The sequence below is a fragment of the Pisolithus orientalis genome, assembly GCF_024613125.1.
Source record: "Pisolithus orientalis strain OTSU chromosome Unknown F5J12scaffold_3, whole genome shotgun sequence".
NCBI lineage: Eukaryota > Fungi > Basidiomycota > Agaricomycetes > Boletales > Pisolithaceae > Pisolithus > Pisolithus orientalis.
This window is the reverse complement of record NW_026260784.1, coordinates 1-419,364: the sequence shown is the minus strand read 5'-3', so window position 1 is coordinate 419,364 and position 419,364 is coordinate 1. Positions and strand designations below refer to the sequence as shown.

Here is a 419,364-nt window from a genome sequence, read left to right as displayed (position 1 = left end):
AAGCACACTGGAATTGCATTAGGGGGGAGGCTGTGCATGTCACATCTCAAAGAGATCGCTTCTAGGCCATGGTGGGATGACAGAGAGGCAGTGCTGATCTGATGCTGATACAGTACATCCAAAAGTGGACAGGGTGAGTCAGATGTCAACAGGGGTCAAGCTTTGGGGGTCTGTGGGGTGACAGGAGCATAGGGGATCACAACTTTCCCCCCCAAACGATCCTCTCAGTGAAGCAAATAAAAACTTCATGAATGATGTCACACACCAAAGGTGTTTGGTGAGGTGGACATGGATGTAGCTGATGAATGGAGGTGAAGACCATAGCCCTCATGCGAAGAAGGACAGCCAGCAATGTTGGCAGTCATCCCTCACACAAGAACAAGTTGTCAATGCCAAAGAAAAAGGAGGAGGCAAGTTAAGCACCAATAAAATTCTTAAGTGCCCATGAACGGCATTCCAGTTTTCGACATATCTCCACCAATTCTGCAGACACCGAAACCATTCCCACACTCACTTGTAGTGCTCAGCCACATGATCCTACCTTCCAAGATTGGAAAGGATTTGCGCACTCCACATGTTTCTACAGCACTCCCTCCAAAAGACACTCATTTCACTAATTCTTCTGATATGGCTGCCTCCACATCAGTCATTTTGCTTGTCCCCTTTGCTAGGGACCATGGCTACATATATCTACCAGGAGTTCCTACCAGCTTCCGTCCTGAAGTGTCCTGGTACATCCCACCCTCATCTGCCCCCTCTCAGCCCATCCAGCTTGGACAGTGTGTTCTTTTTGTCAGTATGACCTCCAGGAGGACGTTCTTTGGTTGCCTCAGGTCTGTCATTCGCTTGGAAAGGTCTTATGTGGTCGTTTCAGTCTCTCCAGTCCAAGAAGCATATGGATCCTTCCTCCCTGCCCCCTGCAATGTCTTTATACCAGTCTCATCCATCATTCTTCCAAAATTGCAACAGCTACAGTATAATCTACTGTTCTCCACTCTCCCTGATCGCATCCATGACAAGTATGATGCACATCTTGCCTCCTTGTTGCAAGATACAGCAGAAGACGCTCCCCCTTCATCCTCTCTTCCAACAGAGCCTCATTCATGAAGTTTTTATTTGCTTCACTGAGAGGATGGTTTGGGGGGGAAAGTTGCGATCCCCTATGCTCCTGTCACCCCACAGACCCCCAAAGCTTGACCCCTGTTGACATCTGACTCACCCTGTCTGCTTTTGGATGTACTATATTGGCATCAGATCCGCGCTGCCTCTCTGTCATCCCACTTGGGCCTAGAAGTGATCTCTTCGAGATGTGCATGCACAGCCTCCCCCTGATGTGATTCCAGTGCACTTTCCCAGTTCCTGACATTGCTTGACTCATACTGTGACATTTTGACTGTCTTTGACTCACCTATTGCCAATACTTACCAATCTTTTGACTTTGCCTACTGATTCTTCGCTTTTTGGCTTACTTATCCTTACTAATGCTTACCAATGCTTTCCAAGATGATTACCCATCGCTTACATTCCTTACTCATCAGTTACCAATCACTTACCAAGTGTTTGCACCTTGTTTTCCATAGGCAACGCCCCTGTACTGTATATAAGTCACTGTACTTAGGTAGCAAAAAAAAAGGAAGACATCAGAGAGCCCCTCTTGCTCGCAATTTATCATCTCTCAGTAAATCATTCATCAGCTTCAATAGTTGAGACTTTATTAAGGGTCTAGCTATCATCTACTTCACTTATCATCATCTATCATCCATATACTTCGCTCCAAGCCCTCCCTGAGCTCAGTACCGCTTAGGACATTGAATTAAGTCACCATCCATCCTTCTGTAGGCTGACAGCAGTCTACCCTATCGCTTTCTATCACATTCTTGCTCCCTCTTCATCAGGAGCACCCCCAACCCTCAGCACTCATCTTTGAGTGTTGTAGCTCGCAAAAACCCTCCCAAAGAACAGGTTCTACCATCTAGGTACCACATAGGCACACCACCACTTGCTTTCATTGTCTTTTGTGTTGGTTTTGGTTGGTTTTCACCACTGAACCTCACTTTGACTCACAACGAGGCTCTGTTGGAAGAGAGGATGAATGGGGAGTGTCTTCTGCTGTATCTTGCAACAAGGAGGCAAGATGTGCATCATACTCATCATGGATGCAATCAGGGAGAGTAGAGAACAGTAGATTATACTGTAGCTGTTGCAATCTTGGAAGAATGATGGACAAGACCAGTATGAAGACATTGCAGGGAGAAGGGAGGAAGGATCCATATGCTTCTTGGACTGGAGAGACTGAAATGACCACATAAGACCTTTCCAAGCAAATGACAGACCTGAGGTGACCAAAGAACATCCTCCTAGAGGTCATACTGACAAAAAGAACATGCTGTCCAAGCTGGATGGGCTGAGAGGGCACAGACAAGGGTGGGATGTACCAGGATGCTTCAGGATGGAAGCTGGTAGGAACTCCTGGTAGATATATGTAGCCATGGTCCCTAGCACAGGGGACAAGTGAAATGATTGATGTAGAGGCAGCCATATCAGAAGAATTTAGTGAAATGAGCATCTTTTGGAGGGAGTGCTGTAGAAATGTGTGGAGTGCGCAAATCCTTTCCAATTTTGGAAGGTAAGATCACATGGCTGAGCACTACAAGCGAGTGTGGGAATGGTCTTGGTATCTGCAGAAATGGTGGAGATATGTTGAAAACTGGAATGCTGTACACAGGTGCTTAAGAATTTTAGCCAGTGCTTAACTTGCTCCCTTTCTTTTTCTCTGGCACTAATGACTTGTTCTTGTGTGAGGGGTGACTGCTGACATTCCTGGCTGTCCTTCTTCACATGAGGGCTATGGTCTTCATCTCCATTCATCAGCTGTATCCATGTCCACCTCACCAAACACCTTTGGTGTGTGACACCAGGGTAGGACCAATCATTCTCATACCCTTTTGAGTGCTTCCCTTGGCCATCTGGAGGTTGCTGATTTCACAGTATGAGGTCAGTTGTTAGAAATGCTACCACTAGTGCAAGTCGCTTTATCATTTAGCTCTATCAATGTTGGTACCTTAACACATGTCAGGGCATAAATACAAATGCAACTACACTGGCCTTGCACAATGCATGGTACTGCCTTCTTATTACTGCTCAATCCCTGCCTGCACATTCCCTTCCTGCTGCAACATTACCTGGGTGCTTTGCCTGGATTATGATGGTGAATTTGGATGCTATATTAGCTGATGAAGGTGAAACAAGATGTTCAGTATCAATATAAGTATGGATATGATTGGGCAAGCCAACTGACAGCCTGGATGCAAACCAGGAGCTAATCTGCCTTTGGGCAGGATCCTGTCAAAGAGATCAGCCTGATTGGATATTTCAGTTGCTTCACAGAGGTCTGAACAAATTCCTTGGCATGACTGCACTAGTACTGAAATGCATTGAGACCAGACAAGGGCATGAAAAAACTTAGTAGCCAACCATCTATTATACACCATTATACACCATACCACATCATACTCCATGGAGTCCCAGTATGAATCAGACACCAGGGATCAGACAGAAAGAGATGATGCTGATGGTGAGCAAGACATAGAACCATCAGATGTGGGGGAAAGGGAGGAAGAAAGGTTTGAAGTGGAAGAGTTGGAGATCCTTGGGCACTGACACCAGGAATGGAGGCAAGCAGGGAAGAAGAAGCCTGCAGTTCTGCTATCCATATGGGAGGAGATGCAGTGATTGGACAGGAACAAGGAGTTGAGAGGGAGCAAAGTCCAGACCAAGTGCAAGGTATGCTCTAAAAGTTCTGATTTGGATGCTCACAATTCAAAGCACCCTTGTAGCTAATACAAGATTGGTTGAAAAAGCCCCTCCATTCAAAGAAGCCCCACATTACCCTTAGATCCAGTTACAAATACTCTGTGTGGGCAGTGGTCTGTGAATTGTACCAAGAGCAAATACAGGAGAAGCTTGCAAAAATGAAAGTAGAAGAAGGCAATACCCATGGAAGCAAGCAGATCCAACAGTATCAGAATGCATTGACAGCTTTTATTCAGGATGACCTGATGGAGGAACAATTGGCTGCAGCTGAAGATATAGCAGAAAGGTGGAATGGGTGGGAAGGCCCCACACCAGAGACAAAAGCAAGGTGTGATTGTATGAGGTCAACTTCCCAGTCTTCAATTTATCCTGGTTCCCAGGAATGCAGCCAAGTATGGGTACAAGTATGTCCAAAACTTTGCAATGGGGATGTGGAGGTATTGTGGAATGCACATAGTGTGTATGGCTGGGTGGAAAAATGAGGAGGGAACTATACAGGCATGCATGTGAGTCCACCATATTCTCCTCTAGGCCTAGGTAAGACTCATGCAATGACAGTATGGACTTCAATAATGAAATTGCAGATGGAACCCCCTTCAATGATGTCCACACACTGGAAGGAAGCTGGCAAGAGTACCTTGGGGAAACATTTGAGGAACCAGGAACACTGCCTGAGCATGATGGCAAGTCAAGTCCTGAACATGCTCAGAAAAAGACAGCAGCCAAAGCAATGAGGACCAGCAAGGTTGACTCTGTGAAATTGGTGAAAAATTCTGATGGAGAGATTTGAATAGGAGAAATTGTGGGCCTTAGCTGGGACCAACTACAAAAAATGGTTCATGGATTTGTGACTGCTCACTACCATGAGTGGCCAGAGTATTTAGTGTCCTCAATCTCTGATGAGTGCTATCAGGATTAGCATATGGAAATCCCTTGTCAGCAGTGCTGTTCAAGAATTTTGGTCATCATCAAGCAGAAATGATAGCAGCCCACCATCTTCCTGAAGGATTTACCTTCGACTGCAACCCAAGTCACATGTGGACAACAACAGCTACCCAGCTGCTGTCCTTTTGGTGCAAGTGACAGGAATCCCATCCAAATGATGTGTTTAGATTTCAGAAATGGATCGATCAATTTGCCAAGCTGCAGCCACTGGTGGATAGAACTTTGGCACCCCTCCAGGTTGTGAGGCAGCAGAAATACCAAAAGACACCTGCCCCCAAATGCAAAAAGAATCCTGGAAGGAAAAATGTCAAGGGCAAGGGTAAAGCACAGGAAGAGGGAGTGGCAGATGATAGCACAGATGATAGCATGGATGACAGTTTGGATGATCACAGTGAGGCTGAGGCAAGCGATGTTGGAACAGATGGTCCCTCTGCTAAAATGGTGCACCATGTGTGATTTTCATGCATGACAGATCAGCACTAATGCAATTCTGGTCTTCAGGTATCTGGCAGGAGGCAAAACCATGCCAAGACACCATTCCCTTCTTGTTCCCACTCAAATCCCCCACCAGCTGATGGTTCCCATAGTGAGTGGCTCTCTGCACCTCCAGCCCATGCAAAGACCCTGGTGCATCATCTGTGAAATAAAGCACTAACTGACTATAATGGGCAGGAAAGCAATGGCCACAATTCCAATGATGAAGCTGATGAAGACACTTATTTGCCCACCCTATCCAATTCAAAGAAAATGGCAACATCCCTGAATAGTGAGCTTCCCACTGTAACTTGTATTCACAGCAAACCCTGATCTGCACTCAGGGAATGAGTACACAACTGAACTACAGGACCACTCAGAATACACAGATGAAGATGGATTGGAGAGCATTCCTTTCACTGACCACCCAACTGAGGAGGGGTCAACGAGCAGAAAAAAAGGTGGAAAGCTGAAATCTGCCCTGAAGTGCACACATCAGGCAAGTTTGGTCATGTTGAATCAGCTGTTATGGCTAACAAGTTTGCACTGCATATTAAGCAGGCTCTGTCAGAATCAAGTGAGCCAGACATGAATTGATGTCAACCTGGGGCCAAATGCTTGTCCAAGTCCAACCATAATGGATCTGTGACCACCAATGCAGCATCCATGAATGTGAAACAGGGCATCCCTGGGAGGACCTGGAAGTCACCTCATGTCAGAAAGGCCCCTGCAAGGCCAGATGCAGATGTTCCATCTCCTGATGCAAAGAGATCACACAAGCAAACAGGCAGCAATCCGAAGTGGAAGTAGTTGTTGAATCCCTCAAACAGTCAGAGCAGAAACCTTTTTTGGAACACGTGTATGGTTTACAGAGGGCTTAGCCTAGTGTGACACATTAGAATGCAAGTGTATGGCATGTATGGTAGCTCATGACACCATGGTGGTTGTGAGAGGCATCTTTGATATCAGAGAGAGGGATAGTTAAGCAGGATGGTTGAGCAGGACAATTGAGTGGAGAGCTGAGTGGGACAGGTCTACATATTGGCCATGTGGAAGTGACTGGTAGCTATCTATGTAGGGAGTTATTGCTGCTCATCTCCCATGTATTTCTGTTACCCAAAATTTGGCTCCATCTGCCATTGTCCAACCTTGCTGAACCAAATATGGCCATGTCCACCATTGTCCAACCTTGCTTCCCACAGTGTGAATGATATTCTTGCCATTGTTCCTACAAGTTTAAATCTTGATTGATCATTGACCTATCAGTGAACCCATCATTGTTGAATGTGTCTGCCAAACAGTCCTGCCAAGTTCATTTCCATTGTCAAGGTGAGGTTGTCTTCATTGTTGGATCCAGTGACCTAAGCCATCCACAGCTAATGTAAGACCAATTGAGCCAAGGCAATCCAGCTCCCATGTGAAGCAGTCCAAAAATCTGGAGGAGATGCTAGTACAACTGTGTGAGTTGTGAGAGCCAACCCCTCCACCAATTGTCTCAAGTGGAAGGGTGGATATGGCAGGGTCAAACATGGATATTGTGGCCAGTGAGTGAACATGATTTCTCTCCAAGCTAAACAACAAACATCCTTTCGCTATAGATTCATGCGAAAGCTTGCTGGATCAGTTCCTGCAGGAAAAGGAGCCAACTGCTCTGGCAGAGGACAGAATTGCAGCTGGTGAGTTGGCACAATTGCCCTTCAAGCTAACAAACAACCTAATTTTCTAGCAATAGATCCACATGACAACTTGATGAATTGGTTCCTGAATGAACAGGAACCAACTGCTCCCCCAGCAGATGGTATGAACATGGATCTACTCGAGCAATTGCTGAATGTGTGGGAACCATTGGCACTGCCAGTCACACATGAGAAATTAAACAGGATGGATGGGTCTTCAACACCTGCACAAGATGTTACTATGCAGGTCAATTTTCTGGCAGACTTGCAGAATGTGTGGGAACCATCTCCTCTGCCCATCACCCATGAATCATCAAATCTGAGGGACCAATCTCCTCAACCTGATTCTCCAACTAACCTGCTTGCTCAATTGCAGGATATGAGGGAACCAATGCCTCCCCTACTCATTTCAAATGCACCTGTCAAATCTTTTGACTTGGCAGTGGATGAGGACAATGGTGCAAACTGTTTGACTTTTGGCATGCCCGACTGATCAGAGATGAGGGATCTTTTTGAGGAAATATGCAATGGTGAGCATTTATTTGGTTCTATTCATGTGGTTGGTGGTATCTATTGATTATGTAGGTGAACTTCCATTCACACAGCAATCTCTTCAAATGGAACAATGGGGATTGGCACCTGTTCTGCATTGCGATCAAGGTATGGGCATGAGCTTAATCTGATACACCTTTGACATTGATAATTTTAGTCCTGTGTGCCCCACATGCTGTGGTATCTCACTATCACAGAAACACCACTCCCAGTGACATGCCATTCAATCCCACCCTCAATAGGCACCTTGTGTGGGCTGCGAATGCCATTGCAAGAGAATTGGGCACAGCTGCAAGGGACCAGTATGGTGCAGCCTCTCAGGGCCTTTGACTCGTCAATATGCTCAATTTGATGGAAGTCCTTTGTTATCCACATTCTGCCTTTGAAAATTGTCCTGAGCCATTCATTGCCAGCCAATCATACCCATCTCACCAGTCTGTGGTAGAGATGGGTATCCTCTACTTGGCATGCCAGATTGAGGTGGCCTCTGTACATCTGAAGCAGACTGCTGATATCATGGGATGGCCTGCACATTGGTTTGCAAACCTAGCAATGGACTTGGTAGGTTTTACATCAATTTTTCACAATGTGGGACTGATACATAATTCCTTCAGAATCAGCTTAATAGCTTGATTCTGGTGACAGTGTTGCATGCCAGTTATACTCCTCCCCTCCCAGCATGCTACCATGTGTACCTCAGACACCAAGATGATGAGGTTAGCTTCTGCAATCAAATGCAGCTAATTCCCCTTAGCACATTTTGCATAATCAACAATATCAGCACCATTGTCCTGCATTGCACCCCACATGCAGCTGATCCCAATTCTGGCTTTGCATTCCCTTGGTGGCTATATCATTCTGAGGAATATGCAGCAGATTCCCAAAGATTGCAAGGCAAGGGATTGTTTTCCACAGCCTGGGATTTTTTTAAGGTATGCCACTTACTCTCATCACTGCAAATAGTTGATGATGGCCCAGGGCTTATGGCCATTGCCTGAGGTACCAATTGCAGACTGTCTTGATGGCCATATCAAGGAGCAGGTAAACTACTGCATTGAAAATATTCAGAAATATGCTGATGTTGTCAATGGTCAGGGTCAACAAATTGACCATTTCTACACTAGGTGGTGGGCATTGTGCAGGTTGTTGGGCATGCTGCTTCAATAGTTTACATGTTTTTGACTGTGGAGTTGGTTGAATATACATTGCTGTGAATGTCAATCATTTATGAGATACTGCCCATTCACATGATGTCTGAACCCCTGCCCATCTGTGTGATGTCTGACAATCCACCCATCTGCATGATGGCCTGAGTAGGTTTATTTTTTTTGCAGTTTATGATGCACACCCTATAGCTCTGAGTACCCACCCAATCTATGATGTCAAAGCACCCACCCATTTGCAAAATCTTGGCAACACCACCCATCCAAAGTTCAAGAGCCAGCATATCCTAATAAAATACAAGATCTGCATTGCCTACTAAATCTTACATTAAATTTTGCAGCTTCAAATCAACAGTTCTCCAGTTGCAACTGGTCTAGGTAGTAGGTCGTCCATCCGTGGTGATTGACACATGGGAATGTGCACCTGACTGATGTACATTGGCATGCATGTAGTATGCCAGGCATGCTCTGTCACTGTCTACAGCTCCCACCCCATGCTCCAATGCTGAACCTGAAAATGCAATGATTGTCCCTGGGTTGTAGCACAGCCGCAGATTCAACATTGGAATGACAAAGTCCAAGGGTGGGTAGTCACCCACAATTACCAGCATGTCATACCATGGATCCTGTCCATTGATATCCCTGTGGTAACAAGTTGCCTGATTCACCATCACAGACATGCTGCTATACATGGAGCTCCATATCAGCAGTATGGAGCTCATATCCAAATCTGCCCACTGTTCCGCCTGTTCACCAAGGCAGATCAATGCTTCCCTGCCATCTGCATACATTCATGGATGGATGACATGCAGGATCACAGATAACAGGGCATTGGTGTTGGACATTTGGTTGACCCATTCCCTTGTAGAAGTGTTTTCTGTCCTGGATTTGAGCAGCCATGAGGCTTCCAGGAAGCCATTTTGGGGCTTCAAGACAGATGAGTGCTTTATTCACAAGGAAAGAAATGATCACCCACCCCATGACCCTGTTGAAACCATGTGGGTGACAGGTTGATGGCACCTTTCAACTCAGCATTATTGTGGAAATATGACTTGTCCATCTGCCATGCCAGTGGGGAAGCCTTTATGCTCTCCTGCAGTGGTTCCCTCAGAAGATGAAGGCAGTTCCATATGTCAGCCTGCCATTGCATTAAGTCAGTAGAATATGAGATTCTGCATTCCCTTACCCTTCTTTTTGGGCTGAGAGTGTCCAGCAAATACCAAATGCAGATGGTGTTTGAGTCAGTCACCAGAATGGATGGCTCAGTCACTTCTGCATATCTCTCAGCAGCTTCTGCATTGCAGGTTTTTCCACCCCAATTTTTCCCAACATTGACTGTGGAAAGATGAAAACTTCCATTGCACCATTATGATGGACTTCCTTGGGCAATGATAGGCCTGTGAGATTACTGACAATATGCAATCCACTTCACATAACACCAAAAACAGAATCAATATATCTGGAAGGGTGCAAGGTCTGCTGAATACCTCCTCTTGAAATCTGGCTTTCATGTATGATGCAATGCAGTCTGTTAGTTCCATTCACCATCTGTGGGGGGTTTTAGACATGTCTTGCATAGTATTCATGCTTGGGGTGGACGAGGTCAGAGTTGTATAGTGGGCGAGCTGCTTGCAGCTTGTTGGAAAATTACAGCATGTCAGGATGCTTGCCTCAATATTTTGCTGTGATCCGATCAATATGTTGTGATGCTATATGTGCTATTGGTGTTGGGCCCATCTTATGTTGTGACAGCAGTGGATCTTACTAGATGGACCCGTCCTTGTTTTATGGCAATATTAAAGATATTACTGAAGGGCCTGTCCATACATTATGACCATATAAATAATACTGCTGAAGGGCCCATCCTTATGTTGTGATGCTATAAATGATATTACTGATGGGCCCATCTTTATGTTGTGACAGGGGTGCATCTTACTAGATGGGCCTGTCTATGTGTTGTGACACTGTAAATGATATTACTGATGGGCCCATCTTTATGTTGTGACAGGCATACATGTTACTATTGACAGGCCCATCTTATGTTGGAACAGGGGCATATCTTACTAGATGGGCCTGTCCATCTGTTGTGACAATGTAATTGATAATACTGACTGGCCCATCTTTATGTTGTGACATGGGTGCATCTTACTAGATGGGCCTGTCCATGTGTTGTGACCCTGTAAATGATATATATTGAAGGGCCTGTCTTTATGTTGCAACAGGTACATCTTACTATGGATGGGCCTGCCCATGTGTTGTGATGGTATAAATGGTATTATGGAAGGGCCCATCCATATGTTGTGATTCTATAAATGACATTACTGATGGGCCCATCTATGTGTTGTGATGCTGTCAATGATATTACTGACGGACCCATCCTTATGTTGCAACAGACATGCATCTTGCTATGGATGGGCCCATCTATATGTTGTGACAGGGGTATATTATCCCAAAGATGGGCCCTTCCATATGTTGCCAACTCTGTAATCTATCATAGAGGGGCCCCTCTTTATGTTGTGACCCTATAAAGCATATGACAGGTGGGCCCATCCATATGTTGCAACCTTCTTCATGATACAATAGGCAGGCCCATCCTGATATTGTGACTGGGGCACACCCTACCATGGATGGGCCCATCCATGTCTTACAGTAGCTCAGCATACTTACTTGATCACAGGCCTGTCTATATGTTGCAGCATCCTTACCCTCCACAGGCCCTCCCATATGTTGTGGAATTGTGCTTATGGGCCTGTACATATGTTGCTCTCACTATAGGCCCTCAGGCCTGTCCATGTGTCATGGCTAATCTATTTAGATGGGCCCATTGCAGGGTCTATATAAGTGTTGGCATTTTGGCACACAGGCTACCTATACGTTGTGACTAAATAGACTACATGGGGTTGATACCAGGCAAGGGTTTTGGACAGACATTTGCACCTGTTGCAAGGCAGAGCTCCATCCAACTCCTTGCTGCTATTGCCACTAGGGAGGACTGGGAGTTACATTCACTTGATATAAAAAGAGCATTCCTCCATGGGAAGGTCAAGGAGAAGGTGTATGCCAAACAGCCACCCAGGTACAAGGAATATGGCCCAAATGGCAAGGAGCTGGTCAGGTTGCTTCACTCCACCCTCTATGGGATTAAATAGGCAGCCTACCACTTTTACAAAACACTTCTCTCCAAACTTGAGAGTCAGGGATTCCAGCACAGCAAGGTGGATCATGCAGTGTTTGTTTTTCATCAGTTAGAGGTTGTCTGCATGGCTGCCTGGTACATCAATGATGGTCTCAGTGGAAGCAATAATGAGTGTTTCCTCTCTGAGGTCAAGCATTGCCTGCACCTCCATTTTGGCATCTTGGACATGGGACCTGTCACAAAGTACCTCAGCATCCAATTTGAATGTGATCATCACACCCATGAACTATGGCTTCACCAGAGTGAGTACATAATTCATCTTCTCCAAGAGTATGATCTCATTGACTGCCACCTGGTACATCTTCCCATGGACCCCACTCATCCTTTTCTCACTGACACTGAGGTGGTGTCACCTGAAGAGACTCTGTAAACACCTTACCTGCCTCAGTCTGTACCCTGACCCTGCCAGAATGACATAAAGGAGCAGTGGGAGGAGTAGAGGGCTGGCTGACAGCCAAGGGTACCAGAGGTGAAACACACTGAGATGGTGGGGGTGATGGAGATGGGGGCTGCAAGTCTTCATCTGAGTCCAAGTCATCATTGGCAGCAGGTGACAGTCCACCAGTCAACACTACCTCAAAGGGTAGTTTGTGAATGTTTTCATTGAAGATAACATCCCTGGAATTAAAAAACTGTCTAGTACTAACATTGTGCACCCTGTATGCCTTGACCCCTGGTGGATAACCTACAAAGTGCACCAGTTTGGACTTGGGTCCTAACTTCTGCTGGAGTTCTAAAGGGATATGCATGTAAGCTTGACAGCCCCAAACTCATAAGTGGCTGAGATCAGGTCATGTATGATGCAACATTTCATAGGGTGTGATCCCATTCAGTAAGACACATGACCCCATGTGATCGTGTAGATAGGAGGCAGTAAGCATCGCCTCACCCCAGCAAATGAGTGGGGGCTGAGCAAGGTGTAACATGGCCAAGAACCATCCCTCCAATGTATGGATAACCTGTTCAGAAACCCCATTCTGCTGGTGCATGTATGGCATGGACAAGCAATGAACAATACCTTGTGAGTTCAGAGACTGGATGAATGCATTACTGAGAAACTCTCCTCCATTGTCCAACTGTAGGGCCTTAACCTTTGCATCATGCTGTCATTCCCAGCAGGTTCAGGTAACCTCCCAGGCTTCAAGTGCCTGGTCTTTGCAAGCAAGCAGGTGTACATCCAGTACATGGGTATAGTCATTGAGTATAACCATGAAGTACAGCTTGCCATGAAAGGTCTGGACTGGCATTGGTCTCCCAAGATCAGTGTGCACAAGTTCAAGGAAGGCAGTGGTGCAAGTCTTAGAAGGTTTGAATGGTGAGCATGCATGCTTCCTGACCATGCAGGACTTGCAAACTGACTGTGGGGTGGAGGAGCCAACAGTGACACTGAATGTGATTGAAGAGAGTTGACTCACTGCCTTGCCACCTACATGGCCAAATCTAGCATGCCACAAGTCATAGGTGACAGGAGCCTGAGCAAAGGCAGTGAGGACAGGAGTAGTGGTAAGGGGTAGGGGTCATCAAAGTGAATGAACTCAAGGTCTAGGAAGCAAAGGTTGTTCAACTGGAGCTGCACACTGCCTAACAGCCATCCACAGTAGGAGAGCTTGCAGCATGCAGGGTCCCCCTGAAAACTGCAACCCCAGCCTTGACAGAGCATCCACCTGACCAAGACAAGATGTAGCACATCTTGTGGTGCATGCAAGCAATTGGTGAGCTGAACCTGGTACTTGTCACTGCCAACAGACAGAAAAACCAGGCATTCACCACGTCCAGTAGTGGGTAAGTGTCCATGATTGGCCATTTGAACATTGACAGAAGTGTCTGGGACATAGGTGTGGAAGAATGCACAATCACAAACCAAAGTGCAAGATGTGCCAGACTCCAACAGACTGGAGGCCAAGAGAGTGCTGAGGCATGCATTTAGGGCTGGTGATGGTGCAAAGGTGGGTGCACCCCCATCATTGCTGAGTTTGGTAATGACCACACAAGTGAGATCCCCAGGGTGTGTAGTCAAAGGAGAGACTGTGGGAGGATCAAGTGCTGCTGCAGCCACTGGAGCCAATGCAGAAGTGGGAGAGGTAGGTGTAGTTGCTGCCACTGAAGTAGGTTTGTCCTTATCCTTATCTCCCTTGCCCTTCTGCCAGGAAGGTTGTTGACCAGCCATGCCACCTCCAGGTTTAAAGCAGTGTGCCCTATCATGATTACTGGCACCACAGACAAGACCTTTGCTGATGGGGGTGTCACAGTAGGTACCTGATGGATTATTTTGTGTCTTTCAGAGACCTGTCACCAGGTTCACATTGGGAGGACCAACAGGAGGTGAAGTCACATCATTGGTGTACTTGGACCCCACCAAAGAGAGGGAAAGTTGTTGAATCAAGCAGTGAGCCTCAGCTGCACTCTTGACCAAGATGCTTTCAAAGGTCACCAAGCTCATGGACAGTGCCATGGAGATGGACAAACAAGCCACAGGGGCAGAGGCCAACACAGAGGAAACAGAGGTGCCCACAGAGGTGGTACTCACAATGGTGCAAGAGCTTTGCAAGAAAAGGCAGAAAGATGGCCAGGTGCCAGTCTCTGGGAGACCATCAATAAGATGGAAAACAGCCTCTTCATCAGAGTAAGATGCTCCCATACAAATGAGGTCACATCAAGCAGCAGAGTGTTCTGACAAGTAACAAGCCACATCACCAGCATCCTTCATGCACATGTGCAAAATCCTTGCCCATACAAGGTGCTGTGAGCCAACATCAACATGGTCAAAATCATCATGAAGGGAGGTCCAGACATCCTGAGCAGTGGTAGACCACTCCTGGGGAATAAGGCAAAGAACAGCTGGCAATAAACATCAGCATAAAACATCTTTTGCCACAGTGTCCACCTTAGACCAATCAACTATCACTCTCCACTCATCATCAGTGAGTTTAGTGGGATTGGCAAGCTTCAGCTTTACTGACACATACTCAACAGGGTCCAGTGGGTCTGTACCATTGCTGACATGGCTATATGCTGTTGGAGATATATTCTCCCCTGTGTTCTGCTCACTTTGGTGCGATGTTTGGGTGCTTACATAATCACGTTAGAGCGCACATTTTACAGTAGTTTATTCACTGTTCCCTCAGTAGCTTGTTGCACTACTGAGGGTAAGCTCACTTTCACTACCAGTATTATACTTACTGATATCCTGTAGATACCTACAGGTTGGCCTAATACATTAGTAGCTTGTTGCACTACTGAGGATACCTACAGCATCCTTCAAAATATGCACCCTCATGATCTAAGGCCAGGAGCACCTGAGTCTTCCAGGCAAAGAAAGTTGAGGCATTGGTTAACTCAGGGATATGATCAAATTTGCCCATGACAAATGGCAGGAATGTCTGGAGCAGCCAAGGGTAGTGAAGATATGTGTTAAAGGTGTATATATGTGCTGTAAAACAGGTGAACTTAGAGTTGTGTCAGTGCAGATCAGCTTTGAGGGCTCATAACCTGTTGTAAAACCTGACCAGACACACTCAGTGTCCTAGACACAAGCACTAACATTGACAATACCTGACTGGGCACACTACAAAGAGTAAGTATACATGCATGTCCTCAGGGGCTACCATACCCACCTCAGCATCATAGACACAAGTGCTGAGGTGTGAACTAATGTAAACAACTCCATAAGTACAACTGTGTACAGCATGTGACCATTGACACCAACAACAAGGGCAGCACTCCAGCATGGTAAACAAGGTGCCTGCTGGCAGTGCTGGCCATGTTCTAGTTGGGGCATGGGCTTAACTTGTTATCTCAACAAGAGGTTACATATTGATTGATGTACAATGACTTCTTAGCCAATGTTGGTTGATAAGATTACTTCTCTAGATCTAGTCTGGCTAAACTGAAGATAAGCTGAAACCCACTGCTAACATATCACATCCTGAACTACTCCCAAACAGGAGTCCATAAGTGCTCATATACAATGTTCTGTGGAATCTCAGTTTGCCAATTAGTACTACTTGCTGCTCATGTGAGACCCAGTCAGCCAATAAAAACATTTAACAATTCTTGGATATCATAGGCAACACAAAGCAAAGCAGTAGACAAACATGCGTACAGACACAGAATATTAATCTCATAACTATACCCTACAGTGGTATATTCTCCTTTCGTCCAAATACCTCTTTCAAGGGACTCTCAGCTCTCTTCCCCCCAACCTTTAGCTTGCTAGCTTCTACCTCAAAGCTCGCATCTTCTACAATGCTCCAATCCTCTTCCGGCGTTTGATCCAGCAACCTCGGCTGATTCTTCACATCCATCCTCATCGGCGATTCTTCCAGGATGGTAGTAGTGTTGAGGTTCATACTGTGTCGGTTCTGTTGACGTTCAACAAAGGCTGTCGTTGCGCCGCCCGGGGTGGGTTTCGCAGGCTTCAGCTTCGAACTCAGGTTGCTTCCGGCACCCAAGCCTAGGGAATCGAATTTGCTGACGAATGCTGCCAATGCACGTCGTTCCTCCTCCAACTTTGTACGCGCTCGTTTCTCTTTCTCCAGTTGACGCACCAATTCCGTCGCCCACGCCTCCTTTTCTTCTCGTTTTTGCACCTCGGCTTGCAGGCGCTCGCCCCACTCCCGCTCAACGTCTTCCTTGACTTGTCGGAGGGGCTCTCCTAGGTTATCTTCGTACCCGCGAACGACGATCTCGAGCTCTCTGATCGTCTTCTGCTGTTCGGCGATAAGCTTGTCCTTTTCAGATTCAGGTGCGTCCGGTGAGATTTCAGGACGCGCCAGCAGGGCTGCCTCCAGAGACAAGATCTGGTTCGATTGAGATTCGATCTGCCGACGTGTGGCTAGAAGCTCTTGCTGGAGCTTTAAACAAATTTAATCTTTAAATAAACACAATAAAAGCGCAGCATTGTGTGCTACCCACCTGGTAAGGTGACATGTCGAAATCAACTTTGGAAGGGCTTGCTGGCCTCGATTCATCTCCCTTGTTCTCGTCGACGGATTGGCTCGTCAGGATGAGTTTGGTAAGTTGCTGTATCCTCGAATTAAGATCCCTCATTGCCTTTGATTCGTCGACTTGCTGCAGATGTCACGTCCGTTCTTTGAGGAAACACCGAAGGCAGAGAAAAAAGAAGAGGCAACCTACTTCTCTTGCGCTCAGTCTTCTGTTCCGGGCTGGTGCCTCTGCTTCACGTTCCGCAAGCTTCTGCTTCAATTCTTCGATCTCCTTGCGGTACCGCTCGATAAGGGCTTCTGTGTCTACGACCTCCTTCTTCTTCGCATGTAATTGCACGCGCTTGATTCGTGCGGCGAACCCGAGAGTACTAGTCGTCTCCGTAACAGCATTGGCGTCTGGGTTGACGGTACAGACGACACTGATGCGTGCATCACCCGAGAGGGAGGGTTGGAGTAGACGGGTAAGTTTGGAGTTGCGGTACGGTACGTGGTCGCTATTAACAAGTCAGGTTAACACTTAAGTCATGCACCAGGTGATCTTACGTTTTATTCTTTGCGGCGTTCTCCGCTAATGTGCCGATGACGCTTCCTAAGGTGAGCAAGCTGTGGTCCGTTGAATAAGTTATGGGATACAAGGAGAATAGACAGGCTGACCTTGTGTTAATGTATTTGCCTTCCCGTGTGCGCTCCTTGTCTGAAGTTGCTTTTTCCGAGCCCGCCAAATCAATCAAACTCTGTGGTGAAGGATCAGCTTGTCTGAAATGTTTACCGGGAAAGTGACGCTGACCAGAACAGACATCTGAACACTCCGGCCGCCGATCGTCTGTAACCGCGTTCCGCCAGGAGTAGGTGGTCGCAAGCCCGGGGTTTGTCGCCCGCTTGCCTCTGGCTTGCCCTCGCCTCTTTCCCTGCTCTCAATCACAAGCCTGAACACGCTGTGACTTCTGCTACTTCTCTCATTCCAGTCCGTGCTGGCGGTTCTTCGATGTCTTTCACCTCTCTCCATCACCTCCCGTACGCTCTTCAAGCTGGTGACTACCTCTTCTCTTAGCGGAGACAATATGCCCTGTCCAATTAGTTGTACAGGCTGTGTTGCGGCCACGGAAGGTGGCGCGAGCAGATCATAAATGGTTTCGTTGTATATCTCGAGGTAGGAGCAGCGAAGGAGATATTCACGTGTGGACGTGCGACGGATGTGAGCAAAGACGTCCTTCATAGCACGAGGAATGATACCGGGCTGATCTTCATTTCCCGACTGTACGCGTGTGTAGGTATCAGAGCAGTGAGCGGGCGCACGCGTGAAAACGCACAAGGGTAAATGTCTTTCCACTGGCAGTTTGCCCGTAGGCGAATATCACTGCATTGTAACCCTCCATGGCGGCACATACGTGACTTCTTGCGACAGCGTTGTAAACAGGTTTGTTCTCTGATCCTGTTAGGACCTCATCAAAATGAAATTCGGGAGGGGCATTCAGCGTTGACTTTGCATGTTGCGGAAGGAGTTTGATGCTTTTCGGTATTGATGCATCCCAGGCCTGGTGACCGGTCGCAGGGCGAATGCTGGGAGAAGGGTAAGAACGTCGCGGTCTCTCAAAGCGAGACGACGTATGTACCGAATAGATACGAGAACCTTGTCTTCCTTTCCATAGTCAGGTGTTTGACTGTCATCTTCCAAGTCCCCTGACACATCTCCGGGCTCAACAGTCTGATAATCTACGAGCACCTCCTCCGGATCGACTCTGCTGACATCCATAGACATGTCGCCTGGACTCATGAAAATGGCGGGATTTGGACTCGTGCCGCGTGGCGTGGAGGGTGTCTTTGGCCGTGTGCCATCGTAGGATGATGATTTAGGTGGTGACCCAGGAACGGGGGAAAGCAATACGGGTGAGGAAGACTTGTTGGTTCGGAGGCGCGACTCTGCTGATAATGCTGCCTTGTATTTTTTGGCTGTTGTTCCGAGGATGGATGGTGTGGTAGCGCGGGGAATGTCTGAGCTTGATGAAGTGGATGCCGGCCGCCTGGGCGTGAAGGGGACGGCGCGGGCGAGTTTGGATGTCGACGGCGTAATCATACTGGCTTGTTGATATTTCTTCCTCGCACTGACCGGCCAGGCGTAGGTCCACTCAACCCTGGGAACTTCTTCGACGCGCAGACGCGTCGGACTGGTCACGTGCCTGATAGTCATGTCAAACTCAAAATATGCTTTCCGTGCCAGAAAAGGTAAGTCACTTGTCACCCATGTCTGATGGAATTCATAGCCGAGTGAAGATTGTGGCGGTCAGACGTTCAGAAATCTTCTAGTTTGAGGACACCTGACGAGACTAACGCTGTCGAAGTAGCTCGCATGCTGAAACCCCAACACTCGTTTAGTAAGTGACTGGAAGCGCAATCGACAAACTTCAGGACTTGGCATTTGTCATTTCGGAGGATGCTAAAGTTGCAGCCGACGAGCGGATTGAAAATCGACTTTACCCTGAGCCGCTCGCGACTCGGAACCAGACCAGACCAAATCAGATGTCTCGATAAGTAGGTTCGCGTACATAAAAAAAGAACGTTGTCGAATAAGCCGGGGTCTGAGGCAGACCTTCACGCTAGAGCCCTAGACGTGCCCACACGACCCGGAGGTATGTACGCATCCCGCGGACAAGATCAATTGTGTCTTCATCTGCCTGCATTTCAGGTACCAGAGGACATCATTTCTTATTACCTTGTCGGTTTTCCGGGAATTTAAGGACCAGTATTACTCGAGACGCGGACACATTGAAGCACTCCGAAAGGAGCCCCGAAAACTTCACGAAGCCCAGCACGCACACTACAAGGAAATCGGGGACAGCGGGGTCGCTGAACTGTACAATTAGTCGATTTCAAGATACTTACTCTGTGTAACCGCCATCTGAAAGGTGAGATCAGCTACTAAGGTGGACTATTGGCAGCCCAGCCGTTTATGCACCAGCCTCCAGCCGTCGATGGAGACAAGTCGTATCACATTCCCGTTGTTAGGGACATGTGCCGTTGAAAACTTTCATGCTGTATCTGGTCCCTGTCTTCAGCCTACTATTGTTGAGCTCCCAACCGAACTTGGAAACGTGGTGGAACGCGTGCTGAAGGTTCTCTCTGCTGGCTTGGAACACAGACCATACCCTGCACCAATCCCGACAGAACTCCTGTTTGGGATATGTCATGCCCTTCAGGGTAATGGCGACGCGGATGGTCCTGTCCTCTCTATAATGCCTCGCGTTCTATCTAAACTACGACCATGGAGGCTCCTGGACGAAAAGATCAGGTGCACCTCTCGAGGGCTTCGTGCGTTGGCCTTAGAGTTAGCCAACATTCGACAGGAAGGTGCACCACGCCAGGCCACTTCGAAAGAGGCATCCATATATCCCCCTCACCAAAATGTCGAAGGAATTCATTTGGAGCAGACCGAGAAGGAAAACCCCAAACCGCTCGAGATGACAGCTCTTAACCGTAATGAAGACATACCGTGGCCAGGGCTAGCAGATACGCCGTCCTCCCGTGCCGTCATTAATCCGAGTCACAAAAGCAAACCAAGACTCTCTATTAGTCCCCGCTTAATTAACTCCCGATTACCACATCGACGAACTAGCAGCTCCGAATACCGGAGCGGATGTGCCGCTTGTCGTCAACCGCGCAGTTCATCTGCTTCGCCTCCACAAAGCCCCCTTGCTGAGCGGGAGCCTATATCTAACACGCGGACGGGTGCACCTTTGGCGGGACGGGCCGGTGCCCTATCGGAGTGCCAATATCCAAAGAAGCCTTCCTCAATGCGTAGAACGGACATCGATGAGAACACTCCACCGCTACTACCGAGACGGGCGAGCATTAATTCAGGCCTTGGACTACAGCATCCGCGTACGCCTGCCAAAGCATCCTTCACTTCGCCGAGACCGTGCATGACATCTCGCGTTCGGTCCCCTTCAACGGCTACCGGCAGTAAACCACAGTTGCATCCTAGCCATCCTCGAACCCACGAAATTGGCTCCCATCAAAACGAGGGTGTTAGCCGGCGAGCTAGTGATCGTGCTCTGTCGAATAGTTGCCGGTCCAAAGCGCAGAACGTTTCTCACGCTCAGATTTGACGTGTCGGCGCGTTCACCGTTTCCGAGTCTGGATTTCGTGGACGTTCACCAGGAACCACCACCGAACTCCAAGACAGAACCAACCGGTTGTCCTTAGCATCTGACTCTAGACGCAGGACTTCCATGTGTATCGACCAGCGGTTCTTCCGACAATTACTTCAGCCAGTACGAAGAATAAGCGCAGGTGATCCCAGATGTAACTATGCGGGAGCCGCTCTTCACTAAGGGACTTGAAATTTACCACTGGTTTGGCTTCGCCGCTCGCATGCCTCAGATGATCCAATCTTGATGACTTAATGAACTGGACCTGTACTTACACCCCTCCTATGACACGAACGTTTCTTCATGATTGGAATGATTCCGATTTTTGTTGCTCTGGTTTATGAAGATATCAATATACTATAACCAAGGGCAAACGACCAGACACCAATAACTAGCGGATGTAACTAGAACGTATGTAGATAACGTACAAATGCAGAATAGTGATACATGAAAATCGTAAGTGTCAAGAAATGGGCTACTTCTTGTTCTTGGTCTTTTTGCTCCCCGACGATTCCGCTTTCTCTTCAGCCTTACGTTTTGTTCCCGTTTTCGAAGTTTTTCCCTTGCCCTCAGTAGTCTTACTCTGACTCTTGGTACTCTTTCCCCGACCTTTGACTTCCTTGTCATCTGCCTCTTTGGGTTTAACGGTGAAAAATCCGTCGAGGCGTCCTTGTTGCTTGGAGCTAAGACATTTCTGGAGTTTCTCTGCTCCTTTTCGAACGCGATCCTCACTGCAAGGGACATCAGATTGGAATAACACTGAACGAAGAAATACGTCTACGAACTTGAACCCCTTCTCGGTCACCAGGAACTGTACTAGACCCTCGATGTCTGGATCCTTCCACTCGAGCTGGGTACTGGAATTAGCATATTAAAAAGAATAACCCCTAGCGGAATTAATACCTCCACTTCCGAAGCCGGTATGACGTCCGGACTCTCGAACAACTTCTTCGCTTCTTCCCATGGCCAGTCTTCCGGGACATGAACCCCACCTTTCTTCCTTTTTGTTCCATCCTCGGCGTCAGCTGCCTTTTCTTCTTTTTCAGCTTGTCTGGTCGAAGGGAAAGGATATATCAGTGCTGGACCTCGATCAGCTCGGGTGCGTACTTTTCTCGCAGGTGCTCGACAACGCCTTTTAGTCCACCGAACTCCCTGATCAATTTTAATGCGTTCTTCGGACCAATGCCTCTTATAGGCTCCAAATAATCGCAACCCAGCAGAATACACAGATCAATGAACTGTTCACCCACGTAATATCAACACCTCGCCAAGAAAGATAGATGAATCGAAATACGAACTTCTGACATGCTCATTTGTAGTCCTTCAAGGACTTTCTGAAGTTGAATTTCCGATATAGGGCGCCTTTTTAGCCTCGGAAAAGGTAAGGTGGCGGAATAGGATAGGAGTGTTGAATGTTAGAGTATCCATGTCCTCCGAGCCAGCTGCATAAACCTGAATCATTACTCAATAACCAAGAAACGTAACATCAGATCCGCAGGCCGACCTTTCCACCTCGTGCTAGTTCCGCACACTGTGCTTCTGCTTCTGACGGGGCCTGTAATGGACATGTCTCAATGAACACTTAGTTGCTTCGACAATCGGAAAGCCTACGATGACCACGGGAATCCCCATCAACCTTAGAAGCTTTTGACACTCCGTCGTTATGTTCTCTAGTAACTTTGACGGTCCGTCTGGTAAACCTCTCTACATCCTCCGCTGTGCCTGTTTCCTTCGCTTCCTCCCCCTCCGCCTTGGCTTCTTCTCTCCTCTCAAGTCGTTTAGACAGCTGGAGACAGTCAGAATATTGACACTTTCATATGATATATACCACCCACCACTCCAGCCTTCAGTTCCGGAGGCCGCCCATCGAATACATATGCTGGCTTAATACCGTTCTCGGCGATCCTGATAGTCCTATAGAAGAACCCCATCAAATGACTTGTCGTTTCACCTGCGTCATTCGTCAGCAATTCTCCGTCCTTCTGTCGCACGGCAATGAGGAATTGGTAGATGGACATCGACGCGTCAATGGCGACTTTGCGACCGAAGAGTGTTTTGATGTCGTGTTCGATGATTGCTTTGGGTGCATGCTCTGAGATGAGCGCAGTCAGACCCTTGATACCCATGATAAATGACGGTTGCCCGAGGGTTCAGAGCACGTAGGGACACTATGTAGCTCGCTGCCGAGTGGATAAACGAGCCAAGCGTGACGGCACGCGTGTGTGACGCTGACGCGCTGTGACAATCCCGTGCTCCGGATTCCGCCGTTCATCAAGTCCCCGGAACCTTCAGCCCGGATCAACGCATGCCAATCGGTGTTGAGAGATTCTGTGCAGGGCACGCTCAGAAACACTCCCCCTTAGGCCTGGGGCATGCCACAACGACAACCGTTCGTGCGATCACAGTACTTTTTCTTGTAGGTAACGGTACCAGCCACTCGCCCAAATATCAGTGTGTTTTGAAATGCTGGTGGAAGATACACTGCTACTACGAGTATGAACTATCGACGTGTCGTGGTGACCGGATCGGAACGGTACCAATCAGTCTTCACCAGTAGGACAGGTGTTCCTCAGCGCTCCGTGGAAGACCACAGCTATGAATCAAGCGTGCATCAACGTTCAATATTGGAAGGCCAATGGGATTGCTCGTAACCAGAGAAGATGTCTCACAGCCTCGCACAGTTGCTCGTTGACGGCTTTGGCGCCTCTGGCATTCCTTCCGATAATTCCCTATGGGCTGTGGGCACTACATATTAAGGTGTGGTGGTCGTTTGACAATATTCACTTTCACTCACTCCTCACTCAGTTATAAGTGATTGGCTATTGCTTCGTCATCCATGTCTGGACAGAAAACTCCGGCACAGTCCAGCACTTTCCTCGGTAGGTCTACTGCTTCCGACAACCCGGTTGTCTTCTTCTGATTTGCTATGCAGCCGACTTCCTGATGGGCGGGGTTGCTGCGACCATATCAAAGACAGCGGCCGCTCCTATCGAGCGTGTCAAGTTATTGATACAGAACCAGGGCGCAATGATAGCGGCAGGCCGCTTAAGCTCTCCTTATAATGGTATTCTAGACTGCTTCAAGAAAACTTATGCGGAAGAAGGGCTAGCCAGCTGTACGCAATAATTTTGATTCCACCCTCCTGATCACGACCCACTCGGCCATTTAGTTTGGAGAGGGAATGGTACCAATGTAATCAGGTACTTTCCCACGCAGGCTTTGAACTTCGCGTTCAAAGATGATTTCAAACGGAGACTTGGATACAAGAAGGCTGATGGGTTTGGCTTGTGGGTCTTCGGTGAGTCCTATAGTAAAACATGAAATGCAGCGTACTGATGTCGTCCCACATAGGGAACGTTGCCAGCGGTGCCGCTGCAGGAGCATCAAGCTCACTCTTCGTCTATTCATTGGACTAGTATGTTTCTTCTTTATGTCTTGAGGAAGACCGACGTTCTCTGCAGCGCCAGAACTCGACTTTCCGCTGACCTGAAGAATGTTGGAAAGGGAGGACAACGTCAATATACTGGCCTCATCGATGTATACAGACAAACCCTACGTTCTGATGGAATCGTGGGACTGTATCGAGGATTCGTTCCCAGTGTTCTTGGCATCATCGTTTACCGTGGTCTCTAGTAAGTTCGTCTCCTGCGTGCGTTAGACTGCTGAAGACGTAGCGCACAAGCTTCGGCGGCTACGATACGGTCAAAGACACTGTACTCGTTGGTCCTTTGAAAGGCAACTTTCTGGCGTCTTTCGCGGTGGGCTGGATGTGCACGACGGTCGGTGTTTTGTGTTGTTAGAATAACAAGAAGGTTTATATGATCACTCAGGGAGCAGCCTTGGCTTCATACCCCATGGACACTATTAGACGTCGGATGATGATGACAAGCGGAGAGAAGGTTTGCATCTCTTGCTGTAAAATACCCTCCACTCCTGATAACTTCCGCTCTCCTTTTTTGCACTCAGGTCCATTACAAGTCGTTTGTTGACGCTGGAAGACACATTGTTGCGAAAGAAGGGGCAAAGGCTCTCTTTAGTACGTTCTGTGAAGCATGTACCATGCAACGGTTGTTATTGACGCATAAACCTCAGATGGCGCTGGTGCGAATATCTTGCGAGGTGTCGCAGCTGCAGGTGCATTGTCATTGTACGACAAGTAAGTAGCGTCGGGCTTTGAACACCCGTGTACTTAATGTTTTGCATAGATTCCAGGAGATTGCTTTAGGACGTGTTTATACGGCGGGATCTTCTTGAACAGTGAGCTGGGTATGACGAGTGGAGATTTCATGTACTACGTGTTACGTACTAGACATTCAGTTCTCATACATAATGAAATGACAGGGGTTGTCCACCCCTGGACGGGGGGTCGTTACGTTGGGTGGTTGTTCACTTGCTCTCTATACGAGACTTGGCTGACGCCAGAAGGTACTGATGGGACCGTATGAATTATTCGACAATCACGGGTCAGGCAGGCCTCGAGTCCAGCAGTCGGAAGAGACAGCGCCTTTCTTATGATGTGTCATCCAGCGATGCTGAAAGCGAGTCCTTGGCGGATCCGGGTACGTCCAGCGCGCATTGTCGTGCGTTCGTGTGGGTGCTCACGTTGGCCAACGCTGAAACGCCAGCCTCACCAGACATTCGGTCATATCAACCGCTTTACGATGAGGTGGACCTCGAAGTTGCTTTGCGACAGCGCCTTTTGGCAACTATTGAGGGGCGTATTCAATGGGCTACCCTCTTACTGAACTCTTTGGAGAGCCAGAAAGAGACCGAGGTGTCCACACCAGCAACGGAGGTCGATGAATTCCAGGAAGCCGCACTCGATGCCCTCGACGCCCTGGAGGCACCCTCATCCATCATATTCGACACAGCTGCTCCGGAAGAACCAGAAATGACCCCTCGTTCATTCTCTCCCTTAGTCTCTGTGCCGCCGCCGCCGCCGCCTCAGCGAGTTTCGAAAACGCGAGCATCTCGCGTCCCGAAGCTCTCGCAACCCAAGAAACTACTCTACATTCGCTTGGCCCCCGACGGCCCAGAAGCGAATCAGTTAGCGATCCTTGCGTGCCCAACCTGTTCTCGCACACAATTCACAACCCTTCAAGGCCTTCTCAATCATGCGCGCTTGGCACATGGTATAGAATGGGCTAGTCATGATGTGTGTATAACAGCATGCGCTCTCCCCGTTACCCCCGACGACGACGTTTGGAAGACGTATCAACAAGAAGGTGTAGAGGTACCTTGGGGTGGTAACGTGGTCGGGCTTAGGAGGCTCTTCGAACGTGCAGTGGGCGTCGAGGGGCATTTCATCTCACCACCCGACGCCGATCAGCAACAGTTCACTTCGCAAGATGCGGCCGTAATACCCAGTACCCTTCTCTCTCGTACTCTGGGCCTTCACGCTGACTCCCCATCGCTTGCGCCATTCCTCGGTAGAGCGCCAAAGAGACGATGTATTCACGTTCACAATGAAGCACAAGACGTAGATATAACCAGTATCGATGAGCATCCTCATCGACAAGTTACCATGCCACACATTAGTACAGAACGACAACGGCCACAGTTCCGTATGACCTATCCCCACCGAAGTGCAGCACGGCCAGAACTCGACCTTGCTATTGACTTAGAGACAAAGGTAGCAGCTGAGACCGAAAATACAGGCGCTGCCGGTCTTTTGCCTAATACCTTAGCGTCTCGTTTTCACATCACGGCCCGCGTCCGTGTTGAAGACCGTAGCCTTTACCTTACTAAGGGTGAGTTTCTATGTCTTCTAGACAGTGTTCGGTTACTTTACCCTTCATACAGACCGTCAGACAAAGCTTAATTCTCCACACCAGTATCGATGGATGATTGCGGTGACAGCTCCTTCATATGTATGTATGCTCACCCGATGACCTCTGGCCCGATATAACTGTTATGTAGGCTTTGCCCTTAGCCTCCTACTTGACTCGTGTTACTGTCTTTCCACCTGTCGCTGTATCTCCAGTGCCGCTAACTGTAGATAAGCAACCCTTTGCGGTCATTGGCACCGCGGACGATCCCTTCTTAGCTAAGGTATTCTTGGAATGGATCGGGGGTGGGAGATTGGAGATTGAACACTGGGTCGATGTATGTCAGACGTTACGGTCCGTATCCTATTGGTGCTCATCACGCCCCTAGCTTGATCCATCCAAGTCTTCCACCTCAGTCTTGGGTTCTGACGAGATGATTGATGTCGAAGTTGACCGCAACGTCACTCTTCTCCCTGTGTCCAGCGGAGCTCTGCCACCATTACCCTCACTCGATCGGCAGCTCAGTCCTGATTCATTTATAGCACCTCCTGACCTGTCTGGAAGCCGAGCTAGCGTTGGCCCGAGTGAATACCGTAAGTAAATCACTCCATAGCTATAAAACACTAACCAATCTTCCATGCCGTAGCCCATGAACAGATCCTGAGGTCCTTACTCCCAAGGGCACCGATGACTGCGAAAGGTCCGTGAGTCTCTCGCATCCCGATACGCTTGAAGTTCACTTTCTCTCAGATGTGAAACCGAGGAGCAACATTCGTGTACCTTACAAACTAGTACCAAGCCCAGGCCACCTTTTGGCTCTCTTACCGGGGAAGCGGAAAGCCATCGAGGTGGGTTGATAATTCTGATACCTGGGATGTTGTATTGATCGAGGAATCAAGTGGGCACGGGCGCGTACACTGCATGACCTTTACATGGAACATGCTGCCTCAACTTCATCTCCACATATCCCACTAACTGTTGGTGATGTGTACGCCTGGCTGGAAGATACGCCCCTCTTTCCGAGGCCAACTTCCTTGGCGGTACCGATCGAGGTGAAAAAGAAGGCGAAAGAGAAGGAGAAGGAAGGAACACCAATGGCTGGCGACCTTCCATGTCCTGTCTGTGGTATCAAACAGCGGTTGCACCCGGAGTATGAGGTCAAGCCTGAAGAGGACGCTCGCGGCTGGACATGTGCAGTCGTTCCCCGCCGTGATCAAGAGCGGCTCGAAAAACCTCCCCTGGTCGATTTAAGTGCGGCCTTTGCACCTCGAGATGAACTCGAGCAGGCCATTTATGGTCCGCCGTCACCTGCCGGCAATGAGAATGCAGAGCAGAGCAACAGTGTTGCTCTACATACGTTACCTGCTTTCCGGTATTCGCCACGCGATATAATAACTCTCTCACCCCCCGAGCTCATTCTGGCTGTTCAAAAAAGTGTCGGAGAGATTCGTCTTTCACACTTTCCATGCGAATCTTCCAACCGAGGTTTCCTGGCGTCGAAAGAAGTCGTGGAGCAAAATCTCGCCCCATCGGCTTTATTGTCAGCAGTACTGAAACCCTTCATATCCGCTCTTATTCGTCCCGCTCTGGAAGTCGCAAAGCGCGATCTACTCGTCGTGACCAGTAGCAACGCTCCTACAACCAAGGGTAAAGGCAGTCGACCACCTAGGCCGAAAAAGGTGCCGTTTGTGCTGACACCAAGTCATATCTTACGGGGAGTGCAATCGGGTTTTACACCGCCTCGGGCAGGTGCAGACGCGCAGGCTATGCGGGACATCACGACAAAACAAGCTTTGGCATTGTGTCTTGCTCGACTTGGTTTATCCCCATGACTTTGGGCGCCAGAGGAGTCTTGGACGAAAATCCCCTGATACTGAAGGAGTCACAGAACTGACACCGGTGAAAGAAGAACCCAAGTAACTGTAACCCCGCGAACCCCTCCGCACATACCGATAGTAACCGTTCTCCGCATTGCGGCGTTCGGTCCACGACATCCCAGTCTGCGGGGCTACCTTTCATTCCATCAGAAGGCTGACGAAACCGACTTGAAGCGGGGAATCACATGCCGCACCCACCCCGAATTGCAAGTTTCCTCCCTCCGCGGACCGCATAACAGGGGCATGGGTAATACTTTCTGCATCACATGTACATCCATGCCATGCAAGCTGGATAAACCAAAGAGGAGTTCAAGTTTTGCCTTCGCCGTATTCGCGGATAAATACGCGTGTTAGCCCTACTGTCGAGTCCATTGTAGAAGTACATATATCAAGTACTCAGGTCTGTGGTTCGAGACAAATTGACAATTGACTTGGTGACTGAATCATGATGCTACCTTTGCTGGCATGGGGAGCCGAGTTGACTTCCACGCGCATTGCTTCCGCTGTTCGACTTCGAAGTCAGGTGGTAGCCCTGGCACAACCAAGTTCCCAGCCGGTCCCCAGTAGGGACTCCGAAGACTATAAGTCCCCGAACGCAGGAAAACCATGGCTTCAGGAGAAAAGTTAAAGCTCGTGGAAGACGAGCTCTCATTCTCTACTACCGGAATGCGCGCGCACAAGAGCACGAAGCGTCACAGGGCACCGGGACTACTGCTCGCATTTGTTGCAGCGTTGTGCGTTCTCGCATCACCGGTCGGGCCAATGGGATCATGGTCCTCTGCCCTTGCGACGGTTGCAAGCATACTGCACACGTCCCCGTCCACTCTGCTTCACCTCCGAGATACCCAGTCAACTACAGCAACAAATCTTACGGGCAATGGGCGCACCACTGACGTACTATGGGATAAGTACAGCCTGGTCATCAAAGGTCAGCGAGTTTTCATACAGTGAGTGGATGTTTTCGCTCCACGTTCATGTACATTCAAAATGTTCGTGGACAGTTCAGGAGAATTCCATACTTTCCGTTTGCCGGTCCCCGACCTCTGGCTTGACATCCTGCAGAAGGTCAAGGCTGCAGGTTTCAATGCTATTAGTGTATACACGCACATGGGTCTAATCAACCCGTCACCCGGCGTGGTTGACTTCAATGACTATCGTGCATTGAAACCTCTTTACGAAGCTGCTAAACATGTTGGAGTATGGATCGTCCTGAGGCCCGGTACGTGCGTGCGTCTTCAGCCGTCCGTGTATTCATCGTCTCTAGGACCCTATATAAATGCTGAAACAACCGCTGGTGGAATTGCCCACTGGGTTACGTCTCAAGTTGCAGGTGAACTGAGAACCAATGCAACAGACTGGAATGCAGCGTGGCAGGACTACATACACGGTATTATAACCGAGACTATTCCGTACCAAATTGATCATGGTGGCCCAGTTATTGGTAGGCAATATCGCTTCGATTTCCCTTCTGCATCTCACTGAGGTTTGAGTGTTTAGCGGTTCAGATTGGTCGGTGGAGTTGTATTTCGAGCTTGGACGTTGCTGACGTTGTCGCCCTAGACAACGAGTACACGCAGTCTCCGGCTACCCATGCTGCATACTTCCAAGAACTCGAAGATGTCTACCACAATTCCGGCATTGTAGTGCCTCTCACGGCTAACGATCCAGTAGAGGGTCAGAATTGGATCAATGGAACAGTAAGTTGGCCGCTTTTTTAAGGTGGGGCGAATGCAAACTTCACACTTGGTAGGGCGCCGTGGACATATATGGGTAATTTCGTCTCGCTTGTTGACCATCACGCTGTCAGTGACGTCAGACGTAATTAGGCTAGACTCATACCCTCAAGGTTTCGATTGCTCTAACCCAACGGTTTGGAGTCCTGTGGTAACTAATTATTACAGTTATCACGAGAGTATGTAATGGCCAGTCTGTCTCTGTCCATATATTCTAATTCGGGGGCAGGCGTGGACCCTGGGCAACCTTGGTACTTCCCGGAAGTTCGTTTCAGCGGAATACCCATGCGTCTCTAAAGCTGACGTCGTAAAGTTTCAAGGCGGCTCGTTTGATGCCTGGGGACCGACTGCTCCAGGTACGGCCTATTGCTACACATTAACGATTTATTCAATGCGATATCAGGTTACGAGCAATGTCGAGAACTCACGGGGCCTGACTTTGAAAGTGTTTTCTACCTGAACCTTTGGGCTTCAAACGCTAAGCTCATCAACTACTACATGCTTTACGGGTACATCCAACTTTTTTGGCTCGTCTTTCGGACACTGACCTTTCCTCTCTTCCCGTAGCGGGACTTCCTGGAGTGCGCTGCCATTCCCTGGAGTATACAGTGAGTTTCTACTATACTGTTTTCTCTATGATCAGGAGCCCACTGTACAACAGCATCATATGACTACGGTGGTGCGATTGCTGAAGATCGACAACTTACAACTAAGTATCCCGAGCTCAAGCGTCAAGGGCTCTTCCTACGAAGCTCCCCTGAGTTCTACAAAACAGATCATGTTGGAGATACCACTACAAGCGCCGTCACAACCACAAGTCCTTTTGTGCATGTTACCATGTTGCGCAATCCTGACACTGGTACTTCGTTTTACATTGCAAGGCACAACGATTCGACGTCGATGTGAGTTCACTCATTTATCCAGGCTCGCCTGAACTGAACCACTGTAGGAGTACCATCAACTTCAAGATGAATATCACAATAGAGTCCGAGGCAATTCAAGTCCCACGTGTGGCGTCAGCAATTACCTTGAGTGGCCGACAGTCCAAGATCATTGTTACTGACTATTCCTTCGGCTCATCCAAGGTGTGGTATGCAACAGCACAGGTACTCTATACGGGTCGGATTGGTAGTAGGGATGTCCTATATCTGTATGGGGATCCCCTGCAAGAACACGAGGTGGCGCTAGCTCTTAATGGCACACCACGCATTCGCGCTCAGAGTTCCAGCTTCCAATGGAATACCTTGAAGGGTATCACAACCGTATCGTTGTTAACCGGCATTGAAGGGTTGGTTACTTTGTGGGACTCAGACCAACAGTTGGTTCTCTATAGCGATACCGCAACAGCGGGTACTTTTTGGTCCCCAGAGATACCCTCGAACGATGGAGGCGATTTCGCAAGCTACTGGCAGTTTGGCACCAACGCGTCGATTCTTGTTGGCGGACCCTACCTCGTGCGTAATGCGACCATGGTAGGTTCGAAGCTCGAGCTCCGTGGCGATCTAGACGAGGGCGTGAGGTTGACGGTTATTGCCCCTGACAACGTCAGGATGGTGACCTGGAATGGGTTCCCCGTCTCTCCTGATGTGAATGCCGCCAGTACTATCACCACAGTAGGCGGATTTTCAGCCGATCTGTCACCGTCGCTTTCTGGTCTCGGACTTGGACTGCCCAAACTTTCTAATTGGAAATATGCCGATAGTTTGCCAGAAATCCAAGGGAACTTTTCTGATGTCAACTGGACGATCGCCAACCACACTTCGACGAATATTCCCTTCAAGCCGTACTACGGCGATGGCCGGGTACTCTATGGCTGTGACTACGAATTGTAAATCTGTTTCTTTGTTCCACGGTATAGCTCACGCCTCCCTTCAGTTGCGAAAATATTGTCCTGTGGCACGGACATTTTAACGCTACCGAGGAAACCAAGTCTGTCAATTTGTCCATCAATGGCGGCGAAGGTCGGTTTTTGGCGGCTCGTGAAAGCATGCTTGGTACCTGATTATGTTGCTAGCTTTTGCCGCAAGTGTTTGGGTCAACGATGTCTTCTTGAAGACGTCGTATGGAAAGTAGGGTTTCTGTGACGCTTGCGGAGTAACATGCTCATGATATGGATGCAGTTCTACGAACAACAAAAATGTCGTTGCGGAGACAGACGAGGTTTTCTATTTTCCGCCTGGGTCTTTGAAATATGGCGAAGACAACGTGATAACCGTCGTTCAGGTACTCGAGATGTTTACCCTTCGCGGAACGGAATACTCATACAACCGTTGTAGGATAACATGGGGTTAGACGAAAACGGAGGTGAGTGAGCGGCTGCGACTTCTTGCCTTATACTTGATTGTCTGCAGAGGACCACGTCGATGATGAAAAGTCCCCCCGCGGCATTCGCGGTTTCATGTTGAACGCAGGTAACTTCAACGAATGGAAGGTGCAGGGCAAGCTAGGAGGGTACACAAAGTACGATTTGCGTCTTAAGCATATCGCATAGCTGACGACATCGACAAAGTTTCCCGGATAAAGTCCGAGGCGTTCTGAATGAAGGTGGTTTGTACGGCGAACGCCAGGGATGGCATTTGCCTGGGTTTAACACTTCTTTGTGGATGGCAAGAGACTTGTCCGAGGGACTGCCATCCTCTTCTGCAGGAGTTGGGTTCTTCGTGACCACAATTTAAGCTCAGCATCCCAGAAGACTTCGATGTACCGATATCGTTCACATTTGATGGGTCCACTCAGCCGTATCGTGCACTCTTATTTGTCAATGGTTGGATGATGGGCAAAAGAGTGGCGAACCTCGGGTAGGTATCTGTACTTCTCTATCGGTTGACCGTGTCTCCATTTTTGTTTCACCAGGCCCCAGTACGACTTCCCAGTCCACCAGGGTATTCTTGATTACAATGGAATCAAGTAAGTTACTTGCTAATGTCAGACTTTGCTCATCGCAGCTGACCGAACTGTCAGTACGGTAGTGGTGGCTCTGTGGGCCATGGAGTCAATCCCTATATCCCCGACACTGAAGCTAACCGCTAAGGCCGTCTACGAGGGAGGTGTGGGAAAAATCCACACTAACAACCCTGCATGGTCAGCCAGATAAGTTAGAGAGTTACCGTCCTTCCAGTGCACGCATCACTCGTTATGCACTTCTATCTAGATATTTTCGATCTACGCGTTCAACCAGTTAGCTAAGGGAAGAGCGTGGTGCTTGTGGGAAAGGGGGTGTACTTGTACGTAGTATGCTAAGGTAACTCAAGAGTTGATGTTCGAAAGGACTGGGTGAAAACCGGTAGGTTTTCTGGCCCGAAACCAGGACCCGAGTCGTCGAGCTGCGTTGGACAAACGGCTGTTGACTCAGCTGCTTTGGACGGACCGTGAGAGGGAGTGGTGGGCGGGAGCGAAGAAAAAACGAGAGACTAGAATGCGGCTCAGCTGAGCCTCGAGGGGCAGGTGAGAGTACGAAGGAGAGAGACGACCGGCTAATTCTCGGTACGCTACGTGCCTCCGCTACTGAGAATTGCCATCTTTCCCCGAGTCCAGACCCACTCAAGTGTGAGGACTTGGCAGTCATTGAGCATTGTTATGTAGGCAAGACGAAGTGGGAACTGTTTGCATCATGCTGTGTATGTACTGTCCAGTTGAAGCCAGCCTCTCCATGGGGGACCGAGAGTCGAAACTGGAGGTAATGCAAAGAATACGATGAATGCTCTCATCGTCAACAACTTGCACTTCAAGGAACTGGTGGTGCATGGCAGTAGCTCGTCGGTTTAGTGCACAAATCGCATGTTCAAGCAGACTTGAACTTGGACGTTTTACACAAAACTCCCTGACTTCCCCTTCCCTACCACAGGTACTTTACGAAACAAATGGCATCCTTCCTCGATTCCAGAACACTGTGAGCCCGAACATGCCATCCGTCTAAGAAACGCTCCGCACGCTCGCCATATCGTGTTTATGGCTACAAAGCCACACAAGTGGCTCCGGCAGTTTGAGAAGGCTCATCGCCTCGACTATCCAGGTACGAGCGGGGATTCACTGGAAAGTGTTGTCTGGTTTTACCTTAGCTGTGACTTGCCTGGAGTAGAACGACATCTCATCAATAACCCGTTTGAAACCCCCATCGGGTACAGCCATTATCTTGCACTCGCGAATAATTGAATAAACCAAGAGAAGGGCTAACCAGTGGCCAGTTGGTTGGAACTTGAAGCACGGAAGGCTATGGTATGTCGCTGCGTTTCCCTGAGATACTAAATCTTTACACCTGGCCAGGTGATATTTTTTTTGCAACTCCTGGAGGCAACGTTGAACCGCCTGTCCCAGTTTCATACGTCTTGTGGGCCTGCTGCATTACAGGGTGGCTTTTTTTTTTTTTCATTACAGTTGTCCGCTGACCGGTAACAGAAGAATCATGATATCTTATATCTTCAAATCCAGATTATTGGTAAGTACAAGGCCACTATCACTACTGACCTTATACCTTGGTATCCCTCGCAAAATTTCCGTTGGCCATGCTTGGGTTCACCATTGTAGTGGCTTTATATAACATTGGTGGGCGGGCGGCGCCGATCAGCAAATCACTTTTGCTATCCAGTGCTGTCCAGCACTGGAGAAAAAAAATTCCCCACGGCTGCCGGTGCACAAAGCAGTTTACTGATCAAGCTGTAAAGCTATGTAAAGCTATATCCATGTATACTGTTGGACTTCATGGGCCTCGAGTCAGAAATGGCGCCTTCCTTCTGACTCACTCTATGTCAGCATCCAGTATAATTACCTCACCACTCAACGAGTTGCCAGTAAAACAGAACACTGATTGGGCCACCTCTTGATCAACATGTACAAATACTTCTCTCTTCCAGTGCCTGCTACCCCATCTGCGATAGCAGCTTACAAGTCGCTCCGACTCACTTCTCTCAGGGTGGATGCTGCCCACTTCAGTTCTAACTACGTTCGTGAAGCCGCTTACACAGACGAATTCTGGTACAGGCGTCTTAGTTCGCCGTGCAAACGGACGTTTGTTGTGGCCAAAGCCACTGATATATCCCCGGATTCAGAAAGCGGGGTCCCCGATGGGAATTCGGGGATCGGAATGGTTACTATCCTTGCGCCTTCGGAAATTCCCTCAGCCACTCTGGGACCCTTAGAAAGGGCCGGTTTGAGTGCAAACTGGGAACCCTATTTCCTGGTGGCAATGTGGGTCCACCCTGAACACAGGGGAAGGGGTGTTGCGAAGGAATTGGTGAAGCGGGGGTTGGAATGGGCAAGAACGTTCTCCGATCCCCAGTCCGCCCATGAGAGCGGGGAGAAGGAAAAAGTAGTGGTGCTAATGGTTCACGATCATAACAAGAACGCGTGCACGCTTTACACCAAGATGGGATTTAGATATTTGACAGAGGCATCGTGTGAGGAGGGCTGTAGGTGGATGGCTGTCAAAGTTTAGGAAAGCGGATATAGATTGCCAAAAGTCATTGAACCTGCAGCCTCGGGTTGAGATACTAATACAATAATCTGACCTCCAAAGGACACCAAGTTCGAGGTATGGAATTAAGCAGTTAGGTGGTAACACGTTTCAAAAGTCCCGGTAAGAAGTCGCGCGGAGGCGTCGTACCAGAAGAGCAATGCTAGCCAGTGACAGTAGTAGTCTCCTCTTTGTGTCGTCCGTTTCGAGCCTCGCGTGGGAATAACTGCATACCCGATGTATGCAGACAGCCAATTAGTGAAAGGAAGATCACACCGAGGGCAACAGTGACCGGGATCCGAACGGCAATGCCTGTTTGGTAATAGAATACGACACAGAGTGCAGTCAGAAATGTAACAAGACTGATAAGTTTGAGTACATAGAGGTCATGATAACGTCATGCCGCGCACCTCCACATGAGTAGGACGGTGGGAAGACAGCATGCGATGGCAAGTCTTTCCAGACCGTAAGGTTTTTTGAGGATGCGTTTGAGGAGAGCCACCTATACAGAGTTGGCGGCACAAACAATATATAATTCAAATACCAACTCACCGCACGCAACGGCGTATCCGCTCCCTTGGCACGATATTGTTGCGTCATGAGCAGCCCAACGATGATGCTGCCGATACTACATATGATCGAGGTATAAACAATGATTTGTACAGCAGATCTCTTTCCCGGGCCCGTTGCTGCGTCAATACTGCCGATCTGAAGAAAGCCCACACTCGTGCTAAGGAGAACAGTCGCCTTCAGAAAGTTGGTTTAGCCAAGGTATCGTGCTAGCAAACCACAACGCACCAGCAGGTTGGAGTCGCGGATACTCACGTCCACTTTTCTTACGAAACGCGACCAACTTACTGGGCTGAAACTGTCGTAGAAAGCATAGAGTTGCTCCGCGTATGCGTCCGCACATCTAAAGAGAAGTGGGTCGAGTAAAATCATAAGCCAGCTTCGTTCGTAGGGCCCTCTGCCAGTCGTCCCCGAGTAGTCGATATCAAAATAGTCGTCGATTTGACCATAAGAGCTTCGGAGGACACCATTGACTACAGAAACAGGGGGAAACGGTTAGGCGATTCCTTTGCCAGGTCTACGGCATCTTACCATGGAGAGACATTAACTTGGCTAGCAGTCTCAGGCTAAGCATGTTAAACTAATGCAGCGACGGCACGCCGGACTCACCAATAACCCATGCAGAATGGTCACTACATCGCATTTTACTGTCCGCTGCGGCGATGGTTAATGACACGCTTCGAAGGAAAACGTCTGCTACCTTCGATCTCCTTGACAAGGCAAAGCATATGGGATAGATCATCCATGGTGTAAGGCGATGTGGAGTATTTCACCGTCATACGTTCTATCCACAAAGTGAGTGTCAGTACTGCGTCGTCGCCACCGCTGATAGCCCATACCTCCCGATGCTTGTATCAAAACGTCCTTCATATAGTTAATGACATCGTGAGTGAGGGAATGTGGTGTTGGGAATAATTCGCAATGCTTCCTACACACCCCTGTTGAATACGCAGATATTTCACCCTGACCGCTGCTCACCAGTATTGATCCAATATACCTGGGACGGTGCGTAAGCCATGTAAAGCCCCACTAGAAATATGAAGACCGAGACGTACAATGTGATTGGGATGGATGCCGTCGACACTGTTTCGACGCACAGCGCAGCTTCACTTCGCTATGCTCCCTCAACCAGAAGATGCGTTGGTCAATATGAGATACAAAGTAATAAAGACAAGTTTGCGACGAGTAGTCTTCCACATTCAGCACGACACAGATATCTTTGTCTCCCTGAAGCCAGGATTGCAGCTCGGAGCTTCTATCCAACTGTTGCACGGCTTCCATCACAAGACAGCGTACTCTTGTGTCAGAGATGTTAGACCAAGTATATATGTTCTGACACAGCCTCAACCTCAATGATCTGCCGTTGATAAACAAGATTACCTGCTCCGGATAGACGTAGTAACACCCAGCATCTGGGTGAATTATTTGCTTCCAGCCGATGCCATGGCAATTACTGTGTCCAGATTAACGTCTGATATGTCAGGCACGAACATATTGGAACTGACAGTCCTGGGTGCCAGCTCCCGCCCAGAGAGGCCGTTCGTGAAGGGGATGGGCTAACAGCGGAACAGCAACAAGTCACCGTCGACTCCTTATACTGAGAGGAATGAAAGAAAGTTGTTCACCTGAAACCCGCCGATGCCAACCTTGTCACAGAGGACGGCAAAAATGACTGTAGCTGAACACCGCAGTCTGCCATCGTTGAGATAACGCTTCTTAGTAGTAAGCACGCTCCAGGTCCGGTGTAGTTGAAGGGCTGAGAAGTTCACTACTCGAATGTGGGGAAGTGGGGAATACTTGAACTTGGAATGAAAATGCGAGTCGCCAAATATATATATCCGTCGGCATTGGACTTAGCGCGCATGTGGAAAACTTGGTGGAAGCAGCGTGTTTGCGGCATTGCTAACGTACGAAATCGTCATTGCCGTTGCGCCAATAACAAACCGCAGAAGTCGATACAGGAATTCATGGATAGGTTGACAACACCAGAATGATTTACCGTAATAATGGTCGTCACGTAAACAACTATCTTTTGTTACGCAAAATAAGCAGTGCCAGCAGCAACTAGTCATTATCAGCTATCTACAAAACGCTTAGTGCTCTTAGAGCACTTAGCATTTGCCGAGTTGAATAACAGTATTTGCCAAGCTCTTGAACAATTCAAAAACTGTCAAAAGTGTATATGCTGAAACGAGGACCGAGAAGCCACTGGCTTCTCGGTCCTCGTCCATGTATTTTTAGTCTTCTCAGTGTTATGAGGTTTCGCCTTTCAGAAGGGTTCCAGTTTCGTCGCTCTCGCGTTTCAGCTACCAATCTGTATTTCTACCAGTTTCACTCTTCATTCGTAGCGCTGCCCTAGTCGCCGCCCTTTTCTGTACCTGTCCGAGCCAGCGTGCTTACTCATGCTCCAAGCGCTATCTGTATCCCGTCTTTGCCTCGAGTGCTTCGACCCGTTAGCAGGATGCTCCCCTCACGCAATAGCACAGGTACGTGCGGAATGAAGACACCATTGTATCGGGTTATAGAAAGAATCGACAAGCGTTGCTCACTACCAGTTCAATTAGAAATAGTTAGATTACATTAGGCACTCTAAAGCTTCGCCTACCTACAAAAGTCAGATGAGATATACAACCATAACTCCTTTGACCAAGATAGCATGAGCGCGTACCTCCGCAACCGTCCATGCTGGAACGGAAAATGAGCTGTATTGTCGCTCTGCCCGAACTTACTTCATAGACGCAGCTAGCTGCTCGAGTTCCCGAGTAATCAGTGAGTTCGGGCACCGTCTCTTCAACTGCCTATCGACGACCGTAAGCACCCATTAAAATAGCGCGACAAAGCTAGTGAGGACTCACTCTAAACCATTCTTATCTCCTCTCTCCTTGCACTCCCTCCCAGCAGCCCGCCAATCGTTACAAAGCACATACAACTCCACTCGTTTCGGCGCATCACACCTGACGACATACATTGCTGCCTCTCTGGAGTGGCCAGCTTCAACAAGCTGCTTCACGAACACTTCGTACCCTATGGGACTCCGTTTGGACCGTGCAAATACTTCCAGTGCCTCAAAATCTCGCAAAGCGATTAGTGCTCGAAGTTTAATATGCCAGAAGCTACAGTGGGTTAGTATTGAATATGCGTGAGCTAGACATGGTGTGCGGCATGGCCACGTACCGCTTGTCGGGAACCTTGAAATCCGACCTCACGCGGTCTGCCTTGTTGCTCATGCCATTCATGATACATGCTCGTATCGTCTCAGAGACACTCAAACCAAAGAACTTCGCATTTCCCTGTGAATCCTTTTCGAGCTGTTGTTGCACTGCCAAGAGGCGGGCATTCTCATCCATCATCTAATACAACCCCATTCATCACCAAGACGGATAAAGGGAGGAGGGCACCAACCTTAGCTTCAAAACTCCGATCCTTGTCTTCTGAAAAGAACTTCTCTGCAGCCCTGACCGAGGTAATGATTGCGGTCTGATCCTGTCACGCAGTATGAGCTGGAAAGGCATTTGCCATTAAACCTACTTCACGTACAGTCATCCGGCTAGCTTCGCCCAAAGCGAGAACCGCGCTTTCCACACGTCTGTCGTCGCTATAATAGAAATCACGAAGCATCTCCCTGTTTTGTTCTCTTGCATATACTTGAAGTAGTTTGCTTGCCGGAGCTAGACTCTGTCCACCATCCTCAATAAGGCGGAAGAAATCTCCGAGCGAGAGGTGTTTATGGAGGTGAAGCAAGACGTGATAAACTAGCCTGCCAATCAGAAACATACTAGAAGGAACAAGAAGTGAAAAGGTACCAAGATCGGTATCGCCGCTGTCCACAGCCTTCAACAAAGCAAGTCGGTCTTCTTTCATTGTCAGCAACAGTGGCACCTGATTAGATGCTCTTGACTCGTGATCGAGCAGCTGAGGATCGTTCGAAGAGGGGAGATATCGATCAACCAAGGAATACGAGAACTTCAATGTGGCTCCTATGCTTACCTTTGTTGCTAAGCCTCCGCGACCGACCTCCCAAGCACGCCGTGCTATGTCGGCATAACTCACTTCCCCATTTCCAAGTTTCCCGAATTTGTCCACAATCAAATTGCACAATTCTTGATCCTCATCGTCTCCAGCTATGGCCTTCGAACGTGCGATTTTCATGCTCGCCCAATGCTTGAGAACGACATCTGGTTTGAGAGAAAGAAAAGAAGATATGCGTAATGCTAGCAAATGCAAGTTCCTTGACGTCAGCCGAGAGATTAAATGTAAAGGGGACGCAAGTTGGTATCTGCCAAGAGGGCAAAAAAGTCAGTAAGCCATCATAAACGGTGAACGGCTGTGCCTCACTGTAAATAAGTGATTGGCATGCCGACTTCGTAATAGTGCACTGCGTTGAGAACTCTCAGTGACTGACCCATCGCAACGAAATCGTTTGGGTTGTATAAGTCCAAAAAGCTCCAACCAAATTTTGCGGCCTGTCCGTGGCATGTGATGAAGTTGGAGGACGCGCGTTTCCCGAAGACTTACACTTAAGAGTTTTCGCTGCCAGAAAGGTTCCCATTCACAACCTGCAGCATCGATGCATTCATTAACAGCAGCAGCAAGGTCTGGCCGGATGCTTCGGATGCTTTCGTCCGCTTTCGAGGATTGTTGAGTGAAACTTTCCCATGCGTCGAAGAGGATTGCCGAAGGTGATGTCGATCCAGGCCGGAACACAGACAAAGTGGATGCTATTGAACGTCGGAAGAGGAACCACCATAGCGGAGATGCAACGCACATACCAGGTACTTTTTGAATCAGGTCACACACATCCTGACTCATGACACGGACGCTATCGACTTCCGTGACCGCAAATACAGCGCCGAAGTATAGGTACCTCATATGTGCCACATCACTTCCACGGTGAGGATGTGAAAGGGGTGACCATAGACGTACCGGAGGGTATCACCCGAAGGACCAACTAGCAATGCGAGATTGTTCCATGTAACAAGAATAGCATCGTTTCCGCACCATTCAACTTGACTGACAGGAACGTCTGCACCTGCAGTTTTGGTGTCAAACTCGGCCAGACTACGCTGAAAGTCAGTCGAAACGACCCAAAGAAGGCCGCTAGAATTTAGCAGCCCCAAGAGTCTGCCGTTGGGCGAGGGTGAAATGCGTGTGAACGGTCCACGGGATATTCGTTGATCAACACTTTCGAGATTGTCGACAGCGATGATGGTGTTGTCTACAGAGAGAAGGACTTCTACGTGTCGTGATATGTTCTGGTCTGGTGGAATGACAGCCCACGCATGTGGTGGCTCGGACACACCTGTACTACTTGAGCCCCTCTAGCTTAGAGTTTAAACGTCGGACAAACCAGGACTTGCTAGTGTGAGAGGTCGAGCGCCTCCCCAGCCCTTGACCTCCAAAAGCGTGAGCGATCCCGAGAGGGCTACAAGCCCGTTTTCATGAATGCGAGCATCGATGATTCCTATCTCCGCAGCTTCGGTACCAAGTGAAAACTGGAGATATTCACCTTGCAGGTCGTAAAGTCGATAGGTCCCTTCTTCATTCAGCACGACGAGTCGCTCGTCAGACGTCCATCCGAAACGAACGATCTTTCCTTGGTCCCACTGTAAAGCACTAGTCAGTTCTGTAGCCTCGCACACTCACTGGAAGATAGTCACGCTGAATAACAGAATCCCCTCTCCAGCGGGAGAATATACTTGTATTTGCGATCTAGATGACGCAGATCCGGCACGACCTATGGCTACTAACTTCGACGGGTCTCTCATTAAAGCTACACGTGAAATGAGTCATAGCTTGCTGAAAGATGTACTGGCCATACATACCAACTGGGCCACCATTGCGACATCCTGCAATAACGTAGTCGTTCAGGTTGGGAAGCTTCCCAGGAATCGAGTACAATTGCAAACGGCGGTAGAATACGTTGCCATCTGGCATCGCGTCCCATGTAGCGGTAGGGTGTTCGGCCACGGATTCCATGACTGAGGACCTTGTAATGAACCAGCTTCTAGCCCCAGGATACCGAGCACTGGGTTCCCTGCTAGCAGTGGCAGGATGGACGCTTAACGGGTATTACTAATCATGTCTAGGCTAGTGCAACCCCCTTTGTTGTCCAAGTGTACACACTGAGTTGCACGCTGTAGTCGTGTCGGCTAAACATCGATATTGATCATCAACCAAGTCGGCCGTGGACCCTCCACACTCATTCTTATCCCCATAGCCAGCTTATGTCGCGATGAGCAAGCCGGGGCCAAAACCCAAGTCGGCCCTTTCACTCCATGCAGGGATATACAAAGCCGATGCAGTCAAAGTAAGGACACGTCTTATCTACATACCTCATCCCATCTTCATCCCTAGTACTACTTCAGGATGTCGCCGAGTCACTCGGAATCACCAGTCTTTCTGAAACCGTCGCATCCGCACTCGCCAGCGATGTAGAATACAGGGTGCACCAGGTAGTCGAGGTACGTGCTGGTGGTTACTCGAGGATGGGATGACCCGCTATAAGACACCCAGGAAGCCTCTAGATTTATGCGACATGCTCGCAGAACGACGCTCACTACTAGCGACATCGACCTCGCCCTTCGTACGCTCAACATCGAACCCCTCTACGGTCACACACCACACGCATCCACTACTTTCCGACGTGCCCTTCCGTTCCCAAACACGCCCTCCGCAGGGACCGTGTACTTTGTTGAAGACGAGGAGATCGACTTCGACAAAGTGTTGCGAGAAGAGAAGATCATCATCCCGAAAGGCGTGAATTGGACAGCGCACTGGCTTGCAGTCGAGGGCGTGCAGCCCCTCGTTCCAGAAAACCCTCCAGCCGTCCCTCGAGAAGACGCGGCTGCTCCACCTTCAGCAGCTCTCAACGGCAAATCGCCGCAACTTGGTCTCGCAAAATCACAACAGGCCTCTGCTCCACAAACTCAACCGAATCAACTCGTCAAACAGGTCCTGTCGCGAGAACTGCAGCTCTATTATAGCAGGCTTACGTCCTCGTTGCTGCCCCCTTCGACTGCCCCAGCTGAGACAGCCAAGCGAACTGCAGCCCTTGCTAGCTTGCGCGCGGATGCAGGACTGCAGGCACTTCTGCCTTACCTTGTGAAATGGATCGGAGAGGGCGTTGTCAGTGCCCTTCGAGAGGAAACAGATGCTGAACAGGAAGGAAGAATGCTCGAGATCTTGTTGGACGTTACAAGCGCTATCCTGGAGAACTCGACTTTGTTCATTGAGCCTTATGTACGTCGACCTCTGACGAATGACATCTCACTACGCTCACGCCGCTCTACGTTTCTAGCTCCACCAGTTGCTTCCATCTATTTTATCCGTTCTCCTTCATGCAAGCTTGCCCAGTTCCCATGCAAAACATCTCAGGACGGCAGCTGCTCAAATGCTGGGCAGGGTCCTGACACAACATTCGACAACCTACCCTTCGCTATCGCCACGCATCATGAAGACCCTGTTAGTCGCCCTTCTGGGCAACACGCCAACCGCCCAAAGCACGATTTCAACAACTGTCAATGGATTCGCAATGGATACGAGCGGGACCCCCACCAGGGACGGTGCTCGAGGCCCGCCAAAACCTCTTGGCACCCGAGAAGGTGCAATACGAGGACTTATTGGAATTGGAAAAGAGGCAGTACGGAAGGGCATACTGGAAGGCGGAGGAGCGCGCATCGTTGGAGAGGAAATTACAGCTTCAGGGGTGGAGGGTGCGATCGGTGTTGTTGAAGCCGTAATGGTTAAGTTTCTATTCTTTGCAGTCGACGGCGTACTGAATTACTGGATAGATGGCTCTAGACACACTCCAACCGCCTTCCGATATGCCGGAGACGTTAGACTCCTCAAGAGAAGAGGACGCTAGGCTCATTGCACAGTTGCGTGATTTACTAGGGGAATTCTTCACTTCACGAGTGGTCAGTCGCGGCGACCGGAGTTGGGCTGCTGGCCTGGTCGCAAGCGTGAGCACTTAACCCACGACATCATTCACTGAATCTGTATGTTCAATTTGGCTTGTCAGTGGAGTTACCGTTCGTCGTGCTTCGTTACCTTGCTATCTAGTCGATTGTAATAATGTCAAGGGGGGAAATATGACACCCACTCCGTCGCATCTGTATGCATTCCAGTCCTTGGGGTATTTGGAAAAATCTATGATGACGATGAACGAAGCCTTACGTGTAATTTATTCTTCAGTTATCGACTAACGTCCCTATTACCCACTCGTAAACACCAAGGAAAACGGCACCGCCAGCCGATATCCAGAGTGTTCGAGGCACGACACCTGCAAACAACGCACGAGCACCTTCACCGACATATATATCTCGTGCACGGGTGAAGAGGGATGGAAAACGAGACGAAGGATCCTACGTATGGGTAAGTATCATGATTAGAATGGTAGAAGAATAGACCCCGAACCCTCATGTCAAGCATGACGCGAGTTTTGAGGACGTCAAGGGGCGTCGTGAGTGCTGCTGCGACACCGCCAGCTATGCTCCCGCATACAGCTGCTTCTGCGGCATGAAGCGAGCGAGAATCAAGAGCGAGGGAGAGTCGATATTTGAGATATTCGTATAAGGGGAATTGAAGAGACGTGAAAGGTATCTGTATGGTTGGTGGATGAAAAATGAAGACAGGGCTCTGAGTAAGGGTCAAGTCGGACATACCTCGCGCATGACAGTTATTCCGAATCCGCGATAGAACCCCTTGAAACCGTCAATTTTAAGGACCAGCTTCGCAGCGGCCAAAGAGGATGCCACAGATGATCCATATGACGACGTCTGCGCGCGTGTTTTGATAACCTCAGTGGGAACACGGATGAGACAAGCCGCCTAACAGAACGACATCATTTTGTGAACACGACGGCACGAGTTCTAGTATATAAAACTGGGAACGCACCACCTCACCCACGGATGCTGATATCATGTGGTTTAAGGGTGCAAGCTGGCCTTGCATGGGTAATGTCCTCTTCATCAAGTCATACGTCGAGAAGAAGACAGCAGCTATGTGCGGTGTGAGATCCGACACAAAGAAAACAACCCGGAGAGACTCACCGCCCGGCGCACTCCCTACTACGACGCTCCCGACGCCCTTGTATATCCCTGCAAATCCGCCCGCCTTGACGAATCCCTGTGCCGACTGCAGCCGGGTTTTGACGGTGTCGATCGGGAAGAAGAGCAGGTCGACAGCCGTGCCAGCTGCGCCTCCCGCCTGTCGTCACATTTGGTTCGCAGATTTTTAAAACAGAAAAACACGCGCGCGCACTATCAAAGACTGTCCAAAGGACGGCCTGCGTTCTGCCGCCATGGGACAAAGTCGGGGAATGAGTTTGGGAGGAAAAATACGCGTTTGGATCAAAACGCGACGTGTTTCTGCGCGAAACCTGCTCTTTTCCGATCGGACTTTGGAGTAAAAACAATACTCAGTGTCTCCCATCGCCATGAGTCTGGCATCTTTTCTTCTGGGAGCTGGCAAGAAACAGCCCATAGACAAGGAGCTAGACGGCTTGCTCAAATCACAGGTATAACTCAGGTCATGGGTATCCGTAACCAGCAGTGACCGACACGCTCAGCAGGTGCGTGAGGACGACCGGCCATCTTCTACCACACGCGTCGCATCGAACGAGAACGAGAACGAAAAGAAACGCAAATCAAAAAAGCATGACGAGGAGCGCAAGAAGAAACGAACCAAATCGTCCGATGCGGGGGTGAACGAAGAGACTGTAGTGCATGACAAGAAGGTCCAAAAAGCTGAGGACGGGCCGTCTTCCGCTGCACACGTCGCATCGAAAGAGAACAAAAAGAAACGCAAGTCGAAAAAGGATGACGAAGAGAACAAGAGAAAACGATCCAAGTCGTCTGATACAGAGGTGAATGAAAAGGAGACCGTAGCACGCGACAAGAAAGCCCGAAAAGTTAGTCGGAAGGCGGTCGAGGCAGATCTGGATTCAGACGTCGAAGCGGACAAGGCAGAGAGTTCAAAAGTTTCAATGGGCGGTGGACTGGTTACGGACGGAGAGGACAGTGATGGCCCATCGCATTTGGTTCACGAAACCCTTCACAGAGACGGCTCCTCACCGCAAAAAGGCGAGGGGAAGAAAAAGTATGTGCCAGCTGACGAGACTCAGGAGCAAAGGGATGCTCGCACTATATTCATCGGGAACGTACCTCCCGAGGTCGCACAAAAACGCGTAAGTCGGGCATGCGACCAACCCACTCCTCACTGATTGCACCTCGCCTTCCTTTCAGCCCTTGCAGAAACGACTACGACAACACGTCTTAGCGTCCGTTCCAACCGCAAAAATCGAGTCTATGCGTTTTCGTTCTATCCCTTTCCAAATCCCCACGTCAAATCTTTCCCTCAGCCAGGATGCCTCGGGCGATAAGAAGAAGGCGAAGGCTCGTCAGCACGATCGTGATCGCGCTGCATCGTGGCGTGAAGCAAATCCTAACGATGACGACACGTCAAAGACAGACGCAAAGAAATTCCTCACTCCCAGTCAAAAGAAGAAAATCGCGTTTATCAACGACCATATCCATTCCAGCGCAGACTCAGTCCATGCATATGTCGTTTTCGCGTATCCTAAGCCTGCAGAATTACGGCCCGCAAATTTACCTCCTCTCTCACCTGTCATGGACCCGTTCGAAGCTGCCCGCCTTGCCGTGGAGAAATGCGACGGAACGATATTCATGGATCGGATGCTCAAGGTGGATTCAGCCGGTCACTCTGACTCGTCGCCGAATGCTGCTACTGCAACTACCAAGCTGGCTATTGGAGATCCCAAACTCACTGTCTTCGTCGGGAACCTTGATTTTGCTAGCAAAGAAGACGATTTGCGCATTTTCTTTGAAACACTCATTCACGCAGAACGAGGACCGCCACCACAAGATTTGGGTTCGGACGGCACAAAGCACGGCACCTGGGTGACACGTGTCCGCATGATACGTGATAAGGATACTCAACTAGGTAAAGGTTTCGCATACGTTCAGTTTGTGGTACGTCCGCAGTATGTGTATGCCCTAAGCATCAGTAGGTGATACTGTTCCTAGGATCGTTCTTGCGTAGACGAAATTCTAGCACTTGAACCCGACAGGCTCAAATTCGCAAAGCGGAAGCTCCGCGTTCACCGATGCAAAACGATACCCAGCTCCGTTACACCGGCCGCATCGTCACAGTCGTCGAAACCTCCGCAGATACATGCCAGCTCTTCAATATCAAATGCCGTTCCGAAAGGTGACCCCTCGCTCGGCGAAAAGCTGGCGCACTTGTCCAAGGAGGAGCGTAAACAGGTCAAAGCGGCAGATGCTGATCGACGAGAACGGCGATTGGCAAAGAAGAAAGCGCGTATGGCGTTGGATAAGCAAGGGGTGCATCACCAGAGCAAGGGTAGGGAAAGGGTGCGCAAGTCGGTCGCAGCGCGGAAGTCGGGTGCTGCACCCGCGCGGAAGAAGGGGAGGGTCCGCAGTGAGAAGAGTTTGAGCAAAAGGAACGCGAAGAAGTAGCGACGTTGATGGCAGTGTACATGTTTGCGCTACGTCTATGAGTCTATTACGCGTAGGCAGTAGCCTGTTTGTGTCAGCCACAACTCACCCCTAATTGAAGGCTTGGAGCGGATAATCATTGAATTCGATGTTGCTCAGAACTTCTTTTGGACAACGGTGCAACGTGTTCTAATCGAATGTTGCCGCGGCCTAGACTCATGGGCATAGCCCTATCGTCTGCTCTACATCCCCTACGTATCGACAACCACCAGAGTCAGTACTGAAACTGACTTCGCAGAGAACCAACCACTCGGCCTCGCGCAATGGCGAACGATCCCTCAAGATTAGCAAAGAAGGCTGCCAGGAAGTCCTACACCTTGCCAGCAGACGATACCAGTACACATGCGATATCTACCTCTGGACCTTCCGCCTCTGAAGACTCCTCGGATACTCCGTCGACGGGGGGTCTAAATTTGACAAACATCCCCATGGGCGGTAGCGTCCGCCCGAAACTTTTAGCGACGAAATGCGCAAGGAAAGTTGCCGCTGACTATCGATCGGCGCCTAGTAGGCACTCGACCGCCGATGACGATTCAGATCCATCAACATCGACTAGGAGTGTAACCTTGACGGACACGTCCATGCCAAGCAACAGCCGTCCGCTATCCATAGCAATGAAAGCGTCGCGGAAGGTTGCCTTCCGCGACCCTCCTCCAGCATCCCAACGTCCGACTGTTGACTCGCCATCTGGCCATCAAGGCCGGATGCTGGCGTCAGACGAATCGCCTATGCATCGCCCGAAGGATAGGGCCAATGCAACTCTGGGCAGTGCAGATCAAAGAGGAGGTATGTATCGTTATCAATCTCCCACTAACGATCACTATCAATTCCCTATTGTTAAACTGATCGATGTTACATCCATGTTCTTAGGTCGAAGTCAGGTAACTCGCACTGCAAATCAAGGTGTACGTGAGTATCACATTCAACCATCCTGCTTAGAGGTATTGGAGCACCAAGTACTGACGGAACTTTTTCTAGGGGACCTTGGCTATTACCGCCCAACTCGCTCAGCAACTACCATTGATATTCGCACCGTAGAGCGGAGGAAATGGATGAGTAGACGTACTTCTAAGGAATTTATCCCGGAGGGTGGCGCCACTAGGCAACGTGTCTCGCGGATCGCTGCTGGGCGTCAGTCTAAGCCGACTCCGGCAAAACAACAGGAACACACTGCGCGTCACCACGTCAGGGTTTCGCAGCGGAAAACCTACCTTGTGGATGGAAAATTTGTGTCACTGGGGCCAGACGTGTCTTTGGACCCTAACGATACAACTAGAACCGACGAGTCTGAGGAATCGATTGAGGAACTACCAGAGTAGGTCGAGAGTCCAATCACCCGTTATGCCAAGCTCAAGTCTTGTAGGCGGCTAAAGGCTGCGAGAAAATTACAGTTCGGCGTCAAAACCAATCGGCCTGAAGTGGTTGTGAGGTGCACAACACCGCAAGATGAACATGAGAACTTATGCGACGACTCAGAGAAAGAAACCATGTCTCTGTATGACACTGGAGACCACAGCACGGTGCACGGTATAATGGATGATGACGATGATGTGAAGGAACCCACCCACTCTACACGACTGAGATTACCCTTCCTCCAGCGAAATGTGCGACGAGGATTCAATCTCAGATCCAAGATGCTTGGTATTAATCCAACTGATGTACCTGTAAACCAGTATGTTGCATTCACACATCTTTGAGACACTGCTTAGCAACTCCTTTTCATGTTTATAAGCACAACTGCAAGACCGGCTGCAGTTGCAGTACCCATCATAAAGGAGGATGTAAAGCCGAAGTTCATACCTTTGGTGGAAACAAAGCTGACTCCTTGTGTGGTCGAAGACTTTGGGCCAACAGCAAGATATCCATATTTACCTGAGTCAGGTGACATGTATTCATGTCGTCCCGGTGGGCCACGACTGTATGATATCTTGAATAGGCTGCCGCTTGAACCTTTTGGGGTACTTTCATGGGTGATAGTAGACAGAGAAGAGGAGCTGTTTGAGCTGGATGATGTCTTGGATGAAGATAAAGTCATGCTTGCATTGTGGTACCGGTGGATATTCTTGAACCGGTATGTGGTATCGCCAACACTGATAAGATACACTCCTCATATTTTGTTCCACCAGGAACGTATTCATTGCAAGTTATTTCAATGGCGCAAGAACATTCGTGACTGAGAATTGGAAACTCATTCGTCAGGCAGCAGGAATAGCGGCTCTCAGAACATGGCTACTTGTAGGCAAGCCTTTACTCACTATCGAAACATTGATCTCAGATAAATCAACCAGGTACTATGCGTCAACAATTTCTTGCTTCCTCTGGAGGTTGTCTCTCTCATGCAACTCTACCAAAGTCTGGTGGATTCAGAGAAGTGCGTCAGGCTGAATAGCAGTCTGTACGAGTGGCGCAATGTACGTAGTTAGAAGGACAACTTCGTAAAGGGTGTTGGCTCAGTCGATACATTTACCCTGCTCATCATATCATGGGCCAGTCATGGAAGGCTCCCTCGCCAAATCTGAAGAAGCTAATGTTTCCCGAATCCACGGCAGCAACAACAACTGATTTCTTCCCAGCTTTGAGACGTACAAACGGATTTGGCTTAGGAGGGGCCAGGTTGCGGGAAACATCAGGCGACGGTACCGCTGTTGTGTGGGACTTCAATCGAAGATAAGAGAGTAAGTATTGAATCAACGTCCGTGGTGGTGAAATGGGTGGTGCTGGGAGTTCAGGAGATGCGTTGGCCACTGTAGCATTATTCGCCTCCTTGGCGGCGGTTTGAGTTCTCCGCTTCCGCGGTGGTGGAAGAGGCATCTCCGGAAGACCCTCGAAGAGGGCCGTAAGCTCATACAAGTTAGGCATAGCGGTCGTACGTGCGCTATCGAAGCCCAATCAGCGGGTTCACACCAATAGAAATTATGGATGACCGACTTTATAATTACCAGGTAAAAATCTGGTGGTGGTGGGGCAGTCTTGCGGAATGGCGTGGAGGGTTTGTACACGTGGAAGAAGATGCTATAAGGGGAAGAAGATAAGGCCGTCGAAAGAGGTGATGATACTGCTGTAGCTCCCTCGTCTATTCTCGAGCAGTTGCACAATGGGGTACTATGACCGCACGGAAGAAAACGTAGAGCTTTGAATATGTCACCTACAATGATAGTTAACTGAAAGAGTAACTGTGTGGGTAGCAATGACGAACCACTCGACTTGATGCCACGAAACATAAGGGGTCCCCATGGACCTCTATGAAACACCAAGCCGACGGCGCTCAAAATCTTCAAAACGAGGTTCGAGAACAATATGGAGATCCTTTGCCATACGTTCGGAGCCCCCGTCGCAGGACGTAGGGAATGCAATGGAGACGGAGCAACAGGGAAATCTGGCGTAGGAGGTTCTGCGCGCCTCAGGACAAAGCCGAGACGCTTCAGATAAGCGTACACCTATTACGGAGTCATTGGGCGATCTACAAGCACAACTTCGAGAACTTGGCGGCAGTGCCACAGTATTACACACCTGGTAACGTTCCAGTGTCATATCTTCACGGCCGATCATTTCAGTGTATGCCTGCTGGACAGTCATTGGCGCGCCCGGGCTTGTCTCCTCGATATTTACTAGGTTTAAATGAGATGAATTATCTGGTATACTCTTGTAGCAGAACAATGCCCCGCGCTCGATTAGATAAATAGATTCTTCTGGGAGGAGTTCGAGGCGCTTTTGAGTCTTGGAATTCTTCGGCAACTCCAACTCGGGTTCTGTGTCCCCAGGAATCTCCAGACGGGACGAGAAATTGAGTGTCCCATGTTCGCGAAGTGCACGCCGCGTGATGTTACGACGTGTACCCGCGCGATGGAAGGATACCAAATACCATAACTTACAGATTTGCTACGAGGGCCGCAACCGAAAACTCTGCCTCGGTCTTCGACTCGTACAAAAATAATGAGAGCTTACCTCGAAATGCTGCGTTCTGCTCGAAGAGCCTCGAACATGGCACCGCGCGCCCGGTCGAGGATGTGCAGCTGCAACCCAGAGCCATGTCCATGTGCTGGTTCGAAATCCTTTTCTCCTCTCTTTGGAATCACTGGGCGTGCTGAGGCATATTTCCTGTATGATCCATTGAAACACACCAAGAAGTTTTTGAGATCGCTACACTTACGGAAGCTTCGTCCAGTCCAGTCCACCGTCCTCGTCGCCCGACGACTGCTCCTCATCTCCGGCATGATCCCCGGGTGATTTTGGATGTGATTGAGGTCGTTCGAGTATGTCATCCATCAGTTTAGGAGCAGTGATGGCGAGTCGCTATAGTAGGTGTCACATTTTTTCAGTGGCGGTGATGACCGTGTCTGATAGGCAGGAGAGTGAATTCACAGCAAGGGTGCGTAGCGCAGTGGTAGCGCGTATGCTTTGCATTCAAGCAATTGAAACTTGTATAAGGTCCAGGGTTCAATCCCCTGCGCATCCAATTTTTTCTTCCTAAAGCTCATGACCACAAATTCAACAAGGCAAGCCCAATCTTTCCGAGTCAGTCTGGCACGTATAGGCTTTTCTCCCCCCAGAGGTAGGTTGTACCGACCAGGCAGAGACTCTCATAGCCCCTGAATACACACCGTTCCCAGATATTGGTTCACATATGCCTTCTACTGCCGCAGATCATCTCGAGTCTCGACCGAGCTAACTGCGTCTGGTACGATCACTGATAAAGGAAAGCTTTTGATTGATAGATACCACACCATTACAGAAGCATGTAGCTATTTTCCCCGTCCAACTGCGTCGCCTGCCATCATGTCCACTGCATACCGTCATCGCAGCTATTTCGCCTCAAGTTGCACTTATTCTTGTTCTGCGACTACAAGAGCACACTGATCGCGATCAAATCGGGTGATATCCCGCGTCCAGCTGACAAGGATTATTTTCCTGATCTCAGCCAAAAATATTCAACCTGTACGAGAGGGAAAGATATAAGTAGCAGCGAAGATGACCCGACAGAACCAAGTGGCATCCCTTCCCCAGAGATGCATATAACTCAGGCGCTATTACTGCCAGCACTACTTTCATCGGTGGCTGCTGCCATTTCACAGACTTTCCCGGGCTTGAACAAGCGATTCAATCATGCCAGTCGCGAAAGACAAGCAACTTTCAAGTCCCAGGCAATTCACCCCGTTCCTTGGGACCAGTCGTCGTTTACACCTATTGGAAGTCTCGATGCCCTCTCTGTTGAACAATTTACCACCCTCGGTCATCCAGCGTTCCCAGCCTACAGCGTAAGGATCAAGCGAGCGGATCCCGCGGTCTTCACATGTGACCCCACGGTCAAGTAAGCAATGCAAAAAATGGAGGGTAAACTTCTCATTGCCCCTGCAATGTAGGACCTACACAGGATATATAGATGTTACTGGGGCCAAGCATCTGTTCTTCTACTTCTTTGAGAGCAGAAATGATCCGGCAAATGACGATGTCATATTTTGGACTAACGGAGGTGTGGAAGAAATTGGCACACTACCCAACAATCCCCTCATGCTTTCATAGGTCCTGGTTGTTCATCGGGCCTTGGTCTCTTCATGGAACTGGGTCCTTGTCACGTCTTCAGCGATGAAGGCCCGGTATTCAATCCGTACTCGTGGAACTCCAATGCAAGCATATTCTTCGTTGATCAGCCTATCGGTGTTGGCTTTTCCTATGCCGACTACGATGAGATCGTGGTAAGCCACAGTTCACTTGTACTAGAAGATGCGTTTGTCCAATGACATCCACAGAGTACTACTGAAGAGGCGGCAAAGGATATAGCCGCGTTCGTTGCCATATTCTTCCAAAACTTCCCTGATTTCCAGACCCGCGGTTTTCACATGGCTGGAGAATCCTACGGGGTATGTCCAACAAGAGATTGCCACGAAACGATTTGTGTAACTGTTTCAACAATTAGGGGCGCTATCTCCCCGTTTTTGCCTCTGAGGTCTATGACCAGAACGCCAGACTGGTCGAAGCAGGCATTACCCCCATCAATTTAACGTCCATCATGATGGGTAAGTAGACTTAAACGGGTTTCAACGGCGAATGTGCGTTGGTATTGAATTCGCCGAACTATCACAGGCGATGGTTTGACTGATTGGTATAGAATGGTCCCCACGTATGTCGATATGCTTTGCACGAGTGCATCCGCTTCCTCCTATTATGTCCATCGGGTGAGGCTCAGTCACTCGCGTTTCCTCGGGTCGTTTGCTCATTGGCCACAAGTTCGTGCGTCGCCATGAAAGAGGCTGTAAGATTGCGATTCACGATACAGTGCATCTATTATAACCATCTTGTGCCAGTTTCCCAAATGTGAGAGATGGACCAAAGTAGCGTGTATCGACAAATTCGATGCCCTAGGCTGCAGAGCCGCTACAGATTTCTGTAACAATCAACTTGTCGCGCCCTTTGACGCAACAGGTACTAGTGCGGAACCGGGTGTGGATAAGGGGGCTTATACTTTCCCCCGTCAGGCATGAACCCGTACGATATTAGTAAAAAATGCGAGGGCGATCCAGAGGATTTGTGCTACCCAGTCACCAGGTACGTGGCTCGATTATCCGAGCAAACATTTTGATTGAAGTGTTTGATGTCATCAGGTACATCAGGGAATACCTCGATGATCCTGATATTCGTGCGGCTCTTAACGTTAGTCCTTCTCTTGGCAAATTCAATTCCTGCAGCAATGATGTTGGTGCCGCGTTCGAGGCAACGATGGATGAATACCACCCGAGTGACTCCTACGTCGCCGAGTTGCTTGAACGCGGGATTCGAGTGCTCGTTTATGTCGGAGCATACGATTGGATTTGCAACTGGATTGGTAATGAGAGGTGGACACTAGCGTTGCCGTGGTCGGGACAAGAACAATTCGCCAATCAGCCTTTGACAGAGCGGTACGTCAACGGCGCTGTCGCTGGAAGAACACGAAGTGCTGCTGGGTTCACCTACGCCACTGTCAACGAGGCAGGACACATGGTGGGTTCCTTCGCGCGGAGATTACGCAATCGAGAGCTGAAGATTTTTCAAGGTGCCGTATGATAAACCTGAAGAAGCTCTGGAAATGGTAAACAGATGGCTGGCCGGGGCGACACTGTGATGTCCGATGCGTGATTGACGATGCACGAGTAGAACCATACAGTTGGTGTATGAATAGCTTTACCTGAACTCCCAAAATCAACCGAGGTTGCTCTTAACCCGAACGAAATTAGTAGTTGATGAATCATCGTAAAGCTGTAAACGACAGAGGAGTGAAGTCCGCGGTTGGGTGAATGAGTGTCCGGCTGTTTTGTGAGGGCGATTGTTGTCTTAGTTATTCAGCTCCAGTATCGAGGATCCGAAAAATGCCAGTTCAAAAGTGCGTTGCACGCAAAAAAATTGGGTAAATACTCATACGTCAAATCGTTGTGTGGCCGACTGAGCTGATGCATGCCGCCCATGTGCCGGTGATCCCGGATTCCCATGATGAATTAGGTGTGTAATCGAAGTTTCATGTTAAGAGTTCCATCGGCCTATGGATATCCCGCTTATAGTCGTCAGTGGTTGTAGTGCCAGTGATGATGAATGGCCTTAGGACAGATAGACCTAGCCTTGTCTCCATGACCTTGTACGCGTCGCACGTTACCTGGGTGTCGCGGGAGGACATTATTGGTGTTCACTTGGGGAAAAGACCAGGCAACCCAGCCAGGGTTAGGCGCCCAGTGATCCAGGGTTGATGAATTTCTGTCAGAAACGTGCACGAAGCGTGGGCTGGCTTTCGGACGCTCGGATCGAAAGAACTTAAAAATCTTTCGAAGTGTCAGGGACCAATGACGCTGGACAAAGTCAACACACAGCTGATCAATTGATCGACATCAGAGTCCTGTGAGGCGGGGTTGCGGGTGGTTTTTCCCCTCCGTGAAACCGTCTGACTGGCGCAAGTACTGTGAATGATATTGCCTGCGAAGGCCGTCGTAGTTCCGGCCGTGAACCGATCCTAGTCACCGCAAGACTTATTACGTCAACAGTCATGTACCCTTCTCTGCGTTCACCGAGGTTCGCTGTCCTTTCAGATACGCGGGCCCGGGGTCGTGGAAGGAAGCAGCGGCACCCAGCCACGCCGGCCTCCAATTTACCAGAGAACAATATGGTGAAGTCAAAGTCTTCGGCGGAAGTGTTTGATTGGAAGGTTCTAATATTCGTAGATAACCTATGTGGTGCCCTCGTTCTTCCCAAAATATCCCCTCCAAGGGCTCCACAACGAGTGTCTAACCCCATATAGACCATGTAAGCGGTGGGGGTGGGGGTTTGAGTGGGGGAAAAGGTCGAGTCCGATGCAATTTTTCAACAGTCGGTAATGCCTTGAGGCTTGCAACCGATGGAATCGGCGCTGTCTATTAGAGGGTTTAAAAAAAGACAGATACCGGGTCACCGCGACGCGGTTCGATTATCGCAGTCGTCGGGACGCATTCAGAAAGACAAGATGCTCCACAGGACTTCCAATAGATCGATATCTTGCTCAGACGATAAGCCGACGCTCCTAAATATGTTCGAAAGCTGTAGCGCGGGTGCGGATATCTATCCTTGTTCATTCTGTTCAGGTCCAAAGTCTCTCACGAAACCGGCTGTGACCCTGCCCAGCCCAGTAACTTTTCTGTGATTTTTCTCCCAAACAAGACAAGGGAACCCTGTGTTTCGGCACTTTGCAATCTCAAGTTGCGACGTGCTGACATAATAAACTTGTAACACTGTAATAACGACTCGCTTATGTCGCAATTTACATTTCTGTCCGCAGGTGCCTGGCTTGGATTTAAAGCTTTAAAGCACCATTACATATCGCATCCAGCTTTCCCCGTCGACTACCCCCAACCACTAGTTCGACGGCGACGGCTCTACCCGTCTAATAGCTTACGCCAACGTTCTGGAATAACAATCACGACCCGAACGTCGCGCACGCCCTCTTCCTCCTCTTTGTGGCCCACTAATAACTACCATGATCTTTCATCCGGTGGGTCGTGTGCTCCGTCTTCCGTTTTGGCCGTTCACCATCTTATTCTCCCCGTGAATATAGCTCAGTATAACGAACCCTCATATTATCTATGCATGCCTAGGTGGCTTCGTCGTCATGGTAGGCTCTTTCCTCACATTCGGGATAGCAGTGACCGAAAACCACTCAGTTTGGGATGTTTTCTCTGTTCATCCGGGAGAAGGTTAGTTTGAAGTCCACATGTTTCCGGGAAGTTGCTCATTGCCGTCTAGTTGTACATCGGCGAGGCATGCTGGGCATTCCTTTTTGGCGTCATAATTGGTGTGCCCATTTCGCATGGACACAGCCCCATATCCACTTACCTGTCATTCCCATATCGTAGGTCCGTATGGTGCCAATCTTATCGATCCCCGTGTGTGGGCAGGTAATAACGGAGACGCGGACAATACCATCACCCTGGAGTTCACAAGAGTCGTATTGGCTATTGGCGTATTTGCTATTGGCGTGGAGCTTCCGAAGGCGTATATGGCACGTCACTGGAAGAGTCTGTTCTTTCTTCTTTTCCCGGTGATGACTTGGGTGAGCCCGTGGCGTCTAGTTAAGTTCCACCTTCACGTGCTCACAATTGATAGGGGTGGTTTGTATCCGCAGGGCTGATTTACGCGTTCATTCCCGGGATGACCTTCTTGTGCAGCCTCGCCGTAGCGGCATGTCTGACTCCCACTGATCCGATTTTGGCCGCCGCCGTGGTTGGCGGCAAGTATGCTGACAAACATGTCCCTGCTCATATTCGACATCTCTTAGCTGCAGAAAGTGGTTGCAACGACGGCGCGGCTTATCCCTTTCTGTTCATATCATTATATCTTATTCTGGAAGCCACACCGGGAGCCGCTGTACGGGACTGGTTCCTTTTCCTGTGGCTCTGTAAGTCATTGTGCATCCTCTTCTCCTGTACCCAGCCTGACCCCCTTCAGATCAAATCTTGTTGAGTGTGGTATTCGGATCGCTCATTGGCTTTGGTTTCCGTCACCTCATGAAATTCTGTGAACGCAACGACTTGATCGACCGTCAGTCCTATGTTGCTCAGTACGTCTCTCTTGCGTTTCTGACCATCGGCATTATGACAATGCTGGGGTCGGACGACCTGCTGGCAGCATTTTGCTGCGGTACTGCCTTTGCATGGGACGGATTCTTCAATCGACAGACAGCGGAATCGGTGTTTAGTTCCGTCATCGATTTGCTTTTCAACGTCGCTGCTTTCATTTACGTGGGTGCATGGATGCCCTTCGATAGCTTCACCAACGCAACGTTGAAGCTGAGTGTATGGCGGCTTATCGTGATCGCCATATTGGTGTTGCTGCTGAGGAGGCTTCCCATCATGATCATGTTGTACAAGTTCATACCTGACGTGAAGACCTTTCGGGAGGCTGTCTTCAGTGGCCATTTTGGGCCCATAGGTATCGGTAAGCGGCGCAAAGTAACCCTTGGACTCAGGATAATTCACATGTCCCTCAGGAGCTGTGTACATCTCTACCTTGGCTGTTGAAATGCTCCCCAAGCCAAATTACCCACCAACCAATCAGACAGAGTTCTTGGCACTTACGATTCAGCCGATCGTCTCCTTTATGGTCCTTTGCAGCGTTGCCACTCATGGTCTATCGATTCCCTTCTTTTCTCTCAGCCGTCGTGTCCATTCTGTATCGTCGCGGACATGGTCTCGTCATGCCGCAGCTGACTGGACGTCCCAAGCTAGGTTGGTTGCACGTCCGGAGGATATTGTTATCAATCGGGACCGCATCAGTGAAATGGAGAAAGGCGAAGCTGCGGAGAGCTCCGGAACAGCCAGCAAACGAACAAGCGTAGCCACGGCTGTTCCTCCGGTCGTCACAGATATAAGATCCACAGATGTCGTTGAGGAAGACAAGGTCTCGCCGAGCGGAACGCTAACGGCAGAAGAATGTATTGAAGAAAACCCGCCGGATGGCTCAGAGACCGAGTTAGAATGGAGAGAAGGACCACATAAGGTTATCGAAAGGCGTCATGGACCTGGGCAAGAGGTTGGTAGGATCCCATCGTTTGACTGTGCAATTTGAATTAACACTTATGCCCTAGGTCGAGATCGAAGTTGTCCGCAATGCTTATGATACCCAACAAAAGAGTGTTTCTTCCTTCTTCAGAGGTCAAAAGCACGCCGTAATACAGTCAGTGCATGACCACCTCCAGGGGCTTCAACATGCTGCTGAATGCGTCGAGGGTGGATTGAAAGAAATTAGCGGAACAGTAAAACGCGATATCTGTGGTACAGAAGAACGGATTCTCCACGACGGCAATAACGGCGCGACGTCGCCCGCGGACGGTGCTGATGGCGAAGAAGAGTGGCTGTCAGATAGGAGTGATGGTGACACAGGTACTGGTTCAACCGCAGGACAACATGGTGACCGCAGAAAACGCCCACGATCTGGAGACGTCAAATCAGCGCTTAAGCACACAGGAAGCCATAGGCGGACTAGGTTGGGTGGAAAGACTCGCCGACGCGCTTCCATCGCGTCTACCAGCGAAGAGTCTATCAAACAACCAGCAGAGCAAGACCCAGCGCCTACCATGAGAGCGGAACAAGGTCAAGAAGCAGAAGGTCATCGTGGGCGTAGCGTTCGCTCCGAACGTCCGAACACCGACCACGCTGTCCGCCGGTCCCTCAAGCACCGACGGTTGGAGTCCCTGAAGTTGGACCCGGTCTCCCGCGACGTGTCGCCAGCTCGTTCAGTGCGCTTCGCTGACGAAGGGGCCAGATCTGGCACTATCACTCCTCGCAGTTTCTCTGCAAATGATCAATGGCATCAATCCCCAGCAGATGATGATTCCTCAAAAGGGCGAGTCACTTTCGATGTACCTCATCAAACATAGCAAACCATCGGCATCTTTTCCTTATCCTTGAGTGTCTCTTCCTTGTGCCTTGTATCCATTGCATTCAGCTTTTCCGATATCATCCCTGTTGTGCCCATATCAACAGTTAATGGTGCCGGGGCTTCATATTTGTCTCTTATATTATACGTACCAATTGCATAGCAATCTCGCATTACATGCTGTATCATTCGCTAGGAGGGGTCATTTGGAGGACATCGATACAATGTCAAGCACTCACACCTACATGTCAGTTGCAATTACCTCCCCAAAATATGAACTGGGTCCTCAGACATACAAAAACTGTGCCCAAACCGTGCGGTCACGCACAGGAAGCAGAATTGTTGACACCCCTCCCAGTACAGCGGAGGTGAGGAAGAGAATGTGAGTAGCCAGTTTTTGCGTGTTGTGGAGTTCGTATGTGTCTAGTTGATGCTGGGATCATACGGACCTTGCTAATAGGGTGCGACATTCCATCAAAAACTACGCCATAACGATGAGGTTTCATAGGAGGTCAAGGGTTAGTGCTTGGTCCACAGACCGCTCTGCTGGTAGCCGACATAGCTTACAGTGATCCGTCGATGGTTAGTACATATTAAGTAGAGCAACGCATAAGTGCTGCATGGAGCAGGGTTGTAGGGATGGCAGCACGCACTAGAAACGCACAAAACGTTAGGTAAATGCATCAGACGAGGCGAGTCGGCATGCTGCGAATACATGTGTCCGGTTCCTTGCGGCACTTTGATGCAGCACATAAACCTGTAACACGGAAGCCGTTATACGTAGAAGCACTTGTTCCATGATGAATGATGTGGTGAGTGCCCATACAAGTATTCTCGGTAGCCGGTTTGGCTCGGAGAGTCGGATCGATAAGGATGGTTCGGTGAGGACGGCCGACAGGTGGGAAATCTTCGGCGACTTGTGGAGAGCGAGATGGCGGATGTATTATTCATCCCATACCCCAGCTTGCGAACGCTGAGCAAGCCATAAACCTCACGGAGCCGGCACCAGAAAACGACCAAGTGTGATGCACCAGCTGATGGTACTAAGCATACCCGCCGGGACAATCGAGAACCCGGACAGCAAACTGATCCGATTCCCGAATGGTATTCAAGCGCGGGACCAAACAGACAACCTTCATGGGAAAGTAGAAAATCCCGAGACAAAATTTCCTAAAAGATGACAGACTGCGCGCTTGGGCCTCCCCTCTGACGGCGCCGCTAACATGTAGCTACGAATTCCAGGGCAAACCGGTTGTTGGTGCTGCCATGTTCCGTCCGAGAAAATGGACGGATAGCCCATAAGCCGTTGCCGGGTCCGCTACAAAGTAGAATCGCTGCGCACAACGGACTGTCATCAGCCGCAGGCCCTCGGAGGCCCATCCTTGGCTGCGATGGAAGAAGATTAGGGCGGTTCGCCAACTGCTTCCGCTACCTCAGTTCGGTGACTAAACGTTTTCCGGGTCCAGTTGATCTACTATACACAACTTGGACGATCAGAAAATTCTTTTGAAGAAGGGCTGGAGGCCTCTGATGGCCTAGTTAGGTCTAGCCGGATTTTTCATACTAAGGGTCGTGCCAGTACCCGTTAGCGTTTATCGTACATAGGCCACTGAAAAAAGACTTCCGATGTAAGCAAGTGCCTATGTGCGTGCTGAACCCGCGTTGCGATGTAATTGTCACCTGAAATTAAGACGTGTTCCCATCCCTGACCGGTTATGCGGAAGCCCAATGGTCTCCCGTACCCCGGAGCCAGTAAGCTAGCCCGGCGCAGAGGTCTTTTAAAGCGGGAAATCAGTCTACAGAATCCGACCAGCCGCTCACGATACCCAAGTAACAGTTATCAGTTACATATATACTAGCGGATAAACGCTATGTATCACAAGTCCCTATTCCCCCCTCTACCCCAAATCCCCGAGCAGAACGTCCATCACTTTCTACTCGACCGGCAAGACCAAAAATCATGGCCTGATTTCACTTTCCAGGTAGACGTCCCTACGAGTCGGCGGCGTACGTTCAAAGAATTCCTTGAACGAGTTCGTGACGGTGCGACCGCCCTCGGGACCGACGCCGAGCACGGTGGTCTGGGCGTCCTACGAGAAAACGACGAAATCGTCGGCATCCTCAGCGAGAATTGCCTTGTATGATGTTCCGCCAGTTCACAATATCATTTACAATAACTTGACCGCCCTTCTAGGACTATGTGGCCTTGGTACACTCTCTGTTGGCCATCACAGTACCATTCGTCACATTTTCATGTTACTCTACCACATTCGAGCTCCAGCATGCTGCAAAGGTCTCAGGGGCAACCCGCTTGTTCGTCAGTCCAACTCTTTTGCACCTAGCTCACGTCTCCGGCCTTCCCGACGATCGTATATACATACTCGAAGGAGAAGTAGAGGGTTATACGAGCTACTCTGCGCTTGTGAACCGGGTACGGCGGAAGGGCATGCCCCGCTTGCCAATAAGGCCAGCACAGAATGATACTCTAGCCTACTTGGTCTTCTCAAGCGGAACGACTGGCCTACCAAAGGGTATGCAGTGCCAAACCACTGGTTGAAATTTTGCTGCCCGCGTGATTCTTATCAATTTTCGTCATTTTAGCGGTGATGATCACCCATGGGAACCTGCTTGCTTCACTCTATCAATATGCAGTTGCCGGCCAAGAGGTGGCCAAAGTCCAAAAAGTAGGTTGTTTCCCATGCGGAACCGCTACGGGCGCCGTTAATTAGGCCGACATTAAAGCGGCAGAAATGGAACGGCCCGGGAGGAATGCAAGTCCTATTCAATGTCCTACCAATCCACCACACATATGGTCTTAATATCGCAACTCTCCGATGCTTTTCTGAGCCCGTGACAGTACTCTTCCTTTCCAAATGGAATTCGGAAACATTCCTGGACGCGATCCCTAAGTTGGTGCTCTCGTAAATCTCAGTCTTGCGTTAACCATCCCATACCTACCAATTTTCTTGCAGATATCGTGTTACGACTCTGTACCTCGTACCTTCACTGGTCTATCAGCTCCTCCATCACCCTCGATTTAACGCTGCTGATGTGAGCACTGTCCAAGCAATACAATGCGGCGCTGCATATCTTCCCGTTCACTTAGCGGAACGTTTGCAATCACAGTTCCCCGGCGTGGAAAGGGTTGGGGAGGGTGAGTTTCTCCATATATCAATGGCCTTCAACAGACCCTGATGCCCGTTTCTATTTCCGGTTAGGATATGGCATGTCTGAGTGCGTAAGTGGCGTTCGCGACGATGCTAAAATGTCTTAGTCCTGAAACCAATCTCTCCACCATCAGACGCTCGCAATTTCCCGGAAGCCGGTACCAGGAATGCTCGGGGGGCGTGCCAAAGATGTACCTGGATCCGCAGGAATGCTATTACCCGGTATGGAAGCCCGTGTAGTGCGCGATGATGGAACGTTGGCAGCCGTCAATGAAGCAGGAGAACTGCATGTGCGAGGAGATTGCGTTTCACCAGGGTACTGGAAGGACGAGGCGGCCACGAAGGCAGCGTTTGTAGACGGATGGCTCCGCACGGGGGATCGAATACGAATAGATGCAGATGGGGTTCTCTAGTATGTGCTTCACTAACAACATCGTGATGCAGGTCGCTGAACGGTTGCATCGCTTTCTTTTCTTGCAGCTTCGAAGACAGAACAAAAGTGAGCGACCCCTTCATTTTGATATTCCCGAATTGATGATCTAATTGGAATCCAAGGATACTCTCAAGGTATCGGGGATGCAGGTGTCGCCGATGGAAATTGAGAATACCATTTTCAGTCACCCGGACAAGTTGGTTGATGATGTTACCGTTGCGGGTGTCAGCGGTGGTCGCACCTCGGATGAACGTGTCCCGCGGGCGTGGATTGTCTTGTCCCCAGCGGGGAAGGAGCTCGGCAGTGCACGAGCCGTGCAACGAATAGAGGCTTGGGTACAGGCATGCCTTAGCCGGTATAAATGGCTCAGGGGAGGAATCGCAGTCATTGATGAGGTCGGTTGCCGTTGTCCGATACGGGGTGTAAACAAGATTGGCTAAACCGTTTTGTCACAGATACCCAAATCGTGCGCGGGCAAAGTACTAAGAAGGGAGCTTGTTGACCAATATGAAGCAACACGGACGACGATGGCTAGACTCTAGATATTACAGAACTTTCACGACACGTGTACTGGAACAATCATGACTACAGATGTTATTGTCCAGTTTACTTATCCTCATGTCTCCTAACGACCTTTTGTTTATTCCATCTCTTTAGCCAGATAGAAGTATCTGCAACGGGTGGTATTCCTCTCTGCGAAGTCACATTTCGGTCAGGTCAGAGGAGCAATTCAGCGGAGAAACTTTGGAGGTTGAGCAAGTTCTGCCTAAACACCACCGCCACTCTTCTCTACTGGGATTCCTCTGCGCTCGACCTTGACCTTTCTAGCAGCCACAGGGACGAGGGAAACGTCCTTTAGATTTTCGCAAACCTTTTCGAGGGCAAAATTAATCAGCCCCTATGTGAGGTCGGAACACGGACCAAACCCACCTCGACGAACTCATCAAAGTCAACGTCTTCGCGGTCCTGAAGTCCCGTTTCTGCAAGGACATACCTATAGTCCGCATCTCTGAATCTATCATATCCCGACCCCGACCATTCCTTCGCATATTCCCTCAGTACATCCTTAATCCGGTCCTTTTTCAACCGTTTGTCGTCGCCTGCTAAGGATCCCTCCTGCTGCGGTCCAGCATCCTCAGCAGATGGCACTGCATATCGGTCAAAAACATCCCTCAAGGATTCAATTTCGCCGGGTTCGAACTTGGCACGGCTATACGAATGCGGAATACCCTTGACTGCCTGGATAGTCGGAATAACCGGTGGATGCATTCCGACAATACACCAGAACCCATTCTTTACCCATCCAGCCCAACTCGCGGTGCCGTTGCCATTGTTGTTTGCGATGGTTGGCGGAAGGCCCATGCTTTGTAAGAACTTGACACTACGTTCGAACTCTTGCCGTTGACGCGCGCGATCCCATCCAAGCTCCTCGCTCATGATCTCGATGACGCGCGGGAGGGCAGAAAGTGCAGCTTGGGCATTGACAAATGCGAGACGAGTGCGTCGGGCGAGGACGTCGACTGCCGTGCATGCGTATTCATGTCGTGTTGCATACAGTATCTCTGCCTCCAGATCTGCATTATGGCACGTCAGCAAAGTGAAAGTAGATATCGGAGCAGGGGAACTTACAGGAATAGTTGGGACTAAGACGAACCCCATGCAGCGGCCATTGCTCACCCGTTGGCTGGGCAAGCGCACACACAGTCCATGCCCGGTCACCATAGTTATCCGACAATTGGGTCGCGACATCTGTGTCCAAGCCAAACTGTCAAGCAAGGTAAGCTCCCGTGTACAAGGTAGGCTAGCATTTGTACTCGCCCGCTGGATAAGTCCAATGAACATGGTCGGGCTCCATCCGTCGCTACCGACAAGCCTCAGTTCCTCCGTACGGCATGGTCCATTCACCTTATCCTGCAATCCAAATACCTCCACAGCTGTATTGACTGTCTCTTCCGCCATCGCGCGGTACGTCGTCCACTTCCCCCCGGCTATCGTCACAAGACCCGACTCCTCGACGCTCACTAAATGATTCCTGACCAGGCCCTCCGTACCACCTTCACTCCTAGCAGCTATCAGCGGTCGCAGGCCCGCCCACGCGCTCAAAACGTCCCCACGCCGCACACGGATATCGCGGGATAGATACCTCCGCACCTCATCCAACACCCAGTTCACCTCGTCTTCGTTAGCAGTAACCTCTTCATTTTCCGCATTCACCTTGGTGGGAGTATCAGTTGTACCAGCAACAACACCGCCCTCCCATGGCAGGAAGAAAATGACGCGACCATCAGAAGTTGCAGGATCCAACAAACCCATTCGAGATGGTGCGTAGTAGGCGGGGAGAGTGATGTGGATACCGGAAGAGGGACGAACGATGGATTTGTGATCGGGGGAGTTGAGCTTGAGAAGGGTGTCTGCATACGGCCCGGTTGCGTTGATGATCCCCTAGTGTCAAGAATGTTTCAGCACTTGACACGTTTGCAGCACACTACACCGAAACCTGACCTTGGCACGAACATCGAACTCGCGGCCCGTGAGTTGATCCCGAACTTTGGCACCTATGAGTTTGCCATCTGCGTTCTTATGGAGATCGGTAACGCCACAATAATTAACGACCGTTGCACCAAGTTTGACGGCAGTCATGATCAATGCTACATTCATGCGTGCATCGTTGTGCTGGCCTGGGTTGCGAGTGTGTATTGTTGTTGACAGTTGGTGCGGACCGAACTTAGAATGAATGAAGACTTACCATCGTAATATACGACGGCGCCGACCAAACCGTCCCTTTTCAGCATAGGGAATATCTCGAGAGCCTTCCCCTTGGACATCAAATAGGAACTCTCCATGTTTTCCTTTTCCAGCAAGTAAATCATACAACTTGCATCCCGCCCAATAATATGGCACCTGCCAATACCTAAAAATGTACAACAACATGAATCACATCTCAGCCAAACCCCGAATGCGAAGGAGAGAGCGGGAGCCTCAAAGGAAAGAAAAGCGTACTTGTAGATGGGTAACATGATGGGAAGCATGTGCGACAGGTAGGGCGCGGTCTGGAGGAATATCTTGCGTTCGTGGAGCGCTTCACGCACTAGTTTGTATTGCTCGTAGTCGAGCTCCATCACAGCTTTTTGGAGGTAGCGAACACCACCGTGGACCAACTTAGTCGATTTGGAAGATGTACCTTCGGACGTTACCTATGTGCAAAAGTATCCTGTACCCTGTATCACTTACCAGAGCTGAAATCACTTCTTTCCACCAAGGCAACTCTAAGGCCCCGACTTGCCGCGTCAACCGCAACACCAGCCCCAGTAGCCCCACCTCCGACGATTAAGAGATCGAACTGCTCCGAGTCAGGATGAGTTTTTCCGCTGTTCTCGAGAGCATCCAGCATGGCCTGCCGAGACGGTGGTGTCCATGGTGGGGGTGGTCGACGCGTCTCCAGCACAGAGGCGGGGTAGGGTGGGCCCGAGTTGAGGTAGTAGTATCCCCCACCTGCAACTCCGAGCGTCGTAGCGCCAACATAAGCTAGAGTACGTCGTGAGAAGAGTCGTCGTACAACGCTCATGGTAGTGGTAGATTAATATCCGAGGGATCCCCTGTGTTCACTCCAGTCACGAGCAACAGTGCCCGTAATCGACTTGCGCCGGCTTGTCGCACTTCTTAGAAAACGTCTGTGTGTGGAACTCTTCGGAATGGTATAGCTTCGCTGATGGTGGCGGCTCAGTCTCGACCACGTTTGTCTCCAAGCGAGGAGAAAAACGGGTTGGAAAGAAGTCCTGCGATGAGCCGAGAGAAAGAAGAAAAAAGTGAACGGAACCACTTTCATTTCGTTATGTATCTATTGAAAATTATTCCCGGTTGGCAAGTTCCAGCTTTTGGAATTTTCGAACTCGACGTGGCGGCGGTCCGCTCGGTCCGCTCATGACAGACACGGTGACCGTAGTGAAATATCCTACGGTAATATCATTACAAGAACGCGCATCGGTAGCCAAGTAAGAGTGCCGAAATATACAACATATCATATCCACAAACTCGTACATCACGCCTCACCCACAGGTGTAACCCCCGCCTGCACGACCACCATCGCATTAGGCGCGCCCGACACCAACAACGCACACCCAACATCACCCACGGTCTTCCTCACCAGCTCAAAGTTCCCCCCACCTGCACATCCATACTTCTCCGCGACCGTCTTCACTTCTTCGTACCGAGTCACCCCACTCATTGTGGTGCGACTGCGCGACCGGCCAGTGACCACTAACACACGTCTGTGTACCTCGCGAAACTCGTGCACACGTTGAATGAGGCTTTGCAGAGGTACAGGCGTCGTCAACTCTTCGAATGTGATTCGGGAGAGCGCGGCTTGAAGATGGGTCCCGACGGTATATTTCTCCAGGCCGGCGTACCGAGCCCACAACACACTATCCGCAGTGTCGGACTGCAGCCTTGACTCGGTATTCTGGTACGGGTATATAGAGTCCTCTAAACCAATAGTCTACCACGATCGTCAATTACGGGAATCAAAGCCACGAATTTCTCGTACTCACGGATATCACAGGAAGTCCATCATTTATGATAGCCTCGACAGGCTTCTGTAACCCTGCTACCTCAACTGGACCCATAGTCGCTCTCACAATAGTTGCACTGATCCTTGGATTTGCGCACAGCTGCACGACAAAATCTAACGCAAGCCGATCGTCGGGTCCACCGAAGAACGGGCAAAGAATGTGTTGGGGCCCCCGCGTTCCGACCCTATCACCCGTATCGACGAAAACGGCAACGTCTATCCTACTCTGTGAAAACACACCTCGTATGAACTGCGATCGCAAGGCGGCGGCGGACTCATTCGCCTTTGAGCCACTGCCGAAAAGGGCCTCGAAAGGATTGCTGCTCTCCAGTTTGGCCGCAGGGAGTGTGCCGGGGACTGCAGCGTCCATAGCAGAAGTCGTCGAGCCCGCAATTGGTGCTAGCCATGGAATGAGTACAAGTTGCGAACCATTTCTCCTTGCATGATCAGCGACTGAAGCAGCCATTTCATCGTAAGGCACGACTGCCAAACTCGTCGATACCGGTATGTCGCTCTCCTCCCCAAACATTTTGAACACGCTCAACAACGGGTCCTGTGGATATGAGCCTGTCGGCGACGGACGATTTCATAACGGCGGATGTACGTTGCGACAACTCAATCAGTCGGAGTGCATCTACATGGTACTCGGGCTTCCTCGCGGACGAAGTGTTAGAGTCATCGTAAGCAGGCGGGACCGCGAGCTGCGTAAGGGCCATGATGCCAGGCATGTGGTCAAAGGTGTCGAGGATGACAGCGAACTTGCGGCGGGACGGGTGACTGATTGGGGGCGACCAGGGAAGCCTGATCATCGTCTACTACTTTGTCACCTTCATCTGGAGGTGTGGCCGTCTCCGTAACCTGTGCATCACCAGGTCGAGTTCGACGCTCTGGAGGGTAGAGGAGGTTGACAATTGGCGTTGTCAAGAAAGTGAGTATCAGTGCATCAAGAACGAACATCGAAAAAACTCGTTCGTTGAGGATGCCAGCCGACAGGCCGGCATTAAGCACGATCAATTCGACGAGACTGTGACAGGGGTCAAGTCAAGTACAACCCATCGACATGCTCGCGTACCCTTTACAACTCATGAGCCCCCCGACAGTACTAGATTCCCTCCAACTGAACCCCAAGTACCGCGAAGAGAGCGTGCATGAAGTAAACTTTCCGGTGAAGTCGAGTGCGGCGAGGACAAACATGAATCCCCATGCAGCACCTGAACGAAAATCAGGAACGAAAAATACCTTCGAAGCACCTTCTTACCGTCATTAAGCAATCCGAGGTCTGTCTTTAGACCGGAAAGAGTGAAATACTGTGCGGAAGGTGAGACAACACCAACCATGGAATAAAATTGACAGCACCAACCAAGGGTAAGAAAATGATAGAGACCATATCCTCGAGTTTTTCGGTAAGTGCAATCGCAAGCCCGCCCTCTCTCGGAATGATGACGCCGACCAGGAAGGCACCTTAGACAGGAATATTAGGAGCCATCACGTTTGTCATTCTACTCATGAAAGTTGGCATGTGCATATGACTCGAAAACTCACCGAATATGGCGTTTACGCCGACGATGTCGGTGAAGAAAGAACTTGCCCATAGGACGATCATAACCACCGTCATGTAAAACATGGTAGGCCCATTCACCGTGCTCCCTGTTTTGTGTGCGAGCCATAGCATGATCCTCTTTACAGGGAAGAGTAGGAACAACGCGAACGCCACACAGACGAGGAAGGTCCACAGGGCGGTGAGCCCCGATGTTGCGTTAACGAGGGCGATGCTAAGGGCGAGCAGTGTCCAGGCGACGACATCGTTGGCGACTCCAGCAGAAAGAACGATAAGGCCGACGGTGGTATCAAGAAGCTGAAGCTCTGTCAGAATACGACAGAGAACAGGGAAAGCTGTGATGGAGTACGACACGCCCACGAAGAGCATAAAGTATGGATAGTGGACTGATGAATCGCTGAAGTGCTCGTAGAGCGGTTTGGATATCGCCGCGCCAACGCCAAAAGGGAGGAGGATACCAGCGAGGGATACCACTACGGAGAGACGGGCGTTGCGCCGTATGATGCTGGCATCTATTTCGAGTCCAATGATGAACAGGAAGAGACAGAGCCCGATGTTAGCGACGAGCGTGAGATAAGGGATGGATGCAGCGGGGAATATGTGATTCGTGAAACCTGGGATGCGACCGAACGCGGTGGGACCTGGGAAACAATGAGCTGATCTGCCTTTTTTTTTTGGCCCATCCTGAAAAACGGAGGAGACTGCACATACCAAGCAAAATACCGCCAAGGATTTCAGAAATGACCCTGGGCTGCTTAATCTTTCGCAAACCCAGATAAAGCAGTTGGGTCATCATGATAATAATCCCTGAATGTTTTGAAGTGAGCAGAGGTGGAATTTTTTGTTGGAAAGTCCACGCTTACCAACTTGAACGATCCATATTCGCAAAGGATCAGCGGTATTGTAGGCAGTGGGATCCTCGCCATTTAGAAGGCCGCCCTGCAAATGAACAACGAAGTCGTGACGATGTCTCCAAGCAAATAGGGGTAAGTAAGTACCTGACTCTGGACCTCAGCCCTCTTCGTGAAGCGGCCGAAGAGTTGAATGGTAGAATCCGCGAACTCCGGCATGACTCGTCAAGAGAGGGGAAAGAAAGATAGCTGTCAAAGTGGAAGACACTTTTATCATACGAATGCGTGCCAACAGTGAGTGACACGCCAAGTGACTGGTAACCGGTTAACCGATAACCCTAACGTACGGAATACTGATACTTGGTTGCGTTATCTCGGTCCCTGTTTCAAATTTCGACCCCCTCCAAACGCCCCTACTAGAGCACTAGGTGCCCGAATGTACCCGTACAATGCGCGCGCCCACACGCAGCCAACGACATTTAATGTGCCTTGAATCGACATTCAGACCATGGGCCAAGCACACTCCCCTGCGTTATTATACTTACCAATACCCCTCGACTTCCGGGCCTGTGACCTCAATAGACACCGGTTCCTGACGAAGACAAATTAATTTTCATTGGTGGAGCAGGTACATTTTCTTCTAAGCTTATCTCATCATATCAGAGAGGTCTTTGATTAGCCAGGTGGCATGCTGCCCTGGTAACACCTGTGAGTGAAATGAATGATCAGTATGTTGTACTGCGCCAAGCTGGCCCCACTTCCCCACTACCGATTGCTGGCAGCTGTCCATACTGTACATAAGGCTTATAATGTAACAAGTACCCTCTTGTTCTCAAGGGGTCGCCCAGTTGGGGAAACGTATGTAGCCAACTGAATGCGCACTTGGCTTCGCATTACGGGAGAGTTCCACCAGAAAAGAGAAGGTTTAGTTGCTTCAAGACGCCATGTAGTAGGAACGTCTAAGAAATGTACTAATAGGACCACCTTCACACGCCAAACAAAAATGCCTTGTTTTCATGTACATAAACCCCGTAACACCTGAAGAAAGAAAGGGTAAAAAAATCAATGAGGACGAAGGGTATGACGCAGCAGCTCACTGGATGGCAACGATATGCTTCTCAAACTGCTGTGTTGCCACGGGTGGACGGATGCCTGTGCACTCATGCCTCTCAGGGTTCTAATAGCGAGCCCCGTACACCCAACTTACCGCATTTGGGTCCCCTTAACTTATCTGTTTAGTTGTGAACACAGGATCCTGCCAGTACTAGTACACGTACATGATAACATACTGCCTCAGTGCTCATACGATGGACACACTACATGATTTCCGTATAAATAAATGATATCATAGGTACACAGACAAAAATATCCTAATTCCTCTCGCCTCTCAGGCGGCGAGCCAGTGCAAGATCTTTGGGTTGTCTACAATTATCATGGTTACTCACAATCCACCTAGATTAAAGGTGGGACGTACATGGTGACACGCTTGGCATGAATAGCAGCCAAGTTAGTGTCCTCGAATAACGAGACGAGGTATGCCTCAGCGGCTTCCTGGAGCGCCATCACCGCTGATGACTGGAAAGCGCAAATCCGTCTGCACACCACGTAATCAGTCTTCCGTTCGCTTACAACAGTCCTGAGATTGGCGCACCTTGAAATCTTGCGCAATCTCCCTCACCAGCCGTTGGAAGGGCAGCTTTCGGATCAGAAGCTCCGTCGACTTCTGGTAACGACGGAATCTCGCGGAGAGCGACGGTACCAGGGCGGAAGCGATGAGGCTTCTTTACACCTCCTGTAGGTGCTTGCTGGTGTGGTGTGACTGGTGTTATCTACACGTGATCACCGGACGGACTTACTGCAGCGGTCTTACGGGCAGCCTTGGTAGCAAGCTGGAAACGTGCAAAGGTGAGTGCACGGACCATGTGACGACCACGACCACGACATACCTGTTTACGGGGTGCTTTGCCACCGGTAGTCTTACGAGCAGTCTGCTTGGTGCGGGCCATTTCTTGTCGAAAATATCCGGAATATGTCGATTAGCGAGAAACGCGATTTTACGAGCTAACTAGCACGTAGCGACGAGGTGGTAGTAGGGAAGAAAGCGGAAATGCCCATCCAACAAAGGGGACGCGAGCATTTTATAGGCGTGTATGGGTTCACGTGACAATTCGAGGACAGCACTGCCACAACGCGGTGGCATCGATCAGCGCGTTTTCGTCACGTGGATCACATGCAGGACATTATTATGTAATTTCATTTGCTAATGCTAAATAACTTGACGCCCTTGACACCCAAAACATCCTCCCCGCCTATAGAACCCCTCCCGACACGCGCGAATGTCATGCTCCTCTCCACCTCGGGCACACCCAACGCACAAAGAAGCTTCGCAGCCGTACAAGGTAAGAATGGCTGAAGCAGGATTCCGACGATACGGAGTGTTTCAAGCGCAGTGAGGTACGAGGATAGAGCGATCGCTACTGACTGGCCCTCGGACCAGGGCGCGAGGTTCGTAAGGAGGGTGTTTGCCTGATTTCGTGGAAGATTTTAGTATAGTGTAACCAGAACGAGGTGGATATTCTCACGTATCGAAGAACTTGTACTATTGCATGGAGGCCCTTCCGCCATTTCCAAATTCTTCATGCAATCCGACACCTACTCCACCGAGGTTAGTCAAGAAGGGGGAGGAAGGCCTCAACTGTGCGAGGCGCGTCCAACTCTGCATATGCCGAAATATCGAAGGTTTTCGATAAATCGACATTCGCGAGTTGCTGTGATAATAGTCCGCGGAAGGACTTGTCTTGGGCAACAGAAACGGCGTCTCTAACACGTTTCTTGATTACTCTCGACGTCATCCGCAGAAAATAATTCCCCAGCAAATTCCGAATTTCGTCCGCATGCTTGCGAAGCTGTTCTTCAGACCAGTCTTCGACAGCCTATAAGTCCATCCCCGATACTAATAGGTAAAAATGAAAGACTCTTACCGACGTCATCCCTAAACCGACCCCCGACGCGAGCGAGATAGAAACGCACAGCATCTACACCATAATCGTCCATGGCTTGCATGGGATCTGTCACGTTCCCGAGAGATTTAGACATCTTTTTCTGGTTTGCGGTCCAATGGGCATGCGCGAGAAGCGTGGTCGGCAGGGGGAGCTTCAGCGCCAGAAGGATAGCGGGCAGGTAAATAGCGTGAAACCTTGCAATGTATATACGCTTAAACCGAACGAGTATTTAGCAGACGACGGAATGGACACGAACCGGACAATATCCTTGCCGATCACCTGTATGTCTGGAGGCCATGCATACCCTGTATCCGGATATCCGATCCCACTGAGGTACACCAACAACGCGTCGAACCACACATACACCGTCTGCGTCGGATCATCCGGAACACCAATGCCCCACCCAATCCTCTCGCGGGGCCGAGATATCGACAGATCTTCGAGAGGTTCCGTCTCTAAATCTCGGATGATGCGGAGCTGGTGGCTGTCGGGATGAACGCCCCGCACGGTTAACCCGTCCTCCGCCTGCGCGTTTGAAGCAGCAGCGTGGCTGTAGTGAGTGAGCAACGCATCACGGAACATGGACATGCGGAACTTGTAGTTGACCTCGCGGGACCATTCGACGACTGAACCTGTCTCCGTCGCGGTCATGGTATCCGGAAGGGTAGGGTGTGGGGAGATACGAGAAGGGGGATAGAAGCATTCATCGGTCGTGGAATAATATCCCTCATAGGTATCTTTGTATATGAGGCCTCGAGCGACGAGCGAACGCTGGACGCGTTAGACAAGGCGTAGAATGAGAACGTACGACATACCCACACATGCCTGACCGCCTGCTTATGGGATTCCCGAGTCGTACGCATGAAGACCGTACCGCTGACATCCGCCCTTTCTGCTAATTTCTGGCAGGGAAGTCGGACATTCGGATAGACATGGCAAGACATAACCACCCACATGGAAATCTGAGGAAATGGTATCGCACCACTCGAGTGGGTCCACACCCTTGGCTAGAGCTGTCTGCTGCATTTTGAGACCGTGTTCGTCCGTTCCAGTCAAGAAGACGACTGGTCGAGTGGGGTTTAGAATACGCTGGTACCGTGCTATGATGTCCGCGGTGACGAGAGAGTACAGATGGCCGATGTGCGGACCTGCAGAGCGAACTTAGAAACCAATGAGGGATATGATTGAAGGCTACTGACGAGCATTTGGGTAGAATATGGGTGTGGTGATGTAGAACGGTTTCTCTGTGGTGCTGCTAGTCGCGTTGCAGCGGCGAAGACGGGGTGCTCGTGGATGTCGTGGAGGAACCACAGAAGACAGACATCCTCCCCGACTCAGATGGATGGCACAGCGCAACATGCACGACACAGTTCCCAGGAAAAAGAGATTACAGTAAATTTTGTCATGCCTCGAGTCGTACTATACATGTACTTGTGCACGGAACTTCAGTGCAAACATACTCCTGAGTCCTCGTTCATCAAACTTGACGTTGATGTTGCTAACTTGAACTTTCCTATACTGACTACATACCAGGACCAACGCAGGAGCGATGGCCATTATCTAAGGACAATTCATTTCACACCAGCCTCGACAATCAGCCATGGACAACGGAGTGGATGTACCTGCCAGCGTTTTATTTTCACGCTGACCAAGGGACGGGAATTGTGAATTGCACCTCAGTGTGTCTCGTTGTCGCAGACACACTGATGATGATGGTGGTTGATGGGAAGAAGGTACATATCTCTCATCAAGTGACGACGACTGACTCGGAGATATTCGTCGCTCTGCTCCTCGTCATAAATTAAACCATGGAGTCAGATGCAACATGCACCTATTCCTTTGAATACAAGCAAATCGACGGCAAACCAGTCGTCTTAGATGTGCATCTTCCTAGCCTCCGCGATTGTGCCACGCAGCCTCCTATCAGACGACCCACCATCATCTACTTCCACGGAGGGGCACTCACTGTTGGGAATAGGCGAAGTTGGCTGCCAACTTGGCTACAGAGTGAGTTTACCTCCCTGACTTCTGCTGTTCGTTGCCACCAGCTTGACCCGCTCGCACTATCGCTATCAAGCGCGCTTGTCTGCAAAGAGATTTATCATCATTAGCGCCGACTATAGGTTGATGCCTCCTGCCACTGGGCACGATATCGTGGAAGATATTCAGGATGTCTTCCGTTTCGTGGCGACTTCGTTGAACGGCCGGCTGGACGAGGCCATGTCCAATACAGGGTGGGCAGATTCTGGTGGTAAGCTACCACCGTGGAATCCCTACCGCATAGACCCTGGGGCGATAGGCGTCGCTGGGTCAAGCGCGGGTGGTCTATGTGCATACCTCGCGTGCATGCATGCGGACCCTAAGCCGAGAGCGGTCCTCAGCATGTACGGTATGGGCGGGAAGCTTTACGTGCGTGGCAGAGCTTCACATTAGTAGCTTGTGTTCTTTTAATGCATCCCCCGTTCAGAACCCTCATTACTTCACGCATAGGTCCGAACCTTTCTTCCGCGGCCGGGAGTTACTGGACCCTCAGCAGTTTCCTTCATTTCTTTATCCTCAGAGTTCTGAATTGGAATTCACGTCGGATTCCCCTCCTGCATACCACCCACCCACGTACGTTATTCCAGGATACCCCAGCAACCCACGCATGCTCCTCGGCCCGCTTTACTTGCAGCTCGGAACGTATTTGGACTACTATACCGGCATGCACGAACCCAGTTTAAGTGCCCACTTACGCACCCTACCCGTAGATGCGACTTTCCGATTGTATCCCAATCCCGATCCTATTCCGGAACAGCACCGTCGACTCTTCCCTCAATTCGGAGTCTCGTCCGTCTGGCCTCCTACGTGCCTTGTTCATGGATCATCAGATACGGCTATTCTTATTGAGGAGTCTCGGCACCTGCGTTCCTTGCTAGCGTCCGCCAACGTAGACGTGGTACTCTGGGAAGTAGACGGGGTTGAGCACGCGTTTGACTACGAACCCCCTGCAGAGGGAATGTCTTACGAGACTCTGTTTCATGGTGCTGTGAAGTTTTTGGCTTGACCACCTCGATCAGTCATCTACTTTATACTCCTGAACAACACTGTGATTTGGCTAGCTACAAGACGGGTACTGCTTATATTGCGACCATTCATTCGTCCCAAGGAATCTACTGAATGCAGATGCACACTGCTCAATTGATGCCTCCCTTATTGTACCATCCCGTTGTTCATGCCGTGTGACTCGGATATTGAGGGTCTTTCTATCACCTTCTAGTAAGTAAAAACTTTTTACACACTCTTATCACAGTTCAAACAACCAGACTAGTACTCCTAGGATCTATTATACTACCCTCTTGAGACCATGAACTTGGAGTGACATAAGAACAAGTCATAGGAACAGAATGTTCAACTTGCGAAAAAAAAAAGATCTTTGATATATCAAACTCGTCATCATAGAGCGTCTGTATATGCCGCCGGCGAGTTATAAGTTCCGGGGCTCCACCCGTGCTACTTTTTCTGCCCAAACCCTTGCAACACATCTCCTTCCCTTAGAAAAACACTCACCTGCTACCCACATGATTGTAAGTGGCGCTTATCCTGTGTGCCTGCGATGATGCTCCGACTGTCTCCGGAGGAGTTCGGTAGGTTTTCTCTCCACTTGGTGGCTAACCACGGCGAAGAACTGTCCCAGGCTTTTCGCTGGCTCCAATAGTGACTGCGCACGTCGTAACTGGAGGAGGTCGCGAGAACACAGTTACCGAACTAGGAAGGTCACTGTGAAACTCCTAGTAAGTCCAGGGGTTGCTGGAACTGAGCAGAACGTTTGCGGCCGGTAGGGCCCGTGCCAGAAGGTTCCGACAAGTTCTAGCTCAGGTGTGCCAACCCCTGTCGCAGAGTATTTAAGTGTACGCACTCGATGAAACTATGCACTGGGATGTCGGTTGTGATGTCATAATTCTCACGCCTTCACACAGTCTTAATCGACTGCTGGAATGAGGAGGAAGTGATTATTCTGCCGCTTTTGCGGTGCCCCCATTCCACCCACTTGCCTTGATACCTGTACAAAGCGCAAACACGGGGCTTTATTACGAGGTATGTTATGCAGTTGGTCTCTCAAGTTCCACACTCGCTAAAACAGCACAGGGGCTGGCCGTTGATAGTTACCGCACGCCATATTTATTTCATCCTCCTCAAGGTTCTATATGGCTGTTGAAGACACCGTGAAGCATTCTCATCATGATATAACTCCAACACCTACCCCATTCCAGAAGACGAACGGTACTGGAATGAGCCGTAATAAGCCCTCCGGAACAGGTATGTGTCATTCATCTTGTCGTCCACGTGAGTTTAGCTACGCGCCTGTTTTCTTGTTTCAAGAACAGGCCAAGTTGACTCGTTGCCTATATACTTGCACTTGGTTTTTGTCTGTTAAGCTCTTGCCATTCTGCCATTCATTCGTTACAGTCATGGTCAGGCTTTGATTTTTCACCCTTCGTTTGGCGACTTTCTAGCAGGTGTCTGGGTATGCTACTTCTGCCTGCTTTCTAGACCCTTCTACCCGTATCTCACTCCTCACATTCGTTTAAAGGCGCAGGTCTTACTGACACCTTGTCTCCACCTCTTCTGCAGGTTTTTATGAATCTGCACTCCCTTCGTACCCTTCTCCAACTTTCCCGCCATTCCACCCTGCGTTCATGTCATCTGATGGGTGCCCGCCGGACAAGTATGACAGATCACCGTCGGGAGGAATGAGTCGCCGTGGCTCGTCCCAGCAGCAGCAACATCAGGTCACTGCTGCCCCACCCTCCGTTCGGATGCAGAACCGGTTGCCCCAAGCAGCTCCGGTGCCCCGTTGCTTTACGCAGTCTCCGGCTCGTGGTAATCTCACTCAGCAGGACCCTAACAACACCACCAATTTATCTGCACCGCTATCACGCAGTGCTGTCGGGCCGTCTCCCGTTTTCTCTGCAAGTCCACCTCTAGCACAATCGTATTCTTCACCTTCTCCCTATCCGCCCAGGACAGGCTTTGGCGGACCGTTCACAATGTCCTCTCAGCATCCCCAACCTTATCCGAATCCACTGCACCAGCCATATGCGTTTAATCCTCACAGATACCACGCCCGTACAGGATTTGATGGCAGCCAATATCAGCAGAGTTACCTTCCTGTGGTGCACCATCCCGTTCAGCCTTACTACCAGCCTCATTCTACTCCTGAAGGTAGTCCTTACCCGCCGCCCCCTCATACCTCCATATCGCCCCAGTCTGTATTTGGAAACTCCCGGTCGTCGCATACTCCCCCATATAGCGCTCAACACTATCAGCCTCTGCACTACGGAAGTCCATCTAGCCCCTTTCCGTACTCCCAGCATTTCCAGCCCGGCCCATACCAATGGTATTACATGGCGAGTGCCCCGTTTAGCGAGGGAATGCAAATGCAGTACCCCGGACATCATCTCATGGGTTACCCGCCACATCAGCACCAGCACCATAGGCATGCCGAAGTGGAGGGGCTTCCCGGGCAATCTTCGGAACGTCCGTTACCCGCGTCGCCCGTGCAACAGAGCTCCACAGCCGGAGCTCAAGGAAGGAAACCTACTTTCTCGCAGCCGGTGCCCATTCCCGTGCATTTGCCAGCTCCACCTGTGGTACCATCAGCGCCACCCTCTACCGTTCCAAGTTCGCCCACTGCCAGTACTCGCAGTGAGAAAGGAAGCGTAGCACTTGGAGGACCCCCGCCACGCGCACAAACTGAGCGTCCCGCCATTCGTCGTCCTTATCACCCAAATCCGCCTTCTAACCGATCAGAATGGGTCATGTGGGTTGGTAACGTCCCAGGGGATACGACTCATGACGAGCTTTGGCGATTCCTCAAACGTCCATTGTCTCCAGAACCTGGAAAGAATGAAACCGCAGATGTCGCATGCAACGGGGTAACATCCATCTTCCTCATTTCTCGATCAAACTGTGCGTTCGTGAACTTTGACACGGGAGAGAATCTGCAGCGTGCCATAACGAAGTTCAACGGACAGCAGTTGCGCCCTCAAGACAGAAAGTGCCCTCGCTTGGTATGCAGGGCACGTCGGAGAGAGGATGATCTGCGTGCTGGTGTCGGAGGACAGCGTGGAATGGGTGTGCACACAGAGTATATCAGGAAGCTGCGTCAGAAAGAGCGCGAAGAGGCAAAGGAGCAGCCGTCATCGTCGACGGAGGATAACAGCTCCATCGTATCTGATGCAGCGAGTGAGATATCGATTCAATCCCAAGTGCCGCCCGCGCCAAGTGATGAGGACACGACAAAAGCGAAGTCGTCTACCGTCAAGGCTCGCTCGGTCAGTTCGTACGCATCGACGAATTCGAGTTTCTTGGCTCGCCACTTCCCCAAGCGGTTCTTCATACTGAAGTCTTTAACTCGGGTACGTGTGACTTTGACAGGTTGCACCGGACGATATGGGGTTACTTAATTGGGGTTTTCGGACAGTACGATTTGGACTTAAGTGTAGAACGAGGGCTTTGGGCAACGCAGAAACATAATGAAGTGGTCTTGGATCAGGCGTACCGTACGAGCAAGGATGTTATTCTTATCTTTGGCGTGAACAAGAGCGGAGAATTTTACGGGTATGCACGGTACGTCGATTTCGAAAATTCGACTGCCGCCAATCGTGCCTGGTCTGACACGTTGCGATTAATTGCAGCATGGCCAGCCGAGTACTACGTGGCGAAAGCAGCGTCTCGTGGGCCTCCCGCTCTGACGTGTCCCCTTGTTCTGTATCATCTTCGCAGAATCGCAAACAGTCGCAGACAACTGGCGAGCCTCCAGGGAGTCCCGCTGCGTCAACATATTCGAGGGAAAACTCGGCCAACTATTTTAGCCCATCGGAGCATCGCCTGGTCGAGGAGTCACCCTTGCCGATTTCGTCCCTAGAATGGGATCGCATCGGTGCGAAGTCACCTGCCGGGGAAGAACGTGCACAGCAAGAACTGCAATCGGCGCCTGCAAGATTTGGACCATCACCCCCACTGGAATTCTCTCCCACAGTCCCCACAAAGACGTTCAGTTTGGCCGAGGGGAGCAAAGCACGCCGTGCTCCGCTCTGGTCTAAAATTTCACCTTCTGTTGCTGCGAGCATTCCTGCCAGGGCCGATATCGTGCTTGATAGGAATGCGCCCGCGAAGGCGGTGAGGAATACGCTGAACGCCGATGAGTCCTCCCTGCTCCAGGCCGTGCAGGAAGAAAATCTCACTGAGAATGCTGTTGGAGATGACGATGCTCCCGAGCCGGCTCGGTTTCCTAAAGGGGCGGCTACCGAGGGACACGATGCTACTGATAGCTGGGGTCAAACGTTCAAGGTTGAATGGCTATGCACGCAACCTCTCTCCTTTCAAAAGACGCGGCAGCTGCGAAACCCCTGGAATCACGATCGGGAAATCAAGGTCTCACGAGATGGCACTGAGCTCGAACCGAGTGTTGGACAACAACTGATCGACGGGTGGGCGACCCTCGCGGCTACAGCGGAAGAGAGTCGCGTTCATGGTGCGCCCAAGCGGTCTGGGAAGTCAACTGTCGCCCCTCCGATGGCCACGGATGGGCCTTCTACAAAAGGCTAAGAACCAGTGCCATCTCAACCTGAAAATTGAAATGCAACCTTCCCCTTTCTCTCATTTTATCATCCACCATACTTGGTCGGTATGGAACTGTCTTAGAACGATCGCATTCTCCTAAAGGGCAAAACACGACATACGGATTCTCTAGGTTATACACACGGCTTTTCAACCATTCACGCTCCTTTTCACGCCATCCATTTCTCTCTCCGATCATTTCTCCATCCCAAGACAGGGCACTTGACATTCACGAAACCAAGAGCTGTTTTTCTAGGGGGTTTTTTTCCCCCCCGGTCTCCATCTACCCGGGCCCCTCATGCTATCAGTTATTCTGGGTTAGGTTTTTAGATATTGGTCTTGCTACCAAAGTCGTCCCACTGGTCCTTCTCTTACGATTCTGCCTTTTGGGATATGGTCTTTTTTTGTAGCATTAGGGTACCCAGTCATACACGTAACGACGGCACTGCCAACGACGCTATCGGTTTGATAATTGATGTGCTTCTTGGATTCCATCAGTCTTGAATTTCTTGGCGGAACGAGGCTGATTGAAAGGGGTTTAGATTGTTGACTCTCCGCAAAGTCCATTAGGTATATATACCTGCGTCGTCCTAATAATGTCAAACTACGGGGCAGTGGTGAGTATAGTCATGTGAGTGGGACAAGATGTAAGTTACGAGTGCGCAAGAATCCTGGCTCTGGAGTCGGAACGTAGGATCCGAGAAGAGTGTGGCAAAGTGGTACGTATCCCTTGAAGGGGAGGCTAATTTAACTTATCCCAGCGAGTTATCCATCCATCCCAGACCAAGCTTTGGCCATGGGCTGCCTGACAAGGCGGCTAGTGGTGGATTTGGTATTCTTAAACGGGCCCCCGCTTTGAGCCCAACCTTGCGCTATTACTCGACAATCAGAGATACTTTTGCGTAGTCTGGGGACAGTCAGCCCCGTTAGCCCTGCAAACGCCAAAGACAACGGTTTTCGCGTGGCTCAGAACAGGACAGAACTCGGTGTGCGAGAAGCCGGCCCGGCGGTGAGCACGGAGGGCGGCGGAAGAAACTTTTTGTGGGTCGCATTAAGCAGTCCGCGTGTTCCCGCTCTCCACCGAGAACGGTCCACGAGCCACCTCCACCCCCAAACCCGGCTTGATCTTGACTATCACCAGCACCACGTCATCCGTCTCATAGTGCCATGGCTATCGAGGCTAACCCCAAGCAGGATTTGGACTCACACAGCTGTAATAGGACTGGTTACGGTCCACCAACGAGGCAGGAGCTTCTAGAACACTATCCGGCGCGATTCACATGGCCGCAGTTAAAGGCATTCATTAATTCTGGGTGTGTTCTCTTATGACAGTCTTACTGCCGTTATTAAGAACCATAAAGAGATCTAGGCCTTCTCAAGCGCGACAAAGCTTTGCAACACAGGTACAATGTCTGGTCAGCGGACATCAGGAAGAGGCATGGTTCGACTGGTGGGTAACATTTGCATACCAATGAGGAAAATGAGTGGTGCGAAGGCGACAGTCAACTATCTCCTGGATTACCGCCTGCAGTGGGGCAAACCAGACACACTTTCCCTCCTTCCTTCGGAACTCGAGGAATGCGAGGAAACTACGACGAATAGCTCAGAAGTGTCCGGCGTCGTGCCCCAATACTTCACGGCTGACTTGCCATTCAACTCTGGTCTGATCTACATTATGCAAAATGATTGGCCTTATTCAGGTACTCTTGCTGGACACTTACTGGGTGATCCGCTCACGTTACCTCGCCCTCAGTACCCCTTGCAATTGAACATACAGTTATCTGGTCACGCGTACCTATTTTTTATCCCTCATTAATTCCCAGTGCCATCGAGGCTCGAATCCAACAAGATGGCGTGTGGGGCTTTACAGGCTCCAACACTCCCATTGAGGAACTTCCTTCACTCGAATCATGCTTGCTAGCTTTGGCTGACTGGGGCGTAACTATAGAAAGCATGATTCGTAGCCCGAAAGGTAGCTATGAAGAAGAGGAGATGGTGCGCCAGGTGGGGCAGGAGGTAGATGGTTTCGTGAAGCGGCGGTGGCAGGAGAGCAAGTGGGAAACCGCCTGGTTTGTCAACCCACCCGTAAGCTCGCTTTCTCGAGTTTCTTTGCGGCATCGTTTTAATATCTGCTTTCATAGAGGTTGCAAAGTATCCCTGGGTTGGCACATATTCACGTATTTGCACGGAGAAAATCTTCTTCAGAACTTGCGTCGTGGAACGCCTGAAATGGCTCTTGTCTTGATAATTCCAGAAGGTATGAGCGAACAGCCGTAACGTAGAGCGATCAGATCGGATACAAAACGAAATAGAAAGCATTTAAAAGATCAGTTGTCCCTACCGGCTGAACCATTTTGCAGAAGAGCCTGGAAACGTTCCACCGGAAGTCCGATTCCGCTCCTTCATGTCTTTTCATTCCGGGCGCAGATTACGTTGTTCTCCGGCTACATGACATACTGCTCGCCCGCAGGAAGCACGGACTGGTGACCACGTAATACGTAGCCAAAGCCCTCGACGCCAGTTATCCAGCCGGGTGGTGTCACCTGCAAAGTTGCCTATAGCTGTTAACATTGGCCAAGAAACGGTACGTTTGAAACCACGTTCTCGCTGTGAACTGACCTACAGTAGCGGAAATTTGAGACGAACTCAAGTTTCAGTCTACGGACGCAGAGACTCGAAGCACCATGTACCATTGAGCGCAAGGATGGCAAAAATCCTTCACAGCCTAAAATTGACTACTGAAACAAGGCTCTATTACATGTGTATCATAAATTGCAGAATTGATTCACTGAATCAGTGAGGTGCTATTTATTTCTCGATGGAGAGTGGTAATTGGTGGCATTCTGGGTTGGCCGGATCATTTAGCTTACAGCCAAGGCGTCAACGACCACTCGGTACTCAGTGCTCACGCCGGGGGGCCTCAGGTCTGGGTTTGCGGGCGTTTTTCCGGCATCCTGGCTGACATTTGTGAAGTTGAATGCTCAAAGATGCATATCCTAATTCATCATATCGTGTTGTGCAACAACAGATGAGAAGGTACAAACGACAATACAAGAGACGGACCACCGATCTATCGTATCAACATTTGTCATGCTGTCGTGATGTACTCGCCCTGATATCACAACACTGTGACTACCTATACAATATTGAATGTCCTGATTTTGCTTTGAAGGATGCTGGTCGAGTCTACGGGCTGAGCGGCGATAAGTGTGGAGGACGCAATCCTTTTGTACTCGTTGTGAGGCAGTTCAGTTAACAGAAGGGCGTTAAATGGTCGTCCCAGTGTTACGAGCAACTGTTCCGTAGCAGCGGCGTCTAGCTTGGCGGATCGACTAAGCGACTTCGAATGCAAAGGGCGAACAAGCTGCAGGGCACCAGTCGCACTTTCTGGCTCTCCTGGCGACCATGCCGTATTTTCAAGCTCTTCCGACAGTGTAATCTCAAGTGGCTGCAAGCCGGATGCGTGGATTTCATACGTATAACTTGACGAGGACGGATCTGTGCTCTTCAGCAAGACCGTTGTAACACGATGGGAGAAACATGACAACGTGAGGCGGCGGTTCATGAATCGTGGTTGGGGAGACCGATACAGCTTTCGCAGTGCTTTGGATGATGTAGGCTGTCGACTCGCTGTCGACGACTGCTCTTCCGTATCTGATGGTGGAACAGGCAACGTTTGGTACGAGGTGATGCGTGCCGGGAAACAACTATGAAACATCGATGCCTCCCCAACCCAGTCTAGAATTGAGATATCCCCAGACTGTGATATGACTTCTGCTAGGAGGCGACCCAGGGAGAATTCGGCAGATTCCCCATAGAGGACAGGTAAATGGAGATTGAAAATGCCAAAAAGCGAATAGGCAATGTCCTCGGGGCGAGTGGTACGACGTGACGATGCCCATTGAAGTCTCGAGCGTGCGTCCTCCATACCTGGCATAAAGTCAGCTAGGAAATGAGACGCTATTCCGGTTGCCTTCGCAAGTTCTTCTAGTACAACACCGTTTGCTTTATGATTCGATGATTCGATGTTTTTGTAGAGCGACCAGGTTCGAGTGTAGAACAAAATGGTGCGAGGAGCCAGCAGTTCCTGAAGGGTCCATCCGCGTCTGAACCATTGGCTCGTAGCAAATGATGCAGTGTCCGGAACGTCGGCAAGATACACGATTGTTAAGGCAGACCTCCGATACTATCCAAACATCGATCCTATCGCCTCTTGCAACTCAGTGCTGCTATCTTTGTCTATGCAGCAAGTATCGCTCCACGCCCATAGGTAACCTTGCTTGAAAGCAGTGAGACAAAACTTCTGGAGCTTCTTCACACCCCCACTCTGTGTCATGTCATATATTGGGCGACCTTGGATATCGCGCAGTAATAGTTCACCTTCTCCCCAGCAGTGAGAAAACATGGCAAACCCGAAGTATCTCGAGATAACAGCATGTATACGGCCAACTCGCTCCACGGGGTCGTATAACATAGCTGATGACAAGAGCTGGTTGTATTGCGGGCTACGCGTGAATTGCAATATCTGCGCATCCCGGTTACACAAGGTGCCTGTTTGCGTGTTCAGCAGTCTAGTCGGCACGGCTTCGAGGGTCTCAGAAATGACATGTCGGATGACTTGGCTAACCTCATATTCCGTAGCGACCGATCGGATTGAAGATACCCTCGTAACCTGCGGGCTGATCTTCATTTGGAGATAGGTTGCAAGACAGTCCTTGGATACGTCGTAACCTGGGTCTCCAGGAACAGATAGTTCCAGGGCTTTTTGTTCGAGTGAGATGGCTTCGTCCAAATCACCAACTATAGCTGTGTCATGAAACCTCTCTATTAAGCATAGTGCAAGGTTATGAAGGTTCGAGGGGTGACTGGCATGTCCAGCTCGACGGAGTTGCAGCACGTATCTGTACAACGTGATTGCTGCATTCAGGTCGGTAATTGCGTGTTGGTTTCGAAATCTGTCCATGAGGAGGTGCCCAAGGCCACATAAATTGTCTACCGCTCGGCCAAGCATGACGGACTCATTCGAGTGCGTCCCTTGACCGAGTCTCCGAGCGCGCGCTCTGACGAATACAGCAAGCTTTTCAACGGAGAAAGCATAACGACGGCGTTCTGGTAGTTGGAGCTCCAAAGCATACGTAGCAAAACAAATAGCTTCGTCCAAGTCGGCTATTGCAGCCAGTTTCCGGAACTTGTCGTTGAGGCGTAGTGAGAGGACATGGAATACAGAGGCAGCGTTAGCGTTATTTGCTGGGCGGAGTACAGATGCAGCTCTGCGAACAAACTTTACCCCGCCCAACCCGGGTATCAAAACTTGTCGTTGAAACATTGTCAAGAGGCCGCAACTGAGGTTATAAAGGGATACAGCACGATGGGGATCCCCTGGTGGACGAAGCTCTGGTACCATGTGTCCGAGTGCGGCAGCCTCTTCTATGTCGGCGACTACCCCCTGATTGTCATATCTATGCGAGAGACAAAGAGCAAGTAAGTGGAGGGATGAAAAGCGATTAAGATGTCCAGAGGGATGGAGTTTTGCTGCGCGGAGCAGCTCAATTGCCTCATCTAGGTCATAAATCATAGATTGTTTCATGAACCTCTTCCGGAGGTCATGAGCGAGATCATAGAAAGATATGCCACGATCAGGATGGCCGGGTGGACGAAGCTCTAGTGCCGCATGTCCGAGTGTGATGGCTTCTTCCAAGTCAGCAACTACTCCCTGATTATCATATCTGTTCGAATGACAGAGAGCAAGCCCATGGAGCGAGAAAGGCCGCCGAGAATGGCCAGAGGGATGAAGTTCCAATGCTGCACGGTGCAGCTCAATTGCCTCATCTAGGTCGTGCATTGTAAATTGTTTCACGAACCTCCTCTGGAGGTCATGGGCGAGATTGTTGAGAGATATGCCACGATCAGGATGGCCAGGTGGACGAAGCTCTAGTGCCGCACGTCCGAGTGTGATAGCTTCTTCCAAGTCAGCAACTACTCCCTGATTATCATATCTGTTCGAGTGACAGAGAGCAAGCCCATGGAGCGAGAATGGCTGCTGAGAATGGCCAGAGGGATGAAGTTCCAAGGCTGCACGGTGCAGCTCAATTGCCTCATCTAGGTCGTGCATCACAGATTGTTTCATGAACCTCCTCCAGAGGTCATGGGCGAGATTGTTGAGAGATATGCCACGATCAGGATGGCCAGGTGGATGAAGCTCCAGTGCTGCACGTCCGAGTGTAATGGCTTCTTCCAAGTCAGCAACTACTCCCTGACTATCATATCTGTTCGAAAAACAGAGAGCAAGCCCATGGAGCGAGAAAAGCCGCCAAAAATGGCCAGAGGGATAGAGTTCCAATGCTGCACGGTGCAGCTCAATTGCCTCATCTAGGTCGTGCATTGTAAATTGTTTCACGAACCTCCTCCAGAGGTCACGGGCGAGATAGTTGAGAGATATGCCATGATCAGGATGGCCAGGTGGACGGAGCTCTAGTGCTGCACGTTCGAGTGTGATGGCTTCTTCCAAGTTAGCAACTACTCCATGACTATCATATCTGTTCGAAAAGCAGAGAGCAAGCCCATAGAGCGAGCAAGGCCGCCAAGGATGGCCAGAGGGATGGAGTTCCAATGCTGCACGGTGCAGTTCAAATGCCTCGTCTAAATCATGCATCACAGCTTGTTTCTCGAACCTCTTCCGAAGGTAAGAAGCAAGATTGCAGAGAGCCATACCACGACCAGGACGACCGGGTGGATAGAGCTCTAGCGCTGCACGCCCAAGTGTGATGGCTTCTTCCAAGTCGGTGAACCACTCCCTGATTGTCATATCTGCTTGCAGAACATACCGCAAGCCCATGGAGCGAGAAAGGATCGGTCAGGATGTCCATATGGGCGAAGTTCCAATGCTGCATTGTGTAATGTGATTGCCTCGTCCACGTCGTCAACTTTCCCCTCTGTCTGGAATCTCTCATAGAGGGCCGTTGCTAGGTCGCTGAAGGTAACATCCCTGGCCATCGTGTCCCGCAGGACAGCCTTCCAACTCTGCTCGCTTCGCGGGAAACCTCGTCCGTTGAATTCATTGAATACAGTTGCGGTGGGAGGATACACGGTGGGAATGATTCTGGTTGATTCAGCGATCAGTTCGGAACAAAACAAGAATAGTAGAACTATACATTATCCTTGAACGAGAAAGAACCACGTTCAAGCAATCCAGACTGTCAGAATGCTAACAGTGTGAATCAAACTGCGCGACCGAGCTAAACAGGGAGTATCCTGGATGGTCGATGAGAACGAAGTGTAGTTTCCGCTACCTAGATGTTAGTATAAGTTGCACAACGAGAGTTCATGGGGAACTTCACCGGTAAACGCAAGTCGCTATGATCGGCGAGAGTAAGTTAGAGATCGCACAACTGGTAATAAGCTCACCAGTACTATTGAATGCCTGGTGGACGTCTGGATTCTGAATGTGAAAGGGAAGGAGATGCTGTGGTCTGTAGAGCACAGGTTGTGCGCCCACGATGCCCTGCATCGCATGCCATCAGACATGCTAAAACGTGTTTGGGTGACCAGGCATTCTCAGGGATGTTCTACATCTGATCAAAACAATATCTTATTTTGCTACTCACGAGAGATGGAGAACGGGGCAAAACTCGCCCTCATCGACCATCCCAACTGCGGGATGCATGTACAGAGTCGAGGTCAGCTGAACGCGTCCATTTACAAATTTCAAGTCGTTCGGTCATCTCGACGTCATTGTCGAAAACAACTGTTATATGTGTAGTCTTTGAGTCGCGCCTTCACGCAAAACTTGTTGCACTTGGGGCAACAAACTTGGAGCTTATCACTATGTCTACTAGGAGAGGCGAGGACCACCGCAGCGGACGTAACATGTCTCGCAGTTAGTATCTGTCCAATGACTTCTTTCGCACGCCGTGGCCTAAACCGAGGTGAAATAGGGGACTACAACGAGGATGCAAACTATCCTGGAGGGAGAGTACCCGCCGCAGAAGAGGGAGCAGAATCGCAGGAACATGGTGGCAGCGGCACCGGGCAAGCCGGCGGCTATACCGGATCGACTGCACGTATGCGGAGTCAGGGTACACAACTTACTGGAGAAGGAAGCAGTGAGCGTTGCAAGCGTTGCGATTCAACCTATATTCGTGGCTATGAGTGCGATTGCGAAGGTTATGAAGATCTAATACTTTCCGGAACCAGGCTTCCCCCGAAAGCCCTAGGCACGGATTCGCTGCTTACTTCATGGCTGTTCGCTGAATTCTCTGCAGGAGAAATGGAAAAAATTGTGCAGAGCTGCACCGCGTCAACGGTAGGTGGGTGTACTCGTCGTCACCACTGGGGCGGCGGAATTCACATTAATGGCAGGTTGATGGCTGATGCACCCTGATGCCGCCGCACTGTTCATCAGCCAAACTTCTGCGAGATTGTATTATTTACAGTAATAAAATTGTCTTCGAAATGCTCTAGGCAACTCACTTCGTGTATTGAATGTCCTAGAGGTAGGCTTGGTTCCAATCAATGATATATTTCACCTTTACATCAATACTATTGAACCCGATGCCAGAAATCGAGTGGTGGTAACGTCGGCGGCAAAAGGACACAATGCTATTCCCACACGTGACCGCGTCGATCTCAGCGCGTTCAACTGCAGTCCCCCCACCATCATGGAACCCCTTGTGCAGCGCAAACGCAATCATGGAGATGGTCTTTTTGCATACTACAAACCAACTTCTGCCCCAACAGCAACACGCGAGGTTCTGATGAAAAAATGCGATAGGTAAGAAAGTCGTCTCGTATGTTGCCACTTCTCACTTTGCCATCGCACCTAGGTTGTTGCATGAAAGTACGTCTGACTGGATATGTCGGTGGTTTGTTACCTGAACCTTTTGGAGAATTTGGCCACTCGGATTACAAAGGGAAGCAGAAAGAAATCATCGAAGCCGCAATATCAGGTGCTCCTGACCATCCCAAACCTTCTACTGGCCAACACTGACTTGCGAGTGCGAAGGGTTGGACGTATTTGTCCTTGCACCGACAGGCATGGGAAAGGTATTATATAGCATCCGTTGCCAGAGTTCGGGGTTGACCATCTGCACAGAGCCTATGCTTCCAATTGCCATCTATCGCATCAGAGGTCAGTCATGTGTGCATTTATGTTGGCTAAAACCTTGTGATCCTGCAGGTACCCAGTACGGGTTGTCCGTCGTGGTATCTCCTCTGCTAGGTGAGTAGGAAGGAAGTTGATTGATACAAGCGCAAACGCCGAGTTCACGTGGTGTGCAGCGCTCATGAAGAACCGCAAGTATTCTTTAACTACGCTGTGAATGGCATTCAAACAATCGCATAGAAGTTGCTAGTCTCCGTGAAAAAGGCGTCTCCGCTGTCTCTCTGACTTCGGATACGGGCAAAAAAGATAAGGCAAAGGTATCTCGCCGCGGCCCACGTTCTGGAATTGGAGATTAAGGCTATTGTCTCCATAGATTTTCGCCGATCTATCCTCTCCAAGGCCGAGGATTCGCCTGCTGTACAGTATGTCCGCTAACGTATTGGCTCAGCACACGCTAAAAATGCCTAAAGCTACCCCGGAAAGGCTCTGCACACAGGATGTCATGCAACTGCTCGCGATGGTTTATAAACACGGGTTTCTGAATAGACTGGTGGTTGATGAGGTAGCATCTGCAATCTCCATTCTTAAGTAGCTCACAGTGCTCGATAGGCCCATTGCATATCAGTGAGCCACTGCTACACGACTCGTGGCGCCGACTAATAAAGGATCAGGAATGGGGACACGACTTCCGGGAAGAGTACAGAAAGCTAGGGACTTTTCGAGACAACTTCCCCCGTGTCCCCGTCATGGCTCTGACGGCGACGGCAACGGACAAGTACACATCTTCTCAACGATGACACCGTAGTAATGGACTAACTAGCGTTCAGTGTACGGGACGATATTCTTTGCAGTCTCAAAATGGTCGAGGACCGTCTATACACGGCTATCCATCCAGCCAATCGTGCCAATCTCTTTTACGAGGTGAGAAGAGAAACACTGATATTCTTCCGTATTGTCATGCAATTAGATACGGTACACGTCCGGCCAAGATTCCCTTGCGCGAAAGTCAGATATATTCGAATTTATCAGTACGTTATACAAGCGTCGTGGCCGTCCATCATCTGGGATCATATACTGTCGACTGCGAAATATGTGTGACGAGCTATCGCACTTCTTGAGAGCAAAAGGTCTCAAAGCCAGCTCTTATCACCGTGGAATCAAGTCTGTCGCCGCTCCGTGGATATCGTAGGAGGCTCATACCCGTCATAGGTCGTCGGAGCTTGACGAGACGTTGAAACAATGGCAGGCCGGGGGAGCGGAGAAAGGCAATGTCGATGTGGTTGGTTGTCCATTGTTAGTGCTTTCCGTGTGCTAAGCGTGCCAGGTTTGTGCTACCATTGCATTTGGGATGGGTATCGACAAGGGCGACGTCCGGTGAGGACTCTATCTAAACTGTTCTCAGGAGGGCGCGCCTCACAGATTATGCAAGTTACATCATACATTATGACCTCCCCAAGAGTTTCGAAGGTGAGCATGGACACCCTGTGTCTGTCACCTTACGCTCAGTGGCGTCCAGGGTACTACCAGGAAACGGGTACGATGTAGCCCCCGCGACTTGAGTATTTGAATTCAGTATCCACGCAGGTCGAGCAGGTCGCGATGGTTTGGTACTTTCTCTTCTCGTTCTCGACGTCTGAGTCATAACTGACTTCTGATGCCTCAGCCATCGAGATGTGTTTTGTACTACAGTACGTGACGATTACCTCCCACGTTACCATGTACCCTACTTATCTATGCCTCGTCGGAATAGCACGAGAAGACGCCTTGCGGGTGCGCGGTCTCTTGTCAAGATCACATGCAAAAAGGCAAGATACTGCCAGAATGATCGGTGCTCCAGAACCCAGCCAGCGGACTGGAGACAGTTTCCAAGGGGTCCGTTACAAGCCATATCCCAACATCTGGGCCCACAATCGGTTTCTGACCCGTACCACAGCTCGTCGATTACGCCGAAGATACCACAACTTGTCGGCATGTTGTCAGTGTATTGTAAGATATTTTTGTTGAAGCGCTGACGACTGTCCTCGCGGGGAATAACTTGGGGTAGTTGATATGCAAATACTTGGGTGAAACGATTGATACTGCGGATGAGGGGCTGATGAAGAGTTTATGTGACAAGATGTGCGATGTAGGTGGCTCACATTACCTGGTCCATCTGACAGCGTGTGTACGCTTGATTAGGTTTGCAGATACCCAGGAAAGGTGCGGCAACGCAAGGCAAATCTCTCCAGCGTCGACACCTCTGCTTGGATGGATGACGGTTACGAAGACGAAGATGAACTGGCTGACTATTTTCAGTTCCCAGCTGATCAGACGGCTCGAGAAGTGGAAGAGTCACGCTCACCCGCTTCCCACAACATCAGCATCAACACCGATGCCGGATCTGTCGGTTTCCAAAGTGCTAAACGAGCATGTAGTGGCGGGGAGGTGCTTCCCGACTCGAAGAGGATGAAACACAGCGTGCCGAAGCCTCCCGTGCCTCTAGGTGGGTTTGGCGCTTGTGCGAATGTCGATGGCTGTTCACAGTAGTGACTTCTTAAGTGACAAGGGCGTATAGCTCTGCTAGCAGCCTCAAGAAACCATTCAAAGTGCCGTTTAGAACGCCATTCAAGGCTAGTTCAGAGACTGCCAAAGTCGATCTTCAATCTTGCAACATAGATAATGGTGGTGCTGGCGGTTCGCTTGCTCAGAAAGATGAAGATCTGCCAGATTCAGATGACGTGCAGATGTCGAACACTGCGGAAGAGTACCGTGGAAGTAACGACAGCAACATCGAGAGTTTGAGCCAACCTACCGACCAACGTACGTCGATATCACTCTTCGCAAGGCTTCTACTTAGTCGAATGACCGGAACCAGCACCACTCCCAGAGGTAGCCGTCGAGCTCGAAGCCAACTTCTCGCAGAAGATTCCAGTTTCGTATAGTTTTAGCTGTTACTTCGTAGCGCTCATTATACCCTGCAGCTTCCAGTGCGCATGAAAGCGTTTGGCTCCATATGCAAAGCCTTGTATCAGGTACTAAGCGACGGCAGCTGTTGCAATAAATTTCAGGGGTCCGCCCTACCCACTAATACGGAAGCAAGGTATGCCCTACATTCAGATATGATTCACTGGTGCTAATGAATGCAGAGCATCTGTGCTCGCAAATGCCGCGAAAACCATCGAATTCTGTGCACAGACAATGTCGGCGACGCGATCTGGATACGATGACCGAGTGAACCAGAAGCTGCGTGCGATACAGAGATTGGGAGCCGTAACGGACAAGGTCGATGGGGACGGGGACGAGGACGAGGACGAGACGGATGTAGTGTTGGCTGTGAAGGAAGCGTTGGATGAATGGACAACGCGACAGGTTAGAGAATAGGATGAACGATTGGATAAATGATTCATAAAGTTTATTGGGACCCTGAAGTTGATTAGACCATCTTTTAATTGTACTATTCACAGTACGCTAATAAAGTAACAACTTCCTACCTTACGGGGCTGGAAGACCTATAAACCAGCGATGGGCAGTTACCGCATCTCACCTTATTCTCCCAAAGCACCCGTGTACTAGATGGCGACAACGACAACGCTGAGGGTGGGAGTTGTCCAGTTTGCGCCCAGGGTATGTGCAACGGACCACATAACTGAGCATTAGCGCGACCATGATGACAAAATTTTCGATTCAAGATCGGCAAGGTTCAAGCCAACATTGCCAAGGCTCGCGAGTTGTGCAAAGGGTAAGCCTCGTAGGTGCTTGTATCGTCGTCCTACACACTTTTGTGATTGGCCTCGCAGTCCACTGATCTCTGGTTTCAATGTATTTTGACAGATTGACACCTCGATGTGTGGACCTTTTGTGCTTCCCCGAGATGATCTTCACAGGTACGTTCATCGTTACCTGTCAGTTCTCCTTGAAAGCGCATCATGCAAAACACATGGTCCGGTGATTTGGAGCGACACCGATCCAACAACCCAGGTTACGTGTTCCCCGATGCTGCTTCAATATCCCCCTATCTAGAACACCCGAGGACGGGTCCCACTTCTACTTTCTGCGCTGAGTTGGCGCGCCGCCTCGAATGCTATGTCACAGCTGGATTCCCTGAACATTCAGAGCACGACTCCAACTCCTTAGCCGCACCATTACCACTGCCACTACCATCACCAGCCACAACGGCGCCTCCGACCTCGACTCCCACCAGTTCTCCACACAATCACACTGGCCCTATCGGCTTCAACAGCGCTGTCCTATACAGCCCTACTGGTGAACCTCTCACTCTATACCGCAAGTCCAACCTGTTCGAGACCGATCTGAGCTGGGCAGCTCCCGGAAGCGGGTTTACCGTGCTTGATCTCCCACCCCCACTGGGGAAGACGACCATTGCCATATGCAACGATTTAAACGTGCATAATTCTGCGGTATGGAACTCTCTCGAGGATGGACCGTATGAACTTGCTAGACATTGTGTGCGGGAGGAAACGAGGTTACTCGTGCTGCTGAATGCGTGGTTGAAAGCTCGCAATGAAGATGATGAAGGTGGAGATGAGGGAGAAGCGAAGAGGACGGAGGAAGGAGAAGATAATGGTGACGATGATGTCGAGCTAGAGCCGAATTGGGAAACCCTCAACTGGTGGGCGCAGCGTCTCCGTCCGACGTGGGCACACCACCACCCTACTATTACAGAGAAAGAGAACGGGGATCAGCGGACAGAGCCTCAAATCAATGGATCTTCAATAGAGCCCAAAGATCTAGTGGTTGTTGCGTGCAATCGTTTCGGTGACGAAGGGGGTAAGAGCCATGCTTGTTGCCTCAAGCACCGTATACCCCGAATATATATGCTGATGCTGTCATCCTAACTCGTCAGGGAAGACATTCGTGGGGTCATCTGCGATGTTGATGATGCGCCGAGGCTCGGGAAGACCCAGGCTCCTCCATGCAATGGGTGAAAGAGAGGAGGGTATCGGGATTTGGACTGTACCCGTTAGACTTTAATCATACGTAGACTTTCACGGACAGTGCAATATATCATGGCACTGGGTACAGCTTGTCAACAGGTCTCTGTCATCACGGATTGACGAGGCGCGTTACAATGCAACTCCAGTACATCCCAAATCTCATAAAGCCGCTAGAAGAAGAAATGTCTGCCCTATATACTACTCCAAACAGCAATAGCCTCGCCGCAGAAGTCCTTAGGAAGGCATAAACCCGAACTCACGCAGGAGCTCTTCTCACTCTTGCCCATACCCAGCCGGCCCCCCAAAAAAACAGCTGCCAGAAACATGTCTGGTATGCCAGGGCCAGCTTGCGCAAGGTCTCTAGTGGACCTACTTCAGATGCGGCAGGCCCCGCCAGAGTGAGCATGATCTCGGGGGGCGCTGCGGTGAGGGCTGGAAAGAATATGTCGTTCGACAAGATGGAGGAGTCAACCACTGGTTCGCGCCGTAATCCAGTCTAGATCGGGTCGTGTTGTTAGTGACATACCACTGTCATAAATCTTCCTGTCGACGGGGAATTCCCAGGGGAGACTGCATATCCATAACACCAATGCTTATCACAAGAAGACGGGGAGAAAGAAAAGAAAAGAAAAGACTAAAACGCGTGCGCCCTGAGCCAAGAAGTAGGCGTTGAGAGAGACCAGAAGATTATGCCAAACGTAAAGATAGTTATGGTTAGACAGGTTCGAGATCGTACACGTGCGGAGGTGATATGAGCAAAACAACAAATTTGGAGCGCGGTAGATGAGCGTGTGGAGAAGGATTGGTACCGTGTACGAGGTGATGGTTGTGAAGCAGTGCGCAACGTTAGTTGTAGAGTGTGATGGTGAAGAAAGATTTGGAAAGAGAGAGCGGCCGAAGGGAGCCCAAAGAGCGACGAGGTAATGCAGTTAGGGTGTTCGTGTTTATTTCTTGTAATGGAAAATTGAAGGCTTGCGAATGTTGTCCGCGCCACCGCGTCCTAGACAGTCCCATGTGGCTTGCTCCCCTCGCCGTGTAGTTATCCTCGTTGCCATCACCACTCAGAAGGTTTGTCATCGGTGCTTTGGGCGTCACGACCCCTTGCTACAACCCACTCACCCGATACTCACGTACGGGAAGCGTATCAGTGACGGATCCTGCTGACGAAGGAGACTGCGAAGACAAGGACGAAGACGACGGCGTATGGACAATACCACTATATGATTGAGACAGTGAATAGGACGATGCCGACGGAACCGGATGATTGGATGAAGTTGGACACGGTGACAACGCGAGGTCCCCGCGTGACTGTTGGTGATGACGTGGCTGATGCTGCTGATTATAATTATGATGCAAGTCGACACTTTCAATTTCTTGATGATGATCATGACTTGAATGGGACGTGCTCCCTCCTTCCTCTCCACCGCTTTCATGCGCATTTTGTGTCCCTGCACCCGGTGCAGAGTCCAAACGGTCCTTGGGGAGTGCAGGGGTGACGGCTGCGTGCCTACCGCCTAAAGGTCTGTGTCACATCACGATCACGTCATATTCGAAGGAAAAGGGAAAAAGATATAAGAAATGACGCAAAAAGGGACGGACGAAAGCGTGGCGGTGGAAACAAGGGGAACGAAACAGCCACGCATGGGTTGCGATCAAGCATGGAAAAACGAGTCGACGCGTGTGACTAACGCAAAGGAGGAAAATTTAAAAATGAACTACTTACCCTCCCTCCACGAAGTTCTGCCATACATAATCCCTCAACCGGTCCGCATTGGGAAGTTGCTGAATGAGGTGTTTGATCGTGTTTTGGCCAAGCCCAAAAAAGTCTGGACCCGAGACTGAGTTGGAGTGTTGCCTGTTCCTTATCGCATTGGCCTGCTTGACGATGTTAGACCATGCACCTGTCGCGGTCCCGGCGATGATAGAACGGGTTGGTGCGTCTGACCCGACGATTTTGAACTTTGGGCCATCTCCGCCGTCCAGGATGGAACACCGGTACACAGCTTCTTGTTGGGGATCTACGGTAGAGTGATATCGCCTGCACCAAATCTGTAAACGGGACGGAGCATGATAGCGGACAAGTATACGTACCGAGTAACTTCATACCCAACAGGGAAGATATATCGCTCTGTATGGAAATGCTCGCGCATGCATACTTCTCCGAGATTGATCACAGTCATGATACCGACGGTCAACGGCAGCACGGGATTTCCCTTTTTGTCACGTGGAACATTGGGAATGCTGTAGCTTTTGGTTGTGACGGTATGGGCTTTTAGCCGCTTTGGCTTGGCATGACGCTGAATCTCGGAAGGTTGAACCGAGGCAGCGGGAGAAGTCGATGGAGCAAGTGCTATAGACTGTCGAGGTGTGGAAACACTTGGACCAAGTGACGGAGGATGCTGCCCTGCATTTCCGTTGTTGTATGGACCAGCGTTGTAAGGGTTGGGATGCTCCTCGTGAGGAGACATGATAGGCGACAGCGGAGACGGAGTGTGAGCCATGTCAGATTCTGCTGGTTTTACAGGCGGTTTTAATCGCAACTTTGTGCCCTTATTTGACACTAAGAGAGATGGAGCGCCTATTTCGTTAGGAGGAGTGGGTTCGAGATGAAGGTTGAGTGACTGATTACTCGAAGCAACAGACGGCTGTGGTTGAGGTGACGGCTGATCTTTACCCTTGGCTGATCCACGCGACCGTTTAGCCTGACGGCGACCTTCACCAACATCGTCTTCGGTGGTGGCCATAGCGCGTTCGCGGAACTCGTCCTCAGTATGTTTATGAGAGAGTGGGCCGAGATGCCGGGACGACAGCAGCGGGTCAACGCTGTGATCATCCGCCTCTTCTTCTGCCATGGCTTGACGGAGGTTGCTGACGAACAAGGCGCGAGAGCGAGCAGAGAGAAGAGAACGAGGAAATGCACTGGCGTGGGGCCATTGTGCTGACGGTATGTTCGGTTCAGAACGTGTCTCTAGTTCGTGCACCCTCTGCAAGATCAATCTAGCATAGCAGAGATGATCAGTTGTTCCATCCATCGGGTAATATCGAAAAGGTAACGACGTACTCTCTCTCTTCTTTCATTTTGACATTGCGTTCGCCGGATAGTCTAAGTTCGTGCTGTGTCTCCTTGAGTTTCTGTTGGGAAGATATGAACAACGATGAGCAGGGGGTTGCAGAGGAGGTTGTTGAATCACCTCCTCGAGATCGAAATAGCGACGTTTTAGTTTTCTATACTTTTCATTGACGTCTTGATTATCTTTCGCAGGTGGCTGCTGCTGTGCGGGGGTCTGGATAAGAGCAGCGGGAGGGGGAGGAGGGCCCATGACGATATCTGAACTCATTGCAGCAGAGGCAGTCGAGCGACGGGGAGACATGGCACTGGGCAGAGTAGCAACTCAGCCCAGACAAGCGCGCGCAGCCACACTAACCGGAATGAAACAAGAACACGGCAAGAAAAAAAAACTGAACGTGGTACAATTGACGGCAATGCTCTCACAGCATCAGTCATTTACTTATTGTACCAATCCTCTCTCTCTCTGCCAGGCTGTCCTATAGGACGTGTCGATAACAACACCGCCATGAACTGCCAGCCTGCATCCGACGCCGCCACCATCGACGGACTTGCACACACCCAGAGTCTTATTCAGTTGAACCGATGGATGGTATTGCCTTTTCGGGAAACATCCCCTGGTTTTCGGCGTTGTAAGTTTGGTAACGACGGGGAAGAGCCTCCAACGACGGACGCCCATAATGATTCGTATGTACATAGTCCCATATGGCTTCGATCTCGGTTGGACTCGGAAGGAGACTGGTGACCAGCTCAGCAGCCTCACATTCCATCCCAAGTCGAACTATCACATAGATACATCCATCTGATAAGATGAAACCTGCTCAGGGATATCACACCCACCATCAATTTGTCCGTTCTTCCCCTACTGAGTGGGGTAGATGGAAGGGGCGTTTGGGCGGGCTACTAATAGATACACAGGTACACGTTTCCTTGCGGTACACATGCCTCGCCTCGTTCCCACCGCCAGCGTTTACAGATACATATCCCATCAGGATCTTGAAGGGTGTACCCACTTACCACAAACACGGCTCATTTCCTCCATACCAGGCACCGCCTTTTCCGCAGGACACGGTCCACATGGATATGGCACCCCAACATATGCAAGAATCCGCCCGCCTGCAGCTCATGACCCCTTGATTCTAAATTTGGATAAGGCATAATCAACAGCATTCTACTTCACGGGTCAACAGAAATGACAGGTGCCCCATCCCACCGGATTTGTCACTTTATATCTTACGCCACCTGACCTCCACGACCACTGTAGGCCCCTGCCACGGGCCTGTCAACCCAGAGAAAAAGGAAACGGAGTAAAAAGGGAAAAGGAAAGGAAAAGACGCAAATGCCGTCGCTGAAAGAGTTTTTTCGCTTTCGTACCAATCGCAACGTACACTGAGCATGCAAATTCAACATTGCACCTGTCAGAGGTCGATGGCATGACCAGCGCTCATGCCTCGTTCCTAGATTCTCCTAGCGACGATATCTAAATACATCATGCTCATCCAATAGAATTTGGCATGACTGGCACTAGCTGGCACTTGGTCCCACCGATCACGAATGCCACATATTCAACTCGGTGGGCGTTCATACACTTTTCATCCCACTTCGATTCGGACGTCCGTGTCACAAGAACGTCCGAACCTGTCATAGCTGCAGCGAATCAAGCTCGACCAACTCACAGATCCGACAGCTGGCGACAGATAGCCTTGGATCCACCTATCACAGTCGTAAGATAATCTGCGCCTCAAACGGCTCAACTTCTATTACTTGTCAATTCGGCGTACGATCGGCCTTCATCTTTTCCTAGGATCAGTGGGACAATGCAGCCTCGGCGAATGGAAAAAAAAAGCTGGTTGCCAGAGCGGTTGAATGACTGTACGCAGAATATATCCATGCATTACTGGTTGCTGTTCGTCCGCTAGCTTACTATGTTACGTCAACATCCATCACATCAGAATGGAAGTTGTGTATACAGCTAGGCTATTATTACGATCTGGCTCTAAAAATGCAAGCCTTCGTACGACGTTGGATCTACACATTACCAAGATAACAGCCTATAACAACCCGTGATAAAATTCGATCTGGCAGATATCTCAGATCGTAGGCTAATGCCCCTATTTACTCTGACAACGGTTCACAATTCACCAAATGCATGGATAGAATCATGTCTAGATGGGCCTTCCAGGACTTCAAATCGGACGTATGGATGTGTCTTAGATCGGTACGCACAGCAGACGACCCTCAAAACGTGTCATCGCGTGCCTTTCCAGCGAGCTTTGTGCAGTGGCGCTCCACAGTGCAGACCGGCCCGGAATATCCCAGACAGACCCAGAGGTCCATGTTGTCATTTCTCATGTACGTAAGGCGGGCCTACGCACATTATTGTTCCCCTGAGAAGAAGGGTGCCGCGGAGAAACTACATATGATTACCAAGGCACATCGAAAGGGTCCAGACAGATGAAGCCATATGCACAACTCCTGAAATATTGTAGTGTACATACAACCAGGAGAGAACGGAGTCCGGGAAAGTTGTTGTCAACATGAAAACTAAGCGCCGAGGGCTACATTTACGAGTGCATCGTTCGCCGGGAGAGACTTGCTATAACCAAAATAAATACACTTCGTAGCCAGAGAAAAAACGTGCCGTGGAGTTTCTTTCGCCGTTTTTAACAAAAACATGTGCGCAGCACAAGGACCAGTCGGGCCATCGTAATAATGTTTTGAAATCGATTCGTTTACGATATGTGAGAGGGGGAGGGGACATCCGAGGTATGAGGTCAAATTCAATGTAACATGCCTTCCGGAAGGAGGGGAAGGAGATTACACACATATGCAGTGTTCGTCAGAAAAACCGTTTTTATATCCCGAGACCTGCACTTCATGACTTCGGCGGTGCACCCGTCGAGCGCAAGATGAGGAGGATGCCGTCTGAATGAGCCGAAAATATAGCGTCAACGGGCATTTCATCATCGCGCGTGGAGGAACCATGTGTCCTTGACGATGTGTTGCCTAGGAGCGGCGTCTTGGCTAATTGACCCTTCAACGATGCGAAAATTTCCTTGCGCCGCGACGAACGCGAGGTAGTCATCTGCTCGCCCCTACATATAAGAACGACAAGTCATAAGTGATGTGGAGAATAGGAGGCCAACGGGATCAGTGGAACGAAAGCGCACCTTGACTCCCTCCCCTTGCACAATAAGGTAAATTTACCAAATCCGAAGCCCCCATCAGAAGGCTGGCCCTTCTCGTTGACGCCCCAGGCCTTGACCATATCTATCCACTCGCGAACCCGATCCTCATTCTTAGGAGAAACGAAGTCATAAAAGCTCCGGCCCATTACCGTCGTTGTCTCGACAAGGAGATCGTTGGAGCAGTACTGTATGGGGCAGTGCATCGAAAATCGGTCCAGGATGAGTGCAACGCGTGCAGACTGTTTGGGAAGAGGCTTGAAGCTCAATATACCGTCTTTGCACTCTGCATTCGGATCTTCAACCTCACCGGTGCCCTCCAAGAGTAGCGGGATATTAGGAATAGGGCTCGGAGGCATCGGAGACGGATCACCCCAGCGCTTCGCGACACAGATACATGAGTGCAGGTAGAAAAGAATGGATTGCGCTCAGTCACTCACCCTGAACTCAAAGTCCCTCGCAACGGGGGTCACGAAGTCGACTTCCTGTGCTGTCGACGCATTTTGGAACGCCTTTATCCCGGATGAAGCGGGGGATATACTCCCGACAAGCACGTTATGCACGACAGTGCGGGACTACGGAATGCAGCGTTTCGATCCGGCGATGTCGGCGAGTGCGGTAGAGTATCAGTCGTAAAAAATTTACTCACAATTGCACAAAGAAGGTACCCCCTCAGTGGATCTTTGTGTTTGAGTCGGAGATACGCTAACACCGCTGCTTTATCTTGGCGAATGGTACCGCTGTAGAAGAACAAGGTAAGGTAGGTTAATGTGAGGTACCGGGTAGAGGGACCGGACTCAGGGTCAAGATAACGAAAACGTACTAATGTAATTGTCGCACCACAGAAAATTCGTCAGGGTGGACTAGATCAGAGCCCGGGCGTCCGATTGTCTCCCGGACGTCCCAGCCTATAGATTATGAACGGGTTGGAGGAAATATCTCGGGGGAATGTAACAATACTTGCCGAGGAGCTCGGTGAATGACTCAGTGACATATAAGAAACGTATCTGGGGAAGACAGGTAGGGACAGGTCAGCATCATTCATGTATATGCGGGGAACGGAATGGGAAATGTGGGAAACGTACGTCCTGCGAAAAATCGACGATAGCAACTTTGAAAATCCCACATAGTGAGTCCGGAAGCTCCCGTTCTGAAGTAAGCTCTCGAGGACTTACTGCAAGACAGACGAGGAGTCTCGGAGTTCATGCTGATTCGGTCACTTTGATGTGCTACCGAGAAGGGTGGTTGGTTAACAGGACTGACAGGGGTACAGTACACGGTATTTCGGTGGTGGAGGGGGACGGTAGGAGACCTGAGGGATGTGTCCTCCGGGGAATAAGGAGAGCTGGCAGAAGGGCCCATCGAAGGCTTTATCTTTTTTTTGGATGCGAGGCTGAAGATGAATTAGGCTTCGGGTGCCGAGGCACAACCTATCAACATAGATCTTGATGACTTGTTTACTCAATCTGGAAGAGGTGATCAGAGTGATCAGTCCGTGCCAAATAAAACTTTCTGCAATTGGCTATGATTGACTTTCAGATACACAGAGTGAGGGCAGGTATCGGCTTGGCAAGTGCAGTAATACTATTACTGTGGTAAGTTCATGGTGCGCTGGTGCACCCCCTCCCCCCTGATATTTTTATCCATACCGGTGTGTTTTCGACGTTCTATGACAACTCTCTTCAAGTACCGAAACTCTCGCTACTGGTGTAAAGCCGATTCGATACAATACAGCTGCAGATCCACCTACACGCCGGACTGATTGTTTCATACTTTCTGCCTTCACGCTTCAGAGTGGTGGACAAAACCACATTGTTCGAGTTTTAGTTTAGGCTTGACCCGTGGGAAGACAGTTGATTAGATCTTTTTCTGTTCGTCTCAATCTCTCTTCCTCTTCGGTGTCAATGAATATTGTTACCTCCATACTTCCACCGAGCCGTCGCCCGACTATAGCCCCCGATCCGCCGCGTGGCACTCGGTATATCCAATTACATCATTAAGCAAGTAAATAAATAAAATTTTAAATAAATTACATAACACAATCACTGTTCTCCGACTTGAATGTGGTCTACGAACCGCGAAGTGGCCGCTGGAGACGTCGTCATCATCTGGCAGGTAAAGAAAACTTCAACAAGGCCGATTGGCATATGATTACCGAATGCCGCGTGCTGATCGCAAGCTTCAGACCAGGGAACTCATCCAACCGCTGTTGATCACACCCGGAAAGGATTTCAACAGCAGGTTTGGTCACTACAGGCACTCAGATCTGATAGGTGTTCCATATGGATCCAAGGTAGCATCACGCAACGGCAGAGGGTTCATTCATCTTCTGAGGCCCACTCCGGAACTCTGGACGATGGCTTTGCCCCATCGAACACAAATTTTATACCTGGCGGATATCGCTTTTATCACCTCGTGGCTCGACATAAGATGCGGTAGCCGTGTCATCGAAGCAGGTAAGCGCTCTTCTACAGTTGTGATCAAGATACCTCTGCACTCCTTTTGAAATCGCTGCCACATAGTTTTTATTTGTTTTTGTGTGTTTCTTTTTACAATTTTCGAATTTTTCATTCCACGTACCTCCATATATGTGCGGATCTGTTGCGCCGCGTCCTTCGGGTTCAATAGATCAAACTACAGTGCTGTGGTCTGTCGGATGGAGCTTGTATCGAGTGTGATGATCACACTGACATGGTTCACGTTTTTCATTCAATCCGATGGCATTGACCACTGATCTTCGATTTATTCGCTCGACTAGGGACAGGATCAGGATCTTTTTCACATTCTGTAGCGAGGACCGTCGGCCCTAGAGGCCGCCTATTCTCTTACGAATTTCACGAAGCCCGTGCGGAGAAGGCGAGGTAAGTCATGCGTATTGAAATATCCGAACTCCCGAGGCATTCGAATTTTTACACAGGGAGGAATTCATTCGCCACGGCATGCAAGACATCGTCACTCTTACCCACCGCAACGTGTGCAAGGATGGTTTCACAATAGAAAGTATGGCAGATGCGGGTACGTATTTACGGTTGCATTCTTGCTTATTCTCCAAGGGTAATTATTCGTTTTCGGATGCAGTCTTCCTTGATCTACCCGCTCCATGGGAGGCTGTGGGACATGCAAAGAATGCATTGAGGGTACGTCCGGCTGTCCGTCGTAACCTAGCCCGTTGCCGGGGCTCATTCCACCTGACCAGAAAGATCGGCCTACTCGTATCTGTTGCTTTAGCCCCTGTATGGAACAGGTATTGCGTGCCGTGACCGCTCTCAATGAGGCGGGTTTCACAGGTTACTTGTCTCACCGCTCCCGGAGTCATACAACATTTTTGATACCTGTCACACAGATATCTGCATGTATGAAACACTATTGAGACCTCACGAAGTCCAGCAATTCCCTGCCCCTTTGTCACTCGACAATATTGTTGATAAACTCAAGAGACTAGAGAAGTTTCGCGAAGAGAAGAGACTTCGCCAGATCGCCAACAGCAAGAGGAAACGCGAAGATGATTCTGATATTTCCGAGCCGGACAAGAGGGCCAGAACAGGCGAACCAGACGCTACTCGAAATGAAGGCGTACCATCGATCAGTAACCTTCCTGTGCTACCAGTGGCGGATAGTGAGACCAATGAAGAGGTAGCAGAAACCACCGTCAATTGGTCGAAAGTCTGTCATGAGGTTCGGGGTCACACGTCGTACCTCACGTTCGCTCGTCTAGTACCCTATCCAGCTGGAACTTCAAATGGAGAAACGGAAGATCTGCCGGCAACCAACGAGTGACCGCCGTGTGCATTAGCTAATCCTAGGTGTATAGCACTGTAGTAGAATTCTGCGCTGTCATACAGCTCGCCGTTGTATGTATAGGGTAAAGTCTCGGCCAGACAGCTCCAGTTAGTCGCACGGCATCCATCACCTTAACCTATTAGTCTCTTACCGCTCTTCTGTACGGTTCTTCCATCTTACGCTCCTCTAGAACCTTGGCTGCGCTCTTCGGTACACGTGGTCGAAGAACGCGTGTGGGTCCAGGGCTTACGGTGCCCGGGTCTGGCCCCCGCATACGTTTCGGCGGTGTAACATTAGCCTCATCGCCAGAAGCGCTTTGGCTCTTGGCTCGTGTCCTCTTGCGTGATGACCGTGTCCGTTTAGCACTCGGGATAGAGATTGGCGCCTTGCTGCCACTGGCGGGCAATTGACGGCCACTTTGTTCTCCCGACTTCTCGGTGCTAACCAAATTTGACCATTCATTCTGTGATGTAGGTTCAGGTGACTCGTTTCGGCTGCTCTTATCAGGTTGCGCATGGTGCTCCGCCAACTCCCGCATGGTCTTCGGGACCACACCAGTGGGTCCAGCAGGCCGCACAGGGTCATTGTCTGGATCCATATCCATATCTTCCACCCCGTTTGGAGCTTCCGATTCTGGAGACAACGAGACCGTCTCGGATACAATAGGAGTTCTGCGATCTGACATTTCACTCCTCGCAGTAGCAATAGCAGATTGTTCAGTTGCGGTTGAGAGAGTAAATTGTATGTTGCTAGGCAAATGAAACGGCTGCACGACATCGTCCGCAGTAGTGAGGAAGCCTCCTGGCTGTGCAGCAGATGTTAAGAGATTTTTTTCAAGTTTTAACTGGGACCCTGGCCGCGACGTACCTCGTCTTCAATTGCATTTGGAATTTCGGTGTCTTGCCAGTGCTCGCGTCGGGTCTCTTCCTTACTATGCCCATCCTCCGCCGGATTCGAGCCATATTGTTTCTGCAAGCGATCACGAATACGGAGGCCTTGTATGAGCCGGACCCAACGTTTGCAGATTTGGTCGAACCGCTTTGCCCGTGCCCGCTCCTCGGCGTCTTGCTCCGCTTCCAGGTATGCCTATGATGCACCACGTTCAGACATCAAGATCCGAACGTTTCAAGCGACGCACCTCTATAATGACGCTTTCATTTTCGGCAGCCACCACGATACCTTCGATGACCGGATAGGCTCGGCGCTTCTTGAACTCGAAGCCTGTCTAGAGTTTGGTAGTGTCAGTGCTTACACTTACCGAACGGCGTGACTTACCACCACCTCCGCGTAGTCAAACCCGAGTTTCTTGGCTACCTTTGCCACCCCCTTGACTAAGTCATTTGACATCAGCCATTGTCCGCCAGCATACAAAAATAAATACTTACAGGGAACGTGGGCGGCTCCCTCCGGAAGCATCGATGGCACGTACAGGTCAATCCTTCCAAACTCGTTCTTCGGTATTACGCCCTATTCAGATCCGGTGGTCAGCAATAACAACCGAGTAGCCATAGAGCTATGGCGTGCTAGAAGACGTACATCTTTAACGGGGTCGGGCTTAAACAATTCAGTTTGAGAGAACGCATACAATCCTTGCATAATTTCTCCATCGGCGGTGGGGTGTCCCTCTGACTTTGCACGTTCGATGGCAAGCTCCATTTCTCGCTGACGACTGATCGTCACTGCACGCTGCTTGACCAATTTCATCGGTTGACAACCGGGGCGAATGATCCTGCCTTGGCGCATCCAGTTCTCCGCCGTTTTCAGGGATATAACAGACGATCGTGGATAGACAGGTTCACCTCTGAACTTGCCGAGCTCCGTGGGTGGATCAATAACCTGATCCCGCCTTAGGTGACGGGCAAGCACGTAGCTAAATGGGTCGAATGTCAGTACGAGGTATATATCGGACATTTGTCCACACACATGGGATGGTCCTTGAATCCAGCAAGCGTAGTGGGCATGCCCTCCGTTAATTGGTGGGTATGCAACTCGTCATCTTCGAGATCGTCTCTATTCTATAAATTCACAATACAGATGAGCACCATTTGTGACTTTCGAACACCATGATAAGCTCACGAGGCGATACGGTCGGGTGATGGCTTGCACTACCCTCGCCCACCATTCCTTACGCCCTCCTGGAGGACCGGATCCAATTCCTTGAGCCTTCGACACCTTTGCTGTGTAGTCCCGAGCGTAGCGGGCCGTCACATCACGGCCAAAGCCGTCTTCCTCCAGCGCAACCACGTAGAGCATCCGGTTATCTTCTATTCGTGACGCCTTGGACTCTGCAGGCTGAGGCCCCGAAGGATCAAAGACATGCCGCTTATTAACGATGCCACGGATAGGGTCAACTGGAAGCCATCGAGAATCTGCACGTGAAAAGACTTCGGTCCAAAACACCGGCGGCGTGAGACTTGGGTCAGACGGTTCTTGAACAGCATGAATAATACTGCGGTTGGCACTATCTGAAGCAGCTGGACGCACTCGATCTTCCAACCGAAACTGGAGTACTACGCTGGGTAGTGGGTTTGCTCTTGCTCTTGCGCAGTTTTATGACTGGGTGTGCCTTCTCTTTCCCCTTAACTTGAGCAGATCGTCAGACACCATCAAAAATCCAAGTTAAGAGTCATTACCGCTTCGCAGTCTCGTCTTGCCCTGCTGGAAAGACTTTGAGGAATCTCTTTCCTCTATATCACTGTTCCCGTCGTCGTGCGACCCATTCTCTGCATCTTCACATGTCATTAGCGCCTTCCCCTTGTTTGACGGTTTTGCCTGTTTTCCAACGCTGGACCTCCATGGAACACTCTGCAAACTAACCACAAGTCTAGCCGGAATGTCAAGAGCCCGACATAGAGCTGTGAAAAGCTGTGCACTGGCATCTCGGGAACCACTCTGCATCAAAGCACGTTTCATGAGACTGTTGACACTTCGAACGCGCTCCGTTCCTTCCGCATCGTCGTCGCCGGACGGTGATCCATTAAATTTAGTTTCAATTTCTTGCTGAACCTCTTCGAATGTCCGATTCCTGATATGACCGGTCGGAAGGACAGTGAAGAATGTATTAGTCCACCAATCTACGAGACGGTCGACAGCGGCTTCAAACAAACGACCGCGCTTGTTCTGGTCGGGAACGTGAGACTTATGAATCATGGCGAATGCGTTCTGGAGATTCATCGGCGTCATGGATAGCAGACGAGCCTATTGACTGCGCGTCGCGACAGTCGCACGAGCAACACAAGAAGAAAATACGAACATGGAGAAGCTCATCATTTATCCACCTATTTCGTACCCGTGCATTGGCAAGAAGGCATACGGTGTGGATCTTGTGACAGGTCGTGCGGAGAACTCTGTGGGCATGCAGTGCAGCAGCAGCCTTTTTCCTAGTTTCGTGGATGTGAGCACCTTGACATACTCTTGTTCTGAAAACGTCTCACTTCGAGTCGTCTTTTTTGGGCTGTGCATGAAGAGTTATTTCAATAGATCGTGAAGGGCCGGAAAGTTCAAGTTCGAGCTCTTGGTTAGCTGGCTGCTCTTCCGGAACGTGGACCTCCTCCCACTCAAACTCCTCGTCGCTCCCTTCGCTTGCGAAGAATGGCTCATCTACATCATCGACCATGTTGTGAGAAAGAGAGTTGTCTACGCAGCCTCAGGCCGACGCGACGACTCATTATGACACGGGTAGTCACGCACCGTCGCGCACGTCACGCCCAGAACAGATATTAGTAAGGCCGCCCGTTACTTAATCTAATCTAATTAGCACGTGCTCATTCCGCACCAAACTCATTACAATGATACTACCATGGCGGGACACCTGACGGGGGGCTCTCAGTTTACCAACTCTCGCAACCTCAAATCCTCACCTAACCTCCACACCCTGCAGAAATGGGTAGGTCACCTTTCAATGCCTTGAAAGCCATTGAGAGACTCCTGGAAACATGTTAGATCGTGAATGTGTGAGTCTCATGTAAATCTTGCGCGGACCGATACGAAGCGGTCGAGATAATATGAAACCGCTCCATCTGCAACTGCCTTGTTGCTGAATTGCAGTAAGAAACATGATAAAAACCTATTGAAGGATGCTCACACGTGTTGATCGGGTCGACAGAAAGTGATGCCAAGTGAGCTCATATATTCCGAGAGGCTCGAATGAAGCCAGTCACTCGCAGCAAAACTTTTTACGAGGAAAACACACTGGAGAACCCGAAGTAAGTCTTGACTCAGCAAAGGACGCGAAGGAATTACGGAGATTGGCATCGAAGCTGCTTTGCGCTGTGCCTCAAAAGTAGCGATAATCCCCTCGACTGAAGGTTGGAAAAGTTTGGCTACGTCCTGGCTGTATAGATTTGAGAACACGGCTTGATCATGATCAAACATACTCGCCCAGACAACTTCAACTGTCCTGAGCGAATGTTATATTGAAGCTCTTTGTCGCGTATCGTCCCGAACCTGATATACTGAGGTTTGCTTGCGTCCCGAAATTGCAATTTTGTTGTCTTATCAAGTTCATCTGCCATCCTCTTCAAGGTTTCCTCGTCTCCGTACTTCGAATTGGCAAGTAAGACTACACAATTGGCCATGAGCGGTACAGCTAAGACGGTCGAATGTCTGACCTCGTAGGAACGCGTGAGCACGATATGTGACAAAGACCGATCCTTGAAGACGACCTGCGAGCTGTGTTGAGAGTATGGAAGGCCACTACGTCAACCACCCACACTTCGCAGGTGCAATCTCCCTGAACGACCTGGGGGATAATTTCATGGAGTATGCATAAAAGTCGACGGTACTGCGTCCTGCATCGATGATAATGACACCCTTGGATTCTGGTGCGATCCCGCGGTCCCCATCATCTGGCTCGTCCGTCCACGCAATTGGCATAGCCGAGAACGTATCTGAAGTTAAGATGTTGGTGATGCAGAAGTGCAGACTAGCTTCTGCTTCCGTCAGAAGATGAACACGGGATTGGCCATCCCCACCAGCCAGGACGAGCCCAGCAAGTTCTGCAGCCTTGCGGATCTGTTGTTGCTGGGGCCCTTCCCAGCCATTGGGATGCGTTAGTATGAATTCAATGCCGCCCACCAGTAAGTCCCACATGACGGAACCATACGTATGAGATTCTGTGATGTATCCTTTCGCACAGTCAAACAAATAGCACATAAAGTCACCCAGAACCTCAACGGCAAGTTTGCCTTCAGGGAGTGGAGGTAGATCAGCGTCAGAAAAGTGGGAATCCTCTAGATGCTTCGAGCGAAAGTGAAGTTTCCACCTAGAATAACACCTAAGTCCTGTTTTCTTGCAAATAGCCATCTACGCACCATTCCAATAGCACCCACTCCTCCTTACCAGCTTTCTCAATGATGTGCGGTTGCTGTGTTTCCGCACCTACAGCTTTGACCTTTCCCTCCTTGTCATAATACATGATAGAGGGTATTTTATTAGAGCAACCGACACGCTCCTGTGCGGGAAATCTGCGGTGCTGGCTGGAGAATTGTTACATGATAAAGAGAGCAGCTTACTTTGGCACGCCCCGAATTACGGGGATTTCTCCCGGATCGACTATACAGTAGGATATACCGCTGAATGTCGTTCCGACATCAAATGCAAGTATCAATTTTCGGGGCGGACCCTCGTATGGTTGTCGTGAATACATTCTGCTAAGGGAGTGGACAACGGTTGACAACGAGACATTATATGCCGCAATATGAACTGTGCAATCCCCCTCACCTAGGGGACGCTGCAAGGTGATCAGGGCAGGCATGGAGTTCCATAATTCATTTCCGGAAGGTCGTACAAGTGACAAGACTGAGGCTTCTCGTTCATCTCCGAATCTGCTGGGAAGGATGCGGTTAACGGGAACTTGACTTCTGTGTGAATGATAGGAAACAGTATTCGGATGGCATAAGGTGTAAACTTCTCTGTACATATAGAGTTTCCAATGGAATGTAGAAGCCCAAAGGTGACTGGAGATTTATCGGTTGAACCGCCTACGATAATGTCCTGTCCCTTCGCTGATCCCCCGCGTTAGGAATTCAGCCAACACTCAAAATCATGCAGAGCCACCCCTCTGACCAAATGCAGCATGTACTGACCGGCAAGTGCTGTCACGAAGGGGATTCACCCTGGAATCACCTTGACCATACACATATACTCCAAAGACTCACCCATACTTCACACCCAAGTCATGTCCCGCAAGCCATCCGAAAGGATATGTGTATATCGAGCTTAACTCGCCATGCAGTTATCTGCCAGACTACATGCAACGGGACTCGCCCGTTCCTCGAAGACATATTCCACATCAAACAAGTAGTGAGAGAAGAAACTTGTCAAAGCAGCGACAGGATGCGTCGAGGACCTAATAATATAGTACTGTCGGAGGCTATTTAGCCAAGGCAGCAAACTGCTCTCCATTACTGGTAGTCGGTACAGGTCATTGCAGTGTTGTCAGCACGAAGCAAGATGCTCCAAATGTGACTTTGCTGATGGAAACTAGTCATCGTCATAAACGACCGTGGCAGGACCCCTGTCAACAAACTCAACTCGCCAGCTCTCCCCTCCAATCTCGAGTGAGCAACTCACCTGACCTCCACCCCCTGTGGAAACGGGAAATCAAATAAATCAGTCGAAATGGACTCGATCAACCGGACTCAAAAGCGCACATTTTCCTGCCAACTTATTTGTGCTTTCAACTCCGTCAAGCCGAAAAGCATGACGACATCAAAACTAAAGGTGTAATAGACACCTAAACCGCTAGGTCGCTGAAAGGGTTGTAGGTTAGAAGTTAGCTTGGACGTGTCAGCATTTATGGTACACAGTTTAGTGTACAATTCTTCAGAAAGTTTCCGTTTAGACAGATGAAATACTCAATATAATAATGCTTGAAATCACCTGCTTCCTCATCCATCCAAAGTGGATCCTTGAGTGTCCCTCGATATGCGACTATGTCAACTCTCACGTTTTTGCACCCAGAGAGATCCGCTTGCTCTCGGTAGAATTCACTTCTGAATTCCTGCTGTTCGGATACCTCCGTGCCCTTCGCAAAAAAATAATAATTTAACTCTGAGGGTACCAGAGCATAGAGTACGAACCCTAGTGAGGATGGATCCGAAGCCCTTCGGTAACCATAGATCGCCACTCAATACCGTGAAAGCCGTCGATATCCTGGAAGCGTGTTCCGCGTCATATGGGTTATATAGGTGACAGCACGGAATTCCGTATGTAAACCTTGCAGCGCGACTTGATACAAGGCGATCAAGATAATACGAAACCGCTCCATCTGCAACTGCCTTGTTGCTGAATAGCAGTAAGAAGCATGGTGAAAACCTATCGAAGGAAGCTCACACGTGTTGATCGGGTCGACAGAAAGTGATGCCAAGTGAACTCATATGTTTCGAGAGGCCCGAATGAAGCCAATCACTCGCAGCAAAGCCTCCTGCGAGGAAAACACACTGAAGAACCCAAGGTGAGCTTGACTCAGTAAAAGATGGGAAGGAATTACGGAGATTGGCATCGAAGCTGCTTTGCGCTGTTCCTCAAAAGCAGCGATGATCTCCTCGACCGAAGGTTGGAAAAGTTTGGCGACGTCCTGGCTGTATAGAGTTGAGAACGCGGCTTGATCGTGATCAAACATACTTGCCCAGATAACTTCAACTGCCCTGAGCGAATGTTATACGGGAGTTCCTTGTCGCGTATCGTCCCGAACTTGATATACTGAGGTTCGCCTGCGTTCCGAAATTGCAATTTTGTTGTCTTATCAAAGATATCTGCCATCCTCTTCAAGGTTTCCTCGTCGCCGTACTTCGAATTAGCAAGCAAGGCTACACAATCGGCCATGAGCGGTACAGCTAAGACGGTCGAATGTCTGACCTCGTAGGAACGCGTGAGCACGATATGTGACAAAGACCGATCCTTGAAGGCGACCTGCGAGTCATATAGCATGTTGAGAGCATGGGGGGTTGCCACATCAACCACTCACACTCCGCAGGAGCAATCTCTCTGAATGACGTGGGGGATAATTTCATGGAATATGCACTGAGGTCAACCGTCCCGCCACCCGCATCGATGATAATGACATTCTGATATTCCGATGCGTTCCCACCATCATCTTCTTCAGGCTCGTCCGTGCACGCAATTGGCATAGCCGAGAACGTTTCTGAAGTCAAGATATTGGTGACGCAAAAGTGCAGACTGGCTTCTCCTTCTGTCAGAAGGTGAACACGAGATTGGCCTTCCTCCCCAGCTGGGATAAGCCCTGCGAGCTCTGCAGCCTTGCGGATCTGTTGTTGCTGGGGCCCTTCCCAGCCATTCGGGTGCGTTAGTATGAATTCTATGCGATCCCCCAGTGAGTCCCACATGATGGTCGCATGAGATTCTTTGATGTATGCCTTGGCACAGTCAAACAAATAACGCATAAAGTCACCCAGAACTTCAACAGCAGGTTTGCCTTCAGGGAGTGGAGGTAGGTCCGCATCTGAGAAGTGGGATGCCTCTATATGCTTCGAACGAAGGTGAAGTTTCCACCTAGAATAACACTTAAGTCCTATTTTCTTGCAAATAGCCATCTACGCACCATTCCAATAGCACCCACTCCTCCTTACCAGCCTTCTCAATGATGTACGGTTGCTGTGTTTCCGCACCTACAGCTTGGACATTTCCCTCCTTGTCATAATACATGATAGAGGGTATTTTATTAGAGCCACCGACGTGTTCCTGTGCGGGAAATCTGCGGTGCTGGCTGGAGAATTATTACATGATAAAGAGAGCAGCTTACTTTGACACGCCCCGAATTACGGGGATTTCTCCCGGATCGACTATACAGTAGGATATACCACTGAATGTCGTTCCGACATCAAACGCAAGTATCAATTTGCGGGACGTGCCATCGTACGGTTTTCGTGAGTACATTCTGCCAGTGAGATGGATAACGGTTGGCAACGAGACATTATATGCCACCATATGAACCAAAAACCCCCTGACCTACCGATAGGCATCAAGTTGTGATTAGTGCGGCTGAGGGCATGCTGCACGGTGATCATGGCAGGCATATGGTACCATCTCTAGAAAGGTAGTGCAAGTGACAAGATTTGAACCCTCGAACGAGGTGGTCTTGTCATTCATCTCCGAATCAACTGGGAAGGGTGTGGCTGATGGGAACCTAACTGCTATGTGAACGGTAAAAAATGCGAGAGTGGCGTAAAGTGTGAGCTGCCGCACATGTGAGGTCCCCGGTGGCGAGGATGTAAGAGGGCCGGCGTTTCACCCAACGGCAGTAGCACTTAGTACTGAAGATCTGCTCTTCAGCATCTCGAGCAGTACAGAGACTTATTACCTAGGCCCAAATAGGCTGATATGCTCACAGTGTACAAATCAAAGAGTCCACAGAGAACTGCTAGAGTTCGATCGTTTGAACCGTGACCAACCTGTTCGTGTTTGGGCGCTTATGATAACGATCCGTTGCCAGATCCCACGTATCAAGATGATCCAGCTGACACTCAGAGTCCTGCAGGACCAACCCTCTAACCAGTTACAGCATGTACCAATCTTCAAGTGCTATCACAAAGGAGTCCCACCCAAGAACCACCCTGAGGAGGCATGTATAGAGATTGACTTGCGGTGCAATTTCCTGTGCACGATATGCACAGAAAACACGTTGATTGGTTACACCGGACCATCGGTGGTGGAAGAAACCCGTGGGCAGCGCAGTATATCCTCGATATGGGTACCTGCGGTCCAACAGAAAGCACGGAAGGCAGCAAAGCAAGTGAGTAGATTACATAAGCATGACGCCGCTCTCTGGTTGGAGAGGCTGTCCGGGTGTGTACCACGGTTTACTTAACGAACAATGAGTTTCCAGGATATCGAGACGGGCCAGTCCCGTTCAGCATTTTCGAGTATCTCAGTGTCACCCCAGTCACGAGAGGACTCTGCGTTTCTTTCACTGCAATCCTCGCTTTCCCTACAAGTATTCAAGATCAATTCCAATGTCCAAGGAATTCTCAAACTCGTGGATCAATTGGGCACTACCAAGGACTCGGCTTCATTGCGGAAATCCCTGTGCGTCGTTGTTCTTATCTTTTCTCTCTCTCTCGCTTTAACTGAACGATATATACCAGCCATGACCTCACGGAGACGACTAGGGCCATGGCCAAGCGCGGTTCCGAAGATTTGAAGAGACTCTCGTCTATGCCAGTGTCCAGCGTGCGCCTATGCCTATATCCTAAAGCTATCTCACATAGGCTTATTTTTCTGTTAGCCTCAACATAAGACCTCTTTGCAGAAGGTTTCTCATGACCTCCAGTTATCTATGGTGGCATTCCAACGTGCGCAGCATGCCAGTGCGGAAAGGCAAAGAACCGTTGTGGAGGGTGTCAAGATCGCTATTGAAGATGAGCAGCCACGACATTCGTAAGCGGTGTCATAGACATTGCCTGGATGATTCTGACGTTTGGCCAGGGAACCCTCTTCCTCCCCCCGACTACAACAAGCCCAGCTACTTCATTCGCAATTGTCTCCTCACGAGCTTGCGTACCAAGAATCTCTCATCCAGGAGCGTGAAACAGAGATTCAAGAGATCGAAGCTGGCATACATGAACTGTCTGAGATATTCCGTGATTTGGGCACGTTGGTCAATCAACAGGGTAGCATGTTAGGTATGCATATAAGTCAACTCCACCGCAGCAGAACCTTGCGCTCAATGTTCCTCCCACAGACAACATCGAGTCTAACATATACTCAGTATCCGCTGATACCCAAGGCGCAGCGCAGGAACTCACAGTTGCATCGGAGTACCAGCGAAAGGCTGGTCGCCGAGCGACTTGCCTGTTGATCGTTATCGTGTTTGTAGTGGCCATCGTACTAATAGCGGTGCGTTGGTTTATTGTCTCACAGAGTTGCGTTCGTTAACACGTTGGCTATATGCAGATTTTGTCGCCATGATGTACAATTTATGCTGCGGTTTATGGTACATTGACCTTAAGGGCAATTGACAATTTATCAGAGTACCCATTTTTATGTCTAACGGTTTATTCTTTGATTTCTGAGGTATCCATCTGTGTGATAGGAATTTCATTAATCTTCGGCGTGGACTCGTTCGCTGTCAAGTGACACTGATGTAAAGGTATGCTTTCTGGACGTGAACCCCGGGTGCACGACTCTGCAAGTGGTGAGACCTTGAGGGTCAAGAACATCTGGACGGCACACTCCAATCAACACCTTCAAATGGAAGAATGATACAATTTGCTGATGCCGTTTCGCGGTTTACAAGACGTCTAATGGAAGTGCTTGCTGTAGACGGTCAATATTATACACACCTTGGTAAGGTACAGCTATCCGATACTCATTGCGGTATCCACTACCTCTCCGACCCGAGACACCTGAGGCGAACGTTCTCTTGGTCGTGATGAGAAGATAATGTCTTTGAGGATCTGGGAGATAAGACCATGTTGAGCTTCGACAGCAATCTTTTGGCTAGAAAAGTCATCAATGGACACTGGACAGAATGCGGGTTTTGCGACGAAATACCTGTCTTTCACTGCTTTCGCTAGGTGGCTCTCCTCCTTTTTCTTCTCATCCTGCTGGAGGGCCTATGAAATGGGCGATGATGCTACAGTGAGATGAGCAAACCTTTCCACTCGGTTTCTCTTCCTGGCCTTTCAATGCCGGAACGGTCGGTCTCGTGTTACTTATGGTAGATTCCGCTCTAGATAGCTTCTGGTGCAGATCGGCGATTTGTGAAACTGCATATGCACGATTCTGATGAACAGGTAACAAGTTTTTACACATCAAACAGTATGAAGTTGCCGATATCACTTACAGATATCAAGGGGCTCTGACTCAGGGTGTTGACCCAGTACTTCTTCCACAGCAAGCCAAGTAGCTCATTGTCCAAGCTCGACTTGAAAACCTCGACATCGAGCGGATAGTACTGGTTCGCATGCACTCCGAAGTCTTCGATTTTATGGAGGGGGATCGATTGGTACTCCGACGCAGAGGCGTTTTGGGGAGTGTAATCCTTTGGATACGTGCGGAATGCACCGATGTCGACTTTGCCAGCCGATATTGTGCGGTTAGGATCAATCTAAAGATGCAAGAGTGAAATATGAATGAGTGGGAAGGAACGACACGGGAAGATACGTACGACGACGGCGACGAAAGGATCTTGGAAACGTTGATTGTTCATCTGTGTGTCAACATCTATACCTGATAGCCAGCACCCATATCCGGGATGGGAGTGATACCATCCCACAACGTTTTCCAATCGTTTCACCTGGTGTGCATATGGTTAGTGAGAATGGGGTGTGGCAATGTCGGTGATAGACGTATGCACCTTCTCACTCTCTTGAACGTAGGTGACCATGTATTCGTTCGCCTCGCTGGCGGCGTTCACACGTGTCTCCGTTCCTTGCACTGGAAGTGCGAAAGAGTCCACGATTACGATCGAATCTCCGATGACTTTTCCCTGCATGAGGCCCATGATCTCGTGTGGGACGCCTGATCTTGCGTGAATGACCTGTTGGACGAGAGTACACAGCATACGTCGCCATCACATCGCTCAAACATACCATCTTGATCAGCGCAACAGCTGAGATCTTGCATGTCTTGAAGTAGTGCGGACTGTCATATGTGCATGCGCCATTAGCGTCTTGTCGAACGCGGGGAGGGAGGGGAGATACGGAGCTTACTCCTGCTCCCATGGTGATTGTTGCAGTATCCGCTTGTTAGCTTCGGGGTCGAACGCGAAGATTTTGTCTTGAGGTGAGACGTCCGAGACTTGGTTGGCGAACGAGAATGTTTGAAACGCGATGTCTGACGACGCCATGGATATCGGGTGCGATCAATCAATAATTGACCTGTGGCGGGAGTAAATCATACAAGCTAACCCCTTTTTTTCATTGTAAGGAAACCCTGATTGCTTCAACAACTGACGGGATTTGGTCACTACACGACTCCATCTGTTCCATGTCTGTGATGGCGTCAAGTCGAGCGCACGATACGATACCCCCTACTTCCTGTCCGAACTAAAGAAGGTACTTTCTCCATAGAAGCGACTGCCACATGATATATGATATATGATAGACGGGGTATCTGCACCCCCAAATTGTTCTAGAACATACGGCCGGGTTTTTATCAGGTTCCCTTCTGACATTTAGTGCGTCGATCGGTCTTCGAGACACCCTTTCGGTGGTCACCCACTGTATTGTCCGGGCTCCACGGTGCATGTTCTATCCTGTCCCAAGGGGATACCCTTACCAACCTCGTGGGCATGTTGTATATCCCCCACAATACACGTGTACCATGGTGTGTCCAATCACAGCGAGGTGAAGGGGGTATGCTTGTGAGAAGTGTTATTGCGCGATTTCCGTCCTCGATAGGCTGGTATAATATATGTATCCGGGTGTTTGTAAAAGAAAGGTATCAGGGGCGGAAGACGACGAAAACGAAGGCCCTGTTATCACAGAAAAAACGTCCTGGTAGAATAAACCCATGGCATCATAAAACCGCTACACTGAATCCGAAAAAAGGGGGAACATAAACAAGAGGACGAAACGGTATGCGGGTGTCACCAACTGGGGCAACACAGAGTTTGCCCCGTCTAGAGGGCGGGCACGTAAACGAGCCCGCTACAAGGATGTACATGATGGATATGTGGAAGCAATGAAGGATGATTTAAAGAGACAATGTGATTAACAGAGCGACATATGGTGGGTTGGTGCGAGGAATGATCTGGATGCTTAATGCTAATGAGCGTGTCAAGAGTACATGCGGACGCAGTCCTATAGGTTGTCACACCAGGATAAGAGCCGTGAAAACATTACACGCTGCAGCAGACCACTCACCAATGGTACAACGAAAAGAAAGAGAGATAAACGGTGACACTAGAAAGGCCATTTCCCCAGATTGAGGGTCCAATCACCATCCGATTTTGGTTGTGTCAAGCCCAGAAAGATGGTACCGTGCCGTAGAACATCAACACGTTTCAAACCTTGTCGGAACTCAACCTGTTCCAGGCCTGGTACGACCTTGCAGCGTAGTTTGAAAGCCTCCTCGCACTCTTTCCGCAGATGCGGGGGTATGAGCTTCTTTTCGTACAGCGTGAGTTGCTCATTGAAGGTGTCGTAAATGGCTTCGAGCACATCGCGACATGTGATACCTCTTGCATTCTTGACGTTTACATCCCACTCAAATGGGCCCCAGGCGAAGTTGATCAACATCTTCGTCAGCGGCCTGTTAGCGGCGGGTTTGTCGAGATCGGAGTCTGCGAGTTTTGATCGATGGTCGCGCTCCTGAAACCGTACGGATTCGATTGGAAAAGCGACGTCGAAGCGCATTAGTCGCTTTGATCTCGAGCGATCGAATGGCAGTAATTGCCAGTGAAGATCAAAGACCTCAGTCTGCATATGGACTAGTGCGATGGTTAGATAAAGTACGTAAGAGACGGGCACCAACGCGCCACCAAAGTGGAACGTGCACTCACCCTTGCGCACACCAGGTGGCAGAGGATGACCGTGGACGTCATGCGAACGAACAACATTCTTCGAGGTCAAGACCTCGCCCTCGCTGTCGTAGGAGGTGTGAGCGGGGGCGGGTATCCCCGTCTTCTTGAGGATGGGTCGCAAGGGCTTGACAGGTTGACCCGACGTCGGGTTGGCCCTGGGGTTGTTGGACGGCATGGCAGGAGTAGAGGGCCTCACGCCCGCTCTCGTTACTGGGCGGGACGGGAGATTGCCCGTCTCGACTGGAGGCAAGGATAACTTGGGGAACTTGGGAGTGCCGGGAACATAACCGGGGCTCCCTGGACGGTGTCGTTGCTTGAACATGACGGTCGTAAAGGTACGTTGATGTACACCAGTGGGGTGGGGAGTGAGGGTGAGGGAAGGTGAAAACCACTGTGCACAACGTGCTTTAATACGTCTGTGACGCTGTGGACTTGTGGGGAACTCAGCGTACCTTGGACAGTTGAGATAGCCGATTACTTGAGTGAAATGCGGAGGCAGACCCGCAGCGGGCTCGAGTCGCGCAGTCACTCCGGCGACCTATATGTACCAAGGGGACACTGTAGTGGGGGGTATAGGAGTGACTGTCAAGACATTATAACCTCACCTTTCACTGCCTCGTGTTTGCCGCAAGTTGGGCGTAGAGTGCTTGCCAAAATTAATAAATAATTTAGCCGTCAGATCAAATCCAGCAGCGAGGCAAAGATGATATAATCACATTTAGCGCGTCAGCGAAACAAAACTTGGCATCACCACGATCAACCATTTTATTAGGCGTGTGGAGCTGCAAGCAGCAAGACTGCAACGTAGGTCGCATCAGCAGTATACCATAAACTCAAACACGTACCCAGAATGCAAGGGCGCTTTCTTGCGTTATCGCGATACACAGCATCTAAGCTCAGAAGCGCGGTTAGAGTCATAATTGAGCACCAAGGCACCCATAGTACTGCGGTGTCCGAATGACATACCTCTGAGTCATGACATTTTTCCGTGACTTAAGGCTGTTCCCGAGAATCCCGACGTGCTAAAACAGCGACCGTGTTCTACCACCATCGCCACCATTCTCTGTTTTTCTTCTTTTTTTCTGTCGGCGCCTACCAGTAACCTGTGTCGGTATAATCCCAGCTCCACCACAGCTATAGCCGCGTGATAAGAATGCAACCAATGATCAGGCCTTAAGGGACAAACCAAACCATGAGCCTCATGATGTGTTCCATCAGCAAAGAAGCCCAAACCTAGAGGGAACGTTCCCAACTTTCCACCATCGAAACAGGTGTGATGCACATGCAGCAGTAGGAAGAGAAGGCCTAGACACGGCCACGACCTTCTACTCAGGGTTTCAAATGCTCACGACGCTAGTGGTTGTAATTAGCTGGCTAGTGGATTCAAGTATGCAATTGCTCCTGAGGGTCCTTCGAGTAGGGTCGGAGAGCACTTAGCGCTGCATGGCTTAACGTGAGGCTGCAAGTCACTGGGAAATTGGAATTACCATCTCCAAGACACGATTTTGCCACCACCATCAGACTCAGGCGTGGAAGTCTGTTTGTCCGAGGCACAATTGGGAACAAGCTCCTCGCTGAAACAATCAGGATGTTGCTCCACAACAGCAGGTTACTTATATACAGCTAGTTTCAAGAAACGCCGCGGAATGGGTCGGGTGGCCCTGGAAGAAGTCATGAAGGAAGGTCGTGTTTTCTCGCTAGCTGTGGAGATGGGCGGGTTGCGACCACATTTTCAATGTTGCTATTATTATTGCAAAGAACAGGCGGTACCCATGCCTGTTTCGTGGCGTTATATTTCGGCGCAGAAACCACTTGCCTTGGGTTGTTCGCTTGCGTTCCCGGTCATAGAAACACGCACTCGCAAGGGGTATGCACTCCACCACAGCACACCTTATTCAACAACGAGATGGCAGTACGACAACCAGTCCAATATTGCGGCCACCGAGTCCAATTTGCCTGCTTTTGGTATAGAAAAGTGTTCAACGCCACCCGCAAAAGTCATGGGAAGCACCTTCCAAATTGGAAGATATCTCGGGATTCCCCGATTCAAAATTTGTTGTCGTCGATCCAAGCCAGGCAGCGAACTGGGGGCATCCAAATTCTGAACGATGGCGACACACCTGCTCTTCGAATCTGCGTCAGGATATGCCATACTCGAGGTTAAATTGCACGAGGAGATCGGCGCACGGACCAAGGAGGTTCAGGACTCCATAAATGACCTGTCGAAATTCAATAAAATGGTCACTCTCCTCAGCTTTTCGCCGTTCAGGAGCGCGGCAGATGCGCTGGAGAACATAAATGATGTATCAGAAGGTATGTATTTTCACCTACGTTCACTTGCGCAGGTAATTTTTATCTGTCCTCTTAGGCATTCTTAATGACCACCTCAAGTCCCTCCTTGAACTCAACCTCGCCAAAAGCAAGAAGGCATCCAAAGTGAAGCTTGGCTTGGCAGATGCTGCCCTCGCGGCCTCCATATCAGAAGCGATGGGTATCAAATGCGATGCATCAGAGCAGACACATGAGCTCTTACGGGGTGTCCGGTTACACGCCCACAAGCTTCTCAAGGGTCTCGACGACAAGGACCTCGTCAAAGCTCAACTTGGTCTCGGACACTCCTACTCCCGCGCCAAACTCAAATTCAATGTCAACCGTATCGACAACATGATCATCCAAGCCATTGCCCTTCTCGACCAGCTCGACAAGGACGTCAACCTCTTTGCCATGCGTGTTAGAGAGTGGTACGGATACCATTTCCCGGAGCTCGTCAAGCTCGTACCGGACAACTACACATATGCTCGCGCTGCGCAGTTCATAGGCGACAAGGATACCTTGACAGAAGATAAACTGTCCGAACTAACAGTTATCGTTGGCGATGACTCGACCCTGGCACGAAACATTCTCGATGCTGCCCGGGGCTCGATGGGTTCTTCCATATCAGATATCGACATGCTCAACATATCCGCCTTCGCAACACGCGTCGTTTCGATTGCAGACTACCGAAAATCGCTCGTTTCATATCTCAGCGAGAAGATGAACCTTGTAGCACCTTCGTTGACTGCGCTCCTTGGGGAACGAATAGGCGCACGGTTAATCAGTCATGCAGGGAGTCTAACAAACCTCAGCAAATACCCTGCGTCAACCGTTCAGATCCTTGGTGCAGAGAAAGCATTGTTCAGAGCACTGAAAACGAAGGGTAATACACCAAAGGTGTGGACCTTGTGTTCCACAACGTGACGAACGCTTCTCATATCTGTTTTTAGTACGGGCTCCTATATCACTCATCTTTCATTGGTCGAGCGGACCCTCGGCACAAAGGTCGGATATCACGCTTCCTCGCTAATAAATGCTCCATTGCAGCACGGATAGACTGTTATTCCGGTAAGAACTCTTCTTATACCCTCTTACATCTGTTCGACACGTGTAACAGACCACCCAACGTCGAAATTCGGCGAAGCCCTTCGAGACCAAGTCGAAGAGCGATTGAACTTCTTCGAAACGGGTGCACCACCATCCAAGAATGCAGATGCCATTCGCAAGGTCCTCGATGCTCTTGCACTGGAGGATGATGAAGAGGACGTTGCGATGGATGATGATGCAGAGCCTGTGCTCCCGCTGATCGAGGCGTCCCCAGAGCCCAAGAAGGACAAGAAGAAAAAGAAGCGGTCGAGTGACGCCATGGATGTAGATGAGGAAGACGAGCAACCTGCAAAGAAAGTGAAGTTGTCAAAGGAAGAAAAGAAAGCATTGAAAAAAGCTGCTAAAGCGGCAAAAAAGGCCGAGGCTGCGACCGATGTGAGTCACCGCCCTGTTTTACTGCTGTACCTCTGCTTATGCGAACAGCATCAGAACGGAGCTGTAGGGAAGGAGAAGAAAAAGAAGGATAAGGCAGGCAAGGAGAAAAAGCAGAAAAAGGAGGGCAAGGCATGATAACAATCTCCCCCCTATATGTCCTCTTTGGTCCTGCTGTGCCTCGCTGCCTGGTTATCGCCATGACGTCAACACCCGCGGAGTTCCTGTACACCTCGCTGCCTCCACAACGTGTGGGTATACGTTCGGTATGGATAACCGATGTTCTTGCTTGTACACTAGTAGATCGATGGTACATCTATGGTACAATTGTGAGGTGGTATATGTTCGAATCGTATCATCACCCGGATATCAGATATCGGATCACGGGTATCAATCACACAGCAGCCTCTTCAACCGTTACTCATGTATTTCACTCCGCAGGGATCGCCGCTTGCAGCACCACAAGAGCACTCGCGGAGCTCGATACAACCATAGCTGAAGCGACGTCTCCGATAGTCTTCCTCACCACCTCCCCGCTCGCTCCGTATTCCTCGGAAGTCGCCTTCAGTTCCTGATGGTGGCTTTCAACCGCAAGTCGTTTCGAGCGCCCAGCGACTATAAGAAGTCGCGTATGCGTTTTTTTGATAATTGCAGCCCGCTGGATCGCGGCGCGAAGTGGTGTAGGTGTGGGCAACTCTGAAAAATGGATACGGGACAAGGCAGCACGGAGAAGCGAAGGAATATCGGAATCAGGGTTGAACGAAGCGTATTTGTTCCACGTCACGCTGTCCGCCGTCTCGGACTGCATGCGAGTCTGAGTGTTTGGCTGCCCGTAAACCGTGTCTGGGAACGCGGTCTAGGATATGATTTTATCAGCCAGAATCTTTGATCCAATGGAATAGATCCACATACAGATCTTATGCTGAGCGTGTCATCCCGATGAACTAGAGCCCGGAGAGTAGGGTTTTGTTCTTTTTCATGTCCATAGACACCCTCGGGCCTCTCCAAAGGCGCAGCGTCGACATCCCGCTTGATATACCTCACTACGGTCGCTGTCATCCTTGGGTTAAGGCACAACTGGACAACAAATTCCAATGAAAGCCTATCATCCGGTCCACCAAAGAAGGGGAAGAAGACGTGCTGTGAGCCACCGGCACCCGAACGATCACCAGTGTCGATGAATACAGCGACATCCGATTTGCTTTGGGCGAACACACCGCGGACGAACTGTGAGTTCATCACAGAGGCTGACTTGTCCGCCCTGGAGAGGCTGCCAAAGAAAGCTTCGAAAGGGTTGTGCTCAAATCTTGGCGACTTTGGTGTGGTAGGAGTTGCCTCAGCTTCCATCGTGTTCTGGTAGTTGGACGTAGGCGGCAACCACGGTAGGAGCACGAGTTGGGATGCATGTCTCGAAGCGTGATCAACGACCCTATGTGAGAAATCGTCGAATGGGACTACGGAGAGCGAAGTCGAAATAGCCAAGTCGTTCAACTCTCCAAACATACGAAAGATGCCAAGAAGGGGATCGGTGAATATGAGGGTGTCAGCAGCAGAAGATTTCATGACGGCTGAAGTGCGGTCGGAAAGTTCGATAAGACGCAGTGCGTCCACTGTAACCTCAGGCTTCTTCAAGTCAACCGTTTCACTCGTGGAAATCACGGAAGTGATGCCAGACGGACTCGACGGAACAGGAATTATCAGCTGCGTGAGCGCCATTGCGCCAGGAATATGCTCGAGCTTATCCAGCACAACAGTGAACCGGTAGCGCCAGGGGCCATCCTCCGCCGGAGATTTCGAATCAATGGATTCTGCTCCATCCTCGCCACCCGCAGTAGTGCGTCGCACCAGTTGGCCTGAAGCCCGCACTCGTCGCTCGGGAGGATAAAGAACAGATACAAGTGGAGTTGTCAAAAAGGTGAGCGTCAGAGCCTCGAGTACGAACATCGAGAAGACCGTCTGGGAGAGAATCCCTGCTTCCAACCCTACATTCAGCACAATCAACTCTACCAGCCTATCTTGATGATATGTCAAAGGTACACGGAACGAAAGGTGGGAACCATACCCTTTGCAGCTCATTAATGAGCCAACCGTGCTCGCTTCTCGCCATCCAAAGCCGGAGAATTTAGCTGCCAAGGTGCATCCGCCAAATTTACCCGTGAAAGAAAGCGCAACGATTGCAATCGTGAAAGCCCACGTAATACCTAATAAACGGATATTGGACTATATCAGCAATGCACATGAAACTATCAGGGGCTGCACCAACCATTGTTAAGCAACCTGAGATTAGTGTTCAAGCCAGAGAGCGTGAAGTACTGAAAATATGAGAAAAGGATGCTACAACATGGTCGTAACGAAACTTACCAGAGGAAGAAAGACGATCGATACCATATCCTCCAGCTTCTCTGTCAGAGTGATGGCAAGTCCACCTTCTCTAGGGACGACAATCCCAACCAAAAAGGCCCCTGCAATCCGGTGCCAATTAGAAGTGAATTGCCAAGCCATGATAAAAACCAACCGAAAATCGCATTCACACCCACAATATCAGTGAAGAAAGCAGATCCCCACAGAAGTAGTATCACGACCGTCATGTAAAACATAGTAGGACCGTTCTCGACACTCCCTGTTTTCCTTGCTAGCCAAAGCATCACCCTTTTGACCGGCCATAGTAAGAAGATCGCAAAAGCGACACAAATCAATAAAGTCCACAAAGCTGTAAGTCCGGAACCGGCATTGACAAGTGCAACGCTTAGTGCCAGTAATGTCCACCCAACTATGTCATTGCCGACTCCAGCAGAGAGAACGACAATTCCAACGGTGGTGTCAAGCAACTTGAGCTCCGTGAGGATACGACAGAGTACAGGGAAGGCCGTAATGGAGTACGCCACACCGGTAAACAACATGAAATACGTGAAGTGCACCGAGGGATCGATGAAGCGGTGGTACAGAGGTAATGAGAGCGCGGAGCCCAAACCGAAAGGGAGAGCAATTCCCGCCAGGGAAACGACAACCGAGAGGCGTGCATTGCGCTTGACGATACTGGCATCGATTTCAAGACCGACGAGAAAGAGAAAAAGACAAAGGCCAATGTTGGCGACGAGGGACAGATACGGTAAGGAGTCCTGAGGGAAAATATGTTGGGTAAACCCTGGAATGGCTCCGAAAGCAGTCGGACCTAGCAATGACGCGCATAAGGATGAATAGTTGAACAGATCCAATGATTAGCCTACCAAGGAGAATCCCGCCAAGAACCTCAGCGATGACCTTGGGCTGCCTTATTCTTCCCAGACCAAGGGAAAGTAACTGAGCCATCATGATGATCACACCTGACGTGCCAAGTACTCTTTGTATCTATACACCCAACCACGAGTTAGTCATGGCTCACCAACTTGGATAATCCATAATCTCAAAGGATCCGAGCTATTATATGCTGATGGGTCCTCGCCAGTCAGAAGACCACCCTGCGGCGAGAAACAGTGTTTGAGAGAAAGGTACGACAAAATTTATTGACTACACCTACTTCCCCTTGCACTGTTGCTCTTGTCGAGACTGTCCTAAATAGCTTGATTGTAGCCTCTGAAAGTGCTGGCATCGTGAAAACTGAACTCCCTGCCTGCACTGTGACCCTGTCGAGTCGTTAAGACAGGTAGAAGTATTAGCGTCACCAGGGTAGCAGTAGTCGTGCTTGTGCCTTAAGAGTACAGCAGATGAGCTGTTGACGGCAGTGGAGCAGACTTGCACATGTTTGGATCACTTCGATTTTGATGCTGACGGCTTTTGGCTGTCACCGAAGTCATCACAACAGGTATTGAAACACGCAGTCAGGATAACGGAACTGTGCCAAATTCAACGACACTCGTCTAATAGTTGGCATGTTGGCCCTGGAAGGCCCCACACCGGACGTAAAGTGAACTCCACCTTCCTAAGACCCCGACCCGAGTTCCGAGTGGCGATGGCAATGGTACAAATGACCGCTGGTCGACGAATACTGTTACGTTCAAAATTCTCAAGATGAGTAGTTCGACTTGATGCAGAATCAGGGTTAATAGAATCACGGTTAATATTAATAGTCCATCAATAGAAGCATCTTCTCCAGGGATAAGCCTTCCACGTGTCTACGTAGATATGCAAGTCACGTTGCTTAAGCGCTTAGGAACCAACTGCTCTCAAAGGCCAGTGACCGCCCTGAGATGGCTTCAGCGATGAACTCGAAGGGACAAGTCTGAGCTTTTAACCCTATAACTAACGGTTTTGACTCTGCTCAGTGTACATATTACAAACCCGAGCCCCAGGTGATTCAGAGGTGCAGATCATCCGCTCACTCCTTTATGGCCAAACTGCACCCACGCGTTGGACGTCAGGTACAAATTCGAGCATGTACCTTGAAGCTTGAAGGCTGTTCCATGAGTCCGAATCGATAGCAAAGTGAAATGCGCGTTACTAAATCTCACACTGGTTCGAGGATGGATTACCAAAGCGTCATGGAAATTATAACCGAGTATTGCTCAAAAACACTAGTCTCCCAGAGGATCTAAGCCTCAATTGTAATGGTGGGGACTTCCTCTGCGAACAACCGAGGGCTATTTTCAAGACAAGGACCTGGCAATCAGTGAATGCACAAGATTTCTTCCCAAAGCCGCGGCCAACTGCACCCCGGAACATACAATCCACCCATCTTGTGAGGCTGCTTCTGCTGATGGGCTTCTTGGGAAAGATCCACCATTTTCGATCAAATATGCAGGGATATCAGATTACACGCACCTGAGCGTCTATAGAGTTAATCTTCCACGGCGGGATTTCTACGCCGTTTCCGACCTCGTATTTTTCTGTTGTTCGACCTGCTGTTGATTTCTGTATCCTACAACCAGAGCGAAACGCGTAGAACTGTATGGACATCGTAAGTACCTCCTTGACCATAATGACAAGGGCCATCAACTACAAGAGATGAGTGGAACTCAGCACAATACCATGCACAGAATCTATAAAGAAGGAAAACAATTACAGTAACGATGCACGGCATCAACAAGGCATACACACGTGTTGTGTTACATGCCTCTCATATCGATCGAGCTAGAATGCAGAGGTTGCCGTCTAATGGAAGAGATCGCCTGATGCATCGAAGCCTGCTTCGTGGGCTTTATAACATCTCCTGCAACTCACCGCGGTGACCACACGTATCGTACACGTTATTAGTCAAAAGCGGAGCCTGACAAGCGCAGTTTGAATGCCGCGAAGAAATCTTCGGATGAAAAGATGGTATTGTGTACGACGGTGGATCGCCGTTGAAAGCCGAATCACCAATGAAATCAGACGAGTACTTGAAGTCGGGGGTGGATTCCGAATAATAGGCAGTGGACATCCGTGACACGCCCGTCGTCCGCACTTCCTTGGGCTTGCTGAGAGAGGGAACGATGCCGTGTTTTACAAGAAGAGAGTCGTTCATAGGTGATACAACATGAAAACGGTCGTGAGCTGCGTCCAGTCGGATATTCAAACGAAATTAACGATTTCGTCTCGGATATGGGCATACACCGTTTACCTTGCCGTCTATCAGTGCATGTGCTTCTGCATCGTTTTCTCCAGACCCTAGGAACGATCCAAAATGCGAACAAACAAAAGACGATCAGACAGCCTACGTTCGTCTGGGTTTGAGTTTGCTGGAACAATATGATATGATTTAAAAGAGAACCCACCTGCAACCACGACCAAGTCTTTAACACAAACGGGTACAGTGGATGAAACCAGTTTACATTGTTCGCTTGCGAGCAAATCTGAGCTGCGAGAGAACAGTGAACGCAGCAGATACATAGCGCGTTGATTGCGAAAGAAATGGACAAGACAAGAAAATAGGATGACCGCGTAGAAGACTAGAAGTAGCGGTCCTAAAGAGTAGATGGTTGGTTACGATAGCACTGGACTATGCTGTTATCGCGGATCTCTATGCCCAATGTGAGAAAAGTAGTGGGATGAGAAGGGACTGAGCGCGGGGTCTATGATACCCACGAGGACGTCAGCTACCTCCGCAAAAGCAGGACATTACCTGTGGACAGCTGCAGTGGATGTGTAGGAAATCTGAAAAACTGACTTTCGCGCCGTTGGCAAACAATGTTGAACTTCACCTTGCTTCTGATACAGTTGACTTGCTCATAATGCAAGAGGTTGTAATGTATAATTCTCATATTGTATTGACTTTTCGTCAGTCCCATTGTGGGCAGCAGGGAATTTGGAAAATTTTGGATAATGTATACTGTATTGGAACAGTGTGAGAAATATACATTATGATATATCCAATTTGGCAGGATGGGACAGCTCATTGTCCGACAACACATTGTCCTGCAATCAGATACTTAATGAATGCAATCTGAGGTTAAGGTTACAGTAATTACCAACATCAATGATGCCTTCTGAGAAGCACAAACCAAGAGCCCACAATCCCCACCAGGACAACCAACCTGCAAAGAAGCCGAGAAAGGCACTGGATGCTGCTCCGAGCCCTGCTACTTCTGCTCAGCTGGCACAGTCCACCACACGGTCAAACCTCACTCTCAGTGACTGGATGATTGTCTTTGCTTATGTTGATGCTCACCCAGCTCTTCCACAAAAGCAAGTTGTTGAGCACTTTCAAACCCTGAAGTCAGGGGCTCTCATCTTCACACAAGCTACTCTATCACGTAAACTCCATGGCCGACAGACATTAGAAGCTCGTATTAACCACAATCCTAATGCACTGTCTTCAAAGCACCCTCAGTATTGTAACCAGACCAGATGTAGAGCGAGCCCTCATTCTTTGGGTTTACCATATGGAGAACAGGGGTGAGACAGTGTCAGGGCCCATGCTTCAAGAAAAGCGAGCCAAGTTTGAAAAGGAGTTCAATGTACCAGAGAACGAGAGGCTGCTTGGAGAAGGATGGATTCCATCTTTTTGCAAGGCATACAATCTTCAAGAGCACAGGAGGCATGGTGAGGCTGGCTCAGTTGACTTAGAAGCAGTTGAAGCAGAACAGGCTCGATTTTGCCCAATATTGGCTAAGTTTGCACCAAGAGATTCACTTTAACTTCGACGAGACTGGTTTCTTCCCCTAGTAAGTCATACTCAATTATTGCTGACCAATTGCTGATTTGAAGCTACTGTCAGTGCTCCACCTGATTGAGGTCTTGCCATGAAGCAGATGAGTGGCAAAAAGAAGGAAAAATTCCGCCTCACAATTGGCCTTGCTTGCAATGCTGATGGTAGTGAAAAGTTAGAGCCATTCTTTATTGGGAAATTTGGAAAGCCTCACTGCTTCAAGAACCTGACCCCTGAGCAACGGGGATTTTATTATCAGGTTCAACAAGAAAGCTTGGATGACGGCTGCATTATTTGAGGAGTAAGTTCCTTACCTTATCATTCAAAAATTGAAATATATTAAACTCCTATTTATTCATTAAGGTGGGTAAAGAAATTCGACCTCAGAATGAAATGGCAAAACCGTTATGTTTTGTTATCAATTGACAACTTCCCTGGCCATAAAATCAATTATGAGCCAACAAACATCAAGATTGAGTTTTTCAAACCAAATTTAACCTCATTTGTACAACCTTGTGATGCTGGAATTATTCATTGCTTCAAAGCTATTTACTGCCACAATTTTTGTGCCCACACTGTTGAACTTGATGAAGCAGGCACACAAGAAATTTTCAAGATCGATCTCCTTGAAGCAATGCTAATGGCAAAGTCTGCATGGAATGCTGTCTCACAAGACACTATCAAGCACTGTTGGGACCACACAGAAATTCAGCCATGAGTTCATTGTTACCCGCAAACAAGATCTGCAAAGTTGCTGACTCTCGCACCAATGCTAGAGAAAGCCCAAATATGCAGGCCACATCAAGTTCACGTCCAGCTCATGCTGATTCCACTGGGTGGCAAATTATTCGTGAATTTGCGACAACAGAAATGAACTTGCCTGAAGCAGAAGCTCGTTTGGAAGCTTGCCTTGGGAATTCCTATGTCGACACAGATTGGCAGTCCAGCTCTCACTGGTGGTTATGGATGCTGAAGGAGATGTTGCTATAGCTGTGAAGGCCATTGAACCACTTGCTGATGCTGCTGCTTGTTGCACAGGCCTCAAAATTTGCATCCCTGCACTCACAAAACCACCCCCTGGCCAGTTATCTAATGCCGAGACAACTCTAATGACATCTGTCAGGCATCTCCAGCAACGGAATCGTGTATTTGAGCTGTCCACACTGGAGGAGCTGGTGGACCCTGCTGAAGAATGAGAGATGAGCAGTACTGGCACTGGTGACTTAACTGATAAGGCAATTGCAGATTCTGTTCGTCAGGAACTGGCTGCTGCGAGTGGGGACATGATCGAGGTGGATTCAGACAGTGAAGAGGAGGAAGATTCAGGCCCCACTATGACTCGCGAGAGCGTTCTGGTGCTCTGTGAAGAGCTCGAGAGTGTATGTATGGTATTTGGGGATGCTGGATCGTCACTTGACTTATCAAGGCAACTTCGCATATTCCGATCACACCTTTGGCAGGAAACATTTCTTCGTGCTAAGCAAACCTCCCTTGATACATACAATTTCACTGGATGAAATTGTTGCTCGTACTGTAACCTACTCTCAGTGTATGGGTCACGAAATTGAACCGTCACATAAGTCACACTATGGGTGACTTTTCATATTGTATTTTGCTGATACTGTATCAGGCTTGATGTGGTCCCGTCGGTATACATTATGAGCGAATCAACTGTATTACCATTCCTCGTGTTCGCCCACTGATCCCATGGCACTGACGGATCAGCATTGTGGTCCAGCGGGAGTCCGTCGCACACGTTGTGCGGGCCTGGAAACAACTCGAGGTCGACCCCGTCGACTGGCTCGGCTCGGTTACCTATTTTTCCACAGATCAGGTGGGCCTGTTCCAGTGGCAAGGAGGTCATCCACCTACCCAGTGTTTACTGGGAATCCACCCCAGTAATGCCGGAACGGAATTTGGAATTCGAACGTCTCTCTGCTAGTGTGTATTGTGCACAGTCCGACCAATGGCACTTGACAGATAGAGTGAGTGTACCCACAGGTACCAATACCCCTGATAGCGTGGCCTTGCTGAACCTGTAGACTAGGCATTGCCGTGCTATACAAAATGGACTGCCACAGGGTGAATCAGTTACATAGTAGCACACTCTCGCGCACGTCTCTTGCGACCAGCGGTGGCTATGATTCAGTTGTAGATCTCGAGCTTCCAGCTAAGAACAAGCGCTGTCGAGGAAAGATACTTGTCATTCGCATCGACACGTTGCGGTGGCACCTTCCTTGACGGAGGGTCGATTGTCCAGAACCACTATCGTCGGTGACGACTCGACCGTGGCACGAAACATTCTCAACGCTGTCCGAGGCTCGATGGGTTCATCCATATCAGACATCGACATGCTCAACATCTATCTGCCTTCGCAACACGCGTTGTTTCGACTACAGACTGCCGAAAGTCGCTCGTCTCATATATCAGCGAGAAGACGAACCTCGCGATGGCATTTGCCGCCTTGTGGTTAAAAAGGCCCACAGCTTTGGCGCATCACCTTTCGTCTTCAACACTTTCTCTACACCGAGGATCTGAACGATTGAGTCACGACGTGGGGTATTTCCGAGGTTCGTCAGGCTTCCTGCGCCAAACCATGCCTAGCTACATATTCGTTCCCCCAGAAGCACGTCAACGAAGGTGCTTCTCATATCTGTTTTTAATACGGATTCCAGCTGTATCACTCATCTTTTATTGGTCGAGCGGACGCTTCCTTGCGAATAAATGCCCCATAGTGCGGTTAGACTGCTATACCGGTTTATGTCCTCTCACATCTACCCAACAGGTGTGACGGACTACCCAACGTCGAAATTCGGCAAAGCTCTTCCTGATCAAGTCGAGGAACGATTGAATTTCTTCGCGATCAGGTGCGCCACCACCCCAGAACGCAGGCGCCATTCGCAAGGTGCTCTCCAAGATGTGGTTATATTTAGGTACGGATAATCAATATACTTGTTGCATCGATGGTACATCTATGGTACAGTCGATAGGTGGCATATGTCTGTGTTATATCATCCAGATATCAGATGTCGGGTCACGGGTATCACACAGCGCGTTCTTTGAACTCTACAGGGATTGCCGTTTGTAGCACCACAAGAGCACTTGCAGAGTTTGATACAACCATTGCTGAAGCGACGTCTCCGATAGTCTTCCTCATCATCTCCCCGCTTGTTCCATATTCTACGAAGATCTCCTTGAGTTCATGATGGTGACTTTCCGTTGCAAGTCGTTTCGAGCGTCCAGCGACGATCATAAGTCGCGTATGCGTTTGTCCGATAGTTGCCGCCCGCTGGATCGCGGTACGGAGGGGAGTAGGCATGGAAAACTCTGAAAACCGGGTACGGGACAAGGCAGCGCGCAGAAGCGAAGGAGTATCGGGATCAGGGTTGAGCGAAGCGTACTTGCTCCACGTCATGCTATCTGCCGTCTCGGACTGCATGCGAGTCTGAGTGTTTAGCTGGCCATAAACTGTGTCCGGGAACGCAGTCTACGGTGGGATTTTATCAGCCGAAATCTTTGATCCAATGGAATGGGCTCACATACAGATCTTAGGCTGAGCGTGTCACCCCGATGGACTAGGGCCTGAAGAGCAGGGATTTGTTCCATCGACACCCTCGGGCCGCTCCAAAGGTGCAGTGTCGACATTCCACTTAATGTACCTCGCCACGGTCGCCGTTATTCTTGGGTTAAGGCACAACTGGACAACAAATTCCAATGAAAGCCTATCATCCGGTCCACCAAAGAAGGGGGGCAAGACGTGCTGTGAGCTACCGGCACCCGAACGATCGCCAGTGTCGATGAATACAGCGACATCCGATTTGCTTTGGGCGAACACACTACGGAGGAACTGCGAGTTCATCAGAGGCTGACTTGTCCGCCCTGGAGAGGCTTCCGAAGAAAGCTTCGAAAGGGTTTTTCTCAAATCTTGGCGATTTCGGTGTGGTAGGAGTCGCCTCAGCATCCATCGTGGTCTGGTAGTTAGACGTGGGCAGTAACCACGGTAGGAGCACCAGTTGGGACGCGCGTCTTGAAGTATGTTCCGCAACCCTATGCGAGAAATCGTCGAATGGGACTACGGAGAGCGAAGTCGAAACAGACAGGTTGTCCAACTCTCTGAACATGCAAAAGATACCTAGAAGGGGATCAGTGAATATGAGGGTGTCAGCCACAGAAGATTTCATGATGGTTGAAGTGTGGTTGGAAAGTTCAATAAGATGTAGCACATCCACTGCAACTTTTGTTACAGTGGTGCCTCTGCACCTCTGTTTGCATTTTCATTTATTCTACTGTTATATGCTACACTAATATGCTCTAAGTTCACATTCCTACACTATACAGTGTTGTGGTATGTTGTGACTGTTTGTTTTCCTTTGTTTACCATTTTTGCACACTTAGCAGTTTTGTGTGCCCAGTGTATTTTCTCTTCAGTCTCTGACACTGGGCACAAGGCCTTAAGGCTGGGTTAAGTTAACAACTTTAGGGTTCTTCAGGTCAACAGACATCACTGAAGTGATGCCAGATGGACTTGATGGAGCAGGAAGTATGAGCTGTGTGAGTGCCATTACTCCAGGGAAATGCTTGAGCTTATCCAGCACAACATGTTGGAAATATGATAATATGTCTGATGTCTGGATCCCTCTAGACTTACATGTTTTGATACACATGTTATATCATATGACTTGTCTTCATAATCAGCTCCACAGTGACATCAATATGACATCACTCATTGCATCATATTCCATAGCATTCTCTGCTATTCCTTACTATACATAGTAATAGTTTCCTTATACATTACTGGTCCGTGCATATGGAAACATGTATATAAACTTGGGGATTGTTATGCCCATGTCAGGGGTCTTTCCTTTTTTGACTTCTTGTGGTCATGTGCATCACATGCCTCATTGTGTCTCTCATAATCGTTGCTGTCTTGGGGGCTTGTCTGCTGTGAGGCTCTTCCAGATCTCCAGTTGTCATGGTATTTCCAATACCTGTCAAGACTGTGCCTCCTGCTTGATCTGGTGTTCCACCGCCCTCTCTGATGGACAACATGTTATGTTCTTACTTTTCTGACTCATCTCTGACTTGTTTATATTGCTCACATGTTGTACTATAGCTCTGGTGTCTGGCTCCTTGCTGCACATTGATTGTGCAGCTGGTATAGCCTTTGTTTCCTTGCCTATCCCCATCATATGACACTGTATGACTTGTTCTGACTTATCTATTTGACTGATTGTTCTGTTGATTACTGCAGATATGCGTTGCGATGCATTGTGTTGCAACTGGTATGGTACTTGTACTTAGGGGTATATAAGTCCTCATACTTTACCTTGTATCCTCAGTTTTTCGATAGCTTGCAACTCAGCTTCATCCCTTCTCTTTTGTCCTTGTTCCCTCTCTGTGTGACTACCCTAGTGGATCACCAGCAGAGTGAACCTTTGTTGGACCTCAGAGATAACTGAGCCATAGGGGTTATGACATGTTTGGCCCATAGGCTCCCCCTTGCACACTTTGTGCCTATTCCATTTGAAGAAGTCACTGTGCTTGGGCATAACAAAATTGAAAAACTCTGTGCAGCTTTTGGGACTCGTTGACCTCTTCATGAAAGTCTACTTGTCCCTGGTTACTGAACTTCAACAAACCATCTCTACCTTGCACTAGGCTCATTGCTCTCCCTACATGTAAAGACTGACTTGCCTTCGTCCCACTTATTGAACAAGATCAAGAAGCACCTCTCCACCCTCAATCAAATCCACTGCTCTACAGGCAGCCACTAGGCTTTAATAGATCACCTCCCTGGAGCTCATGCTTGTGTCCCCCTATGCATAAAGTCACTTGCACACACCCATAACCTCCCTATGCTGACAGGTTTCTTTTGAGAAATAAATCCTCCCTCAGCCTTTGTTGTCACTATCTGTAAAAGTGTCTAACTCACAGAAATCAAAACCTCCAGTCCCTCCTCATCCTAATCCCCTTGGGCTTGGCAGAAACCCACCATTACTGCCCATCCTGCTAGGAAGACTCGGTCCTTTGGTTACTGCAACAAATCCCTGGTTATCTTATCTATCCTGGTTTAGGGATTCAGAAGTTGTGCTCAGTTCAGAAGAAGAAGACGATCAGAAGTCTGATACTTCTTTCAGATCAGTCCTCAAAGAAGAACAAGAAGCTCACAATCAAGAAGAAATGTCCATGACAATTGGTCATGGAGATTTGGTTCCTGAAATGCCCCTGAGGACCATTTCAGAAGAGGAACTGAGACAGAGGTTGGAAGAACAAAGAGTCACAATGGTGGAGGAGCTCTGCAGGGTGATGCATGCAACATTGAGTGACCCATTCCCAACAGGTATGCCTACTGACTCAGCTTTGCGAGAATGGTATTGTAGGAACTTTGGAAAGGCCATACCCCCAGAGCTACCTGCTGGTGGTGGCAGTAAGGGGAAAGCTAAAGCCAATGAAGACAATGACTACTTGAGCTGCCCACCCAATGGAGGTTGGGAGTTTAATGTTGGGCATCCCAGAGAATATGATGGAAGCCACAATGGGCTTCAGACCTGGATTATGCAGGTTGAAGGATATTTGAACCTGAACAGACATGTCTACAACATGGAATCTCTCAAGATCTCGTTTGTGCTCATGTATATGACCAAGGGTGCCGCCATGTCCTTTGCTGAGAACTATCAAAATGAAAACAAGTTGCTTGATGGTTCAATCTACTATACTGACACCTTTCAAAGGTTTGTTGAAGGGCTCAAAGCTACCTTCAAGTTGGGAGATCAGACTGCCCTCACAATCTTACAGCTCTTGGATATCCAACAAGGCAAACGAGAACTTGAGGCATACATTGCTGAGTTCACTGGACTTGTAAACAAGGTTCAACTCAAGGAAGAATTGCATGAAGCAGGGATCTTCTTTGGGAAAGGCTTAAATAAAGAATACCATGACTGGGTTCTCAATTCTGGACATGCCCCTTCCACAGTCATTGAGTGGATACAGTGTGCAGGAGAAGCTCGAACCATGATCACTATGAAGCATATCCTAGAAGGGAAGGAATCTCAGTATGAACACAAATTCATTCATTACTGTGGAGGTTCCTGAGATCCTGATGTGATGGACATTGACAAATGTAAACAGTGTCACACACCAAAGGTGTTTGGTGAGGTGGACATGGATGTAGCTGATGAATGGAGGTGAAGACCATAGCCCTCATGTGAAGAAGGACAGCAAGCAATGTTGGCAGTCATCCCTCGCACAAGAACAAGTTGTCAATGCCAAAGAAAAAGGAGGAGGCAAGTTAAGCACCAATAAAATTCTTAAGCGCCCATGTATGGCATTCCAGTTTTCGACATATCTCCACCAGTTCTGCAGACACTGAAACCATTCCCACACTTGCTTGTAGTGCTCAGCCATGTGATCCTACCTTCCAAGATTGGAAAGGATTTGCGCACTCCACACATTTCTACAGCACTCCCTCCAAAAGACGCTCATTTCGCTAATTCTTCTGATATGGCTGCCTCCACATCAGTCATTTCGCTTGTCCCCTTTGCTAGGGACCACGGCCACATATATCTACCAGGAGTTCCTACCAGCTTCTGTCCTGAAGCATCCTGGTACATCCCACCCTTATCTGCCCCCTCTCAGCCCATCCAGCTTGGACAGCATGTTCCTTTTGTCAGTATGACCTCCAGGAGGACGTTCTTTGGTCACCTCAGGTCTGTCATTTGCTTGGAAAGGTCTTATGTGGTCATTTCAGTCTCTCCAGTCCAAGAAGCATATGGATCCTTCCTCCCTGCCCCCTGCAACATCTTCATACCAGTCTCATCTGTCATTCTTCCAAAATTGTGACAGCTACAGTATAATCTACTGTTCTCCACTCTCCCTGATTGCATCCATGACGAGTATGATGCACATCTTGCCTCCTTGTTGCAAGATACAGCAGAAGATGCTCCCCCTTCATCCTCTCTTCCAACAGAGCCTCGTTCATGAAGTTTTTATTTGCTTCACTGAGAGGATGGTTTGGGGGGGAAAGTTGTGATCCCCTATGCTCCTGTCACCCCACAGACCCCCAAAGCTTGACCCCTGTTGACATCTGACTCACCCTGTCCACTTTTGGATGTACTATATTGGCATCAGATCAGTGCTGCCTCTCTGTCATCCCACTTTGGCCTAGAAGTGATCTCTTCGAGATGTGACATGCACGGCCTCCCCCTAATGTGATTCCAGTGCACTTTCCCAGTTCCTGACATTGCTTGACTCATACTGTGACATTCTGACTGTCTTTGACTCACCTATTGCCAATACTTACCAATCTTTTGACTTTGCTTACTGATTCTTTGCCTTTTGGCTTACTTATCCTTACCAATGCTTACCAATGCTTTCCAAGACGATTACCCATTGCTTACATTCCTTACTCATCAGTTACCAATCACTTACCAAGTGTTTGCACCTTGTTTTCCATAGGCAATGCCCCTGTACTGTATATAAGTCACTGTACTTAGGTAGCAAAAAAAAGAGAGAAGACATCAGAGAGCCCCTCTTGCTTGCAATTTATCATCTCTCAGTAAATCATTCATCAGCTTCGATAGTTGAGACTTTATTAAGGGTCTAGCTATCATCTACTTCGCTTATCATCATCTATCATCCATATACTTTGCTCCAAGCCCTCCCTGAGCTCAGTACAGCTTAGGACATTGAATTAAGTCACCATCCATCCTTCTGTAGGCTGACAGCAGTCTACCCTATCGCTTTCTATCACATTCTTGCTCCCTCTTCGTCAGGAGCACCCCCAACCCTCAGCACTCATCTTTGAGTGTTGTAGCTCGCAAAAACCCTCCCAAAGAACAGGTTCTACCATCTAGGTACTGCATAGGCACACCACCACTCGCTTTCATTGTCTTTTGTGTTGGTTTTGGTTGGTTTTCACCACTGAACCTCACTTTGACTCACAACGGAATGTTAGACATTCTGGTTTGGAAATTAAGTGCTTCAACTGTGGAACTGAAGGTCACATCAAGTGTGACTGTAAAGTTAAGGTCAAGACTCAACTGTCCAATGTCTGCATTGTCCTCTCGGAGGATGGAACAAAGACCACCTATGTCAGAGATCATGAAGCAAATGTGGAGGAGCAGAAGTTGTTGGGTTTCTAAATGGGACTGATGAATCTCCTGCACCAGTCAGTCCCATTTGTGTGTTGCCCACTAAATGTACTTCTATAGATGATGAATTGAATATGCGAATTTGTTCTCCTCTCAGATTGGTCATTCTACCAGACTACAAGGCAGGAATATGGGCCTGTATTGATTCAGGCACAGAAGTCTCCCTCATCTTGGAGAAGATGGTCCAGAAGCTCAGGATCCCAACCTATCGGGTCGAGAAGAAGTTCAAGATGACCTCATTCACTGGAAAGGATGAAGAGTGGGTAACCCACAAGGTAACCCTGAAGATGGAGATCAAGGAGCGCACCATTCAGGTCAAGTGTTATGTTGGGCCTCTCATCAGAAAAGAACATGTCCTTCTTGGGATGCCATTCCTCAAGGAGTCCAAACCAAGAATGAACTGGGAAACCAGCAAAATTACATGCTGGGATGATGGGTATGTGTATCCTGAAGGATCTGAATACTTTGTCAAACAGGTTGTGCCAGTCAGCACAGACCGTACAAAGGAATCTTCCGGTCTGTCCCTGGAAGTGGTAAAACAGGATTTGGGTGAAACCCCTGAAGCAAGGGTTAACAAAACCACATTGTCTACAGAGCTCGAAGCCACCTTGGCAGGTGCTAGGGAGGAAGTCAAGCTTCCTGAAATATACAAGGAGTTTGCCAAGGTGTTCACAGAAGACAATATCCTGCTTCTGGCACATTGGCCAGGACTAGATCATGAAATCAGGCTTTGTGAAGACTTCAAGCTGAAGAAAGCCATGGTATACCTGATGTCCCCTGATGAACTTAAAGTTCTAGACAAGTTCTTAGATGAAAGCCTGAAATGCAAGAAGATTTGACCATTGACTTTGCCCCAAGCAGCACCAGTGTTCTTTGTAGCAAAGAAGGATGGCAAGAAGCAGCTAATTCAAGACTACCACTACCTCAATTTGTTCACCATCCTGAATATGCACCCATTGCTGAACATGCAAGCATTATTTGATGAGTTGGTCGAATCAAAATATTATGCCAAGTTTGATATTTGTTGGGGGTTTACTAACCTAAGGGTAAAGGAAGGAGATGAATGGAAAGGAGCATTCATCACACCAAGAGGGCTGTTTGAGCCCACAGTAATGTTCTTTTGCCAGTGTAACTCACCTCCTTCTTTCCAGAGGTATATGGACAAAACCTTTGAGTCTCAATGCAGAAAGCAAGTCAGGTATATCGATGACATTGCCATCCATGCCAAGACTAGGGAAGAACTTCAGGAATGCATTCGTGAGTTCCTGAAGATCTGTGAAAAGGAAGGGTTACACCTCAAGATCAGCAAGTGTGTCTTCAAGGCTGAAGAAATAGCATTCCTTGGAATGATCATAGGAAAAGGGCATATGGAGACTTTGCTGACAAAGACCAATGCCATCAGTACTTGGAAAGCCCCTGACAATCTTATGGGACTTTGCCATTTCCTCAGGTTCTGCAACTTCTACTGTAAATTCATCCCTTCCTTCTCAAGCATTGCCAGACCCCTACATGACCTTACCAAGAAAAGGGTTTCTTACCAGTGGACTCCGGAATGCGATGCCACATTCAAAAAGTTAAAGTCTTTGTTATGCTCCTCTCTGGTCCTCACCATTCTGGACTTCTCGAAGCCCTTCACTCTCTTTACAGATGCTTCGAAGCTTGGAACTGGGGCCATCTTAGCCCAGAAGGGAGCTGACAATGAATGGCATCCCTGTTCCTACCTCTTGCAGTCCCTGGTCAGAGCTGAACAGCACTACCAAGTTTATGATCTGGAAATGCTTGCTGTCATTCGTGCCCTCAAGGCATTCCACCCCTACTTACTTTCCCCTGTTGAACCAACTGTGGTCTTTACCGACCACAAGAACTTGGAGTACTACCATGATCCTCAGCAGCTCACCCCTCATCAGGCCCAGTGGGCCACCACTATCCAGTCCTACCCTATCTGGTTCTCCTGGCAGGCTGGTTGCCTGCAGGTGCTGGCCAACACTCTTTCTTGGAAAGGCACCCTTGAGGAGCCCACCCTGGTGGCCATGGTCCTCCCCCTGGACCTTTGGCTTTCAGAGGGGGTGGGTCCCCAAATTCACCTTGTTTCACCCTCCTTTTCAATTACAAAAATACAAAAACAGTTAAAAATTAACTGCCTTGTCCATATAGGATGTCTGCCTGCTCAGATCCAGCATTCCAAGTCCAACTCAAAGCCATATTCTCACCCAGCTGAGGAAAAACCAAAGGAGAATAGGCTGCCTGATGCTTGCCCTTTGAAGAAACCCATAAAAGGAGCATGGGGAGTTTATGCTATATCCATGGACCTGTATGAGCGCATCAAGAGTGATATGCCAAAGGACTCTGCAGGGCCAGAACCCAAAGACAATATCACTATTGTGGAAGACAGAACAAAATGGTTCAGAACCATGCGACTCTACATTCCCCCTGAAGATTGCTGCCATCGCATGTGCTTGTATCATGATCATGAGTCCACAGGCCACCCCAGACAAAAAGAAATGTTCACAAAGATGTGAAAGGAGGTCTGGTGGGAAGGTATGAGTAAGGATATATGAGCTTATGTGGCAGGTTATCCAACGTGTCAGACCACCAAGGTCATGACTCACCTGCTGATACTGCCCATTGTTCCCCATGATATGCCCAAGACCATGTTTCCGTTCCAGCAAATATCTATGGATCTCATCACAGATCTCCCAGTATCAGGAGAACAAAAATATGACTCTATTCTCATGGTTGTCGATCAGGGTCTAACAAAGGCCACCCTGTTTGTTCCATGTCATAAAACTATTGACTCCATTGGGATCACCTGGCTGTTTCATCAGTTCATCTATTCCTGTTTTGGCATCCCTGAATTGGTAATCTCTGATTGTGGACCACAGTTTGCTTCTTCCTTTACAAAGGAACTCTATAAGGCGATAGGGGTGACCCCTAAACTTTCAACAGGTTACCACCCACAAACTAATGGAGAAAGTGAACATGTCAATCAAGAGGTGGAAGGGTATCTTCAGTTGTACTGTGCCAAAGTGCCAAACTCATGGGCTGCAAAACTCCTGTCTGCTGGGTTTGCTCACAATTCCAGAATCCACTCCATCCATCAAATGACTCTGTTCTCGCTGCTCCTGGGTTATGACCCATCCCCCTATCCAGAGGTTCAGCTAACCATGGTTCCCTCAGTCAATGAGAGATTGGAAAGGCTGGCCTCAAACCAAGATGTTGCCATTCTCACACACAAGAAAGCACAGAACCTGATGCATTCACACTCAAAAGGGTCTTATGTGCCACCCAAGGTTGGGGATCAGGTTCTCCTTGATACTGGGCACCTTTGTGTTAAAAACCAGTGTGACAAGATTGTGCCCTGACACCTCAGACCATTTGAGGCGACTCAGGTCATGTCTCCAGTGGCTTTCCATCTGGAGCTTCCTCCATCTTGGAAGGTCCATCCTGAGTTCCATGCCTCCCAAATCTATCCTTATACAGAAAATGACACCTATGGAAAAACTCTGCCAGCACTGCTACTGGAGCTTGTGGATGATGAAATTGAGTGGGAGGTTGAGTCAATAATCAATCACAAGGTTGATGGGCGCTGTCACACACCAAAGGTGTTTGGTGAGGTGGACATGGATGTAGCTGATGAATGGAGGTGAAGACCATAGCCCTCATGCGAAGAAGGACAGCCAGCAATGTCGGCAGTCATCCCTTGCACAAGAACAGGTTGTCAATGCCAAAGAAAAAGGAGGAGGCAAGTTAAGCACCAATAAAATTCTTAAGCACCCATGTATGGCATTCCAGTTTTCAACGTATCTCCACCAGTTCTGCAGACACTGAAACCATTCCCACACTTGCTTGTAGTGCTCAGCCACGCGATCCTACCTTCCAAGATTGGAAAGGATTTGCGCACTCCACATGTTTCTACAGCACTCCCTCCAAAAGACGCTCATTTCGCTAATTCTTCTGATATGGCTGCCTCCACATCAGTCATTTCGCTTGTCCCCTTTGCTAGGGACCATGGCTACATATATCTACCAGGAGTTCCTACCAGCTTCTGTCCTGAAGCATCCTGGTACATCCCACCCTCATCTGCCCCCTCTCAGCCCATCCAGCTTGGACAGTGTGTTCTTTTTGTCAGTATGACCTCCAGGAGGACGTTCTTTGGTCACCTCAGGTCTGTCATTTGCTTGGAAAGGTCTTATGTGGTTGTTTCAGTCTCTCCAGTCCAAGAAGCATATGGATCCTTCCTCCCTGCCCCCTGCAACATCTTCATACCAGTCTCGTCCGTCATTCTTCCAAAATTGTGACAGCTACAGTATAATCTACTGTTCTCCACTCTCCCTGATTGCATCCATGACGAGTATGATGCACATCTTGCCTCCTTGTTGCAAGATACAGCAGAAGATGCTCCCCCTTCATCCTCTCTTCCAACAGAGCCTTGTTCATGAAGTTTTTATTTGCTTCACTGAGAGGATGGTTTGGGGGGGAAAGTTGTGATCCCCTATGCTCCTGTCACCCCACAGACCCCCAAAGCTTGACCCCTGTTGACATCTGACTCACCCTGTCCACTTTTGGATGTACTATATTGGCATCAGATCAGTGCTGCCTCTCTGTCATCCCACTTTGGCCTAGAAGTGATCTCTTCAAGATGTGACATGCACGGCCTCCCCCTAATGTGATTCCAGTGCACTTTCCCAGTTCCTGACATTGCTTGACTCATACTGTGACATTCTGACTGTCTTTGACTCACCTATTGCCAATACTTACCAATCTTTTGACTTTGCTTACTGATTCTTTGCCTTTTGGCTTACTTATCCTTACCAATGCTTACCAATGCTTTCCAAGATGATTACCCATCGCTTACATTCCTTACTCATCAGTTACCAATCACTTACCAAGTGTTTGCACCTTGTTTTCCATAGGCAACGCCCCTGTACTGTATATAAGTCACTGTACTTAGGTAGCAAAAAAAGAGAGAAGACATCAGAGAGCCCCTCTTGATTGCAATTTATCATCTCTCAGTAAATCATTCATCAGCTTCGATAGTTGAGACTTTATTAAGGGTCTAGCTATCATCTACTTCGCTTATCATCATCTATCATCCATATACTTCGCTCCAAGCCCTCCCTGAGCTCAGTACAGCTTAGGACATTGAATTAAGTCACCATCCATCCTTCTGTAGGCTGACAGCAGTCTACCCTATCGCTTTCCATCACATTCTTGATCCCTCTTCGTCAGGAGCACCCCCAACCCTCAGCACTCATCTTTGAGTGTTGTAGCTTGCAAAAACCCTCCCAAAGAACAGGTTCTACCATCTAGGTACTGCATAGGCACACCACCACTCGCTTTCATTGTCTTTTGTGTTGGTTTTGGTTGGTTTTCACCACTGAACCTCACTTTGACTCACAGTGTGGTGACTTCATCAAATGGAATAGGCACAAAGTGCACGAGGTGGGAGTCTATGGGCCAAACTTGTCGTAACCCCTATGGCTGAGTTATCACAATAATCCGACAGAGTTTCTGTCTACTGGCGAGTCCCTAAGGTTGTTTGCACGAAGAGAGAACAAGGATTAAAGCAAAGGGATGAAGCTCAGTTGCAAGCTATTGAAAAACTGCAGATACAGGACGAAGTACATAGGACTATATACTCCTAAGTACAAGTACCATAGCAGTCACATGTGATGTGTCGCAATGCATTGTGAGTCAAAGTGAGGTTCAGTGGTGAAAACCAACCAAAACCAACACAAAAGACAATGAAAGCGAGTGGTGGTGTGCCTATGCAGTACCTAGATGGTAGAACCTGTTCTTTGGGAGGGTTTTTGCAAGCTACAACACTCAAAGATGAGTGCTGAGGGTTGGGGGTGCTCCTGACGAAGAGGGATCAAGAATGTGATGGAAAGCGATAGGGTAGACTGCTGTCAGCCTACAGAAGGATGGATGGTGACTTAATTCAATGTCCTAAGCTGTACTGAGCTCAGGGAGGGCTTGGAGCGAAGTATATGGATGATAGATGATGATAAGCGAAGTAGATGATAGCTAGACCCTTAATAAAGTCTCAACTATCGAAGCTGATGAATGATTTACTGAGAGATGATAAATTGCAATCAAGAGGGGCTCTCTGATGTCTTCTCTCTTTTTTTGCTACCTAAGTACAGTGACTTATATACAGTACAGGGGCGTTGCCTATGGAAAACAAGGTGCAAACACTTGGTAAGTGATTGGTAACTGATGAGTAAGGAATGTAAGCGATGGGTAATCATCTTGGAAAGCATTGGTAAGCATTGGTAAGGATAAGTAAGCCAAAAGGCAAAGAATCAGTAAGCAAAGTCAAAAGATTGGTAAGTATTGGCAATAGGTGAGTCAAAGACAGTCAGAATGTCACAGTATGAGTCAAGCAATGTCAGGAACTGGGAAAGTGCACTGGAATCACATTAGGGGGAGGCCGTGCATGTCACATCTTGAAGAGATCACTTCTAGGCCAAAGTGGGATGACAGAGAGGCAGCACTGATCTGATGCCAATATAGTACATCCAAAAGTGGACAGGGTGAGTCAGATGTCAACAGGGGTCAAGCTTTGGGGGTCTGTGGGGTGACAGGAGCATAGGGGATCACAACTTTCCCCCCCAAACCATCCTCTCAGTGAAGCAAATAAAAACTTCATGAACAAGGCTCTGTTGGAAGAGAGGATGAAGGGGGAGCATCTTCTGCTGTATCTTGCAACAAGGAGGCAAGATGTGCATCATACTCATCATGGATGCAATCAGGGAGAGTGGAGAACAGTAGATTATACTGTAGCTGTCACAATTTTGGAAGAATGACGGACGAGACTGGTATGAAGATGTTGCAGGGGGCAGGGAGGAAGGATCCATATGCTTCTTGGACTGGAGAGACTGAAACAACCACATAAGACCTTTCCAAGCAAATGACAGACCTGAGGTGACCAAAGAACGTCCTCCTGGAGGTCATACTGACAAAAAGAACACACTGTCCAAGCTGGATGGGCTGAGAGGGGGCAGATGAGGGTGGGATGTACCAGGATGCTTCAGGACAGAAGCTGGTAGGAACTCCTGGTAGATATATGTAGCCATGGTCCCTAGCAAAGGGGACAAGCGAAATGACTGATGTGGAGGCAGCCATATCAGAAGAATTAGCGAAATGAGCATCTTTTGGAGGGAGTGCTGTAGAAACATGTGGAGTGCGCAAATCCTTTCCAATCTTGGAAGGTAGGATCACATGGCTGAGCACTACAAGCAAGTGTGGGAATGGTTTCAGTGTCTGCAGAACTGGTGGAGATATGTCGAAAACTGGAATGCCGTACATGGGCACTTAAGAATTTTATTGGTGCTTAACTTGCCTCCTCCTTTTTCTTTGGCATTGACAACCTGTTCTTGTGCAAGGGATGACTGCCGACATTGCTGGCTGTCCTTCTTCACATGAGGGCTATGGTCTTCACCTCCATTCATCAGCTACATCCATGTCCACCTCACCAAACACCTTTGGTGTGTGACAGCACTCGGGCATAACAACTTCAAAAAAGAAATGGGACAAACTTAAATCCAAATATGGTGAACCTTCTGCCATGACAACATTTATGGAGTTTCAAAGGTTGATCCATATTCAGATCAAACCTAAAGATGATATCATGGTTAAAATCTCTGAAATTACCATGATAATGGCTGCTATCCAAGGCCAAGGCATTGGGCTTAATGACAAAATGAAAGCCCTGGTTCTTGTCCACTCCATGTCCCAAGCCTGGGAACAGGCTCCTGTCAATATACTGTCATCTATCCCTGCCAATCAACTCTCTGCTGATACAGTCATACCTTGTATGAAAGAAGTCTGGTCTCACAAATCTGGAAAGTCCCTGCTTCCCCAGCAGGAGAAAACGTCTACATCAGGCACTACAATAAAGCAAGAGTCTAACTCTTTGCTTGCTTGTATGAATAAGCCACCACTTTGTCAGATTTGCCCTGGCAGGCACAATACTCAAGATCACCATGGAGGTGGTGGATCTGGATCTGGCTCTGGATTCCATGGAAACCACAAAAACTGAGGAGGTCAAGGAGGCTCACACAGAGGTGGTGGACATGGCAATTTTATGCCTTACCCACCTAATCAACAGCAGCAGTCCAGTTCCTCTGGCCAAGGCTGAGGACAAAACTGTAGACAAGGCAAGGGCAAAGCCTGTGCCAATAATGTTGAAGTCAAAGGAGCAGAAAATGTCAAATCCGCTTATATTGAAGAAATTCCTGACTATCAGCAGTATGAATATGCTGCTGATGAATTTGATATCACTGCTATCAAACTACCTCACAAACAAACTCCTGAACTTTCTCCCAAGCAACCTGCTCTGGTTGAGAATGTTTATTCTAATGATCTCAATACCTATATTGGTTCTCATGTCATTGGTGAAACCATGGCATATGATCCAGATCTCACCTGACAAGATATCACAACCACTATGGAATTGGTTGAGCTCACTCCCAATCTCCCAGTTGATACCTCCACAGGCCAACTAGCTTCCCAGTATCTGGAAGAGATCCAGAACCATCAATCTGATCTAGTTGAGTCAGTCAAGATTTGTGTCAATATCCCTCATCCTAATTCACCTTGCACCTGTTCTATATGTCGCTGAGCAGCCCTTGCTTTACACCAAGTGGTCTCACCCCTATGGGAACCCTGGGAATGGGAGACTTCAATCTCTCATTCAAGGCAGATTCCCCTTCCCATTATTGGGAAGGACAGGATATGTCCTTGTAGTCCCAGCTTGCCCTCAAATCGAGTGGCAGATTCCCTTTTGGCTTGTGGGGACATGGTGGCATTTAGGGATGTTGAGGGAAATGGCAGGTCATCTCAGAAGGCAGATGGGTATTTTAATAACCCTGCCAGAGATGTTCAAGGACATGATTGTCGCAACTGAAGATCTGTCTGAGTATTAAAGAAAAACCACCCTGTGTCTTTAAAAGACTTTCACAAATCTGTGCCTGTACCAGTGCCATGTAAACCTTTCCATATTAAACATAATCCAGATATTGAGTATGATCCTAATGAATCAACTGCAGGATATTTCCTGATATTTCCCCAGTGAATTCAATAGGAATGCATATGATGCTTTTGACTGTTATCCCTTGGGTGTTAACATGTCTCATAAGAATTTACCAAAGGGTGAGTCAATTTGGATGTTAGATTCTGGTGCATCACATCATGTGACACCTTTTAAAACTGATTTCCTTACTTTTCAAGAGCTTAAAACTCCTTCCCTTGCATCTGCTGCTGGGTTAAGTAGAGTACAACTCTTGGGTGAAGGAACTGTGGTTATTTGCCTTGAAAATGGGCAGAATTTATTGCTCCATAATGTGGTTTATAGTCCTTTGTTCTCAAAGCAACTATGCTCAAGAAATGCGCTGTTGAAAAACAAGTATCACAGCACTGCAACACTTACCAACGAGGTGATCCAAGCACCAGACAGCCAGATTGTCCTTGAGGCATGTTTAGCCTCACTGACTTCACCATTACACTGGTTTGTGGGTGTACCACTTCCACCTACCAATGCATATGCGGACCTTTGCCCTCTGGTTAGGACTTCACTGGAGACTTCATGGCATAATCATCTTTGTCATCCTGCTCAGGTTATTCTTTGTCATCTCTGACAACTGGGTCTTCCTGAAATGCAAATACAGGGGGCAACTTCTTCCTGTAAAGGTTGTGCTCAAGGCAAATTGTCTTCTGAAACCTTTAAACCTTCTTGGAAACATGCAACTAAACCCTTGGAATTGGTCCATGCCAATTTATTGGAATTACCAGTGGAATCTTATTTCCACTCAAAATATATCCTTACTCTTCTTGACAATTTTTTGTCATTCAGCTTCTGTCTCTACCTCCATAACAAATCCAACACTTATACAGCTTTTGCCAATTGGATAGTGTCTGCCCAAAATCAGACTGGTCACCATCTTCTTACACTCCATTTGGATTGAGGGGGAGAATTTATGGGTTCTACCTTTAAAGTGCTCCTCTCTACACATGGTATTACTCATCAATTATCAATCACTGACCAACCACAACAAAATGGTTGAGCAGAACAATTTAATAGGACTATTTCCAAGAAAGCTGGAACTATTCAGCATCATGCATGTGTTCCAAAATGCTTCTGGAACTTTGCCTTTGATTGTGCATTACACGTGTACAATCAAACTCCACTCAAAAGGATTCTCTTCAAGACTCCTGCCAAACTCTTCTTAGGAAAAGTTCCTGACATTTCTTATTTTCACACCTTTGGCTGTAAAGCCTTTGTATGGGTTCCAAAAGAACAATGGAAAGATAAACTGGAACCTCATGCTGTCAAAATGATTTTTCTAGGCTATGAGCCAAACACTAAAGGATATCACTTCCTTAATGGTCAAAAGATCATTTTGTCTTGAACAGCAAAATTCATAGAAGACTCTTTTCCTTTCTGCTTGGATTCTAAAAAGACCAATACCTTTGACCCTGGTTCTGAAAGTGACTCATCATCCAAATCATCTTCCAACTCTGAAAGCCTTCATTCACTTCTGGATCCTGATCAGATCCAACCACCACTTCATCACTGGCAACCACCTCATCCTATAACACCACCAAACCCACAGCAGACTAAAGCTGTGACCAGCCTAGAGCTTCTGGTTCAAATCAACTGATTAGAAGAGCACCTGCTGCTGTACCATCAGTCAACCCTCAAGTTCTTCATCCTCATGAACCTTATATTGTTCCTGGTGACTCCCAAAATATTTGGAGAGCACAACCACAACAATCTGAAGACCAAGAACCACATCCTAAATGTTGTTTTATCCCTGTTTCCTGTCCAGGAAATATTTATGGAGATAGACCTCCAGTTCAAATAGAAAGGGATATTCAACAAAATCAGGATCAAGCTCAACAATGGATTTGTAATGCAGAGCATAATATAAGAGAAAGAGAAGAGGCTTGGAGACACTATGATGAGGAGCATAGACCACCTTCACCAGTCTTGCCACCAGCAATGGTACCTCCTCAGGTTCCTCGTCAGTGGACTGAACATCCACAAGGAACTACTCCTCCATCTCCTCAATCTCCCTTAACTCCACTTCCTGAATCTCCAAAAGGAATGCTGGATCAAGAAGCTGAGATGCATCCTTTTGAATTTGCACTCACTGCTCACATTAAAGAATCACCTGAACATTATAAAGATGTTTTAAAAGTTGTCTCCTGATTTACAAAAGAAATGGTTCAACACTATGAAGGACAAACTGAAATCTATTGAAGAAAGACAAGTATGGACTTTGGTGGATCCTCCTAGAGATCAGAAACCAGTCAAGTGTCGATGGGTTTTCACTATCAAAAGCAATGGTCACTATAAAGCTTGTCTTGTGGCAAAAGGCTTTACACAAGAATTTGGCACTGACTTTGAAGATACCTTCTCTCCAGTGGCTAGATTCAAAACTGTTCAAATCTTGTTAGCCTCTGCTGCCCAAAAGAATTGGGAAATGGAAGCCCTGGATGTTAAAACTGCCTTTTTATATGGCAATCTTGATGAAGAAATTTATATGGAGCAACCAGAAGGTTTCAAAGTTCCAGGTCAAGAGCACAAGGTCTATTGGCTGCTTCAAGCCTTATATGGCTTAAAGCAAGCAGCACTTGCATGGAATAAAGCCTTACACAATTCACTTCTTCATATGGGCTACATATGCTCAAATGTGGATGCTGAGATTTATATTTATTCCTCAAAAGCTGGTATAGTCATTTTCCTTGTCTATGTTGATGATGGATTATTCCTTGGATTGGACAAATGTCTTCTTAAAGCCAAGAAAGAAGAGTTTATGAAGAAATGGGAATCCTGTGACCTTGGAGAAGTAAAAGAATATCTCAGAATTCAAATTCATTGAGATCAATTGAAGAAAGAAGTTTATCTTGATCAAACTCCTTATGTCAAAAAGGTCATTAAAAGATTTGGAATGGAGACTGCTCAAAATGTTCGCACTCCACTTCCATCAGGATATCAACTGGAAAAGGCTCCTACCAACTATCAGGCCACATCCCAAATTTGCTCCCAGTACCAGTCAATTATAGGGTCTTTACTCTATATGGCACTTGGAACTCATCCAGATATTGCCTTTGTGGTTATTTGCATGTCACAATATATGGCTAATCCCACTGAGGATCATTGAAAATAAAGCCTTGCATATAGTTCACTATATTGCTTCCACTCCTAAACTTGGGCTTTATTATTCCTGGACTCAAATCATGAATTTTTGGATTTGCTGATTCTGATTGGGCCTCTAACAAAGACACTTGTCATTCAACTACTGGTTATGCCATTTTTCTTGGCACATCTCTTGTTTCTTGGCAATCTTGGAAACAGAAGACTGTTGCACTCTCTTCTACAGAAGCCAAGTATATGGCTTTCTATGCTATTTGATGAACTTAAACTCAAAACTGAGAAGACCATTCTTTACTGTGACAATATGGGTGCTTGCTTCATTGCTGAGAATCCTGTCTCAGATGGACAATCTAAACATATAGATGTCCAATGGCATTATGTATGCAAAAGTGTACAGGAAGGTTTGTTCAGTATTGAATATGTTCAAACTGACAAACAAAAAGCCAATGGTCTTACCAAATCTTTGACATGGCAAAAAGTTGAAACAAATCACTCATCAATGGGACTTGTTAATATCCCATTTTAGAGTGAGGGGGAGTGTTGGAAATATGATAATATGTCCAATGTCTAGATCCCTCTAGACTTACATGTTTTGATACACATGTTATATCATATGACTTGTCTTCATAATCAGCTCCACAGTAATGTCAATATGACATCACTCATTGCATCATATTCCATAGCATTCTCTGCTATTCCTTACTATATGTAGTAATAGTTTCCTTATACATTACTGGTCCATGCATACAGAAACATGTATATAAACTCAGGGATATTCTCTCATAGTCCCTATCGAATTTTACATTTGTTCTATTGTTCTCTCAAGAACAAGAGCCCCTACAAAACCATTACTCAAAACTATTTGCTAACTCAATCAAAAGGCAAGTGCTCTTGTCTCATTGCTCTTTGTACCGTAGCCCGTCCTCTGTGCAATACATCAGGAAATTAACACTTTACTATTTTTGACCTTTTTGTGACTTTTTGGGAAGGAACCTACTATCTGTACTTTTTTTTTGACCATATACAGCATTTTGAAGAATGAAAAGAGAACAGAATCTATTGAGACAACTAAGTGATGATATATCTAAGCCAAGAAGACTAGAAAATGTCTGAAAATTCAGAGATATTGAGCCATTGGTGTGATGCACACTGTCTGAGAGAAAAATCACAATATCTCTTTGGAACCTCCATCAATTTGAATGTATGTGGTATCTACTGAAAGCTATGAATTAGGTGGTTTGAACAAGACCAAAATCAGCAAGAAAAGTGCAGCCATGCCTGCAGGACATGGGTAATGATAGTAGATTCCTTCCCAAAAAGTCACATTAGTCACAAAAAGTCAAAAATAGTAAAGTGTTATTTTCCTGATGACTACAACAGTGAACCGGTAGCGCCATGGATCATCCTCCGTCGGAGGTATGAAATCAACGGACTCTGTTCCATCCTCGTAACTTTGCACCGGCTGGCCAGAAACCCACGCTCGTCGCTCGGGAGGGTAAAGGGCAGATACAAGTGGTGTTGTCAGAAAGGTGAGCGTCACAGCCTCAAGCACGAACATCGAAAAGACCGTTTGGGAGAAAATCCCTGCTTCCAATCCCACATTCAGCACAATCGGCTCTACCAACTTACCCTAGTGATATATCAAAGATACCCGGAACGAAAGAGGAAACCGTACCCTCTGCAGCTCATCAACGAGCCAACTGTACTCGCTTCTCGCCATCCAAAACCGGAAAGTTTAGTTGCTAAGGTGCATCCACCAAATTTACCCGTGAAAGAAAATAGAGTGATCGCAATCGTGCAAGCCCACGTTATACCTAATAAACAGGTAATGAACTATAGCAGTACATATGGAACCATCAGGGGCCACAAACCATTGTTGAGCAACCTGAGATTAGTGTTCGAGCAGAAAGCGCGAAGTACTGAATATACGAGGAAAAGATGCTACAATATGGTCGTAACGAAACTTACCAGAGGAAGAAAGATGATCGATACCATATCTTCCAGTTTCTCTGTTAGAGTGACTGCAAGTCCACCTTCTCTAGGAACGACAATCCCAACCAAAAAGGCCCCTGTCCCCCAGCGCCAATTAGAAGTGAATTGCCAAGCCATAATAAAAACCGAACCGAAAATCGCATTCACGCCCGCAATATCAGTGAAAAAGGCCAATCCGCACAGCAGTAGTATCACGACCGTCACGTAAAACATGGTAGGACCGTTCTCGACACTCCCTGTTTTTCTTGCTAGCCAGAGCATTGCCCTTTTGACCGGTCATGGTAAGAAAATCGCAAAGGCGACACAGATCAGTAAAGTCAACATAGCTGTAAGTCCGGAGCCAGCGTTGACAAGGGCGATACTCAGTGTCAGTAACGTCCACCCAACTATGTCATTGCCGACCCCGGCAAACATAACAATTTCAACGGTGGTGTCAAGTATTTTGAGCTCCGTGAGGATACGACAGAGTACAGGGAAGACCGTAATGGAGAGTACGCCACACCGGTAAACAACATGAAATGCGTGAATTGCACCGAGGGATCGATGAAGTGGTGGTACAGAGGCGATGAAAGTGCCGAGCCCAGCCAAAGGGGAGAGCGATTCCCGCCAGGGAAACGACAGCCGAGAGGCGTGCATTGCACTTGACGATACTGACATCGATTTCAAGACCGACGAGGCAGAGGAAGCGACAAAGACCGATGTCGGCAACGAGGGAGAGATACGGTAGGGAGTCCTCGGGGAAAATGTATTGCGTAAACCCTCATATACTATTCCGAAAGCCGTCGGACCTGTAAGCGTGAACGCTTGATCAAATCCAGTAACCTACCGAGGAGAAACCCACCAAGAACCTCAGCAATGACCTTGGGCTGCTTTATTCTTCCCAGAACAACTGGGCCATCATGATGTTCGCACCTGACGTGACAAGTACTCCTCGTATCTATACACCCCAGCACGAGTCAACCATCGCTCACCAACTTGGATGATCTATAGCCTAAAAGGACCCGAGCTGTTGTATGCTGATGGATCCTCGCGAATCAGAAGAGCATGCTGCAGGGAGGAACTTCCCAGTGTTCGAAGAAAAGTACGGAAAGACTTGCTGACTACATCACTTCCCCTTCGGCTGCGCGTGTGGTGACTGTCTTAAATCGCTTGATCGTAGCGTTTAAGAGCGCTGGCATCACAAATACTGAGCTTTCTGGCCGGTGCGTGATCCTCGTCAGGCCGTTCAGCTAGGCAAGTGAACGAAGGTAGCGGGGCCAAGTAGCACAATGTTGTTCGGATCCCTTCATTTCGATGTTGATGGCGTTGGACGTCACCGAACATTAACTTCATCCCAAGAACCGGAAGCTGTGTCGCTCAGGGGCCAAGCCCAGACTTGTCCCTTCCAATTCGTCGCTGGTGAAGAGTATTCAATATTCAATATTCACTAGACATCGGCCTATGGCATTTGAGAGCAGTACTATGTCTGACAGTCTTGACGCCTTTGAGGGAAAATTTGTTCAGGTATCTTCCCCACCAGCTAAACTGCGTGCTAATAGTTCAAAATTCTCATAGTGCACTGAATTTTGGCGGTCCCAATCGTATGCATTTTGACCTTTTCTATTGTACGGTAAGCGATATCATTGCGCATTACATGAAAATCCTAGGATTGCTTCGAGGACGGCGGGAAAAGCAAACCATCATGGAAATCATCACCGCGTCCCCGAAGAGTCCCTAAAAGTCTTGTTCAAAGTACTAGTCTCCGCGCGGGGAACCTAAACCTCAATTGCAATTGTGGAGAATTCCTCGGGGAACAATCGGAGGGCACAAACACCATTTGCAGGACGAGAACCTGGTGATCTGCGCGCATATCAGATGTGGTTTGACCCGATTCCCTTCTGAACGATGCACGGGATCTCTGCCCACCAAGGCCAACTGCCTCCCGGCGACCATACTCTGACACACACAATCCAACCGCCTTGCGAACTTGCTTCTGCTGATAGGCCATTCGGCCAGATCTACGGTTTTCGATCAAACAGGAATATCAGATTGCACGTACCTGGACATTCATGCAGTCAATCTTCCACATTCGTATTTCCTCACCGTTCCCGACCTTACGGCGTTCTGTTGTTCGGCCTGCCATTCATTTCCGTGTCCTACAACAAGGGGGAACCGAATAGAACTACATGAACATCACAAGTACCTCCTTGGGCATAATGGTAAGGGCTATCAACTATGAGAAGCAAGTGGAACTCAGTATAGCACTACGCACAGGATCTATAAAGAAGGAAAACAATTACAGCAACTCTTAACATCTCACAGCATCAACAAAGCATACCCACGTGTTGTGTCACATGCCTCTCATCTCGATTGAGTTGGAATGCAGGGATCGCCGTCCAACGGAGATCGCCTGCTGCCTCGAAGCCTGCTTCGTGGGCTTTGTATCGTCTCCCTGAGACTCACCACAGTGGCCGCCCCTGTCGCACACGTTACTGGCTAGAGGCAGAGCCTCACGAGCGCAGCTCGAACGTGGGGAGGAAATCTTCGGAGACGGGAGGAAAGATAACTGATGAAAAGATGGTAATGTGTACGGCGGTGGATCGCCATTGAGAGTCGAATCACAAATAGAACCAGTAGAGTACTTGAGGTCGGGAGTGGAATCCGAATAATAGGCAGCGGGCATCCATGATACGTCCGTCGTCCGCACTTTCTCGGGCTTGCTGGGAGAGGGAACGATGCCGCATTTCACAAGAAGAGAGTCGTTCATAGGTGATACAACATGAAAAGGGTCGTGAGCTACGTCCAGTCGGATGTTCAAACGAAATCAGCGCTTTGGTCCCGGACATGGGCGTACACCGTTTACCTCGTCGTCCATCAGTGCATGCGCTTCTACAACGCTTTCTCCAGATCCTCGGAACGATCCAAAATGCGAGCAAACAAATGATGACCAGACAGCCTACGCTCGTCTGTGTTTGAACTTGCTGGAAAAAATTGACATGATTTAAAAGAGAACTCACCCGCAACCGCGATCAAGTCTTTAGCACAAACGGGTACGGTGGATGAAACCAGTTTGCATTGTTCGCTTGCGGGCGAGTCCGAGCTGCGAGAGAACAGTGAACGCGGCAGATACATAGCGCGTTGACTGAAAGAAATTGACAAGAGGAGAAAATAAGACGACCGTGTAGAGGGTAGCGGTCCTAAGGAGTAGATGGTTGGTTGCGATAGCACCGGACTATGCTGTTATGGAGGGTCTCTATTCCCAATGTGAGAAAAATAGTGGGTTGAGAACGGACACAAACTATTAAGCTTCGGTTTATGATACTCACGGGATGTCAGCCGCCTCCGTAAAAGCAGGTCGTTACCTGTGTATGGCTGCGTGGAGATGCAGGGAATACGATGTTGAACCTCACCTCGCCACTAATTATATCAGTCCCCGTGTTCGCCCGCTGGTCGCATGGGATGACGGATCAAGGCTGTGATCCAGCGGGAGTCCGTCGCACACGTTGTACTGGCGACAACCTCGAGGTCGACCCTGTCGACTGACTCGCCTCGGCTACCTAATTTTTGCACATGTGGTGGGCCTTTTCCAGAACTGCCTCCGTGACAAGCGGATCATCCACCTGTCCAGTGCTGGCTGGGAACCCAGCCTGTAGTACTGGAACAAGATTTAGAATTCAACACCTCTCTGCCAGAGTGCACACAGTCCCACCAATATGACACTCGACAGATAACCAAATACCCAGTGAGTAGCCCCGCAAATGCCAATATAGCCTTGCTGAACCACCTTTGGACCAGGCATGGCAGTGTCACACGAGATGGACTACTACAGCCTGGTGAACTAGTTATATACTGGAACATTCTCTTGCACGTCTCTTCCGTGCAGCAGTAGCTGTGATTCGGTTGTAGATTCGATGATCCAACTAAGGACAGCCAGCTTTCGAGGAGATACTTGTCATGTGCATCGACACGTTGCAGTGATACCTCGTGTCCTGCCACTCTGGTCATTACTCACGTGGCCAAGGCTTCATGTCAGTGCTTGCACCCCAAGCTCAACAGTTCTCGATTCTGATACACCAAATATTTGGTGTTGAACTTGCGATTGAGAGTGGTCTGAAACGGTATGTGACCATACAACCACCAGAAAGCCAGATGCCTTCTGTAATTGCCGCTGATACTAGAGTGTGCGATTAGCTCCCCATACCTATCGATAACAAGGTAGTGAGCATTCTAACTCTCCGAGACGTAGCCGAGCCTGTCGATCGTCCAGATGGTAGCCTACAACATCGTATTTGCCGGAGAAACTGGAGTCGGGAAGAGCTCCCTTATTAATCTTCTCTTTGATCTGGAAGTATCCCCGACGTCCAACGACATTCTAGGAGTCACAGATGAAAGGAAACGATTCATCGCTGTCCAGGATGGGGATGTCTATCGCCTATGGGATACACCCGGTTTGAACGAAGGAACTCACGGGAACGTCTTAACACGCCAAGCCATGAAAGAACTAGAATCTCTTTTCAAGGAGTTAGAGGCTGTGGGCGACGTCCATCTCCTCGTATTCTGTTTCCGGTTCACCAAATATTTCACTACTGGCCTCCAAAGAGTATTCGAATCCGTCATGGCTTCTATACACGGTAGTCAAGTGCCTATCGTTGCAGCTGTAACGCATGCGGACGAGATGAGGCAGACTCCGGAAAGCTGGTGGAACCTAACCGAGAGTCAGCGCCAACAAAAAGAGTTGATATTTGCAGATTACGCCTGCGTATCAACTTTGGAAGATGAGGACTATCCTCCGACACCGGGAAGACGGGAAAAGGCCAAGCATGACATGTGGCGGTTGATCAAGAATCGTGCCAAACCATTGCTACCAGACAACTCCCTTCCCAAGGTAGAAAGTCGTACGGTTCAATTGGCCATCGCTGACATCCCAAACTTAGGAGGTCAATGTAATTCTTTTTGGACAAACGGGAGTTGGGAAGAGTTCGGTCGTGAACTTGATCGCTGGTCGGCCTGTTGCCGAAGTTAGCCCGGATGCGGAAGGTTGCACCATGAGCTCTACAGAATACCGGTTCGTAGTGGGAGCACACGATTTCCGCATCTGGGACACAGTTGGTCTTGAAGAGCCTGCAGTCGGAATGAACACATATTTCGGAGCCATATTGAAAGCGTTGCAGCTGATCCGTGGGGTGGCAGCTGCCGGTGGGATCAACCTTCTCCTGTTCTGTATGCCAGGTCGAAGGGTCACAAAGACTGTCCAAAGCAATTACCGGTTATTTTATGAGATGCTTTGCGAGAGTAAAGTTCCCATTGGCCTAGTCATAACCAATTTGGAACGGGAGAAGGACATGGAAGACTGGTGGATGCGAAACAAGAGAGCTCTTCACGACCACGGCATCAAGAGCGTTGGACACGCTTGCGTAACTGGATTGCCATATCTTCCGGAGAAATATGCATTGTCCAGAGCTGCAATATACGGCTTGCTGACGGACTGCGACCGTTTCGGGAAATATATCATGCCCCCTGAAATTTGGTTCAAGAGGGTGGCGAGGAATATGAAATCGCTTGTCACGGGTGGAAGCCTACCGAAAGGCGAGAAGCTTACACAGGCGTTATTAATGCGGGGTGGGTTGAAGGAAGATGATGCTAGGCGATTGAGAAAGTGCCTCGAGGAGCCTGAACATGAAGGTACGTGTTTTTAAGCAGCTACCGCGGGACTCCTTGCTTTCTAGACACAAGATGGGAATATGTATGACGAAACTGCTTAAGCTTTGCGTGGCACAGAACCTTCCTGACCATGTAATGCCAGGTACTAGCGCACTTTGCATGCGGATCGATACAGATGCTAATCGACTTCCCTCCTTTTACTCGTCCACCTGTTCTTATCCATGACCTCACCTTCCATCTCGTTATCTCCTCCCGACGTAGCGATATGCACTTTCGTCTTACTTGGGGGCCTTCAGCTGCCGAGGTATATACAGTTGCCTTTACCTTAGCTACTTATAGTAGCGTAGTCTGTCAACCTCATCATGTAGTTGAACGCATACCCAAGTGTCTGCGTTCAGATCTAGAGATTGGAGCACTCGAGCTTCCTCCGCTACGGAACATGGGTCACCTGGGCAATAGTTGTATGTATCGTGTGGGCGGGTGTCGTGAGGCCAAACCTTAGCCAATGGTTGAAAGCGAAGTGCCAGCGTTCCGTCCATACTGGTATACATCCCTCCGACATGACCTTCGCGCACGCAAAGAGAAGGAAAGAGGGTGGCGAGCTGTGAGTACCGTTATTGTTACTAGCAACTGGCAGAGCATTCGTTTCATCTTAGGGCATTCCGAGGTTCCTCCCCAGTAGTATGTAACTGCCTGATAGCCTCATCATCAAGGGAGCCAGATTTTCTCCGTCTCCTGCGGATTATAGGCTATTGGAACAGAATACTTAAATTTGGAGAACTTCCAAAGGCTTCTTATTGGTAAGACAATAAAGCAACCAGTCGGAGATCTAACGACGTGCTTCTGCCAAAGGACGTATGATTTCAAAGGTGCGTCAGCGCCAACCACTCCAATGTCCCAGCGGCGTAGACGTGTGCACAGCCACCGCAATTTTTTTCGGAATAAACTGACTTAACGGACTTAGCTTCCTTTGGGCACAACGTTCAAGATGACTTCTTGTACTGTATGGTACGCACCATCCCATGCAAGACCGACGATCACAGGTGTTTGTGCGATAGAACACTCTTGCACCCATTTTCGACGTGTTCAATGTTGTATGATCATCACCGTCTGTGCTGGAACAGCAAGTGCCTATTCTTTACTAAAAGGCAGGACGCCTCCTGCGGTCGCTGCCTGATGCGGATCCAGTTGTATAGAGCTCGACCTCAGAACGCTCTCGATTCGGACCAGGGACAGGTAACGGCCTCCAGTAACTAATAGCAGCAAGGTAGTGAGCATTGGCACTGGTCGGGACGTGTCCGAGTCTGTCCATCCCTTGATGGTAGCCTACAACATTTTATTTTCGGAAGAAACCAGAGCTGGGAAGAGCTCGCTTATCAACTTGCTCTTTGGTCTGGAGGTATCCCAAACTTCCAGTGACGTCTTAGGTCTCACCGCCGAAAGGAAACGATTCGTCATCCTTCACGATTGGAACGTCTATCGCTTATGGAATATGTCCGGTTTCAAGGAACGACCCCGACGAATCGTCCTCCTACGCTAAGCCGCGAGAGAATTAGGAACCCTCTTTAAGGAGTTGGAATTTGGAGACGAAGTCCATTTCATCGTCTTTGCTTCCAATTTGCCAAGTTTTTTTTTTACCACTGGCCTCCAAGGGGTATACGAGTCTGTCCTTTCTTCCATCCGTGGCACCCGAGTGCCTATTGTCGCAGCCTTAACTCACACGGACGAGATTCCGGAAGGTTGGTGAAATGGAACCGAAGTTCAACGCGAGCAGAAAGGAACGAAATCGAGAAGTTATACTTGTGTCTGCGCTGGATGACAAGGATAATCCTCCAGTGCAAGGAAGGCAGGCCAAGGCCAAGGATGACGGGTGGCAGTTGATCAAGATGCACACTAGACCATTGCTACTGCCCGACTCCCTTCCCAAGGTAAGGAGATATATGGCATGGTGCGACTACACGAGTATCACTCACCTCCCTAACTCAGGATATCAACATCATTCTTTTGGGCGGGCAGGAGTTAGGAAGAGTTCGGTCGTGAACTTGATCGCTGGTAAGTAGCTTTGCACCTATCAGACGCATCTTCTTAGGATGTCGACGAAAGACTCAGCACTAGCATGGGGATTACAACCCATCGCACGTACTGCCTGGATGTCTGAGCTACAAGGTATCTCGTCAGGTAAAAGGCAGAAATTTTTGCAGGGCAGGACGAAGAATGGCTGGAAGCCCATCGAAGATCTCTAAGGTTACACGTGCGAAGTGTGAGGCTATTCCAAGCGCCCTTCTCAAGCGCTCCCGCAGAACATTGAAAGCATTTTTCAAGCGGCTGGTTAATAAGCTTGGGACTCTCCGCAGCGTCAGATCCACTCGGACCAAGTGAAGATGTCCGCATCTGATAACTTCCCTGAGATAAGTAGAACATTGAGGTGGCCAAATTAAGAACACCCTCCTGCAGCGTGTCACTGGGCCCCAGTAACGGCCATAGCGGCCATGCGAAGGGGCAAAATCTTCGCCCCGAGGGCTTTATATCATGGATATTGTCATCTGAGTCGAGTACCCAAGTATCTCGTGTATCGTTGGCTATTCCGTGCCGTGTTCTCTGCCATACCAAACTTCGCGGCCCAGACCCGACAGTTCCCAGGTTGACACACAGGTTCTCGCGGTGCGATTCGGCTTCTCCAGAGCATTGTGGAGCGATGGTTGTCCATTTGTTCACCTAGTAGCGATAACGTACTTTCTATGATCAACATTCAAAGCTGGGTAACAGGGATGTCAGAGTGTAAGCCCTCGAAGCGGACTGAAGGTACTGACCAGTGACATCCAGGTGGTGCCTTACCATGATTGTTTTTCCAGATAGTAGCCCGAAATGACATATCCGCCGAAGAAAGCGCAGACCGGAAGAGTTCTCTTACCAACTTCCTCAGTATCATACTATCAAAACGTCCTGCGACGTCTTATGAACCACCTACAAAGGGCAGCGACTAATCACCCCTCAGGGTTGGGACGCCTAATGCCTACAGGAAAGGTCGAGAGGCATACTAAACCATTGGTATCGCCCAACTCCACTCAGAAAGTAGGAAGACGTACAGTTCAATTAGTCACCACCTACATCGCCAGACAGACAGACAACGGTCCTTAAGACGGTCGTGAACCCAATCACCGGTGAGAACGTTGCGGGCGCTAGCAATACAGACGCTGATACCTGCCACACAATACCAGTTAGAGCACATGACCTCCGCATCTGAGATACCGCTAGTCTTAAGGAGCCTGCAGTTGGAAGTCGCTGCCATACTGAAAGCACTGCAACTAATCCGTCGAATGGCAGCAGCCGGCAGGCTTGATGTCCTCCTGGCCAGCTCAAAGGCTCGCAGAAACTGCCCGAAGCAATTATGAACCGTGTTACAAGATGCCCGCGAGATGAGGACATCCAGCAACCAACCAATGTGAAGCGGAAAAACGATATGCAGGAATGGTGGATGCGAAATGAATGACTTGAGCATGATGAACGTTGGCACGCCTACATTACTGGACTGTCCATGCTGCCAAGGCGGCCGGAAGGGACAACTGATGCACATAAAACAAGTGCAAATAGTATAGGCGCCTCAGTGGGTCTTCCTACCTGGCGTCTACTGTAATGGTATGGGCAAGGGTTGTCCAGCACCCATCCCACTAATACCTGCGGACATCATACGGGTGATGGGTCGGTCAGTCAGCAGTAAATACTCCCCGATGGCAGTTGTGGACGTTGCTAGACACCTCTATTAGGATCGAAAGACCACCGCAAGTATGCTCAACCTCTGGACACGGCACTCAGCGTCAGTACGTGGCAATACCTAGTACGCACAGTGCGATACGACACGCCACCTCATGCAGGACAGACCGTCACAAGTAGTTGTACGATGGCGGGCTCTTTCACGTGTCTTCTTTGCAGCAGTAGCTGCGTTTTGGTCGTGTATTCTATCGGAAATAGCAGTGCGCTTTCACTCTGGAGGTATTAGACAACATCTCGATCGACACGTTGTAATGCCTCAGCCGCCTGGATTCCTCGTGTCGTTTCGACCATCGCGAACGTGTACACATTGCTTGTCCCCATCCCTGTCATCCAAAGCCCGGCACTTCTCAGTTGTCATACTGATTCTCTTGCATAGCGACCCAGTTTGCTTAGTACGTCGTGGAACGGTGGGTATCCGGTCGTTCGCTGGAGAGTAGGATACTGTCTGTGCTTGTCACTTAGAGCTGATTGATAATTATATTTAGTTTAAACAGTGTGCTTTTTTCCAAGCTGTCAAAGCGGGCTGAGGGTACCTCTCATCCTGGCTCTCAGAGGTCCATCATTTAACTCGACGCTCTTCCAGATGGTAGCCCACAACATTGTATTTGCAGGAGAAGCCGGAGTTGGGAAGAGTTCTCTGATTAACCTACTCCTCGATTTGGATGTATCTGAAGCCTCCAACAACGTCTCAGGGGGTACCCGCGAAAGGAAACGATACATCGCGATTCAGGATCGAAATGTCTATCGTCTATGGGATACACCTGGTCTCAACGAAGGCACCCAGGGGAATGTCCCACAACGCCGGGCCATAAAAATACTGGAATCTCTTATCAAGGAGTTGAAGTCGGAAGATGGAGTCCATCTCGTCGTGTTCTGTTTCCGATTCACCAAAGTACCAACAGCCGGCCTCAGAAGGGTATACGAGTTCGTCCTCGCTTCCATTCATGGTATACAAGTACCTGTCATCGCGGCAGTGACACATGAAGACGAGATATTGCAGATATCAGAAGATTGGTGGAATGGAACTGAGGTCCACCGCAAGCGAAAGGGGATGACGTTTGCGGCTTACGCATGCGTGTCTACATTGCAGGATGTGGATCATCCCCCGATGCAAGGCAGGCGAAGCAAGGCTAAAGATGATATGTGGCAGTTGATCAAGACACATGCTAAACCATTATTACCGCCCAACACTCCTCCTAAGGTAGGAAGGAGGACGAGTCAGTTGGTCGTTACTCACTTCCCCATCTTAGGAGATCAACGTAATTCTTCTTGGGCAAACAGGGGTCGGGAAGAGCTCTATCGTGAACCTGATTGCTGGCCAGCACATCGCGCGTGTTAGTCCGGACACCGATGTCTGCACTATGAGCTCCACGGAATATCGGTTCGAGATGGGAGCGCACGATTTCCGCATCTGGGACACCGCAGGTCTTGAGGAGCCTGAGGTCGGGGCAAACGGATACCTCACTGCAATAGCAAAAGCGCTCCAGTTAGTCCGTCGGTTGGCAGCCGCTGGCGGAGTCAGCCTTCTCTTGCTGTGCATGCAAGGTGAAAAGGTCACAGGAGCAGCCCGGAGCAATTACAGGCTATTTTACGAGATGCTCTGTGGGAGATGTGTGCCAGTTGGTTTGGTCATAACCCACCTGGAACGGGAGGACAACATGGAAAAATGGTGGGAGAAAAATGAGGAAAACTCTCGATAGATATGGCGTCAAGAGCGCTGGGCATGCTTGCATCACTGGGCTGCCATCTTATCCGGAGAAATACGCACTGTCAAGAGCTGCAATATATGGCCTGCTGACGGACTGCGACCACTTGGGGAAATACACGATGCCTCCTCATATCTGGTTCAGGAGAGTGGCGAGGAACATGAAATCACTTGTCATGGGAGGAAGCCTACCAAAGGGAGAGAAGCTGACCCAGGCGTTGATAACGCGGTGCGGTTTGAAGGAAGCAGACGCTGGAGAACTCAGAAGGCTCCTTGAAGAAGTTGATGATGGGTCGTCATTAGCGGTTACAGCATAATATTACCTTCCATACCCACCATACGAGTGTGGGCCATTAATTTATGCGCGATCTCGTGGAGAAGACGACCTTCCTTAGAGTAGCCCTAGCAGAACGATCAAAACACCCTCGATATTGCTCAGAAACACACGATGCGGTCTTCGAATGATTTACGAGGCGGGGTTATGGAGCTCGTAGTGGTCGACCTTTACGGACATCCTGAGTCGTTGGTCGTTGATCAAACATGAAGAGATGGATGTTCACAGTGGTCCATTCAAGATGCTTAATGACGAGTGTTCTTGCCAAGCCTCTAATGCTTTTTGACATTTATTTGCTTGAACTAATTCTTGCTGATACCCCGACTCGCATATGCACTTCAAAAACAGTGCTCCGAACTAACGTGTCACATTTCCGCATGCCCGTCGTCGGCTGACGCGCTCTTCCAGACGTCCAACTCTATAACACTAGGTGTGCCCGCTCTCTGTTCACTCTTCCATGTGCAAGAGCATTTCGCCGGTAACCGTGAATCTGTGCTTTTGTCGGCAATAACTTCGTACATCTGCGTGCGCTAGGTGCTCCGGCACAGAAATGGACTGACCCAGCAATGGCTCTCGGCGTATAATCAATACCGGGTGAGTGGGCTCGCAAACCCCAACGCTCAGGCTGATATGGCCTTGATGTTGAACCACCCTTAGCCTAGGACCGTGACCCTAGTCACAGAACGATAGAAAAACTGCAAGTATTTTACCCTCTATACGTGCACTCAACCTAGTGACAATTCAGAGATAGACTGACACAGGTGAACCGGTTGTGCCGTAGAACACTGTCTTTCATGACTCTTCCGTGCAACAGTAACTAAGGTCGGATGTAGATCGCAAGTATCCCGCTAAAGGCAAGTGCCTTCAAAAACACGCTCGTTATCTCCATCCACATGTTGCACTGATATCTGGGCGCTTGGATCCCTCGTGTGCCGCTGACCGTCATTCACGTGCCCAACGTTTCATGCCAATACCCGTAGCCCAAAGCTCAATGTTTCTCTATTCTGACACACTGATTCTCCTGGGTTGAACTTGCAATTGCAATTGGTTCGTGCATTCTGAGCGTTTTGAAACGGTAGGTAACCTTATCCACCAGAAAGCAAGGGGCTTTCTGCAACTGCCGCCTGCAGCTGACATCTTCAACAGTTAGGACGTGTCTGGGCCTGTTGATCGCCTAGATGGTAGCCTACAACGTTGTGTTTGCGGGAGAAACTGGAGTCGGGAAGAGTTCCCTCATCAACCTTCTCTTCGATCTGGAAGTTTCCCCGACGTCCAACGACATTCTGGGAGTCACAGACGGAAGAAAACGATTTATCGCCATTCAGGATTCGGACGTCTATCGCCTATGGGATACTCCCGGTTTTAACGAAGGGACTCAGGGGAATGTCTTAACACACCAAGCCACGAAAGAACTAGAATCTCTCTTCAAGGAGTTAGAGTCGGCGGATGGAGTCCATCTCCTTGTATTCTGTTTCCGGTTCACCAAGTTTTTCACAACTGGCCTCCAAAGAGTATACGAGTCTGTCGTTGCTTCTATACATGGTAGTCAAGTGCCCATCGTTGCAGCAGTAACACATGCAGACGAGATGAGGCAGATTCCGGAAAATTGGTGGAATGGGACCGAGCCGCAGCGCAAACAAAAAGGGTTATTATTTGTAGATTATGCCTGCGTGTCTACTTTGGAGGACGAGGACTATCCTCCGACACTGGGAAGACGGGCAAAGGCGAAGAATGACATGTGGCGGTTGATCAAAGGACATGCTGAACCCTTGCTGCTGTCCAGCTCCCTTCCCAAGGTGGGAGGACACATGACTCTGCTAGCCATCACTGACATTCTCGACTTAGGAGGTCAACGTGATCCTCTTCGGACAAACAGGGGTCGGGAAGAGTTCGGTCGTGAACTTGATCGCTGGTCGGCCTGTTGCCGAAGTTAGCCCGGACGCGGAAGGCTGCACCATGAGCTCTACAGAATACCGGTTCGTAGTGGGAGCACACGATTTCCGCATCTGGGACACGGTCGGTCTCGAAGAGCCTGCAGTCGGAATGAACGCATATTTCGAAGCCATATTGAAAGCGCTGCAGCTGATCCGTCGAGTGGCAGCTGCTGGCGGGGTCAACCTTCTCCTGTTCTGTATGCCAGGTCGAAGGGTCACAAAGACTGCCCAAAGCAATTACAGGCTATTTTACGAGATGCTTTGCGAGAGTAAAGTTCCCATTGGCCTTGTGATAACCTATTTGGAGCGGGAGAAAGGATATGGAAGACTGGTGGATGCGGAACAAGAGAGCTCTTCACGACCACGGCATCAAGAGTGTCGGACACGCTTGCGTAACTGGGCTGCCGTATCATCCGGTGAAATACGCACTGTCCAGAGCTGCGATATACGGCTTGCTGACGGACTGCGATCGCTTTGGGAAATACATCATGCCGACTGATGATTGGTTCGGGAAGGTGGCGAAGAATATGAAATCGCTTATCGTTGGAGCGGGTCTACCAAAGGGCGAGAGGCTGACCCAGGCATTGGTAACGCGCTGTGGCTTGAAGGAGGATGATGCTAGACGATTGAGAAGGTACCTCGAGGAGTCTGAAGGACACGTTCTTTGAAACAGCTACGGTGGAACCCCTTTCTTATCGTAGCAGAATTACCGGAGGGTGAGAACCTAGCCCAGGCGGTAACGCGCTGCAGCTTGAAGAAAGCAGGCGCCAGACCACCCAGAAAGCAAGTTCCTTGAGAAACGCGGATGGCTGCTCTCCACACACACGATACGATTGGCTAATGCGTACCGCTTGGCCGCCTTCCTAGATTTTCATTCGCGAAGAGGATAAGCTCGCCAAGTTAAAACTTAAAGCACTCGAGGAGCCCAGCAACGATAGCCGGACTTTATGAATACTGTAACACAAGGATCACCCACTGACAAAGTCCCGCTTGTCAGCCTAAGCAAATCAAAGAGCGGAACATTTGGCCTTTCTGCTGTAGGACCCACCGACGAGGGATATCATGATGCATAAATAGTGACTGCAGGACACATCGTCCGGGAGTATAGTCTACTATGCTCGATCTCGGGGAAAAGGCAACTTTGGTGCTCCGGGCTGCAGCTCTTTGGCAGAACGAGATGACCTAGGTGAATCAGAGTATCTCCGATGAGTTTCTCGGAATTTCGCAATGCAGTATAATTGAGTGATTCGCAAAGTACTTGATAATCGATGATGAGATGAGATGTCGACGGCTAGTCCATCACATTCGCCGTCGCCGGCGATCAGTTGACATACCATCATTACCACCGGTAGGATAGCTTGACTTTCCCCGACTTTCCTCACGAGCTTTCAAAGTCATGTGGATCAAGGAATATCTGGTGGCTTTACATGGGGTAGTATGAGCTTGACATCTACCATGTCTACGGTCACCAACATGCAGACTCACCCATCCGTACGAATTTCTGCTTGATACCCCGACTGACGTATTCTGACCCTATACCGCGAAAAACAGTACCCCGAACTAACCCGTTACCTTTCCAAGTACCCGTCGTCGGCCGGTGCACTCTTCCAGACGTTCAACGATATAACGTTGGGTGTGCCCCCCTCCTCTCTCTCTCTTTGCGCCAGAGCAATTTGGTAACCACGAATTTGTGCTTGTATCGTCCATATCGTTGTCGTACACCTTCACGCGCTGCGTACCCCAGCCCAGAAATGGACGAACGTCGAACTTGCAGACTTACCCAACTGTCAACGAGCTGCTATTAAAGGTCTCCGACCTTCGTCTGTGAGCTCCTTCCGCGTTCACGTTGCCGAGTATTATTAACAATGGTACACAGGACGACGGCGAACTCCCGTCTACGTGCGTAGTCCTCCCCTGCTCCCTCGCCGAGTCAATCAGCACATCTTAGTACGTTTCGCTCTATACTGTTTTTGACTGCTGATGAGAACGCATCTAATCACTGCCTATTATAGTTTCAGTGCTGCGTTCACTAGCTTGGGCGAGAGCGCGTCAAAACAAATATATCTCGCGATTTGCGCTGAAGACTCTTCTACTGTGTACTACAAAATCAGCAAAGGGATTGTTAAACCATCTATCTAAACTCCCGCATCACGCGTAGGCGCATCGTCTCAGCAGCCGGGCCGTGTTACTAGTCGACTGAAAAGACATTACCACTTTCGGGCAGAGATATGAATAGTTACATAACATTAGTGTACATGAATGCAAAAGCATTTGTACTACAATAAATGAATATGCTTGAAATATTGAGATACGCCAGGAGCATACAAACTGAAAACGAACAAGATCCCCAGAGTCATATCTTCCAAGGGGACATCAATCATGGGCCCGATCATCGTCAAATGTGCGAGGAGCACTCACCCTAATGTCCTGGCGTCTCATGCAAAAACAACACGCACCCTGCTCCGAGCATGTACACCAATATGCTGGCATACACCGGGAAAGCACGGTTGACTACGAGAAGGACTCCTCCTACAAGGGGGGCTATCATTCCGCCACTAGATAATAGGTTGGTGAACCGGTGACGAACTGCATGGATGGTACCCACATTCGGGACAGAGCAGTGGCTATCCCACATGCCGTTCCGCGGACTCCGGTAGAAAAGATCTCCGGAGTCCACCTTGTAAGGAAAGGTATGCACTTAGTCCGGGCTAAAGTTTCTTAGTATCCACTCACCCATATAGTATGGCGTACGTTGCCTGTCGGGTCGTTGAGTCAGCATGACTAGGGAGAGAAGAAACTAACACTGACAGTTGAGCACAAACTAATCCCCAGCGAGCTAGCGCGAATCAAAAACGGGCCGCTAACGTTGACGAATAGAAAACAGCAGATGGCAGTAAGGATTGTCATCCCTACTAGCGATCCTTTTCGTCCTAGCGAACTCTCGACCAGATATGCTCCAAGCTGAATATTTACGTTAATATGAGTAATAAGCTTCCGCAGCGCACTTACGATAGCCCCGGGACATCCGCCCAAGGTGTAAATGACCACGTCCGATAGATTATCTTCCAATGATCTCGACGTCTCTTCCCTTGATGAGCTAGTCTCCAGGAGTTTTGGGAAGAAGACGTTGAACATCGTATAAGCTAACGCGTGTCGGATTAGCAAGGTCCTACTAAGGCCTGGTTATGCGCACCCAAAGTAAGAAAAGACCACGCTCCCCACACCAATATCGTTGTTCTAAACCACTCCGGACTCAACACTAGCCGTATGCGGTCCATCCACTTTGTCAAAGCACCCCTGCAATGCATCCCTATCTGTTCAACCACGACGATCGAGGACGTCCTCGACCTTGAGGGTCTCCCTTGTGAGTGGCCCCTAGGCATGACAGTTCGCCTCTGCTTGGATTCTGTATCCACGGCTGTTTGCATGGGCGCTCTGGAAGGACGGACGTCAACGTCCCCTCGTACAAGGTCGTGTCCCAGTGGAGGAAACTCCTCTACGGGTGCAATGAACGAATGATAGTCCAATGTATTGGATGATTCATCTGTTGATCGGTAGCCTTTCACACCTTGGTCACCACTGGGTTCAACAGGAGTAGAAGTAGCATTGCTATCTGCAACAGCAGTAACGGGGCGAGTGGGGGTCTCCGAAACGCTGGAGGACGGCAAGAATGGTACGCGTTCGCCTGAAGTTGCCGACCCATTGACCTCTGGCTCGGGCGGGTGACGATCGTCTACGTCATCTAACTCGAGGGGGAGTTCTGATCCATTAAAGCGCGAAATGAGCTGGAGGTTTTCGAGTGCTTCTTGGTGTCGTCCTGCTTGAACGAGGTATCGGGGCGACTCGTGCAAGCGGAAGAAGAGTATTCGAGCCAGGAACAAGGACAGGGTCTGGGTCCCTCGTCAGTGACACTTCCAAAGAAAAAGCTGAGCAATCAACCCACGATAAGTCCGAGAGTGACAAGCATGTATTGCCAACCCCTATTGTCAGTTGACGGGTCACATGATTGATTCGGTAAACAAGAACGACCCGGCATAACGATAAGGCCAACGAGCGCGGAGACAACGGAACCGATGGAGAAGAAAATGGAAAGTGCGGTGACTAAATATTGCTTGTTCTTTGGCATGTGTTCCGAGAGAAGCGTGCCATCTGTTGGCAGCGAGCCCTTTCCAGGTGACTCAGTAAAACCTGCGTTGAGGATGAGAGACCAGATTGCTTACACCTACTGCGCTCCCAAGCAGAAAAAGAAGCACGCACAGTGCCCAAAACGAAGAGGCAAAGGGCGCCAGCATACCGAATACAGATGTGAAGAACAAGGTAGCGTTGAATGCAGCACTACGGCCCAGGACATCTGAACATGTTCCCCAACCGACGGCGCCTAGCATCATTCCCGCAAACATTGATGACGAGAGTACTCCGATATAGCTGTCAGGAACTATAGACACGAGGTGAAGGTGACAAGACTAGTCCAGGCGGTTTGAGATACCTGAATAATGTTGCTGTACCCTTGGAAGGATGATTGCTGTGGCCTGAATCCACATCTAGACAAGACGTCAAGAGCAAAGGACACTTCTAGAGTCCACGACTTACATTGTCTGCGAGCCATCCTGTTGTTCGGGTAAGATTCCACGTCAGTACCCATGGTAAACGAAATAATAGCGTCGCGCAGTAATACGCGGTGTTCACGTAGACGACACTCACCGAATCCACATAATGATAATAATGTCCATTGATAACTCCCTGCGACACTGCGCGTGAGTTAGAGATCGAATACGAAGCGTCGACACTCACCCATTCCGATGCGATCTATGGTCTTGTCTAGTCGAGTTCTGCCGTCATACTCGAGGTCGATGCCCTGCTCAACATCCAGATCCCCCTCTGCATCATAATCATCATAACTCATGGTCGTCTGAGATTTTGACTCGGTCCAAGAGGTAGAAGGATCAACAGTCGCAGGCTCCATAAGTGGGCGGCGTCAGTCAAGTTTTTATGAGGTTCGAGACCCAGACTTCCTAAATGGGATGTGGGGCAGGAATTGTCTAGTGGCCGATAGAAACGTCGACCTACGTACTGTAGGGATACTTTCAATGCAACCACCTAGTGGTCGGCGAGGTAGAAGGTGACAGAGGCTGTTGAGGCGATGGGGTGTCTGATTATTCAGTAGATATACAACTTTTCAAATGCCGGCGCCACGAGCACATCGCAGATTCCTAACTCGTGCTGATGGCATGGATGTGTGTCATCAATACAATACGCAAATCGATACCCATGCGACCTTCGGTCGTGCAATTAAGTGCCACGATAATACATCAATACACATGTTGGTCACCGTATCAGCGGTTCACATGTGGAGGCAGTAATTTAAGATACCGGTGAAGGTTTGTGTGTCAAGAATATGATAGCTTGCGCCAAGAATGGATGCGACGTGCGATGTGTCCAGCCCACTCCTATTCCAGCGTCGACCAATATAGCCTAGTTCGTGATAGCTTGCTTCGTGAACCTTGGACAACAGCTTCGAGATAAATAAATTCGCTGCCATGCTGCGTCACTGTCCGGCGTAGTCTTGGGAGAGTGGTCTCTTGAAATGGTATCCGCAAGTACACCTGAATGCTGGATCACGGGCGGCCAGATCGTGAGTACATAGTAATAGTCGTTCGGTCTGGCTGTCACCGGCGAAGTAAAAGCAGTATCCTACATCCACAGCACAATTATATGTGCAATTGCAGATTCTCGTCCAGCCTCGAGACGGAGGGGTATAGCCGGCGCCACGACCGGTAATTCAGTCAACAGTTCGCAAACCCTTGCGCCTGTAGCTACCAATGCATTTCTTGGTCGCGTTCGGGCCCACACCACCTATGCATAGGAGTGGAAACCTATCCGCATTGGAACTACCAACCTTGCCAGAGTAATCGGGGTTTAGGGAGGAATTTATGTATATGGGCGGTTGGTTAATAGAATGGCAACAACTTCTGCAAACTTCACGAAAAAAGAACAGAGCACCGAAATTTTGGGATTCTGTGGCGTTCACATCACAGCTGATTCGGCCAGCAACGCTTTCGCCAATTGGTGGCACAGGATCAACTATCAAGGGCCCGTCGTCGTCTAGTAGATTACCTGTTGAAATCCTTTTCGAGCGTCATCCGAAGGGATGTGTAACATGTTCGATAAACTACAAGAAAATAACCAACAGAAGCTTGAGAAGATCGATGGTGTCATCATCACTCGGAGGCCCAGAAGTTCGGCGACCTCCCGAGAGACGTCTTGGTCGTCACGTGACCGCATATTCTGCGTTGTTCCTCTGAAGGTTCCTACTTGAGTTGTCTCTGTTGTAAGTCTCTGTAGCACTGACCAATGTCTGTATCGTCCGGAACCAGCTCTCCAGCACCTACGACTCCAGTGTCCTCCCTCATATCTCTGGCTTCAACAGCGACGAAGGCGCTAGTGCCACCAAAGCAGAAGCCAGTCAACATCTTTTCAAACGACGGGTCGTTCTTGGAGCGGTTCCAGCGCAGTAAGAGGGTAGTAAGGATCATCCGTGCGTTGCGATAACAAACCAGCGTTACTCACAAAAACCCAACCAACACAGGAGGAAGAGGAGAAACGGAAAGCAGAACTGGCACTCGCAAGGTGGGGTCTTTCCTCATTATACTCATGTCTCGTTGCTTATATGCACCTGGTTTCGTCCATGCAGGAAAAAGGGAATTTGCCCATAGATTTGTTAGTTTTTCGATGAACCCCCCTCTCGTGACATCCCTCTGACCATGCATATATTGTACAGAAAAACAGGGGCAAGCGTCATTTCCCTCCCCCTGATGCTTCTGACGCTAGTAACGACCACTGATGAACAAGAGAACCCAGCAAAGAAGCCCAAACGTGGTGGTACTCCTCCACTCAGTGGGTTGGCCTTTTTCCCTGTTGCAGCGCGTATCAACTTACAGCATCGGCATTTTAGCAAACTACCAGAAGGAAGTCCACTAGCCTGGATAGCAGGATCCTCAAGGATACCGGAACTGGCGTCCGCCCATTTGTCAAGTAGGATCGAATAGGTCCGTGAGTGGCCACGAGTCCTGTTTTGTCTAGGCAGGCCAGGGGTCCGTGCTGATACGGTTGCCACGCGGGTGGTTGCTTCGCTTCTTTCGCTCACTTCTCTCGCTAGTTTGCCTCTTAGCCCTTGGTGCGACTTTATTATATACCACCGTGGAATCGTAATTTATCGAAGCAACTTTCGAACGAGGCCAGACAACTACCCACCTATGTAGTGTTTGGTACATAATACAAATGATCCAGCTACCCAACAGTCCTACTGAAACGTTGCGGCTATTATACAAGAGAATGAATCACGTAGTCTTACAAAGGTAAGAAGGAGCATGAATGAAAATGCAATTTTATGTGGCTTTTTCGAGTACACGGAATATCTGTCACCCTGTCAGCACACGCTTGAGGGTGCCAGGTTAATCCAAACCCACCTTGACCTGTCCACTCTTGAGATCCTCCAGCCGATAACTCACAATCTCCACGCTCTGCGTGGCCCTCGTCAGCCCCGCATTCGTCTTGCGCACGAGTCTTCGGAAGAGACTCACCTGTTGGCCGACGTGTTGGTTAGCCTGCCACACTCTCACCTTACTCTTTTTCGCCTCGAATTCGTGCACGATCCCAACTAACGCTCCATCCCTCTCCCATGCCGACAGTCTGGCTGTAGGCATGCAGATTTTTATGTCCTTTCAGTTTCGCATCCCAGAACATGATCACGTCGCCGGGCATAATATCTGCGACGCGACGCTGTACCGTCGCCCCCGTCTGTGCATATATCACATACCCACATTCCTCTGGATCGGAACTTTGCAGCGCCTCGGGCACCTGTGCAAGCACCGCACGCACGAACCCAGGGTACGAACCATCTCCAACGAGTGACCGCTTGCTCTTCTCAAACAAGTCCGACGCAGCTTCGACGACCTGCACACCGATTTTGCCCCATACAACCATCAGCTCTTCGGCGCTGACAACCTGCTGCTGGTCGATACTGGACGTGCTGCGTCTGCTCGACGATGCGGCTTGTTTGGTGGGACTGCAAGAGGCCGGGTTGGATAGGGCAGGTGCTTGGGGAGGTGGCGGAGGGGGGTGAAAATGCACGGCTGTCGAGTCGTCGGACCAGCCGGACGATCCGAGGTCACTGTCAGCGATGAACTCCGCACCCTGAGGAATTGATGGCAACTCCCACTGATTGCTACTTGCAAGATCCTCGGGTGGGTCGATCGCAGAAGGCGGAGGTGGAGGTGGTAGTGGGACGGAGCGGGAGGGCACACGCGTCGGTCTACGTGGGGGTGGGACAGGCGTTTCTTCGCCCTCAGGTTCAGGCTCGACCATTACGTATTCGGATTGGGAAACCAGTTCTTGGGATGTGCGTGTGCGAGAGGAAGCGATCGGCATATCTGTATTGGTAGAGTAGTCCATGGAAGACTTACGGGAGCTTGCCACCGACCCGGCCGTCGTACTCGCGCGTCTGTTCAAGAGAGACGCAGGGACACCCGGAACTGGCGGACGCATGGGGGGCGAACGAGGAGGAGGCCTAGGTAGCGCATCAATAGGTGCCGACTTTGTAGCCACGCGACGTGCAGGCGGTAAGGGCGGAGGAGGCATTCCCTCTTCTCCAGAGTAGATGTCCTTATCCGAGTAGAGCACTTCCTCGGGTTCACTCTCCTCCGCTTCCACTTCGACACCCTCTTCAGACGTCCTGAGGCTACTTTGCTCTGACTCGACGTCGAAGGGGGGAGGTGGCCTACGTATGGATGGGGCACGTTGGGGAGGCGGTACTGGAACAGGAAGGGTAGCATCCTCACTCTCACTGTCCTCTTGCTTCGAAACAAGATGTCTTGCAGAAGCAGGTGGCAAGGCTGCAGCAGGAGGGTGGTCACCGAAGCGAATACCCCCTATGGCAGCGATCCTCGCCATAACCCGCTCCTTCCGTGCTGCCTCGTCTTCATCCTCGTCTGGTTGTACGTCATCTTCCTTAACTTCAGACTCAGAATCGTCATGGGGGATCGATGTTGGGGGCGGAGCGGGTGGCATTGGAGGTCGGGAGAGGTGGTGCATAGGCGCGGGTGCACCGAAGCGGATACCACCGAGACGAGCCATGCGCTCGGCGATGGCGCGGCGGCGTGCCGCTTTGTCGTCGTTTTCTAGTTCCTGTCCTTGAGTTTCTTGAGATTCAGAAGCTGATGCTGTTTGGCCAAGTACCCATTCTCAATGAAAAGTAAAAAGAAGGGTGAACGGTGAGGTTACCTTCGGGTTCCTCGCTTCCACCTACTCGTTCTGATACCAGTACTGGTAATGTTGTGATGATAGGCGGCGAAGTTGGCCTTCGCGTTGGCCGTAGCAATGTTGGCACAGGCGGGGGTGTGGGCGGAGTCTCGATCGCAGGTTCAGTCATTTTGAGACTCGAACGTCTGGGCGGCGGAGGCATAGAACGACGAGGCTGGATGGGCAACTCCCCTTCAACCACTTCAGGGACTATCACAGCGGGCATGAGGGCATTATCAGATAAGATATAACCCAGTGGCACATACCGCTCCTCACAGGAGGTGGGGGGATTGGCCTGGGGGGAATGTCGGGCGACACGGCCCTATCTTGCTCATCGTCTTTCAAAGACTGTAACGCCGTCCTCGATGGAGCGGAAGGGGACACCAACAGAGGCTTCGTACCAAAGTTGACAGGAGGCGGAGGGATCGGTCGAGTGATACGTGGGGGGGCCATGTCGTCGTCCTCCCCCTTGCCAGCTCCAGTAACGTATCCGTCGTCGTCGTCGTCGTCGTTGGCGCGGGTCTCCAAGGCAGGTTTGTTTTCGGGCCGGGTGCTAGGCACAGAGCCCCTGGAGTTTATATCCGCCTGGCTCGCCGGAGCTTGCCCTTCAGCGCCTAGCTCTGCTTCCGCAGTCGAAGCGAGGGGTTCGCCCAGGTCGGCGCCATTGCTATAACTATCATCAAAAAGTTGATCTGCGATTGCCTGAGCGGTCCGCTCCTCGAGAGAGAGCCGCCCAGCCTCATGACCTAAGGGGCGGCAATGAAACGTGCTGTTGTCCTTCCTCATCGTCGTCGTCGATCCCAGTGTTATGGTACAGTACCCTGTGGGTTACCCGATCTCCGGCTGTTGTTGTAGATTCAAATTCAACTTCGTGTTCGTCTGAAACTATACATCATTAACATCCAAGAAGCTAATGTACAAGATGGAGCAAGGAAATTAATATTCACCATCACGTTCGACATGCACTGCGTTCACTGCTTTCGCCTTCGCCTTCCATTTTTTCGATATCCGCCTCTACATTCCTCTCTTCAACCTCAGCAGTAACGTGACCACGCTCGAATTCTTCTTCGACTTGATGGGCAGCGGGAGGAGCTGCTGCCGCAGGGGGTGAAGGAACATACTCTCCAACTTCCTCAGTGTCCACATTCACTTCCTCCTCGACATCAAATTGGTTTTCCTCGGAATGAGGCTCCTCAATGGAGGTGCGGCGCGGGATCGGAGGCGGGCCAGTGAGGGGGTTGAACGCACCCATTTGTGCGAGTCTGGCAGCAACACGCTTGCGCCGAGTTTCGTCATCTTCTTCGTCCTCGTCTTGTCCTTGTTCCACCTCTAGTTCCTTTTCTTGCTCTGGTTCAAGTTCCACATGCACATGAGAAGAGGGTGTTCGGTCAGATGGTACGTAACCATGCTCGTCATCAGCTGTCATATTTGACGAAGAGCCTACGAGAGATCCTTGACCGCGCACTTGAAGCTCTTGCGTATAACCTTCTTCGTCTACGTCACCCTCTGGCTCATTGACGATTGTGTCAAGTCGCTCCACCAATACCGTTCCAGTACCGTCTTCCCCAGAAAGGAGTGTATCGTCGAGCACATCTGCAGGCTGGTTAACTATCCCGACCTCATGATGTGCCTCTCTCGCAACCAAAGCTCCGACAGGTGGAGTGACAACAAGCTGCTGGGAGGACTCCACACTGGAGGCTTCAGCTAAGGGTGGTGGCGAAGCGGTAGCGATCGGTTCTGAAACTGATTGGTCCGAGCCAGAAACTGGGACTGGCACCTCAGGGAGCTGTGTCGATGGCGCAGATTTGTAAGTTTTCCTGCGAGGAGGGGCAGCACGGCGGGGCCCTGCAGGGACTGGCATAGCTGCAGGTGTCCGATTGGAAGAAGAGGATCCGATGCTTGCTTGATCAGAATCTCTGCGTTCAACGGGTGGTGCTGAGATGATTTTATTAGCTTGGTCGCATAGATAAGGTGGCGTATGATACGCACTACATTCTTCTGTGGTCTCCTCCTTGGAAGGTGATCCGACTAGCTCACGAATAAGTGTTCCGACTGCAGCATTGCAACGATGGTTAGTAGACTGAGAGTACAACGAACGGATGAGTACCATCTGAGGGTAGATTGGCTTCTGATGCTTCGACGTTGCTTTCCTCCTGTTTGGGCTCTGGGGCAGGTGTTGTGGGTTTGCGCACGACAGGCTTAGGAGCAACGATGGGAGGGGCCATTCCAATCCTTGCACCCCCAAGGCGTGCCATCCGAGCGGCAATCGCGGCCCTGCGCTGCCTTTCTTCTTCTTCAGGGTCAAGGGCTGGTCCGATCTCCTTCGGGCGGGGGGGAACTCCTCATCTCGACCTCGTTCGTCTTGGTAAGGCGCCGGATGGTGGGCTAGTACTGCGCCTGTATGGGGGCGATTGCGACGAGGCGCGACCCGGCACACCCTCGTCATCAACGGGCGAGGGCGATACCACTGGTGGTGGCTTCCACTTGGGCTTCTCGACGGCGACGGGTTTGACAGGGGGTGGAGCAGGAGCACCAAATCCTCCCTTCCCCTGGAGCGCTGCCATGCGTTCCCTGAGCGTCCCACCCCGACTGATGCTCTCCTTCGCGTCTGAGGCGGACATGCCTCCACCGACACCTGCGATCTTGGACGCTTGATCGGGAATCGTAGGTGGTGGGGAGGGTGGTTTAGGTTTCCATTGAAGGTTTCCAGGCTTTGGGCGTGGTACTGGTGCAGCCACGCCCGCACCTGGGCCCGGGGCTGAGGCTGCAGGGGCATTCTTGTTCTCGAATGCTGCGATCCTGTCGCGCAACGAACCTGGCTTGGGTTTGGTCGGTGGCGGTGACTCGTTAGACATCGTTTCACTACACGGGTTCAGCGACAGATGTGGTGGATGGCTGGAGAGCTGTCCGGTGTCTGCAGTACTAAATACTAGTGGTGTTACACCGCAGGCTCATGCTAACCTCCTGTTTCTCACGTGCACGATAAATATCAGATCAAATCATTACCCGGTAAATGGCATCAGGTGAAAGTTTGCAGCCTCTGGACGACTATTCGTGTACACTTATGACGGTGTTGGCCATGGGCGGCCTGTAATTCTTATTCCACCGTCACTATAGCTATCTCAGACACGATACACCGTCAGGTGCTATCGGCGACGACTCATCAGTTTTCACGCCATTGGTAGTGGCATTTGGTACACCTAATAGCCAAGGACGATCAGCAATCCGGTCCCAAAAACTGCGCTCAGCTTTCGACTTACCGGTAGACTAAGAAAACGCAGCATTTGACGGTCAACATGAATTAGCTGGTCGGCTTGGACAGTACGACGCACATGTAGTCATTGGCTCGTCTGCAGACCTGATCTGCAGCTGATAGAAGAATGCCCTCGAATTGTTGCATTTGTCGCATGAAGCTAGCAGACATGAAAGAATCGGGCAACGGCAGCCAGCCGGAAGGAAGAAGTGCGTACCGTCAGTAGAATCTGCATGCTTCCACATCTCGTCACCACCCAGCACGTCATCCACTTCCTTGCGCTTCATGCGAGTGCGGGAGGTCATCTGCCTATGGGCCCACGTTCAAATCGAACAGAACGAATCATAGTAGTTGCCAACAGACCTGTTTTGAAATCGGGAATTCATAAGGACAGGTATTACAAGCCCATTTGTTGTAGCCCGTCTCGGAAGATATAACGAGCAAGTTCGCACAGGTTGGGCAAAAAAGCATTGCAACAAGCACACGGTATGGTACCTAGGTAGTGGTAACGAGCGAGTATTTACAAAGGGGTGTGGGTCAAAGAAAGGTGTAAGAGCGCAGCACGTGATCGCGATCTGGTAAAAAGTCTATCACAAATCCATTGTTCACAAAAAAGTCCTCAAGAGCTCTGCTTAGCAGGAGCCTGATAGAGCTGGAATACGCCGGCGATGAACCCGGTCACTGCACTTCCGTTGAATGGAGCGGTCGTCGACCCATTCAATGCGTAGTACATCGTCACACCACCTCCGAGGTCCGTAAAGTTCCCAAGTGAATTCGCCGTGGTCAGATTAAACGCGTACGAGATGTTGTTCGTCGCGGGACACCCAGGCAACGACGCGTTAATCATTCCCATGACAGGATTGACGGAAAGTTGGTAGAGAGCTGTGTCATCTGTCACTGCATAGGTCACGGAGGTGCTTTCGAACGTATCCGTTGAGCCAGGGAAGGGTATAGCGCGTCCCAGATACGCGGCTTCGTGGACTACGAGAATGGTGGCGGTATAAACAAATTTGGAAGTACATTAATGATTTTAGAAACTCACCCGTTCCATTGCCTTCTTCTATTTGATAGAAAATATGGGTATCGTAAAAGCTCTTGCTGTATCCCCAAGCAACTGCAGTGCTATATTTGTTGATGTAGGGGGGTAACGCCTGTTGGGAGAACGTATGCTGCAAGACGGTGAGTGCATCAAGGCTTATGTTCTGGAGATCAGGCGTCGCCAGGTACCCAGAACTGAATGGTATGCATCAGCTCGAGTTCTCTGGAAAGATAACACGGTCTTACGAGTGTCCACGAGGCACTGGAACGGAACCATACACAGCGGGATCCCCAACGTTACTCAGCAATCCATCGTAATACCCAACATTCGGATGGAAACTATCCAACATCGCCCTAGAAATCACAGATCACGCACCGTCTCACCAATAGCAGTATGAGAAGCTTACGAGAAGGTATTCAGCACCAGCGTGTACCCGTTCACCCGCAGAGTCACGTTAAACCACTGGGCAGCGCTGTCCCACTTGAAGGAATTCGTCCCGATCATAATCTCGTTGACACCCCCGCTCTTGTAGGTGAGCGGACCAGCGAGGGTAGACTGGACGTTCGTGCCATTGACGTTCCAAATCAGCACATCAATTTTTCCGACGGATGGCGACGTATTGCTCATGCTCTGATCTCCTTGAGACCACCTCAAGATGATCGGGAATGTTCCGTGGCTGAAGAAGTCCCAGTGCTCCCAACCCGAGGCCGAGAAAGGCTGGATCTGGGGCAGCGTATCTGCGCTGTTCGGGACAGTTACATTGGACGTGTGGAAGGAGCCCGAGCAGTTGTACAAGTTGGTGGTCTTGTAGTCACCATAGTCAGCTCCTGGTTGGAAGCCTAGGGCAGACGGGAGACAGGCCACAACTGCGAGAGCAGACAGCCTAGAGAGCCGACCAAAAGGCATTGCAGAACGAGGAGCGGGCAATTGGCGGCCGTTAGTTGAAGTAGGTTTTATACTGAGATTCGGAGTGATGCCAGACAACCTAAGCACCGTAATATGTCCAACATAAAAAAAGATACTCTATTTGCGCAGCTTCTTCGCTTCGCGAATCAACAAACGTGGCACCCTCTATGTACATTGTTGAGAGCGCCAGAGTAAAAACAGACATCATTGGGTGGAGTTCCGCAGCATTAATGAGTGCTAGACTTCTGGGCCAACCGAAGCAAGTTTTACATACTCGCCTGCGGCCACTACTCGGAGTGGTGTCCGACCGTGTTGCAGTCTGATCCCAGCAACCCCCAAGTCTTAGTGGGAGAGTGCGGCTGAACCCATGAGCCAAGAGCAACCAAGGGCGATCTGCAGTAATCAAGGCTATAGGTGGTTGATTACTGCTTTCTACAGTGTCGTCAAGTCTCTACAAAACCATGGTAAAACTGATGCAAAAACAAGGCATATATACTTGTGATAATATGTCACTACCCTTCCAGCAAGCGATGATTGGCGACCGGTGAGCGACAGTCAGTTTTTTTGAGGTTGTTCAAACAACATCAAAAAGCTTACGTGCACTTCGTAAAAGTGGCAACAAGGACTTGACATGAACATGGTATATGACATGCCCTATGTAGAAATTGTTCGGTTCACCTTTCCACCCGCAACTGTACTACGAGCATAGGTAGGAACAGGTGGAAGCAAGCACGAGGTTTGGGACAATTTGGGAGTAGGAGGTTGCAGGTATTAGGTCATCGCCAATCCGCCTCGGTATAGTAACTCACTATTATGAGGGAGACTGGGCTGGTGGACAGCATGAACAGTGACGTGAGAACCGACGGCGATTTGGTTATGGAAGGCGCGTGTGAATGGGAATGGGCTTCACAATACTAACCACTAGTCATCATTTGCAACAATACCACATTGATGGGCGCAAGCTCCTTGTCGGGCAACTGATCAGCGAACTCTTCACTGTAGTGTGCCTTGCACTTCCCTTCTTCTGTTGCAGGCAGGGAAGGAGAGCAGAAGAGGCTGAAATCATTAAAGTCATCTCCTGCAAGTAAGTGGGGAACAGCAGCAATTTCGTGCATAGGATTGTTTGATAGAAGAGGTACATCTTTAATTGTTCAGCATAATGACCACATTTTGTGACCTGACTACACCAAGATATCGGAGGTGAGGTGGTGAATACGAAACTTACCTGAATTGTTTTACGCATATTCACCGAAGGCAAAAGTCGCGTTATCAGCTGCAGTGCGATTGGCTATTGAAACTTCGTGAGTCTACGTAAACCCTCCCTGCTCACTTCACACGTACCATAACTGAGGAAAACACTCGTCTATTCGGCCATCGAGTCAGTGATCAACCACCCCAACGTTAGGGCACCCGTACATGTGGGGGGTGACTATTTCCGGCCTACGTGTATGGCACACATTCTGCATTCAGAAAAAAAAATCCCAATTTTTCCAGAACAGTGCCAAACATTCCCTGTGAAAGTTGGTCGGTGCATGCGGTGATTCGAACAGGCTGCTACCATGATGGAAGCACCCTTCATTGGATCTGTTGTCAGCACCCCTGGTGTGCTATACGGCGAACCCCTGTAACAATGAATATCACATAACCCACAGTGGACAACCGCATGCTCTCATTAATATATCAGGCAGGAAACTTGGTTTCCGTACATTCTGGAGTTTTACCGCTACATTCGATAAAGTTCAGAGATTCAGCTAGTTGGTATAATAGATCTCAACTTACATGATCATGTAGAGCGACACCAACAGCATGCAAGAATCAAGTTGTGACTTTGATCCCACGCCACAGATCTTAGCTTTGCGGAAGCCTTGATCTGGCCGACAGAACCTTCCCCTTCACAGGAGTCGAGGACCAGTCACCGAGCAGCCCAACGAAACGGATCAAACGGATCAAAATGATGCAAGTGCCAACAAGCCAACCTCTAAATATACGTTCCAGATTTGACTGCACGAAGCTTGAGCAGAGAACACTGTCGACCATGCCGCAGAGCGACGTTAATATCAATCCTGAACAATAAGAAGTTCAAGGGAGATATGACAAAACAGCTGAAAGATGCTATTCAAAGACACGAGACAACCAGGGTGTCCCTCACCGGAAGACCAGAAATGTCTATTGAGACGTCTCGGAGCCGCGGATCTGTCAGAATTAATCCAAGTAGCCTTGGCGTCATACGGAGAAGGGGTACTTATCTAAAACGATCGGAAGGCCCAGAAAACTCAATCACCATGGTTCAAAGGCTCGAACGTCATGCATTTCATGCATCAATATTGCCGTAAGCAACGTCTATAGTGTATTCAATCCAAATAGTCTGTTTCATTACGTTCCCCTCTTCGGAGCAACCAGCTAAGAGTCGTTTAGCAGTGGCGCCTCATAAACCTGATACATGCCGGCTATCGTCCCATTGACCAGACCTCCATCATATGACGCGAGTGTGAAACCCTGCGACACGTTGTAGTACGTCGTCTTGCCACCGCCGAGGTCCATGAACTCTGTAATAACATTCCCCACCGCCACACTGAACAAGTAGGAGGCGTTGTTCGACAGAGAACATCCGGGAAGTGTTGACACGATCGTCGCTCCGATGGGATCAACGACGAGTGTGTAGGCGGAGGGATCATCGGTAACAGCATACAGCCCCCATGTGCTTGGGAATTCACTCTTCACGACCGACCCAGCAATGGCCCTCGAGAGATACGTAGCTTCATGAACTACAATAGAATAGCGATTGTGAAACCATGATTAGGATTAGCACGAATGAACACAGTCCGGGAAGATCTCACCTGTGCCATCGACTTGTTCCACTTGGTAAAAGAAGTTGGAATCATAGTACTGCGTGCTGTATCCCCATATCATTGCGGAGCTTAAGCTTGGTGACGTATGAAGGTAGGGCTTGCTGCGAGAACGAATGCTTTAGGAGTACGAGACCGCTAACTGTTATATTTTGTTTGTCAGGAGTTGTGAGGTATCCAACACTAAGCGAAGTCAGTCCACAGGTTCATCTGCGGGTAAAGTCTCTTACCTTTGTCCACGAGTGACAGGGACAGAACCGTACAAAGCAGGTCCGTGACTGCTCAGTAGCCCATTGTATTGCTCGACGTTAGGATGGAACGTATCCAATATTGCCCTGTGGATAATAAATTATATGCAAGTTCACGGACACCGACACACGAGACTTACGAGTAAGTATTCAGTACTAATGTGTACCCCTCCGCGCTGAGCGTCACATTATACCACAGGGAATCAGAATCCCACTTGAAGGTGTTATTACCGATAGTGATCTGATTCACGTCCCCGCTCGTGTAGGTGAGTGGGCCAGTTACTGATGTCTCCACATTTGTTCCATTGACATCCAGTATTGCGATCTCGATCTTCCCATTAGCAGGCGTTGCATCAGCTTGACTTTGGTCGCCTTGAGACCACCTCAAGATGATAGGGAAGGTCCCGTGCAAGAAGAACTCCCATTGTTCCCAACCTTGGGAAGAGAGCGGTTGGATTTGGGGGAGAGTGTCTGCGCTGTTCGTGGCAGTGAGGGCAGACGTGGGGTTTGCACCAGAGCAGTTGTAGAGATTGGGGGTCTTGTATTGGCCATAATCAGCCGACGGTTGGATGGCCAATACGGAGGGCAGGCAAGTGACAGCGAAAAGAGCAGATACCCTGGAGATCCAACCGAGAGACATCGATGTATGGCGGACGAGGAGGTCGGGGTTCGACGCACTCCGGAGGCCGTATGTTTTATAGTGTTCAGTTAACTCCCCTAAACCCCATGAGTGATAGCAGGGAAGCGGAACGCTTTCGAGCCGGTAATTCCGGCTAGTAATATGTTCTTGCAGTACATTGTGAACCTTTGGAGGTCGCCTTTGCCAAGACCGGGACGGGTATGATTAGGAGTTGTATGCGATGAGTTAATAATTGGCACCGCATGACAGGTCAACTTACCGTGTAAGGATAAGTCCTGCACCTCTTACATACGTAAGAGCACCACGAGGGCCGGTCACGTTTTCAGCCGTACTTACGATAAGTAGTATTCTTTCATATCTGCGATACACAATATCAGCATGCGGCGCAGTAGTGAGGCATCCGCTGCGCTCGTATTGCGTGCACACGATGGACACATTGTATATCGCAGTGGCACGCCAGTTGTGGGCGAACCGACTCCGACGCACTATGGGATTCGGGACCAGAGGCGCTGTCACCGATCATTCGAAATTAGAAAGAGACTTGCTCTAGCGTGTGTTTGTCCGGCTTCGAGGTATTCGGCACTCCTCATCGGGTAATTTGTTCAACGGATGTGAATATACGACGAGCGGTATGTGTAAAGATCTGGCAGTTGTTGCTGATTTGGCTTAAAAGTCAGATCTTGCCAACACCAGACTGCAAGCATCTGCAAAACTACCCGAGGGAAGTGAGCAGGTTATACCTACCTTCCGTTTGGAAGTGACTTGTCGTAAGACTCGCTAAGACACTTGTTGGCCAATGAGAGAGCTCGCTCAAGTGCGGAAGAGCTGTTAACAGCCGCGTCGCGTAGCTGTTTCCCAGATGAAGATGCACAAGTAATATATTCAGTATCCTGCCCATTCGTGCATAGGCATCTGCAAGACGGTCGAATTACAGCATGCGCTTCAGGACAGTTTTTGAATTGTTTGAGAGCTCGGCACGCACTGTTACCGATGCTAAGCGCTCTAACGGTGCTCTTAGAGCACTAAGCGATTTGCAGATGCAGTCAAACCCAAATTTGAAGGGGCAGTTGCAGGGCATCCGACTACCACTGGAGGGCTAAAACATGCTGGAATACCATAAAGTTGAATAAAAATTTCCAAATAAGGAAGGTGTGCCGCGATGCCGAGCTTCATTTTGTACCAATTTCATATGGACAACCTGTCCATACCCTTGAATAAACCTTAATCTGTAAGGGGGGTCGGACCCCCTCGAATAGACTTTAGTTAACTGCAATAAACCCAAATTACCATATTTGAAATTTGACCACTCACACCTCACGCACGTGCTTATGTCAGCATCAGCTTGCTCGCTCAATGCCCGCTCGACGCTCCATCAATGCCCTATCGTTGCTGGATCCAACAATGTTCTCATCCTTTTGTTGTGCTGGAGGTATCAACTGAACTGCTGTGACATGCCAGTTGATGGATGCTCACAAATGGAGCAGTTACCATGTGTAAGTACATGAAGAATTGCATGGACAGGGTGGCAATGGTGCTGACCCTGCTCTCTAGCTGGTTGGATTTCTGTCAGTCAATTTGTTTGCAATGCAAAATTTGCTCAATGTTCATTGCTTTCTGATACTCCAGAAAAATTTAGGTCTGCTAAAGTCTTGGGTGATGCTGTGCAACTAGCTGTGACAGTTCATCAAACTCATCATGCTTGGGCCAGTGGATCTGGCCCTCTGGCATGTTTCTGAGTGTTGAAAGAAGGATTGAGAGGCCAAATGTGATGTACTGTGAAACTGTGGCAGGGATAATGGCAAATATTTGTTGGAGGCTGATTTTGTGCATGGTTGAATTCAAATAGTGTAGCACAAGGCCAAGTGCACCAGCAGCATTGAGAGACCTGCATGACAGCCATGGATTGCCAGTAGTATTGGTATCATTTTGAGGGATTGGGATGTGATACCAGGCTGTAGCAAATCCAGAGGTGAGGATATAACCAAAGGTTTCTACATCAAATCCCATTGTTGTGATAAAGGCCTGGTCATCCTGGCTTTCATAAAGTTTTTGCCAAGGTGTACTGATGTGTGGATTGGGCAGCAGCTGTGAACAGTGAAGGTAAAATCAACTCTCATGATGGCTATCAATACAGAGTTGCTCCCCAAGTTCTGCTGCAATGACCATGGCAGCAGCACATAGCCCCATCTGATAAGACTCTTCATCCTCCACCAAAGCTTCTTCAACAACTACAGGAAATGAGGTGAGAAGATTGTTGAGATCATTGTCAAGATAGGTGGGATCAGACTCCATCATAATGGTACAAAATGATAGGGGGAGCCTTGATAAATAACCAAAATAGTTTATTCTTTAGCCCTACAGTTTACTCCAGCACATAAACAATTATTATTATTATTATTAAGTTCAATCAAATTTGGAACTCCGAAATATTATATTCCAACATATTCAGCCCACAGAAAGGCATCCACTAATCGATAAACAGCATCGGATCTTGAAGCTTGAAGCCTGAATATTTGAACTATGAACTCCACTAGTGTACTTTTGTGGACAGGCCACTACGAAGTACGACCAACGAATGATAACTGTGAACCTTCATTCTGCAAAACGTTTAGCGCTGAAACAGCAGGTACTATGTATAGCGCTTACCACTTGCCTGACCGAGTAACAGGTGTTTTGCAAAAGGAATTCCTGTCCGATCGGCTTACAATGGGCCGGTCAACTCAAGTGGAGCCTATGATACGTAGCGGACTTTATCGGGCTGGTTCATCCGGCCGAAAGAGATGACCACACGTTTTGCGGTGGATGCGAATAGACGTTGTGCCATCCTGACTCAATCCTGAGTGGTACGCTAGTAGGTAATCGTTGTGGCAGTGAATCCAACTCGGAGATTAGTGTCAAGTTGAAAGTGCATTCTTCAGCGAGCTTGCGTAGCGGTAAGAGCAATTGCAGCAGCTCACGAGTAGATGAGCTTTTGCTGCGATAGCTGATAGCGCTGATGCGCCAGCTGGCGGATATCTCCGTTCATTCAAATCGCCACTATCTCGAGTTTTCATTATTATACTTCGCAGACCATGACAGGTATTCTCGAGGTCAATTTCATAGACAGCCGTGGCGTTAGAACTGGAGAATGACACTCCCCGCTCAGATATAGATGGGCATGTGCTTATCGATCGGACGTGGTGTGGGATTTAGCATTCTCATCTCGTCTACTTACGGGCCTTCGTTCAGCCGTCGTATGTACAACTTGTGATTGTTCAGGTAAATTTAGGGTGCTTGAGCGCGATCGGCGATGTGAGGTCGGATCGCATGATCTTATGCGTACCAGTGCAGCTGACGTCGAACTCATATGTACGCAGCAACACAAATTTCATTATTAGGTACCGTGTACTCCTGTGGAGCACTTCCACGCGAATAGACCATGGAAGTCTGTGCTGTTCGCTTTTTGAGCGCACTTGTGCCGAGCTCGGTCCGATCTGTACTTCTGTGATTCATGGCTCCATCGTCACAATGTTGCAGAAACAATGTATAGAAACAGGGCAGGTACCGAGTACTAATTAATACTCAGGTACATAGGTCTTCAGCGATATGTCTATGTGGTACGACCCTAAGACCCACGGTAACACCAAGGTTCCAAGTCAAATAACGACCCCCCTACCGTGCTACTCCTCAATCAGCTACTAGATCAGACTGAGATGCGTCGCAGTTACAATATCGCGCCGCCCCTCAACTCGTCGGTGCGTCATACACCACATACGCACCAGCGACTGTCCCGTTAGCGATACTTCCATTAAATGGTGCAAGCGTCGTCCCGTTTAACGCGTAGTATGTTGTCCTACCGCCTCCGAGGTCCGTAAACTGCCCGATGACGCCACCCGTTGTCATGTTGAACGTGTAAGAGATATTGTTCGTCGACGCACACCCGGGCAGGGAGGCGTCAATTGTCTGTTTGGTTGGGTCGATGACAAGCTGGTAGAGGTTCGTATCATCAGTCACAGCGTACGTGTCCCACGTGCTTTCGAAGTCGCTCTTCACGACCAAACCAGCAATAGCCCTCGCGAGATATGCAGCTTCATGAACTGCGATGACATGGTAGGATCGTGAGTCTGCAAACAATTATCATTTATAAGGGTGCCGATTTACCTGTTCCATTTAGTTCCTCTATGTGATAGAAGACATGAGCGTCATAAAACGCGGTGCTGTATCCCCATACGATTGCAGAGCTGTACTTCTTGACGTATGCCGGTAAAGCTTGTTCGGAAAATGTGTGCTTCAAAACGCTAAGACCATCCAGGGTGATATTCTGACTATCCGGCGTCACAAGATATCCAGTTCTGACGGAAAGTCAGCCGATCCGAGAGATTGCGGCAGAACTATTCGCCTCACATCTGTCCACGAGTGACTGGGACTGAACCATATAAACCAGGTCCGCCAACACTACTGAGTCTTCCATTATAATAGCCAACGTCGGGATGGAATGTGTCATGCATGGCTCTGTGGGAAGCAGTTTAAATCCCGCCGGGCTTGTCAATGAGACTAAACTTACGAGTAACTGTTCAACACCAATGAATACCCATCTACCCCGAGAGTTACATTGTACCATGTGGATGCGTTATCCCACTTAAGGGAGTTGTTCCCGATCCAAAGCTCCTTTACATCGTTATCCAAGTAGGAAAGTTTGCCAACCACGGACGTCTGTACGTCCGTTCCATTGACGTCCAATAAAACTACTTCAATCTTGCCAACGGCAGCTGCTGAATGAGGTTTACTTTGATCGCCATGGGACCACCGCAAGACAATGGAGAAGGTGCCATGCATGATGACTTCCCACTGTTCCCAGCCCGAAGCCGAGTTAAGTTGGATCTGGGGGAGTGTATCTACACTATTCTTGGCAGTGAGGTTCGACGTGGGGAAGGATCCCGAGCAATTGTACAAATTGCTGGTCTTGTACTGGCCATAGTCGGCGCCGGGCTGGAAACCCAGTGCGATTGACTGGCAGATGGTTGCAAGAGCAGCAAATGCCTTGAAAATCCGTGTGGGAAGCATTGGAAGCGACGGAAACGGGAGGCAGAGATTGCATGATCTCTACGCCTTAAGACCAGCGACTTGTGGAGTGAAACGACGTCCGCATTCTGACCGCTGAGGGGCAATGCTACCTGTCCGGAAACCAGGGACTTTGATTCATGCTGACATAGCCGCCTATTCAAAGCATACCCGTGGGGCTATGGCGTGTGACAGGCCGGAGGGTATGCTGTCTATGAAAAAAAGACGTACAGCCTTTCAGGTGTCTCTCAGGGTGAATGTCCAATAGGGGCCTACGTCGCTGGCTGGTGAGAGCAAGAGGGGTAGCTTTGGGGCAGGAGTCTCTCGTTGCAAAAGCGCAAATGGCGTTCACTTCTCTGTATATGACCCTCGGGCTACTCGGAGGTGCTAGTGACTGGTGAAGCTTGAAGGTTGTCACATTGGTTGAGGCTGTAAGGCCCATCCAGCAACGAAAATTGTAGTCCTTCGTTAACCATCGAATTGGCCGTGCCAAGGTACGCAGCATATTACATAATCCAGCGGCGTGCCATGTGGAGCAAACGTTTCACTGACTGAGGACAAAGGGTGGTGATAATTCGAGGCCGCTAGAAAGGTGGCTCTGTTGCGGGCCACCATCAAAGGGTGGTACTTGACAGATTCGAAGCTTGTGCGCCGCGGGCCTGCCTGTACACGGTATGACTTCTGCCAACTCTGGGCCCTCCTGATGGGAAGTACGTAGGTTGCTTGTGAGCGTCTAAAGTAATGGTCAACCTGCTAGACAGGGGCTAATAACCGTCACATGGTATGCGTTAGCCAACCCTGCCTGGGTGTTCAGGGACAAACGTACCCGCTGCGCCATTTAAGCGGATATTTTTACAGATGCGATTGACTTCGCATTGTCACAACCAACGAGTGAGGATGTTTCCCTCTCTACGATGACATGCGAACTTGCACCAACCGGCCCTTCCCATGGTTGCTCAGAAAAGCTTCATCAAGGCGTCCTCTCTATATTGGCTTGGGATAATGAGTTACGATACGATCGGTGCCCACCGGAACCGCGGCATATCCATCCTACATTCCATCATGGGTTCCTGTGGATATTCTTTTTACCCTTCAAATGGCACATACGCCTCCGCGGAGTAATTGTCATTATTTCGTGCCTCTTTTGCTGTCGAGTTGCTCTGTTTCCATTGCTTTAGGATGACCACAGGAACTGTGTCCTAATGACCGTATGTAACGCCTTGCCTTTGACTGCCTGATTGTCATGATCGCAGACTGATTAGCATCCGGTTAGGAATTTCACGCCCTTGTACACTTGGCTGATGAGCTGTTTGCACGTTTCGAGCAAAAAGGGAGACCTTCAGACCTTAGCCTTGTAGTTATTCACTACCGCTCAGCCCTTGCTCTCGCCTCCTCGGATCCGACACTCTCTAACGATGTTCGCAGCAAGCTGCTCAGCAACCTGGCCAACATACTCTCTGTTCGATTTCAGCGCTGCGGCGACGTCGCCGACCTCACGCAGTCCATTGAGTGTTATGTGGCTGCGCTGGAACTGCGTCCCCCTGGCCACCCAGCCAGAGCTAGCACTCTGGCTAGTTATGCCACTGCTTTACTGCTTCGCTACGGCCAACTCGGTGTCGAAGAAGACATTGAGTTCGCAATCGAGCATCTCCAAGCCGCATTAGAGATTTTGCCTCCCACTGGCCCCAGTCGCCTCATGTCCTTGATTAATTATGCAAGCGCCTTGTTTTCCCGTTTCCAATACACTGAAGATATCTCGGATCTCGACATGGCTATTAGTCATTACCATGGGATTTTAAACACTTGCCCTCTTGAAAACAAAGCTACCGCGTGTTACAACCTCGCTAATGCTCTCCTATCTCGATTTAAAATCCGCCATGAGGCTGTCGACCTCAATTCTAGCATCGAATATTCGTATGTCGCCCTGCATGCAATGAAAGAAGGTCATCCTGATCACCCATTGATCATTACTGGCCTTGCAACTGGTCTTATTAGGCGGTTCCAGTTGCGTGGAGGTGCCGCTGACCTTGGACCCGCCATTACGAACTTCCAGCTGGCTCTAGACTTGCGTCCACCCGGGAACCCGACACGCTTCTCCGCGCCCAGCGATATTGCTGACGCTCTCGTAATGCGCTACAATCATAGTGAAGAGTTAGTAGATCTCCAATTGGCCATTGACCATTACCGTGAGGCGCTGCGCCTACTTCCTCCCAAGCATAAGAGCGAGCCGATACTCCTCGATAACCTTGGAAATGCCCTTTTCCTTCGCCAGATTAGATTGGGAGACCTGAAGGATCTGGACGAGGCAATCGAAAAACATCGTCTCGCGTTGGATCTCTGTGCAGGAGATTCAATTAGGGTTGTCTTGATGCTAGAAGCCTTAGCCAACTATCATGACGTCCGGTTCAAGAGGAAGGAAAATCCCGCAGATCTCCACTCTGCTATTCATTACTTCAACGAAGCCCTCTTGCTCGCCCCTGCTGATCACCCCCACTACGTGTCAATCTTAAACAGCATTGCTTTGTGTCTAGGAACACGTTTCCAAGCTTACGGTGAACTCGCCGACTTAAATAGGGCAATTTCCTGTTGTCGTGAGGTTCTGGAGCTGCTATCTCTGGGACATCAGCGTCGGGCGTTGACGTTGCACACACTCGCCGAGGCTCTTCTTCAGCGCTTTGAAGAGACAGGGGATGAATTTGACATCCAACAAGCCTATCTGCACTGTTGCACCTCTCTAAGCATGCGCATTTCAAGCGTGCCTGAACGAGCCTCCTCCGAAATACTGTGCTCGGATAATAAGGGCCCGGTTCCTCCCCTGGAATGACGCTGAAGATCTGGAGCCTGTTTTCCGGCATCTCAGGAGCGCAAAAGACTCCTGCACGGCAGACGACCCACTCCTTCCTGAAGTCCACGCTGAACTGTCAACAGCATATTTTCTTCGCTACATTCTCACACGGCGGCCTTCGGAGCTGAAGCAAGCACTGGGACATCACCAGCTCAGCCTCGCCCTCGCAGAAGGCGCCTCATCCCCTGCGTTCCGTGCTTCAATGCAGTGGGCGAGGGATGCAGAGATATATAACCATTCGTCGATGGTCGATGCATATCGAACTGCCGTACAATTGCTAGGATCGGCTCGTCCTAGAAACGAGGTGGCCAGATATCCGACAGTCTTTGGTGGAGCGCAACGTAGCCAGGTTGGCTGGCGATGCTGCGTCAGGTACGCTGACTGTTCCAGCAGCCTGCTGAGGACCATTGGCATGCTTGAGTACGCAAGAGGATTGCTGTGGGCACAGCTTGTGCGGGTTATGACAGCCCTGGATGACCTGCGTGCTATGGGTGAGCCGGGCGTGGGATTAGCCAGTGAGCTGGAGAGGTTGAACTGCAGAATTGGGAGCGTTTGCATCAACCGCGCCAAAAAAGTCTAGGCCTTTGCTAAAGGCGAAATACGCTGTGATTGATCAAATCAGGCGGAAGCAAGGGTTCAAGGATTTCCTTGCCCAACCGGAGTTCTCTCAGCTCCAGAAAGCAGCTAGCGAAGGACCTGTTATCATTACGACCACTGGCCAACGTTCGTGCGATGCCCTCATCGTGTGGCGTGCAGGGCCTCCAGTTCACGTACCCTTACCCGACATATCCCTTGCTGATATATCGCTCATGGCCTCGAAATTCGAGGATCTCACCAAGGGTACTGGTCAAGTACCTTGCAGCAAAACCCGCGAATACCAACTTGCTGAGCTCCTGTCTGACCTATGGGACCAGGCTTGTGCATCCTATCGTGCAGCAGCTGATTCCCCATACACCAAGAGGCTCCCGGTTGTGGTGGTGCCCTACGGGTAAGTTCTCGTCAATACCCTTACACGCGGCAGGTCCGTACCGTACGAGTGAACCATCCCTGTCGCACATATACGTGTGTTCGTACACATCTACCTTATCTGCACTTGCGCAGAACAGGACATCTGTCACCCAATTACCGGTCCGCCGGACCACGCTGACGTCCGGCATATCTGGATTCTTAAAAAGTAAGAAATCAAAGCAGTCTCTGCTGCACCCAGACACTCCTTCGTCGTCACGAAGCGCGCTGGCCACAGTTGTTGCAATCGGGCACCCAGATTCCGAAGGCACTGACGACCAGTTCGACTTCGTGCGGAACTGCATACCACCAACCGTGCCTTTTAAGGCCATCGAAGGGGAGGAGGTATCGCGGGTTACGGTTTCCAATTCCCTGAAGGAATCCAGCTGGGTGCACTTTGCGTGTCCGGTAGTGCATGACTCCTCGCGGCCGTTTCGAAGCGCTTTCGAGATGTGGGATGGGAGTTTGACGGTGTATGACATCGCGCGCATTCGACCGAGCGTGGATTTTGCGTTCGTGTCCACGTGTCGAATCGTCAAAAGGGACTCGGATTCGGTTCACGAGTCAATGAGCTTGCCTGCGTGTTTGCAGTACACTGGATTTAGGAGTGTCATCGGCCCGCTTTGGACGGTGGATGCGGAGGTGACGCGACGAGTCGTATCCTGTTTCTACGAGAAGGCGCGCAGCGCTGGAACTATCCATCAGCTCGACGCTGCCACTGCCTTAAATGAAGCACTGAAGATGATTGGGGAAACGGTACCACTGTCGCAGCGGATAGCTTTTGTACATGTTGGAGTGTAATATTTGTTGGGCTAGTCGCTCTAAAGCATCCATGAATAGTACTTGTTGTACACCAGCTTTCGAAATACAAATGGCCCTATTCGTTAGAGGAGTTTGTATATTGAGTGATGCTCTGAGTGATGCACAAGGTATCGTTAGGCAAGATTTTCCCCATGGTAAATGTGAGTGTTGGCATTCATGGAACGAAGGATTTACATAACGTTCAATAGCGGAAAAATCATGTGGTCTGCGAGATATTCGTGTTGTCCATGTCCAGTAGATCAATTATGAGGTTCAGAATCCGGTGTCTCCTTTAACTTTACTGAGATTTCAGGTGCTTCCCTTTTTCACAACCTTACCTCGACGACAAGGATGATGGAAAAATGGAACCGCTATCAACTACACAAGGGAATACAATTCATCGCCTAAAAACACATCAATCCTCAATCTCAAGGTCACCGTAAGGCTTCGCCTTGAAGTACGATTCGTCAAAGTGATGTACTCTCACGAACCCGTCCTCTCCTCCTGAGGCATAGCTTGTTCCAGCGGGGTGTACGGCGATACTGCAATATGCAAAGCAACACATGATATATCAGACGTGAACGTGCCTGACTCGTCGCTCATTGATGGAAGAGAGCCACGTACGTATTGATGGGTCCGAAATGGCCTTTTACACGTCCGATCTCCTCCTCAAAGATCTTATGCCAGAACCGGGTTTCGAATTTACCTTGTCTCAGGGATGTCGTCGTAACTTGCATGGCTTCTTGACCTCCTCCAATGAGAATCTAAAGGGAGCATCCGATTGGCGTGAGTAAAGGTTAGAAAAACTCTGCAGATGAGCGACCCACGTATGGTTTGTTCGGTGCCAACGCTGCACTATTGAGAGGTGTCTCCGTCGAGAACGTCTTCAACACCCGTAGCGTTTTCGTATCATGCAACTATTCATGGCATGAGAAGGTACACACATGTAGAAAACAGGAAACAGGAGAACAAAAAAAAAGAACCAACCCTAGCTGTCTTGTCCTTACTACTTGTAATAAAGTACGTCCGATCCAGAGAGAGTTGTAGATCCGTCACTGAATCCATATGCGCCCGCTCGTTGTTCAAAACTTCTGTCCCGGAAACGACGTCGAAGAGAGCGACTTTTCCGGATTCGTGTCCAGTGACGATCAGGTTGGGTTTATACGTGAATGCACATACAGTCGCCTTAGAGCCGACGGGATGGAACATGCGTTCCGGTTCAAGGGACTCTGTAAACAAAAAACGGAACATAGTGATATCGTCGGTGAGACCATTGTGCTGTGAAGACAGGTATGGACTGAAGGACGTACGATTCGTCCCATCGCCGTCACGGTTGATTTTGAAAACACGGACAGCACCTTGGTGACCCATACGCTGCTCTGTGATGCACACCACTTTCTCGTCGTCATCGCTAAAAGCTACCCGTTTTACAGCTGTCGGGAATTCCCACACGTACAAACATTTGCCGTTGGAAACGTTCCACAGTCGGAGAGTGTTATCTGCCGAACCCGACACCAGATATTTTGATTGTGCTGGAAAACCCGGGGATTAGAAATGAGTGTAGTCCGGGTCGTGTACGCCTCGGAAAAAGAAGGACGGAGAGTACACACAGTCAACGTCGATCGTCCATATCGTCCCGTTATGCCCATCGTATGTCCCTAGTCGCTCGCCATTATGCGAGAACCAAACGTTGATAATGTGGTCTTTTGAGCATGAAAAAAGGAGATCTCCCTCGTTGTTGAATCGGATCTGCGTTAAAGAACGCTCGTGGCCTACGAAAGAGATCATAAATCTGTACTCCACACATGCCTTCTCATCAGTTTTGTGCTCACCTTGTAGCAAGATGGGTCTCTGAAGACGATCAATATCAACGTAGCACAGTTAAAATACGCCCACTTGCCATGGTTTTAGGGCTAACTCGCCTCTGAATAGATCTGCGGTTTTGGTAGAGAACTCGTTGGTGAAAACGATATGTATGCACAAAATAAAGTAAATAAATAAATAAGCTCTAAAAATCCTTTCGTCCAGACGATCATGCCCAAATTCCCGCCAGAAGCAGCCCAACACCAACGAGTCAAGTTCGGAGGCCGACGAAGTCAGTGAACTCTCTGAAGACTGAACAAGAGGATGTTGCATTGGATGATGTCGCAGACGGCGTCATCGACGAGGATGTCACACCGAAACAAAAAGTCGAAATCGACAACACGGTAAGGTTGTCTGCTCAATTCTCATATCGGCATACTGACTGTGCGGTTGGTCTGTTCATGCATAGGACGCGCTTAGGCGCATACGTGAAACGATCCAGTTGGATCCTTCACTACCGTGGACAGAAACGCTCGTCGTCACGTATCCCGAAACCATTGACGTCGACGTCAATGACGACCTGAACCGGGAACTTGCATTGTGAGTGTCCCCTCCCCTCATGTATTTGTCTCATCTTATACTGACCGACTGTTACATTGGCTAGCTACAAGCAAGCCCTCCACTCCGCCGAACGGGCGCGCGCGCTCGCGGCCAAACATTCTTTCCCATTCACCCGTCCCTCGGACTACTTTGCCGAGATGGTCAAGTCTGACGCACACATGGAGCGCATACGAATGAAACTCTTGGACGAGCGCGCAGGGATCAAAAGGGCAGAAGAGAAGAGAAAGGAACGCGAGTCGAAGAAGTTTGGGAAACAGGTGCAGATCGAGAAACAAAAGGAGAGAGAACAGTCGAAGAAGGAGATGGGTGAACGGCTCAAGTCACTGAAAAGAAGTGCGTTTCGTTGTCTGTTTCACAGTGCGAGAGAGTTCATAACCACTCCATCTGTAGAACGCAAGGGCGCACTTGAGAACGCTGAAGCGGACGGAGAAGAATTCGATGTCGCTGTTGAGGAAGCCATCGGTGACGAACGCTCCTCAAAGCGGTCCAGGAAAGAGGGCGGAAAAAATATGTCTCGCAGTGCACGAGACACAAAATACGGGTTCGGTGGAAAAGGCCGGAGATCAAAACAAAATACGAGGTCGTCTACGGATAGCTTTATAAGTGGGGCCAACAAGAAGGGCAAGGGTAAAGGAGCCGTGAACAAGAGACCGGGGAAGAGTAAGCGACAAGCTATAAAGAACCGGCGATAGTGACCTGTACTTCTGTTTGATATATATCATAGCAATGGATTCCCTTGTCAGTCCGACGTATTACGGCGTACCGTACATCTAAAAATGCACATTCCTACCGAGATGACATGCAAGCCCAGGATAACTTCGTATCCAAGTGGATATAATTGATCGAAAGGGTTCACGCACGACATCTGACCTCTCCTCCACCCACCATGGCAATCGTCGCACCCAAACACCACCCCAACTCCGTCCCCCCGATCTTCTTCCCCAGCTGGACCTCTCTACTCTCTGCAAATTCGTATCCAAGCACCAGCAACGTATGCATGAAACTCAAGTCGAGACACCACTCTGGTCTTCCTTTGAGCTCCTCTATCACGTCCGCGTCGTTACCCCAGTGCTCGCGCCATGAACTAGGTCCCGCACATACTTGCTTTGCGAGCCGAGAGATGACTGAGATGGTGAGAGGGGACCGCGAGCCGTCGTCCGACTTCGTGAGAGGAGTGATACGATCGTAGAAGTAGGATAGCAATAGAATATTCCCTGTTGGGAATGCGTCCAGGAGTGATGGCTGATAGACTCCATCAAATGAGCATGGCTTCAGCTCGCATACGCTGCGGGAAATAGGATCAGCCCGGATCGTCAACACAAAATGGAAGGAAAGACGTACGCGTCCTTGGCCATGACGAGTTCTAGCACCCTGCTGCACGCCTCGAACGCGCCGATATCCTCGCCTGCCATAACCACCGTCTTCTTTTGTCCGTTCCCCAGGGGTATTTCGACTTCCTTCTCCGTTCCGTGTGCCAGGCAAGGATTGGGTATTCTCCGCCCGTTGTCCTCCTCATTATTATCCATGCGTCCCCTTCGGACCGAATCCGTAAACTCCACCAACTGATGCACGCTCCCCCTCGCGCTCTTCAGTCCATAGCCCAAATACGAGTGCTGATACAACGCCCTCGTTCTTCCCCCAAACACCAACTCATACTTGTGTTCTCCCTCCTTCAACACATTCCTCTGCGCCTCGTCCCCATTGTCATCCAAGTCGGCTCCCCTCTCAGGTTCGAACACGATCTGCGTCGACCCGCCTCCCAGGTCCAGCACGGCATAGGGGGACACGCCGGCGGGCGAATCAGCTCTGATCGTATCCAACAGATAATTCGCCGTAATCCACGCATACACACCCTCGTCTTTCCCGTCCATAATCACCACGCCATCCCGTTGGGGAACCACGAACCGGTATCGTCGTTCCAGATGCGTCTGCACAGCCTCTAAGATCTCCCCACTCCCCTGAACACCGAGGAGCCTCAGTCCAGCCGTCGCTTTCACAGCAACAGGCGTACAATTCCACAATGATTCTGGGACGACGCGTTCCGCTTCTTGAAGTAGCACATCAAGACTCTCGGCGGCTGCTTGTGGGTTCCCAGCGTAAGACGACAAACCGGGTTCAATATGCCTGAAAACTTCGTATTCGAATGCAGGTGTAGGTCCACAGCTGTGAAATTTGTAGATGTGGATACGCGAACCCGTCGACCCGGCGTCAATCATGAGTGCGTATTGCACGAGCGGTGACGAAGTCGAGTGAGGCGTCGTACAATGCACCGTTTTCAATGGGTCGGGATCCGTTTCTGGCGACGTTGGCACGGAAGTTGGGTCTGGTGACGCAGGGAGAGCCGGGAATTTGGGTGGTGTCGTATGCGTGATGCCGCCGTGGTGCGAGTCGGGCGGTGTCTTGGTGGTGTAAACATCTTCTGGAAGGGGCTGAGGAGTCGCTGGATCTTTGTTGTCGTCCTCGTCAACACCAGTCGTATCATACTCGAGTCATCAACTCACCAGCGTAGAGCTCACCTCTAGGACTAAAGAGCCAAACGAGAGTAATAAGAACCGTACATCCTAAGGCAATCTTCTTCCATTGTATTTTCCTGGTAGCATGAGCGGGGCCTACGCCGCTTTCGAGTCGTTCGTAGTTGTTCCTTGGCGTTCTGGAGAACGCGGAGACGGCCATTGTTTTGTGTCGAGCACGAGGCTCACACCCAAGGTCGACGGAGGTAGCAAGGCCAACTGAACGGTGTCCACGCGCTATGGCTGTCAAGGTTGCCAACGAGATGCCAAGTCGTCGACGAAAGCACAACTGTTCTCAGAGGTTTTCTCAACACCGCACCATCCTGAGTGCTTCTGACAGATGTATGTATGACCGTTCACACGTTCACGCTTAGTTTGTTACAACACCAAAACACTCGTTTCATTCATTCGTGTTCTAATATGCAAAGATATAGGGCATAGGACGTGGACAGACGTTCTTAGCTGTACTGCGTATTCGAAGACAAAGCGAAAAGGATGGGGGGTGGGGGATACGACGATGCTCCTGGCAAGTGAAATAGGAAGTAAATGATGGTGGATGTATTCGTACACGGAGCATCGAAGTGAACGCCGCTTTAGAGAACAATTCACAACCAAAAGACAAAAATGGTATCAAGCTTGTGTGGCACGCAAGAAAAAGGAAGAATGAAATCAGGAGAGCCCAGTCACCCTCGACTATAGGTCAGGGCCCAAGTCTGGAACAGAAATACCATGACTGAGGAGAAGCGCGCAGTAGGTCTGCGCACGGTTCTTCCAAGTTTCGCTCTCCGTCCTTGTATCGTTCAACACTTTCTTCCAACTCCCTCTGATACTCCAACTTGCGTTTCCGACTGCGTCGGGCAGCAATGGTGTTTTGGCGACGCTTAGCCTCGATCGCTTCCTGTTCGGACATCGACGGTCCCACATCTTCAGGTAGCTGATCTTCTTCGTCTCCAAACGCACCCTGGCGTGAGCGTTTACGAGACCACACCGCAGGGACCGCCTTCCGAGAGGTAGCAGAAGGAGTCAAGTACTTGCGAGGCTGTGTCGGAGCATCAACGGGAACTAGATCATCTGGTTTGACGTTCTTGCGGGTACCGGTAGCAAGCGTCTTCCGCCTGGCTGGGGCGGGTTGGTGTATGTTGCTCTCGAACGGTGATGACATTGGCGAGTCGAGGTAGGGAGTAGCAGGGGAAATTTGATACATAGCCTCGAGGTCGGGCTCCGTGGCAAGAAGCTCGGAGTGTGGCTTCGGCTCTTCATGCATGGCATAGTCTTCGAAGAGAGGAGGAAAGTCTCCGAATGAATCACCAGCGAAGTCCCCAAGCAACGGACTTGTGAAAATGTCCGCGTCGAGATCAGTAGAGCCGACAGCAGGAGTAGTGAGCAAATCATCCGCAGGGGAATCTAGCAGCGGCGAAGTCAGATACTCGTTCAGGTCATTCGACGCCTGAAGCTCTGGGGTGCCTGACAATTCCGATGCCGCCGTCAGCGAACCAACAAAATAACCGACTCCAGACAACCAACCATTGAGCGCCTTTATTATTGTCTGAATGGCGTCTGCATCCATCACCTCGCAAGAGGGTGGGAGAGGCGCAGTGTCCTTGCGGACACTGGCCACGCCATCATCATCAGGCTTCTGGCAGAGCATAGCTAAATAATTCGAGCAAAGACTGGTAAAATCTGATGGATATGAAAAATTGTTTTCTGGTGGTACGTTTGATTCTGGGTCCGTTCTACGTGGAGTAGTGATAGGTGCACGAGGTAGACATTGGGGTATCCCATAGTGAGCGGCGAGATCCGATACATTGTTAAAGACCTGGTTGGAAGACGTCCGGGGACGTATAGATGGCTGATTTATCGCAACATTGCGAGCAGACGATCTTGAAAGTGGAGAACTTTCAAGTGGATTGAGTGGAGATGAAGAGGGTTGACCGTTGTAAGACGATGGACCTGGACGACTCGGAGACGAATCGCTTAGCAGTCGCGCTCGGCGAAAGTCATTTTCGCTGGAATAATATGGATACGATGGATGTGAAATTGCGGAGTGGGGAAGCGTGTTAGGGCTTGGGTCGGGACCAGGCGACAACGTTGGAAGCCTGGGAGCTCTGGAACCAAGTGGGAGTAGAGTCAGCGGCGGGTTCACAGGAGATTGACTATCGTGTGTGCCCGTGCGCGGCAAAAGTTCAATGTGACTCGATGAGCACTGATACTGCCGTGACCCCGAAAGATGCGCCGATGTTCGTGAGTGCCAAGAAGGCGACGGACGAGACAGATCGGGCGACCCTTGGGGCGACGCAAGATCGATGGGAGATGTCATTGCTGACAGTAAGTACAACAACGGCGCAAACACGCTCTTTTCGAATTTAGAGGGAATGGATATCGGTTTGCGCACGGTGGTGCCGGGCAGACAGAGCACACGTAGGACACAATGAAACAAATGCAAATTGAACGGTGTCACTCACGGATAGCTTTTGTAAGTGGTTGAGATGAGGGCGCCTCAGGTGCAGCTCTCCTTGCTGCTCTCAGGTGCCAGTGAGCTGGTGATAGTCTTGGGACAAGATGAGAGGCGGACGGGGGGTGACTCGATGCGGGTCCTTTATAGGGTCAAATTTTCACCGCCTTTTTTCAATCTCAGACGAGGACAGACACAGCCACCAATGGACAGGCCAGCCAATCAGAAGGCGACTCTGGGGGTATGACTCACCCACCCCTTCGCGGAGATTGAAAATACGCTGCATCGGCTCCCCCCTGCCGCTGTCGATAGGGGGGCGCGTCCCCAGGCTGCCACGCAGCAGCCTGTGCCCGCAAGCTTCAGGCACTGCGGCTCAGTGTGCAAAGTCAAGGTTTTGTTCCACTGCATTCCGCAATGTACTCGTCGACGGCGACGCGTCACCCTCTGGCATACGTGGAATGTCGCGTTCCAATCCCATTGGTCAGCCAATGCCGCCCGGCGTTCAGAGAATCACCGGCGGAGCATATGAGTCATGCGTCCAAGGCACTGCCTTCCCCCATTTATTCACGAACTGCTGTCTGTTCAATGGAATGCTTTGCCGGTCCCTGTTTGTGTTGCCGACTGGTATAGGCTGACGATCTTTCCTAACATAAGTAATAACTGATTCCACAGCAGCGAAGGCAATGCCCCCTTACAAAGGACAAGGTAATATCTCCTGGTGATCATCATCCAGGACTCGCCATCGGCCTGGGAACTTCATTAAAATAAAGATGTGTAATCGTACGAGTTGAAGGTTCATTCTCACTGGCAACAGCATATGTATTTCCCCCACACCGTCGGGCGTCGGGAACTATTGGTTTCCAATGCTGTACGCCAATAGCGACACATGAAGGAAATTCTCCATACGATCGCACCCGTGTATTCCTGTCCATGCAACAAGTGTTCCCGGTCCCCGGATGCACTTTGGCCACAGCGTAATATGTTGGGGTACATAAGGGCGATTCTCGTGCCCGCTCCGACTCCGTCATTCAAACTTCTCCACCCTCTTCAAGCAACTCAAGTCTCTACCTTCCTACAGCATGGGCCACCACCACGAGAGGCACCACCACGAACAGTATCACGAGACGCACAGGGGCGCATATGAAGACGTAGGTTTAATATACATACATTAACTGAACCCACACCGATCAGTGGACCCAACAGTTTCACAGAGCCCCTCATGGAGCCAAGCTCTCTCATGAACTGATCGCCGGTGCAGCTGCCTACGAAGTACGTAATGTATCACTAGCAACAGGTCTGGAAGGACGCCAGCTGACTAGTATCGACCCATCTAGGCTATGAAAGCTTACAACGATCACGTTGCAAGGACAGGACATCCTGCTAGCCACGCCAAGGCCAAAGAAATCATGTGGGTTCTCGTTTATCTTCCATAACATGCGTCTGACATGCCATGCGTGTTTAGTGCAGCCCTGGCTGGGATGTACGTCGACCGCATGATTGAGACGAAAGGCGTGAGTATTTTTGTCTGCCGACCCCTGGTACCCTTCGACATTCTGTACTGATCCGTCGATAATAGCTCGATAAGTATGATGAATACAGGGACAGACGCCGTCTGAAACACCATGGTACGTCTCAGTTCACACGTTTACAGATCACACTTGGTATTGATATGGCTGTGTCTTGATTCCGCAGCTGAGGGCCGTGGACACTCGTTCATCGAGCAGATGTATAGGTATTGAGTGTGGATGTGTTGAGCCAACAGACATGTCATGGACTTGTGTATGTCGATGACCTTTGTCGGCGGACATTGACGTAGTACCTGTGTATACTCGTTAATATTCCCAAGGACGCTTGGCTTATTTTTCTTGCGATGGACATATGTGAAATGCACGTTGTGAGGTTCTGTTCCGGGTGACTTAGGGGTAAATGTTCCCAGAACGGGCGACCATTCATTCGCTATCAACCAACCTATGTAACTCTGTCATGTACAGGAGTTTTCTCGTCCAATGTACGAATTCGGACCATCTCATTGGAACTGCGCTGCCAGAGCGCCCGACGATGACGAATGCAAACTCGACCCAGGGATTTCAATGTATTCGACCGTCTTCGCACTTCATGCAACAATAGTATACCTGTAAGTAGCACAGTAAAAACCATGCGCCTAACGTACAGGTCTCTTCCATACGACGACCTTCCTGATACCTGCATTGGATAAAAATATCAGCAGTGGTCGTGACATTGAAAACGCTGCGAACTGACTGCCCCTTCCCCTAGGTAAGGTTTACGAAGCCTTCTTGACACGAGGTTTAACCCGTGAAACCTGTCGGGTCATTCATTGTACTAGCTCCTGTGAGGCCCGTCCAGGGGGTTTCGTTCTACCAGACCCGGCTTCGAAGGTGTGCGACGAGGACCGGTACATAATAGTTGGACCTGGTACTGAACCATATCATTCTACACCGTGATGCAGACTACTCACTCAAAAGTCACGATGCTGGTTTGGCTTTGAGGTGGGATTGTTGTCCATTGAATCCGTCCCAATGTACCATATTCCACGCTAAATGACCAATTTGACGAACAACACTGAAAGTCCGATCCTTCTGCATCCTGACAAAATCCGCTGACCGAAGTCAACTACGGAAGTATGCATTCGCCCATATTTCTTTGCCGCACATACGTTCCCGTCTGCTGCCGTGTCCGTTTCATGAAGGCTATGTCTTCTCCTGTCCTCTCCCGCCCTTTTTTTAAAAAACCTCCTGGCACGGGTGCATTTCTGTCACCCCCCATTACAACCGCGTTAGTTAATTGCTTCTATTTCTGTGTCGGTGACACAGCACAGTACACGTGTTTGGAAGCCAATAGGATAAGTGCGTTGTATATTGGGATAAGCCCAACAGACGCATAGCCATACCGGGTGCAATTCCACGCAGGATAGAATCGCTCGTGTCACAATGGCGTAGCTATCTTATGAGGTTGGTTTTCCCTGTCATCCTCTTATCCAAGCTCCAAAGCATAGAGCTGAACATGTTTTGTCCGAATCAGGTCTATCGAATGATCAGCTCTAGATATCAGCTCCGAACGCGGACTGGATAAACTGCCCCGCATCCTTTTTGTTGCACGGCACAGCACCGACTGCCAAATCTGCTCCATCAGTTGCATCCAGTGAGCAATGATTGCGGGCACGTGTGCATCCAAATTCTAGATGGACCGGATGCAAACCTGCCCACAATCCCGGTTAGCGATGTTACCACGGGACGGACTGCGGAAACCGGAAAGATATAAGAACCCCCTCTGGCCACCAGGGTATCTCCATCGTCCCATCTTGTCTGATTACAACCACACATCTTTTTTACAACTCGATTCAACATGGGCCATCGTGAGAATGAGGAAGCATACAACGCGGTAGGCATGATCGACCATTGATCGCGGAAACGTACTAATGCGGGGGATCTCTGTTGTGCATTTCGCATATGCAGGTGCAGAATGCCCCCCATGAAGCCAAGCTTTCTCATGAGCTCATTGCTGGAGCAGCCAGTTTCGCTGTGGGTAATCGAATCGTTTGATCGGGAAGCAGATCGATGATCGTGTGTGCAGGCTATGAAGGCATACAATAACCACCTTGAGAGTCAGGGGAAGCCTGCCAATCACTCCTTGGCCAAAGAATTGCTGTGTGTCTCTCCGATCCCTTGGTTTTACATTGCTAATGCTTTGTACAACTTGTAGTGCTGGATTCGCAGGAGCCGCTGTTGATCGTTTAGTTGAGACTAAAGGCGTGAGTATTACATGCCATTGTTGCAATTCTTGGCTGTCCGCGTGTTTATCTTGGCCATGATCCATACCACCAAAGCTTACCAGGTTACTAACAATGCTATGATTCCACAGCTCGACAAGTACGACGAGTACAAGGAGAGGAAGCATCTTAAGGAGCAAGGTATGCTTTCCTAGAGTCTCCGGATATAACATCGACTCACTTTCTTGGGACAACCGAACAGCCGAAAGGCACGCGCATGGTTCTCTCGAACGCCACCACTACGAGAACTGATTAGATAGTTATATGTGACTACTGGCAGCTCTGTCATTGTGGATGTCAATGTATAAATACCGAATGTCCTTCGAGACATAGGAGGAACTGTGCACTCAACTCTTTACTACTTCGAGCCCACTGATTCAAATGGACCTCGTCGCACTGGTGTTTGTCGTCCACCTAGGTAACCTATCACCATCGGTTGTCTGATTCAGAGCTTTGAACATCCTCTCTAAGCCTGGGGCCAAGGATGACGAACAGAACATTCCCTCGCCATTGAGGATTAGCATTGATCTGCTTATGTCTACTCCAGGTGTCGGTTCTTGGAGTGCTAGGTTAGAGGAACGGTATATGCTGGCAAAAAATCTGGCATAAATTATGGGGAAATGCCATTGCAACACTGAGTGAATGGTACAGTACCTAACATACATACTACATCGAAAGTGCCGACCTATGCTGTTATACTCTCTCGGTCCATGCGTCGTCGCTTCCGTTCTTGCTCCTCCAAGATAATGCGTTCTGCAGCTGACAATGCTGTTACAGGCCGCTTCTTCTCGCTCGACTCAGCCGATTTGCTGGTCACCGCAGACCTGAGAGGATTGGGGCGCTTCAGGGGATTCGCCTTCAGTGGGTTGATATCGGGCTTGATACCGTTCAACTTCAGTCCACCTCCACCCGTGGGCTGTGACCTTGCCGATTGGTCCAGCTTCAAGGACTTTGGTGCAAGGCTGAGAACGACTTTTTCAGTGCCCTCGTCTCTCTTTAATCCCAGCTCCTCTTCAGGAGGACTTTCAGATCTCGAACCCTGTGCCTCCTCTTGTTCCTTGGCCCGTTCTATCTGATCCGCGATCAAGATCCGCTCGCGCTGCTCGTCAGACATGGTCGCTCGTTCCTTCTGGAGCGTAGCCGCTTGCTTAGCGAGCGCTTTGGGTGAGCTGTCGATCCATGCCACCCACCATCCCTCGTCCGTCTCGTCCACGTGCGCAATGCCCGTCCGACCGAGATGTTTGACAAATTCAGTGAGTGTTACCCAGCGAGTCGCATTCATGTGAATGTGTTCTTTGTGTTGGATAAACTCCTGGTATACTCTGTTTGCGAACACTCTTTTGGTGCCAAATCTGTCGATATACTTAGGATTACGAGCCGACTTAGTATCACTTGAGCACACATGCTCACCGTCTAGACAGTAGTTGTACAAAATCATGCTGAAATTGCGAGGAAAAATCTGCGATATGTCTGCCGGCATGCTCGCCAACGACAAGCATCTGACGGAGATGCGCTTCTGATTGTGCGTGACATTTAAATCCATTCTCGTCTCTGCATTGCTTCTGGCAGACTTGACAGTACCATCGCAGGCGCTGCAGACCCTTCGCTTTCATCTTATTTGCCAAGTATTTTGGCGTGCCGACTGTCATGGGGTTAGCCCAGCTCAAACCCAAATTCAGAAGACGTACCTTCTGCGCGAGGCATTCTGGGCTAGTAAATAAGTCGTTAGGTTCGTTACTGGTTAATGGTGCTGTCGATGATGTGGGCTCTGGCAATGAGGAATTTTCCCACGCCATTTGCACATAAGACGGACATGCGTCACGTGACCCGCCAGTAGGCGATGACGCTACGGCTCGCTGTTGGCATCACACGACATGGTCCTCAGCGAGAAGGCAAAAGGGAAGCAGCGGGCTGTCGATCCCGAAATAAATGGTCCACCTGACTCTCGAGACCTGACGATCAGGTTTACAGAGGGCATACCGGACCTTATCCTACACGTAGTGGAGAAGGACACGGTACGAGATGTCAAGTCCAAGGTACGCATATCGCGGTTCGTTGACTGACCTGGGCTATAAGGACACGGTTTCATGAACCAGATAGCCATTGAGAGCCCTCAACTTTGTGGCCGGAGACTCAGACTTATCCACGCAGGTCGCCTGCTGACAGATGGCATCCGTCTGCATCCCTGGCTTACTGCGCTGGAGGAGAAGCAGCGTCGTGTGACGCCAACGAGCGAGGAACCACACGCACCAGTACAATCATCGATGATAACATGGCTGCACTGTTCTGTCGGCCCAGTGGTTGAACGGGGTACGGAGTCGGAAGAAAAGCCTCAGGTGTGTCCTGCTCGTGTTGTCTTTCAGGCTTCGGCTTATACGCGAGGATGTGTAGGTGGCACAGATACAACCCTTGAGAGGTTTTGACCGTTTGGCAACAGCTGGGTTTTCAGAGGAGGATATTGCCCATTTCAGGAGACAGTTCCATAGTCAGTCTTCTGCCAACTACCTCGACCTGACACTGGAAAATGATGACGATGATTGTGCGTCATTCCGTTCTCACTTCTACCCGTCACTGATTGGCATCCTTGGAAAGATGACGAACACGCTCGTGCACTCGAAGAACAATGGATAGACTCGCTGGACAACGCGAACAACTGCACAGCTTGCCCAATCGTCATCGCAGGTGATGCTCATTCGGGGTGTGATCCTTGGATTCTTCTTTCCCATTATTCCGTTTTTCTTTCTGCGCTCGAGCAAACCTGCAGTGTTTTGGGACGATGGCACACAAGTGGAAGCGACGGAGAGTGTCATATTCTCGTGAGCGCCCAAATAATCTTGTGCTTTGATTTTCATTGACGATGACGTGATCTCATTATAGGCGCAAGACACAGGTTGGCATCGTGTTTGGGTTCCTTGCGAACGTTCTGTTCGGGACGTGGAGATATCTCCTAGATCCTTCCTGAGTCCAAAAACGCGTTCGACGTTTGTGTTACCAAGATGCCGCACACCTGAACAGTACCTGGAACACTTCTCTTGATGGTGAAAAGTGGTGATCTAATATCCTATTCTAGTTCGTGGAATGATGTGCTACGTGTTGTTACCTACCTCGAGGTACCTTTCACTGAAGTTGTAGGTCGAAGTTGTACTAGTTAGGTATGCTTGCCCATCGGCGAGGTGTCAATCAACGTGCAAGTACTATGCGTATCAAAAATGACAGAATCCGAATGGATACCCAAACCCCTAGTTGTTAGACTCCTTACTATAATGTTGTCGCTGGAGGGGCTGCAGTTCAGAGATCTCAACGGTTGCCGAAGTTGGTGGCCCGCTATCCACCACAGATACTTGAGGTTCACAGGAAAGCCGAAAGCAGGTGACAGTCAGAAGTCGAGCGACAAGACTTGTGTAGGTCCTGTAGCCCTCCCAGGTTCAGATTCTCTTGCCTGGTGATTTGTTGGAGAGTTGTGAATGAATGAATATTTGTGTGGATGGACAGCCAGATGATAGAAGTATGATTATATGATGATCATATCAACGGCACGGGATACGCATGCCCGGACTTTTTTCCCTGATACCAATCAGCATCGGTTCTTTGTCCAAAACGACTCACGACCTTTTCTTTGTGTCTCTTTTTTCTGATCGACTCCCTAGTACAAGAACCTTGTTTCTATCTTCCGTCTGACTTGACCTGCATTCCAGGTAGACAAGATGGATTTGCAGGCTCTCGCTGATTTGTTCGCCACCACATACAATGCCGACCCCAACGTCCAAAAAGCCGGAGAACTCCAGATCCGTAAGGTGCGACTCAATGGTCCATTTCGATTCTTCTCCTGTCTAAGCACGAGGACTCCGGTTACCAGATCGGTGCCCAAGAAGGCGTGATTTCCGCCCTCCTGGAAATCATCGCATCTGATAAGGTCGATCTGTAAGTACGCAATGAAAATAATCATGCCTCTCTTCGACGCTCTGTTCGCAGGGCCACTCGTCAGGCGTGTTCTGTTTACCTAAAGAACCGCGTCCATACTTCCTACTTCATCGAACCGTCGCGTCAGCGACCCGAACAAACCCCCATCGCACAGTCTGATCGGGATGCTCTGAAATCGTCCATCCTCCGTCTCTTAGCTGCATCACCGTCGCGCGCTATTACCTTGCAGCTAGCAGCGACACTCAAAAGTTTGATACTTTATGACTTCCCAGACACGTGGGCAGATTTGCTTGAGAACGTGAAAGCACTCTTGAACAGTGGAGATATCCGCGAAGTTGGCGCGGGATGTGTTGCTGCTTTGGAATGTGTTCGTGCATTCAGGTAAGTCCCGATTCCTGATACCCACCGATACGTTTGTATGACTGAACTGGGTCGTGTTATGGATTCGATGACAGATACACCCAAAGAAAAAGTATCCTCCCTCATGTCGTGGAACAACTGTTCCCGACTCTTGTTACAATCGCTACGGGCATGCTTAACACTCCACCGAGCTCTGCCCAGGAGATCCCAACGATGCTGCACCTTATTTTGAAGACATACAAGTCGTCCATCTTCGTCAACTTGAGTGCCCATCAACAGAGCCCAGAGTCGCTAGTTCCATGGGGAAGACTCTTCTTCCAGATAGTCAACCTGAATATTCCCCCAGAGGTTGTTCCCACAGACGAAGTAGAACGAGAACGCTGCGAGTGGTGGAAAGCAAAAAAGTGGACATTTGCTACGCTCGGAAGACTGTTCCACAGGTCAGCACTTACGTTTTCAAAGTCTGGGCTGCAGCTGAGTTTGTGAAGGTTCGGAAATCCTTCCCAACTTCCATCTCCAATGAAAAAAGAATACGCAGCATTTTCCCAACATTTCGTGACTTCGTTCGCTCCGGAGATCTTCCAGCTATACTTGGTGCAAATCAATCTTTATACCTCTGGACAGGCGTGGTTGTCGAAGAAGTGTTTGTACCACATTCTCTCCTTCTACACTGAATGGTATGCGTGTCCCCTGCCAAACTTGACTATGTCTCACCACTTCCCAAGCATCAAGCCAAAGTCGACTTGGACCTTACTGAAACCACAAATAATGACACTTGTCAGCAGAGTTGTCTATCCCCAGCTCTGCTTCAACCACTTGAAGCAGGAGCTATGGGAATCGGATCCCGTTGAGTATGTCCGAGCCTCCATTGGTGGGTAGATCCTTATTCAGGGACTATGCGTTGTTCATGAGTGTGCTATCTTAGATGAATGCGAAAATTTCTCCTCCCCAGTGTCTGCAGCGGTATCATTCATCTTGTCCCTTGCTAGCAACAGAACGAAAACAGCATTCCGACCGACGCTCGACTTTATTTACAGCGTTCTGAGCTCGTGCGTTTCACCGGTTGGCATTTATAGGCGAAAGCAACAGGCCCTGACCCACGTTTTGCAACAGCAACCCTTCTCCTCCCGAGAAATTCGGCGCGCTGAGCATGGCAGCCGTTCTCGGTCCGTTCATGATGAGGCATCCAGATGTGAGGGGAAACATGGAGCAATTTATGGTGCAGTATGTCCTCCCAGCGTTCAGCGCGGAGCCATACTTGCGAAGCATCGTGAGTTCTACCTTTGGCCGCTTCGCTGCCTTCCGGTGCTCATTTCCGCTTGCTAGGCATGCGACGTTCTCGGTACTGTGGTTAAGAATGGCATGCAATGGGCCAATAACGAGGTGCGCAATCTTAGTCAATCAAGGAGCCCCCCTATAATTACATTTTGCCCCACGCAGAATCTTGAGAGCCACTCGCGTGCAGTAGCCATTGCACTTGATGACCCGGAACTTCCTGTCCGCGTTCAGGCTGCTTTGGCCCTTACCAAGATGGCGGAAGCCTATGACTTTGGTGAGTGGTGCACCCCGGAATTGGTGCTGCATCGGCTCGACAATTTGTGTAGTTCGAGACGCCATTGCCCCGCAAGTCGGGAAAGTCATTCAAGGTGAGCAAAACTCACCTACTTTCTCCCTCCGCGACGATAACGACGCCGTTATCTAACAAAGATCTCTTGAAACTTTCTGACGAAACCGACCTGGATGTTCTCAACAATTCCATGGAGGCTATGGTTGAACGCTTCCAGGACGAGCTGCTCCCAGTGGCGACACAGTTAACCGGAAGACTGGTGTGTATCATGCACCGATCTTGTCAGAAGAGGACAGTCATGGGTTTTTGCAGTGCGAGTCTTATATGCGTCTTGCGCGGGAGGGTCTCGCACAACAACAGAGTGAAGTAGTTCCTGATAGCATCGATGTCGACTCCTTGTTATCCGATGCAGAAGACGACAAGGTCTACGGAGCTATGGGTGTTGCGAAGACCATTGGCACAGTAGATTACCTCCCTTTATCTTTCATGATGGTGGCTATGACATTTTATTATCTAGGTTGTGTCTGCGATCGAATCCGCTCCCGATACTTTGACGCAAGTTCAAGAAGTTATAATTCCGATCATCCGCTTCACACTCGAGAACAAACTCATTGGTACTGTTCACCTGGCCTCCAAGATGTAACCCGCTGCTTAATTATGTATAGAATTATTCGACAACATGTTCGATCTCGTGGACAGTCTCACATTCAGGACCCACTCCATCTCGCCTAACATGTGGCCCATCTTCGAGCTGATCTACGAATTGTTCAAGTCTGATGCAGTCGATTTCTTAGACGGTGGGGACCGCCTTGTTATACACTGGGGACCGCTTCTTAACGTTCTACGTTGGACAGAGATGCTACCTTCCTTGGACAATTTCCTGTCATATGGAGCTGATGTTTTCAAAGGACGCCCTGATTATCGTGTCAAGGTCTTCGACATCTATCAGACCGCCATGACTAGCCAGCACCTAGGCGACAATGACAGAATTAATGCGTGCAAGTTAGCAGAGTCTATTCTACTCAATCTTCAGGGTCACGTAGACGATGTGAGTCTCCATTATGGTCGCCCTTTAGACACTACTTCATGTTTGTGTCCACCTAGTTATTGCAAGGCATTATTCGGACCGCCTTTGACAATTTGGATGGAGGAAATGGCTACTCTTTCAAGCTCGCAAACATGGAGGTCCTCATTAATACCGTGTACTACAATTCTACGGCTGCATTGCATCTGCTGGAGAACTACAAGCCCGGTTCTTCTCGCGTGTTCTTTGACAGATGGTTCGCTATCATCAATGTCGATAGCAAGTTGCCTACGGTACACGATAAGAAGCTGAGCATCCTCGCGCTGTGCAAATTGCTTGAGGTCGATATCTCCCTCGTCCCTGAAATACTCAAAGGCGGCTGGCCTGGTATTGTCACTGGTGCTTTGAATATCTTCAAGAGCTTGCCTCAGGCGGTAGCGAGTGCGTGCTTTCCATGCGTTACCTCCTTGTACTCAAACTTTTTCTCTTTTAGAGCGTAAAGCCCTTGAGGAGAGGCTCGTTGAGGAAGATGACGATGACGGCGAAGATGACTCCAAGTACTTGAACCTCGAAGGAGAGGAAGACGGTATGGTCTCTGCAGGTTATTTATCTCTTCCTGTAGCTTACGACCATTAGATGACGTTTGGGACGAAGATTCTGCGTACTTGGAAATGCTGGCCGCTGAGGCAAGTTATTCTTTGCCGTTCGTCATTGCAGTGGCTGATTTTGTGTCACCCGTAGGGCGCGCGTTTGAGGGAAATCTCCGAGAAGCGCGCTGTCGATGTTGCAGACGTATCCGATGTTTCAGAAGAGTCGGAAATCGAAGAAGAACTAGGCTTCTTCAGCTTGCTCGATGCCATTAACCCCTATATCACGTTCAAGCATGCTCTAGAAAGTCAGTAACGTGATGCTGTACCTTGATTTGTCGTTGAAGCAACCCCTCTAGATTTACAAAGGAGGAACCCCGCACTGTACCAAGCTGCAACCACGATGTTGACCGTCGAACAGCAAACCGTTCTGATGGAAGTTATGACAGTAGCCGAGTCCCAAAACACCACAGAATGAATTCGAGCAAGATTGTTCACGACTTGTCACGATGATTTGATGTAGCTAGCCTTTTTTTCTCGTCACCCTTCATTCGTTTCCACGATACATGCAAGAATAGTATGCGGAGGGGGGTGACTTTCGACTTAATGGTACTAGGTTGCTCTGCGATAATTATCACGGGATTAGCCATCAGGAACATACTACCTCCAGCAACGACCCTGTCGAGATAACCATACATTGGCCAGCTCAAACATCGTTTGCCGCCGTACCCACGGAACAGCGTTTGTGAAATGGACACGACGGGTGTGTGATAAGCACAAGCTTACATGGTGCTGCAGACTTACTCACCCATATGGACAACTCGAGTGCCAACGGAAATAGTATCCAAACTTAAGTACGAGGGTAGTGTGAATGTAACAATAGTTAACGCGGGCCGTGTCACCGTAGCGTGTTTCATTTTACACGCCGCAACCCCCCGCGGTCGTGTTAGGATCACGGCGTGCACGACCGATAACTGCAACCGACGAGTTAACAACTGGCTACAGTTGTCCCATTCCAGTCCAAGATATGCAGTCGTCTCCTGTGCCGAACCCAGAGGGCGCAGCGGCCAAAAATGGGTTCAAGGCGCATCTCATGTGAGCCAACTCGCACGCATTGTATCTCCGGAAGAGTACGGCGGATTGGATTTAAAAAAGTACAGAGGGTCGTGGGCCCGTGATCCCAGTAACGGCCGTAACCGACTCCTGAACGTCAAACTTTGGGAAAATGAACAGAGAACAGTGGATCCTCATCCAGAATGAACGGACGGCTGAAACTATCCCGGAAAGGGAGAATTCAGGGGAGGGAAAGGCGAGAGGTGTCTTTCGGTGGCAACCAGAGTACAGCCTCTTCGGTAAATACTCAGGGTCGAGACTCGGTGTAATACTGTCTTTCCCGGCGTCTGGATGGCTGTGTTTCTGTTGAAGGTAAGTTATTTGAGCCAATGAGCAAGGCACTTCATGATCCACCGCTGTTAAATGTCAGATGATTTTTACACACGGATTTCAGAGGAGACAGTAGTTTAGGAACGATTATGCATCTTCCGACTGACGATGGCCTAATCCTCCGCTCCCATGTCTGAAACAAACTTACTGATCAGGATTATATCGCTTACCGGTATTTTTTAGGGAAGGAGGGGGAGAGCATGATACCCAACATTGTGGCTCTGATACACCTCAACTCAGGTACTGTGAAAACGGGTGTCCGTTTCAAAACGATTATCGGCGGCGAGACGAAGTAGATGGGGCTGTACGAATTCTCGACCTACTGGGCTTCTTGCTCAACTGAGGCACCACATCTGCGGAGCTCGAGCTTTTCATGACCCTTTCTCCACTTTTGTTACTATTTCCTGATTGCCAGTGTCCGAACTTCCTCCGAATCGCATGGGAACCGCTTTCGAGGTACTCAGCTCTGGTGACAAAGTGGGTAGCGAAATCAGCCGATCTGACAAATTCGAGAGATGAGCGATATGCTTCAGTTATAGCGCTGACCAATAATCCATGTTAGTTGATAGGCTGTGTGCGGTGTACCAAAAAGCGTATATGACGAACTCTTTGGAACGGTATATTTGTATGTCGTACTCGACGGGTGCAAGGCTGCGTAGTTCGCTCATCCTATAAGGATAGTTAAACCCCAACTTTACCGTCACCGATGACGGAGGCTCACAATCGCTCATGAAATCCAGGGAATATGGTATTGCCGCCGATCAAACCTATGTTCGCCCAAAACATACCCTGGAGATCTTCTGGCAGGAGCGAAATGGAGGCTGCGATCATGCTGGATAACCCAGATTGTTCTAGTCCTGGAAACCGCAATAATACAATGCAGAGCCAAAAAGGTAGTGAGTCGATAAGGTTTTATAGAAATGCGGCGGAGCGCACCGATATCGTCGGGGCGAAATAGGAGTTCTGGTATGGTAAACCGTTCATTCTCCATGACTAGAACTTGGTCCATAGGTGCCAGTTCGTGTCCTGGCTCCTTAACTGCGCCAGCCTGTGTTGGTCACGTAGTTAGGTAATATGTACTCCTGGGCGATTTCACTCTTCTTCGCTTTCAACCTTGGAAGTTTTCCGGCTGACCAAGCTTGACACCATAGAGACAGTTGTGACGTACCGGCATGTCTCCAGGTCGGCGAAGAAATTTGAGGAGACATAACAACAGGATTCTTTAACGTGATTCACGATGTATGTCTCGTCCATCATGTTCCATTGTCGGTAAGAGATCACTTCTTTTAACTGATTGGTGAGGAGTTTGCCGCCGACATCCAACCTAAGCGAATGAGGCATTTAGGGGAAACAAACATGCCCTATGCCTTACCTCTTGACAGCATGCCACTGGATCTGGTTGTTGATGATAGGGACGACATGCGTAAAGCTGAAGCCGGAGTCAACAATCAGACTGCACTCCGGCGGTTGCAACCCTTCGACTGCAAAGAGCTGGCCATATGGAATCATCGCAGCAGCTACGGATCGAGCGTCCCGTAAGAGAAGCAATCGGATGAACGCGGAGTCGCCCACTCCTTACGTGTGCATCTATGGTACGAAAGAAACTCGTATTCCTCGAACACGAATTGGTCGTAAATGTCTTGTATGTTTGGCAAATTGAAATACGGCTCTGTGATCAGTAAGGAGGATTCGGAAGCATTTACCTGATATATGCAAGATAAAGTTGCGCAAAAGGAAAGAATTTGCGAGTGACACTGACGGACAAGACTTCTGACGAAAATAGGCCGTCCCAGATGGCCTTCTGCGCATCCCAGTCAACCAGGTAACCCTACCACACCTTCAGCTGACTAGAATGACGACAAGGGAGTCCCGAAAGCGTAACAAGTGAGATGTACCTTCTCGAAGGGGAGACGGTAATGAAGGGTGGTGTAATCTTTGCATCTTCCGATTTCATGTCCTACAAATGTCGCCTTGTCCCCTTTTGAACGCACGACGGCGTTTGGGATGAGCCTCAAGCAGATGGTAAGCACAAACGGGGTAGGACGAGCACGCCAGTTTGCGTACCGGACCTCATCATCGACCCCAAGATCTGTGCGCACGATTCCGGCTTTGATTGTGGAGCCACCGTTATCCAATACGACGGTCTGACTAGCGGCCGCCATCTTCCAGTTGTGACGGTCCTCAGGAAAGCCGAAGCCTTGAACGATGACCGTGGGAATAATGCATGTCCCCCCTAACTTGGTCATGCAGGTTCCGCGAAGGACTCCTTGTCTCTTGCGCTGAGCAGGAAAGTGTAGGTGCCAATTGACGACGGTACCCAGCTCATCTTTTAACAGTAGCTACCTGACATCTCTGAAGGACCAGGCGTAATAACTAACACCAAAACGCGCATTCATAACGTTCCGACCAGTGAGCGCGCTTCCCCGAACGAAACCCACAGAGCGAAACTCTTTTCACGCTTCCATTCGTCGATCACCATGTGTGTCGCCTTCTTTACGCTGGAACACCATGACTACGCCCTGTACGCTTTGTCATCCCTATGTGAGTTATGTCCTATTCAATTGATCCCCAATATGCTGGAATCTGGATTGCCTGCCATGTCAAATGCCAAAAAGTATCCTGTGCAGCAATCGCGACGAATATCTGTCCCGGCCCACGGAGTTTGCACATTTTCATTCATTCGAAACACAGGGTCATCTGCGCCACGGAATATTACAAGATCAACAACCAGGACAGTGTCCGACACAGCACTCGCAATACAGTGACACCGTTGTGTTATCGGGCATTGATGTCCAAGCCGGTGGTACCTGGCTTGGCCTTGCGAAGACAGGAAAATTAGCCCTGCTGTACGTTCATTTCCCCTTCCCCAAATTATTACCAGGGTTTGTCACGCCTAGGGGATTTGTTTACTTGTGTCATATGCGCTTCCTCCGTCCTAGGAGGGGCAAAAATTTATGCCATTCACCTTCGTCATCGTTTATCCGATACGGAGAGCTAAACTCTCCGTACCGCGTATTCGAGAACCATAACATAATAACCGATATCTCGTCACGTGACCCGTGATTTCCTGGTATCGGCCCTCATTGAATAAGCCCTGACATACCTTTCTTTTCGGTCGGTAGGACTAACATCACCGAAGACACAGCCCTCAAGTTTCCCCAGTCAAGGGGTCATCTTGTAGCCTCGTTCTTGGCAAACCCGCCGTCGTCCCTGACCGATCTGACGGATATAGAACAATATCTTCGCGGGCTTGTTGGTCCTTTCGACTTGACAGACGAAGGAGGAGCGCGTTATGCAGGGTTCAACTTGCTTCTTCTCTCCCCTCGAGTCACCTGTTCTTCAGCTTCGCCGTCCCCGCGTGACACAAATTCTGATCACCCGGTGGGAACGCACGTGCCCCTCACGAGCACACCAACGAAGTTAGTCATCTCCTATGAAGCCTACCTTGCTACGAACCGTGGCGCCAGTGGTCAGATTACTTATCGTCCCCTGACTCATGTCGAGAGGCAATATGGCGGGCTGTCTAACGGGTCAGATGGGTATGGTGGAAAGGAATGGATCAAAGTGAAAAAGGGGTTGGAAATATTACGGACGGTCGTGAAGGTAGCGGAAGATTCGAAGTATGGATCATGTGCATGAGAAAGAAGGTGGCGAACGAAATGTGAGATACGGCAAGGGCCCGGACCATTCGGAGGATAAGATAATTGAGGAGTTGTTTGAGCTCCTTACGTGAGTGTCTCCGTTCCCCCCCCTCCTCCTTTGAAAAGTTTCTTTCCGTGGTCCGTTTGAATTTTGTTCGTTTCTCTTCTGTCAACTGCGTTCACTTTTCTGCATTTGTTGTTATCCTTTCCATTTACCCTTACCGCTCCTCCATTCCGAGTTGCGGCGAGAGATCTCCAAGTCACATCTCATTTCACGCGGTCATTCATTCTTTCGTCGACGAATCGGTGGTAAAGCACATTGTTTGTTTCCACCCGCCGCCTCCGGCACTCGGCCCCCAATTGCTTCTCTTCCCTTTACTGGTCCTACTGCATCACATAACCTCTCCTTCTCTTCCCCCGCCCCACTCCCCTAGTTCTCCGGTCCTCACCCTTTATTTCCTGACTGAGGCCACCGGTGTGGAGCCTGAGTCCCATCCCGCTGGGCATCGACTCGGAATGCGCGGTCAATTACGCGTCATCTATGTACCGCGGACTTTCTGTCAGGCAGTTACACGATGCGGTGCTCATTCTTGTAAATATCCTCCCTTTCGAGGGGGGCGCGGCTCGACCGTACGGAGTTGGGGAATTGACCATCGTGATCATATTCTTGTTGTTCCTCCACTTCTCAACCCAACTAACTAATCAATCCAACTCATCCGCCATATGCACTAACTCCCCTTTCTTTCCGTACATGACCAATGCATTTCATCAACACCGGTGCCGTAACTGCAGTTGGACGTCCCCCACACCCCCGACTTCCCGCGCCGAACTATGCAACACAATCCAGGTCGATCCTATCCTTTTCCGTCCTGGTAACATCGGCGCTGGTGCGGCCACGGATATCGCGGATGCGAAACGGAGCGCTGCGAGCTGCACGGCCACAGCCATAGATGAAAACACCGACGGGAACAAGCTTGCTGCAGCAGCCGAAAGGATACTACGCAACAAGGCTCGCCACGGTGATACTGGTGAAGCGGACAGGTGAGGTTGTGTTCATCGAGCGAGATCGATGGATGTTGCCGGACGAAGCCAAATCAAATGCGGAAAGGAAGCAAGGCAGTGAATGGAGCGGGGATAGGAGTAGGCAGGGAGAGGAAAGAGGGGAAAGGAAGCCTGTTCTTGCGTCGACCTTGTCCTCGGCGACGCAACGTGTGTACAGGTTCAAGTTGGATATGTAAGTCAGGAGTTATCTCATACACAAACCAAGTTTCGCCGTGTACGTACATGCAACGATGATATATGATACCGCGATAACAACTGCGTCGTGTTATCTCAAATAAAGTATATACCACATGCCAATTTGAATGAGATCAGGTCAAACACGTACAGACTTTTACAACGTGTAACAAGGCCGATGATGACCTGATCACATCACGCTGCACGCCTCCCTCGCCCAAGCCAATCTCAGATCGCACCGCAGAGCTAATTACTGTAGTATAATTGCGCTGACACTCGCCTCAATGGCACGTGGCCCGCCGCAAGAGATAGTGAGTGGAAATTTTTTAAATTAAGAAAATCAGCAGCAGGGTGCCCAGAGTCAATCATTCTATGTCTCTACTCATACAGCCAAGTAAATTGTTAGGTGTATATCACGACTTGAGTTACAGAAAATTAGAAACAAAGCGGATAAAGGCGCATCTATTAAGAAAGTCCATATGCGTACACGTCTGCTTCCTTCCGCAGGCTAGAAGGTGGAGCTTACAATCCAGTAGCAGGAACGTCCACACATCACGGTCATCAATCCCCCCTCGCATCATGGGGTCGTATCACGTCGTATATACACGTGTGTACCATCGGAATACTGGCGCGGGTATCGCAGGGGCCTTGAAGAATCGTAGTCGAGGTAGGAAGTGAAATGGCACTTGAACAACATCCCGCTAGGTGCTCCCTGCTACGTGGCGATAATCCCGCCATACATCCCTCCGCCATCTCCTCCAACACCAACACCCATACCCACGCCGACGCCAACACCCATGTTGACGCTGACGCCCGACATCCCAGAAGAGACTTGCAAAGGGAAATAAGAATTGTAATTCCCCCATTCGACGCCAATAGGTGGGCCCGTGTTTTGTTGCCCACCGTTGGCCCCGCCAACGGAAGATGACCCTGAGGAAGGTGACGACGGTGAAGACCCTGAGGCGGAAACCGAGCCGGAAACGTGGAAAGGAGTGCCACAAGCCGGTGAATGTATTTCGCTATCCGTAGGCGTAGGCAGTGTACCGTATGGGGGAGAACCGTAAGGTGACCCTGCGCCTGATGTTGATCCTCGTGCCCCCGAACTTGAATTGGTCGGGATACCCGAAGCCGGAGCCGTTGCCTAGACATAAGACAGGACGAGGAGTCCGTCAATGACAGAGAAACGCTGACTGTTGATCTGCGAAGGAGGAAGAAGAAAAGTTAGTAAATACGTCATGGCGTTGTCCGGGACAGAACTACACGTGGAGGAAAGCGAATTACACATGCCAACACCTCGTGTACGTGACAGGCATGCCTTGGCATACAAGTCATCACACAGATAGCCGAAGCGAGACAATGATACGATCAAAACAAGCAAAAGCGAAGGTCGGCATCAAGTTCGGAGCGCGCATATTACACCTCCGATGACGGCGAAAAAAAAAAAGTCCAAGATACTCACTGCACAACACCACTTCAATTCGGATAGCCTCTTGAACAGTAAACATCCACTGCCGTCAGGATCACCGTGCTGACCCGGATGGCGCTGGTGAGAGGAATGAGGATGATGGTGACCCAAAGCAGCTAAAGCATTCTGTAATTGGTGGACCTAATGAGACCAGCGAGGGACTCGTGCGGCAGGAACAACAGAACTGTTGTTGGTGCTGGTGATGCTGCTGCTGTGACTGGTGATGGTGGCTGTATTGACGTTGTTGGGAATGGTTATCAGGCATCGCACCACAACCCATTATCATACGATGTCCCATGCTGTTGGTGATAACTTGAATGTGGATGATAAAGACTTGACGACGATGAGGGGGAGAACCCCGTGGCGTTATACGCGGTCGGAGCAGGAGGGGAAGGTGTAAATCTGTACAGATGAGGCTGGGATATCTCTGCTGGAAGGGGTTCTGGCTTCACTTGTTGGCCATTGATACCGTTGTTGTCAGCAGGCAAAAGACCCGAAGATGCACGTGCACGGCGAAGCTGAAGGCCGTTTTTGGCTGCACGGGAGTGCCATCTCTCTGATGGATCGCCTGCCGAGGCGTCAGCCCAACGTGGATGGGGTTTGCCTGAGGTGTGACAATGGTTGGTTTTACGTATTGACGCGTGGGAGGGGGATGTGATTGTGATGAGAGGGAGGCGGATCATGCAAATGTGAAGAATGTTGAGCACCGAATGGAGGATCACAATAACAACGTATACGCACCACGCAACTCGCGCACGAGACTCTCGAGCTCAGCGATTCTATTGCGAAGACGTGTAGCTTCATCTATAGTAGGGTCGTCCCTGTTCCAGAAGGGGGAAAGTCAGACGGAAAAGAAAAAAAGAAAAAAAAAAAGGAACACGAGGAGCACACACGCACCTCAACGCAGGATCGTCTATCTCGTACACGCAAAGGCCCGTCTAGACGAGGGTAAGCGGAAGAGAAACGCGAGGGAGGGAGAGTGTGCGCACGAGGCCGAGCTGTATGCAACGCTGGCATGGGCGTTTTCTGTCACACTGGGTCCAATCGTCAGCGGGCAAGAAACCAAGTACTACGGAGGTGATCGGACCTTGCGTTTTGATGTGTGGCAGTTGAGGCAGGACTGTGTGGTGCGGTTTCGCCTGCGCTTGCGGTGGTCTGTGTCGACGGTGAAGTCGAGGTCCATGATCTCGCCTTTGAGCTGGAGGGGGGAAGTCGGCAGAGGTCATTTGAAATGTGTGGTGATAAAGGGAAGGGGGAAATGGGCATGGCGAGGAGGGGAGGGGGCAGGGATTAAGTAACTTGAGGGAGACTACGAGATCTGGGATCAAGACTCGTAAGAGAACAGATCTCGTTCGTGACATAAGCACAGAAAACGTGTGCAGTGCTAATAGTAATATACACCTTCCTCTTTTGGACAATCCCATCAAGGGACGACTGCCAATTAACCCCCCCGGTGTGACCTGTGACCGACATATTTGTTGTCAGCCTCACAGCTCCTTCCTGTCAGTCGACGCCCGTCGTCGACCACCTCAGGTGCCTGTCGTGCTTGTCCCTTCCTGGAACACATGCTGTATGGGCATCTCATCAAACGGGTCTCGCTCGTCAAACAGAAACCGAGCAACGGTGACGACATGGGGGTCAACTCACAAAGAGAAGCTCCGAAGGCATCCTCTTCCTGTCCATGGCTACGATTGGGAATTCCGTGTTTTTCTAATCGAACTTTGTTTCCGCTTTCGTAGATAACTTTGGGGTCATCCTCCTTAGCATAATTATCTTACCATTCAATTATTCCTCGATCGGACCCAATCAAGGAGCGTCATTGCGTGCCTGCCTGTGTGTCTCCGTCCCCCGTGTACCATAACAGAGGTCTTCGCATGTGATCATATCCGGCGTGATGAAACTGCACGCTGTACACCGGCGTTCGTGTCATCGCGTCCCAGTCCACCATTTAGCGACTGGTATCCTGTTACGCCGCCAGTTTGTAATCCGCCGGGAAAAAAAAAAAAGTGTGAGAGAGGCAAGTCAAGATCCCTCCGCTGCATCCGGTCGCTCTACTGCATTAGTAGCCAGTTACCGCTACAGTCCAATCTGAGGCATATCAACGAACTTTCCAACCCGTGGGCTCCGACTTACTTCCTCCGTACGGTTACCCTCCCCCCTTCTCACAGATCTCTTCCGTTTGATACCTCAGCAATATTGTGATCTCGACCCCTCACTCCTTTCTGCCGGTCCCTGCTCCCCCTCGCGCCGGTATCCAAATGGAGACTGACGATGACCCAGGTGTACTCCATCCCAGTCTCAGATTTGCTCCTCCCCAGCATCATATCATCGGGTAAACTACCTATCGCATTCCCCTTCTCCACCTACTCGGCACCACACTCACCCATCCCACACGGTATTAGCCATATCCCAAATCAACACGTTCTTATCAATCCTACCAGTAATGCGGTAATACTTGTCAATCTAACTTCGTAACCCGGCTCCAGGAGTTTCACACCCGCATCACTTCTGTGACGGTGAACTATACACGCACAGCGCATATCCGGACTGAGTGCTGAATCCTGATGCCATGATTGCCCATCACATGCTCAACGCGGGGGTGATGGCCAAGTGTGATCGGAGGCATGTCCACTGCAAGTCAGCGGACATGATAACAAACGAGTTATATATTCGACCACGTTGACACCCAAGGTCTTGGCCCGTTCCCCCTCGCCCCTTGGATTTTGGCTTCAAGCTTTACGCCGCTGCCAACAACGTTCAGTCGTCGAGCACGAGACGTACATATGCGGGCCTGACAGAATGTGTATCGCATGAGCATGCGCCACCGCTCGGCACGCCACTCCACTTCGATTTCCTGAATTCATATCGATACGAGTCGCCGTAGATCCGTACGCGTGCATGTCTATGGCTCGTGGCGTTCGTGCGTGGATAGGTGCGTCAAGCCTATCTCCTTCATCCACGCTCCATTCGAAGCATGACTCAGTCGATGGAACCCACCCTGTGAGTTCTTTTTGTCGGACACTGCCGATCCTCATGGTATCTCTCGCGCCCATTTTTCCGTCTTCTACGTGCGTGATCTGATATGCTCAAAGCAATGCACTTTCCTTGCTGGTCACAGTGAGTTTGCAAAAGTTCCGTCGACCTAACTCGCCTCGACTCTTGGGGGCATTAAGGCACGAGGTGTACAATAACGTATGTAACATGATAAGCTGTAAGGGTGGGCGTTGGCATGCAACAAGGTAAGGAAGCAGTTGGATATGTGCATCATGAAAGTGGCCGCCCGGAGACGACCGACGAAGCCAACTATAAGGAAGCCGGACGAGTTAGCAGTCACAGTCCGAGCTCCTCGGTACTCTTCCATCCTCAATCCCATCGGTCTACACCGGCTTTCTGGGGGGAAGGAAGCATTGCACAGCCTGAAATATCTCTTCGTCTATTTGTGAGCTTTGCTTTCTTCCCCTTCCTCGAGCGTCTGCCGCCTTCCCACGACTTTTGCGTCATACCAGTACTCAGGTACCTCCAAAGTCAACAATGACACCCGCTGGTGCGTCCTCTCCGAAGAAAACCTAAGAAATTCTCCCAGGAATGCTGCAACACCGGTCGGCCCGATTTCTCCCAACTTGCTATATAGGAGTACGTTTGCCAATTTGCTCATCGCTTAATGCCATTCATCGCCAGGCACTTGGAATACAACAGCGCTGAATTATATTTACATGCCCTCTTTTGCCTTATGAATCACACTTGGCGCTCCGTCGCACACTCACCAGGGTCAATGCTTTGTCTACCTCCGAGGACGCCAAATTATTCGGCTGGTCAATCGTTAAACCCACACCGATGGCAGGCTGACCAAGAACATGCGATGATAGCGGGGATGACAAACGTGTCACGCAATACGGCTTGTTGGGTGCGTAAGGATCAGTATGCTAGGCATTGAACTTCGCGAGCTATACTGTATCTCCGTGCCACCCCTCTCACGGTCTGTCACAAGGTTAGCAAATGTATACACCCGCACCTCACCATAACACCATGGGTGGTGACCAATAACGCCGGCGGGATGGTACCCTTCGTTAAATTGTTTCACCTCAGTAAGGCGTGTAAAAAGGGTTCTATATTGGCATGGCATGCGATGGAGCGCAGAGGACAGGTCGGACCATCATAAGCAGGCCCATCAATCCGTCCGTCTCATGCCACCCAAAATCACCTCATGTATATATGTCTACGTTTAGACCAAAAACAATGTCAACGGAGAATCTGAACCACTTGATGGGGTCGACGGCTTTCGTACTTTTCCTAGAACACTGTCACACTATCTTATCCTCCTGTCTTAGTGGCTATGTATGTAGACTAGCGGTGATGGTGTCCCATGGAACGTCTGTCAATCATTGGGCACGCAGGTTCAGTCAAATCGAAGCTGACAGTCCCCGAAGGACCAGTAGCCACGTTGCTGGCACGGGTATGGTAATACCACTTGGTGTGAGAATTCTTACCGGCATCATTAGTGCTGGACGGGCGGAGGGGTTGAGCAAATCAGTGGGTCACGATGACCTACTGATATGACAAGCCGAGACGCCGAAATCCTCAGCTTGGAACGTCGCCTCCGTCGGGTGTGACCAGTCAAATGAATCAGAAAAAACTCAGAGCGTGTTGCCGCAGTCATCATGATCTCGAGGAAGTGGTTTAATAACTTGCTTGACGACCGAGCTAGCCAGACGTCGAGCCGAGATACCTCGAACGCGTTGCTAAATGAAACGAAGTTCCTTTTCGGCTCTGTCTATGGTGTTTAGTATTTCGTATCCGGCTCGAAAAAGCGGGGTGTTATGTGCCCGTGACTCTCTGGATCCGAGAAGACAATGTTGACGTCAGAAGAGGGAACAACTGTGGTGTGACGTGTTTCCAAGCTATCAGCTGATGGATAGATAATCTGCGGACTATGTTTACGGCCGTGGAGCTACGGACGAACCCTTAGGGTCCATCATAAACTGTAGAGATGCAAATGGCGTACCGTCCTCTTCTTTCGTATGACCACGCGATGCGGATGAGCGTATGCGTGCTCGTGCATGCATTTTGAACTCGAAGATGAATTACGAGCTGGGCATATCTTGATGAGAAATGTGGTTGGGGCAGGTCCAGTCGACTCGGTGCCTCGCTGGGCAGAGTGACATAACATACTGTCAAAGAATACACATATATTGAACTTACTAGACTGCCAACACAATTCATCGTTGAAGAGGCCCTGAGAAGCTCTTGAGATTGGGGTTGCCTCCTCTCTTGATGAAATAGGTTCTCACATTCGAGAAGAAGGTTTGCCAATGAACACAGGGATCAACGTGCCGTCAACGCTATCACGAACTCAATGAGCGGTTGGTTGAGAAGAAAGGGCTGCGTTGCTTCCAAGAAGCTGGTTGGTGCAAAGCTTACGTTGTGGAAGAGCCGCCAACAGTGCTCATGACGTGGGACGGGCTTTGGGGCCGCTTGCCAGTGAGTAAGAGAAGGTCTGATTCAATCTGTTCCAAACTTGAGCCTCGACCACAGTCTAGACGCCAGGCTCCATCACGGTGAGAACCGCAACAATACCCATATTGTCGGCGGTCGTAAAAGCTGACCCGCAATCTGCAGTCCGTCTTCCTACATACATCCTTCTGCAGGCACGACAGGGTTACCAGTCACTCGACCGGCCTGTTGACCTCGTCCGAATTCTACGAAGAACAAATACTAGAATGGCCTGTAAGCCATGCGATTCTTTGGCACGATATGAATATGTGACGATCCGTTCTTGTACACCCCACCTTCCCTATCCATCCAGCGCCGCCGGACCACTGGTGCTATCATATGAAAATTAGTGGTTGCAACAACCAGACAGGTACATGCCACACGGTCATGTCCGCTGGCTGGCGTAATAAGCCTGCCTGGCTTGTTTTCGATCATCGAAATCGCATTGATTGTGCATCATATGTTACTAGCCGCACATGTTTCAGGCTGCAAACCTGAGAGTTCACCATAGATAAGTCCCCTCTCTAACTCGGAAATCCAAGCATACTTGAACGGGAATGTTTGTGTTTGTGGACTTTGTCGGGAGTCACAGGCCCGTGCTGCCCTTGATTACCGGTAGGTGTCGGGTATGCTTGACAGGGGGAAACAAATCTGGCGTCTTTCTGGAGGTGTCTGCAGGGCCAGAGACAATCAGTTATTGTACGTTCACCATTAGCTCTACTAGGTGACTATCATGATGGCAGTCTAGCAATCGACACCTGAATAATAGTGCGATCACAGCTGCTTTTGGAAATGGACCCCAGCCAACTGCACCGCTGCAGCGGTGGCTTCAATCCGCCACCGCCACCGGTAACTATGCATCACCGGCGGATACTTACCAATGTTGTTTGAGGTGCCACATGCTACTTGTTCCCTCGGCTGCGGCAGCTATTGTATCACAGCATCTCAATTACAGTGCTGCCTGTAAGACCACAATTGACTCGAGATGTGCAAGCAATACGTGTGACCTATTAGTGGTGATGGACATGAATATTGGGTCGAGGGGGTCAGTCTGATCGCAAAAATTAGGGTGTGACAGGCGCTGACGCTGACTGACAGGCGCAATCAGATCCCGAAATCAGTGAGCCCGCGGAAACAGTAGTACCGATTAGCTTTTAATTTATGCTTGGCCCTATGTATGCGACTCGAGCTCCCACCTCTCGTGCATGTGCGTTGTACCCAGCCAACTAACCATACCCTATTGTACGTACGATATCATCCATGGCACGAGCTTTATCGTTTACTTTGCACAGACCAGTGACAAGTACCACCTGCTTTGTGCAAATGTGCTCATTGACACAACAAAGCTAATGCTGTGGGGCTGCCCTAGGGCGATATCTAGCAATTGCCTGATCAACACGTGTTATCAGTGTAGTAGTGGAGCCTTTGCCGAGGGATGTCTTGGCCATGGTGATGCGGATAGACTCGCGGATAGGCGAGTAGATACTGTGCTGGTGGACAGTGATCCAGCAAATAAGCTTGACACTTGTTGCAATGCTGCAGCCTGCATTTGCCACAGCATGCCAATTCCTGCCCAGTGGCAGCAGGTGATATAGTATGCGATCGTGCGCAAGGCCATGCCAATCACAAGTACGTTCTCCCACAAAGTATGATCCGCTTGATTGGATCCTGTGACATCCTGTCCTCCCGCCACTGTCAATTCTAACATCATGCAACAGTGGAGTCATCAATGTGGAACACGATTCACGCGTATCGCAGTAGTAAGGGGTGACTGCCTTAATCCGAGTCTTGCCCCCAGCCGTTGGATTTTGTTGCATACGACACAGGTGGATGTGATACACATAGGGGCAGTTGCATCGGAGAACGATTCTACGTATTGCAGGTACTGACGTGCTGTGTCGACGAGTAACCAACGCGCAATCAGCCAGCCGAAGTGCAGCATTAATGCTAGTCAACAGACAAGATTTGAAACCGCACTGCCATCGACTTGTGCAAGGAGGGAAATGAGCGTGAAATGCTCCCGTTCAATGGATCTTACATCGGACCGTTTGCTCGGACTGCATCGAATACGCTCATATTCAGTATGACGGTGGCGAATGTCGATATGTAGGTATGTACAGTTACGCCATGGAAAACGTTGAAACGTGGAGCGAAACATTTTGGCGCACCGCCCGCTGCTGTTCCTGCGCAGTCCATACCCGTACTGACCCGGACTTCCGTACCGTAGTGGTTAGCCCATGTGTCCCGGTGTGCCCGATGATCATTCGCAGGAATCATTGAATCAAAATCCACGAACGACCTGGGAATGACCAGGCGTGAGATAGAATGAACCTGCAGCAAGTCGCCAGAAATAAATCATGATAGGTTAATTGGCCAAGGCCGTCGATCCTCCGTTTGCTCACGCAATTAATGGAGATAGGTCGGCTAGTCAGGCACGCGCGAAGCCAAGATGTTGAGATGAGTTCAACACCGTAGTACGTGGATGAAGCTGAATACGCTACGCACCCTTCGGTGTCAGATAACCTGGGTACCGTGCCTTGGAGGCGGTGAGTCCCCACTTTTAGCCGCGCCCGGGCTTTTTGCCAACCTCAGTTGGCCCGGCGTAAATTATGGAGCTTCCTAACGCGCACTTTGCGTTACATGTGTGTACCTCGTCCAGACCCTATCTAAACGAGAAAACCGACTCTCGATCACGGGGGAACCTAGTACCATGTGGTACGCTCATAGCTTGCTCCACGGGCGGCATATCTTGTTTGATCGCTCACACTTCCTTTCTTGTGGGGTATCTGCCAATTACGGTTAAAGCCAAACGACCCTGACAGCCTCGGTGCACTGACAACCATTTATCGAGCGTCCACGGCTCGGGCGCCGCATAGGGTTGATTGACAGGATTGACAGGGGCTACGACCATCATCATTGACATCGGCGGATGACAGTAAAACTTCAACTCCACCAACATTGTAGCGATTGCCAAGTAACAGCAACTACATCACCAGAAGACTTGCCATACGCAAGGTCGCCACCTTGGTTTGGCCGGTCACTTGAAGCTCGAGTTCGGTGACCGACATTCAGTATTTGGAACATAACGGAATGGAAGGACCGATGCGGTTGCCAAGAAGATGCTGTGTCGCGGCGATATACACGCCGATGGCTTGGTCTTGGCTAGATAATATCCGATAAATATCCATTCCACAAAGCTATACGCTGCTATACACCCTCCTCTGTAATGAATTGTTGTTGGATGGGCATCTCGGACGGGAGATTTAAAACAGATTTCTGACTCGATTGTTCATGCACCCACGAGGACGCATGTGCCAAGCCATCTTGGGTGTAATATCGCTGCCTCCCCAGGTGTTCCGACCGTAATGATCGGGTGCATTCACGAGCCAAGCAAGAGCTACTATTGCTATTAGCCCCGGCCAGAACTGAGAGCTAATAGTTGCATCGCATTCGCCATCCCTTGGACGCGGGTCAATCATAGGGCTTCGTCAGAATGCCGAGCCGGGAGCACCAAAGATAATTTTCTGGATTGCGGTGATGCGTGGTCTACGGTGCGTATGCCAGAAAAAATTTGCATGCGGTGGTTCGGGCTGGGCCCTGCAGAAGATTCAAGCCCGATAATGTTCCATGAGACAGGGGAGCCACTCCTTGGGTTGATTTCGTCTGGTTCTTTTTGTCCTACCATAGTGACCACATGTCATCAGCAGTCAGGGCAAACGAACCGTCGTTGAATAATTAGCCGCAATTGCTGTAGCAACAGCAGAGTAATATTGTCGGAAGGAACACCGTCTCCGTAATGCGGTAGTTACAAACCTTGCACCTTGCACACTATACGTCGTTAACCCTGATGTTCTCCTGGGTTCTCCAAGTCCAGAAACATAGTGGGGAAGGTGTTATGCCACTCTGTTCCGGACGTTACCATTGCATTTGTCTCCTGTGATTGCTACTGGGACATCTTACCCGCATGGCAAACCGCACGTCGAACCTGCATGTTCGTGCGTTCCGCGAGCAAAGTGTCATTTGCCAGTTCTTGCGCTGATTATTCTCTGAGCCCCAAATTTTGTCCCCCCGCGAGAAGAGGAAAAAACAGGCATAACATATAGCCAAAAGGTTGATCACGCTTCTCAGGGCTCATTAACATTGGGCAAGCACTGGGTATTCGCGTATGCACCCATCTCGCGCGGAATTGGCGATAATAGGTACGCTAGTCGGGCCCATGTGGCCACACGGAAGAACGGTGAATGATCGATGACGTAGCCTGTCTTAATGACGAACGAGACACCGGGCCTGTGGATATAGCGTTCGACTAGAACCTTGCGGACCTTTGAAACTTCTGGTCAGACCTGGTCATCCATGAAAATACGGTTGGGGGTGCAGTGGGGTCATCTATCAAATTCAATAAACATGTGGCTAGTATATCGTGAACAATTGGGTCAGATCGGCACAATGTGACAGATAGTATGTATACCAGAGCAGCCATCATGGTCCCGTTTGGACGTCCATTCTCCGACATATGCGGACCTTCGATCTGACCCAAATCCAAGCGGTTGGGTTCCTTTCATCAACTACAATTCGGGATAACACTCTCAGATAAGGATGACAAATACCTTTGTGACAATGCAGTAATTCGTAGGTTATCTGGTCCTGGAATTCGTAAGCGAGGGCGTGCGTACCGTTTCGATTGATGCCTGGCATTCTCCTGTCTCATCTCAAAATGATCCACATAAGCGAAGACTGTGTCAGGGCTGGGAGGGGTATAGGGCAGACGGGAGCGTGATCTGTCACTGATTGGAGGTAGATAAAAAAAGAACGGGAAAACACGGTAAACGTGAGATATCATTGAGAAGGAACCGGCCAGTGCGAGAATATGTCATTGAAGATGCAGTTCATTGTGTCCGACCGGCAGTTTAGCGTAACGGGCTACATAGGCAATCGATCCGAATAGATTCGTGTTCGCCATTCGAGACTTGTCTGTTTGACTAGTTGGTCCGTCGTCATAAGTTCGTTAGCAGTTCGCTTCGTCATCTACAATGTTTTACTTCCTTGCTAGACTGGATTTCGTCTTGATCGGTTTGTATTCGGATCACGGACAACGCCACTGTAGTAAACATGTTGTGCAAACATATGCACGTCCTGTTCTTGTTGAACCCCTGGTAATCGCGGGCGTATTACGTGCTTACCGGAACATACCGTCCGCCGCCAGTCCCTGTTTCGCATCCTGACCGGTATCGTGTGGTATATGCGGTTTGGGCATGCCAACTTGGTATATGGCATTCGTTTCACCAAGTGAGCTTAGAGCGCGGGATGCCAAGTGTCGAAAGTTGGCGCTGGAGCCTGAGCGTCGACGGGAACTCGGCGTGGAAATACAAAGAAAGGGTGTTATCGCTTCGCAACTATCATGCAAACGTAGTTCACACGAGGAATACAGTGATCACTTGCATCAGAATATCGATATGGCACGAGGGTGTACGTACCGTTTGAGTAATGGTAACCAGTTCTGTGAAAACGGTCGCTGAGTCTGTCGAGACCGGAGAGGGGTGAGAAAATCTTAAATACTCACGCACACGCGAGAGCGGGCTTGCAAGCAGTCCTGGAGGATGTTACCATCAACCTGGGCCGAGTGTGCTGTGAGTTTCAAGGGCCGGAGAGTGCCTACTCGGAATAGCGATGAAGTGTCAGATGAGGCAGGATACCGCCAGTGTACCATTCCTACTGCTCCACGGCGGAGTTAGAACCGGAAAGCTTTGTGTATGATTGTGCGACCTACGTAGAACCTTGAAGAAAGTACGATATGAACGCCTTGGACACCGCCGACGGAATGAATATGATGGCATTTCATTCAGTCGCATCTACAGTCACGTATTTTCCACAAACACGGGCCTGGAACGGATTCATTGGAAAGCGGGGGTGCCTTAGTCTTGTCACGATCGGGCTCTTCGCATATATCTTGCGCCGGATGTCCATGTTTATGAGTACTGTTGGTGACCAGTGATACTTACATGATTGAAATGGAGTCGCAGGACATGAGCATGTGCTGGCCAAGGAATTTCCTGATTAGGGAAACGACGTGGACACATTGAACGTGCATGTAGGGACTGGGGAAGGCGTGCATGTCGTTCCCCATAATCTAGCTTCCACTACGACTGGCACGCAAAAGTCCTGGGGTACAAGATGCTTTCTGAGACAACGGACTCTCCTACGTCTCCGCTGCGGGACGACGATGACGTGATCGTCTCACCTCCAGAAGCGGAACCTCAGCCTGGAATTAATGGAAACACCGTCAGATGTAAGTACAGATACACCTCATTGAAGATGGTCTCCTGAAAACGCCTTTCCGAATAGGGTACGATGTAAGTGTGACAATTCATCTTCTCCATGACATGCTGATGCAAATGTTTGCCGCAAGGCTGACCGCACCGAGCCGTATACTCGCATTGCACCGTTCCAGGAGCGACATGATACTTCAGTCGAGTGCGTATCATGTATCCATCTTGTCGGCCAACCTCTGAGGAGAGTGCAGATTTTTCTACAAGCCCATCACCCTCACGGCCCTCACCATCGGACTGGCTGCACTTGCTTATATCGCCATGACCCAGGACGTCCTCGAGGAAGGACGAGACAAACGGCGCATGTACGTCCTCTGTCTCACCCCTATTGCCGACCATCTCACCTTCATAAATGCAAGAGGGGCTTACGCTGCACTTGTGTCTTTTCTCATGTTCTCTATGATTCAGTTCAGGGACGGGCCTTTCGTACGCCCCCACCCTGCATTTTGGAGGGTTGTCTTGGGCGTAAACCTCCTATACGAACTTGCCCTCGTCTTTCTCCTCTTCCAGGATCTAGATTCTGCCAGGAGTATGATGACCCTTCTAGATCCTTCCTTGGGCGTCCCACTCCCAGAAAAGAGTTACGCTGAAAATTGTGCAGTGACAGTCGATAATATATGGGTTAGTCTTTCGGTGCCCTATGTTGTTCATGAGGAACCACCGCTTATCATTAGTTGTTTCGGGGGCTGCCGTTGGGATATCTCGATAGGATGCCATCGATATCTTCTGCCTCGCCCACGCTTTAGGATGGTTCGGGAAGGCAATGATACTACGTGACTATTGGTTCTGCTGGGTGTGACCATTTCCCTTCAATTTCCTCGATGGTCTGTGTATGTTTACTTGGGTGTGTGTGTGGGGGGTAGATCTTGAGCATCGCCTTTGAGCTTGCCGAATACAGTCTCCAACACCAATTACCAAACTTTGCAGAGGTGGGTCGTTCTAGGCTTGTACGGCTTCGTGCTCAACAGTCTCCAGTGTTGGTGGGATCATGTGAGTAGGCAGCCTCGTGATTATTATACTATTTGCAGATCCATTTCTGTTGCCCATAGTGGGTGCTCGATGTCCTGGTCTGTAATTGGCTAGGAACATATTTGGGTGAGGAGCTTTTGCACATAATGACACACAACGGAGATGCTGATAAATGTATGTAGGCATGAAAACATGTCAATATCTAGAAGTCAAGGTGCGGTGCACTCTACCCCGACGGCAGCGTAATCTTTCCGTTGGTCATTTGGAAAATAATGTGCTGAAACAAACTTGTGTGACGTTGAGTACAGCCGTATGAGTGGCGTGGCCTTCGCCAGACACGGGGCTTGCGATCCAAGGCACGACGTGTGCTAAGCCAGTTTTCGCCCCATGACTGGACAGCTTTCAAATGGGAAGGCACGGCCTCATTTTATCATTATACCACCGTCGTGTTGTTGCTTGCAGTTTTTCTCGCTGCGGAACTCAATCCGTTCTATCTCAAGGTTAGTTTCGTGTGGTGTTTTTTTGGAGGCGTTCTAATGTTGCCTAGTCTCTGTTATGGTTGGATCCTGACCACCCTTTCGTTATACTCCGACTCGCAGGAGTCTTCCTTTGCGCTTTACCGGCTGTGAGGGAATTGTATCAGTATGTCAACGATCCCAAGTGAGTTTGAGTTACTCTGGTGTCACGTTGCATGTACCAAACATGGCCATACTTCTAGGAAGGCGAAACGCATGGGTCAACATTGTTGGCTGCTGCTGGCCACGATCCTCACTGAGTTGTTGGTGATCACCAAGTGGAGCAGGGGTCTGTTTGAAGAGCCCCTCCCGCGATACGTGCGATGGGCGTGGACGATTGGCGGCATACTTTTATTGTTGTATCCAGCTATCAGGGTGAGTGGTTTCTCCTCTTCTTTTTCGCTGGGATGACGTAATCATATACTGGGCGGTATTGGCTGGGATTGTGACGGTTGCGACGGTATGCTGACGTGTAGTTTGGTGTTCCGAGTGCGCGGAGATACCTGCGGAAACATAACCGGAATCGGAAGGCAAAGTCGGCGTGAGTGCGAGTTTAAGCACGCCTTGCTGGACATATATGTAACTTGTCGAATACTCTATTTCGTTCCCTAACATACTATGTGCACCGCTACTTAAGTTCGTGGAAATTCTGGTCAAGTCAATGAAGTCCTGGAGACAAGGAGAATGTTCCTATTGCTTATTACATAAGCGCTACTTCATCAGTCAGCTCTCGACAGTCCGGCTTGCTTCTCTCCACGACCATCTCCTGCACCAACCCCGGTATCGTCAAACGACCAACTCGTTTTGTGACATTCGCTGTTTTATACGGCGTGCTGAATAGCTTGTCATGGATAACAGTAACCATCACGGCAACAGCGATTCTAGCGAGCACAGTCGCACACACATCGCACCCGGATTTCAGATTGGAGCAACCTTTCACAACGTTCTCCGAAATATCAACAATGCGCTCAACCAGACCCTTGCTGATACTCAGATCAGTGCGAGAGAGGATCAGTTGATGGAAGGCATCGTAGAGGATTCGCCTAATCTTGACTCTGCCACCGCTCGAGTAATGGAGGCACCCGCAGGAGCCCCTGCGCAGCTCCCGTCGTCTGCATCTGCATCGACAGGGTGTTCCATCCATTTCAGAAGAACCAGTTCGTTTGCACCCCTCGGAAACTCAGCGGGCGGCGGTAGAGGAAGAGCAAAATGAAGTCGAGGATGACTTGGACAACGATTCTATGCCAGAACTGCGCTTCTGTCTCTGACTCCTCGGAGGAGTCAGATAGCGAGAGCGTCGGTCTCTATGCATCTCACTATATCCCTCAGAGTCTGCCCTCCGTTGACCCCATCCCTTCAGGCGCTGCCTAATGCCACCGCAGACGGTAGCGCCGCCTCAGCATCCCGTCAGCCTGTCGTAGAAGACGATCATGATAGTGCCTGGACGGACGTAGAGGACGATCTCCCTCCTTCAGAACCTATCACAGGTAGCAGACGTGCACGAGTAGAGGACGATGTCGATGAAGCAAGGGATCGCAGACATCCATCAGAACGTGTGGGTGACTCTTCTTCCGGGGCCTCGCCTAGCGAAAATGCGAATCCCAACACCAATTCACGACAACACACTCGGCGGCAATCACCACATGACCAAAACCCATTTGGCTTCTTTGGAGTACCTACGAACGTAAATACGTTTACGTTTGGGAACCATGAGCCACACTGTGGAGCACACTGGTGAGAACGCTGTGCCCCATCCTCTTCCTCCATCATCACTTCAACGGGATGATGGCATACATCCCTAACCCACAGCCCACTTCGAACCCCGTTCCTAATTCTAATCCCAATCTCAATGCTAATGGAAATGCACCGCCGCATGCGCGCGTGGTTCTTTTGATTCCAGGTTTTGCGTTCACGATTCCACTTGGACCCTGTACCGATGCCCCACGGAAATGCACGTCCTCGCGCCAATGACGACGCCGAGCACCAGGGTCCAGCTCCAGCCGCGGAAAATGGGCCTGCGGCCAACCCACTGCACCACTGCTCGGCTCTGACCCTAATCAACCAAACATCATCGAGTCTTTCACGGCGTTGATGCAGGACTGGCTTTTCTTTGGCCCTCCCGAAGGGGCAAGCGAGGATCCCGAACGTGCTAAGAAATTACTCTCTGGGTTGGAGGTCGTTCCGACTGGTTTGGTCAAGCGACTAGAAAGGGTTGGCGGTGCGCCAGGTGGACACGTGGATGGGAAGGCTGCGTCGAATACAGCCCCCGGCTGTGCGATCTGCTGGGACTCTTTATTGGATGTGGAGAGGGCTTCATTTGACGAGAAAGAGAAGGGGGAGGAAGGTGTCAGTGATTCAATGGTAACTGAGCCCGCTCCCGCATCTGGTCCGTCGGATCAGACGGCTAGTACACCCACGTCCTCTGAGGACCAACGGATTATTGCTCTTCCATGCGCACACGTCTTCCATGCCTCTTGTCTCCTGCCATGGTTTACGCGGGCTAAACTGGCTACCTGCCCTACGTGCAGGTTCAACATTGACCCGGAAAACTTGACATATTCCCCGCCCCTTAGACGCTGGGTACCGCCCGCTGCCCCGTACTACTCTTGCTCAACCAGGTGTACACCGCGCACAGGACAGCGCCTCCGGGCTCCGATGCTCCACCACGACAGCAACAGTCAAATCCACCTACCTCAGATACTGCTGGGCAAACTGGCCCGCGACCTGCTGGCCCTACTGGTCCAGGATTCAATCCCTTTACTGGAATGCCGGGCTTCCATGTTTTCCCGTTCCCTGGTTTTTCAATACCACTTGGCCCTCGCCCAGCTGGACCTGCTCCACCGCCACCTGGTGCCACTACCGGACCAAATGCTCCACCTGATGGCCAGCGCTCTCGTGCACAGAGTCTACCCAATATGAACGACAATCGGCCGTTCCCACCGCCTGGTATGCCTATTGATATCTTTACCATTGGAGTGGATATGATTGTGCGCCCTCCGCCGTACGATAATGATCATGATCATGGGACAAATGGCGGTGATCATGCTGACGAAGCCGCAGGAGCACGAGATCAGGGAGATCCTCCAGATAATGGAAGGTCAAATGCCTTCGCCCAGGAGATGAGAGAGATGTTCGATGTGTTGTTGCACTCGACGGCGAATATGATGGCCGCCAATGGCGCACCTCCTGCAAGTCCTACCGATGCTACGAATGGTGGGCCTCACCCTCCCCAAGAAGCCATGGGTACTGCCCAGCCTCCGCCCCAGCCTGGTCAAGGTGCTGGTCCATCTGGTCCTCGACCCACCCAACCCTTTGCGGGCTTCCGCCCTACGCGTCCGATGCCTCCTCGGCGGGAGCGAAAGCCGTGGACCTTGCCGCCACCTCCAGGGCCCTCGTTACGCCAGCGAGTTGAACAGAAAGAGCGCGAGCAGGGTTTAAGATGTTCCGATACATCATGCGGGATCGGTCCGTCAGATGACGAGCCTTACCCTCCTCTCTCTCACTTGTCAATGAAAGAGGTATCGATACACAAGCAAGTCGATGGGGCTATCGTGACCTCCGGCGCGGTGTGCGCGCATAAGTTCCACCCTGCCTGTTTGGTCAGTGCTGAACGCGTTGCGGGATGGGGTGGAAAAGAGACGAACGATCCCATGGTTGAAGTGTCGTGTCCGGTGTGCAGAGCCGTCGGATGTGTGACGCGGTCAGAGTGGGAGGAAGGTATTGTTGCTCTCTAGATTAGAGGGGTGATGTGCAGTCGTCTTTGCGACGGTTTTTCCCATATACGAACGATTTCACCGACTGGCCGTGAGTCGCCTCGACGGCCCTCCTCATGATGCCGTCCATCGACCGCTCCGTTGTTTAGGCCTTCACGTATGTTTCTCCCTCACGACGGACTGTAATGATTTTTTCCGAGTCATATCATTCCATTCCAATGTCTCATTGTCTTGCTTTGTCACTCCACCTCTCCCCTATCGACCATTGATAATTCGCATAGTCTTGATTGTCTCTTCACGACATACCGTATCAAAGAATTCCATTTGTAGTTTGTTCTGTATCCACGAGCTTAATAACAAAAAGCAATGTTATTTAGTGCCCACTCCGTCCCTTTTGTGATTCAGTTGTCGCTCTGCCCTTTGCGATGTGCATTCGATTTTTCGGCTGGCGAGTAACGAGGGGACTCTTAACGCTCCATACAGCAAAATCTAAAAACATACTAGCGCACATCTAAGAAACAGTATTTCAGTACACATATTGTGGGAATGCAAAACCAGAGGTCAACGGGCGATCTAACTACTGTCGCATTAGTCCTCCGCTCTAAGCCGACAGCTTCTTCCGCAGGAGGCTCTTGAGTGTCTCACCGTCCTCGGCAAACTTCTTAATTCCTTCATGCAACTTGTCAAACGCCATCTGATCCTGGAGGAGTGCCCAGCGGAATTCAGGTTCATTATCGATGAACGAAACCTTGGGCAACGGTTCGGCTTGAGCAGCTGTGAATGTGTACGTGATGAACGGTATTCCATGACCGAGAGATAATAGAGGCGACGTCAGAGAAGGTGATTGGTGATGAGAAGAGTCGTGAAAGAAGGAAATGGCGAACGGATATTATCGGGACGAGATAAGTAACTCAAATAATAAAACGAGCGAGGGGTAAAAAAAGGCACGCGGGGAAAAGAACTTACCAGCCTGGGCATCAAGCCTCTTAGGAACGGGATCCGTCGACTTCTTGAGTTCTTCCAACAATGCAGGGGAGATGGTTAGGAAATCAACCCCCGCCAATGATCTGATTTCGCCGGTCTATCGGGTAGAGAAGAAGATTTGGGGTGAGAGGGGAAGAAAAAGGAAATTATTGAGAATGGATGCGAGGTTCATGTGATGCATGGGGAATGTAAGAAGTGGTGCGACATCAGCGGTGGGAATAAACCATGAAAAAGTAATTGAATGCGTACGTTACGGAAGCTAGCACCCATGACGATGGTCTTGTAGCCATGCTGTTTGTAATAGTTAAAGATCTTCTTGACCGATTTCACACCAGGGTCCTCGTCCCCTTCATAATTCTTTCCGGTTGCCTTCTTGTACCAATCAAGGATCTATGGGGACGTTTAAGATGAGCACGTGCACGTACCGCGTAGAACTCCGAACAGAAGTCTACAACTCACACGTCCCACGAAGGGTGAAATGAGGGTGACGCCTGCTTCAGCGCAGGCGACTGCCTGACCGAAACCGAAAAGGAGGGTGAGGTTACAGTGAATACCGTCATCCCTTTCGAGTTCTCGGGCGGCCTGGATACCCTCCCACGTCGAAGCGATCTTGATCAAAATCCTCTCTTTGCGGATACCGAGTGATTCATAGAGAGCGATGAGTTCCTTTGCCTGGAGAAGATGGCAATATTTGTCCATCAGGATGATGGTACATGAGAGTTTATCAAAACAAAGACGGGGACCTTTGCTTTGGTGCCTTCTTTGTCGAACGAGAGGCGGGCGTCAACCTCCGTGGAGACCCTGCCCGGGATGATGGCGAGAATCTCTTTACCAAACTCAACGAGCTACAGTGCGGTGTGTATACAGATCTAATCAGGAGTAGATAAAGATCTGGGCGCCGTTAGCTCTTACCAGGCGGTCCATAGCGGCGTTGGTCTGGTTCTCGAGACTGCCGCCTTTGTTCTTGCCGTACTGGACAGCCACGTCGATAAGGCGAGCGTAAGCGGGCTTGTTGGCGGCGGCCAAGATCAGGGAGGGGTTCGTCGTGGCATCCTACGCACCGAATCTCGTGAAGATAGACCCTATCGGATGCAAATAGTAGTGTACCTACCTGAGGCTTGTAGGCATCGATAGCTGAAGACGATATTATCAGCGGACAATTTCAGCGATGGTTGTATTGTATCGAGTCCCACACTCACATTCGAAATCTCCTGAATCGGACACAACGATGGTGCCGGTCTGTTTGAGTTGGTCTAGCGAGGTAGTCATGGTGTACGATGAGGAGAAGTATGAGTCGGTGCACGGTGTCTCAGCTTTATAAAGGACGTCTTAGTCCGCCGTGAACACTAGATTTCCCCATTCAGAGTAGGCCACCAACGTGTGTCATCCTAGCACCATCCTTGCGACAAACCACTATAGTACTGTCATGCCAATCGCAGAGCACTCGCAGTGAAATTAAATACGACCCTTAGCGTTCTCTGCGTACATTCACCCATCGCAGGAGTCGCTCGCTTGTTGATCTCCTATGCAGCGCGCCGGTGCAACTGACAGTGAGAGATCCGCTCCGCACGTTTGCCACAACACAATCCGTGGGCTCTTTTGAGGCATAATTTCACCGACCGCCTCAAGAGCAATTCTTAACATGGTATTGTTTTAGTTACAGGGTATTTATCGCCAAGTTCGTTATCAGAAGAGACCCACTCTGTGGCGGACAGGTGCCTGGAGATAGTGTCAGGTCGACACTTTGGTCCGACGCAAATGCAGCTCCCGGACACTGTAGATCCGACGCTCCTGAATAATGAGCAAGTCATCCACGGGTATCTTCGGGTTTTCGCGCAGGGCGGCTTCAAGTGCCATTGCTCCTTCTAACAACTTCTTGTTTCCAGTGTCTTGTACGCATTTCCCGGATGCTATGCGATCCGCCGGCTCGGGCAACGTCCCGTCCGACTGTATGTTTACTGGTTGCTCCACAGGTGCGAAAGAAAAAGAAATCCAATTTCTCACTTGGTGGACACTGGGACGTGGTTTTGTAGATTGGATTATACTACCGGGAGATCGAATGTTCAAGATGCAAGCTGTTATCCGAGCAGCCCGGGAGGCGAGACTTGACTCGATGATGAATATTGTAGCAGAGCTGAACACCACTTTGACTGTAAATTTGGAAGTTAGAACCCCAAGGCGTCGATATCGCTGGTTCGCAGCAGCGGATTAAGCTCATTCCATACGATGCGTTGGTGAGTACTCGCGATCGGGTCTGCATTCAAACCAAGCTCTTGAATGTTTTTAGGTGTTACACGAAATACGAAATTCTGGTAGGACCGGGGTTCCTGCATTAACATATGCCACCGTTGCTCCCGACGGTGGCTAAATGGGACAGAATATGATACACCTCCACCATCAATATGTTGCCTACGTAGTTGGGCTTCATTGTCTCCAATGCGCGTAACGAGTGCTTGCAGTGATCCCGTTCATGCGCTGCGAACGTCTGGACATGGGATGTGGGGGGTAAGCTCAAAGAGGCAGGTTATATTTAAGTCGTAAGTTACCTATAGTTGATGTTCCAAAGCAACTTCCAGTGTTCTCGTATCCCCTAAGCCCAAGCAGGGCTTCTGCGGATAAATCCGTACGTCTGCCATTGTGAAGATGTCCCGAGGACCCTCAAGAAATGCTTGCTATTTGTACACTACGTGATACTGTCAACAGAAAATCGCACGAAGCCAGGGGACCCTATCTCTCACCCCCTCATTTTTTTGTCAGGCAGTGGGTGTCCTTTGAAGACCGCAAAGTTTATGGCTCCCTCCTTGACCGGTATCATGTAGACCCGACTTGGAGTTTGCCAGAAAACCTTGTTACGTGACTGCTGGAGATCGCGGAAGGTGCAAATTCGTCTTCGGGACTGGTTGATCCCCCACTGACCACGATTAGCCCGACCGAATGCCTCCGTGCTCTGAACAAAATGCAGGTGAGACAGCAGGCTCATGGAAACTCTTTTCAGCGAGGCTTAGCCAGAACGATTGGGTGAAACGAGCAAGGAATTTGAGGTCTGTCGGCCGATGCCTCTTCGATACCTAAAGTGGGTCCAAGTAGCCTCAATGGTTCACCATTTGCCCTTGATCAGCAAACGGATGAACTTCGACGCTGTTGGGAACCTCGCCAAACCCACTTTGTGAAGTACTGTCTTCGTCCCTGTTGCTCGGCTGACGCTATTAACCACGCCGCTAAATCTGCTCGAAGCGTTAACACCTTCCGCTTTCCTGAGCATTCTACACTAGATGAGTTGGATGTCTTCAAGAAGTATTGACAGGGGTTGCATTGACCACGGGCATCAAACTCAGATCAAACAACTGCATAACGGTGTACAACTACGCCAGACCATCAAGTGCGGCTTGCCTCAAACAGACGATTGACATGTAGAAGAGAACACACAGATATACCATCGACTAGCTGTTGATGCTTGTACTAAAGTCAGCATTTTGCTAACAAAGAACAGATACCAATACCCGTTCCCCTCGCGGTATTAAAACGTACTTGCGCCGAACGACTGTAACCACGCGAATACGGAGCCAACAGGGATGTGCCCAGCCAGGCGCGTGGACTGGTAGAAAGCAGCCCAAGAGCCTGAGAAAGATTACATGCAATTATGCATACAGCACGCAAACATTAATCTTCGCACCTTTTATAACTCCTTTAATTCCAAACCCCAGGCAGCGGACAATACGCTGAGCAAGCCAGCGCAAGAGTGAAAGCAGTGAAAGCAGGGGTGCGGGACCGAACCATATCGACAACAACACCAACATGATAACGAGTAACACAAACAACCAAAAGATCAGCATCGCTGCCTCCACCGCCGCCGCATAGTGGGTGAGTTGTGACTAAAAGGCCATCAAATACACTACGCCGATCGAATGGGACCAATATGCTTACCAAACTCCAGTATTCCAGGGACTGCACGCCGTGTGACCAGCATTTGATCGGTATTCATCAAATTCGTGCCGCCGAGATTTCTCTTACTCCAATCTGATACAAGCATATGGCCTAATTCGAAGACCTTTTGTACCGCTGCAATAATTTGAGGCCACATCGAAGTAGTATCACTTGTTAGGGAGGCACGAAATGTATTATCTAGGGTCGAAATTCAATCGGAGTGTAGAATGTTGAAGAGGAAAAAGATATGACCTTTTGTCGGAGATGACCGGACCAAGCTTAGTCACTAGATCGTCCAATCGGCAGTCACGTGCAACTGCGACTCTGAGCCTCCCTAAGAAATAATCATTGCATGGGAGACTGCTGGTACCTAGTTTTGCTGCCATGCTTCAGACTGACGAAGACAGTCAAACATCCTGACTGAAAGGACACTTGCAAAAACTTGCCAGAGGGAATATCTAGTATAGTGAGTATCTGTACGAGGGATTGCAACGTGAAGTGGGCGAGGCCTGGCGGCTACATCGTATGCTCTGGCCATGCCACGTCACGGCTCTGCTACCAGCCAGTGAGCTTGCGTGCTCGAGTCGTGTCACGATAACGATCCCCAGGACTCACTGGACATAGAAAGCGTTCGAACCAGCGCAGCTCTACGTACAGCTCTCTGCCTCCCCCCTAGCTGTCGAACAGTGTAAGGACGTAAGGTGAGACCTATGAACCAGTCAAGCCGTTCCTTTTTTCACCTGCATGGTTGAACTGTAATCCGGGTGGGTGATTAGAAGTAGTCGACTTCAATCAAGGCTGTACGATTAGTGTGACGAAAGCGAGTTCGTTTTAGTCATACGGGGTTAGTCTGTTCTCGTTGGAGGGAGTCTTTCGGTCACTCAGGAAGAACCGGCCGGAAGTGCCTGTTCGAGATAAACTCAGGTCAATAGCATCAGTACCTACGACCTTATATACGTTCAGAGTGCGGCGGGAGACAAACAGGTGACTAAAAAGAGAGACACAAAGGGAAAGAAAGAGAGGAAAACAAGCTGCTAAATTCCGAGGCGTTTGTCGGTCGTGTGTGATTGTGATTCGTTGGTGTCGTAGACGGATGAAACAAGCGCGTGGCACATACCATATTACTTTCGCTATAACCCTTGGTCCTCCACCGCACCGACCGCAAGTCTGCAAGCCGGTGGCTCCCCAGCAGCTCTACTGGTCAACGTGTCCATCTGAGGCTGGCCATGCCCGATATCACGGACGGAGAATTCGAGGCAAGTCCAATACGGCTACTCGTGGGGATGAATACCTCTTACTACTCCGTCTAGTCCCTCATAGCCGATAGTGCCACATCGCACTCGATAGCTTCGTTATCCCAACTTGCAACGTTTGCAATCAATGGTGGCTGCCTTCCTGCTCAATACGAGCGGCTGTCTACTATCCTGTACGGCCATCTCCGGTCCACAGGGCTACCGCAGTTTACACAGAGTCTGGAGGAACGCAGACTGGGGGAGCTGCAGGTTCCTATCTTGTCTATGAACACCTTGGGGGTAACCCTTCCCTTATGGCTGGCTTGCAACGAGATCTCCGATCGTCTCCTCAGACGTCTTCTGCGTCACTGGCAGGACGTCCGCCAATGGATCGTCTTTTTTCACGATAAAATCATTACTCGGTTGGAGGTCGATCTGGAGCTCCGAGTGTTATGCAAGAAGTCTGTTCTTGAATACATGGGTTTGTTGCAACACAGTTTGGTACTGACCTGGTCACAGCACATACCAGCAGACAAGGACCTCATGCGTGTCATATCCAGCTTGTGGCTCCTCGAAATCAACAACCCACTATTTTCCAGCTGGTGTTCCACGTATACACAATTCCACCATCAACGTGATTCCGCCATTTTCAACTCTGCAATCCTCATTGCACATGAAATTGATGTCAAGGTCGACTGGGCTAACATCATGGAGGTTTTCGGAAACGATTATGATTATTTCGCGCACACCGCTGTCGCGCACCTCCGCTATGAATTATCCCAAGATCCCCCTGACATGGAATGTATCGCATGGGATGTCCATGTCATTTCAGCCCTTGCCCTGATTGCCAACCTCCATTTGGCCCTCCTTAAGCAGGGATCTCTCTTTGCTTGCCTCGACGTGCTGAATTTTGTTGTTTCTAACTCGTGGGAAGGCGACAACAGGAAATACGCAGCACGTTGCATCGCTAACGCAGCAGTTTACCTTAAAGAAGGACTCGAAGACCTTGACGGGGTGCCTCTCGTTCTCACGCTTCTCCGCATGAATCTGATCCCTACCTTACTCAAATGCGAACCGCTTCTGCCTCTAGCAGATAACGATACAGCCCGCGATCAGCCCGGGCAGCTTCTAGGCAGGATATTAGCATCCTATACGATTTATCGTTCCGTCCTAAGGAGGGTGATCCCGCTTATCGAGCAAGTCCAGGAAGCAGGTGAAGATCGGCACCTTCAGAAGGGGTCGTTATTATATGGGGATTGGCAAAGATTCAAGGAGGTGGTGCGCGAGCGCGCCAAGATGTTAAAACCTGATTACCCGACCCCACATACCGTCCAACACTGTCATAACGAAAGGGTTCGTGAACAATCGCTCCCCTGTGAAAGTTCCTTACCTTAGTTTTGCAGTGCTCGAGAGTGGATCCCCTTGGGACCTTCAGGCGTTGTGGAGGGTGTTTGCACTCGTTTTACTGCAGTAAAGAATGTCAGCGATTCGACTGGCAGCAGGGTAAGCATAAAGCTTACTGTCAGAGAATCCAGGAACGTTACGTTCGAACGGGTAAGCATTTTCGACCCGCGAGACTTTCCCCGAGCACTAAGACGTTGTCACTCAGACGGACAGATGTTTATGACCTCCTGTAATGACTTTCGGTTTTTCGAAAGCGTCATCATCGCCGAACTCCGAAAACATCAGGACCGCATCATCGCGCACAAGCTAAAGGTCAACGTCGTAGAGTTCGATTTTACCAAGGGTGTGACGGATGTCGTCTTCGACTCTCTACGACTGGACCCTAAACCGTTCAAGATCCTATGTCCTTGTGAACAGTTTTCGCATGACAGATGGGAATCGCTCCTGGTTAGGGCGAGGAGGTCGCGAGAGCAACTGGTTCTCGTCAGGGCGTATATACCTGGAGGAATGTCAAGGAAGATTTTGTTGAGAGGCTATGAGTTAAGGCGTGTCCTAAAGAACGACTGGAGTGTTGAGAACAAACTGGTCTTTCCTCATCGCCTTTGTTTGACCTTCACTTGCTGTGGCCGACCTTCGGACACACGGTTAGAAGGTACGAGCGGGAAGTGCCTGAGGGAGCGACGCATTGGACATGCGTGACTTTTCTGTGCTTCTCCTTGTGTTGTATTCGGAATGGTGTACTTCTGCAGTCGTGTCTGTAGCTTCGAGTTCTTTTGTCCGTATTCCCGAGACGCAGCTCCACCACTTTTGAGGTAGCCAAGTCCTCTTGACCGTATTTCGTTGCTGGATTATCTATCTTTGTCAGAATGGTCAGCTGTGCTCCTGTCGAGCTCGAATGAAAGGAGAACCCCTAAATCGTCCTGTCGATACGGGGAGCATAACATTTCAGCGTTCTGTGGGGATGTGGCCAGCTCCCCAAAATCAGACAGTAGAAACATCTTTCTCAGACACTCTGGCCTTGCCATGAAACATGATGTATTTTGATGCCGAAAAAAGCCAGACAGCGAAAGGCGGACCTGGTGTGACCGAGTCTATGAACTACGGGAACAGGAACGAGCATTATTGCAGGCAAGGGGAACCGGCGTCGGGGACGGAGGAATATTGCCGGGGCACTTGTTTGGGAAGCATAGCAGGAACGCACAAGGGACTGAGCACAAGTACGGGGAGCTGGGAGGTTGAAACCAAGATGGCCAAACCCCAAAACGCTGCCATGGAATAGGTCATAACATTGCAACGAACTCATTGCAATCCTAACAAGAGACCGCAATGGGAATCCGCCAGCGTTCGAAATGATTTAACATCTGGATACACGTCTTCAGTACACCTCCTTGCGCATGCAGGGGCGCTACATCAGTCCGAGATCCAAAAACGCAGAGAAAGAAGAAAGGAAAAAGATACAAGACGAAAGTTGTAGGTAGTTCAACAGTCTAGTATCATCTACCATGTCGCATTCAGAGCGAGAGCTGGTAGTCATACTCCTCATGCACGCTCTGTGCAATCCACAACACAACTGCTGAAAGCATGAGCGCCACATTTTGCGATACGTTGGCGTAGCCGTAGTAGGTGTATTGTTCTGGGTAGTCGTGCATGATGTACTTAAGTACCAGCAGCGACTTGGAGGAGAAGCGGAAATCAGAAGTGGTGCCACTTGGAAGAATATGAAAAGACGCATACCACGCTACCAGCAAGTCCTCCTGCCATAAAGGCAAATCCGATAAACAGGAAGAGACGTGCCCGCCAAACTGCGCCAGGATCTCCAAATCCGTCATCACCCTTTATACGGTCCTTGTCAATGAGGTTGATTATGAGCATCCCAAGCAGCGAGCAAATGCCCGGTACCCAGTCGACGAAGGCGACATGAACAGGGGGCGGGATCTGTGGTTCGTCATAGGGGGGATGAGCATGGGCCGAGAGTATGGCAGCGTCGAGAAACGTCCAGTTGGCAAGCGCAAACTGAAGAAAAGTGTAAGCGGTGGATACGAATACGTGAGATTGTTGGCAGGTGACGCCGTACCAATGCCCCGGCAAGATAAATTCCGATCGTACGTCTGTGTTTTCCTAGATTAAACTCTGGGAATGGGTTTCAAACAGACCCTACGGGGATCGTAACTTGAACGAGGAAAAGACATTCTGCAAGACGAATGGAATGCATCAAACGACCGGAAACGCTGGGGGCACTGCGTTCAAATTACGTAATCACGTGTGACTGACCAGCTTGCGGCCCGCCTTCGACCGAATGTTCGGTCTTTGACTACCTTTTATGGTTCTTACAAATCAGACAGCAGCTCAGCCTTATTGAGCAAAACCACTTCTCATAGTCCTCCCTGTACATACGCTAAACTCTTTACTAGCGAGGCCCCTACCACCTTGCAATGGATGCAAGCCACTAATAAAGCAAGAATCTTAGGTATAAGCATTATGAGAAAATCTGTTGTGCTACTTACCTCAGTTGAGGCGGATAAGCAGACCGCTCCTCGCATAGACTGGAAATCACCAAAGTGAAAGAATTTTTTCAGCAGGACATACATATTCAATGATGCCACTGCAACACCCCCTTTGCCTCGGGCCCATTTGACGCCCATATCAGTGAAGAGTTTGCCAGTGGCACGTATCTCTGCGCCCCCGACCGCTGGCACGAAGCACCTGCTGACGCCGGATGACTGGATGGCCTGTGTCGTCGATTTGCCGCTCGAATTACTCGAACACATCTTATACATGTTGGATCCCTTGGACGTCTCGCGGATTGCTCAGTCCAATCGGTTCTTTCGCAAGATCGTCTACCTCACCTCGAAACTACCAGCGGTTCTGGCGAGGTCTGTACCTTGCCCTGCCGTTGGACGACCCACGAGACTCGGTGACATACCTTGGCAACCCGCGCCTAAGGACAGGGACATCTGCCATGGGTAGTGCGATGGCAATCGAAGAAACCCAAATAGACACTAGCAACGTTAACCCGTCCAGTTCCGTGGAACCAAGCGATATCGATTGGCAAGGAGAGCTGCAAAGAATCATACGTGCACGCACCGTCGTGCGAAATCCACAGCTGTCCCGGAAGGGAGAGTGGAAAGAAGTGCTAACGACGCTACTCGAACTCGCGACGACGCTTCCGCCGGTGCCATTTGCAGAGAGCGAGTGTGCTTCTCGAAATGTCGCCTGGGTGCAGCGTCTCTTGCAAGATGGTGCATTTCTGGATATTGAATCAACGATGGATGATCAAGACGATCAGGCCGGACACAGGTTCGAAAAGGCAGGTGAAGGAAGTGGGATGACTCCGCATCGGGCTGGGAGGGACAACCGGATGCCGGCGTACCAGCGCCCGGATCTGACGGCTGAAGAGTCACAGATGCTGGCGCGACTTCACACATGGGTTGGACTGACACAGAGGGACGTTACTCGGCCCCGGGCCCGAGTTGCATCACGGGCTTTTGTGTACGACCTGCGCAACTTCGGGAGCAAGAACCTGTTTGGGCCGTTCATGCTAGATGGGACCATGCGCGTAGACTGGAAGTGTATGTGGGCGCTCGCACATGTTTATGGAATGAAGTGGATTGAAATGGAAAAAGAAGAGACGGGCGACTACAGTGATCGCGATGTGGATATGGACATGAACAACGAGTGGTACAGTTGCCCGCTAAGCTTGCCATTTTGTCAGAGCGTCATACCGCCGGGCATGAACCTCGATACGGAGCTAGACTGGGCTGGTGTCGAGGGGCTGTGGTATGTTGGGTACTCCTTTCTCGATCACAGGGAATTTTTGAGTAAGGATTTCATTCTTTTCTACTGTCTTCCTTGTGTTGTTTCCCCCCGCCTACTTTCATCTCTGACTGGTCGGGACGATATTCTGACCAAAGGCTCCTGCTTATGTTTGACAGTTTACAATTATTCCTCCGTGCGTATCACACGTTGCCGTCTTCACTCGTACATTCGAGCCGACCGAAATTGTCAACCATAGCTTAGCGATGCACTCGACACATCCATTTTTGAAGGCGACGATGTTCCCGAGATGCATGCCTCCGTGACCATGTACTTCCGTGTGATCAGCACTGAACACGATCCGGACCACCCTACACGCCCCAAGATCAATTATGCCGGTGAACTTGACGGCCAGTTCTCAGTGGTCGGGTACGTCAAGCTCACATCCGACGACCAAACCTGGTGGCATTTTGTACGTGTCGGTTTCTCTGAATTTTCTGGCTTGCATTTGGGTAGTGTTGACGCCTTGGGTTCTTTTCTTGTTGACTTTGGCAGGCAGGCGGGAATGGTGATCAACCCGTATGGAAGTATGCCTCACTACCAGTATGATCTCTCGAGGTTTTTCTGACCCTGACTATTAGTTGCGAGGGGGTTGGTCTTGGCGGTGTACGGTCCCAGGCTGGCGTACTTGGCACCTGGTCGACCGTCTTCCATGACGCTGAAGACCCTGTTGGTAAGTGCATTCTGTGCATCCTCGCACCCACCACTCACCCAGTTTTTTTTCTCCGTTTAGGGCCGCTCTGGATGCGCCGTCAGAAGTTCATTGTGGATTGACGTGAACATAACACCAGTTAGAGGTTTCCAACCACCGTTTTTGTTGGCATCTGTTGGTTTTGTAGGGTCTGTTGTCCTTCGGTACCTGGGTCCGGATCGGGGTTGACATTGATCTATGTTGTAACGATATACTGGTTCTTAGGGTGTAGGTGCGTTGGGTTGTGCTCTGTCGTCCGCATGACATACATTTATTTATATACCCTACACATGTTGTATTTACCTGCCTGCATTCACAAAACTCGTGACAGATTGGTCTCGATACCATTCACTCACAAACACGCCACAAGAAGTATATGAGGAAGCGTTTTAGGGCATTTAGTACTGGTGAAGATATGTCAAAGATAAACTCTACAATCAAGATACAGTGATAATACAAAGTCAAAGATCACTATGCGCAACTGAGAGCAAGAGATCGACGCAATTGTAAGTGCTCTAAGTTCAAAGTTGAATTTCAAATGTCAACCTTCCATCTTTACACACACCGCACTTCACGCTCTCCATATTCTCTACGACATAGTGCGCACCGATCCCCTCGATCTTACTCCGTTCGTGACTTGTGCAGACAGCGATCACCGTGGCACCGCTTGCCAGGCCCGCACGGATTCCGCTTGGCGAGTCCTCGAATACTACACAGTTCGATGCTGAGAATCCTAACTCACGCGCTGCAAGTAGGAACGGGTCGGGCGCGGGCTTCCCAGCCTTGAGGCGCTTGTCATCCGCAGTAATGGTGACCTTTGGGGGGGTGATTCCAACTCGAGTCATACACCCGTAGGCTATGAAGAAAGTACAGAATGAGTAACATGCTAAGAGAGACGAATCCAAATTACACACCATAGGTCTTTGCGCCAGACGTAGCGACTGCGTATCTTCCTTCCGGGATAGAGCCCATGAGGCGTTTGACTCCCGGAAGGATACGCACGGACCGGTCGACACCCGCAGCCTCAACCTGCCAGGCCTCAAGCTGGTGCTGGAGCACTTCACTAGACTTAGCTTTCAAGTCGGTGGAAGGGTAATTGTGTGCAGTTTCGAAAGAGAGAACTCCATCTTCTTCGATGACAGGACTTTCGTGGACGGCTACCTCAGGAAGCGCTGACATGGCTAAGCGGCTCGTCAGACGGGTAGCAAAGGAAGGTCGACGTGAGGAGTTAGTAACGAAGGATGGGGAACGGGATGAAGGCAGCGAGCTGTCAGGAGTCATACTCAAATCAGGGGTATTCGCGCCTGATTCGAGAGGGGTAGGCAAACTGATGCCGCCTTCTGAGCAGAGCCCAGTGCGGCAGCCGTTCCCATAGAGGTTGTACGCATCAGCGAAGAAGAGGATGCTCTCCTCGAACTTGCGGACCTCGTCGTCCATCTCGTGCTGTTTAATTTCTGGTCTGAAATGTGCGAGGTTGTCAATGGCACGTTTACCGTGCGTCGCAGCAATGACATAGGCAGGGTCGAGGCCAAGGTCAGTAGCAACCTTTCCCCATGCTGCTTCGACGGCAGCAATAGAGTCCGTCAGAGTCCCGTCCTACGGCGAAGGTCAAAGACTGGATATACAGAAGGTGGTCAAATAGAGAATGCACCATGTCGAAGAGGACGGCATCGGCATAGAAGGTGTGCACACCAGATGATGACATGGTTGGTAAAGAACTGTCGATTTACCAGGAACTGGAAGGCAGGTAGCTGTTGTACCCTACCACAGTCGGCAGAGAAGGGGGGGATTATATACCATTGAACGCGCTATCTCTGGCGCAGGAGATGTTAGGAGAACCATCGTTATGTGAACGAAGATGCTGTCCCAAAGAAGAGAGGGTGGAGCATGGAGCAACAAGTGCTCGCGATAGTTCTGTCACTCATTCGCCATATCATCGGTCATGCATCATGTTTCGACTCCACGTGAAATTAAGCTGTTTCCTTTCCTGGATAACCACCAGGCGAGTTGCGACAAGCACGGTTAACAACCAAACACAACGACCTTATGAGCCCTCCTACAATGCCTGAAACTTGAACCAGTTAAGTAAAAACTTATCCTCAAAACCGCGGTTTTGCGTTACATACACTGATTGACGACCGCCGATCTTATCGCGTAAATCGCTCCTCCAACTCATCCACGTATCGCTATCAACCCTCGAAATGCCAATGCATCCATTCGGGGGCCACCCTCGATCTCGGTAAATCGACTCCCTTGTTACTCGAGCAGGTTCTCTCACGGCGATTGCTCCGAAACAACGGCAAATGGGCACCACCGTCGTGATCAGATAATCACATCCAGTGCTCCGTATGTCAGGGTGAACGTTCCTTCTACGTTCCATATACTTACTGTAATGAATACCGGAAGCCCCAATACCCAATTATCAAATAGTACAATGGAACGTCCTCCCACACCCGTCGCCCCGAAAACCACGCGTCCTAAAATCGCCTCCCATGACGGCTATATGCCACCTCCGAACTGCCTATCAGTTGCATCATGAAGCTGTGCGAAGTTATCTATAGCCGGTGCTCGCCATGGAAGCAAATCATGAAGGAATTTGAGGGCTTCCATAACGCCAACATCCACCGTCCTTCGCACACGAATAGATGCCAGCGGCGCCGACCTGCCTTATGAGTCAAAAACAACTAAAGGGTTGTCCCAACGGCATCCATTCCTATATCCTCGCGTTTACGATCAAGCACCAGGTACTTTCTCATTGCCACACGTGCGTGGGTACTTTTCCATGGAGCCCAAGAAGTGGCCTTACATATATGTATAGCCGCTGGAGCTGTTCGTGCTGCGATCGCTGAGAATTGGAAACATCTCGACGCACGCCCTAATTATGTGGATGCTAATCAGTGATCTCCGAATGTTGGCATGGAGTCGTACCCTAATATTTGTCAGTTGCAGCTTTTCCAACTGACAGCACTTTGATTATGTAAATGGAATTCGGCCCTGCTCACTGCCTCTTGCATCTGTTGCGTTGACCCTTTGACAGCGTAAAGGTGACCTTTCTAAGGCACGTCGTTACAAGTGTTTGGCGGGTCTTTGGTGCTGTTGTAGAGCCACAAATTAACGTCACTCCCGGATACAGCGTATCGCAGGAACCGAAAAATGGCTTATCTTGTCCTAATAGCCAAAAATGCGAATCTTCCCTATGACCCTATCCAAATCCGTTTCGTCTTTTATATCCAGGTCAGGTCTATAGTTTGGTAGGCTTTGCCTGCCACCGTGGTCTTTTGGTGTCCTGGTCAGGGAACTCGACACTGACTCTTGTTTCAAGAGCCAGCTTTGTAGGTTTCCGACACGTCCGCCAGATTCCGCTTATGTACTTGTCACTTCTTAGAAGAACTCGCACAGGATTGAGTTGTCAGCGATGTTTTGGAATTCTCCCTTGTTCTGAGGCTCCACTCTAATGCCCGCGGTTTCCCATGGTGTCCTAGGCTAAGCTTTCGAGATTAGTGATCGAATGATACCTCTCGGGCGAGTTCAGTCAAACTCGGTAAGAGCGTACAAGTCCGAAACGGTCTTAGACAATTGGCCAACCTGTACCCTGAGCTATGCTGATTCTTCAGCTTCGACTCTATGGGGATATTATCATATTTGGGCTGTTGAATGACCCACGTCTACTTCACGTTCTGCTGCGCGCTGTGTGGAGTACGACCGAGATACCAACCCCTGCCAATTCCTCAATGTTTCAGACTTGCGGCTTCGCCAAAAGCCGATGGACCTTAGACATATCTGTTTTTTCCACTTAGGACATGCCCCGGCGTTCCTGTCTACTAGAGTGTTGAAGGAACCAAACATGGAACCGGAATAGTTCAAGGTCGATTCGTCCGTTGAGCAGTATTGTCATCCACTAACGTTTTGTTGTGTCTTTACGAACCAAGTAAATAGTCGTTTTCCGCTTCGATTGAGCTATGTGTGTTGACAGGTGTGTTTCCAACACTAGAGGGGCATCGATCCCAGTGATGGTGATCCTACCAGGTGCCATGCAAGCAGCGTCTCGTCCCAGCAAAATGGACTCATTCTGAGTGGGGTGGGAACACTAGTGCAAAACAAAGAAGAGTGGTTATCATTAGAGTATTCTCTCTTCCGGCTCTGGGCCGTAAAGATAAGCCTACCTTCCTGGCTAATTGGCTCATGCAGACCGACAATGATGAAATGAAGTACGGACGTTGTATGGTCCCCTACTCATTTAGGTTGTGTGGCAGGGGTCCATCCTGGCCTCATATGTAGTGGACAGAGCAAGGTGAAGGCACTGCAGGCTGCCATGAATCTTGCACACTATTGAAAGGTTTAAAGTCCAAAGTATACCGTGGCATACTGCATTACTCGAGGTCTACAATACCATAAGGACCGCGCACGAGGACACTCCCCCCCATCGATGCGGTACAAAAGAGCAGCTACTAGAAACAGGGAACACACGACGTCGCTTCATCGCCATACTATGAACCCGAACGCGACCCTGGCAGTGATGGTAGTGATATATAAACACTTTGGTATGCGTGCAATGCATGATGCATAATATTCGAACAAGACATGCGTGTGAGCAAGGACACGAGAACATAAACACAGCACGGAGCGGAATGAAACGGAACCGCCATCGAGGCTGACTGATGAGAGGGTAGGGTTGCTTTGGGCTGCCTGAGCGCGCCAAAAGAGAGTGAAGAAAAAGAAGACGGTAGGCAGAAAGATTGAATAATGTTACGGAGACAGAAAAGAAAAGAGCCTGAGAATCGGAACAAGAATAGAGGAATATGTTTAACATACTGGATCGGAACATAGAACAACCCACCCCGACAGCGTGCAGTGAAAATTTATCCTACACGATGATGCACGTATAACGGGTCCTCATAAGCAACCTGCCAACTCACGCCAAGTAAGCAAAGAAAAAGAGAAAGTACTCACTTTACGGCGCAAACCAGCAAATCACCAACGAGAGAAAAAGGCGAAGAACGAGATTGCAATGGACACGGAAACAGCTTAGGCTCAGCCAAATATCTCCGTAACGGTTCGCCTCCGCTCTCTCCTTTGGGAAGGCAATGTGATCGTACTCGTTCGGGTGCTCCCAGCACCGACGCCACCAGATCTACCCATAGACTCGCCCTCGCGTTCATCAATCGCTGCATCCAATGACATCCTCGCCACTCGGGACCCAATCGTCCGCCTGCGTGTATCCCTCTCCGTCTCAGACCCCGACAAAGGCGATCTCAGTGGCTGTCGACTTTCCCTCTCTATCTCTCGCTCCCGTATCAGCTCCTCCTCAGCTCGTCGTCTCGCTTCATCACGACTCTGCTGCATCTGCAGTGCCGACATGGATACCTCAGAAGGTCGCGAGAATGTCACGCTAGGCCGTGTAGACTCTCGCGAATCCCTTGAGTCTGTGCGGCTCAATGGCGCCGCAGTTGGCGGAGGCAACGTCGAACTGGGCGTCAAGGATTCAGGAGAAGACGCCGATACTGTATGTGCTGTCACAGCCGTTGTTGGCGCAGAACTCGTCACTGCAAATGGTGGCGCTTGACTGCCACCAGAGCCTCCACTACCACTCCCACTTGGACGAATGGTCATGATGGACGCGATCGACGCCAGAGAAACTTTACGTCTATTTTGTTTTTCGGCCAATGAGGATTTACGAAGAAAAGATTCGGAGGGAAGAATTGGGAGTGGTGGGGGTGTGGATTGGGCAACAATGGCATGCGAGGGTGGACGACCACCAGAGTTCAATTGTGAAGGGCCTGGTGTCGACTGCGACTTGACAGGCGGAGGACCAGGTGTGGAATGCGAGAGAAGAGGCGGTGGCATTCCTTTGCCATATTGTTGCTTCGAAGCAGGAGTCGGGGACGGTTCATAATCCATCGGCGCCGACAAATCCACCGTACCAGGCGTACGCGCAAACGAAACCAACTGCTGTTCACGTTCACGACTTTCTCTTAGTGTCATGAGACGCCTCGTAGTCGACGCTGGTCCCAGTCCAGATGTCGATGTCGATCCCAAGGCTGAGGACAATGCAGAAGCGGGTACTGACGGCGGTGCTGGTAAAGGGAGAGGTGGAGTCATCCTAATCCTCGATCCTGCTCTTCTATCCTGATCACTCCCACCGCCATCCCTTTCCCTCTCACGCAATGCCGAAGAAGACGGTCTCGACGAAGCCAGCTCATACTCTCGATCCCGATGCACGGACGTGACCCTCCGCGATAGATCTAACGAAGACGAGCCCGCACCACCAACACCAATCGGATCCCAACTCTTCCTCGACTCAACACTCCGACGACCATCCCTTAGACCGCCACCACTATCTGGGGTGCGCACATGTCGCATGATGTCATGATGATCCAGACTGACACTCCGCAGATGTTCCTTCCCCTCCCCCATACCTGTTGCGGAACCGCACGCAGAACCAGTGCCACTCGTTGTCGACGCAGCAGAGCCGCCACCACCGGATGTAGAGGCAGAGGCAATATTCGCCATCTCTTTCAACACCTTTCCAACGCCAAGTATGAACCCAGTCAGAGTTCTGACGACCTCATCACTCTCCCTCAGTCCTTCCCTAAAATCGGCACCGACGTCTCTCCATAGCTTCGCCACGTGCATCCCTGACTCTCTTCCTCCTTCTCTGGACCTGTCCCTCACATACTCTCTATCATCCCCACGAAAATCATGATCCTCATCTTCGTCTACCTCGATCGCAATCTGTCTCTGTACTGCATGAGCCGTCCCAGCTCTCAACAGCCCATTCAGCCCTTCCGATGCTCTCACAATCGTCTCAGCTTGATAGCCCAATTCTCTTGCTACCGATGCCTGAAGGGGAAGCTTGGACAACGTCGAGTGGAACATAGAAAGACTTTCGGCGAGGAGGCGAGCATGTTCAGCTTGTTGTTGGGAAGTACCACGTTGGTGTTGGTCGTGACGAGGATAGGGTGAGGAATGTGTGTGGGAATGAGACGGCGCCATCGCACTTGTGTGTCTTCGCAGCGTCACACTCCTTGATCTTTCAAATTCACCCCGCGATTCCGATTCTGTGATTCCGCTTCGCGAGTCCATGCCTTCGCGCAATCCCTTGTTCCATTCTCCAGTAGTCGCCATCGACGTCGCGGGCCTTGAACTCCCCATCCCTAACCTAGAGGAAGACGAAGGTCCGGGAGGCCCAACCCCATCGCTTACGCGCGCGCTCGACGAGGCGCTCGTTTTGCTTCGCTGATCGTCGGGTATCATGTGCCTCCGGGTATCCCTGTCGTGCCCATAGCGGTCCCCATACCGATCATAATCACGATCCTCCCACTCGACCGATTTTCCCGTGCGCGACTTCGATCGATACGACACACCAGCGCCAGTACCCGAAAACGGATCGTCATCCTTGTTATTCACAGAAAATCCATTTGCGGTGGATGATGTAGAACCAGCCAGAAATGGCGATCGTACACTCCGCATCCCGATTCCTGCAGCACGCAAACTCTCACTTGCAAGCCTCCCACTTGTCAATGGACTCTCGGCGCTCCCGCCTCGTGGTGTTTGCCTGCGCCCAGCGCCACCGACAGGTACACCAGTTGCAGCAGCGGCAGTCGCGGTGGATGTAAAAGTAGAAGGGATAGAAGGCGTATCGTCGATACCATGCGTTAAGAAATCGTCTGACTGACATCTCGGTTGATACCGTCTTCCATCATCTCGTACCGTAGAGGACCGATTGAGTCGTGCTGCAGAGCGAGGAGAGAACTGTAGTCTAGCCATGCCCGCATTGGCTGCTGTATGCGACGCTGTTCGAGGTGACAGGTCCATGTCGGCGTTTTCATTGTGGCCGTGTGCACCGTTTCGAATAGGTGTGCGGTAGGGCGTCTGTGGAGGTTCAATCGAAGTCTACAAAGAGACCGAAGCCGCATTAATGTCATCTCTAATGTCAAGACCAGAGATGTCCTCACCCGTCCATCCAAACTCGTTCGTCCTCCATTCCTAAATTCTCGCGGCAAGGGCTGTCTCGAGCGTCTACTACTTGTGCTGGTTGTTGCCGTATCAGTCGGACTTTGGCGGGCAGATGCAACAGCGGCCAGCGCTGTGTCTGTGACATTGTCTCTATTTGCGTAGCTTCGTTCGTGAGCGTGTCCATTTCCGTGTGCATGATATCTGTCCCTCTCTCTATCGGCATCAAGTGGACCGACGGGCGCAGACATCGTGCTTGCCAAAGAGGTGCGTTTTCTGGGTGTACGTGATGGACCGGGGGACGCCTGACGCGCCTTGTCCGGTGAAGGAGGTGCTGAGATACGGCGTTGTCGTGGATGATTAGCGTCATCGTCGTAAGAAGGTAATGTCGACGGCGGTAGTGGGGGCAATGGTGGGGAAGTAGACAGATCCGGCGATGCGGATCGGAAGGAGTTCGAATGGGAGGGTGTAGGTGCACGGAAAGACTCGCGCTCGGTCTCTGAACCTGAGAGGGTATCGGCGTGTCGACGATTCCGATGTGGAAGAGGACGCGGGGTGTGAGTGGTGGGATGTGGATGTCAAAGAGGATGTGGATGCAGATGCGAGCAGGGTTGGAACCGGGTGAGCGAGACATGCGTGACGAGCTGGAAGGCGAAGGTGTGTTGAGTCGAGAAAAAGAAGTGAGTTTGTCGATGGCCTGTACGCATATAGCCATGTATTGCGGTGACAACGGGCGTTACCAAGGAAGCATGGCACGAGTCAAAGGTGAGTTTTCGTTGCTGGTGCGACGAGGACAGACGTACCATGCGATTTCGTTGTGCGAGACTTTTAACCCGCTGCAATGTCCCCAAGACTTCTCCTGTGTTCTTCGAAGGATGCCTGCGGTCTAGTCTAGCGGTATTGTCGTCATCATTTTCGTCGTTGTCGTCGTCAGAAAGAGTTGATTTGTCGTTATGGTGATTAACCATGGTGATGTTGGGTGCAGGACATTGACGTATGCTACCCGTGCTGTTGTCCTCCTTCGTCGACCCGCTCCCGGTCGAATTGGTAGCTGGAGGTGAAGGCAGTCCTCCCGACGTATTTGAGCTTGGTGATGGTGGCGGATGTTGGAGTTGAAGTTGCAGCGACGAGGATGACGACGACGAGCCGATGAAAATGGCAGACAAGGGTCGTTGGCGGGTCATCGACCACTCAAGAACTGAGCGTCCGTTCCGTTGTTGTCGTCGAGGTCAAGAAGAAGGCAGCCGTGGGAAAAGAAAACCGCTTTGCTTCCTGTTGCAATTAATTAAATAAGTAATTGTAAGTCATACATATTAGAGTGAGGACTACATATATTATTAGGGGGCGGTGTTGCCGCCGGGGACCTTGTAGGAGATCCGGAAGGTGCCAAATTGACTCTCTAGCGGTCAGTTTTTCTACATACATTTCAAGCACCAGTACCGGGGATGCACGGCGAGTGCAGAAACCACAACTTTATTTGATCACGTGTACATTTGCACGCGAAGCCAACTGATGTCGATGGCCACCTTGAGGTGAAAGCAAGGTGATGACGAACAAGGAAGCAATGCAGGCCACGACGGAAGATATCTGATCTGTCTGGACGCTGCACGGCGTGATATGCACAAACTTGAAACAGATTGGTGGTTGAACGAAATGATTCAAACAATGCACCACCGGCTCGGCAACCCACTTCTAGCTGAGCGGTGCTTATTTTACATACATAGCATTCAGGAACCCTTATAATTAGAACACACTTGTTCGTGGCCTATGCACCAGTGCCAATCCCTCAACAGCATCGTTTTTGATCATATTACAGTAATTTCTACCGTATCTTACTCTGTACGTGGTCCTCTACGTTTTTCGCATATGTGGCGTCCCTCATGGATTATAAGGGCACTTGGTCCAGGTTACTCTGTCTTCGCGCTGCTTTCTCTTCCTCTCGATTGTAGCATGATGTTCTCCCATGTCTCAGCTCACCCTCCGCGCTGGCTCCTTCTACCTGGTTCTCTACCAGCGCACAGAAGGAATACCAACTATGGATACTACATCCCAATGAATGACGGGGGAAGCATGCTCACGGTACGCCCATACGCCTGAGGCTCTCTCACTCACCTACCTCGCTTTCACACCATAGGAAGTCCCGGATACTTACCCAGCTGGTCTGGGTGAACCCCTCAATATCATCATCTCCGCGTACTCAGACTCGGAGGTCCTCCAGAATACTGTAGACAACGGCGGTTTGATCAATTACTTCCAGTGAGTCATCCTTGCCTCCAGATTTTCGACGGCGACACCGAATCTTAGCGCTCGACGCAGATCATTCGGATTCTCCACAGAATGTCTTGGCCAACACTCAGGAAGCGACCAAGCTGCCAATCTTGGCGATGGAAACGGTTGGCGTACGTCCTGCACCTTCCCCACTTCGCAACACACTCCTCAAATAGGTCAACTCTCATTCCTCTTTCAGTCAACGAAACAGCCGTCATACGATGGGATTATGGCAATGTCACCTTTGGCACGTGCGAAGAGACCATCAACGGAGGAAACCATTTCCGGTATTGGATACAGAACGGTCCTGATGCTGATAGTGGCGCAATATTCATAGGTGCTTCCTACGAGATGCCAATTGCACGTACGTCCCACACCCCTGTAGTATGCAGGGTGTTACTAAATATATAATCGTACAGAACAACACAACGTCATCGTGAACGGGTCAGTTTTCTCATCTTATCTCACCTTTCCACCGCGCTCACTGTGGCTGCACAGCTACGACCTCGGCCGAGACTGGCTCATTGGAAATGCAACATCCCAATCCAGCGTCATCCCCACCGAGAAACTCACTAACACTAGCACCTACTCCGGCCAAACCTCGTTCGGGGGGTACACCTACCAAACATCCGTCAACTACATCTCAGGATTGCTACAGAATACAAGTCAGGGAATTAACCATTATCAGAGCGTCGCTGTGAATGGTTCAAATGCCATTGATGGACTCGTGGCAGTGATGACTGTCAAGGTTTTGTCGAAGCCGGAGAGCTCGTCGACGAGTGGGTAAGTGGCTGACTCTCGGTCTAGGCTGTGATTGTGATTAAACATACACGTGATTCTCACCCGGCGATCCTAGGGCGGAGTCGTCGTATCGACGTATATCACTTCTATGGGCACTAGCCATCCTGGCATGCACGCTAGCAACATCCTCGCTATAATTTCCCTTAATGCCGCCCATATACCCTACCTGCAGTACCCCTGGAGCCAACCAACACACTGCATACCCCCTGTCCCTCGATTCCCGACTTTAACGACCCATTTTAATCGTCGTCGTTTCGTTCGCGGCCTCGTCTGTCGAACGTGTACTCTGAACGATGCCGAACTTCGAACCAAATCCACATGGCTACTTAGATTAGACCCCTGCACGATAAGCTTCCCTACTATTACTTTCTCGTCCCCCCACGGATTATTATCCGTCCTGTTTACGTCGCTTCCTTTCTTTGGTTTACGGTCTGCATTGTTTGCCTATGAATCATATTTTCTAGTAACATACCTTATTTCTGGGGATTCTCACGGACAGACGACAGAACGGACAAATGGATGGATAACTAGATTTCCCACTGTTGCCTCGCTTCATCCCTCGCCTCTCCTCGCCTCGCCTCGCATTGCTCCACTCCACTTCGTCAACTCACGCTCAGACTCCACAGATCGGTTGGACCGGATGCGAAGAACGACTTGACCGGTGGTATGTTTCACTCAACAATCCGATTATTGGTGGAGCCTCTTTTTCTTCCCCTTTTGCCAACGTAGCATTCCCGATGACTGTACCTTATCTGTATATACTATGTAGCTCACATGTGCCCCTTGTGCTGCCCTGGTGGCGAAGACTTGCTGTCGATCGTATATCTGGCGCTTTGTTTCAGGGTTATTTTATGTTACTTACTTCTGGATGGCAGGAAGATGAATAAATGATGTCCTATACATATCCCTTGAGCGGTCAATTTTCCGCGTGGTTCGCCGGTAACTTCTGCTGCGCTCGCAACTGGACAGCGCCACTAATACTGTACTCAGATTTGTGTTGCAGTTACCAAAAAACTAATGCAAATGTTGCTTACGTAACTTACAGCAACCGTTTGCATGTCAAAAATACTCCAGCGGACTAGCAGTAAGCATCTTCCATGGATTCTATTTCCTTCCCTGCGTCGCGGCAGTCAGCACCATCAGGCGCCTAGACACCGCAGCTGTTCAGACATGTTCTCTAACAAAAAGCATCTCATTCTGTTAGTTGGTAATAGGGCCCGACGAGCTCCCGTGCACTATCGATGTCCTCAAGAATAACCTAGATGCAAATTCTGGCCATCCTGTGGAGTTCTTCTCGCATAATATGTTTGCATATAATAACTCGAACACAAGAAGCGAGGTATCATGAATGGGAGCTCTTACTGACCAGGCAGAAAGGGGGCAGGTGAGTCGTAAGAGTTGTAAGAGTAGCTCAATAAGGACCGCTGAGCACAGGGTCCGCACGCTTTGCGTTCATAGATGTTGCAAGGCCGGCCACTGCCGGCGCCATGTGCTGCCACGCACTCTTATTGGAGGTTCTATTCATCGGTAAGTGTTTATAACCTCCACTTTCAATGCGCTTCCGAGACTCGACAGATAACAGGTAAGTCGGTGTACAGGTCAGAACAGACAGAATAAACTCGAAGCACCAAGATACGTGCATGCGACTACTTGGAAAACTCTGTTTTTACCAAGAACCAAACGTGGTCAAATGCTTCCATGTGGTCTAGCAAGGGACGTGACTCGCCTTGCAGCTGGTCTTGCTGTAGCTCGGCTATGATGGGGCTCTGCATAGCAACTCTGTTTTGCAACCTTTTCACCTCGACCTCTAAGGCATCTATGGCATCTATGGCTTTTTTAAGGTTCTCCGAGCATTTTTCATTTGTTTCTGACAGCTTCAGCTGTTCTCTCAGGGGAGAACCTCGGGTACCGATAAGCGCTAAAATCGAAGCACAACATGAGCTTACCAGCACTTGCATCAGCCTTTACTAATAAATCCGCAGATACTTTGCCGTCCTGCGGTGAGACTGACCTGGCCAGCGGAGAGCTAACAGGTTGGAATCTCCTGATCGCAGGAAGATAAGGAGGCGATACAGGTTCAAAGCGGTGACGCCTAACTCACATGGAGCTTGGTGGTTGTCGGAAGCTGCAGCGACCTAATGACAGGTGTGCGATATCGGCTGGCACGCGCATGTCAAGAGTTCTTGAACGTCGTCCTTTTGCAGATCGACCACCACCTAAGATATGAAAAGGAATAGCTGGAAAGACCTTAGTGTCTGCCATCATCCGCTATGGACCTTTGAGCTTGTTGTCTACCTCGCGAACCAGGATGGAAGAAGCGGCGTGATAAGATCGCAGAGAATACTGGAAATCCTCTTCAATGCACCAACCCAAGATCTCGATAGCAAACAAAGTTCAAATTTCAAATGCGCCCAGTGAGAAGGGTGTGGAGTGTACGGTGTCCTTACAGCCCGTGAGCTCCATGGGCTCCTCAAGTCGAGAGTGGTACTGGGTTACCTGTCACAAGTGACACTCACATGGCAGTCTGGGACCAAGAAGTTTAAGTAAATTCGCAAGCGCAACTTCAATAACCCGTACTCGTCCTCTCATTTCTTTCATATCGCAACGTTGCGTGCACGGCGTTGTTGGAGACAGACCTACCGTAGATATTATCGTAGGAACATGTCTTTTTCCTTTTTTGGACATCGGACTCCGTAGTCTCGTACATACCTAGTGCTCGACTGGAGGACTTACAGTCCCTCCTCTGTAGAGCGCGTCGTCCCTCTCACAAGCGTTGCTGACATTGTCGTTCTGCCAATACGTATTGTGCGTAGATGACATACCGTTTTTGCTTGACACATCGGGGAATTAAAAACATAGTCACTCGTTCTCCGGCTCTCCACTAGTACTCCCACCCGTCCGAAGTTGCTCATTGCCACCCCCCTTCGGTGCCTCCGAACACGTGATCTTAAAAACGCTCGTGCAGCTGGACATGCCACAAGTAATTTATCTCCAGGTAAGTTCTCGTTCTTATCTACACTTCCCGGTCCGCGTCGTGCTCGTCTTGAATTTCTCCTGCTAACTGAGATATGATGGTCGACTTCGGACTGGACGGCTGACGGACAGACCCCAGCCCCTTGCACTGTCCTCTGGTATGTATATATCGACCTGCTCAAGTGGCAGGGAACTACTTGGAGGACCGACGACTAAAGTTTGTGTTAGATTTCTGTCTAAAGCGATTCTGCGAAGAGGTCATGATCAGCCAAATATAAGGTTGTATTCCCAAGGAACCTTTCGGCACTATGAGTCACAACGCCTTCCCGCATCACTTGGATGATGGTTGGCTTTTGGCCGTGCCTTGAGTGGGGTATCATTCCGTCTATTCCACCGTTGTCTGAGTCGAAGATCCCAACGACGTCGCTGGTGTGCCTGGACCTTCGTGGGCACAGACAGCTGCACCAACTGGAATCCTTCATTCGGCTGGATGGGTATTTATTCTGGTTCTTGGGTGTCCTCTCAATATTCGCCAACTCGAGTCCATGGCGGATACACAAAAATGACGAGTAGGCGGACACGAGGTATGGAACAATAACACCCTCGCTTACCGGCTGCTGGAGAAGCACCAGGGAAAGCCACGAAAAACACGCGCGCCATGCAGGGACGATCCTGAACTTGGAGCCACACGATAGACCATGACGCACTCGGGACGTTCGGGCCGTGCAGTCATTCTATACCCTTTGGGGAAAGCAAGACGACATTGGAGTCCACCCACGGTGAGTGGGGCGACGAGCTGGAATAAAACTGCGCCAAGGAATCTCCATTAGTCAAGTTGAAGTTCTTATCGACGGTCACATCCTCTTGGGCAGATAATGCCATAGATCGAAGTGTCGCAATAGATTGCGTGATGACCCGAGTGGATAGACTAACATGCCAAGATGTGTGGAACCGAAAGGTATATAAGAGCGATTCCGTCTGTAGAAGATCCTTTTACCCTTGCTCGTCTTCGTCTGGACTGGCCCAATGATTGAATCGATCCTTGCCATGCCTCGACACCCGTTCACGGCTGACATCCTGATATTGCTCTACGAGGATTATTCGCTATTGGAAGACGGCGTCTTGAACATCTGCGGATGCATGTTATTCGATGCGTCTGGACGTGGTGAGATGGGTCGGGAATGCGGATGGCAGACCCTGTGTGGTCTCCAGATACACCTGACGTAGTGAGGCAGTGACGGTGCAATACTATATTGCCGACACGTGCAAACAAGCTGTCTAATATGGTGGGGCCCACCTGCAACGAGTATATAAGTAGCAGACCCCCTCATATTCCTCCTTGCTCAGAACCCTCTTTCACCGACCACCAACACTTCCGCCCTCACAGGATATCACAGCGATGGAGCCTACCAATAAGGCGACTACCAACCAGCCCCAGGCTGCCATGCAAATGAGTACGTATATGTGAGATAAGACGGAGGACTGGGGGTCTAAGCCTGTCTTTCTCCATTGCCAGGCGTTGTGAACCCTGCTCCCGCCAACAACACTCAGAACCATGAGCAACATCACGCTAAGCGTATTCGCGGCGGAGGGGCTGCCAAAGTGCGTTTCACCTCTTGCATCGCAAGGAGACGCGCAATCACGACGATTGATTCCCTTGTCTCGCAGGATTGCTTCCTTGGTGCCATCGAGTGCTTCATTTGTTTCGGTAAGCCTTTGCCAGCACGTGCGTGACCTTAACTGATCATGTCGTGCCATCCCACCAGAATGCTGCAAGGTACGGACATGGCGTTCCACCATCACACCACGTTTGTCCGGCATCCTAAACTGATCCTCTCATTACTACTTTTAGGGAATTTGTGAATGCTGCGCTGACATCATTTGTGAGTCGCGGTTGTGTGAACACTGCGCTTGTATCGCTAATCACCCGCATGACAAGGCTGCCCATGCGAGATGTGCTGCTGAACGAGCACGAGGGGCTCCATGTAACTGACAGTTTATTTGCTTCTGACCTCCACCCTGATAACCCTTTCTTTTTTTTGTATCTTTTCATTATGTCTGTTGACATGACATTTTGGCCTCACGTCCTGTGGAATCAAATACGGTTGTTGTAGCGCCATTAGTTTTGGTGAATTCTTTACGTTGTCTCGGAATTGATGATTTTCCGATCTGACTCTGTTGCGTCTGCCTCGGGTGTTCGCACGTTCAATCCACACGTTTGATCACCGAATGTATGAGAAGAGATGGCGGTAACACTAAGTACTGTAAGCTGGTTCAAAGCTCGCCAAAAGGTAACGTTTAGACTACAAGTAATATTCTTATCTTCCGCTAACTCAGCTCGTGTCGTACGTTCGATCACCTTGTCAACGGATGCTATCATGTGCCACTGCAGCCGGTCACATCGAAGTAGATGGCCAAATCGAGTTATATAAAGTCGATCTATGTCTCACCATGGCTCTGCATCCGATTGTCCCACGAAGTGAAGAGATAGTAAAGCAGATCAACTTAGAGAGACTCTGAGGCTCCTCAAGCTTTACTGACGATGTGTTATTAACGAACTCAGCGGGGTCACTTGTGATCTGGTTAGCGGCGCGTGGACTCATCGTGGGTGCCGTTCAGGATCCGAATCAGGTCGCAGTACTGAAGCATGTCTTGTCAGAAGCATGATCCTTCAAGCTTCAGGTGTCATCTGGAAAACAACCGCAGAACCATGATAGAACCAAGTTCCTGGAAGGCGCGCGACATTCATTTCTTGGGCCAGCCACATACCATCTAGGTAGACCGGCGGCTACAATCTTCTAGCTTCAATACGAACTCACTGAGCCTGGGTCGCCACATCATGCCTTCTGGTTGGGCGAGACGGTTTCGCCCTACTAGGCTTCCGTTGGCTATGGCAGTACTCTTTCCGGAGGACTGCCTACTGAGGTCCTGACGAGCCCTTATGCGTAGTTTACCCTGGTTTTTCCACTAGCACCCAAAACAAACCCTTGCCAATCCGCCACCCGGGAAGTCTGAATCTGCTCGGGGCGCAGTCTAAAGCACAAGTGAGGAACACCGAAAGAGTAAGGGACTAGTTTGGAGGAAGGAATTTAGTGAAGAAACGAAGGACATCACAACGGCAACAAACAGGATGAGGAAGGAGATAGGGAAGGGCCGATGCATGCACTTGCACAACTACCACATAATCAGTTTGGCAGAACAGCTGACTTGATATGGACATATGAAGAAGACTGCTTGGTGGGCGCGATGCTGGTTCAATGTCTTCCGTGTAAACCGAGATCGTAAATAGTTCCTCGATGATGAAACAGGATGTCTTCAACGGATATCACTTAGCCCTACTAGTATTCACTACACAAGGACACATTAGAGCACCATAAGTTAGATACAGAATAAACACAGCAGACGAAGAGAAGTCCGATGGTATATGTCATTCAAGCTTCCTTATCCGCTATCTCGAGCGCATTGGCAAGTTTCTGCAACATATCATGCACACGTGGATTCCTCGGAAAATTTCGACCATCGCCTGGGCTACAGACACATGCACACAACACATGAATCAGGGTTCGATAAACCGTGTGTAGAAAGCTGTGCGTACCTCGCACCGCCATATAGGACACGGGGTACCCATCCCCCGGATTTTCTCCACCCAAATACCTGCGCCCAATTTTCTTGCCACCCGAGATCATACGGTTTGACGGCTCGATGTGCGTTACGCACGAGACGGCGCTGGGTGTAGGATAGTTCGTGTTCCATGGGAGGATCCGATAAGCGGAGGGAGGATGGGAGTGGGGGAATGAATCTCAGTAGCAAGAAGGGTGATAGAGACTCCAAGGTCGTTTGGTTTGTACTAGACGAAAACGACAGGGCTGGATATTATAGTCACTTGGGCGGGTCAGGGGGAGTGGCACGTACGAGATGAGGTAGATGTGGTATATCATAAAGGAACCCACAACGAGACCAAATATCACGCCGGCACATAATAGGAAGAGCTCATGCAGCGGGGTGACTTCGTCCTGTAGATAAGTCAATTGAGTTCGCGCAAGTTACTAGCCTCGTCGCCTGGCTTACAAATATTGACGTTGGGTTGTTGAATGACCACCAGAAAGCTGTTCCTGCGAGATAAGCGACGTGTGCAGAAAAGAGCGTGACGCAAGTGATGAAGTGGAAAAAAGAAGGGTAGGTTCGGTGGCCCTACAAGTTGCACGACGATACGTCAGGTATGGTCAAGTGGGATAAAAGCTGCCTACTTACGACGCACTTTCCCCCTAACCAAGGACAATGATGATCTGATTTTTGACGACAATGAGTACAGACGAATCCTGGTCACTACGAGCGGTCCCTCACCCATTTTCAGCACGCATCTTCCGCAGAGGCTACAATGATGAGTACGCTCCGGTTTCGGAGCCCAGCACTTGCGACACCACTTCAGGGGGGTTATCTCGCCGTCGTCGGGTTCATCTGGTGGCCCCATAAGCGCTTCTCTTAATCCGATTTCGTCTCGTGCTGATATCTGACCGTCGTCCTGTGCGGGATTGTCGAGGCAGACAGGTCCAGGATCTCGAACGACACAGATTATGAGAGAGGCGAAGGATAGGAAAGTGAGTGTGTATGACACGCATAGGTGAACAAGGAATGTGATGGGTTCGTGTAGTGTGCGAAGGTAATGATTGACGAGGACGAGGAGTAGAGATGGATGCGGAGCGACCATCAAAACGAGCAGAACTGTCGTGTCACCGTCAGATACAAGGACGAGAGTCAGCGCTTTGGAGGCGCATGACAAAGACGTACTGCACAGCGGGAAGTAACGCGTCCATCTGCTCTGTCTTTCATCGGAGCCATCGTCTGAGTCGTCGTCCCGCCAGTGTTTTCCAGTAGCAGAGCGCTGTAGGTGGTCAGTGAACGAAAGGAGATGAGACATGCCTCGACTCAACTGCCCGTGTCTGGGCCAAGTACGGTTATTATTAGGGTATGTGGCCAAATATGGCCAAACAGGAGTGCGCTGACTAAGCTAATCAGAAGTAAAAATTTCCTCGAGGGAGGACGAACGAGACGTTGACCCAAAGATCGCCAGAAGAGAAAATTCACAGCTTTGATTCACAAAAAAAGTACCTTACCATCTAGATTTGCAGCAGCCATGGCTATGGCTTCCGAATCATCCGATAAGGTGTTTCACGATCCGCTGACGATCAATCTCCCGAAGCAAACGCGTGCGCTGGTGGCTTTTTTATCAACACAATCGTCGGGTCACAGTTCTCCCACTGAAGACCCTTTTCTTTCGTCCCTCTCGACCTTGTCTGCTGCCGTAACAACGGCCAGAGAGCTGCTTGGAGTGTTGTCGAGATGTTTAGCCGAACCGTCGTTGACGAGTGTCGTTGCTCAGTTGTTCAGACCGTTACTCATTGATTTATGTGCGAGGTGGTTGGAGAGAGACTCCGAGGAGGAGGAAGAGAAGAGATTTGTAGCGATGTGTTTGTTGATTGAAAATCACGAGGAACTATTCCCGTGAGTTTTCTTTTTCTTCCCTTGTGAGGAAACCGTATTAATGGACATATATTTGCAGCGTTTTATCTGCGTTCTTACGGCGACCCCATCTGGATCGTGGGCCGCTTGCTTTCATCGAGAGTGACTTACTCTCGATCCCCGCTTTAAATACCAGCCGTTTATGGAGGCTACTGCTCGCTTATTATCGCCTTTTACACGCCAATCGCCTTTTGCCGTCAGAATTATCATGGCCGGCGTCTGCATTATCTGCACTTTTCATTTCACCGACTCCTCATCCCGATTCTGCAGTCAGGTATTTGGCTATCCGGTGTTATGCACTGCACACCGGTATGGGGGAAGTGGAAAGGTCGAAGCTTGAGCGGGAGGTGTTTGGTGAAGAGGTGGAAAAGGGAGAGGGAGAGTTTGGGATGGCATATGACCCAAGTGGGAGTGGGAAGGAGGTGGTCGTCGATGCCCGTGTCATGCCAGTTTTGGAGATGAAGAGAATACATGAAGTGAGGAATGCGATGATGATACAGTCCGACTTTTATGTGACGGAGGAGAGGAATATATCCCAGCGCATTTCTGAATCGGATCTGAGGTAAGAACGTTTTTTGCAGATGCTATCGTCAATGGCTTATTTTATTTTGTTGCTGTTCAGTCCTTGGGTTGTCAACGTTCATGGCATACTCATGCTCAAAAATTCACCCATACCAAGCCCCCCATCACAAGTCGTCTTCACCCCTTCCGCTGTATCTACGCTGCGGAACCTCGCCATGCACGTCTCTCTCCGTTTGCCTACGCTCATCTCCTCAGCCCCATCATCTGGAAAATCCCTATTCTTAGCCCATCTCGTATCGATGATCTATCCAAATGCCAAGGATCAGATCGTCACCGTCCATCTGGCCGATACTTCTCTAGACCCTCGATCGTTGTTGGGCTCGTACGTCTCATCGCCCACCCGACTTGGCACATTCGAGTGGAAAGACGGCGTCGTCGTACGTGCGATGAAAGAAGGAAAATGGCTCGTTTTCGAGGACATAGATAGAGGGAGTATGGAAGTGCTTGGATTGATCAAGCCACTTGCGGAATCAATGGGACCGGGGAAGTGGATTGGGGGACGTGCGCGCATTGAGGTGCCGAATCGGGGAACGGTGTATGCGGCGGAGGGATTTGCAGTGTTTGCGACGAGATCCGTTTTGTTGGTTAGTGGAAGTGGTGAGGGGACGAAGAAGATGCCAGATCCAACGTTTTATGGCGCGAGCAAGTTTTCGGAGGTTGTGGTCGACGTGCCATCTGTCAAGGAGGTGGGGATGATTGTAAGGGAGAGATTTCCGGGAATTACCCCAATCGCTGGAAGAGCGATCGTGAGGATGTGGATGGCAATCAAGGGAGCGGGAAGCGGCCGCTGTCGTCCGTGCCAATTGGATTGAGGGAGTTGGAGAAGTTTTGCACGCGGATGCAAGGGTTGGTGCGTTCCCTGGACACCGCAATGGAGGTGGATGATGAAGCCGACGAAGATGAAGGTGGAGACGAAGAAGGGATCGCGTTGCCCTCAATCTTTCCAAATCTCGCTGTTCGGGAAGACATGTATTTGGAAGCACGGGATGTATTCTTTGGAGGTGGTGCGTTGACGGGTCCCGCTCGTGCACATCAAGAGCGCGTGGCGTCAGTTATCGCTGAACATCTTGGATTGGACGATGATAGATGGGCATGGGTTTTGCAGGGCCGCGCGCCGACATTTGAAGTCGAGAAGGACGTTAATGGAGATACAACAGGCGTCCGCGTGGGTAGGGCGCGGCTACCTGCTCGAGCAAAGAAAGCAACAATGCCGATATCATCGCCTGCACGTCCGTTCGCGATGCACAAACCTTGCGTTGTGTCTTCTTTCCCGTATCGCGACTGCGATATCATTCTGTGAACCTATTTTATTAACTGGCGAGACCGGGACTGGAAAAACGAGCGCTATCACCCATTTGGCGACACTCCTCCGTCGTCCGCTAGTTTCCCTCAATTTGTCGCACCAGACCGAGTCTTCCGATTTATTGGGCGGGTTTAAGCCCGTCGATGCCCGTGTTCCTGCTGGGGAGTTGTCTGCGAGGTTCGTGGAGTTGTTCGGGGCTACCTTCAGTAGGAAAAAGAATGCCAAGTTCGAGGAGAGCGTGAGGAAGGCTGTGCAAGAGGGCAAGTGGAAGAGGGTGGTGGTCTTGTGGAAGGAGGCGATTAGGTTGGCGAGGGAGAGGATCAAGGGAAAGGTTGCAGAGGGTGTTGAGAAGTATGTGTTTTTTTTTCTTGGCGTACTTTATGCATGGAGTTGACTTCATATTCTTTAGGGAGTCAGGTGTTGGTGAGATGGATGGGCCGAGGAAACGAAGGAAGGTGGACGATAGGATTTTGCAGACTTCTCAGGCTGCTTGGGAGCGGTTCGAGAGGGACGTGGACGAATTCGATATCCAGCACGCACAGGGGCAGGGCAAGTTTGCATTTGATTTCGTGGAGGGGCCGCTTGTGAGAGCTCTCCGTGCGGGTGATTGGTGAGTGCCACGCGCGGATTGGATCGATCCAGATGGATGCTGCAGATTCTGACAATTTGATTGCTAGGGTGCTTTTGGACGAAATTAATCTAGCAAGTTCGGAGACGTTGGAGTGCGTCACTGCACTATTGAGTGGGCCGACGGCGTCCATTACGTTGACCGAAAAAGGGTCATTGGAAGCCATTCCTCGACATCCTGACTTCCGAATATTTGCATGTATGAATCCAGCGACGGACGTTGGAAAGAAGGATTTGCCTCCAAATATTCGAGCGCGGTTCACGGAGATCGACGTCCTTCCACCTGACGCGGATCGCGAGACACTCCTTCATATCGTCCATCAATACATCGGACATTGTGCTGTGGGGGATAAGGCTGCCATTATGAACGTTGCCGAATTTTATGCAGCTGTGAAGAAGCTCGCCGATGAACGGCAACTCGCAGATGGATCTGATCGTCGACCACATTTCAGTATGCGCACATTGGCGCGGGCATTGACGTTCGCTGCGGATGTTGCCCCTTCCTATGGATTGCGACGCGCCCTCTGGGAAGGGTGTTTAATGACGTTTACGATGGTACTCGACGGGCAAAGTGCGAGTGTAGTGACTGGCCTTGCGCACAAACATATCCTTGCTGGATTACGAAACCCCAAATCCGTGTTGTCGATGGATCCAGCGCCTCCCCCGTCTCGTCCCATTGACGACCTCGTGAAGTTTGGTCCGTTTTATTTGGAGAGGGGGCCGCTCCCTGAAGATCCGATGGAGGATTATATCATGACGCCTTCGGTGGAAAAGAAGTTGATCGATCTTGCAAGGATTGTTTTAACGCGACGCTTTCCGGTACTTATCGAAGGTCCGACGTCGAGCGGGAAGACGAGTGCTGTGCAATACCTCGCCCGGCGAACTGGGCATCATTTCATCCGGATCAATAATCACGAACATACTGATATCCAGGAATACATCGGGTCCTACGTGTCTGACCCTGTCACCGGCAAACTCGTGTTCAAGGATGGACTCTTGGTTCATGCTTTGCGTCATGGTCACTGGATCGTGCTTGACGAACTCAATTTGGCACCTACAGAAGTCCTTGAGGCTTTGAATAGACTCCTAGATGATAACAGGGAGTTGATGATTTCTGAGACACACGAGGTCGTGCGACCTCATCCGCATTTCATGTTATTCGCGACGCAGAATCCGCCGGGGTTGTATGCTGGGCGAAAAGTCTTATCTCGAGCATTCCGCAATCGATTTCTCGAAGTTCATTTCCAGGACGTTCCGCAAGCCGAGCTCGAAGTTATTCTTTGTCAGCGGTGCCGGATTGCCCCATCCTATGGTCAACGTATCGTCAGCGTATTCCGCGAGTTGCAGAAGCGCAGACAAGTAGGGCGGGTTTTCGAGAGCAAGCAAGGGTTTGCGACACTTCGTGATTTGTTCAGGTGGGCCGGCCGAGATGCGGTTGGGTATCAGGAGTTGGCTGAGAACGGGTATATGCTATTGGCGGAACGAGCAAGACACGAGGAAGACAGGATTGTCGTAAAGGAGGTCATCGAATCCGTGATGAAGGTTCGCATTGACGAGTCGACTTTGTATGATCTTCGCCGGTCCAAGGAGTTCGAGGCTTACACTGGGTGTCCGGTTCCATCTTCCTCGCAAGTCATCTGGACCTATGCCATGAAGCGCCTCTTTGTGCTTGTCGCGCGTGCTTTACGATTTAATGAGCCGGTGCTGCTTGTCGGGGAGACGGGTTCCGGAAAGACCTCTGTTTGCCAACTTTACGCAGAGGTGATGTCCAAGCATTTGCATACTCTCAGCTGTCATCAGAATACGGAAACTGCAGACGTGATTGGTGGGCTACGACCGGCGCGAAGTCGTTTCTCCCTGGACTCCCCCACTTTCCAGGACGCTGTTGCAGTGCTCGGCCGTGCGGACATCGTAGAGGTGCCATCAGACGTTCAGAGCTTACTTGCTAGAGTAGATGAACTGCTCAAGGCAGATGTTCAAGATTCACTGCGGGCTTCCTTGCAGGACCTACGAAGTGGTCTCATCAAGTCTCAAGCCTTGTTCCAGTGGCGTGATGGTCCTCTCGTACGAGCGATGCATCAAGGGGACGTATTCCTCCTTGACGAGATATCCCTGGCGGATGATTCGGTGTTGGAGCGGCTCAACAGTGTTTTGGAACCTGAAAGGACTATCGTGCTCGCAGAACGCGGAGGGACGGACGGCGAATACCCTGCTATATGTGCTGCAGATTCGTTCAAACTTCTCGCGACGATGAATCCTGGAGGAGACTACGGCAAGAAAGAGCTGTCACCCGCCCTACGGAATCGATTCACGGAGATCTGGGTACCGCCTGTAGATAACCCGCAGGATCTTGCTATTATCGTCGACAACTCCTGGAAGCATGAAAAGTTGAAGCCGTTCACCGCATCGCTTCTGGAATTTTGTCAGTGGCTACGTGCGCGATTGGACGATAAATCTGTCTGTACGCTACGGGATATACTAGTGAGTATGGGATTCCGCTACCTATCTGGATGTGTTGACCATTTTGTTAGGCTTGGGTTGCGTTCTCTAATGCCGTCTTGAACACGCGACCGGAGGATGCCATACATGTGAACGAGATTTTCGTAAGTCTCGCGGCCGCTCTCTCCTCTGCTGATGTTGATTTGGTTTTGGGGAAGCATCATGCGGCGCATATGACATTCTTAGATGGTCTGGGCTCGTTGTCACAGGCCGGAACGTATTCACCGGAGGCTTTGCAAAGCCTCAGAAATGAAGCTGATCGTAAATTGGATGAGCTCGTGCCCCGCGTGCCGAGTTCGCCCTTTGTGTATGATCCTTCGCTGTTTGTGCAACTTGGCCTGTTTGCAGTCCCCAGAGGTCCGGAAGCTGTCGGTATACATGGTTTCAATCTCGACGCGCCTACTACTCGGGAGAACGTCATGCGCGTTGCGAGGGCGTGTCAACTCGAAAAGCCAATTCTACTAGAGGGAAGCCCTGGCGTCGGAAAAACATCTCTTGTCACGGCGCTCGCAAAGCTCAGTGGATATCGGTTGTGCCGCATCAACCTATCTGATCAGACAGATTTGATCGATCTGTTCGGTTCTGACCTTCCTGTGGAGAATGGTGCGCCCGGGGAGTTCGCATGGAAAGATGCCGAGTTTCTGAGGGCAATGCAAGAGGGTCATTGGGTCCTTCTAGATGAAATGAATTTGGCCCCTCAAACCGTTCTGGAAGGCTTGAATGCTATTCTCGATCATAGAGGTACCGTCTTCGTTCCTGAACTTGGCCGAACTTTCGTCCGTCATCCTTCCTTCCGCGTATTCGCTGCCCAAAACCCACTTCACCAAGGCGGTGGACGGAAAGGATTGCCGAAGTCTTTTCTCGACCGTTTCACAAAGGTTTACGTTGAAGAACTCACCGCAGAGGACCTGCTCATCATTTGTCGGGAACAATTCCGAGGTTTTGATGATCAACTTCTGCAGGGTATGATAACCTTTAATACGCTCCTCAATCGTGCAGTTGTCCAACAACGCCTGTTCGGTCGCGAAGGAGGCCCGTGGGAGTTTAACCTCCGTGACATCATGCGCTGGGGTGAACTCCTCCGCGCGTCCGGCATCTCCGATCATCCTCGGCACTTCCTTCGGACTGTCTACCTTTCCAGGTTCAGGGACCTCGAGGATCGAAGAAAAGCGCGAGCGATATTCAATGAGATCTTTTCGATAGCCACCCCGGAACTGCTGGACACATATATGACCCCTCCAATTATATCCTCCTCACATGTTCAAATCGGACATTTCAGTGCTCCACGAGGCAATGTTGTTCTGCCATTCCACCCAACTGACATTTTGCAGGCGCACTCCACAGCCCTTGAGATTATTTGGGCGTGCCTTGCAAGATCGTGGCTTGTGATCGTTACTGGACAACGTGACAGCGGTAAGACCAGCCTTATTCGAACCTTAGCTGATCTATCAGGGAATCATCTCAATGAAGTTGGCGTAACAAGCGCTACCGATACCTCGGATATCTTGGGCGGTTTTGAACAAGTTGATCTGTCTGCTCGAATGGCATCTATTACGACGCAGATCTTGGAATTAACAGAGGACATCATGCGCTCGGTCCCTGGCGTCAAGCATCGGTATCCAGGACAAGCAACTTTACGAAGCGAGATGTCTTCTCCTCTCAGGACCTGGATAACCGTGTTGCAAGCAGCTTCCCAGCTTCTGACCGAACTATCGATGGTGGATTCCAACGACCTTGACTTCAAGCCGCGTTGGCAGCATCTACATTTAGCTGTTCTCGAGCTTTCACAATTGGAAGTCTCTGCTGGCCGTTTCGAGTGGGTAGATGGACCGCTGATCCAAGCAATGAAGAAAGGCCACTGGCTGGTTCTGGATGCAGCTAATACTTGCAATCCTTCCGTCCTCGATCGATTGAATTCGTTGTGCGAACCGAATGGCGTTCTTGTGCTCAGCGAGAGAGGTTTATCACGCGGCGAAGTTGAAGTCCTGAAACCTCACCCAAATTTCCGGCTATTCATGACTGTCGATCCTCAATATGGAGAATTGTCGAGAGCTATGCGCAACCGCGGCCTTGAGGTCTCGCTTGTAACCCCCTTTACCGCGGAGGATCAAAGTCGGGTCTCAGCCTACTACCGACTTCCCGATGGCGTGGCATCGTCACACGTAGAATTTGAAGGGAGACGAAGAGGTGTTCTCCTTGCTCAGGGTGATAAAATCTCCACCGTCATCGCGTCTGTCAACATGTCCAACGATACTGTATCCTCGACATTGGCGACACTTGCACCGATCATAACTGCGAACGATAAATTGCCCTTGTCCGCCATCGTCCCGTTCGCCATGAGGGCGTTCCCTCGCTCAGTGCTACCTCTCTTGCGTCACGTTCTCCATATGATGTCCCCCGTTGGCACCATCTCATCGATATTCGAAGACCGTTTCCTATCAGATACTGCCGCCGCGCTAACTCGGGTATGGACGGAGCCTATTACAGGTATCTCTCAACAGTTGTTGGATGTACTGGTTAGTCTTCGCATGTTACGCGGGCGTACCCCCGCATCCGATCACTATGTACTCAATAGGCTTATAAAACGTAGCCATTGGATGATTTCATGGTCTGCCCGCCATGTTCTCGATGCACGGATCATCAGCAAGCTCACATCCTGAGACTTCAAATTCTGGATTTTTTTGCAGCTTTGGTTATAGACAAATTTGAAAGAGGCGAGCAGATTGCGCTTCCCAGCTCTAGACTCCCGATAGTAGTGACAGAAAGCATTCAGACTATTCTTGTCGAGGTTCAGACTGCTAGCAAGAGCTTGTTCGATAGCTTCATTTGTGGTACAGGCGGCTTCCAGATTGTGAGTGTCCTGGGCTGGCCCATACTGCATTACTCACTACCTTAAAGGGGGACTTCAGTATTTCCGTGAAGCTTCTCGGGCTCTCGCGGCGGCTACGTCGCGTGCTGACAGAGGATGTTTTCGATTACTCCACTGCTCAAGTTCTGGCGAAGTCTATCTCCACAGCTCTGGAAAACCATTCTCACATCTATGACCGTGTCGCATCCGCCTCCACGGCTTTTGATTCAGCTGTGTCGTCGTCGTCTGGCCTCGGATTAATAGCTATTTGGTCACGATTGCGCAACGACAAGATGATAGAACTTGGCCCACTTGCGATTCGGCAGCTGGAATACGACTTGCAGGTACGGGGGTACGAAGGGCTGAAGAGTAAGTGAGCTCCAGTTGTCGAATTGGCTACGCTTTTTAACGTCCCCGAAGCATCCCTTCGCGAGCGTTTTCAAACACTTGCACTTGCAACACTTCCAAGCAGTCTCATTCACGGTTATGAAGATACGAATGTATCCAACCAGATAAAGACTGTGTGTCCGCTTGAATAGGAGAGCCAATTCTCAATGATTGACTCGCCTGCTACGTAGTACCTGTTCGATAGCGTTCAAAACGCAGAAGCAAGTCCTGAGTTGGCTGTCAGCGACCCTGTGTCTCTCCTGGTGGAGTTGCAGGCTATTTGCGAAATGCGAGGGCGGGACGCGAGGGTAGGCTGTAGATTCTGGGTCATCAGTAAAACGCTAATTATCGCCTGGTCAGGTCTCCTCGGTGTCATTTGCAAGACTCATACGGGTAGCCCTTGAGAATTATAACGACCTTCGGCGATTTGTGCCATATCAACATGTAATCTGGACGCTAGAAAATGCCGTTGAAAGTGAGCTTTTTGTTCTTGCACGCCGGATGGTACACAGTTGTGAGCGCATCTTTCAGTACCTGACAACGTTGCGGCCACGCTGCTTACGCTGTGGTTCGAATCACTATGGAATCATGGGCCAATCTTAACGCCAAACAGTAAACAGCATCAGGACAGGCTGGAGGGCCCGAGTATTATTTTCCGTCCCACATTACTTTTCTTCACCTTACAGAAGTGGTTCGTGTATTTACCTCTAACGCTGTGTAACCGTCCGCAGTACACTCACCCTTGATGTCTCTCAGCCAAACGACAGGAGTGTCGCTTTCGTCCCTCGAACAGCATGAACTATCCGTCCAGCAGCACTTACAATTAATTGGCCAACAATGCTACACGCGCCGCTCCCGTTTCCAGCAGCTGACAGCAGTTTTCAACCAAAGTATGGCCATGGTAAGCTATTTGTGTAGTGCATTTGCAAGGTCTAACGTGAGCCGAACAGCTGGCTTTGTCGTTTTCGAGTTTCTTCGATGATCACAAACTAGAGCTCCTACGTCACAGCGAGGGTGGGTTTAGTCTGGATGACACAAAAGCTTTACTCTCGACTTTAGACAACGCACCGTTCAAGCCGTTACGGGAGGCCATACGGCATCTGGCCCCCATATTGACAACCGACGTGGCCGAGGCGCCACTTACAGCGGCTATCGCACACCTTGGTCGATGCTGGGTTGCGCAGAGTCGGGTCATCCTCGATTTGATCGTCCCTGACGTTCCATTGGACCCAGCTGCAATACTGCGCCGTTCTGCGGAGTTTTTACAAGAAGAGGCGCAGGCTTTGACTGATCAGAGCGCCTTGCATTGCCATCTGGAGCGCCGAACAGTTGGGAACGAGACAAACTTTGTTATATCATATCTCGCAGCTCGCGCCCAAGAGTGCACAACTTTACTGCAGTCGCAAACAGGAATCCCGGACAGAACCAATGTATCGAGTCTGAACTTTTTCTGGACGGAAGTCTCCCAATTTATGAAGCAGGTCATCCAGTATCCTAGGATTGACGATTTACTTGTGTCATTGGAGTCCAACAGCGCATCTTCCTCCAGCCGCGAAGATGTGGTTCAGGAATCAATCTCAAAATTCGTGCAACGCCTGATCAGCCTCTACCCTGAATACAATGATATCGTGGAAATCATTCGTCTTGCACTTGCACAGCTCAGACTTGGCCTTCGCCTCGTGCGCCATGCGTATAGTGATGCTGGTACTCACGTTGACAACGATTCCTATGTGGCTTCCTTGGTCGCTTTCCCACCTATTCGCAGTGTATCAACTCTGTTGCAGGTACCAATTGCAGCCGGAAACGGCGTAACCACATCCGAACGCCTCTTGATCGTTGTGGCAGCAGCAGCCGACTACAGGCGATCGGGCGGCCTAGTTCCACCAGCCAGGGTCGTTTTTACGACATATGAGCAGGCGTTTCATCTGTGGAACATCGACCGCGCCCGGGACGAGAAGAGGGAACAGGATCTTGGGTCATTGTATCGCGGAGGCACATTATCACACATCGCCGATGAGGAAGGAGAAATGGAAAGGGAGTTTTTGGAGCTGTTCCCAACCTTCGAAGATGGTCTGGTGGACGCGAGCAGTTCTGTCAGCGGCGCAAAAGGCGTTCCCCATCACCTCAGTGCGGAGCATCGTTGCCAATTACTGGCGCTTCATCTTCAACTTATGGATATTGATGATGCGCTTCCGTATGACTTCGCGAAAACTCGACATAATGTTTTACGGTCCTACCTTGAAACCGATATTATGTCGTCTCCGGATTCGTTAGACCGGGATACGTTGCACCTACAAGTCAGCCTCCTCCAGGAACACTGGTCGCTCATCCGTGACTCCTGTCCTACGAGAATGAGGACAAGCAATTTCTACGTGGACCCCAACGTCTCCGAGGCCAGGAAAGCATTAAAGGTAGTGAGGTCGTTGCGTTTTCGCATCGTTACCGTTCTCCGAGAGTGGCCAGATCAAATGGTCCTCCAGCACCTCCTCACCCGTTGCGACGTCGTTCTGGCTCTCGATCTTAACAGTCCTGTTGCCAAATTGCTATCTGCGCTTGAGAACCTCCTACTGCAGACCGAGGACTGGGAGATGTATGCGCACCTGCGAAAATAGTCTCAGGGACGATCGACAGGCAATCACCGATCTCATCGTTGAGTGGAGGCGGCTGGAGCTGTCATCCTGGAAAGGTCTTCTGGATTCGCAGAGTCAATTGTTTGTTGACGCAGTAGCGGAATACTGGTTCCATCTATACGAGCTCCTCATTCGTGGGCCACTGAATGCTGCTGGGGCGGACTCGGACAATTCGTCTAAGTACCTCCAACAGGTGCCCTATCTCCTTGACGACTTTATGCGAACCAGTTCCTTGGGACAATTCCATTGCTAGGCTCAAACTTCTGAAGAGCTTCGAGATTCTTATTGGTCACATGCTGGAAGACTCTGCGACTCAGTCAATGGCTCTCAGCTCCGTGATGCGCATTGTCCACTTCTCATGGCGATTCTTCCATCTTTATTCGCCGCAGCTCTTGCAGTCCCTTGGGGATCAGCGTCGTTCAGTTGGAGAAGGAAGTTGATGCGCTCATCAAACTCGCTAGTTGGAGAGACGTCAACGTACAAGCCCTGAAGCAGAGCGCGCGCAAGACGCATCACCAGTTGTACAAGATCATCCGCAAATTCCGTGATACTCTGCGGCAGCCCGTCGCAGAGAAACTTTCTTCGCTTTTTACTGAGTCTACGGAAAGTACTTGTCAACCTGAACCGCCGACGCGCCGTGGAATTCATGGGTACCCATCTTCCCGTCCGTACCTACCAGGGACCACGATATCCGCTCCTTCATCGTCGGCACATCTTGGAAACCTTGGAAAAACACTCGAGAAGTTCCATTCGTACATCGACGGACGCATTCGCCAATTCTTGGTCCAGCAAACAGCCCATGATATCGAACAGTTATCCATCAGCATCATACAGAGAGTCAAAGATCTCGCCAGTCAGACCGTTCCCGAAGGCTTGAGCAAAGAAAAACGCGAGAAATACAGGAAGGGTTTATTGACACGCAAGAGAAAGGCGTGGAGCGACTTGCTGAAGGAGCTCAAACGTGGTGGTTTGGCTTATCACATCAAACCAGAGACTGCCAGCCAGCTAGGAGACGAGTCATGGATCCGAGGTCAACCACCAATGCCCTCCAGCAACACAATCGCTACGGAGAAGGGTGAAATCTACTTCGATCGTTTGCGTGGATGTCTTCCTGTCCTGCGACAGGCACTTCTCAATCACCATACCGATGTAAACACTCGGGACCTGAGTCGTGGGGTATCCCTAACTGAATCAGGGTATTCTTTGGCTCTAGAAACCAGGTCAACGTATGTCTTATGCTCCTCCGCACAGCTCTGTGGACCTGACTCTATGACACAGACTTGCCCATACGTTGTCAAACTTCACTACATTCCAGCACCAGATAAGTCGTTTACAGGCTATCGCTGATGCTCCGACCCTTGCGCGCATCGAATCCTTCAATAAGGTTGAGTCACTTCGAATTGCCCTTAGCATTTCCACTCGCGCACTGGAAGAACTTGCTGACGCCATTCGCGTGTTCGGTCAAGCACAAGATGCTGATGTTGCAACTTTGCTTCACGATTGTCAGGCCCTTTGCTTATCATCTTGCACGTCAAGAGATCGCATGGCCCATATTTTGGAGCATAGTCGATACGCCATGGGAGAGATGTTGCTAGGAGGTGAGTTTTATTACATACGCACGCGAGTGTGAATCGAGCTGACCTTCCTTAATAGAGGAGTATGCCACCGTCGTCGAGGCATCTCACTTGCTTGAGGCCCTCCCCACTCGTCTCAACGAGATGATGAACTCTTTCCCTCACCTTGCGCATGTTCTGGTGCCCACCGCTCAGTGGATCCGTGACCAAGGGATATTCTCTTTCCCCGTAATAAGCGCTCCTCACTTCGATCCTACCTCAGATGTAGACACGGTCATCAACACCGTACTCGTTGCAGTTCAAAATATGCTCAAAAGGCTCTCGGAATTATCTGATCCAACAGCTACCGTTTCGAGTCCGGACGAGCCCGTAGATAACTATATCCGTGGTGGGCCTCGTGCAACCTCCCTCTTTACCTCGCTTCTGGACCTCTCTAGTATCACCCAGCGGATATCCGATATCTCTGCGGGCTTCCTCTCGCTACCACATGAGTCCCTTCAAGCCGCATTGAGACGGACACTCCCATTCTTACACTACTTCGTTGACTTTTCAGGCGAACTTCTTGAGAGCCAGGCGAGATGGACTGCAGAACTTTTCAAACTCGACTACGTCGTATGTTCAGTGGTGCACACTTTGGCCACGCGCGGATTTTGCATTCCACCTGAAACCGAGGAAGGAGATGAGACCGCCGGGAGCGAGGAAGGGAAGGAGCTGGAAGGTACGGGCATCGGGGAAGGAGCAGGCATTGAAAATGTGAGCAAGGAGATTGTGGACGAAAGCCAAGTTGAGGGACTGCAAGGGGAGGAAAACGATATGGAGAGAGGAGAAGGGAAAGGGAAGGATGACGAAAATACGATTGAGATGAGCGAAACCTTTGAAGGGGAGATGGAAGATGTAGAGGAGGAAGAAGATGGAGACGGAGAAGAAGAGTCTCCCGAGGATGAGGAGGGCCCAGACGAACAACTCGGCAAGCTAGACCGTGCGGATCCTAATAAGGTAGACGAGAAGCTGTGGGGAGATGAACCTGGAGAAGATGAGGAGGACCAGCAGGAGGATGAGTTGCACCAGGATCGTTCTGGACAGGCCAGTGATGAGTCTAACGTCGTCGCGAAACAGAAAGAAGACGCGAACGGCAACAAGCAAAAAGAAGAAGCCACGAAAGAGGAGACAAAACAGGCGGATGATGAAGGTGAGGGTGAGGAGGAGGAGGAGGAGGGTGTGCAGGAAGAAGAACGTGGATCTCCCAGTGCAGCCGGTGCCCCGATGGACGAACATATTCCTGATGCCAACACATTGGAGCTTCCCGATGACATGAATCTCGACGATGACAAAGAGGGCGGTGGTGATTTTGATATGGACGAAGACACGCCAGAGGTCGAAGAAGAAAAACAGATGGACGAGGACACGGAACAGCCAGACACTAACCCAACTCATGACACACCTACAGGTGATGATGAGACGCATTCGAGTGCCGAACCGCCTCATGCAACTGAGGAACTAGTAAACGAAATGGATACCGATGAGGGTGATGAAAAGCAAGAAGAAAACGCAATCGCCGAGCCTGATTTAATACATGGTGACGGAGATGCAGGGATGACGGATTGTCTTGCCCAATTGCAAGACAGCACTACGAACCCTCGAAAGGAGACCGCGTCCTCGCAGTCGCAAGAAGATATCGCTGGTCAGCAAGCCGCAGCTGAAACTACGCAGAGGTACGCGATGCATGGAAATTGAAACCAAATTGTCATTGACTTTGTCTAGGTCTTCCGATGCACACGCCTCGCAATCAGAGCCCCAGCCCTCAAGTGATCCTGCACCGACTCAAGTCACTCCCGAAGCAGGTTCCGGATCCGGCGATAATCAACCGGGCCCTGCCTACGCACAGCGCGCACCTACTTCTCCACCAGGGCCCGACCCCCTCCGCAAACTCGGGGATGCCCTTAGAGAAATACAGCAACGCTTTGATGAGATCTTCAGTGCTCGTGAGCAGAGCTATCCTCAGGAACATGCTCCAAAGTCAGACGATGCCGAACAAGTGATGTACGAGCACGACGAAAACGAAGACGGCATGCAGGCACTCGGGCGTTCATCTGAGGAACAAGTTGCAAAGCTGAAGGAGCTCACGCTTGTTGAGAGAAGTCCAGAGGAACTTGAAGTTGTTGATATAGACGCTCCTGCGCCAGAGGTGGTTGAAGCCCGGGAGGTAGCAATGGAGCATTTGCATGCCGAAAGGACAGCACATCGGAGGGACGCAGACCTGGAAGGTGCCTTTGCTCATACAGAGCGTGACAAAGCCATTCAAGGTGCCAGTGCTCAACTTCCGGTCGACCCCACCAGAACGAGGGAAAACGAATCTGAATCTGAACCTCCGTCCGTAACCAACGAGGTCGTTCGTGCTGCCCTTGAACCTCTTACGTCAAGCTCCGACGCTGTCGATCTCTCTGCATATATGCAACTGTGGACGCTCTATACGAGTCTGACTATGCCGCTTTCTATCGCGCTGTGCGAGTCGCTCAGGTTGATCTTAGCCCCAACACTTGCAACAAGGCTGCGAGGCGACTTTCGTACAGGCAAGCGATTGAACATGCGCCGGGTGATCGCATGGGTTGCAAGCGAATACACCAAGGACCGCATCTGGCTGCGCCGCGTGAAACCTAGTGCTAGGGCGTATCAAGTCTTACTTGCTGTGGACGATTCTGCATCGATGCGAGGCAGCGGCGGCGGTGCAGTACACCTAGCGTATCAAACTGTTGTCCTCGTTGCGCAGGCTCTCGGACGGCTCGAGGCAGGCGAAGTCGGTGTCGCACGATTTGGTGCAGGTTGGGAACTTGTGCGTGGGTTCGGAGAGGGCGCTCGAGATTGGGGTTCCTCGCCTGTATTAGGTGGACGTGTCCTGTCTGCGCTGACGTTTCAACAACAGCGAACAGATGTTGCAGGATTCCTGGAGGGATCGCTTGGAGTGCTTGAGGCTGCGCGTGAGACGGCTGGAAGTCGGGGTGCTACTAAGGACCTGTGGCAACTCGAAATCATCATTTCTGATGGAATCTGTCAGGAGCATGAACGACTACGCCGTGCGCTCCGCCGTGCAAGAAGTATGCGAGTGCTGGTGGTATTCATCGTGCTTGACGCGTTGAACGAAGGAGGCAGCACATCGGCGGCTGGAGCTGGCAAGCACCTACCTCAGCTGTAAATTCTGCGGCGTCTACATCCTCGGGCTCCCAGTCCTCGATCTTGGCTCTCAATCAGGTGTCGTACCGACAGTCGCCGACAACGGGACAAATGGAGCTAACGATGGAGCGCTATCTCGATTCAGTTTCCCTTCGAGTACTATAGTCGTGTTGAGGGATGTGGAGGCTTTACCAAGGGTGCTTGCAGATACTCTCAGGGAATTCTTTGAGAAGGTCAATGAAGAGTAAAGGGATTGCGATGTTATTATTATTGTGGTGTACATAAGATACTAATACAACTGTGGGTCGTAGCGCAGAATACATTGGGTGCTAACCTGAAGACATGTGCAGCAAGGAGTGGCAAGATTCTCCCTCCAGTACAACATTCAGCACCGCGAGAAAGCTCGAAGGTTGGGACGCGTCAAGTTAGCGATTAGCATTCTTCGAGCCTATCTGCTTCATCTGGGAAGCAGCTACGCGACACGGCTGTTGACAAGCCTTTCGTACTTGAGCAAGCCCTCTCATTGGCCAATAAGTGTTTTACCGAGCGCGAAGGGAGCGTTATGACTTGGTTACGACAAGTCACGTCCGAACGGAGGCATCCATACACTGCTCATCCCCTCGGGTATTTTTGCAGATGTTGTCATACCCTACTCAATGGCGGCTCAACTTGAAGCATCGCCAGATTCAGAGTGGGGCTGGCGCGGATTAATTCGAAAGCGACATTAATGATCGGACCTAGGTTTACATAAGCACACGCGATGGCATTACGTCTCGGCTACCCGTGCTCAAAGGAAAGGATTAGCCTCATCTTACATACGGCCGTCGCCTTGCAAATCGATGCAAGACGACTTCTGTGCAACATCGCTGTGCATTCTTTCGGCGAGTCGCCCGTTGCCTCGTGTGATGCACGTGTTGGATATGACATTCCATCACGTGACTCATACTGTCTTGTACGCGTTATTGACATTTGTTTGTTCAGTGTTCGACCTACCACATTAATCCGCCGACGAGACTGGGGAACTGCAGTCAACCCCCGACAGCAACGACGACCGAAGTGCAGCTGACTGACCCGTGTCTGGTCTCGTTTCTTCAATCTCTTGGCTTGTCTTCCTGTCTGCTGTGTACTTTTACAAAAACACATTCCTAAGCATCCTAACCACACACCTCTCTTCACCAGACGAACATCCAACCTGACGCAGTAACGATGGATTCACCCCCAGACACAAACGACGTATTCTCACTATCTGACCAACTCCTCGCCGAGCGACTTCACTTTGTTAAAGAGGTATCCTTATCTTATTCGCTTCTCGTGCGAGCAACCCCCTTACTGACGCTGCACCCCTCAAGATCGGTTTCGGTAACTGGGGCAGCGTATGGCTCTGTCGTCCAAAGTCTTCGCCTGCAAAGCAGAGAGACGTAGAGGTAGCAGTCAAGCTAGTGCACCGCTCGAAAACGCCCACCACAGCCGCGAGAGTGCGCTCTCTGTACGTCATCCATTCCTAACGCATATATACCCCAGCATTGACGGCAAGTTCGCACAGATGGAATGAGATGAAGATAGTTCGGTCGTTCAAGCATGATCCTCATCCCTCTATCATTCCCTTTCATTCGTTCATCATAACGCCATCCTACGCACTCATCACCATGTACGTGATGTCGTCGGCATATGCGTCCCACGCTGACGCGTTTTTGTTGTTAAGGGCCTACCTCCCCACTCTAGTTCCGGTCGAAGTCTCTGAACCACGCGCAAAAGAGTGGTTCCGATCTCTTCTCTCAGGTGCACATTTCCTGCATACGCGTGGCGTCGTTCATAATGATATCAAGTATGCACACCGTCTCTCCAGTCTATATGCACTTCTAATATATACATCCCAGACCCGCCAACATACTCCTCTCTCAAGCGAACGTTCCCGTCCTTGTCGACTTCGGATTCGCGGAAAAATACGACATGCAATCACCAAAGGCTTTCCACAGCAATTTGACATACGGCACCCCCGAAGTACGCGTCTATTTTGTCACTGTGTGCGCTACGTGATGATTCACTTATCATTTGGATAGTATCTGTCTCCCGAGCGAGCTCGTGGCATGCCTCACGATACGCGAAAATCCGACGTCTGGTCTCTCGGTATAACCTTCTTCGAAATATTGGTGGGACGCACACCCTTCGAGTACGAGGAGGGCGAAGTGTTTGAGAAAAAGGAAGACCTCGAGAAGTACTGGGACCGCACGGTAAGTCGGTTGTGCACCAGTACAGCTCGTCATAGACTTACCCTGTGAAGATGCGAGGTAAATGGGTGGGCAGCTACTCCGTCTCCAATGCAGTGGAACGGTTCCTGAAGCGTATGATCGTTCCCAATGCCGATTTGCGGTGTACCACCACCGAGTTGTTGCTTGATGGTTATTGGGAGAATCCGTCTCCTATGATCAACGGAAAGGCTGGTCATAGTGAGTGCCCCTTCAATGATGTGGATCCAAAATTGACGATCCGCACGGCTACCCAGAGAAATCCGCCTCCACTGGACTCCCAGCTACTCGCTCTCATGTACGCACCCCCACCTTATTGGCGGCGTTACGGGATGTCTCCAAAGACAAAGTCAAGGACAAGGATACATCCATGTCTCGTCTCCTCGACATGTCGCTTCCGTGGTCTGGATCCAGATCTGCGTCCCGATCGTCCGCATCCAGATCCGCTTCTCGTGCTGAGTCTCGCACAGCTTCTCAGAGCACATCGAGGGCGGAGACCGCTACGCCGACGTCGGCCACGCGTTCCAGGGTTCCCTCGCGCGGTAGTGACGACTTTGCGCACTTTACGAAAGAGAGTGCTCATGAGCGATCCCATGCACTTCTGCCATCTAGGTCGAAGTCTCAGCCTAGGCTTCGTACGCTTCCTGGTACGACCACCCGAGGCCAGATACCGGGCCAAGGGCGTAAGCTGTCGACTGTACAGGGGTCTCCTGTTGTGAAGCCCGTCAAACGGGTCGATATGGAGAATGTTGACCAGGATGTTGTTACAGACAAGGAGAATATCGCGTGCGCGCGTTGTTCGAACAAATCCGTGAACGCCAAGTCCCCGAGACTTGTTTCCCTTACTAGGTCAGTGTCATCGCTTAGGAAACCTCTTGGGCCGCGTCAGCCGTCGCCACGATCGGGTGCGGGAGCACCGTCCCTCCCAGCAGTTCCGTCATTGGGCACAGCAGAGAAAGTACGCAGACAACCTCTTAGACAGTTGTCACATTCCCCGGACAGGCGCCTGGTCAAGGACGAGTCGCCGAGTCACCCCTTGGACGGCGTAGCAGCTACAAGGAATGTGTCACCCGTTCATGCGGCGTTGTTCCCGCCCACACCGACAATGACTTCCTCCGTTGCCACCACCTTTGCTTCCAAACAACTCTCTGGAAAGCCGCCTCGTTCGCGTGCGCGTGCGCTAGTGGATCTTACGGGTTTCGCGCGGAACGTTGATCTCAGTGCGCATGGTGTCGGTATGGGTGCTGCTTCGAAACGGCCACCCAAGGTGAAAGGTGGGAGAGCTAGAGATGAGGGAGCACAAGGCAAGCGCGGTATTGGTGCTGGGAATGAGAGTGCTATTGCTTCGCACACGAACATGAGAGGGCGTGTAGTGACGAGGAAGGATGACGATAAGGAAAATCTACCGCGCGTCGCACCGTCTAGCATCCATTCACGTGGAAGGATGTTGAACGACAGGGTCGAGTCGAGGACACCGTTTGGCATACCTGACGCGCAGAATCACAATCAGTCTCAGTCTCAATCGTCGTTCCAGCCCCTCGCAAAGTCGACGCCGAAGGACCGTGATGTGACGGATGTTTCTGTCTCGCTTTCTGCTTTGGCTAACTTATCCATCGGGACGAACGTGACGAAGGGTAGCGTGAGAGATCGAATGATGGACTGGGAGAGGGAGAGAGCGCGATTGAGGGAGATGAATAGGGCATCGACTGTCCTTAGCGGATCCTATTCTGGTTCCACGACGACTTCGGGATCCAGCGACGTCAACGATGCCGAAGATTTGGACTCGGAAGTGGAGGCGGAGGTTGAGGCTGAAGCTCAGGGCCACACCGCTGTTAATCAGCGTAAACCAGAACCAGAAGTTCAGATACCCGATGAAGCAGTGAACATTAGGGTTTCGCACAGTAACCCCGAACTCGTCGGGCGGAGATCGGTGCAAACGATGCACACGACAACGACCGTCGTTTCTTCCGCGTCTGGGTTGGCCACTTCGACTCTGACCGGCGGGTCCGGACCCCCGAATGCCGAGAAGGGTCAGATCGAGGTTGCCACGATCGCCGTGAGAGCGTCCGCACAGATTTTGTCGTCTCGTAATGGACCGTTAACGTTGGATCAGAAGACCCTTGGCCCGGACCACCACCAGCGGGCACGCAAGTCCGAGGAAGTGTTGAAGAGTGTTGATGGTAAGTCCAATTCCCACGTATTCGTATGGGTGTACCCGTGCTGATGTAGGACAGACAGCGGGTTACCTGTTGAAGTGCGCCGAACGAGCGAGTCGGCGTTAAGTGGGTTTAAGCATAGCATCAAGGCTTCTATAGGTGCGACTCTAGCTTTTCTGAGGTTTTGCGGTTGATTGATATCCTAGTGTACAGACAAAGGAGTTCGTCTTTACAAGTCTTCGACGCTAGCTCAGTTGACTGGCCGTACGACCCCAGTATGGTGTCCCTCTCCTGAATCGATTGAGATTGATTTCGAGTCTCGTCGGTCGGGCGAAGGACGATTTAGCTGGGAGAATATTCGGTCTGAGGAGGAGATCGCCATGGACAGAATGAATCTATGGATACAAAGTGTCGAGAGTGAGTCCGAGCGGCATTATTTTTCGTGCGAGGTGTGACTGTTGTGTTGTGGGATACAGAGGTCGTCGAGGAGACACGTCAGAACTTCGCGTCGACAAGTATTGTTGAGCCTACGGCTCTCCCTCTCGTACCTGTCTCCCGCTCGTCTTCTCAAAACAACCGCCTTCGTCAATCCCAGCACAATAATAATAGTAATACGACTCGTTCATCTCGTCTCCCCCGCCGACACCTACCTGCGAACCAAATATTCGCCGAGATGACTGATCCTAATGCACCTCTATCACCTGCACGCGGAGATCAGAGCATGTCATTTTCTTACATCGATGCTCCCGAGTCTTCTTGCCCCGTTCTTCCGACGCTGAGTGTGCTTGGCCAAACGCCTCCGCGTCAACGACGCGCGACAATTTCGACGCGGTCCCCTGCGCAGGAAAAGGACAAGTCCGGGGAAGATGACATGTTGAGTATAGGAACCCCATCGAAGAGAAGAGAGAAGAGCCGTTCGTATGGGAATTTGGATCGACACATCAGGGACGTGGCCAAGTTGGAGATGGAACTCAATGCAGGTGAGTATATCTCCCCCACTTCAATGCTTTTTCTCTCTTTCGAAGTCTGACTTGGGAACCGCAGGTACTCCAGCGAAGCCAACCGCACCACGTTTGTCTGCCGTCCTCGACAGGAGCTTGTTCGTTGCGACGCCGATATCTCCGAGGTTGGTAGAAAATTTGAACGATGACTTGACGGCATCGCCGTATCACGTTGAGCCCTATCCACCCCGCGAGTCCGGCGAACTCCAGAACCTGCCACCTTCCCCTGAGAGGCGTCGTTTGGAGGGTGTTTACGACCGTTTTTTGATGGCCACTACTGGTGTAAAACGAGTTGGCAAGGGATACCAATCCGATAATTTCAGACCCCTCCAGAATACCGCTCCTTTGGATGCCGGCAAGTTACCCGCAGGCCATTCTCGTACATTCGGCGTCTTCGGCACTAGCAAACGTCAAATGCCCCCTCCTGTATCCAGCGATGATGTTTGGTGCCGAGCATCCATCGACGAGCTTGGCTTCACCACCTGCAGTAATGCAATCCGCTCCACGCCACGCACGTCCAAGGATGATAACAAGAACACCGCTGCGCTGGTCCGACGTGCGATCAAGGCGATAGTGCCTGGCAAGACGGTCTCCAGAAGGTTGTCCCGCACCTTGATCGCCTAGATTTCATGTTCTTCCCTAGCTTTCGTTTTACCTCGGTTCTTCTTTTCTCCTTCATTGGACGACCTCACTAGTTCTCCTGGCTGGTCCTTACTCTCACCTTTTGCTCTCATTATATACATTGTCATCTGTCTTTTCTTGGCTCCTGGAGATATGGATCCGTTATACATACCCCATACTTTCATTCCTCTGATTCCGTCGTCTGCTGCCGTTCCCCCTTGCTGTTATCTATTGCTATCGACATCCGTTAAAGCATACTAAGCTCAACCATTCTTCCTCACCCTCAACCTGTCATTTTTTACACTTACACCACATTATACTAGTTGGCAACGAACCCTCATGCATTTACGTCCAGTTATCACTTCTTTTTCCTTTCAGCCCCCTGTTTGCTGGTTACGCTGTCTCGTGACGTCTTGCAACGCTGTCCTGGTCATGACATCCTGCTCGCGTAGTTTACATAAGTTGACTCTGTTTATCCTCAGATAAATCTTATATTTGTTCTCAGTATCTAGTATGTTAGATGCATGAGGTCAACGTGAGGTAAAGCAACTGTGATGTTTTGCATCTTGGGCGTTCTGAGCGTGTTGACTTGCCCCCTGCAATGACGGCGTATTCACGTACATATTCATTGCATTTGACTACTGTCAATCTCTCGTAGATAAGATAACGCATTGTAGCGGGGTCCAGGGTCTCGCACGGCCCCACTCAACCACCACCATCACCATGTGCTTCAACCCCATATCAACGTCTGGCAGTCAGAAGAAATGCTTACATGGAAATGATCTCAAGGCACTTGCCAACTACATGAAATCTGACCAGTGTCAGAAGGTCTTCCTCATGGTAATGTTACAATGCTGTTCCTTTATATGTGTGGCATTTTGGCTTCACTGGTCTTGATCGTAGCTAGGAGCAGGTAAGACACACATCTCCTGGACCCACTTGGATTTGAACGTGGCACCTTTCGTGCAGGCATCAGTACTGCAGCTGGCATCCCGGACTTCCGTTCCCCAAAGACTGGTAAGCATGCCCTCCAGGACCATACCCTTCAGGGTCCACGAACGTTCCAACATCACGACAGGTCTATATGTGAGCAGTCAAGCTTGCAATCTCTGTGCCACATCACGTTATGTATATACGATAACCCTGCCCACATAGGCTAACCTTGCCCGGCTAAACCTTCCATACCCAGAGGCAGTCTTTCAAATATCCTTCTTCCGAAATAACCCTGTTCCCTGTACGCTCCGCCCTCTAATTCCAGCCTATCCTTATCTTGCCTACTCACATAACGTCTGATATCCCATTATGATTCACAATGCTTCGCTGCCACCACCACTGTTGTTACCAACAAAGTCTACACCCTAGCCAAAGAGATTTACCCGGAACGATACCGACCGACTTTGACCCACTCGTTCATCAAACTCCTCCATTCTCGCGGACTTCTACACACATGCTTCACCCAAAACATTGATACGCTCGAACGGAAAGCGGGTGTCCCAGAACACAAAATCGTCGAAGCCCACGGAAGCTTCGCGACGCAGCGCTGTATAGATTGCAAGGCACCATATGAGGATGAGAAGATGAAAAAGGCTATTAGGGAAGAAGAGATCCCGAGATGCGAGGGGTGTGGAGGGTTGGCTAAGCCTGGTATTGTATTTTTTGGGGAATCGGTCCGTTCCATCTCATGATGTTCCGTTCCATTCCAATATTAACGTTCCCCCCTCGCCGTCGGCGTGGACGGACCTTGGTGGCATAGTTACCAAACAAATTCCACAGCTCGATTCCATTGCTTCAAGAAGCGGACCTACTGATTGTCATTGGCACGTCATTGACCGTGTATCCGTTTGCCTCGCTTGTCGACTGCGTTCCAGAAGACTGTCCGCGGGTACTCATCAATCTGGTCGAAGTAGGCGATTTCGATAAACCGGACGATCTGGTGTTTACCGGGAAATGTGACGAAATCGTGAGGGCGTTGTGTCAGGAACTGGGGTGGGAGGACGAACTCGATGAGACATGGGCAGAAACAGCTATGGGTGCCGAGGGGGTCGAAGTGGCTGGTAGTTCCGACAAAGCGGCGGAGGAGAAAATAGAGAGCGAGTTGGAGCAGGTTAGGAAGGATTTGGAGAACGTTCTGAACGTGTCAGAGCCGAGGGCTGGTACCGAAGTTCCAACTGGCGTAGAGGCGATACCTGCAATAGTCGAGGATGAAGAGGAAAGTTGTACCAGGCAGGTAAATGACGTGGATAAGGAGAAAGATGGTGGCAAGCGTGAGCGTTCAGAAGGGAAGTTGTAGAGATGATATTATGATCACATTACTACCATGCTCGTTTGCGACGATATCCTCATGTGAAGAACAGGCCTTTCCAGTTGGCAGCTTAATTAATCTCCAGGCCCGGCTATTATAGGCATCCCACAACGCAACAAGTTGTCATCTTAACCGACCTCGTTCTGATCTGTATCTCCTATCACTGAGAGTCACAGAGTCTCATGCATTCTTCAAGTTTATCACCTTCGACCCCCTGGAAGACCTCCGGGATCTTGCAAAGAGTAACTGCCACCGACTCCATCTTGGGTTAGAACCACTTCGGTTTCTCAGGCCGTGGTGGGGCGTGGTTGAGGGCATCACTACAGTGGGACAAATGTTGATATTGAATGGTTCCTCCCTCAATCAGCGTCCTCAGGCCCTGATGCACATGTCAATCAGTAACTTGATTTCCGGACCATTATGTAGTAGGGTCCAGTAAGGACTAGCTCCAGCAATATATTTTCTCTCATCTCCGAAGGGGGCGTTTTCATTCGCATCTATGTACCACTGTGTAATGCATTGGCAGTTCGTGGCCCACGGATTCGCCCACTGTACTAGTAGAAACATTATCATCTCACCAGGAGATTCTCCTGCGATCCGACGTTTGCCGCAGCGGAAAACAGGTCCGTTGATCCTAACTATTATGTAAGCAGCTTGTCGGACAGTACGTGAACCCGTCTGCCGCCGTCTTATTATGTGTATACGGTCTATTAACAGTTCATTTAACCGAAGTATGTAACAAGTGTTGGCCAATGGCGAATATGCCAGGAGGGCCGACAGCATGATGAGGTTCCCAGGTGGGCCTCACTCTGACAGGATTGCCCGAAAATCTCCTGACGCCGCACGTCCGGTCGGAGCTGTAAAAAATTTCCTGACTCACATATAATCTTGACCTTGTTCCCTCCGTTCATGCCTCCTCAGCTCAACGCTTTCCAACAGATGGGAGTTTTTGTACGCCTGTACCTTCGCCTTTGTTCGTCCATTCTCCTTACCGTAGGCTCGGTTGCACAAGAGCTGATGATGCTCTCGTTTTCTCTAGTCTGCACAGTGCCGCAGGTAACCCACCCTTGAACGCCTCCATTATCTGAGAAAAAAGGTAGCTCAGATAGGAAATTTTTATCTGATTATCCACTTATGGCATTCAGGTACCACAAGAATGACGTTTGTCGATACTATTTTTACATGCCGTCTCCTTTCCTTCCGCCGCCCGCCAAACATATCTGGGCCCGACACCCCGACGGCCGACCACGTGACACACGAGCAGCTCGCGACGTCTAAATTAGCTCGATTCGCGCAGATACCCGCTTCGGAGATCTTCGTGTGAGTTTGTGTATGGGGGGTATGACGTCTTGTGATAATTTGCTGAAAATTTGCACGGTAGCCTTGAACCAACTTGGAGTCCCCTCGGGCTGACGGAGGAAAGTGCTGCAGAAATTCTCAAGCAACATGGTCCGAATATTCCTGTGGCCGAACGCCCCTTGGCTGCCTTGTCCATCCTGTGGACTGCCCTCTGGAACCCATTCAATGTCCTGTTGGTCGTCCTCGCGTGTGTCAATATCGCCACGCAAGATGTTGCCACGTTTGTCGTCATGATGGCCATGGTCGTCGCTTCTACCGGCCTGCGATACTGGCAGGAAATGAAGTCTATGGTCCAGGCCCTCAAATTAGTTAGATCCATTGTCACCAGAGTTCGTGTCGTTCGGCGTGTCAATGGAATTGCCCAAGAATTGGAGATCGACCAGAAGCTTGTCGTCCCCGGCGATGTGATCGCTGTAGCCAGTCAGTCTCACATCTTTGTTTTTCATTGACCGGCTTGCTAACGATGTTTCTTAGGCGGCGACGTTTTTCCCGGGGATTGTGTTCTGATATCATCTGAGGCTTTGGCCGTCGCACAGGCCTCTCTCACGGGCGAACTGATGCCGGTCGATAAGACGCTTCGTCTGATCGCTGCGCCTGAATCTGAGGCGTTCCACCTCTTGAACAACGACAACGTATGCTTGTCCGGAACGTCTGCGTCTGCTGGGAATGGACGTGCTGTCGTTATCTCGACCGGGAAAGATACGTATATGGCTGGTATCGCTGAAGAGCTGAATAGAAAGAGACCGGAGAATGCAATACAAATTGGGATTAGAAAAGTCAGTTACGTTCTGATGGGTTTTATGGCCGTAAGTGGGACAATTAGTACTCCCTTGGGAAGTGATAACAGGGCACTGACGCCTCCTAGGTTATGGCACCCATTGTATTCATAGTGCAGGGAGCTGTCAGCCATGACTGGAAGGGTGCTGTCATGTTCGCCATTGCCATTGCTGTTGGCATTACGCCCGAGATGCTTCCCATGATTGTGGTACGTCCCCTTCTGTCACCGTTTCGCGTACACTAAGCAATGTCTGGAAGACGTCCAATCTTGCGCTCTCCGCCGTCCGTATCGCTAAGAAAAATGTCATTGTCAAGCGCTTCGACGCCATCCAAAATTTGGGCGCTGTCAGGGTTCTATGTTCAGACAAAACAGGCACGTTGACCATCGACTTGGTCAGCGTCTCCACCTCTGTTTCCAGCAATGGCGAACACTCAGAACTCCCCATCAAGCTCGCATACATCAATTCCCTCTTGCAGACCGGAACCCGTAGCCCAATAGACCGTGCCATCGTGGAGCATGTGCACGCGAACGAAAAGGGGGCTGCCTCTGGAGACGGTCATCAAGATAGCTGGCACAAGCATGGCGAAGTTCCTTTTGATTCCACGCGCCGACTTCTCTCTGTTCTTGTGTCTCGTCCTTCCGCAGATGGAGAGGGTCTTTTCATCACGAAAGGCGCCGTTGAAGAGGTACTGGAGAGATGTGTTTCTATGTATCGGCAACAGCAGCAGTCGTTCTCGCCATCCCTGTCCGATTTCAAGCTTGAACGCACAGCGTATACCACATTGACAGAGGACGATCGCCGTGCCATCCTCGACACATCGAAGAGGTTGAATGAGGAGGGCTTACGGCTCGTTGCTGTGGCTTGCAAATGTGCCGCGGTCAAGACGTTCATGACTATCAGCACAGCAGACGAAGAGGATCTTGTCTTCATCGGTTTCGTGAGCCTCTTGGATCCACTCAAACCGGATGCGGCAGATGCTATCAAAGAATTATCCAAACTTAACGTCCAGGTCCGTATCCTTACGGGTGACGCGCCAGCGGTGGCCGGAAAAGTCGCACGCGACCTTGGTCTATTGAATGCACGCAACGTGATGCTAAAGTCGGCGAAGGGGGACGAAGAGGCTGTCGGTGCCATTAGCGAGGCCGATCTGATCGTGACGGGCCCTCAACTCGCCGAACTCTCCAAGGATAAGGACGCGTTTGCAGAAGCCGTCGAGCGAGCTGTCATTTTTGCGAAGCTTTCACCGTATCAGAAGCTTGAGGTCGTGAAAGCGTTACGTGCCGGGGACGGTGGCCGAGCAGTCGCATTTCTGGGTGACGGTGTGAATGATGCGCTCGCGATTCGTGGTGCGGATGTTGGAATTTCTGTGGATTCAGGGACGGAGATTGCGAAGGAAGCTGCAGACGTGATTTTGCTCGAGAAGAGTTTGGGTGTAGTGGCGCTCGGCGTGGTGCAGGGCAGGATCACGTATGTTTCTTTCTGTCTTCCGTGCCTCGGTGCGATTGGTGGGCTGACTGGGTGTCATGTGGCTAGGCTCCTGAACACCGTCAAATACATCAAAATGGCGTGTTCGTCGAACTTCGGAAACGTTTTCTCGGTGTTGGGTACGTTCGATGTGGCAGGGATGAGCAATGACTGATCATGAATATTAATATTTGTTTTATCTCCAGTTGCGTCCGCGTGGTTGCCTTACCAGCCAATGCTTCCACTGCAGCTCCTGACCCAGAACCTGCTATATGATTTCTCTCAGGGATCTATCCCTTGGTATGTCCATGCCGTTGGCTTGTGTCGTGTCGGGTTCTGATCATGTGGGTATGTGCAGGGATAACGTCGATCCTGAGTACTTGGAGACTCCTAGAACCTGGAGCGCACTCTCCATTATCAGGTTCATGGTTTGTCTTGGGCCGTTCTCCAGCCCATTTGATATCACGACTTTCTGTATCAACTGGTACGTGCGATTTATCTTCCCTTTCGAAGTTGGATTCGGGGTTGACGATGTGGGATGGACGAAAATGGACAGGTTCCACTATGGGATCAGGACGGCTGATTCGCCTTTGGTACCGCTTGCGCAGACGAACTGGTTCTTGGAGGGATCATTGACGCAGGTCCGCCTCTTTTCCCCCTCGCATCTCTCATCTCATCTTACCCCAAAATACTTGTTAGCTCTTCATCATCCAATTTCTCCGAACTGGTAAAATCCCCTTCATCCAATCCCGTGCCTCACTGCCCCTCGTGCTGGTCACCTTCGGGATGGCCTGTATATCCATGGCGATTCCTTACATTCCCAAAGTGAATTCGGCGTTGCAGATGAGGCCACCTCATCCCGAGTTTTATGCGTACCTCGTCGGCATCATTGCGGCGTATGCGTGTGTGGTGCATGCGGTGAAGGTGTTATATCAGATGAGATTTAAGGAGTGGCTTTGAGTGTTGGGATTCGGGGTGCAGTAGGAACGGGCTCCGTAGACTTGAAAGTACATAAGATCTAGATGCAATTCGACAGCTGGACGTTTGTGAGAATTCGATCATTCATCGACCCCTGAGTGTGTGCGGGAATTCGTCCGATCTGGCATGTCTCGGGTGTCATGAAAGGAAGTAGTAATTATAAAAGTACGTATCCTGTCGTAAATGCACAACACACCCGACGATGACCTCAGTAGGCGAAGAAGCTATCGACAGCACCGATCCGATTAGTTGCACCAGACTAATCGATGTTGCTTCCGTGACAGAGGTTTGTGCATATCTACTGTTAACACGTTACTACGTGGAGGTTTACGATCACTTACTCTTCAACGCTTGATCGTGTTTCATTGGTGCGTACAGGGAGAAACGGTACTCTATCTGGGATGTGGCACTGGATCTGGGGTTCTCTACATCGCGAAGAGGGTAGGTGACAAGGGTCAAGTTATAGGCATCGACGAGCGCTTGGTATGTTTCAATGGAAAACGTATTTGCTCGTGGACATAGCATACTTAAGCCCTTGCTCGACTGCAAGGACGCCATCGCCCAAGCTAGACGCACTGCTACCGCAAGGGATCTAAGACCACCTCGAGTCGCATTCGTACATGTCTTACAGACGGATGAGTTACCTGTCTTATCGGACTCTGTGGACTGCGTCGTATCGATGTGGTCTCTCCGATCTGATTCTGAGGAACGGCAGGAGGAAGAGAAGTTAGGTAACGAGATCTGGAGAGTGGTCAAGCCAGGAGGGCGTGTCGTTCTCAGTATGAAAGATGTGAGTATTTTCCTTTCAGGACACCAGGATCGCTTCTAGATAGGGGCGCTGGTTCACAGATCCCCGAGAGCCTGCGCTCGAAACTGGTCGTCGATGCTGTGTATAATCATGGTAGCCAACCGGAAGTGGCGATGAATGGTGTGTACATCTCTTCGATGCTCTTCGATGGGACAAGCACTCGATTACGAAGCAGATAACAAAATATTCTATCGTCTGCACGCCGTGAAACCACCTCGCAAGGAGGAAGATGGATATCTTCCCCTCGAATCGGCCCTAAGAGACTGGTGGACCGCATATCCGGCACCGGTATCCGAAGTTCAGCACTTGGATTGCGGGGACGTGGCAAATATGATGAGGAATGGAAGTGAGAAGCAAGGCGACTATGTCGTAATCGATGTCAGGAGGAAAGATCATGCGGTGCGCCGGTTTTCTTTTCTTGTGTATCGTTGCGGTTTGGATTTACGAAACCTTCATGTACGGACAGGGTGGGCACGTACGAGGAAGTGTGCAGTGTCCTGCTCAGACGTTCTACGACGATCTTCCGAGTTTCTACGAGAGGTTTGGAGAGAAGAAACAGGTGGTGTTTTACTGTGGAAGCTCGCACGGAAGAGGCCCGAGATGTGCAAGATGGTGCGTATCTCTTACCCTCATTACGGTCGAACTACATGGAGGAGACAAATGGATCCGTTGCAGGTACCAAGATTATTTGAATGCCAAGGGCGATACGAGGCCGGAGGCACTTGTGATGAGAGGTGGGATTAAGGAGTGGAAGGAGAGGTTTGGGGGGGACGATGGCTTGACAGATAGGGATGCGGACTGACGAGGATAGATGAAGGAGGGGTGCGGCCGGGATGTGCTTGTACAGAGACATCGACAGGCTCATTGGGACCGTCCCTTGCATATCGAATCGTGGTATTATTGTGTACGCGAAAGCCAAAGCAAGTGGTGCTCGCTAAGTACTTTACCATGTCGCTTTTGGATTGCAACGGCATGATACAGAGATTTGTGAAGTGGTTCAACGCCGGCATCGCTGTAGCCGTGGAGAAACGAAAAGAGGATGCGAACATCTTCTGGTAATGTAGACGCAAGTTCCATCCTCAAGTGATACGGTCAACACGATGTCCTCTCCCAGGTCTGCGCAGGGGTTTTGGTAGAGCCTCAAGAGGTCATTCTAGTATACAAAACTACAGGGATACAGCGTCGGGCCGACAGAATCTGATGGTCCCCTCCGAGGCCGCGCTTGCGATCTTGACTTGGAGGAGGCCATCGGATTGTGTCGCGACACACACTTCGTTTGTCGCATTGCTCAGCGGCGCTGGATGAGTGTAGCGAATAACTGCAGGATTCGATGGAGTCTGGGGTAGTTCCTACCGTATTCTTGTGCATTGTAGTCGTGATTCCAGTGAGACTGTAGATTTAGGTGGAGAAGAGAGGAAGCTAACATGAAAAGCTATCGTACACATCCCGGTAAGATTGTTCATCTGTATCATAGTCAGTACAGCGAAAGCAACGACGGATGTGGATTGGATGACGGTTTGTGGGTTATCGGGAGGTCTAAGGGTGGAATGGGAGGATTGAAGGGTCGTCCATAAAGGTTGCCACCTCGTGAGTATGAACTTCCTTGCTTGTCTTGACCTACCCTCACGACGTCCTGATACTGGAACTCTATACATAGATTACTTATACAAAAGTTAATTCCCCATCTACGACGTGGTCAATGCAAGCAGGTCGAGGTCAACGAGGGCGTGGGCGTGGGCATGTGCCTGCCCAACCTGGTCCCAAGAACTCCAGCGATCCTCCAGCACGGGGTCGGGCTCGTGGACGTGCAGGAGGTAGAGGAGGCGAGAGTAGGTGGTGCCCGCCTCGGACGAGCATCATGACGTCCCATCAAGCAAGTCAAATGGACTACATTCCCTCTGTCAGCCGGAGTAGTGGCACAGACAAAGACGGTGACTCGTGAGCACAATGCGGGTTTGGTTGATTGATTGAGGTTCACTGATAGATTCGAGCCTGTAGGTTGAAGGACTTTCGCGTGCAGGAAGCTTATCTGGAGTTTATTAATGGGAAGGTGTGTGCTTAGGGGAAAACGGTATGTTGATGGTGCTGACTGCATCCATTTCTGGATTATAGCTGACCGTGTTTTGGGAAGAGTGTCTGAGCGAACCGGTGTGCCAGAATGAGTCTGCAAAGAGAAAAAGAGTAGAGAGTCAGACGAATGTTCTTATTCTTTTTCGTACGTCCTTCCGGTAACTTTTTTGGGTGCTCGGTGCTCATCCTCATCTTGGTCGAACTGCTGTAGGTAAACTTCGCGAAGGACTCCTATCCTCAGGCCGCAACGACCAGTTCGCATTGGAAGGTTCGTCATGTCGATGGGTGATATTCCAGCTACCCTCTCTCTCTCTATCCTGTGCGTTTACTGAAATGGACATCTCCATTTTGAATGCAGTGTACGAAACGTCGCTTTATTTATCGATCATGTTTGAGTCGTCGGTGGGTATGTTGGATACGACGTCCATACTTGCGCGACTCGTTCCGGGAATGTACACCACCATTGTTCGACCTCTCCAGTCGTCCCAATCCCAATCCACATCTCAGTCCTCTGCCTCATTAACAGCGATACTAATGCTCCTCCATACCCTCGTTATCACATACCCCTCTCAACGAGCCTACTTCGACACTTTGAAAAGCATCCCGGAGTGCATACTAGACAGAAAATCAGAGACGTATGGATGGGTAAGAGCCGTTGCGAGGTGTCTTGGGCGATGCGATTTCGTGGAGTTTGAGAAGTTGATGAGGGGGAGCAGCGTGTTTGACTTGGTGGCGTCAGTAGGCGGGGATTCCAAGCGGGACTCGAACATACACGTCCATTCAACATCCGTTTCCAACTCTCACCTACGCAAGACAGCTCCAAACGCGCAGGCGATACCGTCCCGACATACCCTAGACCTAGCGCGAACAGCTTTCCGAGTGCTCTTGTCCCGCCTCCGTGCTAAAGCACGTGGCCGTGCGTGGGTCGTATTTCGCAGTGCATACCGGGAAATTTCAGAGGGAGATGAGGTGAAGAGGTGGTTGGAACGGTATTTGGCATTGGAGAGTGTTGAAGGCGTTGCTTTGGAGGGGACGGAGAGTGTTCCGGGGACGGGAAAGATCCCGTTTGATGAATGGATAAGGGAGAGGGAGAGGGATGGCCACATTGGAAGGAAGGAGGGAGCAGTTGGAAAGTGGGTAGTGTGCAAGTTGCGATAGGCTATCGCAGTAGTCCCAAGTCCTTAGTGGACCTTCCAATTAGATGTAGTATGGTATATACATGTCCTCTGCGCCTGCAGTGTTCAATACTTGGTCGTATTCTACAGTATCATCCATCTACCGCAACCCCGTGGTATATCAAGGGGATCACTGTATATGTACTTTACCCATCAGATTGGCAAGTTCATCAGCCTCTTTCTCGAGGGCCACCTCTACTTTGGTGGGTGCCGCCGCTGCTTTCTCTTCCTCCTCTTCCTCTTCCTTGGCTGCTTCTATTGCTGCCTTTTCTTCTTCTTCATCCTCCTCTGTGACAACAAGTCTTCCTCCACGCTCTGTAAGTGCCTCCCGAAGGGTATCATATACTTCGTCGTCTTCGTCTGCATCGTTATCTTGGAGATCCAGACGCTTTAAGCTTGAGAGGTGGGTAGAGATGGCGTCAGCCAGGACTGTGACAGACGATACATCCAGATTGTTGTTTTGTAGTTGCAGGTCGACAAGCCTCTTATTTGATCCGGAAGCGAGTTTCTGCAGAATGGACGGGACCTCTCCGTCATGAGATAGCACGCAATCCGACAGATTGAGCGTTCCAAGCGCAGGCAAGCTTGCTAGTGTCTCCGCCCACGCGTCAACAGCCATCAGGCCTTCGTCGGTGTCATCTGTGAACGTGTTATCCTGAAGGTCGAGGTATCTGAGGTTCGGATTTTTCTTCAATCCTCTCGCTAGCTCTCGTATGCCAGCCATCCATATTCCATTTTGGGGCATCCTCACTTCTTCTAATGTTCCATGTTCTCCGAACGCTGCAGCCCACGCAGAAGCCGATCCATTTTCCAGCCTGTTCTGTCCGCATATGACCGTTCTCAAATTTGATACCTTTCCTTCCGCTTTTGTCAACTTTGCAGATTCGCGAAGTGCGTTCGCGATCTGTATTCCAGCTGCAGGACCTAGCCCATTATTCTTGAGACGAAGGGTTTGGAAACGGTTGTGTGTGAGTAGAGGAAGGAGCGGGGCTATGGAGCGTTCTCCGAATGCGTTATCGCTGAGATCGATGAGGGTCAGGGTTTGTTTTGGGAGAAGTGAGGTGCAGAGGTGAGTGAGTGCGAGAGGGATTTCGGAGATGAGACGACCAATGAAGATGCTGGAGAGATCAGCAATCTGGATATTGCGAAGGAGGGGCGTAGGATGCGGTAGTGGCGTTAGCGATGGGTGATGAAGTGAGTGGATTTGTGAAAAACAGGATAAGAGAGATGACGATGACTTACGCGTAGAGACTCTGTCTTGTCGATGAATGCAGCAAACGCTTTTGAAGCATCCACGCCGATCGTGTTTCCGCCGAGATAGATTTCTTCGATGTACTTGGGGTCGTAACCCTTCAAGAGGGGCTCGACATCCGCTTCTGTCTCGAGTTTGAGAGACTGGCCCCGGATGTCGAATATGCGTGGGTTGGGGGACATCGGTGGTGGTGTTGGGTGCTGATGCTGATGGACGGCTGTCGTTGATAGGCAATGATAAAACACATGTCACATGATCAGACACAGGTCACAAATTATCATTCTAACCATTCCGTCGTAGAACGTACAGTACTGTAATAGGTTAGCTTGAACTCGTTAAAGGTCCATTTGAAAGCTCTGCCTGCAACCCTAGAAATGTGCACTCTTGCAGCATACAAACACTCTTCACATCGGACGGGAGGCACCCTGCTCCGAGCTCCAGATCCTTACGTTGGTATTGGAGAAGGATGGGTATGAAGTCGCGAAGGCCAAAATCAGGCCAATAGGTATCGACCATGTGGATTTGAGTGTTTTCATTGCACTTCAAGAAGAGATTGGTGCAGCGGGGTGTGGATGACAACAATCAGCGTCGATATGGGGAAGCGGGGTGGGGAAGTATGGATGGGTGCAAGACGGCATGCGCACCTGCCATGTCAGGAATGCACTCAATCGTTTCACGCCACTAGTGCGGACAAACACGTCAAGAGGTGGACTGCCCACAAGACTAGTGGAGAGCTGAGCCTCGATGGTATCTTCGGTGATCGTGCTGAGGGTAGGAACAGTAAGCGGATGGAGCAGAGGTGTATGGATTGCGAACGTAAGACGCAAGGCTGAAACCAGGCGCATAAACAGAGTAGCAGAGGCGGAAGGTGCAGGAAGTAAAAGAGCAAGAATATGTACCTTCCGTCCATGTCCCCGCTCTCTAGGGCCTCTCGCACCGCACTCTCGACAGCAGTCGTGATTTCGTGCTTGGAAGAATACGGCGCACAGACATTCAAGATGGCACTGGTCGTCGTAAGACAAAGGACATTGAGCATACGGATGCTGAATAGACGAGCATATGGACACATACGCTTTGTTGTGACGCGTCATATACTCTGCTTTCTCGATAGCAACCTGTACATTTGGAGGGAGTAGAGAGCGCTTTCCGAGGACGTTGAGACGAACGCCGTATCGATCCAACAAATGCCTAGGAGAGTTCCAGTAAGACGGCACAAGCACGAATGAATACACGACGCACCCCTTCTCCGCAATCTCGACGAGTCTCATTTCGGCCATCTCCATAAGAGCATCGACCTCGTCTTTCTGGCGGTTGAAGTTGTCGATAGCGAACGCATACACGGTAACGCAGTGAATGCGGAGACGCAGGCAAAGTTCGAGAACCTTGGAGATAGTTTGGAACGCGTAAACTACGAGAATATAATACACTGACCCTCAGCAATGCTCGAAAGCCGTCTCCGTGACCCTGCTTGCCCTCCTTGCCCAACCTCCTCGCGTACCTGCGGTTGCCGTCCATCTCGAAGGCTATGTGCCTCGGAACTGGTCCCGTAGCGATGATGGAAAGAAGTAAATAAGTCAGCTGTCGTCGTACATAGTCGAATGGGAGTCGAACGAGTGCAACGAGCGCAAGCAACGGCCAAGACAGGTAGTACGACATGGAGGGGATGAGTTCATAGTGCAGCACAGCCACACCTACTATATAGGACCACTCAGCGGGACCCAGCCAGTCAACTTGTGCGACATGCACGACACGTCGACTGCCAACGACGACCAGGAAACACGTCGTCTGCTCGCCAACGTCGACGGCGACGTCGAAGAACAAGTTAAGAGCAATACCAAGGCCGAGCCAAGTCAACGCAAGTGGAAGAAGCCCGCCCTCGTTTCTCTCGCTTCGTTGGGGCTGCTCCTCCTTGGCGGGGTCTCCTACCTCTCTCATCAAACGAGTGCATCAGGGGGAGGCCCAAGGGAAGGCTATCTGTGGAACGGAACACATGAATTCAAACGCACTGTCATACTCGTTTCGATAGATGGATTGCGGTAAGCATGTACATATCCTCGACGCACAACCCTGACAGTCACGCACGATGACGTGTAGAGCGGATTACTTAGATAGAGGCCTAACGCCTCACCTGCTCGACATTAGCAAGCAGGGAATGCGCGCGAAATTTATGAAGCCCGTCTTCCCCGTGCGTCCTGTCCACAGCCATTCGTTGCCTTTACACCATTCACTTCTTACGCCATCCAGACTCTGACTTTTCCGTGAGTTTTGTACTTTCGCCTGGGGAACGAACCTGTTAATTCAATTGCTGGAACAGCAATCATTGGTCCCTCATGTATGTCCTCTCTACATACGTTTAGACACCCCTAATCTTGTATTCGTGTAGGACGGGGCTTTACCCCGAATCTCATGGGATAGTCGCAAACGTAGGTATCCGTCTTTACTATCCTATTTCCTTCTAGCCAACACTCCGAACAGTCATTCTGGGATCCCGTTTCGAATTCCATGTTTGTATACAACCACCCAGAAACATCGTTGAACGCGTCATGGTGGCTCGGTGAACCGGTACGTCTACCTCTGACTCTCGACGTGCATTTATGTGAAGCGAAAATATAATCATAATAGATGTGGGAGACTGCCGAGCAAGCAGGGTTGAAGACTGCCAATCTTATGTGGCCAGGTCCACCCGTCACGTCGACTGGTTCTTCCCCGACTTACTATGTGCCGTGGAGAGACAAGGTTCCATTAAAGGAGAAGCTCGATCAGATCTTTCAGTGGGTAGACATGGATGTAGAAGGCCGTCCGGAACTGATTCTGGGTGAGTGTTGGCGCGGCGTTTCCAGAGTTTGTTGTCAGCCCGCCGATGAGGATCTGACATTTGTCCTCTTGCTCAATACTTCGTGTCATAACGATACACCGTCTCCGAACGCCACCCATCACCAGCGTATGAGCCCTCGCTTGATCAAGCAGGACACGCCCACGGACCAATGTCCAAAGAGGTCAATGTAAGCCCTTGCTCCGCCCTTTCCATATCACTAGCCTAACTTGCAACCGGTCTTGATTCCTGACACCGATGCGAATCCAGGAAACACTCCGGTCTGTCGACAGATTTGCGCACTCATTACACCACGAAGTCCTCGCCCGGAATTTATCCGATATCGCGGACGTTATATTCGTAAGTGACCATGGCATGGCAGATACAAGGGTTATGGAGTGGATATTGGTGGATGATGAGAGCATACTTGGTATGTATGTGCATCTTTCCGCGCCTCCCTCCGTCCCGGTCCACGTACCGTCCAAGCGCTGTCCTAAAACTGATCCAACTGCAGGTTCACCCGGCGATGACGAACCAACGTGGGAAGTGGTCACTCACACAGATGGATGGCCCAACATGGGTTTAAGATTCCGAGCAGGGACAGATCAGAGGGCTGTTTTAAGCAAGTTGATGCGAGCAACGAGGGATCCGAGGCATATTGGGAAGTTTGATGTATTCGTGACAGCGGCGTACACCGGTAGGTCGGACTTAGGTGATTTTTTTCTCTTGGGGGCGTATTGATGCGTAGATTGGGTAACTGATACGTTGATTGGTGCCCTGCTCTTCCGCCTCCGCTGCGGGTATCTATAGGGGATGGCGAGGAAGACGTGGCGATACCCATGCCAGAACGGTACCACTTCTCCGCTAGCGAGCGGATTGCCCCGATTTGGATTGTGCCACGACTTGGATATGCGTTAACGACCAAGGCATTTGGCAAGGGTGAAAGCCATGGGGTGCGTCTGGATTCCATTCCTTTCTAGATTCGTTATTTCTTCTCTTACCCCATTCATTCGCCTTCCCATAATGTCATACGCTGACGCATCGACGCCATGAAGGACCACGGATACGACAATGACGAGCCGTCGATGCGTGCGATCTTCGTGGCGCACGGTCCGTTTTCGACAGGTGCGAAAGGGATCGCTTCGCGTGCGTTGTCTTCGCGTACGCTGGATACCGGGGAGCCTGAGACGGTGCGAGCTGAGGAAGGGGAAGTAAACGGGTGGCACTCGATAGCAAACAACGAGCACGTCATGCAGGGCTTCCGGAATGTCGAGATATATAACCTTGTGATGCGCTTGTTGGACGTTGACAATGTTGCGGCCACGAACGGGACAGTTGGATTTTGGGATGGATATCTGGAGGTATAGGTTGTGGAATGTTATTAACTTCGTTACCCAGGTCGACACGTAGGCTTGTAATCAAGGCGTACGATGCTTGCCGTGATATCTATTGCACCCTTCATTGTAAACTTATGTCCTATATTAATGCGGAAGGTGGCGTCTAAGTGTTCTGTTGCGGGATTCCAATCATTTCCCAACGGCAGTAGGCGGTTCCTAACACAATATGCAGCAATACATGATGTCGCGTAGAAGCTAGTGTCCATGGACTTTGCGAAAGGATACATACAGATCCCTCCATGTGCTGTGTACGGATACCTTACTGGCATCTAGTTATACCAGGGAAGCCCCTCTGCGTTTCGGGCCATTTTGTGCACCGAGGACGAAGATGTGTACCGCAACCCGTGTGAAGAGCAGTCGTCAGTGACTTCGCGAGACCTCATATCCAATGCGTGAATCTCATAAACGTAACAAGGGGGGCTGGTTGAATTTCTTAACACTTTGACGGACATGATTCTGTATACAATTACTATGAAACCTGCGTCCTGCCGCATTTGACAACGGCAAAGCAAGGTTGGCGCCGACGCAGGCGGCACTTCCCGAGTGACCGAGTATGCAATTATATTCTTACGCGCGTGAAATGGTGCTAACCAATGCTAACTATTGATTACTTCACCACGAATGCCAGCCTTCTATGCCTTACACTCATGATTCTCAATCTCATTTCTACTGGGTGAAGATAATTGAGGGTACTGAACCGTTCAGCATGCATGTTGGCTCAGGAATGGCGACCGAGTCAGTTTATTCCGAAAAATTTGCAGGTAGCGAAAATACATAGGGGAAGCCTCCACCGTTGGGGCGCAGCAGCCAGCGATCCGATCACCTGCTCCAAGTATGGTGGATGGCTGTCACGATGCCGCCTCTCCTTGCATTTTTTTTAAATAAGAGAATATTTGTAAGAATAAAGGTTCAAAGTACGTGCCATCATCGACTAGCCCGAACCAATGCACTCCTCTGCGAAACAAACCGGAGAAATTCATATCCTAGATATTCGCTCCAATGATACCTCGGCGAACGCGTCTATCACGGAGGAAATTGCCAGAGGCTTAGATGCCCCAGTCAACCTCAAGACTTTACCCACGGTGCTCCTGTACGATGAGCGTGGCCTAAGATTATACGATAAAATCACCACCGACGCACCAGAGTACTATCCGTTTGGCGCAGAGGAGGAGATCCTCAGAAAACATGCCTACCACATCGTGCAGCTCATGCATGGTCGTACGGATGGCGTCGTTCACGGCGAGGTCATCGTCGAGTTAGGTGCTGGGTGAGATTCCAATTAAATTCGGTCCGGCTTGATATACCTTGCAGAGCGCGTGGCTGCTGTAGTTATGGACGCCGATTCGCCCGTATTCACCCCCTGTCTTTCTTGGGGTATACTGCCGAGTCTCAGAACGCGCTGACCTGCTTTCTTAACGCAGGTCTCTTCGCAAGACATCCTACATCTTACGCGCGGCATCTGAGCTCGTACCCCAACCCTTACCTATTCCCCCCACAACATACTTCGCTCTTGATCTCGAAGAACGCGAGCTGAGACGAACTCTTTCAGAGCTAAACATGTCCGAACTCGGACCTGCTCTCTCCGGAAAGGTCGAAACGAAGGGGTTACTAGGTACATATGAGAGTGGTCTTCGGTTCATCACAGACGGCGGTCTTCCGACGTTTGACAAAGAAGACGAGTTCCCCTTTCCTGTCCGAGGCTATGAGAGGTCGACTCGTAAGCGCAATGGGTCTTCGAGCTCCTCGGATGCTACTACTGCGGAGACCGGCATGACGTCCCCATCTTCCCCAGACCAGCCACCCCTTCATTTATTGTTCCTCGGTTCATCCCTTGGAAATTTCGCGCCGGGGGAAGATGCCGAATTTTTACGTTCTTTCCCATTGAGGCCTGGTTCCGGAGATACCTTACTTCTCGGCCTAAGTCAGCACGCGAAACGGGAGGATATCGAGCTCGCATACAACGATCCCGAGGGCCATACCAGGGAGTTCATCATGAACGGTCTCAAAGCTGCCGGCAACACTTTGGGAGATCCCTGTCTGTTTGATCTCGACAACTGGGAGTATGTCAACAAGTACAACGAAGCAGAACGTCAGTTCCGAATACTTCAAATGGATATCTTGGCATTGGTTTGATACCTTTATTAGGTGTTCATGAGGCGTATTACAAGTGTGTGCGGCCTCACCAAATCCACATCCCACAGTCCAATCAACGTGTACAGTTCTTGGATGGTGAACTTGTCAAGATCGAAATCTCTAGAAAAGTAAGAATCTGTTGATCCCAGTAGTTGTCTTCTGTTGACCGTGACCACTAGTACTCAGAGAGTGATATCTGCAGGCTGTTTTCCCAGGCACAGCTTCGCTCCATTCACTGCTGGATTGACAGCACTGGTCGCCACTCACTCTTCCTTCTTGAGCGTCCACCATTCATGTTTCCGCTATTGCCTGCACCGACTGCAGACTCGGGCGCCTATAGTCCTTTCAGTATGCCTAGCACGGGTGATTGGCATGCTATATGGACTGCGTGGGATTTTGTAACATTGCGCATGATCCCCTACACAATGCTCCACCAGAAACCAATCAATCTTAGACATATCTGCCTTTTCTACTTAGGACATGTCCCAGCGTTCCTGGATATTCATTTGTCTAGACTGTTGAAGGAACCAAACACAGACCCAGAAGAGTTCAAGGTTGGTTCGCCTGCCGTGCAGTGTTGTCGTCCATTAATACTTTGTTGTGCGTTAGTACATCTTTGAAGTAGGTGTTTTCCTATTTCCCACTCTGACTAGGCAACTGGTGGTGCTGACAGACGTGTTTCAAATACTAGAGAGGCATTGATCCCAACGTTGATGATCCTACCAAGTGCCATGTAAGTAGCATCTTGTCCCGATCGTGAGTCTGTTGTGAGTGGGAACATCGCAGGATCATTCCGAGGTTCCGCGAAATGAAGAAGATTGGCCATCATTAGAGAGTATTCTCTCATTCCGACTTCGGGTCCGAGCGCGACTCCTCAAACTCTACGACGACATATCTTCCGGAAAGATACCGATGGCGCGCAACGTCGCTCGTGTGTTGTTCATGACTTATGAACATGAAGGTCTGCACCTGGAGGTAAGAGTTCAATCACAGAAACTCGCCCTTGACGACTCTCCGGCTTTGGCTTGCAAAGTGTCCGATGTCGGGTTCAGTCGGTCCCATTTGCTAGGTTTTTGCTTACGATTGTTGCATGAACAATAGACGTTATTGTACATGCTCATTCAGAGAGCTGGCACGGGGACGATTCCTCCCCCTGGTTTTGCCCCGCCGGCTTGGGAATCATTGTTGGAAAGTTGGAAGCATGCGCCGAAGCCTATGTCGGATACTGTCGTCATGGACACGACGACTGTCACGATTGGCATCGACGATGTCGAGAGTGAAGACGAAGATCCTGTCAAATCTCACGATGTGGCTGGGCATACGTTTGGGTGGGACAACGAGAGCCCAGAGCGGAAAGTTGCGGTCGGCGCATTCAAAATTGAGTGGCGCCCGATCACAAACGGGGAGTTCCACGGATTTTACTGGGGTACTGTTCAAGGCGAAGATGATGGGGTCGGAGTCGGCAAGAACAAACTTACCTTCCCGGCTAGTTGGGTCATGACCGACAATGGTGAAGTTGAAGTACGGACGTTGTTCGGTCCCGTACCTATCCAGGTTGCGTGGGATTGGCCCGTGTTGACCTCGTATGACAATCTATCGGTCTATGCGAGTGTCAAGGGGGGAAGGATTCCTACCGAGCCGGAACTGAGAATTTTCCTTGACAAATTTGAGTCTGGGTACGAAGGAGGCGCGAATACAGGGTTCAGGAATTGGCATCCTCTTCCGTGAGTACTTGATTTTTCTGGCGATGCTTCCCTTACTTCTTACGCGATATAATGCAAAGGGCGACAATGGGTCTCGCCAAGGATGGAGGGAAGGGACATAATGGGGGTGTGTGGGAGTGGACGTCTACCGTCCTTGATAAACACGAGGGTTTTGTAGCGTCCAGCCTCTACCCTGGGTAAGCCCCAGTCTCGTTTTCTTATGTCTACAAAGCTGCGTTGAAGACTCTTGGTTGATGTTAATCGTTCCGTCTTGGACAGATATACCGCCGACTTTTTCGATGGGGCCCATAACATTGTGGTACGTTTCCTCTCTCTCTTTTTTTTGCTTAGTTCTGACCCTGTATAGCTTGGGGGGTCATATGCGACTATTCCGCGGATTTCTGAGAGACGGAGCTTCAGGAATTGGTATCAACGTAACTATCCCTATGCGTGGGTCGGGGCGAGGGTCGTGTACGACTTGGACTGATGGGGGATGTGTTCGGCGAAACAGAGACACAGTGAAATCAGCCGCAGGGGAATCAAGAATTGAAGAATCCGCGTTCGAGGTGCATATGTGACTTTCATTTTGTATGTGGACATGATGTAATGCAAACTACTTACAAGTTTGTACGTTATCTACGAATAATGGTGTTGGTTATCTTCGGAGAAGATTCTGTGTAAATGGCCATCAGGAGCTGTCCATGGACGGATACTGCAGAACGACGCGGTGGTGGGTATGTGTGTAGAAATTGGAAGCCTACTACTTTCCGAACTGCATGCCATGAAACCGTTTGCGAGAAGGGGCGTGATAACGGAGGTTGTCAAGTGGACGCGAAACTATAATCTTGTTCTCGAAGTATCTTACAAAGTCAAAGAAGTAGAAACCCCAAAACATACCAGTATGCATTCCATGGAGTAACGTATAATCTAGCCTTCCAAAATCCCCATTTCTTTCCACTTGTCCCATAGTGCGCCGATTCCAACGGGTGCATTCGCAGCGCCCTTGACGTCCTTAAGGTCCAACAACTCATATTCTCTTCCAAACGCCAAGAAGTGGGCAAAAAGGGAGTTGAAGTGAGGTTCAGAGCGGAGGTGCAGGAGTTGAGGGTAGTGGGCGTGATAAATATGTGCAAAGACGCGGAGAAGCTGGCGATAGACGTGTTTGATTGTCGAAGGGAAGGATTGGGGGAAGTCGTGGCCTGTTCGGAGTTTGAGTGAGCCTGACGGTCAACGTGGCGGCTATATGCGTTGAAAGGATTTACCTGATTTGGTAGGGAAGACGTTTTCATCGTCGAGGAGGTTTTGAACCCACGTCATGACATAATCTATGTAGGTCGGTGCAGGTAAGTTGACGCTCTTGCGATCTTGGTTGATCCACGTGTAGCTGAGGCTGTGGGGGGAGACGATGTCAGGTGGGATAACGGCAAAGACGCGCAGCGTAGACACACCCCGTACCGGCAGACATGGTGGGGCAGGAGTGTTGAGTGCAGCACTCAGATATGACGCCGTAGAACTCGTTCAGGTTGGTGTAAAAGTCGAACACTACAAATCGAATCGCATAGTCGGACTCACGTCCACACAAAAGGATACAACGCACCGTTGACGGCGACCCATTCCATGATATCGACGTACTTTGGGAGGACGACAATAGTCTTGAAATTACCCTTTACAAGGGCGGCTTCGACGAATGGACTGCAGAGATAGAGGGGTTTCGAAGCGGGTGGGCTAACGGGTGACGGAGGGGGAGGCATATCTGCAGACGTGGGCGTTGGAGAGCGCTTTTGAGGACGCGGGTTGCGCGACATGGAACGCCTGTTAGTAGTCGTCGTTAGCATTCTGACCAACCACAAGCGGGGTAGCCTCACCCGATCGAGTTGAAGAACGACATGGCTGTAGGAGAGAAAAGAGTTTGTAACCGGCTGAGCCAGTCGACGAAACACATGATCTTGGTTACCTTATATGGGAATTCCCAAAAAGGGAGAAAACATGGCCGTGGGAATCTGAAGAAACAGGTGTCGCTGTCGAGCACGTCGAGCTCAGAGTTGGACGTGGACCATGGTGAGGACGAGACGGAAGAGCAAAGCAGTGGCTGCTGCTGCCGCGGCCGCGGCCATGGCTGCAGGCAGCGAGGACCATTTTGACGGGGCGTCGACGCAGGGCACAGAGGAGATGTCCGTCTCAGCAGGAGGTCGCCTGGCGATTCCCATACCCGTCGACGTCGACGTCGAGGCCCTTTCCAATCTCATCCCAGAGGTCTCATTCACTAACCCAACTCCAGACACCATCGTGTCCATATACAGACTCTTGCTTGCACAGGTCGCAGAGACCGATGCCACCCACAGAGACGTCGAGGAATTGCGCGCCGAGGTAGAACGGAAAGACATCGAGCTGGACCAGGCTGTTCAAGATGGAGAGTCAAAGTCAAAGGACCTCGAGTCCTCTCTTGAGTCTGCCCAAACCCAACTCAACGCATTGAAGACCGAACGTGACGAGCTCGGTAAGCAAGCTATCCATCGTCCCGCGGGCCGTCTGTCCTTACTCATTTCTAGTCGAGTCGAACAACGCTCTGGAGGCGAAAAATAACTTCCATAGCGAACTCACGAGATACCTCTTCAACAGAACTCGATCACCTCCGACACCGCGTCGAGGAATGTGAAAAGGAGAAGCGCGAGCTTATTGGCGTCGTCAGCAGACTCAAGGAAGATGCCTCACAACGAGACGGTAACTGCAACCTTCGGACACCATTTTACTGTTGTACCCATTTTCTTTCCACAGAGGAAATTCAAACCCTGCGCACCAACCTCCGACAAGCAAGGCAAGAACAACAGGCTCTGGAGTCTCAGGTTCGCGAACTACGGTCCGCAGACACCGCCAACAAGGTAGTACAACAATTGCTTCTCCCGGTGCTTTGTTCACATTGTCGGCGCCCAGTTCAAAATCGAGACCCTATCTCAGCAGCTCGGCCTGGCTCAAGACGAAACCGCACGCGTCACCACAGAACTAACCTCCAAATCCGAAGAATATGCGCGCTATCGTCGCACCAAACATGCTGAATTCATACAACTTCAAACTGCGCACGACGCATTGATACAGAAACACGCGTCTGTTGAGAGTTCATTCAAAGCAATTCAGTCCGCACATGAAGCCCAGACGCAGCAACTGACACAGGCGCTTTCTCGTGTGCAGGATTTCCAGGGTAAACTCGCCGAACAGGAAGCCGCTTTTTCCACAGAGGTTTCTGGACTAAAACGACTGGTGACCATTATGGAAGAACGCGAGAAACAGGCTAAAGATATCGTGGAGAGCATCGAACACGAGTGGGCGGGCGTCGGCGATCGTGCTGAAAAACGCGAGGCTGCACTCCGGGCCGAGACGGAGAAGGAGAGGCGTGCCAGGGAGGAGGTGGAGAAGCGACTAGAGCAACTTGAGATTGTATTGGAGAGGATCAATAGGGGCGAGCTACCAGTTGCTGGTCGTGGTGCGACCAGTGTCCCCGGAACTCCTGGACGCTGGCAGGATGGTGCTGCTGACCCCATGTTTGGCTTGAGTCCGACGGTTGCTATGGTCAGCAGGGCACAAAAGGGAGGCAAGACGTTCACCGAGGTATATGCAGATTATGTCCGCTTGGAGGAAGAGTATGCGAGGAAATGCACTGAGTACGATCACATGGATAGAACCCTATCCGAAGTTCTCGCTCAGATCGAAGAAAGGGTTTGCATTGGCATTTCAATTGGAATAGGTCGTCGCCTTACTGACGGATGCTTATAGGCCCCCATTCTCGCACAACAACGCGAAGAATATGAACGCCTCCAACTCGAAGCTACGCAACTCTCCGCCCAGCTTTCCGCTGCTATCTCCGACCGGGATGCCAACGCCGCCTCCATTCAAGAACTCTCACAAAAGATCAAAAAAGCCCACAACGAGAACGATCTTCTTCAACATCAGCTCACTGATCTTGGTCGACAGATCCAGACGTTGCTCAAAGAACTCGGTCGGCATGAAGACCCCTCCGTACCTTCTGACGAAATTCTGGACCAGATGGAACCCATACCTGCAAATGACATCGAGGCTGTCATCACGAACAACCTTGTCCTCTTCCGCTCCATTCCAGAATTGCAGGAGCAGAATCAACGCCTGCTTAAGGTCGTACGCGAGATGGGCGCCAAGATGGAGGCAGAGGAACGTGACTATCGTGCTACTCTCGAACAGGAACAGAGCGAAGCGGTGCGAGAAGCGCACGAGGCTATCCAGGAACTCGTGACACAGCTCGAGAGGCAGAAGAAGAGCAGTGAGATGACGATTCAAGCATATATGAAGGAGAGGGATACCCTCAAGGCGATGCTGGCCCAGTTGGAACGGGGAGTGCCGCATGTCGGCTTGAATGGTGATATTGGCGTTAACGGCGCTAGCACAGCGAGTAGATCGAACGCCCAGCCTTCGGGTGATTTGGCAATGGAGTTGGCAGATGCACAGGCCCAGTTCGAGTCGTACAGACAAGAGATGGGTGTGGATTCGTCGAAGCTCCGCGAAGATTTTGTTAGCGCCCAGAGGGAACTTGGTCGGGCAAATGCGGACCTGGCAAAGGCAAATGCCAAGATTCAGTATTTGGACGGTATGGCATTTTCGTAATTCTTATCCTCATCGCTCTTGTCCTGACCTGTTTGAGTAGAACGACACCGTATGTCACAAGAACAGCTCGCACTACAAAGCCGCGATCTGGATCAATTATCGATGCGTAACCAACAATTATATGACCAACAAATGCGTCTCGATATCGATAAAGAGCGTGTCATGGACGAGCTGGCGACTGTGAAGAGCGATTTGGAACAGCTCCGCAACGAGGCTGCAAACCTTCGTGCAGAGAAGAGGATCTGGGAGGTGAGTATGCCACTACTTGCTCATTAGTGGTGTTCGGTTGGAGTAATGGATTTTGTGCAGAGCGTACAGACGCGGTTAATCGAGGACAATAAATCTCTCTCTGTAGAGCGCGCTCAGTTGGCGGATCTTGTGGCTAATGTTCAACGTATCCACGGTGACCTTGAGCGTTCGGGCGAGAACGACCGTAAACGCCTCGAGACGCAGATACAGATGATGGAAAGCCAAACGTGGGTATTGCGTGGCCGTGCCCTATTGTTTTTTTTTTCGAGCTGAGGGGTGAGTTTAAAGGCAAGAATTGAAGGTTCAGTTGTCACAAGAGCGAGAGACCCTTCGGCACGTCACGCTTCAGCGAGACATCGACATGAAGGATTTGCAAGCACGTCTGGACAAGACCGTAAGTTACTCGTTACTGATATATTACTCTCCTTGACGTTTGCAAAACAGGCTGGACAGTTGGCTCAAGCCCGGGAATCTCTTGTTGGCGCGGAGACGAGCAAGACACATCTCCAGGATCGTGTAGAGCAACTTACTCGCCAGTTGCAAGGCAACGAAGAGAAGCTTGCTGTGTACGAAAGGAGAGTGTCTGGTGCTTCCGCCGTTACGACTGTTCCTGCGTCGGATTTGCCACGCGAGCAGCAGTTGGAGCAAGAAGTGGCTGAATTGCGGTAAGTCATTTGGCAGCAAATGATCAATGATCGTGAAGATGATTCTTTTCTTGCTTAGATCTGCACTCAAAGTTGCTCAGGTTGATCTAGCATCGGCGCGTACCCACATGCAACAATTCCAGGAAATTAGTCAAGCAAACGAGGCTGCACTGACAGCACTAAACGCTACTCACGATCAGTACAAGACTGACGCTGAAGCTCGAGCCGCCCGACTTGAGGTATTCCTGAAAGCCATTGCAATTCAAGATGTTGGATCTCACTTTTTTTGTTCACGTGCAGTCCGAATGCAGATCGTTGCAAGAGAAGCTTCGTTCGGTTGAAGACGACTTGCAACAAGCCAAGGCGAAAGTCACCGAGATCCAGCATACCCTCGAAAACGAACGTACAGCATGGGCAAACGATAAGAGGATTTTGGAGGGAACGATTGTCGATCTTAGTACTTCCGAAAGGGTTTCTGAGAACGACCGTACCACTCACGAGCAAGAAATCCGCGAGCTGGAGCAGCGCGCGATAGTATGTCTTTCGGAAACATCGTTGTATGCTTGTTTTCTCAAGGGGCTTTTTAGGCTGCGGAGGAAAGATACGCCCGCGAAGTAGTCACCCATGCTGAGTCCTTGAAGAACGTGGAGAACCTTAGGCACCAGCTCACAGCGGCTCAGGCTACGGCTCGCCAAAACCTTGCGGAAGCGGCGAGTGCCCAAGCGAAGTTGGAAGCTTCTGAAGGCAGCTGGAAACAGCAGAAGGAGGCGCTTGAAAAAGAGATCGCAGACCTCAATGCACGGTAAGTGAGCTCAAGTGTCCGTGCCGATGAAGATTACCCATGATATTCGGATAGTTATGACGATCTCTCCGCACAAAAGGCTCTCTTATACCAGCACTTGGACACCGTCAGCTCACAAGCTGCTCGCATCCGTCAGGTTGCAGACTCGTCCACGGAGAACACCTCCAACGAAGCCGACACCAACGACGACTCCGACGTTAAGTTGACAGAGTTGCGCGCTGTCATTGGGTACCTCAGAAAGGAGAAAGAAATTGTTGATCTCCAACTTGAGTTATGCAAACAGGAGAACGTCCGTCTTAAGGGGCAAACCGACCATCTTAGCCGGAGTTTGCAAGAAGCCCGTAGCACTCTCTCCGAGGTAATTATACTTCTAAGCGTGCGCCTGTTGCTCTCTCACATTTCTGTCGCAGGAACGTGAACGTACAATCCAAGCTGCTACTTCAGATGCCCAACATGCTGAGATGCTCGAACGAATTAACCAACTCAACATCCTTCGGGAGAGCAATGCCACTCTTCGTGCGGATTGCGAGAACTATACCAAGCGCGCAAGAGAGCTGGGTGCTAAACTGAAGGCCCTTTCTGTGGAACTGGAACCTGCAAAGGAAGAGGCACGCATCGCACGTGCTGAACTCCAAGCGCGCGACGCTCAAATCGCACTGCCTCGAGGGTGAAAGTAAGCGCTGGCAAGAACGTAATGCTCAACTTTTAAGCAAGGTAGGCCCGGGTTGCCACCCCCACTGCAGCAAGCTTTCCCTAATTTTGGTATACAGTACGATCGGATTGATCCTGCTGAAGTTCAGAGCTTGAAAGATGAGATTGACGCATTGAAGGCCCAGAAGGCTGAGGTGGAAAAATTGGTAACAGAACGAGATGCCAAGTTCTCAGAAGCGAATTCTCGGGTAAGAACAGCCGTTCGAGCATCATGTGGTGTGTTTTTCTCATGGGTTATGTGGGTAGGTTGAGGCGTTGGAAGATGCTCTCCGAAAACATAAGGAGGCAGCTACGAAGAACATGGAAGGGTTCAGGCAGCGGCTCGGACATGTGAACCAGGAACGGTCTCGAATGAATCAGCAGGTTAAAGAGCTTCAAGAACAAGTGAGGACCTTGACAGCCGAACGAGATACGCTTCATGTTGGTGCTGGCGCCAGCACCGATTCCGACGCCTCCAAAGAGCTCACTGCTCAACTCGACGCCCTTCGGCACGAGAAAGCAGCTCTCGAGAAGGCGCTAGCCGAAGAGAGAGCCAAACCTCCCTCGCTGCCCACGCCAACTCCTGATCAAGCCTGCACTTGTTGTTCGTAATGCAGTGTTTTTTCGTATTTTGCTTGTCTAAAACACCGTCATAGGCATCACTCCAAGCCGAAAAAGACAGGCTTCTAGCGGAGAAGGAAGCCCTATTGAACGCTGAAGGAGCCGACGCTTTGAAAGCTCAGTGGGCAGGAGAAAAGGCTGAACTTAGTAAAGCACGCGACGAAGCGGTGGCCCGAGCGAAGGTATGAACACCCTTTCAGACCATGTGCTGCAAGCTGAATGGTGGTTTTTAGGCTGCCGACGAAGAGGCTAAGAAGGCCGCTGATGACACTCGAAATCTTAAGCAGGCTAATGTGAGTTACTCGCACCGGGTCATTGCCGGCTCAGGTTGTAACGAATGTCGATAGGAAAAATTCCAAGTTAGAATCCAAGACTTGCAAAGAGCTAGGGATCGTGCCAATACCGAACTTGCGGCGGCAGTCGAGAAGGCGAAGAGCGAAATGTCAGCTGCGAGCGCAGGTAACGTGGAGGAATTGGTCAAACGGCATGCCAAAGAACTCGAAGACCTCAGAGCCTTGCTGAATGCCCAGCACGAAGCCAACCTCGATGCCGCCGTGCACGCTGCCACCCTGGCGGCGAAAGCTGAGGCAACCGTGGCTTCTAATGATGATGCTACGAAGGCTGCCATTGATGCCGCTATCGCAGCCCGTGAGCAAGAGTTCCAGACTAGGCTTAACGATGAGATCGAGAAAGCTGTCGAGCGCGGTAGAATGGAGCAGAGTGCGAAGTCGAAGCTCAAGGATTCCCAGCTCGTCCGGTCACAACTGAAGGTGAAGGAACTCGAAGCACAAATTCTTGAATGGAAGAAAGCAGGGATTGTACCCGACTCTACTAGTGCCCCTGCCACTACGACTATGCCCGCAACAACAACCACACCTGCAGCGCCTACCTCGACTGTTCCTTCCGAAGCAACTCCAGCGTCAGCCACAGAGTCGTCCTCGGTCCCTTCAACCAGTGTAAGTGCTGGCCCTGTACGAAGGCAGGCTACCAGCGGTGCTGTAATGCTGGTTCCCCCCGAAGCAGCCACCAGAGGACGGGGCCGTGGTGCCTCAATACGTGGTGGGCAGCGAGGCATCTCCATCAAGGGAAGAGGTGGTGCACCTTCACCTACTGCCACCACTGCTCCATCACAGCAGCAAGGAGCCATTCAAATCATGGGTGCAGCTGCCAAACGCGCTCGCGAAGACGACGTTTCTTCAGACGATTCATTAGCTAAAAGGATCAAGCCTGCTGAGGCCAGCACGAGTACACCTGGCCTTGCGGTAGGGACCAGCACCACTAACAAGCCTCCTGTAACGATCAGACGGCCTCAGCCGCCGGCATAATAGTCTGCGCAACATCCATCATGATGTTTGCTGTTATTATACGTTTGCATTTTGTATCATTATCCACACACTCGCCTGAACACTTCATCGTACGTACCGTATTTCGAGATCAATAACTACCAGTGGTATGATCAGTCATGAGCTCTGAGTAACAAGGCAAATGAGGTATGTCTCACTGAAGATCCAGCGTCTGGTGTTCCCGAGTAGTGCAGAGATCCCACCTATTTTCTAAGGCAACTAACAGTGTCAGCAAGTACTGCAGTCATTACAAGAAGCTAGCAAACACAAGAGCAAAGGATATATGATAAATGTAGAAAAGAGTACGTTATGCCAGCACCATCCTTTCAGGCCCATGGCCCGCATCCACGCAGCGGGCACTCGTCCCGATCATTTAATGTCCTCCCGCATCAAATACCATCTCATGTTCTCTCAGAGGCATATGTTCGCCACTTTCACCAGGAACATACGCCGCCTGCGGAACGCCCGTCTCGTCAAGACCCTCTGCTGCCTCGATGATTTCATACAAACGGGATGCAACCTCGGGCGGGGGAACCCGACCACCAAGGATATCTCGAGCTGGAACTGTAGATCCATAAAATTCGCGGTTAGCGTCTTTGCGTTCAATTAGAACCGTTCCCTCGAGGGATACGCCCGCAAACAGACCTGTCAGAATGTAGACTCAGTACCTGTGAGGAATAACCTTTATCCGTCGATAAACCTCACCCTTGCTCTTCGAGTAGGAAAACATATGCGCGGGGTGTGCAAGACTCGCTTGTACAGCTCCACCCGTTCCGATTGGACCAGCCGTAGCGCCGACATTTCCACCCACAGTGACGTTTCCACCCATGGAGAACGCACGAACGGCCTCCTCGCTGTTAAGGACGACGACAAAGTCTGTGATATCGGCGCCTATTTGGAGACCCCACCCGAGACCGCCTGTCGCAATACAGGAAGGGGCGGACCATGACCCGTCTGGGAGACGGGCGATGACGAGACCTGAGCCTGCCTTGCCCGAGAACATGAAACCGGCTTTGAGGACTTGGAAGATAGCGAGACCTAAACAGCATCATTTAGGCAAACTTGTGGAAGGTGTGGAAAGAATGATACACGGAGGGCACCTACCTCGTGCACGCTGTAAGACAGCCTTTGGTATAGAGTTGAGTGCAGACTCAGGACGGTCAGGGTCAGCTATGGGGATGGAAAGAGTGGGCAGAGGCCATCACGGAGTAACCAAGGCAGGGCAAATGAGCCTAAGTTCAGATTTATCATTTCGCGACACTAGCCTACCTAGAAAACTTTCCAGGATCTTTGCTGCCTTCTCTGCCTCGCCCGGGAGGGAGAACCCTTGAACAAAATCTCTAGAACCGGATGCGACGCGGGTAGAGCTTTCACGAACGAAGGCTGTCGCCTGGATCCCAGCTTTCTGGGCTCCGCGCCTGAATTTGTCGAACATAGACATAGTGGCGGGTCTCGTGCGATTAGTGGGTACGAGAAGATACGTCGTCGTGGTCGGGGGAGATTCCTGCTCACTGACTCCAAGACTGTGTATGTATTACGTAACTAGAACAGGGCCGTCGCCGCCGGCAGGCACCTTGTTTACCACGCCGGAGTATGCTACAGTCACTGTGGAAACGAGATTCTGTCAGTATGGTAACTAGACCATGGAAGGTAGTCTGCCTGTAATACAAATGTGGCTAACCATATTCCTTGACCAACTCTGACTGTCAGAAATATTTGGGAGATTTTCTGTACCAAATCCAGGCTTTGTAATTTCTGCTCAAGCCTTGGCAAAAATCTTGACATATGGTTTGGAGACAGATCACATGTCCATACTGGATCTGTCATCCCATCAAATCAACATATCATCTGTCTAGTGACTGTAAGGACTCCTTATCTACCTGGATGCTGTCTGACCTCCCAATAAGGGGATGGCTGATTTTCTGAACATCCAGGCATGCTTCTGCTTGCCTGCCTGTATGCCATGACACTTTCCAGACAGGTTGTTGACACTTTGCAAAATTTTCTTGAAGGCACTGTAGGGAATGTAATTTCCCTACTAGAGCATTCATTTTATTTTGTTTGTTTTATTTAGTTTTCATTTTAGGTGTTTTTTCTGTTAGTGGTACTTAGAATTTCGCTTTTTGACTGCTTAGTCAGCCCTACCCAGTACTCAGTGTAATTAGCTTTTTTTAAAAACAATACATGAGCCACCCCAAGATGAGAAGAGTTGGAGTTGAGCCCTAGACTGTCATAGAAGTCCCCAGATGTCACCCTCTATCATTTGCTCAGGCTATAGGAGCCCCTCTGGCCATACTTATTTCCTTCAGAGTCTGCTTTCCTCTCATTGTCTCTCAAAATAATAATCCTTCAGTGCTCCTCTCCACCAACCCCCACCACTAGCCACCCACTGTCCCTTAGGTTCCCACACCCTCAGATATATTGGTGAGTCATTGACACAAGTTGCTGAATGCATTGGTCACTGGACCTCTAGCAGACTGTGACAGACCTCTCTATTCACTGACTTCCAGGTGAGTTGTGAGATATCATTTGTCACAGACACTGGCTAACAGTCATTGATGACAGCACATACCACTACTTTGACTTTGAGTTCACCAACATCCACCACCTCATTGAGCACCCCCACATCCCCATTGACACCCCCACACATCATCCTTTGTCACCATCATAGATGGCTCAACATAGATTGTACATTGTGCACATATACTCTTTTTTTGAGTTTGTATGTGCCATTTCCACTATTTAACCACACACTTACAGATGCAAAGTTTCTTTACAAGTGTACTTGGACCAGAGTGATGAAGGGACAGTGTAGTGTATGTGGAATTTTCAGTAGGGAGGGTCCTGGGGGGGATTCATATAATCTGCCTATACATGAATTTGAATAAATCCATGCTATGACTATATGAACAGACCATCTGGCTGGATGATGACTGGAGAAGGGACAAGTGACATAGTATCTGTCTGTACTACACAGTCTATGAGCTGCTGTCTGTCAGAACTGGGGCCACCAAGGCTGGCTGGACTCCAGTCAGCATCAGAGAAGTGCAGCATTACATAAGTTATCTTGATGAAGGTGGATCACCTGTCAAAGTATGTTCTATCTATGGTCCTGTTGTCTGCCCATACAATACCTGGTACCAGATAAAATCTCATTTCCACAGTGAGTTGTGAGGTGGCTGGTGGGATTTGCTGTGCAGACTTGTTGTTGAGGCATATGCACAGATGTCAAAAAAAGTGTCTCAATTTTTGGGGTGCAGTGACCTTGTAAATAAGGTGATGACCCACAGAGCAAGCACTGCAATTTTGCACAGTGATAGAATTCAATTTGATATTGATTGTGTACAGTATTATTGTTATTCCTTTGGGAAAACCCAAGTACACACTGCATAGAGATATTCTCATGCATGTGTCAATGTCTAAATCTCCCAAGAATGTATATGCAGACTGCTCTCCTAATTGGTGGCTGGTGTCCTTTTTGGCCCATGATATTATCTTCACTGGGTGGTGTCATGGGCTAGGCACTTGATCTTTGGTCCCACCACATAATCAACCATGTCTTGTGGGACAAACTGTCTGAAGGTTGAACATTCATTGATCCATTGCCCAGGGAAAAGACATGTTTCTGTTCTGGAGTAGTGTTACTGGAGGGGTCCTCACATCTTTTTGTTGCAAAAGTATATGAGATTGCATAGTTCACCATGTGAAGACAACTGGAATGGGTGGTGACATTACTCAAGGGTCTCCCTTTTCCCTCCCCCAGGTGATACCTCGCTGGTGTGTATGCAATAGCTCACCCATCACACTGTGCTACTTCTTGCTATATCAGATTATGGTACTACTTGATGAGACCTTTCAAATGGTGTATAGTTTATATACTTTATTTTTATTTCTGTTGCTTTCCAATCTGACTTATGACTACTGCATTTTTGCCTTATAGTACACATTGTTGTATGCTTAGTCAGCACCCAGTAATACCTGTGCATACAACTTTTTGTTATACAAAAACAATAGGTGAGTTGCAGCTTAGCCAGAGATGACAGACAGTTGGAGCAGGCATCTATGGGCTCAGGGCCTAAGATAACAAGGGTTGTATTGCACAAATCATGTGCATGTCAGACTCAGAAGACACCAAACAACACTGCAAAAAGATGCAGGTGGTATGTGTTATGCTCCAATGTGGTGACCTTGTCAAATGGACTAGGCACAAAGTGAAGGAGGGGACACACTACAGGCTGAACTTATTGTAACCCCTGTGGATCCACTACTGATCCTGTTTTTGATTGGTTCCCTCTTGTTAGGATGACACCTGACACAAGAGGAACAAGAAGAGAGAATATATTTGAGGGGATTTGCAAGGTAGCAAAAAACTTGAGTTACAGAGTACCACACATCTATCTATATACCTCCCTAAGGAGGGCACACAATAACCCTGTAAGTAGTAGTTCACTGCAGACAGTAAGTGATGAAATAGAAATGAGTCAGTACAACTCTGTAGCAAAGGAAATGAAGCCCAAACCAGTGGTGAAATCAAGCACAGTGAGGGGGTGGACAGATGATGGGGGAATGAGACATGATGACATACTGTACAAGTATAAACATGAGATGAAGGTAAGGAAACATACATGAGAACAATCAAAGTGCAGCAATGACATTACAGAACTTCTGGACCATGACTAGCTCTTTCCATGGATGATGAATGACCCAGACCATGGCCCAAATGGTGACAATGATGATGGCAATGGTCTGGAATGAAAGAGCCATGATGACATAAGTGTCATGTGACCAGAAACAGAAGGGAGCTGGTTCAAAGTGTAACATCACCCCCCCCCCTCAAGCTTCTTGGACCCTTGAAGGAGGGGAGGATAGATGTGTGGTGAGGGGTCATTGTGAAGATGAACAGGTAGTGGGAGGCAAGGGAGTCAGAGGGGAGTTCTTGTGAATGACAGGGGTCCAGTGTGATCTGGCTTCATTGTGGCAAGACCAGTGACCAAGTTTTTGGCACTGAAAACAGGCAAAGGAGTAAGGGGGGTGGTCTTCTGGGATGTGAGTGCAGCCACTGAGGTAGTAGTGGAGTTGGTCAGTTGGGACAGGGAGGAAAGGGTTGTGGGGAAGCAGTGTGGTGGTTTGAATAGCATTAAAGTAGGCCTGGTTGCAACCTACCCAAGCAGCATTGTGGAGTAGAGCCTCCCAATCACTCTGATGTTCATGGGTAGGTGTGACACCATTAAGGAGAGACACAGTTTGTTTGAAAAGCTCACCTTTGTAAAGCCTATCAGCTGGAACTTTGGGTTCCCATGCCTTTTCCTCTTCCTTCAGCAAGTTCCACATGATGGTGGTGCCTGGCTTCTTTAAACAATTGTGGATCTGGAACATGGGCAAGGCTGTGAAGGCCTGGTCCTGCCAAGCTGTAAGCAGGTGATAGGTGGCATGGGTCATGGCATCCTGGACATCTCCACTAGACCATTCCATGATTCTGACAAGAAGTTGATTGACCAGGGGCTGCCCCCCAGTCAGAACCCAAACCCTGAGCTTCTGGACAATCATGTCTGATGCTTGGTAGAGCAAAGACAACATCTGTAGATAGCTATTTTGTTCTGGTGACCACCCATCAAGCTTGTCCCCCTCATTGTATTTCATAAGCAACCAAACCATGTTGAGGAAGTCACTTGCTGCAGCAGCAAGTAACAGATAGGCTGCATGATCAGCTGGGTTAAGCAAGGGGAAGGGGGGTTGGCTTTGGGGTTGACCACCATTGGAAGCAGCTTCAATGGAGAGGTGGGGTGGGGCTGCTCAGTTATTAGCATCATCCTTAGCTTTTCCTTTATCCTTTCACATTCCCCAGGTGTTACTGTCCCTTCCAGGAGGGACTCTGCATGATGGGAGGTAATGGTCCAAGAACAAGGAGAAGGGGTGAGAGTAGTTGGGGATCTCAACCTCTGAACAATTGGAACATCCCCCTGCCTGTGACAAGGGCAGGGAGATCAAGCAGACCATATTACAGGAGTAGGTGAATGGGGTGGGGGCATCATGTTCACTGGAGGCATCATAAAAGGATTTGATATCATCAATGAAGTCATTTTTAGTGTTTACAGAGTGAGGGGAGTCCATTAAAACTTGAGGTGACAAGTGAGCTTGTATTGGTTGAGCATGTCTTCAGCATGCTCCTTTATATTTTCTTCAGGTTCCCAGGTGTTTGTCATATCCATGACTCTCAGGCTCAATCCCAGTCCAGTCTGGACCCCCCCTAGCCCCTATCTCTGGTCAAGTCTGGTGTTTTACCCCTATCTCTGGTCCATTCCAGCCTCCTGGCCTTGTGCTGCTCCACCCTGGTCCTCCCAGGTCCATGTCTGGGTCACTTGGACATAACTCTGGTCTGTTTTCCTTTGTTTGTACTATATTTAGCTTGGTCCATTCATCTGACTTTTACTTACTGTACAAATCCTGTGTCTGACCCTGGTTATGCTGGTCACCCAGACTTTGACTATTAGCCTCAGCACAGCCCCTATGGCTGTCCACACTCTTGCTAATCATCTTGCTAATAGCTTATTCACAAGAGGTGGATGTTAAGTTGTATCAGAGTGTGCTTGGAGCCCTCATGTATGCAATGCTGGCCACTAGGCCAGACCTTGCCTTTGCTATTGGTGTCCTTAGTTGCCATGCTGCCTGTCCTGGGCATGAGCACTTCACCATGCTAAAGCACATCTTTTGTTATCTGCAATGCACTCCCAATGCCTGTCTCACCTATACACAAGACTTGAATGCACATGCAATCAGGTATGTTGATGCAGACTGGGTGGCTGATATCAATGATTGCCATTCTGTTACTGGCTACATATTCACTCTTTATGGTGGTGCTGTCAGCTGGTCATTGAAGAAGCAGCCTTCTGTCACTCTCTCAAGTACAGAAGCAGAGTACATGGCTGCATGTGCAGCTACCAAGGAAGCTGTTTGGATATGGACTCTCATTGGCAAACTCAAGACTGCCTCATCATCTGATCCTGCTCCCCTCCTTATCAACAATCAGTCTGCTATCTCATTAGCCTGAAATGTGATGTTCCATGACTGCACCAAGCACATTGCTATTTGTCACCACTTCATATGAGAGAAGGTGGACTCTGGAGAAGTTGTCATTGACTATGTGCCTACTGGTGATCAGGTAGCTGATGTCTTGACCAAGGGTCTTTCCAGGGAGAAGCATGTTCATTTCTCTCAAGCCATGGGTATTATTTTCTCTTAATTCTCTGACTATACTTGCTGAGGGGGTGTGTTGGAGTTTGACATATTTACCTTAGTCATGTTCCAGTGAGCACAGCATTATGTAATCAAAAAAGCGTACACTTTGCAGTTACTTATTTACCTGCACCTCAGCTTCAACCAATGTGAAGTCTGAGAATAATCCTTCCTTTCAGTCCAGTACTTGACTCCCTCTGCAGTTCATCAACCTTCAAAAGATTTTCCTTTTGGGCAATTTCTAGGAATTCTTCAATGTGTTTATGGAGTTCTTTGAGGGTCTTGGAATGGATGACAACATCATCCATATACCCAACTTGTTTTCCATGTTGTTTTTCAAAGGCCTTGTCCATATACCTCTGAAATGAAGGAGGTGAGTTACATTGACCAAAGAACATTACTGTAGGTTTGAACAACCCCCTAGGGGTAATAAATACTCCTTTCTACTCATCTCCTTCTTTGACATGGAGGTTATTAAAGCCCCAATGGATGTCAAATTTAGCATAATAATGGGATTCTACCAGTTTGTCAAAGAGCAATTGTGCACTAGGTAGTGGGTGTGTCTGGGATAGCACTTCAGGTAACCCATTTTCATAAGCATTTAGGCTGAAGTTTTTCTCCAAATTATTCAAGCTAAAAGCCACTCAGACCAGGTCATCCCAGGGACATCTGGCCATGTCCCAGGGCTATTTACAGTTTTCAGGACCTGGGATGTCCCATAATCCCAGCCCTTTGGTAATATATTTTGGGCTGTCCCATGGCTGCCTTAGGTGTCAGGGGTCCTCAGCTCAAAAAAGTGCAGTTCATATTCACATTGAAATGCCACTTCTGATCAGAAAAACATACATAGCTGTCATGATCATCCAGGATGATGAGCACACCTGTCAAAGTAGGGGGATATGTGAGAGTCAATCCTACTGTCACTTTGCCCACCAAAGCCCAACCTTCACATGGTGCAAAGGCCCATCACCAGGTAGTCAAACATGAGTACAGACCTACTTCCTGTGTCTTGTGTACTACTGTCTCAACCCTTTCCATCAGTGCAAGGTGGAAATCAGGATACAATTTCTGAAACACATGAGCCAATGTCAGGGGATGGTGAGGAGTCCCTGGTGTGTAGCACTACCTTTTTTTTTTTTTGCTTACTGACCACTGTTTTCAGACCCACAAATCCAGCTCTGTAGCTCAATGTCTCCCTCTCCAACCACACTCAAGTTGCAATTCTTCACAAGGGTTGACATAGAAAGAACACAAGGATCAGTACCTTGACTCCTTCTGGACAAGACAGGTTACACTCCAGAATGGTATGAAGCTTGACCACACTGTTGCCCTTGAGCAGCTATGATTGGGCATCATTTCTATGGAAGATATAGTTGCTGAGCAGGGTCACAAAAAGTGTAAGTGTGTGATCTATGTATGTAGCTGTATTCCTTCTCAAGGTTGCCACCAGCTGTTACCCCCAATGACAGTGAAGAGGATGAACAAGCTGTTGAGAGTATGGTGCAAGCTGAAGGTGATCTGGTCTCAGAGAACCTGGTGGATCATGATGGTCACCAAGCTGTTGAAAATATGATGGACTCCATTGTCATGATGATGTTGAGCATGAAAGTGCATCAGGTTTGTTTATTTGATTAAACTGCATTATTCACATAATTTACATGTGTCATTGAATAGACAGCGATTGGTCAGCTGACCAGAGGCATGACCTTAAACACAAACAAACCCTGAGAGAAATCTGTGCTGGCAATTATGATACTGATAACCATCCTTCCACACCCCCTCTCCCTTCTCTGTCCTCATCAGAAGAAGAAGAAGGAGCTGCTGATACCAAAGGCAACACTGACAGCTCTGTGACCAGGAGGCATAGGGAAGCCAAAGGGAAATCTCATGCCCTAGCCAACACATCCTCTGAAGATGAGGATGGACCTAGTGACACTGGAGACCTCCCTGATGGCTTGGAGATGACTGGGATGCATAGGAAACCCAAAGGATGACATTGTGCCTTCTGCAAGGTAGTAGTCACACCCTCTGCATCTACCCTAGCCAGTGACCTCAGTCAATGCAAGGATGCATCCAGTGCAGAAGCAGGCTTACTGCACTTCAAACCAGGGCAGCTTCCCTTGGAAGCCATACAAAAGGCACAGGCACTTGGCATGTGCACCACTCAAGAAGCCCAGGTGATTGCAGATGAGTATGGCAAGACTCTTGGGTCAATCATGGCTGCTGCTGGTCTTACCACAAAGGCAACTTGTGCTGAATCTGTGTGGAACATGGATCAGGCTTGGTATGCACATACCAATCCAAAAGCATCTGCAGGTCAGTACATCCTAACTTGTTGCAGTTTTGACTCTGCATTGATTCAATTGCAGAGGAAACAAAAGACTACTATAGGTGTCACACCAAGCACTATGAGGACCATAAAGATGAGGATGAACATCCTCAACTGTGGGCTGAGATCTGGAAGTATTGGAGTGAGTATGTCAGTGGGTCCAAGGACATCAGTTCCAAGGCAATGGTGGGCCATGTAATGGCTTGCCATGACTCCTTTACACAAGGGGTGGGTAATACCATTGTGATTGTTTGCTTCTTGAATAACCTCTTGTACAGGCACAAACTTGGTGCAATGTGGAGGGCATACATGTCTTTGGATGTGTAATTTATAGTGGGAGTGATGAAGCTGCATGTCAATCCCAAGGAATTTTTGCTGGATCCTCCCTTCTCATGCAGCTTGTGAGTGAGAGGCGGACCAACATAACACAATTATTAGAATACTTGTCTACAATTATCAAGTATGTATAACATATGCCATGTACAATTGCCCACTGACTTTTCTTTAGGTGTGAAATCCTTAACTCTGCTGCTTCAGTGCCTCTTCTTGACTTTAATGTGCTGTCACAGCCCTGTTATGACTGTGCACTGGGATTAAAACCTCAAGAATACAGGCATGATTGCAATTGGCAAGTTTTACCTACAATCATACTCCATAAATTCCATATGTCAATAAATCTATTTGATTCATATTCATCCTCTGAAGTGCTGCCACAGAAGAGAATGGTATCACACAAGGCCAGAGAAATGTTTCTTGGAAGTCATTGCTTGATCTGCTGTATGTTCACTAGTATACCATCACTGATTGGCCTGCTGGAGTCCCTGCTGTTGGTCTGGATTTCAATGTCAAATGCCTCAATGCTGATGAACTTCACGCTCTGACTGTTCCTTTCCTGAAAGAGTCAATGGGTGCAGATTACCATGCTGAGGGAATACCTTGTCCCTTTGCCAAATTCATCATTTTACCTCAAGTGGACTGATGGTGAGTTGTTGACATGAAATGGTCACCCTCACTGACATGAATAATCCAGATCAGATTGAGCTATTTCACCAGTCATGCAAGGATGTGTGACATCCCACTTGTGGTGAACACATTGAACTGGCACCTCCATGTTCTTTCATGATTCAGATGCATTCATTAAGGCCCTCCCAAAAGGTGACAAGTTTAAGGAGAGAAGTGCCCCTTCATCTTTCCCTGACCAACCTGTGCAAGGACAAGTGCCATCCAACAGATGTCACCCCTTGCCAGCAGCATCCAACACCCACCATATGACTGTGCCTTCTTTATCCCCAGCTTATAGATTACCCCAGCCACCTGTGCAGTGCCATGTGTCTCCCTCAACATCCCACCACACCCAATGACAGCAATCACCATCCTGCACACATCACCCCTCTCCTGCAGGATCACACCACCTGAGGTGAGGGCAATTGCCATCCTATGGACCTCATTCCACTCAGCCAGCATCCCACCACTCCCCTCTCCCTCCTTCATCCCCTGTCAAGGAGTTACCACAGTCATCTCCACAAGGTCCACCATTGCATGGTGATCATCACACATATCTTGCTCCAGCAGCTGCATATCATCATCACCCCCCTTCTGATAACTACTTTCTGACCCCATGTCCTTGCCACCACCCTTGGCATGAGTCACACAAGCACTATAGAGGATATCAGGACAATGAGAGTGATCATGGTGGTCCTTCACAACAGGGAAGAACTCACCAAGGGTATGTTGCTGGGTAGCCTACATGAACAATAAGACTAACATGCACAGTGTGGTTGAATACATTTATTGAAGCCCTCCCCACAAGAGACATTGTTGTCATGACTCTGATGACTCTGATGGACATTCCTATCACACCCATGATTGACACAACCACTACTAGGCATGTTTTCATCTTGATCAATCGCTTGCTACTGGCTCATGTACACCCCAGTTCAACATGTTTGCATCATGAGCATGTAACTATGATACCCTGTGGCTGTATCATCTTCCCCCTGCATATCCTTCCTTTGTGTAACTGTCTGCCATCATTCATTTCATCCATTATCCACCATGGTCTTTTTGTTACCATCATAACTACAATACCATTACAAGACCATTCATTTTCTCCTCACACCTATGCATATTCAATCTGATAGCATACCCTATCATAAATACAGATTGGATTTAGGTGTAAACTGCTATGTGTGAGATAGGAATGTGAAATCCATGGAACCAGACATCCACTAGAGCTATGATGTCCATGTGAAGGGCATGGGGCTCTGCCCTAGGCTTCAGGGGGAAGAGTTCTCAGTAGCTACCAACATAGACATGCCAGAGTTGGTTAGAGAATCCCCTGGACATAACATGGAGAATCCCCAGCAGTGCTTGGAGAATCCCCAGAGTGGGTTGGAGAATCCCCAGAGTCAGTTGGAGAATCCCCAGCACTTCCTGGAGAATCCCCAGCATTGCCTGGAGAATCCCCAGCAGTGCTTGGGGAATCCCCAGAGTCAGTTGGAGAATCCCTGGCAGTGCTTGGAGAATCCCCAGATTGGGTGGGAGAATCCCCAGCATTGCCTGGAGAATCCCCAGAGTCAGTTGGAGAATCTCCAGAGTGGGTTGGGGAATCCCCAGCATTGCCTGGAGAATCCCCAGTAGTGCTTGGAGAATCTCCAGAGTCAGTTGGAGAATCCCCAGCATTGCCTGGAGAATCCCCAGAGTGGGTTGGAGAATCCCCAGCATTGCCTGGAGAATTCCCAGCACTGCTTGGAGAATCCCCAGAGTCAGTTGGAGAATCCCCAGCAGTGCTTGGAGAATCCCCAGAGTGGGTTGGAGAATCCCCAGCATTGCCTGGAGAATCCCTAGCAGTGCCTGGAGAATCTCCAAAGTCAGTTGGAGAATCCCCAGGTCATAGCTTGGAGAATCCCCAGGACATAGCTTGGAGAATCTGCAGAGTGGGTGGGAGAATCCCCAGCATTGCTTGGAGAGCCTCTGGAGACAGGAGTTGGCTGGGAAATTCCAAGCATTGCCTGGAGGATCTGCTGCATACCCTGTGGATCCCCAGAGTGGGTGGGAAAATTCCATTAAGACCTGGACAATCTTTGACTCATATGCAATGGCCAAGACTGGAGATCACTGAAGACTTGGGAAGCATGGTGAAAGTATGTCTGCTGTGCCTGGGCAATCACCATCACTAAGTATATTCTACTCCCTCCATCAGATGTCACCAATCTTTCCTTAGTGGTCTATGGCCATGCTTTTTCACATATTGTATAGAGTGCTCAGATCAGATGCCATGGAAATAGGTACTTGGCATGATGCACACTCCTGTCAGCAACATGGAGACTCCAAATCATTTTGATTGATCCTTCATGCTGTGATGGTGGTCTATTTGAACTGGAGGTTCCCATGATCATCTTGGAATAGGTCTGTTTGGGCTGGATGCCCTGGGACCTGGTCCATTCAGGCTGGGGAAACCCCCAGGATGCACTGGGAACAGGTCCATTTAGGCTAGAGAATCCCCCAGGATGCCCAGAGAACAGGTCCATTTAGGCTGGGGAATCCCCCAGGATGTACAGGGAACAGGTCCATTTAGGCTGGGGAATCCCCCAGGATGCCCTGGGAACAGGTCCATTTATGCTGGGGAATCCCCCAGGCTGCCCAGACAACAGGTCCATTTAGGCTGGAGAATCCCCCAAGATACCCAGGACATAGGTCTATTAACCCACTGGGGAAAGCCCCATTTGGACCCCAGGCACTCTGTTATAGATGTAGTAATCCTGGAGAAAGTCCATGTCTGACACCTTGCTCTGGAGAATCTCCAGGGCCTGGCAAATCTCCAGCAGTCACTGGGAATACCCAGGTGGTCAACACCTATTAGGTGGATACATCTATAAGACTATATGAACCTAATAGGTCCCCTGGGGGGGGTGACTGAAGTGGCCCTGGAGTCCCCAGGCATGGTGCTGGAGAAAAAACTTTCCATGGCAGCAGCTGGGTATACCCAACCTGTTTAGACCACATAGGTATATAAACCTGTAGAAATATATAGATTTAATGGGTCTCCAAAGGGGATTGACTGAAGTGCCTGCAGACTCCAAAGCTATCATGGGACATCCCATTGGTCTCCAGAGAGGGGAGTGGGATGTCCCATCAGTCTCCAGGGAGGAGGGTGGGATGTCCCATGGTAGCCTCTGAAGCTATCATGGGACATCCCAATGGCCTCCAGAGCAGGGAATGGGATGTCCCACAGTAGCCTCTAAAGCTATCATGGGACATCCCACAGTGGCCTCTGAAGCTATCATGGGACATTCCACTGGCCTTCAGAGAGGGGGCCTGAGATGCATCTAGTATGATCTTAGTAAGGAGCACTCTTGCAGTAAAAACAGGAACTTACATACATAGGCACTCATGGGAGAGGTCTGAATACATTAAAATTCATTACAATACTGCAATGCTCACTGCCATAGGCATTGTATGAGTCTGGAAATGACACCACACACAAACACACTGATTGCCCAGTATTCTTCAAATCTGTGCATAATACATAAGTTGTATTACATGGTTTTGGAATGGCAGTGACTCTCTTTGACCTCTGGGCACCAACAGGGGGACCAACTTTGAAAGTAACAGCAGACAACCTAGTTGCAGGCATGATGAATTTGACCTGGTAGACACATAGTCAAACTGTGGGCCAGTGGAACTGTGGAACACATAGTCACCACACACTCTTTGCTGATGCAAAATCAAGTGAGATGGAAAGGAAAAGATGTTCAGGTAAGGAATGACTGGGTAAGGAAAGACTGGATTCAGGCCAAACATTGGTTAGTGGATGATTTATGATCTTGCACAAAGGGTTACACACCTGATTTGAAGTGAGTGAAGAAAAGAAGGCAAGGAAGAAGAGAAAATGGAGGATGAAACATTCACTACTGAGCTATTTATTTGGTCCCAGAAGAAGCCTACACACCTAATTCACACTAGCACCCTCACTTCCTTCTAGCTTGCACAATCCTATTGAGAAGGGTCAATTGAATGGAAATCTGGCATTCAGGGCAGAGGAAAAATGCAGCATGTCAACTGATATAGTAGGACTGTCATTGTCATTGTGAGCAGAAGATATAATAAAAACAAAAAGTTGATGACAAACCTACAGACAGCAGCTCAAGGGTGATATATTCTTTTGACAAATAACCATGGTAGGTGTCAGTGAACAGTTGATAACAATACAGGTACCTTGGAATATGGATGAGATCACTACAAGAAATTAGGTTCAGGGAGCATTGATATTAAACCTTATTTTGACATCTATTTCATAACATTCGTAGATTCAACAAAAAGATTTAAACATACCTCCTTGGACAACAGTACCAGATGGAGTGGGTAAGGAATGAGACAAGTGCCAATGAACAGGATAATGTATACCTGGTAACTAGAGCAGGTATATTCTTAGATCCAACAAACAGAGACCACTACACATACCTGATGACAACAGTGAACAAAGTTGACAACAATATGGGTACTTTGGACTACATACAGCACAGAGTTGGTGAGGAATGGATGGAGATCATTACCAGAAACTCAGTTCTGGGAGCATTGACATCAAACTTTATTTCTGCAGTGATTGACAGGTGCTAGCAAATGAGATGGGTACCTAGGGATTATGAGAGGCTGACCACATTCATAAATCAATGTAAACAGACCACAAGACATACCTGATAACAGCAGTAACTGTAGATCAAGAGTATGTAATGATATCCATAGCTCAGAATATGATAGCAGTTGGCCAAGTGAAGAATGAGGTGAGCACCAACTAACAAGATGATTTATACCTAGATATTAGAGAGGGTGATCAGATTCATAAATCTAACAAAAAGAGACTGACACATACCTGATAGTGATGATAAGTCAGCCCAACACCTGATGACAATAGATGTGCCTCTGACTGCAATACAACAAGGAGTGGGTGAGTGAGGAATGAGGCAAGCACTGATGGAGATAATTTATACCTAGATATTAAAGAACATGATCAGATTTGTAGGTCCAATGAAATGCAAAGGTAGGACATACCTCATAACAATGATAAGTGAGGATTGACAGTCAATAACTATGTATCTACCACAAACTGCAATTCAACATGGAGTGTGGTCGAGTGGAGATGAATGAGATAACTTATACCTAGATATTAAAGAGCATGATCAGATTTGTAAGTTCAACAGAAAGCAACAGTAGCACATACCTTATAATAATGATAAGTGGGGATCAACAGCTGATAACAATACACCTACTGCAGACTGCATTAGAGCACAGAGTGGGTGGGTGAGGGATGCAACAAGTATGGACAAATGAAGTGATTTAAATCTCATAGCTGATAATGAGAGTTGCAACAAGTACAGATTTGAACAAGATGATTGAAACCTCACACCTGATAATGATAATGAGTCAGGATCAACATCAGCTAACAATAGACATACCTCAGACAGCAATAATAGGCAGAGTGACAGTGACCCAGGAGAGAAACAAGATCAGCACTAATGAATGAACATAGGTGTTTAGAATCAGCTGGAGGGAATAGTGCTATAAAACATACCTTTGTGAGTGGGAAGGAGAGGATCTGGGGTGAAGGGCAAGACAAACTCCTCAAGGTCTTGAACCCCACTAGCAGTGTGGTGGTGCTGGGGTGACCTCAGTGACACAAAGTCAGCTGCAGCTCTGAGTGAGCAGCATGGAGCCAGCTCAGACTATCTGAACAAGTTCTGTTGGTTGCTATCTGCATGGCCAGGAGCACCCTTTCATTTGAAGTCCCCAATTGAGCTGGATGGCTCTGGCAACCAAGCAGCATACAAAGCCTTCATCTTGGCTTGCGAATTCTACATCCAAACTACATTTGATTATCTTGGGCATCAACCATCCCTCCACTGCATTTTTACCTTTGTCTGACATCCTCTGCTGCATATACTCTTTTTTTCTGTCCAAATTTGTTTAGTATGAGTATGTACCATGTTGTAAAGCAGGCTGAATCAATTCAATGATTCAGAATGTTGCCTGTGACTGAACCTTAATCTCATGCTTTGTGCTCACTGCTTTTTTTTTTTGTTGATAGCAACATGTTATTCACTGACACTCCCACTGCCAGGCAAGGAATGTTCCCATCCCCCTTCACTGCTATTGATACTTTATCTGCATCAAGGTCTGCACCATTTAATTCTTTGAGACTCATTCTGCTTGGTATGTATGACATCTTGATGATGGGGTTCCTGCTCACTGTGATGTTGATAGCAACTTTTGTTTTTAACTGCTCAAGACTTGTGCTCTGGTAAGTAGGATCCTACTTGGCTGTATGTGGTGATCTGATGAATTTTCTGTGTAGTTCTTCCCTTCCAGAGGTTCATCATCTGGTCAAAATCCCCTTGGACTGACACCCCCTGCTGACTTTGTGTCATGCTTTCCACCACCTGTTGACTTTGAGTCCCAGGTGTACTGCCATTGGCTTTGTGTCACAGTTTCCAGAATGATCTGAGATGGCTGTTCACCATCCCAAGCCTTGGAGGCATTGCAATGCTTCACCTTCTACAAGTAATTCTAATATTGTGAGTTTTCCCTGTCTTCAAGCCTCATGTTGTGCTCATCATTTCTCTACAGGCCTCCTCCACTTCATCTGTCCAAGCTGGTCTGGTACCCAGTGTACTCACTGACCATCCTTCATCTTTGTCTGGTAATGAGCCATCACTTTGTACTTCTGGCCCTTTGGTGTGTGCAATTTCATTATGGTATTCTTCATATCATCTTAGCTCCCCTACAGGTCTTATCAATGTCATCTGCCTCAACCAACTGGCTGCCTGATGTAGCCACTCCATCATCAAACAACTAAGTGTCACTTGGTATACCTGCCCCTTCAGTATGTTCTGATCCTATGTCTAAGAGGTTATACATGTTTATTTTTGGGTAGAATATGACACAGTCATTGTTTGTCCCTCCTCCCCTAGCTTGTCAACACTGCCCTTTTGGTATGAAAGCACTGTACCTCCCTGCACCTGCACCTGTCTTTGTACTTCCAGGCCACCAATGCCATGCTCAAGATACTGCTGCAATGCCACATCGCCCTCAGCACCAACCTGTTGATGTCTTCAATGCAGTGAATGAGCTTGAACTCAGTGAGGTTGGCTTGCCTTCATGTCTGAGTGGTTCACAGAAGTGCAAGAACCAATGGCAATGGTGGTCACAAGATATCATTCCAGCACTTCTCAAGCCCTACATGTGCTATCTTGAGGCATCCCAATCCCTCTGCATGGTGGTAGACCCCCCAGTCATCCATTGATGTTGCACTTGCACAGTGTATCAACTCACTGTTTGCTGTCTCTTCTTTGACCATATGTGACCCTTTTGTTGTTTGCTCTTGTGATGCTCATGTATACCCAGGTTTGGAGGATGTTGGGATAAGCTACTGTGCATGCACCCCAGCTTCTATAATCCTGGTGGAACCCATGCTTCAGAGGATCTAACAGCACCAGTATTAGAAGAGAATGACTCTGATGAAGGGGATGTAATGTCAGAAGGAGATGATGAGCTGTTGATGGCCATTGAAGAGATGGAACTGGAAGAGGAATGTCCCACTGAGCAAGCAAATGAAGGGGAATATACAGAAGATGAGGATTGGTTGGAGGACATTGGAACTGGTTATTTGCCCTCATCACCATTGCAGGTGCCATCAAAAAGGTGTAGATACTAGATGCATACCTAAGCCTCATCAATAAATAGTTTGTACCGAGACCAAAGATATGTATGAGTGATCTACATTCAATGTTACCCTAAGGAACTCTGTTTTATGGTGACCTGCAATGCCTTTGGCCTCCTGCTGGGTCAAGCATTATGATTGATTAAACTAACAAGAGAATGCACATAGTGCATTGGAAAATCCTCAGCATTGCTGGGAAAATCCCCAGAGTGGGTGGGAGAATCCCCAGCATTTCCTGGAGATTCCCCAGGACAGAACTTGGAGAATCCCCAATATAGCTTGGAGAATCCTCAGAGTGGGTGGGAGAATGCCCAGAGCAGGTTGGAGAATCCCCAAGACAGAACTTGGAGAATCCCCAGTATACCATGGAGACTCCCCAGAGTGGGTGGGAGAATCCCCAGAGCAGGTTGAAGAATACCAAGCATTGCCTAGAGAATCCCCAGCAGTGCTTAGAGAATCCCCAGCAGTGCTTAGAGAATCCCCAGGTCATAGCTTGGAGAATCCCCAGAGTCAGTTGGAGAATCCCCAGCAGTGATTGGAGAATCCACAGAGTGGGTTGGAGAATCCCCAGAATTGCCTGGAGAATCCCCAGCAGTGCTTGGAGAATCCCCAGAGTGGGTTGCAGAATCCCCAGCAGTGCTTGGGGAATCCCCAGAGTTGGTGGGAGAATCCCCAGCATTGCTAGGAGAGCCCCTAGAGACAGGAGTTGGCTGGGAAATTCCAAGCATTGCCTGGAGGATCTGCTGCATACCCTGTGGATCCCCAGAGTGGGTGGGAAAATTCCAATGGCACCTGGACAATCTTTGACTTGTATGCAATGGCCAAGACTGGAGATCACTGAAGACTTGGGAAGCATGGTGAAAGTATGTGTCTGCTGTGCCTGGGCAATCACCATCACCAAGTATATTCTACTCCCTCCATCAGATGTCACCAGTCTTTCCTCAGTGGTCTATGGCCATACTTTTTCACATATTCATATTGTATATAGTGCTCAGATCAGATTCTGTGGAAATAGGTACTTGGTGTGATACACACTCCTGTCAGCAACATGGAGACTCCAAATCATTTTGATTGATCCTTCATGCTGTGATGGTGGTCTATTTGAACTGGAGGTTCCCATGATCATCTTGGAATAGGTCTGTTTGGGCTGGATGCCCTGGGAACAGGTCCATTCAGGCTGGGAAAACTCCCAGGATGCACTGGGAACAGGTCTATTTAGGCTGGAGATTCACCCAGGATGCCTTGTATGCCCTCCCAGGGAGGTATATAGTCAGAGGTATGAGACCCTGTACTTAGTTTTTCATTACCTTGCAATTCCCTTGAATAGACACTCTCTTCTTGCTCAGACCCTTCAGTCACATGTAATCCAGAAAGTGGGACATCTGACATGTACATTTGGTCCTGAAAGTGGCGCTAACCAACATTGGCCTATAGACCCTGACGGTGGATAGGCCAACATGTTGGAGGGAGGTCAGCTGACCTCAGTGGGGGATGACCTCATGGCCTGGAAGCAGTGTCAGCTGACCTCATTGGGGGATGGACTCACCCTGGCAGCAGTGTCAGCTGACATCACTGGGGGATGGACCCACACCCTGGAAGAGGTGACAGCCAACCTCACTGGGGGATGACCTCACCCCCTGGAAGTAGGGTTAGCCAAACCCTGAAAATTCCCTTGGCATAATCAGTTGCTTGTCAATTTAGTTGTTACCAGAAGCATTGACTCTGGTGTCACTTCCAGATGGACATACCCCCTGAGACCAGTGTCAGCCAACCTCACTAGGGGGTGGCCTTACCCCCTGAATCCATAGCCATTCTTCACCTCTAGGTGATGTCAGTGATCTCACAGGGTTTGAAACCTGCAATGAGCATGGGTAGCCATATATAGGGATCCTTTTGATTTACACCATCTACAGTTTATCTATAGACCAAGACCCAGAGATCTCTTGGTTGGTTGATGAGCTCTAGTTGATTTCTTGCTTGCCTCTTCACCCTCCAATCTTCTGATCAACATCCCCACTGCCTCCCCTTTTTCTTTTCCTCAAATCCTTTCTTGTATTTCAGGATTCCTTCATGCCACCCTCCTGGGTGGGACAGGAATCCCCTGCACTGACCCCAGTTGTTTCCTGTGCACCAAGCCCTGTGCCTGAGCCACCAGAATTCTGCTGCAGTCTTGCAACTACCAGCCCTACTGCACCCATAACATTTTCCCCCTTGTGGATATCAAGACCTGAGCCTAGCAAAAAGCCCAGATTAGCAGCTTCAGGGTCATCTGATTCTATGTCCTGTGCTCATTTACACTCCCCCCACAACATACCAAATCCCAGTACAATGGTAAGATCTTTCTGGGTGGATGCAAACTTTTTACTTTGCAATTGATACAGTGCCTTCCAGAAGGAATCCCCATTGCCATGCATCTCCTGGGGAAAATACTGGGCACTCCAGGTCCAAGATGCCCAGACAGGCAAGTTGACTGGTCCAGCATCAGGTTCCTGTACAAAATGTTTGTTAACCTAGTGTTTGAAGGAAGTTTATCATTTACTGTCTCTAGCAAGCCATCTACAAGCTCAACATGTTCCTGGTACCTGGGCATGATGCAAAGGGACTTTAAATATTTCACCCTGTCCCCTTTGGCATGACAAGCAGGGCTGGATTCATGAGGGGTATCTTCAGATGGGGCCCTCCCAGAGTCAAGGATATCCTGGGCCCCTGATGAAGTTGCTATAGGGGTCATACCAGCCCCACCAATTTCTGCCCCTAAATCTGAGGGCCTGGCCCCCACCCCAGCTTCACTGTCCTCCCCAGGGCTCATCCACACTCTCTTTTTGGATGGAGCTTTCCTGTTCCAGAGCCTTCCCAATGGCTTGTCCTCCTTTTTGCACTTGATGAATGAAATGATCACCTTATTCTCCTCCTCTTGGGAATTCCAATGATTCCAAAGCATCTGCATGTCAGCCTTGGTCCATTTTGAAGGATCCTTCATCACAAATCCTTCTGGGATGGAATTGGAACTCAGATACTCCAAAGGGGACTTGATAAGCAGGCCCAAGGGAACCTTGGCCTTGGGCTTCCCTGTAAACTTTGTTATGTTTCCAACTTCCATCAACAACTGTAGATGCACTTGACAATCAAGAACATACCATAGGCAGCCTGGAAGACCATTCTTGCCAAACTCTGCTGGACCTTGAGTTTCTGACCAGTCCAAGCTGGTACCTCTGGGTTTCCTTCATCATCCAAGGCTATCTCCACCTTTGGATTCTCATCATTCAAATCTTCCTCAGCTGAGTATGGAATCAACCTAGGTACACATATTACATTGATCACCAATGTTCATCACTTACCAGCTTCAGTCAAAAGATAATCCATCAACATTTGCTCTCCCTTTAGAACCCAATCCTTGGTGGGCTCTGAAGATTCTGAGAAGGCCTTCTTCCCATCAGGGGGTTGTGTTTCAAAGCTAGGTTACTTCATTAGCATTGGATAGACAAGGAAAGGGGAACCTACACTGCCATCTTGATCTGAGAATCAGTAGTCTCATGAGCCAGAAACACCATTATATTTGACCCCATGGTCCAGTGGACTGTTTCAATAAACTCTCTGGCCATGCTGGGAAATTTTTTTCTCCTGTACCTGAATTATTGTGTGATTAGTATAAGACACTTGAAGTAGACCAGCACCAACAATTCATGAGTTTCTTTTGGAGCACGCAACTTGTTCCACTTGGAAGCAGCCCTCCCTGCTTCAGCCGTCTTGTCATCTGCCAGAGACTCCCACCATTGTTGGATGATTTTGGTCCTCTGACCTATAGTCTTGGGGTCCTTGGTGTCCCTCCTCTCCCTATCATAGGCATCCATGTCCTCTTTGAAGAGCTGCTGGGAAGCAGTAAAATCAGTGAAGGGATTTCTGTAGTTTCCAGCCTTGGTAGGTCTGGTCCTCTCCTCTCTGGAATCCTCATCCTTACCAGTCCCAGGCTGTTCCTTCCTCTTGTCTGATGCAACCAGGATGCTCTCAATGATGTGTTCCTCATCATCTCAGTCTTCAGGGTCTAGTTCTGGCAAAAACACCCTTCTGATGGCCTAAATACACTTGAGATATGTGAAACTTGATGAAAAAGATACTATATCACTCTCAAGTTCTGGGGCAATTCCACAGATCCTGAAGGTGCTTGCTGAAGGATCTGAGATGGGTGGCTGTGCAAGTTTTGCTTCTTGAACTGCAACCACAACCTTCCACATCAGGAAATAGTACAAACAACTACAAACAACAGATCATATCTGGAAACAACAACCTTGTGGTAAGTTGTTACACTTTGGTAAAATAAGCAACTGGCTGCTTATTCTTCAACCCCCCATACTGTTGGAGATATATTCTCCCCTGTCTTTTCTGTTCACTTTGGTATGATGTTTTGGCTGCTTACATAAGCCCCTAGAGCGCACACATACTGCAGTCATTACACTGTTCCCTCAGTAGCTTGGACACTACTGAGGGTAAGAACTTATTGTTCCTAGTATGTTTGCTATACTGATATCCTGTAGACTGCCTACAGATATTTCTATGCATACTAGACCAAAGCCACCACTGAGGGTGCTAAGATTACTGAGGTAGTGGGTTCTGTCACTGAGAAACAGTTGGTAAGTCATGTCATGGGCTTGAAATCAAGCAACTGGTTGCTTATCCCCCCCCCTTACTAGCCCACAACCCCTACTGAGGGTGCCATGGCTACTAAGGTGGTGGGTGCTGTGACTGAAAAAGAGTTGGTATGTAACTCATGTCCTGGCCTTGCAATAAGCAACTGGCTGCTTATTCTCCACCCCCACCTACTGGACCAAAGGCACTGAGGGTGAGAGTGCCAAGGCTACTGAGGTGGTGGCCTCTGCAACTGAGAAGGCATTGGCAAGTCATACCATGGGTGTAAAATAAGTGATTGATCACTCATTCTGATTTCAAACCTCATCTAGCTGATGAACACCTTGTGAACCAATTGAACCAAGCAGCAGGCATATAAAAGACCACCCATCTTACATTGACAAAGGTATGTCTTTTGAAAAAAATAAAAATAAAACCTAAGCAACCAGTTGCTTATGTGCTCTCACAGAATACCCAAAAACTCAACATAGTTACTCAAGAAAAAGATGCAGACAGTGTGATGGCATCTGCACAAGAGTATGGAAGAGGGGATGGAGTGGCAAGTAGACACAACATCTGTGCAAATAAGAATAAGTAACTGGTCTCTTATCTTGGCCAATGCAGCAACATCATGTGGCCCAGGCACCCAGGAAAGAAAAATAAGAATAAGATAGGGTCTTGGTCACACTACAAGAACATTTGGGATTGACATGCATGACAGAGGAAGTGTACTTCAGAAGGACAAATGAGGGCAGAAACCATGGAGGGTACTATGGATACCCCAGCATTGTCTGAGGGACAGGTAAGGCAAAAAAAATCAACAGGGCATGAATCCCTAACTTGTTTTCTGCATTTTTGTGTCTAGACCAATAACAAACATTGCAAACTCACTCAGACACCTGCCACTGCTGCTACCAGGGTGGGAGCCATGGAGGTGGGTTTTTTTTCAGGTGGGATCAACAGTAGTGGCACTCATTAGTATTGGTCTCAGAGTATGCCAGAACATGGCAACCAAATGGTAGTTCAAATGGTAAGCACAGCTTTGACTGGAAAAATTAGAGAGGTCAAGGAGCCCAAAGGTCCAAAACAATGGCTACACACAGTCATCCCCAAGGGTGACAATGTGGTTAGTATTCTGATCAATTGCACAGCTACATGTGCTAACTTGACTTGGCTGTAGGTGGCTGATATCAAGACCACAGAAATTGCAGAGGCAGATGCCTGCATTTCTCAGATTGAACATGCAGTGGCTGACATGTCATTAGGCTATGCACTAATGACTGTGATCCATGACAAACCTGATTCACAATGTGACCTGGGCTCTGGACCTCTTCTAAAGTTACAAGAATACAACCCTCAGGATGTGGATGCCAATCATCTCAAAAAATTACATGAAAATATCAAAATGCATTGCCTACAGAACCAAGCCATTTGGAATGCCATGGTGGTGGCAGTCCCACCTAGACATGGGTGAGTGGAATAAAAAATAGGTGACCTGTCACCTAATTTTGCTAACAAATCAATTCCCAATCAGACAAGTTGGGCTCTCATCCAGAGAAACAGTGGTTGCTGGACCATTTGACCAGCAACAACCCCATAGTCACCTTGCCAGATGATGATAATGACAGGCTATACCAAGTGTTGAACATCATTGCAACATTGGAGTCTGCCAAGGACAAAGAAAATTACATCAATGAAATTTGTCATCATACAGGGGGTTCAAGCAAGAGTCATCCAGCACACATCCTTTCAGATGAAGGAATCTATTCAGCTGTCACCCCCCTGTTCATGGGAGGAAAATTGGCAGGGCTGACACAGGAACAGGGTTCACTGCTTGTCAGCTGGACAGTTGGTGCCCAGCCACAGGTGGTGTAAGTTGTTAATCCATCTTCAAAACTTGCCTTGAATGTCTGACATATGGATAACTCTGAATTTTTCTGTGTGAATATGTGATGGATGTATTCACATTTTTGGCCACACCTATTGAAGTCAAGAGGCTTTCTACTGTGAAAGCCAGGCTGGAGAAGGCTCCTAAGGGTGAAGGGCAGGGGGAGATGACTGAAGAAGCCAAGAGCCATGCTCTAGCCAAGGAATTGAGGGCATATGCAAGGAAGTTGTTGGAACAAGCAAGGGCCTCACCCTAACATGCATGGGAGGTGGTGGATGAGTATGCAGAGAAGTGGCTAGAGGCATGGGTGCAATTGAGCAGAAAGTGTGGACATTCTTTCCCATGGTGACTTTGGGCCCTGGAAGACCCAAACTCTCAAAAAGTTTGGCAAGACTTAATGGATCAGTACTGGCAACAAATCCTAAGTGCTTGCACCAGAGAGGGGCATCAGGTCACCTTGGATCCCCAAAACAACAATGATGACAGGGTCTGCGTAGACATGGCAGTCAAGGTGGGCTGGATCAAGGCAGGGCTGTTGGTTTGCAAAGCATATCCCAAGAGCTTTGCAAGTCTTCCCATTGGAAATTGACTCCTCTTCCAGAATGTCCAGCATGTCTTTTCAGATACTGTCAGCACACCACCAATTGAGCTCACTGAAGTGATCAAGGAGGTGAGTTGAATCATTTTTGGCTCTGGAGTCAAGGAATGAACACAGGTTTAGGTGGTTACATGGGTTGAGCCTGTTTTACCCCTTGCTATGAATCAGAGAGGGGACTGTGTGTAGTGTGACTACACTCATGCATTGATGGACAATGCACAACACCTTACACAGTCCAGGCTGGCTAGAGTCATGGTGAGTTTAAGCAACTGGTTGCTTATTTGGGCCCTGTGCTAATAATCTCCTCCCTGCCCCAGAGGGTCTGGGGCCAGGAATCAACCTTGCATATGGAAGGTGGGCATCACCCAGGGAGTCAACTGGGGGAGTGGTCTGACTGCATTGCCAAGTGGCTGCACAGCCACTGGCATCAGCTCCTTATATGGAAGGCAGGTATTGCCCAGCTTGTTGATGATTTGGGCAGTCTGACTGTGTTGCCTGGGACCCCCACCACACAGCCACTGGCATCAACCCCATGTATGGAAGGTGGGCATTGCCCAGGGAATCAACTGGGGTGCCCAGCTCATCAATGATTTGGGCAGTCTGACTGCATTGCCTGGGCCCCCACTGCACAACTGCTGGCATCAATCCCATGTATGGAAGGAATCAACCTCACAGCCACTGACATCAACCCCTTATATGGAAGGTGGGCATCACCCAGTGGAATTAACCATGCCCAAGTCAATGTTGATGGGTGTCATCTGAGTGCTGTGGGCCAGGCATCAACAGTACAGCCACTGGAGTCAACCCCATATGTGGTGGTCAGGAATCACCCAGTGGAATTAGAGGGTGATTGAGGATTTGAAACTCACATTAGACTCTCTATCAGACTGATACAGGCAACATGACAGAGGGCAATGTAAGCAGCACCTTGAGCTCTGCTGCATAACTTGTTGACAACTTACACATCTCCCAACAGGAGTCAAGCAAGGGAAAGCACCTGCCTGATCAGTGTGTGACTGCATTAGATCAGGGGTGCTTGAGCATAGGCAACTGACAGTGTCTCCCAAGAGGACACTGACAACATCATACAAGCAGAGGTGAGAATTGCCCAGCAGCATCCTGCCCAACTTGTCAATGACTTACACATGTCTCCCAACAGAAGCCCAGCAGGAAGCCCACAACCCAGACAGCCAAGGACAAAGGACCTGTGGCAGACAAGGGTCCCAAGAAGACAGTAAGTGTATAACTTGGAACCCTGCACTGGAGGGGGGGGGGGAAGTTCAGTTCAGTCCATCAAAGGTGTGATACAGTCACTGACAGACAATCCCACAGCTCATGTGATACCTGCTAAGGTATTCTGTGGCTGTTCTGGACTTTTTGGCTGCCCCCATCTCAGTGGAGACACTGTCTACTGTTGAGTGTGAAGCACAGGCATGTGGGGTTGATGTCCATGGTATGAAGAGACAAGCTGTGAAGCAGATCCAAAAAGATTGGCAAGCATACACAAATGGGAAGAACCTGGAGCTCAAAACCTTTGTCAATGTCACTTATTTAGATCCATGGGCAAAGGCATTTGTGGAGCATGCCTGCAACACAAACACATTTGATTACTTTGGATCAACAGAAGCTGCTGACAAACAGAAGTATGACAGTGGCATGCCCCCCTACTGGCATGAGGTAGAAAAGACCTGCAATGAGATGTGGAAATCAGTGAAATAACCCATACCCCAGGATGAAAAGACAGTCATCATGCAACACATCAGGCAAAAATCAATTGGCTCAGGAGCAGATATTTCATGAAGGACTACTGCACATGGCACATTGCACTTCCCATGGCCAACAAGTACCTGGCACTGGCATTTCTATGGCTGTTCCTTGGGGAGAAGCCAGACAAGAGTGGCAGGAGTGGGATGGCAATGGCCATTGCAGAGGTAGGTGTCCAAGTGACATCATGGCAGATTGGTTCTGACTTATCCTGGGCAGTGACATGGGTGGAACCATTGGCAAGATACATGATTGAACAGTGGGACACCCAGGCAAAGGAAAACAGTCCACTGAAAGCATGGACCAACTACACCTTGGCCCTGTCCAATTATATGGAAGGTGTCAAAGATGGGGAGGATAAGGTGAATGTAACAACCCCATTGCAGTGGTCAGCTGCACAACTCATCAACAAGTTGTGCAATGGAGAACACCTGCTAATATGGGCACACATGAGTGAACACTACAATATGACCACTCCTATCTGCACTGTGTTCAAACCCCTTGATCTTGGAATAACAATTGAATTTAAATATAATACACTATGCAGATTTGTATTTATCAAAGATGGTGAAGAGTTTGCATACCAGTCCACAATCCCACCATAAACCATTCTCCAGTTCTTTTTTGGCATCTGTTACCTGAAGGGCTTTCTTCAGATACAAGATTATTTTCTTTGCTGCTTCCAACTCATTGGCCATCTCTTTCCTCATGTTGTCCTTCTCATCCATGGCAGGCATATGATCTGCATCTTTGGCCAACTTGTACTTCCTTTTCTTGCTCTCTATGAGTGATATCATGGCCAGCAATGGCCTGCAGTAAAATGTTTCTAGTGGAGGGAAATCTTTGCCGAGAGGGGCTGTGGTGATGCCATTTTAAGTAGGATGCAAGCAGTCCATGGTAGTGGAGGTGAGCAATGGTGCAATTGAAGGATCAGATCAAACTTTGATCTGTGACCTGCCAAATATGGAACACATGTCCTATACATTGATAATCATACCATAAACCATGCCATAAATGTTGCTGATGCCATGGATAGGTGGTTAGGACAACTCATATTCACATTAGGGGATTGGCCTAGTGATCTAATAGTCTGATCAAGGCTATGTGAACCCCCCCCTGTCATAGAAAGCTGGACGACTTTAAATGGTGTTTGTCCCCCAGACCCCATTTTCATTGACCTTGTAGAGACATGTCCTGGTCCATACAACATGATGAACACTGCCAAACACAGGTGAACACTTGCTAACATCAACTCAGCACAAAAGCCCCTGTCCAAATATAATGGGCCACCCTTGGACCTATTTTGAGCCTATGATTCATCTTCCTAGACCCCAATAGGTCTGTTCCAGTGCATGGAATACAAAACAACTAAATCAGACAATATACAAGTGCACCCTTCTGACCACCTTCCCTCAGAGGATGCTGAACCACTTGGGATGGTGTTCATCCCCCTGATGCCATTCCAATCAACCTTAGAGAGGCATTCCCAGGTCCATACAACATGAAAAACACTACAAAACATGGGTGAACACTTGCAAACATCAGTCCAGCACCAAAGCCCCTGTCCACAAATTTACTGGGCCACCCTGGGACTTGTTTTGAGCCCATGAATCATCTTTACTAGACTCTGATAGGTCTAGTGTAGTGCATGTGATACAAATAAACCACATCAGATAATATACATACCCCAAGAGCATTATTATTACAAAGTGGCAACCATAAATTGGGGGAAATGATGCTGGAAGTACTACTGGAGGCCAACATCATATCCATAGATTTAATAATACATGGCAAGAGAAGGAGATATCTCAGCTTCACAAACTTGAATTGCAGCTGGTGATACAGCACACAGAGGAGGCCAGGGTGGCTGACATTGGGGAGCTTAATGAGTACTTGAAAGAGTGTGATGACACACAGGAGTTGCTAGGGTTTGATGGGCAATGGGTAGTGATGATATACAACAAAGGTGAGATTATACTAACTCCATGTTCACTATCTCATGGATGCTGCATCAGAAACTGCCAGCACCATGTCCATCAACACCCACACCACCTGACACAATGCAATTGTTAACATGCCAAATATGGATCCTCCACCTGACCTTGCTGGCCTACTCTAATCTGACATTATCAAGTGTTAGTTCTCTTCTGTACTATGCATGCAAATACAAATCTATTCCAGACCTATATGAGGCTGAAAACAATCACAACTGCCCAACAGTCATCCAATACAAAATAGGAGATACATGTGTATCCATCTACACATACAATAAGTCATCGTCTATCCTTCTGTAGGCTGACAGCAGTCTACTCCATTGCAATCTCTCACATTCCTGCTCCTTCTTCATCAGGAGCACCCCCAACCCTCAGCACTTGTCTTTGAGTGCTGTAGCTGGCAAAACCCCACCCAGATAACAGGTTCTACCATCTAGGTACTGCATAGGCACACCACCACTCACTCTTATCATCTTTTGTGTTGGTTTTGGTTGGTTTTCACCACTGAATCACACTTTGATTCACAGTGTTCACACAGAAACAGATTGCAATGGCTTCTGAACCACCATATTCACCTTACTGTGGACAAAAACCAGCCTATCAGGTGAAGAAGCCCAATGGGCACAACAGAATGGTACTTCAGACCCACAAGCAGCCTTTGAAGCTCATCTATGAACAAACTGCCCTCCTATTGATGGCCCCCTGTTCACATACAAGGAGAGCCACAAACACAAACCACTCACACACTCCACATTCCTGCAACAGTTGAAGTCAGTGGCCAAAGCAGTGGGCTGTGAACCAATCCATGGGCACAGCATCAGAATCAGGGCCATGCTAGAATACCTACTCAGAAGTGTGCCCTTCAACATGACGCAAGTTGAAGGAAGATGGGCAAGTGACATGTTTCAACTCTACCTACACAAGCACAATCAGATCCTAGCCCCCTACATACAATCCATGACACCATTCCACCCTATACATCCCAAAACCATGAGTGAGCCTCCTCTGAACTTGACTGTACCTTTGACCTATCTGGAAATAAGCCCTTCACCCTTCTTTTTCCACACATACTCTTGTCCATCTAACCCAATCCTGTTGATTTTAGTCTCATCTGACCATATAACTCTCTTCCAGTCCTCCACAGTCCAATGCTGATACTTAAGAGCAAAGGCTAACCTCTTCTTCTTGTGACCAGTAGAGAGCGATGGCTTTTTCTTCTTCACCACAGCCTTCAATGAGGCTTCTTTGAGGGTATTTCTCACTGCCTGAGAAGAAACAGGACTATCAACAATAGAGTTGATGAAATGAGTGGCTTGAACAGCATTTTGGCCTTTCCAGTAAGGATTTGCTGAACAATAGCTCTCTTGTTGGTAGAGGAAAGCTTGGAAGGGTGACCACCATGAAGCCTAGACCTCTCTGGTTGGATTTCATGAAGAACCTGGGATACTGTAGACTTCCCTAGACCAGTCTGTGAGACAATCTTCCTAGTGGACAGGCCAAGAGAGGCAAGAGAGATGATGTTTTGTCTTTGAGAGGTGGGAATGGACTTCATGGTGATGATGAGAAAATGAACAGAGGGTGGTGGGGTTTATATATGTTGGATCATACTCATTACATAAAGGTAACATAATAGAACCCTTGATGAATGTATGTAACAATATAACAGCATGCCAGGGTCAATATATATAATCAAAACTTTAAGTCAAAAAACTGTCTGCATGACATGTCATTTTCAAATGGCTGCTATTCTATCAATGCCTATCCAAATCACTTGATTCATGGACCAATAGAAAGCCAAGAGTAAGTACCTTATTTCATACACTCATGGTTTAGGGCTAGGGTTAGGGGTTATTGCATTTAGTCATAACTAATGTAAAACATACACTGTACTTGAGTCTTATGTGCTGTTGTTTGGCAACAGTCCATCTAGCAGGATTGCTGTCAAAGTTCAGCTTCTATGCATGTCACATTCTCAGCCTTGGCATATGTTTGGTTGCTGCAAGTGCCAGCAATGGCCTCTGAGTCAATACCACTCATTGTACTATACATAGCAAATAGTGATGTCATGTGACTCCACTGTCACCAGATTTGGCTTCTATATACTAAATACTAAATTTTCATTTGACATTCTCATAATTGCAGTGTTGAGCCAAGCAAGCACTCACTCATGCCATTGGCTGAGCAGTAGTGGTAGCTACTCTTGGGACTTCACAGCAAATGTATTGTAGTAGCACTACTGGATCATTTACTACATGTAGCTGTTTATTGAAACCAGAAATCAGCCCAGTGCTGACTGACCACTCCATAAATAGTACTATGTAACATTCCAGAAGAGGTGTCTGAAGTACAGGTAAACAGGTGTGATAATCATGACAGCTGTGATGTTGTTCATGTCACAATTAAGGTTGTGTCAAGATTATCATAGATCCCACTACATGACAGTGTCTACCTGTCCAAAATCAAGATCTGTGCATCCAAGTATCCAGATTGACACAGTCTCTTGCTCCTCTCTTCCTGCCATGCAGTGTCTCCCTCACAGACCATCTTTGCACTGTCCAAGTCTCTGGCCCCACTGCATCTCAGCAAAATTTTTGCTATGTTGTGATCCTCTAGGTCACAAGGTCTGAATAATACTCACATAATGCACTAGCATGACATCATGAAATGATCTCTCCCTCAAGATTGTTGCATGTCACATTCTCATTCAGCACCTCTCATGCCTCTCCCTGTCTAAACACAATTGGTACATTGTCCCTGTGATGCCACATCTCCCTTCAAAAAAACAAAAAAGATATGCTGTTGCACCTCTCACAGCATCTTTATAACACTCACATCACACACTAGGATGCTCCCAGTGTTCTCAGTCTCTATTGGGCATTGTCCAGTGTCCCTGTACCACCACTGAGGTGGATGATGAAGGCTGACCATCCCATTGTAAGTGGTGTCACTGGGATAACCATCACTCAACAAACCATTGATATTAGGAACCTCTGGCAGATACAGGGGCACAAAATGACCTGCTGCTGACATCTCCAAAGGCAGTGAGCTGGGCAACAAGGACAGTGTTGATGATAGAATGCTTTCAGGGCAGATCTTGCCAAGGGCAATACAGACTTTGCCATGAATGAGATTACCATGCTCCTTCAAATCCTTCAAGATGCCACATCAATGGCTACATCTGATAATGCCAGTGTGAAAATGGTGTTGTCTGCACTGCAAAGAATGGACAGGGTCCCACAGTCTCATACCCTGACAAACATGATTGACCAAATTTGCCAAACAGGGGTGGACAGTAAATGCAGTGATACACTGAAGTTTTGGGCTTTGTCTAACTATGGCCTATGCCTAACTGAATTGACTGATGATGTATATGGGTTGGCATTGCTGGAAGACATGGATCATAAGTATAGAGCCTCATGGAGCAGTGCTTAGGATATGCTGGGGTTAGTTAGACTATATTTGTATTAGCATCTCACCTTGAGCATAAATGTAATGCCACTTGATCTTATTTTGCAAGAACTGTACAGTTGCTCTGCAGTGGGCTGAAAGGTGTACCATGCTTTCACAACCTGTTGATGAGCTGTGCATGTGTCATGTGTGTGCAACTCTAGTGTGTGTGTGTCAAGCATATGCAACCTGTAAGTTTGAGTCCTCATTCATGTTTGTGCCTGCAGACTTGAATGTGTTTGTACCTGCATTCAAAAGATACATTCGTACCAATCAAGTCAATACTATGCTTGCAACTTGAGACACTATTATAATCAAAGATGCTCTCATTCACATTCAACCAGTAGCTCATCCACTTCCTCCTCATCCTTGTCCTTAGTCCTTGCACCCACACTCTTGCTCACATTCAAGAAAAGTGTGTCCACATGCCCATTTCAAGCCAAAGTGGTCTATGTGAGGTGGGTGCCTGAAGTGGCCAAACATGAAGCAATCTTCCTCAATGGAAATCACCACCATGAGGTGATGAAGCTCTTGACTGTCCAATGGACCCATATGCAGTACAAAAAGGGAGTTCAGTTGACCAAGAGCATCTATGGTGTACAGCACAAGGACAAGTTGGAACAAAGGGGGTCATGGTCAAGGGTCAGTGGAAAAAATAAGTGACTGGACCTGACACTACAGGCACTCAACAGGGATTTCCATGAATACCTCTTGGGTACTAAAGTGGTGTGGGAGTTGTGTTGTGAGGTACAGCATCTCATGCAGTCTTGTGTTGGTGTCCCCAAGGACAATTGGACATGGTGGGATTGGGATACAGGAGCAACCAGATGTCCAAATGCCTATGGATGAATTTGAGACCTTGGCACCCATGGAAAATGAGACAACTGACAATTGAGCAGTGTGTATGGCATTGGAGCACCAACTGCACTTGAAGAACAAGGCCAAGCTGGCCACCATTGTGAAGACTTTATTTTCCAAGGGACTTGGGGTGATGAAGAATGGTCAAGTTTTGCCTGATCTGTATGATGCTGTGAAGAGATGCCTGGAGGTGAGTGTGTGGGTCTGAAATAAGCAACTGGTTGCTTATTTTCTTATTTATTTTACAGCTTGCCATGCTAGAGTCAGAGTGACATGTTGCCCAGCTGGCTGACCCTCAGATGATGTGGAGGGCATGAAGCTTTCCAACAAAATGTGGGAAACCTACAAAGTCAGGATGCCACCAAGGGCAGATGACAATACCACCACAAGTTGCTGGGGTCCACAGGAAGGTATGGGTCTGGACTTGTTTAGAAAAGCTGGCACATTTCTTCATGGTGACCATGAATTTCTGGAGGAAATGAAATTGAAAGCAAAAGAAGGGAGGCAATTGAAGAAGGAAATGAGTGAGGTGGAGAAAGCCCATGTGTTCCAATCCAGGGGGGCACATATGAAGAAGCTGAGTGCCAGGGTGGCACAAATCAATCAGAGGAAGAATGCACAGGATAATGATTGCTGTGTAGCAGACTTTGACAAACAGATGGAGGAGGAGTGACAGGCTACCAACACTGCAGCCAAAGTTCCTGGGATTATATACCTGTAGGGGAGTGCAACCTATGACAAACAAGGCACAAATGCTTGGTAAGTAATGAGTAAGAACTGTAAGCAACAAGTAATCATGATGAGTAAGCATTTGTGTTCTCTCCCCTGTGTTGCAGGAGGTGAGAGGGGCCAGTTCCATACCATGTCCTGGTGCCCCACTGATGGTTTTGCACCATAGTAGGAGTTGTCCTTGGTATTCTGCATAGTTATCCAACCATTGCTGGAGGGCTCCCTTGTCCCAGATCATCCTACCATCTCTCTGTGCTCCAAATTGGCCAGCAAGTGAAGGGTCACTGAGGAACTTGTTGCTCAGGGCATCACAATTGTCAAAGCAAGCATTGCTCCTGTCTGTCAGGAAGGAGTAGCCCACATCATGGTTGCCAAGGTCATCTGCTAGGCTCTCATAAGATACACATATCTTAACTTGCCAAAGGACTTTGTTCTCTGAGAGGCTGACAATGATGGTGGCACTGGCTGCAAACATGGAACAAAGTTGCTTCAAGTGGATTTTATGACCCTTGTAGAGTAGCTCCATCCAGTGCTTGTTGTCAGTCCACCAAATGCAAGAAAGAGACATTCTTTGCAGTGCAAGGGATGTGGCATGATGTTGTAGAGCTTGAATGTGACTGAATGGGGAGTTGGTGTGCTCTGTGAACCAAGGCTGTAGTTTGTCACATGCCAGCTCTTCCACACCATCAAATCTTGATTCCAATCATTGCCTCAGTTCCTTTAGGCATACTAAGTGAATGCAGTATGTGAGCCTGGTAAGGTAGTATGTCACTGCAGCAGGCTCCTTGCGCTTTCCATCTCCCTCCAAAGTGTACAGAGCCAGCATTTGCTTTGTGGAACAGGGCATGGCATTGCCAGTGGTCTTGGGCCACTTGGTCATCCATACTTCAGTCAAGACCTGGTGAAGGCTGGCAGAGACATCCACTCCTTCTTTGATGGTTGGTCCCAGGGCAGTGACCTTTGCAATGAGGCTGTCAGGCAAAAGTAGGCTGTATCTATTCTCCCACTGCACTTGCCCCAGCATATATCACAATGCAATGACTGGTGCAGAGTAAGTGTCCATTGTGGCCTCATTCTGGTGGTGATGGAAGGGAGTGTTGCTGATACCTCTGTGAGTCCAATGTTAGCACACCAATTTAGTATACATGTATCTTAAATCACTCACTCTTTGAGTGGTGCTAGATCTTCTCTTGAAATTTTTACCAAGTCACATAGCATCTGTATGTCATGGCCAGAAACATCCTCATGCCACCAGGTTGCTCAAAACTGAGGGCTGATGATACATTCATCCTGTTGCATTCCAGATGTGGATACCTGTTTCATCTCTTTCCCAAGATGGAGAATGGTGTCATTGATGGGGATGGAGGGTATGGGAGTGGTAGAATTGTGGTCAGGGAAGAGAGCATGTCCAGAACCTCCCCTACTGAGTTGCTGCATCTTACATGCAGGCCAAGATTTGGGAGTGGGGGTATCCTTGTGGCATTCCCTGTGATGTACCTGCATGCACTTGACAAATTTAGAGACAAATAAACACTGTCCACAGGCTAGCCCAGTTAAGACCTTGAGGTCTTTAAAAGGGAACTGACCCTAGCAAAGTGAGGTACAGGCAAGTGCTCCAGAAGACCCATCCCAGCCAATACTTGTTTGAAGTGCTCCATGTTCACTTGTAAGCCCTTGTGCTGGTTGTGGAGATGTGCAAGTGCTTCACTTTGAATGAGAGCAACTTGACATCAGTGGCACCAGATTGCATGCAAGGCAGGATCCACCACAAGGTTGATGTATCAAACCATCTGTTGGATCATATGTACCAGGTGCCTATATAACAATCAATATATTAGTCATCAGTGGAGGTTTGTGTACATTGATTTGCAGCCTATTTGCTTTATCCTCATCAACAGTGCCATCAAAAGCCTTCTGTCATGAACAAGCATTCACCACCCATGTATCTTAAATGCTTATATCTTTCAATATCATTGCTGTCTGCTCAGAGGATTCCTTATGATAACTTGGCATCTTTGGGGAATCTAAATCATCTTTTGTTGCCACAATCATCTTAGAGGATGAGTGAGTGCTGACATATTCACCAGTGATGAACCAAAAATATATATCTTAAATGCTTGCTGCAACATGCTGTGACTCTTCCTTTTCAGCAGACTGCTGTAGATGGCTGACTGTTTGCTTCAAGGAGGTCAGTTAGTGATGGAATCAGGATAATGCTTGTCTTGAATATTTACCTTGTCCTGTATTGTCCTTGTTGGTGATGTGATCAGTGTACATATATGCATCATAAATGTTTACCTTGTCCATCTGATGGTCCAATGCCTTGAGAGTTCAGTGAGCATTTCCTCCTTGCTGATGACATGTCATTGACTTACTACACTGGTGCTACCACTATCATTATTTACTTCAGGTGGCTGACCCCATGTAGACTTCACTTTCTTCATGTGCTTCCTCAAGGTTTCAATGTTCTTGTAAACTCTTTTGGGATTGGGAAATCCACTGTCTGAGAAATGGCACTTGAGATAGTCATCTTTATTCCTGTGCACAGTTATGTGCTGTCCCTGAGAAGTGAAGTGTTCAACTGGGGCAGGACATTCCCTTCTATGGCAACTATATTCATTTTTGCCTTTGGGACTGGTTTTGCAGGTGGGGCAGGTCAACATGCTGTGGAAAGCAACAGGGATACCAGAACAGTGAGGAAATGTAAGAGTAAGGTGTAAGAAACTGCTGGGAGTATAACACCAAACAGTTTGGTTGCAGGAGGTTGTGAGGTTGTGAGAGGATGGCAAAAAAGTTTGGTAGGCAAAATCTCCTGTCACATGATGCAAACTCAACTTGCTTCCTCATTAGGAAATACACAGCCACAGCATTTGGGGACTTTACAATAATTAGCCTTTATCAAACCCTTTCAGAACTGATGATGCATTATAACTTGGGAACTGCTGAGCACAATGCCAGTACTTTTGTAAGGATCTTCATCATACAGATGGCTACCTGTCTGAACAAGTGTATTGATAGATCTATATGAGTTTCCATGAGGATCAGTGTAACCAGTCATAGGTTATAATGGACTGAGGATATTGAAATAGCTGTTAATCTTAATCAAGATACACTTTACACTCTTCCCCAAGGCCAAGACTGATAAGGACAACATGCTGATGTGTCTCATGACCAAATAGAAATGAAGCTAGTGGCATGATGGGGCTGGTAAGAATACTGCTTCTGATGCTTTCCCAATGGATCAGAAAGACCAGGAAGGTACTGCTGAAGATAGTAACATGTGGTGGAGGAATCACTGTGGAAACAAGTTTTTCTCCAGGGAAGATTTAGATAGTGTCAAACTATCAGGAATCCAGTCCAAGTCCAAGGAGATAAGATAAGATGGAAAAAGGAAAAATGTACATAACATAACAATGATGTCCAACAATGTCCAACAATGGTTTCCTGGTTATCCTAGACCTTGGGGAAAGGCATAGGGTGAAGCACTGCCTGGTTGTGACCACATGATCAGAAATGATCAGAGGAATATTATGAAAGTGGCATTAAACAAGGAAGGATCCCTCAGGAGCTTCCCCAGTTGGTTGGTATGCATGTGTCAAAGTCACACAACACCCCTGACTTCCTCTTAGAGCAGAGTAGGAGCAGGTTGGGCCGCAGAGCACTGGGGTCAAAGTCTGGAGCAGATCCAACCACTGGGTGGTGGGATATGCAACAAACAATGAGCAGAGGAGTATGGAGGAAAGTTTTGGGGACAGAGGTCAGAGTCAGAGGTTGGAGGTTGGATGGGAGGGCATCAGGTTCAGCTAGTGTGCTGCCCCCCTGCATGAGCTCAGCCCTCATATTTCAGAGGCAGAGTGGACTCAGAGGAGTGGGGACAAAATTCCAGGGGGAACTCAGAGGGAGTCAGAAGTGGGGACTTTATTGTCAATATTCATACTGATCACATCAGAGTACTGTGTGGCCTTATATACAATGTAGGTCAAGGGCAGGGCAGTGTAGAATGCAAACTAATAAATGTATAACAGGTTAGTAGTACCTCTGACACAAAGAAAGGTTCCCAGGGTGTGGAAGAGGGCAGAGTAGATGTTAGGGGCTATGCTGATGTCATGGTCATGACAGCATGCTGGGAATGCTCTTTGAGATGGAGTCAATGTAGTTTTGTCTAGCTTCTTTGGTGGAAATCATGGAGAAGATTTTGATGCTTAATTGGAGTGAGTCATGTTTAGTGTCCTGGTGTACTGGCAACACACTGTTGGATGCCAGGTGTTATTTGAGTAATGCCCTGTCCTCATGGGCTTCAATGAAATCTGTAGGGGGAATTGGTCAGTATACTGGCACAACTCATTAATGAGTTATGCAACTCACCCTGGTCAAAGAATCTGACCAGCCACACCCCCCCATCCCTCACCACCTTGGTACCTGCATTGATTGCAGTTTGAGACATGTCTCACATCTTCTGTCATGACCATGACACCAGCATAAGCCCCTAACATCTACTCCACCCTCTTCTGTACCCTGGGAACCTTTCTCCACCCTCTTCCAATGCATTCCAATGCTCCTCTGACCCTCCCAACACATCTCCACACCTGTCTGGGGTCCCCTGTCCACATTCTGACCACCTCCACTCAACTCCACTCTCAGGCCAGTCACATGGAAGCCAGACCTTCATCTGTGCCTCCTCTGAAGCCTTGGTTGGCTCAGTGGGCTGTCAGACTTGTGGCCCTGCATTCCAGATAGGGTTCTGCCCTTGTGTCAGCTTTCTCTGTTCTTCCACTCCTTTGGTATTTACCCTCTCTCCCTCATAGTAGTTCCCTTGTCTCAGTAAAGGTCCCCATCATCCCTATCCTCTATCCCTTGTGTCAGAGGTACTGCTAACCTGTTATATGTTTATTGGCTTGCATTCTACACTGCCCTTCCCTTGACCTACATCATATATAAGGCTGCATAGTACTCTGATGTAATCAGTATGCCACTTCCAACTCCCTCTGAGTTCCCTCTGGAGTTTCATCTCCACCCTTCTGAGTCCACTCTGCCCCTGAAATACAAGGGCTGAGCTCATGCAAGGGGGCAGTGCACTAGCTGAACCCAATGCCCTCTCATCCAACCTCTGACCTCTGACTCTGACACCTGCCTCTGAAACTTCCCTCTGTATTCCTCTGCTCCTTGTTCATCACATATCTCACCACCCAGTGGTTGGATTCACTTTGGACTTTGACCACTGTCACACACCAAAGGTGTTGTGGACATGGTTACAGCTGACTCTGCCTAACTCATCAATGAGTTGCACACAATGCCCATGCCATGCAGATGAAGACTAAAGGCCTCATGTGTAGAAATACTGCTAGATGTGAGCAGTCATCCTTGGCACAAGAACAAGTTGTCAGTGCTAAAGAGAAAAGAGGAAGTGAGTTAAGTGCACATTAAAAGTTTTTAGTGCCCATGTACAGCATTCTGGTTTTTGTCATATCTCTGCCATTTCCAAAGATATTGACTCCATTCTCACACTTGCTTAAAGTGCTCAGCCACATGATTCTGCCTTCCAAATTTGGAGAGGATCCTTGCACCCTATGCATTTCTACAGCACTCCATCCATCAGATGCTCATTTCACTAAGTCCATCATTAATGGCTGCCTCTTCATTGATCATCTCACTTGTCTCATTTGCCAGAGACAGTGGCTACATATATCTGCCAGGCATTCCCACCAGCTTCCATCCTGAAGCCCCCTGGTTCATTCCATCATTGTCAGCCCTGACTTATGCCCTTCAATTCTGGAATTAATACTTCCCTATCTAGAAACACCATCCATCTGTCATGCTATCTTTGGATCTAGTGATGTCTCCACTGAGATCTGACTTGCATCACCACCCCCTAATGTGATATCAGTGTGCTTACTCAGTTTCTGACTCCATTTGACTCATTCTGTGATATTTTGACTATCCTTGACTTGTTCATTGCCAATACTTACCAATCCTCTTTGCCTGCTTACTTTTCAGTTCTTGCTTACTCATCATGATTACTCAGTCCTTACTCATTACTTACCAAGTGTTTGTGCCTTGTTTGTCACAAGCTGCGCTCCCCCCACAGTATATGAACCCCCATGTACTTAGCTACAACCCAAGCAATCAAGAGGCAATCCAGAAGTCACTCAGCAGTCAGTTCAGCTCAGCTCAGCATAACTTGTTGTCAACAGTTGAGGCTCCACAAAGGGGTCTAACTGCCTCCATCCTTTATCTGAAGCTTCATCCACACTTAGTCAGCAAGTATTGCTTAGTCATCCTCTCACTCCTGCATAACTTGTCATTGACTTGCACCAGGAGCATGTTTTTATCAAAGTCCATTACTCCAGAGTACTTTTGGCTGAACACCTTTGCTCTGTTCAGCATCCCCAGTCCAGTCATCACTCACTCATCTTCTCCTGCATAACTTGTTGACAACTTGCACCAGGAGTACTCCACTTGAAGTCCCCCCCCCCACATTAGATTTCTTCTGCCCTCCAGGTTCCATGGAGGTAAACCACCACTCACTCACATTTGTCTTTGGTGTTGGATTTGTTTGGTTTTCACCAGCTTTCCACACTTTGACTCACACCACTGTACTCCACAGCCCAACTCACTCCTACTCCACCCTAAGGTGTTGTGTGACTTTGACATCTTCTCAGAGAAGGCTTGGAGGATTTCCTCTATGGCTTTCTTGTGCTGGAGGAATGCAGTGCAGTAAGCTGAATGCTGCTGCATGTAGGTCACTTGATGGTTCCCATTGTACAGGATACACTTGGGCCCCTGGGCAGATGGGGTCCACTTGACCCTGTTGGAATATGGTGATGCACTTTCATTCTGCAGGCTTGACTGGTCAATGTCAGCCTTGTGAACCCCAATGTACAATGCATATTGGATGAATCAGTTTTGCAATCCATGACTCTCAACTCCCCTGAGAAACTCTCCCATGAATGCCTTGTCTATGTCCTGGAGGTTAATTTGGCAACAATCCATCACAGGCCCAGTGCCCAGATCATCATCATCCATGACTGTAGTGCACACCCCAGTGTTGACTGATTGACAAGTTTTTTGACAATGTCTTGTGGTCCTCTGATTTCTGTGGGGAGAACAGAAGCAACATTGGTTTCTGACAAGGCACTATTGAACTGGATCTGATCCATGTTCATGATGGAATGATTAGTGGCAACATGGTTGGTCACATTAGTTCTGGGAATGGTGATCTTGCAACTTGTGCATACAAGGCAGAGAAATTCTTTGTTGACAGCCAAATGGAGCATGCTGAGATATGGGATACAAAGATCCTTGCCTTCTCCACAGCCCTGGCTTCCCTGGCTCCTCTCCTCTCTTCCTTTGCATTCTCTGCCTTCTCCTTTTGTATAGTCTGATAATCAGACTTGAACTTGCCCAGGTGTTGAACACCCTCCCTTTCCTCTTCTTCTCCTTGTGTCCCCCAGCACTCTTCAACATCTGAATTGGTGCCCACCTTTGGAAGCTTGATACCATATGACATGAGCAACTCTTCATCCTCACCAAATTTATTCAGTACATTCTGTGAAGGCAGGGAAATGCAACTGAGATGATGCTCCAATTCTCTTATTGGTACCTAAGGTTTGATAAAATCTTTCATGATAAGCAACCCTCACAGATGCCACTCACCAAATGAAATTTCTACCTGTCTGATAGACATCAGGAGCCACCTTTCCATTTGGCAGCAAGCCCAACTTGAGAGTGAATACAAGTCTACTGTTTGCAGCCAGTGTTTGCTGTTCCAAGGTTGCATGGAGGGCTTCCTGAGGCCCCTTTTTCAACACTAATGGTGCTAACATTCCACTAACATTTGATGTTTTGGATGTGAGCCATTGGGAATGCAGTCACCTGCATCATCTCTACAATGCACCTAACCACTTGCTCCTTGGGTTCAATTCACTGAAGTTGACAGTGTAGTTGGGCTCAGGTCACAGGTAAGTTGGGGTTCCACTGACAGTATTTGTGGACCAGCTTTTGAACTGCTCTCAATATGCTTGCACAATGTCTTCTGCATGATCCAAAAAACTCTTCACCAGCACTTGTGGTGGGAGAGTTACTGGCATGTAGATCATATATTCTTGCACAAAGTGTGGTGCCTGCATGTTGGTATTCAGCATGCCCAAGGCAGAATGCTGCTCAATGAACAAGGTGGAAATCTGAAAATGTAAAAGCAGAAATCAGTTCAGCATGGGGCCCAGATGAGCAACCAGTAGCTTAAACTCACCATGTCTCTAGTCAGTCTGGACTGTGTAAGGCATTTTGCATTGTCAAACAGTGCATGAGTGTAGTCACACCACAGATGGTCCCCTCTCTGATTCATAGCAAAGGGCAAAAAGGGCTCAACACATGTAATCACCTAAACCTGTGTTCATTCCCTGACTCCAGAGCCACAGTGACTCAACTCACCTCCTTGATTGCTTCAGTGAACTTGATTGGCAGTGTGCTGACAGTGTGCTGGACATTCTGGAACAGGAGTTGATTTCTGATGGGAAGACTTGCAATGCTCTTGGGATATGCTTTGTGAACCAACAGCCCAGCCTTGATCCAGTCCACCTTGACTGCTATGTCTACACAGACCCTGTCATCATCATTGTTTTGGGGATCCAGAGTGACCTGATGCCCCTCTCTGGTGCAAGCACTTAGGATTTGTTGCCAATACTGATCCATCAAGCCTTGCTAATCAAGCTTTCTTCTCTTGGGTCCAGATAAGCAACCGGTCACTTATTTTGTCTGCTCTCAGTGGCTGTGCAGGTTGCATGCATGCAACTTGCCTAATGTGGTGGTTGCAAGCAGTGGCTGTGTAGGTTGCATGCAGTGGCTGTGTTGGTTGCATTCACTCACTGAGAGGTTGCAAGCAGTGGCTGTGTGCTTGCAACCTTCCTTATTTGGAGGTTGCATTCAGTGGCTGTGTTGGTTGCATGCAGTGGCTGTGTAGGTTGCATTCACTCACTGAGAGGTTGCATTCAGTGGCTGTGTAGGTTGCATGCAGTGGCTGTGCAGGTTGCATGCATGCAACCTTCCATATAAGGCAGGTTGCAAGTGGACCCTGGGGCAGGGTCCAGAAAGTAGAATATTAGGTTAGTGCACTCGAAACAAGTCATAGGGTGTCACAGTCAATGTGGACAGGGGCTTTGGTTCTGGATCAATGTTCATTGGTGTGGGTTGCTGTTCTTTGGTGTTCAATGGGGTTCGTCCTGCTGTATGGACCTGTGGATGACCCAATTAGGTCGATTGAGGTGGTCCGAGGGGGGACGAACACCACTTCAAGTGATCCGGCATGCTCTGAGGAGGAGTGGTCAGATGGGAACATTGGTATGTCTTAAGATGTATTTTAGTTGTATTACCAGACATGCAGACATGCAATAGACATAGGTGAGTCAGGCAAAGATGGTTAGTACACTCAGAACAGGTCTCCAGGTGTCCCTGTCAATGTGGACAGGGGCTTCAGTTCTGGATCAATGTTCATTGGTGTTCGTCAGTGTTCGTCAGTGTTCGTCCTGCTGTATGGACCTGTGGATGTCCAAATTAGGTCGACTTTGGTGGTCCTAGGGGGGACAAACACCACTTCAAGGGTCCAGCATGCCATGATGGGGAGTGGTCAGACAGGATCATTGGTATGTTATATCATGTATGTAGGTTGTATTACAAGACATGCAATTGACATAGGAGAGTCAGGCAAAGATGGTTAGCACACTCTAAACAAGTCACAGGGTGTCCCAGTCAATGTGGACAGGGGCTTTGGTTCTGGAACAGTGTTCTTCGGTGTGTGTTGGTGTTCGCCCTGCTGTACAGACCTAGACATGTTCAGAACAGGTCAATTGCAATTGAGCTAGGGGGGATGAACACCATGTCAAGCAGCCCAGCATGCTCCAAGGGGGAGTGGTCAGATGGGAACATCAGAATGTTATAAGATGTATTTTGGTTGTATTACCAGACATGCAATAGACCTAGGAGAGTCTGGGAAAAGTGATTAATGCATTCCACACAAGTCCCAGGGTGTCCCAGTCAATGTGGACAGGGGCATTGCTTCTGGAGTGATGTTCATTGGTGTTCGTTGGTGTTCGTCTGGCTGTATGGACCTGTAAATGTCCTAGCAAGGTCAATTGCAATTGATCTAGGAGGGACGAACACCACTTCAAATGGTCCAGCATGCCATGAGGGAGAGTGGTCAGACAGGAACATTGATATGTTATCCGATGTATTTTATTTGTATTACCAGACATGCAATCGACCTAGGGGAGTCTGGAAAAGCTGATTAATGCATTCCAAACAAGTAAACAAGTGCTCCAGTATGTTTACTCAGGGCCATCCATGCTGGACTGATGTTCACAAATGTTTGCCCATGTTCATCAGTGTTTGTCATGGTGGACGGACCAGGACATGGTACTACAAGACCCATGCAAGTGGGCCTGTATGGATGAACACCATTCCAAGTGGGCCAGCATGCTCCGAGGCAGGGTGATCCAGTGGGCATACTCGTATACTATCTGATGTAGATTCTGTATTTCATTGTAATACATGCAGTAATATAGACATACAGGAATCTGGGAATGATGATCAATGTGCTTGAACCAGGTCCCAGGGTCTCCCAGCATTTGGACATGGTCTGGATAGGGGCTTTGGTAAGGGGTTGATGTTCGCTGGTGTTCATCTGTGTTGTCTGTCATTCCCCATATTGTATGGACCTGTACCTATCAACCTGAGAGCAGAGGAAGAGGTTTCCATGGTATGAACACCATTTCAAGTGGTGCAGCATGGTCTCAGCAGGGGTGGTCGGGTGGGCACACTGATAGAATATCCAATGTAATTTATTTGGATTACATGAAAGTCGATTGACCTACCAGAGGCTGCAAATGATGTTCCATCTGCTCCAAAATGAGTGACAGGCTGTCACAGTCAATTTGGACAGGGGCCATGGTGCTGGCTCGATGTTTGCTGGTGTTTGCAAACAATTTCCCATTAGCAGCAGACTGACATGGGCCAAATTGTCAAGGACCATCCAACTGCAGCCTTGGTTGATCATGCAGGACTGGAAGTGGTCAGCCCAACTGTCCAGTCTGGGGCCAGTGGTTGGGAAACTTTTCGTTCTGTTTACCTGTCAGCTTTGGATCCAGTTGGATGCAACTTGGCTGAGAGGTTCAGAGGGAAAACCAGAGCCAACATCTTTGGAAGATGCCATTCAGAGTTGGACTCTGAACCAGACCTTTGTTGATATAGATTGTGGTTCCCATTCCTGTGGAACTGAATCCCAGTGTTGCCTAGTGTAGTCTGATCAGGTAGCAACATGTTTGGCATCTTGGGATGATACCTGGCCCAAATGTGAACCCCCCTCTTCAGCTTTGCTCCATCAAAACAATTCCAGATCAATCCAGCTGTCCATACCATGTCTGTGCCACTCGAATGACATGGCAGGACCATTTGGATCACACCAGAAAGGACCCTATGTGTCATTCCCCTCCTCTTATCCTGGGGGTGCTAATCCTGTAAAGTTTAGGAAGCATGAAAGCTTGTCAGGAATGGTTGTCCTGGAGGGCCTGAAAGTCACAATGGATGATGACAATGGTTGCAGCATTTCTAGGTGTCAGAATATCCATGTAAGATATGTTACCCTGCCCTCCCCATGTTCACTCCATCAAAACAATTTCAGAGATTGATCTAGCTATCTGAATTATGTCTACCCCATGGGTATGACATTACAAGAACATCAGAATTGTGTTACAAAGGTCCCCATATTTGTTTCATCAACATACCTCATCCCCTCCTCATACCCCAGGGATGGCGATCCAGTAACATCAGGAGGGGGTGCCAGCTTGCTAGGGATGGATGTCCTGGGTGTTATCAATCCCACTGAAGACAATGGAAATGATTTCCAGCCTCCCAGAAGTATTTCCAAAGAGATACCACTTTGTGGTCTGACCATCCTTCTACCCCCTGTAGATTTTTTTTCCGACCGCCAATTTCATTCAAATTTCACCTGGGACATCCCAATGGACATATCTATCGACTCCCAGCATTATTTCCCCCAAATTATGGTCGGGAGTTTGTAATTATAATTCCCCCAGGGGCTGTATAGTCCCCTTTGCTGATCTTTGCTTACTGTACAGAACCTGTGTCTGACTCTGGTTATGCCAGTCACCCAGACTTTGGCTATTAGTCTTGGCACAGCCACTATGGCTATCCACACTTTGCTAATCATCTTCCTAATAGCTTACCAACAAGTCTGGCTTCATGTTTGTTACTCTGGACTGGCCTTGTGTATTTAACCCCTGTACATACTTTGTAGCACTCCAGTCAGAATATCAACTTAGTATTACCCTCAACTCTGTATTACCCCTCGAGTCTACTTTATAGCTAAGGCCAAGCCTTAAGCTATCCCCAGCCCCTGTCCTGGACCTCTCCCTGGCTTGCATAAGGGTACAGCACATAAGCTGAGACCAAGGGAGGTAGATCCAACCCCAGACTGGCTTTCCCCTGTGCACACTCTAAGACTGGTCAGTTTCCCATGCTACCAGCCTTGTTCCCACACTCCCAGCCTTAAGTCTGGTCCTCTGGACTTAGCCCCTGACCTCCAGCCTTAACTCCAGTCCAACCAGACTTGGCCCCTGTCTCCCAGCCTTGACTTTGGTCACCTGAGGGTAAATCCATACTTAACACTTGCCTTTATCATGTCCCTTGCCCTCACCACTCACCCCACCACCACAATGACCTCCTCCATTGCTATCATCTCCCTCTCCCTGCACCTTTCCCTTGCCTTTATCTGCAGCACTGCCTTGCAGATGTTCTTTGTATGTGTATCTGATTGTTTGAAGTTAGAATTCAGTAGATGGGGAAAGACAGTATCACCATGCTTACAGTCAGGGTCCTCATCCTCCACTGGATCATAGAATCCCAGCATCATGTTGATCAGTCTCCATGCCACATCCAGAGTCTTCATGTCCTCATCCATTTCAAACTGAGTCAGGCTCCCACACCACATCTCACCCAGGGAGCACTCATGGAGAGCCCAGTCTGTGGTATAAGTATGTGAATAGCAGAAAAAGGATACAAGGAAATTGAAACACTTACCAACCTTTGCAATGCTGGTATGGTTGATGTTGTGGTCATTGTTGCATCTATAATTCCTTACCTGGGTTGGTTCATGGCACTGCACAAAATATTCTATCAACAAGTAGTTGTCAAATGTTGGACTGTGCCAATCAAGTGTGCAATCTCCACATTTGACTTTCTTCACCTCCACAACTACTTGAGCAAAAACCATGTTCATATATGTGAGTATCATGGTCAGGTTCTCCACCAGCAGCTCTTCCACCTCCACCTCCTCCTTGAATTGAAGTACCAGCTGGATCATCTTTTCTCTCCAAGTGAAAGCCTGAATAGGCTTGTAGTAGTAATGGGGGAGATCCATGATGACTTTATTGGCAGCATTGGTGACCTGGCATGGCCAGATGGACCCTTTGGAGCCTCCTGGAGCCAACCTAACATGTTGATCCTTTTCCAACAAGGTTTTGGGATTGTGGATGAATCTGAGGGAGGACAGGTAGTACTGGGTAGCCATGGTAGTAGTCAAGATCAATTACATAATCTATCTGGAATGTATTGTAAATTTACCTCCATCATTGATTGCTTATGTAAGTGGAATGTAAGGCAAATAGTGCATGTCATGCACCATATACATATAGTGAGACTGACCTCAAACAATCATGTCCAAGGCACAAAGATTCCTTGTCCTGATAGATGGATAGGAAGTATGCATACATACTGTAATTGACCAGTATGTAAAACTGGTCACAAGGTGATTTGGCAGAAGGATGGCAGGTCAGCCCTCACACCAAATACAGTAGTATACCTGTTCAGCACCATTACCATCAATTCCCCCTGTAAAGTGGTCAGGCAGACTATCCAAAGTGTTGAAGGCCACAGAACACTGATCAGTTTCAGCATGACCACCTGACTTCCTGCTGTAGATACTTTGCTGGACCATGTGTTTACCACAACATTAGTCAGACAGCATAAGGTGGTAGAAGCCTTGCAAACAAGGTATTGGAGGTATATGATAAGTTTCAGTATGGCCACCTGACTTCCCCCAGTCTACATTTTGCTAGACCATGTTTGTCATTGTTTGGCATGTCCTAACAACCTTTACCAATGTTAGTAAGACTGCCAAAGGTGGTGGAAGCATGGCGAACACAGGTTCTGGTGGTATATGATAGTTTCAGTATGACCACCTGGCTTCCTCCTCTCCATATATTTGTTCATCATTGTTCAGCACATCTTAACCTCACTTACCAATGTCAGTGGGTGATTTCAATGTGGTGGAAGCCTGCAGAGCACAGTATTTAGTGGTATATGACAAGTTTTGGTATGTCAACCTGACTTCCCCCTGTCTATATTTTGCCAGGCAATGTTAGCCATTGTTTGTCATGTCTTGACCACCTTTACCAATGTCAGTAAGACCATACACAGTGGTAGAAATCCAAAGAACACTGGCTCTGACAGTATATGATAAGTTTGAGCATGACCACCTGACTTCCCCCAGTCTATTTTTTGCTAGACCACATTCACCACTGTTCCTCATGTCTGAAACACCTTTACCAATGTTGACAAGACTATCCACTGTGGTAGGAACCTGACAAACACTTGCTCCAATGGTATATGATAAGTTTGAGCAGGACCACCTGACCTCCCCCTGTCTATATTTTGCTAGACCATGTTTGTCATTGTTCATCATGTCTTAACCACATTTACCAATGTCAGTAAGACTATCCATGATGGTGGAAACCTGATGAACATTGGCTCTGATGGTATATGATAAGTTTGACCATGACTGCCTGACCTCCTCCCTGTCTATATTTTGCCAGACCATGTTCATCATTGTTTGTCATGTCTTAACCACATTTACCAATGCCAGCAAGACTATCCATGATGTAGCAACCTGACAAATGCTTGCTCTGATGGTATATGACAAGTTTGAGCATGACCACCTGACCCCCCCCCCCTTTCTATATTTTGCTAGACCATGTTCCTCATTGTTCAGCATGTCCCACCCACCTTTACTGATGTAATTAAGGCCATCTAAATCAGTTGGATCCAGTTTTCATCTTTTGTCCCTGATGCATTCTGCCTATTATGCCTCATGTGTTTTCTATGTCATAATCCATGTAGAGGGGCCAGGTGTTATGGTGCCAACAGTCTGAAAAGTCTTTGAAATATCACATATTGGTGCATGATCCCACCACTGCTCTCTATTCAGTTCTACCACAGCATCTGACACTACCAATGCAGTCTTTAGCCTCCTGATCATCACCCTGGCCTCTTCCAATTCCTTTGACATCTCTTGCTTCATCATATCTTTCTGTTCAATGGCTGGCATTTGTTCAGGTTAGGGTTCTACAGTCAAGAAAGAGCCTACATTATATGTAACACTCTCTGCCTTTTGCAAAACAGAGGGAGCATTGATAATATACATATGACTTCTGTGCCTGTTGGAGCAAGTCACTGGTCATATGATTTTGCAGACCAGTTTCAACATCCCATCTCTGCCTGATCTGTGCTGCTCTGACCTCCTCCCACATACTCATCATAACCTCACCATTGCCCACCACACCACCCTCATTTCCCCTGCATATTGGAATGCACAGGACACACACCTGAATATCCTGCAGTGAGAGACCTGTCCCATTAAGGACTTCCTTTGTGATGTCCAGGGGTCTGGTGCTTTCTTTTGCAAGTTTCTGTAAACAACTGCAGTAAAACCAATTTTTGCAGGTTCAACAATACCATTGTTGAGCTTTGTCTGGGTTATATGGTTTTTCACAGACAGAGCAAGCATGGAAGGGACCCTGATGGGGTGTAGTTTATGTCAGGAGTTTTTCAAAATGGGTGTCATGCCATTCATCCATACCTGGATGACTTGTTTACCATGTGTGCTCACAGTCCACCATGTATACATATCCTTGGGTCCTATCAGAGGACCAAAACACCTTTCTGCACTGAAGGGTGTGATGTCTGCCAGCACTATGCTCTCCATGAGCTTCCAAGCTGTATAGAAAATTCAGGGATGACTTACACACAATGGCCTGTAATTCAATGATGTCATTGTGGTCCAATAGAACCAGCTCATTGTTGCCAATGTATTTTCTCATTCTGTTTGTGAGTGAATCAAAGATACAAGGAACTCAATGACAACTGGCTCACTTTTTGTCTCCTATATCACTCCTGCTGTAGTACCACTGCACTTCAATCCATGCCTTCTGTACTGCATGTCAGAAGGGTGGACACCCACATGGCACTGGAAATCTCTCACATTACTTTTCTTCAAGCATTGGACTCTGATGTCCTTGATCACAGCATACCACAGGTTGCCATCATTGCCATTTACAAAGATTCTAATTAAAGCTTCCATCAGCAAACAACATACCCATCCAGTCTTTTCTTACTTATCACCTCTTTGGAAGGTGTGGGTCATGTGCTCTGGAACTTCCTCCCTTCCATCCAGGATGTCTTCACCTGCACCTGTGAGGTTTGTCACTGGCTGGATGAGCTTAAATGACTGCTGGTGTCTAATTGAGACTTACCACTTAGCTTGGAGGATGATGGAAGGGAAAGAAAGGTCTCATTGGATGGAGGGGCCAATTCAGGTTGGGAGGCAAAGTAAAAAGTCAGAGGGAACCCATGACATTGCTTGCAACTCTCAGTTAGCCAGAGCAGACCCTGAAAAATTTTTGTTGCATTGGGTGTAGCATTATGTGTTTGGGATCAGCAAATAACCAACATTCCACTGCCATGGCACCCCAGACATGTTCCCAGAGAGCCCTCAGAGCTGCTTCCAACACATCCTCCACTGATGAAAGTGAAATCAGACATGCATTTGACAATGTCATGAAAGCCATTTCTCCTCCATCTCATCATTCAGACTCAGCATGCTCTTCTCCTCTGTCCCCATCCTATGGTGTAATAATGGGCAGTCTCCTTTCCAGAGTAATGACTCCTCCAGAAGATCCAGATTCCTCTGTTGATGAGGATGAAGTGAACCAGATACACAAGAAGTGCCAGGCCATGATAAACCACTTGAGTGGGTCAGATGAGGAGTGTCAAAGCAATGCCTCTGGTGATTCCTTGGTGAATGTGCATGGCCTATCACTTGCACCATCACATCCACCCCATCAAGACTCAAGTCAGGAGTCAGGGGCACCTTCTGTACATGGTATCATCAGTGAGTCTCTTCTGTGCTCTTTCTCTCTGTCTGCTTATGATTGCTTCTGAAAGTGTGTCCCATGGCCAGGCCTACCACATGGGTGATGGCCTACCAGACTCTAGGGACACTCTGGTATGAAACTTGGATCAATGCCAGCATCCTCAACTTTCATCTCCTGTCCCAATGGTATGCCATCCAGGGCAGGATGCATGTCCACTATGCTGACTTGTTCTCTGCCATTCCATCTGTCAGTGGGGGCACCCATGCCTTACCAGATGCACAGGAGATTCAATTTTTTCATCAACACCATCTCTTCAATTCCCATCCTGCTGATCCATCTGTTCCCATTGCCTTTGTGGTCATGCAAAACAGTCACTTCTTTGTTGCAGTCTTTGATTATTGGTTGAACCTTGCATTCATCCTTGGAAGGCACATCAAATGCATCCCAGAAACCCCCCATCCATACTATGACCCACTGCACCATGACTGGAATACATGGAATGGCCCTTTCTACTGGACATGCATAGCATCTCTTCATGGATTTGATGCCATCAACCCAACCCAAGTTGATGTGCAGGTGTACAATTGGTCACAGAACAGTTTCAACTGTGGGCCCATTGCACCCTTTGTCATGGAGTCACTCATGAGAGGAGGGCTATCTGGTGATGGCAGGCCTAGCATCCACATCCCTCCAATTCCTTGTGGTCATTGTCTCCACCTTAGAATGCTTGTCATGGTGAAGGAGGGCTGTTGAAGGTGCTGGGAGGACTATCATTAATTGTCCACAACCACCCTTCCCCCTGGCCACATATGGACACAGTGGGATGACACTGAAGCCATCAGTGAAGACATCCTCATGGACATGGAAAACCAAACATCTGGAGAGCAACATGCTACCATCATCTGTGAGTTGAATGTCATTGGGGCAAACTGCCTTCACTGCCAAAGGGAATATGACTCCAGCAATGTAGTGAACCCCTATGTGCACTCCAATGGTGACTTTCCAACTGACAATGAAGATGAAGGTGAAGACCATCATTTGCCTCTGGATGCCAAGTCTCAGTGTCTCAGGGACCTCCTTTGGCACTACCCTTATGTGAGCAGGGCCAGAGCCAGGGATTGACTTCCTCCTCAGGCTGCCCATGGTCATTGAGTCAAAGAGGAATCCACTCCAGATGATCCCCTTGAGATCATCCAGTGATGCAAGCATGTCAAGGACTGGTCAGCTGGAATGATGTACCATTTCCCATGTCCAACTCCACCAGTATACCTCCCTGCATACCAGGGTCAACAATGGAAGTGTTTTAATTGCAAGTTTGATGAGTATGAAGGAGGACCTGTCTTGGAAAGCTTGCACCAGGACTGCAACTGCAATGAGATTGTGGAGGAGCCCTACTATTGGCCTGGGATGTGGACATCCTTTCAAGATTATGGCTATCATCTGCTGAGTTCTTTGAACCAGATGTTCTACTTGGGTCCCCCCATCAGATTGTCAGACCATATCCTCCAAGTAGGTGTTCCAGCTAACTACAAGTCTTCTCATCAAATCAGTGACCATGTTACTGGTGAGTGATCATATTCTGCCCTGGTGCCCTCTTCTGATTGCTTTGTTACAGGAAATTACTCCCTTGCCCTGCAGGTGCCCCATCCATCAAGAGTTGATGTGGATGATGTGGTCATACTGGGTGCCTCTCAGATGATTGAGATTGGCTCAAGCACCTCAGAATGTCTCATGAACACCTTTGTGAATGGGTGGCACAAGGATGGACATCACATCTGCCTGGACCTGGAGCTGGATCACAAGTTGGTGACTCCAGAGGAGTTGGAAGTCACCATGGCCAATGACAGTCTCATATGGGTGATGCATTCCCTACAGTTCAACACACCCCTACCCATCTACCTTGGTCCCATCATTGAGGAAAAGGCTCCTATGCACAAGCACAATCATGTGTACATCAACATCCTTGTGCCTCAGTCAGAGGCAGATTCCAGTGCCATTGGAAGCCATACCAAATGGTTGACCATGGCATTTCCTTTGTGTGGAGTTCCCCACACAGTGTTTGGTGCCTTGAGCAATGCTGCTGGCACCATGAATGTCTACATTTGCTTTCCCAGGATGATCCACAGGGATGAGATGATGCACAAGCATGCCAATCACATCCCAAAGGAGGTCCTTGACTTTTTCTGGGAGCATGTCCTACTTCCAGCATCTGTACACATCCCAATGTTTCAAGTGCACCATATGTCTCTCTCACTCTGAAGGAAGTGCAGTTCAAGGCATGAAAGGGTGGCAAAACCAAGAAGGCTGGTCAGCCAAAAGCAGTCCCCTTTTCTATGCAAGTGCTGAAGCAGATCCAGAAGACCATGGAGGCAATCATTGGAGAGGACCCTTCATGATTTGCAAACTATGGTTCCTTCTTCTTTGTCCTGGAATGCAAGGGAATCAAGTTGTGGACAAAAACCACCCTGTTGGGAGCAGCTCAAATGCCAGTCCAAGCTCTCTTCCATGGACTTGCAGCTCTGGATTGGTCCCACATGGTAGACAGGGCCAATGGGGAGCTCTTGGTTGACTTGAAAACCAGCATTCACCCCACATGTGATGAAAAGCTTGTGGGACTGTGGAGACTGGATGCCCTGGAAGCTTCCTTTGGGGCAGGTGGATAATGCTTGGAGAGTATGGGGGGATCCAAGCAGTGATGTCACAGGAGTGAGCAAGGCAAACTCACATCACATTCAGAAGTGCTTATAATCTGGCCTATGAGGTAATCCAACCCAATGACAACAGCCCCACCTTTGTCATGGACAAGGATGCTTATGCCCTGAACAACAACTTCATCAGGGAATGCATGCAGGCCATCAACATGTATTCTGGAGATGCAAAGAAGAGGTCATATGGGGTGTGAGACAAGTACAGGATGAGTGGGGCTGCTATGGAGCAGGCAACACTGGTGGTGCCACAAAGGGTGATGCATTTCCAAGCTTGATCATGGTCATATCTGATGCTTCCATCTTTGCAGATGGAAGAGCTTTTAGCCTCCAATCCTATTCTCTGGATCCCAACCAAAGTCTGGTTGGAATTTATGGCTGGATGCATCAGTGCCCTCCAGTTGGCTCAGATCTCTCTCAGGGAACTGGAACCACCCAACCTTGGTATTCTGACTGGAATCATCTGCCACATGATTCAGTGCATGTCCACCACTGCAATAATCATTGACTTCCATGTGAGAGTTCATGGCCCTTCTCCAGGTCTCCAGGGTGTGTGAGCAGTTCAGAATGTTCTTCCTTTTGGACCTGGACTTGCATCATGTTCCCCATCTTCCAGAAGTTCAGGATCATGATGACCTGGAGGTACTCAAGCTGATGGATGGAAAGTTGAAGAGGGGCAACAGACAACCTGCCTGGCCAAGGATTCCCCCTCTGGATGAAGTGGAACAATTTTCCCATTGGCAGCAGACTGATGTGGACCAAATTGACAAGGACCATCCAACTGCAGCCTTGGTTGATCATGCAGGACTAGAAGTGGTTGGCCCAACTGTCCAGTCTGGGGCCAATGGTAGGGAAACTTTTCATTCTGTTTACCTGTCAGCTTTGGATCCAGTTGGATGTGACTTGGCTGACAGGTCCAGAGGGAAAAACAGAGTCAACATCTTTGGAAGATGCCATTCAGAGTTGGACTCTGAATGAGACCTTCAGGACAATACATGCCTGTGAATTCAAGGCCTGCAATGCAGAAATACCCAGGAGTGGAGGGGCTGGTCACCAACAGTCAAGCTTTTCAGAGAGGGTCAATCTGTTTTTTGCAGGACCCACAGCAGGACAACCTTCACAGAGGTCACCATGGAGTGTCTTCTGGACGAAGCCTGGCTATATTTGGGAGTATCACCAGGTGATGAAGAACAGGACGCCCCTGGAGGAGTTTGAGGTGCTGGACCACCTTGGCAGGATATTTTCTGTCCTTCAGACATTACCTGATGCGACCAAAGGGAGTGAAAAGAGTCCTGGGAAGACATGGCAGGTGGAGGGTGAGAAGGTGGTTCTGGTGACAAATCCCAAGTTCTACAAGATCAAGGGTATCTCCACTGAGAAGGAACAGCAGCAGGCCAGGAGATGAGCATCTCAAGTGGTAAAGCCCAGGAATGCACTGCAGATGGAGCTCCTGGAGCATGCTGGATATGACAAACTGCTGGCTAGCAAGGCCCTCATCTTAGAAAGGCAGAGGCTGAAAGAGGCACAGACAAAGAAGTCATCAAAGGCAAAGAATGCTCAAGAGCCTCCAGCAAGAAGAGGGAAGGCCTTGCATAGGGTGGAGGGTTAGGGGACCACCTCATGCAGGGAAGCAGAGGGATGGGGAGGGGAAGGCAAAGATATGGGTACAGAGGGTGAAAGTGATGAATGCAATGTTGATATAGATTGTGGTTCCATTCCTGTGGAACTGAATCCCAGTGTTGCCTAGTGTAGTCTGATCAGGTAGCAACATGTTTGGCATCTTGGGATGATACCTGACCCCAACATGATCCCCCCTCTTCAGCTTCACTCCATCAAAACAATTCCAGATCAATCCAGCTGTCCATACCACATCTGTGCCACTTGAATGACATGGAAGGACCATTTGGATCACACCAGAAAGGATCCTATGTGTCATTTAATTGACCTGCCTGTTCCCCCTCCTCATATCCTGGGGGTGCTAATCCTGTAAAATTTAGGAAGCATGAAAGCTTATCAGGAATGGTTGTCCTGGAGGGCCTGAAAGTCACAACAGATGATGGCAATTGTCACAGGGTTCCTAGGTGTCAGAATATCCATGTAAGATATGTTACCCCCCCCTCCCCATGTTCACTCCATCAAAGCAATTTCAGAGATTGATCTGGCTGTCTGAATCATGTCTACCCCATCTGTATGACATTACAAGACCATCAGAATTGCATTAGAAAGGTCCCCATATTTGCTTCATTGACATACCTGATCCCCTCCTCATACCCCAGGGATGCCAATCCAGTAACATCAGGAGGGGGTGCCAGCTTGCCAGGGATGGATGTTCTGGGTGTTATCAATGCCACTGAAGACAATGGAAATGATTTCCAGCCTCCCAGAAGTATTTCCAAAGAGATACCACTTCATGGTCTGACTGTCCTTCTACCCCCTGTATATTTTTTTCCAACCACTGATTCCATTCAAATGTCACCTGGGACACCCCAATGGACACATCTATTGATTCCCAGCATTATTTCCCCAAAATTATGGTTGGGAGTTTGTAATTATAATTCCCCTAGGGGCTGTATAGTAAGCACTTTCAGTAGCTATACACAGCTTTCAGCAGCAGTGTGATTTTTTTGGTGTCAGGTCATTGCAACTCATCAATGAGTTGTGTAGTTGCCTTGGGCAATGCACAACTTGTTTCCATATATGGTAGGCACTTTTGTGGCTATACACAGTTTTCACCCATATATGGTAGGCACTTTCAGTGGCTATACACAGCTTTTGGTGGCAGTGTGATTTTTTTGGTGTCAGGCCATTGCAACTCATCAATGAGTTGCATAGTTGCCTTGTGCTATATAAAACCTGTTTCCATATATGGTAGGCACTTTTGTGGTTATACACAGCTTTCATCCATATATGGTAGGCACTTTCAGTGGCTATGCACAGCTTTCAGTGGCTGTGTGATTTTTTGCATTTTTTGGCTTGCACAAGTCATCAATGAGTTGTGCAATTACCATATATAGTAGGCACTGGAACTGGGCAGACAGTTTAGCCAGGAAGTAAATTATTAGGTAACACTGCAAGTATAACCATGGAAGGGCATTCAACACAGCACTACTGGCTGAGGAGGCACCATGCAGGTGTTCATCAGATGATTCAGAGCTTGTACTCTCAGAACCACTGGAATTGTTTGAAGGTTGATGAACTGCAGAGGGAGTCAAGTACTGGACTGAACAGAAGGATTATTCTCAGACTTCAAGTTGGTTGAAGCTACTAAGTAACTAGCTACCTGAAAGGAAGGATTATCCTAGGTAGATAAGTAAATGTCCTGTAGAAAGAATGTATGAGTCTCACCTCAGACTTCAAGTTTGTTGAAGCTGAGATGCAGGTAAATAAGTAACTGCAAAAGTGTACGCTTTTTCGATTATGTAATGCTGTGCTTGCTGGAACATGACTGAGGTAAATATGTCAAACTCCAACAGAATTGGAGTCAGAAGAGGTTGGGGGATCAAGGTATGAGTGAGATTCAGCAAGTAGAGTAGCCAGATAAACATCAAGAAGGGCTTCTGTAGCTTTCTGCCTCTCTGTGGTGTGAGGCATATGGTTTCTGATGACTTGTTCAAGATAATTAACATGTTTTATCTACACATATTCAAACCTCGAAAACTGCCAAAACGGGGGATATCAAAGCAAACTGCTGTTTTCGGCCTTACCTGGTCAACTAAAACGGCATCGAAAACGCATGAAAACGACGCACGAAAACACGCTGTGAATTCCCTTATTGTGAACACGTGCACGATTTCAAGGTCCCTGTCTGAATCGTGTCCATGCGTCCTCTGTCGACGTCTGTGTTGAACTCCTGTGCGCTGACCCTACAACAACCCACAATCGCAGATACATATGCTGCCAAAGAGCTTCCAATCGCGCAGGCTGGGTTACTTGCTAACATTGGTCCAGATGGGGCGAAATCGTCAGGTGCATATGTGAGTCTCCGAATCCTCTCGGTGAAGTGCCAGGTTGTGCCTGAATGCTAATGAAACGTCCGGTGGTTCAGCCTGGGGTTGTCATCGCTAGCCCCAGCACTTCTAACCCAGACTATCTCTACACTTGGACGCGCGACTCTTCTCTTGTGTTTAAGGCACTTGTTGATCAACTTATTGCCGGTGGCGGTCCTGCCGGGTCTATGTCGAGCCTCATTGACATGTTCGTGACCGCCGAGGCGAGCATCCAGCAAGTTCCTAACCCAAGTGGGAACATCACTACAGGTGGACTTGGCGAACCCAAATTTATGATTAACAAGACCGCATTCACAGCTGCATGGGGCCGTCCTCAGCGAGACGGACCGGCATTGCGTGTGACAACTCTTCTAACTTATGCAAAGTGGCTTCTTCAGCAAAACAATACCTCGTACGTGACAAGCACGCTTTGGCCCATCATTCAACTCGATCTGGATTACGTCGCTAGTGGCTGGAACTTGTCCACGTGGGCACCGTCTGGGTTGCTCTTGGGGTGATTTGCTTATGTTTCCCTGCCCTCTAGGTATGATTTATGGGAAGAGGTTTATGCCCTTTCTTTCTTTACCTCAGCAGTGCAGCACCGTGCCCTTCGCGAGGGTTCGATATTGGCTATGACTCCCGGGCATTCCGACCTTTCGAACAGCTACTCTTTGCAAGCCGATCGTTTGCTGTGTTTCTTGCAGGTGAGGGGCAATGTTGCCCATTTATCGGATTCTCACGTACGGCAGTCGTTTTGGAACTCCACATCAGGGTACATCGTTGCCAATCCTGGAGTGCAGCGCTCTGGCATCGATGCTAATACTATCCTCGCTTCTATCCATACCTTCGATGTCGATGCTAGTTGTGATGCTACGACGTATCAGCCATGCTCTGACAAGGCACTGGCGAACCTGAAAGTATATGTGGACTCCTTCCGGAGCATGTACACTATCAACTCTGGAATTCTGGAAAACGGGGCCGTTGCGACCGGCCGGTACCCCGAGGATGTGTATCAGGGCGGTAACGTGTGTCGATCAATCTATGGTCTTGGATGAGGTCTCATTACTGTGTAGCCTTGGTATCTTACCACATTTGCAGTCGCGGAGCAGTTATATGATGCACTTGTCGTTTGGGACAAGCAAGGGTATTTGAGTGTGACAGATATATCTCTGGACTTTTTCCGCATGTTTGATATGTCGATATCAACTGGCACATACACCACTTCGAGTTCGGTTTACGGGACGCTGATGTGTGCCATACGATCCTTCGCAGACGAGTTCGTGGCTATCAATGCCAATTACACGCCTTCCGATGGGAGCCTTGCGGAACAGTACAGCCGAACCAATGGAACTCCTGTTAGTGCGGTAGATCTTACATGGAGCTACGCGTCCGCGTTGACTGCATTCGCGGCACTTGAAGGACAAACACCGGTGACTTGGGGAGCCCAGGGGTTGTCGGTCCCCTCTATGTGTTACATTCCCGTTTCAGTCACGTTCAATGTTGATGCAATGACCGTGTTCGGGGGTACGTGCAATTACACTGGTGTACTGAATGGGGTTGCTAATGACATTAGTATAGAGAATATATACCTTACTGGTTCAGTTCCGGCTCTCAGCAACTGGGACCCATCCACTGCAATCCCGATGTCTTCTGTTAACTATCCAATCTGGAGCAGTATGCAATGTCATATCTTCCCTTTTCTGCCTTCCTGACGTGTATGTGTTCGACAGCAACGGTTTCACTCCCGGCAGATACACCCATCCTGTACAAGTATATTCGTAAAGACGCAAATTCCGTGATGTGGGAGTCGGACCCGAACAACGCGTTTACGACGGTTGAGTCTGGTTCTCAGACTCTGGATGATGTGTGGCGATGAAGAAGTTGAAGAACAGCGACCTTCAACTTGCAATATCCCAAGTCAGGCCAGTCATTTATTATGTCTGGATAGAATCCATCGTGGGCTGGGCTCGGTAATATATGTCCATGGTAAGCTTTTCAGTGACTGGAAGTGCCTCGCGGCACTCGGTGGAAGGTATATTTCAATGAGTACATACAAAAAGTGGTATTTGGTGTGTCCTGAGACAGTTGTCTGCCGACTTCTAACACGATCAACCTGTTGTCTCATGTACTCTCGTATGGTGATTATTCGAGAACCGCCGTCAAGTATGCATCTCCTCTACAAAGACCTTGACCACATTGCAAACCTCCAACTTCATGAGAGGCGTTGATGCCATTCCTAAATATTCAATGGTCTCCCGAATCCTCCGTTCAGACTTCACACCGCGTTATTGATCTACTTGGTAACCGTCAATTTCCGGACCTAGTACCACGAATTATTGGCACAGATTATTACCAGTTTTTACATATACTTCCCAGGTATTTCTGATCTGAATGAATCCTAGAAGTTGTCATCAACAACATGCCACAAAATCCATTGGTAGAATTGTACTACACATCATACCACCCGGTATAGCAATGTCTTCTGCGGCGGTCCTTCCCATGTAGCAATAATATGTTCTCGCGACAATCTCGCAGTTTGGGTGACGCCGCGGCGGGGCGCCGGTGAAGAAACTGCGAAGGGAGACTTCTGTTTGAATTATAAAGCCCGGTAAGCTATACCGGTTCTTGAGGTGACAATGGGGGTACTACACACCTTTGACGCGAGATCGAGACAAGTATATAGGTATGTGATTGTGATTGGGTCTGACGCGGCGCTGTCAGTCCGGTTGTCATCCCAGAAAATTGGCACTCGGATCCAATACTGTACACGGTGCACTCCACTCGCGATACTTCCCTCACATCCGCATAGCACGCTTGCCGGTCTTTACTCCCACAACATTCCTTGGACTTCCGCTATTGTTTGATTCCAACTCTGTCTCTCTTTCTATGCATTCCGTTCTGCTGCGTTCTCTTGTTTGTTCTTTATGTTCGTTTTCGGCTTTCGCTCTCAAGATCCCCTTCTCAACCCGCACTTCCCCACAAACCCGTGGTCTTCCCCATGCCCATGTGGCACGACAGTCATCGTCTAGCCATGTTCTTCCTGTAGGAAATACGCAAAACTCATTCTACTACACTAATATCACTCTGGGCGGCCAAACGATATCTGTCATGCTGGATACTGGAAGGTATGCTTTCAGCCAATTATGAACCCACCAATGTGTTGTTCACCACTCACCAGCTCGGATTTGTGGGTGACTGGTTCCGTGCCCAATGCTCAAGACACCGGTAAATCCTTGACACTATCCTACGCCGTTGGAAATGCTGCTGGTACGTTTTACTGGTTACAGAAGATTTATATACTCAATCACTTGCAAAGGCGACGTGTATACCGCCCCATTCTCCATGGCTGGTTACAGCGTAGACGACCAAGCATTCCGTTTGTCTCAGCCTCGTCGTTCTCGAGCTCGTTATACTAACACGTTTTTCTTACAGTTCTGGTCGCAAACACATCGACCTTCTCAACAAACATCCATTCTGAGGGCTACGACGGTCTCATCGGACTTGGTCCCAATTCTGGTTCCGCTATTTACAAGAAACTTGACGGTGACGCGGGAAACAACGCAATCAACCGAATATTTGAGCAAAACTCATCTTCAATAGACGACTACATCACTCTCATGCTTAGTCGCCGCAATGATCCAAGTAGCAACATCACAGGTCAATTTACCATTTCGGAGCTCGTCCCAGGTTACGAGAACGTAACCTCCATGCCTCAGCTGGCGGTGGAGATGGTATACGAGGTCACTGATCAAGACCAACACTGGCAGGTATTGACGGACAAGAGTGTGGGTGTGATTGGACCAGATGGACAACCAATAACAATCAGCTCTATCGTGCCGAAGGCGCCGAGTGGTCAATTGGTTGCCGTCCTTGACTCTGGTTTCACGCTACCACAAGTCCCTCGCTCGATGTCAGATGCCATTTACGGACGCGTACAGGGTGCCGAATGGTCCACTTCCCAGCAAGCTTGGCTAGTACCGTGCGGCCAACTGATCAATCTGACATTCACATTTGGTGGGATTTCGTATCCGATCCATCCCCTAGATGTATCTTCCAGTGATTTCGGAGTCACGTTTTCCAATGGAAATCCTGCTTGCCTTGGAACTGTAAGCGGTTTCTCCTTCCGAAGTTTCAACGAACTTCTATGTGACGCCTTATGTAACAGTTCCAACCCATCAGTTCGGCGTTCAGTTTGCTGGGTGAATACGACATGATTCTTGGCATGGCATTCTGTGAGTATTGACAGACTTTCGGAGAACGTTATCAACCAATTTGGCACGTCAGTACGTAACATCTACACGCTCATCAATTATGGAAACCTCGTCAAGGACGGATCTAACTCCAATAAACCCTATATCCAAATGCTACCCCTCACGGACCAAGCGACCGCCGTAAACGACTTCATTGAAACACGGACTGGTGGCCAAAACCTCATCAATTCACCTCAGTATACTCTCTTGCCTTCCTCACAGGAGCAGCACTCTCCGGAGACGGCTGAGGAGAAGAAACAGCAATATGAAGAGAAAGTTCTGAGTCGATGGCCATATATCCTCGTTGGCTGTCTTGCGTTCGTGTCTATGTTGGCCGGGTGCTGTGTGTGGAGATGCTGCAAGCGTAGGCGCATGAGAAAAATGGCAGCACGGCAGAAGCAAGGGGTCAACCCTCCGGACACCGACGGAAACGGTCCATATTCACAACTTCACGATTCCAACAGCACTGCAACCCTGGTCATGCAGCCGATGCGAGCGTCTACTCTCGAATTCAAGGAAGAATACGGCAAGGACGCTTTCTCACGGAGTCCATGAGTGCGAATAGAAGGCTAGAATGGGTGCGTAGGTAGGCCCAAGCCTCGAGCAGTTTTGTCAGATAGAACATGAGTTCAAGGTAGCTGGCTACTTGACGACTTTTTTTCGCAGAGCTGCTTGCCCTTGCCAAATGTATGTTTTTGGGAATGACTCTTGCAGACAGCTTGGTGCTGAGCTTGAAGGCGATTTGACCCTTCGACGTTGCTATCTGCAATATTGTTGTGAGCTGTAGTGCGTAACGATCGGCGTGTACGTAAGAAGGTTTTCTTCTCGAAGAATAATCTCCGTTGCCTTGAGAAGTCGAGAGGGAATCTTCCAAGTACTGTTGCAAGTAGTCATAGGGGAGGGCTGTACTGCATTTACCCTATACTTGTCGAATTAGGTACAAAGTACAAAGGTGTACAATAAAATGTCAAACCTCTCAAAATTCCGCTAAGAACTGCTTAGGAGCAGACCGTCAACCTCGGTCTGCGCTGCTTGCATAAACGCACTTACACTTGGTGAGGCTACAATTGGCTCGGCATGTAACGACGACGGAGGACCAACCATAGACCTCGTCCGCCGATGAGGAACGGTCGATGGCGGCTTCACCGTGCTGGTCTCGGTGATCTCGACCTCGCCTATCTCCTGTGTCCCGAGATCCATTTGTTCGGGAGGCATCCCTCCGGGTGTTTTTTGCTGAGAGGTTTCCGCTGGAACTGGTAGTTTCGCAGCAGATGTAGGAGCGTCACATGGTCTTTTTAGTTGCGAGTGGCCTTGCGGACCGTTCAGCGCCGGCTTTTCCCCAGTGCCGTTCGACTCTCGTGAATTTGCCTCACAAAGAAACACCCTAGCCGCTGGTAAGTCAGCCTCGGACCTCACTTTCAGGCACCCGATTGCTACGAACAGACAGTTAGCAATGGCAGTTGCATTTTTGCAACCGAAGCATAAAGCTCACGGTCCAGCTCCAGCTCCGTTTCATGTGCAAATTTACAATCATCTCCGTCCTTGCAATATCCAGTAATAAAAGCGTCACAGACTTTCCCTGCCAACGATCGAGGCACGGGTGAAAAATTTAGGCACATTTCGCCTCGAAGACACTCACGTTCACCACCCATCATGACACCGCCGCCAATGACCCGCCACGTGATTGGGTAGAAATCCTTCGATTGGCAAAGATTTTTTCTTGACTCTAGTTCTCTGGCATCCACGCTCGTGGAGGTATTAGAAAATTTTTCAGTCGATTTCCTTGATCGAGGGTCGTGTATACTGCCATGCACGATTGGTATCAAGAAGTCAACGATGCTATATTGAATCTGCAGACTTACAACGTGCATTTATCCCCACTCTGACACTTACCCGTTGCCACAAAATATCGACAAGGCTTCGCTAAGCAACGAAGGGTCAGCGCGACCAGTCTAGATGATCCACCATCCCAAAGGAGGAACAGACTCACTCTGATATGCAAAAGGCTTTCGCGTCCGTGGCATCTGTTTGTCCTGACAGGAAACCGCCGACTGCACAAGCGAATGTGCCTCGAACGGAGGCATGACAAAACGTCCGAAAGGATCAACCTTCACATTGCAAGACGTAAAGTAAGTCATCCATTCCGTGGAACTAGGTTCTGGATAACGAGGCACAGCTGAAAACTGTCGGTACAGCACCACCGGTGGTGGTGAAGCAGGAGGATTAGAATCTTCGAGGTTCCCAAATGCAGCGTGCATATCATGATTGATGAACTTCACGCACAAGGGTGACCCCTCAGAGGACGAGGTATCGTGCGGGTCATCGCGTAGAATGGGATCTGCGGTGGTTGTACATCGCGGAGCACACACAAGAGGAGGTGACGAACTATAAGCTGGGTGCCACAAGGAAAATGGGAGCGTCGATGCACTCTGAGGGTAGTAAAGTGGTAATTGAGGAGCTTGTGATAGGGGAAAGTCCACTAAGGATGTCAAGAAAGGTCACGATTACTTATCGTTGTGGATCTGCTAAGGTCTCGCCAAATAACTTACCGCGATTTTGAGATGTGCAATTTCGTAGTTTACGATGCGAATGAACTACACGGAGTAAGTCAGTCGCCATCTACTCTCTCGACATTGACGATGGAAATCAGTGGACCAACTCGACTTGTGCGAGAATGGGCACGAAGTACCCCTCCGACAACATCCAGCTTGATAAAATCGACAGGTGATGTTGCAGCGTTTCTGCATAGCGTCAGCGTATGCACTGTCGAATGCCAAGCGGACGTCTTGATTGACACCACAAGCTAAACCTCTTCCGTCAAGAGTGAACAACGATACTACAGTAGGGACCTACTTTGCTTCATACTAGTGGACATTGCCTTTCGATCTCAGCATCTACTGGTGACTTGGGAAAAGTGGAGAGACAGAGATGCGACAAGGAGTAGAAGAACACACTCGTCAAGACGGAGAATAGTGGTCCTTGTTCTTGTCATGGACAAGGAGAAAAAGTGAAACCTCGCGGTTTGAAGTCCCAAGGCGATGAAAGACAAGAGTAGGGAAATATCCACATGAACGTGCTTACCTTATGAATCGTGAAATAAGTCGACGGGCAAGTGAAACAATGACGGTCCGAAACCGGTCTAGTGCCAAGGTGTTGACAGCTATATCTACGTTAGTATTTGCGTCCCCAACCCCTTTCCGCAAGTATTGACTTTGAACACACGTGTTGAGGGGGTAAGTGTAGATAAAGCAACTGACTGTGTACGAGGAAACGTTTCTGCACTCATATGTGCTCAGTGAGGACACCCTGGCGCGTACGGCGAGCCTAAATTGGTACTGAACAATAAGAACATGTGGGTTCGGCAGTACGATGGCTTCCGGACCAATCCTGGAGCCTCCCCCTCTGACCTTTACAATTGTTCAGTACTGCTGTCTGGTATTTTTAGTGGTTGCCCTCCATTCGTACCTGCAACTCTTGACATTGTTATTGTTAAAGACGGAAATGAAGTGTGCATGCGACTGCAGCACCCTTTTTTCCAAATAACGTTTAACAATCTCACGGTGACCCCACGATAGCTAAAACAAAGCCAACTGCCGGTCGTTGGGCACGCTTGCTCACCTCCTCACACGAGTTAGTTTTAAGCCCAAAAATGAAACAGAGGGAGGGTTAACACATCATACAGAGGCTACAGTACCAGAATCATTTCGGTCATGAAGATACAACCCGATCTCGCGAGGGAAGTAGTGGAGTGTGTTCTGTCGGAGGGGCCGGATCCACAGCATCCTCACCCTCCGTTACCACTGCAGACGGACTCGGCAGCTTGGAGGTATTCCAAGGTTGGGTTACATCAGCTTTGCAGACAGGACACTACAAGCAATGACATCATCAGGTTGGGACCGCGCGTACCTGAAATCTGCTTACAACTTTCTTGAGGTTGACGAGCCAATTGTCAATCTCCTCAAGGTGAAAAATATGATGACAGGGAAGTTCACGAACACGGTCGCCTTTTGAGAACCCGGAGATACAAATCGCGCATTCGATTTGCGTCTCATACCAGGGTATATGGGCGTCTTCAACTGCTTCGTGAGATGAAGCCGAGTGCGAGGCACCAGACTCGAGATCCACCGTACTCGATGATAGGGCGGTTAGGTGAGGTACAGATCCCTCATGTTTTTCCCAAGTCGTCCCGTTCCAAACTCTCCAAGGGAGACTCTTGACCAGATGCTCTGGGGCTCTGTCGCGCAGAGCGGCACGAGCGATCCGTACACGATGAATGAGAAGAGTGACAAAAGTGAGACAAGAAGGGAGAAACAGAATGATAACAAAGGTCAAAATTGGCCTGTACAGCCGTCAGAAGTGCTCGCATGAGAGGGACAGATACGGACGAATACCATTCCCAAGCCGGGTACTCTGCGGTGATCAAAAGTGAGAGTGTCTTCAGGCCGGCGTGGGAGGTAGTCGAAGATCCGATTAATACAATTAATTCCTGATAATCCGCATATCTGATATAGGTCGAAGGGACGGTAACGTCGGAAGCGTCTTCTGCGAAAACTTAGCTGAGCGATGCGAAATGCGAGATACCAGACGGACCTTTACTGTACATGCTAATGAGAGTGTCTGATATGCCACTGATGTCAGGGTCTTCACCGCCGACAACAACGGCTCTGGCACCTAGGCGCTGCGACTCCCGGACCTAAGGTAATGGTTGGCTAGAACATCGGACCATGATCGATGGCTTACCTTGTCGACGAAAGGGCACTGACCACGTTGTACAAGAGCGATCCACGATTCAGTCGGATCCGGGTGGCGATCGCCAGACGAACAAAGCGGTGGACAACCAGAATTCGGAGGTTCGGCCTTAATAGACGTATCATTGGTAGGACATGAAACCGTAAACGACGATAGTGGGATAACGTATCCAAGCAGAGGGTCTTTGAGCTCGAGGCCAAATGATGCAGGGCGAGAATGATAGGTGACCGGGGGGGAGCGATCCACGACTGAGACAGAACTTTCGACGCCCCATACCCACCCCCACAACCAACTTCCTTCTGCCGATGTGGCCGAGAACTTGTTGATGATGGCCGAACACTGCGAGTGAGCCCGGACGCTGCAAAGAAACGCAAGAAGGAAGATTAAGACAAAGAGGCGGGCCATATTTCAGGCCCTTTCATGAAGTAGCAAGGGCGAAAATAATGGTGGGCGCAAGAAATAAAGCTTCACTGAGGACGATGTCAAATTTCTCGAGTCTTCCCGTGGCGACAGGTTGGCCTCGCGGGGGACATGAGACATCAGAATATGGGAATATGGGATCTGGCACGAATTATGTCATCGTCGCTTACTCATCGGCTTTTGCCGGCTTGTTCCAAGCCGGTTCCAAGTACTACAGTTGCAGTACAAGTGGGTGTCTGGTCTCCTGTGCAATTGCACGAAACCAAAAGCAACTGTATCGATGGATTGATGACAAGGAATAGCCCTCAGCGCTCAAGCTGGATGTTCAAACAGAGGTGTTGTTGATCTATCATCTAATGATTCCAGCCTCGCTTCCCGATCAGACGTTTGGGCGGCGGTGGGTGGCACCAGTTACCCCTTGCTGGGCCAACCTGTGTGAAGGCCTGTTCAGTCACCGCCCCTTGGTCTCTGACGGCGTTGTCAGGTTCCTAGCCTAGAATGCAGTAGTGCGTGACTTGATTCATCAGGTATATATGTATGTATTCCGCTGTTAGTATCGGTTTCGTTAACTCAGCGCTCTTCCCTCACATCCAATAGCTACGCATCCCTTCTGCCTGGGAAGCCTCATGGCGATTATCATGGATCCAATCCTCTTACCAGATTATTCCCCTTCCATGCCAGCACCAGATTATTCTTCGATGCCTTTACCTGGAGAACATTGCATCCAGCGAACGCCTAGACAGACGCTGTACGAGCGTGGAAGCGTGGGGTTCAGCTACCAGGAAAATGGCATGTCTCTCATGCTTCATGGATGTCGGGAAGAGGAAGGTGCTCCAGTCTTTGGCCTTTGCAGCACTGTTCATGGCGAGTTCGAACCCGCCGACAGAGAAAAAATCGTTTCTGTGTCCGCCAAGGTTTGTGCTCGCTCCTAATATACTGTTCGATCCTGAGCGTCAAGCAGCTCCAAGGTCATATTTTTATCAAAGAAGGAACGCGGGTATCTTCTACATTGCTTCTTTCCCAGCAACGTACATTATGGGAGATGGACGACGTAGAAACTGTTTGTCCCGGCATGCTACCACTTTCAGTGTCCTTTCCTGCAAATTACTGGGACAAGGAAAACGAGCGTTATATTCGCCTGCCTCCTTCATTCTCCATCACGCGTCCACGCCGTGCTGCCGTTGTTTATACGTTGAGCATCCTCCTGCGGAAGAAAAGAGGTTCACTATTTTGCTTAAGGACCGCAAGGTTTGCACTCCTTGAATGCGTTATGATGATAAGGAGCTCACGACCCACAAAGAGACCTGTCGATGAATGTTCATCTTCGATATAAACCAAGAGTACGGCCACCACGACCTGCCCCCATATACTTTTCGTCCTTGAAACAATGTCCAGATGAATGGCAAGAGGAAATATGGTCGATAAATAGCGATTTTCTACGCAACAACGGCTCTCTTTTTATGGCGGAGTGCTATGTAAGCCATCACTCATCGACAGTGCGTGCTATGTGGGACTGACGTGCTGCCCAGTTTTTCCTTCCATCCGTAAGGGTGTTTTCCATGGCAGAGAGCATACCATTCCACCTATCGTTTTGCGGTCCGATATCCTGCCTACGAAGGGCGACAACTCCAGAGAAGGATGACGAGGGGGAGCTGATCGTTGAGCCGATACATGTCTTCTTAGTCCGCCAAACGACGGTGCGTGGACCAGACTCAAAAGCTGTGCAAGAAGAGATTCTCGGAAGAGGATCTCTGATCGTCGGCGATGAAGCGAGACTGGACAAGATGCTTCCGCAGGATGCTGTATGTATGAGCTGGGACGGTGAACTGCGATGTGATATGTCTCTCACATGCAGCGCGTTCAGCACGCCTATCCTGGAGGTCAAGGTCTGTTTCTTCTTGTAATCTGAGAGTATATTAAAACATGGCTGTTGCACAGGATTACATCGTCCTGTCATTAGTCAATCCCCTTCGGCCAATGAAGATGATGGAGGCCGACGTCCACTATGCTGTTCCTATACGACTCGTTACGCACCCCTGGATCGATAGGTCTTGACTAGATAGGGCACGCTTCCCCTAAGTTATGAAGGTATTCTAATTATAATATTTACGACTCTCGTCCTAGTATGACTTGTACCACATATCCATCACTTTGTCATGACACAGTATCATAATGGTTCTTGTCTTGTGTCCTAAAACAAGCCCACGCATTGCATTATTAAAATATCAAAACGATTGCTGGTGCCCGCGCTCAAGTGCTTACCGCCCATGTGTACCTACCGGATTACCTAAGAGGTACTGTGTCAGTCTGTGACACGACTGGCACCGCCACAGCTGGCCATTTGGTCATAGTGGTGTTTGGGGCCCCCTCAGCGCTGAGCGCAGTCAGCGTCCGGCTTGCGGAAATGGGGCTAAGCAGGTATCACCCACCCGCAGTATGCGGTGTACACCCTCTGCGGCTTTGAAACCTATCTAATTATTGTTGCTCCTCAATGCCTTGTTCGTCCGCTATCACGTCCAACATGACCCAGAAGCAGACCCGTCAAGTTTCGGACAGAGTCTACGCCATCACTCATTCCAAGGAGACAGTCACGACTGCCTTCGCCTCTTCCCAGGACTCTTCCCCTGGTCGAATTATGAAGAAATTGTACCGCGACTACCGACGTCACAAGCACAAGGACAGGGGTAGCAGCTGGTCTGTAGGGGTGCAACAAGACACAGCGACGAAAGAGGAGCACTCGACACGCGAGAAGTACCATGTACAACCAGACCTCTCATCACTCTCAACCGAACCAACACAAGCTGACCTCGACAGAGCTGCGGAATGCGGAGACTTTGGTAGACGACCAAGCGATCTGTTCCTGAAGGTGTGTGGTGGTTATCTTGCACACCCTTACCTCTAACAAGACCTTAAAGATGTATGTGGACGTACTTGCGGCCATCGATAAGGAGCTGTGGTCAGGTGTCGTATCACCCCCGTTGCTTGGTTCCAGGGGCGTCGTCACCATGTCCGTTATATCCGTGTATGTTTCTTCAGGGAATCCGCTTGGTGACCAGGGCCGAATGCCTCGATATTTCGCAGGGACTTATTGCCTTCTCTAGGATACCCGACATCATGCAACATCATTATGACTGTATTGTCGCGGCACGGCACGAGATCTTCCTCGCCACCAACTTTTGGCAGGCATCCACGTCTTCACAAAAAATATGTCAAGCCCTGAAAGAACTTTCAAGACGCGCGGAACGGAGGGGAAAAAGAGTGGTCGTGAAAGCCATGTACGACCGGGCACACTTCAAGATGTTCACTCACAACCGTGTTTACGTCGAAGAAGAGGAATGGTTGAAGGAAGTGGTCATGTTACCGAAACGGAGTGAAATACCATGGATAGACTTCGAGCTTGTGAATTATCATCGGTGAGCAGATTTGGGTTGAACGATCCAAGGTGTATTGTTTGATGGCGCCCACAGCCCGCTGCTTGGAACGTTTCATACTAAGTTTATGATCGTAGACCGTAAGATTGCACTGGTAGCATCGAACAACATCCAAGACCGCCCAAACATGGAAATGATGGTGCACCTCGAAGGTCCCATCGTGGATAGCTTGTACGATATGGCGCTCCTCTGCTGGTCTAAACCAATGCATCCTCCATTACCGTTGCTGAACGAGCCATTCCAGCCACCCATGGGCGGATATAAATTTGGAATGGATAACGAATACTCGACGCTTCACAACCTTGATGGTTCCAAGGGTGCTGAGCTTTATCACAGGTTTGCACAGCAAGATCATCCCATCAATGATACGCCACCCGAAGCTGACAAGGTTTTCATCTCCGGTAGATATCAAACTGTTACGGAACATCTAAGTAGGTGTCCTTTTCGATAAGTCACGGCATGCCGCATTGAGATCCAACATAGACGCTGGCAACCAACCGAACACACGTGCCACCTATGCCACTGTACCGCAAACGCCAGCTCTGGCCGACGAGTATACACCACACGTGCTTCACGCGATACATGACGAATGCCCGATGGCACTTGTGAATCGTGGTCCGAGAGGATCACCAACGAACCCGCGCCAGGCATTGCACAATACGCAAGATATCGCCTGGTTGGCTGGCCTAAAGTATGCCAAAAAGAAGGTCTTTATTCAAAGCCCGACCTTCAATGCTCCGCCAGTCGTCGAAGCAGTGTTGAAAGCCGCTCGGCGGGGCGTTGAATGCACCCTCTATATAGACGTCGGATTTAACGACGGAGGGGAGGCATTGCCTGATCAAGGTGGCACAAATGAACAGGTTGCCAAGAAGATGTACGCAGAGCTTGACGAACAGGGAAAGCAGAAGTTAAGGATGTTTTGGTACACTGGTAATTACTTACCATTCCGAATCTTTCGATACTGACTGATTATCTTCCCCTCTCAATTCCACTTGACGCAGGCAAGGATCAGAACAAGCCTATCAATGCGTCTGCAAGAAAACGAAATTGTCATGTAAGCTACTACATCGGTTCCAAGTGTTGTGGCGGGATCATCTCAACGTATTGCAGATAAAACTGATGGTCATCGACGATATTGTAGGCATCGTCGGCAGTGGGAATCATGGTAAGTCACACGTATACGCTTCGAGTCTGACACGGAGGAGAAATAAAATTCCTCCTTCTCGCACCAGACACACAATCGTGGTTCCATAGTCAGGAGGTAAACGTGATGATTGACAACCCCAAGGTCTGTGAGGAATGGCTTGATGCCATCCGGAGAAATCAAAACACACACCTCCACGAGCTACAAAAGGACGGTATATATCGGGATGCGGACGGGAACGTGCTTGCGGATTCGGTGTACATCAAACCAGGGTTTCTTGGTGTCATCAAGGGAATGCGCAGTTCGATTGCAAGAGTGCGCGGGAAGAGTGGACCATGAGCTGTTGCATCGTGCATCTCTTCCGGGATTTGTATTTCTACGTCATCATATGATGACCATGTATCCTATGTATTATTTGTTCTCGTGAAGCAAGTGTTGCTGACAGACTTACGGCATCAGTAGACCACTTTGTGAGCTGGTAGTCCTAGGGATTCTGTCCAGTGCTGGACAGCTCTGGCCAGCTCTGCAGCAAAAGTGATTTACTGATGGGGCACCGTGAATAATGACATTCACGGGTCTGCAAACTCACCCAAACGAGTGATGAACGAAGCATATTAGTCATCCGTACCATATGGTGGATTGGGCCGCAGCCGGTTCTTGACGGCACATAACATCAAGCGAGCCAAAATCTCATTTCTACCACTGGACTCGCCAGGCCATTTTACAAACGTTTCCAAGCACTCATATTTGACAGACCAAGGTAGTTGAGAATCGGAGGAGAGATCGTTGGTTAATGTTTGATACGTTGAACCGGTCGAATGTCATCCGAGGAATAAAGGTGAGCGGAGTGGGAAGGCTGTTTCAAGTATAGCAGGGACACCATATGGTGAATGCAATTGCCCATAAATCACCCGACCGATCCATCTGTCCAGGCGTTAGGACGCCGGCAGCCCCCGCGACCAGCCACGTCCACCATTTTGTACTTCTTCGCTTCAGGCAGAGGAACATTGCTTAACCATGAATGGTCGGCTGAGACCCAACAGACTGCCCGGCGAGTTCGTCAAACAGTCAAAGAATGGTTGTGTAACCCTGAGATTGTCTGGGCAAGACGAGCAAGCTTCTTATCCTGTTTGTGGTCCCGGTACATTCATCCAAGGGCGTGTAGATGTTTACAAGACTGAAGGTGTTACCGGTGTAGAAGTCCAGGTAATGTTGATTCGGCGTGCCCCTTGGGTATCAACAGGGGTAACGGAGTCTCGTGATTCGCACTAATTTTTTTTTTTTCAGATCGAAGGTGTATTGAAGCTGGAGCAAGTGGCTGGTAGTGGGACGACGACGTACAAGTTATGCTCGTACAAAAACATTCTCTGGGTGAAAGACCGGCTACGCAACTCACCTTGCCCAAATTCCTTGCGTTTCAGTCTGTTGCTCCCCACGACTTTTTCAGATGGCGAGAAAACGTTTGTGAGTATTATTCCAATCTTTTCATCGAGCAGCCCTCATTACCCACGTAGCCACTACCCCCAAGCTATGAAGCACACCTGTCGGGTCTTCCTGGTTTTCGTGCTTACATCCACTACGCACTTACAGCACTAGTGGTAAAGCCTGATGACGTGCCTAACATAGTAAAGTCCGCTTTTCTACGGAAAGATGACTGGTACGTAGTCGTGCACACGTCCAAACTCCGTTGAATATGAATCCAGTCAACAGGGCCATAGTCACACCTGTGCTATATCGTCCACGGTCCCGGCCCCCATCCGCAATACCGCCTCCATTGGTGACTCACCCGCACCACGGCTTGAACGAGACAGTTCAATGGAAGGTGACCACTTCTACGATACTGGCTAATCGATTGCGGTCAAGACGTAACTGTGAAGGTGTGGAATCCACCCAATGTTTTTATATGCGCACTTCGACATTCCGTCTCATCACAGCTACATCTCCCTGCCACACGAGTATTTTGCGTTCAACTCCCTATCCCGTTCTACCTAAGTTTCCACGCATCGTCTACTACTCTTGCTTCGTTCAGGCCATTAGCACCCTTCACTTGCCCTTTCGTGCGAAAAAGGCAGATTACACGGATACAGCTAATGCGACAGACGACGGTAGACATCTGGTGAGAAAACATTTTGAATTTTATTGATCTACGTAACCAGGAGGCCGACGTTCTAACAAATTTTATCAGTAACGCCTTGATGTTTGGCACGAAATCGGACATGTGGACAGTGGATTGCATCGGAGAAGCTGCCTTCAAGTACATCGTAGGTCAACATCATGTGCGTGAAACGACACTCATCGGTGACGGTTAACAGGGAAAAGGCTCAGATTGGTTGGCCTACTCAGGGGAGGTCTTCATAGCCGACCATATAATCCTTGGTGGGTTCAGAGCAGGAGGATTCTCAGTGCGAGTGAGATACGACATCTTTTCCCGTGCTTCCCGACGGCTCACCGAACGTTGAAACTTTTTGTAGGATTGCCTGGTGCTCACGGTAACCCCGACTGACCTCACTAAGTCGCCTTTCAAGGAAATGAGAACGGTTGTTCCTGTACAGTTTGCTACGGACCGGTGGATTGGGGACGGTTCTGGTCTGACGCTTCATGGCAACGGTCTAGAAAAAGTTTCGGATGAACTCGACTTCGTATCCGAACTACCTTGCCAGTGACCCGTCTAGCAACCCTGAACTTGTCACCACCTATGGAAGATACGTCCCAATTGGAAGCAAATCTCTCTGGTAGATGTCGCGCATTTGAGGGACATTGTTTCCTGGATGCAACATTTTAGTACACATCCAGCTTGAAGCACCTGTAAATATATTCCAACTTTCAGCGGGGTACGCATGAGGTCTTCGAATCTCGCCAATTGCGCAGGGTGTAGCCAATGGATGCTTTACATGCACCACTGAAGCCCACCAGCGTCTTGGAGCATCCTTCAATATCTATGATGTCATGACACGTGATGGAAACATACTTAAATCGACGCGCAGGTCGGTACTCCATCAGCTTGAGCAGACTTCTTACTACCATTTCGCCGTTGACTCTTTGAACGTTGTCTATGAGTCTCCCGAACGTAGCACCCAGACTTGAAGCGACTGGGGAGAAACAACTTCCGCTACCTTCCTCGCATGTTGCAGAGCCCACTTCAGTGACGACTGCGTCACAACAAGGTGAGGGCATCTCTCGTCCCAGAAATGCTCAGAATTAACCACGATATGTTCGGTCGGTCGTCGCTCCCACGCATACATTCTATAAATGAAGCTGCTGCAGGTCCTGGTTCCGGCCACGAAGTTCCTCTGGACCAGATCCGGAAACCAGAGGAGGTCGACTGGGATGACCCGAATATTCGTGTCGTCGAGCTACCTCCGCAGAGGAAACCATCATTCAAAGAAAGGGTATACGGTAGGTGTTGGGAATTGTACTGGTAGCTCCTCTTTCGAAGTTCTCACTAGGCTGAATCCAGGTTATGCGAGGGTACGTTGCCTTTTATTCGAGTTTCGGAGCAGGCGTTAACTGTGCATTGTGAACGACATACATAATAGGTCATTCGAGGAAGTGTAAGCAGGCGATTAGAACTTTCGCTGATGAAACCCTGACGTAACATCATCCAGGCACTTGCTGACCCAAACGTCAAGGAGCAAGGAGAAAGAGTTCTTCGCGGAGAGGAAACGATTCCGAGGCGCAGAGGATCGGCGTCGGACTAGACGTGTCGGTGAGGGCAGACTCAAAGTGGTTGAACCCATGGAGGTTCTTCGAGTGGTGGTGGTTCTGCACTGTCTTTTTGTAGTACTTGTGCTACTAGTATTTGTACTCAAGTTGTCGTGCTTGGATGTTTTGGTTCTATTCAAAATCGGGTGTGTCGATATTGACTATTAAGATTGCGTCAACTTGTCGACCCTGAAAACTGCTGAACAGCGGCTGGACTCCTCGAGCACGTGAGAAGGTTAAAGCCAAAGTATTGAATGCCTATTCAAGTTATAACCCCTTCGTCACCAGGGGAAAATATTTACTGTAAAAAAAAGCGAGGCGTCCTTGACGATAACATCCACGCAAGTACATGTACCAAGCAGTGAAGACAGTCGATAAAATCTTGCGAAGACTTTTTCAAGATGCGGTCGCGATGTTGTCTGTGACACTCTCTACTGCAATTACCAACTCTCTACTTCGCAAATATTACCCCAGGGGCAAAGCATCGAGTTCGATAATTCTCTTGGAGCCAACGCAGCCACTGTCGACGAGCCCCGTCATTTTCAGTGCTGAGTTTGCGATGGTTGTACGTGATCCAGATCATTTCTTTGCCTTATCCTTCGTTTTTCCCATACCTCGGTAGGAAACCAACGTCGTTCGCGTCAACCCGGAGGGCATAAAACGCGCCGCAGCCTACGTACGTCCCGTCCCGTCTTCATCTATTCCGTAAGAAGCAGCGTGTAGACGCCCAAACACTGACTGAACATGATTCTAACTCCTAGATCTCCTACAAAATTGCCGCAGAACAATACACTCCGCGCACGTGGCGAACCCAGCCACTGCACGTATGCCCACCAAAACCCTACTCCCCTTCGGATCCCCTTACGAGGCAATGCCTAAACTGGATATTTATCATTTCGGCGCTTAACTTTAGCTTCTGGTCCGAAAGGGAGGGTACAGCCGAACGGTATGGCGTCGAATGGCGCAAAGGATGGGGTATGGAGGAAAGAGTCGTGCATACCGGCTATTGGAGTTTGGTCGCTGCTGTGAATAGAGGTACGTTCCTAGTCAAGCTTGGTTCATCCGACTGCTATCATTATAACGATGTTAGCGCTGGAGGAAAACATTCCTATTACGGACCCTGCTTTTTACTCCTCCGAGGGCCTTTGCCCAGATTCACTCATAGCCTACGTCTTTCGAGCTTCCACACAATGTAGAGAATCGATCCCACTCCTCCAAGAACGCATCGCAATCATGCGTGAGGTGGGGTCCATATTATGCAACGTAAGTCAACACCAGTCATTTCGATCGGTCGCCTCACTGGTGCTCATACGACTTCCTCTTGTCATACGCCTGTGGCATGAACCAAAACCTACGGTCTGTCGATCGCGTAGAATTTCAATGGATCATACCTTGGCTTCCTCGCATCCTTCCATAACCGAAAATATGGTCAAGGAACAGCCCTTGACCTCGCTGAGATGGTCACTCACACCTTCCCTTCTTTCAGGGATGAGCAATGGCTCAATGGTCGCAAAGGTATACCATTCAATCCCCTTATGTATTCTCTGTCACTCACCTATCACTTCCCATTTCACACTTCACTTCCGACTTCATTTCCGCTCTGACTTCCATTCTCGTTGGGTCGGTCGCTGGTTGGCTATTGGGTGGCTGGTTGACATCTCCGGAAATCAGTCCTCTTCTGGAAACGTGCCCAAATTCTGGTGGCAGAAACATGGGCAGCATTCTACCCCGAAAATTCTACTTACCAACACCCCATTTTCCCCAATGGTCCCGCCATCACTACACTCTCAATGTTCGCAGACTATCGCGTTCCCCAGATCTTGCATCATTTGCGGATCTTGGAGTACCCAGATTCTCTCGCACACAAGTTACGAGCAGGGACGTACCTCACGTCGGGGTGTAGAGAGGAGATCAGTTTGCGAGCGGCAAGCATTGTCGCTGTTGAAAGAGTAAGGAACGAAATTATATGTTTGCGAGAGAAGTCACACCAGGGGTCCGGTGAAGCTGGTTGTGATGACGCCATTGGCACCGGCCAACACGATGAAGAAGTCAGCAGTGTACTCATTGATTTTTACCTTTGGGATTTAGCAAAAAAGATAGAACGGGGCGAAGAGCGGATAGAGGGTGTAGATACGGCAGATATGGTCCCAGTCCACCGTACGAGAAGTATTTGGTACTGATAGAATACTCACTCCGAGGTGTATGAGAAAGGATCCAACTTGGAACAGACGTATTATGGTAGAATGATTTGATATGTAATGCGTATCAATGCGGGGCTAGGTGTTATCCATGCTGGAGAAGTAGCAGAAGTCACCGGCATTCACTCCTGCAGTGGTACTTTCCTCGGTCGGCCTCTCTTCCTTCTCCCGGGTTGAGCAGTCTCTACTAGATCCACCCCACTTCGGTGGTTACCTGCCGAATCTGTACTCTGATCATCTACGCTGTTCTTCTTCGGTCGGCCTCTCGGCCGCTCTCCCGACAGAAATGTAAAATTTCGTCTTGCAGGATGGACATAGTCCATGCCAAGCTCGCGGAAGATCACTTCCTCGCTCTCCCCATACAAAAATTCCCACTTTCCCTCGCCCTCGATCCATTTCCACAAGCCATACTCGTCAAATCGTAAGCCGAGCCGGTGCGCTCGGGAATTGACATCCCGAAGAAATTCGATGTCTCCTGTTAAGACAATACGTGCAGCGCCCTGACATTGTTTCGGTACGAAACTGTCCTCGTGCGGTTGATGTTAGAGTGAAGAGGAAGGAGAAACGAGAGGTTGGAACGACCACGTACAAGATTCCCAGCCTTCTATAATCTCCCTGCTGATCCCTGATCTGGCTCAACCGCTCTGCACGTCCCTCCCACTCTCCACCTTCCACACATTCCGGAATTCGCACGATACCTCTCCACCTTTGTGGACCTCCCGAAATGTTTGCAACTATTAATCCCCTACTTTCAAGGGGCGAAACCACGTCCAGAAAGAGTGCTGTGCTGTGCACGTTTTGAGAGAAATGGACGAAGGTGTCGCCTACGGCATAGAATTGAGTGGATCTGGGCTTTGGGGGTTTTTGGGCAGAGTCGTATGAATCTTTGGGTGGTTTCAACGCTGGCTCGAAGGGGTGTACGATGAGGAGAGTGACGTCGTTTGAGGAGGGTTGGTTGCGACGGCTGGTGTCAGGACGTGTAGCGTGAGACGACTTGATGGTCCGAAACGTTGATAAGGAAGCGAGGCTTGACTTACTGGTCGCCAACCAAAATGACCTCATACTTGTTTGATATATTCTCGGATACGAATTTCTACTCACCAGAAAAGCTAAGGCAACCTGGTGACAAGATTACACGCATAACATACGCACGTGCACAGACTCGGCCTCTTTAAGCGTTACCGTCGAATTCATGCAGCCAGCGAACCGTGCACAGATCTGCTGTGCAGGGGTTAGCAAGTCGAAAAATTCCGGCTTGATCAGGTCAGAGAGGGATGTGCACCCTGCATGGTAGAGCGTCTCAGCGCGTGTTCTCCTGCATGACGGGTGCAGTCCCGGAGATTAGCAGTACTTCGAGATGAGAGAGACGAATGAGGTGGTGGCACATACCCAATACCGGGGACGAGTTGAAGAGCGTGTATGACATATTGACTGCGTGCACCTTTGTCTTTGTGCCCGTCCTTCCCATCATCTGAGCCGTTGTCGGCGACCGCGGATGTGTGTGATCGTTGGGTCTTTTGTGTGGTGTTCGTGGGGACCTGAAACCCGGCCCCCCTATTGCATGAGGGGAATAGAATGAGATGAAAAATGAAAGGCGCACATATGACACGTTCGCAATGAAAGCATCGATACGCTTTGCAATGCGGTCGCCTACTCCGCCTAGCTACGCACAGGGTACATCATGATCATCATCAGCATTGTTTCACATGCAGCGTCCAGTTCCATTCGTCCTCACGTTCATGCGCCTACACACGCAGCCCTTCTTGACGAACGTGTGCAATCACGCTCGAACGCACGTGCCAAAAGAGACGAGCAGCAAGGAAGTGAACGAGATAGCATGAACTCACCCTTTTCACTTGTCCGCCTGATCGAACAGGTTCGTCCATCCCGGCGACGACCTTGATAGCACGCTCGTACGCGCGCACTTTGTACGGGTTCCTTGCGTCGCTTGCTTCCGCCTCCGCCTTGTCTGCGCATGGGAAGGAGGAGGAGGGGGAAAGGAATCGTGATGAATTGAAATAAGTCCAACGGCAGTAACGAGAACGCGAACGAACTTACACCGCGTTAACAATTGGATGAGATCATAATTTGGGCCGGAGGTTGATGTACTCGAGTGCCTCGGTCCCAGTCTCAGTCTTACATGTGGGGGCGTTCGTGTGATGCTGCAGGCCCATGTCTGTCTGAGCACCACCGAGAGCATGGTGGCAGTCAACAGTAATAAGATTACATAATCCCCCGTGTTCGCTGCTATCCCGTCTGTGTCGACACAGACTGCGACGAGGACACACCAATAATTATGACGGACACGCCAAAGCCGCAGCCGTCGACGACGCCCTACCCAACTACCAACATGACGAGTCTGACCGATGCCCAACTCCGCCAAACCATCACCCAACTGTCTAATGCGGCCAATACGCAATATCAACATTATCAGCCCGCACATGCGAGCTCGAGTCAGACTCCGAGTACCCCAGCTGCCAAAGGTGAGCGTATTTTCTGTGTCTTTCTTTGTTTTCCAATTCGAATGGATGGCGGGATCCGCACCCGGAACGAACACTAACACTATTGCCCAGCTTACCTTAAAAACATACATACATGGTCGACGTCAACAACGCCAAGAGGATCCACGCGCGGCAGAGGCCGCACCAAAACTGTACCCGTCGCACCTGCCTCGGTGCCCGCACCACCTCCCTTCGCAGCACCGCCGGCGCTGTACGCACACCATCCCGTCCCTGTCCCAGGCTCGGTTGTTGGCGTGGGCGTAAGTGGAGCATCAGGATCCTCTATGCCCGGCCCCGCCGCCCCAACTGCTTTGCCCCTCCCGGCCCCGGTGCCACCAACCGGCCCTCCGAATCCCCCTAAGCATCCTCTCCCCGTAACTCTCCAGGCCTTCCATTCGACCTACGCGTCCCGTTTACGCACGGGTACAACCCTTCTCATGCAGCCCATCCTCTCGGGCACTTCTGCATCCACATCCACCGCCGCCGCCGCCACCACTACCACTGCACTGGCGGCCCGTGCGTCAACGCGTCGCACTGGAATGGTGAACTACGCTGATCCAGGATCTGGGGATGAATTTCCAGATGCCGGTGCGTTGGACTCTGATGATTCAGATTTCGTGGCGTCCGGTGGGACGAGGACGGCTGTGAGACAGTCGAGAGCGGCAGCAAGGATGGGTGCAGGTATGAGCAATGGAATGGGAGTATTTTATTCAGGGAATGGGGCGTCGGCGACAACACAGGGTGGGAGAGGTGGTGTGCCTTCGACACTGGGGATAACCAGCACCATGACGACGACGGCGGCGACAGCAACGGTAGGGATGGGGACGACAGAAAAGGTGGAATTGGATCAAAGTTATTTGGGGATGATTCCCCCTTCCAAGTTTATCAAGGCGAGGCCCGTAGGGCCAACAGCATATGAGTATCCGTAAGTTATCTTTCCTGCATGTGCCAACTCAAGCTACCCTCTCCCTACTTCGCAGCTCCCTCGATACTCTCCTCACACACGCCCAAACCCGCACCTCTCTCGTCCCTATCCGCGTCGAATTTGACACCGACACTCACCGCATCCGTGACTGCTTCGTGTGGAACCTGTGCGAACCACTGGTGAAACCGGAAATATTTGCGAAGATATTTTGTGCGGATTTGGAGTTACCGGTTGTGCCTTGGGTGGAGACAGTGGCGAATCAGATTAGAGCACAGTTAGAGGAACACGAGGGGGTTGCATCTTTGGACTTGGGGGTGGAGGGGTGGTATGGGTGTGACGTTGGGTTTGAGTTTGGATGTCGGTACGGGTATGCAGATGGGAATACATGGGATGGAAGGGATCAAGTAGGGGGGGAGAAGAATTACCCAAACTGGGAAGAGCCCTCTCCCGAAAACGGCGGAGAAATTCCAGAGTGTCGTGTCATTCTGAGCGTAGGTTTGCGCTTCGCTCGTTTGTTCATCGTCAACACTCAAACACCACCCGTCTCAACCTACAGATTGACGTCCAAATCGCAACCCACCACTTAATGGACCATATCGAATGGGACCTCTTATCGCCACTGACACCGGAAGATTTCTCAAAACAGCTCTGTGCGGAACTCGGATTGGCTGGAGAAGCAATTCCGTTGATTGCACACGCTGTCCACGAGGAACTTATCAAGCATAAGAGGGATGCGATTGAATGGGGGGTTATTGGGGGTGACTATAGGGAGTCTGTTGTGGGACGGGGTGCTTTGGCAGGTGGCGGAGGAAGTGAGGACGCGGAACGGAGGACCGCTGTTGGCGGTGGCAGTGGCGGTGGCGTACTCAAGGACAAGACTGGGCTGGGGCTTGCGTGGGGTCGAACGCCGAGAGAGAATAGGGGACCCAAGACATTGCGGAGTGTGTGGAGGGAGTGGTCCGAAGCCGAGGAGTTCAGAACGCGGTTTGAGGAGTTGACAGCAGAAGAAGTAGAGAAGAGGGAGATTGAGAGAGAAAGGGCGAGTCGGTGCGTTTCTTACGTGTGTTATTTCGGTGGTGGGTGGGTACTGATTTGTTTTGGGTATCTAGACGATTGCGGAGGGAAACGTCGAAATTCCAGACAACGAGAACGAGACGAAGATGAATGGGCGTTTTTTTGTTTGTTTATTGTTCACGTATACGGTCTAGTTGTTTCGATGCTTATCGCATAAAACACGCGCTGCGTTATCTCGCAGGCAGCAATGAATTTCTGAAGATACGATCTGTCGCCTAGAAGAGAAGATGTTGATGTTCTCGACCAGGTGAGTGGAACGATAACAGACATATGCATTGTGAGGTGAAGGGATGCACGCTATCTCAGGAAGACACGAAGGCGTGCAAAGTGCTGATAGTGAGTCTGCGTGTATAAATACCGAGTGTCGTCTTCTTCAATTCGATTGCATTCGTATGAACCTAGTTATATGTATGTATACATGAACCGACCCTCGATCATGTATGGTGAGCTTCGACGAATATGAATATGAAATGGGAGATAGGATGGACAACGATGATTGGTAAATCGTATTTTATAGTGGGAAGATGAACTGCATAGGTTCGCGTGTCGCGCTAGGCCTCCATACCCGCTGGGGAGTGCGAGAGGTGAGCACATGACGTGAGCTACCGCCGTGGGGGGGGGACTGTCGGTGACGTGGAAGGGGACAGTAGTCTGGCCACTGACCTCCGCGGGAATGGGCCAGGGGCTAGAACTGTGCTGTAGGTCGATATGATAATGATCGCTCGACTACACACTACTAAACTGTTGACTCAGATCGCGACATGTAGCATCATTCCGAGATATCCCGTGATGACATGAACTGTTTTAAGAGGGGGTCTCAGAACAAATGGATAGACGGAGGTGAGGAGATCCGACAGGTTCCGAGGTGTGGGTAGGAACGTGTGATCATCCTTTGAGAAGAGAGAGACATGAGCCATACACGTTGATGGGGAGGGGAGTGGAATTGGATGCGGGGAATGTAAAGTTAGTAGGGTGTATTATGTAATGGCACATCTCCCCCCAATTGACAATATGACCGGTCCGGTGCGCGATCAGCCAGCGAACAAGGACGATACCACCTGTCTGCCAAGTGTGACGGTCGAGTTGGACCCGAGGGGGGGCGTCTAAAGGGTAAGTAAATACTAAGCACATGCACAGCCTACCTATTAGTACCTGCTGAGCCAGCTTGTTCCCTTTTTGTGTCTTCCCCACGTTCTCCTCTAACCCCACGTTGCCGTGCCCTGAAGGCCTGACTCACTAGTACTGCCAACTGCACACGTCTGCCTCCTGTCTGCTGCATTCCAGCCTCCACGCCCGTCCGTGTCTATTACTAAAAAAGAAAGGAAAAAAGAAAGAAAGAAAAAAAAAAAAAAACAACAACCACGACACGACTCCGTCCCACTACACGCCGTCTCGTCCATCATCGTTCTTATTTGATAATCCCCATCTTCGCCTCTAGAACACCCCTCTTAGACATACCTTTACTATCATCCGCTTCCTCAACCTTATATCTACCCCATTCACACTCCCCCACTCCTCCTTCGCATTCAATCCCCCCATGGATAATCCCCATCCCGGTCCCCTACAAGACAAGACTGCTCCTCGTCCTTACAAATGTCCTTATCCACTCTGCGGTCGTGCTTTCAGCAGACTAGAACATCAGGTGCGTGCCACGCGTCTGCTTCCCTCACTCTAATCACCCACCACGCCTCCTCACTCCCAGACGCGGCACATCCGTACGCACACGGGAGAGAAACCGTTCGTGTGCACCCATCCTGGCTGCGAGAAACGATTCTCCCGCTCCGACGAACTCACCCGTCACTCCCGTATTCACAACAGCGACGCTAATGGGACAGGACCCGGTACCAAAGGTAGAAAACTCAAATCAGAACATTCCACTACCACAACCACAGACAGCCTCGAATCCGCTATCAGCCTCCACTCCCTGATAGGATCTGAATCCCGTATCGACGATACCACCGTCCGGGTCAAGAAGAAGGCGAAAAGTAGAGCAAACAGCGACGATGAGGTACGTCGGACCCACCCATCATATGGGTTACTCACTTATGTAATCATTCTTCCTCTCTTATCCATACAATACAATACAATACTTACACCGTAGGGTGAAGCCTATGCACGACCTACCTCTATCGGGTCATACGATGCAGTATCCCATCGTCGTTCCCAGTCCCATCTCCCGCTTCCTAATCCATCGCCCTTCTCAACTCTCTCGAGCGTTGCCATGGACGAACTCTACGCCCTAGAACGTGAAGAAGCACTCCGGCGCGCAGAATACGAAGCTCGCCATGCAGAAGCACTTCGTCGTGCCGAATACGAAGCCCGAACCAGTGATGTGATTTATATTCGTGGTCGACCTAGCAAAAGTGCGACCACCAGTCCTGTATCGACCCCTTATCACACCGCCGCATCCCTCAAACCTGTCGACGGTGTTTCGCTTGGAACTACTTGCCATCCGAGGAGGACGTGGCAAGATGATGATGAAACCAGTAGAATGATGGATAAAGCGGCGCGCGTTCAGCGTAGGCTGAGTGGTCCTGCGTGGCAGATGACCCCGGTGACGCGTAACACGTCAACGGGACAACCCCCGGCTGGAACTTGCATGGAAATGCCAGCGTCGACGACCACCTCGTCGTCAAGTACCACCCCTGATCAAGTTCGGAACAGCACCCTCGTCTCTCGGCATCTTTCTACACACGAAGACTCACCTTCTCCACTTAGCTCCGACTCGGACTCTATCCCTCCCTCGCATCGTTACTCCACCCATCCTGCCCATCTCACTTCCTATCCACGTACACGTCCCATCGCCAATTCGAACTCTAGCGCTGGACCCACTGGCACAGGCAATGAACTCTCCCCGCGATCACGGTCCGCCTCGAAACCCGAGTTTACATTTACCCCTTCGACGAGCCCGTTCCTTGGTCCATTCCGGACACTCAATCTGCATTCTGCGAATCCGTCTCGTGCGCCGTCGCCTATCCTACTTCCGCCCGCATGTTCCACGAATGGGTATGGAAAGAGTGGAGAGGGGTCAATGAGCCCTGTGGACGGCTCTTTTCATGGCCATTTACATGGGTTGTCCGCAATGAGACAACGCGATCGAGGGTCCAGTATTGTCGGAAGTCCGCCTCGTTCTCGCGTAGCTGCAGGCTCAGGTGCGAGTGCTGGAGTTGGAATGTTCGGCCCTGGATCTCGGAACAAGAGTTTTGGTGATATCCCGTACAGCATGTCAACAATTCCACATGTGCACACGTACCCGGGACAGTTATCCCTCGCTGCTTCCCAAGCAAATAGGAAAGATGCGGATAGGAAGATGGCCGGTGCAGGTACCGGAGCAGCACCTACGCCACAGCTGTCGAGCGGCCCAAGTAGTTGCAGTAGTGGCAGCAGTCCGGGAAGCTCGGTGTATCCTATGGCGAGGTCGACTATGGGAATAGGGAGACCAACATTTGAGATTGGCGTGCCGACACAGAGTCCATCTGTTTCGAGATCTGGGTCTCCGCACCATTCGCCGCGATCCGGGCAGTATACGAATGGGAAATACCCACCGCAAGCGCAGCTGTCACAGACCCAAGTGCCCTCGCAGGTACACGGTACATATCATCATCACCATTATCTGGCACATTCGGTTCGTTCGGCGTTTGGAATGACACCTATCCATTCCAACTCGATTTCCGGTGGTGGTGGGAGCAACCATAACGGCACCAGCATTCCGCAACGAAACCCATCTTGGCCAGTTCCCTGTCCTCATCCGCACGCCGGCCCCGTACGTTCCGGCTCGTCCCCAGGTGGAATTGTCACTCCACAAGCGACACACTCTTACGGCCAAGGTTATGGATTCGGGACCCTTGGTTCTGCCTCCGTTCCCCCGTCGAGGGCTCCATCTCCACCGATTACACTTCCACCTTTGCGTTTGAGGACGACGTCCCCAAAATCGGTGTCGATGGGTGATGGGGAGAGTAGTGATGATGAGGATGGGAATGAAGACCAAGATGCGAATATGGAAGGTGAGGGCGTCGTTATGAGTAGGAAGAGGGATAGGAGTGGAAGAGGAGTTGCGGTTGAAAAGGAAAAAATAGCGTTGCCGGGATTCAAGGAAATCGAGGCTGTTGCGAGAGGGGAGAAGTGATGACCCCCTGCTCATTTGCTGATCTGGCATTCAACTGAAGATACTAACATCGACGCATGCTTTCGTTCGTCCCATACTACCTTCCCCCCGCATCCCTATCGCACCAGCTCTTTCACATATCTATTTCTTGTCACTTCATACTCTTAGATACTTTCCCCCTTTTTCGTTCGTTCGGTTGGTTGGACGTCAACCCCTCTTAGTACCTTCCCACAGCATTGCGTGTGTGTGCACCGCCAGTCTCATTACCCACCTCATTCCCGTCGTTATTTTTGGCACGATACGATCCCCCGTTTCTCGTTACCACACCGTTTTCCTTTCGACGTTTCTCGGAACTCATCACTTCCCTCCCATTTTTTTGTCCTCTCGAGACGCTGGAGTTCACGATGATCACGTCACACTTCCCAATTCGCAACACGCACAATGCACTAGACTGGCTAGTTACCTCTTCGAAGGGCGAGCCACGTATTTACTAGGCGTTTATGATATGACTACCCAGATAGATTTATGTATACGTGCTTGGTAATGAGTATTGTGTCGTTCAGATCGGATGTTTTTTTTTTTTTGTATATGCCCAGGAGGGGAGAATGTAGTCTGACACTGGTACATATCAAAGGCGTACGTCCATAGGGACGGGCGACCTAACGATCTGATATGCTATCCAAGTCATTGATTAGGCCTTAGACCGACAGGGTCGTTACTTACTCAGTACTAGTAGCACAGCTCGGTATTTTGTTGGGCGCGATGCGTGGGGAGTCGGGACTGATTCATTTCGGCGACTCTAGTTGATACTTCATAAATCAATAAATCCTGAAGTACTGCCTTCAGAATTGTTTGCTGCCTGTTCTAGGTGTAGCTACGGACTGAACTCGAATGAGTCGTGGCAGGCCTTAGCACATTCCGGGCTTCTTGGATCCCAGCTTACGCTGAGAGACACCGTATCCCAGGCTTCGTCACGTCGCGTTCCGTTACCTGCCTGGACTCTACGTCACCAGCCACGTAGTATTGAGACCAACCCCGAGTACGCTACGGTTCGCGTGACAGACCTGAGAAACGACCGGTCGCCCAACCACGCTCTAGTCCGATTTCTATCTGCATCATTGCATATTCTGCCCTTTATACGTATGCAATCACGCCCTATCACGCTCTCATATTACACACACCGTACCTCGCACGGCCCTCATCAACCAAAATGGACCCCACTCAACCCACCCATCCGCATCGCCGCAGGCGATCGACGACGGGACGCATATACTCTGACAGCCTAGCTTCGAATATGATAGAGCGGACGAGAAGAGAGATGTTCTACCGAGCGTGTGCGCAGGGTTTTCCTTATTCAAGGTGAGTATTTTGTCTTGGGGCGTGCCGTTGTGTTCGTGAGTTATTGTGTACGTGTGGATCTGTTTGCTTGCTTTTCGTTTTGTTTGTGTGGGTGGGTCGGGTTATCTGAATGGTGATGTCAGGCGGCTGGGTGGGTGTGTGCGGTAGAGAGAAATTCCTGGGTATGCTGGGTATCACCGCTGTTTATCCTTAGCTATGGCATTCACTGGTTTCCGTTTCGGCCATAGAAAAACCTTTGATTGCGCATGATTCGTGATCGTCGATGACGCTACTGACCGTTTCTTGTAGACAACTAACGGCGCACGTCTCATGTGTTAATTATCTCATGTTCTCTCGTAAAGGTGGCAGATGGTTAGCCAGTGCTGGGGATGGTACGTCCATTCTCTCCTCTTCCTACTGTCTTTGCGCAATGGACTGTACTTAACGATTAGATTTTCGTATTCTCCTGTGGGATTTCAATCAGGAGGATGTGAGATCTCCTTCGGGATGCTACTCTGGTCCAGCGGTACGTTTTCCCGTTCTTTCTCTGGATATAAAAATAACACCCCCCTTTCTTCATGCTGCCTGGTAGGGAAATGTGTTATCCCTTGATTTCTCAGCTTCGAATCAATATCTGATAAGGTTCGTGATACGACTCGCAGACATGTTTCATCGAGTGTGCGCTGATACGTCCCATTCTCTTCGGATCTAGTGGAGGTGCAGATAATCTAGTACTAAGGTATGACGTATCGAGACTGGTTTCGCCTGGCGTACAATGGGCCCCAGAGAGGCCGTTGCCTGCGCTGAGCGTGTATAGGCGACATGATGTGTGTCCAACGATTTTGTTCATTCCCATCTCGTTGACGTGTTACTTTTTGATGACGGGTCCAATCGAACTCAGGACAGCGTGCGTTCCGTCAGTGCTCACCCCCACCATGAAGAACTCTTCTTCAGTGCTGGGTAAACCTCGATCGTGCTCAGATAAAGTTCGTGTATCTGACAACTCATTTCGACCAGCGAAGATGGAAGGATCATTCTTCATGATGCACGTGCCGATAGGAGGTCGTCGAGCGCACAAGGAATATATCAACATACTACCGAGTTTACAGGCGTACAAGCACATCCTGTCATGGAACATATCTTCGCGACGAGCGACTCACATGGGCAGGTGTGTCTTCGTGACACGAGAATGGCGTTCGGACCGCTGTCGACTAGGTCCAATGAGGGTATTGTGCAGACGGTATGTCTTTATTTGTATTCATGGTCAAAGTTCTCTATCCCTATTGTCTGCGGCAGTATGTTACAAAGTTATCCAAGAGGTCTTTGGGATATCTCAGTAACCCTGAAAGCAGTAGTATCACATTCGATTGTGATGGTCAGTGGCCGGAACCTTCTGAGCTCGTCTGCGTTCTAATATGCACTTCTTTTAGGAGGTCGATTGGCGGTGACCATGCTGGTATGTTCTATGTACACAGAGGCGTAATGTTCATTTATGGTCATGTGAACAGCACTGGTATCCGACGATATATGCTCTTTCTGATCCATATCCACTGGCTGTGTGTACTGGGCGCAATAACCCCGATGGAAATCCAGTTCCTGCTGGAGAGCGGACGTATTCGAATTCGTGTACAATGAAGGTGTGGCGTCCCTACGCCAGCTGATGGACTAAATTGATATCAGGATCAGTCAGGTGCATTTGGAGGCCCCGGAATTGGCGAAGATGTTCTTTACGCAATGGGCTCTGACGATTTCAGGGGATACGTTTGGGAGATACCTGAGACGACGATATTAACGAGTCTCCGACAGGAGATTCCTACAGAGGAATGGTATACACGAGAGTGGCACGACGTCGTAGGTGCGTACCAAGTGAACGACAAGTTCAGAACCTGACACCTTTTCTTCACCTTCGACTTGCAGGTTATTGCGAGGGATTGTCGGCGACTCGTTATGTACCTTCGGAAATATCGACCCCGTTGTGCCGGCTGAATGGTAAATTCTATCCATGAAGTTCGTCAGAATTCAATCTTTAACTTACCGAGGCCTTCTTTCATCATAGGACATCGTTCTATCGTGAACGCGATTGCGATCCACCCTTCACAGCTTCACATCGTCACATCAGGCATCGAGCGTCACATCGTGTTACATAGCCCTATGCCTTCGTCGGCTATCGCGCAGGATCTCTCTCTGACACCATTGGAGGTGAGGAAGTTGCCAGAATACAGCCCTGAAGACGAGATGCGCTTCTTGGGAGCACTATTAGGCACACACTCGACCTTACATGGGGATGCGGGTCAATCGGACGATGAGAGTCAAACAATCTTATTATTTGACCAGTGAGTACAGATACCCTGTGTTATACAACATTGGTCTTACAAACATGGGAAACAGTATTCTTGGGGAGGAAGGTGAAGGGGATATTTTCGAGTTGAGGCAGTGTAAGGAAAATGATGATGACGAAGATGATGAGGATGATCATGTGTTGATTGATATCATGAGGTCCCCATCAGCCTCTCCACCTTGATTTGAGGTTGTCTGTGTAAGGATTCACTGGATCACCTGGCCAGCAAATGCTAATTATCTACTTTGTAGACCCTACAGAGTCTGAGTGTGCAGAGTATGAAGGCCAAATGTGTAGACAGAATGTGCAGAGTGTACAGAGTGTGTAGACTGGGTGTATAGATTGTGTAGACTGGGTGTATAGATTGTGTAGACTGGGTGTATAGATTGTGTAGACTGGGTGTATAGATTGTGTGTACAGAGTGCATAGGCCAAATGTGTGAACTGAGGTGTAGACTTACACAGCCACTCCTGTGACACAAACAAATTAAGTCTGAGAAATAGGTAGAACTGTGTCATGTGAAACATGAGTTTGACACAGCCCTGATTAGGTTGGGTGGCATATCCACTATGGTTTGGGATAGACAATCTTTAAGACCTTTTTTTTTTGAAACTGCAGTGGATGCAGATGAAATGCATTCTATGCACATACAACAAGGAATTTACTGCCTGTTATGGTAGCACCTCATTATGCAGGCCATGTCACAAAGAAAAGTCACTCATCTGGGCTCATCTGCAAGTTTTAGCTGAGAGATTTCAAAGTAGTGCCAGGCTAAATTCAGTGTATCTTGGACATCATGTCTCGTTAATGCATGAATACAGGAAATGTCTGCAACAAATTTACAAATATCATAGACCCCAGCATCACTATTTGGGTGCACAGCACAATTTTTTGTCTGCAAGCAGTTTGGCACTCGATTTTAGCAGTCAGTCCACAGGATCCTTGCCTGCCGTGGAACGTGAACATGAGAGCTTACATTATCACTTGTCAGTGGCGAATTCTGGACATGATTTACGACGGATGCCACTGGGCCGCTGTTCCGTTGATTGTATTATATAAGCATCATTTTTGGTCACCGTGGCGTCCGCTCTTGTTCTCAACTTCAATCGACCATGTCCGACGATTTCAGCCTCTGCTGCTGGGTACGAGGTACCCCCGTCGCTGCCACCTTCATTATCACGATTTCACGGACTGAAACCGTCTATACCCTCAGAGATCTTATAAAGGAATCCGCGTCGCTTGAAGTGCCTGCTCTAGCTCTCCGACTATTCAAGCTCAAGGATCCCCTGCGAAGACCCTATAAGGAGACTCTCAATGGTGTCACCCTCTCGACGCATGGGAAACTCTTGGATCCTTCGGATGAGATATCAGAGGTGTTCGCGGCACCACCACCAAAGCGCCACATCCATATCATAGTAGGTACGTAGCAGCTGCGATCCAGGCTTTCCCTGGTCATTCATCCCTGATTTACAGATGTACCATACCCGAATATCTACTACTATTTTCGAGGTGCAGATGCATCGGAGGAAGGAATGGTTCGAATCCAATCGCATGAAGACGTCATGACATTCAAACAACAGATCCAAGATCGTCATAGTAATCTCAGTGATTTGCCCTCTGCTTGCTTAAAGCTCTTCAGGATCTCGGAGGACGATGTCCAGGAGAGTCTTGATCAGATGGACGGTGGTACGGCTCTCACCGGGAGACAGAAGATATTCGAATGTTTCGCGGATAGTCCAGTTCTCGAGAATTATTGCGTTGTTGTCCAGCTTTCTTCCCCTGAGTGTAAGTAGCTCTATGGCCTCTTCGAGTTATACTGAACTCAATCTTTGATAGCGATAAATAAACGTCGTGCGGTGGCTAGGCGCCCAGTTATGGATGCAAGGGGCCCCATTAACGAAGGGGATTTGATTATGGTGGCGCGGAACAACTTCCTGAGAGACCGTCCCAAAAAATCGCCATCGAGCAGTGGTCAACCATCGTCGTTTCATAACCTACAAGGAAACTTGAATACCCGGATACCCTGCGGTCGTCCTCGCAATAACGAAGAAACCATTCCTGCAACGCTTTTACATCCAGTCTTCGGCCAGTTCCTTGATGGCTGTCAGACTGAGGAGGTGAAAGCAGAAGATAATGAATTCATTCAGAAGCTGGCAAATGTGATGTCGGACCTTCATAAAGACGAATCGGTGCGAATAAAGGAGGTTAACAAGGTGCTTGAAACTTACGGACTCAACTTTAACCTGGGCGTCAAAGTCAAAGGAACCGACTATGTGATGGATGGTGAAATGAGCACGAACGACTATCGATACGTGATTGCCGAATTCAAGAACGAGACAGCAGCCGCAGCTTCGGAGCCTTATATGCAGGCTGTCACATACTATCTGGAGTCAACCAGCCAGCAGGCGCTTCAGACAACCGGATCTGCTTTACCTTGTTTTCTCTTCCTACTTTTTGGTCAGTATTCAGGCTTGACGACTGTAACATTGACATCCAACCACTTTTCCCCCCAGGACCGTACATTGTCTTCGCCGGTGCTGTGTGGAATTTACGTCCTATAGTGCAGGTTCTTTCGACCCCACTGGCGTTGCACTATCATTCCACCGATACCGACAGTCAGATCAACGCGGCTCGCCACATGGCTGCATTCCGGAACGCCGTTCGATCACTGGGGGAATACTATGAAGGTCCCCAACCTGGGCCTGCTACCACCCCCATGTTGTTCCCATATCGCACGTATTTCACGTCTCTCGACGGCTCTGAGAAAAAGAAAATATTCCGTTACAAGCAACAGGGAAAGGACGAGCGGAAGCTTATCTTTTTCGGAGCCCTAATCGGGGAGTCAGGCTCTGAAGTTCCGATCTGTATTAAATTCGTCCGGCGTTATTCACGCGAGGCTCATGAGCACTGTGCAAAATTAGGTTTCGCGCCGACCTTGCGAGGATGCGAAACGATCCCTGGTGGGTGGTTTATGGTGGTCATGGACGACCTTCAAGGCTACGATACATTGGACGACGTGCCCAATCTCCCGGAATCGGTTTTCAGCGAAATCGAGAGTAAGCTGGCCACGCTGCATGCAGCGGGCTTCGCTCATGGCGATATCCGTGATACGAACATCATGGTGAAGCGGGAAGACAGGACGACGTTCATGATCATCGACTTCGATTGGGCCGGGAAAATCAATGTGGTGAAATACCCACCGTATGTGAATTTTGTGGACATCAAGAGGCCAGGCAGTGCGCGCGATGGGATGCCCATTCTGAAAGCTGATGATGAATGGATGCTGCAACAAATCATTAGTCAGAGGAGCAAGTAGGCTTACCCTGGGTCTGACACGAGATGTAAAACCATGTAGGAAGTATACTATACCCTTTTCTGTAATTGTGGTTAGCATTCTAGTAAGGTTGTGGTAAGAAATCTAGGAGCCATAAGGAATATTTCTGTGATGTGATCTATATAAACATGGATGTTATGTAAGAGAGAGCTGCAATCCAAGTGCATAATGATGGAAATGCTGAATATCAATGTGTGTGGAATGCTATCTGGGTGAAATAAATAAACCTATGTGTTATGCTCTGATCTGGTGACTTCATCAAATGGACTAGGCATGAAGGATGGAGGGATATTCTATGGGCCAAATGTGTCATAACCCCTATGGCTCACTACAACCAACCCTTAAGGCCTACAGATGCTTCAGGCAACCAGAGCTCTCTCCCAAAGATACTGAGGATGAAAGTAGTATAGATTGGAGATGAGTTGCAAGGTAGTGAAAAACTGCATCAGTAAATCACTTTGAGCTGTGGAGCTCTCCACAGTGCTCCATAATACACAGAGTCCCCTAGCTAGGTCCAGGCTGGACAGATGCACCCAACAACACTTTTTGCTATGGCTAGTTGCCTATTACTATGGAATGGTCACATTGTTGTGGAACTTTGTCCAGTATCTTACTTACTATGGATTGCTATGGAACTTTTGTGCTTAGATATCAGTATACAAAACTGGCCAGACTGTATTTTCCTTGGGGTGTTGTCCAGTACTCCCCATCTCAATGTTTACTTTGCAGACATGTGATCACTCCACAACTATGTATGTAACAACAGGTACAATAGGAATAGGTATTATGAAATTAATCAAGGACAGCCTGAATGTACTGGTACCTCTCTCAACCTCTTGCAGTGCAGCCCTGATGCAAGGAGTCAGTGCAAGTATGACAGATGCCCCAGTACTTACCATCCTTTGTCCACCCACTTGTTACATATGCCTTGAGCTGCCCCCTTACCATTTCTGGTCACATGACACTTACATCTTTTTGTGCCTTGGCTTCCAGGGGGTTGCCATGATTGTTACCACCATTTTTGCCACTGTCTGGATTTTGCAACACCTGCAGAAAGGTGGACTGGTCTAGAAGAGTTGTACAGCATTGTTGCTGCACTCTGATTGCTGCTTTGTAGGTTTCCCCAGTCTCATTTCCTCATTTATCCTTGTACAGTATATTTGATGTCTTGTTTTCATCATTCATCAGGAAATTAACACTTTACTATTTTTGACCTTTTTGTGCCTTTTTTTGACTATACAGCCCCTGGGGGAATTATAATTACAAACTCCCGACCATAATTTGGGGGAAATAATGCTGGGAGTTGATAGATATGTCCATTGGGATGTCCCAGGTGAAATTTGAATGAAATTGGCGGTCAGAAAAAAAATCTACAGGGGGTAGAAGGATGGTCAGACCACAAAGTGGTATCTCTTTGGAAATACTTCTGGGAGGCTGGAAATCATTTCCATTGTCTCCAGTTGCATTTATACAGCCCCTGGGGGAATTATAATTACAAACTCCCAACCATAATTTGGGGGAAATAATGCTGGGAGTTGATAGATATGTCCATTGGGATGTCCCAGGTGAAATTTGAATGAAATTGGTGGTCGGAAAAAAAATCTACAGGGGGTAGAAGGATGGTCAGACCACAAAGTGGTATCTCTTTGGAAATACTTCTGGGAGGCTGGAAATCATTTCCATTGTCTTCAGTGGGATTGATAACACCCAGGACATCCATCCCTGGCAAGCTGGCACCCCCTCCTGATGTTACTGGATTGCCATCCCTGGGGTATGAGGAGGGGATCAGGTATGTTGGTGAAACAAATATGGGGACCTTTGTAACACAATTCTGATGGTCTTGTAATGTCATACCCATGGGGTAGACATGATTCAGATAGCTAGATCAATCTCTGAAATTGTTTTGATGGAGTGAACATGGGGAGGGGGGGGTAACATATCTTACATGGATATTCTGACACCTAGAAATGCTGCAACCATTGTCATCATCCATTGTGACTTTCAGGCCCTCCAGGAAAACCATTCCTGACAAGCTTTCATGCTTGCTAAACTTTACAGGATTAGCACCCCCAGGATAAGAGGAGGGGAATGAGACATAGGGTCCTTTCTGGTGTGATCCAAATGGTCCTGCCATGTCATTCAAGTGGCACAGACATGGTATGGACAGCTGGATTGATCTGGAATTGTTTTGATGGAGCAAAGCTGAAGAGGGGGGTTCACATTTGGGCCAGGTATCATCCCAAGATGCCAAACATGTTGCTACCTGATCAGACTACACTAGGCAACACTGGGATTCAGTTCCACAGGAATGGGAACCACAATCTACATCAACAAAGGTCTGGTTCAGAGTCCAACTCTGAATGGCATCTTCCAAAGATGTTGGCTCTGGTTTTCCCTCTGAACCTCTCAGCCAAGTTGCATCCAACTGGATCCAAAGCTGACAGGTAAACAGAAAGAAAAGTTTCCCAACCACTGGCCCCAGACTGGACAGTTGGGCCAACCACTTCCAGTCCTGCATGATCAACCAAGGCTGCAGTTGGATGGTCCTTGACAATTTGGCCCATGTCAGTCTGCTGCCAATGGGAAATTGTCTGCAAACACCAGCAAACATCAAGCCAGCACCATGGCCCCTGTCCAAATTGACTGTGACAGCCTGTCACTCATTTTGGAGCAGATGGAATGTCATTTGCAGCCTCTGGTAGGTTGATTGACTTTCATGTAATCCAAATAAATTACATCAGATATTCTATCAGTGTGCCCACCCGACCACCCCTGCTGAGACCATGCTGCACCACTTAAAATGGTGTTCATACCATGGAAACCTCTTCCCCTGCTCTCAGGTTGATAGGTACAGGTCCATACAATATGGGGAATGACAGACAACACAGATGAACACCAGCAAACATCAACCCCTTACCAAAGCCCCTATCCAGACCATGTCCAAATGCTGGGAGACCCTGGGACCTGGTTCAAGCACATTGATCATCATTCCCAGATTCCTGTATGTCTATATTACTGCATGTATTACAATGAAATACAGAATCTACATCAGATAGTATACCAGTATGCCCACTGGACCACCCTGCCTCGGAGCATGCTGGCCCACTTGGAATGGTGTTTGTCCATACAGGCCCAGTTGCATGGGTCTTGTAGTACCATGTCCTGGTCTGTCCACCATGACAAACACTGATGAACATGGGCAAACATTTCTGAACATCGGTCCAGCATGGATGGCCCTGAGTAAACATACTGGAGGACTTGTTTACTTGTTTGGAATGCATTAATCAGCTTTTCCAGACTCCCCTAGGTCGATTGCATGTCTGGTAATACAAATAAAATACATCAGATAACATATCAATGTTCCTGTCTGACCACTCTCCCTCATGGCATGCTGGACCATTTGAAGTGGTGTTCGTCCCTCCTAGATCAATTGCAATTGACCTTGCTAGGACATTTACAGGTCCATACAGCCAGACGAACACCAATGAACACCAACGAACATCACTCCAGAAGTGATGCCCCTGTCCACATTGACTGGGACACCCTGCGACTTGTGTGGAACGCATTAATCACTTTTCCCAGACTCAGACTCTCCTAGGTCTATTGCATGTCTGGTAATACAACCAAAATACATCTTATAACATTCTGATGTTCCCATCTGACCACTCCCCCTTGGAGCATGCTGGGCTGCTTGACGTGGTGTTCATCCCCCCTAGCTCAATTGCAATTGACCTGTTCTGAACATGTCTAGGTCTGTACAGCAGGGCAAACACCAACACACACTGAAGAACACTGTTCCAGAACCAAAGCCCCTGTCCACATTGACTGGGACACCCTGTGACTTGTTTAGAGTGTGCTAACCATCTTTGCCTGACTGTCCTATGTCAATTGCATGTCTTGTAATACAACCTACATACATGATATAACATACCAATGATCCTGTCTGACCACTCCCCATCATGGCATGCTGGACCCTTGAAGTGGTGTTTGTCCCCCCTAGGACCACCAAAGTCGACCTAATTTGGACATCCACAGGTCCATACAGCAGCACGAACACTGACGAACACCAATGAACATTGATCCAGAACCAAAGCCCCTGTCCACATTGACAGGGACACCTGGAGACCTGTTTTGAGTGTACTAACCATCTTTGCCTGACTCACCTATGTCTATTGCATGTCTGCATGTCTGGTAATACAACTAAAATACATCTTAAGACATACCAATGTTCCCATCTGACCACTCCTCCTCAGAGCATGCCGGATCACTTGAAGCAGTGTTCGTCCCCCCTCGGACCACCTCAATTGACCTAATTTGGACATCCACAGGTCCATACAGCAGGACGAACCCCATTGAACACCAATGAACACCAACAAACAGCAACAAACACCAATGAACATTGATCAAGCACCAAAGCCCCTGTCCACATTGACTGGGACACCCTGTGACTTGTTTAGAGTGCACTAACCATTATTATACAGCCCCTGGGGGAATTATAATTACAAACTCCCGACCATAATTTGGGGGAAATAATGCTGGGAGTCGATAGATATGTCCATTGGGATGTCCCAGGTGAAATTTGAATGAAATTGGCGGTTGGAAAAAAAATCTACAGGGGGTAGAAGGATGGTCAGACCACAAAGTGGTATCTCTTTGGAAATACTTCTGGGAGGCTGGAAATCATTTCCATTGTCTTCAGTGGGATTGATAACACCCAGGACATCCATCCCTAGCAAGCTGGCACCCCCTCCTGATGTTACTGGATCGCCATCCCTGGGGTATGAGGAGGGGATCAGGTATGTTGATGAAACAAATATGGGGACCTTTGTAACACAATTCTGATGTTCTTGTAATGTCATACCCATGGGGTAGACATAATTCAGATAGCTAGATCAATCTCTGAAATTGTTTTGATGGAGTGAACATGGGGAGGGCAGGGTAACATATCTTACATGGATATTCTGACACCTAGAAATGCTGCAACCATTGTCATCATCCATTGTGACTTTCAG

At 49.4% G+C, this 419,364-nt stretch overlaps 128 protein-coding genes and 1 non-coding gene across 129 annotated transcripts; 65 read left to right on the top strand and 64 right to left on the bottom strand.

Moving 5' to 3' along the window:
• Positions 1–15,871: 15,871 nt before the first annotated feature.
• Positions 15,872–18,150, bottom strand: F5J12DRAFT_800983 (kinesin motor domain-containing protein). The gene is made up of 7 exons (XM_051744352.1): positions 18,076–18,150; positions 17,553–18,020; positions 17,420–17,499; positions 17,309–17,368; positions 16,956–17,259; positions 16,734–16,889; positions 15,872–16,672 (listed from the first exon to the last, which is right to left on the bottom strand). Exons 1-7 carry the CDS (start codon positions 18,139–18,141, stop codon positions 15,953–15,955), a joined length of 1,854 nt encoding a protein of 617 aa, XP_051604095.1. The 5' UTR covers positions 18,142–18,150; the 3' UTR covers positions 15,872–15,952.
• Positions 18,110–18,885, bottom strand: F5J12DRAFT_295901 (uncharacterized protein). The gene has a single exon (XM_051738779.1). It carries the CDS (start codon positions 18,837–18,839, stop codon positions 18,237–18,239), a length of 603 nt encoding a protein of 200 aa, XP_051604094.1. The 5' UTR covers positions 18,840–18,885; the 3' UTR covers positions 18,110–18,236.
• An 849-nt stretch (positions 18,886–19,734) lies between these two features.
• Positions 19,735–20,868, top strand: F5J12DRAFT_779647 (uncharacterized protein; the record flags this gene model as incomplete). The annotated part of the gene is made up of 1 exon (XM_051742401.1): positions 19,735–20,868. The coding sequence occupies one exon, from the start codon at positions 19,735–19,737 to the stop codon at positions 20,866–20,868; it is 1,134 nt and encodes a 377-aa protein (XP_051604093.1).
• Positions 20,869–21,385: 517 nt separating this feature from the next.
• Positions 21,386–23,036, bottom strand: F5J12DRAFT_902991 (PIN domain-like protein; the record flags this gene model as incomplete). Its single annotated transcript, XM_051748347.1, has 9 exons — positions 21,386–21,641; positions 21,696–21,760; positions 21,814–21,961; positions 22,018–22,148; positions 22,209–22,210; positions 22,242–22,362; positions 22,415–22,465; positions 22,565–22,696; positions 22,746–23,036. The coding sequence occupies 9 exons, from the start codon at positions 23,034–23,036 to the stop codon at positions 21,386–21,388; spliced, it is 1,197 nt and encodes a 398-aa protein (XP_051604092.1).
• A 646-nt stretch (positions 23,037–23,682) lies between these two features.
• F5J12DRAFT_800964 (mitochondrial carrier domain-containing protein) lies at positions 23,683–25,398 on the top strand. Its single transcript, XM_051744351.1, has 9 exons — positions 23,683–23,789; positions 23,843–24,025; positions 24,080–24,208; positions 24,262–24,325; positions 24,372–24,542; positions 24,593–24,689; positions 24,741–24,809; positions 24,877–25,074; positions 25,116–25,398. The coding sequence occupies exons 1-8, from the start codon at positions 23,747–23,749 to the stop codon at positions 25,072–25,074; spliced, it is 954 nt and encodes a 317-aa protein (XP_051604091.1). The 5' UTR covers positions 23,683–23,746; the 3' UTR covers positions 25,116–25,398.
• Positions 25,287–29,008, top strand: F5J12DRAFT_295233 (uncharacterized protein). The gene is made up of 8 exons (XM_051738775.1): positions 25,287–25,469; positions 25,536–26,660; positions 26,713–26,780; positions 26,830–27,015; positions 27,067–27,271; positions 27,325–27,378; positions 27,429–27,526; positions 27,578–29,008. Exons 1-8 carry the CDS (start codon positions 25,352–25,354, stop codon positions 28,508–28,510), a joined length of 2,787 nt encoding a protein of 928 aa, XP_051604090.1. The 5' UTR covers positions 25,287–25,351; the 3' UTR covers positions 28,511–29,008.
• Positions 28,945–33,614, top strand: F5J12DRAFT_800955 (glycoside hydrolase family 35 protein). The gene is made up of 20 exons (XM_051744350.1): positions 28,945–29,502; positions 29,557–29,774; positions 29,820–29,996; positions 30,116–30,256; positions 30,363–30,467; positions 30,518–30,552; positions 30,602–30,644; positions 30,692–30,797; positions 30,856–30,896; positions 30,950–31,190; positions 31,238–32,116; positions 32,164–32,249; positions 32,303–32,357; positions 32,409–32,511; positions 32,565–32,592; positions 32,640–32,748; positions 32,798–32,941; positions 32,970–33,086; positions 33,142–33,195; positions 33,250–33,614. The coding sequence occupies exons 1-20, from the start codon at positions 29,162–29,164 to the stop codon at positions 33,380–33,382; spliced, it is 3,156 nt and encodes a 1,051-aa protein (XP_051604089.1). The 5' UTR covers positions 28,945–29,161; the 3' UTR covers positions 33,383–33,614.
• Positions 33,615–34,887: 1,273 nt separating this feature from the next.
• On the top strand, positions 34,888–35,774 carry F5J12DRAFT_800938 (uncharacterized protein). The gene has a single exon (XM_051744349.1). It carries the CDS (start codon positions 35,114–35,116, stop codon positions 35,717–35,719), a length of 606 nt encoding a protein of 201 aa, XP_051604088.1. The 5' UTR covers positions 34,888–35,113; the 3' UTR covers positions 35,720–35,774.
• A 35-nt stretch (positions 35,775–35,809) lies between these two features.
• On the bottom strand, positions 35,810–38,385 carry F5J12DRAFT_295285 (uncharacterized protein). The gene is made up of 13 exons (XM_051738778.1): positions 37,933–38,385; positions 37,813–37,863; positions 37,688–37,760; positions 37,363–37,639; positions 37,286–37,304; positions 37,147–37,235; positions 37,008–37,091; positions 36,917–36,961; positions 36,839–36,859; positions 36,536–36,780; positions 36,290–36,484; positions 36,148–36,239; positions 35,810–36,099 (listed from the first exon to the last, which is right to left on the bottom strand). Exons 1-13 carry the CDS (start codon positions 38,004–38,006, stop codon positions 35,901–35,903), a joined length of 1,464 nt encoding a protein of 487 aa, XP_051604087.1. The 5' UTR covers positions 38,007–38,385; the 3' UTR covers positions 35,810–35,900.
• A 246-nt stretch (positions 38,386–38,631) lies between these two features.
• On the bottom strand, positions 38,632–42,367 carry F5J12DRAFT_800914 (vacuolar assembling sorting protein VPS16). The gene is made up of 15 exons (XM_051744348.1): positions 42,130–42,367; positions 41,965–42,077; positions 41,655–41,910; positions 41,231–41,606; positions 41,077–41,171; positions 40,823–41,025; positions 40,643–40,770; positions 40,295–40,583; positions 40,111–40,219; positions 39,845–40,059; positions 39,710–39,790; positions 39,482–39,657; positions 39,163–39,420; positions 38,976–39,105; positions 38,632–38,912 (listed from the first exon to the last, which is right to left on the bottom strand). The coding sequence occupies exons 1-14, from the start codon at positions 42,281–42,283 to the stop codon at positions 39,033–39,035; spliced, it is 2,526 nt and encodes an 841-aa protein (XP_051604086.1). The 5' UTR covers positions 42,284–42,367; the 3' UTR covers positions 38,632–38,912; positions 38,976–39,032.
• Positions 42,368–42,539: 172 nt separating this feature from the next.
• F5J12DRAFT_888294 (TATA box binding protein associated factor-domain-containing protein) lies at positions 42,540–44,280 on the top strand (the record flags this gene model as incomplete). Its single annotated transcript, XM_051747245.1, has 5 exons — positions 42,540–42,614; positions 42,673–42,768; positions 42,821–43,546; positions 43,605–44,042; positions 44,098–44,280. The coding sequence occupies 5 exons, from the start codon at positions 42,540–42,542 to the stop codon at positions 44,278–44,280; spliced, it is 1,518 nt and encodes a 505-aa protein (XP_051604085.1).
• A 216-nt stretch (positions 44,281–44,496) lies between these two features.
• Positions 44,497–45,610, bottom strand: F5J12DRAFT_713724 (mitochondrial carrier domain-containing protein; the record flags this gene model as incomplete). Its single annotated transcript, XM_051740853.1, has 6 exons — positions 44,497–44,670; positions 44,723–44,908; positions 44,971–45,135; positions 45,203–45,306; positions 45,358–45,514; positions 45,569–45,610. 6 exons carry the CDS (start codon positions 45,608–45,610, stop codon positions 44,497–44,499), a joined length of 828 nt encoding a protein of 275 aa, XP_051604084.1.
• F5J12DRAFT_295024 (uncharacterized protein) lies at positions 45,358–47,956 on the top strand. Its single transcript, XM_051738774.1, has 4 exons — positions 45,358–45,824; positions 45,879–46,493; positions 46,552–47,298; positions 47,353–47,956. The coding sequence occupies exons 1-4, from the start codon at positions 45,744–45,746 to the stop codon at positions 47,803–47,805; spliced, it is 1,896 nt and encodes a 631-aa protein (XP_051604083.1). The 5' UTR covers positions 45,358–45,743; the 3' UTR covers positions 47,806–47,956.
• Positions 47,957–48,643: 687 nt separating this feature from the next.
• On the top strand, positions 48,644–50,287 carry F5J12DRAFT_800887 (uncharacterized protein; the record flags this gene model as incomplete). The annotated part of the gene is made up of 6 exons (XM_051744347.1): positions 48,644–48,753; positions 48,823–49,159; positions 49,208–49,516; positions 49,577–49,915; positions 49,971–50,079; positions 50,133–50,287. Coding segments are annotated over exons 1-6 (1,240 nt in total), but the record flags the coding sequence as incomplete, so codon positions are not given.
• F5J12DRAFT_800883 (tRNA-splicing endonuclease subunit sen54 N-term-domain-containing protein) lies at positions 50,288–52,184 on the bottom strand. Its single transcript, XM_051744346.1, has 7 exons — positions 51,995–52,184; positions 51,790–51,942; positions 51,623–51,723; positions 51,355–51,593; positions 51,041–51,281; positions 50,773–50,989; positions 50,288–50,719 (listed from the first exon to the last, which is right to left on the bottom strand). Exons 1-7 carry the CDS (start codon positions 52,108–52,110, stop codon positions 50,320–50,322), a joined length of 1,467 nt encoding a protein of 488 aa, XP_051604081.1. The 5' UTR covers positions 52,111–52,184; the 3' UTR covers positions 50,288–50,319.
• Positions 52,185–52,211: 27 nt separating this feature from the next.
• Positions 52,212–52,300, top strand: F5J12DRAFT_t35. Its single transcript has one exon. It is a non-coding gene; the product is annotated as a tRNA-Ala (tRNA).
• Positions 52,301–52,577: 277 nt separating this feature from the next.
• On the top strand, positions 52,578–55,301 carry F5J12DRAFT_800871 (Alpha/Beta hydrolase protein). The gene is made up of 10 exons (XM_051744345.1): positions 52,578–53,152; positions 53,205–53,314; positions 53,365–53,537; positions 53,592–53,702; positions 53,759–53,858; positions 53,987–54,017; positions 54,119–54,264; positions 54,318–54,387; positions 54,444–54,819; positions 54,872–55,301. The coding sequence occupies exons 1-10, from the start codon at positions 52,851–52,853 to the stop codon at positions 54,938–54,940; spliced, it is 1,488 nt and encodes a 495-aa protein (XP_051604080.1). The 5' UTR covers positions 52,578–52,850; the 3' UTR covers positions 54,941–55,301.
• A 1,260-nt stretch (positions 55,302–56,561) lies between these two features.
• Positions 56,562–60,086, top strand: F5J12DRAFT_800861 (Sodium/hydrogen exchanger family-domain-containing protein). The gene is made up of 10 exons (XM_051744344.1): positions 56,562–56,827; positions 56,891–56,947; positions 56,997–57,029; positions 57,079–57,127; positions 57,189–57,385; positions 57,439–57,730; positions 57,781–58,269; positions 58,322–58,863; positions 58,919–59,948; positions 60,004–60,086. The coding sequence occupies exons 1-9, from the start codon at positions 56,813–56,815 to the stop codon at positions 59,708–59,710; spliced, it is 2,466 nt and encodes an 821-aa protein (XP_051604079.1). The 5' UTR covers positions 56,562–56,812; the 3' UTR covers positions 59,711–59,948; positions 60,004–60,086.
• A 1,326-nt stretch (positions 60,087–61,412) lies between these two features.
• On the top strand, positions 61,413–63,856 carry F5J12DRAFT_800849 (uncharacterized protein). The gene is made up of 9 exons (XM_051744343.1): positions 61,413–61,847; positions 61,904–62,240; positions 62,311–62,393; positions 62,452–62,618; positions 62,682–62,863; positions 62,928–62,947; positions 63,011–63,288; positions 63,357–63,375; positions 63,432–63,856. Exons 1-9 carry the CDS (start codon positions 61,581–61,583, stop codon positions 63,747–63,749), a joined length of 1,671 nt encoding a protein of 556 aa, XP_051604078.1. The 5' UTR covers positions 61,413–61,580; the 3' UTR covers positions 63,750–63,856.
• Positions 63,857–64,075: 219 nt separating this feature from the next.
• On the bottom strand, positions 64,076–66,879 carry F5J12DRAFT_953739 (FAD dependent oxidoreductase-domain-containing protein; the record flags this gene model as incomplete). Its single annotated transcript, XM_051749837.1, has 9 exons — positions 66,541–66,879; positions 66,310–66,490; positions 66,211–66,220; positions 66,056–66,158; positions 65,812–65,987; positions 65,128–65,751; positions 64,939–65,074; positions 64,240–64,883; positions 64,076–64,180 (listed from the first exon to the last, which is right to left on the bottom strand). Exons 1-9 carry the CDS (start codon positions 66,872–66,874, stop codon positions 64,076–64,078), a joined length of 2,313 nt encoding a protein of 770 aa, XP_051604077.1. The 5' UTR covers positions 66,875–66,879.
• Positions 66,880–67,261: 382 nt separating this feature from the next.
• Positions 67,262–70,648, bottom strand: F5J12DRAFT_800829 (Sodium/hydrogen exchanger family-domain-containing protein). The gene is made up of 11 exons (XM_051744342.1): positions 70,433–70,648; positions 70,298–70,373; positions 70,146–70,241; positions 69,419–70,075; positions 69,237–69,337; positions 69,135–69,183; positions 68,949–69,087; positions 68,648–68,900; positions 68,455–68,577; positions 67,857–68,429; positions 67,262–67,804 (listed from the first exon to the last, which is right to left on the bottom strand). The coding sequence occupies exons 1-11, from the start codon at positions 70,502–70,504 to the stop codon at positions 67,349–67,351; spliced, it is 2,595 nt and encodes an 864-aa protein (XP_051604076.1). The 5' UTR covers positions 70,505–70,648; the 3' UTR covers positions 67,262–67,348.
• Positions 70,649–71,501: 853 nt separating this feature from the next.
• Positions 71,502–72,450, bottom strand: F5J12DRAFT_800819 (histone H3). Its single transcript, XM_051744341.1, has 6 exons — positions 72,205–72,450; positions 72,040–72,090; positions 71,937–72,008; positions 71,862–71,879; positions 71,760–71,836; positions 71,502–71,707 (listed from the first exon to the last, which is right to left on the bottom strand). Exons 1-6 carry the CDS (start codon positions 72,289–72,291, stop codon positions 71,656–71,658), a joined length of 357 nt encoding a protein of 118 aa, XP_051604075.1. The 5' UTR covers positions 72,292–72,450; the 3' UTR covers positions 71,502–71,655.
• A 66-nt stretch (positions 72,451–72,516) lies between these two features.
• F5J12DRAFT_800814 (tRNA synthetases class I (M)-domain-containing protein) lies at positions 72,517–74,662 on the bottom strand. Its single transcript, XM_051744340.1, has 8 exons — positions 74,487–74,662; positions 74,242–74,435; positions 74,103–74,189; positions 73,544–74,058; positions 73,267–73,481; positions 72,982–73,208; positions 72,845–72,937; positions 72,517–72,811 (listed from the first exon to the last, which is right to left on the bottom strand). The coding sequence occupies exons 1-8, from the start codon at positions 74,644–74,646 to the stop codon at positions 72,539–72,541; spliced, it is 1,764 nt and encodes a 587-aa protein (XP_051604074.1). The 5' UTR covers positions 74,647–74,662; the 3' UTR covers positions 72,517–72,538.
• Positions 74,663–75,095: 433 nt separating this feature from the next.
• Positions 75,096–76,446, top strand: F5J12DRAFT_902975 (alpha/beta-hydrolase; the record flags this gene model as incomplete). The annotated part of the gene is made up of 4 exons (XM_051748346.1): positions 75,096–75,294; positions 75,365–75,696; positions 75,755–76,287; positions 76,389–76,446. 4 exons carry the CDS (start codon positions 75,096–75,098, stop codon positions 76,444–76,446), a joined length of 1,122 nt encoding a protein of 373 aa, XP_051604073.1.
• Positions 76,447–78,086: 1,640 nt separating this feature from the next.
• On the top strand, positions 78,087–80,880 carry F5J12DRAFT_713937 (YT521-B-like domain-containing protein; the record flags this gene model as incomplete). The annotated part of the gene is made up of 3 exons (XM_051740865.1): positions 78,087–79,688; positions 79,754–79,899; positions 79,968–80,880. The coding sequence occupies 3 exons, from the start codon at positions 78,087–78,089 to the stop codon at positions 80,878–80,880; spliced, it is 2,661 nt and encodes an 886-aa protein (XP_051604072.1).
• Positions 80,881–82,059: 1,179 nt separating this feature from the next.
• F5J12DRAFT_713342 (uncharacterized protein) lies at positions 82,060–83,120 on the top strand (the record flags this gene model as incomplete). Its single annotated transcript, XM_051740828.1, has 5 exons — positions 82,060–82,205; positions 82,254–82,342; positions 82,395–82,592; positions 82,646–82,977; positions 83,034–83,120. The coding sequence occupies 5 exons, from the start codon at positions 82,060–82,062 to the stop codon at positions 83,118–83,120; spliced, it is 852 nt and encodes a 283-aa protein (XP_051604071.1).
• Positions 83,121–83,872: 752 nt separating this feature from the next.
• F5J12DRAFT_294547 (uncharacterized protein) lies at positions 83,873–85,026 on the bottom strand. Its single transcript, XM_051738773.1, has one exon. It carries the CDS (start codon positions 84,827–84,829, stop codon positions 84,029–84,031), a length of 801 nt encoding a protein of 266 aa, XP_051604070.1. The 5' UTR covers positions 84,830–85,026; the 3' UTR covers positions 83,873–84,028.
• Positions 85,027–87,899, bottom strand: F5J12DRAFT_294546 (TPR-like protein). Its single transcript, XM_051738772.1, has 3 exons — positions 87,294–87,899; positions 85,520–87,023; positions 85,027–85,443 (listed from the first exon to the last, which is right to left on the bottom strand). Exons 1-3 carry the CDS (start codon positions 87,725–87,727, stop codon positions 85,225–85,227), a joined length of 2,157 nt encoding a protein of 718 aa, XP_051604069.1. The 5' UTR covers positions 87,728–87,899; the 3' UTR covers positions 85,027–85,224.
• Positions 87,900–89,549: 1,650 nt separating this feature from the next.
• Positions 89,550–93,352, top strand: F5J12DRAFT_888278 (P-loop containing nucleoside triphosphate hydrolase protein; the record flags this gene model as incomplete). The annotated part of the gene is made up of 27 exons (XM_051747244.1): positions 89,550–89,662; positions 89,715–89,728; positions 89,778–89,837; positions 89,894–89,934; positions 89,984–90,019; positions 90,076–90,109; positions 90,169–90,187; positions 90,243–90,309; positions 90,366–90,554; positions 90,602–90,616; positions 90,664–90,767; positions 90,820–90,913; positions 90,960–91,153; positions 91,202–91,271; positions 91,317–91,366; positions 91,422–91,459; positions 91,509–91,526; positions 91,577–91,599; positions 91,656–91,680; positions 91,743–91,864; positions 91,926–91,967; positions 92,037–92,117; positions 92,171–92,474; positions 92,531–92,791; positions 92,847–92,902; positions 92,953–93,071; positions 93,118–93,352. 27 exons carry the CDS (start codon positions 89,550–89,552, stop codon positions 93,350–93,352), a joined length of 2,424 nt encoding a protein of 807 aa, XP_051604068.1.
• A 192-nt stretch (positions 93,353–93,544) lies between these two features.
• Positions 93,545–94,963, top strand: F5J12DRAFT_902971 (carbon-nitrogen hydrolase; the record flags this gene model as incomplete). Its single annotated transcript, XM_051748345.1, has 5 exons — positions 93,545–93,595; positions 93,661–93,710; positions 93,803–93,855; positions 93,950–94,759; positions 94,836–94,963. 5 exons carry the CDS (start codon positions 93,545–93,547, stop codon positions 94,961–94,963), a joined length of 1,092 nt encoding a protein of 363 aa, XP_051604067.1.
• A 1,682-nt stretch (positions 94,964–96,645) lies between these two features.
• On the bottom strand, positions 96,646–98,297 carry F5J12DRAFT_713621 (FYRN-domain-containing protein; the record flags this gene model as incomplete). Its single annotated transcript, XM_051740847.1, has 4 exons — positions 96,646–96,964; positions 97,018–97,923; positions 97,988–98,058; positions 98,118–98,297. The coding sequence occupies 4 exons, from the start codon at positions 98,295–98,297 to the stop codon at positions 96,646–96,648; spliced, it is 1,476 nt and encodes a 491-aa protein (XP_051604066.1).
• Positions 98,298–100,399: 2,102 nt separating this feature from the next.
• Positions 100,400–102,775, bottom strand: F5J12DRAFT_800739 (uncharacterized protein). Its single transcript, XM_051744339.1, has 10 exons — positions 102,726–102,775; positions 102,354–102,669; positions 102,264–102,289; positions 102,143–102,185; positions 102,002–102,086; positions 101,828–101,918; positions 101,619–101,753; positions 101,164–101,558; positions 100,819–101,088; positions 100,400–100,644 (listed from the first exon to the last, which is right to left on the bottom strand). The coding sequence occupies exons 2-9, from the start codon at positions 102,538–102,540 to the stop codon at positions 100,869–100,871; spliced, it is 1,182 nt and encodes a 393-aa protein (XP_051604065.1). The 5' UTR covers positions 102,541–102,669; positions 102,726–102,775; the 3' UTR covers positions 100,400–100,644; positions 100,819–100,868.
• Positions 102,776–103,211: 436 nt separating this feature from the next.
• F5J12DRAFT_800729 (tRNA methyltransferase complex subunit Cpd1) lies at positions 103,212–105,286 on the top strand. The gene is made up of 8 exons (XM_051744338.1): positions 103,212–103,293; positions 103,364–103,634; positions 103,937–104,039; positions 104,096–104,193; positions 104,257–104,315; positions 104,375–104,465; positions 104,522–105,100; positions 105,149–105,286. Exons 1-7 carry the CDS (start codon positions 103,240–103,242, stop codon positions 104,953–104,955), a joined length of 1,110 nt encoding a protein of 369 aa, XP_051604064.1. The 5' UTR covers positions 103,212–103,239; the 3' UTR covers positions 104,956–105,100; positions 105,149–105,286.
• F5J12DRAFT_293951 (uncharacterized protein) lies at positions 105,027–108,649 on the bottom strand. Its single transcript, XM_051738770.1, has 12 exons — positions 108,393–108,649; positions 108,212–108,338; positions 107,592–108,156; positions 107,443–107,541; positions 107,035–107,387; positions 106,882–106,973; positions 106,495–106,828; positions 106,344–106,425; positions 106,234–106,289; positions 106,097–106,183; positions 105,826–106,044; positions 105,027–105,763 (listed from the first exon to the last, which is right to left on the bottom strand). The coding sequence occupies exons 1-12, from the start codon at positions 108,572–108,574 to the stop codon at positions 105,098–105,100; spliced, it is 2,862 nt and encodes a 953-aa protein (XP_051604063.1). The 5' UTR covers positions 108,575–108,649; the 3' UTR covers positions 105,027–105,097.
• A 158-nt stretch (positions 108,650–108,807) lies between these two features.
• Positions 108,808–110,886, bottom strand: F5J12DRAFT_294005 (uncharacterized protein). The gene is made up of 8 exons (XM_051738771.1): positions 110,877–110,886; positions 110,472–110,819; positions 110,271–110,423; positions 109,671–110,221; positions 109,569–109,622; positions 109,339–109,519; positions 109,043–109,291; positions 108,808–108,994 (listed from the first exon to the last, which is right to left on the bottom strand). The coding sequence occupies exons 2-8, from the start codon at positions 110,711–110,713 to the stop codon at positions 108,919–108,921; spliced, it is 1,506 nt and encodes a 501-aa protein (XP_051604062.1). The 5' UTR covers positions 110,714–110,819; positions 110,877–110,886; the 3' UTR covers positions 108,808–108,918.
• A 713-nt stretch (positions 110,887–111,599) lies between these two features.
• Positions 111,600–113,856, bottom strand: F5J12DRAFT_902965 (uncharacterized protein; the record flags this gene model as incomplete). Its single annotated transcript, XM_051748344.1, has 10 exons — positions 111,600–111,781; positions 111,841–111,985; positions 112,041–112,245; positions 112,294–112,400; positions 112,451–112,541; positions 112,589–112,769; positions 112,804–112,872; positions 112,928–113,472; positions 113,522–113,674; positions 113,723–113,856. The coding sequence occupies 10 exons, from the start codon at positions 113,854–113,856 to the stop codon at positions 111,600–111,602; spliced, it is 1,812 nt and encodes a 603-aa protein (XP_051604061.1).
• A 937-nt stretch (positions 113,857–114,793) lies between these two features.
• On the top strand, positions 114,794–115,887 carry F5J12DRAFT_888270 (t-SNARE; the record flags this gene model as incomplete). Its single annotated transcript, XM_051747243.1, has 6 exons — positions 114,794–115,005; positions 115,065–115,149; positions 115,205–115,356; positions 115,405–115,601; positions 115,661–115,815; positions 115,873–115,887. 6 exons carry the CDS (start codon positions 114,794–114,796, stop codon positions 115,885–115,887), a joined length of 816 nt encoding a protein of 271 aa, XP_051604060.1.
• Positions 115,888–116,276: 389 nt separating this feature from the next.
• F5J12DRAFT_779620 (JAB1/Mov34/MPN/PAD-1 ubiquitin protease-domain-containing protein) lies at positions 116,277–117,769 on the bottom strand (the record flags this gene model as incomplete). Its single annotated transcript, XM_051742400.1, has 7 exons — positions 116,277–116,534; positions 116,575–116,703; positions 116,765–117,028; positions 117,089–117,217; positions 117,278–117,460; positions 117,513–117,564; positions 117,633–117,769. 7 exons carry the CDS (start codon positions 117,767–117,769, stop codon positions 116,277–116,279), a joined length of 1,152 nt encoding a protein of 383 aa, XP_051604059.1.
• Positions 117,770–118,826: 1,057 nt separating this feature from the next.
• Positions 118,827–119,279, bottom strand: F5J12DRAFT_902962 (uncharacterized protein; the record flags this gene model as incomplete). The annotated part of the gene is made up of 1 exon (XM_051748343.1): positions 118,827–119,279. One exon carries the CDS (start codon positions 119,277–119,279, stop codon positions 118,827–118,829), a length of 453 nt encoding a protein of 150 aa, XP_051604058.1.
• A 2,275-nt stretch (positions 119,280–121,554) lies between these two features.
• On the top strand, positions 121,555–123,308 carry F5J12DRAFT_779618 (uncharacterized protein; the record flags this gene model as incomplete). The annotated part of the gene is made up of 5 exons (XM_051742399.1): positions 121,555–121,759; positions 121,815–122,656; positions 122,710–122,827; positions 122,877–123,267; positions 123,290–123,308. 5 exons carry the CDS (start codon positions 121,555–121,557, stop codon positions 123,306–123,308), a joined length of 1,575 nt encoding a protein of 524 aa, XP_051604057.1.
• Positions 123,309–123,431: 123 nt separating this feature from the next.
• F5J12DRAFT_293810 (Sodium/hydrogen exchanger family-domain-containing protein) lies at positions 123,432–126,961 on the bottom strand. The gene is made up of 9 exons (XM_051738769.1): positions 126,756–126,961; positions 126,621–126,696; positions 126,466–126,561; positions 125,754–126,410; positions 125,600–125,700; positions 125,502–125,550; positions 125,301–125,439; positions 124,151–125,249; positions 123,432–124,094 (listed from the first exon to the last, which is right to left on the bottom strand). The coding sequence occupies exons 1-9, from the start codon at positions 126,825–126,827 to the stop codon at positions 123,669–123,671; spliced, it is 2,715 nt and encodes a 904-aa protein (XP_051604056.1). The 5' UTR covers positions 126,828–126,961; the 3' UTR covers positions 123,432–123,668.
• A 1,266-nt stretch (positions 126,962–128,227) lies between these two features.
• Positions 128,228–129,168, bottom strand: F5J12DRAFT_293800 (uncharacterized protein). The gene is made up of 3 exons (XM_051738768.1): positions 128,929–129,168; positions 128,775–128,867; positions 128,228–128,707 (listed from the first exon to the last, which is right to left on the bottom strand). Exons 1-3 carry the CDS (start codon positions 129,041–129,043, stop codon positions 128,373–128,375), a joined length of 543 nt encoding a protein of 180 aa, XP_051604055.1. The 5' UTR covers positions 129,044–129,168; the 3' UTR covers positions 128,228–128,372.
• Positions 129,169–133,344: 4,176 nt separating this feature from the next.
• Positions 133,345–134,482, bottom strand: F5J12DRAFT_924885 (uncharacterized protein; the record flags this gene model as incomplete). Its single annotated transcript, XM_051749352.1, has 4 exons — positions 133,345–133,788; positions 133,845–133,923; positions 133,961–134,068; positions 134,139–134,482. The coding sequence occupies 4 exons, from the start codon at positions 134,480–134,482 to the stop codon at positions 133,345–133,347; spliced, it is 975 nt and encodes a 324-aa protein (XP_051604054.1).
• Positions 134,483–153,042: 18,560 nt separating this feature from the next.
• On the bottom strand, positions 153,043–154,180 carry F5J12DRAFT_800649 (uncharacterized protein). The gene is made up of 5 exons (XM_051744337.1): positions 153,737–154,180; positions 153,582–153,682; positions 153,485–153,498; positions 153,289–153,427; positions 153,043–153,237 (listed from the first exon to the last, which is right to left on the bottom strand). Exons 1-4 carry the CDS (start codon positions 153,864–153,866, stop codon positions 153,376–153,378), a joined length of 297 nt encoding a protein of 98 aa, XP_051604053.1. The 5' UTR covers positions 153,867–154,180; the 3' UTR covers positions 153,043–153,237; positions 153,289–153,375.
• On the bottom strand, positions 153,848–154,511 carry F5J12DRAFT_293737 (uncharacterized protein). Its single transcript, XM_051738767.1, has 2 exons — positions 154,447–154,511; positions 153,848–154,372 (listed from the first exon to the last, which is right to left on the bottom strand). Exon 2 carries the CDS (start codon positions 154,260–154,262, stop codon positions 153,882–153,884), a length of 381 nt encoding a protein of 126 aa, XP_051604052.1. The 5' UTR covers positions 154,263–154,372; positions 154,447–154,511; the 3' UTR covers positions 153,848–153,881.
• A 1,415-nt stretch (positions 154,512–155,926) lies between these two features.
• On the bottom strand, positions 155,927–156,902 carry F5J12DRAFT_800631 (uncharacterized protein). Its single transcript, XM_051744336.1, has 3 exons — positions 156,602–156,902; positions 156,448–156,540; positions 155,927–156,380 (listed from the first exon to the last, which is right to left on the bottom strand). Exons 1-3 carry the CDS (start codon positions 156,714–156,716, stop codon positions 155,935–155,937), a joined length of 654 nt encoding a protein of 217 aa, XP_051604051.1. The 5' UTR covers positions 156,717–156,902; the 3' UTR covers positions 155,927–155,934.
• A 695-nt stretch (positions 156,903–157,597) lies between these two features.
• On the top strand, positions 157,598–159,368 carry F5J12DRAFT_293593 (P-loop containing nucleoside triphosphate hydrolase protein). The gene is made up of 3 exons (XM_051738766.1): positions 157,598–157,702; positions 157,763–158,469; positions 158,519–159,368. The coding sequence occupies exons 2-3, from the start codon at positions 157,852–157,854 to the stop codon at positions 159,278–159,280; spliced, it is 1,380 nt and encodes a 459-aa protein (XP_051604050.1). The 5' UTR covers positions 157,598–157,702; positions 157,763–157,851; the 3' UTR covers positions 159,281–159,368.
• A 2,854-nt stretch (positions 159,369–162,222) lies between these two features.
• On the bottom strand, positions 162,223–162,798 carry F5J12DRAFT_293472 (uncharacterized protein). Its single transcript, XM_051738765.1, has 3 exons — positions 162,447–162,798; positions 162,332–162,378; positions 162,223–162,258 (listed from the first exon to the last, which is right to left on the bottom strand). Exons 1-2 carry the CDS (start codon positions 162,742–162,744, stop codon positions 162,350–162,352), a joined length of 327 nt encoding a protein of 108 aa, XP_051604049.1. The 5' UTR covers positions 162,745–162,798; the 3' UTR covers positions 162,223–162,258; positions 162,332–162,349.
• A 138-nt stretch (positions 162,799–162,936) lies between these two features.
• F5J12DRAFT_800581 (P-loop containing nucleoside triphosphate hydrolase protein) lies at positions 162,937–165,217 on the top strand. The gene is made up of 5 exons (XM_051744335.1): positions 162,937–162,959; positions 163,010–163,162; positions 163,607–164,217; positions 164,267–164,644; positions 164,730–165,217. The coding sequence occupies exons 2-5, from the start codon at positions 163,144–163,146 to the stop codon at positions 165,036–165,038; spliced, it is 1,317 nt and encodes a 438-aa protein (XP_051604048.1). The 5' UTR covers positions 162,937–162,959; positions 163,010–163,143; the 3' UTR covers positions 165,039–165,217.
• A 1,016-nt stretch (positions 165,218–166,233) lies between these two features.
• On the top strand, positions 166,234–167,657 carry F5J12DRAFT_779611 (P-loop containing nucleoside triphosphate hydrolase protein; the record flags this gene model as incomplete). Its single annotated transcript, XM_051742398.1, has 3 exons — positions 166,234–166,851; positions 166,901–167,278; positions 167,307–167,657. The coding sequence occupies 3 exons, from the start codon at positions 166,234–166,236 to the stop codon at positions 167,655–167,657; spliced, it is 1,347 nt and encodes a 448-aa protein (XP_051604047.1).
• Positions 167,658–168,279: 622 nt separating this feature from the next.
• On the top strand, positions 168,280–169,268 carry F5J12DRAFT_293201 (tRNA intron endonuclease). The gene is made up of 5 exons (XM_051738764.1): positions 168,280–168,480; positions 168,541–168,622; positions 168,734–168,813; positions 168,866–168,936; positions 169,002–169,268. The coding sequence occupies exons 1-5, from the start codon at positions 168,427–168,429 to the stop codon at positions 169,126–169,128; spliced, it is 414 nt and encodes a 137-aa protein (XP_051604046.1). The 5' UTR covers positions 168,280–168,426; the 3' UTR covers positions 169,129–169,268.
• A 140-nt stretch (positions 169,269–169,408) lies between these two features.
• F5J12DRAFT_713328 (MFS general substrate transporter) lies at positions 169,409–171,892 on the bottom strand (the record flags this gene model as incomplete). Its single annotated transcript, XM_051740827.1, has 12 exons — positions 169,409–169,544; positions 169,595–169,666; positions 169,723–169,745; positions 169,798–169,950; positions 169,999–170,132; positions 170,183–170,879; positions 170,933–171,154; positions 171,210–171,424; positions 171,476–171,530; positions 171,580–171,596; positions 171,691–171,737; positions 171,777–171,892. 12 exons carry the CDS (start codon positions 171,890–171,892, stop codon positions 169,409–169,411), a joined length of 1,887 nt encoding a protein of 628 aa, XP_051604045.1.
• Positions 171,893–173,280: 1,388 nt separating this feature from the next.
• Positions 173,281–174,016, top strand: F5J12DRAFT_292925 (uncharacterized protein). Its single transcript, XM_051738763.1, has 5 exons — positions 173,281–173,524; positions 173,579–173,616; positions 173,681–173,706; positions 173,768–173,883; positions 173,942–174,016. Exons 1-5 carry the CDS (start codon positions 173,341–173,343, stop codon positions 173,965–173,967), a joined length of 390 nt encoding a protein of 129 aa, XP_051604044.1. The 5' UTR covers positions 173,281–173,340; the 3' UTR covers positions 173,968–174,016.
• A 358-nt stretch (positions 174,017–174,374) lies between these two features.
• F5J12DRAFT_902957 (uncharacterized protein) lies at positions 174,375–174,972 on the bottom strand (the record flags this gene model as incomplete). The annotated part of the gene is made up of 4 exons (XM_051748342.1): positions 174,375–174,404; positions 174,456–174,509; positions 174,570–174,614; positions 174,652–174,972. The coding sequence occupies 4 exons, from the start codon at positions 174,970–174,972 to the stop codon at positions 174,375–174,377; spliced, it is 450 nt and encodes a 149-aa protein (XP_051604043.1).
• Positions 174,973–176,186: 1,214 nt separating this feature from the next.
• On the bottom strand, positions 176,187–179,243 carry F5J12DRAFT_800532 (uncharacterized protein). The gene is made up of 7 exons (XM_051744334.1): positions 178,679–179,243; positions 178,428–178,627; positions 178,276–178,366; positions 177,262–178,221; positions 177,053–177,171; positions 176,269–177,024; positions 176,187–176,207 (listed from the first exon to the last, which is right to left on the bottom strand). The coding sequence occupies exons 1-6, from the start codon at positions 179,139–179,141 to the stop codon at positions 176,500–176,502; spliced, it is 2,358 nt and encodes a 785-aa protein (XP_051604042.1). The 5' UTR covers positions 179,142–179,243; the 3' UTR covers positions 176,187–176,207; positions 176,269–176,499.
• On the bottom strand, positions 179,244–180,071 carry F5J12DRAFT_800530 (uncharacterized protein). Its single transcript, XM_051744333.1, has 5 exons — positions 179,903–180,071; positions 179,757–179,844; positions 179,619–179,699; positions 179,547–179,553; positions 179,244–179,486 (listed from the first exon to the last, which is right to left on the bottom strand). The coding sequence occupies exons 1-5, from the start codon at positions 180,008–180,010 to the stop codon at positions 179,450–179,452; spliced, it is 321 nt and encodes a 106-aa protein (XP_051604041.1). The 5' UTR covers positions 180,011–180,071; the 3' UTR covers positions 179,244–179,449.
• Positions 180,072–181,884, bottom strand: F5J12DRAFT_800525 (uncharacterized protein). The gene is made up of 4 exons (XM_051744332.1): positions 180,985–181,884; positions 180,824–180,931; positions 180,582–180,772; positions 180,072–180,520 (listed from the first exon to the last, which is right to left on the bottom strand). Exons 1-4 carry the CDS (start codon positions 181,482–181,484, stop codon positions 180,159–180,161), a joined length of 1,161 nt encoding a protein of 386 aa, XP_051604040.1. The 5' UTR covers positions 181,485–181,884; the 3' UTR covers positions 180,072–180,158.
• Positions 181,885–183,884: 2,000 nt separating this feature from the next.
• F5J12DRAFT_888248 (uncharacterized protein) lies at positions 183,885–185,218 on the bottom strand (the record flags this gene model as incomplete). The annotated part of the gene is made up of 5 exons (XM_051747242.1): positions 183,885–184,249; positions 184,322–184,370; positions 184,417–184,513; positions 184,561–184,665; positions 184,719–185,218. 5 exons carry the CDS (start codon positions 185,216–185,218, stop codon positions 183,885–183,887), a joined length of 1,116 nt encoding a protein of 371 aa, XP_051604039.1.
• A 1,641-nt stretch (positions 185,219–186,859) lies between these two features.
• Positions 186,860–187,513, bottom strand: F5J12DRAFT_924877 (uncharacterized protein; the record flags this gene model as incomplete). The annotated part of the gene is made up of 2 exons (XM_051749351.1): positions 186,860–187,303; positions 187,382–187,513. 2 exons carry the CDS (start codon positions 187,511–187,513, stop codon positions 186,860–186,862), a joined length of 576 nt encoding a protein of 191 aa, XP_051604038.1.
• A 1,118-nt stretch (positions 187,514–188,631) lies between these two features.
• On the bottom strand, positions 188,632–189,757 carry F5J12DRAFT_292872 (uncharacterized protein). Its single transcript, XM_051738762.1, has 3 exons — positions 189,602–189,757; positions 189,359–189,549; positions 188,632–189,294 (listed from the first exon to the last, which is right to left on the bottom strand). Exons 1-3 carry the CDS (start codon positions 189,703–189,705, stop codon positions 188,942–188,944), a joined length of 648 nt encoding a protein of 215 aa, XP_051604037.1. The 5' UTR covers positions 189,706–189,757; the 3' UTR covers positions 188,632–188,941.
• Positions 189,758–191,460: 1,703 nt separating this feature from the next.
• On the top strand, positions 191,461–194,909 carry F5J12DRAFT_779605 (uncharacterized protein; the record flags this gene model as incomplete). Its single annotated transcript, XM_051742397.1, has 6 exons — positions 191,461–191,466; positions 191,532–192,981; positions 193,013–193,475; positions 193,497–193,618; positions 193,644–194,091; positions 194,210–194,909. The coding sequence occupies 6 exons, from the start codon at positions 191,461–191,463 to the stop codon at positions 194,907–194,909; spliced, it is 3,189 nt and encodes a 1,062-aa protein (XP_051604036.1).
• Positions 194,910–195,150: 241 nt separating this feature from the next.
• F5J12DRAFT_800497 (WD40-repeat-containing domain protein) lies at positions 195,151–196,884 on the bottom strand. The gene is made up of 8 exons (XM_051744331.1): positions 196,810–196,884; positions 196,742–196,760; positions 196,520–196,681; positions 196,220–196,441; positions 195,897–196,138; positions 195,737–195,826; positions 195,534–195,673; positions 195,151–195,451 (listed from the first exon to the last, which is right to left on the bottom strand). The coding sequence occupies exons 1-8, from the start codon at positions 196,810–196,812 to the stop codon at positions 195,325–195,327; spliced, it is 1,005 nt and encodes a 334-aa protein (XP_051604035.1). The 5' UTR covers positions 196,813–196,884; the 3' UTR covers positions 195,151–195,324.
• Positions 196,885–196,943: 59 nt separating this feature from the next.
• On the top strand, positions 196,944–198,105 carry F5J12DRAFT_953629 (eukaryotic rRNA processing; the record flags this gene model as incomplete). Its single annotated transcript, XM_051749836.1, has 5 exons — positions 196,944–197,004; positions 197,061–197,116; positions 197,182–197,312; positions 197,377–197,666; positions 197,724–198,105. The coding sequence occupies 5 exons, from the start codon at positions 196,944–196,946 to the stop codon at positions 198,023–198,025; spliced, it is 840 nt and encodes a 279-aa protein (XP_051604034.1). The 3' UTR covers positions 198,026–198,105.
• On the bottom strand, positions 198,106–200,193 carry F5J12DRAFT_292789 (nucleoside phosphatase family-domain-containing protein). The gene is made up of 3 exons (XM_051738761.1): positions 199,835–200,193; positions 198,675–199,779; positions 198,106–198,618 (listed from the first exon to the last, which is right to left on the bottom strand). Exons 1-3 carry the CDS (start codon positions 200,004–200,006, stop codon positions 198,186–198,188), a joined length of 1,710 nt encoding a protein of 569 aa, XP_051604033.1. The 5' UTR covers positions 200,007–200,193; the 3' UTR covers positions 198,106–198,185.
• A 27-nt stretch (positions 200,194–200,220) lies between these two features.
• F5J12DRAFT_800491 (uncharacterized protein) lies at positions 200,221–202,404 on the bottom strand. The gene is made up of 3 exons (XM_051744330.1): positions 201,368–202,404; positions 200,649–201,307; positions 200,221–200,626 (listed from the first exon to the last, which is right to left on the bottom strand). Exons 1-3 carry the CDS (start codon positions 202,158–202,160, stop codon positions 200,537–200,539), a joined length of 1,542 nt encoding a protein of 513 aa, XP_051604032.1. The 5' UTR covers positions 202,161–202,404; the 3' UTR covers positions 200,221–200,536.
• A 784-nt stretch (positions 202,405–203,188) lies between these two features.
• On the top strand, positions 203,189–204,183 carry F5J12DRAFT_292665 (uncharacterized protein). The gene is made up of 6 exons (XM_051738760.1): positions 203,189–203,443; positions 203,499–203,564; positions 203,630–203,703; positions 203,758–203,806; positions 203,872–203,920; positions 203,988–204,183. Exons 1-6 carry the CDS (start codon positions 203,375–203,377, stop codon positions 204,032–204,034), a joined length of 354 nt encoding a protein of 117 aa, XP_051604031.1. The 5' UTR covers positions 203,189–203,374; the 3' UTR covers positions 204,035–204,183.
• Positions 204,184–205,506: 1,323 nt separating this feature from the next.
• F5J12DRAFT_292563 (putative phosphoglycerate mutase family protein) lies at positions 205,507–206,676 on the top strand. The gene is made up of 6 exons (XM_051738759.1): positions 205,507–205,694; positions 205,769–205,834; positions 205,887–205,960; positions 206,016–206,064; positions 206,175–206,223; positions 206,285–206,676. Exons 1-6 carry the CDS (start codon positions 205,659–205,661, stop codon positions 206,332–206,334), a joined length of 324 nt encoding a protein of 107 aa, XP_051604030.1. The 5' UTR covers positions 205,507–205,658; the 3' UTR covers positions 206,335–206,676.
• On the bottom strand, positions 206,608–207,859 carry F5J12DRAFT_800469 (domain of Kin17 curved DNA-binding protein-domain-containing protein). Its single transcript, XM_051744329.1, has 3 exons — positions 207,771–207,859; positions 207,493–207,724; positions 206,608–207,434 (listed from the first exon to the last, which is right to left on the bottom strand). Exons 1-3 carry the CDS (start codon positions 207,784–207,786, stop codon positions 206,768–206,770), a joined length of 915 nt encoding a protein of 304 aa, XP_051604029.1. The 5' UTR covers positions 207,787–207,859; the 3' UTR covers positions 206,608–206,767.
• A 97-nt stretch (positions 207,860–207,956) lies between these two features.
• Positions 207,957–209,044, top strand: F5J12DRAFT_902951 (DUF2407 ubiquitin-like domain-containing protein; the record flags this gene model as incomplete). Its single annotated transcript, XM_051748341.1, has 6 exons — positions 207,957–208,132; positions 208,193–208,418; positions 208,474–208,621; positions 208,675–208,764; positions 208,847–208,898; positions 208,960–209,044. 6 exons carry the CDS (start codon positions 207,957–207,959, stop codon positions 209,042–209,044), a joined length of 777 nt encoding a protein of 258 aa, XP_051604028.1.
• Positions 209,045–209,613: 569 nt separating this feature from the next.
• F5J12DRAFT_800452 (armadillo-type protein) lies at positions 209,614–214,374 on the top strand. Its single transcript, XM_051744328.1, has 21 exons — positions 209,614–209,876; positions 209,939–210,003; positions 210,055–210,384; positions 210,459–210,803; positions 210,852–211,040; positions 211,089–211,234; positions 211,289–211,412; positions 211,477–211,633; positions 211,690–211,746; positions 211,804–211,915; positions 211,968–212,009; positions 212,071–212,189; positions 212,243–212,392; positions 212,448–212,544; positions 212,596–212,727; positions 212,785–212,978; positions 213,035–213,395; positions 213,448–213,540; positions 213,591–213,640; positions 213,696–213,849; positions 213,901–214,374. The coding sequence occupies exons 1-21, from the start codon at positions 209,787–209,789 to the stop codon at positions 214,017–214,019; spliced, it is 3,126 nt and encodes a 1,041-aa protein (XP_051604027.1). The 5' UTR covers positions 209,614–209,786; the 3' UTR covers positions 214,020–214,374.
• Positions 214,375–215,213: 839 nt separating this feature from the next.
• F5J12DRAFT_800440 (actin family) lies at positions 215,214–217,188 on the bottom strand. Its single transcript, XM_051744327.1, has 11 exons — positions 217,049–217,188; positions 216,880–216,994; positions 216,744–216,812; positions 216,564–216,687; positions 216,357–216,501; positions 216,153–216,308; positions 216,046–216,097; positions 215,921–216,017; positions 215,706–215,841; positions 215,591–215,653; positions 215,214–215,525 (listed from the first exon to the last, which is right to left on the bottom strand). The coding sequence occupies exons 1-11, from the start codon at positions 217,144–217,146 to the stop codon at positions 215,258–215,260; spliced, it is 1,323 nt and encodes a 440-aa protein (XP_051604026.1). The 5' UTR covers positions 217,147–217,188; the 3' UTR covers positions 215,214–215,257.
• Positions 217,189–217,461: 273 nt separating this feature from the next.
• Positions 217,462–219,863, top strand: F5J12DRAFT_713471 (NRDE protein-domain-containing protein; the record flags this gene model as incomplete). Its single annotated transcript, XM_051740833.1, has 7 exons — positions 217,462–217,505; positions 217,600–217,830; positions 218,107–218,342; positions 218,409–218,587; positions 218,661–218,713; positions 219,418–219,512; positions 219,619–219,863. The coding sequence occupies 7 exons, from the start codon at positions 217,462–217,464 to the stop codon at positions 219,861–219,863; spliced, it is 1,083 nt and encodes a 360-aa protein (XP_051604025.1).
• Positions 219,864–220,176: 313 nt separating this feature from the next.
• F5J12DRAFT_800416 (uncharacterized protein) lies at positions 220,177–222,799 on the bottom strand (the record flags this gene model as incomplete). The annotated part of the gene is made up of 10 exons (XM_051744326.1): positions 220,177–221,002; positions 221,047–221,059; positions 221,334–221,452; positions 221,478–221,556; positions 221,597–221,930; positions 222,068–222,147; positions 222,224–222,264; positions 222,316–222,360; positions 222,414–222,524; positions 222,728–222,799. The coding sequence occupies 10 exons, from the start codon at positions 222,797–222,799 to the stop codon at positions 220,577–220,579; spliced, it is 1,320 nt and encodes a 439-aa protein (XP_051604024.1). The 3' UTR covers positions 220,177–220,576.
• Positions 222,800–226,106: 3,307 nt separating this feature from the next.
• Positions 226,107–228,758, bottom strand: F5J12DRAFT_779593 (uncharacterized protein; the record flags this gene model as incomplete). Its single annotated transcript, XM_051742396.1, has 13 exons — positions 226,107–226,201; positions 226,287–226,305; positions 226,329–226,472; positions 226,526–226,529; positions 226,615–226,665; positions 226,745–226,859; positions 226,960–227,038; positions 227,113–227,148; positions 227,430–227,488; positions 227,695–227,743; positions 228,067–228,126; positions 228,303–228,517; positions 228,707–228,758. The coding sequence occupies 13 exons, from the start codon at positions 228,756–228,758 to the stop codon at positions 226,107–226,109; spliced, it is 978 nt and encodes a 325-aa protein (XP_051604023.1).
• Positions 228,759–232,583: 3,825 nt separating this feature from the next.
• On the top strand, positions 232,584–235,278 carry F5J12DRAFT_292052 (phosphatidyl serine synthase-domain-containing protein). Its single transcript, XM_051738757.1, has 14 exons — positions 232,584–233,102; positions 233,159–233,166; positions 233,223–233,287; positions 233,337–233,447; positions 233,502–233,763; positions 233,852–233,935; positions 234,006–234,071; positions 234,118–234,132; positions 234,192–234,237; positions 234,294–234,325; positions 234,420–234,611; positions 234,659–234,771; positions 234,830–235,001; positions 235,103–235,278. Exons 1-14 carry the CDS (start codon positions 232,988–232,990, stop codon positions 235,169–235,171), a joined length of 1,350 nt encoding a protein of 449 aa, XP_051604022.1. The 5' UTR covers positions 232,584–232,987; the 3' UTR covers positions 235,172–235,278.
• Positions 235,279–237,964: 2,686 nt separating this feature from the next.
• F5J12DRAFT_713715 (uncharacterized protein) lies at positions 237,965–238,360 on the top strand (the record flags this gene model as incomplete). Its single annotated transcript, XM_051740852.1, has 1 exon — positions 237,965–238,360. One exon carries the CDS (start codon positions 237,965–237,967, stop codon positions 238,358–238,360), a length of 396 nt encoding a protein of 131 aa, XP_051604021.1.
• A 290-nt stretch (positions 238,361–238,650) lies between these two features.
• On the bottom strand, positions 238,651–240,688 carry F5J12DRAFT_291998 (uncharacterized protein). The gene is made up of 8 exons (XM_051738756.1): positions 240,523–240,688; positions 240,435–240,457; positions 240,236–240,376; positions 240,067–240,168; positions 239,783–239,995; positions 239,573–239,713; positions 239,306–239,420; positions 238,651–239,113 (listed from the first exon to the last, which is right to left on the bottom strand). The coding sequence occupies exons 1-8, from the start codon at positions 240,590–240,592 to the stop codon at positions 238,941–238,943; spliced, it is 978 nt and encodes a 325-aa protein (XP_051604020.1). The 5' UTR covers positions 240,593–240,688; the 3' UTR covers positions 238,651–238,940.
• Positions 240,689–242,244: 1,556 nt separating this feature from the next.
• F5J12DRAFT_779588 (uncharacterized protein) lies at positions 242,245–243,404 on the bottom strand (the record flags this gene model as incomplete). The annotated part of the gene is made up of 6 exons (XM_051742395.1): positions 242,245–242,391; positions 242,487–242,591; positions 242,750–242,767; positions 242,852–242,941; positions 243,098–243,195; positions 243,248–243,404. 6 exons carry the CDS (start codon positions 243,402–243,404, stop codon positions 242,245–242,247), a joined length of 615 nt encoding a protein of 204 aa, XP_051604019.1.
• Positions 243,405–244,094: 690 nt separating this feature from the next.
• F5J12DRAFT_800327 (uncharacterized protein) lies at positions 244,095–246,758 on the top strand. Its single transcript, XM_051744325.1, has 4 exons — positions 244,095–244,503; positions 244,558–245,832; positions 245,883–246,033; positions 246,089–246,758. Exons 1-4 carry the CDS (start codon positions 244,474–244,476, stop codon positions 246,580–246,582), a joined length of 1,950 nt encoding a protein of 649 aa, XP_051604018.1. The 5' UTR covers positions 244,095–244,473; the 3' UTR covers positions 246,583–246,758.
• Positions 246,759–246,930: 172 nt separating this feature from the next.
• Positions 246,931–248,104, bottom strand: F5J12DRAFT_800326 (uncharacterized protein). The gene is made up of 4 exons (XM_051744324.1): positions 248,037–248,104; positions 247,958–248,011; positions 247,618–247,896; positions 246,931–247,556 (listed from the first exon to the last, which is right to left on the bottom strand). Exons 1-4 carry the CDS (start codon positions 248,070–248,072, stop codon positions 247,395–247,397), a joined length of 531 nt encoding a protein of 176 aa, XP_051604017.1. The 5' UTR covers positions 248,073–248,104; the 3' UTR covers positions 246,931–247,394.
• Positions 248,105–248,250: 146 nt separating this feature from the next.
• Positions 248,251–250,761, top strand: F5J12DRAFT_800318 (uncharacterized protein). The gene is made up of 7 exons (XM_051744323.1): positions 248,251–248,350; positions 248,398–248,718; positions 248,744–249,832; positions 249,896–250,108; positions 250,192–250,223; positions 250,278–250,369; positions 250,430–250,761. The coding sequence occupies exons 2-7, from the start codon at positions 248,608–248,610 to the stop codon at positions 250,468–250,470; spliced, it is 1,578 nt and encodes a 525-aa protein (XP_051604016.1). The 5' UTR covers positions 248,251–248,350; positions 248,398–248,607; the 3' UTR covers positions 250,471–250,761.
• On the bottom strand, positions 250,762–252,317 carry F5J12DRAFT_800311 (HAD-like domain-containing protein). The gene is made up of 3 exons (XM_051744322.1): positions 252,039–252,317; positions 251,302–251,983; positions 250,762–251,243 (listed from the first exon to the last, which is right to left on the bottom strand). The coding sequence occupies exons 1-3, from the start codon at positions 252,090–252,092 to the stop codon at positions 250,909–250,911; spliced, it is 1,071 nt and encodes a 356-aa protein (XP_051604015.1). The 5' UTR covers positions 252,093–252,317; the 3' UTR covers positions 250,762–250,908.
• A 2,615-nt stretch (positions 252,318–254,932) lies between these two features.
• On the bottom strand, positions 254,933–259,601 carry F5J12DRAFT_800297 (uncharacterized protein). Its single transcript, XM_051744321.1, has 5 exons — positions 259,144–259,601; positions 258,959–259,037; positions 258,343–258,845; positions 255,200–258,280; positions 254,933–255,073 (listed from the first exon to the last, which is right to left on the bottom strand). The coding sequence occupies exons 1-4, from the start codon at positions 259,522–259,524 to the stop codon at positions 255,419–255,421; spliced, it is 3,825 nt and encodes a 1,274-aa protein (XP_051604014.1). The 5' UTR covers positions 259,525–259,601; the 3' UTR covers positions 254,933–255,073; positions 255,200–255,418.
• Positions 259,602–260,102: 501 nt separating this feature from the next.
• F5J12DRAFT_800289 (uncharacterized protein) lies at positions 260,103–261,645 on the top strand. The gene is made up of 7 exons (XM_051744320.1): positions 260,103–260,179; positions 260,233–260,419; positions 260,475–260,596; positions 260,657–260,739; positions 260,808–260,972; positions 261,028–261,052; positions 261,107–261,645. The coding sequence occupies exons 2-7, from the start codon at positions 260,291–260,293 to the stop codon at positions 261,393–261,395; spliced, it is 813 nt and encodes a 270-aa protein (XP_051604013.1). The 5' UTR covers positions 260,103–260,179; positions 260,233–260,290; the 3' UTR covers positions 261,396–261,645.
• A 1,410-nt stretch (positions 261,646–263,055) lies between these two features.
• Positions 263,056–264,321, bottom strand: F5J12DRAFT_779583 (uncharacterized protein; the record flags this gene model as incomplete). The annotated part of the gene is made up of 7 exons (XM_051742394.1): positions 263,056–263,327; positions 263,356–263,453; positions 263,511–263,625; positions 263,686–263,785; positions 263,846–263,905; positions 264,143–264,199; positions 264,232–264,321. The coding sequence occupies 7 exons, from the start codon at positions 264,319–264,321 to the stop codon at positions 263,056–263,058; spliced, it is 792 nt and encodes a 263-aa protein (XP_051604012.1).
• A 1,357-nt stretch (positions 264,322–265,678) lies between these two features.
• On the top strand, positions 265,679–266,612 carry F5J12DRAFT_800264 (uncharacterized protein). The gene is made up of 6 exons (XM_051744319.1): positions 265,679–265,836; positions 265,899–265,984; positions 266,051–266,090; positions 266,149–266,159; positions 266,235–266,265; positions 266,322–266,612. Exons 1-6 carry the CDS (start codon positions 265,782–265,784, stop codon positions 266,345–266,347), a joined length of 249 nt encoding a protein of 82 aa, XP_051604011.1. The 5' UTR covers positions 265,679–265,781; the 3' UTR covers positions 266,348–266,612.
• A 1,201-nt stretch (positions 266,613–267,813) lies between these two features.
• On the bottom strand, positions 267,814–269,300 carry F5J12DRAFT_713202 (DHHC palmitoyltransferase-domain-containing protein; the record flags this gene model as incomplete). The annotated part of the gene is made up of 7 exons (XM_051740818.1): positions 267,814–267,910; positions 267,978–268,229; positions 268,295–268,395; positions 268,451–268,573; positions 268,634–268,668; positions 268,727–269,104; positions 269,171–269,300. 7 exons carry the CDS (start codon positions 269,298–269,300, stop codon positions 267,814–267,816), a joined length of 1,116 nt encoding a protein of 371 aa, XP_051604010.1.
• Positions 269,301–269,516: 216 nt separating this feature from the next.
• Positions 269,517–285,768, top strand: F5J12DRAFT_918692 (midasin; the record flags this gene model as incomplete). Its single annotated transcript, XM_051749229.1, is given in 31 exon segments — positions 269,517–269,674; positions 269,699–269,884; positions 269,943–270,464; positions 270,525–271,238; positions 271,298–271,649; positions 271,687–272,138; positions 272,197–272,397; positions 272,465–274,895; positions 274,946–275,017; positions 275,072–277,429; positions 277,504–277,764; positions 277,812–278,130; positions 278,182–278,282; positions 278,340–278,456; positions 278,509–278,623; positions 278,680–278,839; positions 278,905–279,049; positions 279,099–279,396; positions 279,418–279,547; positions 279,572–279,608; positions 279,630–280,738; positions 280,761–280,971; positions 281,048–281,195; positions 281,215–282,004; positions 282,057–282,376; positions 282,432–284,064; positions 284,114–284,157; positions 284,179–284,334; positions 284,374–284,387; positions 284,427–285,538; positions 285,666–285,768. 31 exon segments carry the CDS (start codon positions 269,517–269,519, stop codon positions 285,766–285,768), a joined length of 14,769 nt encoding a protein of 4,922 aa, XP_051604009.1.
• A 958-nt stretch (positions 285,769–286,726) lies between these two features.
• F5J12DRAFT_902939 (kinase-like domain-containing protein) lies at positions 286,727–288,312 on the top strand (the record flags this gene model as incomplete). Its single annotated transcript, XM_051748340.1, has 8 exons — positions 286,727–286,807; positions 286,870–287,006; positions 287,064–287,168; positions 287,223–287,345; positions 287,398–287,521; positions 287,581–287,751; positions 287,802–287,967; positions 288,245–288,312. The coding sequence occupies 8 exons, from the start codon at positions 286,727–286,729 to the stop codon at positions 288,310–288,312; spliced, it is 975 nt and encodes a 324-aa protein (XP_051604008.1).
• Positions 288,313–290,896: 2,584 nt separating this feature from the next.
• F5J12DRAFT_713585 (uncharacterized protein) lies at positions 290,897–291,547 on the top strand (the record flags this gene model as incomplete). Its single annotated transcript, XM_051740845.1, has 1 exon — positions 290,897–291,547. The coding sequence occupies one exon, from the start codon at positions 290,897–290,899 to the stop codon at positions 291,545–291,547; it is 651 nt and encodes a 216-aa protein (XP_051604007.1).
• A 565-nt stretch (positions 291,548–292,112) lies between these two features.
• On the top strand, positions 292,113–293,984 carry F5J12DRAFT_800228 (Sir2 family histone deacetylase Hst2). Its single transcript, XM_051744318.1, has 5 exons — positions 292,113–292,457; positions 292,514–292,630; positions 292,700–292,778; positions 292,895–293,211; positions 293,298–293,984. Exons 2-5 carry the CDS (start codon positions 292,568–292,570, stop codon positions 293,832–293,834), a joined length of 996 nt encoding a protein of 331 aa, XP_051604006.1. The 5' UTR covers positions 292,113–292,457; positions 292,514–292,567; the 3' UTR covers positions 293,835–293,984.
• Positions 293,985–294,748: 764 nt separating this feature from the next.
• Positions 294,749–298,562, top strand: F5J12DRAFT_800218 (Mg-transporting ATPase). Its single transcript, XM_051744317.1, has 12 exons — positions 294,749–294,819; positions 294,886–294,942; positions 294,992–295,166; positions 295,228–295,625; positions 295,680–296,011; positions 296,071–296,190; positions 296,241–297,451; positions 297,518–297,588; positions 297,655–297,748; positions 297,807–297,932; positions 298,005–298,089; positions 298,148–298,562. The coding sequence occupies exons 3-12, from the start codon at positions 295,003–295,005 to the stop codon at positions 298,406–298,408; spliced, it is 2,862 nt and encodes a 953-aa protein (XP_051604005.1). The 5' UTR covers positions 294,749–294,819; positions 294,886–294,942; positions 294,992–295,002; the 3' UTR covers positions 298,409–298,562.
• Positions 298,541–300,247, top strand: F5J12DRAFT_800214 (arsenite S-adenosylmethyltransferase). Its single transcript, XM_051744316.1, has 7 exons — positions 298,541–298,712; positions 298,805–298,909; positions 298,977–299,216; positions 299,276–299,354; positions 299,410–299,633; positions 299,701–299,846; positions 299,910–300,247. The coding sequence occupies exons 1-7, from the start codon at positions 298,629–298,631 to the stop codon at positions 300,034–300,036; spliced, it is 1,005 nt and encodes a 334-aa protein (XP_051604004.1). The 5' UTR covers positions 298,541–298,628; the 3' UTR covers positions 300,037–300,247.
• An 845-nt stretch (positions 300,248–301,092) lies between these two features.
• On the top strand, positions 301,093–302,462 carry F5J12DRAFT_888218 (uncharacterized protein; the record flags this gene model as incomplete). The annotated part of the gene is made up of 4 exons (XM_051747241.1): positions 301,093–301,172; positions 301,233–301,284; positions 301,347–301,449; positions 301,516–302,462. The coding sequence occupies 4 exons, from the start codon at positions 301,093–301,095 to the stop codon at positions 302,460–302,462; spliced, it is 1,182 nt and encodes a 393-aa protein (XP_051604003.1).
• Positions 302,463–302,609: 147 nt separating this feature from the next.
• Positions 302,610–303,913, bottom strand: F5J12DRAFT_713580 (uncharacterized protein; the record flags this gene model as incomplete). Its single annotated transcript, XM_051740844.1, has 2 exons — positions 302,610–303,614; positions 303,722–303,913. The coding sequence occupies 2 exons, from the start codon at positions 303,911–303,913 to the stop codon at positions 302,610–302,612; spliced, it is 1,197 nt and encodes a 398-aa protein (XP_051604002.1).
• An 88-nt stretch (positions 303,914–304,001) lies between these two features.
• Positions 304,002–305,466, bottom strand: F5J12DRAFT_762120 (putative undecaprenyl diphosphate synthase-domain-containing protein). Its single transcript, XM_051742138.1, has 5 exons — positions 305,163–305,466; positions 304,803–305,113; positions 304,631–304,735; positions 304,376–304,496; positions 304,002–304,271 (listed from the first exon to the last, which is right to left on the bottom strand). Exons 1-5 carry the CDS (start codon positions 305,385–305,387, stop codon positions 304,053–304,055), a joined length of 981 nt encoding a protein of 326 aa, XP_051604001.1. The 5' UTR covers positions 305,388–305,466; the 3' UTR covers positions 304,002–304,052.
• F5J12DRAFT_800186 (Phosphodiest-domain-containing protein) lies at positions 305,467–308,161 on the top strand. The gene is made up of 12 exons (XM_051744315.1): positions 305,467–305,767; positions 305,826–305,916; positions 305,976–305,989; positions 306,046–306,063; positions 306,115–306,154; positions 306,207–306,293; positions 306,354–306,546; positions 306,672–306,733; positions 306,814–306,973; positions 307,058–307,255; positions 307,354–307,496; positions 307,599–308,161. Exons 1-12 carry the CDS (start codon positions 305,472–305,474, stop codon positions 307,908–307,910), a joined length of 1,614 nt encoding a protein of 537 aa, XP_051604000.1. The 5' UTR covers positions 305,467–305,471; the 3' UTR covers positions 307,911–308,161.
• Positions 308,162–308,893: 732 nt separating this feature from the next.
• On the top strand, positions 308,894–312,529 carry F5J12DRAFT_953547 (uncharacterized protein; the record flags this gene model as incomplete). Its single annotated transcript, XM_051749835.1, has 11 exons — positions 308,894–309,207; positions 309,362–310,029; positions 310,086–310,201; positions 310,253–310,627; positions 310,683–310,694; positions 310,765–310,806; positions 310,860–311,048; positions 311,175–311,797; positions 311,857–311,973; positions 312,056–312,095; positions 312,144–312,529. Coding segments are annotated over 11 exons (2,616 nt in total), but the record flags the coding sequence as incomplete, so codon positions are not given.
• Positions 312,270–313,664, bottom strand: F5J12DRAFT_953537 (Mob1/phocein; the record flags this gene model as incomplete). The annotated part of the gene is made up of 5 exons (XM_051749834.1): positions 312,270–312,975; positions 313,039–313,166; positions 313,225–313,318; positions 313,374–313,612; positions 313,642–313,664. The coding sequence occupies 5 exons, from the start codon at positions 313,662–313,664 to the stop codon at positions 312,704–312,706; spliced, it is 756 nt and encodes a 251-aa protein (XP_051603998.1). The 3' UTR covers positions 312,270–312,703.
• A 160-nt stretch (positions 313,665–313,824) lies between these two features.
• On the top strand, positions 313,825–320,865 carry F5J12DRAFT_800153 (uncharacterized protein). Its single transcript, XM_051744314.1, has 19 exons — positions 313,825–314,273; positions 314,369–314,497; positions 314,552–314,655; positions 314,708–315,487; positions 315,545–316,388; positions 316,446–316,654; positions 316,715–316,881; positions 316,943–317,048; positions 317,099–317,319; positions 317,378–317,537; positions 317,599–317,832; positions 317,886–318,100; positions 318,155–318,458; positions 318,511–318,721; positions 318,789–318,814; positions 318,871–318,999; positions 319,058–319,394; positions 319,460–319,593; positions 319,759–320,865. The coding sequence occupies exons 1-19, from the start codon at positions 313,832–313,834 to the stop codon at positions 320,734–320,736; spliced, it is 5,730 nt and encodes a 1,909-aa protein (XP_051603997.1). The 5' UTR covers positions 313,825–313,831; the 3' UTR covers positions 320,737–320,865.
• Positions 320,801–322,309, bottom strand: F5J12DRAFT_800151 (uncharacterized protein). The gene is made up of 5 exons (XM_051744313.1): positions 322,024–322,309; positions 321,859–321,924; positions 321,460–321,792; positions 320,913–321,399; positions 320,801–320,852 (listed from the first exon to the last, which is right to left on the bottom strand). Exons 1-4 carry the CDS (start codon positions 322,193–322,195, stop codon positions 321,128–321,130), a joined length of 843 nt encoding a protein of 280 aa, XP_051603996.1. The 5' UTR covers positions 322,196–322,309; the 3' UTR covers positions 320,801–320,852; positions 320,913–321,127.
• A 6,546-nt stretch (positions 322,310–328,855) lies between these two features.
• F5J12DRAFT_779570 (uncharacterized protein) lies at positions 328,856–330,913 on the top strand (the record flags this gene model as incomplete). The annotated part of the gene is made up of 10 exons (XM_051742393.1): positions 328,856–328,940; positions 329,029–329,099; positions 329,361–329,384; positions 329,410–329,604; positions 329,685–329,916; positions 330,031–330,303; positions 330,357–330,466; positions 330,595–330,717; positions 330,755–330,776; positions 330,825–330,913. The coding sequence occupies 10 exons, from the start codon at positions 328,856–328,858 to the stop codon at positions 330,911–330,913; spliced, it is 1,224 nt and encodes a 407-aa protein (XP_051603995.1).
• A 163-nt stretch (positions 330,914–331,076) lies between these two features.
• Positions 331,077–332,205, bottom strand: F5J12DRAFT_779569 (uncharacterized protein; the record flags this gene model as incomplete). Its single annotated transcript, XM_051742392.1, has 5 exons — positions 331,077–331,208; positions 331,520–331,801; positions 331,826–331,973; positions 332,038–332,059; positions 332,082–332,205. 5 exons carry the CDS (start codon positions 332,203–332,205, stop codon positions 331,077–331,079), a joined length of 708 nt encoding a protein of 235 aa, XP_051603994.1.
• Positions 332,206–334,450: 2,245 nt separating this feature from the next.
• Positions 334,451–334,952, bottom strand: F5J12DRAFT_779568 (uncharacterized protein; the record flags this gene model as incomplete). Its single annotated transcript, XM_051742391.1, has 4 exons — positions 334,451–334,644; positions 334,695–334,719; positions 334,809–334,831; positions 334,859–334,952. 4 exons carry the CDS (start codon positions 334,950–334,952, stop codon positions 334,451–334,453), a joined length of 336 nt encoding a protein of 111 aa, XP_051603993.1.
• Positions 334,953–341,089: 6,137 nt separating this feature from the next.
• Positions 341,090–343,264, bottom strand: F5J12DRAFT_779567 (uncharacterized protein; the record flags this gene model as incomplete). Its single annotated transcript, XM_051742390.1, has 8 exons — positions 341,090–341,265; positions 341,347–341,521; positions 341,572–342,101; positions 342,170–342,310; positions 342,371–342,486; positions 342,534–342,659; positions 342,690–343,051; positions 343,148–343,264. The coding sequence occupies 8 exons, from the start codon at positions 343,262–343,264 to the stop codon at positions 341,090–341,092; spliced, it is 1,743 nt and encodes a 580-aa protein (XP_051603992.1).
• Positions 343,265–344,415: 1,151 nt separating this feature from the next.
• On the top strand, positions 344,416–348,510 carry F5J12DRAFT_779566 (uncharacterized protein; the record flags this gene model as incomplete). The annotated part of the gene is made up of 17 exons (XM_051742389.1): positions 344,416–344,457; positions 344,521–344,589; positions 344,635–344,781; positions 344,836–345,125; positions 345,242–345,526; positions 345,673–345,768; positions 346,030–346,081; positions 346,145–346,213; positions 346,376–346,396; positions 346,459–346,684; positions 346,802–346,987; positions 347,038–347,057; positions 347,118–347,149; positions 347,199–347,238; positions 347,301–347,375; positions 347,573–347,851; positions 347,905–348,510. 17 exons carry the CDS (start codon positions 344,416–344,418, stop codon positions 348,508–348,510), a joined length of 2,535 nt encoding a protein of 844 aa, XP_051603991.1.
• A 4,945-nt stretch (positions 348,511–353,455) lies between these two features.
• On the top strand, positions 353,456–354,877 carry F5J12DRAFT_779565 (uncharacterized protein; the record flags this gene model as incomplete). The annotated part of the gene is made up of 5 exons (XM_051742388.1): positions 353,456–353,537; positions 353,726–353,988; positions 354,028–354,175; positions 354,246–354,394; positions 354,515–354,877. The coding sequence occupies 5 exons, from the start codon at positions 353,456–353,458 to the stop codon at positions 354,875–354,877; spliced, it is 1,005 nt and encodes a 334-aa protein (XP_051603990.1).
• A 759-nt stretch (positions 354,878–355,636) lies between these two features.
• On the bottom strand, positions 355,637–356,591 carry F5J12DRAFT_779564 (uncharacterized protein; the record flags this gene model as incomplete). The annotated part of the gene is made up of 5 exons (XM_051742387.1): positions 355,637–355,904; positions 355,965–356,042; positions 356,099–356,151; positions 356,248–356,430; positions 356,520–356,591. The coding sequence occupies 5 exons, from the start codon at positions 356,589–356,591 to the stop codon at positions 355,637–355,639; spliced, it is 654 nt and encodes a 217-aa protein (XP_051603989.1).
• A 5,331-nt stretch (positions 356,592–361,922) lies between these two features.
• Positions 361,923–363,624, bottom strand: F5J12DRAFT_779563 (uncharacterized protein; the record flags this gene model as incomplete). The annotated part of the gene is made up of 6 exons (XM_051742386.1): positions 361,923–362,136; positions 362,169–362,501; positions 362,587–362,740; positions 362,984–363,113; positions 363,182–363,202; positions 363,364–363,624. 6 exons carry the CDS (start codon positions 363,622–363,624, stop codon positions 361,923–361,925), a joined length of 1,113 nt encoding a protein of 370 aa, XP_051603988.1.
• Positions 363,625–364,073: 449 nt separating this feature from the next.
• On the top strand, positions 364,074–364,867 carry F5J12DRAFT_779562 (uncharacterized protein; the record flags this gene model as incomplete). The annotated part of the gene is made up of 6 exons (XM_051742385.1): positions 364,074–364,269; positions 364,305–364,329; positions 364,507–364,571; positions 364,594–364,641; positions 364,668–364,719; positions 364,771–364,867. The coding sequence occupies 6 exons, from the start codon at positions 364,074–364,076 to the stop codon at positions 364,865–364,867; spliced, it is 483 nt and encodes a 160-aa protein (XP_051603987.1).
• Positions 364,868–367,642: 2,775 nt separating this feature from the next.
• Positions 367,643–368,512, bottom strand: F5J12DRAFT_888206 (uncharacterized protein; the record flags this gene model as incomplete). The annotated part of the gene is made up of 3 exons (XM_051747240.1): positions 367,643–367,752; positions 367,810–367,965; positions 368,023–368,512. The coding sequence occupies 3 exons, from the start codon at positions 368,510–368,512 to the stop codon at positions 367,643–367,645; spliced, it is 756 nt and encodes a 251-aa protein (XP_051603986.1).
• Positions 368,513–370,099: 1,587 nt separating this feature from the next.
• Positions 370,100–371,422, bottom strand: F5J12DRAFT_779560 (uncharacterized protein; the record flags this gene model as incomplete). The annotated part of the gene is made up of 8 exons (XM_051742384.1): positions 370,100–370,309; positions 370,422–370,575; positions 370,605–370,750; positions 370,859–370,995; positions 371,024–371,100; positions 371,152–371,212; positions 371,266–371,342; positions 371,394–371,422. The coding sequence occupies 8 exons, from the start codon at positions 371,420–371,422 to the stop codon at positions 370,100–370,102; spliced, it is 891 nt and encodes a 296-aa protein (XP_051603985.1).
• A 317-nt stretch (positions 371,423–371,739) lies between these two features.
• On the top strand, positions 371,740–374,548 carry F5J12DRAFT_888205 (uncharacterized protein; the record flags this gene model as incomplete). The annotated part of the gene is made up of 6 exons (XM_051747239.1): positions 371,740–372,169; positions 372,223–372,337; positions 372,404–372,728; positions 373,614–373,716; positions 373,768–374,384; positions 374,438–374,548. The coding sequence occupies 6 exons, from the start codon at positions 371,740–371,742 to the stop codon at positions 374,546–374,548; spliced, it is 1,701 nt and encodes a 566-aa protein (XP_051603984.1).
• Positions 374,549–375,066: 518 nt separating this feature from the next.
• On the top strand, positions 375,067–376,262 carry F5J12DRAFT_888204 (uncharacterized protein; the record flags this gene model as incomplete). Its single annotated transcript, XM_051747238.1, has 4 exons — positions 375,067–375,114; positions 375,169–375,406; positions 375,474–375,704; positions 375,772–376,262. 4 exons carry the CDS (start codon positions 375,067–375,069, stop codon positions 376,260–376,262), a joined length of 1,008 nt encoding a protein of 335 aa, XP_051603983.1.
• Positions 376,263–378,561: 2,299 nt separating this feature from the next.
• F5J12DRAFT_290778 (glycoside hydrolase family 15 protein) lies at positions 378,562–380,895 on the top strand. Its single transcript, XM_051738753.1, has 6 exons — positions 378,562–378,831; positions 378,903–379,330; positions 379,388–379,868; positions 379,917–380,367; positions 380,422–380,517; positions 380,574–380,895. The coding sequence occupies exons 1-6, from the start codon at positions 378,676–378,678 to the stop codon at positions 380,717–380,719; spliced, it is 1,758 nt and encodes a 585-aa protein (XP_051603982.1). The 5' UTR covers positions 378,562–378,675; the 3' UTR covers positions 380,720–380,895.
• Positions 380,896–381,729: 834 nt separating this feature from the next.
• F5J12DRAFT_779557 (aspartic peptidase domain-containing protein) lies at positions 381,730–383,648 on the top strand (the record flags this gene model as incomplete). Its single annotated transcript, XM_051742383.1, has 6 exons — positions 381,730–381,968; positions 382,022–382,110; positions 382,160–382,219; positions 382,276–382,949; positions 383,009–383,075; positions 383,128–383,648. The coding sequence occupies 6 exons, from the start codon at positions 381,730–381,732 to the stop codon at positions 383,646–383,648; spliced, it is 1,650 nt and encodes a 549-aa protein (XP_051603981.1).
• Positions 383,649–383,834: 186 nt separating this feature from the next.
• F5J12DRAFT_290838 (uncharacterized protein) lies at positions 383,835–385,502 on the bottom strand. Its single transcript, XM_051738754.1, has 7 exons — positions 385,084–385,502; positions 384,956–385,016; positions 384,733–384,896; positions 384,586–384,672; positions 384,144–384,526; positions 384,067–384,087; positions 383,835–384,017 (listed from the first exon to the last, which is right to left on the bottom strand). Exons 1-6 carry the CDS (start codon positions 385,349–385,351, stop codon positions 384,070–384,072), a joined length of 981 nt encoding a protein of 326 aa, XP_051603980.1. The 5' UTR covers positions 385,352–385,502; the 3' UTR covers positions 383,835–384,017; positions 384,067–384,069.
• A 1,299-nt stretch (positions 385,503–386,801) lies between these two features.
• Positions 386,802–388,247, bottom strand: F5J12DRAFT_762106 (uncharacterized protein; the record flags this gene model as incomplete). The annotated part of the gene is made up of 5 exons (XM_051742137.1): positions 386,802–386,960; positions 387,015–387,432; positions 387,479–387,635; positions 387,684–387,786; positions 387,810–388,247. The coding sequence occupies 5 exons, from the start codon at positions 388,245–388,247 to the stop codon at positions 386,802–386,804; spliced, it is 1,275 nt and encodes a 424-aa protein (XP_051603979.1).
• Positions 388,248–388,406: 159 nt separating this feature from the next.
• F5J12DRAFT_800126 (uncharacterized protein) lies at positions 388,407–390,468 on the top strand. Its single transcript, XM_051744312.1, has 6 exons — positions 388,407–388,797; positions 388,860–389,176; positions 389,224–389,510; positions 389,563–389,737; positions 389,792–390,148; positions 390,201–390,468. The coding sequence occupies exons 2-6, from the start codon at positions 388,889–388,891 to the stop codon at positions 390,315–390,317; spliced, it is 1,224 nt and encodes a 407-aa protein (XP_051603978.1). The 5' UTR covers positions 388,407–388,797; positions 388,860–388,888; the 3' UTR covers positions 390,318–390,468.
• Positions 390,469–390,635: 167 nt separating this feature from the next.
• Positions 390,636–393,385, top strand: F5J12DRAFT_800121 (uncharacterized protein). The gene is made up of 8 exons (XM_051744311.1): positions 390,636–391,128; positions 391,178–391,284; positions 391,364–391,675; positions 391,730–392,124; positions 392,177–392,623; positions 392,695–392,747; positions 392,804–392,858; positions 392,926–393,385. The coding sequence occupies exons 1-8, from the start codon at positions 390,754–390,756 to the stop codon at positions 393,174–393,176; spliced, it is 1,995 nt and encodes a 664-aa protein (XP_051603977.1). The 5' UTR covers positions 390,636–390,753; the 3' UTR covers positions 393,177–393,385.
• Positions 393,386–393,486: 101 nt separating this feature from the next.
• F5J12DRAFT_800110 (uncharacterized protein) lies at positions 393,487–395,913 on the top strand. Its single transcript, XM_051744310.1, has 8 exons — positions 393,487–394,043; positions 394,125–394,301; positions 394,352–394,494; positions 394,548–394,716; positions 394,772–394,953; positions 395,023–395,098; positions 395,150–395,245; positions 395,309–395,913. The coding sequence occupies exons 1-8, from the start codon at positions 393,855–393,857 to the stop codon at positions 395,498–395,500; spliced, it is 1,224 nt and encodes a 407-aa protein (XP_051603976.1). The 5' UTR covers positions 393,487–393,854; the 3' UTR covers positions 395,501–395,913.
• On the top strand, positions 395,829–396,695 carry F5J12DRAFT_800105 (uncharacterized protein). Its single transcript, XM_051744309.1, has 5 exons — positions 395,829–396,001; positions 396,093–396,233; positions 396,295–396,305; positions 396,374–396,388; positions 396,443–396,695. The coding sequence occupies exons 1-5, from the start codon at positions 395,890–395,892 to the stop codon at positions 396,533–396,535; spliced, it is 372 nt and encodes a 123-aa protein (XP_051603975.1). The 5' UTR covers positions 395,829–395,889; the 3' UTR covers positions 396,536–396,695.
• Positions 396,696–396,783: 88 nt separating this feature from the next.
• Positions 396,784–398,779, top strand: F5J12DRAFT_800102 (uncharacterized protein). The gene is made up of 6 exons (XM_051744308.1): positions 396,784–397,104; positions 397,162–397,215; positions 397,301–397,574; positions 397,630–397,802; positions 397,913–398,054; positions 398,211–398,779. Exons 1-6 carry the CDS (start codon positions 396,889–396,891, stop codon positions 398,717–398,719), a joined length of 1,368 nt encoding a protein of 455 aa, XP_051603974.1. The 5' UTR covers positions 396,784–396,888; the 3' UTR covers positions 398,720–398,779.
• F5J12DRAFT_953491 (uncharacterized protein) lies at positions 398,676–400,937 on the bottom strand (the record flags this gene model as incomplete). The annotated part of the gene is made up of 8 exons (XM_051749833.1): positions 398,676–399,259; positions 399,327–399,701; positions 399,775–399,830; positions 399,890–400,052; positions 400,127–400,275; positions 400,338–400,400; positions 400,585–400,706; positions 400,796–400,937. 8 exons carry the CDS (start codon positions 400,935–400,937, stop codon positions 398,860–398,862), a joined length of 1,470 nt encoding a protein of 489 aa, XP_051603973.1. The 3' UTR covers positions 398,676–398,859.
• Positions 400,938–401,033: 96 nt separating this feature from the next.
• On the top strand, positions 401,034–403,327 carry F5J12DRAFT_902925 (uncharacterized protein; the record flags this gene model as incomplete). Its single annotated transcript, XM_051748339.1, has 7 exons — positions 401,034–401,220; positions 401,515–401,979; positions 402,046–402,163; positions 402,219–402,477; positions 402,604–402,654; positions 402,720–403,210; positions 403,273–403,327. The coding sequence occupies 7 exons, from the start codon at positions 401,034–401,036 to the stop codon at positions 403,325–403,327; spliced, it is 1,626 nt and encodes a 541-aa protein (XP_051603972.1).
• Positions 403,328–404,774: 1,447 nt separating this feature from the next.
• On the top strand, positions 404,775–407,363 carry F5J12DRAFT_713879 (uncharacterized protein; the record flags this gene model as incomplete). The annotated part of the gene is made up of 3 exons (XM_051740862.1): positions 404,775–404,879; positions 404,940–405,245; positions 405,339–407,363. The coding sequence occupies 3 exons, from the start codon at positions 404,775–404,777 to the stop codon at positions 407,361–407,363; spliced, it is 2,436 nt and encodes an 811-aa protein (XP_051603971.1).
• A 778-nt stretch (positions 407,364–408,141) lies between these two features.
• On the top strand, positions 408,142–411,484 carry F5J12DRAFT_800071 (WD40 repeat-like protein). Its single transcript, XM_051744307.1, has 17 exons — positions 408,142–408,700; positions 408,809–408,811; positions 408,992–409,072; positions 409,133–409,206; positions 409,273–409,322; positions 409,393–409,507; positions 409,582–409,640; positions 409,698–409,920; positions 409,977–410,055; positions 410,111–410,136; positions 410,189–410,317; positions 410,367–410,535; positions 410,598–410,669; positions 410,737–411,013; positions 411,069–411,216; positions 411,279–411,368; positions 411,435–411,484. The coding sequence occupies exons 1-15, from the start codon at positions 408,553–408,555 to the stop codon at positions 411,199–411,201; spliced, it is 1,638 nt and encodes a 545-aa protein (XP_051603970.1). The 5' UTR covers positions 408,142–408,552; the 3' UTR covers positions 411,202–411,216; positions 411,279–411,368; positions 411,435–411,484.
• Positions 411,485–412,359: 875 nt separating this feature from the next.
• On the top strand, positions 412,360–414,516 carry F5J12DRAFT_800051 (uncharacterized protein). The gene is made up of 4 exons (XM_051744306.1): positions 412,360–412,437; positions 412,492–412,803; positions 412,855–413,475; positions 413,532–414,516. Exons 2-4 carry the CDS (start codon positions 412,551–412,553, stop codon positions 414,332–414,334), a joined length of 1,677 nt encoding a protein of 558 aa, XP_051603969.1. The 5' UTR covers positions 412,360–412,437; positions 412,492–412,550; the 3' UTR covers positions 414,335–414,516.
• Positions 414,517–417,987: 3,471 nt separating this feature from the next.
• F5J12DRAFT_779547 (uncharacterized protein) lies at positions 417,988–418,705 on the bottom strand (the record flags this gene model as incomplete). Its single annotated transcript, XM_051742382.1, has 6 exons — positions 417,988–418,089; positions 418,134–418,187; positions 418,214–418,231; positions 418,284–418,368; positions 418,516–418,540; positions 418,576–418,705. The coding sequence occupies 6 exons, from the start codon at positions 418,703–418,705 to the stop codon at positions 417,988–417,990; spliced, it is 414 nt and encodes a 137-aa protein (XP_051603968.1).
• Between the last annotated feature and the right edge of the window lie 659 nt (positions 418,706–419,364).

Coding starts and splice junctions, on each gene's coding strand:
- F5J12DRAFT_800849 (XM_051744343.1), top strand. CDS start 61,581: ATGTATCACAAGTCCCTATTCCCCCCTCTACCCCAAATCCCCGAGCAG. Junction 62,619..62,681: donor TTCCTGGACGCGATCCCTAA/GTTGGTGCTCTC, acceptor ATTTTCTTGCAG/ATATCGTGTTACGACTCTGT. Junction 62,864..62,927: donor CGTGGAAAGGGTTGGGGAGG/GTGAGTTTCTCC, acceptor ATTTCCGGTTAG/GATATGGCATGTCTGAGTGC.
- F5J12DRAFT_294005 (XM_051738771.1), bottom strand. CDS start 110,713: ATGCCTGCCCTGATCACCTTGCAGCGTCCCCTAGGTGAGGGGGATTGC. Junction 110,424..110,471: donor GTAATTCGGGGCGTGCCAAA/GTAAGCTGCTCT, acceptor CCAGCACCGCAG/ATTTCCCGCACAGGAGCGTG. Junction 109,520..109,568: donor TGCTCACGCGTTCCTACGAG/GTCAGACATTCG, acceptor CCAATTGTGTAG/TCTTACTTGCCAATTCGAAG.
- F5J12DRAFT_800983 (XM_051744352.1), bottom strand. CDS start 18,141: ATGGAGGGTTACAATGCAGTGATATTCGCCTACGGGCAAACTGCCAGT. Junction 17,500..17,552: donor GTGTTCAGATGTCTGTTCTG/GTCAGCGTCACT, acceptor CCTTCACCACAG/AGTTTGATTGATTTGGCGGG. Junction 17,369..17,419: donor GGCAAATACATTAACACAAG/GTCAGCCTGTCT, acceptor AACGGACCACAG/CTTGCTCACCTTAGGAAGCG.
- F5J12DRAFT_292052 (XM_051738757.1), top strand. CDS start 232,988: ATGCTTTCTGAGACAACGGACTCTCCTACGTCTCCGCTGCGGGACGAC. Junction 233,764..233,851: donor TGACAGTCGATAATATATGG/GTTAGTCTTTCG, acceptor ATATCTCGATAG/GATGCCATCGATATCTTCTG. Junction 234,772..234,829: donor CAGTATGTCAACGATCCCAA/GTGAGTTTGAGT, acceptor CCATACTTCTAG/GAAGGCGAAACGCATGGGTC.
- F5J12DRAFT_800491 (XM_051744330.1), bottom strand. CDS start 202,160: ATGACATCTCCCATCGATCTTGCGTCGCCCCAAGGGTCGCCCGATCTG. Junction 201,308..201,367: donor AATAATAAAGGCGCTCAATG/GTTGGTTGTCTG, acceptor CGGAATTGTCAG/GCACCCCAGAGCTTCAGGCG.
- F5J12DRAFT_800530 (XM_051744333.1), bottom strand. CDS start 180,010: ATGCTTTTTTGCCCAACCTGTGCGAACTTGCTCGTTATATCTTCCGAG. Junction 179,845..179,902: donor AATTCCCGATTTCAAAACAG/GTCTGTTGGCAA, acceptor GCCCATAGGCAG/ATGACCTCCCGCACTCGCAT. Junction 179,700..179,756: donor GCATGCAGATTCTACTGACG/GTACGCACTTCT, acceptor CATGTCTGCTAG/CTTCATGCGACAAATGCAAC.
- F5J12DRAFT_800289 (XM_051744320.1), top strand. CDS start 260,291: ATGATGTTCTCCCATGTCTCAGCTCACCCTCCGCGCTGGCTCCTTCTA. Junction 260,420..260,474: donor ACGGGGGAAGCATGCTCACG/GTACGCCCATAC, acceptor TTCACACCATAG/GAAGTCCCGGATACTTACCC. Junction 260,597..260,656: donor GGTTTGATCAATTACTTCCA/GTGAGTCATCCT, acceptor CGCTCGACGCAG/ATCATTCGGATTCTCCACAG.
- F5J12DRAFT_800153 (XM_051744314.1), top strand. CDS start 313,832: ATGGTGAGGACGAGACGGAAGAGCAAAGCAGTGGCTGCTGCTGCCGCG. Junction 315,488..315,544: donor TCGCTCAGATCGAAGAAAGG/GTTTGCATTGGC, acceptor GGATGCTTATAG/GCCCCCATTCTCGCACAACA. Junction 316,655..316,714: donor CAGAGAAGAGGATCTGGGAG/GTGAGTATGCCA, acceptor GATTTTGTGCAG/AGCGTACAGACGCGGTTAAT.
- F5J12DRAFT_800829 (XM_051744342.1), bottom strand. CDS start 70,504: ATGCCGGAGTTCGCGGATTCTACCATTCAACTCTTCGGCCGCTTCACG. Junction 70,076..70,145: donor CCTTGGCGGTATTTTGCTTG/GTATGTGCAGTC, acceptor ATTGTTTCCCAG/GTCCCACCGCGTTCGGTCGC. Junction 68,901..68,948: donor GGGCTCATGAGTTGTAAAGG/GTACGCGAGCAT, acceptor CCCCTGTCACAG/TCTCGTCGAATTGATCGTGC.
- F5J12DRAFT_291998 (XM_051738756.1), bottom strand. CDS start 240,592: ATGACTACCTCGCTAGACCAACTCAAACAGACCGGCACCATCGTTGTG. Junction 240,169..240,235: donor ACGCCGCTATGGACCGCCTG/GTAAGAGCTAAC, acceptor ACCGCACTGTAG/CTCGTTGAGTTTGGTAAAGA. Junction 239,996..240,066: donor AAGAAGGCACCAAAGCAAAG/GTCCCCGTCTTT, acceptor CATCTTCTCCAG/GCAAAGGAACTCATCGCTCT.
- F5J12DRAFT_800739 (XM_051744339.1), bottom strand. CDS start 102,540: ATGGGCCCTTCTGCCAGCTCTCCTTATTCCCCGGAGGACACATCCCTC. Junction 102,186..102,263: donor TCGTCGATTTTTCGCAGGAC/GTACGTTTCCCA, acceptor TGTCTTCCCCAG/ATACGTTTCTTATATGTCAC. Junction 101,754..101,827: donor GGTACCTTCTTTGTGCAATT/GTGAGTAAATTT, acceptor TGCATTCCGTAG/TCCCGCACTGTCGTGCATAA.
- F5J12DRAFT_294547 (XM_051738773.1), bottom strand. CDS start 84,829: ATGCCAGGTATGGAGGACGCACGCTCGAGACTTCAATGGGCATCGTCA.
- F5J12DRAFT_800938 (XM_051744349.1), top strand. CDS start 35,114: ATGTACAAATACTTCTCTCTTCCAGTGCCTGCTACCCCATCTGCGATA.
- F5J12DRAFT_800214 (XM_051744316.1), top strand. CDS start 298,629: ATGACCTCAGTAGGCGAAGAAGCTATCGACAGCACCGATCCGATTAGT. Junction 298,713..298,804: donor ATGTTGCTTCCGTGACAGAG/GTTTGTGCATAT, acceptor TGGTGCGTACAG/GGAGAAACGGTACTCTATCT. Junction 299,634..299,700: donor TCAGGAGGAAAGATCATGCG/GTGCGCCGGTTT, acceptor ATGTACGGACAG/GGTGGGCACGTACGAGGAAG.
- F5J12DRAFT_800121 (XM_051744311.1), top strand. CDS start 390,754: ATGCCTTGTTCGTCCGCTATCACGTCCAACATGACCCAGAAGCAGACC. Junction 391,129..391,177: donor CAAGCGATCTGTTCCTGAAG/GTGTGTGGTGGT, acceptor AAGACCTTAAAG/ATGTATGTGGACGTACTTGC. Junction 392,748..392,803: donor CAAGAAAACGAAATTGTCAT/GTAAGCTACTAC, acceptor AACGTATTGCAG/ATAAAACTGATGGTCATCGA.
- F5J12DRAFT_800228 (XM_051744318.1), top strand. CDS start 292,568: ATGCCCTCCAGGACCATACCCTTCAGGGTCCACGAACGTTCCAACATC. Junction 292,779..292,894: donor CCGAAATAACCCTGTTCCCT/GTACGCTCCGCC, acceptor TTACCAACAAAG/TCTACACCCTAGCCAAAGAG. Junction 293,212..293,297: donor TTGTATTTTTTGGGGAATCG/GTCCGTTCCATC, acceptor TTGGTGGCATAG/TTACCAAACAAATTCCACAG.
- F5J12DRAFT_800051 (XM_051744306.1), top strand. CDS start 412,551: ATGGTTCGAATCCAATCGCATGAAGACGTCATGACATTCAAACAACAG. Junction 412,804..412,854: donor CCAGCTTTCTTCCCCTGAGT/GTAAGTAGCTCT, acceptor AATCTTTGATAG/CGATAAATAAACGTCGTGCG. Junction 413,476..413,531: donor TTTTCTCTTCCTACTTTTTG/GTCAGTATTCAG, acceptor TTTTCCCCCCAG/GACCGTACATTGTCTTCGCC.
- F5J12DRAFT_292665 (XM_051738760.1), top strand. CDS start 203,375: ATGGGCCACCACCACGAGAGGCACCACCACGAACAGTATCACGAGACG. Junction 203,704..203,757: donor GCCAAGGCCAAAGAAATCAT/GTGGGTTCTCGT, acceptor ATGCGTGTTTAG/TGCAGCCCTGGCTGGGATGT. Junction 203,921..203,987: donor ACGCCGTCTGAAACACCATG/GTACGTCTCAGT, acceptor TTGATTCCGCAG/CTGAGGGCCGTGGACACTCG.
- F5J12DRAFT_295901 (XM_051738779.1), bottom strand. CDS start 18,839: ATGATTACGCCGTCGACATCCAAACTCGCCCGCGCCGTCCCCTTCACG.
- F5J12DRAFT_800110 (XM_051744310.1), top strand. CDS start 393,855: ATGAATGGTCGGCTGAGACCCAACAGACTGCCCGGCGAGTTCGTCAAA. Junction 394,717..394,771: donor CAAGACGTAACTGTGAAGGT/GTGGAATCCACC, acceptor GTCTCATCACAG/CTACATCTCCCTGCCACACG. Junction 395,246..395,308: donor CAGGAGGATTCTCAGTGCGA/GTGAGATACGAC, acceptor AACTTTTTGTAG/GATTGCCTGGTGCTCACGGT.
- F5J12DRAFT_293593 (XM_051738766.1), top strand. CDS start 157,852: ATGGTAGCCTACAACATCGTATTTGCCGGAGAAACTGGAGTCGGGAAG. Junction 158,470..158,518: donor CAGACAACTCCCTTCCCAAG/GTAGAAAGTCGT, acceptor TCCCAAACTTAG/GAGGTCAATGTAATTCTTTT.
- F5J12DRAFT_295285 (XM_051738778.1), bottom strand. CDS start 38,006: ATGGCAGACTGCGGTGTTCAGCTACAGTCATTTTTGCCGTCCTCTGTG. Junction 37,761..37,812: donor GGGAGCTGGCACCCAGGACT/GTCAGTTCCAAT, acceptor ATCTGGACACAG/TAATTGCCATGGCATCGGCT. Junction 36,962..37,007: donor CCTTGTCAAGGAGATCGAAG/GTAGCAGACGTT, acceptor CCATCGCCGCAG/CGGACAGTAAAATGCGATGT.
- F5J12DRAFT_295233 (XM_051738775.1), top strand. CDS start 25,352: ATGAATTATTCGACAATCACGGGTCAGGCAGGCCTCGAGTCCAGCAGT. Junction 25,470..25,535: donor CGAGTCCTTGGCGGATCCGG/GTACGTCCAGCG, acceptor CTGAAACGCCAG/CCTCACCAGACATTCGGTCA. Junction 26,661..26,712: donor TAGCCTTTACCTTACTAAGG/GTGAGTTTCTAT, acceptor CCCTTCATACAG/ACCGTCAGACAAAGCTTAAT.
- F5J12DRAFT_800955 (XM_051744350.1), top strand. CDS start 29,162: ATGGCTTCAGGAGAAAAGTTAAAGCTCGTGGAAGACGAGCTCTCATTC. Junction 29,775..29,819: donor ATGGATCGTCCTGAGGCCCG/GTACGTGCGTGC, acceptor CATCGTCTCTAG/GACCCTATATAAATGCTGAA. Junction 33,196..33,249: donor CTTGATTACAATGGAATCAA/GTAAGTTACTTG, acceptor CCGAACTGTCAG/TACGGTAGTGGTGGCTCTGT.
- F5J12DRAFT_800819 (XM_051744341.1), bottom strand. CDS start 72,291: ATGGCCCGCACCAAGCAGACTGCTCGTAAGACTACCGGTGGCAAAGCA. Junction 72,091..72,204: donor GTGGTCGTGGTCGTCACATG/GTCCGTGCACTC, acceptor ACACCACACCAG/CAAGCACCTACAGGAGGTGT. Junction 72,009..72,039: donor ATCGCTTCCGCCCTGGTACC/GTCGCTCTCCGC, acceptor CGTCGTTACCAG/AAGTCGACGGAGCTTCTGAT.
- F5J12DRAFT_293951 (XM_051738770.1), bottom strand. CDS start 108,574: ATGGTCGATGATGTAGATGAGCCATTCTTCGCAAGCGAAGGGAGCGAC. Junction 107,388..107,442: donor AGTTTCGGTTGGAAGATCGA/GTGCGTCCAGCT, acceptor ATGCTGTTCAAG/AACCGTCTGACCCAAGTCTC. Junction 106,426..106,494: donor AGCCCGACCCCGTTAAAGAT/GTACGTCTTCTA, acceptor GGATCTGAATAG/GGCGTAATACCGAAGAACGA.
- F5J12DRAFT_800649 (XM_051744337.1), bottom strand. CDS start 153,866: ATGCTCTGGCTAGCAAGAAAAACAGGGAGTGTCGAGAACGGTCCTACC. Junction 153,683..153,736: donor GGGCGTGAATGCGATTTTCG/GTTCGGTTTTTA, acceptor GCTGGGGGACAG/GGGCCTTTTTGGTTGGGATT.
- F5J12DRAFT_800126 (XM_051744312.1), top strand. CDS start 388,889: ATGGCGATTATCATGGATCCAATCCTCTTACCAGATTATTCCCCTTCC. Junction 389,177..389,223: donor TCGTTTCTGTGTCCGCCAAG/GTTTGTGCTCGC, acceptor AGCGTCAAGCAG/CTCCAAGGTCATATTTTTAT. Junction 389,738..389,791: donor TTTTTATGGCGGAGTGCTAT/GTAAGCCATCAC, acceptor CGTGCTGCCCAG/TTTTTCCTTCCATCCGTAAG.
- F5J12DRAFT_800914 (XM_051744348.1), bottom strand. CDS start 42,283: ATGGAATCCGTGGCCGAACACCCTACCGCTACATGGGACGCGATGCCA. Junction 40,771..40,822: donor GGCAGCGAAAACTCTTAAGT/GTAAGTCTTCGG, acceptor TGCCACGGACAG/GCCGCAAAATTTGGTTGGAG. Junction 40,060..40,110: donor CAGCGGCGATACCGATCTTG/GTACCTTTTCAC, acceptor TTGGCAGGCTAG/TTTATCACGTCTTGCTTCAC.
- F5J12DRAFT_800883 (XM_051744346.1), bottom strand. CDS start 52,110: ATGGATGACATACTCGAACGACCTCAATCACATCCAAAATCACCCGGG. Junction 51,724..51,789: donor GCAGAACGCAGCATTTCGAG/GTAAGCTCTCAT, acceptor CGGCCCTCGTAG/CAAATCTGTAAGTTATGGTA. Junction 51,594..51,622: donor CATGGGACACTCAATTTCTC/GTCCCGTCTGGA, acceptor CTGGGGACACAG/AACCCGAGTTGGAGTTGCCG.
- F5J12DRAFT_800311 (XM_051744322.1), bottom strand. CDS start 252,092: ATGTCATCATCTGGTGTGCACACCTTCTATGCCGATGCCGTCCTCTTC. Junction 251,984..252,038: donor ATGCCGTCCTCTTCGACATG/GTGCATTCTCTA, acceptor CCTTCGCCGTAG/GACGGGACTCTGACGGACTC. Junction 251,244..251,301: donor GTCTGGCGCAAAGACCTATG/GTGTGTAATTTG, acceptor CTTTCTTCATAG/CCTACGGGTGTATGACTCGA.
- F5J12DRAFT_295024 (XM_051738774.1), top strand. CDS start 45,744: ATGAGTCTGGCATCTTTTCTTCTGGGAGCTGGCAAGAAACAGCCCATA. Junction 45,825..45,878: donor ACGGCTTGCTCAAATCACAG/GTATAACTCAGG, acceptor CACGCTCAGCAG/GTGCGTGAGGACGACCGGCC. Junction 46,494..46,551: donor CCGAGGTCGCACAAAAACGC/GTAAGTCGGGCA, acceptor CCTTCCTTTCAG/CCCTTGCAGAAACGACTACG.
- F5J12DRAFT_293472 (XM_051738765.1), bottom strand. CDS start 162,744: ATGCTCAAGTCATTCATTTCGCATCCACCATTCCTGCATATCGTTTTT. Junction 162,379..162,446: donor TAACTGGTATTGTGTGGCAG/GTATCAGCGTCT, acceptor GACCGTCTTAAG/GACCGTTGTCTGTCTGTCTG.
- F5J12DRAFT_800497 (XM_051744331.1), bottom strand. Junction 195,674..195,736: donor TGGCACCGAACAAACCATAC/GTGGGTCGCTCA, acceptor TGCTCCCTTTAG/ATTCTCATTGGAGGAGGTCA. Junction 195,452..195,533: donor CATTTCGGACCCATCAATAC/GTACGTGGCTCT, acceptor TGCATATTGCAG/TATCGCCGTACACCCCGCTG.
- F5J12DRAFT_800861 (XM_051744344.1), top strand. Junction 57,386..57,438: donor TTTTCCCGGTGATGACTTGG/GTGAGCCCGTGG, acceptor CACAATTGATAG/GGGTGGTTTGTATCCGCAGG. Junction 57,731..57,780: donor GTTCCTTTTCCTGTGGCTCT/GTAAGTCATTGT, acceptor GACCCCCTTCAG/ATCAAATCTTGTTGAGTGTG.
- F5J12DRAFT_292872 (XM_051738762.1), bottom strand. CDS start 189,705: ATGCATGACACATTCCATCCCGACGTTGGCTATTATAATGGAAGACTC. Junction 189,550..189,601: donor CCAGTCACTCGTGGACAGAT/GTGAGGCGAATA, acceptor ACTTTCCGTCAG/AACTGGATATCTTGTGACGC. Junction 189,295..189,358: donor AGAGGAACTAAATGGAACAG/GTAAATCGGCAC, acceptor ATGTCATCGCAG/TTCATGAAGCTGCATATCTC.
- F5J12DRAFT_800071 (XM_051744307.1), top strand. CDS start 408,553: ATGGACCCCACTCAACCCACCCATCCGCATCGCCGCAGGCGATCGACG. Junction 409,073..409,132: donor GTTAGCCAGTGCTGGGGATG/GTACGTCCATTC, acceptor CTTAACGATTAG/ATTTTCGTATTCTCCTGTGG. Junction 409,921..409,976: donor ATGAGGGTATTGTGCAGACG/GTATGTCTTTAT, acceptor TGTCTGCGGCAG/TATGTTACAAAGTTATCCAA.
- F5J12DRAFT_800452 (XM_051744328.1), top strand. CDS start 209,787: ATGGATTTGCAGGCTCTCGCTGATTTGTTCGCCACCACATACAATGCC. Junction 212,393..212,447: donor TTGCGAAGACCATTGGCACA/GTAGATTACCTC, acceptor TTTATTATCTAG/GTTGTGTCTGCGATCGAATC. Junction 213,641..213,695: donor TGGAAATGCTGGCCGCTGAG/GCAAGTTATTCT, acceptor TGTCACCCGTAG/GGCGCGCGTTTGAGGGAAAT.
- F5J12DRAFT_800327 (XM_051744325.1), top strand. CDS start 244,474: ATGCCCGATATCACGGACGGAGAATTCGAG. Junction 245,833..245,882: donor AACACTGTCATAACGAAAGG/GTTCGTGAACAA, acceptor TTAGTTTTGCAG/TGCTCGAGAGTGGATCCCCT. Junction 246,034..246,088: donor GGAACGTTACGTTCGAACGG/GTAAGCATTTTC, acceptor GTTGTCACTCAG/ACGGACAGATGTTTATGACC.
- F5J12DRAFT_800631 (XM_051744336.1), bottom strand. CDS start 156,716: ATGTATCTGCCGCGTTCACTGTTCTCTCGCAGCTCGGACTCGCCCGCA. Junction 156,541..156,601: donor AGACTTGATCGCGGTTGCGG/GTGAGTTCTCTT, acceptor AGACGAGCGTAG/GCTGTCTGGTCATCATTTGT. Junction 156,381..156,447: donor ATGCACTGATGGACGACGAG/GTAAACGGTGTA, acceptor GACTGGACGTAG/CTCACGACCCTTTTCATGTT.
- F5J12DRAFT_290778 (XM_051738753.1), top strand. CDS start 378,676: ATGCGTCCTCTGTCGACGTCTGTGTTGAACTCCTGTGCGCTGACCCTA. Junction 379,869..379,916: donor ATGTGTATCAGGGCGGTAAC/GTGTGTCGATCA, acceptor ATTACTGTGTAG/CCTTGGTATCTTACCACATT. Junction 380,518..380,573: donor TAACTATCCAATCTGGAGCA/GTATGCAATGTC, acceptor TGTGTTCGACAG/CAACGGTTTCACTCCCGGCA.
- F5J12DRAFT_293810 (XM_051738769.1), bottom strand. CDS start 126,827: ATGCCAGCACTTTCAGAGGCTACAATCAAGCTATTTAGGACAGTCTCG. Junction 125,440..125,501: donor TCTCAGGTTGCTTAACAATG/GTTGGTGCAGCC, acceptor TCCGTTTATTAG/GTATTACGTGGGCTTTCACG. Junction 125,250..125,300: donor TCATTAATGAGCTGCAAAGG/GTATGGTTCCCA, acceptor TCATCAAGATAG/GCTGGTAGAGTTGATTGTGC.
- F5J12DRAFT_292789 (XM_051738761.1), bottom strand. CDS start 200,006: ATGGCCGTCTCCGCGTTCTCCAGAACGCCAAGGAACAACTACGAACGA. Junction 199,780..199,834: donor TAGAGGTGAGCTCTACGCTG/GTGAGTTGATGA, acceptor ACGACAACAAAG/ATCCAGCGACTCCTCAGCCC. Junction 198,619..198,674: donor CTCGTCATGGCCAAGGACGC/GTACGTCTTTCC, acceptor TATTTCCCGCAG/CGTATGCGAGCTGAAGCCAT.
- F5J12DRAFT_800440 (XM_051744327.1), bottom strand. CDS start 217,146: ATGGCGGCCGCTAGTCAGACCGTCGTATTGGATAACGGTGGCTCCACA. Junction 216,995..217,048: donor GGGGTCGATGATGAGGTCCG/GTACGCAAACTG, acceptor CATCTGCTTGAG/GCTCATCCCAAACGCCGTCG. Junction 216,309..216,356: donor CAGTGGCATGCTGTCAAGAG/GTAAGGCATAGG, acceptor TCATTCGCTTAG/GTTGGATGTCGGCGGCAAAC.
- F5J12DRAFT_800532 (XM_051744334.1), bottom strand. CDS start 179,141: ATGTCTAACGAGTCACCGCCACCGACCAAACCCAAGCCAGGTTCGTTG. Junction 178,628..178,678: donor ATCGCCCCCATACAGGCGCA/GTACTAGCCCAC, acceptor GGTCGAGATGAG/GAGTTCCCCCCCGCCCGAAG. Junction 177,025..177,052: donor ATGAGGAAGGACAACAGCAC/GTTTCATTGCCG, acceptor TTAGGTCATGAG/GCTGGGCGGCTCTCTCTCGA.
- F5J12DRAFT_800218 (XM_051744317.1), top strand. CDS start 295,003: ATGACGTTTGTCGATACTATTTTTACATGCCGTCTCCTTTCCTTCCGC. Junction 296,012..296,070: donor TTCTGATGGGTTTTATGGCC/GTAAGTGGGACA, acceptor GACGCCTCCTAG/GTTATGGCACCCATTGTATT. Junction 297,933..298,004: donor ACGACTTTCTGTATCAACTG/GTACGTGCGATT, acceptor GAAAATGGACAG/GTTCCACTATGGGATCAGGA.
- F5J12DRAFT_800814 (XM_051744340.1), bottom strand. CDS start 74,646: ATGTTGCGCTGTGCCATCCATCTGAGTCGGGGAGGATGTCTGTCTTCT. Junction 73,482..73,543: donor ATCGGCAAGGATATTGTCCG/GTTCGTGTCCAT, acceptor ATACATTGCAAG/GTTTCACGCTATTTACCTGC. Junction 72,812..72,844: donor AGAATATCCACCTCGTTCTG/GTTACACTATAC, acceptor CCACGAAATCAG/GCAAACACCCTCCTTACGAA.
- F5J12DRAFT_293737 (XM_051738767.1), bottom strand. CDS start 154,262: ATGTCAGTATCGTCAAGTGCAATGCACGCCTCTCGGCTGTCGTTTCCC.
- F5J12DRAFT_800264 (XM_051744319.1), top strand. CDS start 265,782: ATGGAGCCTACCAATAAGGCGACTACCAACCAGCCCCAGGCTGCCATG. Junction 265,985..266,050: donor GCGGCGGAGGGGCTGCCAAA/GTGCGTTTCACC, acceptor CTTGTCTCGCAG/GATTGCTTCCTTGGTGCCAT. Junction 266,266..266,321: donor ATGCTGCGCTGACATCATTT/GTGAGTCGCGGT, acceptor CCGCATGACAAG/GCTGCCCATGCGAGATGTGC.
- F5J12DRAFT_800525 (XM_051744332.1), bottom strand. CDS start 181,484: ATGCCTTTTGGTCGGCTCTCTAGGCTGTCTGCTCTCGCAGTTGTGGCC. Junction 180,932..180,984: donor CTGGTGCTGAATACCTTCTC/GTAAGCTTCTCA, acceptor TGTGATTTCTAG/GGCGATGTTGGATAGTTTCC. Junction 180,773..180,823: donor CCAGTGCCTCGTGGACACTC/GTAAGACCGTGT, acceptor CATACCATTCAG/TTCTGGGTACCTGGCGACGC.
- F5J12DRAFT_292563 (XM_051738759.1), top strand. CDS start 205,659: ATGGGCCATCGTGAGAATGAGGAAGCATACAACGCG. Junction 205,695..205,768: donor ATGAGGAAGCATACAACGCG/GTAGGCATGATC, acceptor TCGCATATGCAG/GTGCAGAATGCCCCCCATGA. Junction 205,961..206,015: donor TCCTTGGCCAAAGAATTGCT/GTGTGTCTCTCC, acceptor TACAACTTGTAG/TGCTGGATTCGCAGGAGCCG.
- F5J12DRAFT_294546 (XM_051738772.1), bottom strand. CDS start 87,727: ATGGGCTTGCGGTATGTTCTGCAAGCAGATATGACAATCAGGGAGTGG. Junction 87,024..87,293: donor GCCCGTGACCTCTGGAGGAG/GTTCGTGAAACA, acceptor CCTCTGGAGGAG/GTTCATGAAACAATCTGTGA. Junction 85,444..85,519: donor CGGTCGCTACGGAATATGAG/GTTAGCCAAGTC, acceptor ACACGCAAACAG/GCACCTTGTGTAACCGGGAT.
- F5J12DRAFT_800964 (XM_051744351.1), top strand. CDS start 23,747: ATGTCTGGACAGAAAACTCCGGCACAGTCCAGCACTTTCCTCG. Junction 24,026..24,079: donor GGAAGAAGGGCTAGCCAGCT/GTACGCAATAAT, acceptor TCGGCCATTTAG/TTTGGAGAGGGAATGGTACC. Junction 24,690..24,740: donor TGGGCTGGATGTGCACGACG/GTCGGTGTTTTG, acceptor ATGATCACTCAG/GGAGCAGCCTTGGCTTCATA.
- F5J12DRAFT_800102 (XM_051744308.1), top strand. CDS start 396,889: ATGTACCAAGCAGTGAAGACAGTCGATAAAATCTTGCGAAGACTTTTT. Junction 397,216..397,300: donor TAAAACGCGCCGCAGCCTAC/GTACGTCCCGTC, acceptor TCTAACTCCTAG/ATCTCCTACAAAATTGCCGC. Junction 397,575..397,629: donor GGTCGCTGCTGTGAATAGAG/GTACGTTCCTAG, acceptor TAACGATGTTAG/CGCTGGAGGAAAACATTCCT.
- F5J12DRAFT_293800 (XM_051738768.1), bottom strand. CDS start 129,043: ATGTATCTGCTGCGTTCACTGTTCTCTCGCAGCTCAGATTTGCTCGCA. Junction 128,868..128,928: donor AGACTTGGTCGTGGTTGCAG/GTGGGTTCTCTT, acceptor AGACGAACGTAG/GCTGTCTGATCGTCTTTTGT. Junction 128,708..128,774: donor ATGCACTGATAGACGGCAAG/GTAAACGGTGTA, acceptor GACTGGACGCAG/CTCACGACCGTTTTCATGTT.
- F5J12DRAFT_290838 (XM_051738754.1), bottom strand. CDS start 385,351: ATGCACGCTGCATTTGGGAACCTCGAAGATTCTAATCCTCCTGCTTCA. Junction 384,673..384,732: donor TGTCATGATGGGTGGTGAAC/GTGAGTGTCTTC, acceptor GATCGTTGGCAG/GGAAAGTCTGTGACGCTTTT. Junction 384,527..384,585: donor AACGGAGCTGGAGCTGGACC/GTGAGCTTTATG, acceptor GTCTGTTCGTAG/CAATCGGGTGCCTGAAAGTG.
- F5J12DRAFT_800581 (XM_051744335.1), top strand. Junction 164,218..164,266: donor CGCCCAACACTCCTCCTAAG/GTAGGAAGGAGG, acceptor TCCCCATCTTAG/GAGATCAACGTAATTCTTCT. Junction 164,645..164,729: donor GATGTGTGCCAGTTGGTTTG/GTCATAACCCAC, acceptor TATGGCGTCAAG/AGCGCTGGGCATGCTTGCAT.
- F5J12DRAFT_800105 (XM_051744309.1), top strand. CDS start 395,890: ATGAGTCTCCCGAACGTAGCACCCAGACTTGAAGCGACTGGGGAGAAA. Junction 396,002..396,092: donor GACGACTGCGTCACAACAAG/GTGAGGGCATCT, acceptor CTATAAATGAAG/CTGCTGCAGGTCCTGGTTCC.
- F5J12DRAFT_762120 (XM_051742138.1), bottom strand. CDS start 305,387: ATGTCGTACTACCTGTCTTGGCCGTTGCTTGCGCTCGTTGCACTCGTT. Junction 305,114..305,162: donor GCTTTCGAGCATTGCTGAGG/GTCAGTGTATTA, acceptor ACTATCTCCAAG/GTTCTCGAACTTTGCCTGCG. Junction 304,497..304,630: donor AGCGGGGACATGGACGGAAG/GTACATATTCTT, acceptor TCCTACCCTCAG/CACGATCACCGAAGATACCA.
- F5J12DRAFT_800469 (XM_051744329.1), bottom strand. Junction 207,435..207,492: donor GTACAACTACTGTCTAGACG/GTGAGCATGTGT, acceptor GTATATCGACAG/ATTTGGCACCAAAAGAGTGT.
- F5J12DRAFT_800318 (XM_051744323.1), top strand. CDS start 248,608: ATGGCCTGTGTCGTCGATTTGCCGCTCGAATTACTCGAACACATCTTA. Junction 249,833..249,895: donor CAGTTTACAATTATTCCTCC/GTGCGTATCACA, acceptor TGTCAACCATAG/CTTAGCGATGCACTCGACAC. Junction 250,224..250,277: donor GGTGATCAACCCGTATGGAA/GTATGCCTCACT, acceptor CCTGACTATTAG/TTGCGAGGGGGTTGGTCTTG.
- F5J12DRAFT_800729 (XM_051744338.1), top strand. CDS start 103,240: ATGTGGTCTACGAACCGCGAAGTGGCCGCTGGAGACGTCGTCATCATC. Junction 103,635..103,936: donor TAGCCGTGTCATCGAAGCAG/GTAAGCGCTCTT, acceptor TCGCTCGACTAG/GGACAGGATCAGGATCTTTT. Junction 104,466..104,521: donor CAATGAGGCGGGTTTCACAG/GTTACTTGTCTC, acceptor CCTGTCACACAG/ATATCTGCATGTATGAAACA.
- F5J12DRAFT_800297 (XM_051744321.1), bottom strand. CDS start 259,524: ATGACCCGCCAACGACCCTTGTCTGCCATTTTCATCGGCTCGTCGTCG. Junction 258,846..258,958: donor ACGCATGTCTCGCTCACCCG/GTTCCAACCCTG, acceptor ATACCCTCTCAG/GTTCAGAGACCGAGCGCGAG. Junction 258,281..258,342: donor GAACGAGTTTGGATGGACGG/GTGAGGACATCT, acceptor GTCTCTTTGTAG/ACTTCGATTGAACCTCCACA.
- F5J12DRAFT_800326 (XM_051744324.1), bottom strand. CDS start 248,072: ATGTCTTTTCCTCGTTCAAGTTACGATCCCCGTAGG. Junction 248,012..248,036: donor CAAGTTACGATCCCCGTAGG/GTCTGTTTGAAA, acceptor CCATTCCCAGAG/TTTAATCTAGGAAAACACAG. Junction 247,897..247,957: donor TTTATCTTGCCGGGGCATTG/GTACGGCGTCAC, acceptor ACTTTTCTTCAG/TTTGCGCTTGCCAACTGGAC.
- F5J12DRAFT_800871 (XM_051744345.1), top strand. CDS start 52,851: ATGCATATAACTCAGGCGCTATTACTGCCAGCACTACTTTCATCGGTG. Junction 53,538..53,591: donor CCGACTACGATGAGATCGTG/GTAAGCCACAGT, acceptor TGACATCCACAG/AGTACTACTGAAGAGGCGGC. Junction 53,703..53,758: donor TGGCTGGAGAATCCTACGGG/GTATGTCCAACA, acceptor TTCAACAATTAG/GGGCGCTATCTCCCCGTTTT.
- F5J12DRAFT_800186 (XM_051744315.1), top strand. CDS start 305,472: ATGCACGACACGTCGACTGCCAACGACGACCAGGAAACACGTCGTCTG. Junction 306,294..306,353: donor CATGGTGGCTCGGTGAACCG/GTACGTCTACCT, acceptor TAATCATAATAG/ATGTGGGAGACTGCCGAGCA. Junction 306,734..306,813: donor CAATGTCCAAAGAGGTCAAT/GTAAGCCCTTGC, acceptor ATGCGAATCCAG/GAAACACTCCGGTCTGTCGA.
- F5J12DRAFT_292925 (XM_051738763.1), top strand. CDS start 173,341: ATGTCTGTATCGTCCGGAACCAGCTCTCCAGCACCTACGACTCCAGTG. Junction 173,525..173,578: donor GAGGGTAGTAAGGATCATCC/GTGCGTTGCGAT, acceptor CCAACACAGGAG/GAAGAGGAGAAACGGAAAGC. Junction 173,617..173,680: donor GCAGAACTGGCACTCGCAAG/GTGGGGTCTTTC, acceptor TCGTCCATGCAG/GAAAAAGGGAATTTGCCCAT.
- F5J12DRAFT_800151 (XM_051744313.1), bottom strand. CDS start 322,195: ATGTCTATGTTCGACAAATTCAGGCGCGGAGCCCAGAAAGCTGGGATC. Junction 321,925..322,023: donor GATCCTGGAAAGTTTTCTAG/GTAGGCTAGTGT, acceptor CCATCCCCATAG/CTGACCCTGACCGTCCTGAG. Junction 321,793..321,858: donor TGTCTTACAGCGTGCACGAG/GTAGGTGCCCTC, acceptor GATGCTGTTTAG/GTCTCGCTATCTTCCAAGTC.
- F5J12DRAFT_293201 (XM_051738764.1), top strand. CDS start 168,427: ATGAGCTTGACATCTACCATGTCTACGGTCACCAACATGCAGACTCAC. Junction 168,623..168,733: donor GTTCAACGATATAACGTTGG/GTGTGCCCCCCT, acceptor TGCGTACCCCAG/CCCAGAAATGGACGAACGTC. Junction 168,814..168,865: donor AAGGTCTCCGACCTTCGTCT/GTGAGCTCCTTC, acceptor AATGGTACACAG/GACGACGGCGAACTCCCGTC.